The 576,716-nt window shown below is 40.2% G+C and overlaps 21 protein-coding genes and 1 long non-coding RNA gene across 59 annotated transcripts; 12 read left to right on the top strand and 10 right to left on the bottom strand.

The window, feature by feature from the left end:
* Positions 1-41,917: 41,917 nt before the first annotated feature.
* On the top strand, positions 41,918-157,071 carry zfpm2a (zinc finger protein, FOG family member 2a). Of its 3 annotated transcripts, none has more exons than XM_067510811.1 (8): positions 41,918-42,356; positions 72,912-73,070; positions 80,321-80,422; positions 95,901-96,025; positions 114,073-114,181; positions 152,030-152,236; positions 152,864-153,091; positions 153,423-157,071. In XM_067510811.1, the coding sequence occupies exons 1-8, from the start codon at positions 42,317-42,319 to the stop codon at positions 155,981-155,983; spliced, it is 3,531 nt and encodes a 1,176-aa protein (XP_067366912.1). In that variant the 5' UTR covers positions 41,918-42,316; the 3' UTR covers positions 155,984-157,071. The 3 variants fall into 3 exon arrangements, with proteins under 3 accessions (XP_067366912.1, XP_067366911.1, XP_067366913.1); XM_067510810.1 differs by having other exon boundaries at positions 41,919-42,356; positions 114,070-114,181; XM_067510812.1 differs by lacking the exons at positions 41,918-42,356; positions 72,912-73,070; positions 80,321-80,422; positions 95,901-96,025; positions 114,073-114,181 and adding an exon at positions 151,474-151,565.
* A 558-nt stretch (positions 157,072-157,629) lies between these two features.
* si:dkey-122a22.2 (uncharacterized) lies at positions 157,630-176,215 on the bottom strand. Its single transcript, XM_067510813.1, has 11 exons — positions 176,046-176,215; positions 174,984-175,146; positions 174,740-174,811; positions 174,570-174,646; positions 173,962-174,062; positions 172,016-172,132; positions 170,009-170,083; positions 160,324-160,462; positions 158,201-158,283; positions 157,992-158,088; positions 157,630-157,884 (listed from the first exon to the last, which is right to left on the bottom strand). Exons 1-11 carry the CDS (start codon positions 176,103-176,105, stop codon positions 157,717-157,719), a joined length of 1,152 nt encoding a protein of 383 aa, XP_067366914.1. The 5' UTR covers positions 176,106-176,215; the 3' UTR covers positions 157,630-157,716.
* A 5,097-nt stretch (positions 176,216-181,312) lies between these two features.
* Positions 181,313-322,863, top strand: oxr1a (oxidation resistance 1a). 6 transcript variants are annotated; one of them, XM_067508913.1, is made up of 17 exons: positions 181,313-181,469; positions 193,101-193,186; positions 236,042-236,238; positions 277,522-277,604; positions 288,970-289,077; positions 290,808-290,921; positions 301,537-301,689; positions 302,776-302,960; positions 306,051-306,721; positions 309,667-309,832; positions 312,007-312,172; positions 315,769-315,849; positions 317,123-317,248; positions 319,661-319,813; positions 319,971-320,066; positions 320,448-320,521; positions 320,718-322,863. In XM_067508913.1, the coding sequence occupies exons 2-17, from the start codon at positions 193,170-193,172 to the stop codon at positions 320,851-320,853; spliced, it is 2,526 nt and encodes an 841-aa protein (XP_067365014.1). In that variant the 5' UTR covers positions 181,313-181,469; positions 193,101-193,169; the 3' UTR covers positions 320,854-322,863. The 6 variants fall into 6 exon arrangements, with proteins under 6 accessions (XP_067365014.1, XP_067365016.1, XP_067365015.1 ...); XM_067508915.1 differs by lacking the exon at positions 315,769-315,849; XM_067508914.1 differs by lacking the exons at positions 181,313-181,469; positions 193,101-193,186; positions 236,042-236,238 and adding an exon at positions 260,186-260,508.
* A 927-nt stretch (positions 322,864-323,790) lies between these two features.
* On the bottom strand, positions 323,791-330,618 carry sqlea (squalene epoxidase a). Its single transcript, XM_067508920.1, has 11 exons — positions 329,922-330,618; positions 329,327-329,573; positions 328,510-328,687; positions 328,119-328,215; positions 327,885-327,998; positions 327,301-327,472; positions 326,848-326,943; positions 326,263-326,405; positions 325,897-325,993; positions 325,663-325,750; positions 323,791-324,982 (listed from the first exon to the last, which is right to left on the bottom strand). The coding sequence occupies exons 1-11, from the start codon at positions 330,198-330,200 to the stop codon at positions 324,790-324,792; spliced, it is 1,704 nt and encodes a 567-aa protein (XP_067365021.1). The 5' UTR covers positions 330,201-330,618; the 3' UTR covers positions 323,791-324,789.
* A 748-nt stretch (positions 330,619-331,366) lies between these two features.
* On the bottom strand, positions 331,367-336,897 carry LOC137129737 (uncharacterized). Its single transcript, XM_067508921.1, has 14 exons — positions 336,804-336,897; positions 336,349-336,425; positions 336,119-336,191; positions 335,819-335,931; positions 335,686-335,711; positions 335,173-335,310; positions 334,941-335,050; positions 334,744-334,839; positions 334,566-334,649; positions 334,350-334,476; positions 334,084-334,189; positions 331,983-332,165; positions 331,778-331,852; positions 331,367-331,659 (listed from the first exon to the last, which is right to left on the bottom strand). The coding sequence occupies exons 1-14, from the start codon at positions 336,829-336,831 to the stop codon at positions 331,576-331,578; spliced, it is 1,320 nt and encodes a 439-aa protein (XP_067365022.1). The 5' UTR covers positions 336,832-336,897; the 3' UTR covers positions 331,367-331,575.
* Positions 336,898-337,924: 1,027 nt separating this feature from the next.
* Positions 337,925-348,558, bottom strand: rnf144b (ring finger protein 144B). 2 transcript variants are annotated; one of them, XM_067511175.1, is made up of 8 exons: positions 348,275-348,558; positions 346,147-346,424; positions 344,708-344,812; positions 343,725-343,785; positions 341,664-341,877; positions 340,539-340,683; positions 340,343-340,432; positions 337,925-338,803 (listed from the first exon to the last, which is right to left on the bottom strand). In XM_067511175.1, the coding sequence occupies exons 2-8, from the start codon at positions 346,321-346,323 to the stop codon at positions 338,642-338,644; spliced, it is 954 nt and encodes a 317-aa protein (XP_067367276.1). In that variant the 5' UTR covers positions 346,324-346,424; positions 348,275-348,558; the 3' UTR covers positions 337,925-338,641. The 2 variants fall into 2 exon arrangements, with proteins under 2 accessions (XP_067367276.1, XP_067367277.1); XM_067511176.1 differs by lacking the exon at positions 348,275-348,558 and adding an exon at positions 348,097-348,254.
* Positions 348,559-351,629: 3,071 nt separating this feature from the next.
* On the top strand, positions 351,630-354,238 carry si:dkey-29h14.10 (uncharacterized). Its single transcript, XM_067511803.1, has 4 exons — positions 351,630-351,927; positions 352,401-352,551; positions 352,754-352,900; positions 353,047-354,238. Exons 1-4 carry the CDS (start codon positions 351,844-351,846, stop codon positions 353,247-353,249), a joined length of 585 nt encoding a protein of 194 aa, XP_067367904.1. The 5' UTR covers positions 351,630-351,843; the 3' UTR covers positions 353,250-354,238.
* A 47-nt stretch (positions 354,239-354,285) lies between these two features.
* iqcg (IQ motif containing G) lies at positions 354,286-357,462 on the bottom strand. The gene is made up of 10 exons (XM_067511802.1): positions 357,333-357,462; positions 356,953-357,082; positions 356,720-356,754; positions 356,515-356,637; positions 356,231-356,315; positions 355,901-356,062; positions 355,635-355,709; positions 354,755-354,886; positions 354,581-354,670; positions 354,286-354,457 (listed from the first exon to the last, which is right to left on the bottom strand). Exons 2-10 carry the CDS (start codon positions 357,079-357,081, stop codon positions 354,338-354,340), a joined length of 951 nt encoding a protein of 316 aa, XP_067367903.1. The 5' UTR covers position 357,082; positions 357,333-357,462; the 3' UTR covers positions 354,286-354,337.
* Positions 357,463-358,310: 848 nt separating this feature from the next.
* Positions 358,311-390,761, bottom strand: spire1b (spire-type actin nucleation factor 1b). 5 transcript variants are annotated; one of them, XM_067511143.1, is made up of 18 exons: positions 390,165-390,761; positions 386,783-386,811; positions 379,564-379,800; positions 377,913-378,038; positions 373,596-373,670; positions 373,124-373,288; positions 372,620-372,706; positions 371,808-371,937; positions 367,759-367,809; positions 366,937-367,100; positions 366,741-366,834; positions 366,341-366,483; positions 365,847-366,026; positions 363,803-363,940; positions 363,584-363,654; positions 363,449-363,476; positions 362,699-362,997; positions 358,311-361,428 (listed from the first exon to the last, which is right to left on the bottom strand). In XM_067511143.1, the coding sequence occupies exons 1-18, from the start codon at positions 390,508-390,510 to the stop codon at positions 361,173-361,175; spliced, it is 2,619 nt and encodes an 872-aa protein (XP_067367244.1). In that variant the 5' UTR covers positions 390,511-390,761; the 3' UTR covers positions 358,311-361,172. The 5 variants fall into 5 exon arrangements, with proteins under 5 accessions (XP_067367244.1, XP_067367245.1, XP_067367246.1 ...); XM_067511144.1 differs by lacking the exon at positions 365,847-366,026 and adding an exon at positions 371,218-371,259 and having other exon boundaries at positions 390,165-390,760; XM_067511145.1 differs by lacking the exon at positions 365,847-366,026 and having other exon boundaries at positions 390,165-390,760.
* A 5,029-nt stretch (positions 390,762-395,790) lies between these two features.
* atp6v1c1a (ATPase H+ transporting V1 subunit C1a) lies at positions 395,791-406,059 on the bottom strand. Its single transcript, XM_067511326.1, has 13 exons — positions 405,899-406,059; positions 405,259-405,419; positions 404,625-404,692; positions 403,577-403,662; positions 403,203-403,297; positions 402,189-402,280; positions 399,493-399,591; positions 399,301-399,369; positions 398,996-399,088; positions 398,681-398,774; positions 397,707-397,804; positions 397,067-397,193; positions 395,791-395,936 (listed from the first exon to the last, which is right to left on the bottom strand). The coding sequence occupies exons 2-13, from the start codon at positions 405,388-405,390 to the stop codon at positions 395,838-395,840; spliced, it is 1,152 nt and encodes a 383-aa protein (XP_067367427.1). The 5' UTR covers positions 405,391-405,419; positions 405,899-406,059; the 3' UTR covers positions 395,791-395,837.
* Positions 406,060-410,564: 4,505 nt separating this feature from the next.
* Positions 410,565-418,332, top strand: LOC137130572 (antizyme inhibitor 1-like). 4 transcript variants are annotated; one of them, XM_067510906.1, is made up of 13 exons: positions 410,565-410,659; positions 410,760-410,847; positions 412,390-412,511; positions 413,617-413,814; positions 414,000-414,173; positions 414,762-414,934; positions 415,180-415,314; positions 415,496-415,577; positions 415,746-415,820; positions 416,066-416,231; positions 416,427-416,542; positions 416,786-417,003; positions 417,121-418,332. In XM_067510906.1, exons 4-13 carry the CDS (start codon positions 413,713-413,715, stop codon positions 417,233-417,235), a joined length of 1,356 nt encoding a protein of 451 aa, XP_067367007.1. In that variant the 5' UTR covers positions 410,565-410,659; positions 410,760-410,847; positions 412,390-412,511; positions 413,617-413,712; the 3' UTR covers positions 417,236-418,332. The 4 variants fall into 4 exon arrangements, with proteins under 4 accessions (XP_067367007.1, XP_067367009.1, XP_067367006.1 ...); XM_067510908.1 differs by having other exon boundaries at positions 410,605-410,847; positions 413,622-413,814; XM_067510905.1 differs by lacking the exons at positions 410,565-410,659; positions 410,760-410,847 and adding an exon at positions 411,480-411,731.
* A 2,205-nt stretch (positions 418,333-420,537) lies between these two features.
* Positions 420,538-424,047, bottom strand: LOC137130573 (Krueppel-like factor 10). Of its 2 annotated transcripts, XM_067510910.1 has the most exons (4): positions 423,913-424,047; positions 423,194-423,418; positions 421,761-422,667; positions 420,538-421,642 (listed from the first exon to the last, which is right to left on the bottom strand). In XM_067510910.1, the coding sequence occupies exons 2-4, from the start codon at positions 423,407-423,409 to the stop codon at positions 421,440-421,442; spliced, it is 1,326 nt and encodes a 441-aa protein (XP_067367011.1). In that variant the 5' UTR covers positions 423,410-423,418; positions 423,913-424,047; the 3' UTR covers positions 420,538-421,439. The 2 variants fall into 2 exon arrangements, with proteins under 2 accessions (XP_067367011.1, XP_067367012.1); XM_067510911.1 differs by lacking the exon at positions 423,194-423,418 and having other exon boundaries at positions 423,913-424,033.
* Positions 424,048-429,706: 5,659 nt separating this feature from the next.
* ubr5 (ubiquitin protein ligase E3 component n-recognin 5) lies at positions 429,707-466,951 on the top strand. Of its 16 annotated transcripts, none has more exons than XM_067508926.1 (60): positions 429,709-430,094; positions 433,081-433,125; positions 433,234-433,315; positions 433,952-434,028; positions 435,236-435,355; positions 435,781-435,813; positions 435,983-436,262; positions 436,405-436,564; positions 436,798-436,947; positions 437,704-437,915; positions 438,081-438,197; positions 438,317-438,427; positions 438,629-438,783; positions 439,213-439,330; positions 439,513-439,697; positions 439,858-439,967; positions 440,434-440,546; positions 440,659-440,805; positions 440,917-441,028; positions 441,153-441,307; positions 441,523-441,720; positions 441,891-442,101; positions 442,182-442,308; positions 442,478-442,629; positions 444,584-444,679; positions 444,904-445,027; positions 445,163-445,260; positions 445,628-445,785; positions 446,646-446,737; positions 447,375-447,521; positions 447,645-447,763; positions 447,937-448,063; positions 448,416-448,545; positions 448,745-448,905; positions 449,056-449,295; positions 449,538-449,661; positions 449,777-449,888; positions 450,012-450,143; positions 450,506-450,538; positions 451,139-451,396; positions 451,494-451,762; positions 452,000-452,211; positions 452,387-452,620; positions 452,902-452,975; positions 453,167-453,339; positions 454,331-454,486; positions 454,844-455,061; positions 456,120-456,240; positions 456,447-456,819; positions 456,977-457,064; positions 457,633-457,777; positions 457,929-458,059; positions 458,228-458,288; positions 458,513-458,691; positions 458,833-458,917; positions 459,024-459,179; positions 464,051-464,164; positions 465,133-465,277; positions 465,419-465,504; positions 466,207-466,951. In XM_067508926.1, the coding sequence occupies exons 1-60, from the start codon at positions 430,033-430,035 to the stop codon at positions 466,417-466,419; spliced, it is 8,616 nt and encodes a 2,871-aa protein (XP_067365027.1). In that variant the 5' UTR covers positions 429,709-430,032; the 3' UTR covers positions 466,420-466,951. The 16 variants fall into 16 exon arrangements, with proteins under 16 accessions (XP_067365037.1, XP_067365027.1, XP_067365029.1 ...); XM_067508928.1 differs by having other exon boundaries at positions 456,447-456,792; positions 458,510-458,691; XM_067508931.1 differs by having other exon boundaries at positions 454,331-454,450; positions 458,510-458,691.
* A 519-nt stretch (positions 466,952-467,470) lies between these two features.
* Positions 467,471-475,339, top strand: LOC137129741 (protein LYRIC-like). Of its 3 annotated transcripts, XM_067508942.1 has the most exons (13): positions 467,474-468,134; positions 469,161-469,277; positions 469,872-469,953; positions 470,291-470,464; positions 470,840-470,887; positions 470,985-471,125; positions 472,694-472,768; positions 472,877-472,945; positions 473,023-473,168; positions 473,520-473,636; positions 473,768-473,875; positions 474,030-474,156; positions 475,138-475,339. In XM_067508942.1, the coding sequence occupies exons 1-13, from the start codon at positions 467,799-467,801 to the stop codon at positions 475,200-475,202; spliced, it is 1,605 nt and encodes a 534-aa protein (XP_067365043.1). In that variant the 5' UTR covers positions 467,474-467,798; the 3' UTR covers positions 475,203-475,339. The 3 variants fall into 3 exon arrangements, with proteins under 3 accessions (XP_067365045.1, XP_067365043.1, XP_067365044.1); XM_067508944.1 differs by lacking the exon at positions 469,161-469,277 and having other exon boundaries at positions 467,471-468,134; XM_067508943.1 differs by lacking the exon at positions 472,877-472,945.
* A 1,696-nt stretch (positions 475,340-477,035) lies between these two features.
* On the top strand, positions 477,036-485,719 carry LOC137130496 (lysosomal-associated transmembrane protein 4B-like). 2 transcript variants are annotated; one of them, XM_067510728.1, is made up of 7 exons: positions 477,036-477,297; positions 478,133-478,244; positions 480,149-480,222; positions 480,452-480,574; positions 480,689-480,787; positions 482,130-482,225; positions 484,721-485,719. In XM_067510728.1, exons 1-7 carry the CDS (start codon positions 477,202-477,204, stop codon positions 484,799-484,801), a joined length of 681 nt encoding a protein of 226 aa, XP_067366829.1. In that variant the 5' UTR covers positions 477,036-477,201; the 3' UTR covers positions 484,802-485,719. The 2 variants fall into 2 exon arrangements, with proteins under 2 accessions (XP_067366829.1, XP_067366830.1); XM_067510729.1 differs by lacking the exon at positions 478,133-478,244.
* Positions 485,720-486,324: 605 nt separating this feature from the next.
* On the top strand, positions 486,325-496,641 carry LOC137130983 (matrilin-2-like). Of its 2 annotated transcripts, none has more exons than XM_067511730.1 (14): positions 486,325-486,481; positions 489,267-489,410; positions 489,534-490,106; positions 490,206-490,328; positions 490,743-490,865; positions 491,540-491,662; positions 491,938-492,060; positions 492,593-492,715; positions 493,039-493,161; positions 493,451-493,573; positions 493,662-494,066; positions 494,199-494,351; positions 494,891-494,983; positions 496,383-496,641. In XM_067511730.1, exons 2-14 carry the CDS (start codon positions 489,284-489,286, stop codon positions 496,436-496,438), a joined length of 2,268 nt encoding a protein of 755 aa, XP_067367831.1. In that variant the 5' UTR covers positions 486,325-486,481; positions 489,267-489,283; the 3' UTR covers positions 496,439-496,641. The 2 variants fall into 2 exon arrangements, with proteins under 2 accessions (XP_067367831.1, XP_067367832.1); XM_067511731.1 differs by having other exon boundaries at positions 486,335-486,481; positions 489,283-489,410.
* A 237-nt stretch (positions 496,642-496,878) lies between these two features.
* Positions 496,879-504,882, top strand: LOC137130191 (fibrous sheath CABYR-binding protein-like). 2 transcript variants are annotated; one of them, XM_067510012.1, is made up of 4 exons: positions 496,879-497,239; positions 499,380-500,624; positions 503,130-503,195; positions 503,333-504,882. In XM_067510012.1, the coding sequence occupies exons 1-3, from the start codon at positions 497,152-497,154 to the stop codon at positions 503,189-503,191; spliced, it is 1,395 nt and encodes a 464-aa protein (XP_067366113.1). In that variant the 5' UTR covers positions 496,879-497,151; the 3' UTR covers positions 503,192-503,195; positions 503,333-504,882. The 2 variants fall into 2 exon arrangements, with proteins under 2 accessions (XP_067366113.1, XP_067366112.1); XM_067510011.1 differs by having other exon boundaries at positions 496,880-497,239; positions 499,377-500,624.
* A 1,210-nt stretch (positions 504,883-506,092) lies between these two features.
* Positions 506,093-509,757, bottom strand: LOC137130193 (2-iminobutanoate/2-iminopropanoate deaminase-like). Its single transcript, XM_067510015.1, has 6 exons — positions 509,569-509,757; positions 508,415-508,520; positions 508,102-508,156; positions 507,948-508,016; positions 506,282-506,337; positions 506,093-506,189 (listed from the first exon to the last, which is right to left on the bottom strand). The coding sequence occupies exons 1-6, from the start codon at positions 509,631-509,633 to the stop codon at positions 506,130-506,132; spliced, it is 411 nt and encodes a 136-aa protein (XP_067366116.1). The 5' UTR covers positions 509,634-509,757; the 3' UTR covers positions 506,093-506,129.
* Positions 509,758-511,997: 2,240 nt separating this feature from the next.
* Positions 511,998-522,234, top strand: pop1 (POP1 homolog, ribonuclease P/MRP subunit). 2 transcript variants are annotated; one of them, XM_067510009.1, is made up of 16 exons: positions 511,998-512,111; positions 512,372-512,498; positions 512,909-513,007; positions 513,330-513,505; positions 513,587-513,847; positions 513,968-514,055; positions 514,370-514,548; positions 514,653-514,915; positions 515,047-515,140; positions 515,230-515,341; positions 515,441-515,560; positions 517,887-518,008; positions 518,212-518,403; positions 518,648-518,802; positions 519,343-519,579; positions 520,297-522,234. In XM_067510009.1, exons 2-16 carry the CDS (start codon positions 512,375-512,377, stop codon positions 520,994-520,996), a joined length of 2,922 nt encoding a protein of 973 aa, XP_067366110.1. In that variant the 5' UTR covers positions 511,998-512,111; positions 512,372-512,374; the 3' UTR covers positions 520,997-522,234. The 2 variants fall into 2 exon arrangements, with proteins under 2 accessions (XP_067366110.1, XP_067366109.1); XM_067510008.1 differs by having other exon boundaries at positions 512,023-512,275.
* LOC137130192 (NIPA-like protein 2) lies at positions 522,114-542,463 on the bottom strand. Its single transcript, XM_067510014.1, has 11 exons — positions 542,154-542,463; positions 533,729-533,797; positions 532,511-532,679; positions 526,419-526,478; positions 525,713-525,834; positions 523,883-523,979; positions 523,643-523,778; positions 523,386-523,474; positions 523,110-523,173; positions 522,914-523,011; positions 522,114-522,707 (listed from the first exon to the last, which is right to left on the bottom strand). The coding sequence occupies exons 1-11, from the start codon at positions 542,238-542,240 to the stop codon at positions 522,601-522,603; spliced, it is 1,098 nt and encodes a 365-aa protein (XP_067366115.1). The 5' UTR covers positions 542,241-542,463; the 3' UTR covers positions 522,114-522,600.
* A 13-nt stretch (positions 542,464-542,476) lies between these two features.
* On the top strand, positions 542,477-546,548 carry LOC137130194 (uncharacterized). Its single transcript, XR_010914812.1, has 3 exons — positions 542,477-542,770; positions 543,277-543,415; positions 544,265-546,548. It is a non-coding gene; the product is annotated as an uncharacterized lncRNA (long non-coding RNA).
* A 3,552-nt stretch (positions 546,549-550,100) lies between these two features.
* On the top strand, positions 550,101-552,780 carry LOC137130190 (potassium voltage-gated channel subfamily S member 2-like). Its single transcript, XM_067510010.1, has 2 exons — positions 550,101-550,570; positions 550,832-552,780. Exon 2 carries the CDS (start codon positions 550,834-550,836, stop codon positions 552,271-552,273), a length of 1,440 nt encoding a protein of 479 aa, XP_067366111.1. The 5' UTR covers positions 550,101-550,570; positions 550,832-550,833; the 3' UTR covers positions 552,274-552,780.
* Positions 552,781-576,716: the final 23,936 nt, after the last annotated feature.

The raw sequence follows: 576,716 nt of genomic DNA on the forward strand, positions 1-576,716 counted from the left end.
AAATTGGTTTGCATTGTCGAGGTAGAAAACTTGTAGCAGCACCACCCACTTTTAGCCACTTTGACAGTGCGGGAGGAAGAGACCAGAGGGCATATTTAAACAGCCCCGTGGCTCCTCCATGTTGCTGTCAGTCCGCTCTGAGAGACCGAGACACTGCCGGCTGCTGCATTGTCTTGACCTAGTTGTGACTTGTTCTTGCGCTGAATTAGAGGGATGGCTGACAACAATTTTTTTTTTTTTTAAATCAACAAAGGGAGGGGAAAAAACAGCTTAAGAACAAATAGCCATTTCTGGTGGAGTTTTGAGTTCTAATCAGTGAAGCAGAAGCCAGCAGAGTGCAGGGGAGTCTGCGCACAAAAAAACATTATCTGCGTCTCAAGATGGATCCTTGACTAATCCTGCTGTCTGAGCTCAACGCTCCCAAGATGCTCCGAGAGCAGAGTAGGAATACTGGAGAAGAGGGGGTAGTGAGGGGGGAGGGGAGGGGTCCACAGAGCAAAAAAAACAAAACAAAACAAAAAAAAAAAAACTGTTTAGTCTTCCCACAGGCCAGTGTCATTTGAGGGACAACATTTTGGCCCTAATTGTACTCCAACAGTATCTTGTAACCCCAACCCAGGACTGTTACCCGCTGCAGATCCTTATTAGCCCCACACTGATTTTCACCAAGCATTCACGGCTACAGTGTCGCCGCTCTACGTAAAAAGCATCACCAAACTGCTCAGAAGACGTCCCCCCCCCTTTCATCTTTTAATTAGTTAGTTTGCATTGGCGAGTACAGTAAGCGGAGGATTTGTTATTTATTTGCTGAAACACAGGCTGCCACAGTATTGTGTGGCTCCTCGCAGGCTGCTGTCCTCTTTGATTCGGGCTAATGGAGTCCCACCAAGCTACATAATATGTTCTGTGTGAAAAGCCTCTAATTCCAAATCATCTTGAAGGAGCGATGCATACAGCAAGAGAGAATTTCTGCACAATGCCCCCCACCCCCCCCCCCCCCAAAAAAAAGAAAAGAAAAGAAAAGGAGAGAAAAGAGAACACAAAAAAAAAATCCATGTGATTTTCGCCTGGACATGAAACCGTTTTGTTCACAGATTCATTTTACTGCCATTCACTGTAAATGATTAAAGTGGAGCTCCTTCACATTGATCTCTCGTACAAAGCTCAATAAGCAACTGTAGCCAAACAAGGAAATGCAAAGATTTTGCGTTCATGGCTGAGTTGCATTGCTATGATTTCGTTGTATTACAGTGTGCCGAGCTTACAGCTGCATAAAACTGTGATATTGTGCTCAGTGTATTTAGCGCTGAAAATGCATGTTCAGAGCAATTTACACAAACGTAATTGTGCTCTAATTTCCAAATCGAGGAGAGAGACTGCACGAGGAGTGAGAGACGAGCCCAGCGATGCACGGAGCAGTGTTTAAGCTGTTGCTGACTGCTGTTGCTTAACAGGACTCTGTCAGTGGCACTCTGTAAAACTGTCAGGGTTACCATTGAGATGAATCTAAAACTGGCCACAGGGTTATTTTTAGACTTGGCTGCAGGATAAAAAAGTTTCTGAGCCCCATAAGTAGGTCAGCTGAAGTGGTGTTCACATTGCTGTTATGTACAATTACTGAAAAGTGGCATCTGTGGTCCAGAGCAACTTTTAATCCACACTTTAGTGAATGAGCAAGTAAACTTCTCCCTCTCTAACTTTTTAAAAAGTCTCCCTAATCCACAAACAGTTTGTTCTACACTACAAGTTGGTTTTGTTGCTGTACCTGATTTGTGTGTGTGTGTGTGTGTGTGTGTGTGTGTGTGCGTGTCAAAAAACAGCTGCTGTAAATTTGCACGTTTGCTGCAGCTTTCCCTGCCTGCTGGAGACAGATTTTGTATGAGCGATTTAATGGTTTCCTACAGCTACTGTATATTCCTCCCGCTATAACCTTCAGTATCTTTAAAACACTGTAAGTGCTATTACAGAACATGCATTAGAGCACCAATCTGTCTAAACATGTGTTCAACCTTATTTGTTTTTTCACTGCTAGGCATGTTGGGATTACAGCACGGCAGCCATGTGCAGGGTTACTTTGACTTACAGCAGTGATATTTAAATTAAAAGACACAGGATTTCCTTTTATTGAGTATTGTCTGTTTACTGCTGGCCCATGGTCGTAGCACAAATGATTGCACACTTTCAAGTGCTTTAATCCTGCCGGTTCAAACCTTTTCACTTTGGTAATTTTCAAGGGGAAGCGTCCGTATGGATACAGTATACCATATTATGAGAGCGAGCACGGTCACACAAACCCCTGCTGTACAAAGACACTATATCACAACAGTGTATTCAATTGCATTAATTGAATAACAGGGGGAGAGTAGGTGACAGTGTTGGAGTGAAAATGATGAGCGACCGTTACAGTGGCGCGGCCTCCATTCCAACTTTGACAGGTAAACAATCTAATTGATTTTCCATGGCGTCTTGCCGGACTGTTCAATGCCATATTTCCAGTTTAAACGCCGACTATTCTCAGTGTTTGCAGAACAGACAAGCCCGTCATCTGTAGCGCTGAAAACATGTCAAGTTAGAGCGAGTAATTTGTGGTGATGAATGACAAGTGCAGGCTCCTGTTCAGTAGTCTGAGTGCTCATTAGAAAACACATTTTCAGATGTCACCAGGCTTCTGTGTTTTTGTACTTTTTGGGTAGAATAAACAAATATTGCTTGAATACTGCAATGTCACAGAAATGAGCAGAAGGAACTTAAACCTCAATTGACATGTCTCACGCAGCCGACTTTTTTGAACGTTGACAGCCATCTGTGTGGATTCCTTTCACTCTCCACTAATGAGCTGTGGGTTGAGGAGACCCAATCTACACAGGCCTGTCCCTGGGGCCCTGTGCAGCTGCCGGGCACACATACTCATGTGCATGCACAAACACACGCACCCCCCCCCCCCCCCCCCCCCCCCCCTCGTCACACACACACAAACACATACAGCCACCAGAGTGCCTTTATGTTTGAAAGCACACTTTGGCTAACTAAGATCTGAAGTCGCACATCTTCACATAGAGTATCTGTTATTTTCTTGCACCACACAGATTCCCGTGTGCCAACTAGTGAGTGTAAAAGTGCCAACACCACAGTAAATGAAAAGTAAAAAAGGGAAAAAAAGTCAAAAAACAAGTATCCAAAGAAAATGCGAATGTGGCACATTAGGGTTTGGTTGCCACAGTACTGAAATACAACTGTTGAGTTATTTTACTTTGCAGAGATAAGAAATCATTATTTACTTACTTATTTATTTATGTAAACATTATTTACATCTTTATTATTTAGTCTTATACTGTCTCTCTATAGGGGTCGCTCCGTTGGTAAGGCAGCTGTACATAAACCCCAGGGTGGCTGGTTTGATTCCTAGCTACTTGAACAAGACACCGAAACTCTTTTAGTAGCACCATCATCTACAGTATGTGCAGATGCCCAACAACAATTTCCCTGTGGGGGATCCATCAAGTAGTTAAATATACCGAAAGTGTCTCAGCATGATAGGCAAGGCAGGAGTTATATATTTGAAGGAATCAGACAGAGCCAAAAAGACTGAGCGATTGCATCACTTTGATATTAAGTCAAAGTTTTTCTCACTCTGCTGTATCTGTAAATCTTGCTCCAATGTTTGGAAAATCTATTTGATCTCTATCATACACAAAAGCAGCTGAGCTGGAATGCCACTGATACAGTGTGTGAATAGGAAATGACAGGAAGAGTCTAATCAATGTCCTCCAGGACTGGCAACCGCATCGCCTTTGTTTCTTTTTGTAAATACAAGCCTCTTTAACATCACAATATAAGCCATTATCTCGCCTGGCAAGGTAAATTTTTTTGTGAAGGGGGTGGGGGCGAGCCGCACACAAAAAAAAAAAAAAAACATACATTTTCCCTCAGCTTGGAGCAGATCAGTTGGGTGAGATCTAAAGTCATGCAAATGTTACAGCAGAAAAATACTGGCAAAACTCATTCTAATTATTCCATATCAGCACATTTGCATGGAATGGATTTTTTAAGAAGGGAAGAGTTTATGATCAGTGGAGCTTGGGCATGGAGGCTGTTTAGGAATTCACAGCATTTTGATCTAATCACAAAATCAAAATATTCATGAAACACAATGATATCTCCCTGAAGCAGGCGGCTAGCCATTAATTTTCAAATTCAGGTAATTTATTAACACTTATCAGAGGCTGAAAAAGCCTTGCTCTGTGTTTGTAAAGTGGGTGAGAGGGAGAGAGGAGTTTGAGAAAACTGATTCCAGATGATTTATAACGGTGCGCTGGATGCATTTTCAACCAGGTATTCAATTAGAATGTATGTCCAATTTTCTATTCTAGATCTACAGTTAAAAACTCTATTAAAGCACCATTTTCCTTAGCATACATGTCTATTATCAGTGTTCACGGCAAATTTGATAACTCCGGCTCTGGCTCTGTCATTGTGCTCCTTTAATGCTCATAGGAGTCTTTCTCTTATTAATTGGAAGAGGTTTGACTACAGTCCACCAAATGCTGCTTGGACTTATTTTTCTTACCTGTGAGGACTTGTACTACAGGTTCCTCTCCATAAATGAATTCCACTGTTCCTTAGAAAAATGACTAGATTTACCTCTCAATATTCTTTTTTAAACAATGGGCCCTCACTTTCAGACAGAAGTGGACAAAAACAAAGTTCCTGTGTCCAGCAGGTGTCTGTTGATGTTGCTGGCTGAACTGTCACTGACAAGTTTTCAGCTGGTTTGTCTGAAAAATCCTGAAACAGGACTTTTAGCGTAATGACTTACTGAGGTGGTCAATAACATTTTTAATACAACTTCAAAGCCTATTATACGGGGTAAAGCGATTCATTAATAATTACCTTCTAAATTGCACAATTAAAGGATAAGTTCACACCTCACCTCTAATCAGTTATTCTGTTCACACTGACTGACTTGATCTGGTCCCACAGATAATACAACATAAGTGATGAGAAACACTAAATACACTATATTTTAAAATGTGTCCAAAGTTATTATAAAATGTTACATACTCCAGAGCTGAACTATTTTCTTTAATATTTAGGTTTTTGTTAAAAATAACCTTATTGTGAACTTTGTTCTTCATGAACAGATTTTTTTTTTTAATAACAGCCAACAAAACCTGTTTCATAGATTATATGGAAACAAAACTATAATTTTAAGGCACACTTGAATATTTGTTAAAACCGTGTGAACTCTTTAAATAGGAATAGACTCCCTTACTACAATCCATGCCCACATCCTGGTAATGTGGACAAACTCAAAGCTTGACTGACATCTGGTGCATAGTTACAGTTACTAAGCTATGTTTGGACATTTGTTGTTTGGATGATGTCTCTGTCTATGTGCGTGTGTGTGTGTTAGGGGGGGTGTTATCGTAAGAAATTATTTTTGGTGTCATATTTTCTGCTGTACAGTTAGTCATTGTTCTTCATTATCAGTTATCTTCCGTTAGGCTTACACAACACAGCATTCATTTATGTTGCAGACATCAGATTTTGCAACTGAAAGATGTATCCAATAAGGTGAACTGTTGAGCAACAGATTTAGATGAACAGGCCGACAACTCGGGCCATCTGGGTGTATGTGAATCCATCTGGGTGCATGTCTCCTGAGGGAGGGAGTCAACTTCTGTCAACAGTAGCTTATCTTATGATGCTATATTTCTTCAACGTATCCACTGTTTCTTGTACTACTTTTAATAAAAAAAAAAGGGATCTTTGATTCAAAGCTAGTGAAGCATGTTCATTAATATGCACTTTGAAGCTGCTTATATTATGGGAATATGTTTATTTACACAAAAAACAGTTGATTAAGTTATTTGTTGTCGTGAGTCATATCTTCCATAAAATTAAACAAAACACTCACACACACACACATCTCTACATGTTTAGAATGAGTATAGAGACTCACTTGGCACCATGGTAGAATCATCAAAGGGTCTGTGTGGGTGTTTTTTTCCTAATCATTTTCCACTGTGCAAAGATTGTATCTCATACCTTCTATTGTATTTTTGTAAGCACAAGGAAATAGCCAGTGACACATCTTCCCACCGTTCACCAGACAAAATGGCCTAGGGAAAAGGACAGGGTTAAAAAAACAGAAGGCCTGGATCTCTTTGTCTCCCACTAATGTCGCCGGGTGGATTCAAACAGCCCCTGAAGCTGAGAACTGAGCTGTGATTGTAGCGTGATAACAACCAGATGGATCAATACATGTGTTGTAAAGGTTAAATGATGTTATGTTGTTCGTTGTTATTGGACATGGCATGTCACACTGCATGACACTGACACCGTTTCATGCCCTTTCTCGCTCCTCAGCTCCAGGTTGGGTTGAGGTCGAGGCCCTGCAGTGATCCCAAGAAGCGGGTCAAGTGTTGAGGCCTTTGCCTCCGCAGCCAGTGAAGTGTCGCAAGTGACCACAGTGATTTGTCCTGGCTGGACCCTAAAAGTCTAATAAATAACACTTTTTAACATTACCTCTAAAGGGTGGATAAGACTGTGGATCACAATTATTGACTAAAGCATTGTTTCAGAGATATTAAAGATATTTCTGTCTTAAACAATTTGCACAAATAAAATTCTGCACTGCTAATAATTCTATGACAATAGCATGAAACAAAAACGAGAAGAAATCGGATCTTTAGATGAAATTCAGATTAATGCCAATTATCTGTAATTTCTGACTCAGTACCCTCAATGTTAGTTAAAGAAAGACACTGTGTCTGGAGGAAAATGCACCTACAGCAACATAATAACCACAGCAGTTTCCACTGTGATTGTTTCCACAAACAATTACTTCTTGCCTTTGATTAATGGCATAGATGTTGCAGTCATAAAGAAAAGTCAGGGGAAAATGTTGATTCGTGGAGGTTCCTCAGACTTCACATCCATCCAACCAGCTAGTTAACGGCATTCTCCTTGTGCTCCAGTACATTACTATTGGATTCGCAGGCCAGACTGAATAGCAGCATCTCTGAATTCAGCAGACCAGCATCAGGTAGAACAAGGTTTAAAGACGATTTATTCCCCCAATTGTGGGGGGTTCCTCACACCCCCACAAGTGTTTTTAACTATGTCCCATTAGGCCTCTGCTCCTGCTGACGGTGGGTGGAGCTGCACCTGGTTGAGGTCATCAAAATCCAAATTGTCTAACTAGCAACTAACTGTGACAGTTACCCAAAGTATTGACACATTCAACAGATAGGAAGCAACATTACCATGTCTGTTCTCTTTTAGCTTTGCTTTTGTCTCCACCTTCTCCAGGTATAATTATAACTCCACCTTCTCCAGGTGGAGTTATAACTCTAAAATTAAAATAAGCTCCATTGTTACATTTATGACATTAAAATAGTCCACATCACAGTTACAGTGTGTACATTGTTCCACGTTATCTGAGCGTGGAGAAGTCAGGTGGAAGCCTCCCGTGACTGCACTGGCAGGGGTCCAGCAATATTAACACCTAAGTGGGAATGAGTGAGCCTCCCCCTTTTTGGCCATTTAGAAAAGAAAAAAAAGTTTATGGAAACAAGTTTATGGAGCAGCACGGTGGTTGTGTGGTTAGCTCTGCCACCTCCCAACTCGAAGGCTTCGTGAGCCTCACCAGCTGATGCCTTTCTGTGGAGTTTCCATTCAAGTTCATGTTATACTCCCACAGTTCAAAACCATGCATGTTACTTTAATTGGTGACTCTGATGCAGAGTCTCGCCTCACTGCTAGCCTAAATTGCACATTGTAGCTTTAATGCATGGATAACTATATTCCAATAATATGATATTCATTGATGTGAAAAGATCTATTCTTCAAGACGAGTACTTTTACTTCGGGTACACTGCTGCCACAGTGTCTGGTAACATAATGCAGGACTATTACCTGTAACAAAGTAATTCTACACATGATACTCTCATAATCAGAGTCCTTCTTTTATCAATGATGATTTTTAAAAGCACCTCTAACTGAGGCAGGTGTTAAAACATTTCATTCACAAAATGCACCATGTGCTTACCGTTAATACCACAGAGGACTCTAGCTTACATTACCAGTCACATTACCACACCCAGCAATTAGCAGCTTAGTCTGTACTTGGCTGCATGTTGACGACTCACACTCTTGTTTCTGAGGTGCGCAACTTGGCAGTCCTGGAGGATTATCAGTGCTCCAAATTACATAACTGAACTAATGAGATACATACTCACACAGCTTCAACCCCTATTCCCACCGGGTGCCTCACTGGCGGAGTGAAATATTCCACGGCTCCCTGAGGACTCCCTGCACATCCCTGCCTGTCTGGGGAGAGGAGAGCAGAGGAGTCGAGCGAGCACAGGGAGAAAATGTAGAGAGGAAATAAATGGAGATGTATCGTCTCCAAAAGGTCTGACTGACAAGTAGCTAATATGCTGTAATTGTTTAGCAAGTAGATTGGAGCTTCACTCTACGGTGAACTGAGGTGAAAATCACTTCTTAGGCTAAGTGTTTGTTACACTGCAGGTTCTTTTCTGTCGCTGATGCCTCATTAAATAAAGGCTAGAACAGGCTCCCATTACTGTGTGTATGTTGTGGATGTATTTCTATTACCAAACCGTATTGGAGGGGAAAATTGGGTGTTTTAATAGTTGCCTCTGGACAGAGACCCTGAATATTATTTCTACCAATTCAACACTAAACAGCACGATTGTTGACTCTGTGATAGGAGTGAAACTGAGACCAAACAAGCACCTTGGGATGGAATAGCACCTAAACCACTGGTTCCATATACTCTCCCACACAGTGCTGCAAATTGAGGTCATGCTGTCATTTTTATTCATGGTAATATGGCACCGCAAATAATGGTGGGGTTTGTTTGAAGTTCCATGCTCCAGATGTATATTCAGGCTTCTCAACCTGGCACCCAATTCATTTTGCACCAACCAACGCTCTGCTTGTAAATCCCAGCTAAAACTACAAGCTATTGATTTATACCAGATAAGAGGAACAAAACTAACATATTGTTTTGGTGCTATTTCTCTATGAATATGCCTCAGGTGACATTAATTCAAACACAAACGCCATTTGTTGCAACAAGTACGTGAAACATCGGTCACACACATATCTGTTATTCTAAGTTCTGAGTTATTACTTGTTATATTTACTCCATGTGACACGCAAGTTACAAGACACCCAAACACAAGGACTTCACAGGACTGCTTTCATCATGGAATGTACCATGTTCACAACGCAAAGCGAGAGAAGTAAAGATTTAGAGGAGACACACATCTTTGAAAGCCAAAACTGAAACACACATTTGCCTTAAAAGCCAAAGAAGCCTCTGCGCAAGCATTGTATTCTATCTTTAGCACACCATTGAGAAGTTCAATGCAACTAAATGTGTCTGGTGCAACACAAGACGGGGAATTAAAGTCCACCCTAATAAAAATAGGAGACAACCTAACTGGAGGGGACAGATTCACAACATTATTTATCATGTTACAATGAGCTTATCCCATAATTACCGCATGGTAATTCCCTTATGGATGTCAACTGTGTTTTTTTCCCCTCGCTCTCTCCCCATCCAAATTAAAATCTACTCTGCCTTCTTTATCATTCTAACTACTGTATATTACCTCTAGTACTAATAATGAGGCTTTTAAAAGATACTTACCTCAAGAAGCTAATTGTTTTTGTTTGATTTTGGTGACACTTTATCACGACTGGCTGTTAATTAATAGCAATTATACATTAACTATTAACGGAGGCACTTTATTAATTAATGGCCTCAGATGCAATTAAATTTCAGATGCACACACCAATTTAGCAACCAACTTTGCTTAATCCTGCATAATTTCAAAGGGATTTCAGAAAGGGGGAAAGTGATTCTATTATTATGGCTACAGTAGGTGTTAATTAAGAAGTAACTAGCGGATGCTATGTGCATGCTGTGTGCGTGTGTGTATCTGTGTGTGTTTGTGTGTATGTTTGTGCACCAGTGCAGGGTTTGGGGTGCTGGATATTTACACAACTGAAACACAATATGGCAATTCACCCCACACAGCAAGGGCATCTTTCTGCACCAATAGCAAGCTATTTGACTGATAGAGCTGTGTTGACTTGTGCTGCTGCTTGAGTTGTATGTTTCTATCTGCACTGTCCCTCTTTGCTTTATTCTGTGTGCTGCTCTTAAATCTGTGTCTTTGAGGAAGAGTTCCCGTTTTGCTTCAGGCAATAAGAAACAGACTCCTCATGCTGTTACTGAATCCCCTTGTTCATGGCTGAATGCTTTTGTGTGTGTGTGTGTGTGTGTGTGTGTGTGTGTGTGTGTGTGTGTGTGCGTGTGTGTGTGCGCACACATGTGTGTATGTGTTTCTTACCAGTGCAGTGAGGTGATGGATTTTCTTTCAAACAGTCAAGGCTACAAATTATAAAGTAACTATTTCTTTTAAACAAAAAAAGACTTGTAGCATTATATTTGCTTCATTTTCTGCACGATGTATGTAGGTGTTTATGGATCACTTTGCAGTCATTTTAAAGACAGTTTAAGCAATGCACAAACTTTGTGTCTGAGGATGGTGATAATAACCAAAACCATGTCTGTGACCTCGCCGTAGAAATTCTCTCTTTGATTAGAAAAGGTCCTTTTTTTCACTGTAAGCCCTTGTAAGGATGCAACCTTCTCCAATAGTCAAGCTGAAGTTAAAAAGACAAAGAGCAGCTCAAGGGACCCGGATGTACGTTCACCATCTCCTTATGTAAGAGATGCAATGCAGCTCATAGGGGAGTATTCAAGTCTACATGCACGCTGCCCAATTATGTTAATAGTAAATCCAATTATGCACTTATGGAATAATGCTTAAAAAGTGAACTAGGCTTGTACCCCATGGGGTCCTGCAGAAGTGGGACCAGTTTGTTGTAAATTGGTGGAATTGAGTTTTTCAATGTTCAGGAGACATTTCAGGACACACAGTTTTTCTCAGTGTCTCCGTGTTTGTGTTGAATCAGTATCAATTACAGTGTGATGTATGGTCAGATGGGTTAAAAGTCTACATTTCTATCTCAAAATCTGCTTCAATTTAATATAGAAAAGTCGGGATAAGTAAAAAAGAAGGCAGTCCGAGGATGAAAGGTGATGGACATTCTTCTCTATTTGCCATATTTTAAATGTGATTGTGATTTAACATATTGGTTCTTGTGGCGCTACAAATGCTTCTAGCCTATAGCTGCTTGTGTCTCTGTTTCTATTGGCTCCGCTTTACACTAAACAGATCTCGAGTTGTAATTGATCATTATGTTCTACAGATAGTCGGATATGTTTTTGTACATTTCTGCAGGAGAAATATGCACAAGCAGCTCAAGCTTTCCTGATCCATGTGATTCAGACATTTGCTGTTTATGCTGTACATGAAACGCCCTCTAAAATGCCCAACTGTCTGTGTCCATGCTAATTAATGTTTACTAAACTTGAAAGCCTGTATAGTCTACACTGGGAACCATAATTACAAATGTGCCTTCAACAACAATTTGCTTCTTGGGTGACAGAGAACATTAAAAGTCTGACTCAAATGAGTGTACAAAGCTAACAAACACATGTATTTAAACTATTTCAAGCCCATTTTGATCCCCCAAGACATCCTATCTGTAACAAGTCCCTGATCGGAGAAGAAACTACACAACACAGTCAAACCAGCAATTAGTGCAAATTAACAGACATTTTCAAAAATGTCTTTGCTTAGAAAATGGCTGCTTTGTAGTTCAAAAAATTCCCACTTTGGCCTTAGAGTGGGAGTGTTTCCAGCAAATGCTTAAATCCTGAAATAAGTACTGCAATCTTCTGGCACAGACACACAGTAATGCTTTAAAAACAATTTAGCAACTGTCATCGCTGTAATTACAGTAACTAATTACCATCCTCAGCAAACAAATAGCTTAACATAATACGCAGGCCCAATCAATTTTGAAGAAATGCAAATTCGAAAAGCAAAAAAAGGACATTTTGGCAAACCTGAAAGAATTACAGGGAAATAATACACTTTGTTTTATCCATACATAATTCCCAGGGAATATCATATCATAAATATTTGCATTCAGTTCTTATCAGGACATTTGCATTTGCCTCTTATCAGTCGGCAAGCCAGGCACTGGCAGATAGGGAGAGCTGCCTCCACGCCATACACACATTTCTAATGAGTCACGTCGCAAGCTGATATCATATTTTGGCTAGAACTTTATCACCAAAACGAGGAGGTCATTTTCTCCTGGAGTTGGCTCATCTTGGAACTGTCTTTGAGTTTTTTTTCTCTGATGTGATTCAACTGAGATTCATTTTTTAAAGCCCACAAAAAGGATTATTTCCTCTCCTCCCCCAACTGCAACAGTCCCATATCAGTGGCACGTATGTTTGCAATGATTATCATTCTGTCATAAAATATTTCAGTTTTATCAGAGTATTATTTTATTTGCCACAGCATCCCTCAGAACAGAGACTCTGGGGGAAAAGAAGGGGAAGGGGGAAAAAAAAAAAAAGTGAGCTCATCTGCATGAACAGCAGTGGATGACAGGCAGGAGACTCTGCTCCACCATCTCATTTTGGTAGACATGTGCAACAGTTTCCAGGGGGAAAAAATTAAAGTAATTGTTTGATAACATTTTCAAAAAGGTATTCCACAATAACAATTTCATGGTGCATTGCAGAGTATAATTATAAATCAGCCTTTTTTTCTTGGACAGCCAAGGAACACTGGGGGTCAAGTAAAGTATCCTAGTCAAATTCTCCTCTCATTAGTGCAATCGCTTCTCTCTGCTAATTATTTCCTCCCCCTCTCTCCCTCTCTCTCGCTCTCTCTGGATTATTCTGAGCAACACGCAGCATTAGGCCGAATAATAATTTAATATATATTTTTTTTATTGAAATGTGTTGTTCTTGCAAATATATTTTGCATTAATTACAGCTTGGTGACAAAGCGTTAAACATTCTTTTGATGTAATGTAATAATGCATATGACAAAATTTATATGCTAGCTCTGCTTCTTTTATGCAACTGGGCAGCTGACTTTTTTTTTTTTTCTCCAAGTTTCGTTTTGTATGCAGTTAAAAGGCAAAAAAAAAAGCATTTGCCTGCCCACAGTGGAGCGGAGTGGGGTGGGCATGGTATAATTGCGAAAATTCAAACATAGTGTAATCATTAAAATGTGCTGTAAGGAATGGATGTGACACATAAATGATTTGCTTTCCAAGTGATTCGCATGTAAATCCAGGCAGTGAAATGACAGGGACCGGTGATTACCAGTGGACAACAGCCATGGCTGTTTTGTAACAAACCAGGAAACCGATAGTGAGGAGTGTGACAGAACTAAAACGGAGTCAGTCCTCTTCGTCTCATCTTCCTTCGGCTGTTGCTTTTCTTTTCTTTCTTTTTTTTTTTTTGGAGAGGGAATAAGCTGTAAGGAAATGCGAGAGGGAATGTAGTCATTTGCAGCCCTGCCTTCTGGAGGTGGGTCTCTGAGCCTTTTTCCTCAGTCTTCATTATGGCTCTCTGCCGGCTTCAGCTTGGAGGAGGGCAGCTGGATCACCTTAAGGATTCTCCTTAAATCTTATCTCAGGCTTTGTTTAAACAGACGAGGGGAGACATTCCACCAGGCCTGGCTCTGAAGATCTATCATACAGCACTCATATACTCACCAGTCTTTTTTTCCATGCAGCAGAAAAATGAGAACATTTGGATCCTTAAATGCATGTACACTACTAGTGTATTCAATACTACTGTAGTGACTGCATTGGAAATTAAATGTGCACTAGTGCATCACATCCAACAGTTCTGTGGCTGTAAACTTGGAAAGACATATTCAGTGTTACTTTTTAATTTTTCTTTGTCAGCAACAGCACACGTTGTGACAAACTGTGCTGCTATTAACACAACATTAACATATTCGATGAAAACTCAAATATGTGGTGCTAAAAACACTAAGCTTGAGCGTGTGCAGCCCTCAGTCCGATGAATGGTTTCTTGGCTAGCAGTGCCTAGTATGAGGGCATTATTACACAGTGTGTTTCTGCTGGAGCTTGTGTTGTGGTAGGGCCCAGGCTCAGGCAAACAGACTGGATGGTGGTGGCCTCCCATCCTTCTACCAGTCCTGACAGACCCAGTCCAGGGCTGTTAACTAGTCATAAACACTATGATCTACTGTCTCCTGCTCAATGCTGGCCCACACTGTAGAGCCATTAACTGTTTGTCCAGCCAGTCAACTCTGAAATCTCTTTCTTCTTTGTCGCCGTTCATCTTACAGTAGTACAACTATCAACTCTCCGTAACTTTTAAAACCACACATTTTGTATCCATATCTCTGAAACACTCACTCTACATGCGCGGAATATTATAAATCCTCAGAATTAGTAAACTTCTCGACAGTTGCCAAACGAGATGTGGCCAAATTGCGGCCATGCGTTTCAGTTTCACATAACATAACTTTTAACTGGCTTTTGATAGGTGAATGCAGAAATCAAATACAGACACACTTTACTGCTTTAAAGTTTTCTTTTACTTTAATTTTAAAGCCAATGTCTATGTTTGTGCATGCATTGATATTGGTATATAAATTTATGAACACGCATATACTAATGTTTCTATGATTCATTATTGAAAAGGACATGATACAGGTGTTAAAATGTATACATATATTCTAATCTGTCTAGGTTAATAACACCAAAAAGATTTTTAAAATGCTCATCAGAATAAATCGCTTTTTAAACAGCCACCTCAGCACTCATTTGGAGCATTTCAAGAATTCTTATGTTTAATCACTTGAACACTGTGTTTTAATGAACTCAAAGTGATCCATGTAGCACCACATAAAATTTTATGGTACAAGCATAATGAACCATTTTCCATTCTGACAGTCTTTACAGCAGTGTCTGTGGGTCTGTTGCTCTACCTTTTTCTGAGGGTCAGTTAAACAAACATTTAAAAGTGGTCAATACATAATTTCATTTATTCTGACATAATTTATGTGCATTTGAAATTAAAAGTGCTACATTTTATTCACATTTGGCTTTGTTTCTTTCTTTTCTGCCTGAAGAGATGCATTTGTTTTTTATGACAAGTGGTACCATAAGTTGTAAAGTTGGATTTGAGTAAAAACTATGTCGACTATGATCACTAAGCGGGCTTGAAAGTGCTGATTCTCTGTGCTGTAACAAATGTGCAAACACGGATCTTTGATACACTGCCTGATCAACGTCAAGGTGAACTCAACACAAGAGACATTGCCTCACAAAACAATAGTTCAGAACAATGTCTGAAAACTGGAACTGACATTCATTAATGTGATTTAGGCCAAGATTTCATTAAACAATGCAACTACCAGCGATGGATGACTGCAGATGTCGTCTTATCTTCCATTCTGCCACTATATTTACATGGGTTTTCAACATTTGTGCAGCCTGTGGTGTCATTATCTTTCAAACTGCTTGTTTAGCAGCATTATTGCAGCCTGGGCCCATAGCTATGGTTAGGCCTCGCCTGGTACATGTGGGGTCGACGCATTAGAGGCCAAGTTACCAGCCGCTCTCAGAGGGGGGCCACTGTCCGCGCCGACTTTTACAACTGGTGAGCTGCCATCAAACTAAAGCGCTGCTAATTGCAAACTCATGAACAGTTAAAGGCCTCGCAAATGAGTGCAGAGATGGTGTTATGGTGTTTGCAGAGTGCGGCAGCACTGTGCCCGTCCAAATCAAGAAGAGTTTCGGGTCTTTGTCTGAGGATCTCGGTTTGGCCAGTGGTCCAGCCCCAGCAGGGACTAGGATCTAGAGGATTTAAGCAGAGCTTCAGCAGCTTTTAGAAATAAGCTTGTTGGGGAGACGACGCTGCACAGTACAGCGGTGGATCACAGTGAATTAACGGGAAGTTTACAGGGAGGCTCTGCCTCAGAATATAGAATCTATGAAACTGTTTTATTGGCATGTATGTATGACACCTTGACAGGGTCAGCTCCATATATTTAACTTTCTTTGTTTTGTTCATGTGATACGTGAAGACATCATTCTTATATCACTGTTGACCAGGTCGTACTGACCTCAGGATTAATTTGGATCTTTCCTTGGGCATTCCTGTGGAAAGTTTCACACAGCAGGGGAGGAAGTATTCAGAGTGTAAAGTAAACATACATTTGTAGCATTGTAAAAATACCGTGTTAAGAAAGTTTTATGCAAGTACTGTGAAGGCACAGAAGGAATATCAGCAAAATTCTCAATGTTGATGATGGAGGAAAACTGCTTTCACATCGGAGAGACACTTGCAACTCAGTAAATCTTTTCAAGTTTTTAAGTTTAAGTTTATGAATCACTGGACTGGAATGTTTCTGTCCTCAAAAAAATAAAACACACATCCATCAGTAAATACTGTTTAGTTTCTGTTGGTTGCAGTGGAAGTAATCTTATCTGATTTATTTATTTATTTTATTTTTATATAAATTAAAATTTAGCTTTATGGATTTTGCTTAATCTAATCTATAGCAATACATTAATTTATAAGATTATCACATGTACATTTTGTATAGTTCAATTCTGCAGTGTAACAACATCTGTCAAATACATGTAAAGTAAAAAGTGCAAGACTTGACTTCTGTATCCAGTGGGCAAGTCTAGAAATTTTCAAATGGGGAAACTATGTGGAAAAACTGGAATTTAAAGTGTTGTTTTTAGGAAATATATATAATATCTATAATAATTCAACATTTATTAATTAAAAGATAACACAAAACTACAGGTATTGTGATATGTAATAATATAAAGAAACAAAGATCATTTACGCTCTAACTTTCAGGAAACACTGAAATACTTTATTGCATTTCAATTTGAATTACAAAGTAACGACTAATCATTTATTTCAACTCAAAATGTGGGCAGTTCACCTCATGCATTTACAGTTTAAACAACCCAAGTACCTACCACCATATCATTGCTGGGAGGGGGCACCAGGGGCGGGCCCCAGACACCCCTCTGGATTTGCTCTTGACTACAGTCCAAACGTTGAAATAACTTTCTTGACCACGTCAGTACTGTTAGAATACCTGAAATGTTTAGGTTTTGTTTTTAGTTCAAGTCAAGTCAGACACGTTTTGTTTGTTTTTATCACAACAAAAATCTGTGGTGATCACAGACAAACATCTGTAAATCCATATCTCTCAGCCTGCTTTGATTCATGTTTCAGATTTGTTGTGTTTTCAGGAAGTCTTACTAGCTGTACTACTAAGTGCTATGTGTTAGTAATGCAAGGCCACTCTCCACTATGAAAGCACACGTTTACTTGCCCACACACACACGCATACACACACGCACATAGACACACATGCACACACACACACACACACACAAACACACACACACACAGTGAAATTGACTGTTTGAAGCAGGGGAAATAGCATATGATGGAAGACAGGGATTGTGCTGGGTGGAGTCTGATTAAGTGATTGTGACTGCTCTGATACCAAAATGCTTTCTTCAGTCCTACTGATAACATCATCCTTGGGCTTTATCTTTGTTCTTGAACTTATTTTAAACATTCCCCTCTGCTCTCTCTTCATTACATACTGTCCTCTTCTTTTGGCATCCAGTTTCATTACTGGTGACTTATCTCATACATCCTTCCTTTCTGTCACTCTGTTTATTGTGTGGCAGGGATTTTAAGATTAGCTGTTCCCACATACCCCCTTAACACGACAGTATAATGAAGTCTTGATGCACCAAACCAGTTCTGGCATGTGCGGTGCACTAGGAAGGAACTAAATATTTATTTTTAGTCGAAGTAAATTAATTAGACTATCTAAAGAAAGATAGCGGAAAAAGGCTGTGCGTTTAATTTGAAATGGCATATCTGCAATGTTTTTTATTTCATTCCATAATCCCACAACAAATATGGTGCCTGCTTCATATGATATCACCATTCACAACAGATTATTTGCATAGGTTACAAAGTATAAAAGGGTTTCTGATGTTATTTTGATTGATGAAGAAAGTATGCATTGAATCATCTGATATGGAGTCGTCCTATCAGAACAAGGCAGGGCTGCTTGTTTGGCATTTAAGGCACTTGCTTAAATGCAGCTCTGTATTTGCTGCAAAGAAATCAAGGCCTCATCATGCTCATATCTGCTATACACATAAGTCATACACTTGGGTTGATAGATGGGGATTGCTCCTGAATGGCGCTTTTATAACACTTTGAATGCTCTATTAGGGGAACATTTAAAAGTATCACTGAGTGCATCCATGAGTATCGAGGCAAAATGACAAACAAGTGGAATGCGTTGCTCTCACAATCTATTTTCACTTTGATTCGATAAAATTGCAACAGACACGGAGCTGTTGCAGCATCTCTGTTTGTTAGCTGCATGCTCACTGCTCATTGTTCCTCTATTCTGCTCCTGAAAACCCATTTCTTTGGCAGATTCCATTGCAGCAATTTTTCCTTATTACTACCTTCAGTTTATGGCATTAACACGGCTTTGTCGGCACCAAAAATGTGCAGTAAACACAACTGAATCTGAATATATTCAAACCTGTCTCCTTCAAATGTGTTCATATGCTGAAAAGAACAGCATAAAAAAAAAAAAACGTACATGTTTAATATCAGAGAGAAGATGTTAATAAAACGCAACAAAAGTCTTATCAAAGATTTTAATGGTTCTGTTTAACACTCACAGCACTTCGTTGAGAAAGATTGTGGTCTTGTTCAAATATTGAAGGAAAGGCTCATCATTTTCCAAGTCTGTCTTAAAACAATAGTCAGGTGCCTATATTAATAGTGAAAGAGATTTCGCTTGTTGTAGTCATTCATCCTCATCACGCTAGTCATGGATGGATGATCTTCTGAAGCCCTTTTAATGGAAGTAATGGGGTACAAAATCCACAGCTCTTGTTCGGTACAAAAATGTGTTCAAATGTGTGTTTAAAATGAGGCTTCAGCAGTCCGAGCTAATCAGATCAAGTGGACACCTCAGAATAAAAAAAACACTCAGTGCATTGTTCCCAGGTGCATTTTAAAAATAGAAAATAAATCAGGGAACCACTAAAAAGGCTGCAAATTTAGATGATATTCACATAACGTGACAAATTTGGAAGCTTGTGGCCAATTATTGTCTTGAATATCCTTTAAAAATAAAACAGACCCAAAGTGGTAAATTGCATTTTACAAAACCCTCAGTTATTTCTCAACCTTAACCAAAGTGCTGCTGTTGCTTATTTTTAACCGCAGGCCGGTCTCAGGATATGAACTGGTGTCTAGTATCAGAGTCCTGCACTTTATGTCATCCACTACACGTACATCCTTAAATGTATGTGAGACAAAATAATAGCACTTTCTTCACTTGGGGGAAAAAAGGTTGTCACTGATCATAATCTAGGCAACAAAACATTTCTCTCAAAACATATTAGGCAAAACAAACATGAGCAAATAAGCTGAAAGAGTTGATTTTATATCTTTGGAGAAAAATACTCCCTCATTTATTTTGTCTGATTTGGTGCAATGCTAAAATACAAAGAACAGCACAAAAGATAAAAAAAAACCCAAAGATGTAAAGTCCAAGTTTTATTTCAGCTCTGTCATTTTTGGCACTGAAAATATAAGGTCTTTTCCAGAGTCCACAGGAAACGTTAGAAAAAACAGTGGCCTCTGTGAAAACACATGGGAGGATTTGATGAAATATTCATACACAAAAAGAGCAAAGTGTTAGGACAAACTACAAGGACTATCAGTGTTTGCTTGAAAAGGGGGGTTTGGGTATTTGTGGGTTATGAGGAAGTGGTTTCAGAAGACTGATTGTACATTTATATTTCAGGCTTATGAGCATATTCATATATATTGTGTTAGCCTTGCTTTTTGTCAAATGTGAAATTATATTTTATGCCACTCCTTCATTTAAACTAATAAAACAAACAGAAAAAGCATTTTTTGCATCATCATCAAAGTGTCGTGTTAGAAGAGTCAGGCTTTGAATTGTTCAAGTCAAGTGAAAGAAAAAAAACCGTAATTTCTTCTATTGTCACCGAATGGAGGCTAAGTTTCGTTAAAATGATTTTGCAATACTGAAAAACTGCTCGAGGTCACTGCTCATCACATCTCCACTTATTTTGTACATTATACCAGTTTTATTGTCTGTCATTGATAGACAGATGGGTGACAAATTAAAAGTATAACTGGAGTAAGTTAGTGGAGAAACATAGCGAACAGTGATTATTTTCACACGGGTGAGCTCCACGGTACAACTGAGCGATGAAATCCATACAAAACCATATGCAATGTTCTCTGCTGTTACCAGATCCTAACACAATTGAACATGTATAAGGGACATTTGGACAATGTGTCAGACAGCGTTCGTCTCTTCTGTCATCACAACACCAATAGGGAAGAATTTTTGGAAGAACAGTGCACAAAAATAGAGTTGCACTGAACCTGTTCTGGTGACCCAAAACACTTTACAGTATGTTGGTTTCCTCTTTAATTCGTTTCTTTAATCCGTGTGTAGATAGAAAAACCGAAAAACATAAGGCCATTGTTGCCCCATTGTTACCTTATGATCAGATGATACCATCACAGTTTCTGTCAGTGTTGCTTCCACCCAAAGTGATAGGGTGTCTTTTTCATCTACATCATATCAACCCTTGTCTGCACCACAAAGATGTAATTGCATCACTCAACAAGCAGGTTAAGAGACAGGGTTGGAGAAATTAGCATTTTTTTTACATTCCAGATTTCCCCAGTTGTTTTAATAACCCATCTCAAACCTGTGATCTAATCTACAGCAACAGTGGAAGTAATTAAAGTTGAAATTAATTACCGTCTGTGCCTGATATTCTAATAACGGCTTTGAGTTTTGTAGCAGGAAGTTGATATTTTGTCATCCGTGTTTTATCTCTCACACCCGTGCGTGATTGTCTGCTCTTACAGATTATTAATGTAGCCAGGAAGGGAGCAGGAAATGGCAGATAAAGGCAGAGAGACTTTCCTTTCTAGCGCTCCTCCTGACCACAGTGGCCCCTCTTGACAGCTCCAAAGCCCCTCCTCCCCACCGCCTCCACCAGCCCTCCTCTTTTAACAGTCCCTTTATCGTGACAGTATTTAGAGCAGATACCGTAAGACTGAGCAGGCCGTATGACTGCTTTTGATAGAAATTATACAATTGTTCATTAGTGGCTAAGATAATGCCCCCCCCTCACACCCTCGCCCCCAGCTCCGTTTTCCCTTTGGGATCTCATTTAAGACCCGCAGCATTCAGCAGTGCATACTGCTGGGGCTATAGATGTGACACCACACAGGACCTGCCGCAGACAGTGGAGCTGGAAATGTCAAGTTAAGTGAAGGGAAGTGTTCGGGCTGCACACTCTGGTAAGCAGGGTGTGTACCTCCCAGTGGGGTGGGTGGGTGGGAGGGTGGAGGGGGTTGTGAGAGTCTGGCGCTCTTTCTGCCTGGGTCTGTCACTCTTACAGCGACTATCATGTTTTTAATGGAAAACGGTCAACTAAAATCAAATATTAGGCTTTGATAACCGTGGTGGAAGAGCAGTGCCTTTTGAAGTGGAAAAAAACCTTTCAGCTTTCTGTATACTGTCTCACTTTACACCAACTCCGGAGCTCCAAGTTGCTCCCAGACTCCTGTTTGCACCACTTGCATTAAAGAGAAATTCAACCCTTGGATACTCTTGTTCGATCTCATCAATCTGTGCTGTTCAATGCATTTTAGTGCTTATTTTCTGAGGAAGTGATGACTGTCGATTTATTTTTTGGCTGTACCTTTCTTTGAATGCCTTGAAACCCTTTGCACGCATATTGTGTTTCATTGGGCATTAATTTAGATCATAGAAGATTATACAGGATCAGTACACAAGTGGCTACAAACTGACCTAAATTGCAACCACATTTCACAAAACTATTACTAGAATATTATCAAGTCTTAAATATTTGTGTGGTAAAGTATGTGAACCTATGCTTTCAGTAACTGACCCACCTTTGCAGCAGCAACCAAAGGTTTCCAGTCACTGTTTATCAGAACTACACATCAGATTAGAGGAATTCGATCCATTGTTCCCAACAGAGGCGCTTCAACTAAGCGATGCTGCTTGGCTTCCTTGCACGAACTGCCCACTTCAGGTTCTTCCACAGCATTTCTATACAATTAAGGTCACAACTTTGACTCAGTTACTCAGTACGAATGAATTTCTTCTGCTTTAACCATTCTTTGCTAGAATGACTCATGTGTTTAGAAGCATAGTCTTGCTCCAGATCCTCTTTCTGTTGAACTTCAGTTTACAGATGGATGCCTTTGCATTTACCTGTAGAATGTGCTTGTACAGCTCAGTAAATAGACCTCCATTAGTATTGGCATGCCGTCAGATCCAGTGGCAGCAAAGTGGGCCCAAATCATGATACTGCAACTACAAGCTTTCATCAGATAACATTCTTATGCTTGAATGCTTTATTATGATATAATGACTGAGGGTTGTCACCAAACATGATGCTTCTCATTCAAGATATACTGTAAAGTTTTACCTTGGTCTGATCCATCGGCAGAACCCTTTCCCAACAGCCATATGGCTTATCCACATGGCCCTGAGCAAACCGTAGACAGGCAGCAATTCTTTTTTTGGAGAGCAGTAGTCTGCTCTTTTGCACTCCGCCATGCACACCATTGATGTTTGAGTGTTTCCATCCTGGTAAAATCAACGCAGCTTCTTCTTCTTCCAAGATCTCAAGAAAGTATCAGGTGATATTTATAGAAACACCTGACTTTATTGTCCTTCTGTATTAATGGTTAGTCCTAGTGACATACACACTTTTACCACACACACATATTTAAGATTGGGGCATTTTCTACAATAAATTTATTGGCTTGTTTTTAACATTCTGTGAAAATTTAGATGATGTTTATGCAAACAAAAAATAAAGGGTTCACAAACACAACTGTATGAATTAGGGAACACTATAGGAACAACAACAGACTGCATACAGTAGAGGTCCTTGTTTACCCAAAAAGGAACTGGTAGCTTATGACTAATGATTAAGAGCACAGGAATTACTTCATGTGCTTCTTTTTTGTCGGAAATTTCTTCTGAAATTAACTTTTTTTTTGTGGACGTGTGTATGACATTGTGCCATGTGACAATATTAGTTGTTGGGCTGTGTAAACCAGTGATTATGTCTATTTACAGTAAAATGATTGGTGTTTTTTCTGCGCTGAATTTTTCCCTCTCTTTGGTCAATTATCTGTGGAAATGAAAGAAATGCATCTTCTAACAACAGAGTGAACCAATACTGTAAGTGCAAGGAGTAGCAGACTTTCATTAATTAAAACTATTTCTTGAAGGATTTTTTTGCATCAGACATATGTCTTTTGTTTTTCAATGTACTGTGGCCGATGTTTTATAATCATCTGCTGTACAACAGAAGAAACTATCACCACCAAAAGCTAACTGGTCAGCCAGTCACACTGTAAAGACAAAAAATAACACAGCAGAGCGTGCCTTTCTTTGCAAAGACTGACGTTGGGTGACAAACAGCCACTTTCTCCCTGTCTCCTGGATCAGCCATAAGACGATTTCAATGACATGCAGAAGATCAACTGTTGGGAGAGTGAGGACTGCGAGACAGGGGCTTAGAATCGCAGCCGGATCAGAATGAGATGAACATACAATCAGAGGCAAAGCCACACGGGCTTATCTGCCCTTTCACGATGGCTGTCATCATTTGAGAGTTCCCTCGGCTGCTCCTCCGCCAAGATGAGAAGGCTTTCTGGCAGACCCGGAAAGTTTCTCTTGTCTGCTTCAGGAAAAGTTTTGGAGGAAACTTGCAGCGCCCCACAAAGGAACACATGAAAGTCATCGAGAAGGAGTAAAGTAAAAACGAGAAGTCAGGAGGTGTCAACCTGGGTGAGAATAGCAGAATCACATACAAGGAGGGTGAAACATCAAGCTGCAGGCCATACAGAATAAGATTAAATAATTCAAAGATCCTATATCCTTGAACATTAAAATACACTTTCTCTTCAAAGCCCCCACTGTGATATTTCAGACCCACATACAATATGTATCTTAATGTAAACCTGCCACATCCTTCCAGAAACTGAGCTTCCTCCCTTGAGTGTCATTTTGATGTGAGCTACTGATGGACTGTCGGTGCACACGGCACAGGTCACATATACTTCATACAAAAACCCCATTTGGCATTAGTGTTGTCAGGCTGTGTGGGAGATCTGTAACATGAAATGGCTCCATTTCAGCGCGCACCACTGAACATATCCCATACAAGGCTGCGGCCAGTGTTTATAGCTTACCCCCTGTGAGGTATTGGCATCTAGTAGCGGCTCTATATCTGAGACAGTATGGTGGTTGTGTAGTCTTTTCCCATGTGAGCCCTGCTATGCGAGGTGATTAGAGCATATCTGTCAGTGGCTGAGGGGACAGATGGAGCAACAGAGGACTTTCTGGAGAGACTATGGTAATTAGGAGTGAAAGGAGAAAAAAAAAATGGCCGCTTCAGAGCAACTGGGTTCACGGAGAAGCTTTAAACAACATTATTCAAGTGGTGAGGGGACTTGAATGCCCTTTGGCCAGTTAACATGGCATTGTTATGTTCATGTTAGCATGTTTGCACATGCTGTGAGGTTCCCCCACAGTCTCTGTGCTGTAACACAAAAAACTATTTATGGTATACAGAAAGAGTTTTTGTTTCCACGAGTTAACAGAACAAATGACTGTGTATTGAAAGCATTATGAAATTGTCAGCGAAAATGAGCCAAAATATAATTGGTAGCACTGCTTCTATATTGCTGGAGGATATTATATAGTATTAGTGCTGGTGGGAAGGGGAGCAAGGACATTTCAAAAGCTGGCAAACTACAACTAATGGATCATAGTTTTTTCTCTCTTACCATAAAACATTTTAATGTTGGTAATGATTAAGACATTCGTTGGCACACTTTTTACACAGCTACTTGCAGCAGCTTAGTCCTGTCATATTCCCAACTACAGTGCAACTAAATAATTAATTCTGAAAACGCTGAAAAGATCATTAAAGCAACTCTAAAAACTGTAAAAAAAAAAAAAAAAAAAAGATTTATCATCAGAACAATTTCGTTGGTAGAAAGTGCGCTTTTACTCAATTTGTAAATTATCCCAATTTACAGAAATCCGAAGTATAAATCACACACGTCTTTCTCAGAACATGGAAAACAGAACCAGTGCCCAGTAGCCCGATGCCAAGTGACGAGATTTGCTATCTTCTAATTTAAGTGAACCACGGTTTAGTTGCATTGTGATTTTCTCAGGTCATTTCAGTCATGGCTCTCGTATGTCTATGTAAATCTTAATTAAACCATACAAAACAGGGCATTAGCTCATCACTGTTAAACATTTAAACAATCTTTCCTCCTCCTTTTGCTCAGTGTGTGGAGATGGTAAGTCCTCCATTTGATTAATTGCCTTGTCAACTATCAATCTCCAGTACTATGAAATAGCCACAGGACCTGCAGCCAGCAGGTTGCTGGTGAAACGATGGCACTGAAATCCCCATGGGGCACATATTAATGAGGCTACAGCGAGAGTTAACAATTCACCATTAAAATGTAATGCATCCTTTAATTAATTAAGCTCTCATTTATAAACATCCACCACTTCTCTCCCTCGCTCCAAATTTGACCCAACAATAGAGTATTTAATGTTTTATGGTGGAGGCATAGCATATTTAAATGTCATTAATACATGAACAGCAAGATAAACATACTCAAAAATTCTATTAACAGTAATAGGTGGTGTCTCCTCAAAGAGTGTAACCAGTGTTTAACCAAATAATTCAAAAATATCTTACATTACAGCTGACATGACAGGGCTGGAATAAGAAATATTCTGGGGTGAGTATTTTTTAGCCTGAGAGGAGGTGGACTATCACTCTTTTAGAAGATACACACACACAACATCAAATGATTATCTTCCAACTCTTCCAGATATCAACTAACTGAGGATCTAATTTTATGTCATGCATTCTTAATAAAAAAAAAAAATCAAATTGGCTCCTAAATTGGTTGGTCACTCCATCGTTGGAAAATAGGTCAAAGTTTGTGCAATCTAAAGTGTCCGCTAGGCTCATGATTGCAGATTGATATGTGGGGGAGGGTTTTTTTTTTTTTTCTGCCAAGGCAGATACTAGCACACGAGGATTTTTTTTAAAAATGTATTTATTTAAGAAAATGGTTTGAGGTAGAGTATGCTTTCGGCTGACAACAGGGGTATGTGGTTTCCAAACCTTTTGTCACATGTGATGACAGAATTGTTATTTGAATTGTTGTTTAGTGTCATTTTGGGTGGGAAATAATACGTTTAAATGTCTTCATTGGTTTGCTGGGATTGGTGGATAACTATTTTCAGTGTAAATATCTCTATAAGGAAAGTGGATGATGCAGTGTTGCTCACCCTTAGTTTTACAAACTTCAGGCAAAGACACATTTGTTTATGATACAGATGGACATATATAGACATGGTCACAGCTTAATCATGTCAATATGCAAATGATGAGACCTTTAGTGGGATTTGGTTGAGCAGAGCCAAACCGCACCGCCATAATCATTTTGATGTTAATGATGTCTGCAGAACTGCAGTGTCACCCCTGTGATTTAATCAAACCTAATTTGGGTCAGTCCATTTTGGCTGCAGCTGAGCACCTCAACATCATCATTACGCTCCTTCAGCCCAAACTCTGCGCTGCTCACTTCAGAGCCCTGGATGAACACGATGGACCACAAACAGCTGCTTGTCATCTGTCTTGTCACAACCTGCCCAGCTTTCAGACATGGACTCGCACGTTCTCGAGTTTTGGTTCTGAATTTCACCATGATCCAAATCAGAAATGAGACTTTGTGTTTAAGATTTCACTTCCAAGCTCTCTCTGCCTGTGGGACCTGCTCCTTGGGCTTTTCATCAGCTGCCATTTTCGACGGCATGCAGTAATTTCATGGCTCATTGCAAGCGCTGAAAACCTTTGAAACTGCAAATGTTAACTTTGCCTGGCCTGGAGCCATTTAGGAAGCGATTAATTTAGCAAACAGAAGTGAGCCACTTTCTCCTCCTAGCCTGCGCATAATTTTGGGGGGCTTCTATCTGTATTTGAGTAAGAGTGAGCAATGTAATGACGGTTCCTGTAATTGTGGCAGTGTGAAAATGGTTCCTACCTCAGCCTCCTCTATCTTGCTCATCTCTCCTGGCTGAGCCTCGGCAGCCTTGTACAGTGAGAGCACACGCAGATTGAGAAGAGGTGGAATCACTTACAACATGCTTGACCTTATTTCTTGTTGCGAGTTGTTAAAGCGTGTTAAAGGAACATGTTTGTTTGCAATTTCAGCACCTCGCAGAGGGATGCTGTGCTTTTATATTTGCAAGCCACTGACTGAACAGGCATTTTCTCATCCATGCCATTCCATAACTTTGATAGCAATGGGATATGGATGTAACAATTCAATTTAGAAAAGAAGTGGAGACAGTATTGGAAGTGTGAAGCTTTTTGGCTGTGGCGCGCTCAGGAAATAGTGCGGATCCCAATGAGAGGCTCTCAGTGTTTGCCCAGTATTCCTGGAGGCTTGTTTTGTCACAGACTCTGTGCAGCTAGGCATGGGAGAGGCAGAAGGCAGCGGGTCGGCCAGCCTTCCCCCACAGCTGTCCTCCTCCATCCTGGCACTCAGTTTTGCAAAGCCAATATGAAAACAAATTCTCGTCCCTCTTTGCAATTAATTTTCCTTTGCTGCGTAAAAAAAAATCAGTCTTGACAACATAACATATAGCAGGTTGTGTACAGAAAATCTGGCTGTACACAAGAGCAGAACAACCTCACAAAAATCTGTTTGTCCCCGAAGAGTAATTTTTCACTCTGCTGGGAGCAGTTGTCTTGCACATTTCCCTCCGCTTTTGCATATAGATCGGTGTAGTCCAATAAAGTGGGAGAAGTTACCCTCACCACCAGATGAGGATATGAGTATTAACTATTTAATGTACAGAAGGCCTTTTTATTGTTCAAATCAACATTCTGTATTCTTGACTGATGCTGACATAACACAGGCGTAAACAAACTAAGCTCATGAAGGTGTTAAAAACTACACATAAAGTCAACATGTTCACGGAAGAGCGACGTGGGTCAAGGGGCAAAAATGACAAAAGAGAGAATGGTGGGAGTATGAGGAACACACACAGTGACAATGATCCGAATTCTTATTGTGCCTCACACACTTGTACCACACACAAGTGTGTGTGTGTGTGTAAGTGCGTGTATCCGCACTGTGTTTAGGAAATGACTGCTTCCTTACCTGGATGCCCTGTAACCACATCTGCATCCTGTTTTACCACGGCCACACTGCAATCTCCCCCACACCATTAATTTTACTGAAAGCCATTCACAATAACCATGAGATACTGGGCAGCGGTGTTCAAACGTTTTCTTCCCCTTTCTTATCATAAAGGTCCCACATGTCTTGGCAATATCCCCAAAATAAAAAAAAAAGATAAATTTGTCCTAATTACGTCCCTCGAACAATGTTGTTTGACGGCCAAAGACATCAAATTAAATACTATTTTGATTCTGCAAAAGTGGTGTCAAGGTCTTATATTTTCATTGCAGGTACACTGACTGATAAATATGAGGGAGAGAACAGTAATTATAGGGTGGAAATGACATCAGAAATTAAGCAAATTGTGAAGGGGTTTGCCTTTAAATGGGTTTGAGCCACGAATTAAAAAGACCATTAACTGGGAAGAGGCAGGTGTTATCCTCATTGCCCCAAACAAAACAAACAGAGACAGCGACGTGCATGGAGGAGATGCAGGTGTGTGTTGTTATCTATGAACAATCCCATGTCATTACCAAGTGAAGGTGTACTTGGCTGATTTTCTTCAGTTTCACTACTTTGCTAATTTGTAATGTATTGTTCCATAAATAAACCACACAGGAATAAACTAATGTGTGCTGGGACATCGTCATTAGCACACAAACTAACAGGGAGATTCATCCTTACTGCAATTTGGCTTTCTGGTGTGCACATTTATATCCTATTGTTTTGGCTTTTTAGCTTCTGGTCATTTGCAATATTTCAGCTAACGTTTAGCTTGTCCCGACGTTATTTCTCTGCAAATCTGCATGAATTCAAATTCAAAAGACTTTAAGTAAATTGTTGCAAAGTGACTCCGCCAGAAATCAAAAGGCAGTGGATCAGAGTCCCATTCCACCCCATTTTGTGTTGCCACAGTTTCTCTTTCATTTTTTTTTTTTTTTTTTTTTTTTTTTATCAAACCTGTGTCTGGTCTTTTCATGAGACCAGAGAAATTTAAAGGTGATGAGAGGTCCTCTGTCTGATAGGACACAGGGCCAGTGTGGTGATCAGACAAAATTACATCAAGTTCTGCCCCCCCTCGACTAGGCTTGTCTTTTTTCCATTTAATCAAAGTTCTTGCAGTCTGATGCTGCCCTCTCTCTGGGCCAGGTGTCAAACTGTTTCCATTGATGTCAATGCGGTGGTAATCACAAAGTCTATCCACAGATGCCTGCGTGCACCGGCGTTTCACTGGGGCATTGCATTCTCCGCTCAACACCTTTGAAGCATGTAAGATTATTTCTGCAATCTGAAAGACAGAATAACCTCTAGGAAGAAACGAAATCACAATATAAAGTAATTAAGCACATTATCAACGTGGAGGTTAATTAGTAAGACCCTATACGCCAGCGCCTTGGTAGCATTGCAAACAGACAAATGCCTTCGTTTTCTTCTCTCTCTTTTTTTGGGACCACACTCGCACATGTACACACATACACACATGTGCACATGCACACCCACACACACGTAATGCAGGTTGATTGTCACTGTTTGGGGGCTCTGAAATTGATTAAACAACTTGCAATCCAGTTTAATTAATGGAAACTATCTGTATTTCAAAGCTATTTAGCCGAATGTTGTGCCGCCCTTCTGTCTCATTTTGCTGAAACAATCGCAGAAATTAATTAATTATAGTGTTACTGTATAGACCAACCTTAAAACAATCTTTGATGTTATAGCCCATATTAAAAGTTATTCTATGTATAAACACACACAACCTGAGAGCTGATATACCGTTAGCCAGTATTTATCCATTAACATGAAAGAGCTGTGCCAAGCTGCAATATCACAATAAGAGGAAGACATCATGCCCAGCCTCTATATCTCTGAAGTGCAGCTGAGTCCAAAATGGCACATTGACAACAACATACATAGTTGCTGCATAGAAACAAAAGGCGAGGCATTCCTAATTATTGACAAGCAACATATATTTACTTTTCCTCATTTCAAAATGATAAGTCCTTCAAGCTCCACTCAATGTCTGCAGTGTGAAGATGTCCCTATCAAAAAGTACAGGCATACCTGTTTAGAAGACTTGGCAAGTAAATACACTCCCTTCTGTTCCAGGGCTGGGTGAAGCCATTAAGCAACTTAAGTTGACTTTCTTTTCTTTTTTTTTTTTCTTAAACACATTACACTTTTAATGGCTCCTTATGTATTCCATAACCTATAGGGCAAGTATTAAAAAAAAAAAATGGTTTGAAAGTAAATAGCTAAATGTATTGAACAGCTAAAGCCTAAAGTAATGCATAGTTAAAGATAGGATTTTGTAAAGGACAAACAGTTGGAATAATTGGAGTGAAAGGGATGAAATGTGAGGGGTTAAAGTAATAGACAGATGGAAACTTAACTACAAACTGCTCAAATAATTAACTAGATGCACCATAATAGATAACTGTTACAGCAGATAAACTGAAATAGTCAGTGTAAGGTAAAGTTGAAAATGTCTCGATTCTGCTGAAGTCCTGCAGTCCAAACATAAATTTGTCCAAGTAATCTGAGGGAAGAACAGCAAGAATATTCCCATTAATACAATCCTGTTAAACAACATCCACTTCCTCCTCATTTAAAAGATGAACATATTTAGAACAACTCTAAATTGGCCATAGGTGTGAGCGTGAATCCTTCTCTGTGTGTCCCTCGGTGTTGGCCCTGAAATAGACTGGAGACCCGTCCAGTAAATGTCAGAATTATCTGTTTGGGAAACGATGTAGCATGTATCACGTTTTAAATCTAACTTTGAATGGCTTTTTTACATTTTGGTCTTGCTTGCGTGCAGTTGAATCAAATGTTGGATCGCTCACAAGTTCCTCATTATTTTCTTTTTTGACTTGCTATGTTTATGGAAATTCCCTTTGTGAGCTCATTGTGCCAAACAGACAAGCCAACTATAAACACATCATATAAACCATCATCTAAATCAGAACATATTAAAACACACAAAGTACAGCATATAACCTCAAAGTAACTGCCAAATCAAAACTTAAATAAACCGTGCAATATAATACACAAAATGCGGTACAATCAGTATTGTCACCCCCTCTCTTCCCATCAAACCATTTCCTTTCCATCTTGCTGCCCCCTTCCCTCATTTTTTTTTTTTTTTTTTTTTTGTGTTTAAATGGCACGAAGGTTGAAATGGCTGGAGTCCAAGATCATCGCGGCTGAGACCACACAGATGGGGAGAGATAAAAGTTCTCTGTGAGTGGCTCACTGTGCTGCCATTTTCCACACAAGTAGAGGGGACGTGGGGCAAATGGGGAGGGGGAGGGGGAGCCACCTGCAGCCATGACATCACTGCGCGCACCTTATCAAATATCATGTATCACCTGCAGCTCCATGTCAAGCCCAAAGAGACAGATTTCATCTGTCTGTCTCTGAGAGGATCTCAATATAATTTACTCTGCTGATCTGACATCCAGAGGAGAGGAGTAGAGTTGCCAAACCTAATCTTACAGATGAGGACTCTACTTTTTCTGCCCAGTCATGTCCTTGTGAGTCATTGCGAATGTGGAGAGGGACTGGCATATCAGATTTAGCTGTTATTCGAAAGCGGCATCTTGGGTTAAGTGGCTCTTGCGGTTTCATTTCTCTGTAAACTCAATACATGTACAAGTTGCCTTGCTGTTCCCCTTGTTCAAAACAAAACACAACATGGCTTCATATGCTGAAGCATTTTTTTTAAAAAAACGTAAGTATTTTGTATATAAAGAGCTGTATACTAAATATTTATTACATACTTCTAAAAATACAGACTTGCGTTCCATGATGGCAGCGTGTACGAACACAATGGAGCAACTTTAAAGGCATGTATGTAAAAAAGAGATTATCATACATTAAAAGCCAGAAGCAAAAAACATAAGTGGTATCAAAAAGCATAACCTAATTAGAAAGACTAATCAACTTTAATGTCTTCATATTTGAGGGAGAGGAATAGAGTAATTAGTCTTGGGGTTCAGCCTCCTTTCCTCTGCAGTCATGCTACTAACAAGAGTTGATGCTGTCTAGAATGGCCACCCACATATAACAGCTAATTGCAGGTCCTCGCCCTCAAGCACCCTTCTAGTCATAGAGACAACAGGGAAATTGGCCATTTCAGCTGTGCTGGGTATCATTAATAATTAATGGCACTTTCAAGAGTCAGACTGTCCCTAAAAACCTAAGCAAGAGGTTCTCTGGGAGCTGCGCAGTGTGTTGTTTGCTCTGATAGAAAATATAGTTGTTTTACTTTGCTGTGGAGAACTTTTACTTCCCTCATAAAAGCTGTTTTTATTTTATGAGATGGTTTGTTGCAAGAGAAAACCGGTGCCCTGAGATTTGTCACATTTTCAAAAACCCAATTAACAATCCAGCACAGTCATGTGAACTGCATACTTTATCGTACACTTCTTTGCACTACATTTGCTCAAAATCCAAAAATATGAGCTGCAGCACAGATTACACTCAGATTACTAACAAAATACATGATTTTGAACTGATGAAATGTTTCAGATAGTGGATTTTAAGTGTAAAGCTAAATAAATAATAATATAATAAATCCTCTACATATATGATTGATGATCTGTTTATAAGGTTTCAACCTGGTAAATCACCCAAAAATCCATGGCTTTCTCTTATTAGACAGTTAGAACTGTACACGCTTTTGTGGCGTCTCATTGGCTCAAAACATAAAATAAGTAATGTCAGTGAGAGGAATAACATGAGGCACATTTCCTTTTACATACTTTTACAGATAGTATTGTACTTTTTTACTCATAGTATATATGACATATAAACATGACATAGAATGGCTGAATAGAAGAAACTGTGTAGTTGTTCAATCATCATGATCATTTCTACATTTCCAGTGAAATTCTGTATACAGGGACCGAAACAATTAGGTCAGTGTCCACCCAACACAGGTTTAAATGTGACCTGTTTTCTGTTTTTATTCCACCCTGCGCTTGTATTGTATTGCACTTTGGCTGATCATTGTACACTTTAAATTACTAATTACCTTATGAGACTGTACAATTGAGTAATAAAATAATGGTTTCCATGTTCAAAACAGAGAGGAAGGACAATCATTTCCTAATAAAACAAAGTAGCAGGGTGGAGTGTGGCACATTTTTCTCTCCTTAGGAAGTCATCCACATCACTGTTCAAGGGTAACCAACCACTGTCTTATAACTTTATTATTCTTTCTTAATCGGTTTATAAATATTTATGAATTACCAAAGCCACCCTGACTTGCAGCTGAGATTGAAGCCGGAGCGGAGTCTGTACGCTTTAAGGCAGCCATGGGTCAGGAGGAAGAGATAGAGTGGACAGGAGATTTGTGGCAGAGCAGAGCATGAAACCCATCAGTTGATGAGTGGAAATCTCTACTTTCTAATTAATAGAGGTACACAGGCCAGGGGGATAAGGAGGATCAGGGAAATGAAATCAGCAAAAAGATACCATCACCCATTTCTGAGGTCCATTGTCACACTTCAGAATCTGCTGTAATGAATCACTCAAGCATTCTGCAGATACATTTGAATGGTGGGGAAAATTCATTGTCCGGTGGAAAGCATTCGATAAGGATCTTTTCTCTTGCCTCTCCCTCGTCTTCATCCTCTTCTTTCCCTCTTTTGTCAAAGGGCCCTCTGATCAAAAAGCGAAATCAAGGCTCAAGCAACAGGTGTGCCATCTGAAAGGCTGGCACAATCTGCAAGTGAACTGGAAAGCTATCTCGGATAAAAAAAAAAAGAAAAAAAAAAAGACTGATTTAAGAAGTTTGAAGGGATTTGCTTCTCGGGGTCAGTTAAAAAAGTCAGGACGGGAAAGATGCTGGAAAGCAGCTCAATAATTTACTAAAGCCATGGGAAATAAGTCTGAATTAGTCATGTGCACTGTATTTTTCCTCCTTGATCAGAGCAGAAACTTTCGACAGTGTATTGGTGTGAAATTATAGCATAGGAGCAAAACACGATATGTCACGTTTTACACGTCTGTGTTTTCCATTGTGCATTTCCTCATTGAAAACATCACTAATGAATGTGGTCGGTATGATTTTGCCTTCCAAAGTTTTGTTGCTAGGATCTGATATGATATGTTTCAGCAGTGTGAAGATACCAAATTCAGCATCATAAACCATCGCACAGAGCTTGTAACCCTAATTAGACAGATGCTAGAAAGATAGCATGGCCAGACAAAGGCAGCCAACATTTTTATGTTTTACAGTAGTGCACTACATCTGTACATCCAACTCATCTGCAGCTGTGGCAGCTAAACCATTAACCTTTGACCGTCAAGCAAAGTGTTTTTCTTTATAACCAGTGGTGTCAGAAAAGAAGGTTTTAAACCTCTCGCCTGTTTGTAACCAACTACAACATTAACAATTTAATCTGCTCCTCTATAGGAGAAGTGTAAGCCCAGTACATATTAACTGCGGCTCACAGAACTGGCAGGCTGAACACAGCTCCTCGACATCCTGCTTAACTGTGATGGTGAAATCTGGAGATGACATGAAATGAGAAACAAAATACAGCATATATTTTCACATATCATGCAGGGGATTTACCGTTAACTGCCTTCAGACATTATTATTCTTGTTTGCAAAATGCAACCAAGAGCATGTTTCAAAAACATAAGCAAGTAAATATGCAGTAGCTCGTGTCTTCTCTCTTAAGCGTTTGTCTTTGTTTGCTTTCCAGAGATAATTTAAGTTTGCAGTTTCTAAGTAGTTCAATCCAACCCAGGGGAGCTATACTCCTGTGAAACAAGATTTTTTTTTAAACTTATTTTTTCTGTCCTTTTTTTTTCTTTACTTCAACCCTTATATCCCAATGCAATTATTTAATATACACTCACTCATAGTCTGCATATGAGATATGAATATAATTGTATGTTACTTTTTAATTACAGGAAAAATCTAACTTGTAAGATGATGGGCTGGAAGGTGCCATTGCATTGTTATTTTTTTTCATCCTCGTTTTCTGATTATGTGAGCTGGGCTCCTTTGCTAAGCGATGATAAGCAGAATTTCCATGTTCTCTGCATAATTAATCCATCTTTGCCTCTCTTCATGCCAACTCTGCTGTTATCGCCTGCACATGCCTGAATTGCAAAAGAATCCACTCTTCAATTGGAACTTATTGATATTCTGAAAAAACTGGAAATCCTCAAATTTAAGCCACAGATTGTTAAATGGATTAATTTCGCGGCAATCGCAAGCATCTAACGCGGGGAGACAGGCAAAGCAAATTGAAAGTGTCTCCTGTTTGTGGAGTTTTAGTCCCAAATGATAGGGTTTATTGGCATGTTTTTTTTTCTCTATAGTCAAAAATTACCATTTATTTGCATGCCATAAAATACTTTTATATGGTTGAAAATTCAGAGGAATTCCTTTCAATGCCTGTCGTTGGCTTCACGATAACAACTTCAGCTTCCCACATCTGGACGCTTTTGATACTGGGTGAAAGGAATGTCTGAATATTTAATATTTTTATCTGTTTTCATCGATGGGTTCACCATTAAGGATGGCTCTGCTGTTTGCATGGAGCCTGGCAGATGTAGATTTATTTTGTGAGCTGTCTACAGCCTGCCTTTTTGTGAATATATTGATGCATTTTTCCATTTTGCTGTGCACTGATGCCTCTGCATATGTAATAAACCAGCAGACACACTTATAAAATACATTAACAGACTGTATTATAATGCTTATGTAGGAAAAGGGGGGGGGGAAATCAGCTGCACATATCAAATATAATTTACTTGACCTTATAAAAATGAATAATACTAAATCACAGGTGATGATGAGGTGCTAATAAAGCAGACAAAAAATGTTTTTTTGGCCATTGACATACAAAGAATGATACTGAAAAATGACAGGAACAGTCAGAGAAGTGAACATAGCAAGAATACAATTATAATAGTTGCTCACACAGCTATTAATGTCAATAATAGCATGAACTCTTTAAGGGAAACATGCTTGCATTGTGGTTTGGACTTTTGGTTTGAACTAAAAAATATTAAAGTCACAATCTTGCTTTCGTAGAAAATCACTAGTCGCACACTTCAGAACTGGTCACTGAGGTTGATAGATCTCAAAATAATATAAAAGAAAACAGAGTGGGAGCTTAGGGATTTGACGGGTTGTCGAAAGTTAGTCCCGTGTTTTCTAAAGCACAAACTAAAATGATTTTACATTGACAATAACTAAAATTATAAAATTATCACAATTAGAATTTGAAATTTCTCCCAAAAGCTGGAATATTAATTTAAAGCAGGTGGCTGCTTTTGGTGTTCTGTAATATATAGTTAATTTATTTGTCAGTGGCTAATAAATGTGTACATGTGAATCTGATTATTTCACTCTGGAAAAGGTTTGAGTTTGGTTTAATTCTATAATATTTTGGTAGTATTAAATAGTGTATATAGGCAGAAATATGTGCCCACACAGACTGAGAATAGTACACATAACACAAACAACAAAACACCCCCTCTGTCTTCCATTTGTTGCATTCAGGAATTACATAGTTACACATAGGTTTCATGTAAATGAACAATAAAAAACAATAAAACAAAGTAAAACAGTCTCTAAATATGCAGATATAATATCTCTGAATCGATGGTATGATTATCTCTGATAAACCCCTGCACAGTAGAATTAAAAAATGGAAGTACTATCAGGTCCATTTGTGTGACTTTAAAATTCATTTGTTATTCATTTATTATTAAAATGATAATTTTATTGTAATAGAGCCTGCAAATCTCTTCATGTATTTAAGAATTGATCATCAAAAGGTCATTTTAGGGTCGTTCACCTCCCACTGTCAGATCCCTTTTTCCTTTTCTTAATAATGCAACAATTTAATTTTAAGAAATGAACTCCTTAAAAGAAATGAAGGGATATTTATGATTTTAATTCATAAAAAGCTCACTGGTTAATCTCTGGAGGTGTCACAATGTCATTTTTTGACCACATAAAAAGACACTTAGATTAGTAGTAAGAATATACTGCCCATGGTTCTCTCTTCCTCCTCCTCCTCCTCCTCCTCCTCCTCTACAAAAAGCCTTTATTTACAGATTTACACACTCCCACTGGGAGGAGCATAGTTTGTTCATCCCGCCTTCTTTTAGTATTTTCCTCATTTCTGGAGATTTGAATGTTTTGGCGTAATCCTAAGATGTTTCGGGGTTGTGTGCATTTTCATTCCTGTTTTTTTTTTTTTTTTTTTTTTTTTTGAAGATCTTGACTTTTTTGCCGCTGCTTTGCACATTATGCATCTCCCTGGTAAACGGAAGGGATGTGCTGTGGAAGGAGATGGGAAACGAGGGTAAACTGGATGGTGATGTGGAGACTGAAGCCTCCCTGGAAAGAGCTGGCGCTGAGGCCTCCAGGGCCGCGGGTGGTTTTGGCAGCTTGGCCAGCGGAGTGGGCAGTCTCTCAGACATCTGTTTGCTCACTGCTGCTGGAGCTGCTGGCTGGATGGGCAGAAAGGGGGGGTGGAGGCTGAGCTGGAGAGCTGGAGCGTTCAGCCACAACCAGCACCAGCATCTTACCCAGGAGAGACAACAACAACTCAACGTAATAACAAAAGTCATGAATCATATTAATGTGGTGTTATGTCATTCGAAGGTCTTCTGTTTTTAATTTTTATTGGAAACTGTCAAATACAGTGCTACATCCAGGGCATTCAAGGACACATAACATGAACAATGTGGGATGTTATGGAAAATTTGATAAAAACAGCTTTGATTTCCTACGAAACAAGTTTCTGTTTTAGTCGACAAATGTGCCTCTTTTTCCTCCCCCTGTCTCTTCCTTTCACTGTCTACCTATATATTGAGATGCTAAACCATTCTATACATATATATGCCTCACACCCCAAATAATTTTACACCACACACACACACACACACACACACACACACACACACACACACACACACACACACACACACACACACACTCACACCTCACATCATCTGGAGACAAACCAATCCCCAACAGCCAGAGGGTGACACCACAGCAGGCAAACTCATAGCACTGATGTCCAAGTTGAGCTGCTGAGGCTGCTCTTTAAGGATGGAGTTCTTGTCCAAATGATGGCTGTCACTCCCACAGCCACTGGACATGTGTGATCCCTTAAAGAAATCAACCCAGTAATTTGTCATGCCAGACACCGTGTGATAGTACTCAGTCAGCACTGCAGCTCACTCAAACAGTGTAAAAGAACAAGGCTGCAGCTGTTACAATTCAGTTTAGGGTCATCATAAAATTAACACAACACGTTGATAACACAGTTTTGTTTTTAACAACTGTGAACACCTGGTCAGGCTACTGCATGCATACATATTTAAGACTTATTGTATTGTAAATTTGTTATGATGCAATCACATGCTATTTTTGAGAAGGTAAGGGGCAGCCCTTTATCCTTTTTTCGTCCCAGAGTAGAATTCTGTTTTCCATATTTCATTACAAAATAAAATTGTATTGTGCATGTTTAACAGGTCATGATGTGCATTTCCCAACAACAGTATTTCTGTTTTAGATTTACTCCACCAAAATTACAGAGAAGATCTTTGTGTAATATTCTAGTTTATGCAGAGATTATGTTATTTCCACTAATGTTCAGCATCTCCAATCTTTACATTATTCTGCATCTTAACAAAAAGCATGGATATAATAAAGTTAAAATATGTCAATGAGTGTTAATAATCATTAAGAATAATGACTGAAACATTTGGTAAAAATTATGCACTGTGTTTGAATATTTTCCATAATATGAGAAAACGAATATTGCTTAATATTAATGTTTAAGTTCCCATACAATCTTTAAATACTTTGTTTAGTTTATTTAATTAAACACTGTATCAATGCTGTACTATCAAATAGAAAGTTGATGCACAGTGGGTTTAGCAGTTGAGTCAAACAGAATCTTAAACGAAAATAATAACATTTCTGCTAAGAGTCTTGCTTTTTTTAAGTAAACAAAATGAATTTAGCATTTCACCTTAGCCAAACATTTTTCTACAGTTCCTTGTCTGTTATCACATAAGGTCATAACGAGGGTATAAATTAGGTGTTTTTGCATAGATGGCACCACACCACCAAGACTAAGGTGCAGCAACATGCTCAGTGATGTTACTGACCGTGCAAAATCTCCCTTCAAAAAAAAACAAAAAACAAAAGAAAAAGCTAAACAGAATGTGCATCCACATCACACTTGAATGTGACTAGAACCAGCCACAGCTTGTGACAGTGCTGTCAATAAATAAAACCTCATCTTTTATCATAATCACAAAATATTAATACACTCTGAAGGACACATACACGTGATGACATGGCTAGTCAGAGGACTATGGGGCATATTTTAAGCTCTGTAAACACTCATTATTCTGAAATTTTTCTTTATGAATGAAAACGATGAAACCACCAGACAGCCCACCTCCACTGCCCCGGCACTGAATGGCATTCCCCAAATCTGACTTGGCAGTTCTAATCAAATGATTTAGCACATTAAATCAACCTTTCCCCCTATAATCAGATTATGCGAGTGCACTGTGCAGCATCTCCACAGCATACAGTATACCTTAACCTATTAATATGACCAGCCTTGTGTCAGTGATTTCCCTTGCGATGGAAACAGTATCATGTTAATTATCACAACCATCTGGTCCGAGCAGTAAAAAAAAAAAAAAAAAAAAAAGCTTTCTCTTCCTCTCACAGATTTGTACCTGTCAATCAGAGACAGCTTCAAACAAGCCACTGGGGCTCAGGCACAGCAGAGAAGAACCACGCTCCAGTCTCAGAGGATTTAGGAGTGGCGTTAAATTAATCTTCAGCTGGCAATTTGACTCTCCTCTCTCACTATGTTGTTGCTCTTACCACAAATCATTATTGATTTTGGTGCTGGGTTCCTAATAAGGCCAGTAAACGCTATTTATGGATGTTTAGCAAAGTAATTTTAGAGTGTGTGCGGGTTTCCTCTATTTTTAGCTTTGCAAAAGGCTTCAATGTAATTTTACTTGTTTTTTTGGCAAATGTGTGTAGAGAGTATTGAACTTGTATGACAGGAAAAACCACACAAATATTTGATTTCATATTTTATTCAGCTGTGTTTATCACCATTTGTTTAATTATTTAAGAGTTGTTTTTGTTAGATCATCACTTTTTCATTCTGCAACAGAAACTCTCAGGATGTGCACAGTGTTACAAAGCCGAGATAGTGAAATGATTCATTGTTTATGAGCACAACTGTCCCATGACATCACTGTGTTTGGACCAGGACCAAAGCCATGTGTGAGGAAGAAAGAAAAGAAAACTTTATTCAGCAGGGGACGGGAGGAAAATGCAGGAGGACACAAATCGAGCAGGCTCGCAAGACAGATGCTCTCCTCAAGGTGAACCACCGCTGACCCGTCTGCCACATAAATTATTCTGTAGTTTCAGACTCCATTCCAAAGTTGTGGAATTGGGTTACAAGATAATTTCACAGGCCACTTGCTTGTCTTCCTTGGCAGTCCAACTGGCTAATTGAAGAGAGTGATTTCCAGTTTGGGCAACTATTCAGAACATGGCAGTCAAAATCTGAATGATTTGAAGGCTCTCTCTCTTTCTTTCCCTCCCTCTCTGTTTTGTTAATATTCGGAATAATTTTTTTCTTCCTTAGTCAGACCAGTTGTAGGCAAGAGAAGCGACTCGCATGCGATTGACAGTTTATCAAATGCTGGAAATAAACAAAATAAAAAAATCTGTCCATACTAATTCACTACTGTACTGTATGTGCCAATTTGAATACATATTATCACACAATAAAAAAAAGTTGGACACATAAATGAAAGTGGCCTATGAGGCAAAAATAATTTACCAGGTTTTATTTTGTTGAATTGCAAAAAATGTGCCTGTGATTAAAAAAACAAAACAAAAAACTATCATAATTTATAGGCAACTTCCTTCTGCATCTGGCCAAAAGGCAAAGTTATCTGAGGTCATGGCACCTCAGTGCAGATCATCTTAGTGGGAGCATCATGAGAAAAGTGGCCAAGCAGCAACTGGTATAATCTGGGTGTTTTGAACCAGTGTGGGCTCCTATATGTTGCTGATATTACTAGAACCACATGGTGTATTAATTTGCACCGGCTCTGGTGCAATATATCCTTTTAGCATATTAAATATTATTTTTAAAATAGTTCAAATCTTCTGAAAAAGATCACTATTAAGCAGCACCAACCTAGAGGCAGAAGTCCTTTTTTAAAAAATGTGTGAAATATGAAAAAGGCAATTAAATGTATTTGTGCTTTACTGTGACTATGATTTGTCATGATAATTATGAATTGGAGCCTGGTTTGTCTCAATCTACAGTTATATTTACCCCCCAAACAGAGGCGCTAATTAAGGGCGATGCTAATTAATAAGTGGAAGTTGAAGTAATTGTGGATCAAGTGAAGTTCACGAAGCCACGGCTACGGTACCCGGGGAGGAACAAACCTTATCTTCAAACAAAAGCGCGAAAGGCTTTCACCTCCCCTGTCAGTCCGTGCGGATCGCGGCGAAGCGCAGCCTCATCACGGAGAACGGTGCTGGGAAAGAGTGTGAGAGAGAGACACACAGAGAAAGAGAGAGAAAGAGAGAGAGCTACAGAGAGAGAGAGGGGGGGGAGAGAGAGGGTGTATGTGTGTGTGTGTGTGTAAGAGAGAGAGAGAGAGAGGGAGAGAGAGAGAGGGAGAGAAAGCCAGAGCCAGAGCCAGAGAGACGAGAAAGATAAAGGAAAGAGAGACGGAACGATAGACTTGTGCGTAAAAAGTACTGGTGCCCCCTTCTTCTTTTTCTTTCTCAATTTCCATCAGACAAAAACCCAAACCGGCTGCTTGGATGAACCAAAACCTATCGATCTGTCAGTACTACACCTGGATTCACTGACCAGCCGCACAGCAGGCATGTCCCGAAGGAAGCAGAGCAACCCCAGGCAGATCAAACGTAAGTTTTGTTTTTAATGTTGTCTAGCCGCTACATTATTAGAGTTTGCAGAAAATGCTAACGACAGTGGCCACACTGAAGCTGATTCAGCAGCGCAAAACTATCGCCACTCATGTGCTGCCTGTCACGGTCCACACGCTCCAGTCTCCCCTCCGCGGATCCGTTGTGTTTTTCAAGAGGATTTACAATCCAAAATCCCACGGTGCTGCTGGCTGAAAAGTTTCAGGCTGCTGCTGCCAAGTTGTAGCGAAATTAAGTTATTCGGTGGTTTGTCTGATCTTACTCTATTTCAGTTTCATCCAAAATTGGGTATCAGTCCTTCACTTTGCCAGAACGTGCAGACTCCTCTCATAAAACCTTTCATGCCAGTTAATCACCAATAATTCGAAATTACAGACTCATAATAAATAATCAATTGAGGTTTTTCCTACAGGACGACTTTTTAAAAATTGTGTCGCTATTATGTGTCATTTTTGTAAGACAGACGCATACAACTCCTCTTCCATTTTTTTCTGTCACCACACACACACACACACACACACACACACACACACACGCACACACACACAGTTGCAGGTGTGTGTACATAAATATGCACACACATACACAGTTTGTCAAACTTCATAATTAAGCCTATAAATAGCATAAATATTGATAGTATTTAAAATTAATTCCTCTTGATTTTTACATTTAAAATGATCAGTACCATTACCCTGTGGAACTGTTACCATGTTAAACATATTTGCTTTTTCAATATAAGTGAAAATTGAAACTGAATGGTTGATTATTTTTCGTGTTAGTGAAAGGTTTATGAATTCCATAGCCTGCATGATTTTAAAAAAAGTGTGTCACATTCACATTGTTACATTTGAGTCATAGGAAATGTTTTGATGAAAGTTTTTAAATGACTTCATATCATTTAAATGATTGTAAAAAGCCTGAATATAATCCATAAATATGTGATTTGTACACACACACATTTATACTTAAGCACATGGCCTTACAAACACACACGTTTCACATCTTAGATACAGCTGACAGTTCAGTTCGTTCACTGTATGTTGCTGCTGTAAGAGCAGATCGTGCTTAGCTTGTCTTCAGGTGTCAAAGATCCAGACAGACAGTATCACACTGTTTCTTTGTGCTTCAAGTTATTATGGACAGTTCAGAAATAAGGCGACATTTTTTGTGCGTGTGTGTGTGTGTGTGTGTGTGTGTGTGTGTAGGTGTGTGTGTTTGCAGGTGGGTGTGAGCTCCCATGCATGAATTCATGAGGCCATGTGCATGTTGTATACAAGAGGGTTTTATTGTATTGGTGCGACAAAGAAGATTTAAGTGTGGTTTAATTTTTCACTTAATTGTTCAGCTTTTCAAACAAATATGGATCATAATTTTTGAAACAATGTTTAAGGCAGTTTTGTTGTTTGGTGTGTGGATGTTGGTTTTCTTGGGATTTGTCAGTGTAATTTGCTGCACTGTGCATTTAATTGCAGTGACATTTCTTAAAAACCATGAGTTAGTGTATATTTAAAATTTTTTATTCAAATTGTTTTATATTTTAGATGCTTTTATTTAGTGAAAATGTGTGTGTTTGAAATGTGTGTTGAATATATTGGGATTTTCCAAAATGTCTCCGCGCCATTTGGAGAAGCTTGTTACAGTCAGAAATACTTTTTTGAATACTGGAAAAACTTTTTTTTTTTTTTTCATTTCTTTGATACATGTCATATTTGTGTTTTGCTGGCATCCTCTGCAACTCTTTCCAATCGACAGAGAAGCACGACAATGTATGACGTGATAGGTCCGCTCATCTTTGGACCAATCCCATTGAAGCATCCAAATTTTGTTGTTGAGGAAAGGAAGTCTAATGTTCGTGTTGCGCTTTCGTCATTCTGACCTGGCCTTGTTTGAATTAGTATGTCATGTGTAAGATCTTGTTAATATGGACCCTGTGTGCCGCTGTACTGTATAATCAAGCTCTAGTTAGAAACAGAAAGGTCACGGGGAGCCTAGATCCTCTCGCCTACCCTGGGAACTCTGGGAAAAAAAAAAAAGGCAGAGGAGGCATTGCAGAGAAAGTCAGCACAGACAGTCATTCTAAAGGACAAAAAGGTTGTTGGGCGCAGTCCCCCACCTCCCCCCCCCCCCCCCCCCCCCCCACCCTCTTCCCCTGCATACATTGGACTGTTATCTAAAATTGTGATTTATGCAGTATTTTAATATTTTGCTTATTCTTTCCCCTTGGGTGCTCTCTGAGCAGTGATAAAAAGGCGATGCTGAAAGAGCACCATTAATTTGCTCCGATGACTGGGGAGATAAGGCCAGATAATGGGAAAGATAAGCAGAGAAGATATACCATCAGAAACCCGATTATTACCATTAAAATTCCAGCCCAGCAATCTGCAGCTGGCTGATAATTCCTTCTCCGTTTCCACCACTTTGGATGATAAGGCAAAAAATAGTCACTCAGTGCTCCTTGATTAGGCTGCCTGGATATCCCGATAATACAGTGATAAATTATGTATTTCCCCCTCTTGTTTTTTTTCTGTGAAACGTTACATCTGATTTTTTTTTCTTTTAAATATATTTATAAATAAATATCCCTGGTCCCCTTTCTATATCCCCCTCCCCTGGTTCCTTTTCCAAGAGAACCAAAAAAAAAAAAAAAAAAAAAAAAAGCTATACACTTTTATTGTAATAAGAGTTTGATAGAAAGAGGAGATAGTGGTGGAGGTGTTTTGTGTGGGAGCACATATCAATGTTATCAGCTCATCTCCCAGAGCCAGCTGCTTGCTGCTGTTGTTTTTAGCCTTATCACCCCCTGCCAATATGCCAATAAATTGCCCAGATTGTTAGCCGTTCCAAGGCGGGTCAGTAGAATTTGACAGGAATGATGAAAATATCGCTGATGCTCTGCGGATTGCGATTAGCTGCTGTAATATGATGTGTGAATTCCACCAAGCTCCCTATATCCTCTCTTCTCCCTCCCTCCTTTTCTCCCCGTCTCCCTCCTCCCACCCAACCGCCCCCCCCACCCCCCCCCCCACCCCCCCACCCAACTCTCTCCGTCTCTCCCCAGCTGCTGGTGGTGTCCATACCTCCATTCGTACTGAGAGGAGAACATTTTGATGCTTAATAGGAAAGAAAGATATGAACAGGCTGAATTGAAACCAGGCCCCTCAGAGTAATTTTTCTATAAAATTGCCCCCCAAAGTTTCATGGCGTAAAGGGGAATCTGGATGATGTAGGGAGCGTGCCTCCGCCAGTGTTTATGGGAACATATTGAAGCAGCCCTCTGAGGCCATGCACAGACATCTAATGTCAAATGTGCTTATTAAACTGACTTAGTGTTCTCTCTTTTACTGTTGTCTTCACCACATGGAGCATCTGAGAATTCATGTTGCTTTCTGTGGCTATTTCACTCGACGCTGTCCAACCAGAATCAAGCAGCCACATTGTAGTGATTATAGCTCTCTTTTACTGTAAGTTTAGCACCCGAGCACCACATGCACAAGTCCCCAGAGCTTACTACTATGCCACACTGTCAAAATGCCTAAGCTACTCATGTGATCGGGATCTTGTAAAGCTGCTTCACTGCGGTGTACAGTCATGCTTTTTATGTAATTTTCGAGATATTTATTTTTATTTCGCAACTATACAGTAATAGCTTGTAGATAAAGTTCCTGATGTTGTGTATATATTGCTGTTTCCAATCCCATTTTCTTAAATGCGCTTCCTTACTGATATATTTTACATTATGGCCTTTGAAGAATATGATCCAAGGGGGAAAACATTTCATGCAACTGTCTGAATGTTATTTGCTTGTAATTGTTTACTGCTACAGCATGTACTGACCTTTAAGTTACCTCAAATTCAATGTAATGTGCATAAAACCCTTTCGATTATTTTCTCTTTTTGCCGTTTTATCGTAGGCACCATTTTTTTTCCGTCTCTGCTCCATTGCTAATCTCTCCAACTCCTTAGCATAAGGCCACTTTATGTTAACGTCAGCATACTGTTTATCATATCAGGTGACATTTCTATCTTTGAGGGGCATTTATCAGAGGCAGATTACAGTAGTAAGGGATAAGGGGAGTGTTTACTGAATTGACTGCCAACATCCGGTATCTGAATTTGTGTGTGCGTTTGCTCGTGTATACATGAGTGCATGTACAGTAAGTGCGAGGGGCATGTGGTTATGTATTTTAGCAGAGGGATCGGAGCTGTTAGCTTGATAAATTTTTTTACCCTCTCCAACTCCATATTTCCCGCAACCTAGCCCCGCTTTGTTTTCACTTGTGTATGGAAGTCGTGCCGATGCCGGTGAAGTCGTACAGTATACGCTGCATTTTACCCTTGGCCCACAAAACGCTGGCAACTCTAGCAGTCAGATGTGTTGGGGGTGTAAAATCAAAAAATGTTTGCATGCCAGCCTCCCTGTATATTTAAGGGTCTCTCTTTCATTGGGTGACAATCATGCAGTGTCTCTTGTGTTTCTCTTGTTGATTTCTGTCAGAAGAAGAATGGTTGTTGAATGCCAACTTTCCCTCAAACATCTGTTCCCTGCCAATAACAGCTTGTGCCATTGCCTCGTCTTAGCTGAAGGATCCCCAATTGCCTCCTCACTTTTGACACAAAACAACAATGCAGATGAATGTCATCTCCTTGTAATGTATTTTTTTTTTCTATTGTGTCTAATGTAAAATGTTTTTGTGCAGAGAAAAGCTTTGTACTTACTGTGCTGCTATTGCTGCTTACGTCACATGCTCTACTGCTATAGGGATAGGAACTTATAGCAGCTGTTGTTTCCTTTGTTGAAAACTGTGCTGTGTGGATGTGTTGGATGAGCTGGGGTTGGCAGTCGATGGACTGACGGTGCCTAATCCTACCTCTTTCCCTGTCGCTGTAGCCTGCAGTGCCTGGACAGCGGCGTGAAATGTGGGCAGGGTTGCTGCAAAGGTGGAGGTCACTTCCTCGCACAGTTTCCTCTTTATCTTCCTCTTTCCTGAATTCCACTGCTATTATTCCAATAACCGCTGGTTCAAGCTGTCACCATTGTGTGTTGATCCAGGCACTGGAACTATCACCAGTGTGCACAAAATGTTAATTTTAGCAATACAGCACGGATCAAAAACAAAATCTTCTTGCTGTTGCTGACTTTATTCACACATATTTCCTTTGTAATTTTACATCTCAGTCCCTAACCCTGTTCCTCTGTGTTTATTTAGATTTTACATCAGTGATGCCCACTGAGCCCCCAGGTAACAATTGACTTTCAGCCTGCTTTAAGTTAATAGCCTTGTCTCTTGCTTGTAGGGATCAATATTGGTATTAATTAATCACCATTATCAAGAGCAGGATCTAGTTCCATTTGTTGTTACATCAGCAAAATATCAATAGAGAAAGTGGACTCCCTGATCGTCATGGCAACTTCATTTCTTAGGTCAAAGAGAGTTTATCTTATCTTGCTGCTGAGAGTGGCAAACTGCCTAGGAATCTAGTTTAGACCCAAAGATCATTGATTAAAGCCTTTTTTTCACCCCCACCTTGTTGTTTCAGGGGAGAAGGGATGAAGAAAAAAAAAAAAAAACAGAGAAAAGGCAGCATTCTAATCACAACGGAGATGTAAGATTTAAATATTGATGTCCAAAGGCCATTACAGCAAAGAAGGCCTCTGGTCTCGCTGTTGTTCAAGTACGTCCTTTTAAGACCCAGACAAAGCTTTGATTATCAGAGGTGTCACCGTGGAGTATGTCTGTATAGCTGACAGTGTGAGACTGCAGGGGAGATCAGTTTCCTGCAGCCACCCGTAGAATGTTAACAGAACACACTCCACATCCTGGTATTTCCATACAGGCCTCAGCCAACACTATATTCTGAAAAGAAGTTTATGGCACTCAAGTTTTGGTCTGAGTAGAGGTTTAATGATGAGCTGAAAAGAGATTAGCAGAATGACAGAATGTTGGCTATCGAGATTGTGTATCTTTATTTCACCTTTTGAACCAAACTCCTCTGTTTTTTGTTTGTGAGAGAACATTTTGTATATTTTGGTTTTGGATTGTCGTTCAGTTAAAATCAGAGAACCAGGCACAAACCCGTGTATTTCATGCACATTTCCACTATTTTATTATTGACCATCTTACTAACTAGGTAGATTTGCCATTAACTAATGGTTGCTGAAGAAATATTCAGATAATTTGAACACTTTTAAGGAGCAAAACCAACTGAACAAATACATTTTTACCAAAATCCCAAACTTTCATTTTGCTTTCAAAGTGCAAACGTATTTGTGTGAAAACTTACCCAGAGTATAAAAAAATAATAGTACAAAATTTGCTCAGGAGTTTTTGTTGATTATCACACATGACAGTATCATTACTGAAGCGTTTGCTGAAGTGTTTTAGTTGCATTTACAGTTGTATTTGGTCATGGTGGTGATGATGTCACCACTGTTCCGTAATTGATAAAATTAAAACATAGTTTGTCATTTAAATGCCAACCTGAACAGGTAGTGGAGTAAAAATTGCTAATATTCAATTAGCATGAAGCTTCCAGTTGAAGTACACTTAGGTACATTTAATTCATTATTCATAAACGCCCATAATAAAATTATATTTGTGCCACTTGTCTGAGTGTGTTGAGATTTAGTTGAACTTCAGTCAATTCTGATTTTCCCCAGACAAACACTGTATTGCACATTCTTATTTCCTGCATGCGCTTTTCTGCATTGTGCATTGAAACAGCAACTTGATTAGGAATTTGACTAATGAGTTCTCATTTTCTATGTGTATTGTACAGAGCACACAGTAGAGTGGCTTGTTGTCATGGGAAGTTGAGCTGAGCTGAGCTATTTGGGTAGTGGCAAGCCTGGGTGCGTGGATGTACCTTGTCGTGCTGCAGAATGCTCCTCAGGGTTGGAGCAGAGAGCAGGGGCACTGCCTGATTTTTTTTTTTTCTTCCTTTTTGCCTCCAGGACACAATTGCCTCATTTAACATTCTCTATTTGGCCCGTGCCAAGAGGGGAAATAGCCAGGGTGAGTAAGAGAGGCCACCACACATCATGAATTCTTCTTTCATTTAACTTGCACAGTCCCTTTTCACCTTGGTGATGCACATGGATCAGGAATGAAGATATTGCTCAATTAAGGGGATTTCTGAGGTTGCTCCTGCAGTATTGCAGTTATTTTTGTGCCATGCTGAGGTTTTGATGTATCATGGATATGGATATTGGGTTCATCACATTTGTGTGATGCTTTGACATTTCCATAGCCCAGAAGAGAAACAGTTATGCGCCTCCAACAGGAACTCGCCTCTGCCATATTCAAAGAATAAAGTCCAGGGGAGGAAATCTGTCAGTCTACCACTGCAGGCACATAAATAACTTTTCTGTCGGCATTAGGATTCTTTTTGTTTATTTCAGTTTAATTAGCTACAGTTAATCAAAATGTATTCACGGAATATGTCAAAATTACTATTATGGTCTTGGACGACAGAAAGGAAAGAGCCTCCTTGAAAATATGACTCACGATTTTCAGCAGGCGTTGTCACAATACGTTGTCAACAATATACAGCGACATTATTGGCCTCGAGTTTGACTTCACCCACATAGTGTAAGAATTCTTCAGCAATTAAAAAATAAATCAAATGGTGATTTCCCAAAAAATAAAAACGGAAATAATGTGGAGAGCACCATTTCCAGAGCAGGATAGTAGCTGGAATGCCACAAAGTGACACCCTATTAGATGTTCAGGGTAAATCTTCGGCTTGGCAGGAATTACTGAGGATGTGTTTGTTAGGGGGAGGGGGTGCAGTGCAAAACTTAACATTGGGATGAAATATACCAGGCTGTATAGTTAAGGGATAGGTGGCAACAGAGGATTAAGTAACAAGCTTTTCAGTTCAATTTGTACATCAGCATTTTCCTTCTGACGAGTGGCACAAAACACATAACATCTTAAGGGTTCAGTGGAAAATTGCTAATGACAAAGCTTTGTAAATAGATAAACAATTTATGTCAAATATGCTGAAAATATAAAACAAACTTCAAAACATGTTAATACTTTAAAGAGGCTGTGTTTTGATTTGCACCATTGCAAAGCTGGTAAAGCTGTTGACAGCACAGCTTACACATCATGTGATCAGAGGCCATATCTGCCTGCGTGCGATTAGCAGGGAGCACTGCTACAGAAAACATAAAATAAAATAACCCTAATGGGGGCCATATTTCGATTGGAAAAGGTTTACGATGATCGATTATGTTTGAGTAAATTATGCAAATAAGATTAGATGGAGCGTGCGCGATGCTGGACGGCGACGAAAGGAGTGGCGTGTTGCAAAGGAGTTGCGATGTCTCCTGCTTCTTATTATCTCAAAAACAGGCTTTGTGAAGTGACAGAGTAAACATCCGGAGAGAAATGCAGCCACTATTATTTCAGAATCAGCCAATTTTCTCTCTGTGTGTATTTCAGAGAATGCTTATCTGGTAATTACTTAAAAACTGTTGACATTGAGCAAGTGCTGTAGCAAACTGCCTTTTTGTCTTATAATATCAGATTGGATTTTTATCTTAGGTTCACGCAATGACGCATTCCTGAAAAGCAAAGATAACTGCCTCAAACTCCGTTTTTTACAACATGAGTATAGAATTAAGAGGCTCATTTAAAAAAAAAAACACAATCATTTCATCTTGCATTCACTTTTGTGGTAAAATACTGATAATGTTTGTGTGTGTGTGTGTGTTTCATTTTCTATCTGGTTTAGTCAACGATGTGTCTGTGAATCTTTGAGACATACATTTGACCATAATCAAGTTCTTTAAGCTTCAGAAACAGGATAACAACTGGGTCAGATGATAAGCCCGGGCAAAACAGGGGAAAAAAACCCTCCTCTGATAGACGAGGAGAAAATCTGATTGATTGATGTCTGCTGGCTTTGCGACCATCACAAGCCAGTTGACAGTTAGTTTGGGATCAGATGATTTCACTCTTAAGATTGCGGTCGGGGGGAAGCTAGGCAAATATGAAGGACACAAAGGTCAATGGCTTCTCTCCTCCTCTCTGTATCTATCTCTTCCTCGCAATAGCTTGCTTTGACAAACTGTAATATGTTGCTAAGCTTTGTGGCAGCAGGACACATGGTCATAGTTTGTACAGTAATATCCTATTGCAGTAATCTCACAAGGAATGATTGAAAGTGCTGGAGGAATCTGGTACTAGCAGGGACCTGCTGACATCATCAGCTGCTGTGGACTGGCAGATGCCTCTTGACTTGTTTGAACTGAATTTTCCCCTGGGATTCAATAAGTAAAACAACAGCTCTGACTCGAAGTGAATCTGTTATTGTAAGCAGGATCTGATAAGTCGGCACCATATTATGAGGTTTTTTTTGTAGCAAAGAGGCCAAAAATGGAACCTCCAAGCGGGTGTCTTTCTGTGGGTTTGGAAAAAGACGAACATGGAACTGTGACAGAGGATGATTGGATGCATATTGTAAATAAACACCCAAGTTTTCACCATTTGCCTCTCAGTCGCAATCTCTCCATAAAGATGTTACGTCTGACGTTTCTCGCCACACAGGCCGTGTATCCTTAAGTCGAAGTGACAAGACTTGCTCTGGGTTTGACCTCGTGGCAAAAAAAAAAAAGAAAAAAAAAAGCAACACTTAAATTAGGTTTAACCAAAACAAACTCTTGGAAGATATTTTCTGTCAGAACCGGCTGTAATATTGCCAGCGTTTGTTATGTTGTTGCTTTAGCATTATGGAGCTGAAATTTAATAAGGCAAGCCTTGGGTGCCCATAGTGATGATATTAAATAGAAAGCCTTGGAGACCCTCTGAGGGTCCGGATCTCTAATAGACATAACAGACATGTCCATTAGCTTTGTGTTGGGGCTGCTTTCAAGATCAAGGTCTCACTTGTAATGAAGTGTCTATGCAAATGCAAGTCAAATTCTACTATTGTGAATCACTTTTTGTAATCAAGTTTTCACTGAAGGAAATGTAGCCTCCACTTAAAGCCACTAACCAAACAATAAAAAAAAGGATAATCCGGAGACAATTCCCATCCAAATGGAACCGGACATCATTTATTGAAAGAGACAACAACTCTTTGTTTGTTTGAAGTGGTTGATATGACAACCTTCTTGTCAAAGACTCAGGGCGAATAAAAGGGATTTGTAATTACCATAATTATCTCTTATATGTTTTCACCTAATGATGTCCATTAAATGCCTGAGGCTTCATTTAGAGGCTGCCTCGCTGTAGGTTGGCATAGACTCATAATACAGCGTGTTACATTACACAGCGCACGAGTAATGAACTTCTTTCATCGAAGATGTTTATCGTGCACTGCTTCTGGGGGGAAAAGCCAATATACTTCAGCTTTTTGTTACAGTTGGATTATAACAATTCTCATAGTTCCCACTTATCTTTCAAATTTTCTCTACATGTGATAGCAACCCAATTGGCTTCATGTCTAAACAGGATGACTCTCTAATCTAGACCGCTGTTCGTTTCATGTAAAACATCTCATTTTGTGGCTTAGGCTGGTGGCTGTCTTATCGTTACATAATTCACTGCCCTCGTCATGATTTTCTTTTGTGGCAATTTATTTAAATTCCCCCATGTTTATATATTTTCTGTCTCCTTTCATTCAGAATGATTGCCTTTCATAAGTTCAAAGACTCATCTTCAAGACTTTTGGTAACTTTACAGATATGAATTCACAGTGGGGAGACAGAAAGAAAGGCTTTTTTTCCTTGTTGGAGAGCATAAGAACGAGTGTTGGTGTGTGTCCATCTCTGTCTCAAGGCTGAATCCAGAGTTTGAACTAACTGCGATCAGAAGCGCAGATATATCCCTCTAACAGTCACCACCTCAGCTACAGGAATTCAGAGATCATGCCTGAATACATGTGTGCTGTTCTGCTTCTGCGCTAAGGCCCTCAGTCCTGCATGTGGCTCCACTCCTGTGGTTGCTTTGGTCTTTGTCCGCCACCTATCAGCATATCAGCAGTGTCTCTGAAGCCCAGTTGTATAATGCACCATTTATGGCTTTGTGGAGAGAGATGGCGGTCGGGCGGCGGAATAGCTCCAGGCCTTCCCCTCAGTGAGTGGATTAACGGCGGCCTGCTTTAGCGCACTCTACCGCGGTGTGAAATCGGCCCCGCTTCTGCGCCGCCGATGAGGCTTTCTCTCTCTCTTTCTCTCTCTCTCTCTCTCTCTCTCTTTTCTCTCTATCTGTTTCCTCACCTCCATTCAAAGCCTCTCCCAGCCATCTGTGAAATGTGGAAACTCTGTGTCTAAGTTGAGTTCAGATCCCATCCCCTCCGTCAAGCTGAGGCCAGGAAGCAAATGGGCAGGCAGTCGGCAGAGGGGGTTTGCAGGAAAGAAGAGGGAGATGAGGAGGAGGGTGGTGGTGGTTGTGGTGGTGGTGTTGGGGGGGGGGGGATCAGCTCACTGATGTCGTGCCGCTTGTGCAGGAACCCTGCCTGTTCTCCGCGGGCGAGTTGGAGGAGGGTCCAGGCCTGGGTGCCGGCCGAGAGATCTCTGGTTCCTGCTTGCAGGTCCAAATCCCCCCTCAGTGTGTGTCTGTGTGGAGGCGAGGCGGTGGCACAGCTCCCCTGAGCCCCTGCCCAGTCCTTTGAAGATAAGATGGTGATACAGAGTCCCTTTCGGTACGTCACTAACCGATGGTCTTTGTGTGACACACATGCCTCTCTCCATTGGAGCTTGCAGCTGAAACACCTATGGTCTTTACTGAAACGAATCGGCTGTATGGCCTCAGGTCAAATTAGATTATGAATGGGTGACAAAATCCTAGATCATATGTTTAGGATATTTTTTTCCCCACCATTTCATGCTGATAATGTAGAGCTCTGCTGTGGCTGATATTGTATTTCTATTTGATTTCCCTCCACTGAGAAGAATCACTTTCATAAATTCTCCCCATAGACTCACTGCTGACTTAATTTTTTTCAGATTTCCATGGCAACGAGTTGTCATCTTAACTCTACTGATTTCTCTTGCTATCTGTGCTGTATTGCTCTTGATCATGAGTTTTCTTAAGCATGTTTCTCTTCTGCATTTATAACCATATTTTGTGGCACTCACAGGCCAAGTCTCCCACTTCTGGCTTCCCACAGCAGCTTTTCACAAGAGAGGCCATCATAATCAGGCTTTTGAATTATGAACTCAATATTCCCTTTACTTTTTTTCTATCCTGTGGCTTTGGGGTTCAGATCTGTGCATAATGTCTTGTGATTGCATGGCATTATGGTGGTTTGGAAAGCCGAGTCGAGGTCCAGCCACGCATCATCTTTCCATAGACAATGTGGATCTCTGTGTCTCTCTGAGCTCATCAGGGATGGGGCGTTGATTGCTTTTTGATACCCCTCCAACGTGGATGAGGTCCTGCATACATCAGCTAATTAGAATGTACTTACAGTGTGTGTGTGTGTGTGTGTGTTTGTGTGAGCAGGCTCCACACTTCTCATCAGATCCTCAGCCCAAGTGCTCTAACCACACTCAGTGAAGGTTTTATCAAATTCCCGACAAGAAAAGAGAAGCTTTACAGTGCAGAGCTGGGGCTTGGGTGAGTGGGTTGGCGGCGGTCTATGTGTGCGCTGGGAATGAGGCGGGGTTGAGATTTCATGTCAGGTAAACCTAAAACAAAAAAAAGGGGGAAAGGGAGCTATTTTAGTATTGTTTAAAATACCACTATGAATCCAACTGTGTATACAACACATATAGAGATAATCTAATGGCAGATGTTGAGTTTAAACTGTAAAGGGATGACTTTAGGATGAAAAATGGAATAAAGTACCAGCGGTGGAGGAAACCTCATCTCACTGTAGCTCACGATGTTTGCTTTGCCATAACTTGTGAATGGCACAGCATTGGAGAGGGAAATTGTAGCAGCTAATTAAGCAGCACAAATGAATGAGTGGTATCATCCTGTCTACCTTTTGTGATATTATAGTTGTAGAGCGTCACAGAGAGACCTAGGGAAACTTTTTCTGCTGCCTCACTGACTTTTTGGGTCGAGAGGGGAGGAGGGGGGCATTGCAGCCAGGCAGCCAGACACACAAAGCAGCTTCCTCTCTCCACTCACACAGAACCTCCTGCTAGGCTCACCAAACATCCTATGCATTCCTATGATCTGTGGAAGGTGCTGGGGCGTCATATATATATTTCATAAAGGCATCCTATTACACCCCTGTGGCTTGTGGGGAACAGTGCACTGTGGTCTAGTCCCCAAGCAGCAGAGAATAAAGTGCAGGACGTGGCACTGGAACAGAAATCTAACAGTTGTTTCCTCAGGTAATCTTGACTTGGATCTTAATTCCAATAAAGTGTTATTTTTTTTCCCAGCATAAGCCAGATCCTAGCAAGAACACTCCACTCTGTATTTCTGCAGTCATACACTACTTTATTGAATATCATTTCAGATAAGAGGTGTAATCCTTTGGGGCGAAGCAAAGTATATTGACCAGCTCAATGATAGCAATGCAGCTCATGTGTCTGATCTGGAAGTGGTAAATAACGATTTGTGTCATCGGGTCAATCAAATAGCGTGGAATATTGAAAACTGCTCTTATTGTTGTCAGTCTCCAGGTTCGTCAGACTCAGTCTGAATATTTAAAATGTCACTGCCAGAGATTGGGGAGATGCAGGTAGCTGTTACTTTTATGCTCAGTGCAGTAGCTAGTGAACACTATCACAACATGACTCTGTCAGTCAATTAGCACATCAGTCATTCAATCAGATCCCCTAGTACAAGCTGATGTGTTCATTCATGTGGTCTGCAGCTGATATCACCTGTCAAAACAAGCACCAATCAAAGGTAAAATTCAGAAGAAAACAGATATCCTTATATTTAATTAGTTTAACACTCAAAAAGTGTGTGTGGACTGTGTGTGTTTGTGTGTGTGTGTGTGTGTGGGGGGGGGGGGTGCTTTGATTAGATTTGACTGATACACACACAATGCACAACCCCACAGCTGTCATTAGATTTGAAGTCAAATACTGCTGAAGTCTGACTTGTGATGACACCTTTTTTCCAACTGAGTTCTGCCTAATTCAAACCGGTAAAAAGACAACAACTTAAAAATTGATTACATAAAATAATAAGAACCTGCTCCATATTTTACAGAAAATGTTATGTTGGACCCCTTCACTCAAAGTATGAAGTATTCCGAGGGGTTTGGGATTAAAACTAGCTGGGGTATGCAGCAATATAATCAATAACATACAACCAAATATAATTTAATTTAAAGTAAAATTAGTCCGTGCAATATTTGGCCAAGAATAAAGTAGAAAACACTGGCAATAATATGTGGATCAATTAAATTAAATTGACTATAGTAGTAAATGTGCACTAATGCAGACATCTGCTTTCAATCCACAAATTATTGTTTCACTAATCAACTGATGCAATTGTTAAATCAATAGAAGACCACTGTCTGTCCCTGCTTGGGGAGTTCAAGCAATGAGCCAGGTCACTCAGGTCAATATGACAGTGTTACAGCCTCACCTCTCAGAGTGACTGGGTGTCCTCCATCTGTGGAGTGCAGCCCTCTCTGCTCCCACATGCTTCATTTCATCAGGGTTTCTTTTATCTTGACTGGCCAGGCCCATGACCCCTGAGCACTGATAGGCCAATAAGACTGCAAGAGAGCATCACCGGAGCAGAGTGGAGGCTGAGACAGAACTTTAACTGGGTGGAAGTTTTCTCTCCCATTAGGTTTGTGTGTTTGTGTTTGCATGTGTGCGTTCACTGATTCACTGACCTGTGTGTGTGTGTGTGTGTGTGTGTGTGTGTGTCGCCTGAGCTTTTTGAGCAAAAGTTCAGTCTGGAAAAGTTCAAAAACAGTTTGCTCAACTGGCACATGAATGGTGACAGATTTAGCGTGAAATATGTATGAATTAAATGCAAATCCATCTTTGAAGCATTTTTAAAAAACATACATATAGAATACGCCAAAGCTGCCGTAGAGCTAACACATCTAATACTAAAACACAAGAAAGAAAGAACTGGCCGTTATGCTCAGAACTGTTCAATTTCATGAGCCTGCAGAGAGTGTCATGTTTACTTCCCTGTGCATAGAAGAAGAGAAATGAATGCTCCGGGTTCCCTGCAAAGACAAACATGAAAGGAATCACCAAGAGTTCTTTAGGCCTTTTCTCTTGTGTTGTGTGTAATGCAGCTTCTTTACTGCCTAGGTAGTCTCTGCCATCTGACTGCTGTTTGAAGTCAGCAGAACTCGACAATATTTGCTTTTCAGCAATTCTCACCCACTGCGTCTCTCTGTTGCATTTGAAAGTGTGACCGGTGTGTAGTCTCTATCAGGATAGAATGGCTCAAATTGGGCGTCAGTGGATTGACGATGAGGTGCTCGCATGTGAGGGGTTGGTGTCCATTGTTGTCGCGATGTGAACGTGATGGACACATGGTGGCGGAGGAGGTGGGAAGGGATGGGGAAGTTGGACAGAGAAGGGAGGGAAATGGTGCAGGGAGCCAGATTGGGCCATTAGGGAGTGGCAGATAGCCACTGCTCAGACCTGCTGGGGTGCGATCTCACTAAAGCATCAAGAACGGCCAATCTCAGTCAACTCCCCCCAAACCCATAAAAGTAACAGAGGGTGAAGGAGAGAGAGACCATCAGAGAGCTGGACTGAGAGAAAGGAAACAAGGGGAAGGTGCAACCAGTGCCAGACAAGTTCAAGCAACCCGATTCACACCACTGAAATTTGACACTCCTCATTGTTCTAGAGCTGGACATTTGCATGATATTACTAATGCACAAATTAAATTAAGCCAAGCCTCTTAATTGCAGCAGCCTTACCTTGGAAAAATGCCTTGTTTAAACAGGAAAATAATCTGATCAAGGGTTAAGTATGCAACACTAAGAATCTGACAACACTCTAAACCACTTTTTGATACCTGGTGATATGAACATATTTCTGTCAAAAATTACAAGACTCAAAGCTTGACTCATGTATTTCCAGCCTTTCTTCTGCTTGCTTTGCTCCGTGACAGACAAAATTCCTGCCATTTACCCGCTGAATTAAGAGATGCAGCTCAACCCTTTCCCAGTACACTGTACTGTATTTTTCCTACTTCGGTGAGAACACATCTTGGTGGCTTTTGCTCCCCAGAATGCTGTTTCTTATTGCATTATCCAGTTGGTGTGTATGAAAGCTTCTCCTTTTCTGTGGTGGAGGTGCGTGTGGGTGGGTTAGAGGGGAGGCTGGGAGGCTGCTGAGACCCCAGTGTTATCAGCACCAGATGCAGGTTGACTTCAGACTTTGAATGGAAGGTAAGGAGAGAGAGGGGGGAAATTAATGAGAGCCATAAAGCCAGCAGGATAAATAATTAGCCAACTGGTCCAAAGATCCGTCCCTTCATTTGCAGCTACAAATAAACCCTCCCTGCAAAGTTTGCTTGTCAAAACTGCAAGCTGATGCTGTTGGCTTTTCTGTTGTTGCTGTTGTTGTAAATGCATCCAAGTGTGCATTTTTAAGAATCATTCGTTGCTGTTTTCCTGTGCTGTCCCTTCCTAATTTGTCAGGTAAATCTGAGTGACAGGCTTCTCTGGCCCGCCACCGATATTTGGCCAGACTGGTACTTCCTCCAAATGTGTGCAGCACAGGCAAATACAGAGAGAGAGAGAGCGAGACAAGAAAAAGACAATTCAGCTGTCATAACGTTCTTCATAAATCACCTGGATGAGAGAGTGTCACATTTGTGTCCACATTTTTGTTTAGAATAATCAGAAAGACATAATGTTGCTTGTTTATCCATGGTTGATGTTCCCCAGCTGAGTTTCTAAGGGACACTGCAGGCTGTAAAACACATCGCTGTGCACAGATACAGAACCAGACCCTTCTCCAACCGCACTTATGTCCGACAAGTGATGTCATTCCACCAAACTGATTGCTACTTTGCCATGCCCTCGTTAGGATCAAAGCTCATTTTGCTGCATTAGAGGACACTTTGTGCCAGTGTACTGTGTGTTGATCTGGAGTGTTTACATGCGGTTCACTCCCTGAGGATTTTGTATTATTGTTGTCACACTATATGGAGCACAGCCACTCGTATTGTTCTAATACACCACCGGTAGATTTGAAAAGAGCTGAGCAATCACTGAAAGACTTACATTATCCTCCGGTCTTTGATCCGTATTCGTGTGTCTGCGCTAAGTAATCTTCCCCTCTAATCTCATTCACAGATATAAATAAACAAGTAATGCTCTAAATGAGAGAGAGAGCACATGAGTGAACATCCTGAGGATTATGGTAATTTGTGGATAAATAGAGGTGTTTAAAAAATGTGACTTTTTATTAAGAAAGTTACTTTTTTTTAAACCGTTTTTTTCACTCTGTGAACTCTGAGAAATTAATCAGTAAATTGTATTTCATTCAAATATTATGCATGAGTACGTAATGAAGTGATGATCTTTGAATGTTTTCGCCGTATTTAGACTACAGATATCGTGTTAGGCTGTAACTGAAAATGGTGCTCAGTAAATTGTTGCTCCATCAGTGTCAAATTCCCCAGGGAATTATTTAGATGAGTACTTACTCACTACTGATTTATAACTTAAAAATAAAAGCCTGAAATACTAAATACCAAATCAACATGCCCATATTGCTGATTGATTTTTAGGACAGTGCTCTTTTTATCACCTCTTCCAACTTGACATTTGGAAAGTCAGAAATCAATTATGTCTCCTCCTCAAATGAAAGGTGGAAAAAACTAGTATATGACTTTAAAGTCAGCCTAGTTCGCCTTTGACACGGCACATTACAAAGGGAAAGGAAAATCACACTGCATACCTGATCCATAAAAAAAGCCTTTGAAATGGATTGCTGGGCGGAATCCAGTCTGGCACAAGTCATGGCATTGATGGCACAGCCCCTGGGCGCAGGGATACTTGGCCTGGACAAGACGGTAGCTGGGCCCGTATCAGTGGGCACTGGCCCATCCTCTGGGAGCTCCTAAGCCATGCCGTCTGAAGAAGAACTGATGGGCTTGGCAGCACATATGGGCATGTTAGGGATTTTTATTACAGTCAAAAACAGGCCTGATGTTATCGCCTTCAGTCAACAGCACAGTGGCTTCGCAAATTAACATAACCTGCAAATTTACTTTGAAACAGATACTTTTCTTCTGTTCTGCACTTTTTTAAAAACTGTAAATGCCTCCCAGGTGCTCCGCTCTTACCGCACACCACCATTCCTATCTTCCATATCTAGTCTAGGTGACCGTTTGTTCTAGCTGATTGGAAATTTTTGCTTTGGCCTACCCCACACGAATCAGCCTATCACAAATGACACTGATATGATGAGAATAAATTCCACTAGCCTCATCTGTTTTTCAAGCCAGGACAGGAAGTTGACAGCTGCAACAGTTTTCAGAAATAGTTAGTTGATAAACTTCCACCTTTGATGAGAAGTTGAAAAGAGAGTTGGCTTGGCAGAACATTAGACATGGCTGCTAGGCAGGCAGGGGCAGGCGAGGGATCGAGCGGTTTTAATAGGGCTCAGCCAGAGGTGACGAGAGCACTGCGTGCACTGAACTAGAGGTGTGAGCCAGGGCTGCCAGTACATATCTTTTGTCTTTCATTATCTTTATTTCCTTATTATTTTAAATGGCCGGTGTGTGTGTTTTTTTTTTTTCTTCACTAGAAGCTTTTTTGATATCCATTTAGATTGGAGCTTCATTAAAAAACCTCAGACAATGGAGTGACTTCTAATTAAGAAGCGCTGCATCTGGCCCCTGGCACCCTATCCCGTTGTTCCATCTATTTTGCTGGGGAGAATTCATTTGTTTCTTAATTAAGAAAAACACCAATAGCGTGAAAAATCTGCTTATGGTACCTGAATCCTAATTAGTTAAATAGTGAGGGGAAGGGGAAAACACATTCCAGTAGCCCTAGAAATGAACTCAGAGCTGATAAAAATGAACTAACTAGCCTTGCATAAATCGAAGCTGGGGAGAAAGTGTACCATCATTATGGCTAAGACAATATGCAAACTATCTTCAAAGAAATCAAATTGCCGGAATGTTTTCATTTGCATGTATTAACCATTAACATAATGAGGAGAAGTGACATTGGACCCGGATTGTGTGTCTGTTCGGATTGATAACTCTGCTGCATCTGCAAATAGTCTCCTCTGCAAAATTATGCTAGCAGTCAAATCAGTGTTGAACTGTAGAGGGAGAGGCAGAGAAACAGAAAGAGAGAGAGTGGAGACTTTTGCTTTTTTTCTGTTTTATCAGGGAGCTCTGTGCAAACCTGCTGCAGTGTTGAATCAGAGCCATCATCCTCTGACAGCTATCCTTAAACAGGAAAGGGCTGCGAGTCATTGTCTCTAAGGCTCTGCGGAAAGCTGCTGTGTGTATGTGGGTGTCTTTTGATGTGTGTGTGTGTGTGTCTGTGTCTGTGTGTGTGTGTGTGTGGGTCTGGGTTAGAGCGATGTAAAGGGGATGTGCCCAGGTGGCTGCTAGCTGGAGATGGACCTGGAGTGGGCACACTTCACACTCGCTCCACCCCATCCCCATCACCCCCACTCTCGTACACATACACACACAAATACACACGTTACCCTCTCATCCAACTCACACACACACACACACACACACACACACACACACACTGCTTCCAGGATACCAAAGGCTTACTTATCTTTTCCGTAAAGACTCACCATGTCCCACATTGGCGAGTTGGTGGGCAACCAGCCAAATCCACTGTGTTCTCCTTCTGCAGGCATCATGCAAAACACTGAACTGTCTTCAATATTCAAAATAATTTTTCCAACATGCTATTTCCCAGGATCAGCCTCTTAGGTCAAATTATTCAATTAAGTGTCTGTTTATTACTGATACCAAAGCTGGGTGGCGGTCCTACTTATCACCTTTTTTGCAGATTGGTGTTCTCACAGAATACCACCATAAAGATTGCCTTGGCTGTAATTAAAATGGCACAGAGACAAATTTGGCACAGGACTAAGAGAGGTAGGGGGAAATTGCAGGGGCTATGTTCTGTCATCCAGTGAAAAAGTTGAGGTTGTTAAGCTGCGAAATTATTGTCAGTGTGCTACTGTACGCCACAAAAGAGCAGGTAGAAGGGGAAAAAAAAATGCTACCTTGAGGAGGCGTTGTTGACATCGTGATGCATTCACGTGCACAAAAACCAGTCAGGAAATGGGGGTTTTTCTTTGTGGCTGTGACTAAAGCCACTAAACAGGAGTGAGGGATGGTTTGTGTGGCAGAGAGGATGCTGTTTAGACGTCCTGAACGCCAGCCGGGCTTCCATCCATCCACAGGCCTGTGTGTTTGATGAGCTATTGGCAGGCTATGGGGACACGTGTTCCCGTGCCTCGTGGCAAATATACCTTTCACCGTCTTTGACTCCACAAGCCTGTGTGACTTCTCAGGGAAAAATATGAAAGAAATCAAAGCGCCAATAAGCTGGGGGTGTTAAGCCAAAGAGAGAGAGAGAGAGAGAAAAAAGAGAAAAGAAAGACCTGAGCGACTTTGGATTTCGACAGAATCTTCATGCGCTCTCTGACAAAAATTTGCATTGTTATCACAGATAACTGGTGATGTTTTTACTTGGTTGTACATTTTTGTGAAATATGTAAAATGTAAACCGAGCCTCTAACGATTCCCTTAATGACGTGGATCTTGCTTCTTCTCCCCCGAATCGCGTCTTAGCGGGCTTCTCAGTGCGGGATGTCTGATATCTGAATATTAAAAGGGAGTTTCAAGCTCATCTGCAAATGTGATTTGCACATATCACACTTCTGCAGTCGTCAAGCTGCTTCATCACCAAGCTTCTGAGCAAAGAGGCTGGGAAGGGGAGGGGAGGAAAAAAGAGAAAGAAAGATGCACATATGGGTTGTTATTGATGTATTCCATTTCTGACCTAATTTAAATCCCTGCCAACAAGCTCATATGCATACTGTACATTTACTAAATTACAGAGTGTAAACCTTGCCTTCTCACAGAGACAGGTGTAAACATCAATGTTGTCATAATGCACCACCAGTAAATATGATAATGGTGCCATGCTGCAATAGAGCAAAAAATGATTTGGACATCAGTTTGATGCCTGAGGGGCCCAGGGGAATGCCCTCCAGAATGAAGGTGGCCCACTGACATGCTATACACGCCAAGATATAATTATGGCTGCCTGTCTTTGTTCCTCCCAAGCTTCCTCTCAGAGCACTAGTAATTTGCTTGTGATATTTCGGTATTCTTTACGAGTGAGTTATCCTCTGTGGACTTGAGCATTACACGAGTGTAAATGAAAATGCAAAGAAGCAGCCAAATCCCAAGTTCAGAAAGTGTGTTAGTGCATAAAGCCCGATTTGAAATTTTCGTTCGGGAGTCTGACACACAACAACACCTTTTCCTTTCGATTTTAGGTGCCTGCTTCGAGTGTCATCGCTGGCTATCTGTGTGGGACATTGCTGATAATAAGGGGCAGTGCCAGAATATCTTTAGGGTATGCAGTGTGTTGAGCTGCAGTTTGTTGTCATGATAATCCCCTCATTTGTAATGTCGGGATCAGCAGGTTACGGCACTCCACTTGCCTGCCATGTCAAGACTTGGGACTGGTGAGGTGGATTGTCATTTCTGAAGCAATATTTTGACAGCGCCTTCACTTTACTCGTATGCTGCAGCTCAAAGGTCAGAGCTGTGCCACTTCCATTTACTGTGTGTGAACACTCAATCCCTGAGGAGTGGAGCTCTCTACATGAGTTTCACTCTCAGATATACACACACTCACAGACACACACAGACACACACACACACTCTCACAAACACACACACACGCACACATAGTCTTTTTCCTGCGTCTCACCATTTAACTCACTTGTTTTAGGAGGTAGATGTCAAGGCTAGTCCCACACAGAGCTTGATAGTGGTTCTAAAGCTTCCAAATTGAAGGGCATTACAACTTATAAACCTTTTTAATAGAGTAAAGGGAAAAAGGCAGCTCTGATTTTCTCTCCTGCCATCTTTCCAATTAGTGTAGGCAAAGACAGCCACCTCTCCCTCATTCACTGCTGCTCTCACCTGCCTCATATCAAACTTTGCTGGGTGTTTTTTTTTTTTTTTTTAAACATAGTCTCGTATGATTGTTGCAACTGCATAATGTCTCAATGGTGTAGCTGTCATCCATTTTCCCATGTGCTCAGTGCCATTCCTCAGACACCGAGGCAGGTTATGTCAACCAAATAAGGCACTTGTCAGTAATACAAAAAGACATTGTTGCTGGTCCATTGTTACCTGCTCTGCCAGCTATCATATAGAAATTGATGGAGTGACGGTGTTTTGGAGCGTGGTGCAGCTCCAGAGCCCCGGGGGTATTATGGGTGTAAATCTCCCTCACACAGTTCTGCTCCAGGCCACGGAGAGCATCATCATTAGCTGGAGCAGATGGAGGGGCTTCAGCACTGTTTTCCTTTCTCTTCTGTCGGACTATACTGCCGGAATCTGGTTTGATACAAGGCGAGTGGATGGGAGCACCAGCCGAGTCTCAGACAATAAATGATGAAATCCACATGAAATCAGATGAAAGCTACAGTACACGCTCAGAAAGACAGTCTGATTCATCATTTATTTGTGCAGTGATAATAGTGGAGATCTAGTTGAGTTTTGCACGTGGTTACATGTGCTTGTTCTTTTGTTTGTTTTTTGTGGAAAAGATGCAGCAAGGAAAAAGGTTTTACTAATAACATCTCACTAGAGTTAAACACATTAGCAATCTCAGAATTAAAATCAGAGTCTGTTTTATTGGTATTCAAGCACGCAAAGCATGTGTCTCTGTGCTACTTCAATTTACAACATGTTAGAATAACAATCAAGGATAAACCGAGCAAAACAATATAAATCAAACTTAATTAATTAATTCATCTACAATGACTGCTATGATGTTGATATGAACATTGGATGCCGTATTAGTATTAGTTGATCAACAGAAAATGGACTGATCGAATGGTTAACCAAGGCAATAATCAACACATGAAGATCAAGCTGTTTCTGTCACATGCATTCAGTACAGAATAGGGAGCTTTACAAATTTAGGACAAAATCAAGTAAAATTGTTACATTTCCAGATGTTTTCACTGGACTGGAGCACATCTGATTTTTTTATAGTAGCTAATCACTGCAATCATTTATCAATGATGAGTATTTATCTCCAGCACTACAGTAGCTCCCTATTGATGCAGCAGTATTTCAGTGTGCTAGAGGCCAGGGAGCAGTGTGTGTGTGTGTGCATGTATGTGTGTGTGTGTGTGTGTTTCTGTGCGTGTGTGTGTGTGTGTGTGTGTGTGTGTGTGCTGTCTGAAGGACTGGCAGAATCCTAATCTTCCAGCAAGAAGAAGCTTCACATGGCCAGATCAAGAATTAGGAGGGAGGCTTGTGGGGTGGGGGGAGCCCATCTCAGTCTGTGTTTTAAAGGACAGTGCTTTGAATGTCATTTGACAATTTCCTTTTAATTAGAACTAATTTACAGAAAGATGCCCACCAGCTAATCTTTACAGGATAATTAACTTCTATTTTCTTTACTTTTAATTAAAAAGTGGAAAAGATTTAGCTGATCCATAAAGAATTGTTCTTTTGAAATGTTCATCAGACTTCACACTTCTTTTGGCATTGGTAATATTTAGATCCTATCTGATGCTCACAGTCTCCACAGAGTTATTGCAAAGATTTTCTCCCCCCTTATCCGAGGTATTAAGAAGTGGAACTATCAATAGTAGAAATAGGAACCAGAGGCAAATTAGAATTGAATTAATGAAGAATTCGTTGCAAAAGGCACCCCCCATCCTTCATAATACTGGAATGAAATTGGCATCTTAGATATATCCATTTCATAGAAATTCCTTGATGGGAAAATATTGTTTTATCTACATTATTTGATACAGTAATCATCTTTCTTTTTCTAAAGGCTCTCCATTAAATTCTTTCAAATAACGCTTGACTGAAAGCTAATTGTTGCAGAGGCAACACTCACTCACACACACACACACACACATATACAGAATGGCAGCCCAGTGAATGTGATGAATATGATGTTTTTCAGGTTAAACAGCAGCATCTTATTAAGCACTTAGGACACAGTGAAGTGTCTGCTGCCTCCACAGGAAGAAAACTCCCTCAGCCTCATTGAAGATGGTAGAGAAAACTCTTTTCTTACCCACTGTTAACACCTTCCAGCAGACTTTACTTAGTGGAGATAAAGTGAGCCAATATGAGGTGAGCGTGCTGTAGACAGAGCCTCCACTTGTCTGCAGATGAGCCAATGGCTGAAGATGGATGCCCCCACTTAACCATGATAGCTCCCTGGAGGAGCCTCACTCAGTGGCTTCATTAAAAGTGAACAGTCTAGTGAAAAGCTTGCTTATAAACCAGTAATTAAGACCCCACATATTTTACCTGCTTTGTTTCAGCTGTCAGAGCCGGTGTACAGGCACATAGTTAACTTTTATTTCCTTATAAGTAACAGAATGACACTAATAAATCATTCAGCCAGAGGAGAAGCAAGTGTAACAGGAAGGACCTAAATACAGCAAACTGGCCATTTCAGTAGCATTTTAATCTGCATGTTGCCCCTCCAAACCAAATGTTACCCTGCAAGAGAAGCATTAGCTAAATCCATATTACTTGGAGGACAAGCTTGGTGACTTTTATGGACCAAACATTGCACCAGTGTTCACTTGGACATGTGTGTGTGTGTGTGTGTGTAAACTCTAGAGAGACAAGTAGAGGCAGTAGAGTGAAGCAGGACCCAGCTAACTCCACAGAGAAACTGGCTGGCATCTGCTGAAGCCCTCGGGCACGCTTAGAGGTGCCTCCAGCATTTTAATGGCATAGTCAAATGCCAGCATGTTTTCATGCCATTCCAATTCAAATTCACTGGATAAAGAAGTAAGAGCGTGTTATTCCCCTTCAACAGTCCAGACAGAAACACTGGGCGCAACAACACAGAACTTTGCAACTCTGCGAACATGCTGGGATCCAACGTGTCTGATTGGAGTAAGATACTCCACAGAATCGTGTTAACAATATTTAAAAAAAAAATTATTGTGCATGTGGGTAACATTTGCAGCAGCTCTGCACAGTGATAGCCACAGTGGTGCTTTTTCCCCCCAGATAATGGGTGTGTCTCCATCTCAGTGCATGAAGCATAAACATACAGTAATGTAAACTTGGTGGGCCATCAAAATGCATGATGTCATCAGATCGGATTTAGATGTCTTGTCATCTCCGGCACTGCAGCCTTACACAAGAGTGTGTGTGTTTGCCAAGGTTGTGAATTCATTTATTCACCCACCGATAAACCCTCCCTCCATGTTTTTGAACCGTAATTTCCAGTCGAGCGTTGTTGCTGAGTTTTCAAGCCGTTTGTTGACTGTTGATTGTAAGTGCCCGAATTTAGGAAGGCAGCCATTTCTAATCATGAGAATTACATTGCTTAGCAACCAGAAAATCAAGTTAAACAATACCATCGCTTATTCTTTGTCACAGACTGCAGCTTTGAGAACACATCAATCTCCACTGTAGCTGTTCCACGCTCCTCCCAGCGCACGCATACACACTTACACAAACTTACACACATTTACACACAAGAATCCATTCACAGACGATACACAAATGGTAATTTACTTTTGTTGTAATGCTGTAGATGTGAAGCTAATGCTGTAACACAAGTTAGTGCATTAGCTCTACATCTAGTTTGATCACAGTGTACAACTTTGAAAAAGGCTCTGGCTTTTTATTTTGTAGCATTTAAGAAGTATGAAAAAAAAGATGGTTGAAATGAAAAAAAAAAAAACCTTTGAGGGTTCCTGTGGCACATTAAGCTATTAAGAGTTAAATTGTATCTATTTCATTACAGTGATCAAGGATTAAATTAGAGACTTGAGCCCTGTAACATATACACCAAGTCTCCTCCAAGACAGAGAGAGCCCTCTGCTTCCCAAAGGTCATTAGAGCTAAGGAGAGAGTATAGCCCCCAGCCTCTCCTCGCTTCTCTCCACCTTCTCCTCCCTCTCCTCTCACTTACACTTCCTGGAACATGAGATGAAATTGTTTTTTTGTTTTTTCTATCTTTGCACTTTGCTGTCAGCGGCGAGCATTTATCCTTTTTTTTCAGCTCTGGGGGTAAACATATGAATGTGAATCCAAGCCTACCTGGCTCACAGTGTAGACTTGCAACTTGAGACAAAGTCTACATTTCTGTACTTCCTCCCCCGCAGAAGTTTGAAGAGTCCTGTGGAGCATATGTGTGTTCACCTGGAAGTGAGGAAGGCCCAGTATCGCTGTTGGCACAAAGGGCCAGTTGCAGAAAGCGGAGTTGGCAGAGGTTGAGCAGTGTGGCCCTGTTGGATTTTAGGGCTGCATTATGCATTCATGTTTAGTCTCAGGTGCTACGTTTTATCCCCAGGCCAGCTTGGACACATTTTCAATGGACCTTTTGGATGAAAACCTGTATAGGTGGGAGCAAAAATGATTTCCATGCTTATAGAGATCTGCCTCTTTGTTCTGTCAGATTCAATTACCTCACCTCTAATTAGGGAGCTATAGAGGAGGCTGGGTTTGTGATCCACACATCACACTGTGGAGCCTGCTGATAATGTGAGGTATCGCTATCACAGTGCGGCCACAAGCTCCCCACATTGCGGACGGCTGAAAGAGCATGCCATGAAATTAGCTGCTACTCATACATACAGTTTTGCACGTACACACATTTGTTTAGAGCTCCTGTTTTTTTAAGTGTGAGTTTTCTGAGGTTGGTACATCTGTGTGTTTTTTTTTTTTTTTTTTCCATTTGGTGCGTTAGTCTGCTGAGACAGACTTGTGTACACTGTGTTTTCCTGAAAGATACGCTCATTCCACCACCTCTGTCTGTGCTCCTCTCTTCCCTGCTCCCCTTCCTCTGTGACTCATTAATCCTCTGTCCATCATATGGTCTCAGAGTATCACCCCATTTTATAGACTCGGTGGGGGCATTACCATATCCCTCTCCGGAGCTCCACTCCGCATGGCCGATCCCTATCAGACAGAGGCCATGCCATGAACAAAAGAGTGACTGTGATCAAGCCTGCATTCAGCTACCAATGTCTCTATTAGCATTGGCTGCTCCTGCCTGCTGCTCCTGCTGCATGGCTGTTTGAACAGGGCTCAGAGTCGGCTGAAGAAGAGCCTGATGAATGTGGTTGATACAGTTCAGGGTGTAGGGTAAGGATGACAAGGCTGTGGGGGTGCAGGAATACCTGGACAGTGAGTCTGATTGAGAGGAAGTTGAGACAGGATGCAGCTTCCTAAAACATCCTCATCAAACAGGGCAGCTGTTAGAACTTACTCTGGGGTGATTTTGGCAAACGTTTCTCTGGAAAGTAAAGCTGATGAATTAGCCCTTTGTGAGGCATACTCTAAACTTTCAGGGGCTGCAACTAATGTTTATCCCATTTATTAATTAAATTATTATTTTTTTATGATTAAAGTATTTTTTCTGTTTGGTCAAGTGTGATCTCTTAGAAATAAATCCAGGTCTTGTTTTGACCCCTCATCACACATTATGGTCTTAGTGAGGAACACGAGCTATTTAAATACAGTTTTATGAATTTTTATATTGGTTTCCTATCAAAGAACTAATGTCAAAATCAGTGAAAAAGCCAAACATTTTAAAAAAAATAATTTACTGTGACATTTGAGAGGCTGCCCAACATCAATGTTGAACATTGTTGCATGACTTAAATGATCAAACTTGATGTGGGGATAAAGATGACTTTATTCTGTCTTATCTGTGTGTGCGCGCGTGTGGGTGGGTGTATTTTAATGTCTGATTTTAAAGTCTTAAAAATTAAACAGTCTGAAAAATGCCCCAGCTGAACTTTTTTCCACTATAAATACTAACATAAACTAAGAAAAGTTTTGAGACACCCACTTGGAGCAGAGCAGCCTTATCAGATAACATTGCTATGGCAAGACAGATACTGTAGGCTGGAAACATGGAAAGACATGACACAGATTCCCAAAAGATTTCCAAATAGCTTTCCAAAACAATGTCAGTGCTGCGATAAGATATGATGTCACATCTAAGATCAGCTACCACTTAAAATTCAACGGTTATACGGATTTTGGTGCTTGTTGTAATGAGCGCAGTATTTAAAAGCGAGCTGTGTTGTACTCTGTGGTAAAGTTAAATGCAGACGTTCTCCCCGCAGTGTCATTGGCCATTTGAACTCCAGAGGAGGCTTGATAAGAGGGTGAAGCAGCAGACATTCCTCTGGCCCAATTCGTCAGCAGACCCTATAGAAATGCACCAACAAGCGTGGGTCACACAGTGAATGTGACAGGATTTTAAACAGTACACAACTAAATATAGCAGGAACGCCACTATCAGAAAATGAGTTAGGAGTGTGGTGCTAGTCGTTTAGAAAGTCATTATTCTTATCATTGCTGTCTCTGAAATAATTTCAGGTCTCTCTATGCAATGAATACTGTATAATAAGCTAAACATGTGGGAATGTGAACAAACTTTGGTAATCTACGCGGCCCCCAAGAAGTAGCCATCAGACCCCCTTTAACGTCTCTGGCTGGCTGGAGTATTTCATTTTTCCATATTCAGGAGAGCCCCCAGTATCTTGATCAGTTTAAAAATGCTCCATTTAGTTACTATCTGCTAGAGTGGGGAAGTGAGATGCCCTTATTCTGAGTCTATTAAACCTCAATTCTATCTCATCTTATCTACCTAATCTTTGTGTCTTATTGACCATGAAGTTTATCTTTAATCTCCCTTTACCCTTATTATCACACAACACTGTAGGTCTATTTTCCATGGTGCAATAGTGCTGCTGTGTGTGCCGACAACAGAGGAAGAATCGTTTAGTTGTACACACAGTTCTTATTCAGCTGTGTAATGGAAAGTGTACAGAGTGTGTATATAGAAATGTATTTCCCTGCTTTCTTTCACACTGTCTTCAATTGCCTTGGCAGGAGCTTTTAACGCCAGTCATACAATCTCCCCTTGATACTGCGATATTTATCTCTCAGTATCATCTTAAGCAATGGTAGACTCTTCGAGTCACTTCACGCCTCACTTCACTCCTCAGCGAATCAGCAGAAGGCATCAGATAAGATCATAAAACTGTATCCTAATTTAAAAGCGGCACTCTGCCTCCACAGTGTCTATTAGAGATCTGTGTGCTAATTCTTTTCATGTCCGGGGCTTCCTGCAGATGTAGGCTTCTACAAAGGAGTAATTTATAAGACTAATGAAAAGAGCAAGCAGTTTGTGGACATCAGGGGGGTCTTTTATGAGGCTTGGTTGTGGGAAGAAAGAGAAACAGAAGAGGCACCACCAGTCCCACTTTCTGAACTGAAATTATTGCTTTATTAAAGCTGAGGGGCTCACTCCTGCTCCAATAGAACAAACACGCTGAAAGGTGTCGAGAGGATATCAGCGTACTCTGTTTGAGCCTCAGGATGATGCACAAAAGACTGCAACATACTGTAGCTCACGTGTGACAGGGAGAAATGGAGACAGCATTCACATCTCGCAGGCAGCGATGGCAGCACTTTCGATATGATTATTGAGTTGAAACACAACTCAAGAGCTGGGATGTATTATTCCCAATATAAACTAACCTTAAACTTGGAGTGTTCCATCACTTCTTTGCTATGGTAATTCATGTGTAGACATATTTTGGGGAGAAGGAGTGGTGTGCAAGATGCACATTATCTTAATAACATTCAAACGCCGGGTGAGATTTTTCTTTTTTAGAACTAATACAATTCAGGTAGCAGTGCAGTAATTCCATCAATGCCCTTGATTGAAGCAAAATAGTAATATGCAAATACCAAAAGGGATGTACAGCTACAAGCAAAACTCTGAAATCATTTAGATTTAAAGAAATAATATTGCACAGAGGGGGGGAAAATTAATCACACGGAAAAGTGTCTCCTTTAAGATTGCACTGGTGTATTGCCCGGAGGCATGGAATGTAAATGGAAAATCAACACTGTACCCTGTGATAAGGCTAACAAATTAATAAAAGTATTTTCTTCCCCCCCCCCCCTTCCCTTGCTGATGCCTGTATGAAAAGTCTGGAAAGGAACTTTTTCCCCCCTCTCACCATCTGTGTGAGGTTTTGTTTTGCAGGTAGCAGGATTAACATCTACACTCACCTTGGCTGCATGTCAGCTTGTTTTTCAGAAAGCGCACAACCTCAAAGGGCTTTTTCACTAGCTATAATGGAAAGACCTTTGTGAAATATTATGATAAAATATTTTTCTTTATTGACATGGCTTTGTAGCTGTCTACACTGAATGTCTGAACATGGATGTGTGGACAGTGCAGCGCTGTGTTGCACATCTGCATTTGTAGTATGGCAACAAAAGAAACAATGAGAAGCTGACTTTTTTTTCTGAGCCTGAAGGATATGACGAAACTGCTGAACATCTTTCTCCTTTGTGTGTGTGTTTGTGTGTGCGTGTGTGTGTGTCTGTGTGTTTTTGTTTGTTCCCTTAGGTCCTCTGGAGGATGGCCTGGAGGAAGAGGAGGAGGAGTGTGTCTCTGAGGAGAATGAGCTCTTGGCCAAAGACGAGTTCTCTGTGGAGGAGAACTTCACCGCAGAGTTTGAGCCTGAGAACATGAGCTGCGAAGACATGGAGTTCTTTTGCAACAAGGGTGAGGATTATTTACTTATTCCACGCTGAAACTGCAGAAGCATTACACCATGCTGGGGTTTTTTTTTTGTTATGACTACTATTAAAAAGACAATATGTTAAGCAACCCTTGTGCCAAGCATCAATAATAAGTTAAACTCCTGCCAATGGTGTCAACATGTTCAAATCAAATCTGGCAGAACTTGTATCTGTGTGAGAATTCCTCCCACATCACTGCCTCGAGTTAAAACTATCCATTGTCCTATTTGATCCGAGCAATCCGCAGTGATGGGAGCAGTGGCTGGATCTGAGAGAGAGAGATGGCATTGGCAGCACTGGCTATCCCTCTGTGATAGTGCTGTGAAGGTGTGCTACGGTACACCAATGCACTGGAGAGCGAAGCACTTCCCTTTGAGCCGACGCGAAAGCTCTGTGGACACTCAGCAGCACCTGCTACAGCTTGGAGGTCCAGCACTATAAAGGGTCTTAGCATCGCCAAATGCGCCTGAGTCCTCTTTGAACTCCAATTCAATTAGATTGCTTCTTTGTGTGTTTGTTTCATTTCGGTCACACCTTGCCATCACAGGAGCTAATTTGTGGTCTGCTCCAGGTTACAGTGTTGAAGATGACAGACTTGTCCCGCCTCTCTCCTCCTAACTCACACCCCCCCCTCTTCTTCTTACCCCCCTGGTCGCGTGGCTTTCACTACCCCAGGTGTCCCTACTTTTACTGGCGCATGGATGCCATAAATTTGACTTTTTAATGAAGAACCAATGCTTTGAATGTCTGCCTCTTCATTCTGCTTTCAAAGAGAAAATTGTTTAGAATTATTTTTCCACACTAAACTGATGTGCCTCGTGGGATTACATTATTGAAGAAAAATAAATCTTTCATGTTTCAGGTAGGCTATGCCCCAGTAATCGTATCAATAATGCTTTTCTTTTGTTCTCTGGCAAAAGTTGAACGGCGCAATTGTTCAGAAATTGCAATTACCAGCAACGCCTCATTTGCTTTAGCCTTTGTCTCCTTCTTAGTGTGTCCTTACTCAAACTTCAAAGCACAATATATGGTCATGTAATAACCCAGTAGCTATGAAATAGATGGAGCAGTACACATTCGTGGAAATGTCTGGGAAAAAAAAGTACAACTTACAAATCTTCAAAGGGCCTTGTTAGAGCGGTTACTTTAGATATTTCCATTGTTTTTGGATAAAACAGTGTGAAGAACTAGGCCTCAAATCTTCTTCCCCCATGTTTATGAATGAAGTCAACACTAAATAGCAATCCAAAATGTCAAATACTACTTTTCTCTTAATCTGCTCCCTTTGCTATCATAGCTTCGAGTGGCTAAGTCTCCCCTTTGTATTCTAAGACCCAAATGATGTCCTATCCAAATTTCTTATTTCCTCATGGCAACTTGTGTGCAATCATCAGGTGTAGCCTTTTCCGTGTGATCCCTTCCTCAATTAGATCTATTTAAAACTAATGTCGGAGTGGCTTAAATTTACCCCACTTATGTGGAACTGCCATGAATTAAACAGGACGCAATCCTAGTGGCATTAAATGGTTTAAGTGTGTTATTCCTCGACTATAGGAGGAAAAAGAGAGCCCCCCTTGATTAACTAAACCCTCTCAAATGTGATGGCGTGCTGTAATTAGCCCTGTGCGGACTTGAACGCAGGTTTTAAAGCAGCCACTCATCCCATGGCCTTTATCTTCGGCTGCTTCCCGGAGAATAAGGTCTCCCGTGTAAGGTTCCTCCACTGAGCAGTGACTCTCTGGTCTTAGCTTAGCCTTGTATCTGTGTAGTCACTCTCTGAAATGGGCTTGTCAGTGGGACCTAAAACCTCCATTAAAAGTTTCAGTCTATAATAGGTATTAAAAAGCTGTAGGAACACAAAGAGGAGTACCAATTTTCATTAACATATGAAGCACTTATTAACTTTGATCAGAGTGCGGTGAAGTAGCAAAGCCGCTTAAAGGCGCAAAGGTCAAGAAGTTGAATGCCACCAAAGACTCAGCCATTTGGCTTACCCTTGCAGAAAAGGGACTCCCCAGATAAGTGCATGGAGCACCTTGATGTCCCATCTTGGTCTGAGGCTTGCAAACCTCTAAATTGGGTGATGGTTGACTCTGTAACCTATTTAGTTAATGGTGTCATGGCTGTGGCTTTTGATCTGTTTTGTAACATGCTGGTAGCAGCACATAAAGGTGCCTGTGAGCCTTATATTGGCAAAGATCATTTGTGTTCCAACTATGTTCACATAATTTGAAGAAATAACACAATAGTCACCTTATGCTGTGGGATACATCCAACTAGAAACTGTTTTATGAACAATGCAAGTGGTTCTTTTTGCCCTTTTGACCTAATGACCGGTTTCTTTAGGTATGTGTAACATTTCTCTTTGTTTTATTGAAATAATTTTTATATGAACTATATAATCATATTTAAAAAACAAATTCTGATCAGCTTCAATTTAGGTGACCCTTCCTCAGTGGAAAGCAGTGTACTCTTCTTAAGTACAGTTTTAAGGTATTTGTACTACATTTTTAGAGTTCGAGTTTTAAGAAGCTATATTTTCATTGCAAGCAAAAGCAGACTTACAGTACAGTGTAAAATCAGGCCCAAAACTACCTTATTTCCATTTTATACAACTTTGAACTTTTGGTTTTGGACTGTTAGGCTCAGATTTAAGGCATACAAACATATGGTCAATAAATGCATTTTCATAGTTTGATTTACCAAGTTGCAGTTAAAAAAAGACACAATCAGCTTCAACTTTATTCTTTGTCATTATTATACTGCTTGCATACCAGTACTGGTAACTAATCATAATAATGTGACACACTGTGATTAGACTACTTTAATGATAATGCTATTCTTTAACTGAAGGATTACTTTGATTTATTTCAGATTTATAGTGTGACCTTGTAGCCACCCTCACTTTTTGTGTTGTAGTTGTCTTCTGTCATTACATGTATGTGGACTCAGAAACAAAGAGGCTGTAAAATGAACTGGCATGGTACAAAGCTTTTCCAAAGAGAAGAACCCGAGTATTAATACACGTGGGATCAGAGGGGGTCTGCCAATCTATCGAGAGCTGTGGGAGAAAGGAAAAAAAGTCACATATCTGAAGAAATAACCTTGACTTTCTCTTGTGATTAAAACAGAATCTCACCTCAAACAGTGTCTGCTGCAGGTCAGTTTCTCATTTATGGAGCTCTGCTTGTGAACCACTCATATATGAAGACACTGACTCTACAGCGCATGATTTATACTCTATTGACACACCTGGGTCTATAATTGTAGGAAAGATACCTTTTTTATATACAAAGAGTGGCATCTTTTTTACAGAAATTGTGAAATTTCACCTTGCTGTTTCACCCCCTCTTTTATTGTTGGCTATCTGTGAAGTTCAGCACAGGGTGTTGCCACAAGCTGTTCCCTTTCTACATTCCAAGTGTTGTCTGATGACAAACGACTTCCTTAGTTAGCTCTGACAGTAAATTTACATGTCATTTCACATGTCTCATTTCCTAGATGTAAAACATGCTTTTGTGAAGTTACATTTCATGCTTTTAACTCAGCTGAAGCTGCTCGTTACCGATGCTTTTCTGCCTATTTATGTGTCAGGCTACAACTAGTGCGACTAAATGTGAACAGTTACACAAATTATAGTATTATAACATAGGCAAGGAGAAGCTTGAAAGCTCAGGAATCCATAGCCAGGACTCGTTATTGTACCCACCTTGACCCTTCAAATGACCTCTCAGTATGTAACAGTCAGAGACATACAGTAACACACAAAAAGTGGCAGAATTAATTATTACACTCTTTGTGTAACACAGAAGTAATCAGAATCTCCAGCAACAGAGGAGGAAGATCTCCTTGGCTCATTCGCCACAGCTGCCAGTGCACGGAATGGTAAATGTGGAATTGTAATGCACAGTTGATGCTGGAGAATATGGGGAAATGCTAATTTGTGGAGCGATAAGATGAATCGAGTCATCCCTTTAGCCCCATTTGACTCAGTGGAGGAAATTAATCATTAATGTTTGTTAAGTATGACAATCTAACTGGGCCAGATCTACATGCTCAGAGACTGAGGCAGAGTAAGATAAAGACCCAGGCTGCAGACAGGGAGGAAAACTGCCAGATTCTGTAATGATGGGAATTTATTGGCATTTAAAGAGACAGTGGCAAGGCATTTCACTAATAGCCTCCCTCCATTGGAGTGCTGTGCCTGCCACAAATTTCACGCAGTTCGAAACCTATTTTTCAGATAGCAGAGAAGTCTTACAGCTATGCTTGACTTTGGTGAAAAAGGTTGCTTCCTGGAATTGACTGTATCTGTTGCAGCATAATCTGCATCAACAACCAAATATGCAATATCAACTGACTAGCACTACCATGGCTAGGGGGACAGAACACCCCCCCCCCCACCCCACCTCACACACACACGCACGCACAGACACACCAATATTACAGTTCGAAAATCATTGGAAGCTCCAACACTAGCGATATTGTGATGCGTTTTGAAGAGTAGCAGTAGGTTAAAGTCATCAAGCCCAGAATTCAGTAACATATAAAACTGGTCAATCCCATATGAAGACTTAAAAAATACTTATACTCCATTTTGCAGAAATTGCAACCTGTCTTTAGACTCAGTGGTCAGGATTAGAGTGCTCTGAGCTCCTTAAAGTCACAGACGAGAGATTGACATTTTCAAGGGCTTCCTTGGCAGAGACAATGCTAAAAGGGAGAGAAAAAGCCAATATGACTTTGTTGCTACCTTGCTCGAGGAATTGTTTGTGTAAATCGCCTATAAGCTTATTGACCTGAATGTGAGGCGCACTGCGTGTGACTGCGATTTGGCTAGAGAGCTGTCCTTTGATAGAGCAGCGATAGGGCTGATTTTAACAGCTCACTGGCTCTTCTTGCATGCCCGCCAACCCTTCACCCAGCAGGCCGCCTCGCCTCCCCAGCCCTCCCCGTCCCTTCTGTTCTCTTCAGCCTTCTCTCACTCAGCCTTAAGTATCTCCATCTGATTGTGCAAGGGAAAGGAACGATGTAAATTATGATCTAGGTGATAATGTAGAGGATGATCATTGACAATCTGTCTCTCTTGATAAGACTGTAGAAGATTTCAACTCAAAGAATGAAACAAGAGTCTCTATTACTTAAAGTAGACCTGAATAAAATGGAGCATATTAATGAATCTCTGTCTACATCAGATCAGGACATATGAGATAAAACTGGTATCCAGATAAAAATTGATGTCCATATTTCTTGTGTTCCAAGTTTTATCAAATGGCACTGTAAGCAATGGAGTGCTGCTCCAGCGCTTCTTACTCTGCTCGGCTTTTTCCTAGTGACATTTGTGCAGGAAACTTCATCAAAGCCCTGTGACATTGTTCCCTGTGAGGTTGCCAGGGCGATTGTGTTTAAAATGCATTGCAAACTCTGTTAGATAGAAGGCAGAAAATCCTTAATCACTGCTTAATTAAGGAATCATCTTGTAGCTTCATTTCCCGAGCTGTAATTAAACACTTCCAATACGTTTCGTTACAGGGCTTAACATGTTCGCCTGAGATCAAGGTAGTGCCTTTAATGTTATCTCACCAGCTTTTTTTAAACTCCGCTCCATTGGAAGGAACTGTTGATATACGCCTTTGTTATCCTCGTCATAATACGAGCCTAGTATGCTAAAGAGGTTCTCCAGCCCAACAATAAATAGTGGGAGAATTTAGTTGAGTGGGCTTCCTGATAATACACTGGAAGAGACGAGGTGCAGGGGGAGAAATCGCCAGCCTAAGCACACACTTGCATAAGCAAAAGTGGGTCATAATGACCTCATGTACTGTAAGTAGGACATTTCTGCAGACTTCCCTTCAGTATCACTTTTCTCCTGGTATACATCTCCTCTTTTAGTGTGTGGCAGAAAGCTGACATCCTTTTGGCAATGTTTGCTACCTTCTTTGAAGTGAGCCATGTCAGAAAAAAGCTAAACAAGCATAGTGTGTGTGCTTGATCTGGAGATTAACCTAACTGAGAGCGGACAGCGCTGGACTGAAGAAGTGTGTGTCCTGTGGCAGTTGTCACACGGAAGTGTGATAACTAACACTCAAAAAAATGCTTTTTGGATGCTTTTGGGTGGGGATGGGGTTTGGGGGGAAGCAGATGTTGCAAACAAGCATTTGAAAAAAATGTACCATATTTGGAGATAGTTATGATTATTTTTAAATTATAGGTTTATGGCAAATAGATAGTTAATAGCAAATGTTTGGTATTTCTCATCACAGAGTTTATTTATATATAAAGCCACATCTTTTCTTTTTTACTTCGTAAAGTCCAGTATGTGTAGTAATCTATTGTAGTGTCTTTGACCATTCACTTTTAGGTTTAAACCATCAAAGGGATGAAAATGATATGGTGACAGAAGTGAAAGAAATGGTTCTCCACAAACTATCAGCTACCACTACATGCCCCGGGCAGGTCTGCCTGACTTTGGAGCTGTGGAACCATTGTGTCAGCCACATTGGATTTATTTAGAGCACCACACTGGGGGCACCTACTAAGCACAAATTTATGTGGCTATAAACTTTGAGTACAAACTGTGCTTACTGTAGACATGCAAAAATTGATTTTTTATATTAAGTGCATCTAAGAATGCTCAACAAGGTTTCTTGTCAGTGTTATGGTTGCACGCTCAGAGGTGTAGTCTGTTTAACAAGGTCCTAAAGCACTTACAGTACATGGAGAGAGATAGCCAAATATCCCTTAGCATGGACTGTGTGAGCCTCAAGACTGTAAATCAGCCCTGCATCCTAAACACACATTCTAGCTCCCTCCACAATAGATCAAATGGTAATAAATAGCCACCTCTCTCCCACACATTGCTTTCCTTCCTGTTCCATGGGGCTTCTTCCTGTTCCTCCAAGCACTCATGAAAACAGTCTTTACATAAAAGTGTGCAGCTGGACCCGGTCAAATCAATGCACATATACACATATATATATAAATACACAGTAACACACAGTAACAATGGCAATAGCTCAGATGATGTCAGATTATAAGAGGAAAGGTTGGACAACTGAATCATTTTTGCTGGGATAATATCCTAGTCGATCCCAAACCGGAAAAGTAGTAAGTAAAGTAAGTCCATAATACGGTGCTTACTGAAATTAAGTGTCTGGAAATTAAATTTGGATCCAGTGAAACTCACTGTGTGTCTTGTGTGCTTTATGGACATTAATTTTGGCTGTCTTGCAGGAGAGGAGGATGGCAGCCGAGAACCAGGAGAGTCAGAGGCGGACGGGCAGGGCGAGAAGACCAGGCACGCTGCAGTGGTGCCGGATGAATGGGACGGTCCAAGTAAGAAAAGTCTTTGTTATCACTTCCTTAGATGACCTCCAGGAGCCATCAGGCAAACTGTTGCACCTAAAATAGTTTGTGTAAAGAGTTAGTTTAAGCATTGAATGGACAAGTAACGACAGGATATTTGCAATTCTTGCATAGCAACCACAGAACAAATAAGTCGGAAATTTGATTACAATATAACAATCTACATTAACTGTATGTACACCACATATAGTTACCCATAATTTAAATGAACAGGGTTATTTTTTTGTTTGTTTAGCTTTTTTACTAAAAGTAACTTCATCAAAATGATGGATAATACATTGAACAAGTTATATTTGCACGGCAATTACTGCCCAGCAGCCAGCACCCACACTGCTGAACACACAAAATGTAACTCCTTTCAATGCCTCAAACCACCTCAAGAATTTATTGCAGGTATGTGAATTTGTTGCAAAAAAGAAAAGAAAAAAGAGAGAAAGAGAGGGAGAGAGAGGGAAGTGGATTTGGGCAAGTTGTGCTTGCTAGCTTGAAGCCCCCCGGGGTGTGTATTTTATACTGACAGTGAATCAGTGTTATCGCACCTATCAGATAATGCATTTATCATTAAATTTCACATTTGCATTTAAATCTGGGGAAGGAAATGAGCATTGCTGGCTAAAGATAAGAGCGCTGGGACGACAGTAATAAACCATCACTGTGATCAGTCAGGAGACAGGGCTGAGGGGGTCAGCTCAGAACTATGGGGGCCATGACAAAAAGAAGGCATCATATGTAGAAAAAAAGGCCCTTTTAGGTGAGAAAATGCTGAGCTCCAAAATACAGCTTTGAAAAGGATGGATGGATATAACATGACTAGATGTATGACTGACTGTAATTATGGTTCCTCCTTCTACTTAGGCATCAGAAGGAGAATTAGGGGCTCAGAAATACACAGCTGGACAGGTAGCAGAGGGAGACAGAGGAGGGAGACTTGAGTCTCATAGGTGTCGTGTCACTTTCATACAGTGACTGAACTGCAGCCTGAGTTTGAGGACCAGCACTGTGTCCTAATCTACAGTATACGCGGTGCATGAGCTCGATACTGGCAGCCTGTATTATCACAGAAACACATGTTCGTAATCAACGTGGAACCACTTTTGTAAGTTTCTGGAGATCTCGATGATGTACCAACCAATTAGTGAGTGACTTAAAAGGGGGGCGTCCGTGCCGCTCCTCTGTTTTTTCAATGGCCAACATAGAGTGGGCAGAAATTAATCTTTGAGCATAATAATGCCTTCACTCTGCCATCATGGCTGCCATGAAAGGTCATTTTCCTTTTTAATTTTTCCTATTGTGCTGGAAAAGTCAGATGGGCATGTTGTAATTTGACTAAAGAGAGGAATCAGACAATCAGATAGGAACATTCGAAATGACATGACTTGCTGTTCAAAGCGATTAAAAGCAAATTTATTTAGTTTGAGACTGTCTACCCTTTAATCTCTTTGTAAATGTTCGGCACTGAAAAGTTCTTTGTTATTCTTTGGCTTAAGTTTAAGCAGGTGTGATTATGATCACCAACAGATAATTTTTAATCACTGCGCGCGTGCATCTGAATAGGATGTGTAATGGTCGTTACATAAAAAGAGAGTGAAGCCTTTTAATGAGGTGGGCTAACTCGGAACATGCCCACCTGCTTTGGTGATTCGATTGAAGCACCTCCATACCGTTTCCCTTTTGCTGAGTAACAACAAAAGCCTTTACAATCTACATCGTGTAATTGAACTTTTTTCTTTTTGTTCCTGCATTTCATCTCCACTTTAGTAACTCATGTCAAGTGCTGCCCCTGTTCTCTGATTGTCTTTCTGTCTGGAAGAGCAGAGAACTGCACTGAATGACTCACTATTAATCTGATAGCTGGCTCTTCTCTGTTGTTCAGAGTGCTGGTTCTCTGATGTGGAACACCCAGCCAGTTCCCTTTCTCTCCCCTCGTCTCCACAAGTATGTCCTTAAGCAAATCTGTACACTGATCTTCTGTCTCGGGTTTGTTTCTCTTCAAGGATGTTTTGCAATCAGCTCCTGATTTGGGAGATACCCCAGCGTGTCATGCTGTTCTGTTCATTCTTATGGACTAGTGATGATAGGAATCTGACACAGTCTCGCTTATTCTTCCCCACTTTCTCTCCTCTGGGCTAATTGGGAATGATGTTAGTTAGCTAGCTAACTCTGCTAATGAACCTTTTCTCAGCCTTATCTAAATGTTTGCTCGTGTACACCACACGCCTTTTATGAAAGCCATGAAGATCCAAGGTTTGCTTCTACTAAAATTGTCTGTTGTGTAAAATGGATTATTAGTATGCAGAAATCTCCAATTATAAACTAGTGGACTGACTGCTGAAAGAAAATTCAAAGCTGATGTAAACAACGCCCACCTCTACCTTGATAATGCTTGACTTGATTACAGTACTATGTATTATGTATTATGTACAGTAGCTTAAGAATATGACACAGAACGAATACATGACTATGGGGTGAATCTTATTTTGGGGGGTTTCAGGCCCTTTGAAGACTATTTGTCACAACTTCAAACATCATTAAAAGGGCACAGGATTTTCAGTGTACACAATGGGGCACTTGGCCTATTTATTGTATAATTGGGTAACACTGAGCTCATTATAAGGTGTTTGCCTGAATGGCAATGCAGATGGCTACACTCAGGAACAGCAAGTCTTCATACACACACACACAATATAATGCAAATCATCTTAACAGTATAATTCATCATAATGTACATTTGACTACTCCTTCACATGCCTGACACTGCTTTCACATATAACAATATCCGGTTTACCACAAAGAGCCCTAGAGCACTTAGATTCTAATTGACTCTCATTTTTTTTTTTTTGGTTTTCCACTACGCAAAGGTTACAGATAATGCCTGGTACTTTTTTTTTGTATGATCACTGCAGATTACTGATTGGTCAGAGCATCACTACCACTGCATCACTTCTTTTGCCTGGTTATCTTCTGCCTCTTTTAAACCAATTTTTTATTTATTTCTCAGCCAGATCCTGAGAATTATATACAAAAGTTGTTCAATATCCTCCATTGTTTCGGTCTGTGTCACATTGAAAATTGTGTCACTGCGCTGATCATCAGCTACATTGATATGATACTATGTCAGCAGGAGAGGTGATTGGAGCCAATATGTTGTTGCAAGCTATAAGTGGCCATTTAAAATTTTTTTTTAAATCTGTTCCTCAGTGACATGGAAGTTCAATATTAAGTTGATAGCAAACATTACAATTGCAATTATGCACATGCAATTATACTGTAATTTTGAATGGAATTGTAGTCATCTTTGTTGTGGTCATTTTACAAAAATACAAAATGTTACATTATTTGTAGAGTGACATATGACTGTCAGTTAGCTGAGGTATAATTGTTTCAACTCTCATCTGCCATATAGTTGTGCATTACTCACGTTGTATCCAAGTGGCATACAATACAATATAGCCGCAAATACATTTCAAAGAAGCTACATGGCAAAAGAAGAGGTGCAGAAGGAGGAGATGAGTGTGACAAAGAGGTAACAGAAGCGATGTGATCACCTTGTCCACAAATCTCTTCTCTTGGCTGTCCCTGATGGCCGGCGTGGCCCAGCTTGCTCAGCTCCCCGTGCCAGCTGGGCATTGGCCAGGGCAAAGCCGGGGTCAGCTGAAGGAGTAGCCATCTGAGAATCTACCTGACGGTCAGACACACACACACACACACACACACACAGAGAGAGAGCACCCTGAAAAGCGATATCCATTTTCATCCACCCCCTTCCTTTTCCTTTCAAGACATCAAACATGCACAAGCTGAAAACGCAGCTTCACTCAGATGTAAAAAGTCTTGAGTCTCATTTTTGACTCCAGCCAACCCAGAAGGGTCTGTGGCCAATCCGTCTTCTTCCAGTCTACAAAAAAAGAAAGAAAGAAAAAAAAAACAATAACCATTTCAGGTTTAATGCACATATGTCATGCTAGGAGAATTGGAGGACCAGATGGCCACGATACTGTGGCAGGTGCCTCAACAAATGTTTGCAGTTGACTGTGCTGCTATTTATATCGTATTGAAACACAGACACGCAAATATTTGCAAAAGGACAGTGGGCCCTTTTTGTTCAAGTCAAAGTGATCATCGAAATAAACAGATGGGATTAAACCTTATGGGCATCAATCGCCTGAACTTTGAAATTCCCTCTGTTCATCAAAAGAAAGTTAGTGAAAAAAATGGGAAAACACTAAAATGCTGTTGGTTACAGGCCGTCACTGTGCAGCCTATAACATTCCTGGTTTTTCTCTCTATCGCAATCAACAGTTCATAGAATATTCATATTGTTGGATTTTAGTTACAGAAGCTCTGGCGTGACCCTGAATTGACCGAAACTTTAGTGCAAATGCAGCAAAAAAAAAAAGAAAAAGAAAAAGAAACAATTTTGCACAGCAACAGTCCATTTGAGCACAGTTCTGTCAGGTTGCTCTCAGTAAACAAGGCATTTTCTAACTCGGCACCCAAGTCCATTATAAAGTCAGGGTGTCGTCAAGGAAGGAGGGGCGAGCCAAAATGAGGGAGAGAGACAAACGGAGCACCCAGATGCAGATTAGGCTGCAGAAGATGAGGGTGTAAAAGGGATTTAATGGTAGGATGGATTAGAGAAATCCTTGTAACAATGTTAAATAATTATGGTTCCAGCCAAGATCAAAGCGCCATTGATTGAACCCCTCAAGCCTTCAGCACACAGAGTCTTGGAAAGCAAAGATTGGTAAACTAGTGCTCAGACCACTCTGCTGCTCCAGTTAAATTGGATTGGAAATATTAGGATATAGATGAATCCTTCAGGAGGCTTTCGCAAAGCTTTTGTCACCGGAAATGTAGCTTGGGAGCGGTATGAAAGGTTTGATAGTGTACTGTCTCGACAGAATCATAAGACGAGAGCGACGCAGCTGTCTCCACTGATACCTAAGCGTTTTAAGTAGACTTATAGACACACTTGACTGTTATATCAGCAAACTGAAAACTTTCAGAACAGGCTTTCATTCAAGGTTTTATTCCCCTCCCCCTCTTCGACTTGTAATCAAGAAATTTGGATGTGCATCATGGCATTTTCGCTCAGAAAAAGGAAGGTTTTATCTCACTCTTCCAAGGGGTTTTTTCAAAGTCTTCTGACAAGTCTCACAAAACATGAATGACACTCAGATTGCTGATACTGGTGATGAAAGTCCATCATCAGCTTCTCTGCGAGCTCTGGGCCCTGAGTGGTGTAAAATTAAATTGCAATCAAAGTGCTGTGTGTAAACATTGTCTGCCTTTTTCCAAATACATTTATTTCTGTTGATAACGATGAGTCTGGCGATGAAGGCTTTTTACTGTACGGGTCACCTGTGTGCAGAGAAACCCCCTTCCCCCCCCCCCCCCCCCCGAAGCCACACAAACACACACACACACAAATTAGCAATGTGTGATTATAATGATAAAATATTCAACAGGAGATTAGCCTTGATGCAAATATAGTGACTGATCCGCTATACTAAGAGGCTTTATGACGGAACTTCATGGTTGTTAGTTATATAATCTAAAATAGGCCAAATGCAATCGCTGTTCTTATCATCTGAAGACGATGTCACTATGTTTAGTTCTAGTTGTGTGTGGTTATGTAGGATGTTACACACTGAGGATGCCCTTAATAAGATAATTCACTTCCAACCATTTTGCTAGCATCTCAGCTGAATATGTGTCCACTTACAATGCCATCTTTTTTGCTCTGATTAGTCCAGAGAATTCATTAGAAAGTGAGAATTGTGCTTAATTTGAAGCTGACTTAAGTGCAGCTGGTATGGTGGTGTTTCTGTCCCCAGGGACTTGAAAACCAACGTGCCTTTCTGTGGCTCTCAGAATATATTTGTTCTGCAGTGCTTACCATCCCCAGCGCTGTGGCTTTTTTACATTTTTCTAACAGGTATCATTGTAATTGGTTGAATATTTGGTGTGTGTATTTAGCATTAACATGGAGACACTCATGCAAGCTGTGCTAGAGGATGTAATACTGGGCAAACTCTGGATTGCTCTGATAAATCTTGCTCACATGTGGAATTCTTTCATTTCTTTTAGCGTTTTTTTTTTTTTTTTAAATAAAACTACAGAGAATGATTGAGTGACTTTGGATTGTGTTACTTTCCATGCAGAAATGTTCCTAACTTTTATGAAAATCTGGACATAGTGCTGCAGATAGGCTGTTTTACTTCCTTTCAGTTTGGTGTCCATATCTTATTTGGTCACAGGAATGCTCTGAGTCCAGTCCAAGCCATATCTCTACATAAAGCCCAACCCCCTTCCCTTTTCCCCCTCTCTGTCTCTGTTGTTTCCATCCTTCACTTTGATAGGTATTGATATCAGAACAGTGCCCCCCGTCTGTGAAGGCCTCCCCAGTGGTGTTGAACAGCTGGGCCCAGCTTGGCCCACTGGTCACGCCAATTCCAGCTTCTTCTGTTTGGGTTTTTTTTTTTTCTGTTTAGGGGTGTTGGGGGGTGGGGGTTGGGGTGGAGCCCGCTTGTCAAGAGAATTAAAATACCAAATAATAGTAATAATAATGATAATAAAAAGTTAATAAAAAATGGCATGTTCCTCCCTGATTGTGTGAGTGTTGTGGTATTCAATTATGCAATTTTCATTGGCATATTAATCATCTTTTCAACAAACAAGCCGCCGTTAATTAAAGCAAAGCATGGATAAAGACGTGTTGCCGGATCATCACTCCGTTTATCACCACGCACAGACCCGCAGTTAAGTAAATTCAGGCTGTGAGATGAATTTCAATGCTCTCCCTGTTTCTTCTTCTTCTTCTGTGTGTATGTGTGTGTAATTTGTTTATGCACATTGTTTTTTAGAGGTGGGGTTAGTGACGTGTCTTGTCAGTGTTTGTGGGCAATTGAAATTTTTTATTTTTTTTCTAAAGGCCATCATGCAACCAGCAGTTAGAAATGAGCTTAATTGTTTGATACAGTCCTCAGATTTATGTAGAAGGTTTTCCTTTTTTTTTTTATCATCCTGTTCTGCCCAGATTTAAATGTAAAATACTCTTTGATTGTGACAACCACTGTTCGGATTAGTCAGAATGACTGAGGTTGAATGAATTTAGATGTTTGCCTTTCCTCTCAATGGTCACACTGAGTGTGTGGAAGAGGCCAGTGGAGCCATATGAGATCTCTGTACACACAGGACAGCTCTACTCGTTCCCCTTGTCTCCTTTTTCTCTGGCTTTTTGTGCCGCCTCTGTAGCTTGCTCATTGGTGGGAGGGGAATAAGATTATTCAGGATTTGGTAAGATATGGGCTTCTCTCTAATCATAGCTCACTGCCTCTACTGTCATTCAGTCACTAAATAGAAGTGGGGAAAATGTCTTGGTGACAGGAGCAGCCAGACAGCCATGCAAGTACTTGAGTTCCGCCAGCAGAAAAAGAACTCGAGGCATCTGTAGACATGTCGCCTGTCCCTGTCCCTTATTGTGGAGCAACTTTATCAGTGCCAGCCGCTCACCCACTTGCTAAACTGGAGGGCCAGTCGCCTCTTAACTTAAACATAAGATCTTTGTGGTTTGAAGCACTCGGCTGCTCTGCACCCAATGTGGATCTGAAAGGCAAACACAACTCCAGTGTCGCTGTCACCCATCACAACATCACAACATCACACCTCATGGAAAAGTTATTTCTGCTGTGTTAGCTTGAATCTAAATGCACTCAAACAGACTGTTGCACTGGAGCAACACCACCCCCCCACCCCCCACCCCCCACCCCTCCAAAAAAAAGAAAAAAAGAAAAAACTGAAACGATGGAGAAAGAAGGAGAGCAGGAGGGAGGGAGAGAGATAGAGAGGGGAAAAGGGAGAGTGGGAGAGAGATGGAGATGGAAAAAGAGGAGGAGGAGTGAGAGAGAGGGGGAGAGAAAAGTCAAAAACCTCCACATAACAATGCCGGAGAAAAATCAGAACATTTTCCACCGAAAGATGGGCCATTTCCAAATCCTTGTGCCCTATCAGACAAATTAAAGTAAATCAAGCATGAAATGAAGCAGAAGAGCCCGGAGATAAGGCTCCTTTAAGTCGTTTACAGATTAGGACAGACAGAGAGAGAGAGAGAGGGAGAGAGGTGCATCTGGTCTCTGGCAGTGAAGGAGGCTAGTTTCTCATTTCACAATAGCAGCCTGTGTATAGGATTACTCTCCCCTGTCACCGACATGAGGAGCAGAGGGGGAATAGGCGTTCACAAAATGTGTCTAAATATGTCCTCTCCGAAATGTTTCGAACCAAAAACCCTCTCAGCATTGGCCAGACGTGACGTGTGATAAACAAACGTATCACACGCAGCGTTTGACCCGGTGTGTCGTCGTGATTTGTTTGTTATTTCATTCGCCTCTTCACCTTTTCTTTTGCTCAAGTGGCTTCATCACCACGCGTCTTAAAAATTCAAATGAATTCAGGATTGGCTGAGCCACATCACGTGATGCTACGGCTCTCAGCTCCTGTGCGTATGTTAAGCACGCCCCAGATCATGTTTGGAAGAGGCGGGTAGAGAGAGGAGGTGGTGGTGGGGGTTGTTGTACAAATTATACTCTCAAAATGTGATTTTGTTTTAATGTTGCGGCGCTCTGTAAACTGGGTTGTTTAATATGTACATCATATTTCTATTTTCTGTTTTACATCAACAGATTAATTGTTGTTTTATTTTAGTACTTGCAAATAATCAAAACATAATTATGGAGTTAGTTGCTCATGAAGGAACGATATTTTACAGTGTGTACACACAAACACACACACACACACACACACGCACACAGGCACACACGTTCCCATCTCATTCATGCATGCAGGCAAATGCAAGCTAAACAACCCTCCTCCGCTTACACACACACAGACACCCACACAAGGCAGGAGTGCACTGCTCCTTGATGCCACCCGCCGAGCTCTCACTGGATTTTGTTTCACTCCTTCCGTGTATCTTTTCTGGGAGTGATGAGAGGTGGGCTCGGCTGCGGCGTTCAGCTCGCTCAGAGAGAGACGAGAGCTGGCCCCCGTGTTCGGGTAGCTGCTCTCTAAAGCCGCGACCTTGACCTTCCTGGCCCAAGACTTAGGTTTAGCTCCTTTATCGCACTATCTCCAGGCATTTAAAAATACTCCTGAAACTCAATGATTTAACCCGCTTTTACGCTGTTCACATCAAAACTGGATGAAAAAAAAGGCTTAATCCATCTTATCTGTTGACTGTCAAACTGCTCCGGCTAAAACCTACTCACAAAAGACAACTAGGTCACCCAGGAAAAAAAAAAAAAAAAACAGAATTCCCCGTTACCCAGGGGAAGTTGCAGCCTGGTAATTGACTTGGGAGGAGATTCAGGAGTACTTTAAAAATAGTCTCCTCCTGAATTAACTGTAGAATATCAAGACTTGGAGGTAGAAATGTTTACTTGTGTTCTTTGCTCAAAACTTGTTTGTTATATAAGAATTTGTCAAACTAGCCTCTGCCTATATTTCCTTTCATATATAACTATTTTATGTCATGCCTGTGTCTTATTGGTCTGGAAAGACAAAACTGCAACTTCCCTGTGCATCTAAAGTCCATTTATCCATCCGTTTCAAATACATGCATTCCCAGTGAAAACACACACCATCAATTACTCATTCTTCCTGACACTCTCAGGTGGAGTAATGTCCTTTTGATGGTTCTGAAATTTTAAAGAAAAGCATTTAAAGTAATCAGATTCCAGCAGGAGTGGTGTGTGTCCTCTAGATGTTGTCGGCGATACTGCGATATCTCTGTGTGAGGACAGTCATTTTTTAAGTTTTGCTGTCTCCCTATACATGCTATCAATAGAAATTGCAGTGCTTCTCTAAAGATGGATGTCTCAGAGATGGTTGTCAACGCGCCTGCTGCTAACTTCCCCGGGCTTTTTGATGAAACGGAGTGCTTGACAGCTGGTATATTTCAGTTGTTCAATGACACCAAACAACAGTCCCTGTGTTGATAATGTACTGCAGGACCAAGTTCCTGTTTGTGAGTGAGGGTGAATGTGCAGCTATACTATTCTGAACCCCATTTCTTTAATTACCCTAGTTCAGTTTATAGGATCACGAGCACGGCAGATCCTGGGTTATCCTTCCAGCTCTGCATGTACACTCAGTGTAGCGCTGCTTGGATTAATGCCAATACTGGACAATTCCACACTTCAGGATATATATTCAATGCCAGCATTCAGTGTCAGTGCAGGAGGTGGTCCACTGTTTACACTGTGTAAGAAGACAAAAAGGAAGAGTGGGGGCTGGGTGTGTAGAATGTCAAAACTGACACAGTTCTGTTAAAAAAAGTTCAGTTAAAGTTAATATTTTTGCTTCCTGGGGGAGAGTGAGATCAGAATACCTGTATACCACTATCACCTGTCCCATACTGCAGAGCTAGAGAGTAGTTAGATTAGAGAGATGCAGCCCATTTGGCTGTGTCTGTGGGAAAAATACTTTGTTCCACCTTTCTACAACAAGGTGGGTGGAGGCACCCCCACAACTGCCCACACCACCCTACAACCCCCTGCCCAGCTTGTGTGGAGTCTGACTGCAAAAATGATACGGACCTCTCATCTGAATAGGTTCTGAATACTGAATCGGTCCTCCACACACTCACTCTTTCCTTATGTGTCCAAACTAATGTGGTTGCCTGGAATCTTGCTCCCCAGCGAATGGGCACCTTTCTCCCTGCTGTCCATGGCTAGAAGCAGCCATTCTTAGGGGTTAGGGCAGATCAGGGGAGTGTGAAGATGAGGTGCGGCTGCGTGTGGTGGGCTTCCTCGACTGTTTTAAGACAACCGTCTTTCTCTGAGATAATAGTGTGGACTTTCTGCTATAAATGATGCATTTTGCTCAGTAGGACCTGATAATAGCGCTTTGGGTAGGGGGGCAGAAAGTTCATCGCTCTCTTATCAAAGCTCTGTGACATTTCTCCTTCAGCTGTAAAATTTCATATCACATATCTGCTTTAAAGATGTGGCACCTTTTGTTGAACCGATACAGTGCATTCTATTTCACCCCTTATGCTTCTCTCATGGTATATTAATTTATAGCCCATTTGCTGGCTCTATAACACAGCCTATCAGTGGACATGACTGGGACTCAGTAGGACATCTGTGAATTGCCACGCAGAGATTATTGAACTTTGAGCAGCTATCATTTATTTGCTTAGATTCAAAGGTATGGCTTGATATCGAGACGGATCGTCTGCCGTGCAAAGCTCAAGTATATTTTCACACTTGACACTACCTTGTAATTCTTTATTTCCCTTTACCATCCACTATTACTCTTAAGCTACTCATACTTAAAGGTGAAGTACAGTAAACCATGAGCTGGGTCAGTAATCAGAGTATTTTCCTTAGTGCCAAAGGTAAATTCTTCGCTTTGAAGATGGTTCTTTAAACTAGTTGGAGAAGTCAAATTCATGTTAAATATAGCCCAAGCAGCTCTCAACTAATGTTAATCTGCAGTAGAGACTTGATGATGTCGTTTATCATGTCTGACCTTACTCCAAGCCAGAAATTATATTAAGAATATATAGACTTACACTCCAAGTGCATTAATGGAAACATTTGCAGTAAAATGCAAATGGATCATCTCTTTTTAGGAGAGTTATAGAAATTATATTTGACTAGCAGTGATAAATCAAGTTAACCTGTTGTTTTACAATTTTGATTTAGAGTTATGTACATACATACATAGTTTACATTTACAACTTACAAATCAGACATAAAATCAGACAAAACATAATCTATAGAACTTTGTGGGAGACTTGAATGCAAAGATACTATACACTGTATAGTCGAAATATGATTCCAAAGATTTAGAGTAACGTGAATATAATTTTGCACAAGAATCCTTTATGTACAGTGTTTCTGTCTTGTTCTATGGTGCAGCAATATAAAACATGTAGTGCTGGAGTTTAATGTACTAACCACTGTCAGCGTCATCCACTTTAAATAAAAATCTGGAACCAGAATAGACAAAATATACTGAATGTGAATGTAATACTAGCAGGCAGTGTGGAATTGGGTGATTTTGTTGTACCTTTATTGGAAATTAAAAAGGGAACATTAGATTTCAAAGGAATTTGTTGAAAACTTTGTCATTTTATTAAAGATGCATTTATTAGACACAACATTAAAGCACCTACCTAGTATTGTGTGGACACCATAAGGCCTCTCATTGTTTCCTGTTGCATCTAGAGTCTTCAGAGAAGCAGCATATGTTTTGCAACACCTCCCACATATGCTTAATCAATTTGCTTAATCAATTTGGTGAATTTGCAAGAAACACCCTAAATTCTGTGTCATGTTCGTCAAACTATTCCTGAACTGTGGCCACTGCCATCAGGGAATAGTGTGGCTGAATACTGAAGTGATGTGTTTGGTCTGAAACAATGTGTAATGGAAGTGGTACGTGTCAAAGATACGTCCACATGTATGCCAACCCCCAAAATGTCTCAGCAAAACAAACAGGGAAGCTGCAATGCACTGTTTTGGAGATGCTTTGACCCAGTCATCTAGCCATCACAATTTTTCCCTTGTCCATTGTCTACAAGCTCATGTTTTTCTGCTTCCAACACATCAACTTCATGAATTGACTGTTCACGTGCTGCATAATGTATCCCACCTCTTGACAGGTGCCAATGTAACGAGATCATTAAAGTTATTCACTTCACGTGAAGTGTTTTTAATGTTGTGGCTGATTAGTTACGGTATCTTTCTGACAGTAGTCCACACCCAGTTATTCGTTAAATCACACCAGGCTGGCACCCTGCCACTGAGAAACTCATTAGCATTCAGTCGTATGCCACTGAAGAAAGAGATGCGGTTCCCTGTTCCTCTGCACCATAACAGCAAAGAAAGACAGGACACACACATACACACATAAAAACACAAACAGATGCCAGCGTGGAGCATCTTGGGTGCTATCTGAGGAGGATCTCTCCACACAAAGGGGCATTCATTGGTCTGCCAAGTATCTGTGGAGTGCAGGAAGAGTCTAGCGACAGATGATGATCTTATCGAGGGAGGGGTGAGGGGTAGGTGGTGGTGGTTGAGAGGGTGAAGGTGGTAGAGAGAGGGGGTGGTTGGGATTCGGAGCATGGGGTACAGCTCTTGAGCCACATCGTGAGCTCATGTTTTTCCGAGTGTGTGTTATTTGAGAATTGGATGGTGAGTAATGTTGAAGAGAGAACACAAGCGCTGGGTTTGTCAAATCTCCTAACAGCCCAGCATGAGCTTTCCTCTGTTTGTCATTTGCAGTCTAATGGGTTTAAATACTTCTGTATTTGTTCTAAAAGAATTTGTGATCAAATCAGCTAAAAGACTTTTGGCAGCAATAGTTACAAGCAAAAAACAAAAAATTGTAGTAGCCCAGTTAAATAACACGACAAGTGTGGGCTGTATATTTCTACTATGTCCATAAACCTATAAATGCATATACATAGAACACATATATATGCAACTCATTATTCATCCAGGAGTGTTTTTGTGGAGATCCTCCACTAGTATCTGCAACAGATGTGACAAGCCATCTGTGAGCCAAGGTCCTGAGGCAACATTTGGTTTGAGATGCACACAACTGGCACCTAAACATGGTGGACCACAAACCACACTAATTGAATAGTACCCTCTTTTCCCTCTTTACCGCATCTACACTACCTGTTACCCCCTATTTTATTTTTTATTTTTATTTACTACAAGCCCCCCACCAACAAAAAGAAATAAAGGGGGAAAGGAATCTAAATTGTTGGCTGGGGATGGCTGTAGCTGTGTGTCAAGCGGGGCTAAACAGGAACTCGCATCCAAGCGGTTAAAGGCCGTGGGTCTTATCTGAGGACAAACAGAATGCATCAAGCGGTGGCTGTTGCTCTCCATGATGACGACCAGCTGTGCACCAATGTTTAATTATTTCTCAGTAATGAGCTTACCCACCTTCCACTGCAGCACTGGGAAGACAGCATGCAACAGCAGGAACATGGAGGGGGGAGGACACAGAGTAAAAGGAAACAATGAGATAATGCTGGTCAAATTATCTTATTTTGGGACCTATTCCAAAAATATGCATGCATTGTTCTCTAAAATATGACTAAATATCATATTTAAAAACATTTTATTAACTACTTACAATAAAGTCCTGACCAAATGAGTGAATGATTATTATGCATGGTATTGAACTTTTTCTATTGTTAGCACAGTGACCACCACTGAGTGTATGATTGTACGAGGTAACAAAACTAATGCTTAAAAAAAGCACATTTTGCACATATTTTATTACCAGCACGACAGATGGACACAAGTATGCTGCTGATACATAGCTGATACTAACAGATTATAACAGGTCTGATTAAGTTATTAAACTGCACTTTATATGTCATGCAATTTGAACAGGCTGCAAAGAATTGTTATTAGTCACATTTGTGAACAAATGGGCTTAAAAGACACAACTTTTGTTAGTCAGTTTGTTTGAATAAGCATGCATTAACAATATGATCCTGCCTGGATATATACAGTAGATGGCTGTTCGATTTTATGCTTTAGTTGTAGATTCCCAGAATACAAAGGGTGTTTACTAGCTCATGCAGATCTCTGACCTCCCCAAAGTCGACTCGCTGATTAGACATATTTAAAAAAGGTTCAAACACAATTCAGATTTGATTTTAAAAAAAATCAATAATTTATCTGAGTTTGTGCCCTTCTTGTGTTCAGGAAGTTTATTAAACGAGATAGAACTAATTCTTCCAGATGTCAGAATCATTACACTTCCTCTAACACGCCGTCTTTAGGTTGTCAAGGCAACCGGTCGGAAATGTTGACAGCATCATACTTTTCCCCTTGCGTAACACACACACATAGGGAGCCGTCCTCCTCAATATGTCACGGCCTGCCATGGGGTTTATCATAACCATTTGATTAATCACCACCTCAAAAATGTACACTGAATCTAAGAGATAAGATAGCAGGTGGTGTCAAGGAGATGAGCACCGGTAGTACTAACAGTGTTATCCAGTTTCACTGTTAATTAACTGGAGCTCTGCACAGCACTAACAAGGGCCCAGCCTTCCTGGAGCAACACAAATAGGCCTGCCGTTAGCTGCTCTTTCCTGCCACTGAGCCTGCACTGTCTCACAGAGATTATCTCGACACAAGACACCCTTCAAGTAAGGTTAGTGTGCCATGTGTCTGAGGTACACCATCAGATGGATGCTCACTTGATTTGCTTATCCATTTTGATACTGCTTGGGTTTAAGCTTCACTGTTTACTGCGGAGTTTGAGGCAGTAGTGTGATCACACGTGTAGGTTTCAGGGGAAAGGACAAAGAAAGAATGTCACTGTGATTTGATGCGGAACTCGTGGGCTATATGTAGTAAGAGCACTATAGCTGACTGCTTTGGGTTCTGCTGTGTTTTTTTAGGAGAGCTGGATGCCTTCCTTAAAGATGGCGAGCGTCGGATCCACAGCCGGCAGCAGCTCCCCGTGGGGACAACATGGGGACCCTTTGAAGGGAAGATCGAGATGAGCACTGACAACACCGCACTGGTACAACCTTTGTTTGGTCAACTATGTAATACAAGACTTTTTAATATTAACCTACAATAATTATGTGACAAAAAGCAAACTGCAACAGGAATGAATAAGGACAAACTTATAACACAGTGCCAGAAAAACAACTGGAAAATAAATAAAATCAAAGGGAGATGAGAAGTGATTTAATAGTGGACCCAGACTCAGCTAAGCAAATGTTGAGTCAATTAAAGTGTCTTTTCATGTTCCCAAGTTAATAAAATACCTGATCAGTAATATGCTGATGTCTACTAATAAGAACGTCTGTCTAGTACTGTAGAAAAATGCAGTATTTCATGTCATCTAGTTTTATACCTGGTGCTGTACAGGGAGTGGTGGGGGTGGCTGTATCTCAGTTGGTAAAGGCAGTTGTCCACGGGCCACAGGGGTTCAATCCCCGTCACGGCTATATGTCAAAGTGTCTCTGGGCAAAACATTGAACCCCTAACAGCCCATTCCCATCTGCGCAGTGCCGGTCCAAGCCCGGTAGAAATTGCTGTCTGGGTTGCATCAGGAAGGGCAATCAACATGTGGACAATGATCGGCTGTGGCAACCCTGAACTCACAGGATAAGCCGAAAGGACAAAAAAGAAAAAGCAGTATAGAAAGTGGTCCTATGTTGGAAGTATGAGGAGGTAAATGTATAAGGTGTATTTAGCGCTCAAACTTTATTTCAATGAATAGATTTTGCTCAGGATATTCGGCACTGCACTAAAAACAATCTGATGATTGTTAAAACCTGTAGTTAAATCACTTTATTTGCTCCAAACTTTGGCAGCCATGGCAACATGATTACTATATTAATTTTATACTAAATTCCATGACATTCAAACCTACTGAGGTGATCCAACTGGCCCCCAACAAAAGCCTTTAAAGTGCGTCCATTTTAACAATTTAATAATATTGCACATTTTATGACAAAACACTCTAACCGGAGGATTTTGAGCTCAGTTCAGTCTTCAGCTGAATAAAGTCACAATCCATTATGTTTGATGTTAACCTGCAGACAGCAGCTTTATATCTCTTGTTCCAAAGATCCCAGCAGAGGCTTGTGTCGACCTGCTGCTCTGGTGAAGTGACAAGTCCTCCGTGGGTTTGATATTCCATTCTGCATTTGGATTAATTAGAAAGTCCTATTAAATTTGTAACCAGCCTCACATTCATCCAGTGAAGAAACATAAGGAAAAGTACATGAGGGTTTTGGACTCAGAGGTCCTCCCTCGTTTTCCCTGATTCCTCCAACGCATAACTTTATTAAATCATTTCAGAGCAGTTTGGACTGTTTTCTAAGCTGCCCTCATGGTTTTGAAGTCATCAGTGGCTTTAAATAACTCAGGCCGTATTATAGCCATGAAATATGGCTTCTCTCAGGGCAAAGCCAGTTATCCTTGGGCGGAAAAGTGATTTGACAGAGCAACACCTCAAGTTGCCTTCCAAAGTAACACACTCCATATATTTCTCCAGCAATCTCTGCATGATTCTCCATGAAAGGCATCCAAAACCAACCTTCATCTGTCCCTCAAATGACCCTCAGACTTGGCAACGCTATGTCAAAGAAAACATCTTTTTAAATTGGTTGTTTGAGTGTGTTCAGCAGATACAAACTTCACACATTCACAGCACTAGCTGCCAAACCAGATGCATAAACTGATTGTTGCTTTTGGCGGTTCTTAGTTCTTAACTAACTGTCCTCTGAGGAATTCGTTGCTACTTTCCAGATCCTCCCCTGGTTTTCTTGTGTGTGTTTTTTTTTTTTTTCTTTTCTTTTTTTCCAAGTGTGCAGGTGCTGGTCATCACCTGTAATAGGCTGTGGAAGGGTTACAGAATATGCCAAACCTCCCTCGCAATTAAAAGCAAGAGGAAAAAGCTCTATTGCCTTTGAGGATCTCGTGTGTGTCTATTCTCATGGGGCCCTTTCAATGCTTTGCTGCTTGCCCTCCTCCACTACTAAGTTTCATCTCTCAAATGGGGTACTGGCTGTTAGCAGCTTCTCACTATCTCTCATTAAAGGCTAGGTCAACTCAACTCGTATGTTTTGTTTTATTGAGCCTGCTTTTAGGGTTCAGTGTAACTTTTTTTACTTTGTTTCTTGGACGCTGAATATGCCAGAAACTATCAGTCAACTTTCTGTCTTTTTGCACATCATTAGGGAATCATCTCAATTACAATAGCAGAGTTTTATTTCTTTATTTCTTTAGTTCTTCTTTCTGTTTTTTAATCAAACTGCTAGTCATCAAGCTGTTGCCTTGTTAAGCATGTGGCCACTGGCAACATCCCTAATATAGTGTTGCATTTATCTCAGTTATTTCAGAGGGAGGCGAGGGAGTTTTTGCAAATCTTCAAACACTGACACATCAAGAAAGGAACAAACCCTGATGTCTCACCTGAAGAGAAAAAGAGGGGGAAAGTTGAAATAACAAATGTGAGTGTGAGGACAGAAAGGTGAGAGAAAGAAGGAGCGACTTTAAAAAGAAAGGAAAAAAAAAAAAGCCTGGCTAGGTTTGATGCATGTCAGGGCGGCCAGTGCTGCAGACCAGGGTCAGAAGGCAGTAGAAAGCGTTTGAGGTAGAAATAAAGGCTCATTGCTTCATGGGGCTCTACCTCAGCTAGGAGGCCCTCTCAGTCATTCTTATGAAGTGTGACCTCCACAGACTATTAAATCTCCTTTTACTCTCTTAGATTTTTTGAAACCATAGAGGGGGATGAATTACCCGAAGGCAGCCAGGTATATGGCAGGAATGACACCTCTCATACTTGGAACACATGACCCTCTGGTGAGATATTGATGTGCCCTCTCTGAAATCAAACATATTTTATCCATTCATCCAGGCACGTCATTTAAGATATGACTTTTTTAGAGGTCAAGCTATTTTTGTCGAGCCACTGCGTTCGGTACACAGGTCCGTTTCTCAATCCTTGGCATAACGCCCAGAGAGAGACAAAGTGTAATGGGTCCTTAAGTGACATACAGTAAATAATGGAAATACCGTGAATTTAAGCAGCTTCCACCTTAAACCGTTCAGGTGCAGCACTTGGATACATGCATAACTTTTCAGGAGGAAAGTGTGTTTGGCCTGGCAGGTGTCTAGGGACTAGTCCTGTAAAGTATAGGGATAGGAAAGAGGGAGGCAAGGAGAGGGGGGACCCTAGGGGGCAGCAAATGGGAGCCGGAGCTGGAGCTGGCCTAGCTACATGTAATGTGGCATGGGAGCCAATGTGGGCTTGGCTGCACGGTGGACGACAGGCCTCAGTAGCTGAGCGGAGTGATTGATGGTGCTGAGAAAGGACGACGAGTGGAGCGTTACATGCAGTTGTCCAGGCGGGCCTGGAAAGAGAGGTGTAAAGCTTGAAAAAGATTGAATGAAAAGAGAGACGGAGTGTGTGTGTGTGTGAGAGAGAGAGAGAGAGAGTACGCAGGAAAAAAGCATGACAGGAAATCTAGGCATCTGCTGGACAGAGATAGGGTCACATCTCGACCGTTTATCAAAGAGGAAAGCAGATTTCACAGCTGATGGGTCGGCTGTGGCGGGTCTGTAGACCCCAGGGGCTCAGCTTGGCATGAGAGACTGCTGCAGACCTGTTAACACAATCACACGGAACTGTACTGGATAGCTCATATCCTCACTGCTACTGTTTTTGCTCTTTATCATTCCTAATTTTTTAGGAAGTTATCAGTGTAACAGGATGAACTGTGGCTAATAGAGCCAAAATTAGAGCAACAGCAAGTTTTTCAACTATACTGAAAAATGGAGACTGAGCTGAAATCTAAGCATATTGCCTGGGTCAGCTCACTGCAGCCAATACGACGAGGAAAGCTGAGAAAGTGTGCAAAATAATTAACAGGGAGATAAAAACAAAACACAGAAAAAATGATAAAAAACAATCCCAGATCGAACATTTTTGCTGGTGCTGTCAGCAGCTTTCCCTGCTCTGTTCTTCTTCCTCCTCCTCTTCTCTCTGTCTGACTGATGGAGCTGCCAGAGCGCCGTCTCATCCCTCACTTCTCTCACTGATCAATCAGACCATTAGACTCCAATTACAGCCGCAGCCCTGACGCAGGTGAGCAACGAGCAAATTCAACTGGCTGCCGACAAAGCCTCCGCCCGTCTTCCTCGGACTGGCTCCAAATTAACGCGAATTAATAGTGACACTCAGACATAAATGTCTGCAATCAGGGGGCTAAATTAACAGTCTGGGTCGAAGCTATTGAGTAGCAGGTGTCTTTAAAAGCAGTAATTACCGGAGCTGGACAGAACCGGGAGGAGCCGGTGGCCCACGGTTTGCCTGGAGTAAGAGGCCTGGCCCCGGCGAGCCTGGCTCCCACTGTAGGTGTTAATAATTGATTGGGAGGCGAGCTATTAATGAGCAGCAGATTTAGAGCTCTGTTGTAAATGTGTGTTGATGAGGGTGTTGCCGCCTCTTGTACAATGCCTTACCAATGCTAATTACTGGGGCTTAGTCAAGGTGCACTGTAATGAGTCTGGATTCAATAGAATTCTGGTCTTTATGTGTTTTGAGGGCCTTTTAGTGCAAATGACATGGTAATTGAATTGCATAAGAGTTGTTTAATTCCAGATTAAGATCTATCAGGCAGCTTTTATCTTATCTTGTCATGTATTTTAATATGCTTGTTGCATATTAGCTAGTTTCGCTTGGAGCATTAGTTTATGATAAAAAATATCTACCACTCATCTGAAGCTCATACTGATAGAAGCAGTCAGCACATGCTAAAGGCTAAGTTCTCCTAATAACCAATTTAACACAATAACACATAATATTACCCTTGTATTATACATCATTATCACTGTAATGATAGTGTGTTTAATTTTTCTGATAGTTTTTAAGTGTTCAAGATTAAAATTACCTTAACAAAACATCTGGCAGCGGAGAAATAACGACAGAGGCAACGACTTGTGTGTTTTTGTATTTTTTTAAAACATTCAATGTGATATGTTTTTTTTAACTCTGTTAGATTTAAGTCTCACTGAAAGAAACCAAGAAAGCTATTAAATCCATGTATGGTTACAGCGTGCAGTTGTGGTCCTGGATTTGAGTGTGCATGCACTTAAATGTGGGCGGCATGAGTGCATGAGCATGTGTGTGCAGACTGTCTGCTTCTTTGGGCTGTGAACAGAGAGCTTTACCATGTAGACTACAGAGGAGCAAAAATGTCAAGATACTGTCCTAATTTTCACCCAGGACAGAGAGAGAGGCAGGGGCTGCCATCCGATTGGAGTGTGATTATTGTGTAATTTAGTACAAGGGTAGGAATATGGGGCTCTGCAACCAAAAACTGCTCTAGAAATTATTCAGCCCATCACTCAAGCCATTTATCTCCCTTCTTTTGCCCACCCTCTCCCTCCAATATGTTTATTGTTAGGTACCCCTAAACTTTAACAAGTGGTGGCGGATTTTTCTGTTTCAGAAATTATATTTTTCTTCTTGTCATTGCTTCATTAATCAAGAGGAGGCATTCTGAAAAATGTTTTGTTTTGGAGGCTGCAATCTATTTTGTGTGTGTGTGTGTGTTGTAGTTAATCTGCGCCCGTGGCAGGTTTCCCCTCCGAAACGCAGCGCTAAGCAGCGGTATCGCAGGCCTATTGTTGTAGCCTCTGTCATAGCAAGGAGAGCCTGATGCAGGCCTGGGCTTGCCTGATAAGGAAAAGAGGATTCAACATGGCTGGAAAGGAGAATCAGTGGGACTTGAGAGTGGAGTACGGATGGGGCAGATGCGCACGCACACACACAGATACACACACACATACTCACACACACACACACACACACACACACACACATATGTACAGACTCACACAAACATACAGATTGACATACACACATGGTCTATAAACATACAGTGCATGAGCACACACACACACACACACACACACGCAAATCATCACCATCATCACACTGGCACATGCCCAGGCAATTATTTACAGTAACATCCAATTACATATGCAAGAAGGCACCCCAGGATAGGACCTCTGCGTAGCATAGCTGCTAAATGGCACACACACACACACACACACACATACACACACACAGAGAGCATTAAATATGCATGCACATGCACACAAACAAACAAACCATTTACCTAAAAAAATCAGCAATTTGAACAGTTTGGTACATTGTAATTTATGTTTGCATTTACTGTAAATGTGGCCTGTGGGTTCTATCGCAAAGTTGTCTTAGATATAGGTTGAAAACTCCTGATAAAACATTATCAGGACCACGACCGTACACATCATTTAAGTCCCCAAGTCCTGGACCTCAATATTTTTTCTGAGGTACATATAATAAAAGTCAACTAAGAAGAAGTGTATTTTTGATACCACAAAGATAAAACACCAACTACTCATGCCTCATATGATCATTCACCCAGTGGGTGGAGGGAATCATCGGGTTTTTTACTACAAAATCTCAACACAGTTTTGCTTTGACTAGGTCAACAAAACAGACACACACCAGAATTCACAGAGGGTGAGACAGGTAACTAGATAGTTTTACTAAAGCGCTGTTAGTAGTTCAGTGTCATTCATACCTATGGATGTATAATCTTTATCCTCAGACATAATCTGACAAAATTGCTTTGTGTGCGATAACACTATTTGAAGCAGTGGATCTTCATTATGATTGCTGTGTCCCAGATAATCCCTTTTTTGACACTAAACCAGCTGGTTAGTTTTACTTAGTAAATCCAAAGTCATACTCATACAAGTTCATCAAAAGTTGAATGCTTTTTTTTTTAATAAATTCAGTTTGTGCAATGGTTTGAAACGCATGACAAAACAAGGTTTCCCTATTTTATTTTCAATTGCAAGATCATGAAAGTGGAGTCCAGTAACATTTTCATTAGCTGGCCATGTGTTCAAGAGGCCTACAGATGAAAATAAGATGACTGCATCATCAAAGCTGAGCTTCGGGAAAGGAAAAGATATACAGTATCTAGATGGGGAGACTGAGAGAAAAGGAGAAAGTGACGCATTGACGTACCATTTGAGACATATTTGTATTGTTTAAATTTAAAATGAAGTACAGTCAAACAAAAAGGTGAAAAAAAACTCATATAACTTGTATGTAATTTAACAAAAATATATTTTAACACATATTGGAAGGTGAGAAAAACAGAGGGAGAGAGAAATGACCAGTAGGAAAGTTGAAGACAGAGAGACAAGAGGAGGAGACGCAGGTTATGTGTAGATTATTCATCATACATGAAGTACTGCTTGATGGATCATTTATGCTACTGCACACTGATTCTCAAAAAGTACATGAGATCAGGGAAATCAAATTTTTCACAAGCTCTGTTTTTTTGGACCTCGGTATTTCTAAAACCCTGTGTACGGCCATGATCAGGACTAACAGGATTTGAATTTCTGTGTTGGACACACAAATAATTTTGGCACAAAGAATGTGGCTCTATCTAATGAAATAATGGCCCCAAATTTTAGGCGGAGAACCAATTTGCGATTGCATGCATCAATTATTTCTTGGGCTTAAACCAATATCAGGGCTGGGGTCTCTTCAGATGGGTAAAATGGTAATTATCTGGCCTGCTTTCCATTCCTCAGTGTCATCCATATATTTATCGATGGTTTTCATGTTCTTACATTAAAATGGGGAAACATCCAAGCTCATTCTATTGAAGTAGCCCTTTTAAACTGGGTTTTTTCAACCCTGATCTACATGACATTGATGTCTGTTTGTGAGTCACATGAAGAGCGAGTGTTAGACCGTGGCAAAAAAATGCACATGCACATTGTTTTTATTGTTATTTATATTTTTCGAAGCTTGATCTTTCAAAGTACTTGGCTGGAGCTCATTGCCGCCCACAGTTCCATGTATTAGCTGTGAAGCATTCAGCCAGTCAGCTAGTCGGACCTTCAGTAGTTACTGGCCATCTCACGTTTAAGAGATAATAGTTGACTTCATTTACAAGTGAATTTGACATTTCCTGTCCTTACATCACAACACAACTACCCAAACTGATATGGCAGGTCCCCTGATAAGCAGAGCAGGACCCACCGATTGGCTTTGTGCCTGCTGTAAAGGCTGCATGGCTTCCTCAAACACGCTAAGGAGAAAGTGATATGATCGGAACACATATGCAGAGATGGGGACCAATTGCAAGATGATTTAAGGCAATTCAGGTTTTGATTTTATTTTGGTTTTACTCCTAATAATGTACAGCCTGACACTGGTTGGTGATTAAGAAAGTACTGCATTATGATTAATGCAGTACTTTCTTAATTAAAGCCACATTTCATATTAATTATCTTCATCATATGAAAAAAAAACAAAGTTTTATTTCTTTGTTACATGTTTCTTGCAATATTTTCTCTTGTCCTTCAACGTCTACTGAACCACTTCAGCTCAAGTTGAAAGGCACTTTAATGCTATTTCTCTGCTGCATTTCATAGGGAAAAAATGTACTTTTGAATTGACTCTATATACTGTATTAAACACATAAGGCTTTAGATAAACAAAAGTAAATGATGATTATTTAAAACACAGCACAATTAATTCAAATTTTTAAAAGCAAAGGAATCAAAGCTGCTTTGCTTGTATTCATCTCACCTCAATCATACTATTACTGAATCAGTTAATCATTGGTTAAAGATGTATTCAAGTCAAGTTGGGCTTTAAAGTCAGAACAGCATACAGCACATGTCTATATCTCTTTATTACACTGTAAAAATGTAAAATGTAAAAGCACTGTATTAACAAGAGTGTTTAAGTAACAATGTGACTTAAGTAAGTACACTTAATTTCAGAAGTATCAAAACTACGAGCACCGTTTGAGGGTTATGCAAGTATATATTTTCATTTAATGTGTATCATATATTTGGTGACATTGTTTTAATCAAAATGTATATTAGTGTATACTGATTAGTTTATTTGTTTTATTTATTATAAAATAAAATTTCATACTGCATAGATTCTCTCCAGATCCTACTGAGTTGGACTTTGCATGTAACTTGAGGCTATTTGTTGCAAAAGTTCATTTATCCTACCAGTACTCACTCCAAGCCTATGAGAGCTGCTGTCCTGCTTCACTTTGTGTCCTCCCACTCCGCTCTCATCTGAGATGGTGTCTTCCAGCTTCTGATTGACTGAATCCACCTGATACATGTAATCCGTGGTGGCTGATGCAGGAAAAGTTGGAAAACAAGGAGATTGGATCTTATAGGACTGGAGTAGAAGCCCCTAATTTATCCTGAGATTTCCGACTTTCCGTTGATATATCTGTGCCATGCTTATGTCCTCACAGACATGTTGTAGCACCTACTATAGCTATATATTGTTGTAATTATAGATCAACCAGTGCCTGCCTGCCTCCATCTGTCTGTTCAGTCACCATTCAGCAGCAGAAGAGCTGGACTAGTGATGGCTGAAAGCCCCAGTTAGGTTTAAGGTCCTGTGGGGCCACTCTTCGAACCCGCAGGGCTCGAGGGTAAGCTGGGTGTCTACATTTGTCCCTCATGACTCTCTGGGTGTTTGCTGTCTGCCAGTGGCTCGTCAGAGGGCGACGCAGCCTGGACAGCAAACTGTAACACTGAGGCGATGTATTATCTTCATGCTTATAGTTCCTGTACATAAATAGCACCATTCGTGAACAACTGAGCCATGGGGGACAGCACAACCCCGAAATAAGTCACACACTCCGAGTTTTTATGAATTTTAATATTTTTTTGTAGCAGATTCGAGATGTAAACTTTTTCTAAGGTATCAACAAACAAGTAAAGCTAGGTTTTTTAGAGAATGTTATTTTCAGGCAACAATAGTCAACTCAAAAGTCCCTGGCTTCACACATATTGCTTTGTTTTACAGTACGCAATATGTCTTCCCAAATGAATGCTTATCCAACACTTCAATACACAACAGACCTCTGTTGCAGCAAAGGCACAAGAGGAAGGAGAAGCAGAAAGAAAGAAAAGTGAAACAAAGTTGAGTGGTGCCAGCTGCTTTGCCATCTGTCACTGTCATGGTTGTAACTCATGATATGTTGAAACAACTTCCTTGAGACGTTGTGGAGATAATTCTTGATTGTTTCCATTTGCAAGCCCCTGATAGTACTCTTGGTGTTCCAGCACAAAGTGAGTAGAGAGCAGGGTTTGGTGGAAGTTGTAGATGACTCTCCAATCTCTGATTGCAGAAATAATAAGCAATTGATTCCATCTTCTTTTCAGAGGAAGTCTCTAAATTTAAAGCGTGATAAATTAAAAAGTGAGGGAAATGAGATCCCTAAATGTGCAAAACCATCTCTATTAAGTGTCTTCTTTGTAAATACTGTAAATACTTAAACATTCTGCAGCTTTTCCTTTTTCATTCTTGGTCACATTGGCGAGAGAAGTGGAGAGGCAGAGAGGCTTAGCTTGCTTCACCTCCTTCAGAGAAAGAAGGACAGCCACCCTACAGGGAGGCAAACCCCTGCTGGTAGACCTTGATAAGTCCTCGCTGTCCCCTATCCTGGCCTTAGCCCTTTGATCCTCAGCCTAGTTGGCTCTGGGCCTTCTAAAGACAAAGCCTTGTCAAAAATGACTCTGGACGAATGAACAACCAAGCAGGAAACTTCAAGTCTTCTGACATCAACAACAACAACAACAAAAAAAAGGTTAGCATTGAAGATAAGAAAGCTGATAGGTGCTGGAGGAGATGAAGGTCTGGACAGTGTCCATTTACTCCATGGTGGTCCAGCAGCGCCTCATTAGGTGGTTTGCGTATGAGGCTGTCAAAGCAGGAATATTATACCACGGGGTCGTCAGCAAACTAATTGGGTAACAAAGACCAATTCCAGCTCTGGAAAACCCATCTTTTAAGAGTGCGTGTGGTGAGACTCTGATAAGAGAGTTCACGTCTAATGCATTTAGCGAGGGGCAAGTTCACCATCTTTATCTTATTTACTTAACTTGGTGTAAATATTATTGCTCTTTTACGCTGGATTTATTGAGACCCCATTTCTCTGAAGTGCATGCAAAGATCAAACTATTGAACAATGTGGCAATACGTAGATGATCAGGTGGTAATGCAAATCAGAGACACTGTACAGCACCTTTGCTCGGTTTAGTCGTCATTAGTGCATTTACGCTTGTGATGCAGTTCCAGCAGTTACTTGCTTTCTTATTTGCCTCAAGTGGTTTTTGTTTTATTTATTTATTGTACTTTTTATCTCGTTCATTGTAATTAGTCTTCTTTCCACCCAGATATGGAAAGAGCTGTGTTTTTGAATCAGGAGACTGGCTGTAAAGAATCTCCTGGAATGTAGATCCGCACGCAGTAGATGATGCATTCATGAAATTTATAACTCCACCAGAGACGAGATGGGAGTTCAAAAGAATATTAAAATTCAATACCTAAAGGGGGGGGCACAGAGGTTTATCTAAAGTCAGGGGCTTTATTCAAGCATCATGCCTACTATTTTATTGTTTGTCTTTATTTACTGCCTCTGACTGATCCTAGTCTTCCATGTGTGGTTATGAGAGCAGGGATTTGTTGTGACCCCATTGACTGACTGACTCCTTGAGTTCCCTTTGCATCCTCTTTGAAGACACCCCACATCCGTATGTCTATTCCCGACAGAGAAAGCATGGATCAGTCCAGAGAATACGCCACCTGCCACCTTGACCCCCAGGGGCCATGGTAATATCCATACAGGTGAGCATTACTGGCTGCAGGTTCTCTATTATGTTCCCTCACACAGCTTCTTGCTGCTTGGGGAGTCAGCCCTAACTTACATGCAAAAGATCAAACAAGTCCTTCCCAATTGAATTCAAATGGGAAATTTTGAGTAATTCAAACTGTGAGTAGTGAAGCGACAGGGCTGTTCTGTCCCCTGACCAAAGCCAAACACAAGAAGTACACGTGTGTGTGCGTGTGAGTGTGTGTGCATGTGTGTGTGTGTGTGTGTGTGTCTTTGGGTGTGTTTGGGTGTGTGCGTGCACTCGCGCTCTACCTCCAAGACATGATTAAGTCCTAGGGCATGCATTACAAATTCAGCTTTCTCTTGTTTACAACTTCAAATGGTTCTCAGGACATACACATTACACGTAGTTACTGCAGTACACATGCAATTACTCCTGAAGTTGAATTAAACATTCTCCACTACAAAGAAAGTTGGCCACATTGTAGTCTGACGCTGAAGGGCTGGATGTGGTGGGGAGGAGGCAAAGGTGATTCATATGGAAGTTCTGACTGAATCAGTAGGGTGTGGTGCAAGTTATCTATACATATTAAAGGAAAGGAGAGATGACAGAGAGGAGATGAAAATAGGAAAATAAAGACAAGAAAAAGGAAAGGAGACATGAGAAAATACAGGGAAGAAAGGATGGGAAATGAAAGGAAGGAAGGGGAGTAGGGGTGGAGAAAGAGGTTTGCTTGTCTTCGGGGCAGGTGCAGCTTACACTAAACTGTTTGGCTTTAGAGTTGGAGCACCCCAATGTGCCTGAAGGTTGTGAAGAATGAATTCTGGATTGAGTCCCCCCCACCACCACCACCACCTTCCCAGTGAATGTCTATTCTTCACTCCTCTCCTCACTAATTCAGTAAGCAGCAAATGCAATTTTTCAGTTTAAAAATTATTACTAAATATTCTATTAATAATTTAGCATAGCTTCTAAAGCAAAATCTGGAGCAGCCAGTGATTAGTGTGCCTTATTACCACTCTGCTATGTCTGAAGCAATTGAACATACAGTAGGCATGCAACGCCACACATGGCCAATATAACTACACCACAGTGAACATTTCAGTAATAGCTAATGCAGCACATGAGCTTTGATGCTTACAGTCCAGTCAGCAGGATAAAAGGTGATTTAAATGAGAAAATATTTATTCCCCATAGCGCCGCCATGATAGCAGCAGCCAAATAAAGGCACATGCGCATAGTGATGGGTGTCCCTTTAAAGATTCTGGGAACAGCAGTGACTCTCTCAGTTTAATCGATTTTAAAATGAAAAGTCAATTTAACAAAGTTGAAAAGAGAAAGATGGGCTAAGGGAAGAAAAAAAGCATTCTCTTGCACTCAAGCAGTAAACTAACTGCCGCACAGAGCAGGCAGAGATTTCAGCTGAATTATCTCCCACCTCACATTTGCTCTTAGGCAAGCAGTTTAAAAGCCAAGCGATTGAGCCAGTGATCCAATTTGAAATGCAGAAATGATTAGAGCAGCTTGCCTCATTTCATATCGAAATTCTCTGATTTATGACAGGGCACCAGCCAAGATCTATCTCTAAAGGGAATTAGTGTGCAATTCCTGCATATTTCTGTTATTTAGTCTCCCAATAGCAGATGCTATAGCCTTAGAGGGGGGTGGGGTGGGGGGGGGGGTGAAAGCACTGTGTAGGTATCTTTTCATTTCAGCAGATGTAACCGTGGCCATTTAGAAGAGGAGAAAATGACACAAAAGCAGGCTTGAGAAATGGAGGTGTTTCTCACTTTATGCAGGATGTTGACAGAGAATCTTATTTTCGGGGCGTAATGAAAAAATATGCAGCACCTAACTAAGCTTATGCACAGCTTTTCCCAGCGTGGATAGAAGTGGGAGAACACAAGTTGGTCATTTTATTCAACAAAAAAAAAACCTTGCAACCCATGCATCCTTGAGCCTAAGAAAATATTAATACGCAGTGCGATAACGAGGGCTAGAGGAAAATCTCCCTTAATGAAATTTCCAGTTGACCACATGCAATTTGTTTCATCGCAGTGAACAACTAATTGCAATGGTCGTTTTCAAGGTGTGAGTGTGCTGTCTGCTGTAAACTGACTGGTAAAACAGGTACAAATCCTTTATCCTCCCTCCCATGTTAGAAACAGAGAACATATAAACTTGACATCGCCTATACATAAGCTTGTTTCTTTTTTTGTTTGTTATATTTATACTGCTGGTAGTATTGTCTGAAAAGGACACGGCACTTCAAAATTATTTGGCATATGCTGTTGGGCAGTTACCACGGGGTTGAGGCAGACAGAGTGAAACGTATTCAGTAAATCAAGTGGAAAAAATAGAGCTTTAATGGGGGAAAGAGAGATGTTGACGCCATTATTTACTGTGATTCTTCAACTGGTGTTTTTGTTTCAAAATGGCACTACTTCATACCGAGTGGGTGTTGAAAGCAGAACGTATAAAGCCAATGAATGTCTTGAGATATTCAGACGGAGTGGTTTTGATCTCTCAGTTGTCTAAATCCCGCAGCTGTGGGATCAGGCAGATACAGTGCCAGTCAGTGACCTTGTTGGAGGGAGAGAGGGGAAGAAAACGAAAAAAAAACCATGAGGAAAATAATCATTCCCACCAGTGTTTGTATCGATTTCACCTGCCCTGACCATGAAGTGGGTTAAGAGTAGCCAGTGGTGGTGAAATGGTCAGCGGTGATATCATTAGCTTGTTGTTTACACAGGGAGGAAGGGAGTTAGAAGAAGGCTGAGTGTCACAAGCCACTTTCTTCTTCACCTCCTTCAGCTGATCAGAGGATCATGGTATCAAGGAGGGATTAGTAGCGACTTGGGATTTGTGTGATTGGTTAATTTATTGCGGTGATGGCAGGTCTTTCATCTATGGCAACATTTAATCAGCGCAGCCACAGAGGCTATTACAGGTTAGCTCCTTTCTGGAGTCAGTCCGGCTGTGCCATCAGCTCTATCACAATTCCCCTGAAATTTCCAAATTATCTGGAACAGGCTTTAGCTTCTCAGTAATAAAAATTAGAACAGATTCCTGATAGAAGCTTTTGCTCACAGAGGGCCAATTATAAATAGTACAGACTGCCTTGGAAAAGGGAAAGGGGAAGGGTGGGGGGGGGGGGGGGGGGGGGGGGGAATCCAAGTCTGAGAGATGTGCATGGAACTTATCGTTCAGACCCTGCTCCGCTCTGATCCAAATCCGTGTGGCTGAAAATTTATATTAGATTTTATCACAGAGGCCTAAGTCTAGAAAAATCAATGAAGGTTATCTTTTATGTTGCAGCAACTTGTGGAAATATTGATTTTCATTTTATAGCGAATTTGGAGCATCAGTTTGTAATCACTTCCTCGCTGACTACACTGTTTTGGTCACTGTATCTCTTACACGAGGAACAGTATCAGAGCTCAGAGGAAGAAAAAAAATAAATAAATAAAAATACCAGGAGAGTATTGAAACCACTGGAGTGAAGGCAGAGGGTGGATAAACCATAACACACTACATAGAGAGAGAGGCCAGAAGGGTTTTTACAGCTGCTGACAGAGATGATAGACGGTAAACTGATGGGAAACGCTGTATCTCTTTAACCCAAACAAAAAGCTACTTGTTTATTTAATGTCAGTTTATTTGATTATCTATTACAAGAATCTGCAGTGAACATTTGATAAGTTGCGCTGCGACAAATAGGAATATAATTGATCATTTTCAGATTTTTCGTCCATAAATATAACATTTAAATTGGAAACAAGCTAGGATTAGTCACTTACATTTGAAAACTCTACTCAGTTTGCCGCCTTGTACAGGAAGGAGCTTCAATACCTCACATCCCTTGGATGTGTGATTGTTAAGCAGCAGAAACAAGGGAGTTTGTTTCTATAAAACCAGTTCATCATATGCTCCCTTGCTCCAGGGAAATTGTAATTTTCTGCCTGTCAATCTGCATTTCTTCTGGCCTCAGCCACTTAGGCCAATGGATCCAGTTGTACAAATGTTTTCATTTGCTGACGCTCCTCCCTGCAGTGACGCCATCATGTCTTAATCCGAAATATGTTGTGTGCGGTTGCTCCCTCTTTGTCTTTGTGACGGCTGCTACATGCAGCGTGCTTACAAAGCACATGGCTGCTATTGTCACTGTAGATTTCTTATGTAAATCTGCCCTGACAGGTTGTCATGAGATGTTGCTGCTCAGTTTCTAACAAACAGAAGGCAAAGCAACAAAGTCGTTGTTAAATTAATACATTAAATTAACGGTGTAGTGTTGTCATGATTTTCAAAGTTTCTAGCCAACTAATATTTAAAGGAACCATTGTGATTACTGCAACAATTTTGAACTAATTTCCGACAGTGGGGAGACATAGTCAATGTGGTATTTCGTCCCTGTGGGCTACATTAAGAGCAGCTGGAATATCATGAATTCCCAGAGGCTCAGACGGAAGGCAGAGAGGCCTCTCGCAGCTGAATAAGAGATGGCTCCAGTCTGGAGATCTAAGAAAGGGTTAATCTGATTCCCATTTCAGATAGTTGTCCTAGCAACAATCGGCCGGTCTGCTCTGCTCCTTTGACAGGGGTGTGAGATTTTCAGGTTAGCCTGATAGAAGACTTTATTGTGAGGCTAATTTGAAATGTGAAATCGCGGATGACTTAAATTACAGAGGTCCTTTCTCTCTCTCATCTGCTGCCAGGACCGGATAAGAAGATGCCAGGAGAAGGAATAAGAACATCAACAGACACAATTTACTGTCTGTGTTTGATCACTTTGGCAGTGTAGTTTGCCAACGTGCAGAGCTATATACAGTGTGTGTATATATACTCTATATATATATATATGTGTGTGTGTGTGTGTGTGTGTAAAAACAATACTATAACTATTTAGAAATCCGTCTTTATTTTTTCCATCTTTATTTTGTATTTACTTTCTTAATTTGAACAGATTGTTATCACCTCTCTGACATGTGTTTGCTATTTGTAAATAATGCTCGCTAAAAAAAAACCTGTGTGTCCTCCAGCCTCCGAGTAGATAGAGTTCATGGAAAGAGAAATAAGCAGGGCAAGAGGAAAAGGAGGAGGAGGGTGCATGCAGGTGCACTGCCGGAGCTCTGTGCTCATCTCTTGTGCATATCTGTACCAATTCAGACCTTTAACATGCTCAAGTGACATTTGCATTTATCCTTGAAGGTTGTTGCCTTTTGCGGGGGAGACATAAGTGAAAAGCACAGGAGAGGACGAATATTTTTTTTCTGTTGCATTAGGCAGATGGACAGTGTCCTGTCTCTGCCTGCCTCGGAAAAAGAAATGAAGTGTTGAGATTGCACCCCCAACCCATTTTCTCTTAGCTAAACTATTTCTGTAACATCCTAATGAAGGAAGGCCCTGGGGTTCAAAAGTAATGGCCTTGAAATACTGCCATTTTGCCTTTGAGTAATAGGCTACAGTACCCTACTCCCTGAGATGGTGCCACCACCACCCTGAACACAAACACAACACCACCAACACAGAATTCTGTGAAAGAAGTAACAGAAAAAATGAGCACTGAAATAAAATAAAAACCGAATATCTTAGGAGGATAAACAGAGCGAGCGAACCTGGCAACGCGGCGCCGTGTGAATGTATTAGGGTGGGTTTTTTTGTGCTCTATCTCCCTGTTTTATGTTTTCTTTCTAAGTAATAAAACCACACATTTGACCTCTGACCAAGAAGAAAAACGACCTTACACATTCAGAATAATTTTCTGCCATATTATAAAAAGTCCCACCTCAATTGCCCTTTGAAATGGATACTGATTCTTTAAATTCTTCCCTGCTTGTTTCAGGAAATAGTGAGATCCCGGTGATAGCGAAGCACAATGTGCCCAAAGTTCAGCCGTGAACACTCGCTTCCTTCTTTCTGAAAGTCACCAGCCTGTTTTTTCCTTCTTTGTTTTATCTTTACAGAGTAACTGCCAGACACCTGAGATATTCTTGTTAATCTAAGAGATGTGATTGTGAATCATTGGGTTCACTCCTGGATGATAATTCTCCTTTTATGCTACTATGCAGGCTCTTGCACCTATTTGTCATCACTCCAACCACTGCTGCAGCCTTTGTCTGTTGGCCACCACACAAACACAGACACACACACACACACACACACACACACACACAAACACTGCCCTCATTTTCAAATCTTCTCAGCAATATAAAAAAAAGGGGATTGGATGGACTTGAGTTGCATGCTGTATAGTTTATGAAATTGTCTGTTTATGGCTATTCAGGGCAGCAGAGGAGCGTAACTCAGTGGTTATTAATGTTTCTTTAATCACCAAAATAAGCAAATGATTAGTGTTTGTTATCTGTCCCCGTCCAGAAGACGAAGAGCACGGTCCCGGTGGTGCTGAGCGCTGGCCCCAGGTGGCTGCTGGATGTGACTTGGCAGGGAGCAGAAGACAACAAAAACAACTGTGTGGTGTACAGCAAAGGTAAGCAAGCAGTGCCGGCATCCTGTTATCTCTCCGCAGCGCAACACACCACGCCACAGCACCACCGCAAAAAATAAAAAAATAAATAAAAAGAGACACTGACAATTCTCCATCCACTCAACTCCTGCCTGTCTCCCTCTCTCTGCCTGTTTGTCTTTCTTTTTTCTTGTACTTTTTCTCTGCTCTCTTTCCTGCTCCTCTGTTGCTTCTCAAAGTCAAATAATTGCATGTGCACAGCAGCAAGGACACACATACACACACACATACAAAAAGACATATGTGCACACACTCTCACGCCATATCTGTTTTTCTCATCCAACCAGTAATTTATATCACTAAAACTCTGATTAGGAACTGAGAAACATCACTTGACACACAAAGTTAATGGTCTTTAGATTTCACAAGGTAATTAATGCCCCCTTTTTTTCTCCTTTATACTAAGTGAATTCCTATCTCTGAGGAGATAACGAGCAAAGCACAAGTGGGGATGGGTTTGCCATTTTGCTTCATTTGTTCTCTCTAATTTAGCAAAGCTTTAGCTTTATACCTTTTATGAATCAGACTTATTCCTACAAGCCCCACTAGAAATGGATTCATGTACAAATGTGAGGCAAACATACAAGACATTCTAAACCAATAATCATACAATCACCTTTGCCTATTTGGAAGTTACCCACTGTCATAACCCCTCAGTCTGGTGCATTTTGGCCAAAGTGAACCATCAAAAAAACACCACAAGGTGGATCTGTAAAGAACTGAGAAGATGCTCCAACTTGAACACAGCCCTGACTCTACAGTCTGTAGCTTCACTAACCAATGAAAGGCTGCTACAGCTATAAATGGGTCTTGACGGGTGTTAACCACAGAGACACAGCAGAAATAAATACGTAAATAAAGACGTGTTTTGGATTCTAAAGGGTGAAGGAAAAGGGGGCTCCATTTATCACTTTTCAAAAATGATTACCCCGTGACAATACCCCCAAAGCTGAAATGGAGCTTCTTCTCCCTCAAAGTGAATAAGTGGCAGGAGTGGGATTTGCAACCCGGATTTTCGGTCTCCCAATTCTCATCTACTAATCACTAGACTGCACTGGGGAGTTATCCTCTTAACCGGCTACTTAACTTTGTGCTCTTTATCACCAAATCATTAAAGTTTTGATAAGCTGTTAAAGAAGATTATGCACTTCTTTAAAATCTTCTAATCTTTTTGCTCAGAGAGCGACTGTATGAAACAAAAAAAAAAAGAAAAACAGGGGAGCAATAACAGGATTTTTCACGTTTTTGTTAAGGTTCCCTATTTCCTCTGCCACTCTTCATACATGTATCTTCAGATGCCATCACACACACACACACACACGCAGCATCATCACCTCAGCTGTGTATCACTGACAGCTCCTTTGTTTGTCGCTTCCAGTTTGACCTTATTAAATTAAACACAATAACATCTCCAGACGTGCCCTTGTGAGAGTTGTTCTGTGTTGTACTGTACGAGTTCATTACTCTAAATCCTCCACAAGAATCAGCACACGCTTGCCAGCTGATGATTAATGATAACAGAGAGAATGGTGAATGCAAAGAATTAATTTTAATCTGAGAGAGGAAGTAAATGAGCTCTTTATAGTAGCTGGGAATCAGTCATCGAGTTTACTAACTCACATACATCAAACGCCCTTTGTTAATTTCATTAAATATTAATGTCGCAAAAAACCTGTGTGAGTTTTCACATGATGAAAACTTTTGGCTTTGATATGAATGTTTCAGTTAATATCAAATATTTGATAGTAATATGACACCACAAGTTACAAAAAAAACATTCCTGGCTGTGTAATTCCATACTTGACTCAAACTGCTTTGTAGCAACTTTGCCACAGAGCTTTTGGAGAAATTGGTTGGGTGTCCATTTTTCTCTGCTCTCGAACCAAAAATTGTCCCACACTTTGCTCCTGGCAAAATATTTTTTCTAAAGGTGGACTTGGACTGAGTTCAGAAAGTGGTGAAGTGTTTGATGCCGTTCAGCTGTTTGACTCTTGCGTACAGACACGATTTATTCTGCTCATTCTTCTTCATCGCCTTCTGTTAAACATTCCAATCTGCATGTGTGTGTGTGTGTGTGTGTGTGCACCCTCTGGAGGTGACATTGAAATTGAATGTCAGCGTGCTGAAAATATTAAATCTTTGTCAAATTCAATATTGAATTTGGTCTTTTTGCTGCAGTTTTTTTTTTTTTTTTCAAGGCAGCTCTGGAGTTGTGTTTATCATGGCAACACTTGCCTGGATCGGCTAAAGGGAAAAGGCTCTTCAGAGTACGACGGGAACTTTCTTCCCACCTCGAAAAGCCGAGGCCCAGATTGTTTATATCTTCACCCCTGTGCTGTTTCCCCTCTGTCGGCTGCTTCATTGCTCCCTGAGATGCGTTACTTATGGAAAACAGTGAATATCTCAATACACAGTATGCTTGCAGAATATGTTTTGGCTCACGTTTCAGTGGTCTCAGCTTTCTTTATGGCTGCTTGCAAAGATAGTAGCAGTTCATTCTGGATGCTTGCCAGTGTAAATCTATGGGGGAGTATCTTTTAAGTAAGGACTGGTGATTGGTTTGAGTGGCTGTAGCTTACTGTTGGGCACTCAGTCCTATGATTTCTGCATTACATTTTGTACAACTGCTCATCCTCTATCCCCGAAACTTGTCATTCAGGAAGTCGGGGAAATATGTGCAGAGGGAGAGAGATCCGGATTCAGCAAAATGATTCCTCTGAGAGTTGTACTCCTGGAGTGTGTTATGTATAATACATGCACTGGAGTGTGTAACAAGCAGCAGGGTGGTGTAGTCAGGTCCCCCACAGGGCGCCTCTGGTCATCAGTAGCAAGACAAGCCAACCATATAGTGTCAAATATAAAATTTGCCTATTTTTAGGATCCTACAATTGTGGTTGCCAGCAAAACTTTGTCTTCGCTGACAATTTGTATCCTGTCTTTCTGCCTGTATGATTTTATCCAGACGAACAGAAAGACAGGAAAATATGAAACAAGGGCAAAGAGCATGAGTAATGTTTGAGGTATTTAAATGTCTCAAATTATGATTCACAGAGCCATTTCATGAATATAAATTCTTCTTTGAATTCCAAGCAAGAGCCTGAAGAGGAAGTCGGAAAAATTGCAATATCTGTTTTTCCCAGGCTGTCAGCATGGCCCTGTTTGTTTTACATTAAACTCCCAGGAAGAGCCTTAGCAGCCAGCCATTACTAAAACTCTCAACTCTACTACTGCGCTAACTCATTATCGAGAAATCCACCTGGAACTCCCACAATGCTCTCCTCCACACTCCGACGGTTTCTTTGAAGCACTGAAGTTATAGAAACAGGCAGCAAGTCTGTAGACTAATTATATGTTACAGTAACGCTGGAGACTGAGGAAAGAGAGAGAGAGAAAGAGAAGGAAGGAGAGAGGGGGGGGGGGGGAGAGTGACAGACAGGGACCCAGAGAGATGGAACGTGGAGAATTTTCTGTACAGATAAACAACGGACTGATAAACGGAACAGCTGGAAAGTAGGAGAAATTAAGAGAAAAAAAAAAACAGCCTTATTTTGTATTTTTTCTTCTTCTAACATATCAGTTCAGATACTGCAAACCTGCCTGACTGGAAGGATTTTATCAACAAGGAGCATGGCCAGATGTGATCCATAGTTAAACTGCCTGATAAAGAATAGACCAGGTCTTATTAAGTATAGTTGTCCTATTGTAAACAAACCCAATACTAATCCCAAACCGATAATGCGTTAGTTCATCTCTCTTTTTAAACCATCTGTGGTATTTAGTCCAGAGCCCACCCGTTCCCACTGAAGATTTGGATCTTTTAAAACAGGTCTTAACGTTGTTAGCAAATGTTCCTCTGCCCATTGTACCCATTGTACTTGTGTGTTTGAATTAGGTGTTCTTAATAACTGTTGACGGATTTTTGGTCTTTTGATGACTGTCTGCATGTACAGTTAAAGAAATGACAAGTGCCACTTGGAGCTACCCTACAATATATGACTCAATTCTTTCTGAGTGAGAGCCTTCATTGTCGGACCCCATTGTTACCTGATATCTGAGCCCATTGAAACTATGCACACTCAATGTGACCACATTATGTGGCATTATTCAGAGGTCACCTAAACTTTTCAACTCTAAGCCTCTTAAGCCAGACCACATTCAGATACAGCATGTCCAATAAGTCTCCAGAGCAACTTAGCCCATTGTTCGTGGAGAAATTGACCAATGTAACTAGGTCATTTTACATAAGCTCAGGCAGTGCAGAATTACCTAACTGGCTATGTCTTTGTATTATTTCATATTCTCTAAGTCCTCACAATCAGATCCTTTCTTATGCCTTCATTTGCTCTTTCCACTGCTCCAGAGCTGCAGACCTCTGAGGCATAAGAGAACTAGCATGACCTGCCTGGACAGATGTAGTATCTATTTTACTTTTTTAATAAAACCAGACTTGCAAAGACTTACTCTACAAAGACATTTAGAGTTTTTTTTTTTTTTTTTAACAGAAATGAAGGCATAAATCTGCACCGTTTCCTGCACTGCTTCCTGGCAGGATGCAGCACAAAACACAAACTTACAGTTCAAAATGTAATTGTTCATTTCACCCCTTTCTCTTTTAAAATGACTGCGGTGATAGGAGGTGCGAGGGTTATTATCTGTTATCTGGGAACATGGCGAAATAGTGTGACTGAATAATAACTAAACAACTGACACAATGTAAAATTTCATTATCAGTGTATTAAAACAAAATTGTACCCTAAAGGAGTCACCACCACAGCTCCGAGCAGCCGACTAATTATGTTTAATTAAAAGACAACAGAGATCAGTAGAATCGTTTTCATTAGGAAATTATTAATGATTCCACTGCAACAATAATTGATTGCACTGAGCCACACGATAACTCAGTGTGGTCAGGCTGGAGTTGCAGAGGATCGGCGGGTTCAGGCGTTTGGCAGCTCTTGAGTAGCCTGTCTTATAGCTAAAGCTTCCACAGTAGCGACTGAGGAGAAGTTGTAAAGCTGGCTTTATGAAAAGGACAGGTAGGGGAGGAGGAGTAGGAGGAGGAGACAGTGTGGTGGGCTAAGGACGGCAAAATCCAAATCGTATGGCGATCTGAGAAGACTTAACCATCCCACACATGTATTTAGGAGGCATTCATGCACATAGGAGCTCACGTACAACAGCATGTTTGATTAAGACGGAAAGACACTTATTATTATTTTCTCCTGCCTCTGTCCACAAACACGTTCAAGAGGGCGTTTTCTCCCTGTCTCACTCGTAAGCATGGAAACTACATGCACACAAACACATGCACACACTTCCATTCAGAGCCATCTGAAAGACATCAGCTCCAGACGCTTCCTCCGACAGCCTTTTATGTGCATTGTTCTCCCGCTGTGCAGGCAGTTTCCCCCGTGCTAGACAATATAGCACAGACACCAGACACCACACTCTGCCACAGCACCCACATTCACTGCAAACACACCGACACACACACACACATGGATACACAGACTAATACACAGACCAAACACTATTACTGAAAATTCGCATAATGGCTGCTGACACATATATGTCCATCTGCATTCAGTGCAGACTAAGCCTTGAGACAAAAACAACAATACAGGAAGAAAACGTTAAAAGATGTGATGGGCACTGATGAGGGACAAGATTTTTCTTTTCAAATGCTGTGGTCTGTATGCATATTTCTGAGTATGTGCTAGTGATTTGTGTGTGTGTGGGTGTGTGTGTGTGTGTGTGTGGGGAGCCATTCGTCCTTGTATCAGTGCCATAGAGGGTGTCAGGCTAATGAGCGTGGGCTGTCCTTAGAGCAGGAGGGTTTGGGTTGTGCCATTCACTCTGCATATTTAAATGCCTTGTAGAGCTTAAGTAGGCCCACTTTTCCATGTCAGGGCAGCGTTCAATCCTGCTGCGACCATTAATTATGATACCATTGTACTCCAGTGTGGCTAATAAGAGTGATGTATTGCACCCTCGTGGCATTATAATCATCTGAGTGAAGTACCTGGACTACTCTGAGCTACTCTTTAAGCGCCACCAAACAAAAAACTGTGAGTGAAGGGAAAGCATCTTTCCTCCCTCTCCATCTTCACTGCCGTGCTGCATTGGTTAATGCGTCAACACGAGAGTGTGTCACAGATTTAACTTCTCTATAATTGTATAATCAATGATGAGAAATGCGTTGGCATTGATCTTGCAGGAGGGCTGATTGTCTGTCTGGGAGCAAATACAGTCACACACATGCAGTCACACACTCAAAATAGTGCGAGTGCACAGGCACATGAGTCATTGTTTTTGATTATTTTAGTCACCTTTTTCCTCCATGCATGTGCAGTCCCTCTGTGTCTGAGCTGTGTAACCATGTTGTATGAGTTGTCTGCACTGCTTTCCCAGATGTCCTTTCATGCAGAACTGACTAAGTGAATTTTGAGGAGCTGCTTCTTAATATTTGGAGCATGTCGGCCCAGTATTGAATGTGTGCAATACAGATGGTGAAAAAAGATCTCATTTTATTACATTAATCACCGCAAGTTAATGTGATTATATGTACTTTATATTTCCCTTCTTAAATCCCCTCCCTTAACGGCATAATCAATGACCGTTTTTATATTCATTGAAAAAGTCTGCGGATATGAAAATAAGTCTGTGCAAGGTTTTTGTAATCTACTGCAAGATCTTGAGTCAGTAATTAAAGAGTCCATTCTGTGTGTGTCTTTTAAAAGCCCTTAGCCTGCTTTTAGGCCTGGGTATGATCCAGCCCACCGCCCCCATCTCTGCTGTGGTAAGTAGGTGTGAAAAGCATTGTCAGTGTGCTTCAGGATAAAGCCCTGCTGTTGGATGCCATTGGTCAGACACACACACACGCGCACGCGTGCACACACACACACACACACACACCGGATTCAGGAGCAGGTTGAGAAGAAGAGAGAAGCCTTTCTGCACAGCTACACAGCTTTTGTTTTTTTGTTTTTTAGACGGGGGTAAAGGTTGGTGCCTTTTTTAGCGAGCTTTAAGAGTGGGGGGGGGGGGTCACAGTGTGTGTGTGTGTGTTTGAGAAAGAAACAATGAGTGAGAGAGATTCAGGGAGCGAGATAGAGGAATCACTGGGGTGGAGCGATGTTTAGATCGTCAGTCAGCTTGATGGAAAACCACACGGTTAAAGTCTCTCTGAGGGTTGACACAGGACGGCAGCGAGTGAAACTAGTCAAGCTGAGGTGAAACTCCGCGGAGAGAGGGGGAAAAACTGGAGTGACGCTGAAAGAAAAACACTCATACGCCTTTGAGAAAAAACACTTACTGTTCTGTTTTGTTGCGTTGTAGCCTCACAGGGTCTAGTAGTGCGGGGTCCATTTTTCCTTTGATAATGTATACCCCTGCAAATCAATTATTACGTTGGGCAAAGCATAATCAGATTTTCTCAAAGAAATAGCTCAACACATTACAAACTTGTTTTGCGGGGTTGCCACAGTGTTCATGCAGGAGAGCTCAGCGATAACCTTTATACATACCTTTGCAGCTAATCCATTTTATTGATTGTACATCCACCTGCTTGGGAAAAAAAAAAACACACATTGCCGCATAGTGTTTAGAGCTTTATATCACCGTTTTTTCTTTTGTGGTTGTAGCGCAAGAAAGCACACAACAGCATGCCACCTCTGGCACTAGTGCCTTATCTGGGGGTTGTTTTATCATGCGATCTGGTCAGGGGATCTTAGCTATTCCAACCCTCTTAAAGTCCAATGCCACGGGTTAGGACACAAGGATGAACAACGAAGGTCTAACAATGAGCTTTAAAGCTGTGGTTGTAGCAATCTGGAAATGGTGTGGGAGACTTTTGAACAATTCTGGTAGAAACATGGCTAAAAATGTTTCACTGTGTGTTTGACTCATGTGGCTGTAGCAGCCACCTCCACATAAGGGTTTGCATTCTGGCTTTAAGTCCCTAATCTTAACTCTTAATTCAATCAATCAAATCATATCTTAGATTAAAAAAAACATTTATTATCTTCGGATATATTTGATTTCTCATGGTCTTATTATCTTATGTTTTCTGCTCTATTTTTTCCTTACATTTCATTGTATGTAGTAGTACATGTGAATGAATGCCGTTAAACTTCCCTCTGAATTACCTACATTAAAATATCTCTTTACTTCTAGCTGAAAAATGCCTCCAGATGACATCAGTTAGAGGAACCTTCAGTTCGGATTGTGTTATCTTGTTTCTTACACTATAGAGTTTGTCATCCTGCTTTTCCAGAGTTCCCCCCCTGATGATATCATTTGAAATCCCAATGATGAAAAGCTCCTCCGGGTGATGTTATCTGGAGGAGTTTTTCTTCTAGAAGTAGACGAATATTTAAATATAGGGAATTCACAGGAAGTTTAAAAGCATTAATGTACATTAACACCCTACACTAAAGCCATAGAAAGCAAGTTAAAAATTGTTGAAGTTGGCCTTTAAGTCCTCCCTTAGGAAAATAAGCTATATGCAGTAAATACATTTGGATTGGTTAGAAGTTTTGACCACTTACATTAATGCTGTTCAAACTGCTGGTTCAGTGTTTAGTCAAACAACAATCCCATGAAAATGATGCCAGCGCTGGTTTGGAATTGATATTTTGTACCAACCACCCACCTAAGTTGTGTTATTAAATAACAAAAAAGGTTGAATCAATGAAGTAAAGGTAGGTTAAGGTATAGTGTTAGGTAGTTAAAGATGTGGATAAGGTGATGGCACAGTTATTGTAGGCTGTAACAGAAAAGGCTGAACATGTAAAATCTGAGATGTGGACACTGGGCTGCTGCCATAGCTTCAAATCAGAAATTGTCATTTTAGTATTAGGACTATACTCGCCCCGATTTTTTCGATTTTACCCTGAACATTCGATTTTTAAGGCTGTAAAGACTTGGGCCTTGTGTCTGTCTTCTCCATTACAGTGATACTGGCTGCTTATGAGCTAAACCCTCACTTCCTCCTGTAGGTTGCTTTAGTGCCTTGGCTGTGCTGACCTCTGCCTGTCGGCGGTGGGTGACAGAGATGGGTGCCTCTGTGCTTGTGTGTGTGTGTCTGTGTGTGTGTGTGTGTGTGTGAGAGAGAGAGAAAGAGAGCGGCAGGCGAGCAGGCAGGCGTGCTGTAGGTACAGTAGTGTAGAGGACTAGACATCAGTGTCGTCTAGGTCAGACAGGGCCATCCATTCTCTAAGCCCCAGGGAAGAAGGAGAGAGAGAGAGAGAGAGAGAGAAAGAAGAAAAGGAGAGAGGGTGAAAGAGAGAAGTGTGCGTACAGAAAAGGGGTTGAGGTGGTGGGGGGGGGGGCATTGATGCACTGTTTCTCTTAACTCTGTCAAAGCCACTCCATTGTGCTCCCCCGTGCAGTGAGTGGAAACCAATCTGTCATCGCTCCACTAGCCAGCATACACGAAGAGGGCTAGACTGCTGGAAACACAAGTCTATTCAATGTGAAATGTAACTGGAATCTGAGCCCTTGGATAGCTGGATTGAAAAAAAAAAATTGATGTAAGATTTTTGAACCCTGCTCTCCCACAGACTGTGAAATGGAAGCCGTGAGTACAGTATTTGGGCCCGTGTGAGATAGGTTTCACTCTCGTATCGCTCTCTTTTTTCACGGGGAAGTGATTGACATGTTTTATTGATAGAACTCTATCCAAACCATGTGAGCTTTGCATAGGCACGAAGGGCTCGGGTTAAAACCTCCTCGCTGAGTGTTCCCCAGCAGAGTTGGTCTCCTTTGTTTAAGATTAGATATATTTAGACAGTCACAGTCACAGAGGATGACTGAGTTGCAGAGACAAGCCAGGCTGTAAAGATTCCAGCCTCCTTTTTTTCACCGTCTGCATCTCAACCTCCTTACACCTGTCACCTATAGAAACCAGAGCATCACGTGGCGTTCACAGCATTTCTGCTGACCACCTCTCGTGATGCCCCGAGCCCACTAAGCCTGTATACTGTTGAATAGTGGCTACTAATGCTGTGTTCCAATGCCATTGGGAGTCACTTCTTCGCCTCTCCTCACAAGAATCCCCCTTGCGCCATTTTCCCTGTAATCTCCCCACTCCTCTCTGTTATGGGGTGGCTCGCCTGCTGCTCCCACCACTATTTCACAGCCCCTCTCCTTCTTACAACCAGCACCTCCACCATTTTAATCCCTTTGACCCAAACCCTGTGTGTTTCCCTGTATCAACAGCTCCTGGAGATTACATCCTGCCTGACTCCTCACCACTGCATACTTCAGTCACTTGCGAATGTGGCTGGCTAGTGCATGCTAGGGTCTTAGTCAGACACCGCCGGTTGTGATAGCCACTGTGGCTAGTAAGCTTGGTCGGGGTTGTAGCCAGAGTGCACACAGCTAGAAGAGAAGTGAAGGCAGTAGAAGCTGTTGTGAGTATGAAAGAGGAGCAGCGTCCGAGCCTTGGGGCCTTTGGAAGGGGAGACATCAGGACAGCTCTGAAAAAAAAAAAATCAGCACCTCTTTTGTGCACAGTCGTAAAAATCAACCGATCAATCAATTAATCAATCAAACTTTATTTAGTTTGATGCAGGTGCAGGTTAATGCAATCCAATATGCTTTACAGATGATAAAAAGTTGATCAAGGCATATCAAACAAGAGCAACAAAACGTAAAAACTGTCCAAAGAGTGATAATATTGCACACAGGAAGGATATTGAATAGATATTAGCTGTAGATTGCCACGGCTAGAAATGGAGCCATAATTAAAGTATTGCATTCAAAGACTGAAAAGGTTTCAAGGTCAACGTTTCTACCTTTTAGAGTTTCTGTGTGAATAGGCCCAGAAAATGACACATGCAAAATAAAATGATTCCTGTTCTTGGGCCCCAAAGTCTAAATTCATGTCCTTGCCGTCTTTTGAAAGGTAACACTTTGTAGTTTGCTACTGAACCTACTTAATTAGTGACTGAATATACACTCGCAAAAACATAACATAAAAATACAATGAATGTCACAGCAACAAATACAGGGCAGTTTGCTAATTTTTTCCAGTTGACTACTATTGTTTCTATTTACAAATGATATTATCTGTGAACATTTTTCCTGTTCAGAATAACAATATACGGTAACGCTTACTTTGGACATACAAAACTAACAAAACATTTAATTTTTTGAAATAAAGCTGAAATTCCTCCACACGACTGTGCTCTGTGTGTTCAGAAGTCTCTGTGCTTACTGAGCATCCATTTAGATCAAAAAGACACAGAGAAAATACTCATTGTTACCATCAGAAAAAACTTCTCTTAACATTGGCAGTTATGTTTAAATGTAATATGGGGACATTTAACTTCAGGTTAAACAAAGACTAATTAAAATTACATACTTTAAAGTCAAAAACATCAAATATTCCAGGCCAAACTGTGGTGATTTGTGTAAAATAGGACATATGCTTTATGGAATGTAAAGGCTGTTTAATATTTCAGTGAGTATGAGCAATATACAGTATACATTCAATGAGGAAGTTGAAATCCTGCAGCTGAAACAGATTCTGGGAGAAATTGAGAGGAAATCAGAGTTCAATGGGCCAAGAGAGTTATCTCGAAACAGCATGTCAGAATCCTGTCCTGCTTAGTGTGTCAGAGAAGTGAAGCAGCCATCAGGAGAGTTAGTGTGGAGTCGGCTCTGTCGTTATGCCGAGGAGCAGTGTGCGCTCGCAGAGGGCCCCTCCTCTTTCATGTAGTGTTTCTGGTAATGGGTTAGGGCTTTATTGATGTGAACTTATGTGATCATTTCATAAAGAAGTTTCTTTCTTTCTCTCTCTCTCTGCTTCCTGCTCACTTTTCCTGTGGGCCACATTAAATCAAGCCTCCGACCTAGTCTCTAGTTAAATTAAACCCTATCAGCATGTTGCCCTCTCATATCAGAGAACAGGCCTTTATATAGACTGCCTGTAAATGGTGATTAGTGAGTGTTTTGATTAAAATTCAACCACATGCTTGATAGTCTGGTGGAGCCAATCACCTCCCTCTCTCCCCTCCCTCATAATGTCTCGGTGTCTCTGCACGTAAACATTATAGTACATAGAGACATACAGTGCACACGTGCGCACACACACACACACACACACACACACACACAAATCCTCCCTCCCTGTCTCTGTCTGGCCTGTTCTCATGGCTCAGCAGAGTGCAAGGCTGATTTAAGGGTCCTTACAAATGGGAAGGTTGCAAGTGAAGACAAAAACCAGAGACAAATCACAGCACAGGAGTCTCAAGGTTTCTACTAAACCTATTCAACTGGAGGGGAGCGGCAGAACAGTGAAAAATATATACACACTCCATCCTGTCAGAACGCTTTTGGCTTATCTTGAGTGACTGTCAAGGCTGGGAATATCAGGGAATGGACAGAAATATATAAAATTAATAAGCCGCTGGATGTTGTCGGGAGTTATGATGCTTCATAAATCCTGGTTTGATCATGGCGGACAAGGCTTAAACCCACAGCTTCCTAATGCGCACAGCAGTGTTTTGGACTGGATTTTATTCTGTTTGGGAGATAGAAGCCCTTAGCTGGCAAAAGTAAGATTTATCATCCCCTCCTCCCCCCTTTTTCTTTCATGAGTGACAAATATTAAAAAGAAGGCCTGAGGGAAGTTGGCAGCCATTACCACCTTTAATAGAAGGGCACAGGCGTAGCAAGGTGAAACTGGGGCCAAAGGCAGAGAAATGCTATTCAAAGAAAAGAGAGAGAAGCGGAGGAAGAGGGAGAAATTGGTACTAACTTATCAGTTGTACTTCCTTTGTCGGGTCAGGGGTCTTGGAGCTTTTGTTTGTTTGTTTGTTTCATATACTGAAAGGATGGATGCTATCTCTCCCACCATCCAAGCAGGTCCGTTGTGTCGCGAGCTGCACGTAATATTTCATGTCAGGAATTAAGCAAGCCTACCCAGCGACTCCTTTCTATAGTTAGACAGCCACCGCATCCATCATCGTCCGTTCTTCCTTCAGTGTTGCCTTCAGTGGAGGAATGTAACACCACTGTAGCTATATTTACAAGCACTGTACTGAAGTGCAAAATTCAGAGACTTTTTCTGATGCTTCACACTTTTACTGCACTAAATTTGAGAGGAAGAAGTTATATTCTAGACAACTATACGGAAGAAGTTTCATTGTTTAAGATGTTTTTGCCTGTCGTGGAGAAGTGGAGCTTAAAATATGATGCATTTTTCTATTTAAAACTAACCAAAATGATGCAAATTTGAGCTTAATTGATCAAGAAAATAGCCCTCAGCAATGTAAAAGAGTAAAGAGTAAAGTCCAGTTAAGATGTGCATGCGTGATTAATAAGAATCCACTGCTGCAATACTTGCAATACAATAGTATTTATAGGCTACGGCAACATAAAAATTCATGGCCTATTCTAAACACAGTACACACTGTTGCTTGGTTTTAGTTTGATTGTTTTTACTAAACTCTTAAGATTCTTTTTATAATACTTTTACTCAATACTTGTAAATAATACGTATAAAATGCATTTAAACACAACCGCATCAGTTCTTTCACTTAAGCAAAGGATCTGAATATTCGCTGGTGTCTCGATCGCCTTCCTTTCACAGTGTGTTCGAGTGTGTAAACACTGTAAATACAACAGTGGAGGTAGACACTAATTAGAACACCACGTCTAATCTCTGTGGCTTTACCTGTCAATAAAGATGTTGTCAGTGACGAGAAGTGTCTGTAAATGAAAAGCGTGGCAGTTTTGATATGTAAAACATGTCACATTGTTTCAGTCAGTAACATCACGACGAGACAACTTGCCAGCACAAGTAAAATGACAACAAAAACATCTTTGTTGCACCAATTTAGAATAATGACATTCTAATTTAAGACTTGTTACCCCCCCCCACACCCCCACCCACCTCGGTTCTATTTGGCAGAGGTCATGCTTTTTTGAACACAAGTTGTAGTAAGTAAATTTATTCCACTTATTTCTTGTAACTGCACGAAAAAGTAATGAGGTGTTGGAGATAAATATATGAAGACAATAAGCCATGCAATCCTTTTCCTGTAGCTGCTTTTGAGTCAATTAGCACATTTCAGAGACTCCTTATGTAGCTCCTAAATATGCAGCATCTGACTTTTATCCAATTACATTACATGAGGTCTGTGGGCACGCCGGGCACAGCACACATAATGGAGGATGCCATCTTTGGTGTGATATTCTCCAACACTTTTCCATTGCATATGCCTGTGGCTCTCACTATGAATTATTCAAAGGCTTCATCCACACAGAAGAGAGTGAGGAGCTCAGCTCCATAGTAAACAGATTTTCTGCTCACCATCCTCACAAATCTGAAGTGTAGGACATTGTAAGTGCCAAATAATTACATGGTGGCCCCGCTTCCCCTCCTGTCTGAGTTAACCTGGCCTTGGAAATGCATTTGGTCTCAATAATATTTTGTCACTGGTGAAACTTGGAGTTAATTGAAGTTTTGTTGCTCGGGACCTGCGAGTACAGATACAAGAAACTGATGCATGAAAATACAAGATTGAATCATCTTTCTTTCAAATTCCATGTCAATTAATCTTCTATTAAATATTTCTTATCCCAGTTTTTTATCTCATCAAACATATTTGGCTCACGAAATGGCTCCAGCATGGTTCCAGAAGTATTTGCGCACCCTGCTCTCCCTCTGTTGATTTATTAAACTATAATAGATAACAACCCCGGAGTTTGACTCTGGCTATGTATAATCACTTTAGTTCCTCGCTGGCTATTGTGCTGTGAAATAGAAAATATGAATATTACATGGGTTTTAAATCCCTAGAAAAATTCTTTTTTCCAGAACAAGAAAATTGACATATCCATTGCATTAGTGCGGCGCCCATCTTTGGCTAATGGAGATTTCACATTATAGCGCTTACATTATAACTCCATGAAATATGCTAAGCATTTAAGAAAAATTAAGTTTTTAAATTGTCCATCAGTGTAAAAAAAAAAGGGGGGGGGGGGGGGGGTCTATGAGATTCTGCCCTCGCTTTTCTCTGCTTTGGGGGGTTGCCCTGACCTTGAACAACTCATATCTTCCAGTGCAGATCTGTGGCAGTGACACATGTCATGTGTTGGACAAGGATTGAGGAGGAAGCAGAGGAGACAAGAGGGAGTGATCTTGGTCTCTAGCCCAGTCAGAGTTGGAGTCCACCCTCATGTCAAAGGATGGGCATGTTTGGCCCAAAACACAGACTGCACCTCATCCACTAATCTCAGCACGAAAACACCTTCAGGTGGCTGAGAGGAAAACGAGTGTGTGCTCACATTTTACAATGTCAAAGAACACTGAGAGGGTTCAAAGCTGCCCTTAAATTCTTGGGCAGTGGGGAGGGATGGCTATACGTGGGAGAACAAGGGAAGGAGTGAAGAGGAAGGGGGAAGAGGGAGGAGTGGATCTCTAGATTCTCCTCTTGTAAAGCTGACCTGGAGGAGGGAGCCCTACACGTTTTGCAATCTGCCGCTTGTTCTCTCCCACTCAGTAAGAAAACACAAAACTACAAAAGAGAATACGCGCCGCATAAAGAGACGACATCTTAAGGATCCCCCTCCCCCGCTTGAATCTGGGATTTACTATCGTGTAGTTGAAAGCACATTATCACATGTGAATGAAGTTAACACGCATCGACCTGCTATGTTTCTTAGCGTCGGTGCAACGCTTGACTGAACACTCCCTTTTCACCCAGACAGATTGTATGAAGGCGGTGGAATAATTTGTTATCGACTCACCGTGGCTCTGAAATTGAGATCAAAAATCTGCAAACTCCCCAAAGATTAACATCTGTATTTTACAAAAATGGCTAATGCCACCTGGTTGACAACTATCATAATAATCCCGGTAACTTCTAAAAGCATTTATTCATCAAAAAGCAGGTTCTCCTTTTGTGGGAAACCAAAAGATGGACTGAGACCTTGGCGTTGGTATGCCGCCTATCAGGCAGACACTGTGATTTTCACCGTGTCTGTAAATAAACAAATCAGAAAGTTTGTTTTTTCTCTCGAGTCAAAAGAAACCTTTTCTTTGTCTTTGTGCTCAGCTCCTTTTGCATTGACATGAGGCTAAAGCCCCGAAGACTACAACATTTAGGAAAGCTCCTAAATAGCGGCTCTGAAGCTAGGTTTGAGCTTTGTCATCACGCTTGAAGAATTTCCTTTTAATGTACTGTAATGTGAAATTCAGTGGGGACAAGTTTAATTGAGTTTTACACAAACCAGTTGGGAGTAGCGCTGGAAGGTAGGTGATGTTGAGGTTTTTAATCTCTGGCTCCGGAGAGGCTTGTTGACGGAGTGGTTCTTTCTCTTTGTGCAGAAAAAAGAGGAAGCCTAAGAAATGATACATCCATGGATAAAACCAATTGGCAACCCTCAAAGGGACGGGGGGTGATAAGGCAAATCCAGCACTTGTAGAGAAATAAAAGAATCCAACTGTTCATTAAAACGGGAAACAAAACAGGCGATTGAGAAGGCAGGCAGACTGCTCAGTGGAGGAGTGAGTGAAACAGACAAACAGAGCCAGAGATATCAGAGGAAAGGATTGGAAAATAATCAAGGATTTGTGAGGAGAATTAATAAGGAAGATAGGCACAAATAAGCATTTTTTTTCTTACTCTCTGCAAAATTAGGAGGGATGGACTACAATTATCAAACAGGGGAAATGGCATAAGCTACATAGACACCTAATTATAAAGGATAACCTAGATAGGAAGGTTGCTGTCTTTTTATTTTACACACTTTGACTGTGAGGCTAGGGTCTTTGTGCTCGGTAAACCAGATATTCATTTGGATACCGAATACTCAGAGAGTGTTTAATATAGTAGTATTCTCTCATTCTTTGCCGTCTACATTCTGTAACGAGTCTATAATCCACTGAGAAAAAAGGGACGATTTTAACTTCACATAAAAGCTTTTTTTTTTTTTTTTCAACCACTGGAACAGTATTTGAACACAGGGAGGGGCAAATGCTTTAGGGGCTCCAAGATAAAGCTAACAAATAATAATTTGAAAAGAATATATATGGTCACAATTATTAGTTGCTTTTATGATTCAGGTATGTAATGAGAGTGTGTCTAATAGACACCGAAGGACATTTTTCAACAGTATGGTTTCAATCAGCCAAAAGATGACTGTGGTTTGGCATTAAATTCTGATCCAAACTATTACTGACCCAAGATTTAACAATCAGTGTGCTTTTGGAAGCCTGTGGCTGCTTCATTTTACTCTTTTATCTCTTTGCAGACAACATGCTGGGTATCTCTTTGCGGGACAGCTGGGCGTTTGTGGGATGTTGCCGTTGGATTGTTTATTTCTGACAGTAATTCACCTCCTTGGGGTTAGTTGACTTCATCATCTGACCCAGCTCTAAGTAATAGGGTTTGGAGTCGGGCACTTGGTGATACAAACAATGGAAGACTGAAGAGGAGAGGTTGAAGGAAAGACGAGGTGGGAGGGGAGCCAGGGTGACGGCAACTGGCAGGGAAATTATCTTTCTTGTATGATCGGCCACAGAGACATTCCATTGGTGTTTTGTGAGAAAGAGAGCCATTCATCAACATATCAATAAAAATATGGAGCAGATTATTATTGTGTTTGCTTACCATGGGCCTCCATCGTAAATAATGGGGCTGCCGCTGCTGCCTGTATTAATTATAATTAGAATGCTGATAATGTGTGTGCTCTTTTATTACAGGAGCTGAATCAATTTTACAGTCTTATTCAGCCCCACAAGGTCACACAAAGTTGCCAGGGTGAGAGATGGCTCCTTGTAAAGGCTTTCTGCAATCAGGCCTGGGGGAGGGGGTGCAGGATGGAGAGACCCAAACTAGTCAGATAGATGTCTCAGCATCTTCACATACTGTAGCAGCTACCATGAACTTACACCAGTGTCGAAAACTCATGACTGGGAGGAAGCCAGTGGAGAAAATGAACTCTTTCAGCACATTCGTCAGTGTCAAATGAGTTTTCCTTTTAAACCTGCATTCATTTTGTTTTTGGCCACTGAGGAGCAGCAGAAATCCAAAACAAGCTGTAAAGTTTATGTACTCACTTATTTATTTAGCCTAAAGTGCAGTGGAGGAAGTCTGTCACATGTAAGTCCTGCATTCAAAAAGTCACTTAAGTAAATATCCAAGTTGATACAGGAGTCAGTGCAAATAAGCCTTGCAGTGCCCAAAGTAAAAGTACTCGTTATGCAGATTTTAGCTCAATTTCCATCAGTGACTATGATATTATCAGATTATAATAACTGATGTGTTTATTACTGTAATGTTGCAGCTGGTTGTGTTGATGTAGTTGATATCATTGCTGGGTGTCTTGTCTGAACATTACAAAACACTAGTAAATAAATGTAGTTGGGTAAAAGTTCAGTATTTGCTTCAGAAATGTAGTAATATCAAAGTGTGGAGCCCAAAAATGAAAACACTTATTTAAAGCATAAATACCACCAAACTGTACTCACTTAAGTAAATGTACTTAGTTTTTTCCATCACGGTTAAAAACAACATACTACTAGTGAAAATGAAATATTTGAGAAGATTAAACGTGTTTGGGCCTTGATGAAAATGTCCGATTTGTGAATTTGGGCTATGTACATAAATGAAACTTCATTTGATTTGAAAGCATCTGAGGGGAATTGCAAAACTGGGTGATGATTTTCTAGGTCTCATTACTATAAAAAACCTGTTTCACAATACACTTACCATTCATTACCATAACCAATATATAACAATGTTTCACTGGCGCAGCTTTTATTTCATTTTTGTATCCAAACTCTTCTGCTAAACATGAATTACCTTATATTATCACAATTTTAGCAATTTACTGTTATTTCTGCACATTGTTACTTTCATTAACCTCAGAAAAGCATTTCTGGCATGTGTTGTCAAAGTGTCCCCCATGCAAAACCACATGACAGATTACAAAGAGCTACTGGGAAATGCTTTTTCACTAGTACGGTTCTTGGTGGGTTCGGTTTGCATTTGTTGACAGTTCACAGGAGAGAGTGTGTTTTGTCCAAATGTTGAATCTCAACTTAGTCTAAATTCATAAGGCACCCCACTGACTTGTTCCTCTGTTTCCCCCCTTCCTCACAAGTTAGACTGTCAGATGGCCCAACAACAATGGATCTCACCAGCCTATCAGCCGGCTCCTACCTTTATAGCTCTCTGCGTGGCTTTAAAGACTGGATTTAGCATGGCTTGGCATGGTTCAAACCAATAAACCATGGCACCGATTTTTTCATTTTCTTTTTTTTTTTTTTTTTTAGAAAAATCTACATATCTGTTTGCCCCATTTTCACATTTGAAATGCATTTGTGTTCCAAGTTGCCAGATATTAAATTGGTCTTCCCCCTCTCTGAGTCCAAGACCACAGTGGTTTGTTTCTAACATGTCTTCTCAGTGAGTCACCTGTTAGAACAAATAAGCTCATAATCTTTACAATAAACATGATCATCCTAATTAATGTTATGCATACACAGGGATTTGTCCAATTAGAGACATATTTAAATCCATAGGATTGTTTCCGAAATAGCTACATAGATAAGTTCCTATGCAAACCATTGCATCTATTTCTATACATTAAAAAAGTGCATGTTGTGATAGCATTTTACATATTTCATTTGCTGCTGCGTCATTAATTGGGTGTGCATTTCCTTTCTAGGCTAAGTTGTTGTATTTTATTTTATTTTTCTTTCGCCTGTGAATTTTAAAATGACCCGGTGTTCTCTTGTGAATGTGTGCATCTGTCATGAAATTATACATTCCATCAGCCCTCATTGAACTGGGCATTGACTCTGTGCTGCAGACTCAGGCTCTGGCAGTGAATCTTGATTATGGATTCTGTGATATTGTAAATGACTTGAGATTCCTCTGAATGTTTTGGATTAATCGGTCTGTGCAGATGTGGTTCCCTCTTTTTTGGTAGGCGCCATCTTGAACAGTTGCTCATTTCCATTCCGCCACCACATTCTGCATACAAAGCAGATTTGCAGATAGGTAATCCTTGTTAGGTTTTTAGAAGACAGGTTATTAGAGGATTGAGGGCTGAATGTGTGTGTGTGTGTGTGTCTGTGTGTGTGTGTGTGTGTGTGTGTCTGCATGGAAGGAAATTATGTACATTTTTTAAGTTGGTGACAATGAGCTGTGTCTCAAGGCAGGAGACATAGTAACTGTCTCCTTTCACTTCTCACCTAACAACATCCTCCCCCCTTAAAAATGAGCACACGCCAGGTACCCCCCTCACACACATACACACACACGCACAGACCACCCCCACCTGCTCCCCCTTTTCCCTCTCCACCACTGCCACCCACAATTCTTTGAAATGCCTGAGGCTAAAAAGCTGGTTACTCTCCCCTGGCTTGCAGCTTACAGCTCCAGATTATTCCTGAATGCCAGAGCTGGTTTGCCCCCAACCTCCCGCAAACCACCACCACCATCACCCGACCCTGTCGTGAATCTGGCTCTACCTGTCACCTGTCAGATGCACCCCACCTTTAAGTGGCCAGTTATTTTCCATTGGTTATAGATGTCTTTCATATCATGGCTCATTAAAGCGCAGCGCAGTAGGCAGCATATTTACATAGGCTACTGGGGAGGTTTTAATTTGCGTCGGTACAGAGCATGACCGGAACTGAAGAGTGCAGCACCAAAATGACTTTTCATGACACCCCCCCCCCACCCTCTATTTCACCACCACCCTCCCCTTCCTCATCCATTCCCATATGAAAACATGTAGCTGGGCATAATTGCTTGAACAGGGCACAAAGACGGAGACAGAGCTATCTCCAAGGGGACTGTGGTTTCTCCCATGCGACACACCGGGAGGCCAATCAAAGCTGGCAATGAGCACACTGTGGTTGTGATCATTCTAGTGAATATATACCATTAGTCTTTTTAAAAAGTCCCAACTCTTTCAGCCACGGTGTAAATTTTACTCACTTTGTCTGGCTACTGTACTGATGACTCAGTCCAGAATCAGACTCTCCTGCCATCTGCAGCTCTTCTTTCATCCCTCTAATGGCTGTGTTTATGTTTATTTAGTTAATTAGAGGATATTTCCCACTTTCAAAATGATACTTTAATCGTTGCAGCTAAGCTTGATGTGACTTTTAAATGTATATAAAGCTGCAACATCATGTTTCAAATTACATTTTTTTCATTTATCTGACGTCAAATTCTGTCTTTTTTTCTATATCTATATTGTGTGATGTACTTGGAAATAAGGCTATACTGTACAATAAGTGCATGAAAGGGGGGGGGGGCAGGGGGAAGGCCCCACTTACAAATAATTTACATGACAAAATAGTCAAGCTGCCAACTTCTTCTGCAATTCTGTCTCGCACTCCATAAAGCAGTAAGGAATAACGTAATTTTGCTCAGACAAGATTTTTAACAGAGATTGCACCAAAACAGCAGACCTTTCCCAGTTCGCAGCAGACACTCTGGTATCATTTGGAGATACCACTATCAGTCTCCTGTTCAAGATTCTATTCAAAACGACAGGGAAGGAGAGAGGCTAATATTGTCATAACATCCTCTGTGTCACTCCCAAAATACATGGAGCACTGGGAGATTCAGCAGTTGCACAGTCCGCTCCTCAAACATTTGCTCTCCTCCCACATCTCTCTAAGGACCCAGCACTACAAACTGGCTCCTGCAGATGCACTCCAAGTAGCAGGCTGTTCATCATGCATTGTCATAGAACAGGCTCAGTCCCCTACCCTCCTTAAATCCCCCTGCCCGTGTACTCCCCCCCCCCCCCAAAACCTCCCCATCTCTTCCCCTTCTCCGCTGATGCTCCTGCTGGCCCTACATCCCATCGCAGTGCTCCGATATCAATCAGCAGCAATGAGGCTGGCTCGAGCTTCTTCATCATCCCAAACAACGCTGCGCTACCCCTGCCCAGGCACCACACCCCAGCAAAGATGGCCGGCACACCATGCGGGACGGATGGGGCGGAAAGGATGGACAGACAGACAGGCAGGCAGGCAGACAGACATGCGGCCATGTGATTTCAGTATAATTTTGGAAAGCATATTGTCTAATTTTGCCATCTGTCTGGGAGGGAGCGATGGCAGCGTGGAGCTCATTTGCCGTCTGCTTGCTTTATTGCGGCTATACAGAACAAGTTTTTGGAGCGGGCCCGGGTGTGCGGCCCACTGGAGCTGAGAGGCGTGTCGATGCAGCCGTCAGGTTCCCACCACTCCATCATGTACCGCTGTGTGTCTGACATCCAGTGACACAGGCAAAATACCTCAGAATAAAATCTCAGATGTTGCTTTTAGTAATAAAGTTCCATTTAAGAATAAAGTCTTTACTATCTGCTGTTTCCGAAGGCAACTTGGAATACTACAGTACTCTACCACAGTTTTGAGTTGTCTCTCATACCACCAGGCCATCATGAATTTGGTCCAGTTTGCGGCGAATGGCCATATAGACACATGCACACGCGCGCATCCCTGTCACACATTGTGGATCACGTCTGGTTCAGCTGCTCCTTGGCTCTGACATTAATACAGAGCAGATTGGTGGAGATCTGCAGCCCTTGTTGTTTGATCTTTCCTCCTCTTGCCACATTTCCTGGCACTGCCCCCCTGCCACACCGCGTGGCGCAGGCAGGACTGGCATGGCCTCAACATGCCTGCCAGGTTTGTTCTCTGTCTTCTTCCCCTTCCAACTTATTCCCTTATGCCCGCTCCATGGATTCAGTTCTGCAAATTACAAGAGCTCCCTTACCCCCAGCGACAGCCCAGATTCAAGAGACCTTCAATCTACCAGTTTGTATTCCTCTGAAAGGAGTGATGCTACCTCGGCCTGCAATGTGTTAACTCGGTTCGATTTTTTTTTTATGTCATAATTGCACTGCACTGTATTGCACTGAATTAGGTTATTGTCCTCATTTCTTTTCCAACTTGAGCTAAAAGATTTTCCTCTAAAAACCTCTTTTTAGTACAAATTACATGACCAAATATTAGATGTGCTAAGCAGTAAGGCCATGACTAAACATGAGATAGAGACCAAGCTTCACCTGAGAACAAAAGACAGCCCCTCGCCAACAGTAGCCACAGAGTCAACTTGAACAAATACTGTATTCTCTTATCAAGGAGCCATCCCATTCCATGTTCTGTTTACTCAGGACACTCATTTGCCCCATAATGCCTATAGTCTCAATAGAGAAATTGTTTAAATGTCACAATCCAATGTATGAATTAAAAGCAAATACATCTTAGCAGTAAAGGCACATCAGTACCTTCTGTATAATCGCAAGTATTTGTTCAAAGAATAATGTCCGCGAGTGCTATACAATAGTGTCCTTTCTTTGCCATTCCTCCCAGGGTTGTGATCGCGTTGGGCAGGGAAAAAAAAGCACAAGCTAATTTGGTAATAACACTGCCTCATGATGTCAGCACCCAATTTGCACGGTCTATCTGCCATTTTACAACAATCTGCTTTCCCTTTTATGAATCTGCATCAGATCTCAGCCTTATCTTCCCTCTTTTTTTTTTTTCTTTGTGCGTTAACCACTTCATTTGTAACTAATGGCAGACGCGCAATCGTTATCGTTCTAATTTATTCCAAGTTTAAGATGAAGGGGCGGATAAGGTGCGAGAGACAATAAGTTGAAAAAGCCAGTGTGATGCCTCAGTTAATGAGGCACGTCGTCTTTTTAGCGCCGCCGGGGTCAAAAGCAGAACACCCACTGACTGAGAGTGAAGGGAGGAAAACTGAGACGGCAATTCAGAGAAGAAAGAGCAGAGAGGCAGGGTAAACCGGGGTGTTACCCAGTGAAAATCAGCCTTTGAAGGAGACAGAAGATCATCAAAGCTTTGTAATAAAAGCTGAGTGAGTACCTGGAGATGAGGGCGAGCTACTGTACTGCACTGTAAGGCCCGCGAAGAAGACGCTTATTCTACATGGATATGGCTCATGTCTAAGCTCAGTGAGCTGACGGCTTGAAACTCGAGGCTTGAGATCCTTGAGTTACTTAAATTGGACTTATATCTTGGAGAATGGATGTGTTTTTGTTTGTCTTTTTTTATTTTTTTTTTATTTTGCCATAATATTTCTCATACTCAAACAGCATTACATCTTGGCCTATAGCACATACATTTCCATCATGGATGAGGAAATTCTCTTCGTGTCCATGATAAATGCGATGATATGACAAACATAAACCGATGCTCCGAGTTGGGAATTTGTCAGGGTTAAAGCTGACTTTTACAAATCACCATTACAATACATGTTTGTCTTTGAAAGAATGTCATTTAAATGAAAGCCGTCCATACATATAACTAATGACCAGGCCGTTGTCTGACCACTTTTGCCTCTCATTGCACCAAAAAGTGAAAAGCTGCTCTCAGGAGAGAATATAGTGGCTCTCATGTGAAACACACAGGATCAGTCTGTCTCTCAGGCCTCCTGGCCAACATATGGAGCCCTCCAAGTTAGTGTTCAACTTTCCAACGGCTGTTGTGAAAAGTGCTGTGCAAACTGCAGCCCTCAGAGAGCTAATTAGAAACCCTTGTGCATAAACCTTGCTTGAAAGTTGCTGTGGGCTGCAACAGTCCCAACCAAAGCAGGATCTGTGCTTGCCTGGTAGACAATAAACAACATTTGCATATCATGTCAACGCTTGGCATCCTTCAATGATGGCCTAGCCACTCTTGTGGCAGCCTTTTGAAACACACTGATCAGAAAAAATAAGTTTGGGCAAAAACGTATGATCGTTTACATCTTTTAAATGAGTGGAATGCAGGAGAGCGGTTTGCGTTTATTTGAGAATTTTTCTAACCTCGCTAATTAGCATTCTCACCCTCCAGTGGTTTAAACTTGTGATTTGTAACAGATAAAAAGCCCCACATAAGGGATCCCTATAACACATATTTAGCTGTGGAGTAATTAAGCTGCATTAGATTCTTCATTCATACCTGCCAGAGTGTAATACTGCACTGTTACACTGTGACGCTTTCAATTAATGAAAACGTCTAAACCGGCACACATCTGGGATCACTATGCCGGGTCTAGCTCGACTGTATTTGTCATGCGCTGTAAGCCAACACAATTACACAGACCCAACATAGTAATTGCTATGTAGCAGCTCTTACAATGGTAGAAATGGAATTACCTTGACAGAAAACACAAGTGGGTAGTGGGAAATGGAGGAAGAGGAGGAAAAGAAATGGAGGGGGGTGGGGGGGGGGGAGCACAACCTTTTACCGAACTGTAAATCATGCTTCACTTTTAAGAGGTAGGAAAATAAATAATGTCTGAAAGTGCAATGATTTCAGTGATTTAGGGGAGCTTTTGAGAAGCGTATTACTAGAGGTGACAGCTGGTGGCAGATAGGCAGGTTGTGTTAAGAGGAAAGGATAAGAGGCTATGACATTATGTCTGCAGGGTTAAGGTGTCAGAGTCAAAATGTGAACCACTATTACTGGATCAATACTTCTCAGTTTTGCACTTATCTCTAGCCCGATGGTTAGCAGCAGCATCTCTGGATATACACAGCGACTAAATGCCACTACTGAGAGGGAGAATGCAAACCTTCATCGTTTTCTACAGCGGCTGAGGAGCATTGTAACAGGCAATGTTGAACACTGAGAATCTTTGCAGAAAAGAACCGTGGGTTCCTGGGCTCAGTGAAGGATGGGAGGCTTTCTAATTCTGTTTCTTTACATGATGACTTGTGGAATAGTGTTTTATTAGAGGCCTTTTAATTTTGGATAGGTGTCAAAAATGCAGCTTTTGTTTTATTACCATCCATTAAGGTTTTTAAAGTCAGCAGCTGAAATGTGCCCGAAGTCCATCTTTTTATGCTTTAGCTGTAGAAACAAAAAAAAATTACGCTCATGTCATGTCTGCTCCTGCACAGGAAACTAGAAACACTGTCACAGTGAGAAACAAGAAAGTGTGTACTTTCAAGTCTTTCATTAAACTTCTGAAGCCTCTGAGTTAATCCTTGCTGTACATAGAACAAAACCTCAGCATTCAACAATTTAAAAAAGCAGAAAGAGAGAGAGAGAGGGGAAGAGAAACAGAAAAAAACGAGAGAGAGAGAGAGAGAGAGAGAGAGATGGAGGGGAACTGGCCCGATCACTACATATTCATATTCCTATGCAGGCGTTATCACTTAAAAGGCTTTCTAATTACAACAACAAGACAAAAACTCCTTGGATTCCTTCCAGACCCGCTAAATGATAAAATAAGCTTGCACTCTCTCTCCTTCTTAATCTCTGCAAAGCACCTTGGAGCCTCATCTCCCAAATACAGGCGAATGAATGTGAAAATGCCATTTAGAGATGCAGGTGTGACATTTGATAAGAAACTTCTGGATTAAATATGTTCTGCTAATGAGGAACCCAGCTACCCCATCAGGGCAAACTATTGGTGGGATTGTGTGCACGCTGATAACATTCCACACGCAAACATCCAAATTCATTATTAATAAACAGCCGCAGTCTCTCTATCACACAGAAAGTCTGGATCCTTCAGTGGAGAGACAGGGATGTTGAGTCTCATTAGGAGAGGCTAAGGAAAAGAAGGGGGAGGTACAGGCAGTGTATGTGGCAGGGTAGGGGTATCAACTGTTTTCATATTTAGCTGTTTGGGGTTTTTTGGTGGGGGCGGAGGGGGGGGTGGGGGGTGATTTCAAAGGGTATGTTAATGGTGCATTGACTGTTGGAACAAAAGGGTTGAAAGTTCCAGGGGATCTGGCAGTGAATGTAATTCTCTGGTTATAGCTAATACGGAAAAGAGGGGATAGCAGGCTAAGCCATTGGTGCAGTAGACTGGGAAGTCCCTGGCCCCGGCATGACATTTATAACGATTTGGAGAAGATTAAAGCCGTATTACTGCTGTAGTCCATAATGCGGCTCTGTAATGAGGTGTGAGTGCACTACCGTCCTGTGGAAGTTAGGCCCAGTTTCAGACCTTAATAAGGAAAGACACAGAAACACGATGAGACGGGGATACTTGACTGTATTGTGGTCATGTCCAGTGAAAAGACGCTGAGGCTGGGAGTTAGAAAGGACTCCAGAGAGGAGGCCTGCCAGCATGAGCTAAGGCTGCCACTGCTGAAGACTTGTCAGTCTAAAACCAGCTTAGTTCAGCCAGCCAGCAAAGTGTCTAAGACTGACAGGCAGCACTTTGTTATTCGGACCAGTAACTGGAGGTCCGTGTCTGCCTATAAATATTTTATATTCAAATAGAAATTAGAAATGGAATGTGTTATTTCAGTCACAGAATATGGCAGTTCACTTTTCTGAAGGCGCATATAAACTCAACAACAACGCAAAAAAAAAAAAAAAAGAGCTGTAGGAATTCTGCCAGCACTCTGTTTTGACAATTATTATTTTGGCCTGGTGGCTTTTTCTTTTTTTTTTTTTATCTTTTTTTTTTTTTTTACAGTACATAGTAAAAAAGGACAGTGATGCAAGCTCCAAAGCTGGCCGCAGAAAAATGAATATTCTAAAAAGGTGTTAAAAATGCATGCGTTATCTGCAAAAATAAAAACACAGGTAATTCTGCGTTAGCGTGTGCAAATGAAGGTTGCAGGTGTCGTCCGTCCATTTAAACGCTCTTTATGATGTTAATTAGTTGTTAGCGCAATTTCCCAGCCTCCGCCATCAACCGTGAGAAGTTCACAGACCTGCTGTTAACTGAGAGTCAGTGCCATGGCACCGTTTCAAGAGCTCCCAAACAGGACGGCCAGTGATAACGAACAGGTGATGGGGCCTGATGCCTATGGCAGCAGGATATTGCAAAGACAATTGAATTCATAGGGAGAAATGAATCTTCTGTACAGCATATCAAATTGTTAAACAACACCCATTGCATGCAATTTGCTTATGCAGGGGGATGATAAAGTGGGCTTATTTAAAAGATAAACAAAGGGGGGATCTAGTGCTGTAAATTGTGCATGTGTGTTTATTCCCTATGAGTAATGCCAGAGGTGTATAGTCCCAAACACAGGCAGCCATACTTTATGGCTCCTCGGTTTGTGTGATAGCAGTATTTATGATATTTGAATTTATGTGGTACTGGATATACACTGTCTGTGTGCTGCTGGTGGTCTGTTTTTAAATGTACTAAAGTAGATTTGGTGTTTGCGTTGTGTTTGAATCAATGCCTTTGAATGATGTCATTTTAAACGAGAGGTCAGATTCATTATGCCTTCCGTGCTTCTCACAGGAATCCCAGCCTCCCAAGGTTAAATTCAGCATTCCAAGTTTTTCTGGAGGAATGAAAGCCGTTCGAATAGAGCGGCGTTTCATCTCTTCAGCCCCTGCTACAGCTAATCTTAACCCCTCGCAATAACATTTCCACTCTGCTTCCTCCGACTCCAGACATATTTGCTCTCCTTTGCTGCTTGTGTCCTGTTAAGATTTAAACAGCAAACATAAAATGCAGAAGATAACCTGTGGGGATAAAAAAAGAAAAAAAAAAAAGCTTTGGAGAGACTTGACTCCGAACATTATTTTAAAGACCAGATCTGAGAGCTCCGGCGCAGCGGTCGGGACCGATTATCTGCTGTGATCCCTCTCCGATGCACCCAAGTCATTCATCTGCCGATCCTCCACCCACCCCTGCACACACACGCGGCCCTATGCAAAAGGCAGACCCCTAATCATGTCGACACTGCGTGTCAGTGCGGTGGATGAGCAAGGCCTAGAGATGAGAAAGGCTCTGTAAACATGAGCAGGCAGCAGGGAGCTTCTCCCCCCCCACCCCCACCCCCACCCCCACGCTGCTTAGAATAAGCAAATGGCAAGATTTAGGGATTTTGCTGGGGCCCAACTTCGTAGCATCAGCTCAGGGTCCTTTTCAGCATTTTCCAGGATGCTGCCTATGGGATATTGTTCTTAGCTTATGAAGTGTCGCCCGTTGTAAGATGTGTGTCTTTTTGTCAATAGTATTACAATTTTTGGAGCTAAGTCTTCTTTTCCCCCTGTCTGTACACTCCCTTGGATTTAACTCTTTGATATCTGCTGTGGCCCACATATTGTCTACATAATCTGTCGGTGACCTTTGCTGTTGACCTCTAACATTCAGATAAAGCAGCAGAATCTTTACGAGAAGCTCTTTATTATACAGCTGCAGCCATTTTTTATTTGACCTCTATATTTATAGAAGTCAACTTTTTTCCAGCGCTGTCGATTATGAACTATCATGACAGACTAGTAAATCTAGTGTGCATCAACTGTGTGCATTCCATAAACAGGCTAATACAATTGGCTGTATCAAATGGGATGTATATTAACAACAGTCAACTGTGCTCTCTCCCCCTGTCAGGATTCTATTATGGAGCCTGCTCCCGCCCCTTGTTTTGATACAGCGGTAATTTAAAGGCCGATCTTAATTGACTTATTTTTTTCCGCATGTCTGTTGGAGCTTGTGCATGCACTGCAATAAGAGACTTGTTTCTTTATTGGGCCACACACAATGTACTGAGTTCAATTTTACCATTCATAATGAATGCAGCCTCGCCATTCAAATGCAGCCATAAGCACACAGCAGATAAGAATTTAATTAAATGTAGATTAAAACCAAACAGGAAAACACACTGGCTGATAATTTTTTATCACGTCCCCTGGTCATATTTTTTTTCCCCCTCATACTTTCGACTTGTTCTTCCTTGGGCTACATCTTTTCAGCTTGCCAAAAGTGGCGAAACACCTCACACATCTCACCGTGGCGCCGTGAGATTGTGTAAAATGCGAGGGGCGGTCACACGATTAATCAGAATTCTCGAGTCTGGGGAGGACGGAGGCTGGCAGAGGATTGAGGGAGGGGTTGGAGGGATAGGCAGTTGGGGGGTGGGGGGGTCTACAGGGGTGCAAGGAATGAATTAGTTGCTTCATCCCAAATTTGCATCGTATTCCAAAAGGACAATCCCAGCACTGTAGGCAAGGGGAAACATATCTCGCTCTCTGCAGGAACAATTAAATATTTTCCACAATGCTGAATAAATGTCACCTTCAGTATCAAATTGTCCATACTTGCTAAACATGATGTTACAGTGAGTGCCTGGAAAGCATGCCTGAGCAGAGAGAAACCAGTATTTTAGATGTGGACCACAGCCTCAGCTAACACACTGTAACACACATTCAGGAGCTGTTAACCTCAGGCACTAATAGTGTGTTGAACTCCACTGGGGATAGCAGTGAGCTGGAGACAACTGCAGCCTTGTCAGGGATTTCCCACTATTGAAACATTACACCCGGGTGCTCAGTTCCATATTAAACACAGTTTTTTTTTTTTTTTTTTGTACACTGCTAGAATTTCCCTCTGTGGTGTAGTTTAATTATCATGAAAAGTGACAGAAAGGCCTCCTCAAATATCAGACTGTAGAAGTGCAATGCTCAAGCATTTTCAGGGTCTTTTTGTTGTTGTTTTTTCTAGAATACATTTCCCACCATCTGGTGTACATATCATGTAGCATATTTCGCCTGCATCCAGCTTTTCTACCACTTTCAGACAGCTGTTGGCTTAGACAGTTACCTTGATGACTTTAAAAAAAAAAAAAAACAGTTCTTTAAATGACAGTATTTTTTTAAATTAGAGGTGATGGACTCGTCTTCTGCATGCATACACGCACACACTCAGTGATGTGCTCAACCTGGAAGATTTCCATATTGCAGGGCTGTGAGTTAGAATAAGCAACGGTTTTGTACAAATGCTGCTGTTGCATTAGCAGAAATGTTAAGACCAGGGTCACCGAAACACAGAGGTGGATTCAGTGCCATCCCTGCCACCTCCACGGCGACTGACACTGCCGTGCCGCCGCCTGCGCCTGTGCCCGCCTGCCCACCGTGCTGATGCTGCATCTCAGTTCCACTCTATTACCCTCACACAGGCGATTGGCCTTTTCTGTGGGGAAAAGAGCAATTTCCTGTCGCAGTCTGTTTGATCAAGTGCTAAACCCTTGTGATCAATAGAGAGACAGATGTCGGCTCCAGATGGCCGCGTGGTGATACCTGGGGCAGCGCGGGGGCTTGCCAGGACGACAGAATGGCAATGAGCAAGGGCAGCGGCTGTGCTCCCGATGCACCAGCCACGGAGACACGATGTGACAAACGCAATTAGGCCTTTTAGCTGCAGATTATTTATTTCTCTTGCAAACCGACAGAAAATTTAATTAGCACATACTTTAAGCAATATGTAGAATTATAGGGGTCCAGAGACAGAGGGCATGCTGGGATGTTGCACCACTGACTGCACCTGTGTGTGTGTCAGAGTGATGTGCATTCTTTCCGTTTATTGCTGTGCTGTGAATGAGCAAATTAGCACGCTCACAAATAAGGCACAGGCACTCATATGAGAAAAAATGTATGTTTTGAGGCACAAAACGTGAAGAAAAACCCATAACTTCCTAAATTCCGTTCCTCCTGACCAGATCAGTAATGTTGAATTCCAAAATGGATGACAGGTGCATCTCTTTGGCTCTCTGTCCTTCTGGAGAGGAAAAAAATAACTGCCAGCACCAGAAGGCCAAAATAGATTTTTCCAAAGAGGAGAGACAGAGAAGGAGAGAGGCTCCCATTTTTTAAACGGCAAGCATTTGCATTAGGGCTGGCATCCACCATACACCCCCACATACGCACACACAGACGCGCACACAAACACCCACACACTTAAACACACATGCAGACTGGCCAGCCAGCCCATGTGGCGTAGGGCTGGAGCCATGTTGGAGGAATCACTGAGGCGCGTGGCAATGGCACGCTGCTCTCACAGGAAAACTGAGCTCGCCGCCGTTGGCCCACCGCCGTTCACCTGCTCCTGCCGAGGCATGATGGGTAGGGGGACATGTGCCATGGGGGCCACAGCTGGAGTAGAGGGAGGGGTTGGGGTCTGCTGCGGTGCTCACACAGCGACGTCCTGTCACAAGGGGTCTTCTGGTCCCATTAGCAGGGCTTGGTCAGGACGGGCCCCCAACCAGCCTGCCGCCACAGCAGGGGCCGCAGTAAACACATGTCGACTGGCCACAACCAGGACACAGGCAGCACTTCCCCGCAGAGAAGGAGAGCTAATAGAGTGCTCATTGGGACAAACCTGTCCAAATGAAGAATAAAGCAGAGTGGAGCGAAGAGGAGAAGAGCCAGTCAGAGCTTTAATAGTCTACTCCACTTTACTGTGGACAGGGAGGAGCTGACTGTGTGTGGCAGCTAATGAGGGAGAGCAGCTTTGTACTGTAGGAATCTCTGGCTGGTATTGTCTCAGACTGACAGCACAGTCCTCATACGTGTTACCTGCATCATAGAAAATGTCAAATGTTCTTCATTTACTGTATAAGGCAGTGCATTTAATTTGTTTGGGCAAAATGAAAATGTCAAAATCAAAATGTGAACTGATTTTTGTTTAGAAATCATAATAAAACAGGTGGTGTTTAGAGTTAATTATTCCTCCTCAAATTTAACACATTTTGTTTGAAAATAAATACATGTGAATTTGAAATCTAAATAATCAAGTTCTGCCATTGTGCTCTAACAAAGCAAAAATAGATGCTAATTCACATTTCTATTTTCTTTTTTTTTCTGGCTGGAAATTATTACAACGCTATTACCAGGCAAACATCCCCTCATATTGAAAAAGCAAAACAAATCTCCAGAGATGGCCCACAAAAAAAAAAAAGTCTTTTAATTTCCAACATTTAATTTTCACTCAGTAAAACATCTGCTGAATCACATCATTGCAACATTTTTTTTTCTTTTTTTGTCTTCAAACAGTTCAGAAATGTGTGTTGAATGTCATTGTTCGGTGTGCTGTGCTGCTTTTATGTCTTTGTTGCCTGTGAATGTATACTGTAGAGCGAGCGCCGTGTATGAGGCTCCCCTGGGAGGACTTTTTAATTTGTGGATTCTGACCTGCATGCCATTCGCTCAAGGCCATCCATGAGCTCTCGGAACTGGCTATATCTGCAAAAACACTTGATGCTAAAATTAGTCTGGACACTGTAGTGCAAAAGGAGGGGAATCTGGGGCGTTTGGGGTGTCAGGAGAGACAAGACAAGTCAGGGCTCTGTAAACACATATTTACTGAATACTATTTATTTCTCTGGAAATGTGGAATGCTGCTTTGCCGGCTACAATGCAAAATTTTTAGATTTTCTTTTTAAAGGTGCTAAAAAGTAACAAAAGCATTCAAGCAGGCTTGATGTCTGTCACTACAGTCATGCAGCATTAACAAAAAAATCATAAAACATCTTAGTTCTACGAATTTTAGTGTAGGCAACATAATTTCCAGGTAAATTTGCAGTCTAAATAAGATCAGGAGGAAAAGCCTTTTGATCTAAATACATATCTCATGAGAGGAAGATCTTTAGCACCTACCTGCAAGGATGTATAGGCAGACTGGCGTCTGTGCTGCTCTGCCATGTCTGATATGTCTCCGCATCATCACAGCAAACATCCACCAGCTGCGGCTTGAGAATGAGAAGAGTGCCTCCTAGTGGGCAAGTGGAAATATGAGCAGGAGGAGGATGAGGGTGGAGGAGAGATAGAGAGGGAGAGAGTCAATCTGTGTCACTGCCTTAGTGAAATAATAGTAGAGTCAGCTAATTCTAGTTTAGTGTACCATCAATAATAGTGAGCTTGTTTGACCCTGTGAATGATGTTCCCGCTTGGGTTCCAACTCAGCGTTTTCCTTTCTGCTGCATGCTTGCTGCTCCGGGCTTAGGATTGTGATGGCAGGTTTGACAGCCATGAGTCATCCTAATGTGTTCAACTCTGATGATCCAGAAACAGTCCAAATATTTACCGATATTCATGAGGAGGATTTGTTTAGTGTTTGTCGCAGCACCGTCTACTGTCAGGTGCAGATACAGATATTATTCATCCATGATTGATGATTAATAATTTCACAGAATGCACTCGAGTTGACGAGGGAGTTGTTTTGTTTTTTGTTTTTTCTGTGCGTACCGATGCTGTTTGGTCCTCCTATGGCTGAGCTTCGTTATAAGAATCGGTGGTTAACAACGGCTGCTTGATATTCGTAGGTGCGAGGGACTTGTTCACGTTTGACCAGAAGGAGTTGGAGCTGATTTGGAGACAAGAAGAGTAGAGGTCTTTAATTACATCCCTCTCTGTGGCTTCAGGCACCACTGGCCTTACTTCACAATTAAGACCAGCAGTGAGAGCACAGCCAGCAGGCAGAGATGACAACTTTAAAGAGCTACAAAAAAAAAAAAGGCTCCACATCAACATCAGGGTTGACAAAGGGAAAAAACTGGGCACTAAATCTGGTACCACATAGTATTAAATACTATGTTTCGCCGTTAAATAACATATCTCATAGCTCTTATTTTTCACCAGGATGCATTACAATATACAACTCTATGATGCATTTAGATGATACCAACTGACCAGTGTTAGTTTTCCCAGAAGCCTCATTTCACCCCTAACATAATACGTGACTGTGGTGCATTGGGACTGTACTCCAGTGCTGTAATGGCCTCTGCAACGGTAATGTGTTTGGACAGATGGGAGAGGCAAGTGCTGATGTGCTTAACTACGCATTTTACAGCTAAACTATTAAAGAGTTGTGCTGTTTACACACCAACATTTGAATACCTGTCTTCAGGCCAGTTTAATTATCCGGGCCCTTCTGTTATTTCGGCTGCTTTGTTGTCTCTCAGCTTTTGCACGAGGCATGAGAGATTTGTTTGCAGCTTCATTAAGATATGGTGGTGGTGGTAGCGGTTTGCGGGGAGCTAAATAAATAAATAAATAAACAAATAAATTCCTGCTCAAGTATCTCATACTCTATTCTCCCAGCCACCCCAATACATACACAGATACTGTACACACCAGTTTTCTTATAAAGTCATTTAAAGTGAGGAAATTAAAAAATGCCTTGTGATGCGTGCACTTTGAAATCTCTCGGGGCTTTAGGCAAAGGGGAGGGGACACACGCCCCTGAGTCCCTGCGATTCATCCTGAGACGTTTGATTAGTTTATAAGTACTTATAGGGAGGGAAAGGGTTTGCATTATAATTTTGTTTCATGAATTCCTTCATATGTTCATCTTCAACTGCATGTTCAAATGAACCATTAATCAAAGAGAAGAGAGGGGCATTTAGCCAGCAGAGCCATAGTCTCAGGGCCTCACTGAGCTGGTGGATATGGTATTGAGAGACTGTAGGAAGCAGTGGTTTTTAATTATCTGGACTACGTACAGGATGCCGTTTTTGATTGTTTTAATGAGGCAGCTGGCCTATTGTCTCCCCTTAATTCCTCCATTGTTTTAAGAATATGTCATAGTTCTTTATTCTTTTATCAGGTGCTCTGCAGGAGGATTTAGACAATAGCCTTCATTCTAACTGCATTGGCCACTGCACAAAGGCAGCTCACTGCAGACAGTTAGCAGGCAAACAAGTGCAAATCACAAGGTGCACTTTTCCCAGCCTTTCCCCCAGTTTCATGACTTACTCTTTTGGTCTTTCGCTCTAACTCTTGACCCCCCCCCCCCCACTCCCACCCACCCCCCCACTCCCACCCACCCCATCATGTATGTGTATTTGCTTGTATGAAAATGCACTGTACATTTATGCATTTGTGTATTGTTTGGTCCTTCAACGAACAAAAGTCAAATCTACTCCAGATGCATAATGCATTGAATTCCAGCGAAATCTGGCACAGGCTATAAGAAACAACTGTGATTTCTAATTCTGATGACAACAAAAGTGAAGTCTAAACCATAATCCTTCAGCCAGAGCACATGTATCTTACTACCTTGTCTTGGTTGAGTGACTGTAACAAGCAGAGTGCTGCCTCAGTGTTTTGTGCAGCTCAGTAAAACTGGGACATGCAGTCCTAAAACTCACTTCCAGCATTCTCACACACAACAGATGGATCTGTAGCATTCTTGGCTGAAGGAATGCAATCTGAGCGCATATTCTCCTGTCAAAATGCAGTAAAACATTTTCATCAAACTCACATAATCTGCTTCATTTCAGCTGAGGAGAGCATACAGCATCTTTGATCTTGACTGATCTAAAACAAAAAAAAAAAAACACTGATTTATATCGGAGCGTCAGGTTTTATTTCATAATTCTCTTTGTTAAAAGGAGTGCTTCTGAACTAACACATCCACACACAGTAGAGAAACTTTTGTGGCTATGACCGCGATATATTCCCCGCCATTGTCGGTGGCAGTTTGTATCTACCTTGATGGTAACTTGGGCAGACAGTGGAGAGGAGTTTTGTTATTTTAATTAGGAGATAAAAATTCAAAGGGCCTCTCCAGGCAGTGTGTGGTATGACAGAATCAAAACGATGAAGTGGAGCGGCCTGAAGTGTGTGTCTCGTCACAGCAGATTGGCCGACAGATAGGCAATGCTCTTTAAAGTGCCGCTGACATGCACACATACAGTAGGCACACACACACACACACACACACACATAAGTGTATAGTGAGCAAGCCTGCACACAAATGGGACTTTGAAAGATAGCATATTTTAATACCATTTTACTCGTTTGACACATTTGTGCTGGTCTAATTTTCAGTGCTTCACCAGCAGATAGAGAGGACTAGAAAGGTTTTAATCAAAACACCAATGTGAAATCCAAAATATTTAATTTTGATTTGAAATAATGGGACAATAATTTATACCCATTACATGCCATTGTAGCGTAAGAACGTGGTGGCAGTGTTTCTGTGCCATTTTTTTAATATATGCAGATATTGTTTTCTTTCAAAGCTACACTTGAGCACCTTTAACGGATCTGTGGGGCAGTTTTTGAACCTGGTGATTCATAGGTTTTGTGAAAACATGAGTAATCAGTGTTCCACATGTGTGGAGGTTTCTAGCTGAGTCTTCACACCTCCCCTCAGGACTCTCTTTATTCCACATCAGCCAGGGCTCAAATCACATGTCCCCTCTCAGCCTGACGCTCTGTCGGTATGTTTGCACATCTTTGAAAGCTAACAGCGTGCTTTAATTAATTGTCCAGCTTTCCTCAGAAACAATGTCCTAATTCTGCCATTTAGCAGGAGCGTATCATAGTTTGTTGTTATCTCCTCAGCCAGATTTCTGTAAATAGTCATATTAAAAACTCTAATCTCTTCAATGGAAAATGAAGTGCAGCTGAAAAGCCTGTCATGTGCTGAGATAAATATTATCTAAGCTAAAACCTTCACTCTCTCCCTCTACCCCCTTCCTTCTTCCTGCCCCCTTCTCCTTTTTGACTTAATGAATATGTTCAGAAGATTTCAGACGAATCCTTAATCCCAAAACACAACAATCTAATATTGTGGAGGACCTGTCTCAGTGTTCCAGCTGACAACAGCACTGTAGACTACAGTTTACTCCAGCTAAGGTTTGCCTTTAAATGGTTTGTTAAACCAAAATTAAGTATCATTCCATTTTTCACATACTGTGCCACTAGCTGTTTCAGAACGTTGTTGTATGGTCATGTTTTAATGCTATGAGGGACCACAAAGCAATTTCATTTACCTTCATTATTTAATAGTGGGCTCAGAAATCCAAGTATATGATATGGGTTATTTTTATTTAAAAAAAAACAATAAGGATACTTTCTGGGAAGATGTTGAAGAAAATTATTTCTCACTTTGTCCTGTTACATTTACAAACTCTTATGCAACACAGCAAGAAGATACTCTTTGAGATGTGCACACCATCCAAGGAAAATACAAATATAATTTCCTCCACTGCATAATGCTGTGACACTGAAGATTAGAATTACTGATGTGAACATGCAGTGAGACTTTCACCTCTCTTGCAGCAATCTTTAAATGTCTCTTGTATCTCTGTTTTGTCCAGGTGGCCAACTATGGTGCACCACCACAAAGAACATGATGGAGGGCGAGGAGCTGGTGGCATTTGCGGTGGACTTTGACTCTCGTCTGCAGGCGGTGAACCACATGTCTCTGAGCGAGGGCATGTACCCAGCCAGACTGCTGGACAGCATCCAGCTCTTGCCGCAACAGGCCGCAATGGCTTCCATTCTTCCCACTGCCATCGTCAACAGTGAGTGTCCGCACAGCAACACAAGCACACGTACATGACCTGGAACAAGATGCTCTTTTGTTTAGACATGCACAATCACACACAGACACACACACGCTCTTGTTGTATCTTCCATCCTGTCTCTGTCTCTCTCTAACACACACACACACACACACACACACACACACTCGACAGTCCACAGCCTGCGCTCAGTCACCTGCTTAACAAGGAACGTCGTCTCCGTCGGGCGTAGATTAACCCTGATGAGCCTCTGTACTTGAGATAAGAGCCATCGACCTTCAAGTTTTGGGTTCACATAAACACACTGAGGCTCAAACTAACGTGTTAATTGCAAAATACATGCCTCATGCAAACACTGTTTTTGTTTACTTAGCAAGGGCTATCTGGGTTCAGCTCGACAGGGAAGCTTCTGTAAGCAGATGGTCCAGTGTTCTTGTTTGCCCTTGAGAAAGGGCACCAACCCAGTGGTAGCAACACAGCGATATGCAGCAGCTGAGGATTTGGTAGAAAAGCCTTTTAACACAGGCTTTGAGAGTCAGAACTGTAAAAGTAGACAGAAGACGAGTATGTGTGGATGCATGTGTGCAAGTATTCTGATATCATGTCCCCCTTTATGTGTTCCTCCAGAGGACATCTTCCCTTGCAAGGCATGTGGAATCTGGTTTAGGAGTGAGAGGAACCTGCAGGCTCATCTGATGTACTACTGCAGCGGGCGGCAGAGGGAGCCAGAGATGGTAGTGGAGGACAATGACACTGGACCCCACCAGACACCCAGTATCTGTCCCTTCCCGCAGTGCAACAAGAGCTTCTCTGGAGCCAGGGCCCTGGAAATGCACTTGAGCACCTCACACAGTGGTGAGCGACAATGTTTAGAATTCATACAATTTATTCGAGAAGGCTACTTTCAATCGATTAACATAAGGTTTGAAAAGTGTTGTTTTAGAAAGAAATGACAAACCGAGTTTTACAAGGGTCTGGGAAAAGACTTTTTCTTTTCAGAAATATACATATCTTGCTGTCAGCTAGCATAGCTGACAGTTTATCCTTGAGCAAAAAAAAAAAAAAAATCTAGTGGATGGGAATAAGCTTGGCATAATGCATAAGCGTTTGATGATTTCTACAGTTACTCTAAAGGAGAAGTGGGAGGCGAGATTCTGAGCATTTCTCCCTTTTATCTCCTTCACAGGTGTCAAAATGGAAGAGAGCCTCCCTCCTGGCACCAGCTTGAAATGCACAATCTGTAACTACACGGCAGATTCTCTTATTACATTCCAGCATCACATCATGTCTCACCTGTCACAGGCGGCCTTCAGATGCAATCACTGCCATATCAGCTTCCAGAGCCACAGGGAACTCTTACAGCATCAGGACTTACATGGGCACGGCAGCAAACTTCACAGGGAAGGCGACGGCACTGAGCATTCCCCCAGGGGGCCCGAGGAGAGCCTCCAGCAGCAGCAGCAGGCCCGCACTGAGCTGGCCAACAGGAAGGATGCTCTGCTGGGAAGTCCCAAAGGGGCCCTCAACAAGGAGACCAGCACAGACGGAGAGGCTGACAAGGCTGAGAAGAAGCCCATGCTGTCAGTTCAGAAGGGAGAAGCCCACCCAGGCAGCAAAGCCAGTTTTTCTTACACTAGGATCAAGTCTGAGCCCTCCAGCCCCCGGCTGGCCTCCTCCCCCGTGCAGCATAACATGCCTACATTTCCCATGGGCCCCTTCTTGTCTCAGTTTGCTTTCTCCCAAGACATTTCAGTAGTCCCACAGGCATCTGAGATTCTGGCTAAAATGTCAGAGCTAGTTCACCGGAGGCTGCGCCATGGAGGGAACAGCTACCCCCCTGTCATCTACAGTCCTCTTATGCCCAAAGGGGCCACCTGTTTTGAATGCAATATCACCTTCAGCAACCTGGACAACTATTTGGTCCACAAAAAACACTACTGTAACAGTCGCTGGCAGCACATGGCAAAGTCTCCCGACTTCTCCGCCCTCTCAGATAAAGTACCAGAAGCGGTGAGTCCCAACAGCGGTCACAGTTCTGTTAGCATGTTGGCCGGGTGTCACCCTACAGAGGCCGAAAGCCACCTCATGCAGTCTGCCTGTCTGAACTCCAATGTGTTGGACATGATCAATGCTGGAGCTAAAGGACCCGATAAGGATCTAACAGGGCAGGTGAAGAAGGTCTCTACTCCGACTGGGGCTGAGGAGAGGCTGAATGGCAAGCAGATGGAAGGAAAAAGCCCCAGTACAGGTTTAGTGGAAAGTGACAATGATCCGACCAAGACAACCTGCGATGCCTGCAATATTACCTTCAGCCGTCACGAGACCTACATGGTCCACAAGCAGTATTACTGTGCCACACGTCATGATCCCCCCATGAAACGTATGTCCACTAACAAGGTCCCCTCCATGCAGAGAACCATGAGAACCCGAAAGCGCAGGAAGATGTATGAGATGTGTCTCCCTGACCAGGAGCACCAGAGACCCCCTATGGGTCAGACGGGTTTTCTTGGAGTTCCTCCTATGAACGCTTGTACATCCCAGGAAGCTGTAGAGAGCCTAGCTGACCGCTTCCACCCCCGCTGCGACATCTTTCCAGGTATGGTACCAAAACACCTGGAGGCCTCTCTGACTGTCACTAAACCTATTCTGGCCCCCAAATGCAATACCGTGGAGCCGCAGGAGCTGGATGCTCCCATTGATCTCAGCAAAAAGTGTTCGCCAGTTTCTGACAAGACATGTAGTTCTCCTAAAAGACTGTTAGACTATCATGAATGTGCAGTGTGCAAGATAAGTTTTAACAAAGTGGAGAACTACCTGGCACACAAACAGAACTTTTGCCCTGCAACAGCCACTGCTGCCGCTGCCGCCGCTCAGCAACAGCAGCAGCAGCAGCCACAACAGCAACAACACAATGAAACTGGCAGCCTGGAGCCGAGCATGTTCCCAGATGTAAAGAGTGAAGGCAATAACAACCCTGATGACGTCTACGATAAGAGCCCAGGCAAATGTGAGAAGAATGGCAACGGGAAGGTGATGGTGCAGAATGGAGGCATGTTTCCCCCTCACCTGGGGCCTGTGCCGGGACTCAAGCCTTTTGCTGAGCCCCAGCTCATCCCATCAAAAGACGACAACAAGAATATGTTTCTGCCCCACTGCCTTTATCCTGGAGCAATAAAGAAAGTGAAAGGTCCTGAGCAAATATCACCGTATTTTGGGATAAAGCCAACTGATTATGTGACTGGGGGCCCAGTGATGCAGGGAGAGGCCAGCGAACAGGATCAGAGTGTTAATGGGGGCGGAGGAGCAGCAGGAGGGGGGGGGGACACAGGAACAAGCAGAGAGCCGGCCCAACAACCTGCTGCTAATGGCTGCCCCCACCCTGGCAAGGAAGCCCTTCCCCTCCTGCCCAAAAACCGCGGCATGGTCATCGTGAATGGGGGGCACAAGCCCGAGGAGCGTTCAGGCACGGCCCCGCCACAGCAGGAGAACCAACCCCAGCCAGACGGCCAATCCACCAATCCCTCACCCACGTGGGCCACTGAGAACCAGGCTGACTCCAATGAGAACATGTCGCCTTCCTCCAAGTCCCCCAACGAGGAGGCAGCACCCACAGCCAATAAAGGCGTGAACAACTCCGGAAGTGGCAAGTACTGCCGCCTCTGTGATATCCAGTTCAACAATCTGTCAAACTTTATTACCCATAAGAAGTTTTACTGTTCATCACATGCTGCAGAGCATGTAAAATAGGTTGAGAGGAACAAGACACATTCTTCTCTTCCCTTCATCTTTTCCCCCCTCCAAAAACTTTTACCCCGTTTTTTCCCTTTTTTTCTCCTTTTTTTTTTTTTTTTTTGGTACACTGTTGTGTCTGGAATAGTGCATCATGCAGTGCTAAACGCTGCTTGTGGACAATCAAGAGAAGCTTCTTCTTTCATTGTTTTAAGACTTGCAAAACCATTGGTTAAAAAAGAAAAGAAAAATGAATCGAGAATAATATTGGTGCCACTTTGACATTAATTTATTTTACAATCAGTATTAATAGGAGTAGTGGTTTTAATTTAAATTCAAAATGAAATTTATATCAGAGTTGTTTGTAATGTTATTGTATAGTCATTCTTGTGTAGCACACATATTGTTTACACTGTAATGTAGGCTCAATGAAACAATAGACAATACAAAAATGAGATGCATTTTAGACACAAAATAGCTACTGAGGCACTTGTGTATTCTTATTTGCTGTACAAGTTTCTGTATATGGCAAAATGTCACTTGCAGATCGCTACTAATGACTTGTTAGCCTTAAAAAAATCACCGTTTGAGAGGTGATAACCAGGCACAACCCTGCATTGCACATTTTGGCATATACACATGGCTTTGCATACATATGTGGCTGTTTGTCCCTGTCTCTTTTCTTCAACTCAGATGTGGATGTTTTCATGAGGATGGCAGCATTCTTGTATAGTACTCGTATTTCTGTTTGATGATACACTTTGGTCTCCCTTTTTGAAATTTGCTCTCAATGCAATACTTTGTAAATGAGGGAAAATTACTGAAAGCAGTATTATGAAATGGGGACTGTGCATATAATTATTTGTAACCCCACAGGGAAAAAAAGATGTTGTACAAGAATTAAGTTTATTGTTGATGAACAAGATGGGTGGGAAGTCAGTGGGGATACTGATGTAAAATGATCATTCCAATGTCCTGATTATGGGAGAAAATGTTTCTTAAAACGTTGTTGCTATGCATGTATATGGATGGAATTAAATTCCAGATCTGTTGGAAATTTTTATTTTGATGTGGTGTCATAATTAAACTTAAATCCTCAGGATGAACTAATGCTGTCTGGTCTTTATTTCACACTGCTGTATACCAATCACAAATGATACAAAATAATTATTTACACAAATAAATAAGGTATGTCAATCAGAGTCATCTACTTGCAATTTTTTGAAATGGATCAAAGTCCAAGAGTAGAACTCTGTCTAGTTGTTATGTAACTATTATATGTATGTAACAAACGACTGAAGCTGATACAGCAGACACAGTGTACCTTTGCCTGTGGCTACAGCATGGCAGAATATTAAGACAGAACTGAATGAGATAAAAAGTATCAGGTTGAGCAGTGATGTGTGTGGCCTTTGCATTGATAAGTAGTAATGTATTAATTTTTGGAGCCGGCCAATCAGGTAAAGAGACTGAAATAACAACTTGAAAGATAAGATTTTATGAATCTAAGACAGCAAATATTCCATCACATTGAGTACCCTCCAGTTATCTTCAATTAAAAAGCTTCCAATGAAGCATAGCTGTGTTCTAAAATGGACTCTGTGATGAACCTTAGCAGACAGGCAAACAATCTGTACAGATTGCTGCAGGGAAACGTAAAAAGATAACTTCAGTATTTTATTGAATATTTAAAACATATTCAGTGACTACACTGTCCCGTGTCTGGTGTGTAGTTACATTTTGGCCATGGGTCACTCGCTCTGCTGCTTGGCTTGTCGCTGGTTGACTATCCTCCTCAGGTGCTGGCTGATGGCAGATGGCTTCTTGTAGATCATTCGCCAGTCTGCTCCTTTTATGTGAATGTGATTGGCTGATGGGTAGGACTCCTCCAGAAACTTCTTTTGAAGCTTAGCTACCATCTGGTGGGGAGGGGGGGGGAAAGATGATTTACTATGAGATTTAGACAAACGTTACTACAGTATTGCTCAGTCGCTATACAAGACTTGAGTTGAGCGGCGACAGTCACCTGGTTTAGGTGTTCTGGCATTTGCTCGTCGAAGGAGTCTCCAGTGATCACACTCACCGACGTCCGGCTGGAGAGGGGCTTAAACTTTGTGATGTCTCTTTAAAAACACAGAAACAGAATGTAAATCCACATATCATGTCAGATTTCCACCCAAAGATGGAATAACTATAAAGAAAGTGACAAAAACCAGATGGATTTACTTTCCATACCTTACTTGAGCCGCACTTTCATTCAAAAAGTAATGCTCTTCCACAGCACTGCTTTGATGGGCAGGATTGCTAAGTAGGTATTTCTATAGGAGACAGAGACAAAGGTACAGAATCTAAAATAAGTAAAGAAATGTGTGTTTACACATGTCCACCACCGATGCATGTCAACACATGGTACTAGGTAGTGCAGTACAATTGTCCCGTACAAAAGTCCACACAGAGTAGAATTCCAGATTAGTTAATGCTCAAATTGAGTAGAATTCCCCTTTAACTGTATCTATGACCCATATGTGATGAGACCAGATAGCTGTGGTGCCGTTAACATAGCAGCAAACAATTCTGCTCCAGTTCAATTAGGCAGTGGTTACAGAACACGCCCTTGAGAAATGGACTGCATGCTCCATCGAGTTCAGCAAGCTTGTGAGTGTGTGTGTGTGTGTGTGCATGCTATATAACCTTCACTAGCCAGTCTAAAAAAACCTTTCTCTGTCCTTGCAGAATTCAAGCACAATGATGTCCTTATCTCCTTGGCAACAACTGTAATACTTGAAAAGCTGAAATAGGTCCCTCATCACAACTGCCATCAAATCGTGGGTGGCTGGCGACAGAGAACGAGGCGTCTTAACGAAGTGTTTGCGTTCATCCTGAAGCAGGCGTCATCGCATCATAAATACAGCTGCAGAAAGCCATTTAATGCTTAACGGTTGTTAAAAGTGTCACTGCGCATACACAGAGGGCCACTAAAGTGTAACTTGTTTTACTCAACAAACAAAATAGCAGAATTTGAAGGAGGAAAGTGTTGTTTAAATGCAATAAATAGCTTTCCGGCTATGAGCCACCTACATTCCTAATGTGACCCTATGTGAATGTTAGATGTTCGTCTACAGGCTAAAATAAGATTGTCAGTCTATATAAAGCACTGCCCATGTTCACACAAATATTGGTTGTTGTTCATCACCAGAATCCATTACTCATCTTCCTCCCTAAGATGTTTTCGAGAGCAAGTTAAAAAAAAAAAAACTCACTATAGGCCTATATGACAGGCAGAGGTGTCACAGCTGTATTTTTTATTTTTTTTCCCCCAACTGATTCACAGCAGATCTGAACAGTGAAACCCCCCCTCTCCTGTAGGGATAAAAAAAAAAAAAACCTCATCTGCAATACATAGCGAAAAGCTTGTAGCTTATATTAACAGCTTTTTTCCCCACAAACTGTATGGACCTGTCAAAAGGAAGACTTTTACAATATAGCAGGCATCAGAAGACACAGTGCGTTTGCAGCGTCATGTCATCTCCAGAAATTGGTTCAATTTTCATTTATTTTAAAATGACATCTGGTGTCATATCATGCTGAATTCACAGCCTCTGACAATATGAAGACATACACTCTTGCAGTCATATCTCATGCTGCTGTGGGAGCGACATGATTCTTCTCACACCAGCACCATCATGTGGCTGTAAAGGAAGGATGGGAAGAATGCCTTTAAAATGCCTGAAAAGTATTCTCCCCCATTCAAAAGTCTCTTTACTGGCTTTCCGTTTGCTACGGGATTGATTTTAGGCTTTTATTTATACATTTATTTTATTTATTAAAATCCTCACACACCCTCTAGGGTCTTCTGGGTTGTCCCAAGGTCCAGACTTAAGCTTGAAGGGGACCACGTTATGCTGTAATGGCTCCTAATAGCTGCACCATCTTCGCCAAGTCCCAGCTTAAAAACATTTTTTCTCCTTGGTTTTTAAATCCAGCTAACTTTCCTGAGGTCTCTGTGTTTCTACGTCTAATTGATGTCGACATCTGTTGTTTTTTAAATGCATATAAATAAATAATTATAATTTGACTTGGGATAATTCTCTCTATATATTTTTATAGAAAACGACAAACTTGTTTGAGTAGAGGAACAAATCCAAAGTGCTGTTTTTAGAGTGCTACGTATGATGGCACTTTTAATGATGTCTTGGTATTGTTCCCTAAAACCCTAAATAACCTCTGAATCCTTTTTAACCTGCTGTATCACTTTCAGCATGACATAAATTCAAATGGATTCCTGCAGCTTTTTCTGTTTGAACACCTTTAAGAAAGCATAATTGTGCTTCGTGTGTGTGTGTGTGTATTAGCCTGACCTGGCGCTGAATGACCTCCTCTGAGACATATTCGCCTTTGATGATTGGTTCAATCACCCCCAGGATAATCAGCATGCGGCTCAGCCCTGTAGCTGCTGAGAACTGCCTGGCTTGGAGCGACGGCAACAGTTGACCATACCTGAACAAAGACACATACAGTACACACGTACACCCATACAATTTTAGTAAGTGATGAGCTAAAGGTCAACAATCTGAATTTTGGCTTAATTTTTCTTGGGGTAGAAGAAGAAGGAAAAAACAACACCGTCTTAAAACTATATAATTAAAACCTTTTTAAATACACGAGACAAAGATCTGTATATAAGATATATTCATGTGTTATTATCAAATGTTAAGCATTTGCATGTGACACAAATACAGTATGCAATATGTAGACATTGAGCATTATCAATTCTGGGTTTTCATTTTTAAAAGTCTGATATTGACAACAGGGGCAGTTGCTGGGGCAAAGGGAGGTCACACTGGTTACTAATGCCGCCCGCAAATATTACAGGATCTTTCAAAGTTTCAATTAGAATGTTTGGCCAGTTTTCAACTGCAACTAAATCGTAACCTTTGTTTTTTTGCACCTGTTGAGATCATTTTGTTACTTATAACTGAGCTTTTTCAAACAAGCAGTATGAACAGCAACTTCAGAGGCCCTGACCAATGGCTCCAAGGCCCTGGCTTCTTGAGCCCTTGGACCTATGTCTAGCAGGCCCATTCGTTAATTCCTCCGTGTAGCTAACCAACATATTTGGATGTGTTGAAAATAAATGTGCTACATATACCGTACGTGTTTCCCATGGTCTGTCTCAATGCTACTGAATTGAAGAAACTAGAATATGTTGCCAGTAGCTTTTGGAGTCAATATTCAAGCCATCTACCACAGAAATTTGCCCGGTCAGAAACCAGGCAAATTTGTTAAGTCACTTGAGACAATGTGTGGACCTTTGTCCATCACGTGTGGCATTACAGTTATTAGTAAAGGTGTGAAATATGATTTAGCTTTCATCAGTCGCCCCAAGTACTTCACACCACATGCCTCTGTAGTTACTGTCATTTGCAGCTTTTCTTCTCAACAGGTTTTTTGCAACCTTCACGACCCGCTTAGATAAATTGACTGACTGTGCAGAGATCACACCTCTACATTTTATGAATTTCAATACTGTTTCTTTCTGAAAAAAATGTTTTGTCCTCAAAGCATCTGTCAGGTCTCTTTTTTTCTGCCTATTTTGTCCGCAACAAAAGCTCCCACATACATATGCAGGTATAAATAGAAGACACAACTCACATTAAATCGCACCCTCTCCAAATTAAGCAGTTAGATTATCTGGAATGAATATTGAGGGAAATATAGTTTGGAAAAATACTTTATATGAATACTGACTTGCCTAAGAATTATACACACTTTGTAGTTTTAATTTTTGCTCTTAAGAACAAGCTAAAATTCCAAATGATGTTACCTCAAAAATTCTTTTCTGATCACAATAGTGACACAGGCAAAGCCGTACCTAAAATTTGCCTTCCTTAATTCTTTTTTAACCAAAATCTCAAACTTTCTCCTCGTAAACATTTGCCTGGGGAATGAGAAATACTCTTTTTTTTTGGCAGATGAGAGAAGAAGAGCTGTGGGATTTTGTAACTCAGGAGGCCCAATCGGTCTTGGCTCACTGGTGCTCTGAATTGGCTGGTCTCAGCCTGTGGAGCCCAATCAATAGTGTCGCGCGCCTGCTGCCGCCATCGCCGTGCTGCGAAGCCAGCCCCTACACGCAGCCAACACACTGTAGATCAGTCTCCCTGCACTAGGAGACACTCGTCCCTGTTTTAGTCTAACTCCAGACTTACAGTACTATGCGCTTGTGTCCCATCGGTTTGGATACTTATTTTCACTAAGGACTTATAAGTTAATGACTTTACTAATTAAATGTTTAATAGTTTAATCCAAAGAAATGACGAAAAAAACCCCAAAAAGTGTCTATACAGTAAAGATTTTCCAAGGCCCATGCTGAAATCACAATGTCTACTCCATGCAGTGGAAACATTTTTTGCACAGACCCGAAAAAGGCTGAATACTAGTGACATGAGTAATCCCCTGACTTCCCATCCAGCACTGCCATGAGTTTGACATTTGTGGTTTTAAGTGAAAAGCATCAACATGGGATATTGTGTTTTATATAAAATGTGTTTTTGTTAACTTTGGTGACCTCTAAAAAATATAAAATTTTACTTTGCCCCTTTCTTTGGGTTTACAACATAACTCTCATGTTCTTCAGCAGTATTTGCAATAGTTATTGGCTAGTCGTTGGCATTTACAGGGTAGCATTTAGCTCAAAATTCTGCTATAACCACGTTTATTTTCGAACTATTTTTTGATCAACCAATTTCAATATTAACTTTATTGAGCAGACTTTTCATTTCAGCACGTAAATGTACAATTAAACGAGTTGTAATAGTATCTTCAGTCACACTACAAGGCAGTCCCACCTTCCACACTGCGTGTTTCATACATTTTATCGCAGGCAGCCTTCAGCACTGCTTCACTGCCATTATACTGCTGCTCATATCAAAGCTACATCATAAACATGCACTTTTCATGTGTAAAATAACCCATTTCACCTGTTGTTGATACGACATGTTTTTACCCAAAGCTCTGCTCTGGCAAAGCATGACAGCACTGATTGGTCAGATAACGCTGACAGAAAGAGCACAAAATGTTTTTCAACTCCTACAAATGGCTGTGTAAAGATAACATATCTGCCATATTCATGGTACAAGACAGAGTCCCCACAGGACAACAATTGATATATGCGGAGGGGAAGAAGAAACAAGTTGACTGTTCTAATTTTCAGTCAGACAAAACTTTTCAAATCAGCCTCCAAAACGTGACATTTTGACATTTTCATCTTCCTTGCCACAGTTTTTTCTCCCTGAAGTCATTCTGGCACCACAATTCAGAATTTACTACTTGACCTGGCTCTTGAGGGACTTCTCAGTCTCTGCACATTTTCCACCTGTCACCCTTTTCTTACCCCTTGATTCCAAAAATAAAGGGGGGGGAAAAAAACTCTTTGCCTATCAGCCCCCCAGTTTGAATCTGGTCAAATCATCCCTAGGTCTGCCATTGAACATTATTTCAAGGATTCTCCAGCCACCTGTCCTATTCCCTCCTCTTTTTTCCATTTTTAATTCTGCCCCGGAGTGAGGATTATGCGAAGCAAGGCATGCGTGTCAAAGGGAAATTTAGTGGGTAAAGACAGCCAAGATTGGCGGGATGAATTAAACAGATAACAGGAGGAGACGAAGTGGGGGAACCATGTAGAGCAAAACGCCTCACCGATGTTGGTCATTTCAGAGGGGCTCTTTTTTTTTCTCCCCACAGGAGCGAGGAGGCAATATCTAAATTAATAAAGTGATGAAATGAGTTTGTGCCGTGGACTTTCTGCTGTTTGACTTTCCCATCTGGATTAGTGCAGGCTGAATGGACGCTCTGTTACTTTTGTTACAACTGCGCAATTCACTGTCGGAATTTGGCCCTGTAGTGATAAGGCTCCCCTCCTCCTCCTCATTACCATCTCATTTCATATGCAGGGCCTCTGTTACCTGAGAGCCGGCTCACGCACACAACACGAACTATTACACAAGCTTCTGCCAACTATTACAATGAGTAAAGAACATTTAAACATGGACTATTACACGAGGCTCAACCTACTATTAGGCCAAAGCAACTTTAAAAAAATATAACAGGTTGCGACAAAGACTTCCACAGAATAATACACAAGCGAGATGATGACACTTCTCTCCGTCTTGCAGGAAGGACTAATTTGACCATATATGGAGGAAGTCTAATCTTTGATCACTTGTCATCCCTTCAAAAAGTGTAACTTCATAATAACAAAGATATTACACCCTGACTTTGAGCACAGGCTCTAACATACGTAGTCAACAAAGAAAAACTCATCACACGCAAACCTATAGTGTTGTTGTTTTACAGCATGGATCTGCAAGTCTGGGCTACTTGGTAGTGAAGAAGGGTTAAAGGCGTGGTAACGCTTGCAATCTGTCAAAACCATTCTATTAATGTAATAGAACATCTGCCGTGTATCTGACACAGGACTGGAGGGGCAAAATGATTGGGTCACTTTTCTCTGTCCTTCTGTTCGTTTAATTTGGGTGAAGCTATTTATAATTACATTATTCAAAACAAAAACCCTATTAAGCCATTTCCACAACAGAATCTCAGCAATCCCATACATGGTTGCATATGGTTGCTTCCATAACTTGAACAACTAGGAACCGGTGCAGTCTACGTTCTAGGTTCTGCTTTTATTTTTAGTTGAGAAACCAGAACATTTCAGAGAAATGTTTAAACTACCCTGACTCTGCTTTTCATATTTGTGAGAAGTGCCTTAATTGCTGTACATTCAGTTTAAGGGCTGCATGTCTTCATCTTCAGGAGAAAATAAATAAAAATTCAGACAAATACAGTTGTTATACCAATCATGAACACAAGGTGTCACTCTTGCACCGCAGTCAGGCCTCCTATCTGCTCTCAGCCTTCTTCCTCCTCATGTCAATACTATAGATTACACTAGGGCAGACACACAGGGGCCCCAGCAGCCCTACTTCATTAGTGGAATGTAAGTGCAATGGTTACGCTTACAGTGGTTCTAATTACAATTAATAAGCATCCCTGACTCATCTGGATGTCTCTAGATGAGGAGGGATAATCTAAAAGAAGGCAGCTCAGTCAGAGTACTGAAGGAAGAGGCCGACACACTGCGAGACTTTACAGACCCACATAAATTGTGTGAAGCATAGTGAATCATGTACAGTATATTAGAGACCACAGGTTAAAGTACAGCAAAACATAGTCAAACATATCGTATACTTTATGTACTGTAGACAGGATTTTTTCTTTGTTAATAACTATAGTTTTGTCTTTTTCTAAACCACTAATACTACATTATTACAGAAAACCTATATTATACTTTTTATACATTCTCTACTGATAATTGCTTGACACTTTATATCAATATACCAACAGTTAGTTTATTTTTTAAGCTAATTTTGTTTGAAATATTACTGTAAACCACATACATGACGTAGCCGAGGGTGACTAATTAAAAGTTGTCTTATGGGTTGAACAGCATGCCGACGGTGGCAGCGGACTGAACACACAATTTGGTTTGACATGTACAATATATTTCTCTAAATGGTAGCGGAGGTAATTTCATCATGAGGTTTGTTATATATTGGTGCTGGTTTTACAACTGAGCGGGCTCCGACGGTGTCGAGCAAGCACACATAAAGCTGGTTTATTAGACTAAGAATATAAAAATCTTTTAAAGATGCATTAGGGGAGGGACAAGAGAGTAGTGATTTTCCTATATATGTAACTAGTACTATATATGTAACTAGTACTATGTAACTATTATTAAGATAATAGATGCTACCAAAGTGGAGATAACACCTGGACTACGGAGAGGGATGTGGTGATGAAGCTGTCACACAAACTAGTGGGACCAGTCACAGAAGCCTAGCCCTGATAGCCACTGCAGAGCTCAGTGACATAATTTACGAAAAATACAGACTTACATATGAACATACATATGCTTTTAGCACATTTCATTTATTTTCCATTTTTTGTCAACAGCCCCAGCATCACACTGTCAGACTGCACCTACCACTACTTCATTTTGTTTCACAGTATCCTCACTTTTCTCTCTCTTTTCTTTCTCCATTGCTCCATCTCCCTCCATCGGCCCACGGTCGGGTGATTGCTGCCAATCTAAGCAGAATATCCCTGGAGGGGCTTAGAGCAGGACTGTGCTTTACTGGGTTATTGAATGCAGCTCACAGTGAAAGCAAATGGACTCTGAGGGGGAAATTGGACGGATCATCACTGGCTGCTATAGTTTACCAATGATGACAGAGGAGACAAAGAGCAATCAAATGCTCACAGATTGCATGATGCCACTTATTGAATTAGGTACTGAAGCATCCAAGTATAATTAAAACGTTTAACTGTATCAAGGGTGAACACTCAGGATGAAGAGAAAAGATATTATGTCTGTAATGCATTAACTAACAAAGTGCTATGAGGAAGGACCGAGCCTCCATTTTTATATGAGATATTAAACACTGCTTCGGTTCTAAATCAACCGAACGATTGTCAGTCAAATGACAGTCATATGCTGCCTGTCATACAGAGGAGGCTCCAGGTGTGTGTAATATGCATCCTCACAGGATGCGCATGAATAAATGTTTATGTGATGTGAGGACCATGTGTGTGTTTCTATGCTGGTCTCTGAGGATGCTAATGACAGGTAGGATGATGAATGGCACAGAGGGTGTGATTTTCATCCTGGGACTCATAATTCAATCAGGCTTCTACCCAGGCCTGCAGCCAACTGCTAGGTCCACATTGTGAGACACATTTCCTAATACACTCTCTCAAAATCCACTCAAATGCACAAGGGCACATACAATAAACAGCATACGCACAAACACACAAAAAAAATCTCTCTTGAAATCCTTCAGCTACATGCCTGAAAATAACGTACACTCCTAAAGTTCAGAATTTGTATCTTGTCAAACTCAACTAATTGGAAAAAAAAAAAAAAAAAAAAACTTTGAAGCGAACACTTAAAAGATGTGATATGCTGAGGGAAGGGATGAGAAGACTTTCAAGTAGTTCTCCTGTGAGGACTGAGTTGAACTAAACACAGTAATGGTGCATTAAAACACAGAGAGTTTGCCAATCAATCCGTATTCATTAAATTGTAAGGACCATCCCATTAGACAAGAGCAATCCCCACTGTTTCTGAGCAAATACATTCCCCATGGGGTAAATTAGTTTAATACTACTCTCACACATTTGGCAGCAGGAAGAAAAGAAGGCACACACATTTGAGTGTGTAAATGTACGGCTAAATTCTCTCTTTTAAACACAACAAGAAACAATTATCAGTGTAATTCCTCTAGTCATATTTAATATTCGTCTTTGATGGCATTTGTCTAGGTAAAATATGTGACCAGTGATTGTTAACTAGAGAATCCGATTCATATTACTGTAAAGGGCACGGATAAATAGATAATAGCGTTGTTTTCTATATGGGTTAGAGAGTAGTAATAAATAACATAATAACAGTAATAATACAAAAAAGAAATCAAAAAGATGCTGTACATATATTTTAAGGAGTTAATATGTATACTGCATGTTTAAATGTAGAGAATAGTGTAGTCTGTTCCCAAGTGGAAAGATGGAGAGCTTCCTCTGCTTGAGCTGCTGAAACTAAGGCTCGCCAAGAGATTCAAACCTTTAGCTCTTGTACTGAATGTGATTTGTCCAAACATAAACTGGGGCTTCTGCTAATCCGTGAAGCTAGACCCACTGCTCCATTTTGCATCAGGAAGTATTATCGATGCCAGCAAGGATATGAGGCATATGCTGAAACGTCTGCAAAGGAAAATGCCAAATGAGAACGCTGACCCCTCACAACAAATGCACACGAGGGAACGCCTACACACGCAGCCGCGCGCAAACCCAGAAAAATACAGTGGCGTGCTCAGGGAGATGGCTAAAAATCATTTTGTAGAATGTAACAGAACTAATTTGGGGAGTGAGCCTCTGTTAATGAGCTGAGCTTTGATGTGTAAATCCTCCGGTCCCAGTGCAAAGCTGATACAGTCTCCCCACAATCCTGCTCAGGTGCGTCCGTGCTCCCTTCTGCATTACTTATCTTGTGTACCAAACACTGTAAGACCTCCAACAGCTAATAACCTCATATCAAAGAGAGAAAGGAACACTTGCATGTAACGCTGCTGAACAAAACAAAAAGAATTAAGAAAGGAAGAAAAGCAAGGTGAACAACAGCAATGGCACCAGGATGGGCTAATGTACAGTTACATCGCTTGTATCTTAACGTGAATACATCCCGATACTTTTTCTATTTTTACTCCAATACAGAAATCAGACACCACTGATAAAATTATTTTCTCAGAGTAAATGTAAGTCTTTGCCTCATTTCATTTCTCCACACTGTAATTGGATTGTGGCTCCACTGTCATGTACTCATTGAAATGAATGCCTATTAATCAGAGGATAATTGGACACATACCCCTGACAAATGGTGCTGCTCCACTTTGAGTCATGTACAAATTAGGCCATTTTCAGGGATCCATTTCTTATCTAGTTGGACTCAATATAAATATATAAATAAACACCAATCATATATAAGCTGCAAGCTCATATTGGTGGAAAGGATTACAGATGCAAGTCATGGAGGCATGTCTAAAAGTGTGATTGCTTTATTTTGGGGTTTTTTCTCTGAACACATCTTAACTCTTGATTGTAGGTCATAGAAAAACAAACTAATCTAACTGTATTATGGTTTTATCATTTTGAAGCTAATAGAGAGACTTCGCTAGCATTGACAGAACAATTATACATTTTCTATAATGACCATAGCTTAATAGTTAAACAAATCATTTGAAAAAAAATAATATTGGCAGAATTTGTCAGTGACACGTGGGATTTCCTAAAACAATTACATTGTTACATTGTTGTTTACAGCCATGCTAATGGCTCTGTGTGGCTTTTTGTAGGCAGAGCATTGCTGTGAGATAAATAATCGAAATACTGCAAACATACTGACGATAAGTAGGTATAATGTTTAATAATGTACCAAATATTGTTTTCTACAGCAATGTTCTATTGGAGTAGTTCTAACCGTTTTGTTGTTTAACAGTTTTTCTATTTTTCCCCCTAAATTGCTTGTGTAATTACCAAAAATGTTTAATGGCATATAAAACCATTTTGCAAGAAATCCTTTCTGCAACTGACAAAAAACACATTTCAGCGATTTGTTAATTATGCAGCCATCACTGCTGTCAGCTAATGTCCATACAAAAGCTTAGGCATGCGTTTCTAAATTATCATATGGTTTATCATCTCATCAGCGGAGAAATTGTTTTTAATAATTACACAACATGTTTCCTTGTAAATAATCTGAGGTACTCTTAGTGTTGCATAACTGACACTTTTGCCAGCATTCATTCAGTCGTACTCTTGGTTGTCATTAATAACAATGTGTCGCCCCTGTATGATAATTAATGCTTAATAGGATATATGAGGTGACAATGACTACCACTTGATGTATAGCACTCCTAGGGAATTAAAGCAGCGTTATTGTACTTTGTCACTCCATCCTGATCACCTCTACAACCGTCGCTGTCCCGTCATCTGTTACACGCTAAAAGAGTGCAATAAGCTAATGAGTTTTCTTTGGCCTCCAATAAATCATGCTAATGAGCCCCACCCAGTAATCAGCTATTCTCGCCATGAAAGCCAATAAGGGAGCAAGCTTTGAGCTTTGCCTCCCGTCTTCTCATCAACTTTTTTCTTGATACATTTCCTTTTTCCATCTCCTCTTCCCTGCCTCTCTGCTTTGGATCTGGTCCTTTTTGCCCTTCACAGCTCCTTATCATCCTTATGCTCTTTTCCATACTCCTCTTTTCTCAATCTTCCTTACCACTGTGGTTTTTCATGCCGCTCTCTAGATTCCGCTTCTTTACAATCTCTGCATTTTCTTTATACTTTCAATCTTTCCACTTCCCTTCCTTTCATTTTTCCTTCAGTTCTGTCCTCTCTACGCCCCTGAGGCCTCCTTCAAAAACTCACCAGTACTCCTTCCACTGGTCCTGCTCAAAAATGTCCTCTGGAATAGGATCAATCAGCACCAGGTCGGACACTTGCCTGGGGACAAAGAGAGGACACACACAGTCAAATGAAGAAAGGCTCATTGCCCCTTCTACCCTCGAAGCCCGGGCCATAATCAGTGCGAGATCGATGGTGTCATCCTGTCTGTCTTCCTAGGGGTTTGTCTTTCCTGTGTCTCCACAGACAGATGACCACACATACACCAGATCCAGGAGCAATATTTCCATTTAGAAAGGTGTCATCCACTCATGACCACTTAATTTTCTTGCTTAATGGCAGCAAGATTGTGCCTGATTAAAGAGTAAATCTTTCCTTCCTAGTCCAGGCTACTTGTCAACTTAATCACCATGTTGTCTCTGAGGTGGCTGAGTTATGGGGGATGATGGAATAGGTACTGGCATATATTTTGTTAAGATGGATTTTAGAGCCACTGCATGTTGTATGCTTTTAAGAAATATCAACATGAGTCTCCATTAAAAGTTATGCAATATTTTTTATATGTAATTTAAAGAAATATTATGTGTGCAGACTTACTATAAAGAAGCCTCACAGTGTTTTTTATTTACCACAAATATATATAGATGTGTAATAAATCTCAGTATTCTGTTATTTTAAAAAAAAAAAATTGTCTTCAAGATGACACAGTAAGTTTGAGAACCACAGAAAAATTTAGAAAAACAACAATAATGCCTACAATAATGCCAATCTTATCCTTCATTGCATTGTAGTTGTGCCTTTAGTAAATATGAGATGTTAAAATAATATTTTTATTTAAAACAATAGCTGTAATATGGCTGGTATATAGCTTTTTTACATAACTGCTTAATCAATCTGCATCATACTGCACTAACCAGGCCTTTATTTCTCAATACATTTTTGGAATTTTGCACTGCAACTACAAATTATAAAATATTTTTTCTGATTTTGTAACTATAAATTCAGCTACCAAAAACAAGAAACTAGATTTCTACAATGTGACTTCAATTATTATTAGTTGTAGGATGTTTAGGATATGTGGGAGTGTTGCCAACATTCCTGGATGTAGTTGCAAAAAATTGAAAAGAACAATAGTTCGAATAAAGCAAATGAAAAAAATTAAAAGAGTATAAAGCTGAGCTCAAATATAAAGTCAAATTGTTCAGTCAACCTGTGTATCACATAAATGTAAGGGAGATTCAAACCAAGTTTTGAAAAAGAAACGAACTAAAGATAGTCAGGGTACTTCTAGGAGACCTTTTGGACCAATAAAACAGATTGCACGTTTTTTAGTAAGTGACATGTACTATGTGTTCATAGAAGAAAAAATAGGCTTCAAAAAGAAAAACACCATCACCACTGTGAAGCACAGAGGAGGATTCATTTTGTTGCTTCATTGCATCTGGGACAGGATGTCTTGAATCTGTGCAGGGCACAATGAAAATGACGTATTAAAGAATATTAATAAGCCGTTCTGGAGAGAAATATGCAGCGCTGAGAGGTCTGTCTCAGTCACAGGTCATGGCTACACCAGCAGTATAATGACTTTACACATTTGTCTAAAGGCACCAAGAATAAATGAGAAGAAAACATTGACCTTTCTGAAGTAGCCTGCTATGAGTGCTGCTCTTAATGCAACCAAAATCCAGCTGAAGCCCACAACTGGGAGACATTAACTATCAAACCTGAGAAAAGTGGCACAGTTTCCTCAAGAGAGGACCAAAATACCTTGAAAGGTGTCTCATTAGAGAGCTACAAACAGTGCTGAATTGCAGGGCTCGCCTCAAAAGGGCATGCTACAAATAATTAGGTTAAAGTTCCCGATCATTTTTGTCCAAGCCATTTTCTTGAGTTCAATTCAAAAATCAAAAGCACATCTTTAAAATTCTAAAAATTTACATTTTTTAAAAATTCCCTCACAAGGGAACAATAATATTTCTGTGTGAAACTGGTGAAACTCACTTTTACACGTTTCAATTGTACAATACTTACACATCATGAATGTGGCTGTAGAACCTGCTGTTGAGTGCTCCGAGCTCAGACCCCACCAGGATGAAGGGCTTGGCTATGCCAGCAGCCTGCAGGAGTCGGTGCAGGTCATCCACCATCCTGCAAGACAACACAACTCATCTATCTCTCCAAACCAGGGCATACAGCAAACTGGGCCAGGTTGGTTTATATATCCTGCTATGTGGGCTCTCGACATGAAAGGTGAATGCAACATCATTAATTCACTAATCCAATCTGCTCATTTCACGTTTAAAATCACCCACTGGAAATCCATTATATAATATACAAAATAAATTATATAAATTGAAAGAAGCTTTTCAAATTGAAATAACAAGAGCATATTTTCCATTTTCTGTTTAATCACTCTACAAACACGGCACCAAAATAATAAGTACCACTAGAGTGCAAGTTGCAGCATAAAGGAAGAGACTGCTGATTTCTATCCCTTGCAAAACACCACAAGAAAAACAATTACCAGAAAATACCTGTCTTTAGAGGGAGAATCATCATGACATGAGATGCAGGAGCTCCACTCTTAGAGCCATCTGCAGCTCCTGAGTTTGTTGTGCTAATAAATCAAACCGAAGGTGTCACAGTGAAATCACACAAGGTTAGATAGTTATCAAACTCCTCGAGATGCTGAATTCTGCTAAATTGATTGCGTGCATCATCAAATGGGCAGCTGCCCACTTTCTGGGCCAGATGCCAAGGTAAACTAGACTGCTGACCATCGGCAAACCCTGCCTGCTCATCCAGTGGGGAGATTTAAGGCTTGACAAATGCATTACAATGTCAAAGACAGGAAGATTACAGCCCAATCCCTCAGCAGTGTGAGTGAGGGCTATGAGTGTTCGGCAGAGGAATGAAGACACGTTATCATGAATCACTGATTCTCTACACGATTTTATTTCTTCTGCTATAGCAAATGGAGACAACTGCATTTAGGGTGTGTTACTATTCTGTAGTACAACTGGATAATTGTTTTATTTGACACTGTGAATTAAATATTTTAAATAATTGCTTAAGTTGACATACAACAAAATAATCTGCAGACACTTTTATAATCAGTTACACCCTTGAGCCATTACTGAGCTAAAACAGAATTTTAGACAGTGGTCAAGCCTGGGGTTGAAACAATGGATTGCAGGTTGATCTAGCAAAAGGTTTTTACACCTGATGCCCTTCCTGACACTACCCTCCCCTTAGGACCAGCACTCATACTGTATGTGCAGTGGCTTGCACAACCTTGGGAAGTCTTGGGGGTTCTGTGTCTTGCTTAGTGTCCCACAAAGTGTCTTGCCCACTTCAGCATATGGCCAGGGGAGTCGGCCCGCGAACCGCAGACCCTATGGTCATTAGGCTGCTACTCTAGCAACTGAGCCACAGCTGCCTGCTCCTAAAATAAATGTGGAGGAGTAAAATGTAAAATGCTCATTTAAATGTGCGTACCAACTTTAGGGAATAAACAGAAAATGGAAAAGACAAAGTCATTTTTGCTATTTCAATTTGTAACTCCTTTATCCACACCTGAGCAATGGAATACATAAATCATTCCAGCTTTATGGATAAAAGATAATAATCAGATTTACTATATCATTAATACAACAAAATCTAGTAAATGCAGGTATTTGCAGTATACTGCATTCAAGTACTGGAAGTACACATAAAATGATCACCTTCAAAATAGCCTTTTATGATAACCAGACATTAGGTGAACTATGACCTCTGTTGATAGTGAAGCAACTTGATATCTTTCCACACAACACTGTGGCAAAGTTGCAAAGCATTTTCCTCCAATAGGCTAAAGCTACAGTGTCCTAAAACTAATGCAAGCAATACAGTTTGTCACCACAGAAACTGGAAAGGTCCCATTACTCTAGGCCTGTGTCACACATTTTGAGTGACAACTAAAGTAAGTTTTTTCTCACCGTCCAGTTGTGGACATCCCCCAAACTTTCTCAGTTCCTGTGGTTTCATTCAGCATCAGCTGCTTGCTGAAGCCCAGGCCCATTCTGTCGTATGTACAAACCTGAAAAATGGGAGAAAAAAAAAGCACTGATTTCCTTTTTTTTTTAAATAATACCATGCTCCACATAAACATAAGCTGCTTTCAGTACAGCCCCACTGGCTGTCTACTCTGCACAAGTACTTTAAAAAGCACAATGCTAGAGGAACATTGTAAAATAAGATAGAAATGAAGGTGTCTCCAGAGCACTGGAAGTTTGTTTTTATAACAGCTGTTGTGCTGTAGTTGTTCGTGGCTCTTGCCCAACAAGCCTGTGATCTCATTTGGGTCACATGTCAGACAAACAGCATGGGGCAGGCTGTCAGCCCCGACTTTCTGCTGTGCCAAGTCCTTGCTGAGTAAAGGCAATGTGGCAGAGCCACTGCAAGAACTGTCCCTACATCACCCTCAAAGCAAGCAACAGCAGCTAATTCAACATTCAGTTCACCACAGTGAATTTTCTTGGTCAGATGCAAATCAGTGGCAGGATGCTAGTCAGCAATTCAACACAACCCACAGTAATTCCCTCACCGTTGTTAGTGTGGCCACACTTTCTTGGACATGAAACCAAATGTCTGAGGACATTCCAGTTGGTCCATCTAGTACAACTGAAGAAGAAAAACCAGACTGGGGTGAGGTCAGTTCAAAGGCACGTCATTTGAAAATGATTTTCATTAGATTTGAAGAAAATGTCTGATTACCAACTGGCATTCCTTTTCCTTTACACAAAAGATGCATCTTTTGACCCAAACCAACGTCAAGAATCTGGCCATCTGGATTAAGGGGAAAAGGAATGGAAACAAAACATTAGACTTCGAAAATGTTTATAAGTCTGATGAGAAACACCCTATATTTTACCATGTGGATTAATTTAGGAAAACATGCTTTGCAGGTGCACATATAATCAAACTAAAATTAACAATCATTTCACGTTCATGAAGAAACCTTTGGGCAGGAGCATCTGTCCTTCTCTCTTTAGCGACGCATAGTTCAGGAACGGAGGGATGATGATTATCAAGAGTAAACATTTTCCAATGTTTATGAGCACAGAGCTGTAGGAAACTCTGCCTTTGACTGCAGCTTGGCTCTGACGTCTTTGACTGGGATCCTAGTGTGTGAAGATTTAAAAAAAAAAATGACAATAAGCCATTGGAACATCTTAGAGGTGGAAAACTAAAGTATGTGTGTTACATCAGTATAGTACAGGAACATTTTGTCTGCAACAAAGTGTTTAGACTTTTAAAAACACTTTTCCATCAAGAAGGCATTGGACAGGCTGTGATTACATTCTGTATCATGACAGTAAAAGCCATAAAGAACTATCTTCAGGAACAAGTGGGCCTGCACTCAACATCATAGAGGTCTGTTTGGGACTACATGGACAGACAGAAGTAAATGAGACAACCTAGCTCCAAAGGACAGTGGCACGTTTTTCCAACTGTAGATGCTTCAAAACAAAACTTGTTGGTGTGCTGAGGAGAATGGCTGCTGTTTTGAAGGCAAAGAGGTGTCTCGCCAGATATTGATTGTACGTTTTCTTTCCACAAACTTTAGGAAGAGCTTCTGGCACAACCTCCCATGCTGTCAAAGTGCAAGGCAAGGGTGTGGGAAAGTAAACTGAAAAGATTAAATTGTCACCACACATGCAGCTTGTCAAACGACTTTATTGTTATTAGACCAACGCGTTTCTAATTACATTGGAGCTGTCTGACAATCTGCGCGTGATGCTGGCAGTTTGATCCGATTTTTAGAGGGAGATAATGACCCGATGCGAAAGACAATTAAAGTTGCTCTTTTTTAATGGGAAGGGTTCATATTCTCTATGTCTCACTTGCACACGTTTTCATGCTCCACCTAACGTTAACTGCTATTTGTGTGACACAAGTGTCGGAGCAGGAAAAGCAGCATCTGATTTTAACGAGGACACGCATATTAGCATTTGGGATCAGTCAGCTAAAGCTAGCAAAAAGAGTAGTCAACCACCAGGCTACGTTAACGTCTTATTACCTTATTGTCAGCATCGTCGCGTTCATTGCTTTTTATTTGCGCTTCGGTTCTTCTACGCATATTGAACTAAAGTAAGTAAAAAGTATTGGTTATAATGCTACATGCATAAACTATACAGAATGAATGGAATTAGCAACTTCCTGGAGAAGTACAGAAGCCGAGAGGAGACAAACTTTCACTTACGTGTTCCTCTACCTGCTGTAATTGCTCTGTTTCTTTGGGTTTTTTTTTTTACTATTCTATACTCTATTGTACACTACGGTGATTCATAACAATTATTAATGTATTACAAAAGATATCATCTTACTTTTCAGATAATTCCCACTCCTATACTCCCTGTTTTGAATAAAGTCAATCAATGTAAAAAAAGAAAAAAGTTTCAAACTAAAGTAGGCCCGTTAAAAAACTGCATTTTTAAACGATTATTTCCTCTATCGAGTGCATTCACAATGTAGCAGTAAAACTACTGACCTGGAGGGGCCGCTGTATCCCACAGTGTCATCCTCTGTTTCAAGTCATAATGCATTGCACTCAGCAGTGGCAGCAGAATGAATATTGAATATTGGCCTAATCTTCATTTAATATGACTTTGTTAAAACCACATCAGATATTGAAATGACGTATGAGCATAACTCACGGTCAATGACTAAGACATGGAGAACCTAAACTGTATCACCAGATAGATGAAATAAATCCGAAAGTGAGGCTATGACTGCATGTCCCTTTGCTACTCTTAGGGCAGCCAATCAAACTCTAATCATGTATAATAACACATTTATGGTGGGAAGGACAGCTGCTTCTAAGACCAGTAATATATGTTAATTGCTGTTTTTATGTATTCATACTTGTTTAGCATGCCAAAGGGGGCTGGCGTGCATCATTCAAGGAGTGTGGCACCCATACTGATGACATTCAGATTTCCACCCTTTTTTCTTTCGTGAACTGAGCCTGGCATTTGGCTGTGCCCCACGCCTGTAATCATATTGCACATTTCACACACTAGAGAGACATCAGATAATAAAGCTTAGTGGTTCTAGGAGAAGATCCAAGTTTTAGGCAATCCATGACATCAAAAGTATGCCATCATTAAGGGACTGTGAGAGCCTATTTTTGTTTTCATTCACATTTCTGAGCTGTGTATTTCCACTGCACTTGCCATAGAGAGAACAAAGCCAGACTAGCCTGACCATAAACAGTGTCTAGACAAAGCAAAAGCCAACAATAAACCCTGTTTAAGACCTGACTGGTGACTGGAGCCATGTACTGAATTCATTGCAGTAATTAAAAAGCCAGGCTGGACCAAAATGATGAATGTCCCATACTGATTCACTGTCAGTGTGTGTGTGTGTGTGTGTGTGTTTTGTTTCAGGGTATCCAGGGTTGATTACAGCTAATGATGCAGGGCCATCTCAGCCTCTTGCTTCTGTTCCAGCTCCACCTAATTAGGACTGAGAAAAGGATGGTCTAATCAGACAACTGTATCTTCCCTGCAGATGTCATTCAAACAAGACGCTCAGCTCTTGACTCCTACTGTATGCGTGGCCTGTCAAGTCTGAGAACACAGACATGCAGGTCTTTGTCTGTCTGTGCCCTGTGGGAAAGGAGCAAAAACTAATTCCATGAAAGATTGAAACTTAATAACAAGATCGGCCACACTAACAGAAAGAAATTGACGTTGCATGATGTCCTTGACTGCCCAGCTAGGGGTTGTTATTTCTAGTTTGTTCCATGGATTATTGGAGCAGGGTTTAAGGCTTCACTCCAATGGGTGACACAGCTCTAAATCAAACATACAACAGTGTTTGAACTTTGGCCGACAAAGCGTTCATATGATTGCTTTCTTGTGAAATACATGTTCTGTCTATTTTCTTGTAACTTTTCTAGTCAAAACATTCTATGATATTTCATTCTGTTACCCATATTTAGAGATTAATGTGACTGAAGTTTGATTTTATTTAAAATATCAAATCACAGGTATATTAAAATGTCGGTGTAATCCCTAAATAACATTCTTTATATGAGGTGTGGGTGGCAGTGGCTCAGTTGGCCGGTTCGTGCCCCGCTCTTCCCAACCACATGTTGAAGTTTCTTTGGGCAAAACACTGAACCCACTGAACAGCTCATTCCTATCCCCAGCTGCGTAGCCCTGGTCTCATGCCCGGTAGAACCTGGGGAGGGCTGCGTCAGGAAGGGCCACTGGCATACAGACTAGTATATATACATATATACATATATGTATATATATGTATATATATATATTTGTTGTTAAAACTAATAAAAATAACACTGGAGTTCTGTATATTTGGGATTAACACGATGCCACCATGGCCTTTGGCACCCACAGAACAAAAACAGAATGTTCTTTACAGTTTGCTGCTTTGTACACTTTGCTATTCTAATTACATATTGCACATAAACAACATTTGTCCGCAGGCCACATGTGACATCTTCACACTGCTGGTGCACACAGCTGAAGAGGCATCTCTGCATTGCCAAGTCACCTTGATACCAACTTTGACATTTGAGTGGTGACCCAGGCAAACCAATGCTTAATTACACAGTGCCTTTCCCAAACAGCAGAAACTATGTGATGGGTCAGCTGCTGGAAATGAGAAGCCCAGCAGAGCTGGGGTGAAATAATAACTTGTTATTCTGACATTTCTCACATTTCTCTCTGCTCCTGTTTTTTCCTGTCCAGTTTCAGCTCTTTACCAAGCAATGCTGCTGGCTTTTGCTCTCTGCTTTCTGTTTGATCTCAAACACTACAAAAATAACTCCTTAGAAAGACAAATCACATCATAGGGGGAATTTATACGCACACACACAGAGAGAGACACACAGGTGATGCTACTATGTGTACATGAAATCAAATTGTGATTGAGATAGCATGGCAGGAGGCTAAAAAGCCATTTCCTGTTTGTCTTATCGGTTCTCACATACAGCAGGTTAACTGGGTGACATTTCTGCACAGGGTTAGCTTTATCACCAAAGGGCATCGGCAAATACTGCTGGGGCATTCATATCTCACAACATGTTGCTTTGACTTTATTAAATCTGTCTCTCTGAATGGTGGTAAGATGTTCCAAAGCTCCAGCTCAAGGGAAAACTAAGCAGCAGCTGTGATTTAAAGGGATGGAAATGTGGGTTGATTAGTAGTTTAAATATATGTTTTATAAACTGAACATACATATTGTATGAATGAATAATGAAACTAAAAGTCTACTTTGCACATTTCCGTTTCTGCTTAAAATCTTAATCTGCAAAGCAACTGTCGTGAAGAAATGAGAAGCAAAAAGCGCTTTTCCTCTGAAATGTAGAACTGTGGAGGTGTAAATAAAATAATTACAAATAATTAGAATAAATAAAAATCTCTTTGTTTAAAGATAAGTACTTCAAATGTTTACTACTATAGTTTTTATGGTGACAGTGAACTGTACCTGCTCAACACCAGTTAGATGTTACATTTTCATAGCTGTGCCTGGAGTTAAGGTTGCTAGTGTCACACTCAACGTTCTTATCTTTCAGCAGACCTTCTGTCCCTCTAAAGCCAACTAACAGCTTACTATTAGTTACATTTAAATTGATGAATAGCATTTAAACATTTTCTCATCACTAACTCCGAATAGATGTTCTTCGTACATCTCTGCCACACAGTATCACTACAAATACAATTTACACACTCGCTAGGAGCCATTAGAACAAAGTCATTTTGATTCCATTCAATTCAGTTCAGTTGTACTAACCTAGTCTGTGATGTTGCCAGCAATTGTGTCAAAGTGAGACATTTAGCAACATTTTAAGATATTGTCCACATATGACTCGATATGATAAAAGTTTTTTTTTGATCATTCTCTTTAGCTTTATCAAACATTACAGGGAATAGGCCTTGAAAGCATATTTAATATTAAATAATTTTAACTCATTTCACTAATATTGAAATAAATACTGAAATGTGAAGTTAACAAATTGATTCAATCGAATTAATTTGTGCAAGAAAAAGCACACATACTGTACCCACACACACTACAATTAAATGCCTTTATTCTGATGAATGGGTTTGAGGTTCCTTGAAAAAACACTATATAGTACATATAATTGAGTGTCTTACTGGGCATTGTTCTGTCCTAAATATTAGTTAGTGTGAAAAGAAGCACAGAGCCTCTTTATTTGACAAAAAACAGCAACATCTCAGGAAATCCACTGTCTCCTTCATTTATTTATGAGTGTGGTCTGGGGTGTTCAGGAGCATAGGCATCACAGGCATCAGTCTTCGGGCCTCAGTGTTCAGACACCATGCAGCGTTCATTGATTTTAGTCCCTCGCTGCTGAAGTGCACCATCAATCAATACAGTAACAAGTCTTCATTTATACTTGAGAAATGCAGCTTCCAACTCAGTGGATTGTAGGCTTCTGGTTTCCATGTGGCCAAGGAGGCAAAGGTCTGCATTTGGTCTATACAACAACTGATACATGTCTGTACTCAAAAGGTCGTGATACAATGAAGGCACACAGAGTACAAAACTATGTACCATAAATATTAAATTAATGTATAACTACAAACAGCAACTTTTCTAATTCATGGTAGATGTTTTCTTTGGCCCCAACACTGAGCCATTGTGATGTCAATATTCAATTTTCTTGTTTTATCCTGCATAACAAATAATGTGTAAGGACATTGCACTGGATAAGAGGCAGTGGTTTATATGCGATTGTCTTCCCACAAGGCCAAACACTAAACATAAAGCAAAATCCCAAAGTGTGTTTAGTTCATCACTGTGAGTTAGTATGAGTAGTATTGAGTAGACATCAATTTATATTAGGATGCACTATACTATATATACGTGTGTGTACGTGTGTGCGTGCGTGTGTCCTATTTCAATAATCTCATTTATATAATAAAAAGATAATTATAAAATTAATTCTTTTTTAATATTTTAATATCTTTATTCTGTACTGAAAAAGTATTGAGGAGAATCAGGGTGAGGATGAAACCATTAGAACATGGATTCATCAGTGAGTAAATGAAAGAAATTCAATTTTCCATCTCAAATATTCTACTATTTCCCGTAGTGTTTCCACATATTTGCACTTTCTTCACTGCTCGCCTCTGGCTGCATCACATACCAGGATAGCTCTCCCTTCTCCTCCTCCTCCTCCTCCTCCTCCACCACCTCCCCCCCCCCCCCCCCCCCCCGCCCGCCTTGCCGGGACGCCTTCTTGGTATGGTCCGCTCCTCCCCTGACCTACGTCTCAGCGATGGTAGTTTCTATTGGGAGAAGGTCAAATTACTCCGCATGTCTGCTTCTGTGTACATTCCCGCTCCGGTGCACGCCTGACGAGCAAACACTTCCAACGCGAAGTCGTGTGTGTCCGACCATGTCTGCGAGCGTCTGAAGCGGCTCGTCGCATCACGTCCCTCCGAAAGTAAGTACTCACGCACAGAGATGTTCGCCTTCTTTCCCAAATCACTCACCCGGCTTATATTTTGATATGGCCGGATAAGTCGTTTCCTTATAAAGGTTTAATGTTCGTCAAGTGTTGTGTTTCCGTGCTGCCGTGCAGCTCAGGAGCCATGGATGGTTTAAAAATAGCTCTTTAAGGATGCTGCTTCTTCTGATCTTTCCGGACGGTGCAGGTGACATTCAGGTGAAGGCGTCGCTGAAATCCTTCAGAAACACTGAATGCATGTTTTTTAACTTTACTTCTGACAGTATAGTAAAACCACCTTTTAGCCTTTCGACGAATCAGCATTGTTTCTGTGCTACATGTGAAATGCATTTGCAGGCAATGTGAATAAATAACCCAGCAGAAGAAGTCTGGAACTCCCTGTAGGTTTATTATAGGAAAATCTATTGGTAAGCAGGTCTTTTTTACGATGAGTTGCTGATTGAGTTTACTTTAGTCCGTCTACTTTAAATGTTTTCTGAGGTCACTGTTATGTGGGGGTGTGGAAAGTTCACTCCTCAGCAGCTAAAGCTCTGAGGAAGGGAGACTTAATGAACAGAGTTATCAGAGTGCGCCCAAAACTCCCCCCTGCAGAGTAGAAGGCTATGGAGCAAAGCCTATTACACTATTGCATAATGCAATGAGGTATAGCCCCATAAGGTGAAGAATGATCTGCTTCTAGGTACAGTTGGTTGAAGCCTCTAATGTATATTGTCAAGGCTTCATAATCCCTTATTATACTTTTTAATAAAGGGCATCAGAGTGGCTTTAGCATTTCCAGGTATTGGGGCCGAGAGGGGAGCTGTAGTGTCCAGAGACACTGTGCTTTGCGGATGCACAAGGAATAGTTTATTCAAGTTCTGTGAGGTGTTTTAAAGTTTAAAGTTTAAAGCTTAAGTGCATAACAAAGTTCAAGTCATGGAGTAAAACATACTGTATGTCACCTGAGAAATGCCTTGTTATGTTACTCACTAATTTATGAGGATTATGTAAAATTGAAACGTCTTCTCCTGCTCATCAATATACGGTATGTTGGACTTATCTATTTTATTTTATTGGTTTCATTATTTAAAGCACCTACAATTGTGCTAACTAGAACATCATGTGCTATACAAATAAAGTTTGACCGACAGATTACACTGATTTAAATTTGAAATTTAAGCTCTTGGGATGAAACTAAATTTCACTTATCAAAAATGTGACATTAGTGAAAACAACTTCACCCCTGTCATTACTGTACAGGATGGCGCTGACAGACACACATGCACACGCACCTTGAATAATGACTCTCATGATCAAATTATGCATGCTCCTGCTGGCTTTCATAATCCTTCACCCTGCCATCATCAGTGAGTGCTTGCTGTTACCAATTGATTACTGCTTTAAGATTAATGTTGATGAAACTGAGCTATATTCAGTTAGTAAAAATAATAAAATGAACAAATTTAATTATTTCCGTTCCACATCTGTATTTCAAGTATATCCAACTGTTTGTGTTTTGCCTTTTTGCTTATAAGGTGATATTTCTCAGGATGACCTCAACAAAATTCAGTATCTTTCAGTGAAAGAAGTGATGTTTTAACAGCTGCAACTATCTCGTCCATCTCTGCAGCCTCATTAATACACACACACATACACACAGCTCTCAGGTAGGAACTTGTGTGCTTCCCTGAGGAATACACTAACATCTGACTTGTTGCCAGGCAAAGTTGTTTTCAAGAAAACATATATTGTGGAACATTATTTCAGCATTAATATGCTGCCTCTATATACTTTTAAATGAGGTATTCCCCATAACAATATTTAGCACAAACCTTTTAACCTTTCATAACATAAACGAAAATAAGTGAGTGGCTCAGTGCAGATAAAAGTGGATCCTTAGGGAGTCGGTGGTTTCCAGGCACTGCAGTTGAATGTAAAAATGGCTGATCCTGGAAAAAATGTTCTCCCTGAGACCTTAATTGTTCTCATGTGTTCCTAAATGTGCCATGTAGCCAGTGAGGAATTAATATTTGATGTATTTGCAATACATAGGGTTCTCCAGTGTTTTTTTTTTAAGAGCTCCTATATCAGACAGAATATGGAAGCAATGCCTTAAATCTGCTTTTATAACTGGCTGGTACTAATCCATGTCCAAACCCTCACTTCACCTCGAGACTTTGTTGAACTTGTTGCACTGAAAAAGAAATAAGAAGCATTTCAGACACAATAATGCCACATGAGAATGATGATCTTAAATAATAAATCTCTAAAACCAGCCTCCCTCTAATCATGAGCGAAAGCCACAAATCTGGCCCATGATTATAATAGCACTTTGTTCAGTCTTCAGAAGGACGTTTTAGCTGTTCACTCCCAAAATATAGTATTTTACAAATTAAATAAAGTGTTATGTATATAGCTTTTGCTTAATAAATGCCAAAAATGAATTAATGTTAAAACTCAATGAACGCTTGGAAATAGAGCTGGAAGAATCTGATTGGATCAGATCTTTTTAAGGTACAGTCTGTAACTTTTTTTCAAATATCTTTTTAGTAGAAATATGCTCCAGGACTTTTGGAGTGGTTTTGTCAAAGCTTCCTGTGATGTCAGACTCAGGCGTCAGATACACAGTTTTCATGTTGTGGAAAACAGGGGTTATTACCCCCTCGGTGCAAACGTTTTAAGTCCTCCAGACATAAAGTCCAGTCAAGCCAGTACTTTGTAATGGAAAGGCGACAAATGATGCAGAAGATGCTGCCATTGTCTTCAAGTACGCATTGATAAAACATCAAATATAGCTGGGCCCTCAAAGCAGTAGCAACTTCTAAATATATTAGAAGTAAGAAGAATAAGCTACATTTTTTAGCTTTTTATTTATTGTAATTTGATAAAGAGTATTTCCTGAAGGGCTGTGCACTGCATGTTGTGGGATAACAGACTGCAGAAGAGGATAGTGGAGCATAGTGGAGAGGGAGAGCTGCACAGTAGACTGATTTTAAGTCTCATGCCATATTGACAGCTTAAGTTGCATATTGCAGCTTTAAGTAAAAGTAAAATTCTTTTACTACGGTGGAAAAGTTAAACTCCTGCTTTCAAAACTTAATTTGAGGACTTAATTTAAGGACCAAAGTACTTGCATTAAAATATAATTAAAATACCCAACGTTAAGTTGTTGTTATAGCCACAACCTTAAATCCATCTGGTGCTTTTAATAATGGGGTGAACAAGGGTCAGCATAGTGCTGGTCATGATTGACAGGTATCACAACAGCACACCTTGCTGTGTAGCTGCAGACCGGTCAGTGGGCCCATGATGATCCCTGTCCACCACAATTTTAGCACCACCAGGTGGTGTTAATGTTGTGCCTCATCTTTGTGTTTGTTGATGTATTAATGTGTAACTTTCACTAATATTGCAGCTAGTAAAGGTGGAGCAAGTTTAATAACACATCATCATTTATTTAATTATATTTTGTTCGTAGAGTCTATACCTGGAAGTATCTAGGAACTACAGCTGTCAAATAAATGTGGTAGAAGTATAAAGTAACATGGGTTATTACAATACATTACAATGTACTATTCAGCATCTTTTTTATTTCTTACAGTACATCACTTTTAAAGAGACATGGAGGAAGTTTTTAAATCTTGTCAGTCAACTGTATCTGAAGCTCTACGCTAGAACTGAGACTATAGGACTGTGGGTTTCCTGTCACCCACAGTCCCAGCGTACATTTGAATTCTGCCCTTGGTGCCAGTAACAAAACTGCTCATGTATTTTCAAGCCTTTGCAATTATTAGTCTTTCACTGTTTTGGTAATACAGAATTTCTTTGGAATAATTTTTTTTCTAATAATAAAGGTGTGATCTGGCAAAGCTTTAACAGAAAGAGAGAGGGAGACGGACAGGGAGTCGAGAGAGGGACGACGGGGATGGAGTCGGGCATTCACAAGAAACCAATTAGATAATGACAGGGGCAGTGACACGGTGATTTGTTTCCTTCTGTTGTAATGTGATTCCAGGAACCCAGCTGAAAATGAATTTTAAAGCTTCCAAGAAATACGTTCTTCTATTATGTTGCTTTATGGGTCCACAGCAGCTTCGGACATTGATTACAAAGAGGATCCGGAGCTCTCCAGACAGGATGACTACCTTTATGCCACTCTGTTGCCTAGTGTCAGGTGCAGGTCGTCGTAAACGCATAGTGTTTACATGTAGAAGTGTGGATCTGGAGTCACTAAGAAGGTTCCACATATTCCTGATGATGTTATATTGTATCTAAAAGGAAGCTGTGATCACGCAGCCAGACTGTGGCTTATAGCACAGCCCCCCACCCCCCAGTCCCTGCAGCCCTTCCTCACTTTGGTATAAATACCCCGAGGAAGTATTTGTTTTCTCACCCCTCTCTGTGTGACTTTCTTCTCTTTAGTCTGACTCCCTCACTGTTTCCCACCGTCTAATGATGATAATCTCAAAAGACACTTACACAGGATAAACACCCTCAGCAGTCCTCGTAGAAACCGAACAGGTGAACGTGTAGCTAGCTTGGTACTGGGGGCCGGCTCGGTCTCGGTCTATAATAGATTTACCTACATAAACGGCAGCATGGGACTGGTTGGAGGATTATAGAGGATTTGCCATGCTAAGCCACAACCCAGTCCAGTAACACCCCCCTCCCTCTTATGTCTCTTTCTCTACCTCCTCCTCCTTTGAGCTAAGCTCAAATCACCATTTTTATTCCTGTCCTCGCCATCAACTTGCTGCATGGCCAGTGGGGGCTGATCATGTGATTATATGGATAAGATCAAGGAACTCTTTGGATGTTGATGGTTTATAAAGTTTCACAAGGTGGGCTCACTTCCCCTGTTTTCCCGTTTGTCACCCCTGCTGAGGCGGAGGCTTTTATGATGAATCTGTCTGAATTAAGGGCATGATCCCAGTGAATTCCCTTGCTAATCTGTCAGCCAGATGACAGACACCAAAAAAACCTGCACCATGTAACTTGATGGTAAGAAGACCCCATCACTTAAGTTGAGCAAATTTTGCCTTAGCTTTCGCTTTGGGACATTGTTTAAAAGCCGACTGAATCAAAGCAGAGCATTTGTCTCTGTCAGCCTACTTTTACAGTGGAAAGTTACTCAGCAGTCCCCCAAACCAACTGTGCACAGCCCTAACACAAACTGACAGTGTCCTCGCACTTGTTCATAATGTGCAATGAGGTGCTCCACTGGAAAGCTGAGGTTATGTTTCTGTTTTTTAAAAACACTATCTTCATCACCATCATCATCATCGTGATCATGTGCATATAGAAACCTAAGGAACACTCCCAGAACAGAAATAGATCAACTCAAGAAGGCAGAGGCTTATTTTAAGTAGACAGTGAACTGATTCTCAGTAGTTTCTGTGCTGTAATGTTTTCTCTAGGGACTGTGTTATAATGTTGTACAAGCAACCAAGTACATCAGGAGGGTGTGTGCAGTGACTTGACAATGAGACCTGAGCCATTTGCTTGAAAGCTCTAGAAAAACAGTTGAGAGATGAGATTATTTTGCCATATCTTTTTTTGGTGGGGTGGGGCTAAATTTCAGACTTTTGGCATCACACAGCTGGAAAAATAGTTTTCGATCAGCCACGAACACAAAGCATTAAATAGCCTGTTTTTTAAATTTTGTTTTTTGTTAATTTTAAAGGTGTTCTTTTGCTAATTTTCGACCTTTTGGGACACTGTTTCCCTGTGCTCTCTATGTTTATGCTTCATCCACACCAACACTTGAAATACTGGTAATTAGATTTTAAATTATTCAGCATGAACAGATTCAAACCAGCACTTATTTGATGGGTTTAGTGTCACCAGCACTAGCGACTGGAAGTGAAAGGACAACAACAGGAAACAGAAAATAACTTGCAGACCACATAAGGTCAGTACTGTTTACATTTGACACCTGGTAACAAAGTGAATAAATAATGCATAAATAATTTATGCATTATGCAAATATCATTTATTACTTTTTAAGGTTTGTTCTTAGCTGCACTCAAACATAGAATAGCACCAAGGTTATTGGAAATGTTGTCTCCCATAGTGCCTAGTATCCCATATTATCCGTTGAGAGCTTTCATTTTCAAAAAATAAATTCACAGACTATTAGTTTTACAGGGAGCTCCCTTTATAAGCACGCTATTATTTAACCTCGTTATCTTGTATTTTAAATTCATTATTGGACTGGATACTAACGGTTTCACAAAACATATTAAATGAACTCAGCCAGTGTGAACTACCATTCTGAAATGGTAATTTAAGAAATATTTATAGCCTTCCATATTTCCCACTCTTGGTGGATTTCCCATAAGCATAGACTGTGGCTCTAATATCACATGCTTATTATAAATGATATAGCTGTTATGATTCAGGCCAGAACGAGCCTCCTGGTGCTCTATTACGTGGAGGTGGTATAGTGCCCAGATGTATTAGTTGCAGTGAGCCCCAAAACATATTAAAGTAATTATCTTACATTTATATTTTATTGTATTGTCCTTTTTTGTATATAATCAACCCAGTCATTAAAACAATTTCCAAGTCAAGTATTGATATTCTGAGGTCAAAAGATCTCAAGAAGTGAGATTATAAGATCAATGTCAGTACAGAAGTACAATTGGACTATGCAGTGTTTGGGCAGTTTATCCCACCGATACGAGGCTGGGAAATTTTACATTGAAATGATTTATTTGCAGGAGAAACGTGCTCACCCGGGGTAACCCAGTAGTCCAACAATGACACCGCTGACCTCAAGCATATTGCCATTTGGGAGACACAGACAAGATGCCCCAGAGAAGATGAAAACCATGCATCGCGACCATTAGTTCGACGCAAATATGAGAATCAAAAATGACGGAGAGGGTGTATATGCATTGGCCAGTAATTCACTGAGCTTTTCCATAATGGCATTGTGTTTCCTGCCAGGCTAATGTGACCCCTATTAGTCCAGGAAGCATACTGCAATCAGGCTTTGTGTGCGCCACCAGACACAGCTAAGGAATTGAATTGGGGAGAAAGAAAAGATGAGGTGGTGGAGGAGCAAAGATGTAAACAATGGTGAGGTACAGACAATGAGACAACCAGGGGACTTGGGTGGAGAACAGAAGGGAAGATGAGTCATATCACTGCAGCAAACTGGGACCTAATTGAAATGCCCCTGCTACAGATAGACAGATTTAGATTTTGGCCAGCTTGTATTGGAATGTAATACTTAACAAATACTTCATTAGGTGGTGCTTTCTCTTGAGATCTTTACAAAATGCTTTACTTTAAAGTATTTCACATCACTTTTTAATATATAAATGCAAGTTCACCCTTCAAACCTACAGCCACAGTTCATTCTTGTCACACCTTTTTTTTTTTTATATTTCTGAGGTGTATCAAACTGGGGAAGTGGAGTTGCATTGCTTGAAAATGATGTGTCAGCTTTCTATGTTGCTGGGGTTGTGTTGTTTTCCTTCCTTTGCGCTTCCTTATGGCTGCTACTGATTTAGCTGCATGCTGGGCCAGCTAATCCTCCCCTTGATCAATACTTCCACTTCTCCTTACGCTCTGGATTTCATCGAGGAACAGCACAGCCCATCTCTTCGTTTACCTTCTCTGCTCGTCCGTCATTTGTAAACGCAGTGGCACAATGGATGGAGTTTACCGACTTCCTTTGACTGAGATTGCATTTGATCCTATTTCTTTGCGGTTTGTTGTGTTAAGAGTCCACTGAATACATGCTTAGCTCATCTTTGCTAAGCATGGAGCTCAAAGCTGCCCGTGAACATGTCACCCTGTGTCATTGATGTACAGTTTTCAGTGGAAGTGCAGACAGCTATACCTGCTGTCCCCGTGTCCGTCTGAAAGATTGGCCTCAGTCCATTACATGCATGGATGCTGATAGTGTTTGTCAGGATGCTCTGCATGCCCAGAGACAATTAAGCCGAAACACAAGGCTGGCTTAATGAAGCTCAGCAGGAAAAACATCCTCAAACTATGTTCTTTTGTCACAGAGATGGAAGTGGACAAGGTGCATTTGTGTCCGTGGGGAGTACAGGTCCCCAGTGGTGCACTGTTGTGCTATAGACTGTGTAAAGTACAGAAAGACAATTAAAAGTACAGATAAGTTCATTTTAATACCTAATTCAACTTTATGGGCTTTTTATACATGTAATTGTTAAAATGATTAGTGGCACATTTGCAAAGTTAAATTCAGAGGAAACTCTGCCTATGACATTGCACTTGCTGACATAAGATATTACCAGGTAAAAAAAAAAAAATTACAAAGACAACAATTTTAACTTGGCTGCTTAAGTTATCAAGGCTGAGAAAATGAACTTGTTAATCGTCCTTTAGAGGATCAAACCAAGAGCAAGACGTGTATCGGTCCAGGAGGTCAGAAGGAGGAAACAAACCAAGAGGGTACTTAAGGCCTCATCAGGAGAATGCTCAACAACAAATGTCGAAGCAGTTACTGAAGACACAGGCTCACATACTGAACACCCTTTTGGTTGGGACAGCCAGTGTAAGCTTTCTGTGGACTGCTCACTTCCTCAGTATAGTGCTGCCATCATCTATTAGTGCTCCTTCCTCCACTCAAGCAGCCACCTGTGGGCTATGTGTGAGTTCCCCTGATGGGAAGTTATTATTGTCACTCCCTAGTCTCTGCTGCACTGAGCATGGTGTACAGGGAGAGACAAGTCAGACCTTGGAGAATAAGCATCGACTCTGTAAAAATGTTCTTAATAAATAGAACATGAATAACAAAGCAGCTGAGTCCATGTCAATTCATGTTTTGAGTTTCTTACATTTGACTGGACATTGCTTTTATAAAAGTTAGGCTTTTTTTTTTTTTTTTTTAAAGGGTTTGTCAGTTAGTTACTTACTTTTCTTGCGGCAGTGCTGGGTTTGGGAAAGTATTACTGTGTGATGATTTAAAAACTCTTCAACATTGTGAAGGATGAGTCACATTTTAACAGCAATGAAACAGGAAATTGTCTCTGTGCACTCCATGGGCTTTGCATTTTTCCTCTGATTAGATAAATAGTTTACTTCAATGAAAGGAAATATTTTATAATAGTGCATACACCTGCAGCTTTTACAAGCAAGATATTTCATGTCTCATTCAGGGCTCCCTGATGCCATAATGGTTATAAAATGTTTTAGATGTGTACAAACAGAGCCTGTTAACAGATGATGTACTGCACTGCTCGAAGTGAAATGATTTTTGGTACATGGCAATATTGCAGTTTTTTGGTCTGCAAAGCTAACATAGCTCAACAACTGTTGTACAGATTGCTATTGTACAGGCAGAGGTGGTAGAAGTACACAAACTCAATACTTAAACGAAAGTGCATTTTTTTTTTACCCAAGGGAAAAAAAACACCACTATATATAGAAATACTACTTTGAATCCTTTACTCAAGTTCAAGTACAAATGTACTAGGTCTAAAATTAGTACCTCTGTGAATAACCAATGTATTCTCAATAAAACTGAATTTGATGCCATTGATATTACAAATGCACAAATCTATACCAGTTAAATTGGACAAACTCTCAAATGGGAAAACTATGGCACAGAAATGTTACGGTGATTAATTAGATATAGGGTCAAAGTAGCATATTGATTTAGCCTGAAACACATTCCAAAAGACTAGGTAATACCTCTGGAAAAGTTTGAACAGATTTTAACCAATTTAAGAACTGACAGGTGGATAATCCTTAATATAGATCAAATTTTCCCAGTTAATGTGATTTTTGTCTGAAGAATGTTTTATCTGCAAAAAGTGACTATAAACAAAGCTGTAAAATAATTGAAGTAGAGTAAAAGTTCAAGTAACAAGAAATGGAAAACGGCAAAATTGTACTTAAGTACCATAATTAAGTAAATGTACTTAACCACTTACAACCTTTTGGTACAGACATTTAAGGTCCCCAGAGGATTAATACATTTTCAGTATTATTAAGATACTGTGTTCGTAGTCTTATTGTACAGTACAGGCTACCTTTGCGGACTTGGGCTGAACTTTTATGATTTAAAAAAAAAAAAGTATAAGCATAATTTCATTTTATAATGTAATTTTCCATAATCGCTATACAGACAAATAACCAAACTCATGTTTGATTAGTTGTCCGTCTGCAGCCTGGATTAGTTTATTTATCTGTGCCATAGACCTCTGGTGTTGTGGTAATCCTAAAACTAAAAACCACATCAGCCAGACACACTGCTTCACTAGGTGACTTTCTGCCTCCTAGGTGTCTAAATCTGGCCTCACAGCATCAGTAGCATCACTGTGGACTCTTCTGTACACTTCTGTAACTTTTTTTATTCTATTCTATTTTTCAGACGGTGTTGAAACCACCCTTGATGGAGCAGGAAACTAGTGACAAACTGTTGACAACAGCTTTCACCCTTATCTAAAATGTTTGTTTTGTTTGGCTTCTAAAAGTGAGACTACTAATCCCTAATCCAGATAATGGGATTATCAAGGATACGTCATACCTTGAAACTAACCCCCATCTCAACCATTCAACTTAACTGCTGGCTGTGTTTTAAATACTTTCTTTTCTACAAAACATGATAGGATGAAATAATCTTGTGTGTGTGTGTGTGTGTGTTTGTGTGTGTGAGTTTACGGAAGCCACAAATGTTGGTTCTGCACTGCATTGGATTACTGACAGGACTCCATCCATCAGCGTTTTCCATGTCACCTGAATGAATTAACAGATGTTTCCAGTATCACACTACTTTGTGACCTTTATGCCAGCTTATCCAGCTCCCCTCTGCTCCCTGCCAGTATGTGGAGGGAGGGGGGGGAGAGAGACACACACTCCAGGTGTTATAAATGAGACACGGTGGTTGTGTCTGTGTCTAACTGATTGAAAGGAAAAGAAGGAAGATGGGGCTGAGCTGGGCACTTTAATCACCCCATTCTCCCTCCCTGTTCCTCCCTCCTTCCCTCTGGCCCTCCACTCATCTCATTACAGACAAGAGAGGGTGAGAAGTGAGGCCTGCATAGACCTCAGCATTAATTATTGAACCTTCTCTTCTTTTTCTCCAGCTCCACCTCCACAGTCTCTGATAACCTTTATATAAAAGAGCAGAGGCTAACTCCCAGCTATTACACAGTGTGGTGTGTATGTATATATAGCACAGATGTATACATAGAGAGAGAACCGGATTCAGAGACTGTGATATTCAATGGCCTGCATGTGACACATTTGCCTACACAAGCAGATGTATAGTTCCGTCATTTTAATTGCATTTTAATTGTTCCTTATTGCTGCAGTTGAGCTTCAGCCCTAATTAATTCAATTGTGTTTTGAAATGGGTGCTGTTGTGACAAGGTGCAGGAAATGATTTGGAAAAGTGCCATTTGAATCCATACACTGTCTTTGTAATCTTGGCTGAGTTATGCCCCCTGCTTATTGCCTCCCGCCATGCCCAGTCAATTTGACTCGCTCAGCTTGAGGCCAGTTAATGGAGGTTGTTAGGTCAGTGTGGCCGAGGCATCCAGGCAACTTGAGGGCGAGACTTGGCTCTGATGCCGAAAATCTCACTCATATCTCTTTTTTTCTCTTCTATTTTGCTTTGTGTGTGTGTGTGTCTCGCTCCAGGTTTGAAACTCCACATCAAACCTCGACCCTTCCAGAACCACGGAGCAGGAGAAAGAAGACTCTGCCAAGATGTTCAGCACCAAAAGGTCAGCACAACGTCACTTTTGATCTATTCTCATGTGCTCATTGAAAAAAAAAAAACCTCTCAGGGCATTTTAAAATGGATTCTTCTGATAATTACTGACATTTCTGGTCAGCTACATTCCACAGATGACTTTGAATGTGATAAGACACATTGATGTGAAGAAAGCTGAGGGTTGATTTTGGGTCACAGTACAAAAAACATTCCGCTTTTACTGTTTGTTCAGGCTAAAGTCACTTTAAATAACCTGACACTTAACATCCTAATCCATATACAACCTTTGATTATTGTTATTTTTTTCATCCACCGCATTCCTAAATAGAAAGCGCCACAGTAGCCTTTTAACACAAGTGTAAATACTCAGACTAAACCCTTTAAAGGAAATTTAGGAAACCCAGTTCACAGTGCTCCTTGGTTGTGTGTACATTCTCTATTTTTAATGTGGCATGTGGTAGAGTACAGTCTGTGTAAATCATTTATCACTCTGGCTTTTCTGGAGGTTGTCTGCATGGTGGAAGTGGTCACATTGCTTTCTAGTACATGTGAGGTTGGTTACCCGGATCACAACAAAATGCTCTTGGTTGTTTCTTCCGTGTTGTTTTAATGCTGAGTGGAACAGTTTACAGCTTGGGTCTTTACCACTGCATACATTGGTGAGGACAGCCCATTCGTTCTCCCACTGAAACACACAAATGAGGTTTTCTTGAATAATTAATTTCATGAGCGGTAATAGAACAGTGCATTGTGAATCAATAATTTGTTGACTTATTACCTTTTTAACCTAATTTGTTTTCACAGCCTTCAGTTATTTAACATATGTGAAGGTCCTGTGCAGAAGTTGCAGCATACATGAATTTTTCAATGGGAAACCACTGATGTATCATGTATTATTTGTGACCAGGCCATTGTAGGGAGGAAAAAACACATTTATGTGAGAATTTATGATCATGGCTATTCAATAATGATTTTCCACCTTGTCTCCTGTGAGAGATTACTTCAGATTCTCTGAATCTGATATTAACATGATGAAATTCCATAATTCTTTGCAATTTTACAACAACTTAAGTTGTTGAACTGTTTGGTCACACAGTTGCACCCATCATGGTACAGACCTTTTTGAGATCGCTCCACCAGCTGTTTTTTAGCATTACACACCTTTTCCCATCTTGTACTGCCCAATGTGCATTTTTTACAACCTGTTGCTGTAATTGAAGTGATGCGATATCACTTAAAGTATCAAAATTCTGTTTTAAAATTTAATATGTTGTTTTTCCACTACAATCAGTTACAGGTACTGTAATACTTGATTTGCAAATCAGTGCCTCCTGTTGTAATCCTGCACAGGCTCTGCCTCCTCTTCAGTGGATTGAGGACCATTTACAATCCAGCCAACGTTACATGAGATATATGTTACCAATCACATCATACATCAACCTACACCACAGGGATGTGAAAGACTTTTATATTGATAGCAAGATTGGACTGACATTCACCTCCTTAATCTTGATTTAGATTGACAGAGGAGTTGCCACCGCATCGGTTAGATGCATAAGGTTTAGTTAGTTATTCTGTATTTGTCTGCCACCAGGAGGAGATGACACTAAAAACAAAGGCATGTGTTTAGAGGAGGTTCCAGTTTTGTAATAAGATTCAGTCCGAACACTGCTTCCATCCACTGCTCTCCTTGCGTTGTGTGTGATCATCAGACTGCGGGTTAGAAGATGATTAAACCAAGCCAGCTTTCCATCTTCAGGGAGCTGTGTCAGCACTGTCGATGACACCGATACGCTCAAAGTGACTGTAATTGGCTGCCATCTTGAAATTCAAAGACTCCAAAAGCTCATTCACATTTCTGCTGAATATGAAACAAAGCATTTTTCTTCTTCGCTAAACTGCTGAATGAAACACAAAGTGTTTGAGGAAATCTGTGTATCTGTCTGAGATTGCTATGTGGCTTTATCTGTGGGTTTTTTAATGTTGGTTTTCCTCTTGGGTTCCCTTGAGTCGTCTCCAACTACACTTGCATACAATGTGAGAACATAATTAAGTCTTTGATTTAAATTTAATCAAACATTTTAGCAGAGCAGCTTACCTTTTTGATTTGAATGAAGTGTGGAGCCGAGGCGTGAATAATGAATGCAAAGCATTAGCAACTTGTGCGTCTGACTTTGTTTAGTGCACTCTCCTCCTCTGAAATGGACTGGTTTACGATTATGGATAAGCTGAGAATGCAGCATATCCACAGCGTGATTGTTTGTGTCTAAATGTGCTCATTAAAATGTAACTGGAGCACTGTTAATCGGAGTCTTTGATTCTGAAAGAGAACATTTACGAACGATGATGCACCAGCACTTTAATCTGGGTTAGTAATTTAAATGCTCCCTTACTATAGCTTCTTCTAACATTTAATTTTGCTTAAATGTGCAGCATAACCTCAGCCTGATAATCAGTCAAGAGTTAAAATTCACTTGTTCGCTTGATCAACGTGACACCAGCTAAGGATGGTTAATGTTTTTTCTCAGTTATAAGAGAATTAATTGTGTAATTCAACCTCTAGCCACCTGTTCACATGTGTCAAACTCTTCCATGCTTCTCGTCCTTGTTTGTGGTCATGGTTTTGACATCATTTGTCATGGATTATATAAGAACTGGATACTCAAAAGAGGTCACTGTCTCACTTAATTGAGAATTGATCGCTGATGGCTTAAACTTAGTTTCTGGTTTGCTATGAAATTCTGTGGGAGACAAATGTTGCCAACTGTGTAATTTTCTTTTTTTTTTTTTTTCTCACTACATTTGGTGACTTTCTCACCCCTTTAGTGACTTTTTTCTGTAATAATGTGCCAACCGATAAAGAGTGTTTCTGAGCAGACCTTCATTTTTCGGTCTTGAAGAGAGTTGTCAGTGAAAGTGCTCTCACGGTGTCTGGGGTGACTGTGTTCTTTGAGGGAGGGAGAGCAGCAGCCACACATAAATGAGTATGAGCTGTACATGTGCTCACCTAACAACCTAATCCTCAATTTATTTGGTCCGGGAACGTTTTCCCCTCTTTTTTTCTCTCAGTTTGGATCCTCTTTATCCATAATGCATAAATGCATAATAAACTGCACAGAAATGAAAGCAATCGGTTAAATCACTGAAGCTGCATGAATCAATCATCACCAAAATGGATTAGCTTAGTTAAGTTGGTCAGGCAAGTTATGCAAATTGCTACATATGTGGTCAATGAACTGCCAGTTAAACAGTGTTGTTCAACCCCATGTGTAATGAAAGTGAAAGGGAAGGCACCTCAACTGCCTCTTTATAATCGCACCATTTAATCTTAAAGCAAATTCAGTTAAATCCACATGTTATTTGTAATAAACCAATCATTTGCTATTATTTTCACTCCCAACACAAGCTGGCTAGTTTATAACCAGTGACAAAGCCAAAGTGACACATAATCCTGACGCTAGGCATGTTTGTAGCAACTTTTGCACAGGTGTGAAAGATTAGTTCAGTGTCTATTTTTATAATTTTTCCAGTCAAAAGGATTTGTACACGGCTTCTAGTTCCAGATTTTAACCAGTGTGGGTGGACAAAGATTCATTTTAATATCTGGAGAAATGTTGTTACCATGTTGTCAGCCACAGTATTTGCCTGTGAGTATTTATTCCAACCTGTGCTCTTCTTTACTATTCAAATCAGCTTGAATATATTAAGAATGTATAGAATTCTGTCTTCAGTTTATAAATGGTGCAGGTCTCTCTTAGCTCCACCACTAATGTTGTCAGCCTGACCCCAGGTTTTCAGTTTGACACAGTCAGCCTCATCTTCCCTGTCACCAAGGGTAATTTGTGTTCTGTCAGCCATGTTTCAAAACCAGCTCCTCCCAGCTGCTGTTGGAAGCTGCCAGGACAGGAAAAGGAAATAACTGTCATGCTGGCAATGGCACCAAGATCTAGGAGAGACAGTGTGAAGGTGTCACGCTGGACCAGTAATTGCTTTCAGTGGGGCTTTTAATAAAATTACTGCAATATGTGCTGGACTCGTTAGAGGCCACGTGGTGGACTGATGATGGGTTTTTCCCGCAAATCTATCCACAGCTTTTTCATATTTAAAGTTAAATAGCAAATGTTCATCTAGAGCACTGCAAGGAAATGGGCTATATACAGGACTGTATGTGCTGCATAGAGTGCGGGGTGTCACATTATAGTGATGCACTGTGGAAAGGTCTCTTCCTGTTGTCGCGTCACCGGATGACTCATTGCAAAGTAAACAGCTTTTATTATTATGTGTCATACTCTCTCATTATGTACACATTATGTTTGTTCTTAGTATACTCTTGATGACACCATGATGACATGGCATAGACCTCTATCCACGCCCTTATCTATAAAGTGATCAATATGTCACATCCTCATCATGTTAGTTAAGCATATAATGACACGTTGGTAATTACAGTCTTAACAAACTATCAGATCTGACATTGACCCCCCCCCCCCACTCCTCCTGACCTTCATAAGAAGTAATTGGATATCTGACCGTCTGTAGCTGTGAGCTGTTGATTGACATCAAGGGGCCTTGCACTTCATTACTTATGCATGCGGTGGTAGGAGAATGGTGTCTGGGGAGTAGCGTGCATGCTGGGATGTGTTAACCCCCTGCAAAGGTCTGGTGAACCAATCACGATGAACAGTCTGCCGTGCCAACGCCACACGCTGACTCTCTTTGAACTGACCTTGACAGAAGGCAACAGTGTAAGCGGTGAATCATGTGTGTATGAAAGACATGCATTCAAAGCCATTATCTATCCTGCACTTTGAGGGCGTCACTAATGTAATATACATCAGGTTAGGCTGTGCATGATTGATTTTAGTGGAATACTAAGTGAGATTTTGCATTTAATTATAGCACAGGCATGACAAATGCTAGTTTCTGAGTGCCTGGCTGGTGTCCATTATAATCAAATAACAGGACAACTCAGCAGGTATAATCAGAATTTGTACTGTGTCTCTAAAGCAGTGCACATGGCTCATTATGTTACCTACTTCTAACTTGTACAATACACTGTGAAAGTTGTTATGAAAGTAATGGGTGAAAAAAAAACTCCAGCCCACTTTATGTAGTAGAATTCTTAGCCTTGTTTTGTGCATTCTTTGGCTTATTAGACACTTGATTGTGTATTATTGATGATAAAAGGAAATGTACGCCTTAAAAAACACACGCACAGTGGATGTTACTGTAAGTTTTCAAAAAAAAAAAAAAAAAAATCCCTGATTGATGCTCTGCTTAGTTTAACAACACAAATGGCAGCAGCGATTTGAGTCAGCCTTTGACTCTGGACATAGGAAGTGACAGCATCAGTAATAGGGAAAAGGTCATAGGTCAAATGTCATAGGTCACATTTGTAGAACTTTAGGCTGGTGCCGAGTAAGACTCGAAAAATGTGGCGCCAAAGTTATTCTACGTGCCACTGTTTGTGTAGCACAACTAAATTTCTTAGAAACTGTGCCTGCGTACATTTAGGAGGGTAAACTCCACTGTCCTCCTTACAATGGCTGTCCTGATTTATCACTCACGTTGCTTTGCCCAATCTTACTGCACAAGTCTGTTTTTGTGTACAATGGAAACATTGTTCAGTCCAGCAGCACTTACCGATTGAAGGCATTCAATTTGACCAACTTGACTACTGTATTGACTTAACACGCTATTTGAAGTGAATTTGTGATTTTGGCATGGAGGTGAGTGGAGTATTGGTCGATAGGAAGTGGCCAGAGATAAAATCATTCATACCTGCTGTGCTCTGACATGCAGATCACCGGGTGAGTATTAACGACACTGGGCTTAACAACATCACAATCGCTCAGTTTTGTGGCTAAGTTGACACTGTTTTTGTCGTATTTATTGCGGATGAAGCATGGTTACACCTTAATACAGGTTGTAGAATCCTGGCCTCGGGATCTATTCACTAATCATCTCTATGATAAACCCCATCACCATGACAACAGCAAAGCACTTTATGTTGTGGCTTTCTAAAGCGCATGGCCTCGGTTCGATTCAAGTGTACTCCACCAACATTCGTGACAGAGTGTCTCCTCCTGATTTTATCAGAGGAAGGTCCAGATTGGCCCTCTTTCAGTTGTGATGAAGAAAGTGTTGCAAAATAGCAGGCTTGGCCTCTTTCACCCAGTAGATTTTGTAAATATTGGGCCCTCTGCTTGTATATAACCCATCAATATGCTCAATAGATTTTATTTTGATGTTGTTTGGAGTTGTGAGGGGAAAGGGGCAGTGGTAAGAGTAGCTGTGGCACTCTAACAGAATGACAAAAAGCCTATGACCAGTCTTATTGCAGACACCAAAGATGCCTCAAAAGATGAGACCTCAAAATGTTGGAATAGCATTTAGTGATGTTTTCAGCAGCTGTTGCTGCACAAAAAAAACAAACTGCTTTGTATTTCTGCACCACCCTAGCTCGCTTAACACGCTAGCACTTATTGTTAATTTCCATTAGGTGAAAATGAACATTCACCAACATGTGCATTGCATTATGCAGATTTTCAAGACATAAGAAAACAGACTAAACAATAGATGGCAAATAATTTGTTATATCACATCCACCAGCTTGTTGCTTTTTTATTTTGACTTTGTTATTAGCAGATTTTTGGCAGAGAATCTCGTGTCTGTGTGTGTTTCAGTGTTTCAGTGACCCTTTAACATTTCAAATAACCGTTAGATTCATTGTGAATGTATTGTGCATATATTTATTAGTTTAGGTACTGTATGCAGGAAACCCATTCTAACCACTGTAGCAGGAATAAGTTAATAAATTGCATACCTCACAAGATGGCGCCCGCATCAAACAGCATTTAACACAGATGTAGTTCACATTCTTCGTACACAGTACATATATGTTTTTTATTACTGGTCACTATTTGCTGGCACTGGGTAATCGAAGTGAGTTGTTGGTGATGGGGTGTAGCACCACAGCGTCAACACTTAGAAACAATAGATTGATGCTTCAGGTCAGGGTTTTTTTTTTTTTTTTTAGGATGCGACATGCATTGTTTCTCTTTGATGTGTTTTTTTTTGTCCCACCCACCACCTCCTCCTCCTCCGTTTCCCACCCTAGAACTTGTCACTCATTTTGACGAGCTGTCCAGCTTTAGCTAGATGCCATAAATCTACAAGAAAAACAGAAACAACAAAAATGTTCTCGTCGTGTCGTGTCATGTTTTTTTTTTTTCTTTTTTTTTTTTTTTTCTGTTGTTGATTTGACCTTTTTGTGCTTGACAGCTGGATGATGATAGTGGGTGCTATACACCTCAGGAATAGAATCTATCTACATGTGACACATGTGACTCATAATATCAAATGCAGTCTAAAACTTGTTGCTATTTCAATGTGTGAATTGGTGCATGTTGTAGCTTTTAGAAAGTATAAGAGTAATTAGGGATGCAGATAAATGAAGCAATGCTGTACACATCCTCAGGAGGCTTAATCATTCAAAATGTACAGTATTTCAGGTGAGTGTGCAGAGGTTCGATGTCACCAAGTGAAAGTGGGGAAAATGAGCCTGCAGGGCATGGGCACCAGCTAATGAAATTTTGATGCACCTTTATTTAGAACCATATTTTGCAGGATTACGTTCCAGGCTCTGTTTCAACTCCCGTGGCCAGCTTTCACCACAGCTGGGGGTGGCAGGCCTATAGTTGCAAAATCCAACAAAAATAGGAAATTTCCCCACAAGTTTTTGCTTAGACTGTCTTCCACCGTCTTCCATCATTTAGAAGGCATCGCTTCTAATCTGACTCACTTTTATTTTTCTTCCTTTTCCCACTACGCTCTCTTAATCAATGAAGCAAGATATGCAGCGGGTTGGTCTGTGTGTCCCCCTCGATTAGATTAGATTAGTGCTTTCATCACCTGTGGCCAGATAAGAAATAAAGTGACGGGGAACCATTTAAATGACTGGGGAGTGCTGACAGCTTTACTCTAGAATAAACACTTGATGAACTGTGCATGTTTGATGATATTTCTGCTGCTCATATACATTTGTATCCTAGAGCTGATATGAATACATCTCAGGGGTTGCATAATTGGGTTGTCTCAGTGCATTGAGTGTTTATAGTAGAGCTGCCTGACTAACAGCTTGAAGATATCAATTCAAGGCTGTTTCACATCGTTGCCGTATTTCTCCACTGCAACTGTAGCAACAAAAAAACAAGTATATGTTAATCCATATTTTAATCTATGTGACAAATGGCACAGAAGGAGAGTAGCTGAAATCAATGTGCTTCATACTGTATATAAAATCTAGGGTGTGTGTGAGAGACAAAAGTAAAGTGCAGTGAAAGAAAAATCTTGTTAGCATCCAAAAAAAAAAAAGTGTCAGAGTCATGGAAAACCGGGAATAGTGGGGAAGAAGAAATACCCATCCACAGTTTTGACAAAAACGCTGAGCTTGTACCATTTAAAAAAAAGCTGTGCAGGCTACTGTAAGGAACCAAATTAACAGCTCCAATGACAGCGTATGCAAATGCTTCACCTTGAACATTTTACTCTACTATACAACCACCTGGTAACTTGAAGAGGCTACATTCTTTGGCTACTTTGAAATTTCTTTTCATATTGTCACAAACACAATATGTACAAAACATCAGAACAAGACAGATTTCTACACGTATTGTCATTATTAATTACCTTTTAATTTCCCAATTACGTTTGCTCACCTAATAAATTTGATCAATTAAATTCTATCTATACAATACAATATAAGCCCTAAATGCTTATAGTGTCTCAAAGCTTAAGCTCACATCTTTAGACAGCTTGTTCTGGCTGATCAACAGGACTAAAGCCAATTAACTCGTGAACTAATCTCAGTACAAAAACCCAAGCATAAACCCTAAGTATGGAGCTCACACCATAGTCCCTGGCACATGATGAATATGCATGATTCAGTCAGTACAGTCAACCTGGCCCTTTGGCCTTCTTCCTCATTACGACCCTCTCTCTCCCTCTCTCTCGTTCCCCAATTCTATTCGTCATCCTGCTAGATGGGATGGTTTGCGCCGCAGGAGGTGACTGACCTGGGGTGAACACAGACGAAGAGTCAAATTAACGTTTTATTGCTTTTACTCACATTGAAGCCCCAGCAGCAGCAACAGCAGCAGCAGCAGTTTCAATGTCATCCAGAGGGTAAACGCTGCTCAACCAGAGGGAAACCAGTGAAACCTCAACAGACCGCACACGTTTACATCTGCAGCACTTGCAAAGTTGGTGTTTATTTTAGATTTTCTATGTGTTTTATTTTCTTTGTAATGTCTGCATTATCTCCGCTCCTGCTGCCTTTTTATCACTGAGGGTACAGTATCACGTCGTGCAGTAGTGGTGAGAAAGCAGCAGAGACAGCACCTTCGGGTGGTAGGATGGGTTTGTTAAGCATGGTAATTCACTGTGGGTGGAAAATTCTGGAGGAAAAAAGTGTTACCACTTCAAAGATAGCACACATCTGTAACTTATTCCATATCTTAAAGGACAGATAAAGAATATATAAATAGTTAGCCCGGACAAAACCGCTTGAAACAGCCAGCAGTTACGAGCCAGATATGCATGTACAGCTATCTCCCACTGCCATTGCATCTAACTTGCTGACTGCTGTGACATTTCTTTTTTGTGATCATGAAAAAGTTCAGTGGCTGAATTTATTGTTGCAGGGCTTATTATGATGAATGTGGTCTGAGCTCATCCTTATCTAGCAGAAAGCATTAAAACATGAACATTGTCCTAGACGGACCGACTGACAATGACATCTAAGGACAACAACACAGGTTAAGGTGACCCCAGTCAAAGTTATTTAACGGTGGCTGTTGCAGTATGTAAAATAAATGGGAATATAAAAAATAAAGTGCTGATATAAATATCAAACTGAGCAGTGTAGGTGAAATCCTTTTGACATGTATGACAAGTATGAAATATAGTTTGCTAGGTGGCAGAAAATTCCTACAGAAATCAGCGCACTGACACCTTTTCATGGGAAGTATTAGGAAGGAGTGAAGAAGGTGCCAGTTCTGCTCACTTTACACAGGTTCACAAGAAGGTTATGGTAGCAGCGTCAATGAGACGCCAGTGCTCTTCGGCCTCCCACGCGAAGCCGTGTGTTCACTCCACTTTACTCTATTGTATAGTGTGTAGTGCCTTTTTTTTTTCCCCTCCTTCAGCTTAAAAGTAGTGCAACTAAAGTGGTCTGCAAGGCTATAGAGATTGTATGACGTACTTTAGTTTGGCTCTTGTTACAGTATGCAGAGGAAAGATGTAAGAAGAGAGCTTCTGGTTTAAACCTACAGAGACTGGACAGTTTTTTTTTTTTTTTTTTCTAAAAGTAGTAATAGAGACCAAAACAAATGTGCTGCAGTTTAATTGGAGAACAATTAAAGTCAGTTCTAAATGTGGGAATAGGCTTCATAAGTGATTAAGGAGACTTGTGTATGCTCACTGAATATGAAGTCACAGCTAGTAGCCGTAAGCCACAAAAACAGAAACTGACGACAAACAGTTAGCCGGGATTTAGCCTGGATAGCTACGTATTTCTGCTTTTATTGGAAAGACCCAAGTTAAGAGCAGACAGGGGGAGAAGTGATGGAGCATGTCACAAAGCAGCTCCCCAGCCACACCTGAATCCAGCACACTACGGTTATGTTTTTGTGTATATACGTGCACTTCCAGATACTGCATATTCCTCTTATTTTTAAGTTCCACTGGAGCATCTCTAAATGACTTCTGACAAATCTACTCAGTGCTACAGAGGCATCTTAAAATAAACTGCCCTTTTCCCTCCGCTGAATTCAAATCACATCTCTCCCCTTTCCTGAGCTCGGTTGCCTAAGGTTTGGCCTGTGACTCATCACAAAGGAAGTTAGATAATGTGGTGGTGCCCTGAACAAAACACACATGCATACAGAGGAAGAAATTTAATACTGGAGCAAAGAAATGAGGTCAAGTTCAATAACTGAGTCGTCTGTGGACATTATGTGAATGCAAATGGGGTGAGACTGCCATACAGCAAAATCAGAAATAAGATGGTAAAAAGGTGGTGCACTGAAGAACACGTAACGATAAAAACTAGTCTCAGTGTGGGTTATTATTTTTCATAGCTGATATATTGAAGTACACAACAGCATTTAGATGATTTTTAAAGTAGATCTAAAGTCATTTCATTTTAGATCATCATTTTATATTTATGTATAATACCAAAGTTAATAACCTTTGTGTCAAATTAATAAAATTTATCTTTTATCGTTTATGATGTAATAAATTATGAATCTGTTTAGACCTAATTCTTGGTGTTTGCAAAAATAAAGTGAAATATCATCCAGTATAAAATACTAAAAATGCTGTTTGCACATTAGAAAGAACCAATCTGCATGTGAAATGATACAGTACAGTATGTATGAAGGACATGTCACTTAACAATTATATATTAACATAATCAGTGATTAAAAGCGAATTAAAAGATGATAAGAACACAAACATTAATTCATCAGTAATAATAAAGTGTCTCACTGGTATCTCTTCCAAAGACACCATTAATTAGATTTAATCTGGGTGAAATACAGCAATCAAAGTGTATTATGTTCTCTAGTAGTTTACGTTATGTAGTGCATAGTGCAAAATACATTGTATTGCAGTTACAAAAAGCATGAAATACTTTTATTAAATCATGTTACAGGAGAGATGCCCCTCCAGTTCCCAGTTGTCAAAGCAAATCTTTAAATCTGTGAGCTGTATTGCTGGAAAAAAAGAAGCAATTTGCCAGTGGTATATCTGGATAAAGAGCATAGGAGCGACATTAATCAAACATGAGCTGGTTGTAGATGAATTCCTGATCTGCTTTATGTGTTCTTCATGAATTGCCTAGTGTTCTGCTGTGCATTTTTCTCAAAACCTTAGACTAAATCTCCCCCTATGGGGCTAGTAGCTTTTCTTTTCATTTTCACAAATGCTGCCTTTGCACTGGCATCATTGTGTACATGGGCATGAGAGTCATATGTATTGCATGCATGTGTGCAGCACTCGAAACACATCCAAGCAACTGCTTACATCAAAGTCTAATGAAATGTATTTCACTCCCCTAGCCTGTGAGTTATGAGCTCTCTGCAGTCTGATTGCAGCTTGGGATATGTTTACAGTATCAGGGTGCTGATTAAGTGCTAAGAAGGGTGTTCTGCACCGGCCACAGCTAAATTAAAATAGGGAGGTGAGATTGTGCCTGTCATCACCAGCTTTAACACTTCACACAGGAAAGGTGATCTGCCACAGAGTCACTAGCAACTGCTTGGTAAACTGGTTATGTTTATGTTAAATTAGCAGTATTGCACTTTTAGAAAAGCTGAAATCACAGAAATCCCAGGAATTCCCAGTTTATTATATATTTCTGAGAAGTGATGTAGTGCTTTACAATTAGTGCAAACCCCTTTTCTCAAACTGTGCTTATCCAGTCATAGCATGGCAGCTGTAACTGGGCACAGGAGGCAGTTTATACATGAGCAAAAATGATAAGGAACGAGTGAAGACACGCTAATGATGCTAAGTGCTGCTTATGTTGACCCTTAATAATAATGGCCAAACGAACGGGAAGTTATTTACAATTTTCAATTCTGGATATTGGTCATTAAATACTGTCACAAGTTTATGAGTAGTAGAAATGCAGATAATCGTGTCATTATGTGCTGTATTTTGCAGACACAGAGTTACAGGACTTTCTCCCAGACCACAGTAGGACAATTTCACCCACTGGCTCATACTCATAATACAAGTCAGAGCTTTATAATAAAAATGTGAATTGTGTTTTCAAAATTAGAGTTTTATAGTTGGCTTGTTTTGGTTGGCAGTTCATGTTTTGCCATAGTTGAAATTAAATCTTTACACTTCCACGAGCGTTAACATACTACACAGGTCATGAACAAGGTTTTTTGTCATTTTCATTGTAAGTGGGCTAAAGCACTTCATTAAAAGTATTTTTAACAGAACTGTAAATGCTGTAATTTAATTCTTATAATAAACCATGTAACTTGGATGGATGCGATGCTGGGGTGAGCACAGTGCACATGTCTCCCGCTCAGGGAGTTTGTTCGTTTGCTCAGACACATGAAAAATTAGAGGGAACAATGGTTGCAAGTCAATCATGGATAGATGTGAAACATGCATGAATCCCTTTTAAAGTACAGCAGTAAAGTCAACAGTTAAACAGTCTGTGTTATAGCCTAGTCTTAATAAACATTCTGCATGGCAGCCCGCACACGTACGTACTGTCACACTGTACAGTTGTCTGCATAAATGGAGCGTCACGTAATAATGTCGACATCTGGCTGAGTAATGGCAAGTAAGGTTCAGTCCCTTGTGGCCATAAATGTTAAATAGTATAGATCATGATACTGTTGCCTTTTCCTTTAAAGGCCCCCAGTTGTTACAAGCCTTGTTAAACTTTACGAAAAAGCCGACCTACACTTTAATGACTGCTGGGAAAATGGAGAAGTCAGACCAGACTCTCAGCTGATCTCCATAATCAGCCTCCCCAAACAGAGGCTGGTCTCAAGGAATAGAAAATGACTCACAGTGTTCAGTCTTCACTGTCACTCGCATCATTATGTTTTCTACGTCTGCACTTGCCCTTGTACAGTATAAGTGTTCAGTAGTTGTCTTTTGGCGTTTTGTGCTTGGATCCTTTTTTGTTTTCATTGCTGTTCACAGGAGCAATCCTGTTGACACCCCCAAAAGGATCAGGATTACATTATATAAGCAAAATAATAAGTACATGAATGGTCTAATTGCACCCATTATTCCTTAAAGGCTTTCTTTAAAGTGTTATTCCCCGTCTTCAGGGATCCGCTTTCCGTTTCCTCAAAAAGCATTAGGGAGCTTGCCCAAAGGTGGGCCATAACGCCTAGCTCATGGTGGGTGTTCCAGTTGACTTCTGAAGTGACTGTTTGATGAGGTTGAGGGCTGTATGTCTGATTCCAAATATTTGAATTGCCTCCCACATTCCACTCGGATTTTCTCAGAGATTCAAATGGATCTGGTGCCGTGCCCATTCAGAGACTGAAGCAGCTGTGCAAGATTTTATTAGTCAGCTGAGAGAGAAAAAAAACCAACAACAACTCTAAAACCAACATATGTTTTTTGCCCAATGTGAAAAATGTTCCTCGCAGCAGGAGCTTGAATGCTGGCTTTACTCGCTGCTGATTTATTTGAACAAAATGTAAGTCCCCACAACAAACTGCCTAATGGGAGCACAGTATTTCATAAGAGAAAGACGTGAAAGAGAATGGGAGATCGGGGTATTTTTTTAACGTGCTCTGCTTCGACTGGTCACTCTTTTTTCTGTCTCAGCATAAACTAGATAACATCCAAACTAATTAGGGAAAACCAAGGCTGCGGAAGTCGGCTTGTCTGACCGTTTCCTTCATGTCTGGAAGTGAACTTTCTGTTTTGATTTCTGCTCATAATAACAAGATAATCATAATACCATCTTTTGCTCTCGCCTGGCTGTAGCTGAAATTCTTCAGAGGGTATTTGCATAAAGTTTAACCTTTCTAAATTTCTACTTGTAGTGTAGCTGGGCTCCTGTTGAATCTGTCTCTCTATGTGAGGCGTACACAGTGGCAAATCCAGCTTTTTATTAACAATGAGTGGGCGGCTGCTGCTGGTGCAGGCTTTAGTATGTGTACATGTGGATACCCCCGAAAGGATCGAGGCTCTTTGATAGCCAGTCAATCACCTTGTGCATGGGGGGCTTAGTCATGTTAAAACAGGGAAGGATTCTTCCTGAATTGCCTGGATACATGTTTTTATTGTAAATATTACGTTGAGTTAGGTACTATTTGTAGTGTGTAGTTACAATTTTTTTTTTTTTTTTAAGTGGAGCTTATGGACAGAAAACCAGATTGTTAAAAAAGGTGCCAGGCAAATGTGTGTGGACTGGCAGGTGAAGAACTGTAAGAAAAGGGCGGTTTTATTTCTAAATGTTACCTGTGTCACTTAAAGGGTTAAAAAACTATAGCATTTAGCTTCTTTTCCATGTCATTAACACAAGCATTATCTTTCAAATGCCATCTTATTTAACCCGCTTTCCCCCATCACCACCACCCGTACATACAAGCACATGCAGTTGGTGTGTCGTTGACAGTCGCCATAACAAGGCCTGATTAATGATGCGTTTTCTGACCCCAGAGCAGGGTGCAGAAGCGAGATGCTGAAGGCAATGCAGTGAAACCAACAAGGTTTTTATGGTAGCTGCTGTGAAAAGGGCAATTTACCTTCAAGCAAAGTTGATTATGTAACAGCTGCAGGACAGTTGTCCTCAGAGTGATACCATCCAGAGGACACTGAGCCACGCTTTTGTGCTTTTAAATCTCTGTGACATAATTTTAGAATATTTAATGCGCCACATAGAAAGAGATTGTGTTAGCAACATATAATGTTTTATTATTAATTTGACAAATCATACTTTCTAAAATCACAGCGTTAACAATTACAAATACTTTATTCTGCTAGCAGTATGAAGGAGGTCAAAAGGTCGTCTTGTTACAATTTGTTTGTATAGAAGGTGACAACTGGAGGCACGACTGGCTCTGCCAAGTGTGACAGGAGAAGGATTGCTTCTGAGAACCTCCCTGTGGGGAAGAACACTTAATTTTAGCCAATACATGTTGTCTGCACTTCCTCCCTTACTGATTTACTACCTGGATCTGGTCTGAAGATTTTTCATTTATTAATTAATTAATTTATTTTTTGATAACCCTGACCCAGGGGTAATTGTTTCTGCTAACAAAGTGTAAACAACACATGGAAGAAATGAGTGGACCAGAGATAACTGTGAGAAGCGTGTTCCTCACCATCCATCTCACAGTCAGCCCCCTGTTCGGTGTCACACAGAGGCAATGGAAGCAAACGGAAGACCTGAGCAGTCATGACCCACAGCTGTCAAGAAGAGATGGTATCACCGCTAACACTGTGTGGTATTACGTTTGCATCAGCTCTTTATCACAGGATCCAGATAACATCAAACGTTTTGCCAGCGGCAAATTTAAATGCTAATGTACACGTGGGTTTTCTCAAAAGAAGGGTTTTTACTTTGTAAGAAGAAACTTGCATTGTTTGAGCGTCTCGATTTTTGCTTTCAGGTTAACATCTAATGTAACCATCAGCATATCGGTGCTAAAAAATGAATTTAACACCATATAAATTGTATTTAAATCCACAAACAGCCTGAAGTCTGAAATATAAAGGTTTAGTTAACCTTCCTAGGTTAGATAGGCATCATGGGTTTATTGTTTTCAATATACTTTTTGGGAGTTGTTACTACTCACAGGCACTCGGCTCTAATACTGTCTTAAGGGTCTGGCATGGCGCCTGGCTACTGATCCCCAGGTCCTCCACAGCCCTGCCGTGAATGTAGCTGCAAAGCTCCTGGACAGGTCTTTGCTCTCTGGCCCCTCTGTTGTACTTTCACTGCAAACTCAGCTTATTGCACTTTATTTCTCTCAACGGCTTCGCGCACAGTGTGACTGTGAATCCACAAAGAGGAGTATTACCGCACAGTAATATTACACTGAGCGTGCACTGCAGTGTGCACAGAATTGGACAACCGTATCAGATCAGGCCTTGTGTTGGTATTGGCTACTTCCAATTGGACTGTAAGCAGTTTGTCCAGTCCACCAGTCTTGGCGTTCCAACTCTCCCTGTCAGCGGAGTTCGGCCAAGACCTGCTTCCTCTGTCCTAATGAGGACGCCTTGTTCAGGCAAGGTCACGATGGTCATGTTGTTCCTCTAAGCCCTGAAATGGGTAGTAGACTTCTGTCTATAGTGTCTGTCTTTATTTATAGATCCATAGATGGCTACCATTTGTATCAGGGGTACTAAATGTGGATCTCATAGTTTTATAGGTAGATGGGTAAAGTGGTATATGGGAATGCACTTATAGATGGATACATGTGTACTGTATATATGTAGATGGTATTCAGGTAGGGTTAGTGGCATTTATAGCAGAAAGCCGGCAGCACACAGGCAGAAATCTGTCAGTGAAGAAACTCTTATACTTGTTTGTGAGCAAAGCACGTGTGTATTGCTGTGTGTATTTAGGCTCTCTCTCTGTCTCTCTCTGTCTCTCTCTGTCTCCTTGTCTCCATGTCTCCTTCTCTTTCTTTCAAGCACACACACACCGACACACACACACACACACACACACACACACACACACACACACACACACACACACACACACACACTCTCTCTGCTTGGATTCCCAGAGCCGAACTGAGAGGAACTCTAGGTGTGTAAGGCAGTGGGTCAGTGGTTCGATCCCCGGTCCCGGCTATATGTCAAAGTGTCTCTGGGCAAGACACTGTACCCCATTCCTATCCCCAGCTGTGCAGTGCCGGCCCAAGCCCGGTAGAAATTGGGGAGGGTTGCGTTAGGAAGGGCATCCAGCACAATAATAACTGTGACATGCAGATACTATGATGCGGACAATGATCCGCTGTGGTGACCCTGAACTCACGGGAAGAGCTGAACGGACAAGGCAAAAATACAAACAAGTTATCTTACACAGCGCTTCAAAAATCTTTCACAGTCTTTGACTGTGAAGGGCATAGCACATGGTTTATTATAGATTTGCTTGCTCGGTTGCAGCACTCAGTGCAAGAATTTGCTTTTTGTTATACTTAGGTTTGTCCTTTTAATTTTTCACCCAGGTGTAGGTATATAGGTGCAAGCTACGACTGCGCGGGAATGGACAGGAATGAGTATGACAATAAGCTTTAAAAAATAAAACAGAAAAGAGACAGACACACTTGGTTGTATATTGTGATTACTACTAGAGTCTAGTGGATAATTGCAATCAACATCTTTTCATTTGGAGGCAGCAGAATCCCAGGGGTTGAGTCGTGTTAAAAACGTATCTAGCTGGCCAGGGGTATCTCTGCACACTGCAACTACTTTTCTAAAAGATGCAACAAAAGGGACACTCTTCATCTGGCCTTGTTATCCTTGACATGTTTGACATTTGAAACTAACATATACTCCAGTGTAGTCATCGCAGTTGCATAATATCCACTCTCAGGCTGAAAGCCCAAGGATACTGGACCACAATTATTGTGAAAGGTCATTTAGTGTAGCAGAATACGGTGCATCCACTTCATTGCATACATAATTCAGGAGAACGGGCTCAGGGGTAGAATATATTTTCTCGTAGACTCTGTTGCCAGCCAGACATAGTGGAACTCATTCAAGCCTCTTTTGCTGTTTTATTGACATAAGTTAGTTTCTGGTTAAGTGTTAGGGGAGACATATGTTGCTGGGCTGAGGGCAAACGTCTGTAGTGTTTGTTAGCCACATCAAAATCCAATGGGTGAAGGGCGCAGTTGGAGCCATTTGAACTGCCTTATTCACAGTTTGCAAGAATGTATAGCCCCCACTTCTCACAGCACTTACAGTAAACCACTGAACTCTGTCTACAGATCATTTTTGACCCTTACTCAAAGAAAAGGCACATTGAGCTGTTAAATAATCACGTTAAGTGCAGCTGAAGCTGTTTTCATGTGCTGGCAGTTACAGAGACAACACAATAAGTGTGTGTATATACACACACACACACACACACACACACACACACACACACACACACACACATACATATATATATATATATATATATATATATATATATATATATATATATATATATATATATATATATATATATATATATATATATATATATATATATATATATATATATATATATATATATATATATATATATTCTGTTATTCCTATGAAATACATACAATTACAGTTATCTACTTATAGTTACTACTGCATGTTTAATACTTTATTGATTTTTAAATTTGATTGATTTTAATAGTCTAGAGAAATGGTATCAAGGCTCCAGAGCTCGACAGGAAACATTTCAAATGTTAATTTGTGTCATTCAAATTGATTAGCTATAAATTATTCAGTGATTTCAGCTGCTAATGAAGATTCGTCTCTGGGTGTACCTGTGAGAAGTGTATGTGTTCGACGTGTGTGTGGCTTGTGTACACAGGAAAAAAATCACACCTAGAGATCCTCTCAGTTCTACCCTGACGTGTGAGTGAGAGGGAATCCAAGCAGAGTGTGTCTGTGTGTGTGCTTGAGAGAAAGAGAAGGAGACATGGACACAAGGAGACAGAGAGAGACAGAGAGAGAGCATAAATACACAAAGCAATACACACGTTTTACTCACAAACAAGTATAAGAGTTTCTAGAAAAGATTCTTCACTGACAGATTTGTGCCTGTGTGCTGCCGGCTTTCCGCTATAAATGCCACAACAATTGAGCATCTCCCCAGTTACCCCAGGGACACATGCAGTATAATCTCATATGTGTCCTCTGTATGATGAACATGACTGCGTTGTCACTGAGCATCTTTGTTCCCAGCTGTCAGAGTGCAGCAGCACATGGAGACATTACATCATTGGTCCTGCACTTTGGTGTATATGTGTGTGTGTGTGTGTGTGTGTGTGCATTTCTCTTTTTTATAACTTTAGCTTGAAACGTGTCATTTCTTAGAAGGGTGGTCAGATGACCACAACATCTGTGTGTAGAAACTGATTAATGATGTAATTGGTATGATTTTTACTCCACTGTCGACACTTTGTGTTGTGATAAAGATTGTTGAAAGTGTTACAATTCCAGCTTATTGCCTGGCAATATACTATATAGCTCCTGGAAAAAAAACTGTTACTGTACTGGATTATGCTACACAGCAGTTATTTCATATTTTTTTCAAACATGTTTAAACATTTACTGCAGAATGGTTAATATATTGAATATTGGATCACAGTTGTTATTGGATCATGCCACCCTTACTAATAATTACTGTAGATATTCTAATTAGAGCCCTTACTGATCTTGACAGGGTGAACAAACCTGGTAATGTTGTTTGTACTTCCTCTGGTAACAATAAAGCAAAACACGCCAGATAAATGAGGATAAGAGTCATTTGCCAGGAATTGTTGACTTAGTGGCTGTTGTGGTCATTGTTTTTAGATGCTGTCAAGGATTACTCTGGTTTCCCGTGATGATGTAAGCCTTTTCTAAATATAAATCTGACAGGATTAAACTCTGGTTTCATCATGAATTTTGATGCATAACTACTTATGTAATGTTTCCATGGGTCTTGCCCCTCCCCCCCCTTCTTTAAAGAGAGATTATTTTAAAATCTTATAACAAATATTTTATAACTACAAAAACACAAATGTCTGATTTGAAGTGGGTACCACTAATATAGATAAACATAATTTATCCTTGGAGTTTAACATTAAAAAAAAACAGGAAGGGAAGAAATATGACAGTAAAGTCAAGAAGTTACAGATGTTACTGGTGCAGCTACATTTCATCATGAAGTTTACATATTTTTAATTTTGTGTCAAGACAAGAATTCTGCCCACCAAGTGTGTACGAGCTACATGCATGCCAACCATCACCACAAACATCAGGATGTAGCCAGATCTCTTTCTATAACACCGAAGTATGACATGAATCATATACATATCTACAAAATCAGTGATTTAACATTACTAAAGGACCGTGTTTGGCACCTGTGTCACTTCTGACCACACCCAGTACAATTAATGTAAAACAGTTTAAATCTCTTTACAACTTAATGCAACAGTTTAGTCATCTCTATGTGAAATACTTTAGCATCGCATGGTTCACAACCGAATGAAAAATACAATTTATGGATGCCGCGGATTTTCTTTTCCAAGGTGCCATCCTGTTGTAACACTTCCAGCAGTGAAGAGATATCCCCTAGTAAGCTTTGCAAGTAGTTCTTTATTGTAATTTGATAATAACTAATTCCTTAACGGTTGTACAGAGTATGAAGGAGTGTAACAGAGAGAAGAGCAGGGAGTAGGAGCGGAGTGGACTGATCGGGAGTTTGATGCTGTTTTTTGCTAGTTGTAGCTTTAATCTGTAGCTTTTTTGCCCAAATATTTTAGTTTGTGCAGGGAGGCTCGACACCTGAGGGCTACACCGGATCTACAGATGTATGGATAATATAGAGTCAAAATCGTCGAGAGAGGGGTGGTATCATAGATAGATAGATAGATAGATAGATAGATAGAAGTTACTGCTGTATATGGTGGATATTTAGAAAAATAATCACAAACAACAGGGTCCAGTTCTGCTTGCTTTCTGTTGGTGATTCACCACTGATCAAACTGTTTCCTCATGTAGAGTCAGGCAAAGTAATCCTTGGGAAAAGGAAATGTTTTTTATTGTCTGACACTGTGCATTTGTTCACATTTTATTCCTCCCCCCGCCCCCTCCACCTAAGTCTACTTCTTCCTCAAACTCACATCCTAACAGGTAAATCAGTATTCTGCAGAGCTCGTCGGTCAGGAAGGCATTAGAGTGCTCAGCCATTTTTTTACCCTCTGCTCAGAAACATAATTATGCACTGCCCAACTCAAAACCGCCCAGAATACAGATAGGCCCAGTGGAGGATCACTGCCCAAAACATTTTAGGCTAAGAGGTTCTCAGAATAATGGAGATATTAGATGCTCCCAGCCTCTTCATTCTACTCTGCTCATCTCTCTGGCAGGGTTTCACAGTGACAGGGGCTTTGTGATTTAGAAAGCCGTAAAAACGTCTAAATTGAGTGACTCTCTGACCAGGCTGCAGTCACGGCCTCCGCAAAGACAGCAGAGCTGATTTGTAAGTGTTTGTATACCTACGTATACTGACTGTATGTAACTGGTGTCTCTGCAGCAGGAAAGTGTTGACCCTTACCACACGTGTGAGCTCTGTTACATTCTTTATGATTGTTTATATATCACATAATTATTATAAATAATCATGCAAAAAGTGCTTTTATAATGATTATGGTACGGTTTTCTTTCATCTTCACAGGATATTTTACCTTAACATTTTTAAAAAATCAAGAGGAGAAGTGATTGCTCTTTCTATTTACTTTATTTATATTATCCACAATAAAATACAGTATATAAACTTGAGCCATGGAATACAGCTTTTTAATACAGCTTTTTATTGGTATTTTCCTCTTTACAGACATGCTCCAAAAATGTTTTTGGTCATGAGGGGACAGTGAACACAATACTGTTCACATTTAGAAGATCTGAAACAGCATTAAATGTTAGTCCAAAACCCTTTTGTTGCTCTGGTGCTGAGCTCTTACTGTAAAATGGGGCTTTTACGGCTTTGCTCTAAATTTCACTAGGTGATCATTCTCTGTAGATTTATCAAGTGACTGCTTTCACATTTTCACATTGTTTTCAAGTTGTCATTCGATTCATAGCTATATAAAACGTTCAGTTCTAGTTAATGTAAGAAAATTGGAAAGAGAATTCAACTTATTTGCTTTGATAAACTTTAAAGCTACGGTCAGTTGACTAGCTCTGAGAAAGCAGTTGGTCTGACGTTGTCTAACACCCACCTTTAAAGCTCACTCATTAGTCTTCACTGGAAGTCTTCAACTTCAACTTCATGGTGACAAGGTAAGTCACTTTTGCTGGTCAAGAAATAGCTGGGTACATAAACATGCTACATAACGTGTAACTTGTGTGGTTGTATTGAACTAATTAAACAAAAGACATTTAATGTGTAGTTAGTTTGTGAGCTGCTGGTGGCCAAGTTGTTTTCCCATCATCATCAAATTCAAAAGACAAATATGACCGTTGCATTGATCCTTTGATCTAGCTCCTATTCCCCTTAATGTGTATCTATTACTTTAAAGTACTAAAACAAACAGTAATTGCTACAGATGTTTGAGATTTGATTGATTTTATATACAGACGTTACACAGTCATTCATTTGCTGAATGGGAAATATTTGATTATGATTCACTGTGTGAGTCCTCAGCCAGCAGCTCTCCATCTCTGTCTTGCCTCAGGTGCTATTGAGTTTCCATGACGATGATAGATGGATGCGGAGCTAAAGCAAATGTTACTGCTATAGCTTTTATTGCCGTTGATTCAGAGCAGAAGTATACTTTGACATTTTGTGACCTGTGCGTCCACTCTTTCATTCTGAAAAGCTTTGAATATTTGAGTGTTGTGTTTGTTGCTTCAATTTACACTTATAACCTATTGTAAGAGCACACTCAAGGCCAGCTGCTATTCAGTCATCATACTGCTAAATGCTGTCAAAGTACCATTATTTATCTGGATTGCCAATCTGGCCACATTCAGGCTATTAGTGTTTCTACAAATACAAAAAGTGTTTACCTTTTTATATTGCATTTAGTTTAAAGTTAAAAATTACAACCATTCAGATGTTTTTTTTATATTTGTGTGTATGTATTCTTCCATGTTTCCACAGTACATATGATGGGGAAAAAAGCTAAAAAGAAAAAAGAAAAAAACGAATTATTTTTTAATCAACAACCACAGAATTAGTTGCATTTTTTTAGTTTTCAAGTACAAAGTAATACATAAAGCACTTTGTCTTGCCATAGGTGCTATACTGTATCTCTACTGTACTGTATCTGCTGTGTGTACTGTAAATGACTGTACAGTGAGGCAAAGCTACGTGTTGGTGGATAGGGGGCAGTAGAAGTATGTTGCCTCAACATGATCACTGTATGACCAGTGGTACATGGTATAAGGAGAATGGCATGCCTGCTGTCACTGCAGTGAATTTTAAGTTGTGGGTAAAGCAGACAAAGAACCACAGATTTGGGTCAGCTGTGGCCTGCAGGAGCGGAGCTGTCGCACAGTTGCAGGTCTGTTGTTGACTGCATCAGTGTGGAAGGCAGCATGCATGTCACAGCCATGTATCCACAACACTGAGGATACTGCTACACGCATCGTGTTCGCCTCATCTCCTCTTTTTGCATTTTATGTGCTGCAAACATGCATTTTAATCCAGGTTTCTATCCACATGGCTGTGTGTAACACGTGCATTCATCCTCGCTTTCACCGTGACCCTTTCATTTTTACCTAATCAGCCTCTCACTTAGCATATTTTCTCCCTCTGTTTCTACAGCTCCGTCATTGTTGCTGGACTTTTTGTTTTGGAGGGTCACAACCTTCCTGAATTAGATGAGTTTCTTAGGCCTCTCTCATCCCTGTACCACAGATGGAATCCAAATCCTTTTGGCATCCACGTATTATGTCTCCGCTGAGTGGCCATAAAATAGGGTGCTAATGCTTTGAAGGGACGGACACGCAGGCAACGATAGCCTGCAATCTTGTGCCCAATCAGAGCAAACAAGAGCAGAGACAGAGTGACTCATCACCAGATGGCTGAGTGTGGCACATCTCCACCACCAGGAGGCCTTATGCTTTTACCACCTGGATCAGACCCAAGTGACACGCCCCTAGAGGCCAGCCACCCGGTACACACAGCAAAAACCAGGCAAAGTGCCGAACATACACACCCCCATAATAATTGCACCCAGCTTGGATCTTTTTCCTCTCTTTTTTTTTTTTTCTTCGCCACGTCTGCATAACCAGCTAGCATTGACAGCTTCCACATTCTTTTCCTCTCCATCCTGTCCATCCCAATCTTTATTTCTGTCAACTCATCTACTGTACCTTCCCCACATTACACTTTTCCTCCCACACCTTGGCTCAGCCATCAGTAACGGGCTCAAATCGGCTTGGCCAGCTAAAGCCTTCCTCTCCTCCCCCTCTTTCTTACTCTGTGTATCCCTGCTTGTCTGGGTTATATTGGGCAAATAAAATAACACACTTTCCATCTATCCTAACAAGGACAGGGTCACATGACAGGCCCGTTCCTGCACTCAAGCCAAGCAGTTTGAGAGATCGATTCTATTATGTCCTCTACAAAAGAGTCAATGGAACCTGAGCAGAAACCTGCTACTGTTTTCAAAGGTTTCTTCTTTTATTTCCCCCAAAGGCAATTTCTTTTCCTAATGGTGCCTAAAAGGTTGCTTTGCTTTAAATTGAGGCTTGTTGTGAAGGAAGGGAAGTCATAATGTGAGATAGCAACAGGGTAATCGCAAGCTTTGCTTCAAGACAACTTGAAGAGAAATAAGGTAGAGACCCATTTACCTATTTATTGGGGCGTACGTCATAAGGAGAGTAATGGCGAGGGTTTTTCTCTTACAGTTCAAACTTGAGATTTAAACTGTGTAATACCGAATTCGAACAATTGCTCGACCTCCTGAGGCCCAGTCACCCAAAGCACTATGCATACTTGACTGATTTCCTTGAATCATATGTCTTTAAGCAAGGCTCAGACCCTTTCCAATAGTCGCTTCGAAATCACTTTGGGGTTTGAGAAGAAAAATACAAAATGATGGGAACAACACGGACGTATCCTCCGCAGAGAGCAGAATGGGAAGATTCGAAAGGCTTAGCAGGACTGTGGAGGAAACTATCCTTTTGTCAGAGATGGTTTTTAAGCATTTATCAGGGAGCAAGTCATTTTTCAGCAGTGGCTGTAGCGTCTTAATAGGGCACTTTAGAGTACCCTTCTGGTTTTTGAGAGCAGATGGTACAGTCGTCATTAGGCTGCTATCGCAAGCCTGCCGAAGCGGAGTGAGCTGTGTGTCACTTTCCACACCAGCTTTTCACAGATATCCATTTGCAAGATCATCTCTTGGCTATTGTATTATCACACACAATCAGGACCGTCTGGCTGAATAATTGTAAAGCTTGAGTGCAGCCTCACCAGCAACTGTGAGAAGTAAAGGACATATTGGAATAAAGACCTAATTAAGACCATAGTGGTTATAACACAAAAACAGATATTAACAGTATCCAGCCAGCAGTATCCTGCTGTATTCAAAAAGAATCCAACAACTTGATAATAACTAGGTAAACTATGAATTAACTACAGTTAAAAATCACATCTGTTTTCATCAAAATAGAAACAAAATAAAGCTTATTTCCCAAAATTCAAGCACTGCTTAACAGCCGTACAACAGTGTAACAGCCTTTATTATAACTGCTATATAATTACAAAGAAGACCCATGTCATCCTTGGTGAGAGCAGAAAGACTTTAAGCTACTTGGCAAATGGCAAAATGGAATGCACTCCTACAGGAAACCGCAGTATAAAACTCACAGCAATTGCTCACAGCTGCTTTACACAATAACTGGAAAGGTATACAGGTGTCCAAAACCCACTCACATTATCATTTTATCATTTAGCATTTTGCGTGAGTGTAAAAAAAAAAAAAGTGCCACTTTAACGTTAGTGATTTGAATTATCAGTCAAGAGGCCTCCTAACTCATTTTGCCAATTAAATCAACAAAGTCATTTTTTTTTTTTCTGTAGCTGTGTCATTGCACACAAGACAGGATAACAGATTGGCAAAGTGAGGGAGCAGCGTGATGCAGACTGCATGATGTATTTAAGAGAAGATGATTTATGAAAACAAAAAATGTTTGTTAAGAAGAAAAATCTAAGCAGCAAACTGGTGTATGTCTTTAGGAGCAAGCAGCCTGTCCAAACATTTATGCTCTTCTCAGCATACCTTGCAGTTTATTACATTGAGACTTCAAGACATACGGAGATCGGAAATTCTTGGAGCTCAGGAAGGTGCTGTGAAAAGGCAGGCTTTCCTCCTGCCCGGGAGCATTGCCATTTGTAAGCGGTATTAACACTTTCACTTTTAGCCATGGTTGTTTTGCAACCTAGTTTGTTTGAAGCATGCTGAACCATGTACTCTTACTTTAAATAAACCACCTAGGAAGCCACAGGTCATGTTCCCAGTTTTGGTCAGGACCTAATGCACTGCTCGTGTGTTAAGTCGGTCTGTGTCTGCACGTACAGAGCAATTCTCATAGTCGACACAGGTGGAGCAGGTGAAATGAGCACTCCAGGACACGCTTCTAATCTTCACCGCTTTACCTTTAATCCACTTTGATCAGGAAAACTGGACTTGCGGTTACAGTGCATGCAGTAACCTGGTGGCCCAGATACAGTAGATTTATGATGGAGGACGAGGAAAGAAGGCAAGTGTGTGTCCTGAAGGTAAATGAGTGATCTTCTAATGCCTATTAAAGTTGTACATTACTGCCCCTCATGCAGTATTTGTTCACCTTGTTGTTTTTTTTCTACATAAATTCCCATGCAAAGCACCAGGAACACCACGCAATCTAATGTATTAAATGTAAGAAACTTGATGCTCATGTGAAAGTCAAACCTGTAAGATAAAAGGCAAGAATTCAGGTTCCAGCAGCATGGCATGTGACGGGAATCTCCAACCACTCAATATGCTGACAAGTGGCTTAGTAGCGTTCAACTGAAGCTGGGTTGCGATCAGTTTGGTGTCATTAATGTTTTATGTGAAGTCAACACCTGCATGTTTACAGTCTGCAAATATCATAAATGCCCTACGGCACCTGGCATCGAAACAATAAATCTGCTGAAATGAACAATAAATCTGCTAAAATGAACAGGTTACAAGACAAACAGTATCTTTCAGTGCACATGCACACACACACACACGCACATATGCAGAACTGCAGAAGCTGTGATGTTTCCATTGCTCTCTTCTGGACCATTTGGATGACTGGAACCATTTTTTTCCCAAAGTTGAATTTGATCACACTGAGCTTACCTGAAACTTGCCTGAAAGGGTGAGATTTGCTAATGTTGCTTCTTTGTACAGACTTATCATGACCCACGATTTGTCAAAGTGGCCATGAGCTAGACCCTGAACCACAAGGTGTGTGTGTGTGTGTGTGTGTGTGTGTGTGTGTGTGTGTGTGTGTGGACAGTGGGGGTCACTCCTTGAAAGTCTTGTATGTGACAGCTGCAGTGGTCCTTGTCAGTTGGGATTAACATTGTACCACAGGGCAACAACGTGGTGTGTGTGTGTGTGTATAGTCAGCTCTTTAGACACATCACAAGTCATTAAAGCGAATAAAAGATACTGCTGTTAAGTTTATGTAAGACTAAAGTTTAAAGCTTTTAAAATGACTTTTGAGTCATATTGTAAACACCCTCTATGCTGGTAAGTGTAGTTGCCCCTAATTAAATTACATACAGATCTTGCTGCCTTGGTGTCACATCAGTTTCCCTTTTTAGAGTTTAGAGCAGGAAGATTGTAGTTTCCTTTTCTAAATTTGGATGCTCTTCTTTTATCTTCTTTTTGTGGGGGTTTCTTTTTTTTCTAATACACAAAGCAACACTGGGAGCTTCCCAAATTGTTATCTACTACGGTAATTTAACACAAGACCATGAGATTTGTTTACTCAGTTGTTTTTCACTGGAGCCAGTAGCATCGGTGTTAGCTGCAGGTTCCCAGAGGGGCTTCACTGTAGTGAGCGAGATAAACAAAACAGATGTGAACCAAGGAGTGGATAAACTCATTAGCAACTTATCATTACACAGACTCGTGTCTGCACTTCCATTTTTTTGGAAGGTGCTGAATTAAGAAATGTATTTGTGTCAGCAGCTATTAGGTCAAACACAGAGAGAGGGTGTCTGTGTGTGTGTCTGTTTCCATCAGCATCATGGACCAGATATTGACACAGCATCACGACAGGAGCATGTGTGGCTGTTTCTAAAGAGGTCTACAGTTGTGTGACCTCCGTGTGCGAGCAAGCACGCGTGTGTGTGTGTGTGTGTGAAATGAGGAGCAGAAGTCATCACACTTGTTTGTTTAGGAAGTTTGCAGGAGATTTGAAATGATGAATTAATAGTGGCAGAGCAGTGGTGCAGAAGATGCTCTGGGGAGAGAGAGAGAGAGGGAGAGTGAAAAATACAAAAAACTGGAGAGAGGTTGTTGCCCGCCGTGCTCACCGAGACACCCCGCCTCAGAAACCCAGCTGGGGCAGACTGGCGCTCACTCAGCATGTTAATAGTCATGACGTGGGGTGGGGAAGCAGGGTCGACACGACAAGGACAAAGCCGTGACAGACGACAGACTTACTGTGTTGTTTTATGTTGGAGCAGGAGCAGACACATTGCTGCACTGTGGCAAACAGCAGCAGCCAGTGAAGACAAGACAAACAGTGCAAATACATAGGGACTCAAAGTTAGTTGTTCCCATATGGTTTGACATATATTACAGGGGCATCTTTCAAAGGCTGTGTTTAAACACCAGTTGCAATGATGCTGTTTCTTCAGACCATGTAGATCTCAAGTTAAGATCTTGTTTTTGTCAAGCTGTTGACAGATCAAGCTCCACTTTTTCACAATTCCAGCAAAGATCTAACATATTTAGCTCTGCAAAAAATGTTATGTAACACAGGTATTATAATGGACTGCAATTGACTGGGCAGGTGCTTGTGTTTTACTGTCAAACCCCTTCACTGCACAGTTGCCCGTGTATGTTTTTTGAATTAGGAAAATCTTGTTAATAAACACAAGACTACATGACTACAGTCACTGCGTACATCCATACTCCACATCTGGCCCAGCATCTGTCTATTTCAGATGACATAGTTAGGGATGGTAATCAAGAGGATAATACAGGTCTTATGGACTTGTGACACATACATAATAAAGGGCCTGTGGCAGTTTCTGTATGTGCACATAGGAAGCGTCTAGCAGGGCAGCCACCCATTGTCAGTGTTTACTGTTGGCTTAGGACCTGAAACAGCTTAGCCTCTGTACACAGCACAGCATGAACAGCCTTGTGCTGTGTTTAAAGCACCTGTAGAGTAAAACTGCTTTGCTAATCAGTGAGGTATAATGAACACAGATTTTAGACGTGTTTACAGCCAAGTACAGTCAAGTATTATCAGTCCTGAACAATTCTATCCTTTGTCTTTAGCAGTTTTTTTCTTTTGTCTTTAATTCTGTCATCAGTGGTCCACTTCATACAAACAATGATGCTACTAATGATTTCTAGGATGTTTGTTGCAGTTTTGCTGATATAGTTTCTTTAATTACCACTAATTTTACTCTAAATACTTTAAATACGTATCTGTACGTTTGTGATTTTAGGCAAGTAATGTGGGAAGTTTCAGGCTGATAATTGTTTGCATGTAAATGGTTTATCTTTTTTCTTAAGAACATAGTTCTTTTGATGGACTTACTTAAGTTCACCGCTGAATGGAAAACCTTTTACTGAGCTGAGCATCAGCGGTGTGGGAAGAAGCTGCATAGTAACTGACATTCAGTAGGAGGAGCAATGGAAACATTTCTCAGAAGCAGAGGATTCAAGTAGAAGCTACTCTAGTCTAGACCTTATGAAATACCTCATGTAGAGTTTGTTGCTGCCTCAAGGCAGCAGATTCTCAAAGTCAAAGATTCACTTTACAGAGGGGTTGGATTGAGATTCAGCTGTGGCACATTTTCTCCTTAAATGAAATTCATACAAAAGGGTGACCTGGTCGCCCTTGTAAACAGTGCACACTTTAACAATTACAGATGTGCGTCTTATTTCACATGCGGGGTTAGCCCTTAACATAGCATATTCAACAGTGCACCAAAATGTTATCTTAAACTGAGTTCCATTAGATTGTGTTGCTTATTAATATTGAAGCAGCTGGGCAGTTCATCTATAATCCTCTGGTGACACCTTATTGTGAGAGAGATGGGTTTATGAAGGCCGAGCTGCAGGAAGATAACAGATGTCCCATTTGAGCTGAGCTGTGCTGGGAATATCAAGTGTAGCTGCCTGCGTGGTGCTAGTTGGCTGCAGTAGCAGGAAGACAGGCTGTTCACTAAGTGCTGCCCAGTTGGAGAGATCAGTCGTTTCTCTCTCTCTCACACACAACTCTGACACCATACTGTAAGTCACATGACGACCATTTGGTCAGTTGTGACTATGCTACGCTATTGCGACTGGAAAACTTCCTATAGTCCGTGCACTGTATATAACATGCACCATTAAAGATGTTCCAAGTCATTCAGAAGGATTGGAATAATTAAGGTTTAAGATTAAAAAAAAAAAAAAAAGGCATCCGTTAAAGTTCAGAGCCACAGCAACTTGTCTTGCTCTACAACCTCGAGTTTCCGTAGTTATTGTCAGAAAAACGACAACTCGTAGCAAACAAAGTGCACCAGTCTTAAAAATAGACGATAGGCTGCTTTTTGGATAATCAGTTTTAGATCAGCAAAGAGAATAAGTATAGCTTCATTTGAGCAACAGAGGAAAAGATCACAATGATAACACATTCTTTTGAATAAAGTTGAATGAGAGACAAATTATAACTCTTGACCATGAGCAAAAGATTTTGATCTTATTTTATCGCTGAAATGGAAAATGCTAAATTCAAACAATTACAATGAAAATCTTGCGCTATATCTTTTCCACATTGCACAGTGTTTACTTAAATTTAAACTAAAAAGAGACAAGTAACAGTGAAACGTTTATTAGCAGAATAGTTTGACATTTTGCTTAACAGCGTATTTACTTCCTTGGTGAGTTGGATGAGATGTTCAGTGTGTTGAACTATTGCTTTAAAGCAGTTGTTAAAAGTGAATCTATTTTGGTCTTTTTAAGTTTGATGTCTGTCTAATGTAACATTGACTCTGTCTGTATCATCAGAAATCTGTCAGAAAACCCAGTCCTGTCATGTCCAATTTAGGGATTGCTGTCAGGTTTAGCCTTTGGTCGGTGAGGTGACTGTCATGTCCAGCATCTGCAAAGCAGCTCCACAGCCACTAATGTGTTATGTGTGACACATTGTATAAGTTTATCCGCTTTTCATTTACATATTTAGCTTTTATTGGACTCATTAACGCCGTCTTTTCAGCCATTTTACAGCCAGTTCACTAATACATCCATGCTGATGAGGCTTGTTTCTATGTAGATTAGAACGAGTGTGCACAGGGGAGCACCATCTATCAAAGGTATCGTAAACTTCACCTTCATTGCATTTACATACATTTAAATCCCACTGGGTAATGTGTGTTAATTGTAATGCAAGCAAACACCTGAAAATGGTAATTTAAACCTATATGTTACTTTTTTGATAAGTATAAAAAAATCTACATTAAATGATTTTAGCTGGCATCTTTTTTTTTCAGCCCGTGGTAGTGTATGCATATAGATCTGTCAGGCTTCATTGAGCCTTGTTAACTTTTACCACTAAGGTAGTGAATCTTCTATTTATAAAACTGAGGGATTCACCAAGGGTTCTATTCCTTATTAGGTCGATTTTTGCTCATATAAAATACAATATATATCATTCGATTTGAAAGCATCACGTGCTGTTAGAAGAGTGAGCTTCTGGTTTTCTGCAATGATTTGGTGTGAGAGTCAGTTTGATGTGATTGACAGCTGCCCAGAGACCTCCTGGAGGCTCTGTCTTCATTTGCCATGTCCATGTCAACTGTCACTTTCCATTTAGCAGATATTCTCCGTCCTACCAGTCCTCCTAACACCCTTGCCATTGTCTTGTTCTGTAAGATGGAGATCTGGCCTCTGACACATCTGATGACCTCCTTACACCCTTTACTTGCCAAAGCCTCTTATAATTTACTTTGCTAATCTATAGGGTTAAATTAACAAATTAACCTTGCATTTGTTAATCTAATTAAATCATTTATTAAATGCAACACTGAAGCAATGTCTATTCCATAAGCATTTAGCTATTAGATCAGAGTGATTACACTAAAGTAAAACAAGCCCAAGCAGCTTTTAAAACTTAAAAACTATAACAATTGTTGCCCAATTAAGCCATATTTTGATCAATTACAAATGTGTCCACTTTACAACATCCAGGATTCATGTGCCATGATCAATGGGTGCCAGTAACACCAGTGGCAACAGATGTTGGGGCTTCCAACCACTCATTGCTTACTTGCAATGAACAGATGTTGAAGTGATGGCAATGGCTGATGAAACATTGAACACAATCAGTGCATGAATTTTATAACTGTGGAAAGTTCAACATTCACACACAGAAAAGGCAGTAGATTATGGACCATGGCAAACGTAGTGAAAGCTTTCTGTACTTTAATGAGGCGGTGTGCCACTAATTAATCAAAGCATCAGTTTTATATTTATAAACAGATTGACCTTAAATTGTCAGACATGGAAGAATAAAGTCAGATTACAGCTCATGTTTTAATTTTTCATTTTGGCTTCAAAGTAAGGTTTTTTTTTTTAGTTGGCCAGCCTGGGGCACAACATTATATTCAGAATTTTGGGATATAATAAACTGTATATTAATAATGTGTTTATAAGATGTCAAATACATAACTTATGTATTTAATGTCTTTCGTTTTAACTCTCTATAGTCATAGTAAAATAATAAACAATTGGGGAGGGGTACAAATCTATCCCTCTTACTAGAAATCTGTGACAGTTGGTGGAAACAGTGTTTAAACAAGAAATGTTCAGTCTTTGAAAGGCTGTTTGTTTTCAGCTGCGTCCCTATTACTATTTGGACCAGCAGTGTCTGCCAGTCTTTCTCATCGGCTTAAGTGTGCAGATTGATGTGGATTGTACTGTCAAGCAAGTCATATTAAATCAAGCCAGTTTAGCGCTCGTATCAGCACAAAGCATTTGCATGTACTCAAATGTACTGTAAGCGCTTGCAATCTCAGTCTGGGAAGAAGAAATATCGGGACGTCCATACCTTCTTACTCTGGCAGGAGGTGGCACCTGGGATGGCCCCGCCCTCGACTGTGAAACTATGCATTAATAAGTAAAAATTTCTCTCCTGTGTCTTGTGTCTCTCAGCCCAAAGCCCATTTGCTACAAAGTGTAAAACTTAACGTCACAAACATATTAATTACAGTAGTTACAGCAGTTTTCCTATAACTATTCTTTTCAGCTGCATAATTGGTGCTAGCAGGATTGTTGCCCATGTTCATGAACTGAACTTGGATTTGCAATTATGACAGGTTTTGAACAGTTCCGTTCCGTGGGAAAGCTCGTCAAACGCTACCATGCACACTGTAGAACTAGGGTCTAAGCAATTTTAGTGCAGCTGAAACACTGAGTGAAATGATTTTCAGCAGCATGTAATACTCATGACCAGAGAGTTGGGCGTCCTTGCAAAAACAAATACTTAACCAGTCCAAGGCCATTTTGGCACATATAGAGCCTGAATCTGTGCACACAGTGTCAGTGGGGATGCTCTTTGCTGTTTCAAGGACATGGTAAAAATGAGAGACTGGATCTGGCACTGTTCTTGTTTTTTTTTTTTTTCTTCTTCTGCTAATTAGCCAAGCAAAGGTTTGTGCTTCAACAAATGAGCATGGGTTGACATCCGCCTCTGCTCTGGGTCAGATGGGATGTTTGTATCACTGGCAGTCTCGTTTATTGCCTTTTAGACATAAGCAAAGGAGAAAGAAACAGGAGAATGTCATCTAATTTTTTTAAAAATGGTTTTTGTATTTCCCAACATCAGTAACACAATATGACCCTGAACCTTCTGCCCACACTGGTCCCACAGCTTCTCTAATTACAATCAAATAGAATAATTAGTTAAACAATAAAAAAAAAAAGCAGACAAACATAACAAGTGAATGTAAAATATTTTTTTTTTGGAGAACAAAAAGTATGTGGGTGTTAAACATTCTTCTTTCCATATTTTGGTGACTTCTTAATAAAAAATACTTCAACTTTTTTTTTTTTATCAAGAAATTGAACTAACCAACCTGTAAAATAGATGTATGTACCAGATATTTGCTTACATTTTAGCAGGTTCTCTAACATACCAACTAGTATTTTTTAGTTTTACAATAATTGTAGCACTTAGTGGTTTAGGGAAAAAAAGATGAGATTTTTCACACATATACTTTTCTTACTTTGTGATGCATGTTATTCTCCCTAACAAATAAGATTCAATGTGAGAAGCCAGTAACTGTGATAATTAAAACTCTCCTCTTGATCTTTGCTGTCTCACCCTTCTGCTCTGTAATGATCTAACATGATACTCTGCATGCTGCTAACAACTGCCAGTACTCAGGACGCATCTCTGATTTCAGCAGCACGACGAGCCACAGTGGCGTGACGTTGCATCCACTACTTCTTCTGCTAACCAATCACGTCACTGCTTGTCACCAGCACTTGGCAAATGGGAGCAGGACTGAGGCTAGCAACCAGGAGAGGAAGTAGACAGTGGGTGGCTGATGTAGAAACGGTCCTAAGGCCCCGCGGATACTCATAGAATGAAATGCTGAAGGCTGTGTGTGATTGAGCAACTGACTCTGATGGGGTGTGTTTGTGTTTGGGTTTGAAGGGAGTGAGCGTGCATCCTTTTTTTTTTTCTACAGGTGTCTGCATTTGTTTGCTTGAATGACACAAAGAGCTAAAAACTGTGGGACAAAACATCCCCCGAAGTCAGAGCCAGACACAAACAAAAGAACACAGTTTTTTCTTTTCCCTTCTTGCCTTGTGTCAACAAAGATAATTCCTCTGTTAGTCAAGTGAAAAGCAGTGGCTGAGGGGGGGTTTCTGTGTGATATTGATACATTTTAGAAAATGAATTGCAGCCCAGCTCTGTGCTCGTGAGCCAATCTGTTATTTATGATTTATGGATCAGTTGTGGATCAAAATGGAACCGTTCAACATTGTTGAAAGATGTCGCTAAGTGGCGGAGAAATCAATCGGACACAGCTCGGGGGCGGGAGGCTGGTGAGGCATTAATGTGTGCTGATGTCTTTATCTGCTATCGGTGATTGGTCAGACCTTGATTGGAAAGGTGCAAACTGGCATCTGGGTTATTTAGTTCAAAGCCAAAATCAGACAGCTAAGATTTTAAAGTGAAGCACAGATTTAGTCGCATTTGTTTTGTGCTTCACTTCCATGTTCATGGAGGTTTTCAGATCCTTTCCTGAAATGCCAAATACATCATAACAGTTTTAATTTTGGATTAATGCAAGTACTAATTCTGCAAAGAAGTGGCCACTGTGATTATATGATATTATTGGATTATTTCAAAAATTACTAAATTACTAGATGAGAGTGTTTATACTTTAGTCCAGCACTTGAGTAAATGTTCTTAGCTACTTTTTCTCCACTGGACTTTATCATCTTATTGTAGATAAATGACTAATATCTTGATGAAACATGCTCATGTAATAGATGATCTTATACAACACAGAAAAACTAAAAAGGAAATAATCTCTTTCAGAGGCTGTCTAGCAATGGCCACACACACACACACACACACACACACACACACACACACACACACACACACACACACACACACACACACACACACACACACACACACACACACACACACACACACACACACACACAAACAAACAACTTTAGTTTGCAGTTTTATGTGTGCATGAAATAAATCACCATAAAACTAACTCACTGCACGTACAACCAAAACACAAGGAAATCAAGAAAACCAAAATGATTAAAACACTTCAGACATTAATTGACAAAAACCATCTCACCCGAATCTACCCTGTCTACAGAAATTAACTTCTGTCTGCTTTTTTGCCAGTGGGAAACAAAAAAGCAAATTTAAAAATAAGTCAGAGAATTAAGAAAACAGGGGAATAATCAGGTGTTTCCAAACAGAAAATGGTTCAGAAATTGATGTTCCCACCCAACAACCCAGTTAGCTGAGGGGGGGAGGCCCACTCAGTGAGGGAACGGTGCCTGTCGCTTCTCATTGAAGGGAAGGCTTTTGAATGTGTTGGATAAATACAAAATAGACGTTAGAGGTTTTTATTGCATTTTTCATCTTACAGGTAAGTTCAAATGCTGCATTCATCCTCCAAATAACAAATGTTGGGTTGTTTTTCCAGGAAAACACACACACAGTCCCACCTACAACCAATGCAATCCAGCACAGGTTTCACCTTTTATCTGTTTTCTTTTTTTTTTATCTGACTTGCGGCTTTCAGCTGATACTTTCATAAACACAAAGCCCAAGTTTTAAAGCCCCATTGGTCAAAACCGCCACATAACCCTCTGACACAGAATTGCTGCCCTGGCATTTAGCAAGAGCAGATGAGCATAATGTGGCGTAGAGCTTCATACATCATTATGCAGAGGTGTCTGACAGCAGAACTGAGAGGTCCGGCAGTATTTCATTAGGCGTCCGGAGGCCACACAGGACCTCATTAATATGCACCGCCACAGGTTGTTGTTGGCCTCTTCCTCTGTGCTTGTGTCCGTATGAGGAGCACTCTTTCAGTCCAGCAGCCTGGACAGGCACTGACTCATATTTATGAGGCTGAAGTTGGTCCCCACTTGTCTACTTGTTTTGTTATGTCTGCCTGCTGCATAGATGGTAATAATTTAAATCCCTGCAATCCATTTCAAATAGTAATTTGATTCCATGGATGATAGATGATGCGAAGACAGAGGATGTTGACGAGATGATTAGCATGTAGTCTGGAGATGAATCCCTTAGGATTAGTGGAACTTGCTCTTGTATTGTATGTAAGCACCTAATGAGTCCTAGATTTAAGTCTACCAGGATGAGGAGAACAAAATCCCTTATTAGTTTTTATAATTTGTAAATGATTAGCCAGAGCTGTCAAGCAAGGTGGATACTGACTGAAATGTTTCCACACTAACGGTTAATCAGTTATTGAATGCTTGCTCCGATTTGTAACCTTGCATCCATTTTTGATTACACATTTAAGCTGTTTTTAAAAAAAATAATTTTGGGTTACAGTTGTGTGTTTGTTTAGATGACATTTGACATTCCTTCATAATCTTCTACGTACTTTAAAGCATAGGGGACTGTACTGTAAGTTGGTTGTTGGTCCCCTCTTGCCATCTGTTGTAAATAAGGACAGTGGAAGGTGCAAATGTGGGACGGCCGTGGGTCAGTTGGTGGAGTGACCGCGTACCAACCATAGGGTTGAAGGTTTCGCGCCACGCTCTTATACTCAGTTCAGTAACCTACTACGTACCAAACAACACACAGGGCTTTTAAATGAGATACATCCGTTCTTTTCCCATTTCTAAACTATTTATTTTTGCTTTAAGATACTAAAACAATAGTGAGTGCGGGGATCAGCTTTTACTCTGTTTTGTTTAAATCGGTGCCTCAATTTCTTCAGTTTTGGAAGTAAGATAAATACAGCACAAAAACGTCCATACTATTTGTGACAAAAGCTCATATTCTCAGATTTTTTTTTTTTTTGAGGGCTTAAATACAATAAATCTTAAAATTTATAATGTAGAAGTGTCAACAGTGTTTATCGTCTTCACTTTTTATGCCACCATAATGTTAGCAACCTGGCAGTGTTACGTAATTGAAAGCAGTCTTATTTAGTACGTTGTTGAATACTTTTGTTTGCACGAATTGACTCCTACTCTTGAAGTATGTGATTTTTTTGCCATTTCTCCACTGTGGCACACCCTGTTACCCATGCGTCCTTTGTCAATTGGGCCTTTATGCGACAATTAAATCAGATATGTTTTCCCCCATCTCCTTTCTTTCAAAGTTACATAAGCAGCATTCAGAGTTTTGGAGCTTTAAGGCATCATTACTGTCAGACGGTCATTGTGCTGCCAGCACTGTAACAGAGTATGACGTCAACCCTGGCTTCCTCTATTGGCTTTATATAGCACAACCGCCTATCTGCTGCTGTATGTAAACACCATTTCCCTAAAAAAAATAAATAAATGTGTTGTGTTGTTGCTGCAAGGCATGGACCTGGAAGAGAAGCAAAGAGGAGGAATGGAAGGCAACACAAATGCAGCACCCTCTTTTTTTTTATTGGTCTAATCCCTCTTAGCAGGGGAGCGATAAGCATGTTTTGACTTAGCCCCAATTTCCCTGTTGTTTATGCATCCTTTGCCAAGCCACGTGGATCCCGGTAGAGTCAGATAATCTTAGTGATGCCAGTTTGGCAGGGCTGCAAATATACTGCTGCCTCCTGGCCAGGGTCAGACCACAACAGTGGGGTAGAAAACAAAAAAAAACTCTTTGTCTGTTTGCCTTTATTTTCCCCCCTCCCTCATCGCCTTTGTGCAAGCATTCGCTCACAGATAGGAATCTGTGAGAGCCGGTGGCTTATGTCGACACGTGCCTCAAATTCCTCTCTTGTGCTTATAAGCTCATAGCTTGCAGTGGAGATGGAGATTGGTGCAATCATGGCTCTGGACGAAGCCTATTTACCCAGAAATAAAAACACCCCAAAGTTAAACCGATAGTGTCGCGAGGAGCCAATTCCTCACTGATGTGAGAGAAAAAGCTTCTTAATCTTGTTGCAGTTTGCCACTGGAGCTTTTTTTTTTTGAGGGAGGAAGCGTGCGTTGGCCGCATTACTTGCTTAGACTGGGAGACACCGTAATGTAAAGCAGTCAATGCAGTAGCTGTCAATAAAACAAAGATGCCACTTATAGTTAGTATGTGCTTTATCAGGGACACCTTTCGTCTCTGTACGCGTCCTCTCTGTTTCTAACACCTCACACTCCCTCTTTAACTCGATGGATGCCACAACAAAAATCTGTTGTCTAGTGTCTGTGTGTTTTTCAGTCGTGCGTGCGAATTTTGCTCTCAATAATTTGAATTGACTGTACAACGGTGAGCGATGGGCTTGCACAGTTTGACGCCTGAGGTTTCCAATTATGTCAATGGTGCCGTTTGATTTTTATTGTGTATCTGTGTAATAGATTTATAAAACTTTTATGCAAAATGTGCTTGTTTTAGTGTGATTATCTTTAGGGTGGACTTAACAAGATAATAGAAACCTGCTGTGAACGTAATTTTCTTAAGTCGGATAAGAGCAGGAACTTCAAAATATCACAAAACGTACAAACCAGCAGAATTTTTACTGTTTTTGTCACATAGTTGACATCCTCATGTGAATGCATCCTGTCTCTTGTGGGAGCAAACAAGTGATCAGTGAAAGCTTGTGACCAGGAGGTTGCAACCACAGTACAGAGCCTGAGGCAGTGGGGGGTGTTGGCACTATGCAGCCTGTAAGCAGAAACAAAAATGCTGACCCTACAGGATACGTACTGCCGCAAGAAAGAAATAATAAAACAAAAATAAACATTACTGGACAAAATGAAGGTGGACAGTAAGGAGAAAAACAAGCAGCATCCCCTGCTTTTAGACCCTAATGTCCGGCTACAGGAGTGAAGCTTTGTCCCGTCAGCACCAGTTCACCCCAGTGAACACTGTGACTGTTACAGTAGCAATGGCCTGATGCACCAGGTCAAATATGGTTCATATGGTTCAACTGTAAGCAGTCATAAAACATCATTTCAAACATCATATTACATCATTGTGCTTGCCTCGTACCTCACTTGTAGGTCACTTGGATAATGTAAATCTACAGTGAACTGTAACACGTCTCTGTCTTTATCTTTATTTTATTACACCGTGTCATTGCTGTCTGTTTTGACACATGGTGAAGATTTAAATACTTCATAGTGACAATGTGGGGAAAATTACACTGTCCAGGCTTGGACATTGTAGGACCAAATCTGCTGTGCTCAGTCTCCGTGTTGACTTCAGTGAGTCTCCGACTGGTCTCACTCTGCTGGGTGCTTTCACTGTTACTTGTCTTGTTCTCAGTCAGCAGTTTTGCCCATTATGGTCTGAGTCTTTAGACTAGTGTCGGTTTTCCTGTTCATGGTTGTCCTTCAAAAGAGATCTTACATCTCAGTGAAACTGCGTTGACTAAAGTTTCATTTGACTGGAGAGGCTGTTCTTTTGACAGTTGCTGTAATTATAATCTATATTTTGCCGTCGTATGTCCTGTGGAGTACAATGTACAATAACGACTTATTGGTTTTAACTCACACTTGTTAATGCAATAAATAAGCAGTGCAGCCTACACTGTGTAAGATGTATAAATACATACAAACTACTGACAAGCTTAAAGAAGAGGCATAGTTTTATGGATATGAAGATTTAAAAACAGTAAAATTCATTCTTTGGTCTCATTTCTGACTTGTTCTGTTGCCTTTTTCCATTTCATCTTAACCTACTTGGACTTGTTTGTGTGTTTGTGTCTATGCACATTACTCTGGCAAAGTGTTGAAGCATGTACATTAGTCTTTCCAAAAGCAATGCCTGAGACCACATATTTTACACACACACACACACACACACACACACACACACACACACACACACACACACACACAGAGATATACTGTATATGCACCCATGTTGCGTCTGTCCTCGTTTTTTTTGTGAGATAAGGACATTGATTCCATCACTTCTTCTTGTACGCATGCACGCACACACACACTCACTTGTTTTGATAGTGTTTGGCCTTGTAGCTCAGTGAAACAGAGCTAGAAGAGGGGCTTCATGAGACAGTAATTAGCAGCAACTCCTGAGGGAAAGGAGCTAGACTTCTCATGGCTTTAGACACCGTCTCTCTCTATCGTCTTACACAGCCATTAACAGCAGCAGCGGCAGGTCTCTGCTTCTCACTGATTCTCCAACCTCATTAGGTGTCATCCAAACAAACAGCCTGCTCAAAATACTCATTAGCACAATGTGGCATATCCCTAGTACACTTTGTCTACCTTTGTTTAGCTCAGTGAAAAACGTCACCACACACAGTTCTGCAAAGAAAAGATAAAACGTAAGGAAGACGAATCGGTAAAAAGGAAGGAATGCACTCTCTATGGGCTTTTTCCTGGCTTTAGTGGATCAACCTGTAGAAAATGGTTCGTGTGTGTTTGGTTTTTTTTTTGGACTTATTTAAGCAAATTTCTCCTGATGTTAGGGTTTGTTAGAAAATGAACAAACATTTCCACGAGATTCTACGTTTTCATTAGGCAGTTAGACACTATGTCATGTGTGCGGTTTTGGTCCATCAGAGGATGGGCACTTGGGTAAAATGGCCAGAAAGATTCTGTTCGCTTCAGCAGTTTTGCTGCAATGACTGAAAGTGTGTGCGAGGGAGCAGAGTGCTGGGAATCCTATATTGCTGTTTCAGGACTTTTTCAGACTATAGATAGATAGTGTTTTAGAAGGCATTTTCGCTTTTTAGTTCTTACTATATTGTATATAGTATTTTTTTCACCCCTTTGTTTTGTTTTACTTTCTCTTATGATGTTCTGTACATGGGTAGGAGTGAGACGATATGTGTGTAAATAGACCAACTACTGAGGGTTTGGGATCCCCTGTTCAGATTAGAAAACTCCTTTAGAAATGTTGTACACCCAAACCCAGAATCTCAGCCTTTTAATTGGCTTTGAGTTGTTGTTGTTGTTGTTGTTGTTGTAGGCAGATTCTGATATGACCCAGCTCAACCAGCCGCTATTTACATAAGCACTCTACAGAATGTACTACCTTTAATGTAACTTCAGCTTTGTGCACAATAAAATTTAGTTGTGCAGCCACTTTCACATAAGGCACAGGACATGTGCATAGGCCTAAAGCACAGAACTAATCTTTGTTAAAACCTGTTAAAAGTGTTAAAACCTCAACACACAAACAAATACTTAAGGACCATGTCACTGTAAAATGACCTGCTGTTTATTTGGTCGTCAAACTTGGGGAGTGTACACTGAATGGTGGCTCGAAGCCTCCGGTCAGGTTTTTATTTAAACAAGATTGCTGTATTCTTAGTGTTGCCAAAAAGAAAGAAAAGCGGCTTAACCTTTTGTGTTTCCACAATGAAAGAACACGATGGGGAGACAGAATAATATAAACCCCTACGGCTGAAAGATGCAGAGATTGTGCATTCGTTCTATATATCACAACAGTCTGTACAGCCATCAGCCAATTAAACGTGGCAATTTAGCCATAACTTGTAAAATACAGACGTTACTCATCATCACACCAGGCTTACTCAGTGGAACCGCTCACACATAAAGAGCAACATTTCCATTTCCAACATCTCACAGCTCTTTGCCTTTTTGCTGCCGAACAATATCAGTACTCAGCAAGCACAGCTAATATATTCACCTTCAACATGCGTCACACAACTTTTCCCACTGCACTGTGTTATTCTCAGTACCACAACAGTCTTCAATCATATAAACCCTCTGCTTCTGTGGTGTGTTCTGTGGTCCCTCTGCAGACTGAAGAAGAAGTCTCAATCAGTGGATATTGCCAGTCAAGGTTTCTCCCCGACCCTGGTGCCAGCCTCACCCCGCAGCAAGGCTGCACCACCTGTTGCCAAGACAACCACAGTCCTCGCAGTGCAGGAAAACAACACCACCAACTACCAGCGCTGCAGCCCCCGGTGTGGAGAGCTGAAGAGAGGCTACACCATTGGTAAATGACACTGGGGCTGGGGTTCTGACCTGTCTGCTTGTTTAGCAACAGTTGATGTAAAACTCAGCCAGATCATGTTGTAATTGAAAAGCATCCACAAGTTCAAGTATGGTAATCATATTTTAGCTTGTTATATGTGGGCAATAATTGCACTTCTTTACCATCATAACATCAGGCTTTACTGCTTTTTAGGTGTATTTCCTGTAAGATATAGTTTTAGATTTTAGTATTATTACATTTAATAATAATAATAATAATACATTATTATTACATTTTCAATTGCTACCAGGCTTTTGGGAATGGCTTATTATTCTGTGTGTGTACAGGACTGTGCAGATTCTTAAAGTTCACACACCCTCTGAACTGTTGAACTTCTTATTCAGCCAAGCTTCCCCATGCCACATCCACAGCTGGCTCCCTCCCATTTCTCATCTTTTAATTCATGTGCTGTCTACAAATTATAATTACCTGAATCCGATGAGATGTATTCCTGTGATGAATCCTATTATTGGTGGGGGCGGGGAGGGTGTAACCGTCTGTGCTGTGGGTCTATTTTTGTTTTGAAAGGTAGGTGGCTACTGTGAGAGTAAGTACACTTCAGGGCGCTGACTTCTGAGAGATGATGAAATGAGTTTGAGGTAAACTAATTCCAAACTCATATATGTAATGCATCTCTGTTCGCATCATTGATGTGATTCGGTTAGCAAGCTGCTTGGGTCAAGATTAGAAAGAGGAAATGTGGGGAAAAGTATACAAACAGGATTTTCACATTCTGCTCAACTACTGAAGGTAAATCTGCAAGATTTTTTTCACTGATTTCTTTTCCATTTGAGTTATTTGGTGCTGATAGTTTTATTCTCATTTCCAATTACTTCTCTATTCTGACTTAGTTATTTTCAACAGTCACCAGTTTGACAGACAGATATTACCACGCAATAGTGTTGTTGCTATTGGACTATTGGCTATTGCTATTTTGTGTATTAGATTAGATATTTGGAAGGCAAATACAAAGGGCTTTAACTTTTATAGGGGCAATCAGGATTCAGTCATTTGTTATTGTATTGTTATACATTAATGCGTATGCAGTACAATTTAACAATGAGTTAAATAAAGGATTTTAAATTGTGCAACAAAAGTATAAATTCCAGTAATGGATTGGTAAATGCAAAATGACAGATGTTTAAAACATGGAAAGGTTCAGGAGTGACAAAGAATATGAGAGGCTGTAAAAAAGTAATGAACAGAGCAAAAAGTGAAAGAAAACCAAGGATGAGTAAGAATTAGCAAAAAATGACATTTTTTGACATTTATATCACTCTGTGTCATTTATCTTAACCCGGTGGAAGAGAGAACACTGGCTGTTCTAACTTGGTTCTATCAACTTCTGTCATAACGCAGGGTGTTGAACAAAAAAAAACATTTTAATATAGCGTCTGGATTAAACAGAAATGTGATTTTGTCTATACATGTTTCCACGTTAGCCAAATAATTGTGCATATTATTGTCACATAATTGTACATAGAACCAGTTTTTTTGGCAGCTGTTACACGTAAATGAACCAAACCAAAGCATTTAGGTAAAAATCACACACTCATACACAAGACCACAACTACATTGACTGCTTTTATATGCACTTAAGAAACATGGCTCCTTGAAATACGTGTATACATGCAGCAGAAGAGTAAAGTGATTTTAGAAGTCTGGCGCTCAAGTGAATTTTGAATGTATAGTGACAGAAAACGCTGCCTTCTGACTTCTTTCTTATTTTGTGTGTGTTTGTTTCGCAGCAGGTTGACAGCATAGAGGGAGAAAAAGGAATAAAAAAGGGGAGACGCACTCAGCTAATCCACGACAGGAACTGTCTGAATTTTTAAAATCTGTGGGCGAAAGTGACTTGTTTTAGACTTCTACAAGCCACTTGGGGTTAGTTACATTTTTTTTGTCTGACTTTAGGCGAACTTTATTTTAAATGAGGCAGCATCACCCTATTAACAATCTCTCCTTTCATTCATTCTCTTACTCAGCAGCATGTTCCTTTCTGTAACCCTTTGTTACACACACGCAGTGGGAAGAAGCCAATTTAAAAACCTCGGTACGCGTATATACATGGCAAAGTAATCAGTGTTCTCAGACAGAAATCTACCTGGGTAAACCAGGTTTCACTAATTCCCAACCCTGATTTTCAGAACCAGCTTTCCTGTTTACATGACACTTTACATGACACAAATCAGCTTTCCAGAGAAAGCTGCCTGTAACCTGGTTACTTAAATCCATGTAAACGCACTCGTTAGGCCAGGTGAATCTGTAACCATCCCTTTCTCTCTCCATTTTGGCTGCCGGTCCAGATTGAAATGGTGGATTCCTCGCTATGAACTGGAGCTTTTCGAAGCCGGCTTTTGGCGTGTGTAAATCTGTAATCAAATCTTTCTCTCTCTGTAAATCTTAAACCATCGGCTCAACCTGGTAGGAACAGTGTGGTATCAGAACCTGACAGAACCTCCAGACACAGTGTACACTGCATACGTAGTAGGAGTAGAATAACCCGTTTTCCAGTCTTTTGCCACTGTAATGTGGATGCAGATTAATGCAGAGTTAATGACTTGTGGATAGTGGTGTGGGTGTTTTAGATCATACCCGGCTCAATGTAGACACAAAATTTGAATCACAAATCCTCTTCATTGCTTCAGCACACTGCAAGCGTCCCAACCAAAACTAAACAGTGCCCTGAAGGCCTGAAGATGTTCCCTAAAGCATTCCAGATGACTTTTTGAAGTGTATTTGCCATTTGGTACTTGCGCAGCTCACCTCATAGAGTTCTTGGTATATTAGAATTTTCCTGCATGTCTTTGAGTGATTAGTCATTTAAATCAGCACAGCAGCTTCAAACTTGGCTGCATTGGCTGCTCTGCCAATGGAATGGAGTGCATTTTGTCACAATTAGCAAACAGGCAACCAAGATGGGTTGCAGGTCACAGAGAGCACAGAGAGCACAAGATGTCACAGGTTGTGTCATGTTTAGAGAAATGCTTAAATCACATTAGGCACTTTGTGTTATAAGGACCAAAACAATGAAGTAGATTGTGGGTCCTGGGGTCACAAGATCTAAAAGAAGGATTTTATTGCTTCACAACTGACACTAACAGATAACCTAAAAAGGGACAAGAATGATGAGTGTCAACTGCGTGCACCTGGTTTCTTCATTCATGTTTTGTAAGTGTGGTTCCTTGGTTTGAGTATTAATAGAAGGGGTTTGAAAGACACCAACAGTTTTCTGTCTACAATTCTTCAAGATCTAGTAACACTCGACTGAGGAAGAGGGAACATTTCTATCACAATAATCAATAAAGAAAATTGAGGGATAAAAGCTTGGCAGCCCAGGCGGACGGACTGTTGATTTTCCAGCCCACTCTTATCATCCATTATCCATTTATTGGCAGAGCTTGGCTCTTTTTAAAAGCACAGGGTCAGAAGTCACAGTCATTCAGCCATCAAATGAAATGTGACTGTGACTTATACTTGTATGGCTTTTAACCACAGAGTAACAATTTGCACAAGCCTCTTAACCATGAGTCATAGCAGTTAATCATTCTCTCTAACTAGCATTGTTCAGGACAGGGTCTGAGTTTTCACCCACTACAGAAATACAGCATAAGTCAGTCATTTGTGCTGTTGTGTCACATAATGAGGCAGTGATTGGTGATTGTTCTGTCTAGATGGGAACCACCGAGTGCATGTGTCATTTCTTTATACAGTCCCACCCAGGTCAATCTGCTCCTACAGGGCTGATCATGCTAATTTATTCTAATGGATTGGTAATTGTGTGGCAGGCAGCAAACTGTGCTGTCTGCGAGGCTTCAGACAGACCTGTCATTAGAGACACACGGCACATTCACCAGCGACATTTTAATGACCCGACCAATGAGCCTCCTCCCAGGACAACACCAACGCACTTCTCACCTCTGAGGAGAAGTAGTGATTGATATGATGATGGCAGCCTTATTAAACATGCGACAGTGTCCTTTAGCTCCAAACACAAAGGAGCAGTATGAAATATGTTGTGATTACTGTCAGCCATCACTCGGGCCGATGTCATCAAAGCAAATACTGAGGGAAACTGGAATGGAGAAAGACTTGATGGTTTCTGAGTGAAGGGCAATATTTATGATGGCGGAGCAGGTCAGAGTATATTTATATACATTTGACATGAAATATGATAATCGCAGAAAGTAGGTGTAGAAAAAGATTAAAAATGGATGGAAATGGAAAAACAAAGAAAATGTAAGAAGAGGAAAAGAAGCGATATAAAGTGGAGGAAATAAAAAAACAGTGAAGGGAGGAGATAAAAACAGCAGGGTAGGGCAGGGAAGGAAACAAAAGGAAACAAGGAAATGATCTAAGAAAAACAGTAGCGGGAGAGTGAAAGAGAGGAAGCTAAATGAAGCAAGTAGAAGGGGGCAAAGGAATGAAAAAAATATGAAATAAGAGGAAAGGAAACATAATAAGAGGAAAGGAAACAAAGAAAGAAAAGGGGAAGGACAGGTGATAAAACAACGAGTCGGGACAGAAGAGTACAAAATAAAATAACAGAAAAGGAAAGGAAAGCAGCAAAGGAACAGGAAGGCAAGGAGATGAGGGGAGTAATGTGAAGAAGTTGTGGAAATAAGAAAGGAGAGAAAAGGAAAAGGAACCCAAAGAAGAAGCGAAGAGGACAGTAGAGGAAAGAAAAGGAGAGAAAAATAAAACACAGGGATGTAATGTGAAGTAGACGAACGGGAAACAAAGGAAAGGACAGACCCATTCGTCTGTGTGTCTGCAGTGCTGCTTCCGGAGAGGGTGTGACACTTGACACAAGCTCTCTTCATACTTCCAGCATGTCTGTCTGACAGCCACTGAGTCCCACCACCATGTTTGACCTTTGCATCATTATAGCCGACATGCAGCCTCACTGAGCTCCACTCGATAAAAGAACAGCAAACAGGAGACGGACGCGATCTCTCTACAGCTGTTGGCTCATTAAGTATGACTTACAGCGTTCCTGCCTACAAAGAGTGGATTTAATAAGTTTCTTCACTGTGTGGACCTTATTGGATCTGTGCTGTGCAAATGCTCTTCTGTTTCTTTGTTTTCCCAGGTTGACTCACGCTCTCTGTGCCTATGCCACACGTGGGTCTGATTCTGTGTGTGTTTGTGTCTGACAATCCACTGAATTTGGTTTATGACTGTGTTAGGCGAGCACTCACACAGGCAGGAGATGTGTGCCTCTCTCCCTCCTGCACATGAGTGCAGAGGGAGAACCTTCACAGCATGTCACTGCAGATAATGGCTTCTAAGAGAGCTGCTGCCCCCCACCCCCTACATGCCTCCACAGCTTCTTCCCCTCATAGTATTTTTTTTTTGTTTGTTCCATTTTGTCTCCCATTCCCACTCTGCTCTCTCTCACTTTCCCTTCCTCCTCCCTCCCATCCTCACTTCTTCATTTCTCCCATTCTCCATCTTCACACTTTGTACCTTGTTATCCTCTGATTTGGGGAAGGGGGGGTTGCAGGTAGAGGGGCAATCGGTCTCTAGGACAGATAGACAACACCAAACATTGCCACGAGAGATGTTATCCAACCTTTTTGCTCTCTTGAATAACAGCAGATGTGCCATTTATGCACTAACATAAATAATAATGACCAGTCTGTTTTGCATATTTCATCACAAAAGATGAGGGTTTTAAATGGGTTGGGCTTTATTTGTTTTTGAGGCAAACACACAGTTTGTTGAACTCCTAAGCTAATGTTTGTATGACACTCTCTCGCCACATTTAACATCTTAGGAAATGTGGTAATTTTCTTTCTGCTAAAGTTATTATTATTTTTTTTTAAATCCTCTACAAGATTCACATTTTGGCTGACTCTGGTAATGCAGCAAACTGTATCTACAGCACCTGACAGGGGAAACGCTAATAAACGAGACGGAACCACCCGTAGCCTAATGCCCCGAGAGTGACGGACCCTGCCACTGCCATCTCGTGACTGATTATTCCCCTGTTAGTTATTCATTGAATTTTCACTGCAGGGTCGAAGAAGTGAGCGACTAGTGCTGTAGTAGCAATACACCAACTCCCTGCAGGCTCCCAGCAAGACTTGCTTGATATGCAGTTTCATGTAAGGGACTCGTTTGGTTGGAATTTAATTAACAGCTATTTGATAGATTGAAGGACGTGTCAGGTTGGGTGTTAAGTCATCATCTGGTTGCACCTTTACTTTGAACGGTTGCATGTTTGTTTCAGGGCAGGCACATAGCTGGAGCACTTGTCCTTGAAAACGGTATTTATGCAGAATTCAGCAGCAGCTGTGTAGTCAAAGCATGATACTACATGAAGAGCTAATCACTATGGATGTTGACAGTTACAGCCAGTGCTGCAGGCAGTACGTTGGTGTTCTTCTTGTTTTGTGTTTGATGTAATTGTCTCAGGTGGTTTGTCTCTTGTGTTTAAACATCCAGATTGTGGCCAGGGGTGGCAATTGCAAGCTGCAGTGGGGCATCTTCCTGGTTTCCTACACAAATGGAACAATTGACAAATCTGTGAGCATTTTCTATATAGCCAAAAATTACACGTTTACCTTGATAGGGCAGTATTCTCGGCATTATTTGAAGTTCGCCTTGGTTTGATCACCATGTACTTTGATGGCCAAAAAAGACTTTAATCAAGCCAAAGAAGTACATGTTTGCAACTGAATTAAAATTAACCTGAATTTACCTTTTGCGTTGGCAGTCCAATTTATAGACAGATGCATCCTCTTTGTGTTAATTATGCTTGAGATTTGTTTAGAACACCTGTGCCTGATATACAAGGTTTTACACTGCCTGTCAGGACTAAAACTAATCCATAACCTCCCTGAAACTCTCCGTAGACCACTTCAGTATAATTGTGATGGCGAATAGATCAGGGAATGAAGCCATTTCTAAAGCTTTAAGTGTCCCCAAGAGCACACTGCCCTCAAATGGGAGAATTTGAAGAAGTACTGTACATGAGTAACTGGGAAAGATGGGCCTGGCTCCAGAGTGCATGTCGCCAGACATTGGGGCAACTTCTCACCTCCCAGTTTGAGAGTCATCCCCGGTGACCCAGCCACATACAGTACAGGCAAGTCAAGGCTGGAGTGAGGGCCTCTGGGACTAGTCTGTGACATTCCTTAAAGGCCAACTTCACCAATTTCTTACCTGCTTTCTATGGCTTTAGTTTATGGCGTCAATGTACATTAATGATTTCAAACTTCCCTCTGACTTCCCTATATTAAAATATTCCTCTGCTTCTAGCTGAAAAACTCCTCCACATGGCAGCACCCAGAGGAGTTTTTCATTATTAGAAGTTCAGATGATGTCATCTGGAGGAGCTCTGGAAAAGCAGGTGGACCACGATTACAAACTCCATAGTGTGAGCAATAACGTTTAATGGCATTTATCCCCAAACTAGAACCAAACGAGGCAAGTTCACCCCACCCGAGTGTCACGTCATGTCAAGGTAACCTACGTTGTATAAGGTTAGATTAGTTGGAAAGCTGTGTGGATACTGTTTGTGGAAATGCTGACTGGCGCGTACTGTAGAAAGACAGTTGTCTGAGTTTGACTACTTATTTTCAGACACAACGGTTTTGTAACACCAGTTTTGTCTGCGCTCAGCACGCACATTGCATCAGATCAGATTGTTAGAGAGACCCAGGATTAAATCATAGTGTCAGTGTCACACTGCTGGTATTGTTACTGTTTTCTCTGATAATAAATAAAACTTTTCAGAGTTACTAAAATCCCCGACATTTGCTGTAATATGGTCTACTTCATTGTGTGGTTTTCTGATGCTTTCTCTGTGGGTTCAGTAACAGCAAACAGATGCGTATGTACCACTGTCCATGAAAAGGACTCAAATCCTGTCACCAAACTCAACTGCCTGGCTTATTAATAGCAAACTAATGTTTAACAGATCATCATCTGTTCAAGTAACTCCCTGTGTACTCTGGCTTCCCCCCATAGGCCCAGACACATGCAAGACTGAGCATAAATGGTTGTCTGTCTATCCATTCAAACCATTCCCTCAAAAAGGGGTATTTGTGGTCCAGAAGTTTAGCAAAGTTGTTTCTCTTGAAGTTTACCACTGCCTTTACCCTCCCGGGGATAAGCTTAACACTTCAACCAGACAAATTGAAATATCCTGTTCACCCACTCGCCTGCTGTTATTACGGTCCAAATGGGCAAAAGGGGAAGTGAGGCCACTCCTCTGTTTTCAAATCCACCTTAAGATCCAATCCTCCCCATGTTGTGCATCAGTATCAAGCCTTTACGTGCTCTTCCCAGCTGGATGAGCGACACAGGGGGAGGTATAGAGTGAACGGGTGAGAGAGAGAGAGAGAGAGAGAGAGAGAGAGAGAGTGAAACTGAGAGAGGAGGGAGAAAGAGAGGGAGAGAGTAAGAGCTATCTGTCACGGTCTGACAGCAGCACCCACAGTCATGCCATGGTACCTTTGCCAGCAGAGCTGCTTGTGTGTACTGAGATAAGCCTGAGCCTTCTTGGCTTGGCGATATAGGCTGGTCACGTAGCACCAGAAGGCAGCCTAACTTCAATACATATCCATTCAAGAGTCTTTCTCTCAATAGCTCTTACTTTGACTTTCTCCAGTACAGCCTGACTCCAACCCTTCCTCACTCTTCTTTTAGTAGCTGGTTGGTACTGTAAACTGCAATTCTTATGTAGATGTAAGGAGAGTTTAGAGATCAACCATTACGATATGTAGTGCTGTGTGAATTACCTTCATATCAGAAAGGGTGATGGTTTGATTAAGAAAATTTTAAACACTTTCTCATTTACTTTATTTGAGGTTCATTTTTCAAAATCTGCAACGAAACATGTAAATAACGAAAACTCAACCAAAAAATGAGCAGCGTAATATCACATCAAACATAAACCATTTATGCAATTTAAAAATCAGCATTTCACTGTAAATAATGCTGCAGCCCATAATATCAGCGTGCCTTTGTTGTTCTAAACATTTCAGACCGTTTCCTTGAAATGTTAGTTCTGTGCATGCACGACGTGGTTTGCAAGTATTCACAGTAATCCAGAGAGTTTGCTCCCTCACACACTGGGGGTTGAGGCAGATTCGGTAATTTTGCACAAGAAACTCCAGTTAATCCTGCAAAAGTGGTGCTGCCCACAGGGAACCACTGTCTACACCGTGTGATGATACAAAAAGCCTGACAGCAAATGTGGCTCTAAGGCTACAGGGAGCAAAATAACACGTTTAGCAAAACGTTATTTGGAATATCTAAGGTGTGTGTGTGTGTGTGTGTGTGTGTTTCTTTCATGTTGTTCTTGTGAATTGCATGCAGTACTCTTGGTAGTGCAGGTCTGATGGAGCAGACGGGGGCACGTAGGTGTTTTTATGTGTCCTCAGCTCAGCTTATATTCCACTTGGTTTAATGTCCACACCACGATATGAAAAAGGTAGACAGCCACATGTTTACACACACAGATAAAGTACACATTTTATAGCAACCCAGGAGGGCTCAGAACCCATTACCACAAAGGTTAATAGTATGCTTTAGTCATCTCAAGATAGCAGTGGAGAAGCTTTGACACTAACTTGGTTAGATGCAGAGAATGTCACCTTTGTTTTTCCAGGTTTTGACTTTTTACTCAGTGCTTATTATTCTCCAAGGCCCCTTCACGCTCGTATCCAGACCGGACTAGATGCTTAATTAAACATTGTTCAATGGTGCTGTCTAAAACTTGATTATTTATCATCAGTGTAAAGAACAAGAGATAAAAGATGACCCAAAAAACAGATTTATGCTGGCCTTGTCTTTATTTGTACCCTCAGAGAAGGAATAAACACATACTATTGTCTGGTTCCCTTAATCCTATTTTAACCAGGATAGATCTGGTGGAAGATTTGTGACTGAATAAAAGTGAACATCCGTTTAGACCAACATGACTCCAAACCTTTGGAAAAGGATGAATCACACTGTTACAGCCAACTACAAATTAGAAAGAGTTAATATTTGGACTATTGAGAGGAATAAGCGATGTAACTACCAAGGTATTAGGGCAGATGTCGAGACTTGTGTGTGCTAACACTTTATATGTAAGACAGGCGCACACCAAAGGATCAGGAGAATCACTCAACATTGGACATGTTGGTGTCATGAAGATTGTTACCGGCTAATGTCCTTTACCTTGTGTGTGTACATGTCCGACATTCGTCCTTTCTAAATGTCCCCAGAGACGATGCATGTCGACCCTAAATCAATTATGTGCTTTTAAGCAGCTCCTGTGTCCTTCATATATGATATTACATCGACTTCCAGAGCACTTCACAGTCTCCTGTTTCAAGGGCACTGATTGGAGATTCAACTGTCAAACATATGGTTGACTTACTGTTTCTCTCTCTCTCTCGTTCTTTCTGTCTGACACTCCCTTTTTTTTTTTTTTTTTTTTTTTACTGTAGACCCAACAAAACCATTTTTGCACTTTTTCTTCAGTAAGGAAAACAGCTTACTGCTGAATTTACTGCAGTGCTACTGTAAAGGATCCACGGGTCAGATTTATTGGCTAGCCGTTGTAATTACGTTGACCAGGAGTCTCCCGTTGGCCCTCTTCTCGTCCAACTCAATTTATAAATGCCACAGACCTAGTAATCCCACTGTTTCCCCACTTAGTTTGGCAAGGACTCGAGCCATCCTCTGGCTAGGATTGATTACATACAGCTCAAATGAAGAGTAAGCAGTTTTCTACTGTCAAACACCAGGACGAGTCTCTGCTATTGATTCATTTTACAGCAGAGAAAATAAGATTTGACAGTACACATAAACGTGGATATTTGTTTCCCTTTAACTCGTTAGTTTATAGCCTGCTATTATTAAAAACGGCTTTATTTTGCCTGCACCACACAGATGCTGAGACAGACTGAACGAAAATCAGAAGAGGCCGTGTTTAGGTTACATCAGCCAGTGCAAAGCAGTATTTAAATAAGTCACTGCGTCTCATAAGTAAATAAAATATTACACAGTCATGGATGATATTTACATAATAATTAATTGAATTTACAACAGCATGGAATGTTACTGGAAACTGATTAATTTCAGTAGTGCAGGCCTCTGACTAAATGTCATAAGTTCCTTCCATACTATTCATTATCATTTTACTTTTTTAAATCTAGAATTCATCCTTGAGCATCAGTGTGTACTCCTGACGGTTGGTTTTGAGCAACCATTGAATAAAAATAAAATCTTCCATCTCAGTCTCTTTACTATCTCTTTTTGCACCTTTTAATCATGTTCCCTGGTCTGTCTCCGAGGAAAAACATGAAATGAACTCGAAAGGCTAAGGTCCACCTGCAAGAGTAGCTGAAGAAAATAAAGAAAATTGTGAAATTTAAAATAAATAGCCAGTGCACCTTGAGGGACTGTTTTTTTTTTTTTACTCAAACCAGTTTTTAATAACAGTACTAATGGATTGTATTTTTTGCAGAATCCATTCAATATGCAAGCTTTCCATAATCAGCTCATCAATAGTATTTTTTTGTTTGTTTCTGACAGAGTCGGCTATTCCTGTATATGATTCAAATCGCCTGTGTATAATTAAACAGTGCCTTACATTAGTTTTATCTTAGTAGCTGCCTTGGTGTGTTCTGTTTGCGCTGTCCTATCATATCAGCTCTTTATTATTTCCCTGCGAATGTTAACCCAACAGTTAGTACCTAATACTGCAGCATGAAATTAAAATCATTCCATTGGTGAAACTATTTTAATGTGTGTAGAGGCGAGCTTACTCGAATCTGACTCTCCAGCAAACACTTCACCCCGGAGATCGTTGTATGACGAACATTGAACATTTATTGTACTTGCTTTTCAACTTAGCCAATGGCGGATCAATTGTACATACAAGTTTTAAGTAAATTAATCTCACAAGCACGTTCACAAACAGTTTCATAAAACAAGTTTCTCAAAGTATGGCTGAACTCACAGAACTCGGTAAGAAACCGTGTGCTTCACACTGAACCTTTCTCTTCTACCTTGTTGCGGTCCACACCACCTTGTCGTCAGTTCCTCTGCGCCAGCTACTGTGTCACGTTTGCACCCTTCAGTAGCTGAGCTGAATAGCATCTCTCGTAACAAACCCTTTCATTACATTGTAAACTACAAAGGCAACCATCAAACTATCACATCTATATGATGTCACTAATGACATAATCAGTACACAGAAATGTGATACAACACACAATACAGTAGAGTTCAAAATACACAATACATACTACATAAAACTAAAACTAAAACTGAGGAAACTCTTGGTTGGCTCATACACTGCAAATAAGCCAGATGGAATGGAATTTATATTTATTGATAAGAAAAGTAAAATGTAACATTTTTGTGAGCACATCATTTAAGGTTAAAAGATTCAAATGCATTCAGAGATGCTATGCAAAAAAAGTGAGTTATTTAGAAGACATGGAAATCAAATAAATTTGAATAGTAAGTCTTTATTTTCACAAATTTTACCAAAGCAACATCTTATTATTATTGTTATTTTTTTTGTCCTTTGGGCTTATCCAGTGAGTTCAGGGTCGCCACAGCGAATCATTTGTCCGCATGTTGATTTGGCACAGTTTTTATGGCTGATGCCCTTCCTGACGCAACCCTCCCCAATTTCTTGTGGGCTTGCACCGGCACTGCACAGCTGGGGAAGCAACATCTTATTATTCCAAGCCTCTATGTTAACATTACATGCTGTATACAGCATGTAGTAAAAGAGCCACACTTTGAGTGCTTTTACGTTAATATTTCTTTTGGTAGGATCCTTTTTTCTTTGTAGGTTTCACCTAGTCAGTGAGTTAAGATTTAAAAGCTTCCAGAGCTTCAAACAAGCCCAGGTTATAACTCCCTCGCATCCACCTCGAGCCCTGTTTTTCTTCTTCCTCATCCTTCTCGAGGTCTCTGTATTAGAATGTGGAGGATTTGGTATCGTACAAGCTCAGGGACCAGCATTTGTTATGCAGCACTTCGTCCAAGAGGGGGGAATAGCTGGAGGACAGGATTTAGTCGGCCAGTGCAGTATGCTGTCTTCTCCACACGGGTCATTGCTCTGGACATTCACTGCTTGGCAGGGCTGTGGAAAACTGTCACAAAGACGTGTAGCAGCAAAAACTACATATATCAGGTTTGAATGCCTCCTCCTTTTTTTCCCCCACCAGTCTCTGGCTCCACAAAGTATTACTTGAAGTATGTGTGTGTGTGGAGACCACACAGGCCTTAAAGGGATAAACCTGTTATGAAAATGGGCTTTAAAAATGTCTTGTCATTGGAAAATTCAAATGGAGTCTGTTATATTTGAATGCTTTCTTTAAAATGAGTTTGTTATCTTTTTTTGGGCTATTGACTCATTTTAAAATCAGTTTATACCTTAATTTCTAAAGCACTTTGTGATCATTTGTATTATTTTGTACATTTGTTGGAACCTGAAACATTGAATTAAATTGGAAATACATTAATCATACTGAAAGGTAGATTCTGAGAAATGGCTTTGTGCCCTCAGTGTTTGGACAGTTGTACAAGAAGCCTCAGGCACGATGTCTTCATAGCAACAGGATGTGGCCCTCAATCTGCCATGTTTGCTGGATTAACACGTTTTTTTTGTTTTTTTCAAAAGCTGAATGCTTTTATATTCTAGCTCTATATTAGAACTCTGCTCAGTTTTCCTTCTTTTCTCCTTGCACATTTCTGTTTGCTTTCTTACTTGCTTCGTATTTCATTACAGGACTTTAATGGCTTCAGGCCTACAGTGGGTACGGGAAAAAAAGTGGCACACTGAAAAGTGTCCAAGTTACTGGAAATGTAGAATTGTATCAACGTCAGTAAAGAAAATCACACACTCAGCTCTTGCTCAGCATCATCTCAGCTATCCTTCATATAATAAAAGACTGTAATAATGCTTATTCTGTAGGATTGGAAGAAAATTAGATACCGTTCACTCTCAGCACCACATAAATATATTGATTTGTGTTTTGGATATTTAAAAAAAAAAGAAAACAAAAAGAGCAGTGCTGTAGATACCTAAAGTATGGTAGCAAGGGAAAAACATTTTTTGCCATGAAATTTATAATCGTAACTTTTCATCCATCAGCTTGACTGCTCATCCTGTTGAGGACTGTATGTTGTTGGAGTCTATCCCCATCCACCACTATGCTGCCTACCATGGCTTACAGTCACATTGTACCAACGTGACCACACATGGTCTTGTGTCGTCCATATTTTGCCACCAGTTATATTACATTTGCAGACTAAGAGTGACACTTATTAATGAGTCCCCTCTTACACAGTTAATTATGTCTTCACTGGCTCCTAATTCACTCGGGTTCCTCCTATGGACTCTAGAAGGTTTCATCCATTTAACCACACTAACATCTCACACCTTGAATGAGGCAATATGTCCCTGACTTGTAATTTAACCAACAAATTATCCATCTACTGCATCTCCTCGGGGGGAGGGAGATTCATTATCTAATTTGAGAGAGCAGAACCTCTTACAAGCTTTGTTGAATTTAAGATGGCCAATTTGGATCCAATTTCCTCTCATCCTATAGTGCATTGCTGTATCTGTTCATACTCTGAATAGGGTTGTATAGAGCAGTCTTTGCGCTCGTGGTGTAGCTGAATGATTCATGAGAGGCTTTTTAGAGGAATGAACATTATAATTAAACCTTACTTTTACAAAAGCCTGCAAACTGACTACAAATGTTTGTTTAGTGTAATATACTTGAGTTTAAATAACTAAAATATAATATTATAGAGTATTCAGTGTAGATGTATTCTTGGAATAGTATAGACATATATAATTACTGCATCAAACTAACTAATTTAAAGTGAAATATACTGTGTATTTAAGTTGGTCAAACTAATTTCCTGCAGCTTATAGTGGTTCAGTTGTCTTTACTTGATCAGCCATCTAGTTTACTTGTCAAATCTATGAGAACACACTGCTAAAAGATCAACTAATTGCCACTTGCAGTGCTTTAAACACCCACGGATAATAGATGCAATGCAACCTTAGATATATATAAGTAGATATGTATTGATCTAACAACTAATTCCTAAATAAACACAAGTGGAGTAAACAATTTGCAATGGGTCAATTAGGGGGTTAATTGTGAATGATAATTATTGAGGTTTTAAAATAAACGTATGGTTAAATTTAGGGGATAAACTTGCATGCAGAGGGTGAGGATCATTGGAGAAAGGATGTGGCGCTAGGAGTTCTGGCAGCTCATAGGATTCATCCTTTTCCTTGATTTTAAGATGAGAGCGGTAAGAAATGTAACAATTGGCCATGATGTAACTAAGGATTGGCGGGTTCGAGGCAATGGATCTCACAAAAATAAGAAACTCGGTAATTTAATGTCTAATTCCTCAAGTCAGTCTTTTGCTCCAGGAAAAAGCTTTAACTTGGCTTGTTATAATTGATAAAAATTCAAAAATGAACATCCATAGAAACATATATAGCACACTAAAGAATACAAAGTTACAAAACCAAAAATAATTAGACTGAGACAAAAAAAAGCAAGTTAGGCACCAGACTTGTACTATACTAAATAATCAGTCAAATGTAAATGTGAGTCTGATAAAATTCTATGACATTAAATCAAGAAACCGCAACACACAATATAGTAATCACATTTATGTGATTATTCTGCAGGGTAACAATAAGGATGATATCATTAATAACTATTACCCTCTGATGTCACTCCCAAAGAGAACCTCAACGTCTTCAGCTCTGCCACCTCCAGCTCTGCCTGCTGTCTTCTCTTCAGTATCACTGTCTCTAAGCCGAACAACATGGTCTCACCACAACATGGTCTCACCACCATCTTGAACATCTTTCCTTGAACACGTCTGACACTTTTTTCCACCTGTTCAACCTGCTTGCACACACCTCTTCACCTCTTTTCCACACTCTTCTTGCTCTGAACCTCTGCTCCCTGTAACCTCACTGTTCCACTTCGGTCCCTCTCATTCACACACATGTATTCTGTCCTGGTGCTGTTAACCTTCATTCCTCTGCTTTCCAGCGCAGACCTCCACCTCTCTAGATTTTCCTCCACCTGCTCCCTGCTCTCACTACAAAGCACACAATGTCTGCAAACATCATAGTCCACGGAGATTCTTGTCTAACCTCATCTGTCAGTCTGTCCATCACCAGAGCAAACAAGAAGGGGCTCAGAGCTGATCCTTGATGCAGACCCACCTCCACCTTGAACTCCTTTGTCACATATACAGCAGATCTCACCACGGTCTTAAAGCTCTCGTACATGTCCTGCACCACTCTAACATACTTCTCTGCCACTCCAGACTTCCTCATACAAAACCACAGCTCCTCTCTCTGCACCCTGTCATACGCTTTCTCTAAATCTACGCAGGCACAATGCAGCTCCCTCTGAACTTCTCTGTACTTCTCCATCAGCATCCTCAAAGCAAAAGCTGCATCTGTTGGACTCTTTCTAGGCATGAAACCATATTGCTGCTCACAAATGCTCACCTCTACCCTTAGCCTCACTTCCACTACTCTTTCCCTCAACTTCATTGTGTGGCTCATCAGCTTTATTCCTCTTGTCATAGTTCTGCACATCTCCCTTGTTCCTAAAAATAGGCACCAGTCCACTTCTCCTCCTCTCACTCTCCATGATCTTGTTAAACAAACTAGTCAGAAACTCTACTGCCACCTCTTCTAGACACTTCCACACCTCCACAGGTATGTCATCAGGACCAACTGCCTTTCCACTCTTCATCCTCTTCAACATCCTCCTCACTTCACTCTTACTAATCTTTGCTACTTCCTGCTCCATACCAGTCACCCCTTCTCATCTTTGTTCTCTTTTATTTTCCTCATTCATCAACTCTTCAAAGTTCTCCTTCCATCTTCCCATCACACTCCTGGCACCTGTCGATGCATTTCCATCCTTATCTTTAATCACTCTAACCTGCTGCACATCCTTCCTATCTCTATCTCTTTGTCTGGCCCACGTGTACAAATCCATCTCTCCCTCCTTAGTGTCCAACCTAACATACAAGTCCTCATATGCTCCTTGTTCGGCCTTTGCCACCTCTACCTTCACTTTATGCTGCATCTCCCTGTGCCCCTGTCATCTCTCTTGAGTGCTCCAAGTGTTCCACTTCTTCATGGCTAATCTTTTTCCATGTATACCCTCCTGAAGGTCCCCGTTCCACCACCAAGTCTCCTTGTCCACTTTCCTCTTTCCTGATGACACACCGAGTACCCGTCCTAGCTGTCTCCTTGATCACATTTGCTGTTGTGGTGCAGTCATCTGGATGCACCTCCAAACCCCCCAGAGTCTGTCTCATATCCTCCCTGAAAACCACACGACATTCTTCCTCTTTCACCACTTCGTCCTCTGTTCAGCCTTAGTCCTCTTCATCTTCCTCATTTTATGCACCACCATCCTGCATTGTCTGGCTACACTCTCCCTTACCAATACTTTGCAGTCACTGATCTCTTTCAGACTACAACATCTACACAAGATGTAGTTCACCTGTTAGCGTTTCTAACTCTGATCTCATATATGATCTTAAAATACTGTACATTCAAAGTGTTACAAAATCTAAACTAGTCCAAATATCAGATTAGTCAAGCAAACATATTGGTCATGGTGATGTGATGAACAGTATTTGCTCTGGGTGGCTCTGTGGCATTACCACACATGTACCACATTTTTCATCTTATAAATACACTTTGAGTCGGTAAGGGCACAGGGATGATCTCCTTGTCTACTACTGTCCTGGTTTGAATCAAGGGTTGGCTTCCAAGAGACATGGCGAAATCATCCCTTACTCACTATATAATGTGTTCGCTAATTTCTATTATTATCTGAGTGATTGTCTGAGTGTGTAAATCCCACAATGCAACACTAAAAGTAATGTACACGGCTGCTCACTATTGAGTGAACTTCTCGGATGTACATTGTGTACAAAGGTGAGTTTGTGGTTTTGCATTAGCCAGGAATCTTTCTCTGCAGCCTTGTGTGTGCTATAGAATCAACATGAAATAGGTTGTATTCTTACTGGCAGTAGCACACTTTAACACACCTTTGGCAAAACGTACAGAGTGAATATAAAAAGGTCAATGTTCGTGGATCTCAACTGCATTGGGTCGGCAAGTTGTCGGGTCTGAATTAAGCCCGGTCCGACTTGCATGTTTTGCGTGTTTGAAACAGTACGTTTAACACGTTTGAATTGCGCCAAGGCGCGTGGACCCCACCTGCCTATAAGTCTTTCTAGGAGATTGGGCACAGTTTAGTGTATTACTGCCTCCCATTGGTGTACTAATGCCGTCGCTGTCTTTGTTAATGTATTGTTTTATGTCGGTTTCATTTAAAAACATCAGTGAAATTTGCTTCTTCACCCTTAATTTTACTCTGACTTGTAAGAGGTGCATGTGGTTGATTGCTCAGTTGAACTATTAAAATGTTTACTTTGGTAACGTAGACACTGACAGAACAGAGCATTTGTCTGGTTTATTTGCCTCAGTCCTGTACCCTCTTTATCCGTCTCCTTGTCAGGTTTATTATGGGCTCAGCCTTCAGTGCAAGGTTGGGCTTCATTATTTTAATAAATTGCCTAGTATGAAGAGAGCAGTGGCACCTCTCTGACCCATGTCCCTTCCTCTTCTCTACATCGCTCACCTTCTATTTCATTTCCATCCAGCACCTTAGTGATTTTAGTCCTCTTTTTCCACTTTCTGAAATGAAGCCTTTCCTGGGGGTTTCAAGCAGCTTCTCGTCATAAACAGCACACTCACTGGGAATATAATCAAATGCATGCACAAAGACACAAGAAGCAGGTAAAAAGATTGAGGAAGAGCGCGCCTTGCTCTGCAGATGGATGTGTTCCTCGCTCTAAGCCAGCGGTCATCTGTTGTCTGGACCACACAGCCTCTCGGGGCAGCCTCATAAAGTGCAGACACCCACAGAGGATAAATGACCGTGAGCGGGGGCAGTGGATGTGGCGGTGAAAGATAGCTCACCCTGACGCCACCGCTCGTCGATCACCGCTAGCCACCCTGTAGAACTGTCCTGAGAGAGAAGCCCAGGCAATAACAGTGGGTTGAAATGTTGCAGCAGCAGGTCAGTGTCAGACTGGATGACACAACACCACCTCAGCAATCACCTCGTTTTCCATTTTTCTTAACATTAAGGTAGAATACTTAAGACAAAACTGCCATCATGACAGTGTTGTTTTTATTTTGGACTACTGCAAATGTATATTATGTATTCACTATAAGTAACCTTTTATAGATTTTGCTTTTTTGTCATAGATCTGCTCTAAAAGGCAGAAAACCCTTTGGCCAGGGAATTCATGAATTAGCTAAAGGGAAAAACCCAAATTACCAATTTACCATGAGTAATTTTTAATAGCAGTTATGGTTGGAACAAGAGGTTGCTTGGACATGGCCTTAAGTACTGTTGTCATAACAGTGGTTAGACATATGTAAGACATTTTTTATTATCCACATATTGTTTCAATATATAGAGTCAGGGGACAGAGACAGAAACTTGTTTGACAATGGTCATAGATGAGTTATGATACAGCCCTTCTAGGGACAGGCCAGAGGACCCATACACCAGGTAGTTTTTCTTCTTTTAAAAACTCATTTAAAAGAAAGTAACCCAAAAACAAAATGCTCTAAAATGAACAAACATGCACAGAACAACTGCAACAGTAAAAAAAAAGATTAAAAGTAGACAACAAAATGACAACAAATAGGCAGAATATGGCCTAAAATAGGCTGGGAGACCACACCTTTGTCTGCCCAGAGGCTCATTATCTCATAATCTGTCCATGATATGTCTCCTAACCACTAGGCCAAAAGGATACCTCTGGTATTGCCGTGTGCTGTAGCCGGTGGATTTAAAATTAACAGCCATTTGGAAAGCAGTTCCAAAGTTTTTATTTTCGGAGACATTTTCAATTGATGTTAAAAAATTAGATTAACGCTTTGGAAATAATGATTACTTGCTTTCTTCACGAGTAAGATTTATACAATTAGCTCATTTACTGTGTTTCTCATTCCAGTGAAATGACCAGTCTACTGCTGTAAAATGCAGTAGTTATATGCTACATGTCTTCATCATGTATTTAGTATAAATATATGTATGTAATAATCGAATAATAAATCACAACCTTAACACATTAACATACATTCTGCCTTCAGCACACCTCTCTTGAGCTGGTAAACAGCAGCTTTTACCTTCTGAGATAGAGATAGTGTCTGATTCCACTTGCCATATGTCCACTACTGATCGTATGGAACATATGGCAAGTACAATCAGAAATTAATATCAGTGTGTGTGTGTGTGTGTGTGTTTTAGCGGTACCTGCAGCACATAACTCCAGGCTTTGGCTCCCTACTACATCCCACTCTCAGAAGTTTTTCATATATTCTGGGGAAAGCAAATAAAATTTTAAACAGTCCTATTACCTAGAGATATTAATTGATTTTCTCAGTATTATGAGCATGCTAGTCATTTCATGCCCATTTGCATGCTTATTGATTGAGCTGAGATTCAGTGACGTCACACATTGACCATGACATAAAAACCGATGGACCCAAACTCCATAAATGTCACCATGGTCGATTTATTGCAGCCCACATAATGGAAGAGATGTTGAGAGCTCAGAAATGTACAATGTTCATGTAAATTTCAACAAAAATTATTGACAATGTGTGAACGACAGCAGTCAGACTTATGTAACCACAGTGTTGAGTAATTAAACAGCCCTATTCCTCCAGATGATCTGGTGATTCAGCTTGTCACAGTGTTAACAGGCACCACACAACATTTGATTCACAATTTCTTCTCATGAATATTTGGCTCCTGCTGCCAAAGTGAAAAACATTTGTTTTGGCACTGGCTGCTTCAGAGAGGCGAAGCTTCCCTTCCACAAACTAAGGAGCCACACAGACGATAAGATATTTCTGAAAAGGGCTGTAAAACACCTGTGATTACCGCCATTGTTTGAATGCCTCAGCCTGATACCTCTAGCAGCAGCTAACTGTCATCATCATTTTTTTTTTTTTTTTTTTTTTTTTTTTTTTAAACCTCTTGTATGGGTTGTGGGATAATAGAGCAGAATGCTTGTGAAACACAAGGATACACCGAGTCTTCTGCATGTTTGTATTTACCCTACAGCTCAGAGAAAGGCAACGCGTGATTTATCACACAAGAAAACTATCATAAGCTTTGTCTTTTACCTCCCATATCTGAAAGAGCCTTCCAAATTGCCACACACTATAAGGCTTGCTTGTGTTTGCCAGCAGGTGCATTTGTGTGTAGGAGAAAAGAGCAGATTGTTTGTGTGTGGCGTGTGTGTGTGTGTGTGTGTGTGTGCGTGTGTGCGCGTGCACATTTTAATATAGCCATCCCAGTGAGCACACACGTTGCTGCTCACTCCAGCATACTGCTGCAGCACTGCTTACATTACATAACCTTGCTTGTGTATTCCGTCCGTTCGTCCGTTGACAGTTGAGTAATGGCAGCTCCCAGTGGCCTTCGTTGCTTGTTGTTCTGTAATGAAAGTGTTCCTCTTTTCAGGATTAGGCTGCAGCCTACCTGGCTCTCAATGGGAAAGTGCTGAGATTAACACACACCCTAGTGCCCCGCTCTCAGAGGGTGATAAAGCCCCACACAGGAGACCCTCTCAGGGCTTTTGCTAATAGCTGCTGATTCCAGGATGTTTTTATACGGATACTAGTACAACAGCAACTTCACCACTTTAAAGTCACTAAAAGTAATAAGTCCCTGACTAGTACAGAGCTTCACTCTCAAATCCTGATCGGATCTGGTTAAAACTTAATAGGAACGGTGATCTTAAGACTTGTTTATAAACTGTAAATGTATGCACACATTAACGTATGCTCCCTTAATAACAGTGTAAGGTAACTTGAACCAATGCCCCCACAAAATATGACAGGTTGGAAAACTTAATATACAAAATAGATGTTTATTAATAAATTCCCTTCAAAGTCTATAACAAATACAAAATACAGACAATACATTAAACATGCTTCTGCAGATTAAACAGAACAAATGAGTTTAATGTTGAACGACGACTGAGGGGTTTGTTTTACTTTTTATCATATGTCCAGTGCTCAAATAGAAAGTGGAGAGGTCCTCAGATGAGTTCCAGCTTCATTGTTGGGTCTGCATTGTTACAAAGTAATGCGTATGCCTCAGCCCATGAGGTTGAAATGCAAAGAAAAAGAAGCGACTCGGGTTCCTTCTGTGGATGTTATCGATGATTCAATGACTGCTCTGGGCAGCTGAACACCAACACAGTATATCACACAGCTAAAAGGCTCTTTGGGGTGGCACTGGGCCAGTCTGAGACCCCTCTACACTGTCTGAGCACCAAGTCCATCAGCAGCGCCCTGCTCGAGGACACGAGGACAGGGTCAAATGAAATCCACTAAAAGAAAGTCCATCGAGGTTGAAGCCTGCATTAGCTCATGTAACCAGCAGATGGAGCACATTCAGCTTCGAACGTGGCCCTTACTCAATTTCTAATTCTGGTCCTTTTTAACAGCTGTTTCAACCTCAGCCAATTTACCACAGATACCAAGGGTGGTACCCTGATAGTACTCCTGTCAGATTACAGTTTGGAAAGAAAAATCCTGCCAGTTTAACCTTTTTGTACTGTGAATGAAACAAATGGAGCCAGTTCCCTAATGTGATCACTAGTTTGTCTAAAACATTAGAGACATTTTGTAAACTCGTGACTCTTGTCCCACCACAACTCTGCACTAAAATGGACAATACATCACACTTTTTTCCAATTTACCACATGAGTCTGCTGTACAATTATTATACGCTGATCTGATCTGTTGGTTTTTCACTTTTCGTCCACAGACCACAGGGTCAGTGGTTCGATCCCCGGTTACGGCTATATGTCGAAGTGTCTCTGGGCAAGACGCTGACCCCCTAACAGCCCATTTCCCTCCCCGGCTGTGCAGTGCCAGTCCAGGCCTGGTTGAAATTTGGGAGGGTTGCATCAGGAGGGGCATCCAGAGTAAAAACTGTGCCGAATCAACACGCGGACAATGATCCGCTGTGGCGACCCCGAACTCATGAGATAAGCCGAAAGGACAAAAAAAAATTGTGCAGCACTAATGACATTTTCTTCTATCCCTCACTAGAGAAACATTTCGAGTATGTCACAGGTCTTAGGAGTGCTCACTAGGCCTGAGTCGCATATTGTTTCAGAAGTGCACTTATGTTCCTAAATGCGAAAGTCTCAATTTATTACTGTGTTATTATGGTGGAAGTCAGATGGATGTCATTCCCCTGGGTGCCATAAAGCCATCCGCTTGAGGGCTATGAAACAGACATATCCTAGCAACTGCCTACAAATTGCTTTGGGTTGAGCCCGGTTATGTATTCATGTATGTATCTCTTTATCTGTAAAGATTTAGTGAAGTTGGATTTTTAAACCCATTATCTGACCTAATAACTAATTAGACTGCCTCCAATTTGCATTGAATCTGCAGCTTATTATTTATTTCAATGGCATGCATGTTAAAAAAATCAACACATAATTAAACCAAAAAAAAATGAAGCATTCCATAATATGGCATGTTTCTACCCTTCAATGAAGTGAACCTTTTTTTTCTTTTTTGGTCAATTTGTTGGAAAGAAAAGGTTAGTCTTGTTACAAGTTCTAGTAAAGTTAGCTGCAGGCCGTTTAACTGGTTAAGTTTTTGCTAAATCTCAGTTTTGGCCCATAATGACTAAATCAAATACGGGAAGTGTATATTAAAATTCGTTCCGCTCTGTAAATACGACTATATTTAGGGGAGTAGGCAGCTTTGAGCCAGTCTAAACCCAACAGCGTTGCGCACTGGGGGCATGAAAAGTTTGCACTGGTTGCGCATTTCAGACAGTTCCTGTTTTGGAACGTGCTCAGCGCCTCGAGCTCCTCAGACCACGCAGAACCTACGTGTTTTCTGCGCGATGACCTCCGGCTTTTCACAGCTCTGAGGGCTTCGTTAGCTACATAGCTACAGTAGGTTGGGCAGCAGTATGGACTACATATTTTCTATCACGGGCAGAGTTGTCAGAGACGCGATATCCCAGAGACTGTGGCCTGGACCCGGACAGGATACTGTCCCGACTCAACAGCAGCATGGTGGGACAAGACACGTCACGAGCACAGTCCCTTCCAAAGCAGGTGTGTCAAATATTTAATTCCGTTACGGTGCGTAAATCTGTTACTTTGGAGAAGACGTGGTCAACGACCCCCAACACAGGGCGCAGGGTTGGTGCCAAACCCCCTTTGAAATTGTCCCCTAGTGGCTTCGTCGTCCTTTACATAGTTTTCGCAAGTGAAAAAGTTTCGAAAGCAAACGAGTTAAAATCTTGAAATGAGCTGATCGTTTCGGGCCGAGTTGGATTTATCAAGTATCGTGTATTGCAACGTAATAACAACTTTTATGGTTACTGTAGTTTTGTATTTTAGTTCCGTAACCTCCGCCGCGTTTAGCTTATTGCACGAGTAAGTTAACACGTACAAAAGTGCAGTTTTTTGGCGTACAGACGTCTACGGCAATGTTTGAACTCAGTCCACCATTTACACATGTCATATGTAGCGATCTGAACAAATCCGACAAGTTAACCAAAGCCCGCTGCAGTCAGCAAACGGCCTCAGCAGCTCCAACTGTGACGTGACGTGACGTGTGTTTTTTGCTCGAGTTGAAAACATAAAACTTGGTTGCATGACGTGCAGCATGGCTTTCATACTCCCCGTTAACAGAAACGGTGAAGGAATTTGAGAAATGTCTCACGTTTGAGATTTCCGTAAAGCCAAGTGGAAAAGAATTAGGTGAAACACAGTCTGCCAACACCCCCACAACACACACATGTATGCACACACTTTTTCACCGTGGCCACTTATGTACTTGACATAAAACGTAAGATAAATGTGTGCTAGCACCAACAGTGTAGACAAATGCAAACTTATATTACGCAACACTGGCAGTTGCACACATGTTGTGGAAGACTTCCTTCCTGGACTGTGCAGTCACAGGACTGAGTGTTTCATGGTGGCTTCACTGCCTGCTTTCGTATTTCTAACTGATTTGAGCTCAAGTAGAATCAGCTAAGCTCACATCCACATTGGTTGCTTTCTGTCTGTCCGGTTTGTTGTGAGGACACACGGCCTGTGACAACTGAGGCATTCCAAATATTTCAAAACAGCAGGCAGAGTGCATGCTTAAACCATGCAGCCAGTTACTGAAGAAATACTGTATGTCCTCGAGGCTTTTCACATCAGGGAGAATCTCCACCCTAATGGAGATTGGATATTTTTTTTCTCCCTTTTTGCCTCTGACGTAAATTGTGAGACCTACTGTATGTGCCTTCTCTGATTTTGAATTAAAAGCGTACAGTAGCATCGCTGCAGTGAAACGGTAGAAGCTGAGCTGAGCTTACTGCCACACACATATCATGGAGATTGCTGTGTGCTCGTAGTTGTGTAGCAATAATTGGTTGTTCTGAATGCACAGTGAAAATTGCAGCGTGAGGGCACCCTCTCACCCTGCTCTGGTTAAATTTAAAAGGGGGTTTGCAGCCTGTGCAGAGTCTCCAAGGTCCAGAGTTCAGTGGCAGGCAGGTTAATTGTTCAATCTAATTAGGACAAAGATTAATCAGATGCATGCTCTGCTGCTCTTGAAAGGCCATGGATGGCAGTGTTGGGTTCATTACCAGTCTCTGTGCCTCTCGTCCAACAGCCGAGTTGAACTGTGGGGATGACTTGTGTCTGCAGGCTACTGCCCCACTTAAGGGGCAGACTGAATTAATGTGGAGTCAGATAGAGGATGTGAGAAGGTTATGTTAGAGATGAAGGTGGGCACAGAGGTAGTGGCCAAACCATGGGTGACACTGTGAGTTCTGAGCACTGCTAAAGCGCCGGGTCGGTTGGGTTATGAGGAAGGGCACAGCACATGAACCCACATTAGGTGGGGAGTGGCATTTCCGAAGCCAGTAAGGTGTGAAGCTCATATTTTAAATGTAGCTTAATAAACCGGATGATGCTACCTGCCTACTGAAAAAAGTCAGTAAAACAGGGAATGTTTTTGCCAGATAAATAAGTCTTTCATAGACAGCAGCTAAGTGCAAGGTAAGTGGAAAGTAAAACTAATAATCAATTACATTATGTTTGGCTAAAATGTGTCCACATTTTACAAAAAAAGTTTAAGATGTTAAGGAATTTTTATTTTTTATAATCCATAAAAGGCATTTATGGAAAGAAGCAGGCACAATATTGGCTTCTGTGTGCATGTGAACTCTGGTAAACTCAGCTCTTGTAGCATGAAAGTCAGTTGTGCCTAAATGTCTGAAACCAACTTTGCATAGTGTAAAGTCTGCATGAAGGGCTTTTAAGGAGCTTTAAGAATGTTAGGCATTTGAGACAGTGGTAGGATATTTTATTTATACTGCAAACACTGACTTGTCACACCTGAAGCCACTGAAAACATGTATTACAGCACAGCACGCTTCTGCAGATGATCATCATGTGATCATCCTTTATCAGCTCTAATCTGCAGTCTACACCTCAGTTTCCAACAAAATGGCACTGGTTGAACAGACGCAGGAGTCTTTGCTTCTAATGTAGTTTCTTTCTGCTGGTTAGTTTGTGGCAATTTGTGAAACGACTAGAAGTACAGGATGTTCTGAAAAGTGTTTTTCACATGAGATGGCCAGGTGGATAATAAGCTTTTAAATTGAAATCCCTGAATTGGTATGTAATCCACATGACACACATATCACATAATTCACCAATGTAGTGTTCTGATGTTTTAAAATTTATCGATGCAATATATCATTGGGAGGGAAGACTTGCTTGCAAATAAAGTCTGAGTGTGCTATGCATTGTTTAAAATATGCTTCTTGGTGCAGTTTAATTTCTGCCTTGTTTTTAATAAATGTTTCTTACCAGAAGGTACAGTGCCTAATTCTGTCAATTCTGACAGATTCTGTCAATTTACATCAGCATCAAAATATGTCCCCCGCTCCCTTCAGATAGGGTTGTGTAATCCAGAGTGGATTTAGGAAGAGAGTGACAACATCTTCAGTGCTTCTTATGGACAGTTTAGTTTTTTTTTTTTTTTTTTAAATGTTGGACCACGAATTTAAATAGTTCCAAACACTGGGAGCTACAACACGCATGGTATTGAGTTACAGCTTTTTCAACACAGTTTTCTGGCGTTAAAAGTTTAAATCAGTTAGGATTATGAAATTAGTTATAATTTTCATTTATTAAAAACAGTTACTCAATCTAAACTACAATGCAGCAAATTAGTATTAAAATACGTAATCAGATTAAAAGATACAACGTTAAGCTAGTTCACAAAAATTTAAACAAACTGCAGCTGAATGTTTTTTTTTTTTTTTTACCAGTAGAAATAATACGTAGGAAAGTTTAAATAAGTTTAAAACCTGCTATTTAAATACCTTTACAAGCAGAATATAGGAACTGTCCGAGGTTTCTCCACTGTTAAAGTTTGAAAAATCTTAATGCAAGTCTTTGCTCACACTCCATTCATCATCAACCCCCCCCTCTCTCTCTCTCTGCTGTGCTCTTCTAAGCAGACACAGTACACATACAGCTAGGAGAATGTGAGCAAAGGTTTGCGGAATTTCACAAAATGTGTAATGAATTGGAATTTTGGACTAAACCCTAATCTGTAGTTAAGTTAAAATGCAGAGTGACAGCACTGTGCACCTTCTGAGTATCAGGTGATGTGATATAGATCAGGTATTGCAATTCTTTCAGTTCAGTGATTCCCGGTTATTTAGCTTGTGACTTCTTAGATACGGTGACGAGAAACAGCTATTTACAAAAAAACATTACAGGAACACAAATATGGATTATCTGATAAAAATATCTAGATTTATGTACATAGTTTGTACATATATTGTGAAAATTATTGTGTGACCCAACAGATTTACTTTGTGGATTGGAATACTAAATATGTTAGCTGAATTCATTGCTTTTGTACCATAATATGGTCATTTAGTACATATATACTGTACATTTTTGTCTTGTGCAAAAACAATTCAAATGAATTAAAACATGCAATTGTTTCAGGTTGTATTGCCATTGTGAGGTAGATGAAATGTGACATAAACAGATTGTTGTTCCAAACTCTATATTAATAGCTGATGATTCACCAGGGCCATGATGCAAGTGCAGGTTTGTCTTCGTGACATTGAACTCTTCTCTGCATTACTAATGTACTTTCTTTCCCCAAGGTGTTCACATATTTGCCACTGTTCACATTCACCCCCAAGGCTGACACCAACTCTGCTGCAGAATGATTCAGAAAGTACAATCTGCTGATGTAGCACTGCAGTAGGTGATTTTAATCACCTTAATATCCCAAATGTCCTTGAGTGTTTTTTATCAGCATGTCACTAGTCCTGCATGCCATTAGGTGACGCCCCTGGGTTTTGTTATGGCTTTCTAAAGAGAACTTAAGTGGAATTCTAGTGGGATCACTGGACGATAAAATTGTACACCTGCTTTGCTCTTACCAAAATGTGTTCAGGGTCTGCCATTCAGACGCAACAGTATTGATAACCATACTGACACTGTATCTTTCTTTAAGAACTTTGTCACAGAGATGATGCCATTCTGCTCCACTAAGGGTGGAGGGTGATTATGCATCTCCTCCGAGGAAAACTAGAAATGAGGTCAGTTAAGAGCTTAAAAACAAGTCCAGATGAAACTAGAGACAAAAGAGCTTAGTTGCATGGTGGAGGAGATCTGAGTGGGACATCTGACGAGTTAACACAATAAAATGTTTTAAATTACCATACCGAGCGTAAAAGCACTATGTCGTGATTGCTACTTGTAAGACATCTTAGCTTCAAATGTTTGAAAAAGGCAACATGATCAGCACAACTGCTGAGTACAGTTACTGTTTAATGGGAGGTAATTAAGACCTGCCCTGAGTGACTCCAGAGCATCTTTTGCATCTCTATCAATCCAGCTGAAAAGAGCGTCGAGCCTCAGGAAACACATCTCTAATTCCCAAGGATTCCACACCTTTAGTAGCAATTATCTTACTTATGAAAACATCAGCATAATGAAGTCATAGACTGCATGGATGTGATATCTAAGGAAATCCTTTGAAGCTTTAGGTTTGGGTTTTCCGCTTCCTGTTCACAGTTTTCTTTAGAAGCTAATGGACTTTTTTGTTAACAGATTGAGCTGCTCATTTAGTCATTGACTCAGGATTGATGGATTTAGGTCTATGAGCTAATCACTGGGGAGACCTTTGTTCAAGATGGTTCTGTCGCTCCCAGGAGATGGGGGAACACCTGAACATGTTATTTCTCATGTACATGAATCCACTTGTAAGCAACATGATTGCTAGTGACGCAGATACAACTTTTAAAAGAGACATTATGTAAATGCAGTTTGTTTATCATTGCATGATACGCCTAAAAAGACTAGAAAAGGCCATTTCCAAGGAAATTACGTGGGAGAGCTGTTGAGCTGCAGGGTTGTAAAGAAGTAGCCGAGAGTTGGCACGTGTGTACGATCAAAGCTTTTTAAATTATGATGAAAAGGGCTTTTATTTTAAAAGCTTGTTTCTTGTCTGTGTGTGTGTGGTTGTGTGTGTGTTTCCACTGTAGGTAGACTTCAACACAAACTCTATTTAGCAATTAAATGCTAAAAAATGAAAAAAGTATTTTTTTAAAAAGGCTTTTATTTTGAAAGTCTGTTTCTTGTAGGTCAGTATTGTCAAGTCATGCTACAACATGTATGTTTTATGTTATAACCACTATGTATAGCAGACTGTTGCTCAGTTTGCTCGAACTTTGTCTCGCAAAATGTGGACAAGTCTTAGTCCTATTGAAAAAATGTAAAGACTGTGAGCAGCAGAAGGCTGGACTGAAAACGGTAATAAACTTTATTTGAAGATACTCAATAAAATGAAGGCATGTTGGCGATTTTTTTTGTGCCAACATTCCACAATACACACTAATGGAGAAGTTGAAAAATCAGCAAAAAGTACCTCAAACAAAAACTACCATCATCGAAAAAGTATAAAAGATACTAAGAAGCTGGTCAACAGACAAGAAATTGAAAGTGTCTAGACTCGCAATAGCAACTGACACACGGCAGAATCATAATAAAAAAAGAGGATAAAGTAAGTGTTGGAGCTGTGTTGCATATCTCTCCCACTAATTAGTTGGTAAAGCATAACTTTACCACACCTGAGCTTCAGCTAAGTAAATTTACTCTGTCCGTACTGGCTGCCAGTGATCACATCTTTACACATCACATCTTTATAAAACAACCTGCTAGTTCAAGAACTCAACAATAAGGGTCCCGTGGCTAGAAGTCGGTGAGCTCCAACCTAAAAACTAACCACGGTGCTAAATGGTCTGCTTATATAGGGTTTTTATCCAAAGTGCTTTACAGTGTCGCACTTTCATTCACCCATGCACTTAAACACACACAGCAATGATGGCAGGTGCTGTGCAATGTTCTCACCTGCCCCTCTTGGAGAAATTTAGGGTTCAGTGCTACAAGGATACTTCCACATGAGGCCAGGAGGGGCCGGGGGCCAAAATACTGACCCTATGGGCAATGGACAACTGCCTTACCAACTGAACTACAGGCAACATATTGAAACTATTTTTACTTCCTATGTGAAGTCGACTTGACCACACATTGGTCAGTGTGGGGTTGCAGTGGCAACACCATGTGGTTGATGTCTGCCAAGAACAAGGCCGGTCTTAGGTGAGGTCAAGGATAATCCTTTTTGAACGGATGTGACTGTTTGAGCACTTTGTTTTGATCTGTGCCTTTTTTCTTGTGGCACAATCTCCCTCTAAGCTTGGTGTAGCAAAGGATAAGCTATTGACAGTAAAACAGTTTGTAAGTCCCCCTTGTGAAGTAGTTACTCATGCAGATCTGTGGAGGAGACGGTGTCTTCCTTTTTTCCCTCTTGATCTCAGCAAGCCTGTCTGGCTAAATGGAAAGTCTGCTGTCCGTGTTGATGATACAGCCTCTGTTACTCATTGGACATTACTGACTGTGGTTAGATAGGAGGTGCCCTTTGAGAAGCATTTTACCTTACTCATGTCTCAGTTTTTTTAATTTGGGTAAATACACATGATCACCTTTTTTCTGGTGTTAGTTGAGAATATTAATACTATTCATAACTCTACAAAGGGAAGTGATAAGTCTTATAAGCTGCCCTATATAGGTTCTATATATTGCTATTTGAACAGAGATTATAACCGATATTTGGTATATTGCATTAGTCTTGGGGAGCTTTTTTAATATGCAGGAGGCCTTCTCGTCTTCCAGAACCAAGACACAAGACTGTGGACAGTTGTGTCACAGTTTTTCCTTTACATAACGTGAATCTTCTTAGCTACTTCCATTGATTTTAGTGTCTCCCTCATTATGAAAGGTATGCTTACTGACTTTACCCCAGTGATACCCGGTGTACTGTGACTCTCTTTAGTAGACTCCCAGCCTGTGGCCTACAACATGTGGAAGCTTAGTTAACATTACAGTTGGCGTTTGCCTCAATAGGAAGATAATGCAACGTTGGTGTTTCTCATAGCTGAGCTCATCATTTCTCTTGCCATTGATTGGAGCTGTAACCTGAGTGGTTAGTGTTGCTGCGGAGATGCTGAGTGCCCAGGCTCCACAGGGCAACTTAAACTGATAAAGATGTGCTTCTGTCACACAAAGGTGGAAGTAGACTCATGCCTTACCAGCTCAGTATTCCCCCATCTGCTTTCTGCAATGTGTTTTCCCTTGAGACAATCCAAAGATTATTTCATTAATTAAGGGTAATTACATAATATTAATGATTGAACACTGGTCATTAATGCCGATTTGCACATCATCACACATCGGTTGAGTCATAGCTTAGTATCACTGTAATGGTAAATTACAAAGTTGTTCTGAAAGCTGCAAAAAGTGATCATTATCTATATGTATTATCCTCCTCATTTCAGCCAAGGCAGAGCTACACAGCAGCCATAGCATTCATCATGTCCCCTCGTACCCCTACACACACCGACACTATGCTATGAAGTTTTGTGCAGACATCTAGAAAGAATGAATCGCTTTGATGACTTCTGACTTTTTCTCTAGTGCCACCATGAGGTTGACAAAAATTATAGCTGCTAAATATCACCTTGTTTGCATTGTCATAATGACTATGTTTGTATCCTGACATTTAGAGCTCTACAGGACAGAGCTGCGGGTGTGGCTGTAGACTCTTAGTCATGTTTCAGTGACAAGAGAAGCCAAAGTTTTCAAATGGTAATTGGTGAAGTTTTATCAGTAACTATCTAGTCAACTGATATATACATATATCTATCAAAAATGGTATGGACACATATGTAGAAATCAGTATTTAAGAAGTATTGTGCTTTTATAACCCAAGTAAAACCTCATATTTTAAGTTTGTAACACCTTAAGGGGGTGCTCATATTAATGAAACAAATATAAGAGAAGAACAATTAGGCAAATGTGCCATTTGGGAATTGGGCTGTACAAATAAAATTTGCTTTGACAAGGAAACCAACAGATGAAGAGGGTATTTTTAATTAATAACCTCTGATGCATAGTGATGCATGTTTTATAATAGAACTTTTTTTCCCTTCAAGTATGCACCAGGTTGTCACTATGGAAACAGCCATGTCCACGCTGACAGAATATTAATTGAAATAAGTGTCTTGTAACAGTAACATACCTCAATGCAGTCAGGAGTAAATGTTTTAACACAGGAGGAGAATTATGTCACAGTCAAAAAGAATTTAAGCCAAATTATCATCAGCACAACAGGAGTGTGATTAGCCAACATGGGGAGAGTGTTAATGAGAGGCCAGGGCAGATCCAGGACATCCTGTTCATACACACACTTACACACACACACACACACACACACACACACAAAGTGCAATTCAGCAAAGTTTCTTATAAAAGCTGAGTGGTGTATAGGCTGGTCCATGGAGGCTGGCAGTGTAATATAGAGCTGAGTGGTACTGAGGGGGTTGCCGGAGGGATGTTTCATGTTCCAGTGTATTTACTGTGTTTAGTCCGACATTAGACCCATCTACTGTATTTTAATTACTAAGAATAGACTGCAGCTTTTAGTAGCACTAAAGTAAAGTTACATAGCAGTATAGTTTCCTGATACAATACTGGCACTTTTTTCTACTCAGCGGTATTCATAAGTCTTCTGAGGCTGTGGGACTGTTAATTGAGAAAGTTGTTGTTGTTTGTATGATACATTGCTTTTATCTGTCTCCCTCTTGCAATGTGAAAAATTAATTAGAGGAAGTCTAATTACTTTCCTGCACGCTGGTGACATTTAAAGTTAGGCTGTCTTTAGTCAACGACAGGTACAACCTATGTTTGTTTTAGCAAGGTAAGCTCTTATCCTTATCCTTCAACTCTAAATTAAAAAGACCATCTCTGCATATTAAAACAAGCCCTGGCACCATCAATGACTTTAGCCTATCAGCTTAATTTCAAAATACCTTAATTTATTACCTATTATTGCACATGGTAACACACTGTAGCCTGCCCCGGATAATATATGACTTCCTTTTGCACAGGAGAAAGAGGCCCATGAAACTCAGAGCTCCTCTTCACTGCAATTAAAGTTGTCATGTGCACCTAATGACTTGGTGTTAAGATAGCAGCTTCACCAGAGCTTTAATGCCAGAGTTCAACATTGTATGATAGTCAGCTCTTTTTACTTCTGTTTCATTTGAGTAAGCATTTAACTGCATATATAATTTTCACAGGCTCTTGACTTCATGTCAGACTGAACAAGCGTCTACCCTGTATCGTTAATAATATCTCAGGAACACCTTGATGGAATTCCTTTAAATTTAGCATGAACATACACTTGGACTGATTGATTGAGCTGATTACAGTTTGGTGGTCAATGGTAAATTGTTAAGGTTAGTGGGAACTCCTGTCTATCCCACTTTAATAAATCTTAGACTTATGGATGTATTGAATGATTCAGGAGAGTCATGCCTGTAAAGTGCAACTTGAAAGGTCTGGGCTTCAATTTAGCACCTGGATTCTTCTGCAAAGCCATGCTGTTGTGATGGATGAAGTATGTTGTTTAGCACATGCTTACTGAAATATGCAAGGCCTTCCCTGAAAGAGATGTTGTGTGGATGGGAGCATATGTTGCTCTAAATCCTCTATGTACTTTTTAGCATTAATGGGGCATTTCCAGATGTGTAAGCTGCCCACACCATAGGCACTAATGCACCCCCATAGCATTAGAGATGCAGGCTTTTGAACTGATAACAAGCTGGTCAAGATGGTCCCTCTCCTCTTAAGTCCACAGAACAGGGCATCCATGTTTTCCAAAAAGAATTTCAAATTTTGATTCTGATCATAAAACAGTTTTCCATTTTGCCTCAGACCATTTTAAATAAGCTTTGGCCCAGAGAAAACAATGGCATTTCTGCATCCTGTTCACATACGGCTTCTTCTTTGCATGATGCAGTTATAACTTACATTTGTGGATTGGACACTCAACTGTGTTCACAGACAGTGATTTCTGAGTCCATGCAGTGATGTCCAGGAGAAAATCATGCCTGTTTTTAATGCAGTGCCGCCAGTGTTGCCCCTCTTCCAATTTTTTTGAGATGTGTTCCTGCCATCAATTCAAAATGAGCTCAAATTTTCCATGAAATGGTAACATTTCTCAATTTCAACATCTGATATGTTGTTTATGTTGTATTTTGAATAAAATATTGCTTGATGAGATTATTAAATCATTGCATTCTGTTTTTATTTATGTTACATGTCACATCTTCCCAACTTTTATGGAGTTGGGGTTGAAGATAAGCTTTTATTATATCAAAGAATAATATAAATGTAGCTTCATGATTAGAATCAGTATCCAACATCCCAACCACCATTGTTAATTCAGGTACAGGTCCTTTTTGATGCTTACTCTACCCCCCATCCTAACTTTTACTCATTTAAAATTGGAAGTTTTTAATTTAATGCTTATTAATGTCCCAAAATATTGTACCATAACTTTACTGCATTCATTTGTGGTGGAACAAACAGCTACAGTACAGTGTATGATACTGATGACTTTTTAAGTATTGAGTGTACATGTGTTTATAAAAAGCAAATAATTAAAGCAACTAATTTATGAATTTAATAAACGTCATCAAAATCTGTACGTTAAATCTAGTACGTTAAAAGCAGATTCACATTGTACGTTTAAAGTGTCATCTTTTAATTTCAGGTTCTTAGAAAAACTAAAGCTAAAAATATCAAGCAAATTAATTTTATGTTAATATCCGATAGCAAAAAGCTGCTACAACTGTGGCGTACACCGAAATATCTGAACAGCTTATTGATGGTTGTCATAGTTTAAAAAATGTGCTTAATAACAAATGGGAGGATGTTGTTTGGTCAGCATATTTGTGTGGTAAATTGTACCTGCTTAACATTGGCATACCAGCTTTTAGTAGCACATAGCACAAGGGCCCACTGTGCCTAGCTGCAGTCACACAGAGCTGCTAGTATGGCTGTTGATACTTGGGCAGGATTTACGTAGACATTTGCCTTAAAACAAACAAGTGGCTGCGTTGGAGGAGGTGTGTTGTTTCCCGTATCAGTGAGATAGGGAAATATGATCGGGGATGTCCAGACGGGATTTTACAACTGTGGAAAGTTATCACAGCAGCTTTCACTGTGATCTTGAGGTAGACACCAGAAATATAGCATTATTGGTACAAGTAATCCAAGAATCCACATTTGCAGGTAGAAGTATGGTCTTCACAGCACCTGGTCTGATTACATCATGTTATGTTGCAGAAAGCGTAATTCAGATCCAACTTTTTTGCACAACGCTGCATTGTTTTGGCCGAGCCTGCCCTGTCGCCAGTCTCTGCTGACTGCACTTCCCCCATTCACATTAAATTAAATGTGGGTTTGTTTGTTTTTTCTGTTTTCTGTGTGAATCCACCTTTAGTCTTTCATATACTGCATTTAAATTGATTAGGAGTGGATGATATGGGTTAAAACATTTTTTTTTAAAATATATCTATATCACAATATTTATATTGTTGTCCTATGCTTCACAAGTGTTTCAGTGTTTATCTTCTGAACACTAAGCCATTGTCTCATTCCTTCCTCCCTCCCTCGCTGAGTTTAGAGGAAGGTCTCCAGCTCTTTGTGTCCTGCACAGCACCTGTTTATTGTGGCTGTGTTGCAAAACTCTTGCCTCCATAACTGTTTCTAAAAATAACATCTGGGGATGGCTGTATGTAGCCAGAAGGCAGGAAAAAAGGGAGCACAGGGAAATTGGCTGCTTGTGTACTCTACCAGACCACGAGGGAATGTTAGTCAGATAATTGTTGACTCTCCTATTCCCTGCCTGCTACAGTTTGTCATGGCCGTGTACAAAGTGGACTATATATTTAGCAGCCCGTGATTCATACTCAACAGATTGCATGAATACATAATGCAGCACGGTTTTAGTATCAAATACAGTAACAATTGTTTATCGCACTTGTCAGTTATAATTCACATTTGTATAATTCCCTTGCAGCTGCTGATTTTGTTCCAGAAGTTCCCAAAGGGGTGTAGCCTGCGTGCTGTATTTTTTGTGTGCTTGAATGTTGTTCTTTTTTCTTTTACATTTAATCACCGAAGAAACAAAAAAAAAGCAAATATAAAAGAAATCTGTTATTGTAGTTTTTTGTTTTTTTCCAATGCTTTTATATTGATGTCCGTGTTAGAGATATACTTCTTACTTGTAGATTTACTTTGCTGAGCATTTCATCAAGTTTTAATTAAATGTGAGCAAGGACACAAAGAGAAAGCTGATGAAGATGTATATCTTTTGAATAAAAATTAATATATTCTTTTTAGCTAGAGAAAATAGTCTTGTTAATTACCTCTTTTATTTTCTTTTGTTAAATAAAAGTCACTCACTTTAATGTCGCAGATCCCCAAAAATACAAATTAGGCCCCAGAGCTGCAGAGGTCAGTTAAACCTACAACATGACTAAAAAAGGTCACTTGCAAATTCTTTTATTTGTTGTGAATTTCTGGTAGACATCTGTGGAGTTACTTGTCCTCACCTTGCCCCCCACTGGTAGCTGCTGTCCTCCTTTCTGCCTTGTTTTGTTGCCATGAGGCAGAGTGGTGGAGCATGAGTCGTATGAAGCCACCCTAACGCATTTTTTTGTAAAGTTGCTAAGTTTGGCAGGCCTTCTTGTGACTGTTCACATCCCAGGTTAGTGAGAGGCAGTCATTGTTTTTCCTGACGCACAGAAGCTCCTTTCAGGGTCTGAGCGAGTCATGCAGCTTCTCACACACAGTTGAGTGTAATTGTAATCCAGCCCATTAATGAGCCAAGTAAAATGTAATTTATAAGAAATGACAACAGTGAAATACAGTAGCTTATGTTGTGGTAACTTGTTGTACTTGGTTATACAAGAAATTAAATAACTAGAGATCTCAGCTGACCTCAGTTAGAAGTTTTTCCACTGTGCTGTTCGACAGAGATAAGAGTGTTTATTTTATCTAAATTGGCACTGGCCACAGGCTCATTACTTGCTGCCTTTCTGCTACAGCCTCTGCACTGCCCTAAAGCCCCAGTTTTTATAGTGTGTTTTATCACTTTGTCTCCATGCATGATAGGTAACATCTTGAAGCAAAGACTGCATCTAAACAGGAAATACTAAAGATTTTCAGTCTGCATATTGATCGCAGACACATCCTTGATTGAAAATTAAAATTCCAGTAGATTCCTGTAGGCAGATAAATCAAATAAAAGAAACAGGCAGTTATTAGTGGACTTAAGTAATTGTTTCCCAGGGCATATTCAGCAGAAAACAGATGTTCTCATTTCCTGCGTAGTACAATTAAACCAGAGCCTTTGTTACTGAAGATGCCCTAGTGCTGTCCTCCGCTGTGTGTCTGGAGTGTGAATAAATCGACCATTTCTTGAGCCAGCGTCCATGGTGAGGTTTAATTTTAGACTAATCACTGGCTCACCATGTGCAAATACCCCTGCAGCTGCTAATTCATATCTGTTATTCGCTTTCACTTTCTGTCTGCCTTACTCTTCGTGTCTAACTCTCTCCCACTCATCTCATTCTGTATTATTTAGGCGTCAGGGGCATTTTGCATCCTCTTGGCTTAAACATTATTGTTCTTACGTAGCATCTCAAGTATGACAAAAGCAAAACACCACCCAAATCTGTATTGTAGATCAACACCTCTTCTATTTATTAACCACAAGTAGTAAACCACAGTCTATGGCACTGGGAGACACGGGATTATCTTTCTTAGCAAGCAAAAATGGAATTACTGTACAGTACTGTGATGGTGTGTTGTCTCCAAATAGCTATCGACAGTCCACAGTTTCAATTTGTATTCTCACACTCAAAGTTATCATCCTTCCAAAGTTTTCATTTGGGTAAACAATAATTAATATGGCACACACCCACAGAATGGTTTTTGTTCAATACATCTTCTTATCCAAGGGTTTTATGATGCTACAGGTTTTTTCTTACAGTACTCTAATGTTTGAGAGTGTTTGATATTAAATGAAGTATACATATTCTGGAGGTGTGGTGAGGAAATGCTTGAGATATGATCACATGATCAAGTGAGTAGCAAAAGGTTTCCACTTGGGGGTCAGGGCCCATCTCAGGTCGAGTGTATGCAAGAAAAGAACTAGTTCATATTACATGTCATCAGAAAGCAAAAGTGTTTCTAGCTGTTTCACGTCATACGTTGGGTGAGAACCAGCTCTCAGTAGAGGGGGGTGATAGGGCAATAAATCTAATCGGAACAGCTTGCATTTTTGCACATGTAGAAATGTAAATGCCAAAAATAGAAATAAAAAACAAGACTAAGAGCCATAGTAACAGTGTTGTCAGACTTTACTCACGTGCATTAAGATGAATGTGTATATTAGCGAATCATGCACATCCATAATGCTAAAATGTTGCTAAAATTAGTTAATATATATGTTTGTGTATTATGTGGTCATGAGCTAAATTTTGAAAACACTGACAAATTAAGTTTATTCAGTTGTATCAATTAAAACTAAGAAAATAACAATATTTAAATATTTTATCGTGATGTTCATTTATTTTCCAGTCTAAACAAACATAACCAATGGAATCCTCTACACTAGACTGATATTTCCACGTGAAACAACTCTAATTTCCCCTCCCCTCTGACTTTCTACCAGGCAGTCCTGAGCTCGAGAAATAGTAACAACGGTGTGTGACTCATGTTTTGAGCTATGTGAGATGCCTGATGAGGAAAAACCCAAATAAAGGGACTGATTAGTCATGTACTGCACCAAAAAAAGAAAGACGTGTTAGGTGGGCATATGAGGGCCCAGGCAAGGTTCTGTAGCATTTTGTCTAATCTATATCCAGTTACAATGGCTTTCGATTACCCAATTCAACTTGTTCGAAGAAGTTTGATCATTTAAATATTCTGTTGTGTTTATTTTATACAGTGATTCAGCCTAACACTGGTAGTAGACTGGAGATATGCAGTCATGCTTATCAAGTTATCAAGCATTTCAAGTTCTTACTTCAGTGTCCTGGATGCTAGATTTAAACTTCTTCTGCTTTAGACTGCTGGCTACGTCTTTGTCATGTTTGTTTACGACAGCTTCACTTAGTCAGCATCCAATTGTATATGCCAAATAATCTTTTTTTTTTTCTTTCTTGTTGATGTCTGCCTACAAGACTAGCCTAAAGCTATTCTGCATTTGACCGTACCAGAAATCTGATTGTTATGTAGCAACAAAGGAAGGAAAACTAGCATAAAAACAGCGCAGGCAGCACATAAGGTGACTGAAATGACACTGAATTTTATCAACTGATAAACAAATAAAAATAGGAGAAAAGCACAAGGCCAAATGAAGCAAGGCTCAGATAAGGAACTCGTCACTTGCAGAGGTTATTGAATCCAGGTGTTTTACCAACCTGAAAGCAAATCTCGAATGAAACCGGCTGGGTCATGTCTGAGGTAAAACCCAGAATGGCCTCCCCCAGTCAGTTGCTTACTTGTCCCTCACACTCTATCCCTCTAATCAACAAAAAGGATATATGTTTTGCGATCACATTTTCCCACGCTCGATCCTCTTTTCTAGATCCTTTCCATGTCTAACAGTCTCCTTCTAGTTTCTTTAATCTCCAGTCCTTTGTCTTTTGCATCGGTCTTCATCTGCTTGCTTCAATATTCCATCCATCATCTTCATTCTTTCATGTGCCACTTTCTTCTGCCATCATACAACCTTTATTTCTTTTCTGTAGCCTTAAATGCATCAGTTTTTTTACCACTTTTCATTCCTTTGATTCTCCTTTTATACTTAAAAGTCAAGTTGCCAGCTACGATCTCATCTTATTCTCCACCTTCTGCATTGATATCTCCCAACCATCCATCCTAAAATGCCCCATCTGCCTTGTTCCCCTTTGTTTGTGTTGCTAAGCTTTTCAGCCTTTTCAGTACATTGCAAAAAGAAGGAGAATTGTCCTATCCCCTGATAGATAACTTAAAACAACCAGAGCCCCTATGACTGCTCAGTTTACACCTCAACTCTCTTCTTCAGAATCTCCTCATTACCCAACCAACACGTAGCACTAAACCCTCCCTTCTCTTCCATGCAGCCTCTTGTTCAGCCCCCACTTTCCCCTTCCCTATCTCCAGCCTTTTGCACGCCCTGCTTCCATCCTGATTCCATCCTCCTCTTCTCCTCTCAGGCTTTCAACCACAGCGGCAATACCCCGATGGAGGTCAACCTAGTCTTTGTCTGCCATGAGAGGCAACAGGGGAGGAAGACAAGGTGAACGGTTTTCAACGGCTGTCATTGCACTGTACAGTGAGCTAGAAAGAAGAAGGGGAAAAGAGAGAGAGAGAGTGAGAGCGAGGGGAGAACAGTGTGATCGAGAGAGAGCAAAAGCAGGAGGGTAGAAGCAGAGCGACACACAGAGAGAGGGAGCGAGAGAGAAAAAGTGGTCCAGCACTTACAGCTCACATTGCTGGCTGGCTGGCTGGCTCGCTCACTCTTGACGAATGAGCTGTCTACCCACAGGGCTGGGAAACAGCAGCTTATGACAAGCTGGGGAGAGAGGAACATGAATGTAATGCGTACCTTACCTCGCTTGCTTTCAGATACCGGGCAGAAGAAGACTCCAGAGAAGAAGGATGGGAGGCGCATGTCGTTCCAGAGACCCAAAGGGACCATTGAATATTCTGTGAGTAATGGAAAAGCAACTCCGCTCTCTGTGTGTTAATGTCAAATGTTTTGGATGTCTTTCTTTCTCCCGTGCTGCTGCTGCCGCTGCTGCTTCTATGCGTGCGTCTGATGCTGGTGGTTTCTGTTGCTCTGACTAGCTCCAGTAATATTTTATCTGTGGAGGTTGTGTTTGTCTATGTGAAAGCACCATGTCTGACCATGCTCGGTAGCTCATTAGTGAGGGGAGAAGCATTTTGTGTATTTTGCCAGTGAGACACGTGTACCTCATTCTCAAACTGTTCACATAAGTGTGTGTTTGTGTGTGTGTGTGTGTGTGTGTTTGTGTGTGAGCAGGGTAGCTTATGGAAATGATGTATTCTCGCTCAGCTTCATGCTTTATTTTACATTTTGTTGTATAGGAAGGAGAGATGAATTATAGCAGCTCTGTACGCATCCTCCAGCTGGATCAGAGCAGGACAGACAGGCAGGAGTGCTGACAGAAGGTGTCTTTGTTTTTATGTGTCACATATCGGCAAGCATTCCAACACAGTCTGCCGTGCTCACGAACGACCTTCCAACTGCGTTGTCATTTCTATTGATTTAGCTGTTGTGTAGGAGAGGCGGCGGGGATGGGGGGCATGACGCGACTGCAAGAGAAATAAAGAAAGAAGGAAAGGGTGAGAATGCTCTCGTTCCCTGATATGAAATGAAAATGGAGCCTGTGTCTGCTCTGCCAGCTTGTGTTCTTGAAATGACCCTCAGATCCAGCTGCAATTAGACGGCCTTTCCTCACCTCGCTCTCCGTGGCAACAGTGAGGAGTGGGATAGCTGCAGATCAGCTCCGTATGTGGAGGAGAGTAGATGAAGGGAGGAAGGAGAGGAGGAAGTATGGGAAGGAAGGAAGCCAGACTTTATGGTCTTTCTCTCAGATGACAGTCCCTCTTCCCAAACTCCTGTCTTTTCATTCCCCCTTTTTGACAATTACTTTTCCGATGGGTCTCTCTGGCTGCTGCTTCCAGGTCCAGGGGCAACTGAGGTTTGCACTGGCTCCCTTCCCCCATCGCCAACACCTCAAGAACAGTGACACTACATCCACCGCCTCCACAACTTGTTGGTCATCCAAGACCTGCCGATTGACAGGCCCTTGTTTACTTCACCAGGGTTTGAACCTAAACCTGTCAAAGCATAGTGTCACAGCCCTGATGAGAGCATAAAGGCCACTAAAAGTCAACAAGATGGACAGAAATGCAAGTGGCAATAAAACACTATGTGAAAGTTGATGTTTAATTAGGGGGAACAGATCCATATCTAAATCACACAGCAAACCAATCATGTTCTTGTCAGCCATCACTCTCTTTCTTTGTCTTCCCCCCTTATTATTAGTCTGATGGATAGAGCTCTGCCAGTGATTGTGTCCTGTAGCCTGACATCCTTGCATGTAGCAAGGAGGCTTCGGGGTGGTGAAACTGTTTAAGTTCATATAACCAAGCTTCTGCTACACTGCAAAACACTTGTATCTTAAACTCATCTCCCACGGCCTGCAATTATTCGTTATTTCCGGCAGATAAGTTTATAATTGATCAGAGTGCCGACATGAAAAAACAGGGTTTCCTCTTATGCCTCCTTATCAATATGATCTCTCTCTCCCCTTTCTACCTCACACGCAGCCTTCTTCCTTTTTTTAAATAGAGAAATAACCTGAGTAGCTGCAGCCCATCTGCCTAGACACTGATAACGTCTGTCCATTCCAGTCAATTCCAGCTATTGGCTGATCTGGATCCAATTAAAAAGTGTTTGAAGTCTCTGAGAACAACAAAGACAGATGAGGAGACACAATAGCGCAGACAGAGAGTCAAAGAGTGGTACAAAGGTTAGCCACACAGGGGGTGGGGTCTCTCTCTTCCCAAAGACTGCATGAGAGGACAGATAGTCAAAGTCAAACGAAATGAGGGCCACACGTTTACACATTTATTTCCCGATACACCAACATTATCACACCACGGACATAGTTGCTCTAGTTGGGCTGCTATTTTGGTTTTTGTCAGAACTCCAAGGACCCACAAGGTGTCCTGACTAGCAACTTCTATCAGTGATGATAACATTACACTAATGAAGTGCAGTTGATTTTGGAACATGGTGGCACCACTAATACAGTAAATCCATCATTTCAGGAAGCATTAGCAGTTGGTTGTAAGCAAAAAGGCTGAGGTGAAAGCAGAGATCCACAACTTTAGTTTTTTGGTCCTAATCCTTAACTTTTAAACAGAGAGCACCTGCTGATCCTCAATCTGATCCAAATGAATATAGATACTAGTGATTTACAGAGAGCACAACACCCTAACAGAAGCCAAGTTTTATAGTAGTGTGCTGTAATCTTACTCAAAGTTCACATTAAAGGACAAGGACAATTTTCCGTATGGCTTAAAACATGAGTCATGTGTCCATATGAAGACTAAAAGGACTTTTGCTTGTAATCATTTTATGTGGTCACATTGTCTTTTAAAATGTGGGATTTTATCCCAACTTGGGATAAATGGAACTGAAAGCAGACCCAAAATGTAGTTGATTATTTCCTACTGCTCAGGAAGCTGTAGACTATTATTGTCTATTATCTCTAACCATACAGCAGTAGCCCTGGGGTTGTAAGACAATGTTCCAACAACTCTGTACTGCTCACATCATATGCTTTATCCATTTTTAGTGATCCAGCCACATTTCTAAATCATGACAATGACGTGTAGGAACCTGTACAATCCAATGCACTCTAATATAGAGGTTTTGCCATGAATTCTGCAATTACATGGTTATAATTTTTGGTTTTTAAGGTAAAATTGTCAGAAAGGTGAAAAAAAGGTGGTGGAGTCATACGCGTGTGCGCAATATTAAGAGGTGATTGCGATGTATTTAAAATGAATGAGACTGGCCAAAAACATTAGAACGACCTCTTAATAGAATGCACTCCAGCATGACTCCACCACCCACTATGACTATGACTCTGACAGTTTCAACTTAAAAACTGAGGAATTATGACCATGTAAAAGTACAATTCATGGTAGAATTGCTGTATTGGATTGTGTTAGATTGCACAGGTGCCCCTATTGAAGTGGCCAGTAAGTGTACGATGATAACATGTACACTGTGATAAACTGGAATTATTCTTTCAATGTTGAGTCATGTGTAGTCCATTTTTGGCCTGAGCCTACCCACCTATTGCAGTGCTCTAAGCAGATCTGGCACAGCAAAACTCTCATTACATTTTGTATAGTGACACTTGAGAGCAGTTTTGAGGGGAAGTGCTGTCTGCGTTCCAGTTTGTAGGCTGGGGAAGAAAGAATGAAGTTGTCAGCATTAATGATGTTATCGTTCTTGCCAGCAGCATGAGCAGGCAAGTACCATTATAAACTGCATGTGCTGTAGTGTCTTGTGTTGAAACACTGGACATAGCACTCATTCGCTAAAAGTTTCTACATTCACTTTTTTAACATATAATCCATGATTCTTAACAATTTTTAGCCATGCTTAGAGCAAGGCTGTTAGGACAGGCAGCCGGTTATCTCAGTTCTGTACAGACCTTCATTGTGCCCAAAGGATGAATCCAAAACGCTCTGTCTTTTCATGTTCCTCTGGCTACCATCACTAACTTGAACTAGTCAGTTACCCTGTGACATATGACATCTGCTGGTTGGAACATTTTCTTGTTTGCCAGTACTTAGTGCTGCCAATATATTCTGGTTAATAAAAATAATAGTAAGGTTTAATATTATTATAATATTAAGGTGCAGCTGTAACATCTTTGTACAGTTTTGTGCTGCACGGTAAAGTATCTACAGTGTGACCAAGAGTCCTGTGTCCTGTTTCCATCACATGTGAAGAAGGTAGAGGCAGATTATGACACAGCAGTGGTCAGTCAGTGTCACCAGTCTGCAGGTTCAATGCATCTCTGTTCGGCTGAGAGAAAGCAGTTGTGGGCATCAGGGGACTTGTGGACTTTAGATGACTCATACACTAAGCAGTGTGTGTGTTTGTGTGTGTGTGTGTGTGTGTGTGTGTGTGTGTGTGTGTGTGTGTGTGTGTGTGTGTGTGTGTGTGTGTGTGTGTGTGTGTGTGTGTGTGTGTGTGTGTGTGAGAGAGAGAGAGAGAGAGAGAGAGAGAGAAATGCACACGTTGTTGGCAATCTTAACTCTGCACCCTCCTAACAATCAGTCACTCTGATTGCATTATTCACCACTGGGGAGGAGAGGGGATCCCACTGTTTCAGCTCTTTCACAGTTCTCTGTCTGAGAGCAGGAGAACACATCAATAGATGATGAGGAGAAATGATGGGATTGGAGATGTGTTTGGATGGGAATGGTTGAAAGGATGGAGGAGGGAATAGGGAGGGATGCGTGTGGAGAACACAGAGAGTAATGGAAAGAAGGGCTGTTATATTTTAGCCAAAGCACTGTTATTTAACGTAATAGTGCTTAGGCTCAGAGTACAATAAATGTTCAACCTGGGATTCCAATATGTAGCTAAAATATCGTTTCAGTAATTGTTTATGTGAATGTGTTGCTGGCTAGAGACAGTACACAGTTGTTTATATCATTGTGTTAATAACCGAAACTACTTCAAAAAATGTCCTGTCACTACAGTACAACCTCTCTGGAGCCAACTGCCCCCATAAAGTCAAGGGCAGATAACAAAGTGTAAACATGGCAGGTAAATAGCAGTAAAGTATCGACCAACATCTTATAGGTACAGATAAACAATAGTCAGAGTTCTTTAGTAATCTCCTTCAGAGTCTCAGAGACATTCTGTGCTGAGTAGCAGCAAGTCCTGTCTGTGAATTTTTAGCTGACATTAACTGGGCAGCTGGAGGAAATGAAGTTGTCAATTAAACCTACAGCATTTTGATGTCATCGCAGCAGTATTAGCCGATGTGACAGCAGTGTGTCATCCATACAAGTGGAAAGCTAAAAAACAATTACTAAAATTGCCACTTTTGATTGTAATAATTAAGAAATACAATTATTATAAGATTATTAATTATAAGTATAAAGTATGTTTATGTACCCAAGTAATATGCTTTAGTTTCATGAATGGATCTGTTTATTCTTGATTATTCTGTTTATGCTTACTTCTAAAAAGAATTTTTAATAAAGAATTAGTCGCAGTTATTTGTGTATTTATGTTTATCAAATACTCATGTTTAATAACAGTCAACAAGTGTAGGCTGTAGTTTTCATAGTGCTTAGAATTTCCCCCTGAATAAAACAGAGACCTGATAAAAATAAATACATTAAAATAAATAGATAACAATAAGTGCACCCTTAAGATTCAATCCCAGACAGTCACCTTGAAACTTTTTGCTTTGCTGGTTCATTAGGTCCCTGTGGTTGTGTCTCTGTAAGCAGGAGGTCAGAGACTAACTAAAGGAAGAGTCCACGAGAAATTGAAAGTGAGACAACAAAACTTTCTCTGTGTCCTGAGGACACAAGGGCAGAAGAGAATAATGTGACTTCTTACCCTGGCACTTATAGCAGATCTAAATTTAGGTCTGCCAATGATCAACAAGGGTGTAGCTGCAGACAATGCACATGCCATTAGGCAGAGTTGCCATGGTAACTGTCATGCTAAAGCTGAGCTTCATCCTTTACTCTAACATGAGAAGCGATAGACTCTGATGTGGCATTATGGGTGATTAAACCGTACTCTGGGTTTTATTTCCAGTGTAATGACGACATAGTCAGTTCATGATGTTGACTAGGATTTCTGTTTTACACTCTGTTTGTTAATTAGTTCCACTGCTTTTTCTTATTTTTCATCGAGAACCTAAAATAAGGATCAGCCAGTGAACACGCTGTTCCTAACAATCTAACCAAGAAGGCATGGCACTGAGATTGCATTTTACTTCCTTGTTTGACCTTTTGCTGTAGCCCTCACTGATGTTCTCTCATGTTCAATACTTAATGGTCTCAACAAGATGTTAGCAGTCTCTTTATTGGCGCTATTAGTCTTTAGACGTCTAGCTGGCTGCCCTTGTTGAATCTGTGCGTCCTCTCCTGTTGAACAAGGTGACCATTAGCTAGATGTCAGTCATTTTAAAGATGGCTGCTGTGACCTTCCTCTATTCTTCTCCTCTCAAGAGACGATGTCAACGTAACAAGAAGAAGCTTAATTATTCATTGCCAGTTCTGGATGAAAAATGGGTATTATTGATCTGAAGGATAAGAAGATGGGGTCCACCTGTCATTAGTGGCCATGATCCAGATTGTGATTACACTCTCTTTCTTTTCTCCCTCCCTCCCACTCTCCTTCCTTCTGCTGTCAGTGTGTCAATAACTGGTCTTTATCAGTGAGTCACATTTGCATGTCTGTAGTCCCTCGCCACTTAATTGAGTTAGAGATAGCTCCTTTTACAGTATGATCTATGCATCTGAAGTTTGGTCAAGTCAGGTGCTGCGATCCCTCTTTGATGCACATAGCTTGTCGTGCAAATTACACCTCACCTATATGATTAATTATGCTTAACTGGCAAAGTTGAATCACGCTATTATTGCACCACTTTTGGTGCCAAAATCAGCCCACATCCAGCTTCTGCCAGTGCTTACTTCATTGAATACCAGATATTTTTACCTGTATTGATTGGCTGAGCTTTGCCTGATACAAGAGTAGCTGTTTGATGCAGGGGCCAACAGCTGTCATTGGCTAGGTTAGCTTTAAAATAGCTACTTGCAAAGAAAAAAACTAAGAATTCTTCAAAAGAAGCCAAGAATGTGACCCTAAATTGTTGGGTTATGCAGCTATATATACAAAAAACAAAACAGAAAACATTGCTGTAGCTGTCCTGCAGACCCGTGTAGCCCTGTAGGTCAGCTTGGAGTGAAGTAACATCAGAGCTATAGAGCTAAAAATAAATAGTTGATGAATGAGACGTTAGCAAATAGCACCTAGGGAGAATCAATGTTGTGTGCTAAGGCTGTCTGGATGAAAGGCTCTGACACTGTAGGAGCCCTGCTGATTATTAACTCTTCATTTCCCCAGCTAAACTCCTAATATCCTCTAAATGCTGGCCATCAGATACGGACATTACCAGAGGCTGCTAATACTTGATTGATGATCAGTTATGACAGTTTCTAGTATCTAGGTTTATACTGTGATGTTATTATCTCGTTTTTACTGCCATGTTGTAAAATACATGGTGTCATTGTCATGTCCCAGAACTTTGCCACTGTGGGTCTGATGTCTACGTATGATGCCTCTTGTCCTCTTTGAGAAACATCTTATAAAGTTAACATGTTGCTGTGGTTTCTGTATGACTGTGACTCCCCTTACACAACTGATGAGATGACATATTACATAAATACTTGATAATGCCAAAACATGTCCAAGAGCAGTTGTTAATAACAGTTAAGAGGAAATACATGCCTGTCATCACATCCTTGTGCTCTCTTTGAGGTTTTGCTTCTGTGGTTTTTCTGCTCTTCACTGGAGTAGTAGTCAGTATTATCCTGACTCTTTTAACTCTTATCTTGATCTTATGTAGGGCATGATGCCTAAATGCAAAGTAGACAAAACAGGCAATTCAACTCTGTGTGATGCAGGTTTTTGAACTCGTGTATTAGTGCAGGCATCACTTTGAATCCCCAGTGCTATTTCAAATCAACTCATTTACCATAGTAGTTGAACCCAGAATGAACCCAATTTGCTTACTGGATTTTGCCGCCAAATCTAATCACCAATAATGGAAGACTTGAGCAAGAAAGCTGTTTATGATCTGCACTGCCAGTGTCAGACTTTCTCATTTGTTTGATCATAATCAAACCAAATGTTTGTTTAAGTAGTAGATGGGTAAGAGCTTATTGAGATTTCTGAAACCAGCATAAGATGTTTACACACACAACACAAAATAGGATACTGGGCAAAACCTGGTCATACCTGAGATAGTTACATGCATGTAAACACACACATATTTATATGACCAGAATAGGGAGAATTATGGTGTTGATAGTAACCCTGGTGTAGCCTATTCAGTGCCTTGGTTGCTGTGCATCCTCCATTTATCTTAATCTCAACTTTGATCGAATCATTGAATTTACTGTGGCCTGATGAATAAGCAGTAAAATCCAAAGGTTATCAAATAGCATTTTGAAATATGAAAGATTCTTTCTAATTTGATTTGCTTCTAGGAAGTGATTTAATTAACATTTAATTAAGCTGGACAATTGAATTAGCTCACCAAACTGCTGTTATTGTGTATCTCCACTTTCAAGTAGATAAAAAAAATAGCTGTCTGGATGTACAGAAACATTGTAATTTTTCATTAGTCTTCTTTCTACGATAATATTCATAAGCATTATTTTGTTTACGGTCACCAGGCTAGATCATAAGCCTAGAATATCTCAGACAAGACAATACCTTCCGCATTGTGCCCTTTACTGCCATGTAGATGTGAACAGCATGAAACCTCTGCTGTTTACTTCTCTTTTTAACTTCTACACTCTATATGCTGAAGTTTAGTCCAGCGCAGGCTCCACACCCAGTCCATACTGCACCTTGTATCTCTGCAATACTTTTGTTCAATGCTGCACACATTGCTGTGTCAGGGAGACTGTATTCCTGCAGCATGACTTGCCTCAGCTCTGATTAGTTTGTTTCCCCTGAGAGCAGGGGTATCCATATACAATGTAGCCCACCATCTTGACCTATGTTGCACTTAGCAACTTCTCAACCCAGCTTTTTGTCACTCTAACGATGATTCTGTCTGTTAAAATTTAAAAGCACAGAGGAAGTATTGGGTAAGAAAAATCCTGTGATGACAGGACTGATGATCTGTGACAATGACTAAACAATTATTTTGTCAGTTGCGGAGATTTGTTATTTTAAAAGCGTACATAGCAGACATTGTGTCATTTTAAACCCTACTTTTACATATAATGGACCCCTTTCTCTATTTGATTTACTCATTAGTAGAGAATGGTGCTAAAAACAAGACATTTCATATTTAAAAGGTATACCATGGCAGTATTACTGTGAATGTATTACTTTGAATGTTGTGATTAGTCTTTTGCTGGCCACGTTGTCAGAAATCAGTTATTATATATCTGACTTTTTTTTTCAGTACCCTTTTCCTAAAACATTTCATCAGTGTTGTTATTCCTCTTGTTCTCTGTAGTGTTCTTTCTTTGGCTGGAGCCTTATTATGGATTGGTGCCTGGGTGAATACACTGGGGATTGGTCTTTGCTAAGATTCAGTTTGTTTTCAAACCAATTGAAATAGCTACACACGTACACAGCAAGTTTTCTGCAGGGCTTTGGCATTTTCAATGTCTGATGTTCATTCTTCTTGCAGAGAATGCGCCACTGTCTTTTACTCGATTATCAATGTTTTGTCTCTTTGCTGACAGGAACTATACTATATGTAAACTTAAACAATGACTTATTACAGATTTAGAATGTTGTGCTGCACATAATGGAGATTTATTATTAGGCAGGTGTCACCAAACAGCTCTATCTCATTCCTAAATCGTTGACATTTTACCTACTACCACAGTTCTTCTGTCCCCAGCTCAGGGCCTTGTCACCAAACAGTGATGCTCAGACTAACTGAGACATTTCCAATGTGTTCGCTTAGTGGTGAGTGCTTAATCTGTTCACCTCTCTGAAGTGACGTCCCCATATGGCTCTTTTTTTCTTGCTACTGTATGTTGAGGGTATTCCATACATCTGAAATACGATTTTCTTACAGCCCATTAAAACAGCATCTCTCTGTTTTTGATTTTGTTTATTGATTGCTTTTGTCTAATGCGACACCTGATGCAACAGCATCTACTTTTTTTATATTGGCTTTCAGTTACTACCTGGAGACTAAGGTTGGTTTTTGGAGCTTGAGTCAGTGCATGACTTTGAGTGCTAATTATTTCCATGTTTCTGTATTTGCTGCTTCTTCCCCTCTAAGTTGTTATGTGTTTCCTACCAGGCAGCCTCAGACATGATCCTGATCATGTCATGTGTGACTGCCTCACTGCCTCACTTATTCCAGCTTGTCTGTCTTGCTTCCCCTTCTTCAACTACCTGTCTGTGACTGTGCTGTGTGTGTGTCTGTCTGTTCGTGCAAGAATATCCTCCCGGAAACAATCTGTCACGTCTAGAATTTGGAGGGGCTGTCATTCCTTGGTGTTTTTGGACTGTTTGTGCACACATACAGACATACAGCATATTGAAAGCCAGTGAGGCAGTCCCATGACTGTTGCACTAAAACACATAGGGCCATTATCCTCTCCTAATTATACACAGCTCATATTCAGCTCTGCCTGTCTGCTTCTCTGGGGTTCTCTCCCCTGAGCTCACTTTTTGCACTTATACAAGGTTTTTCACACACACAGGCACTTTCTGACATGGTTGTCATCCATATTTGGAAGTTGGAAACTCCCACTGGGCATGTTAGATGCTTAACTAGTTCAGACACGTGGAGCACATCTCTGTTGTATGGATTTTAACTGGTGGAGACAAGCAAATGCACCTGTGTCACACTGCAGGGTGCTGCAGCTGAGCACATGGGTTAGCAACAACAGCAGCCTGCATACACAAACTTGATTCTCTTATTTTGCTTGTTTATACACTTAATATTCTTCAGAATGATGTGTTTTATCAATGAGAAATAAATGGCAGCGTTTGTGCTAAATAGATTAGTCAGTTAATTAGTGAGTTCCACAAAAACAATATGTAGTTCGCTAAGCCGAACTAACGGACTAACAACAAAGAGCAGGACAGAGCTGCTAACATAGCGAATGCTCTAATACAGTCAGGATCTATGACCAACTTTCACATTACTGGAGCTGTGCCTGCTGCTTGCTTCTCGCTCTGAGAAGTGAACATTTGGTAACTACTGGGGGTGGAAAGGTCGTTGGCCAGACATGCTGACATTTGCATCCTATTGTTGTGTAGCACACTGTTCGTTATTGTTCATTATATTTATTAAAGTCAGTTAAGCATGTAGAGAAATCCAAAGCTTGACAGACCTGTTGTACCTATGTGCCGTTGCCAAGCTAAGATTTGAGTATTACTTATGTAGAATCATATAAATTTTTTAGAATTTAAAATAAGTGGTTTATAATTTGAGAGACTGCTGCAGATCTTAATGTCAGTTCATATTTCTGCCAGCAGCATTGCATCCCATGGTTTGGCTAATTACAGCTAACAGCTTTCATTTGCGTAACATCCCAAAATCTAACATGCACAAATATAAGCTTCAGTTAAGTCTTTCATGGGATGATTGCACCACTGTGTTCCTTAAAAATGTTCTTCTGCATCTGTGTCACAGCTTCAAGTCTTCTGTATACAGCTTTATTGAAGTGATCTGCAGCAGGTGTGTGATATTGTCTCTCTTTTGTTTTGTGGTCCAGGTGGAATCCCGGGACACGTTGAACAGCATTGCGCTCAAGTTTGACACCACACCCAACGAGCTGGTTACGCTGAACAAGCTGTTCTCCAGAGCAGTGGTGCCTGGCCAGGTGCGAACCGCTGTGCACGCCTTTACTGATAGATTTGCCTGCATCACTTCATCACTGTCTTACAGCAGCCTCATATCCACAGCAGCTCACTGACTGCTCAAATAGTTCTCTCTGACACTTCTTGTATTCTCAGTGGTTTGCTTTGATCTTACACTTACTAAACATTTCCTAGATGTGGGAATTTGTAAAGACTTTTAGGAAACATCACCATGTGATCATCCTTTCTCTGACTCACTAAACACATCCCAACTGTCTGTATCTCCACTTATTTGCCTGCTAATTACAGTGCCATTTGTACCATTAGGATGAATTTAACTGCGAAATGCCTGTTTTGTTTCTTAAAAGGTATAATATGTGTGATCCTTAAACTCCCCTAAAGATGCTTTAGTTCCGACAGCTTGATACAAGCTACCCATCTTTAGTGTGCCAGTAACATTGCCAGCTTCTCTGCCTGTCATGGTTTCTTTTCTTAGAAATAGACCCATGTTAAAAGAGGGGGTGACAAAGATCCAAAATTATACTTTACACTGTATTTCCTGGCATCAAATTGAACTCCAGAAGAATCTAGATGAGCCATATACACCAATGTTGGCTTCCTCTATCTCAGCTGTCACCCACCAATGCAAAGTTGTTGTTGGTGTTGTTAGTTATTATTTACATTATGAAAGGGTGGACTGGTGGAAGAAAAATGCAGATTCTTTCTTTAGGTGAAAGAAACAATACCACAATGTAAAATACAAACAAGGTTATTTATTATTTGAAAATCTTTTTTACTAGTATGTGAAATGAGAACACTGGAATCAAAACTACAGTATTTCCTCTAATGAAGTGCAAGTTTGAAGATAAGTTACAATTGTATGTTGTTACTATCCACCACTAGAAGTATGCTTATTGGCTTTCTTTTAAATGAGGATAAGAATATAGAACCACTCTCAGCACCGTACAATAAACTCCAACTACAAGCAATGGCCAAGCTAACTTAGCATAAAGAATGGAAACAGTGAGAAATAACCAGCAGGGCTTTGTAAACCACAATTTGGCTTTTTTACACCTTACTTGGGATTATACAGACGGATATGACCCGGTAATTAGTTGAGCTAATTAGGAGACCTTAGAGGTGCTAATGAAGCATTTTGAAAAGAGCTAGGCTAGCAGTTTTTATTCTTTTATCAGTCATTATGAAGGTGTTGAAGTATGAAAGTGTTATTAATCTTCTTATTTAACTATTATTTTACCAGCTAGCAATTTTCCTATGTTGTCTTTAAAAGTTAAACAACATTTGGAACTCAAAGTATTCATCACTGAGAATACCAGTAGATGGACAGTATATCTTTACTGTGGCAGACAAGACACACACATTCTGTCAGTGGAGAAATATAACTGGTATAGTCAAGTCCACTCATCAGACAATCAGTTTATAAGCAATGATGCCAAAAATTCACTGGTCCGCTATGTAAGTTAAAATGTGGGTCTGTTCAGACAACCCATTCTCTTACTAATTCCGACACATTCATCATCGTGACATGTCACTTTCTCTCTCTCTTGTCAACAGCATGAGGCTATTCATGTGATGTTATGTTATTTGCCTTGCTAAACTTGTGGTTCAGATGAGTATGTACACATACTGTGTGTGTAGGAGAGAGAATGTGTCTTGTGTTTAATCCTGTGCGTGCATGTGTGTTTGCACAAAGGCAGTGCCTTTGTAAATACAACCATGGATTGTTTTGCAGGTTCTGTACGTTCCTGATCCCGAGTACATCTCCAGTGTTGGAAGCTCCCCTTCCCTCAGTCCCATCAGCCCCCTGTCTCCCACCTCCTCCGAAGCTGATTTAGAGAAGGTGACGGTATGTTAACCACAACTTGGATGCACAATGTTACACACTCTGAAAATGTATAAGTGTATTAACCTTACTATTGTATGGTTATATAAAACTGTGTTTTTATAGTAGCCTTGAACCAGCTTCAGTAATTTCTGCTGTTATGTAGCTAATGTTAAGCGCGTTATTCGTTCAAGGCAGCAGCAAGAAGAGGGGAAATCGTTTGTGCAAGGCCAGTGAGTTTATCATCAGTCAGAATATTTGCTGACATGCTAATAACAAAGGCTGAATATAACACTTTTATTCAAATGTTATCATCTCTGGAAGCTATTAATCAGTGAGGCAGGTGACTGCTATCGATTTATCTACCAAACAGCAATTTACTCTGCATCTTCCTCTTTCTGGTCATAAATAACGTACGAGCAGACATAAGATCATGAGCGACCCTGACTGTGAGACCCTGATCACCATACACACACACACACACATCCAAACAAACAGGAATTGAGCGTGTACCTCTTTGTCATCACTAAATACATTTACAAGCATCCACCATGCGCACAAATAGCGACTCATTCTTGAACCTTTTCTGTCAGGTTTTAAAGCTTGGTTTATTGTCAGTCTACATTATGAGCCTCCAGGGCCATAGGCCATGCTGTCAAGGACAGAAGAGACAACACAAGGCAGCAATAAAACTTGTCTTTTATTTTCCCAGGACAGGACAGGATGCAATAGTTGTGTGTCGTTTGCAGGATGTGGGTTCCTTTCTAACAGTGACGGTGTATTCTGTTGTTAGTTATGTGATAGAGGCACTCACTGTGTTACTGTAGAATATAGGTTTAGTTTGGGTATCTTTATGACACACATACACATTTAATGGCAAGTAACCACGTAAATATGTGTTACACAGTCAATTATAAGGCCTATTTCAAGTGTGAACCTTGACGGAAAAGAAAAAAAAGTTGCATTAGATTTGATGTCATTATCAATAACGTAAACCAACAATTTCCTACCTTTTTGTTAAAAAATACCTCAAGTCAACCAGCAACAAATGATATTATAGAAATTACATTTCCACATTTTTGAAAAGCTGCAGTATAATTTGATCTGATTTTTTTCAAATGTGGTGATGATTAATTTTTTTTTCTCTGCATAGGGTTTTTTCCCACATTTGCTCTTGGTTTGGAAAACAGAACAACCATGGTAAACTGAGAAATGTGTAGTTTGTCTGTACAAACTGTACAGGCGTTTTCAAGTTTAGCATTTGAGTTCAGGGCAATGTCTACATGCTATAAAGTTAATTTTTTAAAAAGTATATCATACATGTTCTATCCTATTCTGCAGCAGGTCTTTTCAATCTCAGGCTAAACCACTTTGCTACTGTAGTTGCTTTCTACTTAGGGCCCCTCTACCTAAAAGGCCATTCTGCTCTGTTTGGTCAAGTCTTAAAAGGCCTAAGTAGAAGCCCCGGATCAACTCCAAAGGGAGATTTCACAACTATGATGTACAATGAGTGACTAAAAGTAGATGTATGATAGCCCAGCTAATGTTCAACAAGTGTGGAGTGCAGTAAAGAACGATAAACAAAACTGCTAATGAAAGTTATTTGACACTTTCAATTGCTTTTTTCATTTGTTTGTTTGTTTGATTGAATGATTGACAGGGCATTGCTCTTTAGAAATACATAAACAGAAATCTTTCAGTGTGAACACAAAGAACAAAGTGCATTTATTTTGTGGGTCAGTTCATATTTGTTCCTTTCATACCAAAAGCACAAGTAGTCATTTACTGTATTATCATGAAATTAAACTATGTATTATTTAACTTAAAGAATTTGTCTATTTTATTTGAGCAATTTTTAAATATTATTATTTTAATTCTAGAGAAAACAAATTGAACAGAGTTTACATTAATCTACAGTATAACCTAATAGTGTTATTCATCACTAGAATTAGCTATAAATAAGAATAGCTAGCTAACTTGCAAGAAATAAATCACCTGCCCTTGTCAGGTCACGTCACCTACAGTAGCTCCTTGCAGTTCTTTCTGGTCCTCCACCTTTTCTCCACCAGCATTTTTGCCACCAGGACAATGCTGTAAATTAGAAGCTGTGCTTCTACCATGAATATCACCACAAAAACCACTAAACCAAAGCAAGAAGGAGACTAGTAAAAGAGTCGAGATGGGAGAAGCCGTACATACAGTACAACTGCAGTACACATTCTTTACCAATCATAGCATCTAGCTTGGTGGCCAAAAAGCTCAATTTTGGTCTCATCAGACCTTAGAAACTTTTCACTTGACTTCATAATCTCCTGCAGTACTTCTGACAAACTCTAGCTGAGATTTCATTTGACTCTGTTTTTGCTTCTCTCCTTTAACTGCCGAAGAACCAAGATAACATGTAGCCTATGTACAGTCTCTCCCATTTCAGCCGCTTAAGCCTGTTAGGAGTCAGAGGTGCGTTGTTGGCCTCCCTTACTAGTCTCCTTCCTGCAGGGTCAGTCAGTCTTTGAGGACAGCCTGCTTTAGGCAGTTTTACACATTACCCAACCTCTTCCTAATGATGGATTTAACTGTACTCCCAAGAGATATTCAATGACTGTGAAATGATCATTTTTACAAGGTGGATTTACTGACCACCGAGCAACAGTACAATTTTCTACTAACGCAACACTAACACATGACACAAAAATAAAAAATACAAAATTGTAGCTTTAAAAAACATTCAGACATCTTCTCTTTTTGAACACTGTTGAAGATTTAATTATAAATTCCTAAGTTTTGATTGTGACAGCAAAACAGTTTGAGTACTTTCTTAAGTGAGTGATTGCAGTATTTGAGAAAGCTAGTAAAATTTTACTTTGTGATTATTGGCTATTAACTATGACATGTGAAACTGTGAGAGCATTTACTGAGGAAAATGTGCTAAAGAGGCCATTAGAACAACTAGTTGCTAAATTAGTGTCCAAGCTGTTGACAGCACTTTTGGTTTGATATGCTATTGAATTGTCTTTATATATACATGTATATGTTTTAAGTCACAGCATACTTTTCCCCCATATATCACTTTTTTCCCCCACTAGTCCCTCTCAGTTTCATTAGTGTAGCGTGACAAACAGCAATAAGCTGGAGGTTGACTGCATGTAATGTGAAGTGGCTTCAGGTCTGATCCTGTCAGCCTTACACATCCTGTCCCCAAAGCACTAAGACCAGCAGAATGAGCCATCACCCTCAGGTCTGCAGTATCTGAATGAGCCAATCATTAAGCACCGCAGGAAGCCCAATGGTCCCTTAAGAATGATGACTGTTTGCTGGTCTCCATGGAAACGGACATTGTGTTTTGCTGCCTTTGTAAGAAAATGGATACTGCCTGTCTCCATCGCCATCACTGTCACTGTTGATCCACTTGAGTTTAGACGCCGTCCCACCACAAGCGTTTTTTTCTTTTTAATCCACCTTCATTCGCTCTCATCTCTGTCTGGTAATTTCTCCGTGGTTGCCAAAAGAAAGGGCCCTGTTCATTTACTACTTATCTATTTAGGTCACGCCTGGAAGAACAGGAGCAGATTCTGCGGCTCTTGACGGGGGATGATCAGAGAGAGGGGCTGTGACTGCAGAGAAATTAAGCCTTTAAAAGTGATGCCGTGTCTGATATTTAGATCAACTAATGAACTGAACTGCTTGCTCTCCCAGACAAGCAGCCAGGCAGCAATTATTGCAGGCAGAGGAAGTGTGCTTGGAAAGAAGAAGGGAGGGAACATCACCTCACCCAACGTGTCAACTCTGTGTGTTTGTGGAGTTTGTGTATAAACCTGTGTGTGTTTGTATGTGTCAACTCTGCGTGTTAAGTGTGTGCCTGTCTGCACACTCCTGTCTCTCTCTCTTCATGTCTGTGAGACTTATACAGAAGTGGTTATATAGAAGGAGGTAGCGTCCAGGTGTTGTTTTATTTTTGAAGCACAGGAAGAACCTTAATAACTCACTCTGCTTCTTTTATCCATCTCCAGAATTCCCAGCATCTTTTAATTACAGGCCTATTTTGGTGCTCGGCACATCTATATGAGGATATTATCCAAATAAATGGCTCTGGGAGGTGTAATAGAAATAGCAAAGCTATACAAATAGCTAGTATAACCAAGATGCAAATGATTGCTCTGAAGAGGAACTACTTTGAGATACTTCTCTTTTAGTTTTCACTATGGTGAGAGTCAGATCTACTGTGGATGCAGGTGTTTAAAAGGTTTGTTAGATGTTCAGACAGGCTAACAAACAGTTTAAGCTATTAGAAATGAGAGGATTGTTACTTAGTTCTATTCACTGTGTCAAAAATGCAATATCTATTTTTAATGAAGCTTTTAAATGTTTATACGCTATAGATCTAATCATGGATTTTCTATAAAATGAGACCAGTAGAAATTAACAGAGAAATTGATGATCCCTCAAAAAAGCATAACAGTGAGTGTCTCCCTAAAATCCTCATGTGTGTTCATTCTCAGCAAACCAGATTCTAACGCTAACCCTCTAAACCAGACAGTTAATTTTTCTATTGTGTCAAAGTGAATGTATGTACCTTTTGCCGGACTTCAAGTGGTAGTTACAGGATGATGGTCAAGGGAGCTGCCAAAATCAGTTGACAAATTCATTAGTCATTCATCAGAAAATGTATCTGCAACAGTGTTAAATGATCGGTAACAATCCATTGTCACAAAACTCTTAAGGAAATGTGCAGAAAATTCTGTTGTGTGCATCTGGTGCCATGTGGGAACATTTGTGATGATCTCTCTCACATCAACAGGCTACTTAAAACAGGGCGACTGTGTTCTTGGATAAGATGAGCAAACACTAAACCTGAACTAGTAGTGATTTAAATGTTATAGCTGTCCACAACAATTTCTCAGTGGGGATCTGTGAAGTCTAAAATTGAAATTCTATTTTTATTTTAATGTGAATCTTGTGGTCCACTGATCAGGGTGTCGCCATGATTCTGGGATGTAATTTACAGAGATGCTTGAACAACCGTACACATAACACTTGAAGATTTGAAGCCTCAAATGCTTCAGTTACTGACCGTGAATCACAGCCATTGTGTTCAGTTCTTGCAGAACACAGCCCCACCCGTGAGGAAACTAGCATTTATGGACCATCTCTAATGTTTTTACTGCAGCTAACTTATGTTTCCACCCAACTCTTTTTCCCCATGCAAGCTCAGGTTAAACGGGCATTAAGACTGACTTGAGACAAACATCAAATGTACAATAGGTTTCAAACTGACTACATGCGGGAGGTGCCTTTTGAAATAATATCTTACTCGTGTGCTTCATAAGTTTTGTTATACAACACTGGCCGTGCTTCAGTAAGCAAGGTAAGTCTTTTCCACCATCGAGTGATGTGTTTCTGTGATGGAGCTAAAGGCTAGATATGGCAGTTCTGAAGTGTCTGCCCGCTGGCCTGCTGGTATTGGCAGCAAAAAATAACACATCTTGCAGGCATGGTTGGTTGGCTGGCAGTCTGACTGGCCACGTGTGTGTGTGTGTGTGTGTCTGTGTGTGTGTGTGTGTGTGTGTGTGTGTGCATGCGCACACATGAGTAGCTGGCTGACGGTCTGCTTGCCGTCATTGGATTATTTGGCAGCTTCAGTTGTTCTCTGGTCATTTGGGTTCCCAGGCGTGTCCTCTTTGTCCTATACAGACCTTCCTCATGCTCATACTGACATACACACACACACAAACACACACGCCTACTCATTCACCATGGTAAAATAGCTACTACTATGACCTTCCTTGTCTCTTCCTATTTTGGCATCTCTTTTGCCTTCTTTCCTAAATTTCTTTTCCTTCTCTCCTCCACTGAGACATGATCTAAATAAACAGGAAGTAGATTATCTACTGTATATAACTGGGGTCACATTTGTGCGCACTCTAACCTACTAAACCTTCTATATTTTAATGAAGATTTTGTGAGTCCCAACAGGGTGTCTGCATGATTCAGGTATGTAATTCTAGTGGCTGTGAACAGTTGTACTCGAAGACTTCTGGCTTCTTACTATGGATAAATCACAATCATTGTGTGCTCCCTCCTGCAGAATGTGACCATGCCCACAAGGTGGAGCTGTGGATTGATTTTTGATTGCACCATGTGTCACTGTCAAGGTCAAAGCTAGGTGGTGCCTGCAGCCTTTCTCTCTGAGGTCTTTATTATTACATAGAAACAAAGTGAACACATATATGACACATTTCAAAGGAATTTGAAAACATGGGAAACTTAAGTTTTTCATTTATATATGGACAATTGAATGGCATACTGTGTTACACCCTTAAATTCATCGTAAATCTCTTTCCTTTAATTTCTACATTAATGTGACCTGGGCACAAGGTCTCTTCTACTTTAAACTGCCAATGTGAACTGAAACATTGGTTGGAAACTACAAGGATATTGATTTATGGAGCCCCATTAAAGCTATCATCTAACACTGTCACACACATCTGCTGTCCCTAGCATGAGGTTCAGCTTGTATCCTCGAGTAGCTTCGCGTGATGCTTTCCTTCCCACACGTCCTAAATCCCTCAGAAGAACTAGTGGCCAAGTTGGGCCTTGATTTTTTTTTTTTTTTTTCAGACTAGCACTCTTTTTTTCCTTTAGTTAACTCAGTTGTCCTGGACGTCTGTTTCAATACTGTTCCATTCCTCAGTCACCCTCCTCCTCTCACCCCTCTTCCACCCCACCTGTCTCTCAGCAGGTAATCAAAGTTAAGCCAGCACAGCAGCTCTTTCATCTTTGGATGTTAGTGCAGCCGCCCTTCCACTTCGCTGCACTATGCTCCTTCTCTCCCGTTGATGTCACACTGGAAAAAAATCTTGCCTTCAAGACTCTTGCTGGAATCTGGCCACTTCAGGACAGTAGCAAGTCATGACTAACCTCAAAGGAGGAAAAAAAAACTAATAGAAATGGATGTGCTGGCCATGATGCTGTAGTGTTTAGCTGCATTGATCTGTATGTAGAATATAACATTGTACAGTATAGTGTATAGTCAACTTTCTAATCTCCTGATGATAATCCCTATGGATGTTTTGGAGAGACCTATTTGTATTGTAGAAACAACTTACAATATGTGTATGGTTTTAATGTTTTCACATATGATCCTAAACTTGGCAAGAAATAACATTTTAAATAGTGCATTTAGGCCAGTTAATAAAGATTGCAAATAAACAAGATTGCAATCTACAATTTAGTTAGGGATTTTGGATATCCAAATTAATTAACAAGCTGAGGTAAAACTTCCTCAGGCATCAGCAGAATAAATGTATAGATTATCAAAATTGTAATTCAAACAAGAAATGCTGCAGCAGTAATCAAGAAAAGGGTTCAAGGACCATGTCTGGTTTCTGGACTTTAGGCCTGTCACAGGTTCATCTAAAGTAACAACTAAAATCTGAGAGAAATTAGTCAATGATGTTTATCTTTCTGTGTGTTTGGAGATAGAGCATGAAGGATAGAAAGCTGAATTTGTGTAGGAAGTTTCTTCTGACAGCATAGTTTGACATTGTTGATATGTGAGCCCACCTCTCTGGTTTAGACTAAAATAGCCCTGTGATTAAAGGGGCTGCTATTGACTTTTCTAGTGACTTGTGTCATGTTCCATCATGGAAGAATCGTACTGATTATGGCAGCTTTTCTTCTTGTGTTACCAGTAGGTCAAATTTGAATTTGTGTGAGCCAGTACTTTATATATTGCCTTCACCTTCAAATGTTTAAGCTGTAAGTGAAAGAATTACAGCCTTGAATTTACCTCTTAATTCAGACATCCAGGTGTTTCTGATACCAGTGACCTCTGGTACTTGATCTAAACTGTGGTTCAAATGCGCAACTGCCAAGAATAGATAGAATAGATTACGTCAAAATTCCAGGTCTAACATTAATACAATAGATTTAAACTGAGCTTTACACCGTTTGTCTGCATCTAGTTGCACTTGGCAAAGAACCACTCAAATAGCAGAACCACTAACACAAACACAGAAGACAGTGAGGCTAAGCATCTTGCTGCTTAATTATGTGTGAACGATCCCAAGTCTGAATAATAGTTTTTTTTTTTTTTTTTAATGTTTTTCCCATTCAGTTTATTGCAACTTGTAAGTGCAACTTTATGGTAAACATACCTGCTAAACATCAACATGGTAGCATTATTATGAGCATGTTAGTCTGCTGATTTTAGCATTTAGCTTAAAGCTCCAATGTGCTCACAGGGCAAATAAAATTCATTCAAACGTAATTACTAAAGGTAAATCTACTAACACAATAATGGCCACGGAGTATTTCACAGTACAGACTGTCGCTAGAAACTCAACAACTAACAGCAACGATATTGTTTTTGGCAAAGTCCTTTACAATCAATCAATAGCAAGAACTGTGTATAAACCAAACAGGTGGAGGTGGGGTGCAAGGAAGTAGCACAATCAGCCAGCAGCAGCATGTAACAGGAAAGGAGCAGGGAGCGCAGGTAGTGACAACAGGAAGAAAGAGGAGTTGGCAGCTCAGTCAGATGTGAAGACATGACTGGATTTTTGGATCAGGTGTGTAGCATGACTGTGCAGATTCTGTTTAAAGAGAGTACATCAGACCTAGGGCAAAGACGAAGCATTATGCTCTATTAATAATTCTCACAAGTCCATGGGCTGTGACATGGTGACACTAAACTACTCAGGCTAATTGGCATATTCTAAAATATGCCACTTCCCTACACAAATGTATTGAAAAACTTAATCTTTTTAGCTTTCTGGAAGTCAACTTTGGCGAAGTACCAAAAGAAACTGTGCATATCCTTATGAGCAACAGCGTTTAGCAGATGGACAACAAGTGTGTGTTTAGAGTCCTCTCTCATGTGGACTGTGATACATGTGATTGCTGTAATTTTGTTACCATCACATAACACCCCTTTTTCAGATGTGCCAGATTTAATGACAGGGGATGTCAGACAGTGTTTGTTATGCATTTCAATGAGGGAGGACATATTTTGAAATCTGCAGCTGCTCAATTCAGCCCAGGTGTGGGCTGCATATAATGGCTGCATGGGTGTTCCTGTTCCCAGGTGTGTTCTAAGTCAGTGTTCCCTGACTAAAACGGTGGGGGAACCGACTGGCTCTCTTTTTGTGGTTCTTTTATTCCCGTGTAGCAGGAAGGCCAGCTTGAGTGAGTCACTGGGGAGGTGACTTGCTGAGAAGTGGATAAGATGAAGTGCAGTTGTGTGGGAGAGGTGTGTTCAGTTGAAGCGGATGACAAGCTGGTTAAATTTCTACACACATTCCTCCGAGGGGCCTCATATTTTTTACGTTCATCACGAGTAGATGCTTGCATGTTTCTTTTAAGGACACCCCCCCCCCCCGAATCGATTTTCACATTTCTATTGGCAGCTTCTTCCTCTTTTGGAGAGGCTTGTTTTTGGCTGTAACAGATTGGCCAGCCCCCTTCGGCACTCCCTGGATGCAAGCGTCAGGGCTGCTTGTGTTGGTGTGGGTCAGTAGCTGCAGGCTGTTTGTTGACTGCGCTGGGAGACAGAGAGGGGGAGGCGTGGGGGTGGGAGTCAGGAGGACAGCAGACAGTTGTTATGGGTTCCCACTCTCCCATCTAATCTCTTGCCGTATCTCTTCACCGCTCTTCACTTTGCTTCTCCATGGGTACTCAACGCTCTCCCTTACTGGTCCATATCCCCCCTTGACCATAACTCTAACACATTCCTCTCTGTCCTCCTTTTCAGGTTCGTCCTGTTTCCTCACAGCAGTCACTCTCTTTCCTTGCCTTTAGCTGTCTTTATCTCCTTGTCTTTTCGTTTCTCTACAGCAGCTGTCCATTGCAGCTGTCCGTTTCTTTTTTTAGTCGCCTCTGCTGTCGTTTCTTCTCCCTTTTTGTCTCTCCCTTTCCTCTTTCTCCTATCCCTCACTTCTAGCTCCCCGCCTGATCTGTCTCCTCCAGGAGTCATTCAGTGTCACAGGCAGTCCACCCTGTACACCCTGTGTTGTTCAATCAATCTGTCCTGCAGAACATCTCACAGTCAGACAGTTGTCCCTGTGGACAGATATTTAGACGCACTCGAGTCAGTTGTTTCACCTCTAATCTAAAAGTCTTCTTCAAAACCGAAGAACTCAACCTCGGGCAAGTCCAGTTGGCCTGAATCTCCGCAGACAAATGAAATCTTTCATTCAAAAGTTTCTATATCTGCCCTTGATTTAAGGACATATTCCAATAAAATAACACTAATTAGCCATTCTGTCATCTAAAGAGAAAAGCACAATAATTAAAGCTTCAGTCTGATATGAATGTTTTCACCTAATTACCACTGTGAGGCTCAGGCACACAGGAGGCTTTTTCATTTGGCTCATCATTGGGTTTCTTTTAACCTGATTGTCCCGCTGTGCAGAAAATATCTGTTTATATATAGATAACACATTCAGAGACTAAAACACATTAGTTTTACAAAACAAGACACAAATGAGTTGTATTGCCAAGTTAACCAAGCTATGCCTGTTCGACGGTGCTTAGAATTTAGTTTGGTTATATGCTGTTTATGCTGCCTTTGTCATGTTTCGTTGTCAAATGTTGTTTTTTGATACCAACAACAAACTACAGTATTTACCCACTTTTCCTCCAGGACTCTGATGGCACCCCCAGACCTGAAAGCATTCTTCCCCCAGTGTTCTCTGCCCTACGCCACTCAAGAGTGGTGTCATCCACCTCCGAGGAGGAAGAGGCCCTGACAGAGAAGTTTCTTAAGATCAACTGCAAGTATATCACTGATGAAATGGTGAGATACAGTATCCGCGTATGTGCTTGCCTGTGTATGTGTCCACTTGTTTTAGGTCTTGCTGTGCCCTCCTGCTCATGTTTAGACTAAAAGAATCAGCAGAGCTTAGTCAAAATCCATGAATTGGCAATTGCAAACAAACAAACTGATCTTTCCTTGCTAAAGTTGTAATACAAAGTAATCCATATTTCAAATTGCATTGACAGGTTTAAAATCTTTATCGTGCAACAAAACTAAGATGTCCAGCTGGTTAGACAAGTCATTGAGAATTCTAAAAATGTTTGTGGCTTCCTTGGTGTAGAGAAATATAGATTTTTTTTTAAATAGCTGACTTACAGTAGGTTACAGTTGTAGCTTGACATTATATTATTATCCTGCAGTAATACCAGAAACATTATGCAACCTTTACTAGAGCAGACATAGGCAATAAAGTCTACACACCAAAATGCTTTTAGTATTACAATTTAAAATCATACACAAATATTTAGTAAAAAGGCTCATTCGGGGTTGGTTTCCTTTAAATTCATTACCTACTCAGACTAAGATGAGATTATAGATAATATTTTTAGCAATGGTTGGGCAGACAAGAATAAGTGTGTGACACTAAATCCTAAGTCCTTGGTCGTAGGAATGACACTGGATTTTGCATCATAAAAACATGACTGATAAAGTGACCACTAGTGGAATTGAATAGTAGACTCCACCCAGCTGGTCCATCACAGCCTGTGTGTGTGTGTGTGTGTGTGTGTGTGTGTGTGTGTGTGTGTGTGTGTGTGTGTGTGTGTGTGTGTGTGTGTGTGTGTGTGGAGACACACACACACACAGACACACAAAGATCCATTGTATTGAACCACTACTGATTCACTCCCAGGTACCAAATGAAAGCACTGAAGTGGTCAGCCCTGCCAGTCAATAACTTGTACTTGATTTAGGACATTTGTGGTCTAAAATGGATTTGACCTCCAGTGGTTTATGTAACAGAGGTGCTTTTGATGAGCTCTTGTTCTAGATAAACATTATTTATTTTGGTACTGAATGGTCTCACTGTTCCTCACCCATTCCTCTCACTGTTGGTGTTGTTGTCAGGGCGCGGTAAGCGGCGTGTTGCTGGTGACACCCAACAACATCATGTTTGACCCTCACCGGATGGACCCCCTGGTTCAGGCCCATGGCTGTGAGGAGTACGGCATCATGTGTCCTTTAGAGGAAGTGCAGTCTGCAGCCATCTACAAGGAGATCACCGACCCCAAGATCAGAGAGGCCGTACCTGAGTAAGAGAAAGCTCAGATATACTGCATGAGATAGCTCGGCTGTGGGGCTACACATAATTTGAAATGATAAAAGCTAATACTGACGTCTAATTCTGATGTAATCCCACAGAAGAATCTTTATGCACATAATTCAACTCATTCTCCTACTCATGTTCATTCTCTCACTGTAATCAGTGTCATTCTCTACTGCACCCATGGTCAGTTTGCAACCACATCCATCCAACAGACTCTTGTTTTCCCACACATACCAAAATACAAAGGAAATGGCAGTTACACCGGGGTTAATGAAGTGTGGCTTCACCCTCCTGTGTTGTGATTGCTCACCTCCTTATACAGTAGCAGCTACTTCAGAGGATTCTCTTGTGTTTACTCCCACAGATTTATCTGATTTGTTTATTGAACTTAGGTTGTTTGGATATTGTTGTTTAAGCCAAATTACTGCAAGGACAAATATGTTGTATTATTAGAGTCACATTTTCAGTTTCCTCTGGTTATTCCGGCGTCTGGTCCAAGCTGTGTTCAGCCAGTTGAGTAGTAACTGTGCTGGTAAATAACAGGTTTTCGTGCCAGGCCCAGCTGTGTTCTCAGCTGTGGTCTGTTGTCTCCTGTCCCCCTCTTTCTCTCTGCTAACCTCTCTATCTCTCTGTCTGAACATGCAGGTAAGCAACAAGTGCCTGCAGGATTTGATTCTGTGTGATTGTTTGCTCGCATTCACAACAAAGCCTTGCAGAAACAACAATAAAAGTTTTTATAGTCTTGTAATGTAATTTTTCCATTGTCCCTTTTACATAATACAAAACACAACTATGGAACCAAGCCTGGGATAGTGCTGACTTATATAAAACCCCAATTCCAAAAAATTTGGGAAAATGTAAATAAAAAGAGAATGCAGTGATTTGCAAAGCACATCAATGTTTTATTCATAATTGAACATTAACAACATATCGAATTATATATTGAATATTGAATATTCAACATATTGAATTTCTATTATATAATCTATTGGTTAATAAATGTAAAACATTGAACAAGATTAAACCATTAAATGCACATAATGCAGTATATACCCGATATGCAGTATATTTGCATATGCTTCCATTCAGGCATCTTCAGTGGCTGGATATTTTTATGCAGTTGGGCTAATTGAGTCATGTGAACTATCACATGGCTACACAAGCTCTGAGGTTTTCAATAATATAACATGACAGGCAGTTTAAAAGATGTTTACTCCTCCCTTAAACAACTGGTGCATGAAATTTGGAAACAAAACAGTAGATATGCACATATACTTAAATCAAAACCAGCAAGACCTGATTTTTTTCCCCTAAAGTTTTGTTTATTTTACATTGCATATTAAATTTTTTCTCATGTGCTTTGGCACATTTGTCAAATCATCCCTAAAACATTAAGTGCATTTCTCAAAACAATTTGTACAAATAGCACAACTCAATAGATTACCTGCAAAAGCCTATAACTTCTTTAAAATCCTTCATTTATCTTTCAAAAGTAAATATTTCTATCGGCGCCATTAGAAAAAGACAAGACTGTCAAAACGCTTATTCATGTTTTTAATATACCAGAGTACTGATGAGTATTGATGAAAGCTAAGGTAAACTAAGATTTTGATGACAGTGATGAAAGGCTATAGGCTGCACATTTTCCCTATGATATATATCAATTTCAACAGGAGAAAGTTTCACATTACTGTATGTGGTAAATGCAAAATATTGGACTGGATTCATATCTACACTTTTATTGTTTTTACTGTCACTGAGATACAGAAAACTCTGCATAGCACAAAGGCAGCAATAGTTGATGCTGCTCATTATTTTGTTCCTCCAGTGTCAGAAACTGTAAGACTGGGCTCTTTCTATATATAATATACTTCCCAACTAAAGGTTCATTAGCTGCACCTCTGAGCTGTGTTTGAGCAGTGGTTGATCATTAGCTGATCACGTGCTTTGCACATGCCTGTTTGTTAGTGACATTCAAGATTGACCTAAGAGCAATTATTCAATTCAGGACATATTTATAAAATATTTTTTAGAAATGTATAGTTATATGTGTGACAGAAAACATCTTCAGCCATTTTGCATGTACTGACTTCTGCAATAAACTAATCTCTAGCTGTTTTGTGATATAAGATTGTTAACAGAGAACCATCCATCCATCCGTTAACTGCTTATTCTGTGTTGGGTGGGGTGGGGGCTGTAGCATATCCCAGCTGTCAAAGTACTCTGGACATGTCGCCAGTCAATCTTAGGGACAACACAAAGAGACATACACAGACAAATGATCTGCTTATATAGCACTCACCCATTCACACACTGATGATGGTGGCTGCCAAGCAAGGTGCTCGCCTGACCTACTAGTGTCCTGCCCAGAGACACTTCGAAACATAGCCTGGAGGGACCAGGTGATCCTGTGGTCTGTGGATGAACCATTGAACCATTCACATTCACACCTATGGGCAAATTAAAATCAACATCCTAAATGTGCCAGTGTTAGCCATTTGTGGTGAACAGTATTATTTAGATCATTTACTTATATTTATTATTCAAATCAAACTAAACCGCCCACATCAAATGGTTAAATAAGTTGATCATAAAAATAATTATGGAAGTTGCACATCTGTGTAGGCATGTGTAGGATTGCACATCTATAAAATTGCGGGACTCACATGAGGCAGATTTTTAGAAATTGTCAGCGTTAAAACGGCAGAGGCAAGCATATTTTAATCTTTAGTTCCTAATTTGGGGAAAACTCCAAAAAAGCCCACCTCTCAATAGTGCAACTAGTCTCATTCATCAGACCCTCCATGCATTATGAACACCCATGTCTTTCAAACTCTGTGGCACCAGTCTGTTTTGTAATTCAAGATTTGTAGTCAAACTGAGATTAGGGTTTTTTTTTTCTCAAACTCAAGACAGCTCTTCCAGAGCCACTGGAACCAATTATTTTTATAGTCTATTAGAAACAAATAAGCTGCACGCTGTACAGCTGTTCAGTATACCTACAGTTTTTACTATACATGTAGTGAATGTAAGGAAATGTTAGCTCATGTAAATAATCTTTATTTCACGTTTACAGTGACCTTGAGCCTCTGCCTGTTGAGAGACATCCCTCCCAGCAGAAGGACCCAGAGCAGCGCCTGAAGGAGCCAGGGGCAAACGACAGCAGCAGCACGGCTCCACGCAGCACTGAGGGTTCCATCTCTGAAGATGTCTTCACCGAGTCTGAGCTGTCCCCCATCCGGGAGGAGGAGCAAGCGTCTAATGAGGACCTCCACCTGGACAAGTCCTCAGGCACTTCCACAGAGTCAGTGCAAACTGTCAACCAGGTGGAGACCATCAGCACCGGCTCTCAACCCCCAGACAATTCCCACGGCTCAGTCAGCCAGCCAGAGGAGCCCACTCCGGTGAAAGCAGAGGACAATGCACCAGACACTGCCAGAGAAAATGAAAGCCAGTCCCCCATGGGATCCAAGCTGCACAGTGAAGAGAAGCCACCAAACACACCCATTACCACCACCAGCAGCAGCACTAGCCAGGCCCAGGGTCACAGCAGCAGCGACACCTCTCGTCCAGTGTCCGAAACCTCAGCCAACCCTGGTGCCACAGACACATCTGTCTCAACCAGTCCACCGGGGGATGCCAAGGAAGGGACTGACGTCTCCAAAACGGACACTATGCAACAAGGCAAAGAGGGAAAGGAGGGTGAAGAGGAGATTCAAAAGGACTGCACTGAAAACACTGCAGAGGGTAAACACACTTACTTGGTTACAGATAGAAAATGGATCATTTACTGTCAACTTTGAGAAATGCATATATGTAAAAGTTTCAGGTGATCAATGTGGCCTTGTGTTGTTGTTACGAGTATGTCATCCATTCTTCTGAAAAGTATCAAAGCCAAAGTTTTTCACCTTTCTGGCTGCTATGAGATCGCGTCTCTTTTGTTGGTTCCTGATAACCTTTCTGTATCCACCCTGCTTTGGTTCAAGTAATTGGAACATGAGCACGAAAGGGAATTGCAGCCTCTCTCTGCTGTTATCAGCTTGCTGGTGCTAACTGGGCTTTGTGGGGCTTTACACTAGTCTTTGATCTCTGGCTCTGGTGGTCTGGGCCACTCCTCCGGGTGATAAGCTAAAGCCTATCAAACACCACAATGTCACAAACACACCTACTATAACATCCACAGAGGAAACACAGTGACGAATAAGCCCAACATCAAAACACCTTCTGAAACGGCCTTCAGAGAGATGTTTATATTTAACATCCTTCTCTGTGTTTTAGTTTGATGTGGATTTAGACAAATTCTAAGTTCCTCAAAGCCTGGAGCCAAACATATTTTGTATTCACTGTTATGTTTAACATTAAAGAATCAAACAAATAATTCTACAGGTATGTAGTTTGTCAGTTTACTTATTTTATTTTCGGTCATGCAGAAGATTTGGTCCATTACACTTTGGAAATCTAACAAAAATAGTACAAGGCATCTTGTTGTAACACATAAAAAGCCAAATAAAACCGCAAAAAGGTGCAGTGTGTAGGATTTACAGTAGAGGGCTGTGTTAGCAGAGATTGAAAAGCATTCAAAGCATTCAAACCTGAAAATATGAATTGTTATGTTTTCTACACAGAGCGCATCCATTTTCACAAAGGCTGCTTCAACTTATGTTTCTACAGTAACTCAGTAGGTACAAACTATCTTACATGGCAGCCAGGACCTGTAGTTTTACGTATCTTTTGACACATCACTACCCAATGCATAGACAGCCTCATGTTAACTGACAGACACCATAGGCCTTCACACACTTATAAAGGGTCAGGGTGGGGGATCAGATTAATGAAATCTGCAACCTCCCTCCTAGACACTAGTAATAATAAATACACCTATATATTCTTTCAAATAGCACATTTCTGTTTCAACTTTACAAAATTTAAGTACATCAAAATGAAGAAAAAAGAGACCATAAACACTTTTCTGGTAGGACTTCACTTTGATGTTTTCTCCTTGACTTAGATTTTTGCTTGCCTTGTACCTCACTTGCGTTATAAGCTACGAGCCCGGAGTTTATTATGAAAAGATTTCTTCCCATGCCTTCTCCAGTTTACTTGAAATGTAATCATCTAGTCTTTTTCTTTTCAATAGTGCACATACTATTCTCTTCTTTTGGCCAAGATTTATTTATTAAAAAAACCCGTAATTCAGTATGTGTTCTTCCAGTAAACAATTCCAGAAATGAGCTACACACAATTTTAAATGAAGCTCGTCCAGTTCTTAGCTCATATCCTTACTTTAAGATCACTTTGGGGCATTTGTTTTTTTAAAAGATTTCTCCATTTCAAAACCATGGCCAAAGAAAACGGCTCAATTTGTTTAAAAACTAGTTTTTATTTTTGCCTGTGATTCCCAACTCTGCTCCGTCACTTCTTTTAGAAGCCTAACTTTATTAATTAAGTAGAATATCCACTAAAGGAGTATCTCTTTTCAGGAAGATGATGATGAGTGTACTGAAATGAAACAAAAGCAGTAACCGTGTGATCTACTATACTGGATTCATTCTTAAAAACCACTAAATATAAACTGAAATAGGTGCCATTGCAAGTAACACTAACACGTGCAAATCCATAACAGCATCTTTTACCAAGTATGTGGTTGGCACAGTCGCTTCTCTGTTATCTGACAGCGGCCACATTCAATGAGTCACTTTTGTACATATTAGCCACTTTAGTTGGACACATATTTATGAGCCCAAAAAAGGTTTTTCTCCTTGTCAACAAGAAACAGTCCAAGATAGTGAAAGCGAGATTTACAGTTCTCTCTACTACAGTTATTGACACAATGAGGGCCAGGCTGCAAAAGCAGTTCTGATCTCAACAAAGTTGCCCTTTATTCACATAGTGCACAACCTACACAATAACAGCAGCAAGTTCAAAAACACGTTGCATTAATACCAAATGAATGCATATTGAAAATTACATTTGTCCCACTAAAGGTATGTTGTCTAAGCAAATTACTCAGATTTATTCAGTCGTTATTACCAGTTATGTTGTGCTGCCCAACCCAGAGCTGACAGTACTGTATGTGCCACTCTAATGTCACTGGCACAGTGACCTCATTCAGCTTCCTCGGCCTGTGTTTATAATAGCTCATTGATAATGTATCATGGACAGAAGGCTCAGTGCCACAATCAATTATGATGTGCTACTCCATTTATTACTGTCATCTGTGGTGTTTCTGCATCAAAATGAATAATACTAGCTGTAGCCAAGTAGCCAGTAAACATACTCTACAGAACTAGGTCACAAATAGAAAGCAAGTACTATGAAGTTAATTTTTAAGGATTACAAACATGGTATACAAGATGTTCTTTGTTTTCAAAGAAATAATTTGACAGCTTCGAAAATATAAGGTAATTCAAAAGATGGATGCCTCTTACAAACCTGAGCCAATTCAGCTGTTTCTCCCCTGTTTCCCAGTCTTTTATGCTAGACTAACCTCTCTGGCTGTTTCAGTTTTTTACACTACTCACATGAGAGCGAAGAGGGTTTTTTTTTTCATCTGGCCATTGGCAAAAAGAAAGGCCATTTCCTAAAATGTCAAGATATTCTTTTGAAACTTTGAGTCTTGTTATAATAGCCTTTAAGCCATATCATTTCTCATGTTTATGCCTCAGTGACCATGTGAATATTTCTTTTGCCAGGTACAGGGTCTGCGGCGAGGCGAAAGCACCGCTCTCACAAGTTCCTGTGTCTGCGGGTGGGAAAGCCCATGAAGAAGACATTTGTTTCCAATGCCAGCGCCTCCATGCTGCAGTATGCCCAGCAGGGCAAGAAGAATGAATACTGGTTTGCTGTGCCACAGGAGAGGTCAGTGCCTCCGCTCACACTAACCCTGGGCACAATGCATTTGAATACAATTCTGTGTTAGCTTACGTAACTGACTTCACAATCACAAAGCCTGCCCTGTATATGTATTTACAATGGAGGACTTCTGACAATTGTAGAATCCAAAGCAGATAACATGCAAAGCAGAGCCCCATATAATTCTAATAAACCCTAACAAACCTCAATAGTCAGCTGGGTTACTGAAGCACCTCACCTCCAGTCCTTTTAATACTTGAAGCCAATCAAATATGCATTCTTTGTCAGGTCTGACTCCCACACGCGGGTTCTGCCCATCTCGCTGCGCTGTCTCTGCAGACAGCACAATGATTTATTATTCATTCACTCTGCAGGGAAACAGACATGCACACTTTATTGCTCCCATGGGCAGAAATAGTGTCCATGCAAGAGGGGCCTGCTGTAGCAGATTCCCTGTGTTCTCTGTGCAGTCTTCCCTAAGCTCATGTTTGTCTAGATGTTGCATCTTGAGGATTTACAAAGACGCTCATGAACTTTTTCTGACCTACATTAAAATCTTTCATAATTAAGTGAAAACAGATTTGGCTTTTTTTAATGTGTTTTTCTCAATGCCATCATTCTTTTCCGTATAAGCAATTGCCAAATCAGCAATTACCATAATTAAATTAGAGCTTCCATAGTAATTGGGTAATGTGTTAACTGTAAAGAATGAATCCCAATTGCACTAATAGCTTCATTTGATTAGTCACTTAGCTCAAGTTTGAGACACAGCAGAGTCAGTTTTAAATGTCATTGGTCTCTGGCTCAAGTTAAATATGGTTGACAGTCTTTGTTCAAGGCAAAAAAACAAAACATAAATAATTTCAGGAGGTGAACCAGATGAGGTATTTGACCAGTTGCACAGTACCTCCTCCTCCGTTTTAAGTGCATGTCTTATGAGAAGCACACATGGTCTCTCTCTCTCTCTCAGGCTACTAATTATATTTGAATCAGACAAACAGGCGTGTCCTTTTTATTTAGTCATGCTACCATAAATGCTTCTGGCCTTCCGAGGCCCACCTCGTTTCATACTCAACATAAACTTTGCAAGTCATGCTTATTAACGCGCCATTGTTTCTGTCTGCAGGTTGCTTAGTTACAGCTTCTCTCGCGTACAAAAAAGTTAGCGGATCCAAATGGGGATGGGAGGTTTAACACTAGAAAATGCTTGTGCATGTCACTACTTATTATTTTTAATCTTCCTCGGCATTGCAAAAATGCTACAGTGCATGGGGTTGAATGCTCATAGGCCTTTTCTTTAGACAATGCTAGGTTCTCTGTGCCTCGACCTAGATGGTAGGTGACCTGTGTGATGTGTCTTTAGGTGTCCTGGCAATGGTGTGGGAGGAAAGGGAGGCTGGCAAATGTTTCAAGACTGAACACAGCTTAACCTACTGAGTCAGTCACTGCTACTTTGTATGTTCCAGCCACAGCAGTGTGTGTGTCCCAGGCTGTTGTTAAAGTTGTTAATTTCTTCACAGGTCACATCTAATCATTACAACTAGATAAGGAATCTGTAATTCAAGGTTGTTCTTGTCTATATTTTCATATTAACATCATGCCCGTCCAAAGACAAAAACAGGGGAGGTGGGGTGTGTACAAATACAATCCACGTGAAGAGGGTTGAGACATCCAAATCAGTGAGATGTTTTGATTTATTTACTACACGTTTCACAGAGTTCAAATAAGTAAGTAGCGGGGAAAGCGTTCATAGTAAAAACTTGGATTTGTTTATAGCTTTTCGCACTGCCCTTGAACAGTCATACTACATTCCTGGGTATATTTTAAATACAATATCACAAAATGAAGAATCTACAATTCCACTTTACAGGGCATTTTAACTAACAGTTTGTGACACATACCTTTACAGACAAAACAATTTAACAATTTAGAATTCCAGTAATCTTGACAGAGAGGATACTGTTCCTGATATTTGCATTATTATTGTGGTACATTACAGTTCTGTATATTTTAATTATGTCAGAGTTAAAATGTAAATATGTTGTCTTTAGTATGTCGTTACCAGAGCTAAAATTTTATAGACTATGAAAGGTGCATTTCAAATGAAGTTTGTTCTTTTATTTTTAAAACCTCTACAACATTTAAGAACTAAGCCTCTTTTTTTGTATCTACACCCCCAGGTCAGACCATCTGTATGTATTCTTCATGCAGTGGAGCCCAGACATGTATGGTGAGGGGGTCAGGGGAATAGGACAAGAGCCTGGGTTTAGGGTTGTCAAAAAGAACGAAGTGTCAGAAACATCAAAGGATGAGCCCATCACTGACCTCAATGTCAAGGAATGGGAGGTAAGGTCTACATAGCTAAAACTGTTTGTTTTCCTTGTTTGGAGTGAAGCCATTGTCTAAAGTCTCAAACAGACATGGATTAAGTTCTCAACTAGAGATGAATCCATAATCTGTGAATCCTGAATCATATAGTATGTTGTGTATTATTACGTTTATCGTTATATGTTAAAGAATTGTGCTAATTTTATTTCATTATGCAATTCACAGTGTAAATGTATTGTGCTGATCTTAGTTTTTAATCCATCGGAACTGTGTAGTCATCAATCCTCAGTTTTGTATTCTGCTTCTGTATTTTGCACTTCTGTGTGAATTGCAGGATACAGTATGGCTTGATTGGATAGTAAAACTTTGTGTTTCCTATTTCATGCAAGTAATTTAAGTTGTGTTAACATTTGCTTTGCTTGAAAATGTGCTACCCTAAACTTCTGAACAAAGTTTTTTGCATGTTTGTGTAATTGTTCACTCTTCTTAGTCATTGTAGTCAAGTATTGTAGACTCATCACATGTTGTTTGGTTGTCACTGGTTTTGGTCAGCATTTGGCAACTTGTTTTGCTGAATGGCACACCATTATATGTTGGTGACCTTATGCAGAGAATGCAATCACTGGGAACTAAATTGTTTTAGTTGCTTCTTCTGAATCTTCTAATCTTGTGGTACTAATGTCAGTCTTTTTTTAAATCTTTGTTTTAAGTAAATGTTTGAGTAAGACTTGGCAGCATATTGCAGATGCGACTTGTCTATTTAGTTTTTCAGCACTGTTAATGCATGCCCCTGCACAATGTACAGCATTTATGGCGGTTCAAATTAGATAATTTAGAAGCCTGTGTGGATAATGAACATGAGGGATCCTTCATTTGAAGAGGTTGTTACAATGGGAGCAGTGGCATGGATTTAAATTTTAATGTAAATGAATGATGTAGGAAACAAAGTGGACTGATTTGTTTACCTTGGAATCCTGCCAAACAGAGGCTCCATTACATTTGAATAAGTAAATAGGAACCTGCTGCTTACGTTTTTTCTGTTAATCATATATGATTTCTAAGGCACACAATCAAGTACCTTTCAGGAAACAATACATATTTGATTCAAGGGGGTTTTTTTGTTTTGTTTTTCTTTCAACAAATTGAATTTTGTTTAACAAAGATATTGATCAAATTGAGCTTATTGATAGATTGATTGATTGATTGTTTGTTTGTTTGTCAGTCTTTTGTCAATTATTTGTCAATTATTTGTCAAATTCTATGGAAACTATACCTCTTGTGATGGCGTTCATATATCTTTAAATCATCTCGCTAATGGGACGGAATCATAATTATATTAACCAATAGGGAGCCGCTTTTCCTTCTGTCCTGTATTTCTATTGGATTTCAGGGATGTCACACAAACCCTACGGTGGGTAGGACCCCTTTGGGAAAAAAGAAAAAGTGCTTCTATTTTAGTCAAACAGGCTCCACGGCTGTCGAACCAACTCCGGTTTCTTGTCTTAAAGGATCTGTAATGTGACTTTCCAACTTCAGCCTCACCCAGAAAGCAAAACATGTTTTCTAGGAGGGTGAATGACCAAGAGCAACGGCTTACGCCTAAGTATACCTGTGTATGTTCCTGTGTGTAGTTCACGTTTTCACTTTCTAGTGAACCTTAATCGTGCTCTTGTTGTTGTTGTTGTTGTTGTTGTTGTTGTTGTTAGCAAGCAATGCTAGCTTGCTACAAAAGCTAAATAGCCGGCTAGCCCCGTAACCGGTCCTGTGTTTTACATTTACCCGTGGTGGTTGCTCACAGTATACGTCACAGCCTAATGTGTTAGTCATGTTTAAGGGTTTGCGTTAGCAAAGTGACTGTTAGAACAGCTTCTTTAGGGTTTTAACGGACCACGCGTTTAGACAGTTACTACCCGGACTCAGTGGTCACAAGTTAATGTGACTGCATTAGAACAAGAAAAGCAGTTGGCTGAGCGCTGCACGAGCTGTGCACGAGCTGAAGATGTGCTCTGTCGAAGTGTGAACTGTGAGTGAGAACGCTGATAGTCCAGCGGGTTCGTTACTTGCTCATTGTCCCCAGTGAGACAGACGATATCGAATCCCGTCGGATTCTTCGTTATTTTATATTATGTTCCAAGTCCGGCAGGATAACTTCATACTCAAACAACGGCGCAAAGGCAAAAGACAAACCTATAGATTCAACATTTTATTAAATAACAGATCGAGGGAATTTACGAGCAGAGCTCCTCGCTGCACTTTCTTTTCGTCCAACAGCTTCCGTATTTACGTGCATGGTGCAAACAGCGTCCGGGTTTTGATTATAGCGTTTACTCACACAAAACACATTTAACAGCTGCCGTAACTATGAGCAACCACTGACGCATTCGGAAGTCGGTCCCCAGCTAACGTGGTCACGGGTAAACTTGAAACACCGATCCGGTTCAGTTACCGGTGTTGAACAAAGTGGCCACTATGTGGTCAGTATTTAGCAGTCAGGATACTGCTCTCTTGTCTGTCTGTTCTCTTGGTGCCACGTAACGTTAAAGGGATGTGTGTGGCTCTGTTAAAAAATAATAACAGAAATATAACATATAGCTTCTTACTTGATTGTCACTTATGAACCTCATTATGACATTGATCTAGAGATTTTATTGACACTGAACAGCGTGTTCCTGCAGCAGGCTATTATTATTGCTAGCTTACCCGTTTTCCAGAGGCACTGTAGCACCTTCAGCTGAAGGTGAAGTGAGGCACAGATGCATTTTTTATGAGACCTGTAGTTAGCCTCTAAGCTTCATTATTGAGAACTTTACAGGGGCAGCTTGTTACCCAAAAACACATTTACATTCAGAAACAACAAGGTGTGTGATTGTCCCAGCTATTTTTTTAAAAGTATAAAAAAAATAGCAAATGGCTTTATCAGTTTTATCAATTACTGACAGGTAGACCTGTATGAGACTGTATACATATGGCTGTGTGAATATGTTAATTTTGTTAGTTTTTTTATTGTATATGAGGCTTTACAACTCTTTCCTGTACTCAGACACAGTGGGCTACTAAACGCCAACCTACTGTATGTTCAGTGGCAGAGCAGAGGCAGCAGCTTTAAGTGGAGTATGAAACAGTCTGGCGTGTAGGTAGTAGGTCGTGTTGGTCTGTCTGGTTTGTAAGTTTGTAGACAAAGATAAATTACTTTAATATTTATGGATATTTTGATTATTGGTGCACCAGCTGGACCTCCTTCCTCAATTAGTTTGTGTGTGTGTGAGTGTGTGAGTATGTGAGTTAGCCTTTGTGTCTTAGGTCTTAGAATCTTATAGCAGTAATAGTAGACATATTACACAAACATGCAAAACAACTAAGTGCTCTGAAGTACCTAAGGTCCTTCTTTTACCAAAATACACTCTTCTTAATATTGGCCACTTTAGGCTTTTGTTGCATTTTGTTTATTCAAACCACTAACATCTACCTTGATTTTAAGAAAAGCGTTAATTTCTGTGGAAATCCCACAACTTAGTGCACACAATTCTGTTCCAAACTCATTATTTCCACCTTAGAGCCAGCAATAGAACTGGCAGAGGTTTATGTTCCACTTGTTCCTGTCTTTGTACAACCAGGTAGTGTCTCAGACAGAGTACCACCGTCGTGTTGATGCTCTAAACAGTGAAGATCTGCGCTCACTCTGCAAACGACTCCAGGTGCCCTGACCAGCCCTCCCTGACCCCCCCCACAATGTCTCTGCTCTTCCCAGCACTGCTGCTATCTGCACCAACATGGTCTACTTATAGGCTCCACACTACAAGCTTCAATACATAAAACACATTTTCTCATTGTTTTAAATAAAAAGTTAAGTAGGTTTCTTGAGTGTTCATGCGCACAAACCGATTCAAAACGTCTTTTTAATAGCAGCCAAATTGTAAACAACTTAGCATACATTTTAATGAAAACATTTTTATCAGTTTATTACAGAACATTTGGCTTGTTTGGAGAGATGAGGTTTTCATGTGACAGCAGCCTTATCTCCATGTGTCAGGTTTCTCATTTTAGACACTGTCATGATGTCTTTAGTGCTTCAATCAAATAGTGTTGTCTGGTTATTAGCTAGCTTTTATAGCAACAAATACTGTGTAGTTTTGTATAAGTCACACCGAAATATTGTGCAGGAAACTCAAATTGTTTTTATTGTGTGTGATAATCAAATGGGCTGAAGGTAAAGAATGTGGCCTGCCTAAGAACTGAGCAGGAGTCTTCAGAGTATTGCAGGACAAAGAGAAGGTGTGTGATGAGGAGGCTGGAAGTAAGACTTCCCTGACAGGGTGAATGATGCTTTCTGAGGACAATGCAGGTAGGGCCTGTTTGAATTAGAACTGAAACGTGAGAGCATCACAGCCACCAGTGACAAAGCAGTGGCACAATCATCCGCTGTTATCAAGATAGATAAATAACCCAGTCATTGGTCAGAGAAAATGTCAAATAGTAGAGCACAAATTATTCATTGGCTTGATTTGCTTTTCACTTTGCATTCTCCTTTTCCCAGACACTGTCTCTGCCCTCACTCCCACTTCTGCAAAACTAATCTTAGTCACCTGGCACTGAAAAGTGTCAGGATGATATTCAGCTATCTTCATCAAATTGTTGGATTACAAGACTTTTGCTAGGAAACACTGTTTATAACTTTGGCAGGAATACTACATTCAAAAATTTTGAAAATTGTGTTTTTGTTGCTGAGGTGAGGCAAAGGCTAGACACCAGTTGTGAGATGTTAGTTCCTTCAATAAGCATTTACCTGTGCAGTTACACCCTTTCTGCTATGCAGAATTTATTATTTACTATTCACATAAACATATGAACCAACTTCTATCGAACAGGGGTTCAGCTTGTTAGTTGTTACCCTATTGATTAAATTCTGACTATGTCACTTCCTTGTGTGCAAGTGTGCAATGCTTATCTGAAATGTATTTGTATTTGTAGATCACCACCAAGGAGGAGGTGAACTCCAAGCTTGGAGTGTCCATCAGGACAGAGCTGGAGCCAGACACATTCAAACCCAACCTCAGAGAACCTAGTGATCTCCTGGAGGCAGACCAGATAGAGAAGGTAGAGGCTGTTGTACAAACTTGTTGTGATGCTGCATTAAACATGCAAGCATCACAATTGGGTCAAAAAAAAAAAAAAAATGAAATTAAAAATATAGTGAATGAAAATAGTATTGTGTGTTTCCAAAGGTCGGTCAAAGTTAGTAACAGTGCTCGAGTAACCCAGCTAAAACCCAGGCTTTAAAAAATAATAAATAAAAATTAAATCAGTGGATTCCCTTGAGCAATAAATAATTTGCCTATAATTAAATTAAAAAAACAAACATTGCAAATGTTTTAACAGATATTAATGCATAAATAGAAGAGTGTGCTTGTTATCTATGTGATTGTTTTTTCTGAAAGAGATTTCACACTTGAAGGTGCAGTATTTTCATCTGCAGTAACTTTTTACAACCACATCAGAGCAGCTTTACTGACCTTGCTTTTTGCCCTCGGGTGAATGAAGGCGTGTTTGTGTCGGCAAAGTTTTTATTTTGAACCAACACCTGTTTCTCTCATTTGCTGCACCACACTACGGTTAGCGTTATATCCTAAGGCTCAGGAGCAAATTCAGGGGAAACAAACAAAGTCTGTTTTCCTAATCCAACCTTAACCAGTTATTGTTACCTCTGATTTCTCCCAAGCCTCTGTATCTAACATTTCTTTGATACCCTGCTCTCTCCCGACTGACAAAATAGAAGGCAACAAGAGAAAGATCCACACAAGACGCCAAGATGGAGTGTCACACTGCTCCTCTTAAAAAATCTCTTCATAATAAAGCCTAAGAGGACACATTGTACGGTCTGAATACAAGCGTCTTTGAGTGTTTAACCAGGCCGTAGTCTGACACTGACCTAAGACATAAGGAATCGCTTTTCATTTCAAAATTGTTTTCTCTTATAAAATGGTACTAGAACTGCCTGACTGTGCGTCAGGATGCTAACAGGCTCTGCTCGCAGGTGAACTAGCTTATTGTGTAGAATCTTTTGCTGAACTAATCACGCTGCCACCTGAATGAGAGAGTTTGAGCTTTAGCGAGAGAAAGCGTATGCTGGATTTATAACACAACACAAAATGAGCGAGAGAAAGCTTAAGTTGTTGTCGGTTCTTATGCTCTTTAATGACGTTTATTCAAGAGAACAAAAGGATTTTGCCACACAAATGTCCTCTAGTATTTCCCAGACTGATTTTTGCACATGATGACACAAAAACCACATTTCCCCCCTCAAAAATTGCAATGCGTGTCATGATTTATTTATGTATGTATTGTAATTTCTTTTGTATGAGGTTTTAAATGGCAAGGTGGCACATAATTCACAGAGGATTGGTTGAATTAGTTTATGTGTTTGCACCATTGCAAAGGACCTTTCAGGATTATTTGCCAGCACTGTAGAATTACTTATTTGTTCAACCAATAGTTTTTAGGTGAGGTTAGTCGTACCATCAGCAGAAAAGATCATGTTTATAGGAAGAACTGTCAGCATGTGGCTAATCGGACAACACCTTTTATCAGGAATGGAAATAAATGAAATGTCGGTTGGCCTGCTAAGCGATACAGGCCACAACTTGTACTTAATTTATGATTTATAATTGCATTAGAGAGCCTCTGCATAAACATGAACTTTGTTATATGCTGACTTGTTTAAAATGGAAGTTAAAAGACAATGGGAGCAAGTCTTACAAATAATCAAACAGAAAGCTGGTACCCGTTAGACCCACATTGAACAAACATTTCTGAGCCACTAATCTTTTTTGCTTGATGTGTGGTGTATGTCTTGCAGGCAGTGTAGTTTAACACACACAGACACACTCTGCTCCAAATGAGTCTCAGTTGGCATATTGACCAAGCAATGGCCAAAAGGTGGCTTCCTGTAATTACTCTGAGGATGGAGCTCAGAGCAGAGCAGAGATGAGCCCTAACTGGGCTCATCTCCTCATGGCTTCGTTTCCAGCCTGGTGATTATGTGCCTGCTGCAGAACCAACAGATAAAGAGCAGAGGAAATGATAATTTACTGGAGGAACCTAAAAAAGACTTTGTCCAGCAAAAAATGTTGCTGCATACCACAACAGTTTTAACTCCAGTATCAGGTTTTAGTCCGTAGTCTTGTTTTAATATCCATTAAATGAAGCATACACTGCACTGCTCCTCCAGTGCCTTTGTTGCCTTTAAATCCCCCTGCACCACAGCCACTGTTAATCCTTCAGACTGTCAGCAGCAGGGCAGCACGCTCTCTCAGGGAGTGCTGGACCTCTCTTTCTCTTGAGGCTGCTCTGTGTGTCTGAAGCCCTGTTACTCTTCTTTTAAACACCAGATGATGTTAAAGGTCACCACAGATGTAATTGAGCATTGGTTGCTGTGGCCTTTCTGTAGTTCATGTCCTTTCTCTTTTTCCCCCTCCTCCATCTTTCCTTTTTTATTATATACCCACACAGCTTGCCAGGAATCTCCCACCACGGACCATTGGGTACCCATGGACATTGGCCTTTGGCACATCTAAGCATGGCATGAGCATTAAGACACTGTACAGAGCCATGCAGGGCCAGGACACCCCCGTGCTCATGGTCATTAAGGACAGCGATGGCCAGGTAAGGTGCTCAACAGAAACACTATAATACTACATCCTAATGTGATGGATTTAACAGCTGTTAAGTTTTAAGCTGTAATTATTTCACAGTTTCTTCCTCTGTTGGTGTCAGCATTCAGTCCAAAGTCCACACTGATCAGACAATCTTCTTTCTCCAGGTGTTTGGTGCTCTAGCATCCGAGCCCTTTAAAGTCAGCGATGGCTTCTATGGCACTGGAGAGACCTTCCTCTATACCTTCTATCCAGAGTTTGAGGTGAGCCGACCTTTAATGATGGTTCCTTGTTTTAATTCCCTCTCACTGCTGTGATCGAGCTCTTTGCCAGCAGCAGCTGTTTTGAGTGAAAAAGATCCGGTAAACCCACTGAACACTACCTGTCAGAGTGAATATTCACACTGTGTCAGAAAGAAAATAACTGAGTCCAAACAGATGCCAAAACTGTTGCCATATCAAAACCATAAATCACAATTATGAGGTGAATGCGGTCTGAAAGAACCTGAAAACAGATAATTATACACAGTAATCAGTCCCTCCAGGATTTCACAGATTGTTTTTTGTGATTGTTGCAGTGTAAAATTTGCCTAATTGTGATTTATACTATACTGATGTTAGTCTGCTGTACTGTGTCTGCAACAGGTGTACAAATGGACAGGAGACAACATGTTCTTTATGAAAGGAGACATGGACTCCTTAGCTTTTGGTGGAGGAAGGTAAGCCCCAGCTGGCTTTATTGGCTTCAGTATAACGGAAATATAAATATGGTACGTAGATGCATTAGTTTGAAAGGATTTCTATTGTGTTGAAGGGTTGTTTGAAAAGGTGTTTTTTGCAAAATTTACGCTGTGCTCAATAAAATGAAACTATTTAAAAGTTTAAAACTATTTTATTTTTATTTTTTTCATCTAGCGGGGAGTTTGGCCTGTGGCTTGATGGAGACCTTTACCATGGCAGAAGTCACTCCTGTAAAACATTTGGGAACCCTATGCTCTCAAAAAAGGAGGATTTCTATGTGCAGGACATCGAGATCTGGGCATTTGAATAATTAAACAACGAACGACATGGAATTAAAAACATGTCCTGCAGAGAGCAAACCGAGGAGTTGTCCTCCATTAGAACAATGGCAACGTCCCAAACCTAACTGCACATCACCAGGGCTCCCCGGGCCGGAAGCCAGCTATTGGATGCTTGTTGTGATTTACTACTGCAGTTATTGCGGAGCTTTTTTTTTTTTTTGTGAAAAATTACCTTTGTGTGTACCTTGTTACAGCCTTGTGCAGCGTCTTTAAAGTTTAGGGCAAGTGTAAAGGAGTGAAAATGATGGTAAGATGGTTTGTATCGGGGGATGAGGAGTGGGTAGCCGGGATGGGACCCTCAGGCCTTTCTGAGGAAAAAAGGGCCATAGAAGCTCCTTTGTCTTGAGAGGTGGAGAAGATGATGGCGGCTGAGGTTTGTGACTGCTGCAAGAAGAGAAACCTGCCCTACTGGTCCAGATTGTGTATCTGAACCTCAAGGAGTCCCCAGCACCCTCTAAAGGCCCCAAGAACTTTATTTGGCAGGATGCTACTCACTGTGTAGTCAGCCTTGATGGAGAGAGACCCACTTAGAAGGAAAGAAAGGAGATAAGCTGAACACATTCCATTCCTTTGGTGAAGGTGGAGTGTAACAAAAAAAAAAGAAAAAACAGGAAATTTGGGGAAAAACACCATGATAAAAAAAACACAGCAGCAGCAGCAGGATACGATGACACTTAACTCACAGAAAAGAGAATATGTATTGGGGCGTCTTTTTACAGTGCAGTTTTGAGTTGTCTTCTGAGGCTAAACTTATAGAGTATTGTGTATTGTAGTCCTCCTGTTGTTCACTGTCATAGCACACCATCTGAAAGCACATAGCTATAACCAGATCACTCATTGTCGTAATGTTCTGTTCAGTGGGTGTACGTGTGAGTCCAGCTGACACCAGCTCCTCTTGCAGGATGCTGGCTGTACTGTTTGTAGACAGTAATGTGTTGCAATAGATTTGTGGATTATGCAAATATCTGTCCTGTGACCTCAAATACCCTCAGGTCGCGGCACTTTTGCCGCCACCTGTCCCTCTTTCAAGAGAGAAACTTGTAAAGCTTTTACGTCTTGATACAGTCGCTTTTCTGGGTATCATTTGAAAAGCCTGAGACGTGGTTAACTGTTTTACATGCATATATGACAATTATGTAATGGTATATATGATTATATATGGCTTTATATAATCATATATGTTGCTGTTAAGTGTGACAGTAATCTGTTTGTGCTGATATTTCAGCTGTTACAATATAATGTATATTACTTTGTAAATTAATGTTAAAATAGTAGATTTGTTCCTATATATTCTATCTATTATATATATGTGTGTGTGTGTGTATATGTATATATTACACATATATACGAATATATTTTATATATACATACATACACACACACACACACACACAAAAATAGATAATGCAATATAAATATATATAAATATATATATATATAAAATCAAGTGTGGATTGATGGGTTGCATCTAGCACTTTAATCTGCGTCACGGCCAGGTTCTTAGATTCTCTTAGCAGTAGCTGTACAGTTCTTTTTTGTTTAGACCATTAAGATGTTAACTGTTAGTAGAAAGCTTGCTGCTACCAATATCAGTAAGGTGAAGCCCTAATGCTCTCTGTGTTTATAAAGGAGGATTCTTCTAAGCTGGAAGGGGGGTTGAATTGGGTTAAACATGGCAGCAAGGGACGGCTTCTCTCCTCATGTGGCTGTCAGGTGAGTCTCACTGAGTGCAGGTAGGTATCCAGACGAGACTGACCTCTGACAGGCACTTGAGGGTGGGTGAAGGGAAGTGTGTACAATACATAGCCCTCCCCCTAAGGAGCTCTCTTCCCCCCTTTCTGGTCTTCCACACCAGTATTTGTGTCCTTGCGAAGAGTCACAAAGAATATTATGGATAATTCTTCCAACTATTTCACCAGAATACAATGTATTAGTGATGTATAAATAAAAATAAAGCTGAATTAATTGTTGTAACCTGGGATGTGACTGAATTTGTCATACTTTTATTCATGTCAGCTTTATCTTATCTATTCTTTTGGAGATTTTGCCCTGTACTCTATTTGTAATTCTGTGGTTCTCAGCCAATGGAGTCCAAAGTGGAATAATTTAATATTTAAATAAGAATATATTTATTATTGCAATTATTTTGCCAATGAATAACTTAACAGGACTACTCACTGTAGTTGAAAAGAAGACCACTTGTTTTGTAAAAAAATAAAAAAAAAACAATCATACAGATAAAAACAGCTGTGGTAAAAGACCTAATACTAAATAAAGTAGGCAAACTCTTCATTAATCAATCAGTTTATCATGTTCCACAATGGATTTTCCTGAGCTAGTGTTGCTGCAAAGCAGAGGAATTTGATCCAGTTCACTGAGAGCTCTACTGTTAACAGACAGACTCATAAACTACAGCTCAAATTAACCAGGACTCCTGCTGGGAGTGAACGCCATCTAATGGTCAGATTTATTGGTGTTGGTCCTGCATTGTCCAAATGTTCTATTGAGTAGATTTAGTGTGTAGAATTAGGCTTTATGTATTTTTATTAATTAAACAAGTTCCATAAAGCAGATGTTGATGTATACAAGCAAATTGAAACATTAAGCTTGTTTGACTCTTCAGGAGCCATCAGCTCCAGAGAAACACATGACCACGATCCACTGATCTGGTCCTGTTAGGATCAATATTCTTTCAGTCTCCAGTCCCAATCGCAACCGGACCCACAGCAACATGCTACGTCAGGTCAATGCTGACATCTAGCAGGACTAAAATAGTGCAGGAATCATTCTGAAATCTGGATTATCTGTTTTCTGTCACATTTAACTGCACTGTCAGCATGTTCCAAACCTAAACCTGTCACAAACTGTGTTCAACTTGAACAAATAAAGTTTGTTGGAAAAAAATATACAGGAAAAGTAGGTTTTATTTTGTGTGTGAAAAGCAATGTGATGTTTCTGTTTAATGGCATCCTAATATCAGTGCTTCACAATTACAATGGGAAATTCTTGTGTAAAAAAAAAAAAATCTTCAATTACACAATGATCCACAAATAAGATACAGCAAATCACCTCAACAAGTAAATATACAGCAGAAAACTGAGGTCTATTGCAGAATAATAATCCAGGTGCCATGTTCCACATGGTAACTGTAATGGTAATTTGGCTGCAACGCTCTCAAATCCAGGATGTGAGCTAATACAGTCCTTTACTGGGCGAGCACAAACAGGGCTTATTGCATAACAAGGCACTGTTTCAGTACCTGTGTTCAAATAGGAACAAGGCATTAAAGTATGACATTGACACAATGGCATATTAAAAGGCAGGAGCAGTGTCTTTTTCTGGCAGGAAGGCGAACATGGAAACTATCAAGTACCAATTTTTAGCACTTTTTGCTAAGAGTCAGACCCATGTCATTGTCATTGGCTTTTAACAAGAATTTAAATGAATGGGAAGTCAAGGATACGTAGCTGGCTAGAAGTGGTGAAAGAACTATTATTAGACTGGTGGAAAAAGATTAGAAATAAATGTGCGGACAATGAGACGCAAATGACAATGAAGGAAGATTCTTCTTCTTCTGTCTGGCTTGTGCTTGTTAAATATGCCACGTTTCGATACGGTGACATAAGTAGTGGTTATTTTTAATAAGTAAATGTGTCTGTTTTTCAACTTATGTGCTGCTGGTTATGTATGTTAGTCCAAAACTCCACAGCAATGAAATATAAGAGATCCCCAGTTTTTACATGTTTGTATTGTCAGATTGGAATTGGATGTTTTTTAACCCTCAAAACTCAGCGTAAACTCCTAAACACAGATCAATTGGGCTATGGTTTGTGCTTTGCTTCAGGCATTGATCTGTTCAGACCTTAAACCAGGTCTGGTTTGTCGGAATCCACATGTTGTACTCTTCAGTATACCAGATACTTCAGTTCAGAATAGATGAGAGGAAGCATGACTGTGCAGGCTCGATACAGGATCGCTCCGCTTTTTAATAAAGCCCGAGGTTTGGTGATCCAAGACTCAGACTTGAAGTTGAAGTAGATTGCATACAGTGCCACAGCAAAGAAGTGCCCTATGAGGGTCATGGGTTTGGGGGTCAACCTAGTTAATAAAGAAATAAACAATTAAACTGATACATTTTAATTGTCAAAGTGCTGTGTTGTGTTTTGCTTTTATGCTTTTATTTCTGCACAGTAAATATGAAGCTGCCACCAGCAGCCGCTTAGTTGAGTTTAGCGCAAAGACTGGAAACATGGGGCTGGCGGTGCCATCAGAACTCCACATAAAACCACCCTTGACTTTTTTTGTTTGTTTGTTAGTTTTGATTAAACCAATAAAATATAAATAGTTCAATAAAAGCGTTTTAGCTAAACTTAAAAAAATAAGCACCTTATTCTGGCTCTGTCCTCATCCAATTATGCAGCTTGTGACTTTTCACAGCAAAGCATAAAAGCAGCAAATAAAAAAATAATGTATTCATTTATTTATACATTAGTAATAATTAATTTATAACGTATGCACAAATAAAACCCATGGACATAAAAACTGGTGGATGCAAACACCAAATGGGACGTCACCAGCAGAACAGATACAAAGTTGGCCTTTGAGGATGCTGACAGGTGGATTCTGGACAGATCCAAGTTGTTTGACTGGTTCCAGTTTTTATGCTCAACTAAACTAACGCTCTTTGGCCTTACAATGAACAGGCATATACAAAACAAGTGTGTCTCTAAAAGTATTTCCATAAGAAATGGTGTATAAGGACATAATTTAATGCTTACACTGAGAGGAGTCCAATAGGTCCAGCAATGCACTCTCCACCGAGCTTAAAGTACTGGAAGCAGGCTTTTCGTAGCTCGTGAAGAGAATCTAATTGCCACAAAACAACCACATGAACTCACACATCACACATTTCCATACAATGCAGAATCACAGGCTCATAAATTTCAAAAATGCAAAACGTTCTAGTCGTTGTTTGCTACCGTATGTGTGAATAGTGGCAGACAGAGACTCACTGTCGGTGGCTGCAAACAGCTCGTACAGGGCCTGGGCCAAAACATTCACCACAAAAGAATGTGATGACTTGCGTTCCCAGTGGAATTTTTTCTTTGCCTGTTGAGAAGAGGGGAAAAAAAGCTGAGTGTGATATTGCACACTGGTCTGCAGTCTCTCACCTACGGCAGGGGAATAAGGCAAAGGTTGTGCTCCAAATATAGCGTCTGCTTGCTGTCATGTAAGTCAGCTGCAGAAAAATCAGTCAGACTGTTGTCTGCAAGAGCAGTAATTATGTGTTTTTAAACACAACAATATTGTCAAAAGATTTACTAATTTAAAAAAAAAAAAGGATTACGATGGAGAAACTGAAGGGTCAAACTGTTTACCTGCAGTATTGCCTGGTCGTCATACAGATCTGGGATGTTCTTGAGCAGGCTCCTCCAGATGCGAACGTCATTGAGAGCAACACTCATCCCTCCTCCCGTCAGAGGATGCCTCATGTTATAAGCATCACCCAGGAGAAGCACACCTGCAAAACCACAGGGAGCCGTTTGTCCGGCGAATATCGTACTTTGACTATAATTCATTTATTTGATAACGTTAAAGTTACTACAGCAGTTACTCCTCAGAATGAGATTAATACGAAATGTAAAGTAACTAGTGTATTTAGTGTAAATATCAGACTCAAACATTATTGTGTATCAGGAATGTGAAAGGGACCATTCTGCATAAAGTACTTTTATTTCAAGTACTTAAATTATTGAGTAAGAGTAGATTTAAAACGCTGGACTTTTCCATTACATGTGGGGCATGTTCTTTCATGTAAAAAATATTTATCTAATTTATCCATAAATAATAATTTTACAGCAGTTTTAGAGTTAAACCTAACACATAAACTAATCGCAAAGCAGGAAACTGTTTTAGGTTTGTTTTATCCTAAAAGGACACCACAGTGGATAACGCTACAGTACCTGGCTTGTTGACGGGGGAGGGAGGGAGGAAGCTGGCGGGCATGGACCTGAGTCGATCGTTCTGTAGCGCCATCATGAAAGGCTCCTTCAAGTGCTCTGAGGAAAAACAAGAAACAGAGCGAAGGGGGTCGATCACTCAGCTGCCTGAATGTCAAGCCCTCGAACTGCTGCTTTCCCGGCGAAACACACAACCAAATGCTGCAGTCTCACCATATTCTTTGTTTCCATAACTTCAAGTGAATTCTGTGCTTCACACAAAAGTTTTAAAAAGCCAAATCATTCCGAAAAAGATCTTCCTCAAACAACCCCTGTTACAAACTGTGTTCATTAATCACTCTACAGGAAGACCCCCCCCCCCCTCTCCCCTCCCCCCTATCATCCTAGTCAGTTTTATCCAAGAATGAAGCCTCAGAGACAGTGTCAAGAAGAAGCTGTATCTCATCCATCTTTTACCTGGCAGCTGTGGGTGTATCTTCTCAGCCATGTACTCAGAGAGGTTGCGTGGCAAATCGCCTCTGATGTCCACCAGGACTCTGGTGTGCGAGGACGAGATCTGGTAGATGAGCACTGGGCTCGGGTTGGCCAGCACCAGCTCAGCGTGGTTGGCTTTGAATTGGGGACAGTCCTGAGGAGAAACATGGTGATGACTCAGACAAACACAAATGCTGAGCTTACATCTGTTAATGCAGTGATTTATTGCATTACATCGACACATTGATCAATAATCAATATTGTATTTTAGCGATATTTAAAGATGGTGAAGCACAATCTGTCTTCTGCACTCAAATTCATTTCCTAAATCAATAATATCTTTAGGAAATTTCGTACTATAAAGCACAAATGAGTGACACAACATGCTACTTTCGGCCAGAGTTTGTTGCATCTTTGAATGTTCAATCTGACCAAAGAGCTAATAAAATGCATCGCAATTGGTCAATAAAAATAGGTGTCAGTTCATTTTCTGCTGATCAACAAACAGTTTTAGTTCTAGCACAATCAAACGTTCGAACTGGGTGATGTTGTTCTTGCTACTTTACCTTCATGAGGCATCCAACAAAGTGTGAGGAGATGCGAGCTTTCCCAGAGACCAGACTCTTTCTGAATTTGGAGAAACAGCCATCAGCCACCACAGTCAGTCCTGCATGGATTTTCTGCGGGACCAAAGATTGACACATTCTTCATACAATTTCTGCATTTAACATTATTTCTTTCCGTGATGTCCAGCTCTACGCTGAAAGTGCTGCATTTACTGCGGAGCTTCCTGTTCTTACCTTAACATCTCCACTTTGTTTGTCCTTGTACTGGACTCCAGTTACACATCCGTCCTCTTCCTCTAAACTGATGACGGTGCCTTCTACAATTGTGACACTGGGGGGCACAAAAGGACAGTTAAAGACTTCACCTGTACGTGCCAGTAGGGCATAGTCAGTATGAAAAGCCACTGCAACAAAATAAATACCAAATGCTAGAAATGCACATTAACATTTATCATTGAACTTGAAAATGGCAGTTTGACACAAATACAAAACAAATCAAAGCAGAGGCCATGGACCAGATTTAAAATGACACTGCTGTTCCCTCCAACCCTCAGTGGTGTCAAAAACATCGTCACCACATGAGCCAGCTGCCACATGAAAGTCCCTTGCTCACGACTGTACTCACTTTGGCTCGGCGAGGGCGGCTCTCCTCAGGCCCATGATGAATCGACCATGATGGAAAGCTCGTCCACACTGGATACTCCCCTCCTCCTGAGGGTAGGGGATCTCCACCTCTGTTCTGTTCTCTATGTCATGGATCACGTAGCCTTTGACCAGATGGGCATCCAGACCCTCCACTGAACCTGAGGCCAAACACACACACACACACACACACACACACACACACACACACACATAAGGCTGCAGCTCAGTTTCACATTCATTTTTCACTCAGACTGTACAGTATGTGTGATTTAATGCATAAGGGAAAATTAAAAGCTGTTTAAAAAAACATGTGGAAAACTTGGTTTAAAATGCTGAATGGATGGAACATTACTGTCACTGTAAATCCTTGTTCTCTGTTTCATATTCCATTTACCTGTTCTAAGATGTGAAATATATACTTAAACCTTCTTACGTTTATGTGAGCAGATTTACATGTATCAGTTTGTGGTATAGTAGATATCTGACATGATTGACTGTACAGTAGGATTCAACATTGCTGCAGCAGCTCATCCAATGGAAATATTGTAGGTGTATTTTTTACAGCTAAAAAAACTCTTGGAACTGTTTTTTCAATACTACTGTCATAATTTTTCACGGCAGAGTGGCTCAAAGGTGTGTTCTTAATTTTCATAGTGTATAGAAAACTGCTACCCTAATCATTTACAACCCCTAGCAAGGTTTATGGTATTAATGAGCTGTATGAGCTAAATACAAACCCATAAGAAAAAAAAACCTAATCTAACTCTAAATGGTGCACAGCCGCTTCTTTCTCTGACCTTCCAACCCAAGCTCTTTGAGAGCCCTGTGTCCTCCAGGCTGCAGCAGCTCCCCCACTATCCTGTCAGGCTCCTTCAGGTCCCTCTCCACCACCGTCACCTTCCTCCCATCTTGGGCCATAACAACTGCCATCGCGGAGCCCAGGACCCCGGCCCCAACAATCAGCACATCTGGTTCCAGGGCCACAGAGGAGCCACTGGCTGAGGCAGAGCTTTCGGCTTCTACTCGTGTCCTTGTTCGCCTTCTCTATAGACAGATTGGAGAGTCAAATCCAAACTGACCAGGACTGTTAGGCAAACGATGGACAAATGTACATTTTTTTATACTTTATCTAACGGGCAAATATGTCCCTGTAATTTCAGCTGTAGTTGTATAGAATACAAACATTCATGAGAATTTGGTGCTCTTGTGTGGAACTTATGTAGTATGCCTACATAAGGAACCAGTTTCTGGGGGGAGATTATGCAGACATACATTTAAATAAATTAATAAAAATATGGAAAGACTACAGTTAAATGTAAAAACCTCAGCATAATTCTATTCTTTTATCTCTTTGTCTCCTTTTTTAGGCCTAATTAACATGAATTATCTTACCTTTTTACTGTTCTTCTCTGCCTTCTCGCTCCTCGGTGTTGAAGTTTCAGGAATTAAGTGGTTGAGAACAGGTAGAAGAGACATGAAGCTCAGAAGTGAATTAAACACCTGAGAGACGCGGAGCTTCTCGCTATGAAAATACCTGATATATGAGAGCAGCAGCCCGACTGTTAGAAACAAGGCAACGACTATCAGCAGCTCTTTGTAAGCCAACGTCAAAATTGTGTCGGATTTTTTGTAAAGATATGTGAAGCTCGCAATGCCCAGAAAAGTCCACATATTTGAGGATTCTACAATTTTTTAAAATATAAAAAAAATACAAAATAAATAAAAGTTGCACTGATGGTGATAGAAAAAGAGCACTTAAGTAACTGGTTTTATATAAGATGGAATAAAAAATATCACCTTGCAATAAGACACTACTGGTAATTATGGTTGAGTTTATATTATTCTTCAGGTGCTACAAAAAACAAGTCAGCTATCACTAAGGAAGCTGTTACCTTCGTATCGCAGACAGCAGGAGAGATGCTGCTGAATAATTTATGCTAATGAGAAACACGGACCACTTTGGATTCGGTGGTTTCACATCCCGCCTCCTCCACGGCTCAAACCTCCAATCAGGAATGACGTGACGGTGAGCAGAGCTCACGCTATACGCTGATTGGACAACAAACCTGGGAGTGGGTCGCCCCGCGACCGCTGATTGGACAGCGAACTGACAGGTTGGTAGTATGATGTGATGTCAGTGGAAGAGAGATGAACGATTCATTTATTTTAGAATAAAAGATCGGGGTAAAAGTAGAGCTCTTAGTCTTAGTCAACGCAAAAAAAAAAAAGGCGGAGAGTAAGAGACCAGGTCCCACTGGTTAAGTCTACTGGCAAGACTTTTCCTTAACAGCACAGGATAAAACCTTTACAAAACCAAAATACAAACTACATTTGGGATCTTTTAAATTTGAGAACATTTAGAATTAAAAAACATTGGCTTTAAAAGAAAGATGAGAACAAAATACTCTTTAATACCAAGGTAAAAATGTATTTCTACAAACTTATCTATATTCAGTAAATATGTATACTGAACATAAGTGATTACTTACTTTAAATTCTTATTATTTTACTCTAACTTTTTTATATAGTCCTTATAAAATGATAAAAAAACAAACAAACAAAACTATATGCCTCAATTAGATATATAATGACTAGAAAATGTTCTTGTATAAGTCTCCTGTAAATAAATCATAATTTAAACTCTAAACCTAAATGTATCTGTTGACGTTGTTCAATTGTTCAACAGACAAATGTGTCTCAGACTATTTGTCAAATACGCGATTAGCATTGGTAAAAGCCATCATATCTATTGCGAAAATGTGTGTTATTGCATAATGATTGATTGATTGATGACTCCTACTTTAATCATCAGTTAATATTAATTAATTCCAGTTACATCGATTGTCTGGTGACATTTTTATTGCACCTGTGATAATGAGAAACATCTTTAGTTATTATTTCATGAATGAATGAATTAATAAAGTGCTCTATCTTCCTTGCGCCATCTTAGATCTGCTCACAGGTGTTTCATTGTGAGCACAGGCAAGTAGAAGAGCTTTGACGTAAAGGCAAATGTTATCGTGTGCCACCCGGGGAAGAGTTTTTATTATATGTAGTGATTAAAGACTGATTCATATTTTTCTTGTTTCCCTGATGTGACACTGGGTTCACCGTTCTGCTTGACGAAGGCCTGAAATGATAAATAAGATGATTAGATTTGTAATCAATTTATTATTTCACAGGTATTTTTATTGTAAGTTTATTGATCTACACTAATTGCTGTATGAGGATGTGAGTTTGAGTCTTACCTCCATGTCCTCTAATGTAGCAGACCCATCTTCCACTTTCTGTCCAAGACTGTGCCTGAAGCTTGAATATCTCTCCTGTTAGTCAAACATAACCAGTTATACATTTTTAAAAAAGAAAATAACATCTTTCCTACAAATCCTTTAATAAAAATAAAAAAAAAACAACGAACACTATTTATTACATTTTAAGTAGTGGCACACATACCTTCACCATACTAGTGATAATCCCATCCTCAATGACGCGTACGGCATTTCTGAGTCCTCTAGCAAAGGCGTCCATGGCTCCAATGTGCGCAATGAACAGGTCCTCCAGGTCTGTAGACTCTCTGCGCACCTTAGCATCAAAGTTCAGGCCTCCTGGCTGCAGACCACCTTGTTCAATAATGGTCTGGAAAAGATTAGACGATGAAGAACAGCTGTATTCCTTTGTCATTGCTCTCATCTAAACATGCAGTGGACTCCTACTACATGGTGCCAAACACTCTGTAGACAGACTACAACAGTGTAATAGACATGTATATAAGCTTAACAATGGATCAAGTGCACTATGGAAGTTCATCCATGCTGCAGTTCCTACTCTAAGCAGTGTTTTTGTTTTTTTGCTCCATTCACATTAACTGCATTTACTGCCACAGGAGGCGGCTGTTTTCAACTACAAAGCTGTGAGAGACCCACTGTACCCACTGTGTCCAAGCCTAAAATGGCAGACAACATTACAGAGTGGCTGAATTACACTGGAGAGCATTTAAAAACTTTTCTTATACACTGATCAGCCACAACATTAATGCCACCTGGTGGTTTGAATATGACAATTTGTTTTTTTATTAAAATTATTATTGAAGGAACAAATGCTGATGTATTATTATGGTCTAACCACTTCTCAACACGGATTTTAAAATGAGCTCAACCTTTACCAATTAATATTGTTGAAAATACAATTAAATTTATTTTTGTACTTTAAGTAAAATGTAGAAAAATCGGATTAGTACTTTTATTTCAGTAAAAGTTTTGTAGCAAACTTGACACCAAGCACATGCTACATCTTGCTCCACAAACAGGCAACTTTTATCACGTTAGCTCTATTAGCTGATAATCTGTCATTGTCGTGGTTACAGTTGGTGTCAGTGCCTCCATATTGCTGAAAAGAATATTTTGTTTTATCCTGTTTTAAGTATGTTAAAGCTAAAATGTAACTGGGGAATCAAGGAAGCTGCAAGCACCACTACCCAAAAGGACAAATGCCTGAAAAGTGTCACCAAAGTGGAGGGAATGTAGTAAGGTGCATAGACCACCACAGTACAGCGACCACGATGCCTTCACTGGAAGCCCCCTAATAGCAAAAACACAATCAAGTGATGCAGTGATGCATCGCTGTCCCCCGCTGTTATGATCTGCCCTTTAGCTTTCTTCATCTCTGCTGGTCAGCCAAAGTCTGCCCAAGTGGGGCAGGGCTGACGTATCAAAGCCTGAGGCATCTCACACTCACGTGCTAGGTACCTTTGGCATCGCCATGTTATGCACAGGGTTTGGCCTCGTTTGGCTGTATCTCAGTAGATAGAGAGGGACACCCACTTATCACAGGGTCAGTGGTTTTATCCCCGAGTACAAATTCTGAAATGTCTTGGACAAGGCACCAAACCCCTAGTTTCTCCCCAGGTCCCCTGCATGGCAACTCCACAGTCCTCAGTGTGTGAAGAGGTGAAGGAGAGGACAATTTCTTCTGCGATAAGGATGAAAAATTATATTTAAGTGTAGTCCATTTACCATATCTCTAAGTTAGAATGGTGGTGGCACGGTTGGAGAGTGGTTAGCTCTGACACCTGACAGCCAGATGGTGACTAGTTCAAATCCCAGGTCGGCCGTAGCCTTTCTGTTTGGAGTCTCCAGGTACTCCAGTTGTCTTCCACAGCCCAAAGACGTGCATGTTAGGTTAATTGGTGACTCTAAATTGCCCGTAGGTGTGAATGTGAGTGTGAATAATTTTCTGTCAGTGTAAGTCTTCCTGTGGTCGCCCTGAAATACAGTAGACTGTGGAGACCTGTACAGGGTGCACCCTGCGTTTTCCCAGGCGACAGCTGGGACAGATTGTCGTGTGGATAGTTGGAATGATGAGCCTCAGTTACTCGATTTCTACCGGGCTTGGACCGGCACTGCACAGCTGGGGAGGGGAATGGGCTGTTAGGGGGTCAGTGTCTTGCCCAGAGACACTTCGACATATAGCCAGGACTGTGGTCCCTGGACAACTGCCTTTGCCAACTGAGCTACAGGCAATAAACTACGCTTTTAAATTCAAGAAATTCTCTCACCTTCATGACCATGGTGGTGTTCTTGATGTCCATCGGGAACTGATCTGTGTCCCACCCCAGGTCAGGAGAACCAGTGTTTGAGTCAACAGAACCCAGCATACCAAACCTGTCGGACAGCAGGCAAGGACGGCACACAGAACCTTTAAGACTGTCATAGTGTTAATGACTGCTACTGATGTCCAAAAATCATGATGCAACAATATTGTGTAAACAGCTGGATGGATGGATAATCAGTAAAACATCTGCTGGCATTGGGATTGTCTTACACAGAGGCCATGACAACATCGTGTTCGTATGAGTGTCCTGCCAGGGTTGTGTGGTTGGGCTCAACATTCAACTTAAAGTGGCTTTCCAGACCATAATGTTTAAGGAAACCTATGACACTCATAGCATCTATTGAAAGAAACAGTGACATAAAAGGCTGAATTAAAACAGTGAGATGAAAAAGCAGATTTACTCTGTTAAATTTTTGGGACCATTACCATAGTCATACTGGTGTTTGCAGGGCTCCTTAGGCTTTGGTTCAATAAGAAACTGACACTTGGCACCAATCTTCTCTTTGTACTCTGCCGACAAATACGGACAAAAGGCTGAAACTGTGGCCTATCCTTAGTCCGTAACGTTGGCCAGAATTGGAATTCATACTCATACAACACTTACTGACAGCCATTTTGAAGAAGTTGGCCATGTGCTTCAGTTCTGCAGCAACATCTGTATTGTGGATGGAATGGAAACCTTCCCTTCCTCCCCAAAACACTGAAAGACCAAAAAATGAGCTGGTTACAATGAGCAGTGTTGTTAAAAAAAACAAAAAACTGATGTTATTTTACATTTAGACCTTATAAAAGTTCTCATACCAAAATTTTCCGCACCAAGCTTTTTGGCAACTTCCAATCCCTTTTTGACCTGAGCACAAGCAAAGGCCAGAACATGAAAGTCTGGGTTTGTGGCTGCACCGTTCATATACCTGTAATGTGAATCGAAGCATCTATATTACTGATTTATCCCAGATTTGGGCACACAGGCCTTTTTCCTGATAAAAACATAGGTTTAAAAAGAAAAGTGTAACAATCGGTGTAAGGTGCTGACCTTGGGTGGGCAAAGAGGTTGCAGGTGATCCAGAGAACCTTGACTCCCGTCTTGTTCTGCAACTGGAGAGCCAGGTCTGTAATTTCATCAAGATTCCTGTTAGACTCCTCCAGAGTGGAGCCCTCAGGTGCCATGTCTCTGCGGGAAACCGCAGAACACTTTGGACTTCAGACCAGCAGAAACACTGTCTAATCACAAATGTCCATATTAAATTTGTAACTTTTAAATACTGGTAAATCCAGGTCATGTGGTACATTACACAGAAGACTTGGATAATCTAGGATTTCAAAAACAATTGAGAATTTATTCCAGACCTACACCACCGCAGCTTACTGACACCACATGCATAATTTAATACCACCATCACTCAGCTACATGTACATGTGGTTTGGCTTATTTATTACTCATTTGATACACCACACCCTCAAAAGTTTACAAGGGAAAAGCTAAATAAAGATAATACAGCAAAGCAACAACCTGTTCATCAAACACACACACACACACACACATTACCTGTCATGAAATGTATAATATTTAACCTGTGAAAACAAGCAAAGGTCACAAAAGCAGATACATAGTAGACAATGATCTTTCTGATTGGTTAATAAGTGTAACTTTATTATTAAAATCGGGTGATCTCCCTCACACCAAGCTTGGTGAAAAATTCAAAGGCAGCACGGAGTCGTTTCTTGGCTGATTCCATAGGCGTCCCTTCATTCCAGGACCGGTGGAGAGTCTGAAAGCCAAAAGGATCAGCACCTAAGAAAGAGTTTAAAAAGAAAAAACAGTATCTGTTGAGTTTAATTCAAATCAATAAAGCCAAAATGTTAAAAACGTCTGAGAACAGTTGCAGGTGCTCGTGTGTGTTTAGTGGAGCCTATGGTGTAATGATTAAACGTGTCTCTGTCTGTGTGTCTGTCTGATGCCTGATGATGTTTTACAGTACCAGTTCCACAGAACGAGTGCCAGTAGCAGACTGAGAACCTCAGCCAGTCCTCCATCGTCCTCCCCATCAGGACCTGCACACAAGACCATCCAGCTCTGACCGGCCTCCAATGACACTACTTTGCTTCAGTCAGGGCTTATAACATCACACATGCACATCATTTCAGCTTCAGTGTGTGTGTGTGTGTGTGTGTGTGTGTGTGTGTGTGTGTGTGTGTGCGCGCCACTTGCCTCCTCTGCATTGTAGTGTTTGAAGCACAGGACATTTCCTGGTCCAGCGCTTGGTAGATAAGGGATCTTTTGAAAGCCTGTGCAACAAAATATGCAATATTTACGGCACGTGCTAAGCTGCATCAGCTGTGGGAAATATGGGCCATGAGATACATGAGATACTCAGAAACTGTCAATAAATGTCACATGAGAGCGTCGCACTCACAAACATTCAGGTTTGCTGGAAAACTACACGAAGTTGTGCAAAAGTTCTCTCCCAGTCACTTTAGTGTCCCACCAAGTTTCACGACAGACGAGTTTGGACAAACAAATCTCGTTTGTCCAAACTCGTGCACCGTTACTTTGGCACCGCGCGGCCTTCGGCGGACACAGCTGATCGAACCAGACGCACCTCACGTTCACGCACAAAGGAAACAGAGGGACGCGCATTTGAGCACGAACATATTGGGATTTACCTGCAAAGAATTCCTCCCGAGCTGCCATTTCTGCGTCACAACTTCGTCCGTCCTTCCTCCAAAACAAAAACTGCAGTTTTGTCTTCGCACACGAGGTGTCACTAAATATCTTCCGGTCTCAGCCCAGCTGGAACTGTTTTTAGGCAAAAATCCCAATGTCACTTGTCAGCTGTAATATTTTGCCACGCTAACTTATTATATGTTATCATTTTTAATATATGCTATACACCCCCAGAATATGGATAGTTTGATGTGCAGAGATTTAATGGTTTCATCAATTGTCTTCAAAATGTAATTATTTTAAAAAGTTAGTATTCTCACTCAAGCAGGTTATTTGTATTCATTTTATTGCGATTAAATACTGCAGGTTTTCTGTGCAGTAAAAAATATATTTTAGGCCTTAATGGCATTAAGTTTTTTTTGTTGCAAAACTAACTCTCAATCGACTGTATTGTTGTTTCTGTTGTATGTCACATTAGTATACTAGTGACAAATATACATAGTATACTCCTTGTGAAGAATAGATATTTGGTCATATATCTTAACATAACAATATATAATTTGATATACCAACAAGTGACAAATTAAAGTGATTGGCAGTGTGGGGATCCTGTACTTGGATCTGTTGCTGTGGGGAACATTTGGAATAGGGTTAGAAGGTTATGGGTTTTCCACTGGGTTGAGATCTCCTGACTGCAGAGGCCATGGCACAGGCTTCACAGCATTTTCATACTCAGCCTACCATTTGCTGACCCCTTGTGTCCTATAGAATAAAACCCTCCCATCTCCTTAGCGTTTGAACATTTTACAATAACACAACTGTGATCTTGAATGTTAAGCACCAGTCTAAAAAAAATAGGACATAGAGAAATGGTATCAGACTTACAGTAGATAAAACATTTGTCTAATGTCTATCATTAATGCAACACATGTATTTCCTTATGTATTTGAAACTTATTTTCCAAATTAACTTTTATTTAAGTTGTAAGGTTACACATTTGGGCACTTGCTGCTTTCATTTCTGTACAGGTGGGTGAAGATTTTAACACTTTACACTGATGTCTCTTTACTGGCCCCACCCTAAAAAAAAATTTAAGTCCTGAAAACCCAACACCATCTGATGCATGTTCAATACAGTATGTTTTATTTCAGTTACAATGGTGCTTTTATAAAATATCTGATGCAGAAACATCAACAGAAATGTAGAAATGACACCAGGAGACCATACACACACATAAACACATAAATACATATTAACACACTTTAGAAAAGTACACATTTTCCTTTAGAGCCTTTGGTCTGGGACATACACCGGGTGGAAACAGCAAACATTTGTGAAAGAAAAAGCTCTCTCTGCGCAACTGAAGCCCTATAATTTTTCATATCAGCACAGACTATAGAGTGCACACATGATGCCATTTGGCTATTATGAGAGTGTTTTGCATTGGTTTTCGGGATATACAACCCTAAGAAAAAGGTAGAATGGAAGGCAAATCAAATACAACCAAGCACCAGGCACTGTAAAGCGAGGCACTTGAGCAACTAACACCTCTGGTTTGGCATCATGATGTATGGCACATGAAGGTGGAATTGCACTTTAGCTGCATATGTGTGAGACAGAGATAGAGAGAAAGCCCTGTTTACCTTAGTGGTGAGTGAGTTAGTTACATTCATATTCCTCATGTTTATATTTTAGCTTTACACTGACGAAGCTTCCATTCTGTCAAATCATTGTTCTGTAACTTTATTCTTTTTCTACCATGTAAAACATGCAGTCTGCTGGTTTCATTGGGCTTAAATGAGTCATCTCAGTCCAAGTCAATGAAAGAGGGGATCTGCTATAATGTGGAGGAATCTGGTTGGCCGAGGTCCTTCTTTTTCTTCTTCATCTTCCCTGTGCACATTTTGCAGATGCAGCACAAGATGCAGGGTGAGGCAAGCAGGAGGATTGGAGATGCCACCAGCACAATGATGCTGACCCCCGCCAGGATACCCACCACCTGAAGGACAACAGACCATCTAATGAGCATATTGATTAAATGATTTCAGAGGGTTTGTTCACAGAATACAATCCACAGGGAATAATCACCTCAGCTCTACAGAGATCCTCTACACTAAGTCATAATGCGCTATGAAAGATCATAAAAGGTACAGTAATACTGTAATGCTTCACAATATGAGGTGAGGGGGCTTTATAGCAAAAGTATCATATTTGGATTTAAAGCAATTGTGACCCTAATCTTTGTGATTATAAGAAATTACGATTCATCAGAAATTACTATTCATCAGAAATTACGGGAATTTTTATGCCTGTACAACTATATGAATCATCTTGTTCTGCATTATCTACCAGGAAGTATATGTACACCCCTATCCACCTACTTTTGTGTGTGTTCCCTTCAAGGCTGTTTGTTTATGGTCTAAGCTAGGCTTCTCAGTTCTTATGAAAAAAAAAAGGAAAAAAAGTTTTGTATAAACAGTTTGAGGGAAGGCTCTTTCATGTCCATGTTTTTCACGTTTGCTAAGGAAGAGAATGCACAAAGCACTGGCTTCAACTGCATCCAGCATCTGTGAAAAACTGGAAATGGTGAGTCAAGCTTATCAGACAAATACAAATACAATGGTCAACTTCTCTAGTGTGCTGTTATTGCGGCATAATGAAGGTCACAATTTTTGTGTCCATATATTAGACCAACACAAATGCAGTACACAGGTGCACAGTACACTTTAAATTTCCTGTCACACAAGCAACTGAATGTTTAGTTGAAGCTAATAAGGAGTTTGTGACAAGTAGATTGTAAAAAGTTGCAGGACCTGTTTGGTAAGGGTGTAACCAAGTCTGTCATGAGTTGTTTTTCAAGGAACAGTTGCGCTGTTGTGCTTCGACACACTACACACAACACAGAGACACAATCAGGAAGTTCACTGATCATGTGATAATGGCATGAGACCTAGGAAAATTCTGAAGAAAGTAGGTTTGCCTGCCAATTGCAATCAATTTGTTCAATGTAAAACATCATTTGGGGGCAAAGAATTTGAAATTAATGCAAGGATTCGTTCAACTTAATGTCTGGTCAAGGGCTATTTTGAAACTATTTTGTGCAAAACAACACAGACTTGTAAATCTGTACAAGGAACTTCAGCAATAAATGTTGCATATGATACGGGAAACAGCTGAGAAACCTTTCACAGGTCTGATGAGGGTGACGGAGCTGAAATACAGACAGTGTGTTGTTTAGACATAAAGTGCTTTACTGTCCCACTTTGGTTCCATTCGTTTCCTCTGTGCTGAGTATTTCAAAAGAGACTAATTCAACAGACGGCCAAACACTGCAACCGGGACAGGGTCCAAAATCTTGTAACATCCAATTCTGGTGAAGTGATGGCACAGTTTTACAATAATCAAACTCAAGGTTGGAGTAACGTTCAAGTGAAAGCTGGGTGGTTCTTCAGGCTAATCCATTCAGACAATGACAGCATCACCACAATCCCAAAATGAACACTGTATGTCTGCTCTGCTGTCTGCTGCGTGGCCTCACCTGCGTTCTGTTCCACATTACAGAGGCCCTGGAGTGTCCCAGCTTGTTCCTGCATGGTCCTTTATCATAATGTCTCAGGAAGATATCACCCTGCATTATGAAACACGCATGTGAAACAAGAAGTCTACTAAACAAGACTAGAAATAGTGAAACAAAGGCTTCAAATCTGTGAGAGAGGAACCAGCAGGACACTCACATCCAGATTCTGCAGACAGTACCAGCAGAACGTGTGTTTGCAGCTCTTACACAGCATCTGTGCACAGCCCTGGTTCCTCTCAATGTACACGTCACACATGGGGCACTGCTTGATGGACAGGTCCAAGCTGCTGTTGGAGCGGGCCCTGTGTGTGAGGACAAAGATGCATGACATGTGAGGGGCTTGTTGAAGTGTGGACCCACAAGGGCCTCACGCATCACCAGGTAAAGTGGGAAGCCTTTATTTAGCAGCAGAGAGAAAGGTCAGTTAAAGTTAAATTTATTCTGGGAGTCAAAGGTATTTTGTGACTACAATTCGGTGCCACAGCTACTATCGACAACCTTGTCAAGTCATGATTGAAGGTTATGACAAAAAAAATAAAATCAGACACAATATTGCATTGCGCAACCTGCATTGATAATATTTTCCGGCCATCAGGGGGTAGAACAACAAGCTATGAACACGGGCAATACTTTTGATATATCAGATATATTCATGTCCAGCTTTCCTACTGAAAGCACCATGATGTGAGCTGCCCCACGTTCCATTCTCCACAGCACACTGCAGAGACCACTGCTTCATTGCAGCGAGCAGTCTCCCTCTGTACAGTGAACTAGATGGCTCAGTGCCCGTCCTCCTCCCTTTGGCACAAAAACAATGGAATTCCAATATAACTCAGTGACTCCCCAATGACATCAATCTGTCTGCTGGCAAAGCAGAGCGCGGCGTGGAGCGGCACAGTAACGAAGCTGTACGGGGATTACACAGAGGGCACTGCTGATGAAAACCAGGCTATTAATCCTGAAAAACAGTTTTTATTTGGCTCAGAGACTTCACAGGAAGTTCAGGACTTACCCATTTGATACATACATATATGAATATACATCATTTCTTAGAAAAAGGAAAAACAAGCACTCACTGCTATAGTCTAATAATTAATAAGACCGATTAACACAGTCAGGACTCAGTTACCAGTTTGTTAGCAGCAGTAACCTGAGTGTCTCTCACTAAAGTTCTCTTGTTCCCGCTTCCTGCTTTCAGTACAGAAACATTTCCAAGTACAGCTCAGACTTTTAGGATGTGGCCACTGGGCGGCTGACCAAACTGCTACAGCAGCTGACTGACCTGCTTTTGTGCGAGGCTGAGGGCCATATCAGAGTTTGGCGTTGGGGGCAGGTATGGTCGTCCTGCCAGGGCCCTCTGCAGTTAGAGCAGAAGACAGTGTGGCAGGTCAGACACGGCACAGCGGTGGGCTGGCCCTCAGGTCCTGGCTGCACAGTGCACACTGCCTGGCATTCAAGCACCGGGCACCACGCTTTACTTGGGTCCAACTTCACTTCTGCAGGCAGCAAAGAGAATATGTGTTAGTAGATTTCTTAAGCAGGTGGGAGAGATACTACATACTAATTTATATAAATGCATGTTTTGCAGCTCTCTAGTCAAGAATTTTAGCAAATGCTGATCAGTAATTTGTAAACTAGTAGATGTGCCACATATCATACTAAAAAGGCTGACATCTGCCGGTTACTGTGAGTCAAAGATGACAATCTTCAGGTTCTTGTGTGTCATAACATTGCAAATATCTTTGGATTTTAAACTATGCACAAGAGAATGAATCAACAGGTTAAATTAATATGAAAACGATACTTAGTTGGAGCCCTAAAGCCTACACTGTAATACTGGTGGCCAAAATATTCACTCACAAAATAAACACATGAACAAAGGTGATACTGAGGCTTATGGGAAAGTCAGAAGTTTTGAATGCATTAGACCATTCACCGAAAAAACGTACTAGACGTTTGAAAATGATGTTAACACTATACATAATAGAGAGATCAAGATTGTTGCACACGCTTAAAACAGATATGAAAATGTACTCAAACTGATTTAAACTTAGATTTAAAAACATTTTTGGATGCGATAACCTATATTAAAAATAATAAGGTGTTTGTAAGAAATTCAAAATATGGAAGACTATGTATTTTATTTAGTCTACCACTTTTAACTTCTAATCTAATTATATAATCTGCCTGGTTTCAACTTCTACAAAATTCTAATATGACAAAATATGAAAACACCTTAACTGTAGATAAATAAATATTATTTATTTTCTTTAATTATATTGATAGCAATTTATTTGTTTAGTTCTTCTGGTGCTGAAAGTTCAGCAGCAGGTACCTACCACCTTAATACTCCCGCAAGGGGGGTGGCACATGAGCCAATCACATTTAGGTTGTGGCCCAACTGGAAACATATCTATATTTATTTTCATGGCAATCTATCCAGAATTTATCAAGACAATACACTTTGTAAAATTCATCGACATTCATCACAAAAATCAGCTTGGCCGGGCAGCGATCTGCAGCTGCAGGAACTTTATCTGCCTTGCTTGACCAAGAGGTTTTGTCAGAAGTTGCTTAGTCCATTCTTTGCTTTTGTAAAATTTGCAGCAGGACTGTCAGTGGGTTTTTAGGCGTCTTGAAAAAATGAAGCTTTGGCCAGAAGCTAATGATTCTTGGGGGGGGAGGCTTGACAGTGTTATAATTTCCAAGCGATGTGTCTAAGATGTGTTTAAGGACTGAGGGATAATAAGGTAAACACAAAATGGTCACAAAAAATAGACAATAAGCTCGGAGCGTTTATGAACAGATGAACAATCCCTTGTCACAGACTTTAACCAGCCAGCTTGACTCTTCCTTCTGCAATTTTATACTTCCAATATTATGTCTCTTATGATTTCTGTTTGGAGTAAACAATAACGCTTATTGGCGTCACAGCCTATTGTTGCTAAACAACTGGAAAAGCCCAATGAAGCTTCAAGGCAAACTAACCTGTTTTTTGTGTAAATGTCAACAGAAACCTATTTAATCACACAGTCTCTTTCTGCAATCAAGTCTCCAGTGCAAGACCATAATGCAATTTGCCTTTGCAAACATTTCCACAATATACTGCAATCAGTTACTAGCAGTAGGTCAACTTTTCACCTTTTAGTTCAAATTTACCAGAGTAGTTAAATTAATCTCTTTCAAAGCTTTTGTTATTAAATTAGGACTTGAAGCCACAGCTTCAGTAACCTCCCAGCTGGAGGTTCCACTATATCCCAAACACATGAAGCTAAGCACTCTGTGATGCGGCAGCTGAAGTGTGACCTGAAATAGCCCAGTGTGCTAATTCAACAACACCTACCTCTTTCAAACTTCAGACGCTGATAGAGCTTTACTTGATCCGCTGTAGCCAGGCTGGCTATCTGCAATCAGAGTGTAGAGAGGGCCTCTGATAAATGTTTTACTCACTCGAAGCGTTGGCAAAATACAATTTGTGATAATGAGATCAACGATTCTTATTCAGTTCAACTGAATTTGGGGATTTTCATAGAATGTAAGTCAGTTTTTCCACATTAACGAATAAGTGAAAAGATAAATAAATAGTGGTTGAGATTAAAATGAAGCCGTCTTCTGTGCTTGCTGCAATATGCAAATATGAAATATTCTTCCTAAACCAAATTTTTTAAAGTCAGAAATGTCATTTCCTTAATTTTATGAGACCAGCAATCAATTAAAACAGCTTGCAGAGTACAATTCATTCTCCTAGTGATAGTTTGTGCATGTTTTGCCCTGGGCATTGTAATGAATTTTAATTTTCACAGACTGAAGGCCAATAGGGACTTCAGGAAAGTTATTTTTACATGAGGTTCTCCTTACTACAGTTGTATTCACTGCTCACACCAAAACATTCCAATCTGTTTTGGTCTGAGCGGTTCACTTTTCTCTGACGTGTTTAGCTTCTATGTGTGGTTTCATTTCATTTTCATTTTCTGCCCGTTTGCAACATTTCTTCATTTTACTCTGCACACTCAAATGCAACAAGAATTTCCTCAAAGATTTCATTCAGGCTGGATATGTATCATTTTCACAACACTCAATTTTGGGTAGTCCATTCCACACCGTTTTAAAAACCTGAAAGTCCAAGTTCAGATTTCATTAGAAGTTTCATGGTGTATTCAACGAATATTCCAATAACTATTGCCACACTGACACTTTTAGTTCAGGATATGTTTGTGCATCAACATTGGTTTAGTATTTTGTGGCCTATATACAGCGTTTGATGTTTTTGAGGTTTTCACTCATAACCTTTGGCATCTGGTATCATTTGTTTTTACCAGGACGTACCTCAGAGTCTAGCAGCTCTCCACTCTCCTGGCAGGCCATATCTGGGCAGGTAATGGGTGCTCCCCCACCTTCTCTAATGGCCAACTGAACATACTGCTGCAAACACTAGAGGATAACAGGAATGAGACATCAGCGATAGTCTGTCAGTGTAAGGTGCATGTAACAAACAGCACTGGATACCCTCACAAAAAAAAAAGCACATCACAGGTTGTCAAACGCAATAATAGAAAATCATTAGTGTTCATTTTTCCACTACCCTAAATAAAAAATTGCATTTACAAAGAATTGCATGACATTCTACGTATGCTAGAAACTCAAAAGAGAAACAAGCTGTTGTGCAATAAAAACACCACAAACACAAGTACCATATCAGTATTTATACATGCGTGACAGACACACAGTAGTCAAGCTGAGAAATGTGGAGAAGTAGGGGGAAACTATACAGTCACTGCGCAATGGCAGTTTTGAGGAACAGAAAATAACATTTAAATTGACATTTAAATGTTGTTATTTCTTTTTGTAAAATATGACGGAACAATATCTATCAGACACGTGGAATGTATTTTTAAATGCAAACTTGTGGTTATCATGTGCCTTCTGATATGCAAAACCGAATTACAAGCACACACATGCAGACAATGCAAGCAACAGCCTGCCTGAGGAGATATTTCAGGTTTAAACAATGCAGTCCAACCGATAAGGAGAATTTACAGTATCCAATTCCCTCCCCCTGTCTCCATTCCATGGCGTCTATTTGATCTGTGTGAACTTGTGAGTGCAACCCTGACAACTCCGCTAGTTTGGCTGGGTATTAACAACTGCCACTATTTGGCAACCTGTGTCTCAGGGCATAACTCCCACATCTTAGTTTCTACATGTCAGGCCGATCCTAAATGGAAAAGAAAAGTACAGTAGTAGATCTCTACAATTCTGTAATAAACATTCACATTACTCATATTGATAGAAGTATTTCTATGATTAAAGGAGTTCCAAGGAGCTGGGAGAAAAGCTTTGACAAATGACCAGAATTTCCAAAAACAATTAGAAGGAAGTAAACTTGAGAGAAAGCCAGATCTGTGAGCAAATTGCTTCATTTTACTGAAGCAATAGTATGCATGATTTGTCTATTAGTTAGAGGATCTATTTACAGGAACAGGAAATGGTGCTGCAATAATGAGGACCATCACATTCATGGTTATTCAAATAATGGACATTTGCCTAACTTGCCCAAAAATCTACAGTTCTTTGTTTGTGGGTGAAATGTTAACTGTCGACAGAAAGTGACTTTCTCATTTTCTATACAATCTAAATATAGCCTGGAGGCAACTGTGTCTGCTGAACTAACAAATATTATAGGTTTAATTCCTGTTGTAGTCGATACTTAGATTTGAGCATGATTTACTTTAAATATCACGAACCAACTGGATATGTCTACTTACTGCTGTGCAGAAGTTGCAGCGGCATCTCTGCAGTTCCTTGGTGAATGCAGATGAGTGCACACTGAGGCAAAGCTTGCAGAAGACCCTTGGCGCTAGCTGGGAGTCAATCTCAGCCTCAGGGATACCCGGTGCCAAATCCATGGCTTCCTGACTCGGGGTGGGGCTCCTGTTGGCCATGGTGGGGCCGGGCAGACAGTGAGGGGGGGGATGTTAAGAAGGAATCAGGATTCTTCTAGCCCATCTGCGAGGCACAGAGAGGAGCTGTAGCCTCCATGTTCCTGAAAGCACAAAAAAACCCCGAATCTGTCTCTTGAACACAGTTGCAACACTTCCCTTCATTACAGTTCACGCAACCACTGCCAGGCCTTCTGGCAACACTGCACCTTATTTCTGGAACCTGTCATTCCTTCTGGTAACTGGTATACCAACAGCAATGACTTCATCTGACCCTGAAGCAACACACTGTCATTGTCTTGTTACCAGAGAGATGAATATGCCACCGTTTAAAGCTGCGTGTGGTGAATATAGAATAATATAATTATGTTTAATTATATTACCCTAATATTGACTACTCATCCTGCCTGTTAGTTCTCCATCAATGCCCTTGCCATTTGTTTGTAGGCCAAAGTCTAACACAACACACACTTTATTGACCCACTGCTCACTCATTCTGACAGGAAGAGCTGATTGGTATTCATTTTTTAAGCATGGAAAAAGACAAGCTATAGTTTTACTGCACTTTTTATGTTATCGGCTTATGGAGTGCGAGCGATGACAAACATTAATTTGGGTACCGAATTTCATAGAAATTCATGCTGTTGTTCTTCATTTTCAACTGTAGAGATGTTTGGTCTGTGGACACTGCCGTCTATATAGCTATGTTGCGACTATAGCATGCGAAAGACTGAAAAGGTGAATCATAATAAAAAGCTGTTTAATTACAACATAAAGCATAAATGTTATCTGTGGCTTCCACTTTTGGTTTTCAGATACACTTACACACTAGTAACATAAGACAACAGGGCTGAGATGGATGGATTTACCACCAGCTTAATGTGTTTAACAGACCCAAAGTCACCAAACCCAAATCCCTTTGGTTGATTTGGCTGTCCAATCCCAAAAGGCATGAGAAATAACAACGCCATAATCTGGGATTTAAAATTAATCCTGTACATAACAGTGGTTGGACAGAGAACAGGGTCACACACAGGAAACTGCGACATTAAAAGCAGCTTTTGAAATGACATTTTATCCCATGCACAATGTTCTCTGTTTCATCCGGCTGTTGAAAGTTAGCAGAAGAGTTTGGAGCCAATCAATACAGCCACCACCACCACCACCAGTGTCCCAAATATTTCAGCGAGCAATCTTTCGTTATGTGCTGTTCATCAGTGGCGGGATACACACGGACCACTGAGAGGGGAGCTTGTGAAGCAGTGCTCACGGTGGCATTTGTGCGTGTCATGTAGCTTTCTGCACAAAATAAATCAGAACGCCACTTGTGAGTCAAACTTTTAGACATGGAGCTAACCATCAACTGATTAGCAGCCAAGATGGCAGAGGTGGAAAACCAGATCTGACCAGATAAAAGCTCCTTCTGCTGCCGCTGCTGCTGTTTTCACACAGACTGCCACTGTGCTGGGATTGGAAGGAGGCAGTTGGAGCTGAGTGAATGAGGAGTCTATAGCAGAATTTATATGGAACCATTTACACAGCTGCAAACGAAACAAGAGCAGTTGTATGAAGTTGCCAACAGCAGAATGAAGAAAATGACATAGTTAGGGAAATGCAACCCTTTGCACATCAGTTCAGCCAGTGAAAACAGATGAAAGTGATTTAAATGAACAGTAGTAATATTCGTAAAGCCTGCAGTTTGCTGTGATGTGCCCATGTTTTCCAGTTACCCTGAGGTTAGTGTGGTGTTTCACTAAACAATAACGACGCACTCACCCACACATTAACCCCAACACGCCTGCATCCTTCCAAGTGTTGCAAACGCGTAGGTCGAAAGTGAAGCGCAGATGTGACGCTCCTGTACGAACACGGCTTTGGCAATGGGTGTTGTGCTGCAGACAAAAGCCCGAGGAGCGGAGCAGTGAGAGAGAGAGAGAAGGGGGGGGGGACCTACCTTGCCTGTGGACCACTGGGTGTAGAAGCTGACTGAGTCCACATCCACAGCCGCAGTGCTCTTTTTACTGTAGCACAGACACATGTGTTAATGCAGACTGTAAGCAGAAATCCCACTGTCAGCGGCGATAGACGCTGTCGCCCGCTAGTCCCAAGACAAACTAAAACACGTTAAACGCCTGCTCGCGACTGTAATGCGTGTGTGTGTGTGTGTCGGCAACGCTCCTTCCATCCAGGAAGCTCTGCTCGTTCTAGCCCCAGTCTCCTCTCTACACTTCTCCTGCTGCTCATTTCACCCAACCTCGTGCTGCTTTCAGCGGCAGTCCGCAAAAAATGTGTCAAGCGAGGGCTGTAAACATGCATCGCTGTCGCCCTCTGTGTTTCATTGTAGTATGTTTATCAAACGAGCTCCCCCATCTCCAGCTACATTTATTGATAAAGCCCAGTATTTACGATGAATGATGTTTTGGCGTATTACTAGGAATTTTTTCAAATAGTATGTATATACTGCTGCATAAGTATTTAAATACAATGTCTAAATTCTGTATTTAAATTCAACCATTAAATTAATAAAATCTCATACACATATGAGATATATCAGAAGGCATATACCTCACTTCTTTTATACCAATTAACGGATCTCCCGGTAAATGTTATCTGGTCCAAAAAAGTATGTGTACGTACGTCAACCCGGAAGTGACTATTAAGTTAGTTTGCAGACTTATTCAAATGGTTTCCTCACGCCGGTCATAAGCTGAAATGTGTTATTCTCGCACCAGAGTTAAATATAAGTTGTTTTTCTGATCGTGTACCATCATTTTACCAACATGACATTTTAAAATTATATGATTTAGTAATTGCATTATTATATTTAAGTAGGCTTTGTTGCGGTGGTGGAAGAAGTACTGCATTCAGATCACTTAGGCTACTTAGCGTATAATTTACTCGGTTACAAGTTACTTAGGTAACACAACTGTTACCTAACTAAATGTAGTCGTTATACAAAATAGCTTTAACATTAACATTAATGGAAAGGGTTTTTTTTATAATTAATGATGTGTTGATGTGTTCCAATACTTTTTGCTTACACTTTTAACCGAGAGATTTTTAAACAGCCTTTTGCTGTTTTGATGTTTTCACATCACAGGCTATAGCTACTTATTATTTAAATCGACTATATTATAGCAACTATAGTAACTAAATAACTCTGCTAGGGTAAAAGTATATTAGCTTCTGAAAACTTAGTGAAGCCGAGGAGAATAAGGTAAAACAAAAAAAAAAATAATTCAGCAGAGGGTAGAAATACCTAAAAAAGGTGTACTTACAGTAAGTAGGGTCACAACAAAAACCTGAATTCATGTATCATTTCCACTTCAGCCAGTTAGCCATGAAAATCAAAGGCAAAATCTTCAAAGGCATTTATGTGATGTCATTGAAGACGTCATCAGTGACATAATCGATTTTAAAACGTATAAAAGATATCAAAAAGCCATATAATCAATAATGTCCTTTATAAGCTGAAAGGTTTGACGTTTGAATTTTTGTAATATATATATATATAAAATAGCAGAAAAGTTGCGTATATACTGGTTAGGCAAACTTCAAAGCCAGTTATGTCATTGATGATGTCATGGAAGCAAAAATTTTTTTTTAAGTATTCCAATCTTAAAAAGTCAAAATTATATTAAAAAAAAACATATACAAGCAATAATGTCCTTTATAAGCTGCTCAGTTTGGAATTTCCAAAAGTGCTTCTAGCTGAAAGTATGCGGAAGTATTTAGGCACCAAATTTACGGAAGACAGAAGTCAGAATAAGTGAATGCTCCAGCATTAGAAAAGTTGGGACGATGTTTGAAACAAATAAAAACAGAATGCAAACTGTTTCCACATTTTGTTATATTACAACCTTATCTGAAAATTGATTAAATTCATTATTTTCCTTAAAATTCTACAAACAATACCCCATAATGACAACGTGAAAAAATCTCCCCATCTTTCCAAAGTTATAAAAAATGAAAAAAACAAAAAACAAAACAAAATCACATGTACATAAGTCTTCACCGCCTTTGCTTCTTAATGCTTTGCTTAAGCACCTTCAGCACCAATTACAGCCTCAAGTCTTTCTGAGTATGTTGCTACAACCTTGACACACCTATTTTTGGGCAGTTTCTCCCATTCTTTGCTGTACCTCTCCAACTCCATCAGGTTGGATGGGGAGCTTTGGTGCACAGCCATTTTCAGAAACGTTTAATCGGGTTCAAGTTTGGGCTCTAGCTGCACCACTTAAGGACATTCACAGAGTTGTCCCGTAGCCACTCCTTTGTTATCTTGGCTGTGTGCTTAGGGTCGTTGGCCTGTTGAAAGATGAATTGTCCCTCCAGTCTGAGGCCCAGAGTACTGGAACAGGTTTTCATTAATGATGTCTCTGTACATTGCTGCATTCATCTTTCCCCTCAATCCTGACTAATCTCCCAGTTCCTGCCTCTGAATACCATTCCCACAGCATGATGCTGCCACCACCATGCTTTACTGTAGGGATGTATTGACCAGGTGGTGAGCGGTGCCTGGTTTCCTCCAGACATGACACTTGCCATTCAGGCCAAAGAGTTCAATCTTTGTTTAATTCAGAGCAGAAAAAAATTGTTTGTCATGGTCTGAGAGTCCTTCAGGTGGGCTGTCATGTGCCTTTTACTAAGGAGTGGTGGTTGTTCTTCTGGAAGGTTCTCCTCTCGACAAAGAAAACACTACAGCTCTTTCAGAGTGACCATCAGGTTGTTGCCATCTCCCTGACTAAGGCCCCACTTCCTGATTAAGTTTGGCCGGGCGGCACCCTAAGAATCCTGGTGGTTTCAAACCTGTTCCATTTACAGAGGCCACCGTCCATTGGGACCTTCAATGCTGCAGAAAATTAGTACCCTTCCCTAGATCTGTTCCTCAATACAATCCTGTCTCAGAGGAAATATGCACGGCCTTCCCCTAAAGAGACATTGTCATCAATGAGAGCATTTTTTTTCTTAGTCCATGCAGTGATGTCTAGACAATCATACTTGTTTTAATGCAATGCCACCTGAGGACTCTCACAGTCTCTCTCTCTCTCTCTCACTATGTTTTACTATGTATATATATATATATATATATATATATATATATATATATATATATATATATATATATATATATATATATATATAGTTGCAGTAAAGACAGCGAATATGTTTGGAGTAACTAAAGTCTAATTATTTAATGGTTACCAATTCCCCTGTTACTCGAATGCGTATGCTGACACTAGAGAAGTGCGCCGTAAACGACATAAACTAACTTTTGCTTACTTTTTTGTAAATGCAACCACGAACCAAGAAACGTATCGCGCAACAGTGTCAGTTGTCAGTCGTCAGTTCCCTGCCCTCCCATCCCCTCCGATGTCACGCTAAAACCGAAACCACTGGAAACTCCACCTCGAATGGCGCAGGCGCCTCTCCGGCAGAGGGCTTTTAAAAACATCATAGCAGTCGGTGTTATTCACTTCTTTTATCAGTGCACCACTTAATAACATCCCCGCAACACGAATAATGAACAGCTCCGAACCTCTGCCTCTCAGGCCTGTCAAAACCAGCTGTTTTCCAAAACAAAAGGAAGGTTATGCGTTAAATCAGGTGAGTTTTTCCCGTATTTCTGATAACACCTTGGCTTTGAATATATAATTATAACCCTGTAGAAAGTAGAATCCATTTCAGAGCTGTTGTGTTTTATTGCATTAGATGTACATGTATATATAAATGTTATTTATTAACATTTATAAAACTTATTAAATTAAAAAGCCTCGAAATCAAAGCTTTTTGTGTGTGTGTGTGTGTGTGTGGTGTTTGTGTGTGTGTGTGTGTGTGTGTGTGTGTGTGTGTGTGTGTGTGTGTGTGACTGAACTGTTCACTGGGCTTTCTTATAATGTTGCTGCTGCTGTGTACTGTCAAGAAAATCCCCTGTCACAGCCACTCATGCTAGAAATTTAGTTTGAGACCCAGAAAAGCCGCAGGTGGTGTTTGTGGTTTGTGCAAAGAATCCCAATCAGACTACCTGGTTATTGTGCTAAGATTTGTTCATTAATCGTTTTTTTTTTTTTCTCCTCAAGGTGGGTACTTATAAAGTTCCCAACATGCAGAGAATCATGCAGGGGATGCAATGGGCGATACAAAAGAGCTGCAGCAGAGCCTGTCAGCTGTTCTGCTGCCCCATAGACTCTCTGCTGTGTGAGAAGACCACAGAGGCTAAGAGTACACAAGGTAACATGCATTTTCCCGTACTCAAAACATTTAAATTTAGTGCAGTGTTTGGTTGGTTACAAAGAATGAAACAGCTCTTTTTCACATGTTGAGGAACTTTATGACAGTAATGCATTTCTGCTGTTACCTTACTGTGGAATACCAACTTCCCATTTCTATGTTTTTTTCACTGTTCCCCTTTCTCTGCTTTCACCAATAACAGTGGCACTCCGCAATCCGCCCTCAACCATTTTGATCGTGAACATCAGCAATTCCACCCTTATCGACTGCGTCATTGGGAATACCACCTACCCATCTGCAGCGGCAGAAAGTCAGCCTCTAATGCAGGAATCTACACTACACTTGTGTGGTGGGTATAACAGTGAAACCTAAGAACAGCACATTTCTAGGACTGGATAAAAGTATTCAGTTATATTATTTCCTTTTAATTTACTTTTTGTAATAAATCTCTGTGCTCATGAGAAGTAAAATCATCCACTTGCTTCTGTGTCACAGATCACATGAGGTACAGCTGCCCCCATGGTCAGCAGGGATCACCGCAGACATCTCCTCCTCCGCCACCTCCTCCACTTCCACCACAGGAGTTTCCGAGAATCAGCATTCACAGCTCTCATCTCAACTGTGTCATCATCGGAGATAACAACCACATGCACGCCGAGCAGACCCACTTACCTGACACAGAAGAACAACAAATGTGAGCCAATGACAATGGCAGAGCTGACCCAGACACTACAGACTCTAAAGTCACTGTGCTCCAGACCATGCTGTTTTTGAGGCACACTAACATTTATTATTTATAACAATTGTTACACAATTATTTATAATGTACCTAACATATTTAGACTGCTTGTTTTACAAAATCAAGTGCCCACAACACAAAGATTTCCATTTTAATGTCATTAAATGTCGTATTTCCTTTAAAATAACTCAAGTAAATATTGGTACATGCTTTATTTTGTTCTATTTGGAGTTGTATTACTGTCATGGTTTAGCAGGGACTTTTTTTTATGCTGCGGTTATGAAGTCATTTGATCTCTGGACGTTTAAGGTGGTGGTTTTTACGTTACTCGGACTCTGCTTTGACATGTGAGTCATGGAAAAAATATAACCATAAGCATGACATTCTGCAAGTTTTGTAAGAGCTATTATATACAGCTCCACTAAGCTTCTCCTGAAGGGTTTCCTGTTTTGCAATGCCGGCTCTTCTCCTACTCTGTCAGATCTGAGGACGTGAAGCTGAGGCCAGTTGTCTTGTTTTTTTTTTTTTTAATTGCTCACCCTCAATGGCCATTGGCCGCTCCTGTAATCTATGTGCAGTGGGCTCACATTCTCAGTGATAGCTCACTGTAGTGATTAATGAGTTAACAGTACTGAAATACTGTGTGCATATGTCTTATTCCTATCATGTCATGATAGAGGTTTTGACATACTGTATGTTAAAGCGTATGGCCTATGGTCATTATCAGACTACTTAATGTCAATAACATTGTTTATTCTTGATTATTTTACCTTATTTCATTAAGGTCACACTGTACATAATAATATATGAACTAATGATGACACTGGTCACTGTTTTGTATTCTTTAAAATTATTGTTTGAGATTGGTTGATTGAATACATTTTGTCAATGTTTGAAATGAACATTTTAACTTATATTTTTATACCTTTTAACATTTTAAATAAAATAATGAAAACAGACATTTGTCAGAAATTGTATTATTGTATATTGTTTTTTGAATATATACTGTACATTATTTCAATGCCAAGAAATAGTGTTGAAGACAATTCATTTCTTCTTCTTCTTCTTCTTCTTGGGCTCTTTCTTCTTGCCTTTCTTGCCTTCATCTGCTTTTTTAACAGTGCTAAGGCCTAGGCGAACCATGCAGCTTCTCCACCAGGCCTGGATCTGCATGGAGAAAGATCACAGGCCAACGTTTAGACTGAGGGATCAATACACAAAAGCAGAACATGGCCCCTCACAGTGTTATGTTCAAGTGTATAGATCCGAGTTGTGACTGGATGTTATGACCTTGGTAGCAGCTCTGGCTTGTTCCTGCTGTTGGCGCAGTTTCTCCTGCTCCTCCCTCTCCTCTATCACCACCTGCTCCATCTCAATAAACTGAGTATAAATGAGTATCTTAATTAAAGTTTGTTTTGAGTGACTGAGCAGCCGTTTACTGTGAATGTTCAACAAGATCCTCACCTTCCTCCTCATCTCTGACTGTTTGTTCCCATTCACTATTATTTTGCTGCACACACTGTTGAGATGCTGCTCCCTCTCCTGCAGCATCTGTTTTGTGAACTGCTCCCACTTCTCAAGTTGCTGCTGCAACTCCTTATTAACAGCAAGAACCACAACAAGATTAGGGCTTGTTAGGCAAATGTTAATTATAAAAACAACCACTTATTTTATACATGTTGTTGACCCCATACACAGGTCTGCCAGTGGTTTCATATGATTCAACTGAACTACAGTTGGAGATAAAACACCAATAAACAAGAATGTGTCGGAAAAGACATGATAGAAGTAGTAAAAATGTATTTAAACATGCATCCATCCACCAGTAACAACTTAACCTGTTTGGGGTAACGGGGGGCTGGAGCCTATCCCCGGTTACACAGAGCGAGAAGTTCAACCTGGACAGGTCACCAGTTTCTAACAGACTACTATTTACATTCACAGGCACAGCTGTAGACAATTTAAAGTCACCAGGTCACCTAACATGCATGTGTTTGTATTAAGGGAGGAAATTAAAGTACTCAGAGGAAACCCACACAAGTCCGGCAAGAATAACCTCCACACAGCAAGGCCACAGTTGGCTGGGGATACAAACCAGAAGCCTTTTTGGCTGTGAGGTGGCAGCTCTGTATAAAAACGTAGGTTTACAAATGTTGACATTTGTTTTATAAGGACTTTTGTTCTTTCATTGGATCAAGTTTAATCAATTAGATTTTAAAATTTGGCATTTGAGTGAAACCATATGTTGAACCTTTTTTCACTGCATATTTGTTGCATGATCTGTGTTCTTATGATATTCCTTCCCAAAACAAAACACATAATACAGCTGTCTGATCATAGTTACCTCTTGTTGATTTTGCAGGAATTTCTCTGATTCCTCGTGCACTCTCCCTTCTTCCCTCAGCTGTTTCTGCACCAGCTGGCAGAGAAAGGCATGGCAAAAGACATTATTTGGTTAACATTTAACTCTGGAGGTTTAGATTTAGGAGGACACCATGTCCTCACTCTGATGGCAGATCAATGTGAAGACATCTGTTTCTGTACTGTAGGGTTGGCGGGTATATGCGGTTAATCTAGAGTGGACTGGAAAAGGTGCCCTGTTGGGCCTACCTCCAGCTGGTCCTCCAGCATCTTCTCAGCCCGTCTGGTCTCTTTTTCTGTCAGCTGGAGCAGCATTTCGATGTATTTCTTTGCAGTCTTCTTCTTTTCTGCAATTTTCTTTGAGTGCTCCTTCAGCTGTTCCCTCAGATCACAGTGATGCCCCTTTAAATCCTGAGGGTGAAAGTATTGAAAGTGAAGCCCTACAATGGCTTTTTAACTGACCTGCACATTAACATGTTTGACTTTGTACATTTTTATTTGAGAACAGATTGCTATTCACACGTAACAGCCATTCATGGCAACAGTTTTTGTTTTTCCATCTGCGAACAGTTTTCTCACCTTCAGTAGCTCAGTTTTTTGTTGAAGCTCCTCTTTACGTGTCTGCAGATTTTGTTTTCTCAGCTTTAGCTCTTTTTTTTCTTGTCTGGGTGAAGAGATGCTTAGGTTATTGATAAGACAAAGACTTACCCCTTTCTTTTTCCGTATTCCTCGTATTCTTCACAAGCTTCTTTCCCTTTACTCTTAAAAATCATTAGTCATGCACCTTTTCTAGACAGATATTCTTGTTACACTTAAAATGTGTATTATTAGTATTATTGTTTCCAAATGATGCTGTGCTAAACCTTCTCATGTTCTCATGCATCTTCTTCTGCTCTTCTTCCTGTATGACATCAAGCAGAGAGTTGAAACTCTGCTTCTCTTTTAGCTCCAAGTGAAGATTAAAAACCAGCTGCGAAATGTACTGACTGCAGAGACACAGAGAAATGTAGTCCGACAAAAGTTTACTCGACCTGATGTTTATTCTGTCTGCACGTCTGTAGTACTCACCAGTCCATTCTCAGCTTGGTGAGTCTGGCTTTTTCCTAAACACACACACAAGCCCACATACACATACACACCCACACACAGACACACACAGTTAATAATGTAATATTAATTAAGTCAATAAATGTTGCTGTAATCTCATAAACTGTGGGTTAACCTAGCACAAAAACACTCACATCATGATCAGTTCAAACAGCAGAGTCTTATGAAAAGAAGATAAACACACAGAAGCTCACCTGTGCAGGTGCAGTGCCTTGCTCAGTGCTGATTTGCACTCTTAGAGTATGTCCTAGTATGTCCAGCCGGTTTGAACAGTCTTCCAGTACAGCCGAAAGTCTCAGACTCTGGATCCGGGATAAAGACATCCTATGGACAATGACGGGGATAGCAAAGATTTAATTAAGATGCCAAGATTCACCAAAGACGTGAAATGATAATGATAACATTAGCTAATGTCCAGAATGTAACCAGAACTGAGCGGTAACGTCATGTATAATGGATACACAGCTCTTCTGAAGTTCACTGTAGCATGTTAGCTGTTAGCTAACTTTAATGTTAGTTTCAACAAAAGGAGAGGACGACATTAATCGTGACACATCAATAAAAAACCACTTACGTTGGTTCTCTCCATAACACTAGTCCTCACTCTGTGTAAATAACATCCAATTCTTTGAATCTCTGGAACATAACTAACGCTGGGTTCACTTTGGCTTGTTGTTACTATGGTAACCTATCATAACGCCGACGTTTTTTTTTTTCCCACACTACTTTATTGAAAAAGCAAAAACATGACAACTGGGCAGACCGTGTTTCCAGGGATTCATATTTTTATTTTTGACTTATTTGACAAACCACTTTTTAACCACTTTTTAAGGTACTTTGCACCTCAAACTGCATTTTGCACATCGGACACTCTATCCTTTCCTTTATTCTATTTCTTGTTCCCTTTCATGTAATCTATTATCCTATTATCTACTACCCCTGAAGTTGATGCACTAGCAGCAAAAACGTGCAAACGGAAGGATCAGAGCAACTTTGACAAAAGCACAATTGTGATGGCTAGATGTGTGGGTAAACGCAACTCCAAATCTACAGCTCTTGAGATTTTTTTCAGTCTGCAGTGGTTAGGATCTACTCAAATTTGCCTAAGGAAGGAAAACCTGTGAAGCTTTGACAGGGTCATGGAAGGTCAAGGCTCATTGATGCAAACGGCCCATATAGTCTGTCATTATTTCACCTGCTCTGTATTCCTGTGTTCCTATTTGTGTGTAACACATTGTTGTTATTGCCTTGTGCCAAACAGCATCGAATGTTTCTCTCCTGCCTGCTTTAGCCATTTTCTGTTTTTGTGGCTCATGATACTGTTTTAATTAATCCATTGGCTCCTTCTTACGTTGTAGGTTTCAGGTCCTTCATTTGTGACTTTTTCGTAGACAATAGTAGTTTCAAAGTGTCTCTGGGCAAGACACTTGTCGGGAGTTCTGATTCTCACATAAGTGCTTGTCTCTGACAGCCCACACCACAGTGCACCAGAAAGCAAAGAGACAATATGATTTGAAGATCTTAAATATTTAACAGACAGTACACAAATTGATCATATATCACATTACTCTTTATTGTCGCAGTCATCATTTGTTGAACTCTCTGCAGGGAGTTTCAAGGTTAATACAGACTGTAGGTACAAGCTACACTGGAGTACATGCATGATGCTGTCTCTCACACTGTGAGGTTTCTGCTTTGGATGTCCCACTTCTCGCGTTCATTGTGCACTTAACACACCAGTGTCCCAGAGACACAGATCAGACTCACTGTCAAGATATCATCGAGGAAACACACACCAGATCTACGGTACAAACAGACCATTTGAAACAAAGTATGTACAGAAACAGTAGATGACTGTTCAACAACATGTGATTGTGACCATAAAAGGCATTACTAAGGCAGAAATATCTGACGAAGATGAGGAATGTGATGAAGAATTAAACAGACATCCAAGCCGCAAGTATTTCTTCCCGCCAATGAGCCTCTGGGTGATCATATAGGCATTAAATTAAGACTTGTACACGTTGAGCCTTTTATTTCATTAACTGTACATCTGTACAAAAAGATGAAAGTGAGGTGTTTTATTATTACTCCTCTTTACACTACAAAAAAACAAGTTGGGATCCTAAAACAGGAATTATAGAGGTAACTTATACTGTACAATCTATTCATCAGTGTAAAGGTACATTTAAGAAGGCAGAAGTATGTAGATAACATATTTGTTAAAATAAATTGAAAGGCAAGTTAAAAAAATTCTTGGTACTGTGAGTGATGATCTTTCTTGTCCATATCTGAATGACATATGTAAGTAAAACGAATGGGCACAAATAAACATAAAGCACAAGAAAGTTTGATTTGGCAAAGTATGTTTAAAACCTTGTTTCCCAGTCAGTCAGCTATTATTGCTATTTTTGACTGGGCCGTACACGAATACAGTATTTTTTGTACGTAAGTGACAAACAGTTTTGTTTGTCATGTGAGATTCGTGCATTTTTTTTACATATATTTTTTTGCTTGTGACCTTATCTTGGATTAAAGTGAGAGAACAACTTTGCCATCCAGGCACCAACTAATATATGAATCAAAATGAGATGACAGTTGAGAGGGTGTTGAGGTAAAAGGACAGATCATCGATAAAGACATGAAGTAGTACTCAGGCTGTTGAAACACTTAGGCGGAATATAATGTCTTCAGCCCTTAGGGAAGGTTTTCAAAGTCTGAGAAAATAACGTTCATATCATATCAGACTGAAGTTGGGACTCAGGTAAAGCCCTAAAAGAAAACATCTGTTATGAACCAGTGGTGTGGAGTTTGTAAGACGTGCACTTAAAAGTTAAGGTGGTCAAAAACTATGGGGTGGAGTGGGGGCTGACTCCATAGAGACTAAAAGTCCCAATAACAACTGACAATTTTCTATAAATTAAAACCTCTGTTTTTGGTTTGCAACAGCACCCACACAAAACCGCTGAAGCACATTAACTGAGCTTATGAACTCCTGATTAGAATATACTCTTTATTAAACCTATAATACAACTTCATATTGTTTCAAGTGGGTCTTAAATGCAGGTACCAAAAGAACTTCGGACACATGTTTTACTCACTGACTATTTTGTTAATTCTGATCTTTAAGAGATCCCTCTAAAAGATGCGTCCTATGGAAGTAACGGGGGCAAAAATCCACAGTCCTTATTTTTGCAAGAGTTAATTAAAAATTTGAACCCAATAAATAACTTCAACCTTTCTAATTAGCCACACTAAGTTAATATGTTCCATATTTAGTTTTTATTTAGTTTAAAATTCTCTCTCTTTGTTAGTTTCCTTTCACTGCATTTCAACTGGGAAACACGAAAAGATATTTTAAAGTAAAATGACATTACCACTTGATTTAATAAACCCAGTCTGCCTCAGGCTCATTTTACCTTTTGATACACATTTGAATAAATCAATACAGAGAACAAGGAGTGTGGGTTTTGGCCCCCATCACATCGAGTAAAATGCCTTGAGGAAGAGATCAGTTTGTGGCCAGTACGAACAGGAGCAATGACTTTAGTTTTAAGACACATTTAAAAATAGATCACCCTTCATTAACTTTGAGTGTTTAGGAATGAGTGTAATGAACTACACTGGATTTGATAGCCTATTTTTAGGGGCTCTATTAAGGAGGAATCTACACCGTGTGTTAGATGTTCATTACAATCATCCAGATGAGAAAGAAGTTATTATTTGGCACAGAATCTGCATTGAAAACAATACTACCTAAATATGATGCAAAAAACAGATATGAGTATACAAAGACATCTGATCCCTCCATATGACCAGAAGCATGCCTTCAAGTATGCTGAGGGCAGAGCTCGCAGAACATCAGCAACATAGCAAGTTGGACAACTTTTCTACCGAACAATCATTTACTGTTTACATATGTAAAAATCTGAATTGAAATCCAAACAAAGTGGTTTAATATTCCATATTATCAGTGTCACTCTTGATTTACAAGATGACCTCTATGCACACCTTGTTTCTCCCACAGTGCCTGAGATGTCAAACAGACATTAGTTCCTCTTCTTTCTTGTGCTTATTGATTTGAACGTGAGTTGAGGTGGACCACGCTGTTGTGCCATCAGATGGGACGTCAGTCCACTTTGAAGCATTGTATTGTCTCTTTAGTGTAAAGTCTGTTTCCAGAAATATAAGGATCCTCTATGATATGGTAAAAAAAAAAGATCTATAGTATGCTGCTGTCTGGACAAGCTGTACACAATAATTAGGACCCACCACGCAGTCCACTATATAGGTTGGTCTCAGTCATTCCAGTAGGTTTATCTGACTGATGTATTCATGTACAGTAAGATCATAGCTAGTGTCAAGTCTTTATGATTGTGCCATTCAAACTGGAAGCAGCCAGACAGAGAAAGTTTTAGATCTCATTGATTGTTCGTTCTGTGGGTCGGTACGACTCCCGTCCTTTTGGGGAGGACAGGTACAAGGACTGTGTCTTACGTTTTAAGCGAGCTCGCTTGGTGGCCAGCGACAGACTGTGCTTACTGGAGGCAATAATATCAGAGATGAACTTCTTGCAGTCCACACACACCTCCATGGTGGCCCAGTCCTCTGTCAGCTCAGGGGGAAGCTCCAGTTCTTCGTGTGACTTTAAAGAGCCGTGCTTTGAAAGCCTAAAAAGAACAGAAACAAGGTGAGAGGGGAGGGTGGTATGAGTCTCAAAACATGATTTTATATATCTGTAATAAAAGTAGGGTTTACTTATGTTCCCAGTAAAGCACAGAATGAAAACAACTGTTTTTGAGGCCTCACATTATCCACGTCAATGAATCCACTCCTAATGTTATGGCATATACATCTGAGAGAAATATAACACTATGCAAGCAAATCAAAACTAAAGCACTGAGGCAACACTTTAAATAAGTTGGTAGATAAACGTTATCAAACTCCAATAATTCCATCAGTTGAAAAAATTCTGTAAAAGTGTAAATATATAATGATCTCAAATAACAATATACAGCTGAGTGTAAAACTTTGCATTCTCTTGCAGGGAAATGGCAAAGGGAGTAAAACAAAGTGTTTTTTTTTATGAACCTAACATTCAGCTCGTACAAATGGCCCTTTATCTTTGAAAGTAAAAGTAAAATCAAGTAAGTAAAATTATATTTGTCAAAATTAACCTTATGGCATAGTTGTTTCAAGTCTCCCACATTGCTTAGTTGGCTGCCATGTACAGTCTTCTTCTATCCACAAGTTTAAAATTAAATATAAGTCTGCAGACTTAAGTAGACCATGTTAAACAATTACCTTACTCTTTTAAAAAATATCATTAGTTGGCTTTGCGTTGTGCTTTAATTCATTGCCCTGTTGCCTCTTTATTTTTAGCTTTTTAACTGATTGGCAGGAGGATTTGCTTTACAATATTCTGATATTGGGCTGCATTTATTCTTGTCCCCATTTCATGCAGAGTTTTATGGATTTTCTTTTTTTGATATACATATCAGTGCAAATTTGTTCACTAGCAGGCTGTCTTATGTCTCAAAATAAGCCTTCAATCACTTTTCTCCTAAACAATTTAGACTTGTGCAGATTACACTTGACAGTGGAGTTGTGGACTTTTATTCCATTTGCCTCTAAGGATTTTGTCAGTTCCCCTGCAGTTTGTTTGGGATTATTACACCCTTTATGCACTCTTTGTCCACTTTTTTTATTTGGATGATGAAGTAAGATTTGTACTAACTTGCTGTGCATTAGATGTTGTTGTGATGAAAAAATATTCTTTGTTTTATTCATTTTGCTATTTCAACATAAGTGAATGCCAGCCTTTCAGTCACCTATACATGCATAACCTAATTGAAACGAGGATGAGAGCTGGTTAAACCCAGTCAGTATTCAGGAAAGACATGGTTATGAGTCCAGAAAAGTTGTGTTTCTCGGTCTTACTTGGTCATGGTCTTGTGGATGCCGTGACGCTGTGGGCTACTAGAGGATTTGTCAGATTTAGCTGCAGTTGATGCTCCTGCTCCAACCGCTTTTCCATCTCCTTTAGATGCTCCTGTTGTTCTTCCTCTCAAAGAGTGGGGCACTGTGGGCTCTGTCACTACCGACGGCCCCAGGCCTTCAGCCACAGAGAGCCCTTGTCCAACAGCAGCCATGGCAGTTATCCTTTCTCTGGGCAGAGTGTTCGTCGAGCCAATAGAGTAGATGGGCAAACTGGAATAAGGTTTGGATGGCAGCCGCATCTGGTAGAGGGAGACGGTATGAATGTGAATAAAAGAAACACAAGGATAACTGTGAACTAATTATTATAGAGGCAAAGTCTTTTTTTATTATAATACTGAAATTAGTAAAGGAAAAAACATGTCTTCAAGAATGTCAGAAACAGAATAATGATTTCCCAGTAATATTCATATCAAACCAAGGCATACGGTAAACTAGGAAAACTATACTGTATTTTGAAAGGTTTTATTTTTTCTTTTGGAACAAATCTGAGCGTGAGGTATAAGATATTAATACTTTGTGTTTGAGCTGAGTTAAAAAATGTAAAGTAAAGAAATCTCTGGCCATTTTAAAAATGGTGTGTGCTATTACCAAAAGCAGATACAAAATGTCCAAAAGTAAAAACAACAGGATCGCAAACTGACACAAAATGGCCCATTTTCTTATTATCTGTCCAAACTATATGTGACTTACCTTTTTGCAGCATTGTGAACACACTTGCCTGTAAGAGGCAAAGAGGAAGTAGTAAATGAAATCAGTCATGCTTTCTTTGATAGTTTTTAATTATTTTTATGCCAGGCATTATGTAAAAGATTTAAAACATCTTACTTTTTGCAAAACTGGCAGATGTAGGACCAGGTGAAAATGGAAAACCTTTTGGTTCGACAACAGAAGCAAAGCTGCAAGAAAGCAGATGGCAACAATAATAATAAGACTTCAGAATAAAAGTAAATTACTGATTTATTGTATGAACTCAGATCTAATACAAAAGGGGTTATCACTGTAATAATGCAGCTTGTTAAAGGTTATTAGGACAAAGTGTGGTACCTTCCCCTTCTTCATAGCATTGTAAATGTCTTTATACTGCTGGAACTTCTCCAACTCTGCCTTAACCAGCACCTGTCTGATGTGCATCACCTCCTCCACTGTAAGAGACAGACACTCTACAGGGAAACAGAACTCCTCCTGCAACAAGAACACACACAAACACACACACACAGAGAGAGAGAGAGAGAGAGAGAGAAACAACAGTGAGGGATCTGATCAGATCAGCGTGGGTTGGCTTCATTTCATACAACAGGTCACTGGTTATGGAAGATAAAACTTTTCTTTGATTTTAAACTACAGACATCCCAAGATCATCAGCCAGGCTCAGAAGTACGGCAGGAGCCTGAGAAAACTGCAGCAGGAGGGTACTAGCTCCAAACTACTGGGCCCAGTGGATGTGGTGATGGAGGTGGTTCCAAAGGTCCTGCAGGGTTTCTGGTTGACTCCTCCAAACACCTGTTTTTAACCTGCCCTCCAAGCAGCTCTATCCAGGAAAAGGTTATGTTCAATGTCCTAATGAAGACCTGCTTTGCTCATTGGCCATTGGTCAACGGATCCTGGTTGAGGTGATCAACAAGGATAAGTGAACTGAAGACTGAGGTTCTGCTGCTGTTTTCTCTCTGAAGACACGGGCTAAGAATCTTCTTTATTTAAGTTAAATATTTTAAAGCTAATTCAGTTAAAAATGTATTTTTCAAGATCATAGATATTCTAACCTGAATTGACTTTAAATCATGAGTTGTATTTATGCAACCTTAGACCTCCCAGAATGCACTGTGGGACAGTTGTCCCACACAGGCTGTTGTTTTTGCATGTATAATGCGGAAATAATTACTGTGTATCTCTAATATGTGTTTTGTCTTAAATTCTTTTTCATAATGATTAAACTGAAGCTTACCATTATTACGTTTAGTGTTTTAGTGTTTAATCTTTCTACTGACTGTAGTACAATGTGGGTCCAATAGCAGTGAGTTCACCGTGTAAAATAAAAAACTATACTTTATTTTCTCAGTTTGAAGAAAACCGAAGGAAATAGTCAAATGCATATCATACCTCTAAAAATTGTAAAGAAAAAGTCAAAACAATAATTTAAATATGCAAACTGCCTCAGGTTTACACATCAGATCATTGTAATTAAGCTGAAATAGATTTGTAATTTTACACAAACAAGCAGATCAAATTAGCATTGTTGTTATTTTTATTAACAGACAACAAATCTAAACCGACCAAACAAAAACAATAGTTTACACGACATGCAATGCTTATGAAGCATGACGTTTAAAATAATTTAATTCATTTTTTTTACTTGATTAAGTAACTGCCCTTTCATGCATATGTTTAAGTTTAATCAACATGTAAAAATTTTACAGTGCACTGATCATAACTTGGAAAATTATAAAAAGGCCTGAGTTTGTTATGTATTTATAGCTACTGATTGACTGCAGAAGTTCAAGTTCATGTGCAGAAATCATTGTTCCATCCCATGACTCCTGACAGCTGCAAGTCTGTAATTTTGTGACCAAACCAGATGCGTAGGGGTAGAAGATCACTAAACCTACATTCAAAGACATCAAATACATCTTCAGGCCTGGAGAAGGCTCCTGAAGCAACCAGGAACTGAAGTGTCCTCTGGTTTAGGTGTGGTTTTATCTTTTTTATCATTTTCATCCTTATCATCTCGCTTCTATCACTGAGATGTTATAAACATATGTTGCCCAATGCTGCAGCCCTCCGTCAACCCTGAACAGGATAAGTGGTTAAAAAAATGGATGAATAGGTTTCTATTCTAAATGCAACCCAGGATTGATGAAGTAACAAAACATTTGATTGTTCTACAGATTAAATTATTTTAAGCTGTAGTTACTTGTTTCTACTGTTAATATTAAATGCACATAAATGAATTAAATTGGTCACTGGATGATAAAGGTTTATGACAGCAGTCCGCTCTATTATGGTCAATGACCTCTAGCGAAGCAGGAAGCATTAAGAGAGGATGGGCAGCTATGGTTACTGTGCCAGGATGGTCTGAGGGAGACTGTCAAACCTTGGCTGACTGTCTTCCACTGATGTCAATGTTCCTGCACAGAACAAAGACTGCCTTCATCAACTCCAACACAAATGCCTCGACAGGGTGAGAGCTCCGCAAAAGGTGGAGAGCGGCAGGAGAAGGGTAGAAGAGGAGGAGGAAGGGGATCCAGGAACGAAATGAGGCTATAATCCCAGCCTGAATGAGAGAAGGTTAATGTGTGTGTGTGTGTGTGGGGGGGGGGGGACAGTCTGACAACAGAGCACTATTAAAGGTTTGGTTGGTGTTAGACAAAGGAGAGGGACAAACTGTAATCCAGGAAGAGGCAAGTCACACAAAAAAACAGAGATCACTGTATTTGCCTCCTCATTTACTTTTACACTTACATACTGGTCAAGTACTGATGCATTACGAGATTATGATGTTACATTATAATCTTATTTCCTATAACCTCACATCTTACTTTATTATTGCTTTTATGTAGAATATAAACGAAGGTGTGAGGGACTAACCAAGGACTTGGAACTCTGTTTTGAGGGTGGCTGAAACTGTCGGACATTAGTCGGGGTTTCCTTCTCAATAGAGTGTCTCCTCTGGGGGGTCTGACGCCTCTCTGGCTGAGGTGTAGAGGAGATAGGCAGGAACATGGGGGGTGCTGATGTTTATAGACAGAGGATAAGAAAGTTGATTAGAGACATAAAGCAGAATAGGTGGAAAGAATCTAATGATTCAGGGCTCTGGCACTGTTATTTAAAATGATGAAAGTAGATTAGATCATAAATAAACATAAAAAAGAAAAATATCTGGGGATAACTGTTGATGCTGTAAGTTTGATTCGCATCAATCATTGTCAATGGTTTAGCTGAGGTGATGACTGAACTGTGAGCGGATGCCACTATAATTCTCACTCACTTTTCTTCCCCACTGCAGATTCAGGGGATGTATCATCCATCAAAGATGTTGTTACGCTGGAACTGCTGGCTGATTTACGCCCGAAAATCTCATCCTGAATATATGGAATATGCAGCATCAGTGACTCAGTCATCATCTGCTGCACATGCACACAATCCAAACACACACAGAAACAAGCACTCAAACTCATACTGACGTCAGAGTCGGAGCTGTCCAACTCGGCCAGGCTGGGAGCCTTCAGAAGCCTTTTCCTCTGGGGTACAGACTGAGATCCCGATGGTTCCACTCTAGGAGATGCTGCACTATTGCTCAGAGACAGAGAGCTGGACGTCCTCCTGCCCATGTATGGACTAAATTCATCTGCACAGAGCCACACAAGAGAGTGTTAGCAGAGCACACAAAGCACAGCTTTTGGGATTCATCTCAAAACTCTTCCTCCAATGATTCATTGCATCTTTTATCTATTTAACTGTCAGATGATATTAGCTTGACTGGCTAGTAAAATGAAAAGATGCAATAAATTGTGTTGCAGAAAGCAGATGTTTGAGATCCATCCCCGTAAAAAGAGGTTAGGAAGGGTGGGTTACTGTGGGCAAAGGAGCAAGCCAATGTTACACACAGAGCATGGATGTCTCTTCAACAATGGACTTAAATACTCAATTGGGATTCGCTCACCTGATCCGTGAAACCAAATGCCCCAACTGACTAACGAGGTACTTTTATACTGACGATGTATGATATGCGGTTTTTCTTGTTTGTGGACATGAGCTCATCGTCTCAACAGAGCTCTGTTACTTCTTCTACACTAGAACTAGAACCAAGAGTCTCTCTCCTTCAGACTTAACTGCAAAGAAGTGAGTCAGAATTACATGTTTGAACCTGCATTGGGACTAGGCCGTAGCATTTGAAACTTCAAATCGAGGAGAGATTAGTTCACAGCCAGGGGGGCAGACAGACAAAGGCATTGGGTTAAAGGTGAACCATGGCCTCCAACACCACAACAATGCTGATACTTTACCTTTACCTGCTCGGCACAAATCCTGGGGCATACTGCGAGTTTTTCCAAAACCTACAACGGGACACTTACTTGATTAGGACACATTACAAAATGTTTCCATTTGCCTGTACCAAAAATCTGTGGGATTAAAAGCATTCGGTGTATTACTTTGTCATTTCTTTTTACTGAATCACCCTATTATCCTCCTCTTGTTATTTTTATTGGCCACTTTCTGCATTTTCATGATGCCCTTCAACTTAAGTCTTTTAATCAAAATTCTTGGTAGGACCATACCAAGAACTTGAACACGTAATCTTTCAGGTGTTGGTTATTTGCAGTCTGGTCAAAGGTTTGAAGATAAAACTAGTCTCTCTCTTGGATTTTTTTCCTGTGTGACCAACTAAATAGCAAAATGTTGGCTATGCTACGAGGTACCATCAGTACCACTCTCATGTGCATGAAGTATAAAGATTGTGTCAGGAAGTGATTGGCCAAGCTCAGCAAAAAGACATCTAGTTTCTCTGGTCAGGGTTAAAAAGTACATCTACCACATCAGTTAAGTTTTATTAGCATTTAATCTGTACACAAAGAAACAATGTAATTGCATTTTTGTTTTCAAGGGGAGTTAGAACTGTATTTACTTCTTGGCAAACAGCAGCCAGGTCACAGTTATTGTGCTATTTTCAAAGATGGCAACTCATTTGTTCATATGAAGCTTTTTAACTGTGTACAGTTGGTTTTAATTGCTCTGTGAGCTTTTCAATGTTTCTGCATTTGTATCTGAGCCGATACACAGCTTCCACACTGACATTTTTCTCAGCACACATGTCAAAACGTTTTCAACCGTGCATCCATAGTCCAGTGCTGTTCATTGGGGACTGGAGCCCTGTTACAATGTTATGTTTTCCAGACAACCAGTGGAGATTTTAGAATTTCAGAAGGACCCAGGTTAGCTTTGTTTATGATGGTAACGCTTTAGGTTAAAGCCCGTGACTTACTGGGTAAGTACAGTTAATAAACTGTGCACTTATTAGTAACAACAGTGTACCTCAACAGTATCTAGGATAACATATTTGTATGTATACCTAAAGTTTAAGTATTTTGTAATTAAGGGGTACTTAAATATTAAATATTGCGTAGGTAGGTGTAAAAATTAAAGATGAGAAGAGAGTAAGAGCTTCAATTTCAGGCCTCATTTGTTGTACCTACTGTATAACAACAGGTAACAAAGGGGTTTAGATAAATTACTGTTTGACGTAATAAAAAGCAGTTATGTTATATTAATATAATAATAATGAAATATTACATGATAGGTGTGATAGGAGTGACAATTCTAAAGTGGCGCCTGTTACCCACTTCTTATCTGTAGTTACACACTAGTTACACTGTTACACTAAAAAATGTCTAGTCACTGCCAAGGGTATTAATAATGTTCATGAAAGTGTCAGTGGGTATGTACCATCTTCCTATATAATAAAGAGTCAGAGAACAGCATCACACTGATCACTCTGTACCCTGCACAGATCCATGACAGGTAAGTCTGTACACACACACACACACACGTATACACACACCGTCTGAAAGCATGAATGAGTGAGAGTGACGTGTGATGAGACACTGGCTGCAGTAGGAGGGAAAGTGGAGCACAGCATTTTTCAGACATCTGTGCCTCGCAGAGTTTCCTGGTTACCTGGATTAAACCTGTCTTATTAAGTTGTTCCAATGCAGTTAATGCCAAACACAACCTAATGCTAAGATAAGATACCTCATCCTGTTAGACCGTGCAGTGCATGAGGCTGCACACTAATCCATCTATGCTCTCATCAAATTCTGCAAAGTTATAATGGAACATGAAAGACCCCTTTGTATAAAGCCGACGTTTTTTGAAGACACAGCGGTGGCTGTTCCTTTTCACTCCTTGATTAGATGGCTGGCTGCACACTTCTACTTACGATCCACATTACGGCTGTGTGTTCCAAGCATGGTCTACTTAACAGAGGTGACACTTTTCCTGCTGACCTCATTACTTTTTCCAATTTCCAAACGATTTTACAAGTTACAAAAGAACAATTTTATATAAGTCTGTCCATTCATTCGACAGGAGCTGTAGATAAGGGTGACTTAATACAGTTCTATCAATGTTGTGAAAACTTTGACATCGTACATAAACCTCTTTTGGATCATGTTATTCTAGTTAGACCATCAGAGGTCATGTAAATACTCTCTTTTCACAATCTATGGGGAAACATCTTCCAATCAGCCAGAGCTGCATTTAGTCTTTTCCCTTAGGACAGCAAGATATTAACTGGATGTTACAGTAGGATTCCTTCTGTTGTCAGACACAATTGGCAGTGAATACTGTATTTTCATTCAACTATTCTCATATAATAATTATTTATTCCATTTGTGCTATTTTGTAGAATTAACACTGGAGGATAATATTTATTCTTCCAAGAGACGCATTAGTTATATACAATTCTATACAAAATACAAATTTTTGTGTTAATTTTGCTTATAGAATATGATTAAATTGTTCCTTCACCAAATATTAGGCATTTTAGATTAGATTTTGTACTATAAAATAATACATCATGCAAATTCAAAAGCTTGCCAGTTGCTTATGTCCATAGTGGCTCAGTGAAATCCCTTGCAAAGTCAATTTAAATGCAAGTAATGACAAAAATCTCACTACAGCAGCTTTTTGGAGCTTACATACTTTTAACATTGGGTAGTAAAAGTGCAAGTGTGTTCCTGCCTAAGGTTTACAACAAGGACACTCAAGAACTGTTATGAGAACAAATCTAATTTTTCTAACCTGCAATGACAAATGACAAAATGAAATTTGTGTCCTGTAAGTTGCTCAGAACTAAACTGCAAACAACTTTGAACCAAATTATTGTTGGATTATGTTCTAATGTGACATGTTTTGTGAATGAATGAAGTGTTACATTTGGTCTTATAGAGCTAATTGGATGGAGGGTGGCAGGTGCACAAAGCACACAAGCGACATCTCAGACTCTAGTTTGATTCCCATATGTGAAGTGAAAGGTATTTAGACTCTCTAATGAGTTAGACCACAATCTTTGTCTAACCTTAACCAAGTGAGTCTAAACAACCATAGAAAAGTTAATAGCCAGGTAATCGGGATGTGTTTTCTCTAGCATTTTCCATGCATTTACGCTTTAACTGTATAGCAGCTCAATTTTTAGGAGGCAGGGTTGGCCGGTCAACATGTTGCTGCTAAGTTAGCTCTCACCAATGTCCTCCCACTGACCTGTGTCTCTCATCAGCTTGTTTCACCTCCACAGAAAACAGCCAACCATCACCAAGCACTGAAGCATGAAATGAAATGTGTGTAACATTTGCTGATGTGTGTTTGTGTGTGTCGGAGCTGGAAGAGCAGATGAGAGCAGCCACAACAAGGAGGATAACATACAATAGAGCAATAAAAAGCCAGGTAAGCAGCACGGAAGACTTTACCTGATGCATCAAAACTGAAAGACATGCTAAGTGGCCGAATTACTGCAACGAGAAACAGTCATTGCATCGACAGTTATCACTTGTGATTAGGATTTGAACTAAGGCAAAGCTTAATACATGAAAACAAGGTCATTGACTTATTTTTGGTAGGAAATGAAGAGGAATAACATGCTTATTGTATATATCATAACTCATGAGGGTAGATAATTCAGATAAGCCACAGCCAATGATGGGGGACCAGAAGCAGAAACAACATTATTAATGTTAATAGAATTGCAGACACTTAGCATTATTATCCGTATACAGCTGACTTTATTGCAAATAATATAGTCAAAAAACAAGAACTACAGTTATTTGCAACACAAATGTGAAAAGATAGGTGGCATTAGGTATGACAGCAGAGAGCAGTGGCACAAATAGTGTAATACAACCTATTTATGACATCTGAATAATTTGCACGTGATGCCCAACAGGCATCAGCTTCATACTTCAGCATAAAAAACATACATTTCAGACTGAAGTATGGCCTCATGTGCAAAAAGATGTGAAAGTGCAACGTAGGTATGAAAGTTACAAAGAAGTTTCCTTACCCAGACGTCCCCTGCGGACCTCGCCAGGTGAGACAGGGCGAAGTTTCCTCTCTGCCTTGATTTCCTCCAGGATCCGCTCATGGAGGGTGGGAGGAGGTTGAGTCTGTGGCTTCAGCTTGCGAGCTGACACCTTTCATAGATGAGGACGAGTGAAAAATACATAATGACAGAGAATAGATAGAGGGAAGGACGACAAGGACAGAAATAAACAGATAGCCATCAGGCCTGATCCTCAACATCTCCCAGCACTGAGTGTTCACCTCAGGGGTTTATTGCCCTGCTGAGGCAGCGTGTGCTCTATGATTTATACCAACAGAAAACTGATCAATGCAGCATTTCAATGAATTTACACTGCAGTAAAACTGGATTTTAATGATTGTGAAAGCTGCGACACTCACGTTTAACCAAAAGGCTGCGCTACAGATTTCATTGCACTTTTTAATATTATAGTGTTACACGTGTACACTATTTGCTAATTCAGTGATCATTTAAATTTTGAGGCTTACAGCCTTTCTGGGCTTCTCATAGTTTTTATAGGTTGTATTGACATATGTCAGCTGATGAGGGAGAAGAAACTGCGCTGCAAGTAAAGTGAAGTTTGAGGTGAGATAGAAACGGCAGAGTTCATCCCCCAGAGAGCACAGAGTGTCCCACTCACTTCAATTCATGAAAATGAACAACTCTTAACTATCACTTTTTCTACCTTACAAAATGGAAATTACGGCTCTGTTCTATCCAACAAAGCCTTTCACAGGCTGCACAATGGGAATAGCAGTTGTGATATTTAACCCACTGCCTTAAGTTGTACTCACAGGGTTGAGAGGGGGTCTGGATCGGATGAACTCCAGGATGACTTCATGAGCACTTTTCTTTAACTTGGGTGGGACGTCGCCATTCACCTAAAACAACAGAACAGCATACAAAATAGTAAAGCATGAAGAGAGACTTTGCTTGATTTCTTAATTATCTTTTAGTCACTTATGTACGTACATAGCCAGGACCATAGCAGGAATCATAGCAGGGTGTGCATCAAATATTTGTTTTAATTTAATTTCTTTGTTTTTGTTGGATCGGGTTAGTGTAGCTATTCCATTCATTTACTAATGGCTTGAGTTCTGTTATCAACGGTGCCAAATGTCATGTAGTCGCATCATCTCAGACTGCAATTATTATGCAACAGTGTTAGAAGATTTTCCAAGCAGTTTCCCATGAGACTGAACCAATAAAACAGCACAAATGGAACAAAAAAGGGGGCGTTTTTCTTAATTTGCTTTTGGTTTTTTTGTTTCGTTGTGTGCCTCAAATTGGACACTCACCATGACTTTGCGCAGTTTGTAGCGTTTGGACCTGATGTCGTCCATGAGCATCTCATAAGGGGTGAGCTGGTACTCGATAGGCAGAGGGTTGTACTGACGCTCCTGCACCTTCTTCAGCTTGACTCCTTCACGCAGGCCCCTCATCACCTGAACCCAGAATCGAGCCTGACGGATGAAGCAAAGGGCAGCATGGGAAAGGAGCTGCGGAGAATATCATAACCCTCTAAACAGGAATTTATTAATCATCTGTGCTCTAGGTTCTCTGCGTGCGAAATAAGGAGGGTTCATCAAGGAGAGGGATTCTGTAGTGCATTCACGTACACTACATTTCTTTATGTGAACATACAGTTATGAAGACTCATCAATATCAGACCAAAAGAGGTTTTAATGTTTCTCGTTTTGATCAGTTACATTTTGATAAGGAGAAATAATCAGGGGAAGGAGTTCACAAGTTAAGAGTCTAGCTGCCTACCCAGTCAGCGTTCTGCAGCTCGTTCAGGTCTCTGCCAGGCTCCTCCGACGACTCTGCCTCCATTTTGCGGAGGTTCTGGTGGAGAATGAGAAGAAAAACAGAGAAAGTGTTTGAATAGTGTTCGTGTGGTGTCAGGAAAGAAAGGGGCCTGAAAGGAGTAAAGAGCCAGTGCATGTAAGCCAACAAAGCCATAGTTCTATCTCCTGTTGACCTGCCATCTTTTTTCCATCCCCCAAGGATGGAAGAAAATGTTTTTCATATACATAGATGCTAAGCTAAATATTATATATATAAAGTGTGTGAACAATTTAAAGCAATATGCAGACAGAAATGTTTTTGCCTCAAGTTACAATTTGTTATTGTCACATCACAATAGATAAGAGTTTGATAGGACAATCACGGGAATCTGCCCAGCTGTCTGCAGAGATAAGACCTCAACACACCAGGGAAATCACAGTGCAGCATGTGTCCACACCACTGTCAGGGAATGTGCTGTGACTGCACGGTGGTGTCTGCATGTTTACAGTGTTTGCTGGAGTCCACTGACACACTCAAATACATAATGGCTTATAACAGCCCATCAAACTAAACTGCTGCTGAAGAGTAAAAAGAGAGCTTAGTTTTGCTTGACTATAAACGCTATTATCTCATTGGTATGAGGACCGGGGCTCCAGCTCACATCAAAGTGAAATATTTCCAATTCAAAAGGTTCACTGTGCAGTGTTCCCTGCACAAACGGAACACAGCACTTGAGTTAAATCATGCAAAGCAACCATGTTGTGGATGAAATCAACAGTCCTGCTGCAAGTTCAACTAATTAATTCGGTTCTCTTTTCTTTGTTTTTTCCTCTTGAGTCTTGATAAGAAGCTATTATGCTCTCTGTGTCTCTCTGTGAATCGACAAAAATTCAGCTGCTCTCCTGCAAGTTTTAAACAGCAGGAGGCGTCTTTGTGAACGACAGAGCTACTCTTTGGCTGGTAGTGGTGGGCGCTCTGCCTTACAGACTGGGATACAGGTCGGCTAAAGGGGCAGTTTATAAAAACAGCATCATACAGTACTGTAGATTCAGTCTAATGCAGTGAAGAATGCACAGATTTTTAGGCTGCAGGAAAAAGCTACAGCTTTACCAGCGCATGGCACAACACAGACAGCCAGCTTCTCAGGCCAAGTCTCAGCAGTCCATCTGCATCTGAAAGACAAGGTCCCTCCTTTGAAAACAGGAATGTTCGCATTCTGGACAAAGAATATTGGTGGTTTAAAAACCGAGTAAAGGAGGCAGTCGATGTCACAACCGGAGCAACCTTTAATCAGCCGAGGAGCTGGCCTTAGACACCACCAATCACCTACTAACAATGCACTTCTTTCATCACTCCTGGGCCAGTGATGGCTCCTCAGGGTATGTGTGCCTAGTATTCCAAGCCAGTCATCTAGGCCCCAACGCATCGTTAAAAGCAGGCGAGTAAGTCTGTGGAAGTCCAGTTCCTGCTAAAAAGCACCTTTGACATTTGCCAAGAAACCATCTTAATTAAGTGCAGCATATTAATGTGCTAACGTTTGACCTGCCGATGGCACTGACAATCTCAGATAGTAAGAGTAGGATAATATAAAGTAGAATTTCAGGATTCCAGTGCATGTGAGAGGCTATTTCCTCAACTGAGGAGAAGACAAAGTCGTCTTCGATTTTCCATGCTGCCTTTTCATTCATCAACAGGAAGAGTAAGAACACTTTAAAGATCCACCAAGGAAGTCATACCTAACAATCCCGTCCTCAGGGCATAAAGGGTGTAAAAAGTCATGGTTAATACATCCGTATGGCTCCACCCTACTCTCAACCTACCAACTGAGCCAGCTGATCCATAAGACTACAGTCCCCAGATTCCTCGGTTTCAGTCAGTTTCTTTCTCAGCTCCCCCCCCAGCACAGTTATGTAACCAACTAAATCCCCTCTATTCATTCCAATGCATTACACACACTAAAAGGGCAGTAGCACCAGTGCATAGCAGGAAGGAACCCTGAGGTGAAACACACACACACAAACACACAGACACACAAACACAACTCCTCATGGGAAATGTTCCAACCTACAGCTGAGTACGAAAATACTCTTGAGGGAAAAAAAAGCCCAAAATGGCCCCTGCACTTGACTTTAATGAATGAGTAGAAGAATGTATTTTAAAAATTGGCACAGGTAAAATAAGTAGGTGTTAATAATGTACCTCAGAGCAAAGAATCACATTATCAATCCAATAAATGTTTCCCAAACCAATTACCAAACTTTTTTTTTTTTTAAAGCAAACAGCCACGATTATAATTCACTATTATGCCAAAGTTCAAACTCACTCAGTCTTCATCCTTCATTATCTGCAAATGACTTTGATATTTGATGTGTGTAACATGTGCTTGGTAATCACAAACCACTGAGGAAAATCACCAGCAGACAGCATGGCAGTAATGTAGCAATGAAGAATAAATCCTCTCTGGTATTTGGACATTACCATTTCAGTAGGAGCCACACAAAATGATTTTTATTACGCCTGTTTGAATATTTGTTCGCCGAGGCTAAATCAGTGGTCCTGGCAGAATGAGGGTCAGCATGTCTCCAGATATTGTCCTCCATGTCTGACATGCATAACAAACAAGCCAGTCCTCTTCAGAGTGGCTCAGTTCCACCCGTCAGTTTGAGGCAGGGTGTTAAAACACAACTGTCTCAGACTATTTGGACGTAACATCGGCCACGATGCATCAAATCTGCTGATAGTTTCTACTTTCTGCTGGGACTACCTTTATACCAAAAAGTAAAAACATGTACATGTATCCGTATTTTAGATTTGCCAGATCAGAACAACAATTCCTAATATTTATTATTAATATTACTTTAATATATACCCATATTACATGTAAAGTCTTTGCAAATATTTACCACTGGCCTAATTGGAAAGAAGAACTCTAGGATACTATTAACATGTTTAATTTCTTTAAAGAGGCCATATTATGCATACATTAGGGCTTATATTTTATTTGAGGCTCTTAAGTATAATTCAAAAAAGTCCTTAATTATCTTTATGACTCTTTATGCAACAGCTCATTTGATCAAGTGATCAAGTTCTTTCAGACTTACAGGGCAGACTGAAGTCTGGGCTTTTCACTGACAGCAGCCCAGGAAACACGTTTACCTCAAGCTTTTGGCCCTTTACTATGTTATATATACATAAGTGTATGTATTACACCAGATCACAAAATGCATATGACCTTTTTAAGCTGTTGTTGTTGTAGCTGTTTGTAAGGAACCGTATAAAAGCCCACCTATACGAGAAAACAACTTATGCTAAGCCAGCTTTTCTGACTGCTTTTAATATTTTGTGCACAGTTTGAAAATAACTTAAAAAAAATCATCAAACGATAAATCATGCTGATTCAAACTGAGTTTTTGACTGCTATTATTAGTAAGTTTGAGTATACTAATTGAACACAATTTCACAAATTAGCTATTGAAGGATATAGGTTTTGCTTGACAAGTCACTTTTCATCAGTATTTATGTAAACATCATAGAATGTGACAAACTGTTAAGGTAGGATTTGCATGGACTAAGTAATTAAACTTCCAGTCTTACGAGGCCTTGAATGTATGAAGTTCCTGTAAAATTGAGAAACAATTCAGAGATTTGAGTCACCAAGGGTTTGTTGATTGTACTTTGATTTTCTACTCCTACTATCTAAACAGGTCAGGTTTTGTTGACTTTTTTCTGCATGAATGAGGCATATAAAACTGAAGATTAGCAAAAGTTGCGTGTAAGTTATTAGGTGTTATAGGTTGAGTGATATAGGATGTGCACTGGTGTCAACTCTTCATCCACAGTGGTACCACAGATGCCTCTCTACATCAACTGGCTGCCTCTGCTGTCACAAAGAACAGATCACTGTGTGATTGCTGTTTGACCGCCCATGTCTGTTCTGTCCATGCCTTTATTGCAAACACTACTGTCTCTATAAATGATGAGTCATGAACAGGGAAAAATGTGACTGTTATAATCTGCTGGTTTCCTCACTCGAAACCTTTAATACACAAAGCACAGAGAAAATCAGACATCATGAAACTGCAGTCACCTATTACATAGTTGTTTTCAATGTTAAAAGCCTTAAATGTAGCACTACTGCACTACTGAATCATTAACTACTAGAAAACACTTTATACTTTATATTGAGTGATTTAGAAATAAAGCAGCAGCAAATATCTGATGGCTTAAAGTGCAACTAATGTATTTGAGAGAAGAGAGTCCACAGTCTTTAGGATGATGAAAGTGATAAAAGGGTCCCACCTCTTTGGCGCTTTTTATCTTCTCCAGGAATGTGTAGAGTTCCTTAGTTTCTGTGTACAGGGCCCGACACACGGCCTGGTAGTGGCTGGGGGCATCGGACACACTGGGTAGATGAGCTGTACACAGCTAAAGTGGGAGACAGTGAAGCACAGAGACCTTTTCAGTACACGGATAGAATTGTTCTCACAGATCAGTTTATTGAACTCTTGACCAAGATGAGATGAAGGAAAAATCCATCATGTTTTAATGTTAACGTTACAGTGTGTTGTATATACTGAAGAACTGGATTTCAGCACCCTCTAACATACTGTATGTGATCGTTTAGTATAATTTGCATGCTGGCCTCTCTCATGGTTTAGCAAGAGGTGAGCATGCAAATTATTCTGCTGTTCAACAAGATTTGCAAAAGGAAATGCAAGAGAGTTTTAGTTCTCATCACATTTTTAAACGTTTGATTGATTTTGTGTTTGATTTTAGTCGACACCACTGAAATGCTTTCCTAGTCACTTGTCAAGTTTTATCTTGTGTGGGCATCATTTGCACTTTGCCAAGTTCCCTCTGCACCACGGTATCAGATAGTGATGTCAAACTGTGAAACCTTGAAAAAAGGATCTCACTCCATAAAAGCAAAGCAACACAAAACATATGCAGACATTTGTGAGCAAATGCTATTGACTACTGAAGACAATTTACAAGACAGTGCTGCCACGCTGCTGACACACACACACACAGGCAGTGATTACATGAATATGTCCTTGTCTCTCAGAAACAGAAGGAACAGAAGGTGCGCTGGGTCATTGCTCCGCATGCTCTCGGCATCCATTTGTCCAGACAGCATTCCAGTTAGAGTGTGCTGTATCCAAAGGGAATGCTGGATACAACACACTCTAAAGTTGTTATTTCCATGCAAAAATGCAAATGGTTGCATTACCTACATAAATGTGACGCTAAGATATAAACAGTGAATAGTTGTAGTAGTGTTAGTCAGCTACAGAGACGGTACAGTAGGACAAAAGGTAAACTGAGGCAGCATAGAGAGTAAATGAACTCAGGGGATAAAAATACAGAAACAACTATTTAAACTGACAGCTAGCTAGTCATCAGCGCAGCCAGAAGGCCACACTGTTCTGATACATCTCCTTGGAGAGCAGTCTGTGTGTGTGCGTGTGTGTGTGTGTGTGTGTGTGTGTGTGTGTGTGTATGTGTGATTATCACACAAAGAATCACACTCTGCTTTACTGGAAAACAGATGTACATACAATAAGGTTGGCAGTCCACTTTTAAAAAAAAATTCTCTTCTCGTTTTTTAAATTTTCTCGCACACATATTTCCTGCACAGTCAGCCTCTGAGCTTCCGTGTTCCTGGATTCCTACAGTGGATAATGTGCCCTCAGGAGCTTCCACTACTTCCTTCCACTACACTTCTACAAACATTTTATTTTAACAGCTTACAATTGATATCTATTCTATTCTCTTGATGGAAAACTCCTCCAAATGACATTATGCAGAGCAGTGTTTCAGGTAGAAGTACAGAGATAGTTTATGATCGAGAAGGTGGAGGGATGTGCACCCTAGGAAGCAAGTTCAAAAATTGCTAGAGTTGCCCTGTAAGCATAAAAAGCTACCAAATTTCCTTAGCTGCTGTACCTACCTTGAGGACATCTCTGTAGCCATGAACACTTGATATATTTTCAGTGTCATCTTCTGCCTCCTCCTCTTCCTCCGTGGCCTCGTAACCTTCGTCAGGACACGCGTCCCGCTCAGACTCAGACATGTTAGTCATGAGGTCGATGAGCTGCTCCAGAGGAGGGCTGAGCTCTCTCTCCTCATTCTCCTTTAGCCCGTAGTCCAGAGCCTTGTAAATCATGATGCCAAGAGACTCAATCACCTGAGAGAGAACACGAAATGCCAGACAAAAATATTGTGATGAACAGATCAATAAGAACAAATATAGATTTGTGTGTTTGTTATGCAATACAATCTTCTTTTGTACGTCAAAGCTAAGCTGAAGAGCTCTTAAATGGTGACCTCATGACTCAACCTTTGAGTAGTGAGCTCCCTTCACTATTCATACACACACACAAACACACACATTACTATCATTTGACAGACTGAGCCTGGGAGCAGTTTGCTGACTATAGATCTTGTGATTAACTGACGCATGAAGGAAAACACATCATCATCACATCATTCGCGTTTTACAAAATGAGTCTTTAGTGCAAAGCGAGTCTACAGTTAGTCCTTTGAAGAGTCACCAAATGTAGAATATATTAAAGAAATGCTAAATGTTTATAGCAACAAAAGTTAAAAGTAAATTCCAACAACCCGATTTAATGGAAATCAAAGAGCTTAAAAGCCTCAAATCACTGCTGCAGTGACCAATTCTGTGCTGTTTAAACCATGCTTGGCCAAAAAATGGGAAATTACTTCTTTTTATAGCCTAAAATGTACAGGTTTGTTCCCACAACAAGCCAAGTTGTCTTTGAAACATGCATGAACATAGAAGTGGTTTGATGGGTCTTTTCGTTTCTACAACGAATTCTTTAATCAAGGTCATAGAGTTAGTTCTTCAGCTTTAAAACCTTCTACTTCAGGGCATCACAGTCACACAGTGTCTTGATGACGACGATGCAAACAGTTATTAATTCAGCTGTAGTGATCAGGACCATGTTTTTTAGCAAAACAGGTCCAGAATTTTAAGTAGTTCTGTTTTGCTCTCAACCTGTTTTGGCCGCTGCCAAAGACAAAGTGATGTTTCTATCCACTTCCCCCACCACTTGGTTATGCTTAATGTGGCAGGTAGACACTAGGACTCATATAGGGCTGGTGGAAAAAACAGCAGCAGCAGCAGCAGCAGCCAATGACAGAAGCACCAAACTTATTAAGAGAGAAATGTGAAGCAGGTGTGTGAGGCTGGCTGCAACTTATTCCGCTGTGACTGTGTTGAGGTTTTTCTGCTTCTGGTTTTAGTTAGCTGAGCAGTCTTAGCACCTGCTGTGATTTATTTTAGTACTGTTGTACATTATGTTGTATATCGTGTTTGTGGGTTTTAGGTTGTTTTGGATATTGTTGAGATTTAACCTTTCTCTTGTTTCTAGTACTGCGGCAGATCAGGGCCTCCACTTATGCGTTCAGTCACTTTTTTTACTGCATGTTTTGTGTTTGTATAGTTTGTTGTGCATTTATTTAATGTGATTTTGGTTTGTTGTTTGCTTAATGCACATTTAGAATACTCCCAGCTCACTACCGCTCTTTTTCTTTTCCTGTAGTTTTATGATTTAATATTGTTATTTTGTTTTTATTAAGTGGCTGTTGTGGCAGTTAACCCACACTGACCGTTGTGGCCTATTTATTGAAGCCCCTGTGTTTGTTGCACATCAAATATGTACTAGGTATCTGAAGATGCCCAAGGTTACATTAAGAAAAAATTGTCAAAAGTTATGTTAAATATATAGAAATTTCATTTCCAGGGAATTTGGTAAATGGTAAAACACGATTTTAATTCAGAGATCAATGCATGTGTCTCAGGATATGCTGTACTCTGTCATACTCAGGGAGACTGATGCATAAAGGAAACAATGCCAGTCCCAAGACGAGTAGGACATTTCATGAGATGACTCTGCAGTTCTGAGCACTGAGTAATAATTAGGTGCAGAAACTGTATAAAAACTGAGAGAAAAGAAATGAGAGGAAATGATGAGAGAGGTGATGAGAACAATGATCAGAGTCAGTGACTGAGATCAAGAGAGTCACCGAATGGATGAGAGAGGTCAAAGGGCGTGGGAGAAAGTGGGTAAGTTTAAGGGAAACTAATAAACAATAATTCTGTACGTGCGTGCACGTGATCCTCGTGGTGGAAGATGAGTCGTATATATCGATATCTGCCCTCCTCTTCACCATCAATGCATAAGAGCTGGGTTTCGTCAAGAATGACTGAATGTCTGAATGTCACCTTCACTAGCTTCTCTCCATTGGCTTCCCATTAAATTTAAAATAGAATTTAAAACCCTGCTTCTTACATATAAAGCTCTGAATGGTCAGGCTCCATCATATATAGAAGACCTCATAGCACCATATCATCCCAGTAGACCACTTTGCTCTCAGAATGCAGGCCTACTTGTGGTTCCCAGAATTTCCAAAAGTAGAATGGGAGGTAGAGCCTTTAGCTATCAAGCTCCTCTCTTGTGGAACCAGCTCCCAGTTCAGATTCGGGAAGCAGACACCCTCTCTACTTTTAAGTCTAGGCTTAAAACCTTCCTCTTTAATAAAGCATATAGTTAGTTATAGTTATGCTGCCATAGGCTTAGACTGCTGGGGGACCCACCCCCCAATGCACTGAGCTCCTTTCCTCCTCTTGACCATCTCTCCTCTCCTCTCACCCCGCAATTCTCACCACTGTATGTCATTAACTCTGTGTGTTCTCTCCCGTAGTTGTCTTTGTCCTCCTCTGTCCCCCTCTCTCTGTCCCTTTCTGCAGGTGTCCCCCGCCTTTGAAGCTGTGTGTCTTCCAGCGTGCAGCTACTGGTCCTACCAATCTGCCCGATGTTTTGTTGTTGCTTTTTGTTGCTCTGTTTCTTTTCTCTCTCCCCTTTCCACTCACCCCAACCGGTCGAGGCAGATGGCCGTCCACCCTGAGCCTGGTTCTGCTGGAGGTTTCTTCCGTTAAAGGGAGTTTTTCCTCTCCACTGTTGCCTATGGCTTGCTCCAGGGGGAATTGTTGGGTTCTCTTTATATATCTTTATAATCTTGACTTTATTCTGTAAAGTGCCCTGAGATGACTTTGTTGTGAATTGGCGCTATATAAATAAAGTTGAATTGAATTGAATTGAATTGAATGTGGCCTTTGTCTCGGTTGTACACGCATCCACATCTACTTATATATGACACCATGCAGAAGTGCACACACAGTCACTCCTGCATGGACTTGTTTAAACCTCAGACTATAACTGAGGTTTCAGACACTCATGTAATAGGTAGAGCATGTTGTTGGTGATGGTGGAGTCCACTGCCCTGCCCAACAGCTTCAATTTGGATAGAACCATAATCCTAATCTATTAATCCATGACAAAAGTGTGTGAGATAGAAACCTGTGTATGTTGAGGCCCTCAGTCAACTCTGAAAGATCCTCTCTGAGTAATTTCTTACACGCAATTTTCACAAACTATTAACTATGACCGAATGCAAGAAATAAGACCCGTCTCCATGACTGTGACGCATCTGAACAATGAAAGTAGGCTGAAGCAAATGTGCCTCCATTACACTCTCTCTGACCGGTTCCCATGCTTCAAGGTGGCTGAGCCAAATGTAATGAGAGGAAGTAAGGATGTAAGAGAGGAAGAGGTGGAGAGAAGGGGAAAAAAAGGAGTAAGAAGATGAGGAAGTGAACCGGAGAAAGTTATCATAGGCAACAGCAACATCAAACTTCAGCATTCCTGTCATGGAGAGGAGGCCACCTAACTATTGTTTGTGTGAGGTCAGTAAACAGTCATGTTATTAGACAGGAATGCTTGGTTTACATCCATGGCTTTCTGTTGAGACCTACAGTAGTTTTCTCTTAAGGAAATGAGAAATGAGAGAACAAATGAGTTCTCATGCTTGTCATCTTTCTGACAAGCACCAAAGAACTGTCCAGAAGTGGTGTCCCTGCTTATTTTATCACCTGAGATGAAGAGAAAGGTGCCCTGGATGTCAGCATCAGAAGATGGTTTTCCAAAATTGTATGAAGATCAACAGAATATTAAAAGTTCACAAGCACACGAACAATGCTCGCCTATCTGTAGGTATACAAACACAAAACACACAAAAACCCCATACAAAAAGCAAAATGTAAATATTACGGTAAGGATTTATCGCTTATCAAATATTTGGATGGAATTTTTGTCATTCTGCAATAACAGAACAAGGTCACATATGACAAGCAGACTGGTAATAACCAGGTTTACAGATGTGTCAATGGGATGCTGAGGTCACAAGTGCATGTTGACTCAGACAAACACATGAGCTGCTACAAACATTGACAACAGAAATCTATTGCAAATCTACCTTTGTTAGCCAACCTAAAAACAATGTGGACAACACTTATATGTCTTCTTTACCGGGTCTGCAGAAATTAGGCCAAGGTAATAAAAGTAAAAAAAAAAAACTCATGCCAAATCAACGTGCAGAACATGATCTGCGGTGGCGACACTTGGAGGGACAAGCCGAAAGCTGCGGATTTGGTGGCAACAAAGTCTCATATAAATTTTTCTTCAATTTTACTGTAATCGGCATTTTGAAACTTAACCTTATTCACCTTTTTGCAACATTAGATGGTCAAGTGTACTGTTCTCATGCCTGCATGCCTGCTTCTATAACGATAAGTCTACTCAGTCTTTGTTCCCCATGTTTTCAGGCTGTATACTGGAAAATCCAGGCTCCACGCATAGAGGTAAACATACATACATGGCAAAAACTAACTGCTGAACAGACGGACACATGCACGTACAGTAAGTAGTCTTTTTGAACGACTACTCAGAGGTATAACATGGTTCTTTACTCCCAGCTGCACTACTGAACACTTACTAGTTAGTAGATTGTGAGGTGTGCAGCAAATGCAGAAATGTAAAATGTAACAAAACACACACAGGCTGGTCCTTAATGGATGGACAAATAATGGACAAAGACATTCAAATATAACTGTATAAAGAACAGATACATTGAGAAACTATATTACCGTGATCATTTCATAACAAATGGGGTTATAGTAAATATATCTTTCCTCTTTATAAGAAAACAATTGACGAAATGATTAAGACAAAAATTAAACTTGTTAAACCTATTTATGTAAAATCAATCCTATAATGATATGACATCATCTCGACTTGCAGTAGAAAATGTGTGTATTTCCTCTGAGGTACAAGCAAACACTGAGGAAACTCCTTTCTCAGATTCTTATGACCCTCCGCTGCTGTAACCACTGACCATCATATGACTGAGCAACACTGATTTGCTGTCTGTTTCACTTAGGACCCTCATAGACCCCAGACAATTCAACGACCACTTGAAGCACACAATGAACATACATATTTCATCTTTGTAGTTTGCTCGTGCCCTCTAATTTATATCGACGTAGAAACTCTAATCCCTTTCCAGACTTCAAAGCCTGGATGTAAGGAGTGCACCGAGCACGCACAGCTAAGCTTTGACAGAATGAACGTGTTGAAAAAAATCCACGAATACCACATCAGAGGAACGAACTGCTCCGGCTAACATGTGGGAAACCGACATATTTCTCACTAAATAAAGAGGAGCAGTGTGTAGCTGTAGAATTACATTTGGAGTGTTTGCCTTGTGCAACCAAATATCAGCAAATTCCAGTAAACTCAGCTATAGTGTGTTCTTTTACCAGAAGCCTCTACTGTAGCATAAAGTAGCAGGAGCTTGCTTCACTTGCGCTGGTAATACTGCCCTAATCTGACATTAACAGATGCATCATTTGCAGGAGTTCATGCCGTTTGTAGCCACGTGCAGATAACACACGTCTCGCTACACACATGTTCCAGTTCATTCCGCTTTGGGCTTATTCTACACAGTATGTTAGCAGAATACCTCCGCTGCAGGATTTAAAGCAGTCAAGCATCAAGCATCTCGGAAAAAGTTGCCAATAATTTTGTCAGCCAATCTGTAAAACACTGTATTGTGAGAACTCATTTCTAGTGCAAAGCTGCTTAAAAGGGATTTGTCTATTCTGATTCCCATTCTCTGCTTCTATAGTCAACTGTGTGTGTGTGTGTGTGTGTGTGTGTGTGTGTGTGTGTGTGTGTGTATGTGTGTGTGTGTGTGTGTGTGTGTGTGTGTGTGTGTGTGTGTGTGTGTGTGTGTGTGTGTGTGTGTGTGTGTGTTGCATTTGCATGAGTGTGCTTGAACTATTCACTGACTGTCCTCCCGCTATCGGACTGAAAACTACTACAGACATTCACACACATACAAAATACTTCAGACCAAAAGCCAGAAGAGAAAAGCTGATCCCTTGATTTTATAAACTCTTTTCACAGTAGTTAAAAGCAGTTCATTGTAGTATAGAGAGTGTCTGGAGACAGCTTTACATAACCCTTTAATTTACTCTGATATTTTCCCCAGAGCTCCACATCAAGTGAGAGTTGTGGGACATTTCCACTGCTGATAAAGACAATGTTTATGTGCAGACACAAATGTAAAACATTTGCAGTTTGCCTTAAAAATCACTGCTTCCTTAACATCACGTGACTGGTTACAGTAATTATAGCTTCACCTTTATAAACTATTGTGAGTCTAAACACTAGGAGATGGTTTTGTTTCAACTAAAGCCTCTTACCTGTACGGTTACCAGTTAAATAGTAAAAAGTGTTCTTTTTTTTTTTCGCTATTGGCACAAACAACACGTATAGTCACATTTCGCAGGAGCACAGTCTCCTTAGTAATGTCTCATACAGAATAAGCAGCAGCTGCATTATAGGATTAACACGTCACATGCCTATGGTTTGTGACCATTTCAACGAAAGCACTTTCTTTCCCTGGATGCACTCATACACTTATCCTGCAGCATGATCAGGGTAATCCTGATGCTTGCCCTGTAGCTGTGGCTGCCTGCCTCTCTGACTGTAACCAACTAAGGTAACCAACTGTGGGGGCTGAATATTTAAAAAGGAAATCATTTGGGGTTAAGACTAGCATTATCTGTTCCATAAATATCTGATTGCCTGCATTATTTTTAGGTTTTTGTGTTAATCAACTAAACTTTACAGTGTAGCAAAGCTAATTCCCTTTAAATGATTAAAACAAAAAAGTATCTTTCATACCTAACTGGGTTATGCATTTGCAACATGAACCAAAGCTACAGTCAACTCACTTACCTCTGCTGTGGTGCAAGAGTTGTATTTACCTGCAGGGAAACAAGAAAGCACAATGTAAATCATTTCAAGCAGGTTCAATTTAGAAATGTTTCATCTGCGGTTTACTTTACTTAGTTATCAATGAAGATATAATAGTTAGCTAAACACTGTTCTGTTTAAAAATGTAAAACAGAAGTTAAGCAAACTTAAAATACTTAGTTGACACCTTTGTTGCAGACAGATTATCTTTTTTTTATATTCAAATTTTGTTTAAGTACATCAAACTCATAGATAGTATGAGCAACCTCTTCCTTTTTAAGGGAGACTGTTCTTTATTTGACATCTCACCCCTATTTGCAGAAAGTGAGCTGTACCAGTGATGAGTGCACAACACAGTGCACAAAAAATTTCAGGACAAACTTGATCTGTGTTAAGTAAATCTCTGTTTTTCTGCCAATTACTTCAGTGGTTTCAGCAGGCATGTGACTAGCGATGACAAACCTCCTTCCAGGAAATCATGCATGAATGCGCTTCTTCTTTCAAAAACAAAACCCACTTTATGTTTTCTCCAGGCTACATCAGCTTTTCTTCAGCTTCACGAACAAACAGACCACTAAAACAGATGAGACTCACAACAAACAGCTGTTACGTGTTTTAAGAAGCAGTAATGCAACGTCTCTGCAGCTCTGACACTCATCATCCCATGACCTTAACGTGCATTACAACATCTGAATACCATCCAGCTCTGCAATGACAAAGTGGCATGTGTGGATCTGAACTTTAAACAGGTGAACCGATAATAATAATGTATTGTTATTTCTTAAAGACACCGAAACAATTGGGGAGGATACGAGGATCATGAAAGTAAATTAAATTAAAATATAGCTTTTTTATTTATCATTGGCTTGGCATCAACATTTGCAAAGGTTTATAAAGGTTTCCTGCTTTCCTATGAGGTATTCAAATATAATTTAACCCAGATAAACAGATAATTGAAAGAATATTAAAGGGACGTGGTTTTGAATGACAGCAAAGTGTAAAACTGATCTCTGGATTCAACTTTAAGGCGGTTTAGCAGATGAAACCGATTTATCTCATTGTTTATATTAATAACTGAGCCTAAGCTTATGGATCATGAGGAGAGCATGTGATCAACAGCAGATAATTGGGGATTAGACCCTGATTTCAAAGCACAGGCTGTGGTCCTTTTGAGCCCCTTCAGGGCGCCGGGGCAGCAGTTTAGAGGAAAGATGAGAAAAAAAAAATACTAAAAATAAATTGTGTATCATTAAAACGTAGTTTTAATGTTACACAGTTTTCTAATAGGATACAAAATATCTAAATCTTATTTGCCATGCCACCTTTTCCAATTGCCGGGCACTAAAAATATAATTTTGAAAACCTCAAAAAGTTTAGGAACCACTGAATCAGACTAAAATTTTACCCTGAAAACTGTGTGGTCACACTGATTAACACACTGCCCCACTGCTGGGTAACATAACTGAACATTACACAAAGGATGAAAAATTGAAATAGTTTGGATACTATATGGAATACGGTTAAATTAGATTAAGGCGATAAATCAAGGGTTCAAATAAATAGTTAACTAAAAGTGCAAAACTTGAAGTGAAGTAAACAATAAACAGATGAATATCAAAAACCACTGGTTAAAATGTTGGTTCAGTTATAAGTTTTAACACACACCACTTATAGAAAATTTCTTAAATAATTTGCAGATTAAAATCAAAGCAAATGAGCATAGTGAACATGTATAAATGAAGAGATGCTTGACGATGCTAAAGATGGGTTAGGCAGTACAAGTACAGGTTACTCCGAACTCATAGTTATCTCCCAATCATCACATCCAGCGTTTGACGTGTCAGAAGCATATGTTGACAGATGTGCATCTATGAAACTGGAGACCTGATTACGATATATTAAATAAAGCACAACATTACATACTGTCGTTAAGCAGGTGTTGAGTTCAAATGATGGTTTATCCATTGGGCATAATAAGACATTTCATGAGCAACAGAGGAATAAAAGCCCAGACTCCCCTCTCCAATGGTTGCTTCCATGCTGCTAAAAATAGCCCATTCATGTAGAAAAAGAGACTTGCATTGGACATCACCATCACAGCTGTGCCTCCCAGATTTGTTCTGAAAAGTTGATTAGGCAAAGGATGTGGTGCATTTATTGGATCAAAAGCCACAACACTGACTCAGCAGTGCTCTGCACTGTGTGTGTATTTTGGCCAGGTAAAAAGCCCGTCCCTCAGGTCCATTATACGTCCAGATAGATAGACAGGCATTTAGTCAGTCTGCTCTGCAGTCAGTGAGCGAACCTGATTACGGCAGATAATAAACACGCCAGACCAACATGTGAAAGGACAACATGCGTTTGCTTTAAGTGCATGTGTGTCTTTCACAGACACGTGCATCAAATGTATTGCCACACATCCCATGGCGTACAGTGCTGTTTGTTTGAAACCTGGTTGATTCCTGATTAATTATATCTGTAGTAACACAAAAACTACGGTTACATCATAATTCTCTCCGATATGAGTATGTAAAGCAAAAGTCACCATGAAAGAGCAGCATAGCCCCACTGACACACTGGAGATGCCTAACGGACATTTCCGTAAAATTGCAGTAATTATCAATTCACTCTTTGCTGCCACATAGTCTCCGCTCTCTTTTGGATATTTTCAGCTCACAGGCTTTATTTGAATAGTCCCATATTAATTATAAGCCCAGCTGTAAATAACACGAGCTAAATTAAGGCCATAAGATACAAGCACTGCTCCATGAAAACCTAACATCTAAAACCAAGCACATGTGTCTCTCTTTTGCTGTTGGCCAACAGACCTGTCAGCTCACACCTTTGCCAGGATCCAATCAGTGCTCACGTTTCAGCTGGTGAACACATGCTTTAATGGCACGAAGCAGAGTGAACACACCCATATGAAATAAAGTGGCAAACAGACCAGGGGGCCTTGAATAAAAGATGAAACCACATGATACACACATGCCTGCAGTGACAAGGAAAAAACTCCACATGGGGAGCCATGGCCATGTGAGCAGCAGGGGTCTCTGGTTGGAGAGGAGACATAATATAATAAACTAGTAGTGAGAGGCAAATTCGGTACCTGCTAAAGAAAGACTTGTAATAGGTCTGTATATTTTCTTTAGCATAGGAACATTATGGCCCTGTTGCACCAGCATATATGCCTGTTATACTTATACTGGTGCTTAAACACAACGGTTGACTTGTGAAACGTATTTTTGGTCCAGTCCTTTGCGTAACCACAACACCTCAGTCTCATTGTTTGAAGTGACAGCACAAGTGATGCTTTGGCCTAGATCCGAGTAGCTTTGGAAACGGTCTGACGCATGATATTTACCTTCGCAGCCCCGGTATTCCACCCTCACAGACCCATCTTTCTGTATCTTAACGTCCCCCAGTCCCGACATTCTCCTCGGAGTTGTCGATGATGCTCCGACGGCGGTGGAGGAGCTCCTCCATCTCCGGTGGTCCGTCGCCAGCGTTCTGCAGCACTGGTAACACACGGCCCATGCCTGCTCCTCGTTGATCGGCTGGTTATAAAGCCTCAGTATCTCTTCTAAAGGCAGCTCCTCCGCTCCTGCCTCCGCCGCTGGGTTCATCGTGTTGTGATGATCCGCATCCCGGTGAAGCGCTGCACCAGCATCCGTCAGTACTCGGTGGTCCCCACATCGCTGCTCGGCCATCCTTTCATTATCTCAGCGCAAGAGGGCCGACGGCGAGAACAGGTCCAGGCCAAGATGTGAGGAGGTACCCGGAGGCATTGATGCTCCCTAAAAGCAGAAGCAGTGTTTGTTTTCGCGTCGATCAGATTTCGGTAGCAGCAGTCATAAGACGGGTGGGTTTGGACGATTGGAGCCTGAACAGTGGGGGTGTGTGTGTGTCACATCCCAGCACAGCAATCCAGACTCACTCCTTCATCACATGATCTCTCTCTCTCTCTCAGCTAATGTTCCTACCGCTGCATCTGGTTCTTGGTTTTCCAAATTAAAAGTCTATCAAAATCGATGCGTGGATGGGAGGTGGTATTTTCTTAAAAATGTCTTTTTGTGGTTCATTCAGATAATGTTTCTAAAAAATGGTTTGGGTAATACAACAATCAAAGGCAGATTATCAATCATTCCAACTCTGGGCCAGAAAAGCCCCAGAGGTTCCATTAATAACAAAAGCTACAGTACAAATCCTGCATTTACCACATGGACATTTCCTAAAAGAGGTGAAAGTAACAAAATACTTTATACAAAAACTTGGGTATTCTTCTGACAAATGTTTAATTTTACTCCCTTTTACTTAACACACGTATTTGTACTTTCTACTCCTTATTAAACAAGCTTGTTACTCAGTTGCAATGCATTTGAAAGTAATTCTTTTTATTCTTCTAGTATTATTGCATTATTTTTGCACCATTGTGTTGCAGGAACACTTGATGTTGACTAGCAGCTATGTAGCTACGGTGTGTTAAAGGAAGCCTTCACTGATTTTGACCTTGCTTCCTTTGATTCTAGTTTGCATAGTATATGTATATAATTCCCATAAACTTCCCATTGACTTCCCTATATAAATATAACTCTCTGCTTCTATCTGAAAAAATGCCTCCAGGTGACATGCTCACACTATGGATTTTGTAATCAAGGTCAATGTGCTTTTCCAGAGCTCCCCCAGATGACATCATCTGAACTCCTAATGATGAAAAACTCCTCCGGCTGATGTCATCTGGAGGAGTTTTTCAGCTAGAAGCAGAGGAATATTTTAATACGGGGAAGTCAGCGGGACGTTTAAAAGCATTATTGTACATTTACGCCCTAAACTAAAGCCATAGAGAGCAAGTTGAAAAGGGGTGAAGTCGCCCTTTTCGTTTCTGCTATGCAACAATAAAACATAACTGCTATTTGCACTGTTTATCCTTCTCCCATCCAATTTTTGACCATCACCATTATCCATTATACCATTATTTTTCAATCAAGTTTCTTAGATTTCTTGTGTTTTTTTTTTTTGTTTTTTTTTACTTTTTAAACAGAGAGCAGCAGTAACAAGGGATTTCCCTCTGGGATTGATGAAATGTTTTGAGTTATGAATTATTGAATCAAAAGATTACAGAGATTTCAGTGTTATACATGTAGTAACCTTACCTGCCACAATGATGATGATGAAAATGACATTTTGCTGATGTACTGGAGCTGATGAGTTTCCTCCATGTGCTGAAAACTCAAAAGCTCAAAAATAATCACACGCTGTAAAGCCAGTTTGTTAGAGCAGGTGCAGCACGAGCGCTGAACTTTAAAGGATGCATGAATAATAACTATAAACACTGACATAGTTATTTTATCCATCTGTGGAAAGTGTGTTTATTGAAAAACTAAACATGATGTAGACAAAAGACACGGCAGGTGTTTAGGTATAGTTTCAACTCCTTATAGTACTATAATAATAGCAATACTATACAGTACAGGTACACAAACAACATTCATAGTCACAATAAAATGATTATTAGAAATGCTGTAAAAGAGCCAATTATAATAAAGTGTTGATTATTACACAGGAATTGTATTATATTGAATGTTGCCCACCAAGGCAGCACGATGGAGCAGCGGTTACACTGCCCAGTCAAAGCTAAAAGGTCCCCCGGTTAGAATCTCAGCCTGCCATCAGGGGCCTTTCTGTGTGGAGCTTTCTGTTGCTTGTTCATGTTTCCTCTGGTTACGTCTGGTTAAGTTCCTATTTACGTCTCCAGACAGACTTTTTCAGAAACAACTTAATTTATGTTTCTTGACTCGGGAAAATCAAAAAGCTGAAGTCACGATTCTGCTGCATATTACTGTACGTTTTTGTTTTATCCAAATATCAGTGAAGGTGTGCACAGTGTGTTATCCAGTAACTACACACACAGGAAGGAAATCTGGACTTGTGTACACATTCCCTGAACATTAGTCTTCACAGCCTGAAGTTTCATGATTTACGAGCTTCACACCAAGGCTACAAAATCCCTGCTGAACCATCACATTCTTAATATCATCTGCTGAGATGGTGTTTCTAATCAAGATTAAGATATTTAAAATATAATATATCATCTCTGAGGCCTCTTCCCACCTGTGTTATGAATAGAACCTCATTTACTTATTTTTAATCTCAGCAACACTGATCTGCAGCTGACTCTGCAGCTGAAAATCCCAATCTGACAAGTTACAGAAATAATATATAGTCGTAAAAGGAAGATCATGAAGTTTGGATAAACTCTCACTTTTGCAAATTTAATTCTTAGGTTTGATGCACTAATTTAGTGCCGATAATCAGATTATATCCACAAAACGCAGCCCCAGATTGATCACACTGAGGCCAGACGTCTGTCTGCGGCTAGTTCCAATATCTGGCGTCATTTCCATGGTTCAAAAACCCAGTTTCCAGCATTTTTTAATAAATGACTCAGTCGCCATCTTTATTCTATACTTTTCAAATCAGCATTAATTCATCCACTTAAACACCATTTGTTTCTCCATAGCGAACCATAGTTTGTTGGTCGCCTTAAAGGTGTTTTACCGTATAGTTCTCATCCGGAAAACGGGTGATGGCAAAGGTCATCAGATGTTTCTCTCGGCACAAACAAACCATTTTTGACCATGACACTGTTTTTTTGAAGATGTCCACAGTTTTTATCTTGTGTATTCGTCACAGTATTTTAGCACTTGGTTTGACAAATTCACTCAGACCTCGTGCGCCGGTCAGCAATCAAGTGAAGAAAGATGTCCACAACGAAATATCTAATTATACTGATTTTTTTGGTAATTATTTTCAAGATGAAATTTTGATTTAGACTAAAATTGTAAAACAAAAGTAAATATATATAATATATATTGATATAAATAAATATATGATAATATGAAAAATATTTGGCTAATTGAACATCTAGGCATTATGTTGTTGTTGTTGTTGTTGTTGCAGTGGCCACTCATAGTACTTTGTGTCCATCCTTTGCAGCCCAACAGCATTTGCCTCATTGCTCACTTTTTGTTATATTAACATTTAAATCATGGAGATATAGTTATACAAATTAATGTCACCTTTGACCTGATCCAAGATCAGAGACAATGATTTGACTCTACCTTACCGATGAAATATCGTTAAGTTCTAAAACAAGTCTATCTCGATTTTGACAAAAGTTATTACTTACAGTCTAAAATTCTAAAATGTTATGTGAATGTGTTGTAATATTTGTTGTTTTTGTGTTATGTAACAGTTTACCCATCCTTTATTCCTACCCACTTAAAATAGCTTTACAAGTAGACACAACTGAGACATATACACTGGCTAACACAGCCCTGGTATGATGCATTGAGGCTGAGGTCCTCTGCGACCCACATGATGAGAACAATAATAGCCTGACAGAGTGCATTACAAATTACATCAACTTGAAACCCACATTCCTCAGAAAACACTTTGGTGCTTTCCAACGAACAAATACATCACCACGATCCTGACTGACACTTCCACTGCTTCACCACACCTCCACCTACCCAGTGAGGATTTTTTTTTTGTTATTTTTCCAGTGCGGTCAACACCATCCACCCTGCTTTGCTAGTTGAGAAATGAAGAAAACAGGTGGATGCCGTAATTTCCTAGATTATTTCACCCTGCAGACCTGTGTGTCACAGGTGCTCTACAGGGGACAGCTCTGTCCTCTTCTTACTGCACACCTCAGACTTTAGGTCCAACTCTGATGACTCTGCTATAGTAAAACATTTTCAGTTTGTACATTATAATGTACAAGACAGTGGTGGACAGTGGTGCTGTGGGCTTAATAATTTGCAGCTTAACATAAACAAAACAAAGCAGTTGGTGGTGGACTTCAGGAAATCCAAGACTCCTATGTGGAAGTTGTGTCACACTACAATTACTTCAATTAAATTGATCTGGACTGCAAACTAAATGGTGCTTTACCGAAGGAAAACGTGGGTAACAGTTGTGCCTCACTGAGATTCAATTTCAAATAATAAATAGTTCTAAATGAGGTTTCATGAGCAACGTGCGCAGAAGCGATTCACCAAGGCAAACGACACTATCTGACAGAGAGGCATCCAAAGTGTCTTTTTAGCGCCCTCTGCTGTTGGTTCATGCACCAGGCTTATCAGTATTCAAGCTAAAGCGTTTCTGCAGCAGTTAGTTAGATTTCAAATGAGTTCTGCCTAAAAAGGAACTTTGTTCAAAACTACTTGTGGCTTTGCAAATGACTTTGAGTCATCACAAGATATCAGGAGATGCTTGTCTTTACTACACACAAAGACACTGTTGCGGCTCATATTCATATCTCTCACACAGACATCACCATGTGACATCCACATTGTACCACATTAAAAGTTCAGTTTAATCATACATCGAATTAAAATTACATGAAAAATAAAAAATTACATACAGTAGTCCCCTTGATACTTAACCAGTTGACAGATTTAAAACACATTTGATATGATTTTTTCCAACAATCATATTTATTCAATCAATGGCTTACACAATACTCAGATATATAGATCTCTTTTTGACAGGACATATACACAACAACAAATAACAACATACACTCTTATAATTATCTTTGTTTCACAATTTCTGCAGGGGTTCCCCACAAATTCAGAAACACGAAAGTCTGGTTGCCATGAGTACAATGATAAAATTACCCATATGTGAAGAGAAATCCCAACACAGGCGATGTGGCTATCACTACACACCAACACATGTGGAATGACAGTTAATATACAACTCTGCAGTATGATTTAATTAATTTTCACATCCAAATTGTGGCTTGTTAAAAATAAAGTGTAAACAAAAATGATCTTTTTAGTTTTTTTGTCCCTTGGTTGTATAAGTGGTAGATGCTTGCTGAGGAGCCTTTTCACCACAAGGAATGAACATGCAGCACTGTAACTTAAGCAGCTGATGGGCAAGCGGGGACAGCGAGGGGACATACAGTCGAGGAGGGGTGGGGGGGAGGGGTACCAGGAATCAACGCTCAATAAAAGAAGGGAAAGTGTTAAACTTTGAAGTCCAACAGGTTGCAGTCAATCTTGTAGTAGACGTAAGGATAATACTCCTGCTGGCTCAGGTTTAAGCCTGGGATGTCCATCGCAGACTGGAAAAGCAAAGAGACAACAATGAGTAAACAGCGGTTTCAATGTCTGTTCGTTTCTGAAAGGACAAGCTCAATTTAATCTCCCTAATACAGGGAAACAGCTGTAATACATATTTATTAAATGCAATACAATAAACAACGTTACAAAACCAGCTAAAATTATTACTTAAGCTACGGCTTGTTTTGAAATGTTTTTGGAATGACTATTATAAATTAGTGCTTGTAGCATGAACAACCAAATGGTATGTTTGTACAAAAGACAAGAGCACCTACAGAGGCACATGACCATTGAGAAAAACTTGGCAGCTTCCAATGCTTTAAAGCCACTTGTTTTAAAGCCTAATCATAATACTAATGAATCAAAATTTGGCACATAACTACAAGTTAAAGTCATATACAATGTTTTCACTGCTGCATTTTGGTATAACCAGGCATGAGTCTGATGGGAAGCACCGATCAATTGTTTGTACAGAGATGGAGAATGAGTATCAGTATGTCCTATATTAATATCACTATGTATTATTCTATATAGAATTGACATACTGTAATACTATATTCATTATTGTCTTTTTTTCCTTATTTACTAGATTTTTATTCAATGTTTATAAAAGAGATATTTTGTAATGCAAATAAGGTGATAAAGATATTGTACTTGTATCCCTGTAGTTACAGATTAAACACGTCTGTAGGTTTTTATAACAAAAAAGTAATTCATGTGTAAAAAAAAAAAAAGTCAAGCTGAAACAAGCAAATATTTCAAGAATAACAGTGTAGTAGTGACGGCACAACAAAACACAACCTGGCTTCAGAGAGAATGATTGCACTTGCACAGAATACTTTGGATTTGGTCAGACAGCTAAATTGTGGAACCTCAAGATAAACCTCCAGCTACAGTTACCACCATTCCAGCACAAAGCAACCAGAAGACACGTCTTGAAAATATGCATTGTTTTTCTGGTAAGGAAAGGATAGTTGCTGTTCCACGTTTATCAAAGCACAGTTTCCTCCGTGTATTGAATTTGTTTTTTTTACAAAACAAATATTTAAAAGGTCACGTTTGGCCAATAATGGCAGTGTTCAAGTACGGTAGTAAGCACCTTTCCACAATATAATACAAGCTCAGTACTCACATCAATGATAGCTGCTGCACTGCTGTCCAGATGTTTGTAGAGATCATTAAGCACCTCTCTCAGCTTCTTCATGGTCTTTTTGTTTGGCTGCAGCAGCATGGCCTGAAAGTTCACCGGCAGCCCATACCTACAGATATTCATTAGATTTAAAGGAGCAATACACAGTTTGACCTTTCTATTTGTTTTCACTATAGACATTGTCAAGTGATTTTGCACCATCTTTTATTTACCGTTGGATTATGCAAACATTTGGGTAAATGACATATTTTGGAGTTTTTACAACCACACTGACATGAGACACTAACATAAAACGTGGTCATGGGTTGTGCTGCGGCCTGTGGCACAGGAAACTCTCAAGAGAGAGATGAAAGACTGATTCCAATGGCGTAAGCATTAATGAAAGTCTTTGGCTAGATCTTGAATACAGCTTGCGTCTAACAAAGCTTAAAAATAAAAATGTGACCAAGCATTAACATTTGTAAAAAGACTAACGTCTGTTTGCTGCAGAGGTTGTATTTCCTTCTTTTCACTACACAAAACGGCAAAATATGGCATTTGTCCTCGACGAGGATAAAAGATTACTGTAGTGATGTAAATGAGGGCTATACAAACAGTATGACTCATCATTGTATCATTGTACCTTAAAACTGATTCCACAAACACCCTGAGTGCTTTAATGTGGATCCATGCAATGAAGGCTTCACTGAAGTTCACTTTCAGCCAACGAACCAGTGGCCCCTGCAAAGAGGACATGCAAATTGAGAGTTAGAAAAGCTGTGCTTTAATTGTAATTTTTACGGATGTGGCAGTGTAGCAGTCTTCATTTATTTGCAGCCAGTGATTCAGAATATCTGCTTCTTATCAAATGCTAACACAGTGAGGTGGCTGTAGCTGAGCCGGTAGAGCAGTTGTCTACAAACCACAGGGTCAGCGGTTGGACTCCCAGTCCTCCAAGTATCGATGGGTAGGAAACATACCCTAACCATTTAGTCCTGCAGCTGCAGGGTGCAGATGTTTCCCTCACTCCACTTTCTATCTCTTCATCTGTTTACATAAACAATGTGAGTTCCATTTAAATGTGAATGTTTGATTTTTTTCCCTTTGATTTCTACACCAAAGATGCTGTTAAATGGCTAGAAGCAAAAAGACTGTGTGGTCTGACCTCCTTTCACTTTAGTTTTATATTTTCTTCTGGTCAGTTATTTTATTTCAGCTGATGAAGATGTTTCAAAGGGAGTAGTTTTAATGTTTTTGTTTTAGCATATGTATATAATCCTGGTGCCTATTTGTTAATGTGACTGCATGCTGTCCAGTGTTATTGCTGTATTGAAAATAACACAGAACTGTTACTACATCAGACATGGTCTCATGGCTTGAGAGTATTTCCGTTAAAAACAAGATCTCCCTAAATCAAGTGATGAAATGGGGGAGTAAACTCATTCACAGTTTTAGCTGCTTCCCTCTAGACGTAGGTTTTTAGTTCTAAAAAGTAAAACTACATGTTTTAAGAACAGATTTGTTCCTGCCACTATTACACTGATGGACTTGGTACTTCTTTTAATTTTCCACTGAGCACTTTACATAATTTAAAATAATCCTGATTATTCAACATACAAACTGCTTCTTCTTATCTGTGGAGAGCCGTGTCATCTCCTCTTTGTCTGCCTTCATCTCCTCTTCGTTGTATTGAAAATCTCTCACTATGAATCTAGAAACAGGATGAAGAGAACAGAAATCAGCTCGATCTAATCCTGAATACGTTTGGCTGTATAAGAATACAAGCTCGATTCTTCACACATTTAAAATGTGTGCAGAAATCTGCTGTGTGCACAAAAAACAACAGTTTTATCATTACTATAGCTCAATATTTGTGGGTCACACAGTGCTGTATGATAGCATTAAATCACCACAAAGTGGAATAGTTCTTACTTGTTCTCTCTGGCTTTGTGTCTGAAGTCATCAATGGCTTTCCTAAACAGGGTCACACTGAACAGTCCACTGTCATTGTCTTCACACAGCAGACTGAAAAAAAGCACACAAGTAGGCCTGAGCTATAATTGCTGTTATAATATCAATATGGTGCAACAAACTCTAATTCTTGGTTTACTGGGCATATGTCTATATGAATAAAAATGTAGAGGAAATCAAAACCAAGTGAGAGTCATTGTTAATAAAATAAAGACAACATATGTGTTGGGGCTAGAGTTTAATGTTATATCAACAAGGTGACTCACTGTGAAGATCGAGGTACCACCATCTCAGCAAGTGTTTCGTAGGTTTTCTCCCAATCACTGTAGGATGTCCTGAAAGAACAATGGAGAAGGGGTTAAATTATATTCAAATTATATATTATATATTAACATGTTTCCAATTCAGTCATTTGCATCAAGACAAGCTTCCTTGTACTTATCATACAGAATACTCACTTTGGTACAACTACCAGCACAGTGACAAGGTACTCCGAGTCAAGCACAAAGTCTTCCTTCTTGACAATGTCACCCAAGCTCCTCGTCAGCAGGCTCCCCCTAGCAGAGCAAAACAGTATTACAACAACATGGAAATGACACAGTTACATTATAGACCACGCAGACACTGTCAAGACATCACATTCCTTCATTCTTGAAGACTGAGTCACTTGAGAGTGAGATCGATCGAGGAGGTTTTCAAAGACTTAAGTGCAGGAAGGGTGTAATATTTTGGAGCTGCCTGATATGAGTCAGTTGTGCTTAACAACTGCAGTGGTGGTTGTTGATGAGTGCAAAATGCATTTTTGGTCTTGGTGATTTATTATTTATTTATACATTTTTCAGAAACACCTTATAAGTATGATACCAGTGGGTAATTCTAAAAGAATTTTCCATTATCTTATTAGTAATCAGATATTTAGATGGGAAGTCCCAACCTTTCTTCCAGATAAGATCAGATCAGATAATAAATATCCTCTCAGCAAGATATTACATATGGTACAGAAACCAACTCTTTTAAAATAATGCACAAATATTGCGGTTACTGGAGTTTTAAAAGTTAACACACTTGACTAACTAGATAGACAGTAGGGATTCCTGATGTCTTAAAAAATTACTATGTTCCTGTAAAGCATTTGAGCACTAAATAGGATTGCGTCAAATACTATGGCAAATGCTTCTGGAGCTATACAATTTTTTAATTTGGCAAAAAAAATCACGGTAGGAGACAAGTGAAGCATTTCTATTAAACAGCTGACTAAACAGATTTACTGTAGTTAATGTTAAAAAAAAAATCAAAAATTTCTTAATTTTCTTTCTTAAAAATATTGACTTGTTCTTGTACAATGTGTCTGTAGTTCCACATGTAAAACCTATGGGAAAATTATGCTTATAAATCAAGGACCAGAAAACAAGCATATGCTAATGACAATAAGACAATTTTTAAAAAGTTTTTTTTAATAAGGTAGCAATTTCAAAGATTCACAGCCTACTAATTTAGATATTATATGTAATTTGGTATAAAGTTTTTTTTTTTAAGTGTTGATCTAATTTATTATTGAGAGTGGAGAAATTGAGAAAGTTAAGTCCATGGTTGTAAGAATTAAGTAAAACTGTTTTTCTGATGATAAACGTACAGTATAGCCCCTTGAAGACATGCACTGGAACTCAGACATTTTCCAGACTTTTTCTGGGGTGGGTGTAAGTGTGGAGCACAAACACCCAAGTCTGGGGTCCCTGACATTACCCGGATTTTACCCAGCAAGCTGCCTAGTGCAAATTCCAGATTATCTCCAACCAAGCTAACTTGTGAATAGAGGAGGCAATGCTCTGGGGAATTCACCAGTGAGTGGGCGTGTTGACGATGTCCGTTTCCAGGCAAATACTGGGCAAATACAATCACCCAAGGGTGAAGAACTCATTCATTCATACGAACACAACAACAATGTGCAAATGAAAGGGAAACAGAATTCGTGAACTTCTGTCGGTAAGGGCAGACCTACAAATCATCAAACAAACAAAAAGCAAACAGCATGAAATTCTGTGGTATGCGACAGGATTACAAAGCAAAACACTGTCACTTCTGCACCTTTGTTTTTGCGTCATGTTCTGCCCCCTGCTCGAAGTGCCCAAGCACAACCCTTTGCCCAATTACACGGAGTATTCTCAAGTGAGCAAATCAAAAAGTCACTAAAATTAATGTTCAATCTGTGTGTAACTTTTCCCAACGATATCAGCCATGTATAGCTGCATGTGTGCAGCTCTCTGATCTAGAAATATGGCTGAGTGTATTAGACAAGCTGAAGAATGACAACCCAGAACTGAGCCTAAGATGATGACACTTCCAAGATGCTATTCTGCAGTGTCCATTACAACCCCCAAACCCCCCCTACATTAAACCTCAATTATATATAAATCAAAAACACAAACATAACAACTGAGTAAAAATTAAAACTACTCCTCTTACAGAACAAAAACCCAAAGAATATGTGGGTCTAAATCTAAGTTACTTGGTCTCCAATACTCACACATAAAACAAATCTCTCGAACAGCCTTCTTTCACCTCTAGAATATTGCCAAACTCTGGAGCATCCTGTCTCAAAGTGATGCTGAAAAACTGGTCTGTGCATTTTCCTACTTCTAGATTGGACTACTGTAATTCCCTACTATAACAATGTCCCAATAACTCCCCAAAAACCTCCAGTTCATCTGAAATGCTGCAGCATGGGTACTGACTGGAATTAGGAAGGGTATTTCTCTCCAACGTCTTTTTTTCTGTGTGCCCCTCTCTGTACCGTTCTGCAGGTATATCTGGCTTTGGAGCTTTCCAGTGTGCAGGTAGTTGTCATGCCAACCTGCTCAGTGGTTTGTTTACTGCTTCTTGTTGATCTTTTTATCTTTCCTCTCTACTTTGCACTCACCCCAACTGGTCAAGGCAGATGGCTGTTCACCCTGAGCCTGGAGTCAGAGGTTTCTTCCATTTCAGAGAGTTTCGTTGTCTTCACTAATGCATAGTGCTTCCTCAAAGGGGGATTTGTTGGGTTTTTTTTTTTTTTTAAATCTGTGAAGTCCTGACTTACTATGTAAAGTAATTTGAGTTGATTTTATTGTTAACTGGCACTAGCTAAAGTTGCGTTGGACTGAATTGAATCACTTACGCATTCTTCCTTTCTAAGTTCTGCAGGTTTCCCTTCAAGTTGTTATAAGCTGATGCTCTGGTCTTCAGGTCATTGTCAATCTGGGTTATTTGCTGTAAAAGATGAAAAGTGAGTTTGAAACTAGGCATGGGTCAGATATTTTACGACATCTTTGTGGTAACAATATAAATGACGAGGGCAGCTCAGTGGGGGGGGGGGGGGGGGGGGGGGGGGGTGATTAGCACTGCCACCTCACAGCTGGAGGGTTGCGGGGTTTCCCGGCACTCTAGTTTCCTCCCACAGTCCAAAGACATGCAGGTTAGGTGTGAAGTGGTGACTTTTAAATTGGCCGTAGGTGTCCATGTAAGTGTGAATGGTTGTTTGTTAATGTCTCTCTCTGGGACTTGTCCAGGGTGTACCCCCCCCCTCGTCTTATGACTGCTGGGATAGGCTTCCCCCGCCTCCGACTTTAAGTAGGATAACATAAGGGACGGACAAAACAATTGCTTAACTCAACAATATTTTTTTTACCCACAAGTCACTTTGCCATACAGACTTTGGAGCAAAGCACAATCATTGATCAAAAATAATAAGCCTGGATATCAACAAACAATAAACCAAATAAACCAATTAAGTGGATTAAAAAAAAAAGATTAATTTTACTAAAAACCATTTTCACAGCAGTAACTGTGGTTGATACTTTGTTGTTCACCTGAATCCATCCTTATCAACATTTTGAATTGGCACCGTCTCACTTGGTTCAGCCTTTCACCATGTTCGTTTTGTTAGTGGATTGGTGAGATATTAACCATACGTATGCAAACACGTCATTATGCAGCTATACCACGAGATTACCAACATCACGAAATTCTTATCATTCATGATAGATTGGGAATAATAAGATATGTTACAGCTACATTTATTTATAACTAACATATATAAAACCCCAATACCCATTGAGCTACAAAAATAAAAATTTGGCAATCTTACAAACATCTGCATAGATTGTTTTGTAACAGAAATGGACAGACCTACCTTTGAGATGATCTCAGAGATGTTTTTAAGGGACTGTTTGATGGGATACTTTGCCATGTCCCACTGAAATCTTGTGATGTAGGTGACAAGATCAACTAAAAGAGACAACAGAAGATTAATGTTGTTATCTTCTGGCCTTTTAAAGATAATACACGTCAGTGCGATACTACCATAAGGGTTTTTATCCAAATGAAAAGAACAGACAACTTAGTGCTTGTGTCTATTGGTAAATAATTTCAGTGTTATTTGTCAAAATGAGGAAATGATATTTTGCAACTTCTGTATACAGCTGCTTAAAAGAAGATACCATGTGAAAAATACTTTTTATGTATTTTAACTGTCAACTTCAAAGGACATTGTAAGTATCACTGCACCTCCATTTGCCAGCAGGTTCTCTTGTACTTTGTCTCGACTGTCCTCCAGCACGTCGGCCATGTACTGCGCTACCTTCTTCACCACACTGTGAACAGCAAGGAGATATCAAAACACACCATGCCGACACGTAATGCATCCACAAAGCCAGAGCAGACCACACGTTCACCCTGGACATGCTCACACGACCACAATGACCTCATCCTCCATATTTAACACAAACATACACACACACATCAAAACGTTTCACATCTTCCTGTTAAGGTAACTTCCTGACAAGGCAGAGTTCAAGATTTTAGACCCGACTGTTCAAAGCAGAGCTGTGTCTACAGTAGTAAAGCCAAGGAAAGACAGAGAGCCAAGTCACATGTTGTGCCTAAGAAGTTCATAAGAAAGTACTGCCACTGTGTTTAATTTGAAACACTTTCATCAAGTTTAAATAAAGTAATACATATGGTAAACAATAAGGTTGAACTTTGAAAAAAATTGAGTATTTTTCCTAATCCAGTATGCTGGATGGAAACTTCAAAAATGTGCTAGATTAAAGATAGGCCACAGTCAAACAAGTGAAACCATGTTGCAAAGTTGATCTTTCTCACAGTCTTGGAAATATCCATCGAGAAAGCAAAGCAGGGCGCAGGCAGTAATGGCTGTGTGTGAGTTTTAGATGTCAACCTTTCCAAAAGACTATAAATTAGAGTCAACCATTCTGGGGCACATAAATCATCAGGTATAAATATGACTAAAGAAAGAGCTGCTGGTGTGTCACCCAACTGTAAATTGCCAAGTTTAGACTGCGAGGCTCACCAGCCTCGGGCCCCTGTGAAATTCCTCATTGTTGCAAAGTAAGGGAAGAGATTTTTGAGTGATAAACAGACTACAACAGCGTGATGTACAAATTATTTGAGATTTAAAAAAAAAAAAAAAAAAGGCCATTTAACATGCAGGCTGCATATCCTGTGATTCGCTGTAAATGAAACGTTTAATCAGTGAAGCAATCATTTTACAGAGATGGAGAACAGCAAAGTCAAAACACTGCAGGCAGCGTACCTTTCAACAAAGGAGTCTAACTTGGCCAGTTCATCCGACAATCCAACCAAGACATCTAGTGTCCCGACCTGTTGTTGGACACATAAATTAATGCACAAAAATGAATGAGTCATCAATCTTGAGATTGGGATCAGTAGGGTTTTTATTTTGAAAGTGACGTCTAAGGCTCAATCAGCCTGCAGTGACATCCAGGGGCCCTATGTGCTTAGGATGGCGCCTCTTTGTCCAGAGCTGCTCATGCATTGGTAACAGTTCCAGGAGAACACTGCAGCCCCATGTTGCAGCAGGGTCAACGAGGTTACTTTACCTTCAGCGCAGAGACGAACCATTTGAGCTAAGCTTCTCTGTGGATTACAACTTCACCTAACCAATGCATAAATGTACAGACAATGGATGTGTTAAAAGGCTGCTTCCAACACACACAATCCGCTTATTCTTGACAGTGGAAATATAAGGTGAGTAAATCTGATGTTAGTTTACCTTTCCAACTGCAAACATTAACTTTTTTAAAATATGAACTCACGCGAGAAAGAAAATCATTCAAAAGTCACACAAGTTCTAATTCTAGAAAAGACCTCCAGTATGTCACAAAGTGACAGTATGTTTGTGTACAGTGTTAAAACAACTTGTTAACCTTGAGGTCCGGGATGTTAAACTTATGGTTGGTGGAAAGGTTGTTGGTACGTGTAGTTGCTGCCATCATTTTGTCCCATGTTTGCTGGCAGGTCTTCTCTCCAGGTGCAGAGATCAACCAAAACTCTGTCATGGTTACAGCACTGGTACAGCTAGAGACAACTGGGAAGACAAGTTGATTTAGAGTAATGTTATTTTGGCTGTCTTTACCATTATTATGTTACCAACATGTTTTACTCCACCACTTCATCTGAGCCTATGTTTCTAAAGCAATAGTACTGCTTTGGCTAAAATGTGGGTTAAGTATAATATTAAAATAACTCCTGTATTTTAAGTGTTAGCTCTTCTTATAATTGTGTATGATGATACTGGGCTGTATTACACTAAAGTCAACGTCCAATTCGTGTTTATTATGTGAAAACAATGTTTTAAAAGCAGCCACGTTTTTTTTGTCTACCAGCCAGCTAAAGCTTGAAAGCCACAGGAAAAAGATTAAACGACAATATCTCTCAAACGAAGGTGTTGAGAAAGATGTTTAAGGTCAAGCAGCATCCAGCAGGGATTAGCCACCGTTAGCCACTTAGCTTTGACCACAACAACAACACAGATGGCTACTACTGTTGTGTAATACGCTCACTCACCTGTGTATTATAATGTATCGGTTCGCAAGTGAAATATCTCTCTGTCTGTAGTTTTCCTATAGCTTGTTAATTTTCATAGTTCCCATTCAATACGACTACAGTTCCTGAGGTCTCCTGACAGCAGCATCAGAGTCAGATGATCTGCTGGAGGAACCGGAAGGCCTCTCACACAAGGATCAGTGAGGGAGCTCAGCAGGGACCACAGCTGGTGGACTGAGGGTACTGCAGAACGAGCCGTCAAGTCAAGATAGGAGATAGAAGTACACACGTTTAAGTAAAACTGCTTCCCTGCAAAATACTCCTCTAAAACTAGAAGTACTACTCTGATTCTTGACTACTAAGTACATACTCTAAAATGTACTTAAGTAGAAAGGTACAAGCAGAATCCATTGCTCATAAATATGGTTTCTGCAGAAATCATAAATGCTCAGGTGTTGGTACGTTTAATTCTCATACACATAATTGGAGAGAAAGAGTTCAGAAACCTTATTTGTAACATTTTGAAACAAATCATCAACATTTGTTTATTTTATTCTGTTCACAAAACAACCCTTTGGTGCAATAAAAAAGGAAAATGTTTGGGGCTGCACACTAAACTTCAGAAAGAAAAAAATGTACATCTATGCTATAAGCTGCTATTCGAAAAAGTAAATGGTAAAAAAGTATGACAAAGAAATATTTCTAGTAAAAAATAAACACGTGAAACCAGTGAGACTTGGTGCAAGAGCAGCAGCTGATAAAAGTGGAACCACTTTGTGTACTGACACAACAGGATTCATTACTTCATTAGATTTTGTTTTAAGAATGTGCAAAGTAACTACAGCCATGAGATAAATGTAGTGTCAATAAAAGTTCAACATTTCCTTCTGAATTGTTTTGGAGTAAAAGTAAAAAAACATCAAATGGAAATACTGCACTTAAGTAAAGTACAACTACCTGTACAGACATGTGATTGCAGTACAAATGTAATGAATTCAGGATTTACCACATCTGAGTACATCCTAAAACATCTTTACTTTACCACTGGTTAGGCAGACTCCAGTGACAAATTGGAAAGGTTTGTTATATGATGTCATTGATACACATACATTTTTTTCATTTATCTATTTTCTTATTATTTTTTGTTCTTTCAGCTTGTCCCGTGAGATCAGGGTTGTCACAGCAGATCATAGTCCACAGTTAACCTTTCAAGACAGAGTATGACTACAAAAAAACACTATAGCTCACACCAATGGCTCATAGAAAGCAGCTGGATATGCAATAGGTGTCAGACAATGTAGCAATCAGGATTGACAATCATATTTTATTAAAAAAATGATATTGTGATCCTTTTGGATCATCACTTAGGTTGAAAGACACTTAAGTTTTGCAAGCGGACTGCAAACATGAAATATGGACAACTGAGATGAATAGAACCCTCGGTATAACTAGGCCACACTGTAACAATCAAAACTCTACTGCTGGTATGCAAACATGCAGAGTATGGGGATTGCCATGAATCAGGTTTTCATTTAAAGAATGTGTTGGACATTTGCCACAGCCAATTCAAAGTTATCTAGGTGAGAGCAAATTCATATATGATGTGGAATTTCAACCAAGTTGTTAATCAAAAGACACCACCACAGATGCGAGGCTCAGTCAACGTTCCACTGACTGATTATAACATGTTTAAAAAAGGAGAAAGATGATCTTGAATGCCAAGTCAGCAGCATTTGAGACTTTACAGCTACTAAATTTGGAAACGCCGGGTCAGGTTTCCTGGCTTTGGGTGTCTCCTGTACAGAATCTGAGGAAAAACGCCCCCAAAGGGACATGTTTATAGTTCAGTGGGTCTGGGGTTCATTGTTTGGGACACAATGCTTGGTCTGCCTGGAGCCAACCCTCGACATCAAATGGCAGGGTGAGTTTGCCCGTGGCTGGCTGGAAGCCAGTCTTCTGGGATGTTATCTGGACACACACAGAGACACACACACACACACACACACACACACACACACCCCAATCAGTCAGTTGCAGGCTAGTGGTGAAAGTGTGATCTCTTCAGATTCACTAAGAGAAAATAGAGTTGTTTTGGCAGTAAATGGGTTTGGTTGAAAATAATGAATAACTATTTACAAGCTTAATACTTTGCCGTCCTATGCACAGTGATTTAAGACATTGCATGGCCTCCATAACTCCAAAACATTCAATGCAACTTCTCATGCACCAGTGATTCGAGCTTATGTTTATTGACTACAGCCGAGAAGTGTTATAGAATCATGATGGAAGAGAAAAAGGAACAATAGCGAACACTTCTCCGTCAAAAATATAACCCGTTTTTCCCCTAGTACTAACATAATGAAGTACCACGTCAGTTTGTGTTGTGTCGTTGATGCGCTTGGTCTAGTTATGTTTTTTACACACTACCTCACTGCACATGGCTTAGTTTATCTGGAATGCAGTGACCCACAGCTTCCAGATATGCTTCTATGCACACACCTAACCCACAGTAAATAGTGGTTGCTTGTAAGAGTGGCTACATAGAAAACAAAGTGTACAGTACACATGTCGTTTGTAGGATATACTACATCCTTTTAGGCACAGATCCAGATCCAGATACACCACTTTAGACTTTCTTCATCATAAATTACTTGTAAAATACAATAGAAGTGCTAAAGAAAATCTATTTACAATTAGAATAATGTAGGAGATAAATCATTACATTTACTATAAACTCCATCACCACAGATGATGATCTCTTGACAAAAATTTGACAAAGATTTGTGTTATAAGCTCATGATAATTAATTATTCTGCAATCTTTCTTGTAAGGAACTGAAGGTGAAGTGTGCACCATTAGTTAGACTGTGGTATTGTTTTATCCATCAGTGTCTGTCTTGCTGTGTCTCTCCACCCCTTTGATACTATTGTTAAATATGGCATGTTGTGGGAAAGCCCAGCGATAAAGACAGTTCCTCTCATATGACATTTTAAAGAACCAAATAAATGGTGTCAATACATTATTTTGGGTGTGTTGGAGAAAATTGCTGAATGATTAATGCCTGGAATATTATTTTCACACACCTCCAGATAAGGTCTGTTTCTAATGAGATTTCTTTTGCAAATCCTGCAGGCGGTTGCTTTGTATTGTCCTGCTTAACATTCAGATCAGTTTGTAGAAAAGTTAGCTTGTGTTTCCTTGCACTTAGCAACATTCTTTGGCAAATAAAGAGCTGAAACAATTATGTTGTGACATAACAGCACTTACAACACATACGCCTGTTGCATTTCAATACATGATGGTTTTCAATTTACTTGTGTACAAATAATTATAATTAAAACATGCAGAGATGCTGTAGATTGAAAGTATGTCCAATTGTCTGATTGTGCTTGTATTTTCACTTTTTTGCGTAAGTAAAAATATAGAAAGTAATTCATTTGTTGAAGGTATTTTATCATTTTATATTTATTTTATTTATTTTTTTAATTTAATATAGGGCTATATTGTTTATTCCTGTCTGACGGGAGACTTTTGGTCAGTCAGTGTTAATGTATGCTGGTTCTTTCTAAATCTGTGTGTTGATGTAATCTGTTTGCAATGTTTGGAAGTAAGAATTCCTGCTGCACAATGCAGCCACTGGTGTATTTGCCCCCGCAGTGGGTGGTACACATGTCTCGCTGTCGCATACCCAGCGGCTGTGATGACTATTATGAACAAAACAATGGAAATCAAACATTTTGCTTCACTGGAAGCCACTTTAGATGCTATGTGCGATTAGAATTATATATACATAGGCTCATTTAGTGTCGGAGAAAACAGGCACAAAACACGGAACAGCTTTTGTGTTGTAGTCCAGGAAAAAAGATGTTGCCTCTCCAGTCTTTACAATGGACTCTGAGCAATAGTGTTATTGGTGAAACAAATGTTGCTATTGTAATGTTTTCCCAAAGGAGTGCTCAAAGCTCATCTACCACTTTTACATGTTTTACAATTATGTAAGTTTACACTTCTTCTAGTGAGTAAAAAAACAACATTTCACTCGCTATCAATATGATGTGGGTCACAGTGAATCTGGTTCTTTGACCAACTTCTGTGTAGTAGAATCTACATGAAAGAACAAGGTCTTCGCATGAACTGGAAGATGGAAAAGTTGTTTACTGGAACAGAGAAAATTCCAGGAATGCAAATTGTGCTGCATTTTAGTTATTACCGAACTGTACTGTACATCTCTGCAATTATGCAATAATTTACTGAAACACACAACTAAGAGAAGAGCTACAAATCTCTTCACAGAGTTTGCTGCAAATGGACTTTGACATGCCGACACTAATATTTTTAATACTATGTATTTAGTTTGTCAAAATTGCAAACTTAATGCATATTATTTAATATACAGTGACATATTATCCAATATTAATGAAATAATAAAATAGTCACAACAATTCCATCGGTGCAAGACAAATATTCCATGAAAGGTTTAAAACTTAACTGCAATTAGACATAGAGATATTTGGATAATATTTGATATTTTCTACCCAGGTATGTTAAACTATTAATAGCAGGGTGATGGCAGTATTGATATGGAGTCAAAATTAGTCCCAAAGGAAACATTTCCCTTCTGTTTAGCAAACAGTAGCTGAGCTTCCCTTGGCACCCTCCTCCTTTGCTGTTAAGGAGGGAGACATGCAAATGTTTCGCCTTGAAAGAACACTGCTTCAGACCCTGCATTTTCAGAGAGAGGCACTACTTTTCAAAGTCACAACAACAAAGGCAAAGGGACGGGTAAATCCAGTCTTACCTTATACTTTAATGACAAAATACATGCATCCATCTACTCAATACAGATGGAACTGATGGTTTGCAAATGTTGATTTGGCCACAGACAAAAAGGGAAAAATCTTCAACCTTTATTGGACAGCATTTTGTCCTTATTACTGAGCCATGGGAAACGCAATGAAGACATAACACAGGTAATATGTGGAAAATTGACTGGCCTTTTTAACATGCCTAGAGGTTATTAGAAATACAGCTAGATGCAATTTTGTTGCTGAAAATGCATTGTATTTTCACTCTTTTGGCAATTTTATAAAAGTATAAAATTCCGATTTTTTTTTCTCCCTTTGGAAGATTGCAACATACAAAATAAAATGATGTCCTATCTAAAAGTCGATAATGATAATGATGGTGGCGATATTATTATTGTTGTTGCTGTTGTTGTTACTGTTGTTGTTGTTGTTGTCGTTGTAAATGTGATTTGCGGTAAGTGGTTTGCGGTAGTAAGTGGGTTTTTTTTTTTTTTTTTTTTGTCCTTTTGGCTCATTCTGTAAGTTTAGGGTCGCCACAGCGGATCATTGTCCGCATGTTGACTTGGCAGGACGGGACGCCTGATGCCCGTCCTGACGCAACCCTCCCCAATTTCTACGGGCTTGGGACTGGGCACTGAATTTGCTAATAAATTTAATCCCTCCAGCTGATCTGAAATGATTCAAATTCTGTATGTAAGATATAGTTCTCAATTCAAATGCTCGTTGGGCATTTTTAGATAAGTTTGGTTTTATTTTGAAATTTCAACCGGATGTTTTACTGTTAACTTCGGTGACCTTAACGCTGCTGTGCGTACCGTGTGACCGTCCATCTCACCGCTCACTGACCCAAGCTGTTAGCATCTGACGGGTTGTCTCCAATGACTCGTACTAGCCTGCACCGACAAAATCTCAGAGGACAATATTAACTCGGCCTTATCCGCAACGTCCATGGCAGCAATCTGTTTCTCTTTTTGTAACCCCACCACTCTTTAAAAATTCCGCCTAAAAAGAAAAAGCGTTCTCTCCCCTCTTTTGGGCTTTCAGCAGACGTAAGTAACACTAGCTTTAGCTAATCGCCTTGTTAGCTTGGAGATTAGCATCTTGTTACGTTTACCGGCTAATGTAGTAGCAGCAGCTTGCTTTCAGCGAACAAGCAATGTTTATAGTGGCTCTATTAAATCATATAGATTATATAACGTACACTAGCATTTGTTTTTTTCCAAATACGAGTACTGATTATTGAACAACAATATTTAATTAAATGACGTTTAGCTCACGAAAAACCTGCCCCAAATTTGCGTCACAACAGTACCAAGCCAGATATAACGTTAGACAGGTTTGTTGCGCATAAGTTGTGTGGCGTTGTTCAATTTCAATGCCATGTATTAAATAAGGTTTTAAATTTGGTTAGTAGCAGGCCATTAGGTCTTTAAGTATGGGTCATCTAGGTCATACAAAATAAATTCATTTCCATGTAGTAGAAAATAAACCGTAAAACACGTTTCTCTAAGCTAACGTGCAACTCCCATGCTGCCCTTTCAGTGCCTTTTAACTTTTTTGATTAATTTGACTGTACAGACATAACCTATTTATTGCAGTAATGGTGGAGTATGTGTCAATGGAGAAAAGATTGCTACCCTCATCACAGTTGTATTTCTCTGTCAGCACTGATTTCTGTGTGCCTTGGCCTCATCTGTCCTTTTGCAGGTGTACAACAACTATCCAGAGGATTTAGGGGCAGCTCTCTACCGAGAGCCATTTGACTTCAACGCTGAGCCACCTTGGGATCCTAGCTGATAGTGGAGGAGTTCATCCCAGGACTCATCCATGTAAGTAAATTAGATTGGAATTGGATTTAGGATTTCTCTTGTTTGTGGCACTGATAGAAGAGCAGACGAGAACATGTTCCTTTTGCATTTGACTTTGCAGGAATCGGTTTGCAAGTGTCATTGTTTGTAAATGCAGTAAAAAAAATTACTTCAACAAAACTCTTGATAACGGGAACAAAGGCGTATTAACAATCTGCTTGACCCAGATAAACTACAAGGTCTCTGTAGTTATTTTCAAGCATTTCAGGTGTATTTTAAGCTGTTACAATAAAATAATAGAACTCTGGGGGGTTAACTGCAGTTATTTTAATCTTGCTCTGATTTAGTTGCAGAAGGGGAGAAAGGATTTGGTTGTACATATTGATTCTGCTGATGCGTAAAATGGACATTTTTAACAAAGTAATTGCTGTAGTGCGATGTTTGCATTTCATGTACACCCACATTATTGTCACAACTGCTTTCAAGGGAAGGGACAGTGTTGGGGTCGAGCCATCTTCCAACATTAAGGTTGTGTTTTAGCTCAGAACTTGATAATTAATGCCTACATATTGTTTAATGCAAATAATTACATTTTATTTGAAAATTAGCAAGGAGCCCCTGTAAATTGAACACTGTCTTTCTGTCTGTTCATCTGTTTTGTCAGCCGTGTTACGGTATTCCACAACACAGCAGTATTTGTAGGCACATTGTTAGTCTCCCCATTTAACCTTTCCAAAACCACAGTCACGTCACATCTGGTCCTGTCCAGACAACTGTGCCTTTCTGACGTACTCTGCAACGTTATTGAAAGTAAAGTTGTGACACCAATGCCGCCAGTATTGTACCTTGGTTAATGCCATCAAAAAGAACCTTTACGGGTCACCAGCTCAGGGATTAATGGCGATTGTTGGGAGTAATTGATGGTAAAGTTTGAACCCTGTGCCCCAGACTCTGTGTTTTCACGGTGGCTTTTCAGAAGAATAGACCTCTTCTACAAAGCTATCCCATGATGTAGAACTTGTTCTGTGCTCAGATTGGACTATAGTAGGGCAACAAAAATAAATTCCTCTTTAACTTCATGTCTCATATTGACTTTTTTTTCCTTTTGTACAATTTGTTGCATAAGCCTAGGACCCCAGGGGCTCGAAAGCGAACGATCAGAACCACTTCAGATTAGCCACATTCTTTATGCCTGCCGGATTAGAGGAAAAGGGTTGAGAGGATGAAAGGTATCACTGATGAACCACAATATTCTGTTGGCCTACTAGAGGGAGACACGGTCTTCAGTGATGTGATTGACAGTCACATTTATGAACAAACTCTGGTAAGTAGCCTCATGGTAAGAACTTGTACATTTAGCACACACTTATAAACATGGATTTCTTACTGTCTTAGAATTAGTCCCAAACACTGTATTGCATTGACTTGTTTAGTATATATGCTGCAGAAAGGTTTTTGTAACCTTGTTTTTTCCTGACTTATTTACATGGGTGCTTCCTTTTTCCTTAGTCTGAGAAGAATGCATTCTTCGTAGCAGACCTTGGAGTTATAATGAGGCAGCATGTTCGCTGGCGAACCTATATGGCTCAAATTCGACCTTACTATACTGTCAGATGCAACAGCAGTCCAGCTGTTATTGAAGTTCTTGCTGCTCTCGGCACTGGATTCTTATGCACCAATAAGGTACTGCTGCAAACATTTGGACTACTGATGTCAAATAATTAGTAGGCCATTTTCTAAATAAATTATATTTTCAACAATCCCTGTACAAAAACTAAAACCTAAAACCAACAATGTTGCCCTAAAAGCTCTGAATCACCCTCATTTTGTACAGAGAACAGAGCCAGTTCACTGAAAGTGACATAGGTTACATTTTACATTTTTCTAAAGAAAATAATTACAGTGGTGATTTCCACTGTGTTGGCTGCACTGAACATTGCACACTGAACAGGAACTTGTTTAAGTAACAGGTGTTGTTAATGTATTTGCTATTTTCATTTTTTAACCATTATATAAATGGTATATATACACAACCCCTTTTTCCAGCAGAGCAAAGCAAACACATTTATGTGAATGATATTGTATTGTACTGTAGTCCACAAGGTGTACAACAGTTATACAGGTGCCACCAAGTGGCCAGTTAACTTCAGTGCTCAAGTGTTTTTTTGTCATATAATATATCCACGACAAACCATGCAGGCAGAACTTAATATTATGTTCACATACAGTACCTATTGCTGCAATTTACGTGTTTGTCTCTTTGTGTTTTAGTCTGAACTTGAGCTGATGCAGACTCACGGTATCCCCTCTGAAGATATCATCTATAGTGGTGTTTGCAAACAGGTCTCCCAGATAAAATACGCTGCTAAGAACGGCATTGACCTTCTGGTGTGTGATAATGAAGCAGAGCTACGCAAGATTTCCCGCTGTCACCCCAATGCCAAGTATGTGATGTGTGACGGTCATAGTATTAGTCACGTGAATCAATTGTTTACTATGTAACATTGGTAAACAATTAGCCCTGTGTCATTTGCTACAGCATATTGGTTGTTTCATACCAGCAACACCAAAGTTTGTAGCAAATCAGGCTGTAAAAGAACTATTTGTTTTGGGTTGAGAAAGTTTGTGGTTCGAGTGCAAGCTTCTTCAAATTTATTTGAATGTTTTTTTTGTTTGTTTGTTAATTCAGGCTGCTGGTGCAGGTGTCAACTGAAACATCCAGTCCGGATGATGAGATAAGCATGACATTTGGCTGTTCCCTTAAGGACTGCAGGCATCTGCTGGAAAGTGCCAAGGAACTGGGTATGGAGGTGGTGGGAGTCAGGTGAGACCTGCAGAAATACCCTGTGACTGGGTAAAAAGCAGTTTGTAAAGAAATGCAAATATAGACTGTTTACAAGGACCACAGCAGCTCACTGTTGAAGTCATTATTTGGTCAAAGCCAAAACGGATAAAATGAACTTGTCATGACTATTGACCTCTTTTTCGTTGTCTGCCCTTCACAGATGTCACATTTCCGGTTCCTGTGAGGATGACCAGGTGTATGTTCATGCCATCTCTGATGCCCGTTGTGTCTTTGATATGGGAGTAAGTCATCTTAGATTCTGGAATTTTGCTTGTTCACTCCAAGGGCTACTTTTTATTGCCTACTTTTGAACTACAGACACTTTTGATGACTCCCAAAAGCGTCAGTGCTTAATAATCACTTGTGTTTTATTTTATCTATAAAAATTTACAAGCCTTTATTTGCCTCAGGAGGAAATTGGCTTCAAAATGAAAATCCTGGACATTGGAAGTGGCTTCAGTAGCTGTGAGGCTCAGCTGGAACTGGTTAGTGTACTGCATGCATCATCATACCACATCACTGAAAGAGTTGTGTAAATAGCATGAAATGGATTGTATCACTATTGCGTAATTAGAAAAATGTTCAATATTTTATGTTTTGCATGGTACTGATAACCCATAAAATACTGTGAGGTCTGTGCTTTACATTAATCGTGGGATAACGTTTTAAATGTTCATTTTAAGGGGATATCTGTTTGGCCCCTAGTTTTATGAAGGTCACCTTTTTGCAGATCAACAGTGCAGTTATGTCTATGGTGGACCTGTACTTCCCCTCTTCTAGTGGAGTTTCTATCATTGCTGAGCCTGGCAGCTTCTTAGTGTCCTCTGCTTTCACCCTGGCTGTTAACGTCATTTCTAAGGAGATTGTGGCACGAGATCACCACAACCAGACTAATGGTTAGTGATTACTTATTTGTTTTGGGGAAATCCCAGCAGACTATGGGAAATATAACTTCTATGAAATATGCATTATGTAAAGTCAAGGCCACTGCACAAATGTTTAAATCATGTAAACCAAATTATAAACAGCAGGTTTAAAAGTAAATTGTTTACATGCAGATAAATTTGATCTTCTCTGTATTCTGTGAACAGATGATCCATCCCCCAATGATGAGCCAGAGTTTCAGTACTACATGAACGAGGGAGTGTATGGATCATTTGCTAGCAAACTATCCGATACAATAATTACCGCTCCTTCTGTTCACAAGGTAATAAAAGATTTTTCTGGGTCACAACAAAACTCTACTTCCTCTATTCAATCTGCAGTAGTCTAATAAGAGTTATTTTATTCTCCTTTCCGATGTACAGGACAATTACAGTAAATTACTTATGATTAATATACGCCATATATTATAGTTTGTTTGTTTTTTGTTTCTTTAAACACATCTCACTGTAGTTTATTGGGAAAGATTATTGTGTTACATGTATAAACAGATTATCTTGCTTCGCAGAACACATCCCTGGATGCTCCCGTGTTCAGCACCAGCCTGTGGGGTCCATCTGGCGATGACTTAGACCGGGTAGTGGATCACTGTCTATTACCTGAGCTCAACATTGGAGACTGGCTCACGTTTTCCCAAGCTGGGGCTTACAGTCTGGGTCAACCACTTTGCACCTCCACTGACTCATTCCCACCCCCTGTATACTATGTCATCTCCTCTAGAGACTGGTAAGCAACTTAGCAGTGGCATGTTTTTAAATTGTAAAGTTTGTACTTGGAAAGAAACCCATTTTTTTCTGTATATATTGTATGTTCACTTAATACAAGTTTGTTTTTCTCCACCAGGTTTGAGATGCAGGACACCAGCGTCACCCATGAGGCTACCCTGAAGAACCTTTCATTGGTGCCTTATTTCCTTAATTCCTGCCAAACAGAGGCTGCACTCTCTGTCCCAGCTTAGGAATAAGAAGACCTGGAAGGCTTTTAACTTTACTGATTTCTGCTGCTAGTTTCCCCTGGTCTACATTCCACTGGGATGAACTGAACCAACAATGCAGCCAGGGCCCGACTGAGTTCAAATCATCAACCCCCCACTACCATGTACAGTGTAGATTGTGATTAGATCGGGAAAACTAAGTAGTTGTTAATTAGAACGCAACAAAATGGATGACTCCAAAAAACAGACGCATTATTCCCCTTGCTTCGGACCTCCAATGGCACTGCAGTTTACATTTATACAGTAGATATTATGATTTTGAATAATAATGTTTGACAAATATATCATCTCTATCTTCATTACTGATACCATTGTATTTCTAAGTAAAGCGGTGTATTTAAATATAAACCCACTTGTGAGCTCTTGTAGGATGTTTTGCTCCAAGATGTGTATTTATGAATTTAAATGGTTGTAAAGTTTATATTGTGTGATACAAGCTTGATTTCATAATTACATTTGGCATCTGTTGTCCTGTTTGAAACTAGAGTTGCAGCACTACATTGCTGCTCATGTCAGTGTGAATTTACCTATGTGGTTGCTGTGATGATCATCTTGTATCACCATGACACCCATTCCTGGATAAAAACAAAATGTGCAGTCTGCTATAGTATGGGTGGAAAGCTAATTAACTCAGTGTTTCCAAGTAAACTGATGGAGAATTTTTCATGGGTCCTGAGTAGAAGGCTACCATATTAATAAAGTAGCAGCAGGTAACTTCTATGTCACAGGATAACTAAGCAGGTTTAATAGACAGCATGTGCTACAGTTGGAAAAAGGGAAGTGTTGATGGACAACATGAAAAATTATAATGCTAGAACCCTTACATCTCTACTGTTGCATCTGTTTAAAATAATTTGTATCACATTTGTGATGTGTTGAAATAATATTGTATTTTCTGACTCTGCAAGTATACTTGCAACGTGTGTATCACATCCGTGAAGTTGTCTCCCAATCTGTGTCTATGGCATAATGAAATATTGGGCATTTGCCTTTTGTTAACATGTAGCTGTGCTTGTCATCTTCAACAGTAATAAACACCTTATCGACTTGGTTGCTGAAAACAGTGTGTGTGTTTTATTATCATAAGCAGTTATAAATGTAAATAGAAAAGCCCTGCTGCTGTAGTACTACAAAAGTTTCATCCTTGCTAATGTGATCGCAGGAATAGTCTGTGTTGAGCTTTTTGGAGTCAGGTTCCATGGTAGTGATTTGTCATTAAGATTACCTAATAGTAATTTATGATGGTATGGTCAAAACGGAATATGTAGCTGCATTTACAACACTGTAAATGTTGAAGTCATAAAAACATACCTATAATGTTGTCTCTTTTGTCCCTTTGACAATGTCCAGTACCTGGAAACACTAATGCTTCCCACAGTAAGATGTGGTAAATGACTAACTGTATTTGCTAAAGCTAAGAGTACCACATGAATATGTGGTCAATGAGGGATTGATACGCCTCTGTTATAAGTAGTGTGGTGATTATTGGTGCAACAACATCACAAATGAGATTAAATTATACAATGAAAAAACAATTATGTCAATTAGCAGACTTTTTTTGGTGTGTACATAACAAGTACAGGCTACATTTCCCATGAAGTTGGGCAGTAAATCAACAGAAAGACAGTGCAAGGTTTCCAAATAATTTCAGTGGTAGTTTATTGTAAAAACAATATCACAGAGACAAAATATTGAATGTCTTAAAAAATTTGGGACGGGGAGAAAAAGCCAAGAAAAGTTGGGTAATGCTATAAAAAACATCTCAAAACTAATGAGGTCTTCTTGTCCTAAGAGGCCACTGAATTTAAAACAGACATTCTGTAGTATTGTATTACAGCATCCACAAATCAGAGTTAAAACTCCACCACACTATAAAAAAGATACATATCCAGAAACACTGCTGCCTCAAATGAGCCTGAGCTTATTTAAAATGGTCTGAGCCTGAGGAAAAATGTTCTGCGGTCTTACGAGTCAAAATTGGACTTTTCTTTTGTCTGTTACAGACAGCTTACAATCGATGCAGTCAGTGTGTGTTCATGCTAAAATCCTGTCTAAAGCTTTCAAAACTAAACAAACTGGTCTCCTCAGTTCATAAATACTTACTGAGTGTTGTTAAGCAGAGAGGTGATACAGCACAGTGCCCGTCCCAACTTTTTGAAACATGTGCTGGCAATTCAAAACGAGCATGTATTTTTGTGTTAGGAAAGTTTTTTAGCTTGAACATTTGATCTGTTGTCTTTGTTCTACTTGGAATCAAAGTTACGTTTTAGAAAATTGCAAACCATAGCATGTTCTTTTTATTCACATTTTACAGTGTCCCAACTTTCTTGGAAAAGGAACCGTAGCTCCTACATCATTCTCCATGTCTGATACCTTCTTCTCCTGAACTGTAGCTTTCAGCCATTCCAGTGCTCCCATCCGATCCAAAATAATTGCCCATCTCCCCTCTTTACTTGTCATAGGCAAATCCCAGTCTTTCCTTGGCTGCCTACACTCACCATTCTCCTGCCCCGGTTGTTTGGTGCTCCCTTCTGGATCAGTTGGTGTGATGGAAAATCAAGCATGTATAGTTTTAATGATTATGATTAGTGTAGTTGTACTCATGGAATTTGCACCTTGGATGTTTTATGGGGATGTTGTGACACTTGGTTTTGATGTCTGTGTTTTTGTTCTGAGGAATGTGCCTGTGGAGGTGAATGAGGTCGGCTATATGGTTGTCTGCCCACATGGAGTCATCTCCAAGTTGCACCAAGTTCGTAGATGCTTAACGTATGTTGTAAAAGTTACCATAAAAGGGAAAAGCTGGAGGTAACAGCCTGGGTGGGGGTGGGGGTGGGGTGGGGGGTATTCTGCCCAGCAACAGGAGGATATAAATTCATGTTTGACATGTTAAGACTTTTGAACTGCACTGGACGGAGACTCTGTTAGTGCACTTCTCTCTTGAGAGAAAATAAAACCCTTGAAGACATCCTGGATGTGGAAGCTTCTGGTGTCTGTTACCAGTAATTGTCGAATTTTGCCAAGACAGAGGTCAAACGTCGATGCCCTCTCAAACTGCTTCTGATCACTTGTTTTTCAGTAGCTGTGTACGACATTTTAATTAAGATGCATACTTGAGATATAAAATAGATCTGAATACATCTGAATAAAGACCAAAAGAAAGAACACGTTTAAATTCAATATTCTATTTCCTCCCAAAAAACAGCATAGTGCAAAATTGTTGTATAACAGATTCCCATATGGTCAGAAAGAACAATATACAAGTATTCTTTGCTCAAATATTATTTTAAAGACAAACTTTTATAAAAGTGCTATAAAATCTACAGCTGATAAGGAGCATGTTTTCTCAGTTTAAGGCAACAAAGTAGTTGGAAGTCAACTGTGAAACATCTCAGTAACCTATTTATATAGAAATATTATTATTAGTCAATTAAGCTTTGATTAAGTCAATTAAGCTTTGAGAGAGAACTGAGAACAGGACACATAAAAACAACGTTACAAACCTTTTACTGAAACAACTGTAACACATAATGTACAGTTAGATTCATTAAAACAAAATTCAAGAAATTCTAATTCATCCATCTAGAAATGATTCCACTACTAAGGTGCATGGAAAAAACAAACAAGCAAGAAAAAACATCGACATTATTTCAAACTTAAAAAAAGGAATTTTTTAAGGCCAGTCTCTCCTGTAAACTGTTGTCATGAGCTCTGGGTTCAGCTGAGGATGTTAAACATATGGCAGCTTAGATATGAATGCATTATAATTAAAGACATTGCTGCTTTTGAGATGTCAGTGATGACCTCTGACCTCTTTTGATATAATACCACAGTAGTGAGTGTGAGAGGTGTTAGTGTACACAAGACAGAAGAAACAGAGCAAGCGGTGAATTAAAGTATATTGTATTATTATAGCTGTGCATTTTTCTGTGTATAAGAATACAATTAGTAGCCTTTAGTATTTTTGGTATCAAAATCTGGAGAACGCTTGGTAATTAAAGAGACTCCCAGCAGCAAGATTCAGCCAAGCAAAAGTCTCACATTCAGTTTTACCGGTGTGCAGTTTTTTTTTTAATTTTTTATTTCGTAATCCTTCTGGGATCCCTGAGAGAGTTTGACAAAGACCGAATGTTGTGGAAGCGATGGGGTCTGCAGATTGGCTGACCCCCTAACGTCTGCAAGGCGTTTTCCTTACTGCAAAGTGTCTGCGGGCATGCTTGGTCAGGTGATCACTACGCATGAAGCGGCTGAGGCACATGGGACAGGCGAACTTTTTCTCTCCCGTGTGGGTTCGTCTGTGACGGGACAGCTCGTCAGAGCGAGCGAATCGCCTCTCACACCCTTCCCATTTGCATCTGAAGGGTTTCTCCCCTGGGTGCGACAGGGAAATTAAGAATTTTTAAAAAATGTATTAGTTGCATTCATTTACAGTCCGTAGACTTTTTTAACATTCTGAGTACAGTTAGTATTCAAATCCTTCATCTCTTACCTGTATGTGTTCTCAAGTGGGCCTTGAGGTGGGAGCTCTTGAAGTACGTCTTGCCGCAGTCCTCATGGGGACACACATGACTGCGTACACGGGCCATCTCTGGCTGCAGCTGGCTTTGTTTTTGCTCTAGAGGGGTACAACTAGGCACAGGGGCAATGGCTGGCAACCTGGTGCCACCAGGGGTCACCAGTGCTGGCTGAATGTAGAGGGTATTCACTGCCGGCTGAGCGAGAAGGAGCATTACAGTGCCCTTTGCTACCTGTCCCCCAATGAGGAGGACCTGGGCATGAGATGCTATAGGAGTTTGTGCATGTGGTAGTGCAGGCTGCTGTTCGTGCTGCACAGAGGTGATGGCAGGCAGGGCTGGTAGTAGGCACTGCTGCTGACTCTCACTACCTGTGACGGAGTTTTGCACAGCACTGCTAGAAAGACAGGAGACAGGAAGAACCTGGCAGTAGACAGGCACAGAAGATACCCTAGTGACACCAGGGATAGAGGACGCAGACTGGGGTGTGTTTGATTTAGCATTAAGGCCTGAAAGGCTCTTCTGCGTCTTGTTGCCCGGAACCACATTTGTCAAAGTCTCAACGAAAGGTTTCTGTGGTGTAGCAGCATTAGAATCACACTGCATAGTGATAATCTTTTCAGAGTCTATAGAGCATTTTGTGGGAATTTGAGTGAGTCTATCTTCCTTGGAGACTGGGTGGATGTTACAGCAGCAGTGCTGACCATCTGTGGTGTGGCGAATTACACTGGTGCACTGAAAAGCAGCGGTGTGTGTGCGCAGATGTGTGCCTTCTGTTGGGTGGCACCTTGGACTTTCGGTGGCTTCAGGTTTATGTAAGGTTTCTGCTGAGGCTGGGTGGGTGGCCTCATAGTGGGGTGGGCTGTTTGGTGGTGTCATACACTGAAAGGAAAAGGGTTAATTTATTAACTTGCAAAACATATTTCTTCTTTTAAATAAGTAAAAAAGCCCACTTATCAAATGCCCTTTAGTCTTCAACTGCATTTGCATGTCTCCCTACATGCATAGACTGTATAATGAGTGTATTGTTTAGAGCCAGTGTAGAGCCAGTTTTGTTATTTTCTACACTGTAGATTAATCATAAAGACACTGCATCTATATTATAACAAATGTAATCATGTGACACTATAGCTGACACAAACAAGTGTAAAAGCAAAATGTGTTTCATAGTTTCATCTTTTGAACGTAGCCCCCAAAACAGCATTGCTTTATATTTTAAAGAACTTTGTGAGGTAATAATCTTGAATGTTTTCTTATACAATAAATAGCCTTATCCAACCGTCTTATCCATGGTATAGCATGAACTGCTGACATATGACCACAAATCTAATTTCCTATTCTACCTCTATCACTCAGGCTCATCCTAGAAACTCAACTTGACAACTCATACCCTGCAATGGTCACTTACAACAGGAGTTTCCATTAACAAATTAAGCCTAGAGGAGCCAGAGTAGTCCTCTGAGGAGTCTGAGGATGGAGTCAAGGGTCTGAGATGTTTGTGCCCACTGGTTTTCCAGTGTTTGGTCATGGACATCAGAGCCTCTACTGCCTTAATGTCACCTGCACCCATAGGGGAAGTCTGGGAATCAGCCTGGATATCTGGTTGGAATTCCACAAGGTCCATGCTGTAAATCTGGTAAAAGACTTAAAATGAGTATAAGACAAAAGTGTGGACTGTTTCTACATCAGGTTTTGGTAATTATTTTTTCTTTAAGTTTATAAGCCATCCGACCCTTCACTCATTACAGTCTACAAACGAATGTAAAGAAGCATGTGAGTGAGCATGATCAGCTGCTGCTCCCGAGCATTAGGGCCCTTTCACCTACTTTCCCAGGAGACAAAATCACCAACTGTGCTCCTTACATAAACACACAGCACAACAACCCCTCCCAACCCGAGCGCCACAAACACACAATACAGAGCTGATCATCATAGTCTTCAGCAACCAGTAAAGCTGATGGTACGTTAATGGTAGAAGGCACATGTTGTATGATGATGAACAAACTTGAAAACTATAATTAGAAATCAATCTCAGCTACACCAATATTCATTTACTTTATTTTTTAAAACTAATATTATGGTTTAGATGAGGCTTCTTAAGTTATCAGAATAAAATAATATACCTACATCTTATCTGAGTCTGTGAGAAGTGTTCAGGACCCAAGAATCAACCGTCTCTGCGTCCTGTGTGAACACTTGATACAACCTACGTGAAAATACCCTCTCCCACTTTTGCTCTGATCCACGTCCCCATTCATCGTTTCAAACGCGGTGGGGGAAACGGGGGGCGTGTCTTTACGCGTCGCCCAATAGGACGCAAAGGTGTGTTGGCCGGAAACGAATCGAAGAGGGACTGGGTGCGTGATCGGGGGCTGACGGCACCGTGGTGGTAGTGTGGTACACAACAGCACGGCGTGTGAAAACTGCGTTACCCCTCACCCGCCCTCCAGAAACAGGACAAACCTTCTGTTATGACTAATCATGTTACGGACAGATGCAATTGAAAAAACAGATGCCCTGTGCTCACCAGGTGACGAAGTGCAGCTTTTAGGCTTTTACGCATGCGCGCGCGCGCACACACGCACACACACACACACACACACACTATTTATATGGGAGACAATGTCCACAATCTTTGTTTGGCAAACATGTATTTAAGTATGTATCTAAAACTAATAAAGGCTCAAGATTCAAGTCTTTTTATGGCAGAGTTCCCTTTCTGACTTTCCCTGAAGAACAACTATCTATTGAGCTGCAATGGGAAGATAGAAACCAAAACTGGGAATTTCCTACTAAAAAGGCTGCAACTTTGGAAGATCTCCATTTAATGTGACTATTAAGGGTGTAGTTGTGGGCTGTGTTCAACAAATATTCAAAAGTCAAAGTTCAAAATTCTCTGTTACTTCATTCATTGTAAATCTGTATCTCAACATTACAGTGCAATACGAAATTGTTGGAGCACTCGATTAACAGATATGCATTCATTAAATGATTTCCTGAAGGCATGTTTAAAACGCTACCACATAGGAACTGATGGATTACAAGTCACAAAAAAATACCACAATCCCAATTGGCCAGCTTCAGAACAAGTTGAAGACAGAACATACATTTTTATCACCTTTGTTTGATTCTGCATTTTTGTAGGAGCACACACTCTTGGCAGATTATTCTGTAATGTGAACACTTTCTACTTTTTGCCATGTAGTTGTCAAACCAAAAATAAAACACTTGCTGGGAGGATGTCAGAAATTCCTTTCTTTGAATATTACAAACCACTATACTGTGTTTTGGCATCTAATAAGCAGTAAAATTCACCTGCTAGACTTGCCAGAACATTGTCTCACTGGAATGTGAAACAACCCACTGCAGCCTCATGCACTGTTTTACAATAGGTGAAATATCTGTGTGATTACAGCCATGTATGTTTGCAAGCAATTTCCAGTTTATACGTTTAGTAGATTTTGAGGACCAGTCACTTTAATTTAATTTCCAATAATTCTGGCAACTCTAAACCATAACAATCAAAAGCAGATTAAACGTGCTGAATATCCTTTTATATATGTTGTGCAAAGCAAAAATACAGAATGACTAATAATACTTGTGGTCTGTGGTTCAGTTTCTTTATCTGTACTGATTGGATGGTCAAGCAAACATTGCAAAGTGTGCAGTAATGGCACCAAAGTAAAAAACAGGTTGCCCTAGTTTTATAAGAGCCATGTAAGGGAGAGCCACAGTTTGGTCAGAGTTATAAGCCATGCCCTTCAGAGTAAAACCTTACAACATCCTAATAGTAATGTACAACGGACAGCTGATTTTATAGGAATTTAGTATTAAAGTATTAGAATTAGAGTATTCCCGCAAAAGTAACCGATTCTTGTACAATACTGGCCAACTTTGTTGTAAATGGCAAGATAGACCAAGTTAGGTTCAGTGTTCATTTTTGCCGTCCCTGAAATGGATATTTGTCTCTCTCCAAACATTTAAAGGCCAAAGTTTGGAAGATGATCCAAGCCACACAATAGTCCTGCTCAAACGCCTTAGACCACCATTAAATTTGTTTGTTCTACAGTGTCTTTATTAGATGCCTCTAAAAATATATAAGGCCACAATATTTAAAAAATACAAAATTAAAAGGCTTATAGACTAAAGTGACAGCTGACCTTCCTTCGCACTTAGCATGTCTTGAACTCTTGTGCAGGGAAGATGAGTTTCACTGCACAAGAAAAGAGGTGGAAAATTAATTTAACTGTCAAAATCTGATGAGAAGTCAAGCAAGGTCCTGGCTCAATATCTGGCAGCTTTATCTGAATGCTGAATTAATCCTTCCATAGTCCAAAGAAGCTTGAATGGCCTTTGTGGAAGGATAGAAGCCAAGAATCCACTTTTTCAGAAGAAGAACAGGACAAAAACGCTGAGATATGCAAGAGCTCACAAAGATTGAACTGGGGATCAGTAATTCATCATGAAACCTGATTGCGAACAGTTAGTTTTACATGGCAATGATCCCATGCACACGGCTAAACAAGTAAAATTACATTTGGAAAAGAAAACAGCTAATAAAATGGCCTAAAGTCTAAACTTCAATATCATAGAGGCAGCCGGGGATCAACTAGACAGAGAAAGACATAAAAAAAGATTTTAAAGTCTGAAGAATTTTAGAAAATGGCAAACATGGCCTTGTATAATACACCATGTGATTACTTTGAAAAAATCAAGATGTGCTAAAGTCAAAGGGAGGTGACTAGAAACAGCTTTGTTAAAAAAAACAATATTGTGCACATAGTTTCTGTATTTTCTGGCTGTATCTTAATAGAGAGGCATATGAATAGATATAGATTGTACCTGTAAACTTGTCAAAGTGGCCAAGCTGATGGTAACTATACCTACCGTAAGAGTACTGTATTTAGCAAGAAATAAATGCTGACATTCTGCACTTTTATCTTATATCCCTCTGACATTAACCCTAAATGGCTTCAGAGTACAGCAAACACATATGAATTGGCCTTGTCATTTTAACACTTTTGGAGGGGGGCGTTACATCACAGCCAGTATTAAGAGGAGTTATTTTCAATCAAGTGATTGTGTTTCCTCACTGGGAAAATGTTATACTTGGGGCCTGACTAAGAGGAGCTGGTGCTGACTCACAAATCTGTGACTTTATTTGGAAGATTCAAGAACTAAAGATGGTTTAATTTAGGTTTTTATAGCCTCACATGGCTGATGAAATAGAGTGAACCAAATCTGTAACACTTTTTAAAAATCAGAACCTATCCTATTTTGTACTTTGCGTGTTTTGAAAACATATTTCATTTATTAGTTATAGTGTGAAATGTGTCCTTTTCCTAAAGCTCCAAACCTGCTAACCTTCCCCTGATAATAGTGCAGAATCCTGACTCTGAAACTTTGTACCTTTATTTAACAACACCAGAGGTCATTTGATAACTCAGTGCCCAACTACCTAAAAATAGCTCTGGAGATTTCTGGGGTTCTGTTTGACATCTCTCTTGAAAATAAGGTTATGCAGTTTAGGCCTGGCAGTGGACCTCTGTTGTCTTTCGTCCCTTCTGGTTCGATAAAAGTTGTTGCCCAGTGGGTCTTTCAAATAATAACATCTAGATATTAGTTTAAATAATTAATAACAACATTGTTATTATAATTTAACTTGTTAAAGTCATTAGGCCTTCACACACCACGTCTAATTCTGACAGTTTGAACTGCAGATCAGAGTACATAATACACTGACAGAGTTTCATAATAACAAGATCATCATCATCAAAAGACAATAGGCTGCTTCGGCCAGTCACAGACCTCTGAAGGTAAGGTGTGTACAGTCTGCACCACTGTTTTATGTCTGTGTGTTTACAACCATATTCTCACATCTGTTTTGTCCTATGCCAAATAATCTTGGCTTTAATTAGATTACCATGACCTATTTTGATCTTATAATAAGAGGTTGATCCTGCCATCTGCTGGTATAAACAGCAGAAAGATAATAGTCTGCAGACAGATGACCTCCACACTATTTTGATTTGGATTTACAGTAAAACCCTTTTCATATTCTGTTTACAAAGTATTATGTCTTTAATTTTTAGTTGGTAATTAATTAGCGTAAAGGTGAAAGTATTTCCTTTAGCCTCAATATTGTGAAAAAGACTTCAGCACAGGAAACTCATGAAACTTTATGTATTTTGGTCTGTGGAGCATGTCTACACCACCCGTATACAGTGCATACAAGTTTTCAAAACAGAATTTCAGAGATGTCTGTAAATGTATTAAAACAAACAAGCAAACAAACAAAAACTAAAATATCACACATACATTTTATTCAGACCCTTTGAAATAACACTTAAAATTTACCTCCCATTTCTCTTGGTCGTTGCTAGGATCCTTCTGCACCATTACTTGGGTCCACCTGTGGTAAATTACATTTATTGGACCTGATTTGGAAAGACACACACCTCTGGATGGAAGGCCTCACAGCTGACAGTGCATACTGTACCATGAGGTCAAAGGAACTGCCTGCAGAGCTCAAAAACAGGATTATTGCAATGCTCAGATCTGGGAGAGGCTGCAAAAAAAAAATAAAAAATCTGCTCCACTGCAGGTTCCCAAGAGCACAGTGTCCTCCATAATTCTTAACTGGAAGAGATGTTGCACAAATAGGACTCTTCCAAGAGCTGCTAGCCAGGCAAAACTAAGTAATCAAGAAAGAAGCGCCTTAGTAGGAGAGGTGACCAAGAACCAGATTTTCAGTATGAGTCCCAGAGAACCTCCACCGATCTGGGCTTTATGGCAGAATGACTAGTTGGAAGAACATGTGGAGCCTGCTGGAACTTTGCAAAAAATCACCTGAAGGACTCAGACTGTGAGGAACAAGACTCTCTGGTCTGATGAAACCAAAATTGAACTTTTTTAAATTTTTGCACCCAGATCCCTGATATGAACCCTACTCAACATCTTTGTAGAGACTTGAGATGAGCTACATCATACCCACATAGACGCAAACCTGTTAAAGGTGCCTCAACAAAGTAATGAGTAAAGTGTCTGAATACTTATGTATATGTGGTATTTCAGTTATTATTATTTTATTAGTAAAATTAAAAACATTTGTAAAATTCTGTTTTCACTTTGTCATTATGGGGCAATAAGTGTAGATTAGGAGGGAAAATTAATTTAAACAATAGTAATATAAGGTTGCAACATAACAAAATTGGAAAAAGTGAAGGAGGTCTGAATACTTTCTGAATGCACTGTATATCACTTCCCGAGCTTGATAGGATTTAAACAATGTGAGAATATTACACTATTATATACTGTGGTCTTTCATGGGAGGGAGCTCTGCAAGAACCGACTTCAAGTCCTCTGTCCATTGCAGAACTCATATTTGTGTTGGTTCAGGTAAAGAATAGCAGCAATGAAGGAAGGAAGGGCCTTACATAAATTTTTCCATTCACTCACTATTACCTCAAAATTTGGTGACATAGTGTTAGGTTTTAATTAGTCACAGTATACACTCATAGCTGTTTATCCTGTCACTGCTGCATTGATTTATCTTTTATTGTTTATGAAAAATATTTATGAAAAATGAATGTGTGTAATTAAAAAAAGCCAATATACGAAATATAATGACATTTTATGTGAAACCGTGAACACATGTCCTAACTAGGAAATAGCTGATGCATAAACTGCTGCAATATACTTCTGACTAGAATATAACTACAATTGTTTGCCGGTTTGTAAGTGCACAAAAAGTCTTCGGTCCATGAAGGATTAAAGGGCTTTATGTGTTTATTCTCATCTCATTGTGTTTGTAAAGGAATAACCTACAGCAGCAATATTTAACCCTTTCTTTGGCCATTGTAGTACAGTAGCACCACCACATTACTGCATGTGCTTGAAAAAACAAAATGCAGGGTGGCTGAAATCAAGCACTTAGGAGTTTTGAAAGTGCTTAGATTTTTATTTCAGTAGCCTTGGCTTTTTTTCTTGAGACCAATCCTATCCAATTTAACACATTTCCTGTTTGTGGTCGGGGTCCAACCAACGGAGCGGTTGCATGTGTACTAATCAACACAGGGAGAAGAAGCTTGGTAGAGTTAAGATGGCGGCATGTGGGTGAGGAGGTTGGATCTGAACTCGAGGGTTTTTCGCCAGTTAATGATTTCTATAAATCCATATATACAGTAGTCGAACGGATAACTATTTCTACGTCTTTTACACGTCTGCGTGTGATTCTGGATTGTCTCCATGACATCTATACACTTCGTTGTTCACCCGTTGCCCGGGACCGAGGATCAGCTCAATGACAGGTATTTTGTTACGGCCCGTGAAAAAGAATTATTTAATTCAATATGTATGTGCAGTGTGTGGTATTAAATATTCGATGGTGTATTTATGAACGATGTTGACATTATCATGCGTTACTCGCGTTCCAGTTATTTAAATGACCCCTCTAGGGTTGCAACAAGGCCCGGCATCTTGACCAGTGCTCGTTAGCTTCCTGCTACCTAAACATTTGGCTCATTGCTAAATGCTAACGTTAGCCCGTTAACTGGCTATCGCACTAACAGCTAACGTTATCGCTAGCAGGCTGTTTCCTTGATTCTGTGGAAGGATTGGCTCACAAAGTTGACATAGACAATGCAGGTTGGGGGATGGGGAAAAGAGAGGGAAATTAAAGTCGTAAAACACAACGTTGCTGAGATTGTACGCGTTTTGATCCATACGGTACATATTCGCTTTTCGGGCGTGTGTCTGTGTTTGTTTTATGGGCGTCTCGTTGATTATCATGATCAATGAACTAGCTAACGTCAGCTAACTGATTGCTAGTTGCTAATGCTAGCATTGCTAATACGCTACCACGCTCCTGACAAAGCTAAAGGTTTCTATTTCAGGGTGCTTTTGTGTCACGGTGCTCTCATGGGTTTAGTGGCACCGATTTGTTGTTAACCTCGTCGAAATCCCATTTGTTTGTTTTTTACTAGTGCGCACTGAGGTAAATATCTGAAATATGCATCGAGGCACAGTTAGCTACATTGCATTCACATTAATCCTGTTATCGACTTTATAAGTGAGACAAGCCGGGGCTTTTAAAGCCTGTATGATTGCCGAATTCCTACTTGCTTCACATGATTGCGAAACATTTTAATTATTTCCCCTGTTACCCAGTTATTAGGTGGCTACAGCATACACGCACAGTAAATTTAATTTCACGCAATATTGTTTGCAGTCTTGCTGACATGTTGCTGGCTTGAATCACACTGCGTTTAATGAGGCTTTTTGTTTATTGGTGGTAATAAGTAATTGAAAAAGAGCTCCAGCAAATTGTTAGCGCCTGTATTTTTTTTTTCAGAACACGTGTTTTAATGTAAACATACATATTATCCTTTGACATCTGAACTGTTTGATGAACGGATCTGCTTAAAGATTTTTAAGAAGTCACTTTAGAATTTTTATTTTTATTTTTTTAGAATGACTTCTTAATTGAGAGCTCAATAAAGAGTCAGAGTACGTTTTTAGCAGGCTTCAGACCATCTTACTCTAAGATACCACCTTTGGTCTGAATGCAAGAAAAGCTCCGTTTACTCAGTAGGTCAGGAGTCAACACTCAGACGTCTTTGTAGTAGTGACCATCCATTCCTTGAAGAGGTCATGGCTGTTTTATCCCCAAGCATGCATGCCATCGAATGCTATAGTCACCATGTGCTGCAGGGAGGCCCCCTCTTCTCTCTTCCCCACAAAGGAACTTGGAGTTGTCAAAGTAGATAAGTGCTTCTATTTGAAATAAAAAGGCTTGGTCTTGCTTGGCTCATTAGATGTGGTTGCCTGGCATGAACATCCGGTCAGATTGTCTCAACCAAGGCCAGTGGGTTGTTTGACCTAACTGATGGCCGTTGATGCACATTATTTCAGTACAATGAAGTGGCAAATGACTTTTCCCCTTTAGTGTGATGCCTATACGTTTTTAGTTCCCTTTAGTGAAACTGTTTTTAAATAGTTAATTGAAGTGTCATATATTTGATGGGTAGGTTACTGAATTACTGACCTGGATGCTTTCTGGGTTGTTTTCTTATACTTTCCTGCAGTGTTCGTACCTTCCTGGACCGATGCGTTTAGTGCATTTAGACTTTTAATTTGCTTCTGTAGCTTGAAAAATGATCTGTTTTTACAGTTTGTATCTGACTCTCTTACGTGGTGATCTAGAAGTAATGTGACATCCATCCATCCATTGTCTTTAACTGCTTATCCTGTTCAGGGTCGTGGCTGGCTAGAGCCTATCGAAGCTGTCATTAGATGAGAGGCGGGGTTCAATCTGGACAGGTCCCCACTTTATCGCAGGCTCAACACCGAGTAACTTGCACAGAAAAACAACCATTTAGGATCACATTCACACCTATCTGCAAATTAGAGTCACAAATGAACCTAACCTAATATTTGTCTTTGGACTATGGGAGAAAATGGGAGTACCCATGCAACCAACACAAGCAGGGGGGAGAAGTTGCAAATTACATACAGAAAGGCCTGAGCTGGCAGATGGATACGAAACAGGGACTTGAAAATTGAAAGCAAGCTAGCTTAAAAATTAACAACAATACTTGTCTGTATCATTTTCAGTATGTTATTCATTAGGTTTAAAATAAACAATCTGCACATAGGTCTGGTGCTAAAATTATTGGGCTGCACACGGATGTATGCACACTCTACTTGCACCACTAGTAGATTACCAAAATGGGATATTCTCCTGGGGGAAAAGGTTAATCGTTAATAAGGCAATATGCAGTGTAGTGAGACAACTCGAATAACGGATCATATTGTTATATTGTTCACTCAAACTATGGAAATTCAGTGTTTTGTTGGGAGTGGCTGTAGCTCAAGCAATGTTGTAAAGTATTTTAGATAAAGCAAGTTATAAGCAGTTTGTTCTGTTTTTAAAAACTGGATTTTTAAAAAATAAATGTATGTTTTTGGACTGAATCAGCCTTAACAAAATAACAGTGTTTAAAATATTCTGTAACTAAACCATGCCTGTGGCTAGCATCTGAGCAACAGACCCCAAGGCTCAAGGGTACTGCAGGTTTTTGGGTTTTAGAGACAATGAAAAATCCCATTGAATTGATGTGCACACACAAGTGCATCTAACATATAATTGTTAAGATGACATTTTAACTGTGTAAAATGAATTAATCATTTTGTGGCTTATCGGTAGCACTGGATTATTCTTTTGACACCAAGTAACTTGAATTAATGTTTTGTAAATGGGTCTCAATTTTAATCATGTGGTCTTCATCTTGTCAGGCTCCGTGAGGTCTCAGAGAAACTTAACAAATACAGTTATAACAGGTGAGTCTGGTCAATGTTATATTTGCTGCTTCTATGCACCGTGTTATCAGTATGAGGAGGATTCTGCATATTGCCCTGATTATTTTCTCACTTACTTTCTCTATCCAGTCATCCACACCTTAGTTTGCTGGAGCAAGCTACTCTGAAACAGTGTGTCGTCGGTCCAAACCATGCCGGATTTCTGCTTGAGGTAATGCTATAAGACATTAGCTCACTCGTGTTTTTCCCACAATTGAGCATCTATTAGTTCATTTACTGGCTCTGGTTGCTATTATTAGTATAATCAGCAGATGTTTAGCTTTGCTATAGAACCTTCTGTTTTACGTTCGGAGTGTCATAAATTCTGGACTTGGCTAGATTTATTAGAGTGGATGTCTACATATGCACCACCATCACCCCATGTTAGGCTAATGAAGTTTAAACGTGACTTTAGACACACTGAATCGGCATGCGGTAATTTTGTTCTGTTTATTTTAGCCTTTGACAGAAATATCAGTGAACTGGTGATCTTAAGGAGTTTAGCTTTACTCTTAGCACTTCTACTTTATTAATAAATACTCTCTTTGTTAATGTCTGTCGCCACATAATGTGGTCATAATGTGACTGGTCTTCTATTATACAAAACCTGTAGTAATTTGTGTTCACATAACATTTGCACAGACACAAACAATCTGATTCAGGTGCTGTGGAGTGTTTATCATGTGGTTAACAAAAGTGGTGATTTTATTGTTTGTGTTGATCAGATACATTGCACTAAAAATTACATTTAGTTTTGTTTTCTTTTGTCAAATGTGTGATACTCAGATCTCGAATGCATCTCTTTTAGGATGGACGTGTGTGTAGAATCAGCTTTGCTGTACAGCCTGATCGCCTGGAGCTCAGCAAACCGGATGGCAGTGATGGGTGAGAGACTGACTATGATGGGATCTGCCCTGGAAACTGCTTTAGCTTTGGCATTGATTTGGAAAACAGATGGCTTGTGGAGATGTCTAGTTTAAGATTCACCGAACATGCTCAGGCTTATTCATTCCCTTCGCTGTGATTTGAATTGCATTTGGCACTTGTGACCTTCATGGCTAAGAATGCATCACAGATTTGTTACTTAAATATCCTCTGTTAGGTTGCTTTTATGAGTGTGCAAGTTTGTCCTTCATGCTGTATTTTACTTGTTTTTTTTGTTTTTTTTTCCTTTAAAACTTGCGGCTTTGTTTTGAGTTGGCCATGAGCGTGTTTTTGGTAAATGGCTCATTGATAGTTGTCAATATTTTGCCAGCAAAACAAAAACCAACAGTCATTTCAGTTTTCAGCTCTTCTAGCTGCTAAATATGCATTTGAATCAGGCCGTAAAAGAACGAGAAGCTCCCTGCTCCAGAGTTTTCCTTAGAACACATGTTTTTGTATTCCCTTGCTGCAGACTCTTAAAAAAAACTCAATGTTTCAAAATACAATAGCCTTTTAGCCAGGTCAATGGAAAACATATGATGAAAACTGGCATGGTGCCTTTGGTTAGTTTATTGAACAATATTCTGGTTCTGAATGGTAATACAAGTCAGCTGGAGAATATGCTTTTTTTTCTGTAGTAATTTGAATGCTCTTTTCTATATTTCACTGTGCTCTATTACAGTATAGTACTTAATTTAGACAATTGTTCAACACAATAATTAGATTTAGTGTAGACTCATGAAGTACATGCAAAATTGTCAATTTAGTTGTCTTGCCATAACAAAACATGTACACTGCCAACCTACAACACATTAAAAAATATATGTATTCAGCTACTTCTTGTTAAACTCCGAAGGCATCACATCATAAAAATTCTTGAATTAAGTGAAAGGAGTCGCAGCGCCACTTTTAAAAAAGCAAAGTTTTGAAGGAGGAATGAGTTGCAGCCAATTCTGATTCCCAAAGGTGTTGCCATGCTAGTCTCCAAAACACCCCGTCCTGTTTCAAAGTGTAATACTAATGTAAAAAGGAATCCTGAACCAAGGGGTATAACCTAACAAATACCTGGGGTAAATTTAGTTTGTTAACCCAGGCAATCAAAGAAAGTCTTTTGGTCCTTCTTGGACTTGTGTAGTTTTGTAACTGATTTCCCATCTTTTGTTTCCAGTTCAAAGTTGAGCAGTGGTTCAGGGACAGGAAGGAGCTCCAGGCCAGGCAGGACTAGTGATCCGCCCTGGTTCCTGTCTGGTTCTGACACACTGGGCAGACTCGCAGGCAACACCCTTGGGTAAGTTCGGGCAGGGTTGACAGACAAATGGTCCAATGATAGCTCGGTGTTTAGAGCATTACACTGATGCTGCAGCGTTTTAATGGCGAAGGGCTCAGTGCCACATGCTCTGAAGAGAGAAGTCTAGATTACTCTAAAATGTAATGGATAAGTTTTCATCTAAATGGAACACATCAACCCTGCTAAAATTGCAAGAAGCATTTGTTTTTTGTGTGTTTTGTTAAAGTTGACTGTTGGGACATCGATTTCCTTTTCAAAATATAGTTTTTGTTGGTCCTGATATTGAATTTGTGAGGAACTGGGAGAGCAGCAGAATAGCCTATGAACTTGAACCCTTACATTTTATTGAACTGAAATAAAAAGGATATTCAAATATCCAAAATATGAAAATAATGCTTTTTTTATACTTAACTACTATATCAAAGTTCTCGTAGAAGAGGGACAACAGTTAATACCAGGTGTGTATCAGCACCAGTCTTGTAAATCCTGATGATACACAACCTTTTCTGTCTGAAATTGCCTGTCTCTGTTGTCACAAAAATCCAAAAGATGTGTTTGTGTTTTAGTCAAATTTTAGTCAGTGTTTTTCCAATAAATAACTGACCACAGCCTTGCACTATGTAACAGGAGTCGCTGGAGCTCTGGTGTAAATGGAGGCAGTGGAGGAGGTGGAAGTGGAGGAGGAGCAGGGGGAGGAGGAGCAGGAGGTGGAAGCAGTGGAGGAGGAGGGGGTGGAGGAGGAGGCAGTGGTGGAGGCACATCGGGTAGGTCATCAACAGCAGCTCGTGATTCCCGCCGACAGACAAGGGTGATCCGAACTGGAAGGGATCGTGGCTCAGGCCTTCTAGGTAGTCAGCCCCAGCCGGTCATACCAGCTTCTGTAATCCCTGAAGAACTTATTACTCAGGTACAGAGTGTATTAGAACTACATAGTAGCATTTTCTTAAAACAAATTGTGTATTCAGTAGAACACGATTACTCAATAATCTGCAGTCACAAATGAGTACAAGAAAACGTTTCATTGTGTTACCCCTGACACTTTCTCCCAGGCCCAGGTTGTCCTTCAGGGGAAGTCCAGGAGTGTGATCATTAGGGAACTCCAGAGAACCAACCTTGACGTCAACCTTGCTGTCAACAACCTGTTGAGCCGCGATGATGAAGATGGTGATGATGGAGATGATACAGCCAGCGAGTCCTACCTCCCTGGAGGTGTGAAATTGAAAATAAAAAAATTGACTTTTTAAAAAACTATTTTTATTTACTACATTACTACATTATTAAATGAAAGTTCAGGCGTGACAGTAGTCCATCACACTATTAAAGACAAATACATTTTCAAAGGATTTAAGCTCATAGGAAATATTTAGACAGTATTTGTCATAAGCACCTAAGTTTTTTTTTTTTTTCATAAAACCTTCCTTTTGTGCCTTTGTTCTTTGCAGAGGATTTAATGTCCCTGTTGGATGCAGACATTCACTCAGCTCATCCAAGCGTGATTATTGATGCTGATGCCATGTTCTCTGAGGACATTAGCTACTTTGGTTACCCCTCTTTTAGACGCTCCTCACTTTCTCGCCTGGGATCCTCTAGAGGTAACTCAACAACTCACCTTTTTTCTGGCTAGGGAAGGCAGGGTGTTGACGAGGCTTTGGGGCAGCACTGGTGAAGGCTTTTGTTCGTGGGTATCAATCTTCAGTGGCTTCAAGATACAACACAACAGACAAGTTTTTTTCAGGATTTTTATGTGGAAGGATTACAAAGGAGAAAAATGCTTTTGGCAAATTACAGCAGTAGGAGTAATTCCAAGCATGTAACTTAGAAGTGGAAATATTTTTCCCTTTTTTGTAGGCTTTATACAACTTTACGTGCAACAAATGGTTTTAGATGGTTTGCTTGGGAATTTTTCTTGTTAGGCTGCTTAGCTGGTTTTGTAATGGAATGTTTGCTGTCACAGGCTGTAATTGTTTGGTGTTATATGGTGCATGGCTGTAGTACATATTGTGAGCTCTCTGAGAAAGGCCCGTTAGGCCCATGTGTCTTAACAGGGACCCTGTAAGGGAGTCTATCCTAAAAACCTATCTAGCCCACTTTTAGGCCATATGCATGCTTTCTTTCTTTCTATCTACGTCCTTCTTCTTCTTTGCATTTTAATTTCAATATATGAGCGTACAAACTGACTCACCCACCAGTATAATTTCCTCCCAGTCAAACTTCAGTATTGCAATTTTGATTTGCATAACAGTAATTCTAAAGAGTCTATCTCTCTCTATTCTTAAAACTATGTTGACGGGTCTTTCCCAGAGAGTGGCTTACTTCTATCCCACTGGTGTGACCTTATTGCATACCAGTTCTCCTTCTTCCCTTAGAGCGCGACTCAGAGCTGTTGCGTGAGCGTGAGTCTGTATTGAGGTTACGTGAGCGCCGGTGGCTGGATGGGGCCTCGTTCGACACTGAGCGAGGCTCCACCAGCCGTGAGGGCGAGCCTAGCCTGGACAAGAAGAGCATCCCTGTGCAGAGCCCAGTCTCCCTGGGAGAGGAGCTCCAGTGGTGGCCTGAAAAGGTAGGATGAACACACAGAAAGAAAGAGAGCTGTAGCTTCATTGTCCACTTTAGAGCGCAGAAACCGAGACGACCCTTTTCTTTGACTGGTGTCCGCTGGGAGCAACTTCAAGTAATTCAACAGTATGTTGAAATATTTCTTTGCCTGCTCTAATTTCTTTTTCAGGATGGGGTGAAGTTTGTAAGCATTGGAGCAATGTTCTCAGAGCTTGTGGCTGTCAGCTCCAAAGGAGAACTTTATCAGTGGAAGTGGAGTGAACCTGAACCCTACAGAAATGCACAGGTGAATAAAATTCAGTCAATGGAAATAACAAAATCTGTACTGAAATACAACATGTTATTAAGCACTGATAGTTTATTACATCTTGTTAAGTGGATACATTTATTTTACCTTCCATTCAGAATCCTTCCATTCATCACCCACGTGTATCCTTCTTGGGCCTGGCCAATGAGAAGATCATCCTATTGTCTGCCAATAGCATCAGAGCCACTGTAGCTACAGAGACCAACAAGGTAGATTATGATAGCACCTTTTAACATAGGCATGTATTTTATGTCTGCTTTGCTTTTTTTTTTATGTTATCAGATTTTGATTCCAGGATATTTTTTTAAGGCTGAGACTGTTATTGATTGATTACTAATCAGCAATCATAACATCACATATTTATGTAATGAATTATTTAGTCAAATCATTTTTATGTGTGTTGGGCATAGGTGGCAACCTGGGTAGATGACACACTGAGCACAGTGGCATCTAAGCTAGAGCACAGTGCTCAAGCTTTTCCTGAGCTTCAAGGTGAACGCATGGTGTCACTGCACTGTTGTGCGCTCTATACGTGTGCACAGCTGGAGAACAGCCTCTACTGGTGGTAAGTTTTATTTTTTTTTTATTGAACTGCATTGAAGGAAATTATAATCATTTGTGTTTACCAAAACACTTGGCTTTTAGATGTTGTTACCTTGCTAAGTATAATGCCATAGCATTAGTGTTCAGTCATTCAGAAAACATTACACTCTTGGTGTAATATGTAATGTGTTCTCCATTGTTATCACTTAATAAAGAATTACTGCTTGCAGGTTGTCTTATAACTTATAGAATTTATTTAATTATGCAAATAAATAAATAATATAAATAATATACTTTTTTTTTGTCAAGCATGTCATCTTTTTTTCTCTGTTAAGAATTAAAATTTTTCACTTAAGGTGAAAACATGTTTTTAAAAAAACAAATTGTTGGTCAACGAAGGGAAAGGAAACAAGTGATGTTATGATACCTCACTGCTTGCATTGGTCTGCAGGGGTGTTGTGCCTTTTAGTCAACGAAAGAAGATGCTTGAAAAGGCCAGAGCAAAGAACAAAAAGCCAAAGTCCAGTGCTGGCATCTCCTCAATACCCAACATCACTGTGGGAACTCAGGTAAAATGCATTTAGTGGCTCTTTTTGTTTTTCAGGAGGTATCCACTTTCATATCTATTTGTTTCTATTTTTTTTTTTTTTCTCTTTTGTCTTTAGAGGTATGAGTCATGTTAAGGGCTTTATTTAAGTCTTGCTGTGAGTGTAAAGCAAATTTCTGATCAATGTACTGGTTCCTTTCGTAGGTGTGCTTGAGGAATAACCCCCTCTATCATGCCGGTGCAGTGGCCTTCTCTGTCAATGCTGGGATTCCCAAAGTGGGGGTCCTGTTGGAGTCTGTCTGGAACATGAACGACAGCTGCAGGTTCCAGCTGCGCTCTCCAGAGAGTCTCAAGAACATGGAGAAAACCACAAAGACCCAGGAAATTAAGTCAGTTTTATATTGTTTACCAGTCTGCCCATATTTGTATGTTGACAGTATTGCATTCTTTATATTGGTATACTTCTTTAACATAAATCAGATGCTCAATGTAACTATGCAAAAAATCCAGAAGTAAAATTGATCTCACTATTTTGGTCTTGCCCTGTAGGACTGAAAGCAAGCCAGAGCTGGTGAAGACAGAAATGGGTCCTCCTCCCTCCCCAGCATCTACATGCAGTGATACCTCTTCCATTGCTAGCAGTGCCTCACTGCCCTACAGTATGTCAGTTTTTCTCTTGCCATCTCCCCCTTGTATCCTCTAGGTCTCAACAGCACTCCCCTCTCTATCTCCTAGGCACAGAACTAATTTCTTGCTCACGCTGGGCTCTCATTAATCCTTTGACTTTGAAACAGATGGCGCACAGGCTTTTATCAGCGACTGTTTTCATCCTCATCTCTTTCCTGTGAAGGAAGTGTGGTCAACTCAGTGTATACTGGGGTTCATTTGGTTGGCTTTTACCTCCTCTTATCATAAGAACCATACATTTATCTTCCATTGTTGATTATTTTTCCTTAGTCCACAATAAAGCTTTCATCCCTTGGTCAGTCGGATAATTTTATGATTCTTATCTGCAGTATAATCCTTGGCCATTTGTAAATCTTTAATCCAAATAACAATAATGATGTGTCTAGTTTGAATATGCTTCGATTAAAAGACAAAGTTAATATTCTGTACCCCTTGCAGAGCGAAGACGTTCTACCCCAGCTCCCAAAGAAGAAGAGAAGGTGAATGAGGAGCAGTGGCCTCTCAGGGAGGTGGTCTTTGTGGAAGATGTTAAAAATGTTCCAGTGGGAAAGGTGGGTGCATCTAAAATATGGAACTATACAGAGAATTAAGAGTTTGCAATGTAACATGTTTGTTTGATTGCGCTACATCTTAATTTTACTTATCCTTTAAATTCTATCCTAGGTTCTCAAAGTGGATGGTGCATATGTTGCTGTGAAGTTTCCAGGAACATCAAGCAGCATGAGCAACCAGAGCACTGCTGCTCCTGCTGACTCTGACCCATCCTCACTGTTGCAGGACTGTAGACTACTCAGAATAGATGAACTGCAGGTACAGACAGAAGTTCATACACTATTGATAGTCTTCCTCAGTTTTTTGAGTTCAGTAATATCTCAGTGTGGGTGAATGATTATGGGGGGTTTGTCTCCTTTAATCTGACAGGTGGTGAAAACTGGTGGAACTCCTAAAGTCCCAGATTGTTTTCAGCGCACACCCAAGAAGCTTTGTATCCCAGAAAAGGCCGAGATACTGGCTGTGAATGTTGACTCCAAAGGTAGATATTTTGTATATGTATGTTTCTTTGTGTCTGTAAATACTTAACATATAGATGTGTTCGTATATATTTGAAAAATTGTATTTATGCATTTTTAACCCTTAATCATCTCTGTACCTTCCAGGAGTCCATGCAGTGCTGAAAACTGGTAACTGGGTAAGGTACTGTATCTTTGACCTGGCCACAGGCAAAGCAGAGCAGGAGAATAACTTTCCTACAAGTAATCTTGCTTTCTTGGGGCAAAGTGAGCGCAATGTGGCTATCTTTACTGCAGGACAGGTGAGATTTGGCAAATGGGTAACTTATTCTTGTAGCAAATTACCACATTTCTAGAGAGCGTTAATTATTGAGGTGAAACATATATATATATATATATATATATATATATATATATATATATATATATATATATATATATATATATATATATATATATATATATATATATATATATATATATATATATATATATATATATTTTACCCCCCTCTCAGGAATCTCCTATCATTCTCCGAGATGGAAATGGAACAATCTACCCTACGGCCAAAGACTGCATGGGTGGAATTCGAGATCCTGATTGGCTGGACCTACCACCTATAAACAGCCTGGGAATGGGGGTGCACTCTCTTGCTAATCTCCCTTCCAACTCCACCATTAAAAAGAAAGCTGCTATTATTATTATGGCTGTTGAGGTAAAAATATTGTCAAATACGATGTAAAAAGGCAAAATTAGATTGCTGCTGTAACTTTTATTATATAACATTATATTATTACTTCACTATTTTAATAACTAACCTTTTAAAACAATGTAAGACAGTGTGATGCGAGGTGTCAAACTAGTTTTATTTTTGTTGTGTTTCAGAAACAGACACTGATGCAGCATGTCCTGCGTTGCGACTACGAGGCCTGTCGGCAGTACCTGGTGAACCTTGAGCAGGCATTCCTGTTGGATCAGGGCAGTCAAGCCCTAGGAGCACTTCTGGGTCACCGCTGTGATGGGAACCGCAACATTCTCCATGCTGCCGTCTCGGTGTGCTTTCCTGTCAGTAACAAGGAAACCAAAGAGGAAGAAGGTAAGCTGGTTTGTAAGGCAGTTAGTACAATGGTACCTGCTTTCCTGTGCTCTATACCAAGTAACACTGTTACATTTCAGAAGCTGAAAGGTCCGAGAGAAACACGTTTGCAGAGCGCCTGTCTGCTGTGGAGGCGATTGCCAACGCTATCTCTGTGGTTTCGAGCAACAGCTCTGGAAATAGGACTGGCTCCTCAAGCAGCAGAGGGTAATATAAACATACTCACTATTACGTTTAATAGTTTGTAAATGTCATCTAGCTCAAACGGCTTGCTATAAGACAGAACTACTTTTGCTGTTTCAAGTTTACTAGTATCAAAACAGAAGCATTGTTGGTCTTACTTTCACTATAATGTTTTATTTTGTGTCCCCTCCAGTCTTCGTCTGAGAGAAATGATGAGGAGATCTTTAAGAGCCGCAGGACTTGGCCGCCATGAGTCTGGCCCATCATCCAGTGACCACCAGGACCCTGTGTCACCACCCATTGCCCCACCAAGTTGGGTCCCTGACCCCCCACCCATGGACCCTGGTCAGTGTTTTATCACGAGTCTGTAGAATACAGAATTGGGGCCTTGCTGTGTCAGAGAAATATTTAAACCAAAAGCGTAATTTCTTACATTTGTTGCAATTCAGTCCAACATCCCTCAACAATGAATTGGTCGGTTAAATATGTATAGATCAAGGTAAATATAATTTGTGTGTAGCTTTTATTGTTTACTCATAGTTATAACATTTTTACAATAATTTACAGCCATGGATAAAATAAAAAAAATGGGGTTAGGCAGTGGGTGAAATATTCCAAAATTACAATTATGGCATCAATTTAGTAAATCTGATTAGGTGCTATAAGGTTTTTTTATTATTGTAAATGCCTACAACAAAGCTCTTCATCCTTCAGTTCATCATCGTGCCAGAAGAAATAATGCAGATGCTAACGTGTGTGTGGACAGATGATTACTGAAAAATCTTTAATCTTTCAGCTAATTTTAGGTCAGTAGGATAGTAGATTATACAAAACAATAAGTAGTCCTTGCGAGTCCCGTGTAATTGTGGCATGTATAATTTTGAAACCAAGTTGTGGCATATATGTTTAATTAAAACTAAGCGCAGTTATAGGTCACTACACAGGATTAATATTATTGAATTGAGTCTGAATTTGATTATTTTTGCGTTAATGATTCTGGTTTTGAGTTTTTGGGGGCAGGTATGATCTGACACACAACAAACATCTAACAACTCTTCATAATTGATTGAAGTCGGGCTGCTTTATTGTACAGCGCATCTAGAAAGTATTATTTCCAAATGGTCTGTACACCTCCTAAACAGAGTTATATTGAGTCAGAAATTTTTTGAAGCATTGAAAGTCCCAATGGGCACAATTTCCTCCATCTGTAAATGCAAGAAGTTTGGAACCATCAGGACTTTTCTTAGAGGGTGCCGCCCGGCCAAACCAAGCGATCGAGAAGAAGGGCCATGGTCAGGGAGATGCCCAAGAACCCGATTAGAACTCTGAAAGAGCTCTAGCATTTCTCTGTGGAGAGAGGAGAACCTTCCAGAAGAACAACCGTCTCTGCAGCACTCCACCAACCAGGCCTATATGGTAGAGTGGCCAGACAGAAACCACTCCTCAGTAAAAGGCACATGACAGCCCACCTGAAGGACTCTCAGACCATGACAAACAATTTTTTTCTGCTCTGAATTAAACAAAGATTGAACTCTTTGGCCTGAATGGCAAGTGTCATGTCTGGAGGAAACCAGGCACCATTCACCACCTGGTCAATACATCCCTACAGTAAAGCATGGTGGTGGCAGCATCATGCTGTGGGAATGGTATTCAGAGGCAGGAACTGGGAGATTAGTCAGGATTGAGGGGAAAGATGAATGCAGCAATGTACAGAGACATCCTTAATGAAAACCTGTTCCAGTACTCTGGGCCTCAGACTGGAGGGACAATTCATCTTTCAACAGGCCAACGACCCTAAGCACACAGCCAAGATAACAAAGGAGGGGCTACGGGACAACTCTGTGAATGTCCTTAAGTGGTGCAGTTAGAGCCCAGACTTGAACCTGATGAACCTCTTTGGAGAGATCTGAAAATGGCTGTGCGATTGAAAAACGATTGATTTATTTAATTTTGTTTTAAATAAATTTGCAAAGTTTTCAAACAAACCTCTTTCACAGTGTCATTATGGGGTTTTGTTTGTAGAATTTGTAGGAAAGTAATGAATTTAAACAATTTGTTTTAATTGAGCTGTAACATAACAAAATGTGGAAAAAATTACGTGTGTATACTTTCTAGATGCACTGTATGTTGGCATTTTGTAAGCTTCACAAATGCAATACTTTAATTTTCTTCTTCTTTGGTAAAATTGTAGCAGCTTACTCACAAGTCTTAAAGACTTTGCAGTGATCTGCCTCCGGAGGTTAGTGTTTTTTTTTTCACAGTCTTAGAACTACTGCAGAGCTATTTTTGTAATCAACAGATGGTGACATTGACTTCATTCTAGCACCAGCTGTGGGTTCACTTACCACTGCCTCCACTGGAACAAGCCAGGGACCCAGCACCTCCACCATACCTGGTATACAACATCTTCATTTAAGAGAATCAGTGATATTTTTTACCACTAGTTTTAGATTTCTAGTGATAATCAGAAGTTCAATTGTTGTTTAAGTTCAAGTACGATAGGATGCACTTTCATTAGCCCACAGCTCAAAATGTGTAACTTCAACTTTTTTTTCTTAACTTTTCAGACTCTTTAAACATGTTTGCTTTCTTTCCTCTGATTGTTTTCCATATGAGCAGGGCCATCCACTGAGCCATCTGTGGTTGAATCTAAAGACAGGAAGGCCAATGCCCACCTAATCCTTAAGTTGATGTGTGACAGTGTTGTTCTGAGGCCACATTTACGGGAGCTGCTATCTGCAAAGTACAATTCTTTATTTCTATATGAGCATACATAGTAACATTCTGCTTTTATTGCACATTAGATGATTTAGATTTATATGCATGTGAGCCTTGCTAAGGTGCACATAAATTATAAGTTGTTGTTGCCATTTACCAGGGATGCCCGGGGAATGACCCCATTCATGCTGGCTGTCAGTGGGAGAGCCTACCCAGCCGCCATCACTGTTTTGGAGGCTGCTCAGAAAATGGCCAAGGGTAAGTAACGAGTCAGCTTTGTCTGCTGTGAATTTCTTTGTCATTTAAAGGGAGACTATTAAAATTGCAAACCTGTACTTTGTATCTGATATTATGTACATACTGTATACATGTGCTCTGATGTGGTAATGCCACACATAGATAAAGAAATGATGTTTGAGCAAACAAGCAGCCACCACCTCTGTGAATAAATCCTGGTAAAGCAGGATATTTATTGTGGATCTAATTTTAACTGGTTAGGTAACAGCTGGAACATTGGAGGTTATCCATGAGTTATGTGAATAGTGACCTATTTTGCTGTCCTGCTTACCAGTTATAACTGACAATCTTCTATATTTTCCTGTTGTACCTGAAATGTCTTGTACAGTCGGTGATCCGGGCATTGCAGAGAAGGAAGATGCAGATTCTCTGTTCATGGAAATGATTTGCCCCTCTGGGACCAACCCAGATGATTCACCGCTTTATGTTCTCTGTTGCAATGACACTTGCAGTTTCACTTGGACTGGAGCTGAGCATATTAACCAGGTCAGCCCTAGTGGATATCAATACACTAATATTTTTAGCATAAATTCTTTACGTTATAAAAAAAATCTACTGTTGTACACTTATTTCAAGCTACATGGATGTCAACCAGGTTTAGTTTGGTTCAGTTTTATTGAATGTATTAATATTTCAGAAAGAGGGATTTAACTTTTGACTCTGCCCAAGACACGGCTTTTTTTTTTTTTTTTTTTTTTAAATATGCACATTCTGGAGATCAAACTAGTATTGCCACGAGACTACTCTTCTTTTTTTGATGGCATACATGTGTGCAGTTTAAGAACTCCACAATGTTGCAGCTGAATAATGCAGATCCCACCCCCCCCCCCCACCCCCCCCGTATGTGTCACATAAAATAAATTTTAATAAAGTCAAAAGATATGCAAATGCTTAAAAATATGAATGAGTTTTATGTAAATATTGATTTCCTTTTTTCTGGTACTAACAGCTTGTATTATGTTAAATTTCAATTCAATATAGTGTTGGGTAAACAATGAACTAATTTGTTTTTCTACATATTTATAGAGCAGTAACATCTGATCAAACTACTGTATTTTAAAATGATCAAATAAATGCAGTTTATTACAGATATCTGAAATAGTGACTGCATGAGTAGCAGATATGACTGCGTACATTTTTATATATTTTTTTTAATCGGCCTGATTAATTAAAAATGTTAAAGATTGTCCTGTTGAATCAGCTGGTGTTACTTGGCACTCAAACAAATAAATTTGGTATTAGAATGAAACATGTCTGTTGTGTGAAAAACTGCAGTTTTAAATATGGCTTTAATAGACATGATGGCTGAAACATTGACATTTTTCATTAAATTTGTTTCTATTCAGGATATCTTCGAGTGTCGTACCTGTGGTTTGCTGGAGTCCCTTTGCTGCTGTACTGAGTGTGCAAGGGTGTGTCACAAAGGACATGACTGCAAGTAAGTTCAGTTTTTTTTTTTTAAATGTGACCTTATTCAAGCCCAATCCCTATTCATATACTTTATACTTCGCCCCTTTTTTTTATGTGCTCCCTCATTTTTAATTCCACCCCACCACCCCCCAAAGCAGTCATTGGGGATAGTGGTTGAAATGTCTCCTTATTAAATGGGCCAACCGTTTTAGATCCCTATGATATGTGAAAATGTGGGATTGTCTTGCACTAACATTCATTTAGTTAGTTAATGTTAGAGATTAGTTCACTAACTAATTTGTTCACAAGCTTGACCTGCTTTTTTTTTTCAGTTAGGAAATGTACATGAAACACAAGACAACATTATACTAAGGTGTCATGTGGTTAATATATTTTTACGTGCCATTATAAGGGAAATACTGAGAAATACATTTATTTGCAGTCTGCCTTCATTCCAAGGGCTACATTGCCCACACTTCACCCCATTTCTCTCTACCCCTCGCTGCTAAAGTGAATTGAACATCCCTTCACCACACTTAAAAGAGCAAAACCAAAGGGGACAGTTGGGATTGGGCTTTGTAAAGGTTCTTGACTTACATTGCTTTTCATCACCTATTTTTGAAACTAGTTCAGATGACTGATCATGAGTCTGCCTCTGTTCTCAGGCTCAAGAGAACCTCTCCCACAGCCTACTGTGACTGTTGGGAGAAATGTAAGTGTAAAACTCTCATTGCTGGCCAGAAGGCAGCTCGTCTTGACTTGCTGTACAGGTTACTCACAACCACTAACCTGGTCACAACACCGAATAGCAGGTAATACCCCTCTGGTTGTCTCTAATGGCCTATCTGATCTTGTCTTTGTCTTTTGTGCTTTCTGTGAACATTTTCATGTAAGGCAAAGGTGGTGTTTCTGAGTAATTTTTGGTTTGTCTGCAGGGGAGAACATATATTACTGTTCTTGGTGCAGACTGTTGCCAGGCAGAGTGTTGAGCACTGCCAGTACAGACCACCACGCATCAGAGAAGACAGAAACCGCAAGGCTGCAAATGCAGAAGGTGGTTTCACCGTTTATTTGTATTATATTTATTTTAACAGTTCAGACTAACAATTTATACATTTTGTAGAAATTAGAAAGTTTTTCATGTTCTAGTTTGGACTGTGGTCAAGATTGTTGTTTTGGCTCATTATTTCCAGGTACCTTTTTGTAAGTTTTCTTTCATCCCTTTAGACTCTGATATGCCAGACCATGACCTAGAACCTCCCCGCTTTGCTCAGCTGGCTCTGGAGAGGGTGCTGCAGGACTGGAATGCCCTCAAGTCTATGATCATGTTTGGTTCTCAGGAGAATAAAGACCCGTGAGTATCAGAATAAACAGCATTTCCAGCACCAAAAGCATGTTTGCTATAGGACTCCAAAGACCACACTTAATTTGTGCTCTTTAAAGAAACAACAAATATGCAACCACCTCAGCAGAAGTGTCTTTTCAGAAATAATATTCCAGTTACAAGGAATTGTCCATAAATGGGTGCATTAGTCCTATATACTGGATTGACTAAATGGATTGTCATTATTCAAATGTGACGGTCTAGCTATACCCTTTTGTTACCTCAAACACAACTGTAATTTCCAGTTACTTCCACACACTTCGATTTATAGATTCATACTATATAACAGGCCCTTTTTTGAGTTTTTTGTTTTGTTTTCTAGGCTTAGTGCCAGCAGCAGAGTTGCCCACCTTCTGCCTGAAGAGCAGGTCTACTTGAACCAGCAGAGTGGCACCATTCGCCTTGACTGTTTCACCCACTGCCTCATTGTAAAGTGTGCTCCTGACATCACTGTAAGTCCTGTTTTGTCTTTCCTGAAACTCTGTTGCTCTCCCTTAATTTGAACCTCCACAGTTTATCTGAGCATTAATGTTTGCACACAGTGTTGCATAAAGTCTCCATTCCTGAATTCTTGGTTAGTAGAACACAAAATGCCATCAAATGCACTTTGAATTATGTTGCTCATCACTAATTGTGGGTATCAAATATTAGTTCATAGACACGTTACTGGGCACACTGGTGAAGGAGCTACAAAATAAGTACACTCCTGGACGGCGAGAGGAGGCAGTCAATGTTACCAGGAGGTTTCTGCGCTCCGTAGCCCGTGTGTTTGTCATCCTTAGTGTGGAGATGGCTTCTTCTAAGAAGAAAAAGTAAGAGCAAACATCATTAGTTTATAAATGAAGCTTTTTACAAAGGGTTTAGTAATTTGGAATTTATCGATGTCCCAGGTCAATTCCAAAACTCAACAGATTTTAGTCTTAATATGCCATTGAATTGATGCAAATAACTCTGTTTTCTAGCAACTTCATCCCCCAGCCTATTGGGAAATGTCGGCGGGTTTTCCAAGCCCTGCTCCCCTACGCTGTGGAGGAGCTGTGTAATGTAGCAGAGTCGCTGATTGTTCCGGTGCGAATGGGTATAGCAAGACCTACAGCACCTTTCACTTTGGCCAGCACCAGTATTGATGCTGTTCAGGGTAGTGAGGAGCTCTTCTCTGTTGAACCTCTCCCACCAAGACCCTCACCTGACCAGTCCAACAGGTTGGTGGGTTTTAGTGCCCTCATTTTCTGCCAGGTTGACTCCTACGGTCTAAATCTATTATTTAGTTTATTATAGACCAATAGATTTACCTTAGTTGCTGAAGCAAAATATGAGTTGAGGTTTTTAAATCATCATCAGTAGAATTTCAATTGGATACAAGAAACCAAATGTAAAGATGCTTAATTTTTCTTATTCACTAGATATAAAGACTTCTGGGCTTGTGTTCAATTTTTTTTTCTAGCTCCAGTCAGACCGCTGCCTCTTACATCATCAGGAACCCCCAGCCTCGGCGCAGCAGTCAGTCTCAGCCTGTTAGAGGAAGAGACGAGGAGCAGGATGATATCGTATCAGCAGATGTGGAGGAGGTGGAGAGCCTTATTATGAAATCATTAGACCATACATTTTGATGACTCTGTTTTTGTGTTTCATTAAGTTTAGGGTTTGTACACTTGCTACACTTGTTGTGTATTTGTTTCTCAGGTTGAAGTGGTTGAGGGTGTAGCAGGAGAAGAAGACCATCATGATGACCAAGAGGAACAAGGAGAGGAAAATGCTGAGGCAGAAGGGCAACATGATGAACATGACGAAGATGGTGAGACACTTGCTTCTTATGAGTGCAAGGAAATGAATACGTTATTTGTCAAATAATTATTTATACTTTAACACAAACTCCTGGATGAGTCACATCTGTGGTTTTATTTCCGTCTGTGTTTAGGAAGTGACATGGAACTGGATCTGCTGGCAGCAGCTGAAACGGAAAGTGACAGCGAAAGTAACCACAGCAATCAGGACAATGCTAGTGGGCGCAGGAGTGTTGTTACCGCAGCAACTGCTGGCTCTGAAGCAGGTTTGTCAAATGCTGTTTCTCATCTTTTGAATTTAGGTTTTCTGTTATTGCCTTAGAAATCATCCCTCTCAAGTAATTTCTTGCCTTTTATTTTTTAGGTAAATGCTGTCACTAGTCTTTTTGACTTCCTTTAACTGAAATCTTTCCAAATGTTCATAACTGCTTGCTAAATAGAAACTGCATTTCCGTCTTGCTGCACTGTGGTGTATTATTTCCTTAAGTTACAAACTAATTCAGTCCATACAGAATCACTATTGATTTAACAGACAGCATTTTGGGTTGTGGGGAATTATGTTTGGAGAGCTAATGATACAGTAGACAAAATGGTCCCTGGCTGAATACGCAATGTATTTCATTTGCAGGGAGTAGGGTGTCCTTGGCATTTCCTATTTTTGGTATGAGCTCCTCTTTACTTCAATGCATATACAGATGTCAGGGCAAGAGTGAATTTTGCAAAGTGCATTCACAAGTTTCCTGCTGAGAGTTCCTTCAGTCTTTTCCCTTCTCACCTCTCACTGTTACTGTGTCTTTTGGTTATAACTAATACTGTCCTGCATTAAGTGTAATCTTCTTTCATTCAAATAACAAACTAATCAACTTGTAGCTTTTCCAAATTGTGTGATATTTTCTTCTTGGTCATCTAAAATGTGTAGTTCTTACTAATGTTGTTTCATTCTCTCTCAGAATATTCTGTGTAGTTTAGAAATTGCAGTTTGGTCTTGCTAATAAAATTGCCAATAATCCTAAATACTGGAGAAAAAAAATAAACCATATGTTATTTAGCACAGGTTGATCAACAGAATGCAGCTGTTTTGAGTTGATGCTTTAGTCTTTTCACCATGATATTAGCGTTTGTTGTGATTCACTAACCCGCACTCCTGCCTGGATAAATCTGATGTAAACAAAAGAGAAGGAGCAAATATCATTACTTTAGCAATTCATATTCTCTCCTTTCTCTTTATCCTAATCCCTCATTGTCCACCTTCACTGTGAAGGTGCGAGCAGTGTCCCTGCCTTCTTTTCAGAGGATGACTCCCAGTCCAATGACTCCAGTGACTCTGACAGCAGCAGCAGTCAGAGTGATGATGTGGACCAGGAAACATTCCTTTTGGATGAGCCACTGGAAAGAACAACTAGTGCTTCACAGGCCAACAGTGCAGCCCAGGCTCCACGCTCTATGCAGTGGGCTGTAAGAAACACCCCTAGCCAGAGGGCCACTGGAAGTGCCCCCTCTAGCTCCTCAACACCGGCTGGTAAGTAAAAGTTTGTATGGTTCTGCAGTTTTGTCTTTTTAAATGTATGTCTGTATAACAAAAATAGTAGATTAATTTTACCCATTCTTTTTCTTAGCAAGCTCCACGGGCTTGATATATATTGACCCCACCAACCTGCGTCGCTCCAGTGCAATCAGCTCCAGTGCAGCAGCAGCGGCAGCAGCATTGGAGGCCAGCAACTCCAGCAGCTATCTCACATCTGCCAGCAGTCTGGCCAGGGCCTACAGCATTGTCATTAGGCAGATCTCAGACCTCATGAGTCTGATTCCCAAGTACAACCATCTCGTCTACTCCCAGTACCCTGCTGCCGTAAAGCTCACCTACCAGGATGCAGTCAACCTGCAGGTAAGACACAGTGCCATTACGTGGTGATCAAAACAGGTGTCACCAATAAACCAAAATATAGGTGTACAATATTCACTGTTTTTAAAAAAAAAAAAATTCTATTAAATTATTAAAGTAAAATTAGGTATTTAAGTTATATTAGGTAATATTAGTGGTGATCATCATTTTCATCTGTGTACTAAATGCTGATCTGCCCAGTTAATTCAAAAAGAGTTAAATGTTTGTTTGTTGAACCAGAATTATGTTGAAGAAAAGCTTATTCCCACATGGAACTGGATGGTGTCCATAATGGATTCCACTGAGGCTCAGTTGCGCTATGGCTCAGCCCTGTCATCTGCTGGGGACCCCGGTCACCCCAGTCATCCACTCCATGCCTCTCAGCATTCCGCGCGCAGGGAACGCATGACTGCTAGGGAGGAAGCCAGCCTCCGCACCCTAGAAGGACGCAGGTAAAATGAAAACATTCTATATTAAGACTTAAAGAGACAGCAGAGATTATGTAAAGCCCAATTATTTTTTTTTTAATTTCCTAACCCACAGCATACCATTGTGTTTAAATTTGTTTGCTCGACACTCTGCTCCCTATGAATGCATTTGATGTTTCTGCTTCTGTATTTCTTTCAGGAGAGCAGCCACTCTGCTTACAGCTCGCCAAGGCATGATGTCAGCACGAGGCGACTTCCTGAACTATGCCCTATCACTGATGCGCTCTCACAATGATGAGCATTCTGATGTGCTTCCTGTGCTGGACGTGTGCTCACTAAAGCATGTGGCCTACGTCTTCCAGGCTCTCATCTACTGGATTAAGGCCATGAACCAGCAAACCACACTGGATACTCCACAGATGGATAGAAAGAGGTAAATTTTATAAAGTGAGGTTAAATGAAGAGAACTGACTCTTTCTGTTCACAAGTAGAAAGAAGCATATATACACAAAACATGACTTCCTCAACTATTTTTGAGTTTATGACTACAAAGTTTAAAGATGTGCCTCTAGACTTCTGATTTATCCGCATAGAATTGAATATAATAACTCATTAGACCTCTAAAACCATGTTTTTACGGTTTAAGCTTCCTTGAATTTTATCTTGTGTGGCCAGCAATTTTGTAACTAGTGTTTAAAACTAAAAATGTCACAGAAATCGAGAGATCTTGGAACTGGGTTTGGACAATGAAGATTCTGAACATGAGAATGATGAGGACACCAATCAAAGTGAGTCAGATGAATTATTATTTATCTTTATCTAGCAAGTAAGTAAATGCCTTGTTAGCCTAAGACACCATGCAAGCAATGTCATGCATGCAAGACACCTTAACACTAAATAATTGTTTATTAGTAATATTTCTTTTTCCCCTGTAAGTTTGTAAGTAAGATCTATTTTCTTTGTTTCTGCTTTTCCTCAGGCTCAACTCTGCAAGACAAGGATGAGGACCCAGTTCCTGCTGAGACTGGTCAAAACCACCCTTTCTTCCGTCGCTCTGACTCCATGACCTTTTTGGGTTGCATCCCACCAAATCCCTTTGATGTTCCCCTGGCAGAGGCCATTCCACTAGCAGACCAGCCCCACCTCCTGCAGGTCTGAATCTCTCTGTGTGATCTTCAGGATCCTCCTAAAAAAACATGGTGTTGAAAGATAGAGATATAGGCTGTGACTGAAATCATCCTCTACTCACAATATAGTGTGTGGGACATTTTTTTTTAGTAGCGTCCAGATATGGCTTGTGTAAATCTCATCTATCTATAAGAGTTTTTCTGCCCACCAGTGAACTTATGGACAAGTTGTATGAAAGTGCCACAGCACCTCCAGGTTCTTTAGCCTAATGCTCTGACCAAAAGAAACACAACACAACAGAAAAACCAGAGGGTGATGTTGTGCTTTGACAGGAGATATTTGAGCACTAGTAGTATAGGTGACAATTGTGGCTTGAAGTTAAGGACACTAAACAAACACTGTAGACAGTAGACACGGCATACAGGACACTTGTAAGATTTACATAATTAAAAAGAACACAAGGCCACAACATTAATACTGATTTCATAAAGAACAAGGGTCAGTATAGCCACTCTGAGCAGTCTCCAGCTACACAGCCTCTTAAAAAGGAAAATGTGACACACTGTGGAAAAGTGGTAGAAGTATACAAAGTCCATACACAAATAAAAGTGCAGGTTTAGACCTAAAACATTCATTACAAGTACCACCTCAAATCTTTTACTCAAGTAAACATACTAACCAGATAATCGTACATGTTAAAATACAAACGTAAATGTACAATGTATCTTAAACAATATTGACTATAATAATTATGGCAGAATATGTACAGTAATTAATAAACAATAGTCTAAGATCATTGCTGGCAAAGGTAAAGCTAGTTTTAACCATTTTATGCACCTGCAGGTGGTTTACCCATAATGAAACATCAGCATTCATGAGTTCATAATTTCTTTATTAAAAACATATATTTTCTATATTAAAACTAACAGGTGATGCTGATGTTGTGGCTGATCAGTGTATATAATGGTTAAATGAAGACTTACTGGTGAACCTTATTTTACTACTACTCTTGCAGCCTAATGCCAGGAAGGAGGATCTGTTTGGTCGTCCCTCTCAGGGCTTGTACTCCTCCTCCTCCTCCTACATTGCCACCAAAGGCCTGGCTGAGGCAAGCATGGACAGGAACTGCCTGGAGGTAAACATGGGCTCCTCTCTACCCTCCCCCTCTCAGGTATACCACCCTTTTTCACCTGACAAACACGCTGGCAGCTGTGTTCTAATATGTACGCATAACAGACATCACTGAATTGTTAACTAACTCAATTTTTCTCCAGAAATATAAAACTAGGAATCATCAGTTCCTATTAATTATTTGCACTGTATTTTGAAATCATTGGTAATAATTAAACGTAATAATGGAAATGTTCAATTGTTTTTTTGGATAGTGGTTTTATTAAAGGATATTGGAACATAGCTTGTGTTCGGTGTCCGATTTCCACATTTCCATTTTTCATCGTCACATTGCTATGATTTCGAGACCCACATCTGTTCACATTACTTAAGAACCACTCTATACGTCCTGAAATAGATCCTTCCAACTAAGATGTCTTACTCAGCCAACCTAAAAAATGTGATGAGTATGGAAACTGGCCAACGGAGCACTGAGAACCAGTCACTGACAGAGCAGGTGCTGGAGGCTTCGAAACCAGGGCCTTCACCCCATGACCTTGCTGCCCAGCTGAAGAGCAGCCTTCTTGCTGAGATTGGCCTTACTGAAAGCGATGGACCTCCTCTCCCATCATTCAGGTAGGCACATGGCTGTGCTTTACACTTAGCTGTGTAATGTAAATGCACTGAATATTTTGTCATTTTCTAAATAAAAAATATTCTCAAGCAGTCCGTGGTTTGAAATTGTTTGGCTGTGCTACATGACCTCCATTGTTTCCAAAAGACAGAGACAAAACCCCACTGGGTGACATGCTGCTTCATTTCGAAATTTAACTTAAAGCCTGAAGTGATCTAAATCCCCATAATTTCTCTAGAGATTGTGACTGCTGTATACACAATGGCATCTAAGAGCATTTGAAGGAATTTTTATTTATTTTGATTTTTATGTCAGTTTTTGAAGTGGAGCCAGTGGAGTGGTGTCTGTCTGATGTGTTTTTAATAGATTTTCAATCGTATCGAGTTTTTAAAAATTGTATCGATTGACAGCCCAATACTTACTTGCAGACTAATAGTTAATCACACAAATTTTTATCAGATCTAAGTTTAAGTTGTTTGACAAATTAGGCTAAAGAATTAATGTGACATAATACAGGTTTTGTTTTACCGCTTATAGCAGTTAGAGATACAACAAATTCACGAAGGTTAACACATACAGGCAGAGCCTACATTGTTTTGCTTTTATGGTTGTACTTCTACTTGCTTCACTCACTGTATACCAACAAAAATATTCAGCAAGTAAAGTTAGAATTGTCCTGAATGTCTGATCTCAGCTGGGCTCTGTCTCCTGTCAGCTGCAGTTCTGCTATGTGTTTGACTTGCCCCACCCTCTGTTAGACAGGGAAGCAGACAAGGGAGAAATTGCAACAAAACAACACAACTATAAAGTCACTAATCTCACACAAATTGCATAGAATCACTCAGTATTCTGAGCCAGGTGAGGGCAGCAGTGTGGCCTGTAGCTTCTACACAGTAATTGCCCTTGACCCCCTCTCCAGTGATGAGCTGCCCAACCTGGGCTGTGTTCAGAGTGTAAGCAAAGGGTGTGCAGCCCAGCAGTATGTGTAATTCTTTTTTAACATTTCCATGTGTTATTAAAATAGTTCTAAAATATCAAAATGTTTTCTTTATCTGGACAGACCTCATTGCAGTTTTATGGGCATGATGATCTCACACGACATGCTGCTAGGCCGCTGGCGTCTGTCACTGGAGCTCTTTGGTCGGGTCTTCATGGAGGATGTAGGAGCTGAGCCTGGATCGGTGCGTTTTCATCTGGGCATTCTATTAATTTTAGTAAAAATTGCATTTGTCTATTATCCTGTCTGTTGTGCCTTTAGAAATGTAGTTTTTATTTTTAAACTAAGTAGGAAAAATAAAGTAATAAATATCAATGACGCATTGTGATTTATGTATGATTTATTTTTTACTTTTGGTTGACTTGTTTGCCTCTCTTTTTTTTAATCCAGATTCTGACAGAGCTTGGTGGCTTTGAGGTAAAGGAATCAAAGTTCCGTCGAGAGATGGAGAAACTAAGGAACCTGCAGTCCCGTGACCTAGCCCTGGAGGTGGACCGGGATCGGGACCAGCTAATTCAGCAGACCATGCGCCAGCTAAATACGCATTTTGGCAGGCGCTGCACAACTACACCCATGGCTGTACACAGAGTGAAGGTCACCTTTAAAGATGAGCCAGGCGAGGGCAGTGGTGTGGCCCGCAGCTTCTACACGGCAATTGCCCTGGCCCTTCTCTCCAACGATAAGCTGCCCAACCTGGACTGTGTTCAGAGTGTCAGCAAGGGCATGCAGGCCAGCAGTACGTGTCATCACGATTACAATTCAAGTATGACAATACATAGAAACTACACTGATTTTTTATTTTCTATTTTTATGGTATATATTTGTGATGTTAAAATCAATAACTACATGAGAAATGTATTTTGCATAATAAAATTGTCACTAAAATGTGAAGATTTTGTATTTGGTGTTCGTTTGTGTAGATCTAATGCAGCGATTGAGGAACAGAGACCGGGAAAGAGAGAGGAGAAGTGGAGGGCTTCGAGCAGGATCTCGGAGAGACCGAGACAGGTAATATTCAGCCTAATTATTTATTTCATTAATTGAATGTATGTATTATAATGTGCCACAAGTCTTGAACTGGGTTGGGGGTACCCACAGGTGACGGGTTAAAACAAAATAAAAAAAAGAAACACATGAAATCGCAGATAAAGGCACAAGTCAATTCAGGTGGGTAGCAGGTGAAATAAAGATGAGAATTTTAATAGAATACAAATAATTACATCATATTTAATTATCATTTCATACATGATTAACATAATTGGTTATATTTGTGTAACGTTGCATTGCATAAGCAAATGGAGTTGTGCACATCTGAATTGGACAGCTTTCACAGCCAAGTCATTGTCCAGGTCCTGCTTATAAGCGGACTACAATTTTGGATTAGTGAGTGGCTGTATTGGTCATTTGGGGTGGCACTGTTTGTGTAACTAATGTGCTTATGCCACAGGTATGGATTGGGTTGTGGGTTCTGACAGGCTGGGTTGGGTTGGATGCAGATTGGATTTCTTCATAAATGGGGGAAAGGATTGGAAAATTGGGACTGCAGAACTCTGTCTGAGATGTTTGTCATCTACAGAGATTCAAGAAGGCAGCTGTCGATAGACACAAGGCCTTTCAGGCCTTCATCAGAAGGCAACCCCAGTGACGAGCCTGACCCTCTGCCTGCACACAGACAAGCCCTGGGGGAAAGGCTCTACCCACGTGTCCACGCAATGCAACCGGTAGTAATTTTGATTTTATCAACAGCTGTAGAATTGCATGAAATTTTATTTGCACATTGACAGACCTGCTCATGGATCTTTGTTTAGCTTAAGTAGGTTTTTATTGACTATATACAATACTTAGATCAGCTGTGTCTGTGTGTCTTGATAGGCTTTTGCCAGTAAAATCACAGGCATGTTGCTGGAGCTGTCCCCTGCACAGTTACTGCTGCTGTTGGCCAGTGAAGATTCTCTCAGAGCAAGAGTGGAAGAGGCTATGGAACTTCTTATTGCACATGGAAGGTAAAATAACGGGCACACAGCCACAGAAGCACGGTGGCCATTGTTAGCTGTGTAGTAATACACATATTGTATATGGTGATAAGTTAATAATGCTTGCCTGCATTAAAGAAAGTATTGATGATGACTGATGCTGGACTAACTAACGTCTGTCCTCTGTTGCCTTTCTAGGGAAAATGGTGCTGACAGTATATTGGACTTAGGTCTACTAGAAGCTCCGGAGAAAGCACAAGTAGAGACATTTCTGTTTTCACTCTATACTTACCCACCATATTGTGATTCACTGAATTTATGTCCAACTCAAACAACTGGGCTGAGTTGACATACTTTTATTCCATTGAGTACATTATGTCCATTGGAAATCACTATTAGTACTTCTGCTAACAGTTTTACATAGCAGAAGGTTTTGCTTACCTAAATCTGTCCCCTCCTCGCTTGTGTTTGTGTTTCTAGCAGCAGGAGAACCGTAAGCGTCATGGTTCAACCCGCAGCGTAGTAGACATGGAACTGGACGATCCAGATGATGGGGACGACAATGCTCCACTCTTCTATCAACCTGGCAAACGAGGATTCTACTCACCACGACCTGGCAAAAACACAGAGGCCAGACTCAACTGCTTTCGTAACATTGGCAGGTAATGTTTGTTCTTGAATTATATGTTTTAGTTTGGGAAAAACAAGATTTTCTCAGTCTTAAGAAGTGGATAGAGTTGGTGTAAATACATTAAAGCTTGAATTAAGTAGCTGTGACCAAAATAGTATTTCCTTCTTTGCAGAATACTTGGGTTATGCCTACTACAGAATGAACTTTGTCCGATCACATTGAACAGACATGTCATCAAAGTGCTGCTTGGGAGGAAGGTAAAAAAAACAAAAAAAAAAATGTTTTTCTGACATTTTTAAACTTAGTTCATTATTTTGGTCTTTATCAGAAAGAAGTTGTTAATTGTTATGTTTGATTCTGCAGGTGAATTGGCATGATTTTGCATTCTTTGATCCAGTAATGTATGAAAGCCTGAGACAGCTGATCCGCCATTCACAGGCTGGAGAAGCAGATGCAGTATTTGCTGCCATGGATCTGGCTTTTGCCATTGACCTCTGTAAAGAGGAAGGGGCTGGACAGGTAATAGACCAGACTACAGTATTCTCCTAATTAAAGATGTTTAGTTAAGAGCTTGATTCGTGCCTGTGCATTGAATCTATGGTGTAGGTTTGACAGAGTAATTGCTGCGTGAGAGACACACCAATGCTTAATTGTTAATGCCACAACGAACAAGTATGAATCATATTAAAATGTTATCAAATTCATACTTAAGTGCTCCTAGTTAGTAGATACCAAAAATGTAATTTTTTTTAGTTTTAATTAAACTTTATCAGAAATCACAACGGAATTAATTGACCAGCAGTTTTGGGCTGTAAAGCGTTACTAGTAATGTTACTTTTCCCAGTAATGAGTGGCATAATCAGAAATAACATTTCAGTAATAATATTGCAGTTAGTTTAATTTTGTTGTCACAATGGCAAAGATTGATTTGAAATCCATCTTTCAGTATTTGCACTTAAGTACATTCTTAACTACTAGCAGCGCCATGCTAATATCGTCCTGTATCCTACAGCGAGAGGCTGGAAACATTTTCAGTCACTTTGATTTTTTTAGGATGAACAATGATAATGTTGTAAATTGTCTATGGGTATTGGTAAGATTCTTAATGCTGAAAAGCAACCTCAAATTTCTTAAAATAAGAAGGCACATCAATATGAAACTCATGGAGATATAGTGCATCCAGAGTATTTCAAATTGATTAAATTCATTATTTTTCTCAGAGTTCTACAAACAATACCCCATAATAATGCGCACATTTTTTTTTTTTAAATGTTTGCAAGTTTCTTGAAAATAATAAACTAAAAAACATCACATATAGGTCCTTGACATGTTACTACAACTTGATTGGTGTCCACCTCTGGAAAATTCAGTTGTTGGTTTGATTTGGAAATATATGGTCCCACAGTCCCACAACAATTTAAAAGGTAAACTACAAAGAACAAGTTAAAAAAATTACTTCAAATCATTAAAACAAATGATGCAATAACCTATAAACATTGTGACCAATCTTCAAGTTCAATCTTCATGGTGGTTTTCTCTCTAATTTCTTCTGGTGTCAGAGCTTACCAGCATTTAACACACTGTAGATCAGTCTTTACCACTGTCTCATCCTGATTCTTGGAGAAGACAGACAAACTCGTTGGTTCTTGTCTTGATACGAACCTGGCTGACTAGACCAGGTTCTTCCTTTTATTGTGTGGATGAATTTGCCAATCAGCCATAAGTTTTGAGGCGCTGACTCGTCACCAACACAATTCCCTCAGGAAAAAATTGCGGCTTTGCATGTGCCCATTTTTGCTGCCTTAGGAGCTCGGGCAGCTATTTCTTAGCCCAGCGTTTCCAAAAGAGATCTGCCATATACTGGACTTGTCTCCATCTATGGCGGGCGAAAAGGCTATGTTACTGGAAAATTCCTGGAGGCATAGATGGTTGGGTTTTTAAGAGAAGAAGTTGATCTGGTGTCAATGCCTCCAAGTCATTTGGATTATTAGTAGGTGTAGTTATTGGCAGACTTTTTATAATGGCTTCCATTGTCTGAACGTATTTCCAAAACCTGACACCTTCTTGCAATAAAATGTTGAAGAGCATTAATAAACGAGTCTGTGTCCAATTTATGTGGACTGCTCTGGTAGCCAGGCATGTAAATACTGATTGAATGCACCCTTGAAAGTGCATTTTGATCCAGATCTAGTTCCTTTATTTCTATCGCCTTTTCCTCTTCTGGAATGGCCACTAGCACCATCCTGAAGCCACCCATGTGAAACACAGTCTTTAAACTGTGGTAAAGAGACTCTGCCTTTTCAGTAGACTGAATTTTTGCAGTCATCAACATAAAAATTCTGTAGCACCGTATTTAGCGTGCATTAGCATTAAACAGATGTGTGTTTTCCTCTGCACCTTGCCTGAGAGCATAGCTTGCACAGCTAGGTGATGAGGTGGCCCCAAACAGATGGTCCTGCATACTGTATTCTGCAATCGGCTGACTGGTGTCACCATCTGGCCACCACCTGAGTAGGTCAGCATCATCTGACTGGACTTTTACCTGGTGAAACATAATTTCCACATCCGCCATTGCATCAATCTCTTGACGCAATGTAGTCAGAACACCAATTATTGTACTGATAGGATTTGGTCCTTGAGGGAGCTGCTCATCTAACGAGGTTCCCCGATGAGAAGCACCGCAATGAAATGCCACCCGAAGTTTACGCTTTTTAGGGTATCTGCATCCTCTTGCCGTGGGATGTTGTCTTTGCTCACTGGATGGAATATCCTTTTGTGGGGGAAAAAAAAAAGTCACCACGTTACTAGTCACCTTACTAGACCTTGTTTTCCCCCATAGTTGTAAGGAGAAGGTTAACCTTTTTCCTATGTAGATTCAGATCATCGAGAAGTTTATCTGTGTGAAACGTGGCTATGCTGCCAGGATCCAAGAATGCATACTTGCAGTGGTGGTGAAGGTCTTTTTACTACCACCTGCCTCCCTGGCTTGATACTTGAAGGGCACGTTATGTGTTCTTAAGGTTTGTCCGTTACATCCCCAAAGTAAGGATGCAAGGCTTCTTTGTTAACAAACCCCACTAGGTCTTTAAACATAGCCTTATGCTCGTATTTCTCATTAATGTCAAAAACCACATTCCTCCACTTCTTTCTTAACTCGTATGGAAACTTAGAAACAATCGCCTGCAGCATAAAGCTCTTCCACATATTCAAATATACCATTGCATTTCCACAGTTGGTCAGGAAAAGAGGGAATGAGTTGATTCCATATCCTTAGCCTTAATGTTTTGCTGCAGAGTGAAACGAACTTGTTTTGGATTTCCTGGATATCCTTGAGGGACATCACAGACACACTGTCTTCAGGAGTTACATTGTCATTTGCCTTATTTGCTTCCTCTATGTGCTGATGGGCCTCTTATAATCCCATGGGCAAAATCGTCACAGAATATTCTAAATAAACTTGCCTTTGGCTCAAACCAGCATTGCTGATCACTATTCATTTAAGCTTGATTAGAACTTCTTTGACTGAGGTATTTATATCTCAAAACTCACCAAACAGTTGGTTGAACTCTGTCATCCATTTGGTTTCCACACGCTCCACACAGAAATCATCATCATTTAACAAAGTATCTTGTTCTTTTGTTTGGCCAGCTGGTCCAACTTGGCTTTTTGTGCATCTAACCGACTTTACAAAGAATTCTCCACGGCCTTAAGACTTTCTTTGCTCTTGTATCTCCTTCCATTATTCGCTAAATATGACTCCACGTGTTTAGTCTGTGTAGAGAGGGTTTCTTACTGATGTAGAGCTGATCTTACCCGTATCCGATGGTCCAACAATTATCCACTCCAGAGATCGTTGTGACGATGATGAACACTGAACATTTATTGAATTTCACGTTTCTCAACTTAGCTGATAAAGGAGTAATTCTACAGTACACTTTTACGAATACTAATTTAACAAACAAGTTCAGAAATCAATTCCAACAAATAAGGCAAGAAACTGTGTGCCTCCACAACTACACACTGAACCTTTCACTTCTACCTCGTTGCGCTCCCCACTACCTTATAGTCCATTTTCTAATAGCTGTATCTTGTAGCTATAGCTGTCTGTTCTTTCAAAAGCTGAGCTGAATTCACTCCCTCTCTTCCAACAAACTATATACATAGTTTCTACGACAACTACTTAAACGATTTAAAAGGTAAACTTCAAAGGATTACATAAAGGCAAACTTCAAAGGCACTTATGAGGTCATAACTGACATAATCAGTACGCATACGTAAGCTTCTTAATCTAACTAACTTTACAATACACAATATAGACAAAAATTGAGAAAACCATGGTTTGCTCAGACAGAGGTGTACAGAGACATCCTTCTGTTCCATAGCGCTCTGGACCTCAGACTGGGGGGATGGTTCATCTATTAAGAGGACAATTGACTCTGTTTGTAGAATTTTGAGGAAAATAATGAATGTAATCAAGTTTGGAATAAGGCTGTAACTTAACAAATGTGGAAAAAGTTAAGTGCAAATACTTTTGAATGTAAGCCCAACCTCTGAGGGAGGGACACTGGTTAGAAGCTAGCAGCATTTTGTACTTGAAAGTTAGAATACTGGTTACAGTACTGGTTACTTGTTCTGTTTCAATCATGTAACATTGAAATGCATATAATATGCAGCATATCAATGTACACTACTTAAGTACTTAGGGTCAACGGTTCAGAGCAACGGTGAGTGTGGAAAAGAGGTGAAGAGGCGAGTGCAGGCAGGTTGGAACGGGTGGAGAAAAGTGTCAGGTGTGTTGTGTGATAAGAGTATCAGTGAGAATGAAAGGAAAGGTGTTCAAGACGGTGGTGAGACCAGCGATGTGGTTCGGCTTAGAGACAGTGGCACTGAAGAAAAGACAGGAGGCAGAGCTTAAGATGTTGAGGTTCTCTTTGGGAGTGACGAGGATGGACAGGATCAGGAATGAGGACATCAGACGGACGGCTCATGTTAAATGTTTTGGAGATAAAGTCAGAGAAGCCAGATTGAGGTGGTTTGGACATGTTCAGAGAAGACATTGTGAATATATCAGTAGAAGGATGCTGAGGTTGGAGCTGCCAGGCAGGAGGTCTAGAGGAAGACCAAAGAGGAGATTTATGGATGTAGTGAGAGAGGACATGAAGTTAGTTGGTGTGAGAGAAGAGGATGCAGAGGATAGAGTTAGATGGAGGCACATGATTTGCTGTGGCGACCCCTGAAAGGGAACAGCCGAAAGGAAAAGAAGAAGATATCAATGTACACTACTGAAAGTAGAATCTGTTTGTCTGAGTGCCTTACTAGAAGGATTTATGATTAATATCTATTGTGAAATTGGTTTGTCATTAATTGTCGTCTTCTTCTTCCTGGTTTAGGTCGAGCTGCTTTCTGGTGGGGTCAACATGCCAGTTACTCCACTTAACGTATATGAGTATGTGAGGAAATATGCAGAATACAGAATGCTGGTGGTGGCTGAGCAGCCTCTTCATGTAAGTAAAAGGGGGAAAAAAACAAAACGATAAGGCCAGAGATTTTCAATGTTTTTGTCAATGTCAACTTATCCACACAAGGACTAAGAACAAGAACACAGAAATGAACGATGAAATGAAAGTAGCAACCCTAACATCTGTGAACCCAGCATCGTATTTAGGTAATTGATCTGTGCCATAAACCCTTTTTGGACCAAAAACAAACTTCTACTGCTGGGCTTGTACTAGATCTGGTATACAGCTGGTTTAACTTTAAAAAAAACCTGCGTTTCTTTTCTGCAGGTAATAAAGCGACTGTAGTGCTCTGTCTTTACAAAAACAGCACATTACTAAATCTGGTCAAATATTTCTGCACTTAGTTTGCAATGCTTAATGATTATCTTTCATAAGAACTGTAATTAATGCTCCCTAACTTTGAACTTACCATAGTAATATTAGCCTTTTATTGGCTATAGCCTTTAGCAACGAACTACCATCAAAGTGAAATTTTATTTCTTACCCTTAACTTGGTCTTATTGGTCACAATAACCCCACACCTACCTCCTGACAAAAGTGGCTTTTGATTCTAGACCAGTAAAGACTTTGTGCTACTCTTGTGCCATTTTTGTCCCAGCCCAGACCCAGTTTTTGTGCAGAAGAACTAGTTTTAATGTTGGCACTGGCTCTGAATAATTTTTGGAACTAGCTTGGTGGCAAAGGTGTAATAGAGCTACATTGTTGTCCAGAGCTATTTAACACATGAATGACAACCATTTCATGCAGTGACAACTTTCACAACTACTTTGCCCATATCATTTTAAAGTGGTTGTCACTTGTATTGCTTTTTTGCTTTCAAAAGTATATAGCTTGTTTTCTCTGGCCTTATTCTTTATGTTCAAATTGTGTCCATCTTTGTTTTGTAATAACACATTTTAACAGCCAACAACATACTTATAGTAATATTATTTATTTGGATCCGTCCGTGTTAGGCAATGAGGAAGGGTTTGCTAGATGTACTTCCTAAGAATGCACTGGAGGACCTGACTGCGGAGGACTTCAGGCTGCTCGTTAACGGCTGTGGAGAAGTCAACGTCCAGATGCTCATTAGCTTCACCTCTTTTAATGATGAATCTGGTATGGCTGCTTTTCAAGGATGGTTTTGCTCTGTGTGCATCTGTTAATTGTTCTGTCTTGGCGGTCTAAACAATAATGAAATATTTAATGTATATTTTTTAATGCAATAAAATAAGGGAAGACTTACTCTTTATTCAACAGGGGAAAATGCAGACAAACTATTGCAATTTAAACGCTGGTTTTGGTCCATAGTGGAGAAGATGAGCATGACTGAGAGGCAAGATCTTGTAAGTCTGTTTTTGTTTTAATTAAAAAAACAAAAACTGTCACCAGTGTTTTCCATTATTATTGCTGCTGCACAGTATTTTGACCATACAATGTAAATACTAACAGATTAAGGAGTATTTTCAGTATTATTAGTTACTCCCTCCAAGAACAACATGATGCATTGCTTTTGTTGTCTCCATGTAAACGATTGATTTGAAATCCAACATTTTATATTTATTTTATATATATTTTGTAGTTGTTGCACATAATACATTCTTAACTATAAGCTGCACAAAGATGGAAGTCCCTATGATGAAAGGTTATAACATTATAGTAATGTTTAATGGAAATTCTGTGCAGCTCTTGGTAATATTCTGTGAAAAGCAAAACCTCAATCTTCTTGAAATACAACAATCGTGTGAAGCTTTTGGAGACTCATCCCAACAAAGATGAACTCACTCCAGCCACAGAGAATGACTTTAACGGCTAAACTACTAAAACTGGATTTTAATCGTCAACAGCAGGGTACAACAAGCCACAAAGAACTAACAAAGGTTGTGGCTGCATATAATATGGATTAAGCCCATTCCAGCCACAGAGGAGGACACAGAATGGATTAGTTAGTTTAGAATTTCGATGACAGTCATGACTCAATTTTAATAACTCATTGCTCAGCTAGTCTAACAATAACTAATGTAACAGATTCCTTTGCTCATCCTCAGGTCTACTTCTGGACCTCCAGCCCATCGCTCCCAGCCAGCGAGGAGGGTTTCCAGCCGATGCCCTCTATCACCATCCGACCTCCAGACGACCAGCATCTCCCCACAGCCAATACTTGCATCTCACGTCTCTACGTGCCACTCTATTCTTCAAAACAGATACTCAAACAGAAACTCCTGTTAGCCATTAAGACAAAGAACTTTGGTTTTGTGTAGAGGTTCGACAAGGTTCAAAAAAGGAAAAAAAAAAAAACATGTTTACTGTTGTGTAATATTTACTTAGCTCCATTTTGTAGATTTATTTTTTGTCTATACAGTTTTATGAAACTCAACATACTGTCGCTATCTCCCCAGGCGGTAATATTTGTGTTGTAAACACAAACAGCTTGTTATTTTTATTTTGGTTTTTAGTGTTTTATTTCCTATTTTGTGTTTATGAAGAGGTATACAGTCCAGAACATTCCTGCATTGGCACTGTAAAATGTCTGCAGCCCACAGCTCTGCTCTATTGGCTTCAACCTTTGCTTCCCAGGAATTTGGTTTGACAGAAAGCTGTCTGCCGAAACCCAGCCAAAGATGACAACAATAGATGTATTTAAAATAAGAAAAGACGCACTGTGATTATGAGTTTTTCCTTCCCCAGAAAAGTACTAGTCACTGACAGTTCGCTGCTGCCTTTGTGAAAAGTCCTTTTTTTTTCTTGTACAGGGGGAGTAGGGAATTTCAAAATAAACTTGGATGCAAATAAGTTGTTTTGTGGTATTTTTTTAAATTGCTCAATGTTGACAAAGTAAAAATTGAAAAGTTTGAAAAATTGACACAGCAAATAGTGAAGCAGGACTGAACATGATTGGAACATTTTGAGGAGTTTTTGGCCAATCGGCAAGAACGGTTTTATGGGCCCCGCCCACTTCGGTGGAAGTGACAGTATTTGTGTTACAAATACAATATTTTGTGAAAGGAGGAATTTAGCCTACCCGTTCAAGTAAGCGAGGTCAATCAGATTAGTCTGACATCGGGCTATGTGTGTCTGAATACATTTGTGGGCTACTGGCACATTAACAAATGTGATACAGAATACTGGCACTTGAAGCGCCGCAGTATTTAATAAATCTCCTTAATTTGCATATGAAAAAGCTTTTTGATATGTTGTATTGTTTCGTAGATTTTGAATATGTTTCACATATTTAATGCAAATATCCGTAGCTGTGATTTACAGCCTGAAACTTCCGGTTTACGAGGCACAGTGAAGGAAGCGTTTCTCACCCAGTGAAAACTGAGCCATATGAGGTGAACCTGCTTTACTCGCGGTCACAGTAGATTCATTGTGATGGTCAGCTAACGGTAGCATGTTACTCTGTGATGGTATCAGCTAGTTTAGTGATTGGTTAAGTAAAGTAGTAACCGCAGTTGTATCAAGGTTGGGTAGCTAACTGGCTGTCTGAGCGGCCGGGGCTGGCGGAGGTGGGGATGAATTAATTTTTTTTCCATTATGTCGAATTTCCATTATTCTTAGCTAGCACTGCAAACCAGCACGGCTAGCTAATAGCGGCGAGAGAAGCGCGACTAATCGGTCTATTTGAATTACAATAAAAATGGAGCAGTGGCACGACGCCGCCTCTCAGCAGGTCAAGATGCTTACAAAACGCGTAAATGACCTTTTGTCCAAAGGCCTGGAGCTTCTGCGCTCCGAGCTCGGCGTGGATTTGGGACTGAAGCCTGAGCTTATTCCGCCATGGGTGATCCTCTTAGCGACGTGTACCGGGCTGGTCTTGATGCTCGTCTTGTGGGCCTCTGTCTATCGGGCTCTTTTCAAGAAACGGCCTGCTTCAAGTCACGTCGACGACGGCATCGATATAAAGCGAGGTGTCAGTAACGCTAAACCTATCAAACATGAGGAACCGAAGAAAAAGAAGAAGAGAGCAGAAAAGGTACGTAACGTTAATAATAGCCCACACCAATTTCTAGAAGGGCTAGCTGTCATGCTAAAGCCTCATTGACAGTCGTGGCTAGCTTGTATATGGTTACTCAGGCCATGTGACCTGGCGGTGCCACGTTAAAGCTTATGTGCCCTAATTTATTGACCGATTTTCAGTAACTGCTGGAAATTAGTATGGGCCCCCCCAGGGCATATATTTCACTGTAACAATGCAGGAATTGCGCATGATGTCAGTGATTCCCGTAAATCTAACACTTACAATGCGGGAAATCCACATACATTTACGAGCTGTTATGTTAAAGAATGACAACACATTTAGCAAACGTTCTCTTCCTCTTCTCAAGGCCGCTCGGCCGTCTGCTCTTACGGCGACTCTCGCTGTGTATAGATTCCGGTTTTAGTGATATTAACGTGAATCATGTAGCTTTAACGAAAACCCACATCTGCCAGAGTAACGTTAAGGTCAACGATTGTTAATTATTCAAGAGGCATCACTCTGCAACAGTCAAGAAAATCTGTGGGATGAGAGTTTCTGTAGTTGCAACCCGGAGTGAACGATTTTTCACTGCTGCTATTTACTGTATCAAATATGTTATGCTAGGTATACTGATCATCTTTGGCACAGACATGTATTTCAGGATGAATTTGTTCAGTCTGATCGATATTGTATGTCGTGAACATCAGTCAGGCTGCCATTGCAAATTGCCTCTGTTCTCAGCCTACAGATTTTAGTGTTACATATTTAGGAAAAGGGAGAGTAGGAAACTATCTGTGTAGAACAGGTACAAATGTGCAGGATGCTAATTCACACAAAATTGAGCTAGGTCCAGCTGAGGAACTGATTCAAATACTTGGAGCAGTTGTCTGCAGTAATGATAGCAGTGTAAATTACATAGAGAGTGGAAGGATGACCTAAATTGGGGAGTGATTAAATGCAATCTGAGGTAAAAAAATTGCAGAATTTTTTTGAATTTTGGAAAATGACTTCCCACATTTTATCTCCACATGTTATTTCTAGAAATCCCAGCCAAATGGCAGAGCTGTTGCTGAACCACAAGTAGAAGCTATAGAGTCTGAAGAGACATTGCCACATCATCCACCACCACAAGAAGCCAAGGCTGACAAGGCTGCAGAGGTACTATGCTGTGCCTGTTGTGGTGTAAGCTTTTTAAATGTCTGCATCTAACCTCTCTTGCTTGCAAGTCAGATTTTTATTATTGTTGGAATCCTCTTCATTTGAAAAGCTGTTGCAGAAATACCATGTTTCCTCATTGTCACTCTGCAATGATGCAACCAGACCAGCTTCCAGTGTTTGGTTACAGTCTTTTTAAGTTGCAGATGCAGCAAAATCCTAGATGCGTCCTGATGTAGAACAGCAAAAAGCACAGCCTTTAATCCCAAATCACAGAATAACATACTGTGACCTTAAAGGTGCTGGATCCAAAATATGTTATTAGGCTGAAGCCAAGATATGGAAATGGTGCTTATAAAAAGGACATGTAACAGATTTAGGGAGTGTTAAGGACAGTGGATGTAGTTTCACTTATAAATAGACATGGCTGGAGCATGCACATTTGATTGACTATCCATGGATCAGTCAGCATGGCTTCACTTGCCCAGTTGCTGTTCTGTAGTCACTCCCCTATTTGATTAAGCTTAGTTTTACAAATTCTTTTCTGATATACTGACCTTTTTTCCTACCTTATGCATGTTATCCCCCCATTCTCAGGTTAAGAAATCCAAGAAGAAGGCCAAAATGGCTTCAAAGGAGACCAAGACGGTGCCAACTGATGGCAAAGAACCAGAAGAAGGTGATATAAATTGCCTCCCATGTTATCTGTTTTTGGATATGATCCAAGTTATTTGAGGAGGTCTGTTTTTCTTTGATTTGTTTATGAACCCACTATTTTCAGTAACCAGGCCATTGCACTCCACAGGCAAAGGTCTGAATGGATTATGCTACAATTTGATTATAGCTTTGGTAACTTATTGTTGTGGAGTTTGATCATCCGTAGGCCTCTATTCAGCAAAACCCTTTGTTGTGTATTTGAACAGTTTCTGCATCTATTTTGCCATTCTATCTAATCCATAGCATATTTCTACACTAATCCTAGTGTAAACCATAACACTCACAATGTTACTTTTCAGGCACGTGGGAGACCAAGGTCAGCAATAAGGAGAAACGTGAGCAACGCAAGAAGGACAAAAGTTCCAGTGATGGCTCAGCCAGTCCTGGTGGAGGGGATACACCTGTGAGTGCTCCTCAAGAGCAGCCCAAGGCCACTTCAGCCCCTGGACCTGGCAACCAGAAAAAGAAAAAAGGTGGCTTGAATCATGCATATTTTAACGTTGTGATTTTTATCACTTGAGGGAAAAAAAAAAGATGTTACTTGGAAGAGTCACATGCCTTTTACATGTATACATGCACACAATGCACAAGACTATATTGGATAAACAACTAAATTGGACATCTAAGTTGAGCTTTTCCCGATTTAGCTTCTATATAGTCTGTTGTTGCATTTGGTTGGTCTCTTGTTGCCAGGCTGTAAATACAGCCTTTATGGGAATTCAAATTAAGTCTCCAGTGAATTTTCCTTGAAGTGCTATTGCTGAAGTGTGTGTGCTTTCTTTTAAAACAGACTCTGTTAGTACTTTGGTTGTAGCATATATTAACTATTTGTATCCTATGTTTTTCAGAATCTACAAAAGTGAAGGCTGAGAAGGTGGAAGCTCCTGTATCTCAAGGTAATGATCAGGAGAAAATGCCTTACGAAATATTCCCAAGCAATAATCTCTCAACTTTATGTAATATTGTGAGTTTGAGTATTTTTCTTTGTTTTAGTTAACAACAGTGAAGTGCCATCAGCAAAATCAGGTGTGAATGACATGATACTCAAGGTTCCTGCTCACAGTGTTGCTCCAAAGACAGACCCCTGGGCAGCCAGTAGAGAATCAGCATCACTGTGGAGGGCAGAGAGTGATGGTAAAATGCTTGACCTATACTACTTAACTGTTCAGTTTGTGACCCCTTACATGTGTTTGTGTATTATTTGATGTGTGTGGTATTTAATCACGCAGTTTAATACTGATTTTGGGATCCGTTTCAAACAGGAAAATAGGAAAATTTTTCTGAATAACCAGAGCACTTAAATTCACTGTGTTCACGGATGCAAATACTGTCAACAAGCTACTGACTACACAAAGTAGACAGTAGCTTGGCTCTGGTGATTCTGTAGTTGTGAGGGTATGTTGTATTTACCACATGCATTGAACTTGAACTCAATGCATGAACTTGCTTCTTTTGGTTCCAGTTTGGGTAGCACATGTACATAAATGTCATTAAACTTCACTTTAAAATATCTCTCTAATTCTAGCTTAAAAAAACCTCCCGGTGTTTTTCAGATAGAAGCAGAGGAATATTTTAACATAGGAAAGTCAGTGAAGTTTTAAAGCATTCGGGTACATTAACACCCTAAATTAAAGCCAGAGAGATCAAGCTTTAATGCGTTAAAGATGCATAAATAATAATGAAACTGAGGCCACAAGAAGTCCTCCTTGTTGGGTAGTAAAAAAAAACCAAAAAAAAAAACGAAAAACTGCTTCAGGATGATGCAGTGACAATCAAATTATAAAGATGGGTAAAGGGTTTGCCCACTGCACATATCACCTGGATAATCACACAACCCAAGACGTTGCCATTACCTGGCTAGAATGAACTCTGAGCACAGCTGGGAGTTGTTAGTCCTTTAATGGTGGTTCTATAAACTTGTTCCACAATCCAATAGGAGAGCAGCTTCTTACTAATTGGCGAGTCCACATGGGGCCTAGGTTATGAAACAAACAACTAGTCAGACTTTCTAAAGGCTCTCAATAAAGAAAATAATCTGCAGATTAATCTAGTAATGGAAAATGTTGTAATAGTCACCCTTGGCATTATATAGAAAGAACTAACTTCATACCTTTTGTTTGCATTCACCAGCTCTCACTTACATAAATCACATTTTCAGTAAAATGACCTTTTTAAATATGTTTGTTTTCAGAGTTTGGCAGGATATGGCTGTTGGTATTAAATACATTTTTTCGACAGTTTGAAAAAAGTATCAGTAATGTCACAATTTACAGTGTTTGCTCTTTATAACACGATACCAATGTACTGTTACTATAAAACACAGAATATAGGTGATACAAGGTTATATTGACACATGTCCCATACCAGTAGAGTAAATTGTAATGACACACCTCCTTCTCTCCTGGGCAGCAACAATACACTGCTGTACAAATGTGAAGTATGACATTTGTTAATTTATTTAATTATTAATGCTTAGACTTGCCCTTGGTGGACATAATAAATGTATATAGATAGCATACCGAATAGGAAATATTTTAATATGAGGCTGCAGAATTGCCCCATTTGAATATTGGCAAAGGTCTGTACATAGTGAAGAGCTATTTTTATTATCATAAAACTTTATCAATTCTTAATTGATCTTTTTTTTGTCAGTCTATGGGTAATTATGTAAATATGTGAACATGTGCCCATGTATGTTTCAGATTCATGGACTTTGATTGACAGGCCCACAGCTGAGTTAACTATGTCTTTCACTGGACTGGGAGTTGGTGCTGCTGGTAAGTACAAGCTACATTCACCTGACAAGTGACTCTTACCACTAGATGGTGTAATTTCTCCAAGGAAACACTTCCTGGCAGGTTGAGTCACTGTCTCGTCTTTTGTAGAGCCCCAGCCTGTTAGTGACCTGCCTTGGCTCAGTCAGCCCAGTGTGGGGGATGAGTGGTCTGGACTCAGTAAGAATAGTATATTGAACCTTACTCTGCATACTAGGTGATGGCAAACACTTGCAACTGGCCTTACTGTTTTTCAGATGGCGGTTCAGTTGACCCCAGTTCTGACTGGAACCCTCCTTCTGAAGTCTGGGGCAACTATGAAGAGCCCACTCCTGAGCCCCCTCCTTCTCAGGAACAGCCCCTCACTAAGCCTGCCAAGGCTAATCTGCTTATTGAAGCTGTTGTAAGTACACCCAGATTTAAAAAAAAACAAACTAAATTTAAAAAAAAAAAGCACCTGAGTATTTGACTCCTCTGGGCTCAGCTCCCTGGGCATCTGTTCCTTGACTGTGGCCCTGTACAGAGTGACTACATAGTCTGTTTTTTTTTTTTTTTTTTTTTTTTAATTACAACCCCTGCACGCCCATGATTTGGACACGGTTCATTAATAGTGTCAGATTTAACCACTTGTCTGGATTTTTGATTCATACAAACTATACTCTGGACATTTACTTTGTCTTCTCTTTGGTGTTCGCGTGCGCATGTGAGCACACGCTGATTTCTTTCTGAGTCACATTTTGTTTGTGTTGCTCAGGAGGAGGAGGAGGATGAAAAGGAGAAGGTGGAACCTGGTGCTGATGGAGCGGCCAAAACGAAAAAGAAGAAAAAGAAGAAGAAGAAAACATTGGAGGAAGGAGGAGCGCCTGGACAGGTAATTGGCAGTGAGAAAATCATACATGCACATACACACATTCCTGTCTAGTTTAGATTTTAGGTGTGCGGCATTTCTGCATTCATTGTGCAGTCGTAAATGTAAACTCGTTTTGTGTTTGTCCTGTGAAGGGTGACGAGCCAGGAAAGCAGCTAGCACCTGCAGCCTCTGTGAAGAAGCAGACAACTCTTCAGGAAAACACTGCTGCCCTCCAGCCTGTCAAAGCAGCTGCTGTCGAGGTTTGTGTGAGAGCTAATATCTCACACTGCAGTCAATCTTCTATAATTCTACAGAAGCTTTTCTTCTCTGTCCTAATAATCACTCTAGCTTAATTGCAGTTGAGCTTTGCCTGCGTAGTATTTTCTGGTAATTGCGGTCTGGGTTTTCCTATAGCTGAGAGTGGAGCGACCAATGAAGGAAAACATATCCCAGAAACCCTCTGTCACACAAGTGCCACAGAAACCAATTGATGGAGACCCAATGGCCAAGCAGAACAACCTTCCTGCTCCAACACAACAAAGTAAGCACATTATAGAGTTGATTGTATCACTTAACCATTTAGAGGAAATTAAATTAAGACTATAAAAATTAAGTAAATTCTTCAGAGCTGTTTAAGTGGTTCAAGTGTGTAAAAACTATTAAAAACACATCAGTTAAACATACTGCTCCTCTGGGTGACGTTTCCCTTTACTGCTGCACTGTCATCTGCACATGCATATCTGGAATTATGGCAATTTGCATTAGTTTATAAAATATTTATATCAACGTGTTTTCCAACGCAGTAACCTATCCTCCAGTAACTGGAGCAGTTTTTCAGGCTACTGTGTTTTAGGCTTTGGAAAACATTGAATGTTTGTTCAGTTCCAAAAGCTAATCCAAACTCCTGTCTGACAACTAACCAATCATGAGTAGAGAAGATTCAGTGTTGCCATGAGCATCTGTATTGTGATTAGAAAATGACCGAAGTTATACTTTGCTGTATTTGCAACAGACACCTGCTGTTAGCTAGTAGCTAGCTACAATTGCTAAAGCTAAACTCTCTAAAGGATTGCAGCACTGTGATGTGCAACAAATATTAAAAAAATAACTGATTGTGAAGTCACTGAAAAGCGTCTGGCAACTCCCAGATACATTTGAGTTGATAATCATCCACCAAAGGTTCCCTTTTTCATAGCCTGAAGATGATCAAGCTACAGTGTCAGATCTGTCAGTTTCCAATAATCTTGGCAGCTCCCAGCCATCTTTTTTTCAACCCCCTGCCACTATGTTACTATGATAAGTGCAATAATGCAGAAGATAATTTAGCAATAACTTAAATGTTTATAGTCATCCACCTGTGGAAAATGTGTCATCATTCTTAATCTTACTCTCGCTTATCGCTTTTGGTGAATAATGCCATGATGCCTATAAATGGCCATTGTTTCATCGTATTAGTATCTCTACTAAACAGTGTGTTGAGCAGTGAATCACAAGTTTTTTTTCTTTTTTTTTCTTTCCGCAGAAAAACCTGAGGAGAGCCAAGCGCCCAAACCAGCAAAGAAAAAGAAGGCGAGGAGAGAAACATGAGATTGAGTCCACTTTGCAGACCACTGTATGCAAAAGACTTAATATTCTGTTTATGCAACACCTTTTTGTGACAAGAACTTTGAACAAAGGTCATCATGGTGGACATACCCCAAACCCAGTCTGGGAAATGAAAATAACTTTTTATACAATCGAGTGTCAGTCGGTGGCTCATTTGAAAACTGAACCTAGATGCGGTGCAATCCAATGTAATGTGGTGTTAATGATTTTTAAATATGCATTTGATACATTTGATTCTGTCTAATTCCACTGAATCAAGAAACTGTTTCAAGGAGACGCATCGTAGTAATTAGAATTGTAGAAATTGCCGATCCTGTTTAGAAAATTAATGTTGTGATGGCTAACAACTGGAGTTTACTGTGTTAGAGAGTGAAACCTGTCACTTGCATCAGGTCAACAAGCCTGGGCCACATTGTTGAACTAGATTTGCATACTACTTTTGTTTGGGGGGGGGGGCTCTGACATTTGCAAACCATGTGGGTATAGTGAGTACAAGAGACAGATCAAAAGTTTATTTCAATGGGTTCGGCTCAATGGGCTGTACTACATTTGTGACCTAAATGAAGCAGGGGCAGAAAAAGGAATCATTTCTGCTCTGTATTTTTGAATTATGTGTAACTACAACATGTCATTGGCTCAGTCAATCTGGTTTGTCCTGTGTCTGACGTACTGCAGTCTGTTGAGACTACTGTTGCTGTGTTTACTGTGGTCGCTTTGTGGCCAGATCTGTGTGGGACCTTCAGATCGTAGATGTACCCTCGCAGTGTCATTGACCCGTTCACAAATTTTTCTCTGTTAATTCGGAAAGTCTAACGAACTTTTTGTAAACGTTTTTAATAAAGGAAAAACCTAAGCCATGTGTAAAAAGTAAATAAAGGGCAGTTTTCTTTTTCTATATTTAGGCTTCTTACAATTTGTAGGTCAGCTTCTCACTACTAAGAAACTAAATCATGGAATGAAATCATTAGTACAGCTGTCATGTTGAGCTGTACGCATGCAGGTTAAACGTAAAACGAAACATCGAGGCTGGTGAGCAGGAAATCTAAATGACTTGTAATTTCCAGATTACCACGTTTACTTTTAAACCACTCTTACTTTCTGGAAATGACTGGTTACATCATCTGATGTGATCCATGCGTAGGTATTTATCATCAGCAGGAGTACTAATGCGTCTTTATCCAGCTGTCAAGTTGCCACAGTTGAACCAGACCGGAAGCGGGAGGCTTTTTGCATCAAAGTAATAGCATAGTGTCAATCATTTGGCATTTCGATGTGTACAAGGGGTTCAGACTGTAAACTGCTGTTTTCTGTCAGAACTGGTGATCATATAACATTCACTAACCAAAACACACAATATCCATCTGTGCCTGTAAAAGAGCTGAAAAATGAGGCTGTATCAGTGCCTGAGTTGTTGCCTGATGGATTTTAATATGTTCATGAAATACAATGAAATAAAATATGAAATAAATGTAATACAGTCTGTAATCTTTTTCTATGTTTTCACCTTTCAACATTTGTTTTAGGGCAAACTGCACCTATGTCTTCACCATTATTTCCTTTCAATTTACCCTGATTACTGACTATTATTTAGTGGGTTTTGAGAAATAGTAAATAGTTTGTGACCAATTCTTGACATTTAGTTGTACAATTAATATGGTTAATTAGCTGTATTTTATAATTGGAGGAAATCAATCCAAACATTGGCAACTCAAAAAACAAAACAAAACAAAAAAAAACAACTAAAAAGGTAAACTAAAAGTAGTTGGTCGGGGGGTTTATTTTGAAACCGGAAGCTGTATTTTCCGTACGCTAGCTTGATGTTGACCGCTCCGTGATGTTAAGCTGCTCACGGTGATAAAGTCAGGGACAGGTCAGAGGCAGACTGGACCTGTTCAGACCGTTGACCGGGACAGTGCGGCCTCGTTCTCACCAAGAGCACTTTCTGGAGGCTAGCGGACTCGCGACAAAGCGAGAAGAGAAAATGATGCTCTCCCCATGGGACCACTGGTACTCCACAAGCTGCTGTCTGTGTTGCCATGTCCGCACAGGAACCATCATCCTGGGGGTCTGGTACATGGTGAGCCCTGTCTGTCTGTCTCTCACTGCATCCATGTATAAAATCCAGAAACACGATCTCCAGGGAAAGCACGAGCTTATCTGAGGTTGCGTGGTTGATTCAGGATTGTATGATTCTGCTAGGGTTTACTTTTTGTACTTTCTGAAATACGTCCTAGTTTGTTATAGCCAAAGTTACAAAGTAGAGTGCACCTCCTCATTATTATTTTTTTTTTAATTTTCTAAATAATTCTTAATCTAGTGTGAAAATAGTTATTTATTTTATTTTTGTGCTATTTATTTTTATTGTAGGACTTGAATGAGCTGCCTGTCCAGTTGCTTGTTAAACTGAATGTACAGGAGCGGGTTAACTAAACCAAACACCCCCATGTGGAAAAATCCACTCTTGATGAATTAATTAGCAACAGGCCTCTTCAGGTAGCAGGGTTTGCGCTTATTAAGCCCAGAAAGTTCCTTCGCCTTCCTTCATTACCTTCACCTGATCAGTGGGGATGTATGAGTCATCTGCATAATGAGCTGCGCCAGCCGCACCAAAACAAAGCTTATGTGTATGTGCCAGGGACCATAGGGAATTATGTCATTTAATATAGCCAAATGCTATGTAGGTTAAAGTTGATTTAATAAACTTTGAGCTTTCTAGAATGGTGCGTTATATAAAGGAGATTTATATGCTTTTTCTCTTTAGTTTTAGTTGTTTGTCTTATGAATTGTCAGGAGAGCTTCACATAAATTTTGCATTTGTCCTTTCCTATTCTCTTCTTCCACTGTCCCTGTTTGCCCCTGTCTGTCTGCCCATATTGTTTACTTTACCTGTCCATATGTCCTCCGTCCCTAAGCTCATCAATGCCGTGGTGTTACTCATCCTGCTCACAGCACTCAGTGATCCTGAGCAGTACCACCTGACCAGCGCTGAGTTGGCTAATGACCTGGACGTCATGGATGATGCCAGTAAGTAGCCCAGCAGGCCAGATCCTCACATGTAGACAGGCTCATTAATAAAATAAAAACATTTAATCAGCTTGGTTACACTGGCTTCTGCATCGCTTCAAGTTTACCTGAAGGTTAATGTTTTAAAATGAACTATGAGAGATGACTTAATCTGTGACGAGCCCAATAGAGCTCTCACCTGACTAATAGAATGATTTATTGTGTTAGTAGAGGGACCTCACACATTTGTCTAGACACTGCTCAAACACCCCAAGCCATAGGCCTGCAAGCCTAATGTCCATCTGTGCAGAGCATTTTGAAAAGTCTTCTTAACAGAACACTGGAACAGTCCAGAGGGAAGAACTGTTTTGTCCCAGTCGCAGGGTGTAAGGGCGTCTTTTGATCCATTACTGCAGGCCGGGGCAGCTGCTGCCAAGCCTGCATTAGTACCACAGCCTTAATACCTTCAGCTCATAGTAAGAAGAGCAGTTTAATGTTGTTCTGCTGTCACCTACATTGTTTCCTATTACAACAAATAATAAAGGCAAAGACAATTACCTACAATGCCCTGCCCTTCAGAACACCTCTAGACAGCATCGTCACAAAAACTGAAAAGCCCCACCAGATTATGTCATCCGGAGGAGTTTTCTTTAGCTAGAAATAGATAGATGTTTTAACATTGGACAAGCAGAATGAATCGGCCACTATTTTGAAGCATTCTACAGTCTAGTCTATTAAATCCCAGAGTTTGTCACTTTGGTGATGTTGTGATAAAGTATCAGTTCAGTCAGCTGCCGCATTCTGTCACTAATTGATTTCTGGTCTCGTGTATCCTCGATCTTCACTTCTCAGAGCAGAGATCACAGCTCTGGGACAGCTTTCTGTACTGATGACTGAAGTTATCTCTGATCATGTGAGGGACACATGCCCAGCAGGCGATGCAGTGTCGCTACCCCTGATGGTGATAAATATGTTGAGTCTCATGCAACAAGTCATATTAAGAAAGCTTTTCTTAACAGTTTGCATTTTGGGAAATAGCTCAAGGTACAGTAGATGTGAAGTTTTGCATTTAGTAGTGTGAAGTCCAGAAGTGGCAGTGAGGGGAAGGAGGGCTTCACTACCACAGAACTTATTGTTCCATAATGCCATGTAATAAGAGGCCAGGATCACTGATATCATTTCTGTACTTTTAAATTGATAAAAGCATGTGTTCTCTGTTTATCTGTCTCCATTTTTGCTTCCTGTATTTCTAACTCTTCTCTGTATCCTCCCTCTCCCCTCGGAAACATGCTGCTAATGTAGACAACACAGCCAAAAACAGAAACACTTTGGTACCAGCTTCACCGGGCTTAATAGATTCAGTCTAAACAGCCCTGCGGTGATGCATGTTGATTCAGCTCCATGCTCCTATTGGAAGATGTAATTTGTAATTCATTCTTGAAGTATGTTACATTCTACTGAAAGGTGTTTCTATTTTTGCCCAATACAATAAGCTCAGGCTAAATCAGACCTTCACTAAAAATGTATTACTATCACCCTCATGAAGAAGGATTTACTGCAGAACTGATGTATTAGCCCACGTTGTTTTTAGCTTTTTTTTATATTTTTATTTTGTCAGACCTGGAAAAATTGACTTACAGTGAAGTAACAATGCTTATCCTGGTACTTCAACTCGTGGAACCCTTTTGGTTCTGGTCTGCTCAGTTAATATGAGGTAACGGTGGCATGAAGTGAATCACAGTGCAGAGGTTAAATCCTTGTCTGTCTGACAGATGCAACAAGCCATTTCTGTCGGTTGACCCCAAACGAGCTGAGCTTGATGATGTTAACATTTTTGGAAATTTTTGGGATGGAATTAAATGTGCCTGTAAACTAAAGGTACCTCCCACTGACTAAAATAAACGTTCCTTTCCTTGTTGTTCCAGATATGTGTATTGCCTCAGCAATCTCTGTATTGATGATTCTTATATGTGGGATGGCAACATACGGGGCATACAAGGTAAAAATGCAGGAAAAGAAATAAGAGTACATACATTTTACATACAGTTTACACATGTACACTACGTTTATTTTTGGACACAACAAATACCTAGTACAAAAAGCACACTGTAATCTCTTTGTGACCCAGTTTGAGGTTTGATTCATGAGCTCACCTTGATTCTCTGAGATGAATATAACAGTCTGTCCTAAATGCATCAAATAAATATGTCCTATTTGACCTTTTTCAGCTGCGTGCTGCATGGATCGTCCCCTTTTTCTGCTACCAAATATTTGACTTTGCTCTCAACACCCTGGTTGCTATCAGTATTGTGGTTTACCCAAATACAATCCAGGACTACCTGCAGCAACTGGTGAGTCAGTCACAAACTCAGATGTTGGTCTGCACTGTCTGATGACCGATGCTCTTATGACTTCTAATGAACTCTGTGCTGCTTTCTGACTTTTGCTTTTCTGACTCTGTGCAGCCGGATAACTTCCCCTACAAAGAGGAGGTTGCTTCTCTCAGTAATGTGTGCTTGGTCTTCATCGTACTGCTCTTCATTAGTTGTATTCTTGGCTTCAAGGTAATGCTTTTATCCTCTTTCTGTCTTAAACAAGCAATGTCAGGACTATGAAACTAAAGCAGCAAATAAAAGTCATTCATTTTATTATTTTAGTTTACTATGGTTTCCCTACTGTGACATGTCAGAAAGTCTTAAATGAAAAAGCATTTTCAGTTCATTGAGAGAATGAGGGGATTGTCAAATGTGTAGTCGATAATACTGGAAAAATATTTACTTACAGTAATAAAATACTCGCCAATCACCTGCAATTTTCTATGCAACATGTTTTATGGTTTGTCAAGCCCCAAGTTGCATCAGATTGAAACATTTTATTAACATCAACATGTCAAATTTTTTTATTTATCTATCTCAAGATCCACTAAATGGGTTTGATGGTGACATATTGACATATTAATGAAATGTGATAATAGTAATAGAAAGTAAAAAGAGGCACCTGAGAAATAAGTTTGCAATATGTAAGTGTTTCTCTATCACTCAATTATGCCATAACTGTTCCTCTGGTGTGACAATGTCTAAACAACTATTGGATCGCTCTAACATCTAACATCACATTGAGTCATTTAGCAGATACATTCATCCAAAGCAACCCACAAATGAGTAACAAACACATGGGGTTCGGTGTCTTAACTAAGGACACTTAAGGACATTTACCCAGGTAGAACTGGGAATAGAAACACGGACCTTTTACTTCATACACAACTGATCTACAAACTAAACTTCAGCACCACCACCTAATTGAATTTCTCTGATGGGTTAGACTATCATATCATCATAGACTTTGTAAGGCATAAGTGTGATTTCAGATTGGAAACAGAATCTGCGTTTAGCTCAGCAGCGGTGTCGTTTCTGACTATTGGAATAATTTCCAATAAAACAAAATCAACTCTGTTATTTCACTCTGTCATCAGCAGGACTAGGAGGTAGGCAGAATGAAGGGATGTGGTTGAAAATGCATCTCTACAGATTCCTGAGGAGACAGTTTAAATCATTGAGCTATCAGAACTTTAAAGCAGCTCCTTAATTGGGTTATTATAAAGGTTAGAGAGCTCTGTCTGGTTTTCCTGTGTGCTGGTTGATGGATGTAGCAGATGGTGTTGTGTTTGGGCTGGGAGATCCAGTAGCAAGCTGCCTGCAGAGAGCTAGATAATTCCTGGATAACAGGGAACAGGATTTAGATTTTTGCTGCTCTTCAGTGAACTCTGATAGAAGCTGAAAAAAGAGCCCTAATTCAAGAGAACGGAATTTTAAAGTTAAATGCATATGAGAAAAGGTTTGTTGCCATAGAGTTTTTGCATTTGCAGCTTGTAATGAGTGTTGTTTTTCTCTTTCTACCTAATAACAGGCTTATCTTATAGCATGTGTGTGGAACTGCCACAGATATGTAAGCGGCCGGGGCACTTCTGAAATTCTGCTCTATGTAACAACCAACGATACCACGGTGAGTCACTGCTTCTGATCGTTACTGTACCATAAGACCCATGAATCATGTGCTGTGTGCAGCTGGGTAAAAAAATACTATCAAATTAAAATGCAAATCATATTGACATATTATTGTGATAATTGTAATAGAGAGTAAAAAGAGGCACCTGAGAATTAAGTTTGCATTATTTCTATTTATTAGTGTTTCTCTCTCACTCTCTGTCTCACACACACACACACACACACACACACACACACACACACACACACACACAGTTACCAAATTCACAGTTTTTTTAAAATATATTTTATGTCTGCATTGGCATCTGGAGATCTTACATTAACTGATATTTCTAGCTGTTTCTACTCATGCAAAAACTGGAAGGGAAATGGATTTCCTCATTCAATCCAGACCACAAGTCACGTTCATATTGTCTGCGTGGGTTTTCTCTGCTCAGGCCAACTTTTAAGTTTCTTGTGTGGACTGACGGAAGGAAATATAGAGTTATGCTGTCAGACCAGGTAGTTTTATGCAGGCTACAGTAGCAAGGATGGATGAACAGACTTGGATGGAAACACGAGGCTCCATGCTGGCAAAACCATTATGAGAGCGACTGCAGTACAGTTAGTAGTACAGTAACTGAGCTCTGACTGGATGTTAGTGTCCTGTTGCCAAGGTCTGTTCCTATGCCTGGTACTGCTCTGCTGCCCACACACTATACTATCAAAGGCTTAGAGTTAAAAAGCCACCAGATGACACCAAATGCCATTTAGTTCTGAGAAAAAGAAGGTTTTCAGCGTGAGTGCTTGCTCCATTGGGACTGATATTTTACCCCTTCACAGGGGTTTTTGAGAGTCCTCAGAGTTTAACATTCCACCGTCTGAAACCATTTACAGCACTCGACAGCTTTATACACTGCGTGACTTTATGTGATTTTATAGAAACAGAGACATCCATAGGCTCCAGATGAGAAAAACACTTGAACTGTAGGGGGAAACAAGAGGCCACTCTCAAGCTCACTGGCATCATTAGGAAAATGAGAAATGAATATGCTTTTTCAATAACAGCGAGATGTATTCAGTTAGTTTAATGAGTTCCTCACAGACCACAGGCAGGTTTGTCCTTTGCTTTTGAAAATAATGCTATGTTAATGTAGATAGGTTTTGGAAAGGGGGGTAAAAAGAATCCACCAGAAATCATCTTTTACAACTGAACATATGGAGAAATTCAAAGCTGGACTTACATCTCCTACCTGTGCAGACAAAAGCTTTCGTGAGCAGACTTGTAGCCAGCTGCTCTGATATTTCTGGCTTTCAAAAGTCAATTTCTAGCCAATATTAGAACAACAAATTCTTGTGTGTGGCCACAACACATCTGCTCCTATTTTCAGCTTCCCCACTCTGAAGCCAAGAAAAGCAAATGACAAGAGTTGTACAGTAGTTTCTTCAGTAATTTCAATAGCTGTTAATCAATTCGATTAGACTTTTCTGCTCAACAGTCTGCGTTTTATCGTTCACATTTTGTGGTTTATGTCGGTTACAGCATGAGTCTGTATTTATGTCAGTGTCAGTGTCAACAAAGTCAGAGTGGATGTTGAGTTGATATTTGAAGAAAGGCTCATAAATATGTGTGAACAGGTTTATCGCAGTAAACCTGAGTAAAATGGGATAAAATGAGAGATCTGTCATTGTTCTAAGAATTAAAGACAAATTTACTGCTGCTCTTTTTAGCCACAATGAAAACCTGAAAACAGCTTTCAGAAGAGCTGGGTTAAAACTCCCAATCTCAATAATAATACAAATTAGTTTCCTAAAAGCTTTGTGTATAGTATCATCATAGGCCATCTGACCCTTTCTGCAGCACAGCTAAAACTGACAGACATTTAAAGTTTTCAGTCAAATGTCATTGCTTGAATTCGTGTCCGTATCTAGTTGAACCCTAACAACAACTTTTCTTTAAACTTCATTATTAGGATTTTTTTGTTTCTCCAACTTCAGACTAAGATTTCCAGTGTTGGAAAGTATCAAGAACTATTACGTAAATAAAAGTAGCAAAAATGTTCCGTTACAGGTTCTGTATTTAATGTAAAATGGCAGTTTTAAAAGGATGAAGGTAATAAAAGTATTAACGTCAAATTGAACAAATAAATAATCTTATGCAAAATTGTCCTATTTAAAATGTATATTGATACTAGTGCACTAAAAGCTGCATTTTAATGTTGTTAAGACATTTTACTGTTGGGTAATCCATGCAAATATTTTATTAAATATTTTTTAATTGCAATATTTCCCTCTGAGATTTGTCATACTGATCATACTGTGCTTCCTGTCCACCAGTTTTATTTTATGTGTGTACAAATCAAGACATTTGTACTATTCTTCTTTTTAGAATTGCACAAAATCTATAAAGGTAGCACAAAAGTATAAAATTGCATTATGATTTTGGTACTATTGATTGAGTCATACCTTCTCAAATTTATAACTTCAGGTTGAATTCTTTTCTCTTATGCCCAGGTGTTGCTGCCTCCATATGATGACAATGTCAGTGTCCCACTTAAGCAGGCACCTCCATCCCACACAACTCCTACAGCATGACAACGTTCCCAGGATCCCGCTGGACCCTGCTGTTGGTACAAAAAACCAAACTAAAAAAACGAGCCAACTTTTTGCACCAAATTGCCTCTACAGTACAATCATGAGTATACTGTAGCTACACACACATTACAGTACACACACACGGGCACATGCAGACAATTCTACCAACAACATGACCTGTCATAACTTTTTGTTATTTATTGGTAAACTCATTCACTAACTCTTCCAATTATTCTTTCCGTCTTTGTTAGTGTAATAAAAGAAACAATGTGCATTTCTGATGCATTTAAATGTGGGTGAAGCAGAAAATGAAAGCTCTACAAACTTTATAGATAATAGAAAGAATATATTTTTGTTATTTATGGTATTTATTTATTGATTTTGTTGTTTATTCTCTGGGTGTATTTGTTATAATACTTTGTGAGTCCTATAGTGCACAGATGGGAAATTGAGCATCTTGTTGCCCACGGTACGAGTTAAGAGTCACATGTTTCCAGTGTTCTTGTCTCCGTGTATGATTAGGATTGAATTACCTCGTAATTCTAACGCTCTCTCTGATGGGATGCACCTTTTTAGCCATTAGTGAAGTGTCACCTTGACTGGAGATTTTCCCAATGAAATGCACATGACTGTTTGCTGACATGATCAAAGAGTAACCTAGTACGTATTTAACATATCGCAGTCTTTTAATTCAACTGCAGACATAGTGGATTGGGCTGCTTGACCAACACATCTTTGAAATGTAACTGTGTGTTTCTATTGTCTGATGAAAAACCTCTTGGGTTGTTATTTAATGATTTTGATAGGACAATAGTAGCAGTAGTAGTCTTTGCAAGGACACAGAAGAGAAACCTTAGGACTGTTGCTGTATGAAAAAATAAAGATGTGACGTGTGATTGTGTATTAAAGTCTGATTTCACCGACAAACGTTTGTGTTGAATTTTGAAAGTGACACTTGTATATGAACACAATAGTGAGTTTGTGTTTCAGGGTTTCATTTCAAGTAAATTACAGCAACTAGTATGCTTCACATTGTCATGAACAAATTACAATACGTAGAAGGAACATATTATGGCTCCTTTCTGCTGTTTGAACTCTGTCCTCTAGTCTCAGTTTAAATGGAAAATGGGCCCCTGGAAACAGTTTGTAAGAGGAATATAAACATGTTCCCCCAAGTGGTTATTATTATTATTATGACTCTACTTACCAGGTCTTTCCATAAACTGGTGGTCCATGGCTCCCTGGGTGTAGGAAGAGTTCACACGACCATCACTTAAAAAGAAATAACACCTCTGCTGACATCTCAACATTTAACTCCTCATTCTTCAATGTAAGAACAAACTATGGGGCCTGGGAAAGGTTTAGAGCTTATTCCCACTTTAAAGTGTCCCAGTTACAGTTTAGTGAAAGTATCTGAATAGCCTGCGTAGAGTTACTTTTTCTCATATAGACCGAGGTGAACAAAACGTGTCCACATGGGTGAACACAGAGGGGGCGTAAACAGTGAGACAGAGAGTGGATGGAGGAAGGGGCAGAGCGATGAAAGAGCCTGCACAGATACAAAGAGACAGACTGGGATCCATGCATGTCAACAGTCTGGAGCTACTGGAATAACATTATTTTCCTGTTAAAATTCTCCTCTTGACTCTCTGTTGGAAGTGACAAACTGGTTTTGATAAGGTAAGTAGCTTGATATATTTTCCTAAAGGCATGATGTTTAGTTGCTGGTTCACATAACTTTGATAGTAACTAATATTTCTAGAAAAATTATATTTTCAAAGCTATTTCTAGAAGAACTAATATTATTTTTAGCTTTTTAGAAAATGTAAAAAGGTGTAACACCAGTCATCCTGTATTTACTTAAGACAGGACTCAGCTTAGTTTCCATCACCTGCATCTTGAAAAACCATCAAGGTAATGTACCAAACAGAGACCAGGTCCAGTAAAACGTTTAGCTGCATGGTGTTTTTGTAGTAAACATGCTCACACATAAAACAGACAACAATAAATAGACTGTAATTATTGCTTTATTCTAAAAAGAAAACAAACATTTTGATTCAAGATTCAAACAACTTTATTGATCACTAGGGGGGAATTGTCTTGCCTTGTCACGGCTGCTCTCCATGTGAAAAGTAGAAAAGAAAGGAAAAAACTTACACCAAACAAAGACAATAAACAAGTACAAGTACAAACTACTGATCAGTAGTAAGACAAAAGCCAGCTAGAGGAGTAAACATAAATGAAATCAAAACTATACTATTTGTCCATTCTGACTATTTAGTCTATTTAGTCCCCCTCCTTTTTATAGAAGGGGGACGTGTTGAACAGTTTTATGGCCACTGGGCCACCTTCATATTGCTGCCCCAGCAAACCACAGCATGGTGATGTCCACCACTGATCGATGATCCATAATATCTCCACCCTGGATACATCCAACAACCACAGAGTCTTTAGTAAACATCCGAAGGTGGCAGGACTCTGAGTTGTACCTGAAGTCAGAGGTACACAGGTTGAAGAGAAGGGGAGATAGAACTGTTTCCTTGGGGTCTACCTGTGCTGCAGGTTAAGGTGTCAGGCGAACAGTTCTGCAGACAGACGTACAGTGAGGGAACACAAAATCCAGGCAACCATGGGGGTGTCAATGAGCATGATCTTTAATTTCTCCCCCAGCAGGACAGACTGGACTGTGTTAAAAGCACTGGCACATAATCCTTACAAACCCCCCAGGCTTGTTCAGGTGGGTGTAGATTGTTAGAACTAAATCAGTTGTTAAGTCTATAGATAGTTTTTTCTAAATCGTGGATATTAAACTCACCTTTTCTTGACACATGGCCGTGGAGGGCAAAACTGTGGTTTTAGGATTCTGTAATCCAGCAGCATGTGTGTCCATGTGTGTCCAGCACAGTTGTTATACTGAATAGTGGTTAAACCCCATGACATGGTTGGTAAAGAAAACACATTCAGCCCTGGAAGAAATGTTAAATATTTCTGAGGTTAGAAGTCAAATCTCTATGTGGGATACAACATGCTTTTGTGACCCCTGCAGGTTTCAGGTCAGCAGATCTGTATAGTATGGTTCATCTGCTGTGGAGGGTGGTCTCACACTAATCCAAGCTGAGTGCTGTTCAGAACTTCATTTGGAAATACATTAATTCTATTAGATGACATGTTGTCATAGGCAAAACATCATGTGATGGAAAATGTGAAAATGTGACCCATCTGAAGTTATGCAAAGCTCTTTATACCCCTCCGGATCATCAACCTATGCAGTACACATGTTGGCCCTTTGGACATCACTTGCTTTGAAGTTTAATGCCGCATTATAAAACTTATTTGCATCCCTTCTCTCAGAAACTTGTTCCAATTGCAAAGGGTTTGGTCTTCATGTGCTTGTTGTTTTTGTTTGCACTGGAAAAAGAAAAGAAAAAAAGGCAAACTTGATACCAATTCACACAGAACCCCCCCAAAAATGCACTGGACATAATTATTGGCACCCTTAATTTGGCAAACTGCTCCAGGTCATTCAGATTTGAAGGAGGCCTTCTCCCAGCTCCTGTTTTGAGATCTCTATGGGATTCAGATCTGGACTCTGGAGCTCTGTGGCACTTTGTTTCTAACCAGTCCTGAGTTCTTTTTGGACTTTATTTTGGGTCATTGTCCTGCTGGAAGACCCATGACCTCTGGTGGATATGCAGCTTTCTGACACTGGCCACTACATTAAGCCCCAGAATTCTTTGGTAATCATGAGATTTCATGATCCCGTTGACGCAGTCAAGGCATCCAGTTTTGTCACATAACTGCAGTCTTGCTTTTGTGTTCCTTTTTGTCAGCAGTGGTGTCCTCCTGTCTCTCCTACCATAGCGTCTCTTTTCATTCAGATGGCGACGGATGGTGCGAACTGACACTGTTTTGCCCTGTGTCTGCAGGTCAGCTTGAACTTGTTTGGAAGTTAATAAGGGTTCTTTAACAATCCTTCGTTGTAATTCTTCATTGATTTTGCTCTTCCATCCACACTCAGGGAGGTTAGCTCCAGTGCCATGGGCTGTAAAACTCCTGATGATATTGCGCACAGTGGACACCTAAACATTAAGATCTCTGGAGATGGACTTGTAGCCTTGAGATTGTCCATGTTTTTCCACAATTTTATCTTTCAAATCCACAGACACCTGTTTACACTTCTTTTCTCCATGCTCAGCGTGACACACAACACAAAGGTTGAGTCAACGTTTCTCCGTTTTAACTGGTTGCAAGTGTGATTACTGTATTTAGCCACACCTGTTACCTGCCACAGGTGTCGCTAAATACAAGTTACAGGAGCATCACATGCTTGCAAAGCAATTTTTTCCTACAATTTTCACAAGGTGCCAATAATTTTGTCCAGACCATTTTTGAGTTCTGTGTGAATTTGTATCAAGCTTGACTTCTCTTCTCTGTTTTTTGTTTTTGTTTTTGTGTGTTGCTCCAGTGTCTCCTCATGTCAGAATGAAGTCCCTGGTCTTTGGCTTCCTGTGCCTGTTGTGCTGCAATGCAGTCCAGCTAGACAAACGCCGCCCCAGACCCATTGTGGCCAGAAGGCAAAAAGAGACTACTGCCCAAATAAAAGGAGTGGGTGAGTAATTTGTTGGTGACCAGAATGTGTGTTTTCTCAGCAGCACTTTCCCTAATTCTAAATCTTTCTAAGATGTAAAGTTAGTTTGAACTGACTGATCACAAACTACTTCCATGTCCACAGAGAAGCCTTGCAAAGCCACCCCGCTGGATTTTGTTTTTGTAATCGACAGCTCCAGGAGCATCCGCCCCAATGACTTTGAAAAGGTCAAGACGTTCATCATAAACCTGCTTCAGTTCCTCAAGATCGGCCCCGATGAAACAAGGGTTGGTCTGCTCCAGTATGGCAGTGTGGTCCAGCCTGAGTTCTCCCTCAACACCTACACCAGTAAGGCTGAGGTGGAGCAGGCGGTGAGGAACATGGAGCATCTCGCCACAGGGACCATGACTGGTCTGGCCATTCAGTACACCATGGAGACCGCCTTCACTGAGGAACAGGGAGCTCGACCAGCAGACGTGAACATCCCACGAATTGCTATGATTGTGACTGATGGAAGGCCCCAGGACACAGTTGAAGAAATTGCTGCTGAGGCGCGGCAGGCTGGCATCCAGATCTTTGCCATTGGAGTGGGCAGGGTAGATATGACTATTCTGAAGGCCATAGGGAGCGAGCCACACTCTGAACATGTGCACTTGGTGGCCAACTTCAGCCAGATAGAAACTCTCATATCGGTGTTCCAGTCCAAACTGTGTGGAGGTGATAAATTCTAACTACTTTCTTATTTTATAGAAATGTCCTTCTTATTCTTACAGGCATGTGAGTCTGTGTGTTGGTGTGTGTCCCTGCATGCGTTAGGTTTAGAGATGTGTGAGGTTGTAGACCATCAGTGCCAGCACATCTGTGTGAGCAGCCCTGCTTCGTACAGGTGCAAGTGCAGGAAAGGCTTCATCCTCAACCCTGATGGCAAGACATGTAAAGGTGAAATTCTTGTTTTCCAATCTGTTTTTAAATGTAAAGGTGACTCTTCTTTTTACATTCATACTGTCATCATTAAGAGACATCACTGGTCACTTGTCTACCTTAAAGCTGGTACTATCAGCTAATCATCAAATTAAGTTTTCATTTGGCTGGAGAAGGCAGTTGTTTTCAGTTAAATAACACAAGAATAACCAATGTACACTTCCAGCCAGGCACCGAACAGCAGGCAGACAGTCAGAGACTAGCTGTTGAAGATGGAGCAACAGCTAAAAAGCCAGACAGTTCTCTGAGAAGTGACCAAAACAGATCTGAGAGCAATTTACATTCATCCAGCTGGTACAAGTTCTAAAATGAATGCTGGGCTGTAACTGCTCGATGTGTATTTATTATTTTCTCTCTGTTGTCACTCTGTAGCTGAGGATATGTGTGCTGTGGTGGATCATGGCTGTGAACACATCTGTGCAAATCTGCCTGATGGCTACGAGTGCCGCTGCCATCCAGGGTATCAACTCAACAAAGACCTGAAGACATGCAACAGTAAAGCTTGATGGAACAAAATCTTACAGTTGGAGATACTTTTGCGTCATCTAGACCTTGGGCAGCACTGTGACACAGACAATTACAATATACTTTTAAGAGTCATTTTATGCCGTATTATACAATAGACGAAAGCAGTCTTGTGCAATGTGTGCGACTTTGACTCCAATCCAGTGCTGTTCTTCCACGCTCTGTTGGAAACCATCCTTTTTCACTTTTCTTCAGAAATGAAACCGGGGGATGAAGCAGGGGGAGATTTCCTGACAGAAATGTGGTTTTGCAATCCTCAAAACAGTCAGTAAACTGTGGAGGTGGATCCAGGGTATCATAGTAGCACTGAATCAAAGCAAGAAGATCTTTCATGCTTTGGTCTCACAGCTCAGCACTTTAAGTTCCTTAAAGAGTCAATTTGGATTGTAAATGAACACAATTCCCGCAAAAAACTTTGTTACAACAGTATTAAAATCAATTGAAAATGGCTCTACATACTTTCACAATTATAAACCACTGAGAAAAGATGGAAAACCAATAGTATTAATATCAATAGAAGTAAATAAAATATCAGTTACAGTCTGGCTAGTAAGCTGCTGCAGCTGTTGCACAGAATACTGTTAACAAATGAATATTAATTTTCTTCTCTCTTTTTATTCTGTTTGTCCTCTGATGTCATGCAGCCACTGACCACTGTACTGATGGCACCCATGGGTGTGAACAGGAGTTTATGAATACCAATGCTTCCTGTGTGTGTGCATGCAGGAAAGGATACACACTCAGATCTGATGGGAAAACGTGCAAGAGTGAGTAAGTTTTAACGTAGATCACAATTTGATGGTTTTTAATAAATTCACATAAATGTGAAATAAATCTATTAAAGTGTTCAAGAATTTCGTTGTGTTAAAGAAATTATTCAGGTTTCATACAAAGCTTCACTACTGCACCTTTACACATGTAACAGAAACAATACTATTCATGTCATCACCACTGATTATAAATGCTATGTAAGCGTCAGACTGTGCAGAAGTAAGATTTGTTTTTCTCAATAATTACTCCATGATCTCACTACTGCCTGCAGAGATTGATCACTGTGCTGATGGCACCCATGGGTGTGAACAGGAGTTTATGAATACAGATGATTCCTGTGTGTGTAAATGCAGGAAAGGATACACACTCAGATCTGATGGGAAAACTTGCAAGAGTGAGTGTGTGTTTTTTTCCTACATATTTGGTGGTATTTCAGGAAGGAAAGAAACTACTAGTTTTTTTTAATTGCAGATGACAATATGATGGGTTTACAAATTTAATAAATATGAAATAAATGTAAAAGTAAAAGTAATTAAGTGTTTTAAAGACAAAAAAACGTATTCAGGTTTGTGGTAGTCAGCACAATCAGTAGGGACCATCCTCTAAACATCATGAAATTACTAATACATTTCTTAATTGGTAGTTGTAGTTGGTTGGATTTAGATTTTTCTAATGTCTGAACGTCACCACAGAATGTTAGGGTTCATCATTTGAGAAATTGTTTCACTACCTGTTTTTCCTGCTAAAAATGATTCCTTGCAAAACATGACTACTGTGCTCTTAAACATAAAAGAAAACTATTCTGCTGTTTCTGTCTGAGAAAGATGAAAAGGTGATGCATTTGATCATATCTTATGATAAAGCGCCTGTATTGCTAAGACTGGGCAGCAGTGAGAATTACACCCTGATCCAACTATTCCCTGCAGAGACTGATCACTGTGCTGATGGCACCCATGGGTGTGAACAGGAGTTTGTGAATACAGATGATTCCTGTGTGTGTAAATGCAGGAAAGGATACACACTCAGGTCTGATGGGAAAACCTGCAATAGTAAGTGTCAAATACTTTATTTGCTGTTATTTAAAAAAATCATTCAAGATACAGCCATCACATACTGTGCATTCATATCTATTGTACATTCGAATTGATCATTTGAGGACTTTTTGGACCATCCACTTCTATTAAAGTAAAGTATTAAAGTATAGCAAAGCTTAACCTGTGCACTCTTGTGGATTGAACAAAAAAGAATACAATTTCTGATAAAGATGAAGAAGTGATGAATTTAATCACCACCACAAATGATGTAAATGGGGAGCAGTAAGAATGTAGTTATTTGCTCAGAGTTTTCACTCTAATTTAACTGTTCCCTGCAGAGATTGATCACTGTGCGGATGGAAAACATGGCTGTGAACAGTTCTTTCTGAGCACAGATGATTCATGTGTGTGTAAATGCAGAAAAGGATACACACTCCGACCTGATGGCAAAACGTGTCAGAGTGAGTCCAAGCACATTTGTTCAAAATATTTAGTAAACTGCACATAGGACTAACTTTAATATTATGCTTATTTTACTCAGACAAGCATGTTTTTGATTGTTGCCATGGCATCTTTTGACTATTCTGGTTTTTGCATGCTACATAATTTAAAATTTTGAGGTCAGTGTTAATCCCAGCACTCACGCAAACATGTATCCCCCCCCCCCCCCCCACAGATTACAGTAACATTCTGTGTTTACTCTGATGGTCTTCAGTGCTATATCTTGTTTGTCTACAATTCCACTCACAGGCCTGGATCTGTGTCAGACAGTAGACCATCGCTGTCAACACCAGTGTGTCAGCACCACTGACTCCTACATCTGCAGTTGTTTTGAAGGATTTATGTTGGCTGAGGATGGCAAGAGCTGCAAAAGTATGATCTTCTTAGATTTACAGAATTTTACTGCTCTGCAAAAAATCATAACACTTATTTTTGATGTTTGTGTTTATGAAACAACTAGAGTGTGGAGATGAAGTCATGGACCTTGTTTTTGTGATCGATGGCTCTAAGAGTCTGGGCCCCGCCAACTTTGAACTGGTCAAACAGTTTGTGAATGGCATTGTGGACTCACTGGACATTTCTAAGGCAGGGACACATGTCGGCCTCCTTCAGTACTCCACCAAGGTTCAAACAGAGTTCACCCTGGGTCAGTACACCACAGCGCAGGACATAAAACAGGCTGTGACCGAGATGCAGTACATGGGGAGAGGCTCTATGACTGGTTCAGCCTTACGTCACATGTTTGAGTCCAGCTTCTCTGCCAAAGAAGGCGGCAGGCCAAGCACCCCGCATGTCAGCATTGTGTTCACCGATGGAAGATCACAGGATGATGTTTCAGAATGGGCTACTAAAGCAAAGAACTCTGGTAATTTAGATTTTGAAATGAATAAATCTCATGGTCCTGCCTTTTCGTCAAGATCGCCCTACAGACTTCATCAGATGAAATTCATTGTGATGGCAGCGTCACCTATTCTGTCCTCTGTTCTCGTACTTTCAGGGGTAACGATGTACGCCTTGGGTGTTGGCAAAGCCATCGAACAGGAGCTGAAAGAAATAGCCTCAGACCCCGTGGAGAAGCACTTTTACTATGCTGAGGACTTTGAAAAAATGGGAGAAATGACCAAGAAGCTCAAGTCCAGGATTTGTAAAGGTATTTATGGCTAAACTACTCAACAAAACTAACACTTTGTCAAACCAACGGTTCCAGCTCACTCAATGAGATCTTCAAAGCTGTTAAAATGCACTTACTTAAACCTTGAATAATACTGCAGTATAATACTATTATGATTATTAATCACATTATTAAGTGCTATTCCATCTAAAGTTCAGTGTATTTGAAAATGTTCTGTAAATATGTCCTTCTATTAAAATGGTGCATCACTGCCACCAACTACTGTCATTATGATTTCTAATTTAAGCAACTCTATACATTTTAATGCAGCACCACCTGTATTCTTCATGTTATATAGCTTATCAGTGATGTTTATTCTGTGATCATGTTGACCCCAAACTGTATCTCACCCTCACACACCACATTGTTTACAGGCAGAGGCAGGAAGGGAAACCCAGGGGGGAGAGATGTAAAAACACACAGTAGGGTGAGAAAAGGGGCTAAGAGAGAAGATGAGAAAAGAAAAACATAACCAAGGACAAGAAGATTTTCTCATCTTATTTCTGATTTCCCCACAGACGAGCCATCTGATAAAAACATGTGCCAGTGTGAGAACGTGATAAAGTTTCAAAACCAGGTCAGTGAGAAGCTGAAGAACCTGGTGCAGACTAATATCCTTTATCTGAATAGCTGTCAACTCCATAGCTGTACTACAATTTAGTATAAGACTTTTTTTGTGTGCAAATTTTTGTAATAACAAATGGTTATTGGTTTTAATGTAATGATCAAAAATAACTAATGAACTAATAAAGGCTGAGATATCATTATGGCTAACCAGCTGTCACCACATAAAGTAGTTAAAATCAGTTTCTCCTTTATTAACAGTGACCTTTATTTTTTATTAGGTACTGTACATTTTTGTACATTAATTTTGATATAATATTAATTTGTCATGAGTATTGTATAAAATACATGTTTTCTTAGTGAAGTACTTTTGTCCATTTGTATTCCAGGTAAAATGTGGTTAATCTGCTTTGTACCTTTACTTGATTGTGGTACTTGTAGTGGGAATTTTTGTAGTAGAGATTTTTCTAGCCCAATACACTTTTAGTTGCGTATGGAGTTTGTGTACTTCCACCATTATTCAAATCAGGATACTCACAAACGGAAAAAAAATGAAACCATAAGACTTACACCTATTATTTTAAAAGTGAGCAACAGAGAATGAGGACTCCTAAAAATTTGACTGCAGCAATTACACTTTATCAAGTGCTCATAGCTCAATGTAAAGAGGGGATTTTAGATAATGAGGAGTATAAAATATTCCCCCTCAAATTTGAACACTGGTGTTGGAGAGACGGGGACCAGAAGTAGACTGGAGTTATGAGGCTGGGATGGAAATGAAGCCAGATTCTGGCTCAGTGGAGGATGCTAGTGCTAGTGATGGAATCGTTTGTTAAAGATGGGTATGGCTTAAGTGATGAGACATATATATTAGAGAAGAGGAGGAATGCTGATCTGATGAGGAAGGTCGGACCAGGCATTGCTGAAATGACAGCTGAGAGAGAGGCAGCGTTAAATATGACGGCTATAAAATGACTGGAGCGCTGAGACCTGTGATGGCGACAGAGTGGATAGAGAAAGAAAAGCACCATCCAACAGCTGATGAGTGAGGTGGAGAGGGAAACGATGGGGAGAAGACGAAGGAATAAATAGTTTTCCTGATTGAACTTTTGCTTAGCCGCATTAAGCCATTAACAAAAGGTCACTATAGGTTCAGCAGGTTTAGATCCAACACAGTACAATCAGTGCACATGCACAAAAGATAAGACGGCATGATGTACGAAACCTTGGGATCTTGTTAACTAAGAGCATCAGCTACAGCACTGACAAAACTCTTTGGGGGACGCTGGCCTCAGCCTGGCGGATGGAGCGTTGCACATCTAGGCACACCTGTTGTATTAAAGTAATAATTCTCATACCATTTTACACCAAAGAAATTTGGCGTAGACTGTTGGATTGTTGCTTGTGTTGTTTTTGAATTTCCATCTTTCCTTAACGTGCCTGCACTTGAAGCCATGTCGAAGAAGCTGGAGATACTCGAGAATCAACGTGTGCCCAAATGAAAAGGCATAGCATGGTTCCTCCCTCTGTTCTCATGCAGCGCAGCCTTCGCAGCATCGAATACTGCTGAAGAAGCTGTGCTCAAACATAGTCAAATGCTATGCTTTCTATTGAAGCTATTTATGTACTTGTAATGAAAGACAATGTGTTTTCATTTGTAAAATGTCATTCTAAGTCAAATAAATACAGCTTTGGAAAATTCTTATATATAATTTGTGTTACTTGCTGCCATGTGCCCTAATTAAAGTCGTTCAGTTGATAATGACTAAATTACAAAACACTACACAAATCGAATCATTCTGGTATGAAATATCTTGAACATGTGCTACCCTGAACGTTGCCACAAGGTGGTGGATGTCCTCCTGAGGGGACACTCCTATAAAGGGGAGGACACTCACTTCATGCACATGTCTGCCACCTCCTCCAGTATGAATTGCGTGACAGTGAGCATGAAGCAGTAGTGTCTGCACTGCTTTGCTGCATACACTCACAACAGATCGTTGTCTGCGGCATGAGGGCAGCAGGCCATGCATGAACACACAACCAGACAAGGGGAGATAATGGTGCCCAGCTACTTGCAGGAACTAAAGAGAGTTTAGCCGACTGTGCTCCTGCTGCCATACACTGTCCTTGCTAACAAAATTGTAGGGCTTGTGTTTGCTCGTGTAATAGGTTTAGAAAGTGTTTTTGTTCATTTGAGCTTCTTTGCCAAACCATGGGGTGCTCGTCATCCAGTGCACAGACTGTTGATCAAGAGAAAAGACCAGGTACAAAGCCAGAGGACAGCAATGGAGACACAGTCGGTAAGTAGTAATAACCTCTGTTTAAATGTGTGTGTTGATTAAGCCAGTGAGCATAAAGGCAGATATGACCATTTTGTCACACTATGTATAAGTGCTGATCCAACTACTACTATTACTTTCACTAACCAAATCTTGTAGAGGCGTGTGTGACTGCTACCCGTGGATCTGGTACACTATGTGCTATAACCTGAGAAGAAAGCCACTCTTATGATCACGTTTAGTTTTCCGCCTCATTCCATAAAGTGCATTGGGCAATTAGATTAATCGAGACTGGCGAGAAGTCAGCTGCAACTCCACTGTGTGAAAGCCTCACTCAGTGAGGGTTTAGCTGCGAATCCATTTGCAGCCTGAGGCAAAACTTGCAACCCAACCTGTATGCTACCACTTTGCAGCAGTCTTGTTTGAGACTTTAGATGTTTTCCTTTCTGCACGATCCATCTGATTGTATGAGTGCACGATGGTTTTAATAATTAAAAATTTGCTCCAGGAATTTATAGCTGTTTCACACAATAGATGGAGGTTTGCAAAGTCAAAAGAGGAGGCACTAGGAGACTGTACTGTTTGTCTTCACTGCTTGTCCCCAGACAAAATATGACAGTCGCTGCCCTGTTCAGAATGTATTTTCGCTTGTGTTTCGCCTGATTTAGCTCAAGTCAAACATGGTACATCTCGTCCTTTGAATAATTAAAGCTTATGCAGTAGTTTCTGAGCCACTAGCCTACGCAAATGTGCTGGTTATACACTGCACAGTGCCTCTGTGTTAATGTACGGCATTTCCATCTTCCACTATGTCACTTTATGATGTTTGTGTGAGGGTATTGTCTCACCGAGGCCGACCTATCCAGACACTTACATCACCCCAACGGCAACGACAAAAAACAGGGATTGTACTCCTTCTTCAGACAGGCGTTTCTAAATGTGGCTGAATGGGTGCAGGGATTAAAACATACAGTATACAGTCTGTTTAAAAAACCAGCTGTATACCGTCCACGATACCACTGGTCCCATCCCTTGTCCGGGCCCCTTTGTCCTGTCCACCCCTCTTTCCCCTCCTTGTGCTTCGGGCCAGCCATGCCACTGTTTAGACTGGGATCTCTGTCATCTTTGGCTGCTAAATCATGTTGACACACAAGTCATCCATGCCTGGAAAGGCAGTGTCTGTCTCAACACATCCACATTCAGACCAGTGTTCCGACAACAGCTTTGGTGCGATAGTTGGCATGTGAGGTGGATATCAGGGTAAAGAATAGGGAAAGCATGGAGAGCACGTTCGAAGACAGTCCACAACTTCACCAGACTTTTAAAGTCTCAAAATCTGCTGCTCAAACATATTTAGAAAAATAATAAAATCATTAACCTCTAATAATTTTTCCTGCTGTCCCACTGGTTCATTTCCATTCAGTTGCCTCTCCAACACATTCCCTTCCACCCATCACTCTCATCTGCTTTTATACCTTCTGACAGACTAAAACCAGGAAGCTGCAGCATCCAAACTATCCAACAATTTAGCCAACTGAACCCAACCCCCAAGTTTGTCCCATTTGTAAACAATGTCTGCTCAATTATCTGTAAAAGCAAGGATGAAGACTGAATTCCCTGACATTTAAGTTATGGTATTCAAGCCCACCATTGTTCCTCATCTGTAGTTTCTCCCAAGGCTTGTTCACACCCGTAGTTAAAAGAATAGAGTTCAAGGAACAAAGACACAGTATAGCCGTCTCTCCAAAGGCAGCCAAGCCATCATCACATGTATTTGATTTCCTCTTCCTTCTTTCCTCTAGGCTTTAGACAAACACGGCCTTCAATAAATCATATCTCCAGCTACGGAAATGAAAGGATGATTTTTTTTTTCAGCACGCATTCCATGCGCCTCATTTAGCTTTGATTTTATGTATTTAAAATGTGTGTTAAAATAGTCAATATTGATACTATTGTCTGTATGCACATTGCAATGCTTTTGCAAAACTTATTCCTTTAAAGTATGATTTAAATACATTCATTTAATACAATAAATATTTATTTTAAATCAGTTGAAAAATAACTGAAATACATTATTTAAGAAAGGAGCATACGGAAACGTCTTTAAACCAAATTCTATGTTGATGTTTGAATGTGGGGTGTCCTGTGTTTCACCCAGCAGTCCGAAACGGCATCATCGCAGAGGATGCTCAAACCATTGAGGATCAGATGCAGCTGCCTGTGCAGACTGCTTTACCAGACGATCTTCAGCTGGGGATTGATAATGAGGCTGGAGCTGTGTTAGTGGCCCAAGAAGCTAAGGAGGATCTTTTCTCTGTGGAGGACCTTCTGGCTGCTCCTGAAAAGCCAGCTCCAGAGGCTCCATTTGCTGCTACAGAGGAAGTCTTTACTGAACCTGAGGCTGCTCTAGTAGCAGTGGAAGCACTATCCCCTGTTGGGGAAGTTTCTCCTGTAGAAACTGAGGTAAATGCCCTTGTTGAGGCTACTGGGGAAGGCCCTGATGTTAAGAATGTTGCAGCTGTGCAAGGAGAGGCCCCTGTTGTTGTTGAGGTGACTCCTCTTGAACCTGCTGTAACTGAACAAGCCAAGGCTGCGGTGGTTGTGGAGGAAGAAGCCAATTTAGAAACTGAGGTAAATGCCCTTGTTGAGGCTACTGGGGAAGGCCCTGATGTTAAGAATGTTGCAGCTGTGCAAGGAGAGGCCCCTGTTGTTGTTGAGGTGACTCCTCTTGAACCTGCTGTAACTGAACAAGCCAAGGCTGCTATGGTTGTGGAGGAAGAAGCCAATTTAGGTGCTGATGTCCCTGCAGAATCCGCTGCTCCCATGGAAGCAGAGATTGCTTCAACTCCAGCTGAATCCAGAGAACAAAGTGAAATATCAGAACAAGCATCTAATCAAGCTGCAGCCCCAAACTTAGGACCACATGATGCTTCAGCATCAAGTGAATACTTTGCACCTGCAGAAGCTGAAATAGCTGTAATCGATGCAAAGATAGCTGAGGCAACCCTTCCAGAGATGCCTCCATTAATCCCAGTCACAGTTGAGGCCCAAGCTGAGTCTCAGCCTGATGTTAAAGATGTCCTAGAACCTCCTGTGGCCCCTGCTGAAACCAGCCCATCAGAGGAGGCACCCTGCTCCACAGAGACCACTCTCACTCCTGCTCCAGAGGCTGAATCTGCTGCTGGCGATGATGCGGCTGCGGTGGCCCAGGTAGTTGAAGCTACTGCATCTACACCAGCTGTTTCAGAGACCCCTGCAGAAGTAATCCCAGAAGCTTCACCAGCAGATACGACCTCAGAGTCAATACTGGACAACACAGCCCCAGCAGACGCTACCCCAGCAACCTCTGAATCAATCTCAGCACCAGACCCTGCTGCTGATCCAGCCCATGAACTTTTACCTGAAGGTATGAAACACTTAAACTTTAAGATTACTCTTTTTCTCCTACCATATTTTTAAATGTTTTTTTTAATAATTGTTTTTTATGGTCATATATGGTCTATATATACTAAATATAGTGTAATTAGCCTTTCTTCATTTTTTATGCCTGGCAGTTTACAAAAAACAGAATTCACATGGAGTTTTTTCTTTGTTCACTGATTCACTTGATTAAACACAAACTTGTTTCCCAACACAAATGTTAGGAATTGCCCGATGCCATGGTAAGTCTGACTCCATGCATGACACATTCTGACAGCTTTTGGGTGGAGGTCAAACAGCGTAGCTAATTGCTTGATCATGTGAGAAATCATTGCAAAGGTAAACATGCATTCTTCACCAAACATAGTCCCTCACATGGATTCCTGTGTGTACTCCTGAGCCTGGCTATAAGCTGACAGGATGAACAGGATTTCGTTTTGGTCCTAAAAGGCTGAACAGATATCACAGTGTGAAACACAGAGAGCACCCACACTCATCTGCGTATCTCATCTTGAGTGTGTCGATTATAGCAGGAACATCAGCACAACAGCTCCAGTCACGCAACTGTCACTCATTGCGCTCCATTGTTAACTGCCTACTGAATAATTATGCCATGCTGCACCACATTACATCAAACAATGCATATACTCTACAGGCCTGACTTGATTCCAGTGAGCATGCAACATTTTATGGCTTTATTTTATTACTCTTAATTAACTGGTATACCACTGCATTTCTAACCTGCACATACACATAGCAGCAGAAAAGAAGTGTTAGGCTATGTCGTGTGAAATATGACAACTTTTCAGTGCAGCCTACAGCTACTCCCTGGTTAAAATATAACTTAAGTCACACCTTAGACCTTGTCCTTACAACACCGCATCGAAACTGATCATTTAATGGTATTTCCTCATAATTCTTTTTTTTTTTGTCGGACCATTTTCTAAGAACATTTGAATTTACAATGATGGACTATATAGCAGTTAGAAATAAATTCCACTACTGCTTAAGTGAAAATGCTGTGAACAAATTTAAATAAATTAGTTTTTCTTCATTTGCTTTACCATGTGTCAATACAATGGAAAGTAGCCACTTAAATGTTACTCCTGCACAAGTACATTATCTTGTTGACAATTCTGCAGCCTCACTATGTACAATACTCGTTGCTGTTGCGATCTCCATGGTATAGTTCACAAACTCGCAACTTAAAACCGGCAACACGAAAGTTAGAAAGGAAGTTGCGTTCCAGAAATTTTGAAGAATCTCATTTAGCCTGGAAAAACAGTTTAAAAATGTACAAAAAAGCTCTCTGTGATGTCAGAACAATGTATTATTCATCAATAATTGAGGACAATAAGAACAACTCCCAGTTTTTGTTCAGCACTGTAGTAGTAGTGTTAAACCACTACTTAAAAAAAACTCTGTCTTGACCCAGGTGTTTCAGCCAATTACAGACCAATATCTAATCTCCCCTTTATTTCTAATATCCTTGAAAAAGTAGTTGCAAAGTAATTATGTGACCACCTGTACAGGAATTTCAGTCAGGATTTAGAGTTCATCATAGTAGTGAAACAGCACTGGTAAAAGTCACCAACGATCTTCTCATTGCCTCAGATAATGGACTAGTCTCTATACTTGTTCTGTTAGATCTTAGTGCTGCATCACCACCCCCCGATGCACTGAGCTCCTTTCCTCCTCATGTCCCTCTCTCCTCTCCTCTCACCCCACAATTGTCACCGCTGTTTGACATTAACTTTGTGTCTTCTTTCTCCCGTAGTGGTCTTTCTCCTTCTCTGTCTCTCTCTCTCTCTCTGTCCATTTCTGCAGGTTCCAGCTTTGGAGCTGTGTGTTTCCAGTGTGCAGCTACTGTATAGTCTTGATTTTATTCTGTAAAGTGCCTTGAGATTACTTTATTTATATAACCCCAATTCACAGCAAAGTTGAATTAAATTGAAAAAAGTATAAACTGTACATTATTGTGGACCCTTGCTTTGTTATGGGATTCTCAAACATAGTGACCCACGTGTGCTCTTGCTGTGGTCAGCTGGCTTTTTGTAATGTTGACTCCTTACAGTTAAGCCTGCACCTCACTCTCAGAGAACATGTTGTACTTTAAGGGGAGAGACTCTCCTCTAGGCAGTGCACATACAATACTGCTCCGGTGTGGAAGACATTGCATAACTTTTCCAACTTTCTCTCTAGAGGCCTATGTTGTGTGCGAGCAAGACCAATTACCCAACAGCATAGCGTGTGTGTCTTTGTGTGTGTTCAGAGCGCAAGTAAATCACAAGTAAACCAGTTGAGCAGAACCACATGTGTTTTAGGACGAATGTTAGCTCTCCACCTTTCCTCTGTTGTGGGAACAGTCATGCCTTCAGTTTGTCAGTGTTGATTAAGTTCAACGTGCCCTCAGCATGAAAGACTAGATTGTGGCTTGTACTGAATCAAAACGCCACGCAGTGATTTCCTCTCAATATGTTTGTGTGCGCAGTGCTGTCTGTCGAAGAAGCCTCTCAGGAGACAGAGAGTGAGAAAACCAGAAATGAGGACTAAATTGGTAAGAAAACATCCACAGCCCACACTAATCCCATTGCAAATACTGTGGGAATTGATTCACTTTCTTTTGGAGATTCGTTAGATTCAAATGACCATGGGAGGACCCTGACTCTAGATTGTCTGTTCTTTCTCATTCAGGCCGAGGAAACCTACCAAAAATAATGAAAACAACTAAAACTACAAATGCAACTGGAAGAAAAACACAATAACGCAACAGAACACTACATTTGCAGAACAGTATTGTCTCACCAGCTTTCACCCACAACAATTACATCAGCCACATAATGTGCCTAAGTAACTCGACAAGTTGAGAGTTGTTCCCTACATTTGTAAATATAAACCTTTATGACAAGTTTTTCTACTGAGTGCCAAAAGTGCCTGTAGCTACATACTACATATGCAGGCTGTTGCACTCAAAGTGCTATAAAAACACTTACTGTATTACAGGTAACACGACAGTAGACAGTGCAATATTCAATGAAATCTGTGGAGTCCTGATTTGGAGATTGTTAACTCATAAGTGACTGGAGTGTCAGTGTGATGAACTGTAGAAAATGATGCTTTCAATAAATCTTTGCCTACTTAAAGTAGCTGCTTTTAAGGAATGGAAGCCAAACACAACTGTGAATGAAATGCAATGCAAAGAGACTGAGATGACAACCTGAGTGGGTGAACGACATCTGCCAGGCACGAAACAGGTTTTAAAAGGTCGCATTTTCACAGATTTTAGGTTGAAATATTATTTTTCTTTGGTGTTTGAACATTATTTAATTTCTGCCTTTCTTATACAGTTTATTAGGGATGACAGTACTAACTGTTAAATGACCATGTGATACTGATACGTGCAGTAAGTTAAATGTTCGCTTTCCTTATAAAGTCTGTTTTAATATAACTTTCTTCTTCTACGGGGAAAACACTTGTGTAAGAAAGACGTGTGAAAAGATTCGTTAGGCATTAGTAATAAGGATTTGGCCGATTGGAGATGGGGAGGATCCAAGTGTGACACGTCATCTTGCTGTTCACCGAAACCGTCTCGGGCAGTTTCACTGGGTGGCAGATGTTCGTAAAATTCCTTTTCTTCAAATAAGGGCATTTCCAACTACATTTAATGGCATTGTGAGGCCTGGCAATTCTGACTGCATTACATACATATGTGGCACAATAGAGTATCTACTAGTAGGCATTATTTAAATTATCATCATTAATAAGCAATAATAAAGTTGAGGTCTTCAACCAAGGTGGTGAATTCCAACCAAAACCTTTCCATGGAGAAACTTTATGGATTTTAAAATTGTATCGCCCTAATATATTATAGAATATATTTATTATAGAAATAGATTATTAGTCCTTTTATAAATAACTACAATTATTCATAGTGGTGGTGGGGCTACATTATATTGACAGATATGACCCTGTGATATGAATGTAATGGTGATACTCCTTACTCTAGTTGGGAGAACTTAAACATCCATTGTTCAGCTTCAAGAGCATTTACAGCTTATTTAATGGATGAGTGACAGAGTGAACACAACTTCTCCCCTCTAAGAAATGTATTTTTAATTGCTTATGATGTCTTTTGATCTCACAATTGTATCGGTTTCTTTCTTTGTAATATATTAATTCTAAGATTTTTCTGTGATCCTGCTAACATTGTAATGTACAGAATAAAGTTTTACTCACTAATACAAGTGGTTTGATTTTTAATGAGACCGTGTCTTATTGTATGGAAACCACAGTGTTTCAGATAATCCAACATAAGTTTGAGAACATTCACACATAACACAATATAGGTGCTTATAGGAGGCATCTGAGTGAAAGCAGAGCACAGGACTGGCTTTTATAAATGTTTATTATCGTTTTTATCATTTGAAAAATGTACATTATTATGTACGTTACTGATCAATTTTAGGTGTATTTTAGTTTAATTTGTTTCCACTACATTGCCCTTTTTTTGCAGTGTAAACTCCAAACTTCCTCACAGAAATTGCGAATAGCAGTATAAGTAATGATGCTACAGTATGTGAACAAAATGTTCACCAGCTTGATCACGTCCTTTAAAATTGCATAGGAGCTGCCCTCAACTTCTTTTCCACCATTTCTGACATGATTAATTTATGAACACTGTACTGTACAAACAGTACAATGTGTGAGCGAGCAGAACCATAAAGATGAAATGTTCTTTTTATTAGGCAAATTGAAGAGAATCGATCCTTTTATAAATAGATTGTAGGAGTTAATCCTTTAAATCAGCTGATGTGTTGTTTTTGAAGGAATGTAAACCTTTAAGCCTTCAGGGGCTTGTGTTGACCTATCCCCATTGTGCAAACTTGGTACCAGGAATTTTAGGAGATCAAGTATTTTTCTCAATCTGTAAATTGAGGTAAAAGCTTTGTTTCTATTCTCTGAGAACTACCTGTCTGTTTAGTTTAATGCCAATCAAAATACATGAAATAAGATCCACATGAAGTCCATTTGATCACAGTGAATGTTATACAGGATTTGTTAAGTAAATTAAAAGCATTTATTATAGAGTTATACTGGATCATCGCTCAACTGGCATAAGGAGAGAGGATACAGTGTAATGCGTCCAGGTTGTGACAATATAGTGTGGAAAAGTTATCCAATACAGGAAAACAGCTAAGACACTTTTGAGCTATTGTAGGTGAAATATGAGCAGAGGAGATTTGAAATGCAGTGTTGAGTCACACCTCATCAATGGTGATGAGACAGGAAACAGTGCTCTTAGTGACTCCTGTCTGCAAGTTGACCACTGACATGTTTAGAACAGCACTGAGCACTTAAAACTCTACAAACAGTTGTACATCTCTAATTTTGTGTTTTATTATTTTTATGTATTGCTCATCCTCCTACTATAAAGTATGGCAAATATACCTCCTGTGATTTTCCAGTTTTTATTGTTTGATCAATAGTCTTGTTAGGAAGCATCATTCAGAGGTCCCAAAACAGCAACTGCTTCAATCTCAACCAGTCCATCCTACAAAAAAAGATAGAGAAAAAACACAAACAGCAGCTTTAGTTTTGTTAGATCCACCACAGGACAAGACTTCTGAACAAACATATACTCACTCTGGGGAGAGCAGCAACCTGATAGGCAGCTCTGGCTGGGAAGTTTGTTCTGAAAACTAGACAAAGAAGAACATTACAATAGACAGTTACAGCATTTAAATATGTCGATATTAATGAAACTTTAATAGGCCAATCTTGGGTTTTCATTAAAAGACCAGTTAGAAATGTGCACCTTTGAAGATATAAACTACAATCAATGATATAGGTTTTGCTACTTTCTCTTATTAATTGATATAAAAAGAGAATGTTGCTAAAAGACAGTTGCTAGTTGATTAAAAAAAAAAGGTAAGATTTTTAAAAAAGTTTCACAAGAGTAAGTTATAGCACGAAACAGGGGCTCTGTTCCATTGTCAGTCTGCCCAAGAATCCTTATACTTACATCAGTATTTTATACAGTCAATTGTTCTTTTTGTGCTTTTTCTGCACATCTGCATTAAGTTTTATATATATATATATATATATATATATATATAAATAAAATGAACCAGCCAATGAACCAGAGTCACATTATCTATCTATCAATATAAATGCTGTATACAATTATTAGTTAGTTAAAATATAAATATTTTAATGTAGTTTTAATACCACCCACAAAAAGTAAATTTCATCAATTGAAATTTTATTGGAAACAAATAATGAAAATCTCTGGATAATGCAGAACAATAAAGCCACACGTGTAGCTTTTAAAATTAAAGGCCCTACATACACTTGATACTTCTTTATAGATTGCTTCAGTGGACTCCAAGGGCACGTACAGACAATGCTAGATTGATCTGCCCTGTCACAGACTGACTGTCACAAAGTGGCCAAAAGCAGGACGAAACAAGAAACGGGGTAGCAGTGTCAGCATAAATACAGGATAAAAGACAGCTAGTGGACTACTAACTGCAGGTTATAAAGCTGTGTTAATCAAACATTTTACTGTCATTAAATTCTGGCACTAGACTCACACTTACTACAGCCCAACATCATCTTGAAGAGATCGAGTACAATCATTATTTGTTGGATGAGAGAATGGTCAAAGCCCTATTTCACACTGTCTGGACATTGGAGAACCTCATTTTAGCGGGTAAAGTTCAATCAGATTGAACTTTGGAGCAAAGGCGAAGAAGGATTGCTCAGTTTACAACCAGAGGTGAATCTCACTTTGTTTTACGGACAGGAAGAAAAGCACACTTTAATGGGACGGCACCATTATGATAAGCAAATGAGAATTTATACTGTTGTCTTCTCCTATTGGTTCACAAAGTCTAGTCTGCAATGCCAAAGAAGAAAAAGAAGCTTATTGTATGTTTTCGATGTGTTCATTTTCTAACTGCAGTGTCTAAACTAGAACACAGAATAATAAATGAATCCCCTATGGAGACAGTCAAACAAAATGGTGATTTTCCTTTCAAACTTAAATTCAGCATTCTGCATTTATGTTCTATAAAGAGAAAATGTAAGTTGTTGCAGTCCAAAACAAATCCACAGAAAAAAAAATGCAGCTTGCTTCGACTAAAAACTCTGGATTGTGGTGACACCCGGTGGTGAAATCTAGGTTGCATCGTTCAAGCAGTGAACCTTTGCTTGTGAATTCACATAAAGGAACAATCAGGACAAGTTTGTAATGACAGATAACTGCAAAGAGAAAATTATAACATTAATTTAGGGCCCTCATACTTACACTGCTTATAGACATCGTTGACATTAGTGAAGTCGTTCATGTCAGCTAAGAGCACTGTGGTTCTGACAACTGCAGGGAACAATGACAGAAACATTAAAGTCCTACCAGTGATCTCCAAGTGAAATGCTACAATGGCAAAGGACTTTTTTCTCACCGTTCTCATAACTGCAACCAGCAGCTTTAAGGATTTCACCCATATTCACCAGAGCCTAGGGGAAAAGTTTATCTGTAATATTGGGGATCTTTTCTTTTAATGTAAACCCTTGGGAGATCACCTGATACATTTATTCGTACTGTAAATGCAGCACCATCAAACACCAAAGAATAGAATTATTATCAGCATAAAGTGAAGTGACAAACCATGTTATACTCATTTTTCTAATGAGAAGCTTAAATAAAATGTTCCAGTACAATGTTGGATAGTTTTCCATTGTGTGGTGATCCTGGTTTGTTCAGTGAGGGATCACCTGTCTCGTTTGAGCCTGAACACCACCTTCCACCAACCGTCCACTGGCAGGATCCATCCCCAGCTGTCCTGAGATGTACACTGTCCGATCTACCACCACTGCTTGACTGGGAGAAAAAGAATCATTTACTATATTTGAAACTAAAGGATGATTTAAGTGTTAAAGCCTTCTAATCATGTGTGTTCATTATAGCTACAGATGAAGAACAGAGATTACATTTGAAAATGCTCGTCACTTTCTCAGTGATGTTTTGGCCGCCTCATTCATTAAATAGAACATTAGAACCATCTCTTAATATAATGCACTCCAGTACAACTCAACCACCCAGTATGACCTCAGTAATAAATCATCTTTCTGACAGTTTCAACTTAAAAACTGAGAAATTATAAGATTGTAAAATGGCAGAGCTGCTGTATTGGATTGCATTAGATTGTAGATGTAACTAATAAAGTGGCCAATGAGTGTTGAATAGGGTTTGGCTGACTGCACTGTATCTGTGATTGCTTTTCTGTTTCTTCAATTCCTGGAAATGTGAACTTTCCTGCGTTAAACTGTAAAAATATGAATGGAAAATATCCACTGTCATAGCTGTACACCACACAAAGTGTACTGATAGTCTGCGAGTTACATTCTCGCTCCAAAAGATTGCTCAAAACATTACCCTCAGAGGTGGACCTGTCTAATATCTTGAATGTGTCAAAAGCTGTAACACAGGTACAAAAATTACTTTACATTAATTGGTTGCAGCTGCATTTCACAATAAAATGTCTCTTCAAGAAAAAGTTTCCTCTACAAAAAAATAAAATAAAAGTATGACAGTATTTCCCCATGATATTTCTTATTGCACCTCCAAAAAAAGACAGGCTACTGCCGTCTGTGCTAAAAGTCAACCTTTGTTCTCAACGTGCTATTCTGACCGGTGTTTAAGATTAACTGGTGATACTCACTCGAACCCGTGAGCTGTGATTGATAAGAAACGGGACCGAAAGTGTCAATGACCACAGTCACCTGTGCTTTCCAGTGCCATCTCTAACACATCTTTATTGCCACATAATCCAAAGACCTTTAAAGCGGAACTGCGTCACCTCCGTACCAGCTGTAAATTGAGAGTTTGAAGTCTGAGGCTGGTGTTCAGGCGTCAAAAATCCTCTCACCTGTACGGGCCGATAGCAGCAGGAGCCTTCGTTGTGCTGATAATCCTCCTGATCAATGCAGCCATTTTACTGAGAATATTTCAAAGTAAGTTAATTAAAGAATCGCAGTTACTGTGTAACCGTAAACTGAGCAAGAAGCATGAATGGCAAGAAGGAGTAGAACTGTAGGAGCGCTGAATGACGGAATCGAAAACGTCAGAGCTGCTTTCCCGTAAATATCATATTACACAGGCAAATTGTTTTTGTGGTTTTCATTTTGGTTATTGTTTAATTTAGCATTTCAGATTCAAATATAGAATAAAACGTCAAGCTGGCCATAGCACAGCTAAAAATATGCTGGTTATAACAATGGTTCTCATTTGCTTTGATACGTGTGCACTCTGAAGTCATAATATAAAAACAGATAACACACAGCCCGAAACAGTTTGTTTGCAAAATGTTCTCACACTAACAAAACATTAAAACATGAAATAAAAGCCAATTCCTCCCTCAAACAACACAACTTGTGCTAAAATACAAAAATCGATCAGTATCCCAATATCTCATAGTGATTTTTGCTAGAGATCGCAAACCCTGCACCCCATTGAACCCCTAACAGCCCATTCCCCTCCCCAGCTGTGCAGTGCTGGTCGAAATTGGGGAGGGTTGCATCAGGAAGGGCATCCGGCGTAAAAACTGTGCCAAATCAACACGTGGACAATGATCCGCTGTGGCGACCCTGAACTCACGGGATAAACTGAAAGGACAAGAAGAAGATTGTATTCTTTTGGAAAAGCTCATTTTCTCATTCTCATTTTCTTCTCTAAAAGAGAAACATAACCACCCTGCTCATATCATTAACCTTGGCTAAACAGGAAGAAGGACACTAACAGAAACATTCATGTTACTTAAATTTTAAATTAGAAAGATGGCAACATGCAGGAGGTGTGTTTGGAGAGAAAAGGCACCCGGAGGGGAAATCTTCCTGGACCCGTTGGCCAGCTTTACACCAAGGCACCATCCACAGTGTGCCACCTAAAGTCCAGCAAAAACAATGCAGATTGGATGATGACACCCAGCCAACCAGCACTGACACTGTTAAGTTTGTAAACTAAGCTTCAGTGTTCATGACATGGATAGAAAGGGGCATGTGACACAGACACAGAAATGTTGCACTTGGACACTTTCCAACCAAGAAACCTCTAAGTTACAGAGAACCAAGAATTAAATTTAGATTTCAAATGAATGGACAATGTGCACCGATTAATCGGTTTATTGTTATCTGGCTTTTATCTTTGGCAATTAAAAAGTATTGTGATAAATAATGTTTCATTTGTAATTGTTATCTATGTATTGTTCAGAGAGTATTGTCAACAGGTCACATTAATAGTCGCAGTAATATCTTTCCAGTGTTTTATCTGTTTCAACAGTGCACAAAAACTGATGATGCTTTATGATGTCATAGAGAGAAAGAGAGCTGCAGATCAGGTTGAAACACATCACAGGAAGTCAAATGTCCTTTAGTGGTTGTCACTAATGGTAAGGAACCATATTTCTCAGTGTGAGTATTAGTAATTTTTATATGTGTCTGCTGATAGGATCACCCCTGTATGGAGACTTCAGTACATATTACATTACACAATTATGGTACATATTGTTCATATTGTATATGCTGGTAGGCTAGTAAATCAGATTCCGATTCTAATGACTACAATATACTTTGCAGTAACCAATGCAGTAGACCAAAACCAAGCATACACCACACTACCAGTATTGTTGCGTATATTGTATATGTATATCAAAGACATGGGAGGTTCAGACTTTTAAACTCCTTCAGGCATTGTGTTGGTAGTGTGATCATGCTGTATCAGCATCAGGACCAGGGCAACTTGTTCTGAGAGAAAAGGATCAGAGATAAGAAAAATGGCTAAAAAGGAGTAAAACACACAGAACTTTTATAAGTCAAAATTTCACGCGAGATGCAAAACTAAATTGTTTGTGTATTATATGGTGTAAAAATGTAAATGTAGTGTAAATCAAATTTGACCTGTATCTGAATAAATGAGTGTTAACAGATTTTTTTCTTGTAGACTCCATTATTGCACTTTTAACTCAACTAAAAACCTGCGCTTCTCAATGGTGTCAAACTCTGGACACTTAAATCTCAAACTCTTAATTGTATAATATAATCTTGTTTTTATTGAATAAATATTAATTATCTTTATTTTTTATTTTATATCACTAAAATATCAATAAATATTATTAATAATAGCTATTATTATTTCCCGTGATATATATAAACTCTATGGAATCACAGAGTTTTAAACAATGTTTGAAAAAAATCTCATACTTAATTTCATCACCGATCGGTCATCGATCACGGGAATAGGACGCAACCCTCGAGCCGAAGCTTCAGCGGAAATATCCGTAAATACCCGACACGCTTCGGCGCCTCGGTGCAACGTAACGTAATGATGACGTCAGTACGCAGCGGTTCTTCGAGACAGTCTCTATTAACTCACATGGTTGCTAAATGGGAAACGAGTGGACGCTAAACGTTTTTGGTATAAACACATTCTTGGAAATCTGGAAGTGTATACGCAGTGTAGCTGTTTGAATGAATTAATCGTGGCTATAATAACAGCAACAGTTCAGCCTTAACGATACTTGGATTGATTTAACGTAGCTAGCTAGCTAGCTATCGTTATCTTACCTAACAAGCATAGTAGTAAGTCATGTTGTTTCTCTCAATGGCAGCTTTTTATTTAGCAAACCACAAGTCTGTCGGCTGGCTTCTCAAACGACGCGTTTTCTTTTTTTGCAGAAGATGTCTGCTGCTAAATCAAAGATGCGGGAGAAAAAAATGAGAAACCAACCCATCAGCGTGCAGTACCCAGCTTCCCAGGACGTGGAGAGCAACACACAGAACGGACAAAACACCTCTGTGACAGGTATTTTCTCTTTCCTGTATCTGTCATGGTTTTGTTCTTCATCTCGCTACAGCTTATTCTGTGACATCGTCTGCACTAGATGCTGCATAGTCAGCAAATTCCATCAGCAGCATGTCGGACCGTCTGGTCTTCTGGTCAGCACTGACCCTGCCATGTCTCTGTGATGCAGTTAAATCCATCAGATGGTAGTTAAATGTCTAGCATGTATATTATCAGCAATAACTCTACCTTTTATATATATTCACATAGTCCATTTTCAAAGGTTCCATCGTCTTATCTTAGCTCACCTTCCCAGAGAGGAGTATTAATATCAATGTTTTTGCCAGCACTGGAGGCATTTTTGCATGCAGTGCCACTAAAATTACAAAGTGGATGTGGCAATGGTACTACTGGCAGCCATCTATTTACAGAAAAGCAGAAGACCCCTCACCATCAGCGTGGATGGTCCCGTGGACACCATAAAGATCGAGGAGGGGGCTACACTACTGAAATGCCCAAGTATATTTCTGGTAAAGACTATTTTATTTACAAAATGCCCTTCTTACCCTGTGTGACTGTCTTGGAAGAAATCCAACTTCTGTGAATCATCATTCTTTGCTCATAATATTGCAAACCATAGAAATTATCAGTCTAATGCCTAAACTGTTTTTTTTTTTCTGTGCAATTGTGTGGTAACGCTTTTAATTTTGGGGGCATTTAAAACTTAACTTGAAGTTTAGCTTAACACATACAAATAATTGATCATGAAATTGCCGTAAAAGTGCTATGTCAAATATTGTATCAGTCCGGTTATTGACAGTTAAATGCTTTTATTCTCCTATTGCTTGTCAGCTGGTGCTTTTGCTAGGGCCAGGGCAGCAGAGGTTAGCACCATGTTGAAAGCTGTTACCAAGACAACAGGCAGCTGCCATGTGTTTGGAGCCCTGCCCAAGCACATGAGGAGACGGGCTATGAGCCACAACACCAAAAGGCTTCCTCGCAGACTAAGAGACGTGGCGAACAGAATGGTAAAGTTCAGGACACTTCCATGTCTCCATTAACTCTGTATGTTTGTGGTTTCATATACAATGTTTTCCTTCCTCTTCTAGCGGGAGAAGAGCCTACAGACAGGTTCAAAAAAGAAGAAGGAACAGGCAAAGAGCAAAAGCCGCAGGGCCCGTCGCCGGCACGGGAACCTGCTGCTCGAGTTCAACCGGCGTCAGAGAAAGAACGTGTGGCTGGAAACCCACATTTGGCATGCCAAACGCTTCCACATGGTTAAAAAGTGGGGTTATTGCCTTGGGGATAGACCCACATATAAATGTTATCGCCCATGCTACAGAGCCATGAGCACCCACTGTTTGCTGCAGGTAACCTTAATAAAAGGGAACGCGTCTTTCATTTAATTTACTTCTACATTTATTTACATAAGTTTAGCATTATATTGAAGTGGTAAAATACGCTTTATTCGTCTGGTTTTGTCCATTCAGGATCTTTCATACTACTGCTGCATAGAGTTACACGGAGAGGAAGACAAGTTGCTGGTTTCTCTGTCACAACTGACGAACAAAGAGACTGGTATGAGTTCCCTAACCCAACAATAAAGCTACACATTTTGTCTTTCTGTCAGTCTTTAGAAAAGATCTGCACTTTATACCACATCCCTTTTAACATCTAGATACAAAATTGTTATTAAACATTCATAGTAATTTGACTTGAGGCTGGAGTGTATTGACTTGCACAATGACTAATCAGTGCACAAAGTTTTTTTTAATTTCTGAAGTTCAAAGAAATTGTTATTTATGGTCAATTTAATCACCTAATCTTACTAAGATCCAGATTTTCCTTTGCAAGAAATAGATCATAATCTGCCTGTTGTTTTGTGTCTTCAGGTCCTACGTTTGCTGCAGCAGTGTGTATATCAGGGCGAAGACAGGGCAGTGTGGTGGTGTACAGAGCAGGAAAATACCCTTCGCAGCCCGTGGGCCCGGTCACTTTTCTCTGGAGACCACGTATGCAGGGCTCTACTCAAAGACAGCTGTGGATATGGGCTCATCCCACTATTAAACAGGTATGACATGAACAAAAAGGTTTATCAGATTTTAGTCAGTAGAGGTCAATCTCAGGTAAACCATTAAACTCCAGCCATTCTCACTGATCTTAATCTCTTCCCAGGATCTTCTCACCGAACTGCAAATTGTGTGCCAGTGTGAGGCTGTAGTTGCTCCAGTTGTGCCTGTGGTGATACCTGCGGAGGTTCCTCCCTTACCAGAACCAGAGTCTACATCGGCAAAGGCCACACAGATCCCCAGGATGAAGAGAAAGCGGAATTGTAAGGATGCCAGGGGACCACCTGCCAAAAAGATCCTGGGGGATGGAACAAGATCTCCAACCACTCCAATCACCTGGAAGTCCAGCTCAACTGGAATTGTTATAAAGTTAGTGTAGTTTATGCAGTTGATTCAGATATATACTGAGTAAACACATGACTTAAATCAAAGACTTTCAGTACAAATGGTCCCGAGTGTTTTTATTTGCAATGTTTGTATTTCATGTGGACCTGTTGCAGTGACCTTACGATGGAGATTGTACGCTATCGTCTGATTGGCCCACAGTCCCATTATGTTTTGGCTGAAACTTTGGAAGCTGCTACAGTCTGCAATGTAAGCATTACATGAAGCATGAAAAGAGCTCCTTCAAGATATGTTTGCATTTCCTATTGAATAACTGTATTTCTTTCCTTCTTCGAAAGGAAAATGGTAATAAATCCCAGCCCTCCTCTTTTTGGTGGCCTGAGCACTGCAAAGATGAGAGCAACATGAATCTACATCAACAACAAGCGGAAGTCTTTCACATACTGAAAGGTTTATTGTTATTTTCGTCTTGGTCTGAATTGAAAAACTGTAATTAATTTGCCATCTGGTATGATTGTTTATCTTACTGCACCTTTTTGCTTCACCCAGAAATCTATTCAGCTGCAGAGCTCCCCTCAGGCACAGTGCTGGGCCTGACTGTTGATGACCCCAGGCTGACTTTACCAACAAAGAAAGTTAAAGCGTTGCCCTGTCTGAAGCAGGCACAAGGTACAATCTGACTTACAGTATCACACAGACAATTGGAGCAGGCAGTTGGTTTACTCAAACAATTCGTGATGTTGTAATTGCAACAATTAATTCAACTGATCCCACAGTGAATTCTGCGTGCAATATAAAACATAAAAACATTACATCAGGTCTTTTTTTTTTCGTTCTTTTGAAGCAAAGCTGTCACAAAATCAAGTATTTAGGTGACCACATTATAAAAAAGGTCCAAGAAAACCTAGAGCGACTAATGAATGATTACGGTTTTGTGTTTTATGCTATTAAACATTACAGTATATGAGCTCAGAATCAGTCTGTTTTATCGTGACCTGAGGTTGTGTCAATGAGTACTTATCTGGTTCTGTGCTCCGGGGGGCCTCTGCCTGGCCATGCAGATGTTCCAGGTTCGAATCCTGGCAGGACCCTGTACTCCAAACACATCTTCAGTGACTGACAGCAGCTGATTCACTGACGATGACAATGAGACAGATTCATAAGATTGAGGGCTGCTTTCAATCATTGCCCTTTTTTTTTTTCTCCATTACGAAGTTAGGTCTGTCTCTCTAAAGTGTTTTCACTTTGCATATTTCTAGTTCACAGTTAAAATAGGCCAAAGCAAATTCCTGTTCAACCTTCAATGCAGGGGAAATTACAATTTAACCATACAGTGATAGAGCTACAGGCAGTATTGTCTGATGCCATGTGTTGGTTCTTTTACACACACGCACAGCCTTGTTTGCTTTGGTGGTTATTAGTCCTGAGCTGTGTTCACTTTATAATAAAGCTGTGGCTTGGAGAATCAGGATTTAGTTGTTTGCCCTGGAAAGGCACCAAGCATTATGTTGACCGAAATACTTGGATCTGAAATGGCAAAGCCCTTCATCAGTATTTGTAGCCAGAACAGCTAGGACATTAATAACCAAGAATGTTCCTCAACTCGACATGTAATCACAAAATGCTATTTTAAACTCTGACCAAAGCTCAGTCATGTTGTCAGTTATTCTTTTGATTAGAAGGACGACAACAGGAGCTATGAGTAGCTTTGTAGGAGACATTTGTAGCTGGATATCATTCTTTCCCTCAGCCTCAATGACTACTGAAACTAAGTAGGCAATAATGCTGTGTGCTGATTGTTTACATAGTTACTGATAAGCGTTTGTCGTCTTATCTATTTTGGTTTTACTGAATTAAACATTCAGTAAAATGAAATGAGGTATCTTATCTAAAAAATGATTGGAACCACATGAAGGTAAAGTTCTTGTGCTCTAATAAACAAGTCTATAAATATGCTAAATGTTTTAGATTTGAAATGTTACATAATAATTAAATAATAATAAGTAAAATGAAAATAGATATTCTTCAGTCGTACAGTGTTGGACCATTTCACCTTTTGCAACCTTTATTTTTACTTAAAATTTTTACATCAATATACAATTATAATTCTATAATAAATAAGTAATAAGTAGTTGAGAAACTAGTAAAAGTTTACCCTGAAATCTCTTTAGTTACAAAGCTAATTGTGGGCGGGTACATCCTGTTTGCTTAATTATCCTTTATGTGTCTAGAGTTTGTCAGCAGCAGGGACAGAGGCCGCTTAAAGTTGAAGAACGGACAAATGCAGCTAAATGCTGAGAGCTCCTTGAGGAAACCCTGCTCCAGAGTGCATAAGACCTGCGACAAGAGTGTTCACCGTTCAGCACCGCAGTGACTCAAAGCATACGGCCAAGACAACACTAGAGTAGCTTCAGGACAAGTCTCTGACTTTCCTTTAGTGGCCCAGCCAAACCCCAAATCCCAGATCCCTTAGAATATATATGTGAAGAGGCCTGAATATGGCAGCACAGAGCTTCCAACCATTGCGATTGATTTTGAAAGGCTCTGTCAGAAAGAATGAGATGAGCTGCCTAAAACTGCTCTAATCCAGGTTTGAGGAGCTTGTAGCAACTTACTCAAAATGGTTCAAAGCTGTAACTGCTATCAAAGGAGCATATACACAGAGCTTAGTTTAGGGTCTGAATATGTTTGTAAATTGCCTTGAAGTTTTAGATTTTTACTAAACTCCTACAAACAGCTGGCATTGTGGTAAATACTATCGCCTCACTGCAAAAAGCTGCTGGGCCCAAATAGGAAAACTTTGAAACATGGCTCATGTTCTGTGTTAAATTCTGTACTGTATGTAGGGTATGAAATTTATTTGCCATTGGTTTTTATCAGCAGTTTGTTCACTGCTCATTAAGATTTTTGGTTATAGAGAGCTTCATATTTATTTTCACTAGTGATGCTGTTCATATGGGAGCGAGCCATGTTTTGTGCTATGTTTTTATTCCAGAGTCAGATGAAGAGAAGAGCAGGGAGCTGATGTTGCGAGGAGTACCAGAACACTGCTGTCAGAGTTTTCTGTGGGATCAATCTGTACGTGACAATGTCACCGATAACAAGATATCAGAGCAGGTAGCTTCTTGTCTTATTACCAGAAATTTCATTCAGAGAATTTCAGAAGATGTTAAAATTCTACTTACTTTATTTACGCTTTCTTCTATATCATAAGACAACATATATTATTTCTGAACCAAAGAAAAACTTAGACGTTAGTATAGCAGTATAGTTATAGTACACAGTAAAGTTAGCGTAGCATTGTGTGTGTATGGCCACAGGCGTTAAACCGTATGAGGAATGAGGTGCTGGTGCCAGGCTCCAGGCTGAGTCCTACTCCCCTGCAGGGCAGAGTTCCTATACTACTGGTTCACCAGCCTGGCAAGCAAGTGGGACATGAGATGAGCTCCTGGGGGGCTGGATGGGACCTGCTGCTTCCTAAAGGCTGGGGCATGGCGTTCTGGGTCCCACTGGTAGGTATCTTGAATTTTACTTTTTTCTATTAGGTTACTGTATTGAATAGCCACAAGTATGGAAAGCTCCGTGAAAGATGTTCATATTACTTGCTTGTCTCGTTCAAGTTTGGGAGCAGTTTTATTTCTTTTGGAAATTGCACTGTAAAAATGTTAAGTCTACAGTACCTTGAAACTTAAAGGCAGACCGGAAGTCCTCACGTATATTTGTTAAGTAAAGATCGGGATTTCTCCTTTCGCCCAGGTATACAGAGGAGTACGCATTGGTGGGCTGAATATGAGTCTGAAACACTCTCAGAATAAAGGAATCCCCCACTTCCCTCATGATTACCCTGACTGCCCCGCAGGCACTCGTTTTCAAGAGGAGCAGGAGACTGAGCTTCTGGACAAGTACAAAAGGTCAGTTACAAGCCTGAAGCTGAGAGTAAAATAGCAATGTGATGATCAAAAACATACTGATGTTTTCACTGGAGACATGTTGTGCTGTTTGTCAGTCTTCTGATGCATAATAGAGTAGTAGTATATAAAAGCCTATTTTAGTGATGGGCACATTTGTATAATATATATTATTTAACCATTTTTAACCTCGAAATTACCCTTTGAGCTGAGAGCAAACATGTTTTTAGTTAGATAAAGTAACATGATGCTCATAAAAACCTGTTACTGTGAGTGTACAGTCAACTACAAGAAAAAGATAATGCTCACTAGCCTGCAGCCTTGGTAAGTGGAGAGATTGTCAGTGGATTAGTGGTTTTGATAAAGGAACGTGATCTGTGACCCCAGCTAATTTCCGTTATGCAGATCATCACTGATATGCAGATGAGAACTTCTTGGTGCTCATCCACTACCGTCCACTGCTCAGCAGTCATGATTTGTTACATAAATTGGCATGGTTACCCCAACAGTTTGACAAGAGTTTGACCTTCTGACCTCTTGTAGGCGTCCGCCTGCCAAACGAACCAATTACATTAAACATGGCTGTCTGGCTCCATTCCGTTGCCCCTGGCAACAGCTGGTTGAGGAGTGGGAGCTTATCACTAAGGAAGGAAGAGAGGAGAGGAAAGGAGAGGGCCAGACCCACAACAAAACAGATGCTGACACAGTTATGGAGGAGGAGATGACATCACATCTAGATATCTTTGTAACCGAACCTCAGAGCTGCTTCACTGTACTGAGGTAAATCATTTGTTTTACGTCTTTTTATAATCTTGTTAGTGATTTATAAAGATTTTTTTTTCCTATCCCATTATTTTACACATTGTGAAAACACACTCAGATCACACACCCACTGTGGTTTTATACCAAGATCCCTTCAGACGTTTAATAGCCTGCAAATCTAAATCACACTTCTAACAATATTAAATACACTCGACTTTTAAAGGTCCCTTGAGTAGAAAAATGTACTGTTTTGTTTGTTTTTTATAGGAGTTTGGGCTCCAATCATCATTTACTTCTTTTCTCCTCCTTTTTTAAATTTATTTGTTTTTTATTAAGACACCGCAGTGTAGCATTATGCATTATGACAAGGCATAATGCATGGTGCTTTCTCAGTCTTGCACCCTTTCATCATAATGTCTCTGAGAATACCCAAAGTACATTGAGCTTTAAATTGCTGCAATCCATCACAGAGATTAGTAGCTGGGAAGAGTTGCATCTATCCTCATAAAACTATCACACGAGCTCTGAGTAATGACTGACTTTATGAGGAAAAAATGGATTGATTTTCACCACCCCTTTGCTGCCTTTTTATTGTTTTCTGTAATAGGAATTTAAGAAATGTTCAACAAAACATTATGTCTCCCTGAGCGCCTAATGGGGCCAATGAAAATGCAACTTTTCTTAGATATATTAACCAGCTATTATAAATGGATACTGGTTGTCTTTGCTTCCTAGGAACAGAAAGTCCCTTAGGCTGATCTCTGGTTGGTGCAGACCCACAACATCTAAAGGTCAGAGGCCATGTCGCACTGAGAACGCAACACCTCTTGACTCTATAGCTGTGGCTTCATTTCTCACAGAACACAGGATGAGTCTGGTGTGGGTGCGTCTGTCGCTGTTGTCAAAGGGCAAACCAGAGCTCAACTCCATGGTGTGTGCACCACTGGCAGAAGATCTGCAGCTGCTGGGCAAAAAGTCAGACAGCCACAGCCCCCAGGAGCCGCCACACAGAAACCACTTTAAAAGCAGAGTTAAACAAAGAAAAAAGGGCTCAGAGAAAGCAGCCACTTCTTCTGTGTCGTCTGATCGGATTGAGGTTAGAGGGTCAGACCTTCCCTCTACATCTGAACCAGACCTCACCACTTCTGCTAAAGACCCCAAATCATCCTGTCAGTCTTCCACAGATGTCATCCTTGGGCTGTGGCCGGATCCTCTGCCGAGCATCACCGCTCACTGTTCCCGAGTGACTCTGGGCTGGGTTACACAGGGGGACTTCTCCCTGTCTGCAGGCTGTGGGGAGGCTCTTGGGTTTGTCAGTGTTGCTGGTCTCCTCAACACCCTCCTTAATCAGCCGAGGGAACACAGAGGACTTTTGTTGTTGCGCAACCCTAACTCCCTGCATTACCGCTTTGCTAAAATCAACATAGAGGTCTGAAACTTAATGTCAAGTTCAACTTAATTAGTGGAGAATAACCACAACTGTAGTCCTTAAGGGGCCTACAATTGTATTACTCTGCGCAAAGTCTCACAGTGCTCCTTCAACTAAGTGCTCTGACGTTCATCTCGTGCCTTTTTTATAATTGCTTGTTGGATTGTGCCATCCAGTTTAAGATCAAGAGTTAATAACATACATGGTAAGTCTACCAGCTAGCTGATGTCAATGAGGATAAGGGAAAATTTATTTTTGTATATTTTACTTTTGGACCAGATATCCTCATTTCTTCTGTTCAATCACGTTGGTTGTTACTGCTCAGTTCTTTTCCAATGCCTTTATTAGTGCTTTGCCAAAAAGGAATCTCAAAGAAAGCCTTGGTTTCAGTTAGAAATAATTAGGGGATTCCAGGTTTCCAAAAAGAAGTAATTCATAGCTTACTTTAGATTATTTCATATTATTTATGTTGGTGGCATGCTAATATCAAGGGAATGGGTCTGAATTTCAGAAACGTGTTGGTTTCTGTTTTAACGCCACAAAGTCGAAGAAAGTTTTGTTTGAACAGAAGTTAATAAAATACCCATGCTGCACCTTACAGAGTGTGCTGTTTGTGGTTAATTACTGTCACCTTCATCTGCGCAAACCAAGACGACACACACGACTTGTCCCCTGGCCATTATAAGTAAATGTACTGAACAACCAATACTTTAGCATTCATTCTTTTTATAGTTAGACTGGAATGAACAGTGGTTTCCCCACACATCCCATAATCTGTAGGTGGCAGATAAGAGTTTTGTTGCTTGGCAACACAAAAGTTTGGTACCAGTTGAGTGTTTAGTCTGAGGTTTATTCGAGGTAAAGATGGGTAGGCAGACTTTGCATTAGTGCTTTTTAGAGGATTTGTGATGCACTCATAAAAGATGATGAGCGGTGAAGGAATGTTCACTAAAAGAACACTTTACTACTTTCCCTTATTTCAAATTTAGTGAATTCACATCACCGTAATGGATGCAATATGTGTACTGTGTACTGTGCATGTAGGTATTCATCTGAGTTTCCCCCACAGTAGAGGGCAGTAGTGCACTTCCGTTGCTATATGACATTAACTCAGACCTTTGGATTTAGATTAGAGTTCTCCCTTTATTAACAACTGATGATAACATCTTCATTCAACTGATTAATGTAATTCACACTTATTGGGAGTCATTTGCAACAATGGCCACAAGGACCTTTTTTTTTTTTTTAACAAATTTGCTGCTAGTAAAGAATCTAATTTTGCACTTTGATCCTGTGTTGTCTTTATTCTTTTCAGGTATTACTGATTAACCTTTTGGAAATACAGTACTATTAACACAAGAACACTTTTTTAATAAGATAAATAGAGCTCGTTGGAAACAGCTTCTTTCCATTGTTTTCATACATTCTAAACAATAACTGGCACAGACCCGTCATTGGTTTGAATTACACGCCCAACAGATGGAGCTGGTCCTATGAATCCGTTTTTGTTTTTTTTTTTCCCATATAGATATACTACGTTAAGTACCCAGACTTATGCATGTATGCACACAAATTCACCAGAAGTACACTCCCAACAGATGGAGCTGGTCCTATGAATCGTCTGCTTGGCCAGAGCTGTTGCACATGAATTTGGCTGCCAGGGATCCATATGTCTGAGTCTTTGCCTCAGGCTGCACTTTGTCCGTGTGCCTTCTCCCTGTGAACACGGACAGCACAGCTCATTAGATGGACCCTTCTGCCAGGGCCGCTGACATTAGCAGTCAGATAAATCCAGGGTCGCTGCCAGCAGATTCATAATGTCACCACTAGCTAATCATTACAATACATTATACTTAAAGGTAATAGGTCAGCACATACTTTGTTGTGAAGAGAACTGACATTAAGTTGTTTTTAAAAAGTTACCAGGGATCCTGTCCATTGCGATAAAATTCCGGTCTTGTTGCTTTATTTTTGGCCTGTTTCGTGCTATTAGGAAAACTCCAAGGAAAGACAGAAGACATCTGGAAAAGAAAATATGCTATGATTGACACAATTTTGCAATAAAATGTCACATGTCACATAATTAATTGCTATCGCAGTGGTGTATATGAATACTAACCCAAATAGGAACATAAAAATGTTAAGTAAAGCCAAGCCTTCAAATTCCTGGTAAAATACTATTCCTGCAAAAGAAAAAGTCCATTATAATACATTTCACTTCAGACTAAGCAACATAATATGGAGAAACCATTGAGTAGAACAACTAAAGTTAGAAAACAACGATGGGTTGATCTTCAAAAGAACATTCTTTTTGGTTCTTTTTTCATCTTAATTAAACTAAAGATACAGAAAAGCTCAAAACACACATTGGAAGACAACATTGGAGTTGAGATACCTGCAACAATGGCACTTGCAGTGAAAAACACAAAGTTGATAGGAACCACCTCTGTGGCATCAAACATTTTCATTGCCTGATTAAGAAATCTGCAGAAAGCAAAGACAAAATTATTTAAGACCTCATTTTGTGAATAAAGACTTTAGGTGGTCTGCAGGAACACTGTCACCACTGACTGTAGCTAGAGGTGAGCACGAGAAATTTAAAGAATAAAAGAGTTTGAAGGACAGAAATAAAGAGAGAGAGCCTTGACTAACTTGATCTGGAAGGCGCACGAGGCGACCATGACGACAACCATGACATAGAAGATGGGGTAGATGAGCTGTAGATGGCCTTTTATCGACTCTGTGATCATCCCTGACACAGCTTTGACTGAGATGACTGTCACAGAGGCTGCAGCAACAAAGAAACACAAGATCTCAAGCAAACTCAAACAACATGAAATGCTTTAATCCACACTCTCTACCCCCAATTAGGCACTTCCCACTTGTTCATACCCAGTAGGGCTATCAGCAGCATCACAATCACAATGTGCTTCAATTTCTTCCTCTTGTACAGATAGAGCAGGATGCAAAACAGGACGACCTCGATAAACTGTTGAGAGAGCATCAGAGAGGGAGACGGGTTACACAAACCATAAACGCGCGCACACAACTCCTCAAACTTTGCACAGAAAGTTCAAACCAGAACTGCTCTGACCGTGTTATCTAGACAACAAAGTGGCACAGGCAGGCAGTGAGCTGCACACTTTAATTGAAACAAATGACCATGGCAGAGAAATGAATTGAAATTCAGGTCTTTAATGAGAAGGGGCCCAGGGCTGTCCTTGCGAGTCTAGTAGCATTCAAACTGCTTAGGGATCTCTGATACACCGCCACAGAGTTCTAATAGAAAAGAAAACAAAATGGAGAAGCCGGCCTTTCAATATCTTGCAAACTCATCCCTGTGTCTCTATAGATATGTTGAACAGAGGGCTTATTTCAAGATTTCATTACACTTTTTAGAAGGGCATTTGAAAAGACCTTAGTCTTATGTGCTACACAGCGATACACACTGAATGACACAGAGTCCTTCTAGATGAAACCATTTAATTATAGTGTGACCTCTAGAAATTATGAGAGGACAGCAATGGATATTTCATTTTTCTATGATTAATCACCACCTAGAGCTATTCCCATATTTGATGGAGGCTGTTCCTCTGCAAGCTGAGGAGTATTCACAATGTATTGCCTTTCAAACACTTTATCTCTGCAGCTAGCGGTACTAAGGCTGTGTCAATTTCAAAAGTCTGTCTTTTACGCCATCAGTATTTCACTAGTATTACCTCCAACATTTTTGTTTTTTTAACGAATAAGTACATTTTTTTTTTTTTTTTATCTCTTCGTGTGTTTGCATCAGTTCAGCAAATAGGACTAGCCTGCAGAGTGAAATATGGTTGAGAGAAATGCCGTGCCCTGAATAATGATGGCACTCCTACCCACAACACACATTCACACCACTGGCTAGCACCCCTGATGGGCTGTTAGCTGTTATCCTTTTCGCTTCAACTCTGCTAAGGTTGATGGATTATGTGCAGATAATTGGTTGTTCCACAAATGATAACAGGAATGTTCAGGACTTGGAAAGAGTTTGTTTGTGGTGGACTAAATAACAGGTTAAATCACAACCGCTTATCAGTTTTATAGGATGATTTGAATATCCAAATACTGAATCCAAGGTGACCTACTGCAGAAATCTTGAGTTTTTATTCAGTGTTAACATTTGCTTTTTTTGTGATAAGTAGCTTTTGAGAAAAACACTTTTTTTTCTGCTCTGCTCTAGATCCATTGCTATGGTAACAGCTATGTTTATGTTTTCCCTGCCTTCGGCAAAAATGGAGTGGGATGGCACATGGGTGAGTATTAATGCACTCGCAGACCATGAGATGGAGGCAGTTTTTTTTTTTATTCTCTAAATTCCATATTGGTTTTAATGGAAGGAGCACTGAGCTCATCCATGCGAGTTACTAAGCCAAGCCCAACCACAGATCTTTCATCCGCACAAAGATTATTACATCATTCTCTGGGTTCAGCATATTTAGCAATTGTATTTTAACTCTTTGAGCGAAAATTCATTAGCAAAAAGTGGTTAGTTTTCCTCTTCCTTCTCTACACAGGAAAGTGAAAAGTTGTGCTAAGCTAACAAATGCCAAGACAGGAGTGACGTGTTGGGGCATTTCAATGGGTTGCTGCTAAAAGCATGGACCAGCTATAAGGAAACACACACATGCAATACACAGTATTATTATTATTATTATTATTATTATTATTATGTAAAGAATGACATACAAGATAAAGCAGGAAGTGCCAGCTGATTGCATAATATTGCACCAGTTGGGCCGTGATGTGTGTGGAAGTGTGGGGGGCAAAGGTCACCAGCAGGTAGGTTCCTGTTATAGCCAGGGTGCCACCTATTGAAGAAAGAGAGCAGAGAGTGATGAGGTTGTCGTGAAATGGTTTTTACTGTGTAAAACAGGTGGTGCAAGTGTACTACTCTTTGCAAACAGAGCTTCCACAGTGGTTCCCCTTTATAAATACAACATTCAAGCTATCTAATGTTTCCAATACGTGGCTGGTGTTGCTCCGACATGACAAAATGATAAACACAACTAGTAAAACTGCTGTTGGTTTATCCAGGAAACCACATGCAGAGCTGTGCGGTGCCGATATGGATTTCCAATCTAGCAGTTGTCATTGCCCTGATTGTGATGACTAACAGAACTGTGCCATTTGGTGCCAGAGTCTACAAATTGAGACAAGTAAAGAAACAAACTTTTCAGGAAACAAGATAATAGGCCAGGTCTGCTGAATAGAATGAGTTATTTGAAGTTCTAGTGAATAAAATGTTAATCTCAGCCAAAATGAAATGTGTAGCCACCTTAGCCACATAAGTTTTGTCCTCACTGACGTTATTGTGAGTTCAGTTTGACAAATCTAAAGTGAAGATTTGTGCTAGGTCCTTAAATCCTATGATCTCGACTGAGTGTTTGCTTACCAACAATGTCGGAGGCCCGCACCGTCTCCTTGAGGAAAACCACAGATATGATAGCGCTGGCTGAGAAATGAAAATACATTCCTGTTAGTTTTCCTGCCAATCAAAAGATTATGCAGTTTAGAATATAAAATATAATCTGACCTCAGCTACATCCCCTGATTATCATTGGTCTTCGGGCAACCCCCTTTCTGCTTTTATTTATTTTAAAATAAGTTAAAAAAAAAATTACAAGCCAGCCATTAAACTTGACTGATTACGGAGTTGGTAAGAATAACAATTACATCAGTAGTGTTGCAGACTGCTGACTATAAACATATACTATAATTGGATGAGGAGTGATTTGGTTTTACCAAGAAGCATGCAAACCAGAATTTATAAGAATTTCATTTTAATTAATGTATGAAAAAAAAATGTACATGATATTTTGTTGAGATGCACCAACAGTCACAGTGCACACAATGTTATAACCACATAAATAGATATGTTCACACCTGATACTCACACAAGGCTTGACATGTTTATATTGATTAGTGTGATAGAATCTGTCAGCGCAGCACATAAATGGAAGTCGTTAGAACTTCAAGCATCAAATTACAGCATGATGCTATGCCACGCCGCTTTTTTTCACGAACCCATTTATCAATATAAAAATGGTGACATGGAAAAGTAATCAGTTTCACATGAGCTACATCTCAGATTAGTCTTCTTAATGTTTTCCCAGAGCACACGCTGAGCCAAGAAAGATGGATAAAAAAAAAGAAAAAAATACTGCATTTGGCTGTCACAGAGACAAACCGTGGGACAGGTAGATATGCATGCAGACACACTGAGACGATAATAAACGGAAGATACTTAGATGGATGGCCACACAGGCAGAATAAGTGCCTGACACAAAAAAAACAAACTTGCAGTAGATAGACCGACAGGGAGGTAGGTCAGTTTACATAACAGTCTGAGGTCTCCAATACGCAACAACTGAGTAGCAAATTTTTTGGAATTTATTTTTGGGGAGTGAAGCTAATATGTTTGGACTCAACTGAGGTGAGCCACTACCTGCCTGCCAGCAAGACAGACAGATGGGCATACAGGTCAGGGCACTCAGAGACAAGAGACAGACTGATTGAATGGGGGGGGGGGGGGGGGGGAGAAAGAAAGAAAAGAAAAAGAAGTGCAGGAAAATACTGACAAACACTCAGACAGGTGGTGTGAGTTTGTGTACACGCTCTGCCACCATCATATGGAGCTGGAGAAGGGAAGCTGCAGAGCATAAACAACTCAATGACAGGCATGGGATTATTGTGGGGTGGTGGCATGACAGACAGGTTGTCAGCATGTTCAAAACACATTTGTAAAAATAAAACTACTGCTCTGCACAGTGTTATAAATGTTATTAAAATGACAGTTGCTTTCAGGTAGAACTAATAAAGCCAAGCCATTCAAAGCCTTCGTATAAAAAAAACGTATGGCTCTAAAAATGGCTGTAAGAATACACAGAAAATGATGCTGACAGTGTCAAGATGACACTAAAAAGGGCGTGCACGATGTGGCAGGGGACATTACTGTCAAATTGGAAGTTTAGAAAGACTCTCGTTGGTATTCTGATGAAACAGTCAGTTGTTAAATATTTCATACTGTGAGGATGTTCGCATACACATTTAGGACTCCTTCGTTGCCTCTGGGACCAGCTGGATCCAACAAGTAACCATAGCAACTCCATACAAGTGAGATTCACACGGCTTGATAAAATGAAAAATGTGGCAACGGGAACCTCTGGGGTACACACTTCTATCACTGCCCCTGTGTGTTTATGGAGGTGCGTGCGCATCAGATCAGTGCTGCCCGCTACATGCTCCTCTCCGATGGACAATAATGGGCAGCAGTGAGAAAACAGAGCACGTCAAACAATCTGCCACCACATGGTTTTGACAGATGAAAGCAGAGAAAGTTTGTCATCTCCCAGAGAAGCTCGAATGTAACGGTTACCATTTTCCACATATTGTATGTTCACAACATCAAAAATGAGACCGTAGATGAATGTTGTCATTAGGATCATGTACAGGAGTTTTGTAATGTACAGTTCTAGTTCTGAGTTGGAATTGCAAACAAAACTTTGTGAAATCCGACTTTTAACATCTTTCAATCAAAAAAAAAAATCAAAAAACAGAGTTACAGGAAATTAGTAAATCTGACCACACTGTGCTAAACATCTTGAGCCAATGGCACCATGCAGCAGGTCTGACAGCTGCAAAGTATCTGTTTATGACAACACCCCACCAGCCTCCCTCCCCTTTTGCATGTGTTGATATTGTAACAGGGTGAGCTGATGTGCCACGCAGCAGCATTCGGGTTGATGTCATTCCTAAAAGAGACCAGCGAGCTCTGTGGACGGGAAGAGTAGTAATTGCTCTCCATGGAGCATCGGAGTGACAGTGTGACATGCAGGGACAAGCGGATGACAGCAGCATCATCAGCTCCCCTGATCCAGTCCTTTCCCCCCTCTGCTCCTGCTTTCCACTCTGCGGATGTGCCTGTTGTCATATTCCATTCATACTCAGTTTTTCCTCTCTTCCACTTACCCATGCACTTGCTTCCCTCCTGTTTCCTCATCCTTGGCCTCCTGCTGTCTGCTCCCCAGCCCACCCCTCACTCCCTGAGAGCTTACACACAGCTCTTGGGAAACAGGCACAACAGCACCACGGGAGGGCTGCGTGTGCTCCAGCTCTGGACAACAGAAACAGCTAGACCTGGGTGTTTTTTCCATGCCGCTACAGTTATGCAAGCATTTTTGTGCATTTGCGTGTGCGTTTTCTCATTTGCGTACACAGTGTGAGTCAGCGTGAGGTGAGAGGTGGAGTCACAGTGACAGGCAGCACCCTGCACACTCTCCCCTCAGCTCCACTTATTAGCTGTGTGGAGGACAGAGCGTGTCACAGTTGTAGTCATCTCCTTCTCCTTTACCTTCCTTTTACCTCTTCATCTCCAGCTTCATTAAATGTTCAGGAGTCTTCTTTAGGACCCCCTTCAGCTACATACACTTACTGCACACTCCAATGCAGCACAAGTGTCTAGCAATCATTCTTTTTATAAGGACAATAATGATGGTAAAATGTAAATGAGAACATTCATTGTTAATACTTGTAGCCGTGAGGAGTGAGCATAATGTCAGTTTCACATGCTGGTTACCGCACAGGGGAACAAAATCCTGGGGTCCTGCTATTGTGGTTGGAAGCATTTTACAAAGTAATTGCTCAGTGAAGCAAGAACAACACCACTCAATGAACAGGAGGTGAAGCATTTTAAACAAGATTTGTGCTTTTGCTTCGTACTCTATTCAAACCATTCATCCATTTGCATTGTGACTATAGGAAAATCATTTGAAGTGTTGGGGTAATAGCTGTCATTAATAACTGTGACTCGCCACCACCTCCAGCGTAGTTAGTGATGAGTGGCAGGAGGTAAAACGTGAACCTGCCCAATATTTAACCTGTGTTTAGAGTGTTTGCACTGAGCAGCTGCCAGTTGTAGCAACCAGACAGGCTTTGTTTTGATTGGCTAATGAATTCAGCTTTGACCGTGACAGCTTTAGTCCACTTAGTGGGCTGTAAAAATGCTTTTTATTTTTTAGGATCATTTCTAGAGGGGGCTGTGCTATTTTCATTGTCAGGATTAACTGCTCTTTCCAGAACTAAACTTGAATAGAAATGTACTTTCTGCTTCTGGGCCCAAGTGAAAGTAAAAACTAGGAATTGGAAGAGTGGACAAAAATATTACTACTAATACTTCTCTTAAGGCGTTGCTGTGCTGTCAGATTTGTTACATTTATTCTCGAAGCAACATGTGGAAATTTCCTTTCAAAGCACGTTTCTGTGTGAGACTCTTCTGAATGAGGTGAAGACCTTTCAGCATCGCCACTGCAGCTTCTGTAGATGTGCAGTTGTGACACACATCTAGTAGTGCTAATAACACTACTAGATACAAAACTACAATAGTGCAATTTATTTTCATGATTTTAAAATAATTCAAATAATTCTTTCCATCTATAAAACAAAGAGATGCACTTATACATCAAAGAGAGGGAGAAAGAAGAATTACAGAAGAACAGAGCCACGGTTGCTGTTTCAAGCTTCCAGTTTTAGAGGTTATTACCGCTTGTGCCAGCTAAGATCAGCTGTATATATATATAGAGAGATTGGACATTAAAACATGAACAACTGCAACTGTATATTTCACCTTTTCACCCTGAATAGCTCTTTGGGTGCTTTGGTTGTTGGTTTTGACGCAGATTTGAGATTGTGGTCATGAAGTCTGTAAATCTAAAATTTTTGGACTCTGCACATAAAAGTAGACTCCGGTTCAGGATTGCCTATGTATTCAAGATTACAACACGGTACATGAGTGTGTTGCTGTATACATTAGTGCTTTTGGATATTAGTGGTTAGGAGCTTTAGTAATATGGAGTATTTCTGCAAACTTAAATAATATCCTCATGATTTCTGATAGATCTTTTATAGAATTCTGGTATTTAATTATAACTATTGAGACTTTACAGAAATATCAAGGCTAAATGTGGATAAATCTGCCATTTACTGTAAAAATTGTGAAAGTTATAAAGGGAAACTTAAATTTGTAACAATGCTAACAGTACCTTGCAAAAGTATTTATCCCCTTTTTACTTTTTAATGTTTTTTCACATTACAACCACAAATGTAAATGTATTTTATAGGGATTTTAGTTGATATACAAACACAAATTAGCACATAATTGTGAAGTGAAAGGAAAATGATAAAAGGTTTTCAAACTTATTTACAAATAAATATCTGAAAAGTGTGGTGTGTGTTCTATACAGCCCTCTTTACTCTGATACCACCAACTAGAATCCAATGGAACCAATTGTCTTCAGAAGTCACCTATTTAGTAATAGAGTCCACGTGTGTGTAATTTAATCTCAGTATAAATACAGCTGCTGTGCGAAGCCCTCGGAGGTTTGTTATAGAACATTAGTGAACAAATAGCATCATGAAGTCCAGGGGACACACCAGACAGGTCAGGGATAAAGTTGTGGAGAAGTTTAAAGCAGGAAGAAGAAGTCCTGTTTGCAGTTTCTGACAAGCCATGTGGGGGACACAGCAAATGTGGAAGGAGGTGCTCTGGTCAGATGAGACCAAAATGGAACCTTTTGGCCTAAATGCAAAATGCTGTGTGTGACTAAAACCTAACACTGCTCATCACCCTGAACACACCGTCCCCACCGTGAAACGCGGTGGTGGCAGCATCATGTTGCGGGGATGCTTTTCTTCAGCAGGAACAGGGAAGGTGGTGGGAGTAGATGGTAAGATGGATTGAGCCAAATACAGGACAACCTAAGAAGAAAAGCTGTTAGAATCTGCAAAAGACGAGACTGGGGCGGAGGTTCAGCCAGAGCTACAATGGAATGGTTTAGATGAAAGCATATTCATGTGTTATTGGGCCCATTCAAAGTCCAGACCCAAATGCAATTTTGAATCTGATGCAAGACTTGAAAATCGCTGTTCACAGATGCTCTCCATCTGATCTGACTGAGATTGAGCTATTTTACAAAGAAGAATAGTCAAAAACTGGTAGAGACATTTTCCTTTCACTTCACAATTATGTACCACTTTGTGTTGGCCAACCAAATAAAAACTCAATAAAATACATTTACATTTGTGTAAATATATTAACATGACAAAATGAGGAAACTTGACTGGTGTGAAAACCTTTGCAAGGCACTTTCTGTTCTTTATTTGAGTTATAATTTCTAATAAAACACCATGTTACTCGTTTCCTGAGACTTAGTTTTTAAATCTTAAAATGTTTAGTATTTATACTGTTTTAGCTCCTATTCCTACGTGCTTTTGCACAAGAATGACGTTTTTGCAGATATCACATTCCAAAGTAAAAGCTATCAGTACATGAAGTAAGAGCTTGGCCAGAAAAGGCCTATTTATAAAAGGACCAGAAGAAAAACAGCCCACATCACATGGCAACACTGCCTGTTGCTCCCTGAGGAAACAACCTTTCCTCTAGCCTTCATGCATAGATAATGTATGAGTGGAAAAAAAGATTGCACTCACCTATGACAGACACACAGCCCAGTGGGGCTATGAGCGAGGCTGGGGCAAAGCCGTAGGCAGCAAAATTCCCCAGTTCCCCAACACCCATGAGAACCACACCGCACCACCACATCAGGGAAGTGTAGTATGGCTTGGAGCCACGCTGAGCCTGACGAACATGTGCGTATTTCTGTCAGAAAGAGAGGTTACAGGAGCCTGAGGCATCACTCAGATTAAGTGGATCCAATAACTGGAGAGCTGCCTAAGACAAACTCAGACATAGTGGACACAGATATTAATAGCTTGTACAGCCAAATTCACAGGGCTTGGGAATTAAAAAGGCTTTACAGTGGCTGTTGCAATCCAAACGAACAAAACCCTCTGTGCTAATTAGCATCTCATCTCAGGACAAGCATGACACCAATTAAGTAAATCAATGAGGTGGGAAGCTGTACAAGGCAAATGCAAATGTTTTCTTGTCTCAGAGTTAACTCTGTCTAATAAATAATGGTTATCAGCTTTTTCCAGCACTTTTTTATGGATTCACAGGGCTTGAGAAATAAAATGCTAAAGATTATAGTGACTTACTGCAAAACAGTGGTTGCATTATAAAATTATGTGATATTAATTGGGTGAATTGTGGAATCGCACAGTAATTAAAAAAAAAAAAAAAAAAAAAAGTCACAGAAATTACTTCAGTCATTTGAAACCACAGTTTCTGAAGCCTCTATGTCTGGTAAATACTAGAGGGTGTAGTTAATGAATTACAAGCAGACGCTTTAATTGACTTGCAGCAACTACTGCAAAACACTAACACTTGAAATTTTGCTGATAAAACACCAGAAGTGCATTATAAATTATATCAGAGCAACTGGTATTAGAGTTGGGTCCAGACACAAACTTGCAAAAGCATTTTTGTTTGAGCACATAATTTAGCAAACACATTGTTAATCAGTGTTAAACTTAATTATATTTCTGATGTTGAAACATTAGATTCTTTTAATTTTAGTTCAAGTTGTCTTTATTAGAACGGCAAGCACATTTCTGCAGCCTACTGTGAAGACGTCAGCAGATGACACATTCACTAAAACCATAATGAACAAATACAGGGTTTTTTTAAAAGGGAGAACAAACTGCCAGGAGAAAGGCAGCAAAGCAGATCAAATGGGTCCTTACAGGCGTTAAGTGCCTGCTGTGTGCCGAGTTTCTGTCGTGCAGCTGGATTCAAGCGTTTCCTACCTGTATGTTGAGTGAAATGCTGATGAGGACATTCCCACATATAGAGATGATGATTCCCAAGAGATAGGTCTGTGAAAACAAACAGTAAACAGAGCGAGGATTAGGTGATGCTCTACTTGTCACACAGCAGTTATAAACAACCCATAATACTCCCTGAAAGTCTTCCCTCCAGCTGTCGCATCTGTTATTTCCATGACAACAGCAGAAAGTATTGTTCCATTTGCTGTAAGGGTGTGTGTGTGTGTTTGTGTACAAGTGGGCACATTAGGATATTGTGGACATTTTGATTGGTCCTCACAACCTCACAGAGCTGTGTGATGGTTTTGGGGATCAGACAGAATAAGGTTCATGTTAGTCTTCGGATTAGGTTTTCATCAACTTAACATTTAGTTGTTAAATTGAGGTTAGGCTACGGGGGCTAGGGATTGCATTTTTTTTAAGGGGATCTGATTATCAAACTCTCACTTCTCACACACTCACATGCAATAACACACAACAAGAACAAACGCTTCTTAACTCTCCCACAGTACATGACCCCTCACAAGGTAGTGGATGCAGGTTGGTTCACACAAGCATGATGCATATGCAATGTTTTGGTAACAGAATTAGATCCTGTGCTGTTGGTGGATGTTAGTATCATGGAAAAGGGTCTCTGCAGCAAATATTCACAAGACCAAAAGCTAATGCTTAGTTTGTGACTCGCACTATTTAAGGCTGTACAAAGGTACAATGTGGGAACCTGTTCACAATGAAAACAGTAAAAAGCCAGGCTTTAGCAAAAACATTGTAACATACACCATCTTAGTTTAGTGTTAGAGTGTTCATCTGCACAATAGATGACATAGGTGGCAGGTAAAATGTTTGCCATTTTCACTTGAGGTTTTTTGTGCTAAAGAAATTGAGGCTTTTGAAAGTTAAAGCATGTCCAATGCCACCAGGGCTACAACCTCAGAAGACCATGAACATAAGTATTCATTTTTATGGTATTCCACCCAATGGCTGACCAAATGCAAAGCTCTATAAGCAACTTATATCATCCCACTTTTGAAAATGGGGCCTTCACAAGGTCATGAGTTGCTTCTGATACCGGGAAAGAAATATTATGGACATCTTTCTGTAGCCAACTCTCAGCAGGACTGCATAGGTAACGTTAGGAAATAACAGGATCTACTTGCTTTAAGTGTTTCAAGAATATGCCAGGCTGCTTTCCCCTTACTGCCAAGAGAAAATTTAATTTTAGGTCATAAACATACCGAAGGCTGTGGGCAGAAAAACTTTACAAAGACATGAAAGCACACATTGGGGGTGGAATGTGAGTGATGAAAACCTAAAGAAAGAAACTCAATCGCTGTAAAACAAGTAAAAGGCAAGTGAGTTTATCCATTGAAAGAGCCTAATAAGAGCGAGATGGAGGGTGGTGAGAAAGACAAATGGAGCACACAGTGATGGGAGGTAAAACTAAGAGATAAGAGGCAAAGTAGGGGAGAGAAGTGAGTCAGAGGAAGGAAGAGACAGAGAGAGAGTATTTCAAGAATGAAAAGAGGACAAAGCAACGAGTACAGCCCATCAACGTAGGTTCAGAGGTTCATTATACATGATAAGACAGGCTGTGGGTTATTGTCAACATTATCCCTCTGATATAGCTGGCTGAGATAACAGCACTGTGTTCAAATGATACCAGAATGAATGAAGTGTAAATTAATTCCTCTGGACTCCAAACACAACATCTGATCACCATCACACGATCCAGCGGCCGTCTATTGCTCTGTCAGAGCACATTATAACACATCATCACTGAAAATATCAAGGAACATCTCTACTCAACACAGAGGGAGTAAAGCTTTCATTAAAGCCTACTCTAAACTAAAGCCCATCCTCTGGACAAGAAAAGCTGCCATAGCCCTCACCCTTTCTGTCAGCCTCAGAAACTACAGTGCACAGAAGGCAATGATGATGGCAGTGCACACGCTTCTACAGAGCACAGTTTAATAACCGTTTGTTTAATGAGAACAGCAGCAGCAAGGTTTTCATCTGTTTTATCGCACACAGCAAAATACGCGACTGGAACCGAACTCTAAACATCTGAAATCACAGCTCCAAAGCTCCAGACTTAAAATCAGAGTGATGCAAATATTGTAAGTATTTTCTTACTTTAGACATGCAGATTGTAAAACGATCCTGTCTAATACACTTTGGTGGCTCTTAAGTGCTCAAACAAACCTGTATTTTCTATTTTTTTTTTTTTACTGAGGCCTGCCAAGCATGACACATCAGGACAGCAACATTTACACTAGCTCACGTTCCTAGATCAACTAAAGCAGTATTTGCAGTATTTGCACTCATAGGTCTACGTGTAATATTTGTGAAACCCAATATCAATTTATACTGCAACAGTATTAATGTACTGCACAACTGTATTCGCTTCAATATAGTCAGTTTAATAGCAAACAACAGAGATGCAAGAAAAACAAAGTGGATTGAACAATATTGTCTAAAATAATATGACAATGCATTTTATGTTTGGACATTTCAATCAGCAGCATGTTCACAATAGCAATAACAACATGCTGATATTAAGACTGTACAGTGTTTACAATGTTCATGTTGTTTGATCTGTGAATGTGTACACATATTTTTATGGAAAGTCGTCTCATATAGATATTTCACTCCAAACTACAAAACTTTCAATTTCACTGTGGCACAATAGAGCACAGAGCATAGGAGCATCACCAAAATCAACAGGCTTCAAACTTCTTAGGACTACAGTTGTCTGTAAAAAATGTCTTTTCAGTCCATCGGGAGTTCGCAATAGCTGAGATATCACTGTGGACGTGAAGAGGCAAAGCCACAGTGCTGTAGCTGCTGTATGTGAAAACAGCGAAAGCACAAAAAAAAAAACCTACAATAAAAAATTTGATGTGTTTACGTACGTGGTGTTACATGTAACTTTAAATAAAACCCAAGGTGTTTAGCCTCTAGTATTGTGACAAGCCTCACATTTCCCTCAAATCTGAGAAAATAAAATGTCAACAATGATGATGATACCAATAGAAATGATATACAATAAAGGTTAACTAAGTTTTCTACATTTCACCTGTGAATGTTGGACGATACAGTTTACCTATGTACAACTAAAACCTATTTTAATTCCTTTTTATTACACTTACAAAAAATAAGATTTGGTCTCAAAGTGAAAACAGATCTCTACAAAGTAAAACAGTAAATAATTAAATGCATAAATGATTCAGCTGCTTTAAAGTACAGTAACTCACCTAAATTGTCACTGCCGCAGCCATTTTGGTCTGTTCACACAGTTAGTTAAATGAAGCAGAATAAATACATTTGTATCTGGAATGTTCCGTGACAAAAAAAAGACAAAAGAACGTAGCAAGCAAAAAGATTTTTGAAAAACAATAACTGAAGTCGGGGGATGGTGACTGACTTCCCCTGACTTTTGCTTTTCAATATTCTATACATACAGTCCAATACTCTTTTCTATTTCACAGTCTGCCTCTATCTGGTCTTCACCTTGACACAAAGTCCTGTGAATCCACAGACTTATTAAGGATGATAGCACACTAGACGAAAACAGAATTCTGGCTCTTATGGGAGTTTGTCTGTAGTGTATTAGAAGCAAACGGGATTTAGGATGTGGTCAGGAGCAGATGGGTGGCTCAATGGTCAGGTTCCTTTCAGATTCCTAATGAGCTTATTAGTGGTCAGGTGTGAAATAAAATCCTCCTGGAGCATAAATCTGGGACCTTAATCAACTTTGTTCAGACTGAAGGAGCTACTTGGATGAGCAGTGAAACATTTCGTACTAAAAAGAATAAAGTTCAGTTTCCATGACTCAATTTATAGATCAAGGTAAAAAGTGTGTTTTGGTGTTGGGGTGTGTGTGTGTGTGTAGTGATAGACTCCATCCTCAAAACGAAGCAGACAGACAGAGAGCGAGCGAGTGTGGTGGGCTGATTTTGTAAGCGATGGCTGCTGCTCTGGTGGTAATTCGTGATGAGAAAGACGGCGTCATCCTTCAGGCCAGCTTTGCTCTGTTCACTAAAACGAGGTCAATAACCTCATGAAGCTGTACAGGAAAGAGTGTAAGTGGTCCACTGCTTCGCTGCTGCTGCTAACCAAGCCCAGAGGGAGGCTGCTGGTTAAAACCGAAAGAGACCAGAGGGCAGAGTGAGGTGCTTGACTGTGTGTGTGTGTGTGTGTGTGTGTGTGTGTGTGTGTGTGTGCGCACGCTCATGTGTGTTAGAGAGAGATGCACTGAGATAAATGTACAGTCTGAGGATAGTTTATTTCACAGACTTCCTACAGGAGATGTAGCCATTTTAAGTGTGGGGAGAATTTCATCTCACCTTTTATTGGATTAGCTCACGTCAGATCAGGCCTGCCAGGAAGGGAATATAATCTAATTACTGGAAATTGTTCCATTGTTTGTTTGTTTCTTGTCTTGCATACAGGTGGCCACAGCAGGAGTCAAGCTCCTTTCCCATACAACAGCAGCATAATGCTCTACCCACCGAGGAAGACACATCCACTCAAGAGACTGTGAGAGAAAGGAAATGAGACAGAGAGAGCAAGAGAGAGAGTTTACCTGTCACAGGAAGAGCAAACAAAGCGGTGGAGTCAGGCGAGGTCGGTACACTGGGAGTGTCTTTGGCATGTTGGCTTACTTAGCAAACATTACACACTACTAAGATTACGTAAAGGGAAAGCGAGACCTCACAAACTGCCCCACGTTGCACTGTACCGCGTCCCCCACAAGGCAGCATGATGTTATCCAATTTAACTGGCAATTTAGTAGCAAACAGTACACAGGCTCTGGGTTTGGGAGTTAGTATTGATCCTTGATCTCTCTCAGGATTCGGATTAAATCAAATGAAATGGCTTCACATTAGGAGAAAAAGACTTTCACTAACTGCCAGTTTCTGAGAGACCCCCCACTATACAATTTTACACATGCAGCTGCTGCAGATTCTTCAGAACCAGCAAAGTTACTGTGAGAATCTGAGAGGGTATTTGGATTCTTTAAACATTGATTGTGAACTAGGCGGCAGGAGTCAAACTGCAGCAGTCGCTTGACTTTGAATATCACTATCGACAAATGCAAAAGCCAGCACAGACACACTCACCATCAAGTCAAAATCAACTGTCAAATATTGTTTTGTCTTGTAGTTCTCTAGATACTGATTTTTTTAAAAGGTACGCACCAACAGAAATGATGATAGAAGACTCTACTTGATTGTCATGAACCTGAACACACAATTTGCATTCTTACTGTGAAGTTAAACCGGAAAACCTTCACGACATACTTTTAAGGGCATGTATCACCCTGATTAAAGGCACATGCTAAACTCTTCTTGCAACCAATTCTTCTTACGTGTGTACTTGAACAAAGCAAACTTTAATCACTGGATTAGAACAGAACGCCAAAACATTCAGCTCAGTGCATGTTTAGCAGCTATGGCCTGTCGGAGTCACCTGCCTGAATCTCAACTACAGCGTGAGTGGCAGAAGCTGAATGGAGCAGAGAGCTCACTGGGAGACTGACAGCACTGATTCTCCTCCCTCTCCTCGCCGGGACATCAACCCACAGACGGAAAGACAGACAGCACAGTCCATTGTGTCCACTGACAATGGGGATGTGTCTCTCTCTGACATGGGCTGACCTCAGGAAGAAACACTGGAGTTTCTGCTCAGAGATGGTGGGTACAGAAGACACATGGGTGTAAGGATTGTCAGCTTAGAGGATGAAGACAGACAGGGGGGGATGGGGGGCCACATACAGCATGTAAGGACTATTTAAAGTGACAGTTATGTTACTATGCATGAAATAATGTTGACTATTTCTACCAGTGGATTTCAGCAGTGAGAACATTCCTGCAAAGTCAGTGCACCGAATCAATCTCTCTGTGCTCACATGTTACCTCAAACTAAATGTGATTTAAACGTTTTGTCTTGTGGACAGGACATAACCACCAACGAGCTGCTTTCATGTCCTGGATACTCGGAATAAATTACCTGCATTTACATGCCAATAGTGTTTACTGCCAGTCAAACCGACTGCCCAACATCCAAAGCTTGCTGTTCGCAGGAAATACAGTATATAAAATGTAAACTCAGCACAGTTTTCAGGCCAAGCTGGTTGTTATTTTTATCTTAACAGTCTCCCACATCCACCTCCTTCACTTCCTATGGAAACTGGCAATGCGGTGTTATGGTACAATAGCTGTTCTGGTGAATTCTGCATGAAACTGTGAGCTACAGTGTATTGAGGCTGAACTATAGACCACACAGAAGTCTACATCAGTGAGCTTTAGGCTGTAGATTAGTAAATACTAGATTTTGAAATTTTTTACTTTAAAATTCTCCTGACTATATTTGCCTGAGAGATTTTGCACTGTACTCAAAAACACATAATAAAATACATAGCACTTTCAATAATTCAGCTCGTGGATCCCAACATTTTTGGACTACCACCCCGTTTCCCCAAAAAAGTAGATAAACTATGTAAAACATAAATGAAAATAAAAGCAATGAACTTGCAATTCGCTTACAACCTAGTATTATCTTTATATGTGATTGGCTCAGGAACACTTCTAAAAACCGGTGTCGGGTATCATAGTTTGTTACTCCACCCACAAGGATATTTTTACTAAGAGGCTACCGGTTTGTTAGGAAAGTCCTGATCACACATTCACACCTGGAAGCCTCCCATCACAAGCGCAGTCTGACCTCCTAACCACTGTGCACATTCGCTGGAGCCGTTGGGGATAAGCATCTTGTCCACTGTTGTTGTGTGTTGATGAGGGAGGGGGCTGCTGAGTGCTGCTTTTTCACTTGACCCACTCAGGTGTCATCCTGCTAATCTGGGGACTGAAGTAGGCTCACTTCTCTTCTCTAAGCTTTACACCACCACTGTCTAAAGGTCAGATAAACCACTTGAAAATAGCTGTGTCAGACTGAGGCCCCTTCTTATGCCCCATATGAGTCACTGACAGTCACTAACTATGATGCATTTGCTAGTGAATTTCACAAATCGCTCAAGTTTGTAATCACAGAACAGTTTTTTTCTTCTGAACATAATAATCACCAAATGACCCCTCAGACTTAAATTGTGACCAATGGGTTGGAACAACTGGACTAAAATGCTTCAAATCTGTTCATGCATAATGGCTTTGTTTTATGACACTTTAAATATATTTTGCTGATAGTATTTCAATTTTAATAAGAATTTTAATACACTGCTTTTTTTGTTGCATTGTTTTTTTATAATTTCAACTACTGACTTTAAAACGTAATGTTTTCATTGTTAGTTTGACCCTTAACCTCCATATTGGTTTAGGCAACAGATGCGATAAACTCTTGAAGTATGGGGCCGTCCTGTAACATCCACATTTGTAGTCACAGTAAAGCACTTTCACCCCTGGAAGGCAGTGAAATGTAAGATAGACACATATTGTCCCCTTGGATGTTCTCTGGGATGGTGGGTAGCTATGGACACAGAGGGAGCTGGGACCATTAGCCAGTTGTTCAGGACTCTTACAGTAGATCTATTCTCTCACAGCCCACCCATGAGCCATTACTCATTACTCATGCCTCTCACTCCTTCTCTGTTCCCTCTCTGTCTCCCTCTCTGTCTGTCCCCCACTGGTAATGTCACACAGAAGAAACATGGCAGGAAGAGAGAAACGCACTGACAGGGGGAGACGAACATGAGGACAATGTGTGTGTGAATAAGAGCAGGAGGGCAAAGGACCAACACACACCACAAAATGTTAGTAAATGCACACACACACACAGCGGAACAGACATTGCACACCCTCTGCACACTTAATGCGCAGCATCAGAGTCCACTTCACCAAGTTAAAAGTTCAAAAGAAAGAATAAAAGCCTTTCAACACAATGATTTAGTCATCATCACTTTAGGAAATAGTTCTGACAGGTGCCAACACCGATAGATCTCTGTGCTGTCGGGGCTTCCTCATCCACACTGAGTGCTCATTACCTAAAGAGCTTTAGAGGCTGGGGGTTACATTTTGACTTCCAACATCTTTTTTTTTTTTTTTTTAGAGAGTCTTCCTAAATCTCCTCTTGAGCATTAATGGGGAACTTCCTGTGACAAATGGAGTTTAGAGAGGAAAGTTCCTGCAAGTTATAAAAGAGGAGAAACTTTTATTTTTAATGCTTAAAGATGCATTATATTCCAAACAGTTTGGCCTGAATGTTACAGACCTTTAACCACATCTATTTACATCTAAAATAGGGGGATGAACTAATTATGGTCAAAGGCTTCGACAAGAATAAGCACTGATCTTTCTCAGCCTGCTAATACATTAACTATATCGCGTTATATCAATGAGAAAATACTAACTCCGGTCATTTCGTGACTTAATCGAAAGCTAAACAAACTTACCCGGAATGGATTTTCCAGGATCTCAGCCCTGTGCGGCTGAGCAACGGTGATATGCGGAGCTGCGTGTGGAAAACTTGAATTCGTCATGTTTTCCTTATGGTGTACTATGACAGTATTATGCTACTTGTTTAAAATTCCCACTCTTTTCGCATATTTGTCCGACGTTTTTCGCTTCACCCCATCCTATGCAGCCCACGTCCCTGACGTCTGAGTGGAAAAGTTCCTCAAGCGGATCCGGAGTTTGTGGTGACTTCAAGTGGAGTCGGGAAATCGAGTCTTTCAACGTGCGTCCTAATTTGTATGGTGGGATATTGGGAAAACGCCGATTACAGTTGAGTGAAGAAAATGTGACTGCTGCCCTGTGATGGAAAATATTTTTACTCAACTGCTTTCTAACATACGTCCCAGGATCAAAAGATGTACGACATTACAAGGTGCACTTTAAGGCAGCGTGTGTGAGAACAGGTGTGCACGTCAAATAAAAAACAGAGCTCCAGCGGTGCAGACATAAGCCCACAGGTGCAGGTGTAATGAACTAAACGATTGTTTTGATGCAACATCTCGCAGATTAATGAAGACAGCAGAGTAGAAACGAATGTTACACGCATCAACTTAAGGTAATAAGGATCACATTCCTCCATGTTGTGCTTCCTACTTGTGAATTCGGTTATGAGGTTGGCTGAAGCGCCCACACGGCCAGGAGATCTATACTGTGTTGCGTTGAAATGGAAATTCAATTTCAAAGCTCCTGTGTCTTTGGTTCATAAGCTAGACTCAGCTTTGACAATGCCATTTTATCCAGAAGAAAGTGCCTGATTTTCTAAGTTTGTATCATTTAGTCAAACCATTTTTAGTAAGTGTGTGCGTGTGTGTCGATCATGCCACACACACACACACACTTTAATGCTCCATATGATGTTACACAAGTTGCCACCTGCTGGGCAAATTCATAATGGCAGAGATGTCTGACTGACAGTCTCTCAGCTGATATAAAAGAGTCACATGATGTTCAACTGATTAGAGTCATTCTCACCTTCAGGCAACAGGTGTTTCATGTTTAGAAATGTGCAAATTTAGTTCCATCTGCTCATCATTATCATAGCTTTTTTTTTTCTTTTTAAAGCTCATCAGCAGCTGAAAGAAGGAGAAAAACGGATCATCATAATAAGCAATGACAAACAAAGACGGCCACATCAGAAGGACATGTGATCTTGATTCAGCGTGGGCCCAGCTGTGTATGTCCCCCCCGTCAAAGGGATGAAGTGAGATACATTGTTGTGTTGTCTTTTATGGGATCTCACTGATCCAGCTTCCTTCCCGTGAATAGATGAATAATGAATGCTTATTTGCTCTGGTGTGCTCAACATAAACAAAATGATCTTGTGCAGATGGGACTACTGTCCTCATTCAAACATAAAAAGCCTGTTCTGACACACACTTAACAAACACACACACTGCAATAAGGGCTACGCCTACATTTGTATTATTGCCACATACAGTAATTACATTTTATATTCTAAAGCAAATAGCACAGGGATCTACATATATGTATATGCAGATTAAACAGAGTAAATGTATATTCAACAGATTTAAGACTAGAAATCTCTCAAAGTTGATGATATGTCAAATCTTTAGTTGGGTTGTGAATGAATATGAGCAGCTGTGGTTTAGTCGGTAGAGCAGGTGTCCACAAACCCCAGGGTCAATGGTTTGATTCCTGCTTCATCATGGCTTCATTTTGAAGTGTCTGTGGATAAGTAGTGTCATGGCATATGTGCAGGTGTCCAGAATCCCCCATGGATCAATAAAATATATATTTGTGCAGTACAAACAAAACTAAAACAGTTTTAAATGAGCGATTAGACTGCCCATACCAGACACTGACATACAGGCACTTGTTCAGAATGTTGAGTCCCGATTCCAACCAGCGGCTCTGTGGAAAATGGCATAAAAAAAGTGCAGTGTAATTTAACCTGTATCTTGTTTATTCAAAGATTGTAGTTACAATTACCGTTTGCATTACTGTATGTTGTCTTTGAAATCATATACTGTTAGCGTGCTGGCTCTTTAAGTGTGATTTTATTTTTTTTCTTTTATACATCTCCACACAGGTCTCCCCCCATTGGTGAATACTCAGGACTGACCATTGAAACAGTACCCTCTATTGTGGCCTGGACACAATCCAGTAAATACTAGTTCACAAGCCAAACGAACTGCAGGCTTGAATAACTGGTTCAGTTGTGGAACGTAGTCCATTTAAGTACAGATACTTGTATTTTTAATTTTTTACTAATAGTTTACCATTTATTATGTCTGGAATGTCTCTTAAAATTAAGTTAAAAAACATTTAAATCATCTTCCAAATGTACCCTTCTATTTTGAGCATGTGCCCCAGTCTGACTCCCCCCCCCCACTAAAAACTTCTAGATCTGATGCTGCATGTGCCTTTTTTCTGAGAGTCATGCCCCATCAGTGGGCCAGGGGAAAAAGCGCAATCTTCTGTAGCACGCTACTGTTGGGCCAAAAACCCCTTCCTAGCTCCTCTCCATTCAGGGGTGCAGCATCTAGATAAACAACGCTAATTCGGGTTGAAAAGATGAAGGTGAAAATAGAGGTCGACAATGTGTCAGTGCTAGAAACAGTTTCATTATCAGAAGGTAAGAACAGCCAGTCAAAGCATGATTTTATGTGTTAACAATGACCTGAGAAATTGAAGGACACAGTGGTCCAGCTGTCACAGCTGGCTGTGATGAAGCAGAAGCACAGAATCAAACAGCAAGAAGCCAAACAGCCATGAAATACAGTAGTTCCTTCTGTGGGCAGACTCTACCTTTAGCACATGATCTGATCGTTCCAACTAATGTCATGCAGCTGCCTCTGTATTTAGGTCACCCTGTTGCTTCTGTTTCACAACTTTGCTTGACATCAGAGCCAATTAGTGCTTGTCATGTTGAGCATAGCAGTCACATAATTTGTTAACACGTTACATGTATTATTACTGTACTGAGACCGAGTTTAACTTGTGAAAGCTGGATTTCAGATAATCAGCGTATCCACTTTCCGTTTGTATATTTGTGGTCTGTGCTGTGTTCTGAGTCCGTCTGATTTCTCTTCCACAATAATCAAGGGCATTTGTTGGGATTTCTGGGGCGTGAGGTGGAAGAGGGAAGACAAATAAAAGCATATTGGATCATGTATGTTGGAATACCATGACCAAACAGATGTCACTACTTTAGTTTTTTTTTACTATTTCTGAAGTGCTGGTTCATCCATCAGTGCCAGCGGACACTTGGGGACAGCTTTGACTGACAGCTTTTGTCATGGATTGAGGGCCATGGCATTTTCTTGGGGCTATGGAGCCTCCCCCCATGGGGATCCTTCAAATGACACCCTGATGTTTTCAGTCGAGAATGAAGATGCTGAACCTTGACCTCTTGTGGAGAAAGATTTTGAATGATTGAAGCAAAGCAACTGAGGGACACATAAGAGAGACAGGAGGACGGAGAAAACGGCGCATTTTAAATGTTAACAGAGATGCATCAAGACAGCAAGCGAAAGAAGGAGAAGGAAAGATAAGTGCAGCTGAGCAAAAGATAGGGAGCAGCAGATTTAGTCGACACAAAAAACTCCTACACACTCTCACTTCAGCCTGCACCTCAGGCTTTGAAAAAAAAGAGGAGAGATATCTTCATCCTCCCCTTTCCATCTCCTTTCTTCTTTGTCTCTTTCTTATTCTGTCCAATCCATCCACTCTTTATCTATCCCATCCTCTATCTTTCTCATATTACACTCACTTTCTAAAAGTCTGCAGAATATGTCATCTTGACTTTCTGAAGGGGATAAGGGGGCTGATTGATTGTCTTCACTTGACCGTGTGGAAATAATAGAATATGAATTTTCAAAAGGAAGAATGGAAGCTGTACTCTGCAACTGATTGGTTGCTTTATCACTGAAAGCAGTTTGTCATTGTCAAATCTTTACTCCATATCTTACATAAACTATACATTGTTCTAAAGGATCCTCTAGAAATTAACTGCACTGAAATACACAGGCACTAAAGCTTTAGTTTCCAGCTGTTCTAAGTATGTTTTTCACAATGTTTGGCTCTCACTGGTATTAACAACAGTTTAATAAGATGGTGTAAAAAAGATCACAGTATGGTTTGTAGGGATTTAAACATTAGATTTTCAAATAAAAGCATATTGTACAAGTATTTCTAAGATATGTGTACTTAACATGGGTGCAGACCATCTATGTATGTATATTAACCTTTCTCTGAACAATGTATTAGTTACTTCGAAAATATTATTTTACTTTTAAAAACTGTAACACAATTCTAAAGGGGAGTGAAGTAGTGTCTGGTTGGAACCTTTTGTGACATTTCAGATTGCTGACACGAGATCATATATATATATATATATATATATATATATATATATATATATATATATATATATATGTGTGTGTGTGTGTGTGTGTGTGTGTGTGTATATGTATGTATATATATATATATACATATATATATGTATATGCATATGCATATGTATATGCATATGCATATGTATATATGTGTGTATACACACACACACACACACACACACACACACACACACACACACACACACACACACACACACACACAAAACAGCAAATATTAATAAACACAGAAAAAACTGTGTCAAACATTTCTTCTTTTCTACCCCAATAACACAATGTGATGTGATATGTTTTCATGCAATATAACTTTATTTTCAGCTCATGGTGTCAAAGGCTGCTGCTTACCAGGACAAACATGCAACTCAAGAGCAACAACACTAAAAAAACAGACAAATCCAATGCCCATGCCCTATATCAATCATTAATATAATGATAATTTGTGGATGCAGATGATATAATAATAATAATAATCCTGATATTGGCTGAACAACATGGAATGATAAATATATAGTAAATGGCCTCCACTTTACCTTATCAGTCCCCAAAACACTTTACACTGCTTCTCGTTCACCCTTTGGGGATGGGGGAGCGGCCATGCAGCTGGCCTGCAATCACCAGGAGCAATTACTTTGGGTTTTACCTGTAATTTACTTGTAATTGAGTGATTTTATAGTTATGTGTTAGTACTTTTTGGTTACATTATTATTAGTAGTAACAACATTTATATTTGTTTCTTGGTATTTGTAATATAGCAAAGTTGCCATGAAAGAGTCAAACTGAATTCTTTAAAAAGCAAAAGAGAAAGCATATCTGAAGGACCCTGCAGGAGAATAAAATATGAAGAATAGTTCCTCTTCCAAGAAGCAGCATATTAAAATCAACCATGTGGGAGAGGAATAAATCGATAGCAACCCAGTTCAATGAAATTCAGAAAGTGAATAATCTGTAGATGAATGTCTGGTTAGCACCAATAATTTAGAAAGTACCACCTCAGTAATCCTGAACAATGTCATGATGACATTCGCCATTGCAAATATCGAGCTTCTTCAGCTACACTAATGAAATCCTGAATGAAAGCATTCAGGGCCGATGGAGCTTGCAGAGTGAGATGACACTCATTATTTTCACCTAAATCAGATAACCTTCACTGAAAATTAGCATTTCCTTGTGGGTAAAGCATAGACATAACACTGTGACACCTGGACGCCAAAGAGAGTATGTGCCCTTTCCTACTTAATGATGGGAAATCTATCCATCCATCCATCACCTAACTGCTTATCCTGTTAAAGGGTCCCAGGGGGCCAGAGGCTATCCCAGAAGAATGAGAGGTGGGGTACATCCTGCACAGGTCACCACAGGGCCAACACAGAGAGACATAAACAGACCAATTAAACCAAAATGCATGTCTTCGAACTGTGGGAGGAATGTGGAATACCCCTAGGAAACCCACAGCATGGGAGAACATGCAAAGACCACACAGAAACATTACAGCCAGTGGGTTTGAACCAGGGACCTTATAGCTGTGAGCTCGTTAAACTAACCACTCCAGCACCGTGCTGCGCATGATCTGTAAGATGGGGATAGGATACAGAAGAAGTCACGGAGAGCAGAGGACGCTGCCCAGGGACTTAAGTATCATATCATAGCTCAGTATTCCCATACAAACAGGTGAGGAGCATTAATAGGAAAGTCTGTAATTCCAAATTGCTGTAATCAGCAGAGAGTTGCTTTCAAGACTCATATTAAGCTTCTCAAATCTGTTTGCTGTGTGAGAGTGTCAGTGAGGGGCCTATGAGAAGATTTGTAATACTGTCACAAAAGGACTACATGAAGAGCATGGGTTTTAGTTTTTATTAAACCCCCAACACCATCCACAAAGACAGTATGGTGTATGCGTGTGAATACAGGTGTAGTGATCCAGACTGCACAGGGCAAAATGGTGGGCATAAATGCATTGGCGGGAGAAATAAAAATGCGGTGAAATATTAATGTGCTGGTTGCCGGGGAGTATAGATCTAGAAGATAAAGATCACATTTAAGCGTAAAGGCTTTCAATGCAACTTGGAGACTGCGGCCATATTTCCAAACAAGTACTGCAGTGCAATGTAGCGAGTGTGAAATTGCTCCCACTGGTCCTAATTGTATTTTTAAATGCAGTTTAAACAGGGTGGCCAGTAAATGTCATTAGTTACAAGACAAAGTGAAATGATCACAGTAGCCTTAGGGAGCAGTGGCTGCTATTAAAGCCTTGACTTTAAGTCTTGTAACATTTAACATGTATCATGGCTAATTAAAAGTGTGTTAGTGTTGAAAAATAGATCAAATTTGTGTTTTTCAAATGCTCAAACCACAAAAAGAACAGAACACTAATTTATTTCTCAGTGGCCATGAACTCACATCCTGGATACAATGTACAGTATTACGTACCTGCGTCGTACAGCATCATACCGTATCATTTATTAGACACACTGGGATGTTAGAAACAACGCCTTCTGCTTAATCAATATAAGCAAGGCTGCAGCTTTATGCTCTGCCAGACAGTATTGTTAATGATGTTGCCACTGAATTGATGAAAGGAGATTCAGGGGGTGTAGAGGGGGCTAGTAGTTGATGTTGAATGATCATGCATATTTCTTCTTGGATCAGACATCATAGTTTTTCATCATAAGCTGAATAAACAGCATTTTGAAGGAGGAAACGTTGTCATAGGCTGAATGACATAATTTTATTGATCCATAATGCATGACTGTGAATGTGTTTGATCAATGACTCAATGATCAATTTTAACATTTACACGAAAGCTTTATGTGTAATGACGCCACAACACTGGCAGCATTTTCACTTTAGTGCTTTAGAGGCATAGGAGGAGTTTGGCATCCATTTGGTTATTTTTTTTTTTTTCGATTAGTATAATATAAAAGATCTCTCCAAATTCAGCTCAGTGGACACAAGGGTAAGCCTGTTACTCAGCCCTCAGGAGATTAGTGGTGTTTAATAAAAAAGGTTCCACTGGAGTAACGTGTTTATTTAAACTTGGCCTCACATAATTCTGCATTTCTAGGGGATGGGGTTGGGTAAATCCGCTTTATTATTGCCTAATATTATTTTATACAAGTGTCTCTTTCAATAGCTTGAAGAGACTTTACTACATACAATAATGTTTTTATGTTCGAGCTCCTATAGAATCAGTGTAATGTTTGCATATACATGCATATACATTTTACTGATCAAAACTTTCAATGCCACCAAAAACGTCGGTTCACACAGTTAAACGCGCTTTTCCGTTCACTGGAAACGTATCATAGTTGAGTTTCACTCACTGATGTCAGTGGGGTCCTTGTCTCCTTGTCTCCGAACGCTTTCCTTGTGCCCGCTGGTCCCACTCCTCCCGGAGCTTTGCCTGCCTCGCCCCTCGGCACCACGGCGCTGAGCTCACTTTGGGAGGGAGGTGCAGAGGGAGAGCTACGTGTTGCTGTGCAGCAACAGATAGAAAGGAGAGAGAGAGAGAGAGAGAGAGAGAGAGAACGAGAGGGTGAGAGGGTGAGAGAGAGCGTGCGCAAGAGGGAGAGAGAGGAATTCCCTCGCACAAACAAAAGCCGCTACCAGGGCGTGTATCAGTTCCTATGGCTCCCGAAATTCATTGTTCATAGATGCAACCAATACCTGCGGCTAGAGGAGATGTAAATCACGGTGGATGCATGATGTGAGGTCTACCAGCGACAACAAGCCTCCGGGTGTATTTGAGGAAGGAGCACCAGTTTATTTCTGTCTGCAGTCATCATCAGGTTTGACAACACGCCGACTCTCTTTGGTGCAGGCTTCCTGCTTTTCTGCCAAAGCTGTGAAAATCAACCTGACAGAGACGCGTCTGCGCGGACTCCAGGGGCCACAGCGTGGCCACAAACTGCGATGTGCCCTCAGTTGAGTTGAAATGCAAAGACTTCTTGTAGGAGGACTCGGTGAACCGGCAGCGCCTTGAAGTAAGTTCGTACTTGTGGTAATGTTTTAAGGAAGCCGGAAAAAGCCCAGCTAATTTGTGAGAAAACAGATAGTTTAACAAATGTGCACGAGTTTTGTCTCGTACTTTTGCAAATTCAAAGGACTAAAGCTGCAGTTATATTCTTCTCTTTCTCCCTCCCTTCTCACCGTACGTCTCTTTGTGCTGACTGTCTCTTTGCGTCAACCTCATTTGGTCTGTCACTCGTGCTCTCTTTCCGGGAGCTGTGTGTCCCTCTCTGCAGACATGACAGGTCAGGTCCTGGGGGAGCCGGGCGGCGGCGCTTGCATGGATAACAACGTCGCCATCCGCATCAACGTGGGTGGCTTCAAGAAGCGTCTCCACTCCGACACACTCTCCCGGTTCCCCGAGACGAGGCTTGCGCGTCTGCTCCAATGCCGGTCCAAAGAGTCCATTCTGGAGCTGTGCGACGACTACGACGACACAGAGAAAGAGTTTTACTTTGATAGAAACCCGGCTCTCTTTCCCTACGTGCTGAATTTCTACAACACAGGGCGACTGCATGTCATGGCCGAACTGTGCATCTTTTCCTTCAGCCAGGAGATCGAGTACTGGGGGATCAACGAGTTCTTCATTGACTCCTGCTGCAGTAGCGCCTACCATTGTCGGAAAATGGACCAGGGCCGGGTGGATTGGGATGACCGGAGCGACGAGGCGAGCACCACTTCATCTTTTGACGACCTGTTGGAGTTTTATAACGACGCCACCAAGTTCGACAAACAGCTGTTAGGGAGCGCACGGAGGCGCGTCTGGTTAATGCTGGATAACCCTGGATACTCCGTGGCCAGCCGCATCATCAGCATCCTCTCTATCCTGGTGGTGATTGGCTCCATCGCTACCATGTGCATGAACAGCATGAGCGAGTTCAGCCTGATGGACAGCGAGGGGCAACCCAAAGAGGACCCCCGTTTCGAGACTGTGGAGCACTTTGGCATCGGCTGGTTCACTCTGGAGCTGGTCGCCAGGTTTGTGGTGGCGCCGGATCTCCTGCATTTCTTCGACCACCCGTTAAACGTGATAGACCTGGTGTCTATACTTCCCTTTTATCTGACACTCCTCGTAAATCTGGTGATGGAGAGCAGCCCGGCGCTGGCCAACCTGGGACGCGTTGCACAAGTGCTGAGGCTGATGAGGATTTTCCGCATCCTGAAGCTTGCCCGTCACTCCACAGGGCTGCGCTCCTTGGGGGCCACTCTCAGGAACAGCTACAAAGAAGTGGGCCTACTGCTTCTCTACCTGGCTGTCGGGGTGTCGTTTTTCTCCGTCATGGCCTACACGGTGGAAAAGGAGGACAGCGAGGATCTCTCCACCATCCCGGCGTGCTGGTGGTGGGCCACCGTCAGTATGACCACCGTTGGATACGGAGACGTGGTGCCGGTGTCCATAGCGGGCAAGATGACCGCCTCAGCGTGTATCCTGGCGGGGATCTTAGTAGTTGTGCTTCCGATTACGCTTATTTTCAATAAGTTCTCCTTGTTCTACAAAAGACAAAAACAGCTGGAAATCGCAATGAGAAGCTGTGACTTCGACGAGGGGATAAAAGAGGTGCCCTCGGTCAACCTCAGGAACTATTACGCACACAAAGTCAAATCCCTCATGGCGAGTTTATCAAACATGAGCAGGAGTTCACCCAGTGAGCACAGCCTGAATGAATCAATACACTGAAACAGTTCATTCAGGACACCCGGTCACGTTGGGTGACACTGTTCATTCAGTGTAGCTGCATGAGGAGCTGTCCAGGGTGCTGAAACCCCGGGGCAAAAAGCCCCCTTCCTTCCACTGATGTCCGACCGTTTGCCTCTCTGTAGCTCAGTGCAATAATGTGTTAACCTATGTGTCAGTCCCAGTGAGAGACGAAGCAAATGTACAGGAAAGCCTAAACATGATATATCCCACTGTGCGTTATTGTTGGGCCTCACCAAGTAGGACCAACTAAAATTGACCACCATCAGATTGAAAAGACGAAAGAAGTGCTCTTGTTGTTTACTGTCCTAGATGATGTCACACTGTAGTCCACTCTCCAGCTATACTTGTTGTGATGAAATATGTCTGAAAGTAGCCCCAGACATACCTTTATTGAAAGAGTGTTGATGTATAATTGTGGTGTTGCAACACGATTCCTTCCGATGTGTGGTTAAAGCAAATTGTATTAAACAACAAATACATAACACACTTACTCGTTTTTAATGGGCAAGGCGAGGGTCCTCCTACACCAAGTCCTTTGCTGTGTCCTCCTACAATAAGTCTGTTCTACTGATTGTAATAATTCTTGGAGGCCCGAAGGGGGAAAGAGGGATTTACACTCTGACTGACACAATCTCTGAAACAATTTGACAGACATGGCAACAGCAATGACAAAGCTGACACACCGAATAAATGTATTCTCCGAAAACGTATCGTTTTGGCTGCTTAAACATCACAGTTTGCAAAAGTGGTTTCTTAATAATCATTGAATCCTTTGGTTAAAAACGAATTGGCTGCTGCACACCATAAAAGTCTTCAATGAGGTTACATATTTTCCTCATATTCTGTCTTTGGAGGAATAAATACAGGTATATTGTGTGGCTACCAGTGCCTGTTGCATTTCCTTTGAATCTTATTCTCTACAAACAATTTGTTTCATTGTCTCCAGCTCGTGACCTTAGAAGATGCATATCAGAGACAACCTGCACAGGTCTCTTTTCCCCATTAGTTCTCAGGATTAGTGGACATATCAAGATCTTGTTGTTCTACTAGGAGAGAGAGAATTTCTTGTGCCTTTCTTTTCCCTGCCTCTGGTCAGCACTGCAATAAACAGCTCTGTCAGTGGGTGCAGTAGCATTTGTAGGAATACAATGGAGAGCCCTCACTTAGTGGCATTGATTTTAGTTTAAAGGACAAAGAGCTATTTGGAACCACGAGGCTCTGGCCTTAAGGAGTAACTTATTTTGTCAACTCATCTTTCGGTACAGATCGCTACGCTGGTTTCTTACGTTATTCTCATCTGAAGAGCATTTTATTTTGAAGTCAGTTCTTAAAATGAGCATTAATATTTAGTTGTGAATACAAAAACAGCAAAGCAGCAACTTAATCACTGTCACTACTTTGGAACACTGGCGAGTTCCAGATAATTCATTCATTTATGCACATTTAAATGGCTTCAGCAATCAAACTAATCTGCTCCAGTGCTTGCTGGATGATTTGAAATTTATTGTCTTCACATTAATATGTAGAGACAAGTAAAAGCATCTTGCTTATTGCTATTCACAACTAATTTGAGCACACAGACGGCGGCCCGGTGGCTGTCACCTGCAGTACAGGAGCTCACGGCGGACGCCACATTTTTTATTTTGCCAGAAAGGGGATTACAAAATGAGTAATTACAAAGGGACAAAAAAATACATTTTTCTCTGTGAAGAAAGACGTCTTGAGTGTACAAATAAAATCATAACAATCTGGATGCAGTTCAGAGATGATATAGGCAGCACAGAGCTAACTTTAGTGCTATTTAGCAAGAAGCTCATGCTCATTTGGAAGATGGGAAGTTCATGTATTTCTGGTTAGTTAGATTCTCGAGTATTTCACGGGAGCTCATTTAAGACAATCTCTACCTTCAGAAGCCAATTATATCAGTCTCCTTTTGTTTACTCCTAAAGCGTTAAGGGCTTTTGTCCGCAGCTAATCCAAAACACAAAGCTAGTGCCAGACTAGCATGGAAAAATCAGTACATGAGTTCCCACTTACAGTGGGTGACATTTTAGCATAATGTCAGAAGCATACCAGAGGAACAGCAGTCAATCCTTTCCAGTTTGGGGAAAGGAAAGCAATTATAGAATTTGGAAGAAGATCAGCATGCGCTTCAGGACTGTGGGCGCCGGAGAAACATTACAGAAATTACTAGATTTGGCCATTATCATGCGAAAGTGAGGACTTTGCGTACGAGCGCGTCACTGTGACACCTGAGGCAGAAGATGGAGATGTCTGGCCCCTCCACTGACTCCCGTTGGCTCGCTTATCATTACACTCTGACCGTGGTGATGGATGTAAGGACAGCCCAGAGTCACCCCCACACACAGCTGAGGACAGATGGCAGCTTGGCTCATTAGAGGAAGGCCATGGCAAACGTGTGCCTTCCTTCTCACCAGTACTCAGCAGAGCATAAACCATTTCTTTTGATCATCCTCAATTGGTGACTCATCACGCAGAAAAAAAAAGGTACACCGGGGAGTTTTCGTTTAGTTGTCTCACATGTAATAATCAAAGCTTTTAGGGGCGTACTTGACAATCAGGGTTGGCTTGATTATTTTGTGAGAATGATTAATTAGAAAGCCTTTTGATCAAATGTCCTCTGATGTATAATTCACTGCCTGTGAAGTAAAGGAAGCCCAGGTTTATTTAGTCCCTTTCGCATTAGCTGCTGAAAAATAAAGACAAAAGAGGAAGAGCATGAATAGAAGCTGAAAACCGCGGGAATAATACCAAGTTCATTAACGCAGAGCTGACGGGGGAATAAGAGCTAAAGCATGTATGTGCTTCCGTGTGTGTATGTGTGTGTTCAGATTTACTGTACACAAACATGCCAGACTAATGGGGAACTTATTGAAGCTGGCAACACACGCATCATCTCCAGCCTGCTTTGTATTGGTGATATAAAACTCTGTTACTAAGCAGGCAGGACGTGTTGTTGCACATTACCATCTGCTACTATCCCTTTGCTTTAAACAGTGTGGGAAGACTTGATGTGCTTATTTCTTTCTCCACCCCCCACTTTGTGCCTCTTCCCACCGTGTCGGATCTGTGAACATCTCCAAAAATAATCTCTCATTACATGGATCACAGTATAGCTAATTATCACCTACAGATCTGTTGCAAATGCAGAACGCAGGTAAAGCGGAATGGGGGTTGCTTGATGCCAAGCATCAGAAAATCTACTGTAAATCCAATCATGTTAATTTAGAGCCTATTTTTGTGTTAATTGGAATTCATACTATTTTTAAGTTCAAGTAGACTCTTCTGCTGACTTGCTGTAACACAAATTTAGTTTACAACAATCCTAATGGGTTTGTACAAGTATACTTACTGTAAGTAGCAGTGGTTTGAGCTTAATGACAATGCCAGCACACTTGCACAATATACCTGCTAATTACTATACAGTATTTAGCAGGCATATTGCTTGCCCCGTTTGAACATAGAACATGAAACCTCCATCAATTGCTAATCTATGTGATAGCTGTCAAGTTCAGTCAGAATCATTAATATCAACGTTGTAAGGCACTAGGTCACAGAGGTCACTGTGATTAAATCCTCTGAGAAACATGAACGTCTGCTTGTACTTTTGTTCCAGTGTAACTGTTGGATTTTCCATAAAGATCCTCAACGACTGATTTTTATTCTGTTGTTGAGCATCAGAGTGAACATTTAGTTATTTCTCAAGCCTGTCTTATATCAAATGTACTGCGATCTCAGCTCAATTATTTTAATAAACACTAGCTGGAAGCCAAACCACAGCATACCATGCAAGAAACCTTTTAGCAGGCGGTGCTGGTTTCGGCCCCTCCAGTGGAAAACCTTCACAGCCACTTGATTAACCAAAAGACAATAACAATAATAATTTGTAGACAAATGGGACCATTAAGTACCATTAAATGACTCATCCACAGAGAGAGTTTTTGGATGTAAGTCAGAAAAGCGTTTCCACAGAATTTTAATAGATGTCTCAAAACGGCCCAATAAAACACTTATTGAGCACTATTCTGTCCTTTACCAATGACTTTTATGACAACTAATTCCAAGATTTCTAATAAAACTCCTCACAGAGTCCTGTTTAAATGCTCTCGTGTATTTTGGTTCTCAACAGCCAAGAAGTCTATAATAGCGTATTTTGGCCGGTTTGTTTGCAATGCAGAGAAACACACTCTAATTATATGAGCCAGTATTTTAGGATTGTCTAAGTGCAGGCAGACAAGCTGAGCTAAGTCGGAGTCTGTTCACCATGTTTCGTCAACCATTAAGTTCACACTTAGAACCAGAAAAAACATGGCAGTGCAGTGTTTGCCAGACTTTGAGTAACCTTGTTCAGCATTAGATACTCAAGAGCTGAGGATTTACATGACCACCCACTTCCCGCCATGCTTTCCCAGCAATCAGGCCACTCAGAATCGAACTCATTCACCTATATGGACTATACAGTGTATAAAACAATTCAGCCCACAGTCTACATGAGGGACAATGAGCTGTGGGAAAACTTTATTATGTTGAGAGTAATTTTTCCTGCTGGTTATGCGGAATGAGAAGCATGAACATTTCATTAAAGACCTTGAAGAACACAAATGTAAGCTTTCTTAGTATGTTGTGCATTTAATCCCCCAGATCTGAAGAATGGTCGGGAAAAGAGTGAAAAAGACAGACAAAGACAAACTACAGAGAGACACTGCCTCTTTACCTCACTGAGATGTTTCTACTTATAATTCATATGTCAACAGACTCACGACCTCACTGCATTTAGTACAGTAGAGTGCACTGCAGTGCGGGCCAGGTGGGAACATAATGATGTAACAGTTACCTTATGAAGGGGCTATTCTCAGGAGAAGGAAGATATTAAGGTATTCTTAAACATCAGCACTCCCATGCCAATTAAGGAGGAGACTCAAAAAGTCCTGAATTAAGTTGCGAGGGCATACCAACACACACACTGCTTCCATCGGTGGTGGAGAGTCAGGCACACTTAGATAAGATCCAATAATACTCTCTGAGGGCAGTGAGGCGGTCGAGTCAAGAGGACAGACGCAATCAGACTTCACTAACTTTAAAATGGGATAATGGTTGGGACAATGAGTACTTGGCTGTCAGTCTATGTTTAACGCTATTTGTATGTATTTTCAGTTTGTGTGTGTGTGTGTGTGTGTGTGCATGTGTGTGTGTCTTAAGTTTCCTTCAGAATCTATTGCATTTAGGATTTGCCCGAGACAGGGGTGCAGATGGTTTGATTTGTAAAGCTCAACCAGAAGGTGCCTTGAGAGAGCCTTGGTGGTATTGCACATCAGCCCAGCAGAGTGATGTCAGTAATAACCTGAAAAACCCTGAGATCTCAAAATATCGAAGGCTTTACTGCAATAATTCAAAGAATTATGAGGGAAGGTGGGGGACTGTGAAGCTGCATTCAACCACAAGGCTTATGACATTGCCAAGTGTGATGAAACATTTCTTGAAGATACACAATATTGGCAATATTGTGTATCTTGTTCTTTAGGTAAAGAGAAAATGCAGGGAAATTACCCTAGTGAGGGCCACAGGCTAGAAGGAAACCCATGTTTTTATTATATTAAAGTACAATATAGACTAAGCAGAATGAAAAAAAAGAATAATGAAACATTCAGCTGCTGGTGATACATGTCATATGTGCGGCTGTCAGAAAAGTTGACACACAACATATGAGAAACCCTGGGGAAAAATGATTTTCTAAAAGTGGCTGTGATAACATATTGTGAGACATGATGAGAGCATAATGAGCATAATGAGTCTAATTCTGTTCTTATACCAATTTCTTTTTTTATCCCCTTTGTGCTCCATTGATCTTTCTGGCTCATCGGCTCCCAAAATGCGACAAACTGCGTTCCCCATATAGTTTTGGGAGATGGTGATAATTGCCTAATTTGTTATAATTGCAGTGCTGTACCTTGGTCGGGTATGGATAATTGCCTTTGAAATCCACCTGGTGTTAGAATTATTATGTGCAAAGTGCTACAGCCACTCTGAGGTGGACCACTCCATCTAAATGAGACTGAGTGCAGCCACAAGCCAAGCTTCGCTCTGGTTCTCTGCACACAGTGATGTGGGCCTGTATTTTTTAGTCTAGCTGAGGGCCTTGATCTGTCTCTGGGAAGCTACTGGTGGAGGCAGCTTCTGTGCTGAGGTGAAAGGAGAGTTGCCTACTCCTCCTTTTGACAGTGACTGACAGTCACACTGTGCATTTTTCTGCTGGTGGAAAAAACTGGCAGACTGCTGTGGAACTGCATTAACCGGTCGCAGTTTTATGCCATTTTGGGTTGTGAAATTGTACTCATCCAAAGTTAATTAATAGATGGCCGTACTTATGTGTCTCTAACTGAATTAGTAAATAGCAATAATTTACATGTGATAGCAAATAATGAAGTGCAATTTTATTAAAGTTGAGACATTGTAAATAGAGAGAAGGCTAATTTGCAAACTATTTAAAACCTGGAGACTGAAGATAAGACTTGAAATACTGTGTATTGGTAAAAAACAAAAAAAACAAAAAAAACTTGGTTCACCACCTCACGTCTTTTAGTCGTTCCAAAGTGCAGGACGACACTTTTGGTGAGACAGCTTTTATTGTTTGTGCCTGAGGATCTCAGAACAAAAGAAAGTCTTGATGTTTTCAGCCTGGCTTTTGATTAAAATATTTTTCATGCATTATTCATTTATTGTTTTAATTTTTTTTATTTTATCCTTTAGTTTCTTTTATCGTTTTTTTTAAACGTTTTATTCACCATTGTCTTTACCTGTTTTACCTAGATATTGTTTTTTATCATTTTTCATTTATTATAATGTTTATTTCTACATTCAGTCTTTATCTACATTACATAATATCCTTTAAAAACATTGAGAGAATTTGGAAAGCTCCAATTATACAAAGAAAAAGGCCAAAAATCTACAGTATGCTGAATGAATGTGATATTTGGGGCCTCAGTTGAAACTGTATTAAAAGAGAGCTGTTTTTTTATCATGTCACTGCACAGGCTCAGGAACATCCCTGAGAACCACTGTTAGTTGTTTTAAAGGTGCATATATATATATATATATATATATATATATATATATATATATATATATAGTTTTACCACCAACCAAAGCAAACAGCATTTTAACCTCGTAAAGAAATGTGCAAACAACTGTTTGCAAAGTCCAGAGGGAAATATCTTGCTCTTTAGCTGCTGCTCCACATTGTGTTTGCCAGAATCTGTCTGTCTGCAATGTTTTAGGCTACTGGGCAGGAAGTCTACAGCAGATTTATGGGAGGATTTTTTATTCTGTTAAAAATAGCATCCTGCTGTCGCTTGAAACAGCACTGATGAGAACACAGAGAATGAGCCAGAACAGCAAAGTTTCAGGCCATTTCTTAAAGTAAGCTCAAATGCACAGTAGTCCTGAGGTGAACTGCAGAGTCAAGTGAGAATTCTCCATGGGTTTATTTATTTAATTGTTACTGTAAAATGATGATTAGATGGTCTTTAAGTCAGTTTGGTGTAAGTGTAAGTGTAAGGAGAGAAATGAAGGCTGGACAAAAAGCGCAAAAACCAGTGTTCTGTCATAGATTAACTGTTTTTATTTTAAGTAATGAGATTCATTGCGTTTGTCAGGGCACTGTGCAGCAGCCTAAGATGAAAGTGGGACCAGCTGGGAAACTCTGCCTCTTGTTCATCATTATCCCACTGGAGGCAACAGGATTGTGAAGTATACAGATGGATGGCTTCCTATTATGGATCATTATAGCTTCCTGTGGGCCAAATGTCTGCTCATGTGAGCGTGTAACACTCCTGAGTATTTTAATTGTGCTTATTATATTTTTATGGGGCTTGTAACAGTCATTTAAGTGGCTTTATGTAGCTGTTCATAAACATAATGTCTGTTTAATTTCAAGCTTAACTTATCCCACAACTCACTATTACCAGTGAATGTGTGGTTGCATCATGGAAGAAACAATCATATTATTCAACTGGGAGAGTGTGTCCCTGGCCGTGAGGACACAATCTGAGTTTAAAACCTCAAAATCCAAGTTCTGTCACATCAAGTAGATGTAATGCTGAGGAAGAAAAAGGAGGGATGGAGGGAAAGAGGCAGAAACATTCAGACAGCCCAGACATTTCTAATCTATTAGTCTGGGCTATGCGTCAGCTCCAATTTAGTAAACACACCTAAGCAAGACTCCAGTGATCCTGTTGAGAGGGGCACTGCTTGGCTGGTGCATCCATGTGCACACATTTGAAAGTGCGTGCACTGCTTCGTGATGAGGTGTCTCCCCTAACAACCTATCTGGATTCCAGACACGTGTGCACAGCCACGCACCGAATATGCACCTATACCGCGAGCTGTGCCGAGGCTTATGAAGAGTGCAGTGGTGTGAAGACACGACAACAGGGCCTTTGCGGCTCTTTGAGCGAACCAACCTTCAGGGGGGACCCCCATGATGCTCTCACCTACACTCTTAGGACCACAGGAGGGGGCAACACTGCCACTGTGTAGCAGATGGTGGTGATTGCTTTCTGCTGAAATGTCACACCCATAGTCCTTAAGTAAAAGATCGGATCCCCCCTGTATCTCTGGGAGCCACCAGAGACTGATGCCTCATTTGGAGGAGCTCATTACTATTTCATGGACATTTCTCAATATACAACACACACACCTTTTTTTTTTTCAGCACAAGAGAGCACTCCCACACATTCACATAAGGTCACCATTAATTAAGCTTCTCACAGTTGCAGAGATGGTGATGGATGGTTGGTATTTCCTCAGAAAGCACACTCCGTTGTGGATGCCAGGAAAAGGCTTCACTACATTACTCAGACAGGAATCACATTTTCTTTTATCCAGAGGCATGAATCTATTTGCTTCTGTCTGGCGGTGTCACTGCGCTCTTAAGAAAACAAAGAGAATGGTGTCTGAGTGGGTGTGGAGTTGATGACATTCTGTCACCGCCGATAACGTGTAGACTCCACCAAGGATTCATCTCCGCTTCAGACCTGATAGGGAGGCAAACATGGGAAGAATTTAAGTTATATTCTTCTAACAATGTAATTCAGTCCTTTTTTTTTTCAAACACTGACTTATTTTGTCTGTCTCATCAAATTTAAAAAAAAAAATGTTTTCTCTCTCTGCTCTGTTAATCTCTGCAGTCCTTGTGAGTCTTTCCACCTTTTTTTATCCTCCTTCACTAAAACCCACTTCAGTGTGCAGAAACGAGATTAGGTCAATGAACATAGGCTGTGGGCTATTGACCCAAAGTGGTTATTGATCACACACAAACATTTTTTATGTCTAAACAGACATATGTCTTCCAAGTATGCAACTTATTGTCAGAAAGAAAGAAAGAAAGAAAGAAAGAAAGAAAGAAAGAAAGAAAGAAAGAAAGAAAGAAAGAAAGAAAGAAAGAAAGAAAGAAAGAAAGAAAGAAAGAAAGAAAGAATAATATTTCATATCTTGAGTAAAGTTCATTCAAGAATGTTCAGTGCTATTGCAAGAACTAGTTTGTTTTACATGTATATAGTGTAATAGGTTGCAGTGGCATCTGGCTTTAAACATACATACTTGTCTTATGCTAATACAGAGGGAAAAAGAATCTGCTGATATAGTAAATATGACAAGGGACATTATTAGGCTTTATTAGTATTATTCACTAAAAGGGTAACCACTAATCCAGAATAGTATGAAGCAATTGTTTTCATTTTTTATGCATGAAGAAACAGTTTTCATGTTAAGGTTGCCGAAGCTTTAAATTTCACGTCAATATTTATTACAAACCTGTGAAAACTTGATGGTTTTAACATGTAATGAATTTATCTGTAACCACACAGACAGACAACCGTTCACAATCACATTCACACCTACTGCCAATGTAGACTTACCAAATAACCTAATGTAACATGCATGTCTTTGGACCGCGGGAGGAAACCAGAGTACCCGGAGAGACATACAGGCACAGGGATCGGATGCAAATTTTACACAGAAAGGACACAGACGGCGAGGGATTCAAACTGGGAACCTTCTAGCTGTGAGGTGGCACCACGAACCAGTCCACTACAGTGATGTCCTGTAATGAAACAGCCTAAACATGGGTGGGTAATGTCTATTGTTAATGACAGTGCAGCTGCAATCAACATAAAAAACAGTCAGGGCAGTCACCTCATCAACCTCAAAAAAAAAAAGAAAGAAAAAACAACCACTCACAACACCTGATTGCCAGAAATTAGAGTTAAAGTTGATTGAAATGTTGAGGTGCTGGCAAAGGTTGGACACTGCGATATTACTTTCAAATACAGCACAACACATTTATATTAGAATCTCTAAACAAACCAATGAAATGATGGCAGAAAAGATTGGTACCCACTCTTATCGTTTGCATCTTGTAACATAAAGATGTGGCTTCAAGGCTTTAGAGGCTCATTTTACCAGGGGTGATTATTCTAACAGCCTTTTCTCCATCCACCACCAACCTTTAAAAATGTTGGACCATAAAACTGTCAGGATTTTATGGCCTGTTAGTTTATCATATTATACTATGAGCTTAATGTTTCGTAGTGTGATCATCACTGCAGATATAAAAATCCCAACTTTACAAGATAAAAGCACAATCTCATAAAACACAAACTAATACTTGAAGTTTATTTGAAGTGTCTTTTCTATAATCAGTGATTAAAGAGGAAAAACTTAACTGTGCAGCTGATTTGTGATAATTAGACATAAAACCAACCTTGAAGGCTGAAAAAACTAGTTGGAGAAGATTTTGCCCAAGGAGTTTAATAGTTGCAGTTATTGAATTAGTGTAAAACATGGATTTGTTAAATAGGAAAAGCATTTATCAAATAAACAACCTGTACAGTCCCACTACACATACAGTCATTAACAGGGTGAGTTTCACTGTCATTGCTAATTCCCAGCTGAAGGGGGTTGGGAATAATTGGATTTCAATCACGCAACATAGAAACAATATCCACACTCTACAGTGTAATCAGTACAGGCAATTACAAACCAATCCCCATGCTTTTTAAAGAAGTTAATAGAGGTAAGTGAAAAGCTAAGAATACATCTAGGTCAGCCAGGGTCAAAGGGGCCAAACCAATAAACCACGACATGAATGACAACGATGCTGGTGGAGGATCCTCTCACGGACGTTTAAAGGTGCAGAGTGAAGTTGTGTTGAGCTTTGTAGGATTCATGCTTGCAGGAAACAGGCTATGGTGAAATCTACTAGATGGGCTCAGCTCATATTTTCTCATTTTATATTCCAGGTAGCACTTCTTTGTTAATGTAATTAGTCACTGCTGCAACCTTCTGCTCTACTTAGTTTTAGAAATAATATAAAAAACTACAGTTGCTATTCTTTGTCATTATTCTTTGTGTTTATCTTTGGATCTTCTAAGATACACAGTATCATTGCTCATCTCAACAATCCACCAAATGAGGTGTACTTGAGATGCCAAAAGTGCTAAAGAATGCAGCAAAGTTGGCATTTTTTTAAAGAAATGTCAAACGTCACTGTTTTAAAAACATAACATTGCTGCAGAGAGACAATATGATGATCTTTGCCCCAGAAATCAAAGTGAAAAGCAGTTTTTTTTGCAGATAAGGCCAACAGATGTTTCTGAAACTCATTTGTGGTTTGTAAAATTGGTAGCACTTTACAACTCAGTAATATTGGAGTAATAATCAGGTGATAGAGTGGAAAATATAAGGTAATATAGTCTAGGTATCTAGGTAACAACAAGGTCTTGGTGCTGTATTTCTATACATTTTTTAAAACCGTATTATTTTGAATTTTTTACTTGTTTAGTAACAATAATAATAGACTTGTTGTTATTACAGAAATATTGACCCTCCATTAGCGTGGTCTTACTAAAATATTACACACTATTACACTGATACTACCCAGACAATCACCTATTACCTATCCCATGTTTCATTGTGGTATCCAGTAATACCCTACTATCACTAAGTAAAATGGCAGAATGAAATGTTTTTAATATTTTTCAAACTGCCTTCATGCCTATTCCAAAATGATACAAAATGGCTCATTCATATGCATGACAGCTTGACAACCTATTAATTGCTGAGCTTATGAGATTATGTTGAACTTGGTAATGGGGTCATGGTGAGAAAACTGCATTAACTTGTCTCTTAAAGCTGCATAATGTATGAGAAATCACAGACACAAACAAATAAAACATTCAGAACCCCTCCTCACCTCTGCTCAAACAGCACACACACACACACACACACACACACAATGAGCCTCATTAAGGGAGAAATGTGGAGCAGTTGATCACAGGGAGTCCATACGGATCTAAAGCATTATCGACCTAAAAATGGCACAGTCCATCACTGTTCTGTCATGGCTATAGACATGCTGTCTGCAGCTGGATGGATGTCCGCTCCCTGACTTTAATTGCCTGTTCTAATATCCACAAAAAAATCTTTTCACAACTGATATGTTCTCTCAGCTGTCCACTCAGCTATTCGCAGCTTAGATGAATCCGACAGGAAACCATAGGATCAGTCTCACTTTGTCCAACATGTCCTCACAGTTATCCAGGCTGGGCCAATCACCACTCCTGAGATGTTTCCATATAGCTTTGAGCAGGATTAAGTCCCAGGTGTTTCATTTTATACTGAATGAATATAGTTTCCCATGTTATTGTGTAATTAGTAATGAGCAAAACGACCACTTTAAAAGCAACGCTCCCATTTTAGACGTCTTTTAACATTTTCAATGATCATTCATTTCAGAGGTGCTGCTGCCAGACTTCTGCCACTTCATAATTTTGTTACATTTGGGAAACACACTTCATCTGTATTGCAGGGTACAATTATTGACACAATTTGTTATATTTAGTAAATTTTCCATTTCTGTTTTTTTGGAAGTGGAAAACATTAGACCTAATGCACCACTGCAGTTTAACAGCATTTCAGAAAACAAAATAACAAATTATATCAAATTATATCAAATTATGTCCAAAGATATGGATTTCAATCAAAGTAATTGTGTCCTTTGAAACATACTGGAAAAAGGAATATAACCACATAATCTGAGCTGCAACACCCATATACAACAGCTGTCTGTGTCCTTGGTTTCCATTATCATTATACCCCAAACATATTAGGATCCATTTGTTACATCTCAAACAAGACGCAGACTTATGAGTTACCACATACAATAAGAAAGCAGAGCAGCAGAGCCAAAGTAAGCAGCAGGTGTGTGATGATACTGTTTGAACTGATCAATATTAACAGACTTAATATTCATGGTACCTTTATAAATGAAGACAAACAAAAAGCCTGTTTCTATGACAACAAGTGTAAAAATTTGCACTCCTCATCCACTTTATTTATAAAGCACATTTACAAAAAACTGGGTTAACCAAAGTGCTTTACATTATACAACATTTGCCTGGATTTCCATGGAAAGTCAGACTTTTTATTCATGCAGTTAGTGGTACTTTGTATACTTTGGGAAATGTTGCTTGTTTCATATTCAGCATTGTACATTCTTTCCTTAGGCTCCATAAAACATTCATTCTCAACCTGCTGTGTTTGGAAAATTGTGTTTCCTGTCATTTTTCATCATGTGGTCATGATTTCAGTGGAAACAATGTTTCTGATTCCTCCGTAGAGGCTTCTGCAGGTGTGTCTATTGGAATATATATTGCATTGTGTTTAGATTATTAGTATTATTATTATTATTTTTCACATTACACTTTTACAGTATATTTGCAGACTAAATGTCTTAGCTGTTTATTTGTGAAACATCTTTATCAGTTCATTATGGTTCTGGATGCACTGGTCATCCTCATAAAATATACATTTTAATTGTTGGTCCACAGTTTAATCAGAAAAAGTTTTTGTGTGTTTTTCTGGATCAAATGAATGGGTGATGAATGTACCCTCATAATTTCTGACTTTTACCTGGCATGGTTTGCAGTGAAGAATAAGCCAATTACACTGACAAAGGTCTAAAATCTACTGAATACTGGCTCTTTAAAGCTTTTTAGCTGTCTTCTGTAATTTCTTACTAGTTCACATGGCAGGACGTACTGCTGAATGTAGGCTGCACTTTAGATAATTTAACAATTACAGTATGTTATACACAACATATGTCATTGATTTTACAGCTCTATTCCAATCATGGTGGCACTGTGATCAGGTAGCTTCAGGCACCAATTTGTACTTTCTGTCATGATTCAACAGTTTAAGTACCCCCTGATTCATGGGATTCCTTTTAAAAAGTTGATTAAGGTTATGACCCCCCACCCAAATCCCCCAACTATTGAAAAGGATCATTGCTGGGGGATAAAAAATAAACCACCCATTCATCTGACTCTGGTCCCTCAAAATGTTCAGGTGTGGGACATAAGAGTAAGAGACGGTGGACTTTAAGAATCACCTGATTCAACATATGTGTTCATGGAAACCACTAAGGAGACAGAAAGGAGTAGATATGTCTGTAATATCAAAATCTGAGCGCTGGCAACCCTTTCTGGGGAAATGCTGTGTTCACACAAATGTTCTTCAAAGGAAGAAAAAAAAACGTGGCTTATAGAACTTATAACAGCTTTTAAAGACTGGGTCTCATAAGCAAGCTACTGATTAATAAGTTTATCTTGCGTGTGCAGAAAGTTCCCATAGTCAGCTGGGTACTGGATAGCAATAGAACTGGGTCATGGTCACAAAAACAAGCGGGCCAGAAAACAGGGAAAGCCTGAAAGCTATCACTGTCCTATTTCTGTCCTGATTGTTTGAATGTGTGGTCAAACTCAGAAACAGGAATGAGCTACGATGACAGCATGAACAAGTGTTGAGAGATTCATCACGTTGGTATAAGAGACCATTTGGGCAATTGTTGGCAGGATTGTGGCGTGATGTGCAGAGAGTGCGAGAGAAAACATCGACGCCAACTCATTAAAGACATAGACCAAAAGACTCCACTTTTGATTTGGGAACTGAGGACTTTTCAAAAGATTCTTCAATCTAAATCCATTCAAAGACTTTGTGCTTTGAGTTGGAGCCCGAAGGAAAGAACAAGAAGGCTGAGCAGTGTGAAGGGATAAAAGGATGCCACAATGGACCCTAACGGACCACACAGAATGACAGTGTGGCTACCAAACTAAACTTTAGGCCAGACGGCAGTCCAGTAGAGCTGCTAAAGACCAGTGACAGAGAATGAAACAACAGGAATTAGAAGGTAAGGCCTTACTTGTCTAGTCTTACACTTTTTCAAGGTATAGTGGTGACTTTGACACAGCTCCAGGTATTGACACTGTATAGTAGACTACAAAGGTAGTACAAAGGTAGTCTACTATATGAAGCAGAGTGGAGGGGAAGCATCAGGCCATGTGAGGTTACTGCAGAGCACGAGGGAGAGGCCACATCTGAAATGATGGAAAATGTTATGGAGATGCAGACAAATTGGAGCTGACCTGAATGAACAATTCCCAGCATCTTTAGCACAACATGTAACGTCAGTGATTTTGGTGAGAGATGTTTTTTGTGCGGATTAAATCAACTGACCACGGATAACTTATACTGACGGTTGGTTGTTTTTTTTTTGTTTGAAAAAAATAATAACACTCTCACAAATGGAGTCAACCACAGCCACTCTAGGTATAATTGAGTTCAATAGAGTGAGTGCTTTCCTCTGGAGCTATACACACATTTGAGTTTGAGCTGTGTAACTTTGTGCACAAATACAATATATGCTGTGTGTTTGTGTGTGTGTGTGTCTGTTGAGCTTGAAAAGGCAGCGGTGGCAGAGAGGCTGTTAATCAGGCACCTCCCTCTTCTCGGTGTTTCTCCAAAAGGACGTGACAGAAGCCAACCACTGAGTGTGAGAGACAGGATCTTGATTACATTTTTCATCAAAACAATAGGCTCCATCCAAGAAGAGCAGCCGGCAGCAGCCCAACCATATAATTGAGAAGATTTAATATTGCCAGGTAGAGAAACCTCTTTCCCTGGGAGTTACAGAAGCATGCAGCTAATGGGAAATATGGCCATGCAAGGTCAGTTCTCAAGCACAAGGGACGTGGGTCTATTAATTGACAATACCTTTCGTGAAGTATTGCTATTTATGTGGTCTTATAGGAGCCGATATGGGTAAGCAGATAAGAGTGACAGAGCTCTATCGGAAAGTTTAGTTATTTATTTAAAAAAAGAATCAGTGATTTCATGAACCAGGCTAAGTAAGATCACAAATACTAGGAGTGTTAAAATATGGGGAGAATTGTGAACAGCACATGCAGAGCTTCAATGTTCATGGAAACGACTGAAAAGAATGGAAAGTGATGGCGGATGGGAGAACTGACAGGCTGGCTGCTCTCTGCTCCCAGACAGTGAAGGCTGCCTGTCTGAATGAGTCACTCTCTGATCCCTCATTTCCAAACAAATTAGTGTGAAAACAAGCACCAGACGAGAGCAGCTTGATGAGGTCTGTGGAATCAATATGCTATTAAAAATTGGCTTTGCCAGCCTCTGCCCATCTGCCCCCTGTTCGATGCAATACTGACTGCTGGAACCCACTGTCAGTATTAGACTACCCACCCTACATGCCCAGTACTGGCACACTAGAGGGCTGTGTGTGTGTGTGTGTGTGTGTGTGTGTGTGTGTGGTCAACTGGCACACCTTCATGTACTGCATCTGGCCAGTTTGCCTGTGGGCTGCTATCTATTGCTCTAAGAAAAAAGAATGTTGTTGTTCAAAACAATATAAATTGGAAAAAAGGAGAGGAGACATCCTGGGGTAATAAGACAGACATACAGTATTTTATACCTGCTGGCAAATTACAGTCCTTCCTGACTGGATGTATGTGTACAGGAATCAAATCAGTGTTTTAAGGACTGCAAATCAGACTCTGACTAAAGCACAGTATAGTAGATAATGATGAGCTACTAGAAAACACACTCAGAGACCTTATATTCATGAGTGAGTTGGTAATGAAGAGTTTTAATTAGCTGTTATACAAGTGTTTTGTTTTTTCATGAAATGTTACTGATTATCGATGAGTAAAAACAAAACATCCTTCCCATATATTATTTAGCTATTATAACGGTGGCCCATTTTGTCAAAATATAAATACAATTTATGAAAAGGTTTACAATGTATGATTTATGTATTTATCTTTGTGTGTGGTCATTGCACACAAATCCATTCCGGCTTCAGGCTAACTTACTACTACACATGACTCTTTGTCCTCATCATCACGTCATGCCATGAAATATGACTTGAATGTAAATTTGTGCTTGTTAACGTTTTTGAGCTTTTGTGGTTTGAGATAACCAATGACTGTGATTTGTAAGCCCATCAAATAGGAATCAACAACTTCCCCACATTAAAATCTCATAGATCATTTGTCCCTAGCTTCTTATACAACTCACTGATCTGTTTATTAAAATAGACCCACCACATAGGGAGGCACCACAACAGCAAGTGAACAACAGGTAAAGAACTTTTGGTCATGGTTAAGCACAAAAACATGCTGCAACAGCAACACTAATGATTGTTTCACACAAATTTCTGTCTCGTGAGAAAGTCCTGTTTTTTGAGATTTAAAAATTATCGGGAGGTATTTTTACCTTTGGTGAATATTTGATGAAACAACATAATGTATTGGATATTGTATACAATTTGAAAATTATTATCATTTAAAGTCAGTTGTTAATTTATTCATTGTAGCAGTAAAAATGTTGTAAATATAAAATAATGGCAAAAAATATAATTATAAGTTAGTTGTTTTTTTTTTTCTTGTCCTTTCGGCTTATCCTGTGAGTTCAGTGTCGCCACAGCGGATCGTTTGCCCACATGTTGCTTTTGGCACAGTTTTTATGCCGGATGCCCTTCCTGACCCAACCCTCCCCAATTTCTCCTGGGAATGGGACCGGCACTATGTGGTTGGGGATGGGGAAATTGGCTGCTGGGGGTTCAGTGTCTTGCCCAGGGACGCTTCGACGTGTGGTTGGGCAGAGCGCAAACTTCGGTAAGCGGCCACAACCGCGCCACTGCCCATATAAGTCCAAAATTCATGATAGTGGTATAATCATCATCCCACTGAAGTTGAGGTCTTCTCTGTGACAGCCTGAAACTAATGAAATACTACATGAAGGTGAACTGTCCAATATGCATAGAAATTATTTTATGATGACAGCCAGCTCCTCCCAAATACCGCTTGCTGTAAAACTTAAAAAAACCTCATGTTCATCTGCTGCACAATGACCCAAATACAGAGGCCTTGAGCAAAGGACAAATCTCTACTTCAGTAGGAATTGGGCCATAAGAAACCACAGTTTTCACCCAAATGGTGAGAGGTTTCACTTTTCCCTATGTGTATGAGCTTAAATAATAAAATCATTTTCAAAAAGTGATTTCCAGCCATATCCTCCGTCAGTGATGATCCATCAAGACGACTAGATAAATCTCTGTGACTGTACCCGGAGATAAAAAAGGTCTATTTTCATAGGACACACACTGCATTTAATCTGCACATAAGTTACCAGGTTACCCAAAGAAATCAAGTATTACATGTAGTAATGCAGTAACCTGGTTATTGAAAATCTATTCCGAGATTTTCCTCTTTATCTGACTTATCTTAGAATTAGAGATCACAGTTTTGATTGCACAGTAACATAAGATACTGCTTCCTGACTTTTTGCTTTTCTGCAATGAGTGTGCTGCTGACATTGCAGTGAGGGAGGAGAGGCAGATACATCGGAGCTCCATTTGACGGAACTAACTGTCTGAGTTCAAATAGTGGACGATGAAAAGTGATTTGTTTAGATTTCTGAAGAACAATTTGTGATAGTTTTAGTTTGAATTTGACACTTGATTTTAAAATGTCTTCTTTCATCTAGCCACTCTACTGCACTACTATCACTGTCTGTAGCCAATTGTCTTGCACACAGATTTTCTAATTCCCTATAACCTGGTTACAGAAACCCCATTTCTGGTCTACATGATAGTTAAGGCTATAGCCAGATTAAGTGAATGTAAAGGCACTGACCTTCCATCAGTTTGCATAAAGTATCACACATCGAACCAAGTAACCATGCAAAAGTCATAAAAAGAGCCAACATGTCCTCTGGGACAAAGTTAGTCACTCCATTAGTGGTTGGATTTCTTTTCTAGCTTAATCTATTTCTTTTATATAATGAATAGCATCATATCATTTTACGTATAATATGAATACAAGTCTTTCATAATCCTAACTGTTTAATGGTAAATTGTTTTGATAGATATATATTTTGATGTTTACTTGACTGACATGCAGGCACAACAAAGCACGAAGTTCAATTTTATGTGCACACACATTCAATACTGCTGCTACTTTTAAAGTACTAGTTAAAATTGCTGCTACTGTTAAAATTTTGTTGGTATTTGTGGAAAAGAGCCAGTCTAACAAATAGTCTAGTCTTCAGTTGTAGCATACTTCCCCCCTACAAGGTAGATAGAATTATAAAGAGGCAGAAGGAGATTGAACATGCTTCAAATCATGCACACCATATCCAAAATGATTAAAATCACATTTCTCTGACTGTAAGCACTCATCACCATTCAGTGAATGCAAGGTTGGTTTACTTCCAATTTAGAATGATTCAGCACTCAAATGAAGGACGACAAGTATGGCTTTGGATTCACGCCACATGAAAGGATGCTGGGATACTCAAGAGGCAGGAAGGAGAAAACTATAGACAAGACATCTCACTGGAGTTAGTGCACAAAACACACACACACACACAAATGGGATTTACCAAAAAAAAAAATGTGTTTTTTCCTTTAAAGAAATATTGCATGAAATTGTTTAACTAGTTAGATATTTTAAGATCCACATGACTAAATGCAATATGTAAACCAATGAAATGTTTATTATTTTACATTATTGTATGAATAATGTATTATCTAAGATAGCAGGATAAATCAGAACCTTGACTTCACTTTTTTACTGAAGTATCCACATAGCATGAGAAAAATCATCCAAACATTAGATAAGAAAAATGGACAATGCAAATATGAGATCATTTTAAAGCATTTCTAAGTTTCCTGAATTCATAAAGTTCAAATGATTTCCTCAGGTTTATGTAAACTATCAACATTTGAAGTGTCTTCCAAACAAAGGCTGGGGGCACCCTGGGGACTAATCTTTTTAGAGAAGGATTTCTCCAAGCAAAATCCCTCTAATACTATAAGGCCACTGTGTGACAGGGCTCAGGCAGCCTGCCCGTGCCTGTCCACCCACACAGTTGTTTTATAATGCCTGACAGTCAACTGGGGGGGGGTCACCCACATCACACTCTAACACTTCTCAAAAACATTTGAAAGTAGCAACAATGTCCTCAGTGTGTTTTGCAGAATGAGAAAGATCACAGAGTCAGGTTGCCCTTGAGTGGGTTTACAAAGATTAGATTACAGGACTCTACAGCTAAGAGTCAGGCAGGTGTCACAGGCTTTTCAATATACGAGGTATATACACCGACTAACAAAACGCAAAACCCACGCTCATACATTCTGCACTCAACAAAGGTTGCTGCAACTACTCAGTTAAGGGTTTATTAGGTACATCAGGCTAACTTAACATGAAAGATTAAATAAACGAGTACATACTGTAAAGTTGAACCGAGATCTTGAAATAACAATATCACTGTCATAAATGCAGGATGTTTTGAAGGATTGTTGTGTTGGACCGCTTCAATTTTAACTTGATAAATCAGGTGCCACTGGAACAGCAATGTGTTGAAAACTTAAAACCTCATGATACTATCATGAGATGTTTTATTTTGGTTTGAGCTCAAATAGTTTGCATTTTATTCCCCCTCTAATGCTAATACAAAAAATCTCTTCAAAACTGTGCATTGCAATGAGTCTGATCGTAATTTCACAGAGGACGATCAGATATCGTTTGTGAGCTTTTCATTATCTTCTGTTCATCTGTCTTCATTTAAGCAGTGGTGGGAATCATGGCTTTTGTGTTGCTCTGACCAGCTATAACTGGTAATAATTGACCCCGTCTACAGCCTAACTGTGGAACATTAGCCACAATGGCTGCTGGGACTCCGTGTCCACTGATTGCAAATGAGAATGCACTTGGGACTGTTAGTCTGGCAGGAAAAAAATGTCTGTGAAGCATTGTAATGAATTCAGTGTGTGTGTGTGTGTGTGTGTGTCTTCTCTTTGTAGAGTAAATTGCAGAGGTACAGTATCTTGAAACAAGCAGATTGGTGTGTGGAACAACAAATAAATGGCAGCATCACATTTCTACTCCTTTGTGTCCTATAGTCCCTTTAATTTAAAGCAACTTCCACAAAACTCTGTTGAATTAGTGCATGTCTCCGCTGAATCTCAGCAGGCATAATATTTTATTTATAAGAAACGTGTTTCTTGCCAAGTACCTACTTTTCTTCTTATAAACAAATCCCACAAATTCCAGGAACCGATGTTGTCATGTCTGTTTCATAGCTCTCATCAGGGACAGCTCCCACCAACTTGTCAGTAAGATCCAGCTTTGCAGCCACGTGCCTCACGAGAAAGACACATTCACAGGAGAGAGCGGAGAAAGGATCAACTTTATGCAAATATTTTCTGAAGCAGTTCAGCTACAGCCAGGCAAGAACCAATCATGACAGTATTGTTACGCCCTGCTCAGTGTGTCTGCTCCCATAGTTTTATCAGGAAGCCCAGACCAATCACTTGCTCAGGGACAATTACTGGCAGCTAATCTGCATACAAAATGTCCCCGCAGTCCCCATGTGTCTTACCCACTCCCTCAAGCAGCAGGCTCTGCAGGGTTGTAACTATACTGAGTTCACATTCACAATTGAATTTATGGGATTTGTTAGCAAAAATATCAAAGATCACCACCTTTTTCACCAATTTGCTTTGTTGTCAGCGTATTTTGACTCTGGCTTGATTCTCCCAGTAAAAGGATTTTCTTTGGGGACTACTGTACCGTATTCCTGCCGTGTTCACTAGTCAGGTTTGTGTTCAGAGGCAACAAAGATGAAGACGCAGGTGTGGACACACGCAGACAGGCTGGCAGGCACAGTGAAGGTAAGGTTAATAAAAATGAGAACAGGCTTATCTATAAACCAGACAAGCAAATAGAAAAGACTGTGGGCAGACAAAACCCACATAAGAAGGAAACCTACCTCTTATCTCGGACTGCAGAATTACCTGTGAGCTGCAGTGATCAGGTCAGAGCTATAAACTGTATGAAAATTTGGAGTTTGACAGGAGTTTTATTTTGAGGAGGAGAAGCAGCGGACTGATATCTTTGGATTAGACACTCACAGAAAATCTGCATGTTCATAGTTTAACAGAGAAACTGATTTAATTGATATGCGGACTCTCCTTTCATTGTTCTGTCTGACCAATAATACTGATAAAATCATGAGCTGTCAGCAGTGAAGCGTTTGACAGTTTACACTGCAGTCATCTTTAATGTGCGATTACTTTAGCACATCTGGCTACAGATCACATAAAAATCCACATCTCAACAGCAATTTCACATATTTCAAGCAAGCTGCTTTATTGAAACATTATATATGCAGGTATTTAATTACCTAAAGTGTGTTGATATTCTTTACCTGGTCTGTACAATATATCTGGTGCACATTCGGATATCTATATATGCAAATTTTTACAGCACCTCACCTCATTTCACCAAAAAACTGTTTGAAAATGTTATCAATTCAAACAAAACGACATCAACTTTGGCCCGATTCTAATTCTCAAAAAGACGTCCCTCAAATCTCACATTATAACTGATCCGTCTCGTTTGCTGATGAGTCTCTGGAATGATATTGGAATAACCTCTAGAAAACCCTTAACACGACCAGTACACACATTATTGCAAGCAGTCATAGTACAGTAGCATCAGCAGTTTTGAGTGTTTGTCTGAAATGTAGCCCTATGACTTTGTGCTACCCCCTTGTTGCTAAGTGAATGCAGACTCCCCTCCACTATGCATGAACACATGCTGGCAGGACCTGTTAGGAGACTTGGGAGTGGGCCTTTGACTGTCCTACAATCGCATTTGCAGCTGTCTTGGTCAACAACAATAACTGATTTGTCCAACTGCACTACATGATGAGTCATCCAAGGCAACTGAAAGCACAATAAAGTCCAGATGAATCATTCACCTTTGTTGTTTAACATGACTAAGATTAAGATAGTAGGTTTCATTTCAGGTGGAGGGGGCTCTGAATGAAATTATGCCCAGGGCACCAAGAGAGACAGGACTGCTTTTCTACCCCTATTGACACTCTCCTCTCATCCTCTTCCTTTCTCTTTGCCGCTCTCTTGAAGATGATATGATAGTCCTGGTAATTAGCTTGTGAGAGGTGTGAGAGGGCCAGTGGTTGGCTGGAGGAACAGGAGTGTGTGCTTGGCAACAGGCTAAAGATAATGAAGTGATCTGGCGTGAGAGCCCTGGCTGCTAGCGCTCTGAACTCTGAAAACAGCGTGGAGATGAGATGGACGATCGGCTGAAGAGAAGAGTATCGGGGACATCCCTGAATACCCACTCACCTGCCCGTACGTACTTATTCACAGTCTGATGTGTCCCCACAATCTCGCTGTTTTTCCTAATTTGCCAAGTAATCAAGCGGGTTTCATTCAAAGCAGAAAGGTCACACACGCTCTTGTTTTGTTTACTTGGCTGCCGACGCTCGTGAGTGTCCAATCATATTTCTGTGAAATGCACTGGAAAATCTCAGCCACCCGAGAGAAAAAAATATGGTGAGGGCAATGACCTTGAAATAGAGGATTATCTCCTGATTTGTAGTCTGATCTATGCTTTCACGGTTCCCACAACAGATACAGCTTGATAGCTGAGGAGCACACTTTGGGAGGGGGATACAGAGAGATACAGGCAGAGAGATGCAGAGAGTATATTTCATACGCATCTAATATGTGGACCAGAGATATGAATCTTACCCATTCGCAGGAAATCAGGAGTGGTTTTATAGATTAAAGGGTCATTTCACTTGACTTCCTAAAGGTATAAAAAAGTATACTTTGCTTTCAGATAGTAGCCAAGCAGATGGGCGGGTTTTAGGATGTCTGCCCCTGAGTACTCTGTCCTACTGAACTTTCAGTGGCAGCACATGTGGCACATGTATGAAAAATTAATTCATTGTGATTTGCCTTTGATGTTTAAGTTGGCTCCTAATTGATATCCACAAACAACTAAAGTATTCTAATAAATAATAGACGTGGCATAATTAATGAAATGCTTGAATATGTTTCTCTGTGTCTGAAGGGAATTTGGAGTAGATCAAAGGCTCAGTAACTGTATTTCACAGTCTCTGGTTTATTTCAAAGAAGGCTTTCAGTAGCAGGTGGATGATTAATGCCT

The sequence above is a fragment of the Channa argus genome, chromosome 7, assembly GCF_033026475.1.
Source record: "Channa argus isolate prfri chromosome 7, Channa argus male v1.0, whole genome shotgun sequence".
NCBI lineage: Eukaryota > Metazoa > Chordata > Actinopteri > Anabantiformes > Channidae > Channa > Channa argus.

What these genes read in the sequence shown, in the direction of transcription:
- zfpm2a (XM_067510810.1), top strand. Translation starts at nt 42,317, where the DNA reads ATGTCCCGAAGGAAGCAGAGCAACCCCAGGCAGATCAAAC. An exon ending in GGATGAATGGGACGGTCCAA is followed by an intron (nt 80,423 to 95,900) that starts GTAAGAAAAGTC and finishes GTGTTTTTTTAG; the next exon opens with GAGAGCTGGATGCCTTCCTT. An exon ending in GCACTGACAACACCGCACTG is followed by an intron (nt 96,026 to 114,069) that starts GTACAACCTTTG and finishes GTCCCCGTCCAG; the next exon opens with AAGACGAAGAGCACGGTCCC.
- si:dkey-122a22.2 (XM_067510813.1), bottom strand. Translation starts at nt 176,105, where the DNA reads ATGCGTAGAAGAACCGAAGCGCAAATAAAAAGCAATGAACGCGACGAT. An exon ending in AGGAAAAGGAATGCCAGTTG is followed by an intron (nt 174,647 to 174,739) that starts GTAATCAGACAT and finishes TTTCTTCTTCAG; the next exon opens with TTGTACTAGATGGACCAACT. An exon ending in GACCAGTGGAAGGAGTACTG is followed by an intron (nt 160,463 to 170,008) that starts GTGAGTTTTTGA and finishes GTCTTTGTTCAG; the next exon opens with GTATGGTCAACTGTTGCCGT.
- oxr1a (XM_067508913.1), top strand. An exon ending in CACTGAAAACACTGCAGAGG is followed by an intron (nt 306,722 to 309,666) that starts GTAAACACACTT and finishes TTCTTTTGCCAG; the next exon opens with GTACAGGGTCTGCGGCGAGG. An exon ending in TTAAGGACAGCGATGGCCAG is followed by an intron (nt 319,814 to 319,970) that starts GTAAGGTGCTCA and finishes TTCTTTCTCCAG; the next exon opens with GTGTTTGGTGCTCTAGCATC.
- sqlea (XM_067508920.1), bottom strand. Translation starts at nt 330,200, where the DNA reads ATGTGGACTTTTCTGGGCATTGCGAGCTTCACATATCTTTACAAAAAA. An exon ending in CAGAGAAGAACAGTAAAAAG is followed by an intron (nt 329,574 to 329,921) that starts GTAAGATAATTC and finishes ATCTGTCTATAG; the next exon opens with AGAAGGCGAACAAGGACACG. An exon ending in AACAAAGTGGAGATGTTAAG is followed by an intron (nt 327,999 to 328,118) that starts GTAAGAACAGGA and finishes TTGGTCCCGCAG; the next exon opens with AAAATCCATGCAGGACTGAC.
- LOC137129737 (XM_067508921.1), bottom strand. Translation starts at nt 336,831, where the DNA reads ATGGCAGCTCGGGAGGAATTCTTTGCAG. An exon ending in TCGGGAGGAATTCTTTGCAG is followed by an intron (nt 336,426 to 336,803) that starts GTAAATCCCAAT and finishes TTTGTTGCACAG; the next exon opens with GCTTTCAAAAGATCCCTTAT. An exon ending in AATTTTTCACCAAGCTTGGT is followed by an intron (nt 335,712 to 335,818) that starts GTGAGGGAGATC and finishes TTGTTTTCACAG; the next exon opens with GTTAAATATTATACATTTCA.
- rnf144b (XM_067511175.1), bottom strand. Translation starts at nt 346,323, where the DNA reads ATGGCCAACAGGAGCCCCACCCCGAGTCAGGAAGCCATGGATTTGGCA. An exon ending in GAGAGCTGCTAGACTCTGAG is followed by an intron (nt 343,786 to 344,707) that starts GTACGTCCTGGT and finishes CTCTGATTGCAG; the next exon opens with ATAGCCAGCCTGGCTACAGC. An exon ending in TCAGCCTCGCACAAAAGCAG is followed by an intron (nt 340,684 to 341,663) that starts GTCAGTCAGCTG and finishes CCTCACACACAG; the next exon opens with GGCCCGCTCCAACAGCAGCT.
- si:dkey-29h14.10 (XM_067511803.1), top strand. Translation starts at nt 351,844, where the DNA reads ATGAACAGCTCCGAACCTCTGCCTCTCAGGCCTGTCAAAACCAGCTGT. An exon ending in AAGGTTATGCGTTAAATCAG is followed by an intron (nt 351,928 to 352,400) that starts GTGAGTTTTTCC and finishes TTTCTCCTCAAG; the next exon opens with GTGGGTACTTATAAAGTTCC. An exon ending in ATCTACACTACACTTGTGTG is followed by an intron (nt 352,901 to 353,046) that starts GTGGGTATAACA and finishes TCTGTGTCACAG; the next exon opens with ATCACATGAGGTACAGCTGC.
- iqcg (XM_067511802.1), bottom strand. Translation starts at nt 357,081, where the DNA reads ATGTCTTTATCCCGGATCCAGAGTCTGAGACTTTCGGCTGTACTGGAA. An exon ending in TGCTGGAGGACCAGCTGGAG is followed by an intron (nt 355,710 to 355,900) that starts GTAGGCCCAACA and finishes TTTCTCTGCCAG; the next exon opens with CTGGTGCAGAAACAGCTGAG. An exon ending in TCCTGCAAAATCAACAAGAG is followed by an intron (nt 354,887 to 355,634) that starts GTAACTATGATC and finishes GCTGTTAATAAG; the next exon opens with GAGTTGCAGCAGCAACTTGA.
- spire1b (XM_067511143.1), bottom strand. Translation starts at nt 390,510, where the DNA reads ATGGCCGAGCAGCGATGTGGGGACCACCGAGTACTGACGGATGCTGGT. An exon ending in AGATAAAAAGCGCCAAAGAG is followed by an intron (nt 373,671 to 377,912) that starts GTGGGACCCTTT and finishes ATTCTCCACCAG; the next exon opens with AACCTCCGCAAAATGGAGGC. An exon ending in ACAAACTGCGCAAAGTCATG is followed by an intron (nt 372,707 to 373,123) that starts GTGAGTGTCCAA and finishes CTGTTGTTTTAG; the next exon opens with GTGAATGGCGACGTCCCACC.
- atp6v1c1a (XM_067511326.1), bottom strand. Translation starts at nt 405,390, where the DNA reads ATGACAGAGTTTTGGTTGATCTCTGCACCTGGAGAGAAGACCTGCCAG. An exon ending in GTGCTGGTAGTTGTACCAAA is followed by an intron (nt 399,370 to 399,492) that starts GTGAGTATTCTG and finishes TTGTTCTTTCAG; the next exon opens with GACATCCTACAGTGATTGGG. An exon ending in GTGCAGCAGCTATCATTGAT is followed by an intron (nt 395,937 to 397,066) that starts GTGAGTACTGAG and finishes TTGCTTTTCCAG; the next exon opens with TCTGCGATGGACATCCCAGG.
- LOC137130572 (XM_067510906.1), top strand. Translation starts at nt 413,713, where the DNA reads ATGAAAGGTATCACTGATGAACCACAATATTCTGTTGGCCTACTAGAG. An exon ending in CCGCTCCTTCTGTTCACAAG is followed by an intron (nt 416,543 to 416,785) that starts GTAATAAAAGAT and finishes CTTGCTTCGCAG; the next exon opens with AACACATCCCTGGATGCTCC. An exon ending in GTCATCTCCTCTAGAGACTG is followed by an intron (nt 417,004 to 417,120) that starts GTAAGCAACTTA and finishes TTTCTCCACCAG; the next exon opens with GTTTGAGATGCAGGACACCA.
- LOC137130573 (XM_067510910.1), bottom strand. Translation starts at nt 423,409, where the DNA reads ATGGACCTTGTGGAATTCCAACCAGATATCCAGGCTGATTCCCAGACT. An exon ending in TGTTAATGGAAACTCCTGTT is followed by an intron (nt 422,668 to 423,193) that starts GTAAGTGACCAT and finishes TTTTCCTTTCAG; the next exon opens with TGTATGACACCACCAAACAG. An exon ending in CCACTTGAGAACACATACAG is followed by an intron (nt 421,643 to 421,760) that starts GTAAGAGATGAA and finishes TGTCGCACCCAG; the next exon opens with GGGAGAAACCCTTCAGATGC.
- ubr5 (XM_067508925.1), top strand. Translation starts at nt 430,033, where the DNA reads ATGACATCTATACACTTCGTTGTTCACCCGTTGCCCGGGACCGAGGAT. An exon ending in CTCTACCCTCCCCCTCTCAG is followed by an intron (nt 454,487 to 454,843) that starts GTATACCACCCT and finishes GTCCTGAAATAG; the next exon opens with ATCCTTCCAACTAAGATGTC. An exon ending in TGACTGAGAGGCAAGATCTT is followed by an intron (nt 465,505 to 466,206) that starts GTAAGTCTGTTT and finishes GCTCATCCTCAG; the next exon opens with GTCTACTTCTGGACCTCCAG.
- LOC137129741 (XM_067508942.1), top strand. Translation starts at nt 467,799, where the DNA reads ATGGAGCAGTGGCACGACGCCGCCTCTCAGCAGGTCAAGATGCTTACA. An exon ending in AGAAGAAGAGAGCAGAAAAG is followed by an intron (nt 468,135 to 469,160) that starts GTACGTAACGTT and finishes TGTTATTTCTAG; the next exon opens with AAATCCCAGCCAAATGGCAG. An exon ending in CAACCAGAAAAAGAAAAAAG is followed by an intron (nt 470,465 to 470,839) that starts GTGGCTTGAATC and finishes TATGTTTTTCAG; the next exon opens with AATCTACAAAAGTGAAGGCT.
- LOC137130496 (XM_067510728.1), top strand. Translation starts at nt 477,202, where the DNA reads ATGATGCTCTCCCCATGGGACCACTGGTACTCCACAAGCTGCTGTCTG. An exon ending in GGACGTCATGGATGATGCCA is followed by an intron (nt 478,245 to 480,148) that starts GTAAGTAGCCCA and finishes TTGTTGTTCCAG; the next exon opens with ATATGTGTATTGCCTCAGCA. An exon ending in GTTGTATTCTTGGCTTCAAG is followed by an intron (nt 480,788 to 482,129) that starts GTAATGCTTTTA and finishes ACCTAATAACAG; the next exon opens with GCTTATCTTATAGCATGTGT.
- LOC137130983 (XM_067511730.1), top strand. Translation starts at nt 489,284, where the DNA reads ATGAAGTCCCTGGTCTTTGGCTTCCTGTGCCTGTTGTGCTGCAATGCA. An exon ending in TACTAAAGCAAAGAACTCTG is followed by an intron (nt 494,067 to 494,198) that starts GTAATTTAGATT and finishes TCGTACTTTCAG; the next exon opens with GGGTAACGATGTACGCCTTG. An exon ending in CAAGTCCAGGATTTGTAAAG is followed by an intron (nt 494,352 to 494,890) that starts GTATTTATGGCT and finishes ATTTCCCCACAG; the next exon opens with ACGAGCCATCTGATAAAAAC.
- LOC137130191 (XM_067510011.1), top strand. Translation starts at nt 497,152, where the DNA reads ATGGGGTGCTCGTCATCCAGTGCACAGACTGTTGATCAAGAGAAAAGA. An exon ending in CAGCAATGGAGACACAGTCG is followed by an intron (nt 497,240 to 499,376) that starts GTAAGTAGTAAT and finishes TGTTTCACCCAG; the next exon opens with CAGTCCGAAACGGCATCATC. An exon ending in CCATGAACTTTTACCTGAAG is followed by an intron (nt 500,625 to 503,129) that starts GTATGAAACACT and finishes TTGTGTGCGCAG; the next exon opens with TGCTGTCTGTCGAAGAAGCC.
- LOC137130193 (XM_067510015.1), bottom strand. Translation starts at nt 509,633, where the DNA reads ATGGCTGCATTGATCAGGAGGATTATCAGCACAACGAAGGCTCCTGCT. An exon ending in TGGTTGCAGTTATGAGAACG is followed by an intron (nt 508,017 to 508,101) that starts GTGAGAAAAAAG and finishes TGTTCCCTGCAG; the next exon opens with TTGTCAGAACCACAGTGCTC. An exon ending in AGGTTGCTGCTCTCCCCAGA is followed by an intron (nt 506,190 to 506,281) that starts GTGAGTATATGT and finishes CTTTTTTTGTAG; the next exon opens with GATGGACTGGTTGAGATTGA.
- pop1 (XM_067510009.1), top strand. Translation starts at nt 512,375, where the DNA reads ATGTCTGCTGCTAAATCAAAGATGCGGGAGAAAAAAATGAGAAACCAA. An exon ending in AATGCCCAAGTATATTTCTG is followed by an intron (nt 513,008 to 513,329) that starts GTAAAGACTATT and finishes ATTGCTTGTCAG; the next exon opens with CTGGTGCTTTTGCTAGGGCC. An exon ending in GAGACGTGGCGAACAGAATG is followed by an intron (nt 513,506 to 513,586) that starts GTAAAGTTCAGG and finishes TTCCTCTTCTAG; the next exon opens with CGGGAGAAGAGCCTACAGAC.
- LOC137130192 (XM_067510014.1), bottom strand. Translation starts at nt 542,240, where the DNA reads ATGACGAATTCAAGTTTTCCACACGCAGCTCCGCATATCACCGTTGCT. An exon ending in GGCACTTCCTGCTTTATCTT is followed by an intron (nt 523,980 to 525,712) that starts GTATGTCATTCT and finishes CTCTCTCAACAG; the next exon opens with TTTATCGAGGTCGTCCTGTT. An exon ending in ATTTTTATGTTCCTATTTGG is followed by an intron (nt 523,012 to 523,109) that starts GTTAGTATTCAT and finishes TTTCTTTTCCAG; the next exon opens with ATGTCTTCTGTCTTTCCTTG.
- LOC137130190 (XM_067510010.1), top strand. Translation starts at nt 550,834, where the DNA reads ATGACAGGTCAGGTCCTGGGGGAGCCGGGCGGCGGCGCTTGCATGGAT.